General features: G+C 39.5%; 37 protein-coding genes, 5 long non-coding RNA genes and 4 other non-coding genes across 70 annotated transcripts; 28 read left to right on the top strand and 18 right to left on the bottom strand.

Annotated features, from left to right (window-relative positions):
- Positions 1-9,027: 9,027 nt before the first annotated feature.
- LOC6573709 (segmentation protein fushi tarazu) lies at positions 9,028-11,117 on the top strand. The gene is made up of 2 exons (XM_001999739.4): positions 9,028-9,975; positions 10,082-11,117. Exons 1-2 carry the CDS (start codon positions 9,120-9,122, stop codon positions 10,660-10,662), a joined length of 1,437 nt encoding a protein of 478 aa, XP_001999775.2. The 5' UTR covers positions 9,028-9,119; the 3' UTR covers positions 10,663-11,117.
- Positions 11,118-25,156: 14,039 nt separating this feature from the next.
- Positions 25,157-59,343, top strand: LOC6573710 (homeotic protein Sex combs reduced). Of its 2 annotated transcripts, none has more exons than XM_015167081.3 (3): positions 25,157-25,688; positions 35,544-36,523; positions 57,174-59,343. In XM_015167081.3, exons 2-3 carry the CDS (start codon positions 35,575-35,577, stop codon positions 57,479-57,481), a joined length of 1,257 nt encoding a protein of 418 aa, XP_015022567.1. In that variant the 5' UTR covers positions 25,157-25,688; positions 35,544-35,574; the 3' UTR covers positions 57,482-59,343. The 2 variants fall into 2 exon arrangements, with proteins under 2 accessions (XP_015022567.1, XP_001999776.1); XM_001999740.4 differs by lacking the exon at positions 25,157-25,688 and adding an exon at positions 26,570-27,388.
- On the top strand, positions 46,811-46,882 carry Trnam-cau. The gene has a single exon. It is a non-coding gene; the product is annotated as a tRNA-Met (tRNA).
- Positions 59,344-60,269: 926 nt separating the features above from the next.
- Positions 60,270-62,075, top strand: LOC116804454. Its single transcript, XR_004364420.2, has 6 exons — positions 60,270-60,877; positions 60,951-61,160; positions 61,221-61,465; positions 61,521-61,680; positions 61,730-61,919; positions 61,984-62,075. It is a non-coding gene; the product is annotated as an uncharacterized LOC116804454 (long non-coding RNA).
- Positions 62,076-62,189: 114 nt separating this feature from the next.
- Positions 62,190-62,262, top strand: Trnak-uuu. The gene has a single exon. It is a non-coding gene; the product is annotated as a tRNA-Lys (tRNA).
- An 8,191-nt stretch (positions 62,263-70,453) lies between these two features.
- Positions 70,454-70,771, bottom strand: LOC122756780. Its single transcript, XR_006356633.1, has 2 exons — positions 70,691-70,771; positions 70,454-70,635 (listed from the first exon to the last, which is right to left on the bottom strand). It is a non-coding gene; the product is annotated as an uncharacterized LOC122756780 (long non-coding RNA).
- A 1,284-nt stretch (positions 70,772-72,055) lies between these two features.
- Positions 72,056-72,128, top strand: Trnak-uuu. Its single transcript has one exon. It is a non-coding gene; the product is annotated as a tRNA-Lys (tRNA).
- A 959-nt stretch (positions 72,129-73,087) lies between these two features.
- Positions 73,088-73,160, top strand: Trnak-uuu. The gene has a single exon. It is a non-coding gene; the product is annotated as a tRNA-Lys (tRNA).
- Positions 73,161-99,980: 26,820 nt separating this feature from the next.
- Positions 99,981-114,127, top strand: LOC6573719 (homeotic protein deformed). The gene is made up of 5 exons (XM_001999742.4): positions 99,981-101,165; positions 102,423-102,514; positions 102,576-102,750; positions 111,744-112,135; positions 113,133-114,127. The coding sequence occupies exons 1-5, from the start codon at positions 100,394-100,396 to the stop codon at positions 113,478-113,480; spliced, it is 1,779 nt and encodes a 592-aa protein (XP_001999778.1). The 5' UTR covers positions 99,981-100,393; the 3' UTR covers positions 113,481-114,127.
- A 9,872-nt stretch (positions 114,128-123,999) lies between these two features.
- LOC116804116 lies at positions 124,000-125,386 on the bottom strand. Of its 2 annotated transcripts, none has more exons than XR_004364148.2 (2): positions 125,123-125,386; positions 124,000-125,071 (listed from the first exon to the last, which is right to left on the bottom strand). It is a non-coding gene; the product is annotated as an uncharacterized LOC116804116 (long non-coding RNA). The 2 variants fall into 2 exon arrangements; XR_004364147.2 differs by having other exon boundaries at positions 124,000-125,065.
- A 15,136-nt stretch (positions 125,387-140,522) lies between these two features.
- On the bottom strand, positions 140,523-141,946 carry LOC6573721 (protein amalgam). The gene has a single exon (XM_001999744.4). It carries the CDS (start codon positions 141,802-141,804, stop codon positions 140,821-140,823), a length of 984 nt encoding a protein of 327 aa, XP_001999780.2. The 5' UTR covers positions 141,805-141,946; the 3' UTR covers positions 140,523-140,820.
- A 2,826-nt stretch (positions 141,947-144,772) lies between these two features.
- Positions 144,773-148,109, top strand: LOC6573722 (homeotic protein bicoid). The gene is made up of 4 exons (XM_001999745.4): positions 144,773-145,138; positions 145,225-145,300; positions 145,743-146,830; positions 146,883-148,109. Exons 1-4 carry the CDS (start codon positions 144,974-144,976, stop codon positions 147,201-147,203), a joined length of 1,650 nt encoding a protein of 549 aa, XP_001999781.1. The 5' UTR covers positions 144,773-144,973; the 3' UTR covers positions 147,204-148,109.
- A 2,605-nt stretch (positions 148,110-150,714) lies between these two features.
- On the top strand, positions 150,715-151,890 carry LOC6573723 (protein zerknuellt 1). Its single transcript, XM_001999746.3, has 2 exons — positions 150,715-150,844; positions 150,915-151,890. Exons 1-2 carry the CDS (start codon positions 150,764-150,766, stop codon positions 151,842-151,844), a joined length of 1,011 nt encoding a protein of 336 aa, XP_001999782.1. The 5' UTR covers positions 150,715-150,763; the 3' UTR covers positions 151,845-151,890.
- A 6,793-nt stretch (positions 151,891-158,683) lies between these two features.
- Positions 158,684-159,510, top strand: LOC6586985 (tetratricopeptide repeat protein 12). The gene is made up of 4 exons (XM_002012552.3): positions 158,684-158,787; positions 158,846-159,046; positions 159,111-159,233; positions 159,294-159,510. The coding sequence occupies exons 1-4, from the start codon at positions 158,684-158,686 to the stop codon at positions 159,508-159,510; spliced, it is 645 nt and encodes a 214-aa protein (XP_002012588.3).
- A 2,235-nt stretch (positions 159,511-161,745) lies between these two features.
- LOC6573725 (protein zerknuellt 2) lies at positions 161,746-163,146 on the bottom strand. Its single transcript, XM_001999748.4, has 2 exons — positions 162,729-163,146; positions 161,746-162,663 (listed from the first exon to the last, which is right to left on the bottom strand). Exons 1-2 carry the CDS (start codon positions 162,819-162,821, stop codon positions 161,839-161,841), a joined length of 918 nt encoding a protein of 305 aa, XP_001999784.2. The 5' UTR covers positions 162,822-163,146; the 3' UTR covers positions 161,746-161,838.
- Positions 163,147-165,397: 2,251 nt separating this feature from the next.
- On the top strand, positions 165,398-205,551 carry LOC6573726 (homeotic protein proboscipedia). 2 transcript variants are annotated; one of them, XM_032733747.2, is made up of 9 exons: positions 165,398-166,498; positions 167,448-168,019; positions 182,172-182,186; positions 200,845-200,987; positions 201,330-201,444; positions 202,437-202,568; positions 202,633-202,808; positions 202,876-203,636; positions 204,324-205,551. In XM_032733747.2, the coding sequence occupies exons 2-9, from the start codon at positions 167,536-167,538 to the stop codon at positions 204,802-204,804; spliced, it is 2,307 nt and encodes a 768-aa protein (XP_032589638.2). In that variant the 5' UTR covers positions 165,398-166,498; positions 167,448-167,535; the 3' UTR covers positions 204,805-205,551. The 2 variants fall into 2 exon arrangements, with proteins under 2 accessions (XP_032589638.2, XP_001999785.2); XM_001999749.4 differs by having other exon boundaries at positions 200,830-200,987.
- Positions 172,336-173,376, bottom strand: LOC122756818. Its single transcript, XR_006356663.1, has 2 exons — positions 172,911-173,376; positions 172,336-172,814 (listed from the first exon to the last, which is right to left on the bottom strand). It is a non-coding gene; the product is annotated as an uncharacterized LOC122756818 (long non-coding RNA).
- A 7,155-nt stretch (positions 205,552-212,706) lies between the features above and the next one.
- LOC6573727 lies at positions 212,707-219,279 on the top strand. The gene is made up of 3 exons (XM_001999750.4): positions 212,707-213,508; positions 217,744-218,468; positions 218,535-219,279. The coding sequence occupies exons 1-3, from the start codon at positions 212,809-212,811 to the stop codon at positions 219,111-219,113; spliced, it is 2,004 nt and encodes a 667-aa protein (XP_001999786.3). The 5' UTR covers positions 212,707-212,808; the 3' UTR covers positions 219,114-219,279.
- Positions 219,280-219,829: 550 nt separating this feature from the next.
- LOC6573728 (mitochondrial pyruvate carrier 1) lies at positions 219,830-221,213 on the bottom strand. Of its 2 annotated transcripts, XM_001999751.4 has the most exons (3): positions 220,986-221,213; positions 220,708-220,907; positions 219,830-220,446 (listed from the first exon to the last, which is right to left on the bottom strand). In XM_001999751.4, exons 2-3 carry the CDS (start codon positions 220,874-220,876, stop codon positions 220,289-220,291), a joined length of 327 nt encoding a protein of 108 aa, XP_001999787.1. In that variant the 5' UTR covers positions 220,877-220,907; positions 220,986-221,213; the 3' UTR covers positions 219,830-220,288. The 2 variants fall into 2 exon arrangements, with proteins under 2 accessions (XP_001999787.1, XP_032584057.1); XM_032728166.2 differs by lacking the exon at positions 220,986-221,213 and having other exon boundaries at positions 220,708-220,918.
- Positions 221,214-221,855: 642 nt separating this feature from the next.
- LOC6573729 lies at positions 221,856-222,269 on the top strand. The gene has a single exon (XM_001999752.4). It carries the CDS (start codon positions 221,871-221,873, stop codon positions 222,162-222,164), a length of 294 nt encoding a protein of 97 aa, XP_001999788.1. The 5' UTR covers positions 221,856-221,870; the 3' UTR covers positions 222,165-222,269.
- Positions 222,182-224,629, bottom strand: LOC6573730 (S-phase kinase-associated protein 2). Its single transcript, XM_001999753.4, has 5 exons — positions 224,475-224,629; positions 223,256-224,213; positions 222,790-223,195; positions 222,565-222,724; positions 222,182-222,490 (listed from the first exon to the last, which is right to left on the bottom strand). Exons 1-5 carry the CDS (start codon positions 224,531-224,533, stop codon positions 222,304-222,306), a joined length of 1,770 nt encoding a protein of 589 aa, XP_001999789.2. The 5' UTR covers positions 224,534-224,629; the 3' UTR covers positions 222,182-222,303.
- A 49-nt stretch (positions 224,630-224,678) lies between these two features.
- LOC6573731 lies at positions 224,679-226,340 on the top strand. Its single transcript, XM_001999754.4, has 3 exons — positions 224,679-224,914; positions 225,093-225,319; positions 225,380-226,340. The coding sequence occupies exons 1-3, from the start codon at positions 224,829-224,831 to the stop codon at positions 225,838-225,840; spliced, it is 774 nt and encodes a 257-aa protein (XP_001999790.3). The 5' UTR covers positions 224,679-224,828; the 3' UTR covers positions 225,841-226,340.
- A 4,936-nt stretch (positions 226,341-231,276) lies between these two features.
- On the bottom strand, positions 231,277-232,936 carry LOC6573732 (zinc finger protein 420). Its single transcript, XM_001999755.4, has 2 exons — positions 232,163-232,936; positions 231,277-232,088 (listed from the first exon to the last, which is right to left on the bottom strand). The coding sequence occupies exons 1-2, from the start codon at positions 232,797-232,799 to the stop codon at positions 231,850-231,852; spliced, it is 876 nt and encodes a 291-aa protein (XP_001999791.1). The 5' UTR covers positions 232,800-232,936; the 3' UTR covers positions 231,277-231,849.
- Positions 232,937-237,891: 4,955 nt separating this feature from the next.
- Positions 237,892-240,824, top strand: LOC6573733 (probable cytochrome P450 9f2). Its single transcript, XM_001999756.4, has 4 exons — positions 237,892-238,147; positions 239,272-239,788; positions 239,857-240,514; positions 240,581-240,824. The coding sequence occupies exons 1-4, from the start codon at positions 237,945-237,947 to the stop codon at positions 240,745-240,747; spliced, it is 1,545 nt and encodes a 514-aa protein (XP_001999792.1). The 5' UTR covers positions 237,892-237,944; the 3' UTR covers positions 240,748-240,824.
- A 6,439-nt stretch (positions 240,825-247,263) lies between these two features.
- LOC6573734 (probable sodium/potassium/calcium exchanger CG1090) lies at positions 247,264-254,282 on the top strand. The gene is made up of 7 exons (XM_001999757.4): positions 247,264-247,738; positions 251,174-251,383; positions 251,445-251,691; positions 251,746-252,035; positions 252,559-253,540; positions 253,713-253,901; positions 253,962-254,282. The coding sequence occupies exons 1-7, from the start codon at positions 247,736-247,738 to the stop codon at positions 253,970-253,972; spliced, it is 1,932 nt and encodes a 643-aa protein (XP_001999793.3). The 5' UTR covers positions 247,264-247,735; the 3' UTR covers positions 253,973-254,282.
- Positions 254,283-258,951: 4,669 nt separating this feature from the next.
- On the top strand, positions 258,952-261,279 carry LOC6573735 (sideroflexin-1-3). 2 transcript variants are annotated; one of them, XM_015167083.3, is made up of 6 exons: positions 258,952-259,106; positions 259,725-260,102; positions 260,302-260,419; positions 260,488-260,649; positions 260,721-260,848; positions 260,911-261,279. In XM_015167083.3, the coding sequence occupies exons 2-6, from the start codon at positions 259,790-259,792 to the stop codon at positions 261,153-261,155; spliced, it is 966 nt and encodes a 321-aa protein (XP_015022569.1). In that variant the 5' UTR covers positions 258,952-259,106; positions 259,725-259,789; the 3' UTR covers positions 261,156-261,279. The 2 variants fall into 2 exon arrangements, with proteins under 2 accessions (XP_015022569.1, XP_001999794.1); XM_001999758.4 differs by lacking the exon at positions 258,952-259,106 and adding an exon at positions 259,113-259,261.
- Positions 261,280-261,858: 579 nt separating this feature from the next.
- Positions 261,859-263,345, top strand: LOC6573736. Its single transcript, XM_001999759.4, has 3 exons — positions 261,859-262,027; positions 262,089-263,033; positions 263,103-263,345. Exons 1-3 carry the CDS (start codon positions 261,952-261,954, stop codon positions 263,132-263,134), a joined length of 1,053 nt encoding a protein of 350 aa, XP_001999795.1. The 5' UTR covers positions 261,859-261,951; the 3' UTR covers positions 263,135-263,345.
- Positions 263,346-264,723: 1,378 nt separating this feature from the next.
- LOC6573737 (neuroendocrine convertase 2) lies at positions 264,724-284,871 on the top strand. The gene is made up of 12 exons (XM_001999760.4): positions 264,724-265,430; positions 278,434-278,541; positions 279,120-279,390; positions 279,460-279,497; positions 281,452-281,528; positions 282,080-282,168; positions 282,679-282,854; positions 282,912-283,225; positions 283,298-283,531; positions 283,603-283,767; positions 283,825-283,942; positions 284,009-284,871. The coding sequence occupies exons 1-12, from the start codon at positions 265,185-265,187 to the stop codon at positions 284,168-284,170; spliced, it is 1,998 nt and encodes a 665-aa protein (XP_001999796.2). The 5' UTR covers positions 264,724-265,184; the 3' UTR covers positions 284,171-284,871.
- Positions 284,872-290,898: 6,027 nt separating this feature from the next.
- LOC6573738 (adenylate cyclase, terminal-differentiation specific) lies at positions 290,899-291,951 on the top strand. Its single transcript, XM_001999761.4, has 2 exons — positions 290,899-291,124; positions 291,188-291,951. The coding sequence occupies exons 1-2, from the start codon at positions 291,101-291,103 to the stop codon at positions 291,872-291,874; spliced, it is 711 nt and encodes a 236-aa protein (XP_001999797.2). The 5' UTR covers positions 290,899-291,100; the 3' UTR covers positions 291,875-291,951.
- Positions 291,952-306,829: 14,878 nt separating this feature from the next.
- Positions 306,830-357,933, top strand: LOC6573739. Its single transcript, XM_001999762.4, has 9 exons — positions 306,830-307,529; positions 326,972-327,081; positions 330,595-330,693; positions 331,850-331,985; positions 332,060-332,196; positions 332,884-333,097; positions 333,566-333,770; positions 351,613-352,007; positions 353,498-357,933. The coding sequence occupies exons 1-9, from the start codon at positions 307,472-307,474 to the stop codon at positions 353,686-353,688; spliced, it is 1,545 nt and encodes a 514-aa protein (XP_001999798.2). The 5' UTR covers positions 306,830-307,471; the 3' UTR covers positions 353,689-357,933.
- Positions 318,700-320,220, bottom strand: LOC122756781. Its single transcript, XR_006356634.1, has 2 exons — positions 319,907-320,220; positions 318,700-319,552 (listed from the first exon to the last, which is right to left on the bottom strand). It is a non-coding gene; the product is annotated as an uncharacterized LOC122756781 (long non-coding RNA).
- Positions 344,397-345,661, bottom strand: LOC6573740. The gene is made up of 2 exons (XM_044007251.1): positions 345,422-345,661; positions 344,397-345,352 (listed from the first exon to the last, which is right to left on the bottom strand). Exons 1-2 carry the CDS (start codon positions 345,434-345,436, stop codon positions 344,495-344,497), a joined length of 873 nt encoding a protein of 290 aa, XP_043863186.1. The 5' UTR covers positions 345,437-345,661; the 3' UTR covers positions 344,397-344,494.
- A 4,595-nt stretch (positions 357,934-362,528) lies between the features above and the next one.
- LOC6573742 lies at positions 362,529-363,396 on the bottom strand. Its single transcript, XM_032733730.2, has 2 exons — positions 363,355-363,396; positions 362,529-363,283 (listed from the first exon to the last, which is right to left on the bottom strand). The coding sequence occupies exons 1-2, from the start codon at positions 363,367-363,369 to the stop codon at positions 362,531-362,533; spliced, it is 768 nt and encodes a 255-aa protein (XP_032589621.2). The 5' UTR covers positions 363,370-363,396; the 3' UTR covers positions 362,529-362,530.
- A 2,863-nt stretch (positions 363,397-366,259) lies between these two features.
- Positions 366,260-366,992, bottom strand: LOC6573743. The gene is made up of 2 exons (XM_001999766.1): positions 366,978-366,992; positions 366,260-366,907 (listed from the first exon to the last, which is right to left on the bottom strand). The coding sequence occupies exons 1-2, from the start codon at positions 366,990-366,992 to the stop codon at positions 366,260-366,262; spliced, it is 663 nt and encodes a 220-aa protein (XP_001999802.1).
- An 800-nt stretch (positions 366,993-367,792) lies between these two features.
- LOC6573744 lies at positions 367,793-368,812 on the bottom strand. The gene is made up of 2 exons (XM_001999767.2): positions 368,798-368,812; positions 367,793-368,740 (listed from the first exon to the last, which is right to left on the bottom strand). Exons 1-2 carry the CDS (start codon positions 368,810-368,812, stop codon positions 367,793-367,795), a joined length of 963 nt encoding a protein of 320 aa, XP_001999803.2.
- Positions 368,813-369,100: 288 nt separating this feature from the next.
- LOC6573745 lies at positions 369,101-369,936 on the bottom strand. Its single transcript, XM_001999768.4, has 2 exons — positions 369,922-369,936; positions 369,101-369,857 (listed from the first exon to the last, which is right to left on the bottom strand). The coding sequence occupies exons 1-2, from the start codon at positions 369,934-369,936 to the stop codon at positions 369,150-369,152; spliced, it is 723 nt and encodes a 240-aa protein (XP_001999804.1). The 3' UTR covers positions 369,101-369,149.
- A 2,302-nt stretch (positions 369,937-372,238) lies between these two features.
- LOC6573746 (spidroin-1) lies at positions 372,239-373,231 on the bottom strand. Its single transcript, XM_001999769.3, has one exon. The coding sequence runs from the start codon at positions 373,209-373,211 to the stop codon at positions 372,285-372,287; it is 927 nt and encodes a 308-aa protein (XP_001999805.2). The 5' UTR covers positions 373,212-373,231; the 3' UTR covers positions 372,239-372,284.
- A 1,138-nt stretch (positions 373,232-374,369) lies between these two features.
- On the bottom strand, positions 374,370-375,513 carry LOC6573747. Its single transcript, XM_001999770.3, has one exon. The coding sequence runs from the start codon at positions 375,511-375,513 to the stop codon at positions 374,680-374,682; it is 834 nt and encodes a 277-aa protein (XP_001999806.1). The 3' UTR covers positions 374,370-374,679.
- Positions 375,514-377,840: 2,327 nt separating this feature from the next.
- On the top strand, positions 377,841-378,747 carry LOC6573748. Its single transcript, XM_001999771.4, has one exon. The coding sequence runs from the start codon at positions 377,940-377,942 to the stop codon at positions 378,621-378,623; it is 684 nt and encodes a 227-aa protein (XP_001999807.1). The 5' UTR covers positions 377,841-377,939; the 3' UTR covers positions 378,624-378,747.
- A 336-nt stretch (positions 378,748-379,083) lies between these two features.
- LOC6573749 (harpin HrpN) lies at positions 379,084-380,140 on the top strand. The gene is made up of 2 exons (XM_001999772.3): positions 379,084-379,098; positions 379,171-380,140. The coding sequence occupies exons 1-2, from the start codon at positions 379,084-379,086 to the stop codon at positions 380,101-380,103; spliced, it is 948 nt and encodes a 315-aa protein (XP_001999808.1). The 3' UTR covers positions 380,104-380,140.
- Positions 380,141-381,880: 1,740 nt separating this feature from the next.
- LOC6573750 (pupal cuticle protein 36) lies at positions 381,881-382,939 on the top strand. The gene is made up of 2 exons (XM_001999773.4): positions 381,881-381,947; positions 382,018-382,939. The coding sequence occupies exons 1-2, from the start codon at positions 381,933-381,935 to the stop codon at positions 382,843-382,845; spliced, it is 843 nt and encodes a 280-aa protein (XP_001999809.1). The 5' UTR covers positions 381,881-381,932; the 3' UTR covers positions 382,846-382,939.
- Positions 382,940-383,837: 898 nt separating this feature from the next.
- Positions 383,838-384,808, top strand: LOC6573751. Its single transcript, XM_001999774.4, has one exon. It carries the CDS (start codon positions 384,020-384,022, stop codon positions 384,713-384,715), a length of 696 nt encoding a protein of 231 aa, XP_001999810.1. The 5' UTR covers positions 383,838-384,019; the 3' UTR covers positions 384,716-384,808.
- A 627-nt stretch (positions 384,809-385,435) lies between these two features.
- LOC6573752 (putative mediator of RNA polymerase II transcription subunit 17) lies at positions 385,436-386,862 on the bottom strand. Its single transcript, XM_001999775.4, has 2 exons — positions 386,509-386,862; positions 385,436-386,442 (listed from the first exon to the last, which is right to left on the bottom strand). Exons 1-2 carry the CDS (start codon positions 386,521-386,523, stop codon positions 385,555-385,557), a joined length of 903 nt encoding a protein of 300 aa, XP_001999811.1. The 5' UTR covers positions 386,524-386,862; the 3' UTR covers positions 385,436-385,554.
- A 17,175-nt stretch (positions 386,863-404,037) lies between these two features.
- On the bottom strand, positions 404,038-478,706 carry LOC6573754 (protein lap4). 20 transcript variants are annotated; one of them, XM_044007442.1, is made up of 32 exons: positions 478,454-478,679; positions 476,762-477,280; positions 464,484-464,601; positions 453,313-453,895; positions 452,823-453,241; positions 452,211-452,285; positions 448,564-448,778; positions 447,644-447,958; positions 447,484-447,563; positions 447,148-447,416; positions 437,540-438,108; positions 437,264-437,467; positions 436,990-437,176; positions 436,520-436,875; positions 435,155-435,439; positions 432,108-432,218; positions 431,320-431,499; positions 431,062-431,091; positions 430,097-430,255; positions 429,773-429,986; positions 429,620-429,708; positions 429,278-429,559; positions 428,879-429,190; positions 423,668-425,068; positions 423,104-423,418; positions 419,561-419,693; positions 418,502-418,820; positions 410,564-411,025; positions 409,918-410,053; positions 409,297-409,476; positions 405,141-406,847; positions 404,038-404,551 (listed from the first exon to the last, which is right to left on the bottom strand). In XM_044007442.1, exons 2-31 carry the CDS (start codon positions 476,921-476,923, stop codon positions 405,177-405,179), a joined length of 9,831 nt encoding a protein of 3,276 aa, XP_043863377.1. In that variant the 5' UTR covers positions 476,924-477,280; positions 478,454-478,679; the 3' UTR covers positions 404,038-404,551; positions 405,141-405,176. The 20 variants fall into 20 exon arrangements, with proteins under 20 accessions (XP_043863377.1, XP_043863375.1, XP_043863374.1 ...); XM_044007440.1 differs by having other exon boundaries at positions 404,038-406,847; positions 478,621-478,706; XM_044007439.1 differs by having other exon boundaries at positions 404,038-406,847.
- A 14,191-nt stretch (positions 478,707-492,897) lies between these two features.
- Positions 492,898-493,429, top strand: LOC6573756 (odorant receptor 47a). Its single transcript, XM_044007427.1, has one exon. It carries the CDS (start codon positions 492,941-492,943, stop codon positions 493,361-493,363), a length of 423 nt encoding a protein of 140 aa, XP_043863362.1. The 5' UTR covers positions 492,898-492,940; the 3' UTR covers positions 493,364-493,429.
- A 58,503-nt stretch (positions 493,430-551,932) lies between these two features.
- LOC6573758 (probable cytochrome P450 6d5) lies at positions 551,933-553,884 on the top strand. Its single transcript, XM_044007384.1, has 5 exons — positions 551,933-552,502; positions 552,567-552,719; positions 552,775-553,205; positions 553,262-553,510; positions 553,576-553,884. Exons 1-5 carry the CDS (start codon positions 551,970-551,972, stop codon positions 553,734-553,736), a joined length of 1,527 nt encoding a protein of 508 aa, XP_043863319.1. The 5' UTR covers positions 551,933-551,969; the 3' UTR covers positions 553,737-553,884.
- The last annotated feature ends 22,832 nt before the right edge of the window (positions 553,885-576,716 follow it).

Here is a 576,716-nt window from a genome sequence, read left to right as displayed (position 1 = left end):
CTCCACTTGGACACTAAATATCGTCTCTTCTTAGTACAAATGGGATAAAAAATACATTGTTGTATATTAGTTTTCACTATTTTTAGAGATTTTCCTCATAGCTTCTTCATATTCATTTGCTATCCGGGATTTTAGTCGGCTTTTGTGTTCCCTAATTTTCCAAATGTTGTCAAGTTATCTTCGCCGCTGGACTTCGTAGCCTCCTTCTCTTCGAGGAAACAGCGGAATAGCCTGAAAAAAAAATAATGAAACAAAAAAATATTGTGACAGTTTTCGAATTCTAGGTCTAGACCTTGACTACCATAAAGTCAGTTTCTACCAAAATCGCTGTAAAAATGTGGAACAAACAAAAAATAAAGCACACAAAAAATGTTTCAGTTCTAGTTTAATTTTGAGAAAACCTCTGTGACCGGAAGAACAAAAAAATGGAACAGTAATATGCGCTTGGTACAATAAAAAAGATATGCAATAAAAATGTTTTAGACCGAATTCGCTTTCTGTCGCGCATTTTTGCCATTGTGTAAAAAATTGAGCATTTTTTTCGCCGTCGACCTCATTTTTTGCCCTCGCATTTTCCATTTAAAATGCAGGAGAGACAAAAGTTTTTACGGATTTATGAGTTTATCGCTTTACAGCCGTGTCTCAGACCCAATAAATGTTTATTGAGCTGCCTGACGGTCGCGGCCGTGCTCGAGTTTCCGACCGTAGACCTTATTTGGTAGCCGCGAAAACTGCGAAAACTGTAGCAGGGCCACGGCCCACATACAGCACAGAGCGAACTTGATCCCGATCCTTGTTGCGAATCTGCAGTTCAAGGACGTGCCCGGTTATGCAAGTCTATGCAACGGATGGGCTTGCATAATAGATGCAAATATTGGCTTTAAGCCGCCCGCCGAACCCAAATTGCTCTACTTTGCATTGTTCAATTGTTCGCACTCGATTGTTTACCCGGAGCAACGCCCACGAGTCCAGTCCAGTCCAGTCAATAGACTGCAGTGCAGGCAGGTCCTCACGCACCTCTTACACAATATTCCACAATATGCGCCTAAGTCCGGGGATTAGTTGCCTGTCATCCGCCAACAATTACGCCTGTCGCCTATTGCTCTAATTTAAATTACCAGGTCACACTCCCTCCCTTTCGCTCTCTCTCACTGTCTCCCTGTCTCCGTCTTGCTCACTCTGTACATATATTCTCCTATTCTTTCTGATGGCTGCTTAAACATTTCCTAAAAACTTACCCAGTTTTTGCGGCAGACTTTTGTTTGGCCAGTTCCGTGCTCGAGTTTCGATGCTAAATCTTTATGACTTTGCAGAAAGTTCTGCGAATTTTTATTATCATCAACTTTGCTGTAAACGCTAAGTTCTTTTTGTTATAATTTTTGCTTAACCTACCTTTGCAAAATATACACGATACCGCAGAGTTCTGGAAAGCATCAAAAAGCGTGGCTTACCTTAAACAAAGACCACTCAATTCCGGTGAAATTGAGGTAAAGGGATTCTCAACAATTTATTAATAAGTTTGCATTATAGAAAAATTTTATTTAATTAACAATTTTCTTTTTTTTTCGGTTATATTATTAATTATTATATTATTATTTGTATTATCATTATTTATTATTATTAATATTTAAAGTTTATTATTTTGACAAATAATTTTGCAAATATGAAATTATTCACTAATAATTTGGAATTTTTCTGTCCATGTATATTAACACGTTATTTAATAGAGATTGGAAATTTTTATATGAATATATTACGATCTGGAGGATAGGGGCTCTCTATTAAAAAGTGAAAAAAAAAGTTGTAAAAATTTCACAGTTATGTAAATGTATTTAAAATTTGTAAATGTGAACTTTTCGCTAAATATACTACAATTAACAAGAATATACAAATTAAATAAAATTAAACTTTTGTCTAAGCTCTAAAGCGCTCCGAAGTCAAATAATAAAATTTAATATAAATTTTAGCCACATTTAAGTAAAATTTACTACGCGTCTGCTAAAGAAAAATTTAATGAAACATGTCTCTTCTTAAATTCATAAATATACAGGGCCAACTCAGCTTGTCTTTTCCTGATGATCAAGAATTCTTTAAAAAAATAGTGATTATTTTCCTGCTTTTTTTTTATTAGTTTATATTATATAAAGAGTCTCTACGGCATATAAGTATAGAAATTTATTTAGTTATCTTGGTGTACACAAGTAGAATCATATAAATTGGCAAATGTAAAATATATTAGATATGAAAGTACATAAATAAAAATGCTAATAATAGTGCACTTCATTGCAGTAGTTTGTAGAGTTGTCAATTACAAAAATGTATAAATTAGACAGCTCATTACAGAATTAAATATTTAAAGATACAAAAATGATAGAAGGGTCAGTTAACAATAGTTGGGGTACCGGCATTAGAGTTTGATCGTGGTTAATTATCCATACTACATATGTAATTTTTCTCAACCTATGAAAGAAAAGACATTATAAAAGTTATTATTATATTTTAACTTATATAATAGCCCATATGCTTTATCCCATTTAGTTATGAAATATAATTTCACTATGTATTTTAGTAATAATAACTATAGATAATTAGAACTAGATATGATTTCATATATATAAATTATAAACTAATTGAAATAGACAACTAAACCGTATATATCAATAGAATATTTTTTTTTCCATACAAGTAATTTAAGTTGTGTTTTTAATTTTCTTTAAACACTTCTTAAATATTTGAGTGGCTTAGTGCGTATTTCCTGGTCATTCGACAGGGGCGGGAGCAGGCGTAAACTTTGTTTAGAGTAAACAGAATCCCTTCGACTGCTCGATTGGTCAATCAGGGGCTACCTGAGCAGAGCGACGCGTGTGTCTCGCAGTGAAATGATGTCTTGTTGACGGTGTTCGAAGGACGCGGCTCGCGCGACTCGACTCGACTGTTTATGGAATGTAAATGTACCGTGTCATGGGTCCTTAAACATCTTAATTGCGCACGTATCCTTCGCTAGCAAAGCGCAATTGGTTTCCAAGGCGGAAATATTATTGCCACGTCGTAAAACTATAAAACTGTCCGCAGGGGGCGATATGCAGTCCAAACTCGGATGGCCAGTCCAGTCGAGTTCTCTAGGACACAGCTCTTCTGCGTCCTCAACTGAGAACTTGCGATCGCCATCAACAAATTCGCTGAATTTAGTCGAACGCGCGCGACTTCGATTCCCGGGCGTACGACTCGTCAACGGAATCGCATTGAACATTTACAAAGAACTCGTGGGTGGCCCATAGTATTCCATAGTACGTTGTTAATGAAAGCAATCCTTATTAGCTCTCCCTACCAATTACACATTAGGTAATTCCAATTTTTAGCATATTGTTATAATGCTGGAAAATGCATGCAGACTATCGTCAAATACATTTATACTTTTGCTAGTTTGAATAGCAATATTAAATTGGATAATGATATGACTTAGTAGGATAAGATAATATTTGAATGGTTTTGAAATTTATAAGAATAAGGAAACTGTTGAACCTCAAAGATATTAAGAATGAAATACCATTCCTTTTTTAATTAATTCATTATGTTAATATATTTAAATTTCCAGACGTTCACTTTATCATCGAACAAGCTTTATAAGTAGAACCATGCTTCTAGCTAATAGGTATATAGAAATGTATGCAATTTGACCAGCGAAAGAAAATTAATGTAGCCCAGACCTTCTAAAAAATATCCATTTCAATATCCGACATTAAAAATATTGTTAAGTAATTACAATAAATTCCAAGCTCATCAAAAGCTATTTAATTTTCAATATTAATGTTAGACTATGAGATTAACTTATATTATTTCTAAATATTGATTACAGAATTTACTGTTAAAGTCCTTAAAACTTAAAAGACATAGCATTACTCCGGCTGAATGTGCTTTCAAAAAAATATATTTTATTTTTAAGACTAAAAATTATTATTATTAATTTTATGCAATGTTGAAAGCTAGTATCTGTCTCTAAGTTTAATTGCCCATTAAATAATTTTTTAAACACACTTACACAAAAAAAAAAAAAAAAGCATTTTTTGTCTAAAAGGTTTTAAAGTTTCATGTTAAATGAGTTAAAGTCTTATACAAAAATAAATAAATAAGTTTTAGATTTGCGTCAATAGTCGCCTAAATGTAAAATATGCAAAAGTAAAATATCACTCGCATCTTGGCAAAAATGACATTTATTAAAATCGTTCAAAATTAAATATATAGCTAGACATTCGAGGTATAAACTATTCAAAGACTCATAAATACTATTTTATTAAAATTTTGCCCTGATTTCCCATTTTTAATGGGTTTAGGATATATAATAAGTAAATATAAGGGCAATAGTAGATAATAGTAAATTTTGCTTTAACAACATTTACTAGCAATATTTTATTTTTATATAGTTCCCGTCGTGAACGAATCAAATTTAGACCTGCAGGAATATTTTGGAAGTGATTCACAAATTTGTTGATTTCAACGTACAGAAAATAAATATGCAATTCATTTGCGGATAAATAATGGAAATGTGTTTATTCTCTTCTGGAATCGGGTGTGTATATACATATGTATCAATATATCGTAGCATTGAGTTTATCGCCACACAGAAGGTGTTAACATTGTCGAAAGATTGTCGCACAATTCATGTGTGGCCATAAAAAAGAACAAAGCGATGGCTCACTGTAAATGCATAATTCATTCCAATGCAAGGACTTTACGAGCACCTCATTATGGAGAGTGCGAAACAATGCGAATAAGTGTGACAGAAGCAATTAATGCGCCAGGGAAATGTCAACACGAACGCAAACACTCACTGGAGGATGACATTGCAGGCAGGATGACATTGAGCTGAAATATCCTAACGACAGCCGAATAAAGAGAACAGAAGCCGACAACGACAACGACGACGACGATGGGAACGCCGAAGGCGAAGACGACTAGCCAAGGACGAAGGCGACGCGTGACGCATTGAGCGAATGTTTGTACACACAGAGCGCTAAAAGGAGCACAGCATACAGGACACAGGAGAGGTCCTTAGCAGTTGCCTTGACTTCGATTGGTGCCGAGCTCTGATCGTCCGTGATTATCCAAGGCCAGCTCACCCACGCTGGCTTTTCCTATTCGCTCATTCAGCAACGACTCGAATGGCCTCGACTGGACTTTGGCAGCATCAAGGTCAGTGAAATTGTCCTGCCGCCGACTGAGGCATGCCGAATGCGGCAGGCGAGTAGCCAAAGCTGAAAATTGCTTCATCTGCCAGCACCTGCAGTGCCTGGGCTCGAGTAGGAATGAATTTATTCACAGCCCAAATCGAGACGTGTGCATCTTAATTGGTAAATCAAACAACATTTTGAATAATTTTCTCTCTCGCCCTCGCGCTTTTCACAAATTAGGCAGCGATTGAGGCAATCACATTGATGGCATTTCAACGGCCGAGGATTGGCTGGAGAATTTCGATTGGCATTCGAATCGGGGCGGTATGGTATACGGCGAAAGACTCACGCTGCGTTCCGATTAGACGCTCTGACGCTTATACTATATATAAAACTGACTTTAAAAAAAAAAAAAAAACACCTCAAGTGCTTTGTTTCCTATGTATATGATCATGCGTTAGGCTATTATCACTAAGTCATGGAGTTTGTGGCATTTGAGCGGGTTTATAGCTATACAAAAATCAATTTTTCCAAAAAAAAAAAAAAAAAAAAAAAAAAAGTTATGTTGGTTTTAAATGGAATATTTTACTTGAAAAACTAAAGAATTATTGAATTCATAGATAAATACCAAAATCTACATTATTTTGGGGCTGTCTTTCAGGCTAAAACTTTTAATACAGAACTTTCACTTTGATCTTTCAAATTTCGTTATCTCTTGGTATTTTTTTTTTATTTCAGTTATTTCCTTGGACATTTACTTTCATTTCGACTGTAAAAAAGAGTATCTATATTTCGTCATTCCGTAAAATAGATCATGCCTTGTCTTGTTTGTTTTCTTGTTGCTGTTGATCATTTCTCTCTCAGCTATTTTGATTTTATACGCAGCTTGACGTCCCATGTTTCGGTCTGATAATGAGTGGCGATGTTGTCGATTGCCGCTGTTGTTGTTGCCGCACAATTAGCGTTTGGGGACGGCGTATTGAGCAATGGGCTATCTGCGACTCCCAGAGGAGACTTGAGACTCAGCCAGCCAACTTCAAAGACACAGCGTGTGACCCTCGGCCGGGTAAACGAAGCCAGCGAAGAGCAGAAATAAACAAACAAACAATCGCACGATTTGGAGTATCTTAAGCGATACTTATGTTATGTAATGCCCCAGCACAGAGGGGAAAAACCGAATTTCCAATGGCAATTTGTAATATTAAGTGAAATCCTTTGAAGTTTAAAGAAATCCAAATTGAAATCATACTCATATAGACCGAAGCTGCGCATACTTATGGATGTTTCTTCATTATCATCGGGATTATATGATTATGATAAAAGTTGCCCTGGGAGCAGCTGATGATATTAACAGCTCGTCGCTCGGTATTAACACATTCGCCTACTTCAGGCGCGTGCCTGTTTCACCTTCCAGAGCATTGATGAAAACTCCCAAACTCCAGTGTCCAGCATTTGCCAGATCTCGGATGTTACCCTCATGAAACAGCAAGGGGATGATCCTTGGCTTGGAATGCAGAAGGCAGCAGGCAGGAGGCAGCAGGCAGAGTGAAGGATGGGGTAGACGATGCGGCACGCTCGCACAATGGGATGGACCCGATTCCACTGTCAAGGTAATTTATTAATTCGGTAATAAAAACGCACGAAACGCTCGTCCCCTGGCGAACGGGCAACGGGGTGTGTTGTGGTCGGAGCATTCGCATGTGGGCCTTACAACTCAATTATTGTTACCGAAACTTGACTTCGGCTCAGATTTTGTCCGCATATCGTTTCGTTTTTCCAAGTATTTCATTGGGATTATAAAATCAGTTGAGTGAGTGATAAAACTCAATCGCCCAGAAACGAAGCGTTGAGTGTCTGCGGTGGCTGTCAATTTAAACTCCACCTGATGCAATAAATATGTGAAATATAGCTAAATAATGATTTGATCTGATCAATTGCTGAAGTAAATTGAGTCAAACTTTTAGACCTAAGCGAAAAACAGACGTTTATATATTTGTTTGAGTCCCAAATGCACGAAATATAATAAAGCTGGTTATACAATATATATTTTTCTTTATAGACACGCTGAGTAGTATAAATATTATTTGGGCTCTAAAGTCAGTTAAGTAAATAATTTTATGCTAATGCTCAGCCTTTGATCGGGAGCACTTAGAAGAATAAAAAGACTCCTTTATATATAAGACACACATACTTTACTCTGTAAGCTGCATAAAATAACTTGCTAATGCCTAAACTTCTCTATAATAATTATAAATAATATTTGTATTAGTCGAAAGTATTATCTTAGCCTAAAAGTTGTATTATTCAGATATACATATTTACTTCGTAGAGTCATATTTGATTTAACTTAGCTAACTTAAAAACTAAAGCGCTGGCTGTTAAGGCCTTCGGCTTAGTCATAAATTTTAGTCAGTTTATACAGAATAATCACACTCGTATGCCCTATACATATATTTCTTACAGCTCAGCCCGAATTCGCTTTTACAGCAAATGTTTTGTTTGAGTAACTGTTGCCAACATCGATATCCGATATATCTATAGCTCAGAGAGTGTTTATAGAAAGTGGGTTGTCGTGGGTCGTGGGTCGCGTTCGTCCGTGCGGCGGCCTGTCAAGCTGAAAAACGCCATAAATTTTGGCCCGGCTGTCACCGAACGTGCGCGCCGCAGCAACAATAACAATGGGCGAGGTAGAGCAAATGCCGAGCGCAGTTTGGGGCAGGAGCCGGGGCAGCCGAGGGTAGCCGCACAATTCGCACATGCACACATATGCACAAACTGCACACATATGCCAGCCAATCTATAGATGCCGCTTGCTAAGGGTGCGGAGAGGGTGGGCCATCGATCGAAGTCGGGGGTGGCTGCGCTGCGCTGCTCCTGCTCCTGCTCCTGCTCCTGCCGGCTAAGCGGATAGAAAAGTCGTGTAAACTCGCCTTTTCGGCCAGTCAATTTGGCTGAGCGGCTTACGGGTCGGCTATGCAAATATGCGCAAGAGTCTCTTTCGGGGCACTTGCCCAGGCCGCAGGAAAACCCTCGCGAGCAAACAAAAAGCGCAACACGCGACGCAACAAAGGATCTGCTTCGAATGGGTCTGGGAATGGGAATGGGAATGGAATGGGTAAGAAGCACGCGCAATATTATCCTTTCGCAGCCTTTGCGCCTTCTGCTTGATATACGCAACCAGTTGAAAGTCCAGGGCTAATCAAGCACCGATAGAGCCTTTGCTGCAGCGAATACCTCGCCGATTCCTGGAACAACTGGCAGCAGCTTCGCTTCCCTTCATTGCCGGCCGGAGAAATTTTGACGAATTTGCTGCTGCTGCTGCTAAACGGGCAAAAGGAAAAGCCTTTTGTGCCAACCGTTTTTAGCAACGTTTACAGTTTACAGTTTACAGTTCTGTTTATGTCTTTATGATTATTGCAATTAGAGGAAAGCAGCGAACCAGCCGCTGTCCCGCTCGCCCACCTACCCGAGGCTCGACTTAATTACGCGCCTGTGGGACGTCCAGCGCACGTCTCAAGGCATCTCAAGGACGCGGCTCGGCGCAGGGGAAATGCTCGGATAACTTGCAGCAAACTCGCGATGATAATGGGCGCGATGGGTAGGTAATAAGCAGGCGCAGCAGGTAGGCCAAGGTAGAGACGAATAGCGCTCGCACTGTGCCGGATAAACGTTCGTTTGGCCGGGCCGGATAAACTGCGCGCTACCCCTGCGAGCCATAAATCTGGCAAGGTCCTGGCGGAGGGGTAGGGCGCGCAGCATGTGTCAAAGTGTCATGCGCAGGGATATTTATGCGCTATGACGAGCGCGTGTGCCAAACATCAGCATCGCAGCTCGACTCGACTCGGCTCGGCTATATTAAGGCAGGATCACGGGGCTGAGCAGCTCATTCGCAAACGCAGCAGCGTCGCGCACACATCGTTCATTTCGTTCACAGGACAACAGACAGACGCAATGGCAGCCACCAACACACACTACTATGCCGACAGCATGTACAACATGTACCACCATGCCCTGCCACCCACATACTACGACAACACGAGCAGCAGCAGCAGCTACTACCAGAGCAACCAGAGCTGGCAGCCGGCGAGCTATCAGCCCAGCAGCTACGCCCACTACAGCCAGGAGAGCTACAGTGAGAGCTGCTACTATGCCAACTACCATCATCAGCAGCAACAGCAGACACAGCAGCCACAGCAGCAGCAGCCATTGTGCCTACCCGCTCTCGATGCAGTGCCTCAGTACCAAGTGCCCACAGTTGCCGAGCCAAGCGTTGAAGCCAGCTCGCCTGCTCCGGCTAAGAGCCGTAAGCGCAAGGCAGAGGAATCCGCCGCGGACATCATCGCCGCCGTGGAGGAGCGACCCAGCACACTGCGCGCCCTGCTCACCAATCCCGTCAAGAAGCTGAAGTACACGCCCGACTACTTCTACACGACGATCGAGCACGTGAAGAGGCCCAGCAAGAGCAGCTCCGCCGGCGAGCTGTCGCCCTGCTACGAGCAGGACTACGCCGTGCCCACGCCCTCCACACAGCAGACGCACATGTCGCCACAGCGCAGCACCGGCGAGGATGTCGACTATCTGGACGTCTACTCGCCCCGCAAGCCGGCCAAACATGGCGACTTTGTCACCCCACCACCAGCAGCCACCACGCCCGTCGATGGCCTCGGCCTCGGCCTCGGCATCGGCATCAGCACGCCACCCCAGTCGCCGGCCGAGAAGTCGAATGAAATCAATCATCGCATTGTGACAGCTGCCAATGCCAGCAACGAATTCAATTGGTCGCACATTGAGGAGACCATCGCATCAGGTAGGCATCGCTTTCCCTCTCGCTCTCTCTCACGCACACACACACCCTCGCTATTCTAATGTAACTGTTACTTACTTTCTGTTGTCTTTTCTTTCGTTTCTTGCAGATTGCAAAGACTCCAAACGCACACGACAAACCTACTCCCGCTACCAGACGCTCGAGCTGGAGAAGGAGTTCCACTTCAATCGCTACATCACGCGACGTCGACGAATGGACATTGCCCATGCGCTCAATCTGAGCGAGCGCCAGATCAAGATCTGGTTCCAGAACCGCCGCATGAAGTCCAAGAAAGATCGCACGCTCGAAGCCTCGCCCGAGCACTGTACCGCCGCCGGCTATGCCTCGCTCCTGCCACCGTTAGATGCCACCGCTATGCCGCCACAGTCACAGCCACAGCCGCAGCCTCAGCCTCAGCCACTGACCCAGCCACAGTCGCAGTCGCATCTACAGCCCGCTGCTGTCATGCCCTATGCCGCATACCCTGCCTACTTGCCCGCCGCCCAGCAGAGCTATGATTACCCGCAGCAGTCGCCGCCACCGCCGCCGCTGCACTTCGCCCAGCCGTACGATGCGCAGTACACACCGCAATATCATCAACAGACGCAGCAGCAGTGCAGCTACCAGCAACAACAACAACAGCAACAAGAGCTGAGCACCTCCAACCAGGCGCTGTATCATCTGCCCTAAACGAACCCGCACACACACAAACACACACACACTCTGACCCACACACACACGCACACAACCGTAACGAACGCGCCACGAATTCTCGACCATTTGCCGGTGACACGCAAATGTCTAACGAGATGCTGCGCAGTCGCAGTTGCCGTCGCTGCCGCCGTCGCAGTCGTACTCCCTACGGTGCCCAGTACTTGGGCAAAAGGACGAGTGCGCATGTGCGGCTCCTCGACACCTCAAAACCCAGTGGCTGGCCATGGGTTACCCGTTGCCTGCTGTCTGCCCTCTGTTTTCCGTTGCCGGCTGCCTTTGGCCAGTTGCCTGGAGCGCTCGATTATCATTGAGCCCGTGGACTGTGGCCAGGCATCGATAATGCAACATGAGCTCAACTTGGAGACTGATGAATGTTTTGTTTCTATTGTACAGCTAGTATATAAGTCGATTATTAAATATTTATTGAAATATATCTATCGAATTTAACTTTAAACAAAATGGCGTTTTCTTATTCATGAGAAATCTTTTAATTGATAACTTGATAGCTCAATGAACCAATAATAAAATATAATCATTTATTGAATTAATAAAAGAATTTCATATAAACAAATAATAAGTATTCGAAATCAATTAATTGAATTGAATTAATAAAGTGTTTCATATAAATAAATAATAGATATTGGAGCTCGAATAGAAATTATTTTTCTAATTTTAATTAATATTTTAATATAGTCGACCTATTATTTTCTCTTTAATATTTAAATAGTATGTGTATATAGTCTTTCCCATTCTTCTACGCAACATTCATAATTTTTTATATTTTAATACATTCCATAAATGATTATTTATAAAATTTCGGAAAGAGTTTTAGTGCCTTCGACATTTTAAATATTAATTATAAATAATAATAAAAATTTCGCAAAACTCAATTATCGATTTCTTAAATGTCTTAATTTCACTTTAAAATTGAATATAGAATTATTCCATATTTATTATTATATGCAAAATCCATATTTATATTTATTTACAACACGTAATTATAAAATCTCCAAAAATATCTAGACATTCTTCTACACTTCGCTCATAATTTATTTTAAATTTTCATACACTTCATAATTTCTCCTTCCCCATCGATTTATCACTGAATTTTTGTTTGTCGAACTTTTGGATCATTAGGAATCCTTTGCAACCACCCGAAATTGGCACAGCTTAAGCCCATGGATCGAAATGTTTTTGATATCGACTCTAAATTTGAGCAGCTGCAATTTGCTGCTCCCCTCGTGCCCGATTTCGACTTTTCTATAAAATGCACTATTTTCGCAATGGAAAAGTGTCACATTTTGGTCGCTTTGGCTCTTTTCCACCACCACGCGAGAGCAGAGCGCAGCCTTTCCGCCTGTCCGCCTTTTCGCCTTTCGCTGTTTGCTCATCCATTGAAGTGAGACATTGACTGGTCATTTTTCATTGCTCGCCTTGACAGCTATCGGCAGCACAACCCAAGAACCATGTGCCGATGCCCTTTGCCAGGCGGCATTTATACGACTCATTAGATCAAAGTGGACAGTGGGTAGTTGCCAGAGCTGCGAGCACGGCCAGTTGCTGGCAAAGCCACGTGTTTTGATTTCACTGTAAGGGATACGGTAATACAATCATTGTAGTGTGGAAATAATCTTAACTGCATTTTATTAACAAATTATTTTTACTAAAATATAATACTTTTACTAATACTAAATATGCTAAAAATATTTATTGGATAAGTTTTGTTTGACACCTTACCTAACATCACTATAATAAAGTCATTAAAAAGTATATATCTTACTATAGGTATTCATTTATTTACCTAACATCACTATAATAAAGTCATTAAAAAGTATATATCTTACTATAGGTATTCATTTATAGTTGAAAACAAATAATTTATTTTAATTATTAATATATAGGTTTACAAAAACATTTTCCATTTATCTTCTGCTAACACGATGCTATCATTCATAAGCCTAGATCTCTGTTTTCATTCTCATTGTTCAAGAAAAAATACGAAAAATATAATTTGTGATCTATAATTATAGTATACATTTAATATACAGATAATATATATAAATTATATATGTAAATAGATTTTGTTTATATTTAATGTGTAATTAATAATTATTAATTATTAACAATTTTAAAGTATAATTATAATTGATATATAGGATATTCAAATATTGTAATTTTTTAATTATTAATTATTTTTATTTATTAATTTATAGACATATTGACATAATTAATGATTCGACCTGGACACGATTTGTCTATGTAAATAAATAAGTTAAGAAGTAATAAATATTAAACCGAAGGCCCCAGTTGCCAGAAACTTATTTTTAAGTATTAAATAAAAATAAGAATAATATGTATATGTAAACCGTAATATCTAACTAATATCTAGCTAAAATATAATATTAAATCTTAAGTTAATACCAAAATAAATCAAAAATAAGCACTTTGAAGACTTCTCATCATATTTTTGGAATAGTAAAAGTAACTCGAATTTCCCACGAAAAGTGCTTAGCATAACACATATACCTAGAGTCTTGGCTAACATTAAGTCTAAAGCTATTATGATGTGGATTTTGTAGAAAATTTCTAGGAGTCAGTTTTGTTGATTGTTTGTTTTTTACAACTTCTGGGTGAGTGGTAAAAGGTTTACGTGCAAGTTGCGAAAGAGTTACGTTAACTCTTCGACGTCCTTCGGGGAAACGAAGAGTTTTGCGATGCCATTCGCTTTATTGAAAACCCAAAGGTCGCTTTTAACTCATTCGCGAACCATAAAACCCGCACTCGGACGGATTGGCAAGATCAAGATTCGCGGAAAACTTCATTTTGGGCGTGAGCAATGTCTGACGATACAGACGAGGCGGCAGTCAAGGTTGCAAAGTCAATCCTTTAGCGTAATCCTTTAAATAGTCAAAATAAAGCCCGCCTTTGGCAAAACAATTGTGCAGAACTGGTTGGTCACTCCTTTTGGCCATCGGATTCGCAGTGCGAATAGGCGTTCTATTGTGTCCACTTAGCTGGACATGGTACCTGCCTCCGTCTCAGCCTCTGCCTGCGCGAATAACGATCGTAAAATTATCCTTTCGCAAACACGAGCAGACGCTAACGCAGCCGCCTCAGAAGGATCGTCGCTCGCCGTCTACCGGGCGAAGGAGTTACAAAGTCATAAAAACAAAACACCTTTGTCTCAGCATTGTCGGTTGGCGAATTATCCTTTCTGCGACGCTGCCGTATCCTTAATCCACGTTTACTGCCCATCCGCCTACCACCACTTCGATTCGCAAATGACTGTGCATGCTACGAAATGTGTGCGGCTCGGCCGTTAACTGGAAGGGATTAAATTACATTATCCTTATGTCTAAGATAAACACAAGCAGCAGAGCTCGCTGATCTTGGATGTGGCACGGCTTTAAATTAACTTTTACCATGACGAAAAAATTGAGCTATTATAAAGTCAACTTGAATGGTAAGCAACCTAATCGCAATTTAAAATAAAGATGGCTTATCTAAGCGAATTATTTGAATATGAGCTGGCCAAGGAAGAAGGAAGAGTCTAAAATGCATTGCAGTAAATTTTCAATGTGATTTAAGACAGTGCAATAATTCAGCACACTCGGCTTAGGTTATTCAAAGCTATTCTTAGTTTAGAATCGTATTTTATATATTTCAAGTAGCCTTTGCTGAAAAACGCAAAATAATAAGAAAGTATCATCCTAGAACTTAAGAATGATTTCAAAACAGCTTTTAACATTAAAACATTATCAACCTCAGTCTCGTCCTATTCCAGTAAACAAAAATATATAAATATTAAACAAAACTAACCTGTAAAATAATTAACAAACAAAAGTAATTTACACTTTGACACCTATATAAGAATAATTTGTTTTCAATATTGGCTGCGAGTTATTCTTTTAAAATAATGAATTGTATTTTTATGTATTTAGAATTATGTGCGGCTTACACAATTTTTTTTTTTAGGATTTAGTAAATTTGAATAGATTAGTTAAATTTTTTACTGATTTAATATTTGATAGTTTTAAAATATTTTATAAATATATTTTGTGTAGTATTTAAATATCAATTTATATATATTCAATTATTTAAAATTAATGTACAATATTTTTTATACTTTTTATAATTTTTTATTAATATAAAATATTATTATTATATAAATATTTAATAGTTTAATATCTATAATTTTACATAATACAAATTAAATTTATTTTGAATGCTTATTACATCACAATTTATAAATACAAATTTGAAAGTTTTTATATATATATTATTATTATTATTATTTTTTTTTTCTTTCAATGTTTTATAAATCTATTATGTTGCCTTGTACCTTACAATTTGTATATATTTAATAGTTTAATATTTAATATATTTTGTTTATGTTTTATAAATTAGTTGTGTGTACCTTTTACATCAGAGCCACACTTAAGCTGTTTAAGAAATTGATTCGTAAAGCAAGTTTCATTACTTAAATTGTGTTTTATATTTATTACATTATTTTCTTTCTTAATAATTGAGATCATATTTTGTACATAAAAGATTTAACAGAATCAATTCGGAACTCTGGCAAACATTTTAGAATAAAATTAAGGGTTGACTATTATAATTAAATATTTATTTTAAAATTTAATGTTCTATTCTAACTTAAATATAAGTTTGCAGTAGTAAAAGTAGTCATATCATATCAGTTGCTCTCACTTTTAGTCACCTAATAATCACTTGCAATTTCTACATTCTTAGTTTATTTAGGAGCAACAGGTTGGCATTAAACAAATGCCATGGCGCTATAATAATTAGCATGTGTGCGTGGCTAGGTCAGAGCAACACTCCAGTCCAGTTCCACAGTGGCTCAGCCACTCAGTTGCTCAGCTGCTCCGTTGCGGCTGTGCCCTTTGTTGTGATTACCACGTTCGAGGCTATATTTATGGCGCTCGAGAGCCAATTAATTGTGACCCAAATCAACAGTTTTCGAATGGTTGGCAACACCAGCAGATCACGGCCCGGTCTAATGGCCCGGCAAACGCGCCCGATCGAGAGTCCGAGCAGCCGAGCGTGTGAGTCGGTCAGGCGCAGGCAATGGCGATGGCGATGGCGCTGACTGCTCGAGTCGCACATGAGTTATGAGCGCAGCGGACAAATGTCGCTTTAAATGCTCCATTGGCATGCATAAATTTTAATTTTTACAAGCACCGAAGCGACGTGCTCTTCCACAGAATCCCCGGCTCAATCCGCAGCGCCAGATGAAATCAGCGCCAAAAGTCGGCGATCTACGTAGTCAACGATTTAACTATATCTACATATATGTATACATAAATATATATTTCGACTATAGCTAACCGCGTTGGTGGCTAGATCAGTGCGCCACAGCCGCCAACTACTGCGTCGATCCACCAACTAGCCAAAACATTAATATGTTAATGTGGGGATCAGGGCAAGTCGGTGGCTCGACGGCTCGCTGGCCTGGCGGATCGGCGGGTCGGCGGGTCGACGGCGGCGGGTCCAGTGGCTGACAACGACAACGACAACAGCCACCGCCACCGCCACCGTCTGTGGGGATTTATGGGTTCAACAAATGCTTTATGGTGTGTCGCTTTGACTAATTTATCTGGGGAGTATTCACTGTGGACTCCACACGCCACTGTGGCGAGGGCGACGCTGTTGGCCACGAATTTCATTGTTAATTTATGATTAAGCTGATTGTGCTCGGAAAGGTATCTGGACTTGTTTTTTTTTTAAATCAAATCTTCTATTCTCCCATAGAGCATGCAATTAGATTCGGCGGTCTTTTTGAATATTGCCAAACACACAAAAAATCGAGAAAATTAAATAAAATACAAATAAATAAAAATCTATCTGCTCAACTCCCAACAACTTTTCATAACTAATAAATAATTCGGCTCTGCGAGCTAAATGTTTCAGATTGATGGCGATTACTAAAATGATTACCAACTAAACAAACAAAGTTTTTATTATAAATATACAAAGATTTGCTTAAAAGCCAAACATTCATAAGCAGCAGATAAGATATTTTTAATTAATGTGGGATTTAAAAATAACATATTTAAAATTTATTTATTTTGCGTTTTCTCTATATACATATATCTGAAGGATACAATATTTTCTGAATAGTTTAAATATATTTATGATGGAAAAGAAGATAAAATATATGAAATATATATTATTTATTTATTTCATTAATTTTATATATTTATTATTTATTTATTTGTTTTATATATTTTCGATTTCCTGCATATATCAGAAGGATACAAGTTTTTCTTAATAGTTTTAATGTATTTAATAATAATAATGGAAAGATAGGTAAGATATATTAAATACATATATATTACTTATTTATTTTATATAATAATAATATTAATAATCAGTCAAGTTTGGCAATGGATCAATCCCTTTATATATTTTAAAAGACTTAACAGCTTAAGCAGCTTTTGTTTACACTTTAACATATAAGATCAGAGAACAGTCAAATTAAATAATATCAATGTAAATTGGTACTATAATCAAGGCTTTGGGTAATGTATTGAGAAATTCTAGAGAAATTACATACCTTAGAGTGCTCAGTTTATAAAAGAGAATTTAGCTATCATAAAATGATTGTTTAATTAATTCCTTTATTACTTTAATAAAATGATGAAATAGTTTTAAATACAGTAGAGTCCGATTATGAAGACTCCGCTCCTTGAGAGTCTTTACAATCGGTTTCTACTGTATTTTGGAAAATATTCTTTGGTAATACGATTGAGTTTAGTTGGTTCGATATCGAGCTGACATTCAACATAATTTGATCTGCAATACAAGTGCCATTAGCCCCCAGTGAAATGCTTTCGATGCACCTCATTAGAAATCTCCCCCATCTCTTGATTTTGCCAACCCTTTCACGCTTTCCACGCATTCACTCTCCTTCGTGCTTAGGTAAACAATTTGGCATATCAACAGAAAATAAATAGTATTATCATTATCATCCACGTTATACCAGATCCTGCTTAGACTATTCAGTCGACACGCTTTTCGTACTATCGGATGTCATGGCAACGACTTCGATGAGCGGGCTGCAATTTAGCTGAGGTTTTTTTTTGCTTTTAGAATTTCAACAACTGCATGCAATATGCGTTTTAGCCGCGCTGTCGGTTATTAAAAGGCATAATTGAATTTCTTGCAAAGAGTTGTTTGTTTGTGAAAGATGTGGCCTGAACATGCAAAAACGCCGACCCCGGCCACGCTGTATGAGGGATCCGGCTGGCGCTGAAATTTCGAAAGTATGAAAAAAGCAATTAAAACTGAAATAATGAATTCTTTCTTTGCAGTTTGCCATGTTGCTGTCTGCCGTCTACTGTCTGCCGTCTTAGGGCTGAGCCGGGCCAGCAGCGCTTTGGTTGGAGCGTACTCTACGCTGCTTGGCTGCCATTGGGTGAAGGGATCGGTGATGGAATCGACCTCGGTAGCTGCTTGGGCTGATTAGCATGAGGCGTAACAGTTTTTAATTGCAGCCACATTTGACGGCGGGCCGCAATATGCCAAAAACGAGCACTTATCTTGCCATCAGAAAGTTGAAAAACTTTTACCACGCAAGAGTATGGAGCTACAGGGCAACGGGGGAATCCCAAATAAAATTTTTTAATAACAATCATAAAAGTTGTTGCACAAATGTTTTTCATTTTGTCGCTCGGTGATTAGCGAGAAGAAAAAAAAAATACAAATTGTAGAAAAAATTGAAGGTTTGTTCGTTTGGGTTAGTTGTTGGAAATTTTTATACAAGTTGGGTAAAGAAATGCTAATGCTGATACTTAAAGGCAGGCAAAGTGAAATAAATAATATAGCAGCTTTCTTAAAATTAAAAATGTTTTCTTAATTAAATCTTAACTTAATGGGACCTTTTACAGAGCTAAGACGCTCGGCAGTATTCAATATCGAATAATTTCTGTTTACGTTATTCAATATACTTAAATTTAATTTTTATGTGAAGTTCCAAATTTATTAGCACTCCTTCTACATACAGCTCTCAATACAAACAAATATATATTTTTGTAATATGTGTTTGACCCATTTTCTGGAATATTTCTACGTCAATTATGCACACATTTTTACGCCTTTGGGCTACGCTCTAGGTGTGTGTGAGCGCCGGGTCATTAATTTTGATCAAGCCCAAATATGTGTCAGTCAGACAGTCCCTCAGTCTGTCAGTCAGTCAGTCAGTCAGTTCGTCGGGCAAATTCACCCAGCCAGCAGCCAGTCCGTCGCCGGTCCACGTCAAAATTTCCATTTACAATCAGCCCGGCCTACACACACACAAACACACACGCACTCATACGCCTATGCGAGTGCATACTATATTCAAATTAGGCAAGGCGCCAACCCCAAGCCCAGGCCCAGCCATCTCCAACCCCATTGCCTCCGCCCATGGGCTCACCCGGAAGCAGCTGCTGCTATGCTTTCGGAGGTCTGCATATGTGCCGAGAAGTGTGGCGGAATTTCCTAATTTATTTTTTAGCAAATGGTTCAAGGCTCTTCACGTTCTGGGGGCGACGTTTCAAGTTCGCCAAACAAATTGTTAATGGAAATTCACGCGTTTCGAATTATTGATTTTTGGGCCCGGCGAAAACTTTCTCTCTCTCAATTGACATTTGAATGGTACAAATTTGACATGAATGAGACGATGACGATTAATGGCCAAGGTCGCTGTTAAGTTTGACAGCTCGTTGTGAACGAGCACATTCAACTTGCTTAAATTAAGTTATTTTTGGGAATAGCCTTAAATTTGTTTAAAATGCGAATTCACTTAATTCTGTCCAGGACTTCATCTTAAAGCGGTACTGCAGCGACATCTAGTAGAATTTGTTAAACGAAAATAGGATTCATAATTGCAAAACAGTTTTCCAGTTGGAATTTTCCTAACTGCATTTTGCTGCTTTTCCTATTTGCTGGCAATGCAACTGGAAAGTGCAAATTTCTCAGGACACAAACCAGAGGGCATGCATTTCCGCCCATCTGGCTGGTAATGCAGTACACTGCTTGCTTGAATTGTATGAGCAATGCACTGCTTGCGAAATGTCAATTTCGATGCAGTGAAGGAATATTATAATTTTTTTAAGTAATAAAAATTAAATTAAAGTATTTAAAATATTCAAGTGCATGAGTTGCTAAATATAATTTAAATTTGATAAATATAGTCTGTTTAATTTTATTAAATCTTTAAAATATTATGAATAGCTAACAATTAACATAATCACTGTTTCTATAAAGGACTTTTTTTTTTCGAAAATATAATATTTAGCCTTATACTCATACTTTTGAACTTGTTGTGAAATAACAATAAAAATTACCCAAATAGCACTTTCCCCAAAAATATTATTATTTAAAACAATATTTCAAAATATTTATAAAAAATAACTTACAAAACGAAATTTCTAAATGTGTAGCATTCGATTTTATAGAAAGACTTATTTAATAATTTAATTTAAAAATCCATAGTAACTATGTAGTCAGTCATAAATGAAGGAAAATAAGTATTAAATGCCTTAATGATTTATTCGGTCATATTTGAACTACTAATGAAACCTTTAAAGTTCTGCGGAAATTCAAGTTGACATCATTGACAATTTACCTGTTTCACACGACCGTGTCTAAGGCATTTCGAGCCAAATGTGTGCAGATTCAGATACTGATTTAAATCCTAGTTTCGCATGCGCATGCACATTCGCTTTAATGTGGCCTTGATGAGGTGAACTAATTAAAGCGGCGCTGATTAGCAGCAGCGGGAAGCAGAGCCAGCACAAGCAGCCGCACTAGCTAGCTAGGAACTGCCCACAGAGGCACATGTAGAGTTAACCCATATACAAGTGAATACCTCATTGTTCACACGCATAATGTGGGCTAAAGGATTTGGCGGCGCGCCGCAGGACGATAATGAACACAAATGAGCCGAGCGAAAGGAGTTTTTGCAAGCGCTCACGAAATGGCAAACATTTGCCAAAAACCAACCAAGCACACATTGAGAACAATGGCCAAATGCCGGCGGACCTGTTGGTCCTCTGTGTGCGCGCCTGTATTCGGCTGTGTGTTTGGCTGCAGGAAGGACACGACCTTGGCGCATTGGTTCAAGAGCGAAACGAGTCGCTTCGACAGACCAGACAGCCAGTCAACCATTTATAGAATTCGGCTGTGTATCTTTTGTTGCAATCTGATTGATTGCTGTCATGCGGCTGGGAAAGTGAGCAAGGAACCCCTCTGCATGCTCGAGGGTTACGGCTCCTGGCAGCAGCTGCCAAATGGCTGCCTCAGACTGTTCTTCGCGACGCCATTTTAAATTGGTCTATTCTAATTTCAGTTATTTTGTTGCTTTTGCTGAAGATTTTAAAGACTTTAATCTGTTGTTGTTTCTCATCTTTATTTTTGTTCATTGGAAGGTGGAGCCACTTTCCATTTTCCGCCTCCATTGGCAAATTAATCATTCGCATTAAGTTCGCAGCTTGTGGGCCAGGACATGCGCAACAGTCGTGTGTCCTCTGGCCAGCAGCCAAAGCGAGAGGCATATATCTATAAGAACCCACACACACACACACATACATGGAGCAGAGCTTTTCGCATCGAAAGCTTTGTTATCTGGCTGGCCACACGCTGTCTATATATACACCATATATGTATATATGTATTATATATGTACGATAGTGTGCACATAATGGCATTGGGATATGTGTGCAAACCAAATCAAAATGGCGTCACAGCCGGAACATTTTTGAATGTCGCTCTAATGATGAATTCAGTAGCTCGCGTGTCGCTTTGCCGCAGCTGTTGTCCCTGCAACAGCAACAGCAACAAAAACAACAACAACAAGGATATAGCCTAATGGGCTCCCACTGCACAGCACACTTCAGCACTCCGCTCTCAGCTCCCCACTCTCAGCTCGCACTTTTTTTGGCCGCCATCTTGGCGGCTAAGTAGCTCATCGCCTGACAGCTGAGACGCGTTTATCATAATCAAATGTGGATGGACTCCAACTTCGACGGCGACTCCAACTCCGATTTCGAGGGCAAACAAAAAGGTCGGAAATTAATTTAAATTGCCTTTTGATGTAAATGCATTCCTCAATGCAGCAGCAGCAGCAGCAGCAGCAACAGCAGCTCCAGCAGCTTCTCCTTCGAGTATGTGCTCCAGATTTGTCTTGCTGCAGTTATCGTTGGCTCTCTAAGTAGCTGCAACTTTTGCGCTGTGTGTGTTTGTCCTAAATGGCGCAGATTTATCAACTGCCAGAAGCAGCTCCAACTGCCGTCCCTTCCCTGCGGCCCCGCCCCCTGCCAGTGCTGACCATTCACTAAGCTGGTTTTTAGCCGGGCAGTGCGTGAAGAACTCAAATGGCAGGGTATTAACGAATTGTCGTGAGCTGGCTCAGCCCCGTTCCCGTGCCATTGGTATTGACCATTTTTCTTGGGTCGATGGCATGGCGTTTAATTGAAAACTGCTGCAGTTCCGCAACTGCAAGCATGTTGCACAGTTGCGCAGTTGCGCAGTTGCACAAGTTGCATGTGGCACTACTTCTATGCCCACATTTAATTTGAAAATTCCTCTAGTTTTTTGTTGCCATGCAGCAGACGAAAACAAAACTACAAACGCTGCTGATTGTTTCATATTAAAAGCATGTATGTAACAGCAACAACAACAACAACAGCAATAGCAACAACAACAACATCAATATTAACAACATGCGAACGATGATGAAAAATCGCCTGCAACATGTTGGATGCTGCTGGGCTGAGCAGCCTCTCAGGCAGAGAGGGCTCCATCTCCATCTCCGTCTCTGGCTGAGCATTTTTGCTGCCCGCTGGCATCTCCGACATCAACTCCAATTACAGAAGTACACGAAGGCGTCTCTCTTATGATTCCTAGTTTTTTTCTCGTCCCGTTCAGTTGAGTTTTTCTTTAATCTTGTTTCTTATTTATTTTTATTTTTATAATATGGGTTCCCTCATGTCGTGCGGTCTGGAGCAGCGCACTAGAAAAGCAAACGAAACGGTTGCATGTTGTTATGGAATTGGTAGCCATCTGGAGACCCAGTGAAGGCAGCGGCAACGACAACGCAGTCCAATCAATTGTGCAGCACAGATAGATACCAAACACACAATTCAACTTTTTATCAATAAGATATTTTCTAATCGAATTTGATTTTGGCATATGAATTTAGATTCAATCATATCGTAATTGTGGTGTTATATTAAATCTTATAAACAGGTAAGTCTCTGGAAATTTCCTTACGGAAACGCAATAAGAATAAATAACTATATTAAATAAAACAATATTAAATTTATTTTATGATTTTATATTATTATTATTTATGATTTCGTTGTTACAATGATATTTGCTTGTCGAATTTCTGGTTTTGTTTAATTCCTTTCTGTTTATATTTAATTTGAATACAAGAATTGCTATGCATAATTTAAATTCATTTAAAAAATTCATTTTAATAATCGGGTTTAAATGAATATAAAATTATTTGATATTTTATAGAATAATGATTACAAATTTGTTTAATTTATTAAATCCTCTCAGGAAAAATTTATAAAACTTAGACTCATTTATTGTGGTTCATAGACTCTAAAGTAATTTTCAGATTGCTTCAAACTAAATACATGAAATAGCTATAGAATTTTCTAGGCAATCATACTGGATCGAAATATAATGTGGCAATAATGATTATATTTGTTAGTAAACTTTTAATTGTTCCGAATTCATCTTAGATTTGGCAATCGCTTTCATTTATACATAAATAACACTTTCTGTATAAGAAATAGATTAAATGTAATGATATTCCATCTCGAATTGTGTTTATCTATTTCATCTACAAACAGAAACTCAACTTTACAGCAGACCATCTAATTAAAAGCGTATTTGAAAAACAAATATCAAAGTCTTTCAAAAAATTCGACCTAGTTTTATCATTGTTAAGCTACTGTTCTATAAAACCTTCAAATTATATATAAGTAAATTAGTTGCAAAATATGCATATGTAATCTTTTTATGATTGTTTTATGATTAAAAAACTATAAATATATATATTAGCATATATTTCATATAAACCGGTATTCATTTACGAAATCACCCATTTCAGTAATATGTTAATTAACAACGCATAGAATATGGTCATAATTAGAGTTATGCCAGATGGATTCTTAAACCTTAAACTTTCATATGGCAGTATTAGGTTTTTCACTTGACATCAACAATTTATCTTAACGGATTCAAATGCAAATCTCACACGACAACAAACAAATACTCATATATACATATACACAGAAAGAAATATATACACACGTGTATTTCTTGTTTTGCTTACTTGGAATTTGGTAGCAAGTCCAAAATTGATTTTTAATTAAGGCATTTAACCAAACGCGCTGCCACAGGCAGACCCAGCCCAAACACTCGTGAAGCCATAAGCCGTAACCTGTAGCCCGTAGCCCGTAACCCGAGATCGGGCATGAATCATAAGGGCCCCGAGACGTCTCCAGACAATGTGGTCAATAAATTTAAATTCCAATTCGAAATCACATTCAAAACTCGAGTGCAAACGAGCTCATTTTAAAGAGATGCAAACAAACCAAAACTTGGAACAAAGTAAAAAAAAAAAAAAAAAAAAAAAAACATATATATGTATATAAAAGAGAAAAAAAGTCATTTGTCGCTTGTTTTTCTGTGACTTTTTTGTTCGTTTACAGAGCGCGCTGTAAAATTTCGAACGCAACCAATAAAAATGGAAATGATGGCGCACAGAACGAAACGTTTATAAAATAATAATGCGAAATAATAATGTGACGGTGATTTAGCGGAACAGCGCCACGATTGAATACAAATAAAGTGCCAGCACGGGGTTGGAGTGTCGGGGGTGGCATAGGGATGCCAACGTGGGACGCACTAATCTAGGATGATTTCTGCCTAATCTGGAGCAAAAAAAGAAGAAAAAACAATGCTGCTCCTGCTGCTGCTGCTGGGGGAGTTACAGCAGTGCGAGAGAGAGCGCGGGGTACGCTGACGCTGACGTTGCCGTTGACGTTGACGTTGAGTGGCAGGCAATCATCTGCCTCGTCCAGCGTCCAACTACCTGTTTCTGTGCCGTTTCTGTATGCCAGCTGTGGCTGCTGTGGAGCAACCGCCGCTGCCACCGTTGCCGTCTCCGTCATCGACGCCGTCGCCGTTGCCGTCGTCGCTGCTCCGCCATAGGCCGTTGGTCCAGGCCATGCGGCACCCCCTGAAGCATAAATCAAAGCAAAGGGCGTGGCCTAGCGCAGTGCGAGCGAGCGCGACTGCTTTTCGAACATGCGCACACTGTGTGCGGCTCGCTCGCACTCACTATACGCCCGCCGAATGATGTACAGTTTTCGAATACCCATACACTCGCGCACTCGCCAGCACTCGGACTCCACTCTGGCAGTCGCCGAAAGGCTCTGTCAAACGTGAATCGAACGTGGCGCACTCAAGTACGCCAGCTGCGCGCTCGGTACCCGGTTAAATTGAAACTTAATCAAACTTTCCATTTACTAATCAAAATAGTCGTGTGTCGTGAACTACTGCATGTCAAACTGGGTTGCTGATTGACGGCCAGCTCCAGCTCCAGCTCCAGCGACGGCATAAGTGAATCAATCTCAAGGAATATTTCATTTGAATCACAAATTATCTAACGGATAACTTGTCGAAATTCAGGCCTGCGGATAAATGCAATAACATAAATCCCAATTGTGAATTTCTTCGCATTTCCCAAGCAAGAGAAGAGTTTTCAATGGGCTGCAAAGCTTTAAAAATGCCAATGAAATTGGAGAATTGCGTAAACTAATCGAAACAAGTGTTTAAATGTATTCAATACATGAAAATTGTTGAGTGTACCACAAGAATAGCAAATACAATATATACAATCATAAAAGTGCTAATATATCAATATAGTTCGGAAAAACAACAACGTTTCCGATTGGATTTCAAAAAGTTTAACTTAGGTAAGCAAACGAATAAATATATAATTAAGTTCGTTTCGTAACTCATATTGCTGCATTGATTGAGGTCGAAATATAAAAATAAGAACGGAATCATAATAAATTGTCAAATCAGAAATAATTTGTATAGAGCAAAAAAATTAAATAATAACGAGACCACATTAAATTTTAATTTTATTCACATAGTAATTGAATAAGGAAATATCCTTCAACGCCTTTAAAACAGTTTCATAAAACAAACTTTAACTTTCTCGGTTGTTATCAAACTTTTTCGACAACACGTACACACACACACACTCACACAATTACCGAATTCGAAACTCGAATATTTATAAATTGAAGCGATCCCATCTCTTTGTGTGCATGAGACACACGTACACTGTCTGTGTGATCAATAAGAACAGTCGGAGCAGCAATTCGAAATAGAATGTGTTCGCACTCGAAGAGCGCATGTGAATTCGAACTGGCTCTCTTTCGAACTCACAGCAATACACGACGCACACATACACGCACTCACTCTCGCTTGCGGCTTCACATTGCTGCGTCCGCAAAGGTAACAACAGCACAGCACCGGCAATGCGCGTGAACGAGACAGCAGAAACCACATTTAGTGCTGTCTGACTGCTCTAGCACGCATGAACTGTTCGAATTTATTTTTTTTTTCCCATTTATTCCGCGAGTGTTTAATGAATGCACTCGACTGACTGTGTGTTCGCCACTGCCATGGCAAAGCGGTAACTATGTGTATGTGTGTGTGAGTGTGTGTGTGAGTAGTAGTATGAGTGTGCTTCTACTTGCTCGTACTCGCAGCTACAATTGGCGGCGCTGGCGCTGCGCGTTGCATGAGTTTTTTATTGATGCTCAGATATTTGAATTATGCCCGAGCAGTCAAAGTGAGACATTGGCGCTTCGAGCACGTATTCGCGGATACATTTATCGAAACAAAAACAGAAACAGAAACAAAAACTGAAACAGAAACAGAACCAAAAGCCGATTCCGAAAAACGTTTGACCGTGGCTAAACAATTCGTCAATACGTCCGCGAATCGTGCGCTTCTCGACGGCTCTCAAATAAATACAATAACAAAGCTACAGCTACAGCTATAGATACAGATACATTGAACGACGCGCTGACTTTGAGCGATAATAACGAAAGATGGATGGGCATCCAAGTGCTTGCAGTGCCAGTGTTTTCACCGATGACGTTTAAAATACATTCGCGCTGATGGATACCATAAATTCGGTGTGAAACTCACTTTCCATAGAATGCGAATCGGCGCATCTACGCCGCAGCCCAACTAGAACTGTGACAAATCAAGTGCCTGCCCGCTGCGGCTAATTACGGTTTAAGAATCCGCCGAACGTCAAGTGCAACACAAACTCACAAAAGTGCAGGTATAACTAAGCCGTGTCAAACGTCGGGATGCCATCGGATTAAACTCTAAAGATGCGGGCCAAATCGACTGACGACAATTAGCTAAAGGTCGAAAGTGATTGAACGCGGAACTGTTTCCGCACTTAACTTCAGTTAACAACAATAAACTAAAAAGCTTTTCTCAATTCGTGAAGTGCAGAAAATCTCTATTTAAATGGTTTAAAATTGTTCTACACTGAACGCTGAAAGCCGTCGGCTAATCTTGATTCAAGTGAATGCAATTTGTGAAAATTTAAATTAATTTAAATTTTTAAATATTTAAGGAACAGGTAAACCAATCAGAAAAATATTAAAATAAATTTTTCTAAGCAAATAGATCTAAATTGTTTTTGAGGGTTTGACAAGCAAAGCAATGAGTAAAGTAAAAAATAGGACAAGAACTATTATTGAATAAATTAAAATGTTGAATGCAATACGATTCCTAAGAATCCACACTACATTATCTTCTTAACAATTCACATGTTCATAAAATAAATATTTGTTGCTAACGTTTATCGATAGATAATTTAAGTAATATTCAGTCCTACTTATATTTATTTAAAAAATAGTTTCTTGCTTATATAAAACACAAATTTAATTCAGGCATAGAGCTCAGAGGACGTTTAAATAATTTAAAATGGCAATAAGGGCAAATGAAAAACAGTTTAGTATAAAAAAGAAATTCAATTTCATTTTTATTATTAGCCAAATCGTTGACCGACCAAATTACGATTAATTGAATAATTATTTAATGAGAGCTCGAAGGTTGCTGTTATCGTCTGAGATATTCAAACGGAAAACCTTAATTGTACTTTTTACTGTAAATAACGATAGAATTTGAGAGAATAACCTAATAATTTAATTTTTATGCAATATTTTTGAGGAACTTTGATCAACTAGCAATATATATTTTTCATAATATTCGTATAAATATTTAATCACGCAATTTTTCAAGATATTAATTTTTCTAAATGAACATATTTATTAGCGCAATGAAGTATTTTTGGCAAAAACAAAAGGCGTCTATGAAAAAAAATAAAAATAAAACAATTTAAAATTATGATTTAAATAAATAAGCAAAATATTTTGGATTATTAAAAAAAAAAAAAAATAATATAATTAAAAACTATCAACTAAGGCTTTTACCTAAAGCAAAGTCATATCGAACAATAAGTATTTATTTGTTTGGTTATTTATATTTTAAATTTGTTTTTATTTATTTATTTACTATTTTATTTTTCTTGTGCCTATACACATAATATATTATTAATGAACGTAAACATTTCTTTGTTATATTTTGAATAAAACTTTTATTCCATCAGACTTGAATTAAACAGTTATTGCCAGTTAAAAGTTTATAACATAAAAAATGGTTAGCCCATTGGAACATAAATCATATAATTTATTATAAAGACAAATTTGATAGAAAAACTAAAAAACTCTCTTTTAGCTCTCAGTGTGGACATTTTAAATACTGTACTCCCTCTCCATAGATAATTATCACTTCGAGTTTATAGCTTATTCGGAAATGGAGTTTTAAACGTCTTATTCCTATATTAAGCCACGCTTAACTATTAAATTCTCAAATTGAAATGGGATACAGTAGCAAAACCTTCAATTGAAGAGAACTCCATAGTGCTAGGGCTGTATCGAATTGGGCTTGTTGAGTTTTATATTTGTTGTAGTTTCTGCTGTTGTTGTTTTGGGTTGCGTGCGCGATATCAACGCAAAGAATTTTCACTTCATTAAAACGAATGCAGCCGTTTTTGAAATAATTAAGAGCCACAAAGGCGAAATGTCACAGCGAATGAAAAATGCCTAACAAGCAGCCACAATCTACCTACAAAAATATATATACACATCTGACATATTTGTACATAACATTCTATAGTAGTATATAGTGTGCTATATAGACGAGTGTGTATGTATTCCAAATGTAAATAGTTTTTGGGAAAGCACAGTTTTTGTACATAGGAATTGCGTGCTCTGCCATCACATGGCCGGGGGAACTCATGCTGGCTAGACCGAGACTCGAATTAGATTAAAATGTGAGTCCGAGCTGCGCCCAGCAACGGCTTCTTCATGTTCGCCTTCTTCGCCTTGTTCATTCTCGGCATACGCATTGATATGGAACGAGAGTGTAGAGCCATTGAGCAGGGTCCACTGGGCGCCCATGGTGCGCCTAGACCAATTTCGCTGCATGCGCACTTCTGCCTTAGATCCCTATATGCCGTAGATGCCATGCCACCCCCGAGCACGCTGAGGCACATGGTTAAATCGTATTGCCGCCACTTGATGTAGGTCACTTTCATTTGCAGTTGCATTTGCATTTGCATTTGCGTCCAGCCCGTCTCAGCCAGCGTGCGGTCCACTCAGATCAAAGTGCGCTCAATGGGCTATTGCATAATGTGGACACAACAGTTGCCGCTGCTGCCCGTTGAGTTAATTGGCCGCCTAGTTGAGTCCGAGTCCGAGTCCGAGTCCGAGTCGCAGTCTGGATTTGTTTGCAGCTCTTGTTTGGGTTGTCAGCGCTTGAATTTATGCCATCAACATTCGCATTTCGGCTGCGCCTGGAATCACGATATGTGCGGCTGACCCAGCGGCGGCGGGCCAAAATGTCATGATGATATTCCAGTCTAACTTATTTGTATTTATAAATCAAAATACCGAAAAATAAACGAACAAAAATATATGAAATAAATGTAGGCAACACGCAAACTTTGCCGCGACAACAGCCATAACACAATGAATAGTTGTTGTTGTTGCTGTTGTTGTTGGGGAGTCGTTGATCTATTGGAGCGACGGGCAGCCATTTGCTCAACTTTGTATTTGGATGTGTAGGTACAATAAGTGCCGGGACACATTCATTCTCGACTCGACTCCAAAGGAGACGCCAACTTTTCATCCTGTTTGCCAGCGCCGACTTCTATGCCATGCACGTTGATAACAAACTTGTGATTTATATTTATTATTTTTTTTTTCGCTTTTTCGCAAAGCGAATATGAAATGTGGTTTCTTTTAAAGAATAAAAAACCTAAACTAAACATTTTATTTTCATTTATTTTGTAGCTTTGCATAGAACGAGCTTTCATGTGCTTTTTAAGCTGTTTGTCATTAAAAATATTTAAATTATTTATAAATATTAATTGCAGCAACATATAAACAATAATTATTTCAAGCGAACATGCTGAATTGAGATTTAATTACCAGCTCAGCTCTTAATGAGCGTTTAAATTCAAAGCTTTATATCATTAATAAATTTATATCAGAGTGTTAGAAGCTGTTTACTTCTTCATAAAGCTCATATTTAATATAAACGATATATTTATATTTTAATATAAACCAGGTAAATTATATAAGCCTTTGATTAATCCAAGTTATATATATATTCTTTATAGTCTTTACAATTAGCAAACGTTAAAACAAAACATAAATAAACTTTTCCTATAAATTTAAATTAAATGCAAGCAATATTTTTAATTTAATATTGGTTGTTGAAGCTCTCCTTTAACCAATTTTCTATTCTTATAATTAAATTATTTTCACTTTCCTCACAATTACCTTGAGTACTGAAAAATCATCAAAAAATTGAGGTCAGCCAGAAGCTAACCAAATGATTTAGCACAATGCGCATTGTCCTTGGTCTCATTTAGAGGACATTGCCATAGATATAGTGTGACATAACCGATCGTAAGCGATGTGTAAAACACAGATTGTAGGGATACAAAAGGCGCAACCGCAAAATCTGAGCGAGGCGACAACTGTTTTTGAGTACGTGTCAAAAGGTCAACAATGGCCGCTTGCAGCGAGGATCGAAGACTGGAGAAACAAATCAAAAACTCATAAAAATTATGAGAGCCACAAACAACCGCAAACAAAACACAGACGAGGGTTCAGACGACAAACTGTAGCAACAGCAGCGAGCGAAAGAGAGAGAGAGAGAGAGAGAGAGACAGATGCCGAGATGAGTGTGTGAGAGAGAGAAGAGCAAATAATAATATTTATGACTACTTTTATGAGGTGCTTACAAATTTTTATGAGTTTTTAATGGGCCCACTTGCATGCGTGTGCGTTTGTCGTTCCTTTTTGGCCCATTGTTGCTCTAGAGAATGAAAATGAAAAAAAGCAGAGAGAGAGAGACAGAGAGGGAGAGAGAGAGCGAGAGGCAAACAGAGCCAATGAGTGTGACTGCGCGTGCGCAAATACCTTTTAGAATTGTGCGAGTGCGACCTCGTCTCGTCTGGTCTCGTCTGGTCTCGTCTCGTGGGTCCCTTTCATGTTTACATACACACGAGCTACGCCCATGTTGACAACAAATATTAAAAATTATGATTTATGACCAGAGACCCCAGTACCTCGGCTACAAACAAACAAACAAACCAGCCGCGCTTAAAATCTGTAATGGTGACGACGACGACGACGACGACGACGAAGTCCACGACGACATTTGTAAAAGAAATATGTATATGTAACTGCTTAGGGTTTTGTTTTCATTTCATAATTAAGAGATGGCTGGCATATGACTGCGCCAGTTGAAGATGATGAACAGCCCAGTGCTTAGAAATGGATGACAGACCAATAACTCGTATAGACTTGAGAGTCGGAGAGAAAGAAAACGTGTTTGACAGCCAGAGCTTAAGGTTTTTAGATAAGATTTTTTCAGGTTATTTATAACAAATGCAGATATCTGAGATAACTTGAAGATAACTTGCTTACTAAAAGGCGTATTATTGATTATTAGATCAATTCGAAGTATGTATTTGACAAAAATAAAGAGCTCAACGTAAATATATATATATATCATATATCATATAAAATGAAGATGATCTGAATTATCCTTCAGTCTTATTATCTATGATTATTGAATGCAATTTTTAGATAAGTTGATAAAATATCGACGTACTGTTAATATACTCCTGTATATATTTAATATTATTATAGAATTCAATTTTGAATTAAAATTACAAAAGGGACCTTAAGGCAGCATCTTTTCATGCCTCTCTGCCTTATGTTTCTCCCTATTAAATATCGATTATGCTAAAGTTAATCATCTTAATTATGGGGAGCAACCCTAGTTATAGGATCATTTACCTAAGACTTCTGCCATTGTGTTAGAGTTTTTTATGAAAAGTTGCCAAGTCAAGAAACCCTTTTCAGCTGTCGCATCGACCACAAATTGATTTATGGTGACATCGAGTTCATCCTGGAAGAGAGCGAGGGGGGAAACCCCTCCAAGAGCTGCGCATGTGCAACTCAATTGCTGTTTATTTACCTTATGTACCTTTAGCCGCTTCTTCGTGCATTTACCTGTGCCCAAGACGACGACTCAACGTTTTCGGTAAAAGGAAATTCGTTCTGCGGTTTAAGAGTTTCATGCGAGCATTTAACTCCCGTTTCGTGGGCATATCAAAACTGTTTAGACAAAGGCAGGCAATGCAATGCAGTGGAAAGAAAATGCCTAAAGGCCGCGCAGACGCCGAGTCAAAGGAAACTCGCTCAGTCTTGTTCGCTCCCTCGTCTCAAAAATGTCGCTGGCATAATTTATGGCCTTCATACGAGGCGACAATCAGCCAAGCGACCAGCGCCAATCTAAGTCAACAATAATTGTATCCACTCTCTATATAAAAATAAATATATACATATATGTATATACATATAAATATTGTATATATGTGTAGATGGCCAGCCCGCAAATACGGTTTGCGTTTTCATTATTCATGGATTTAATTAACACCAATTGAACCGCTTGTCGACTCGACGCGTTGGTAAATAATTTCCAAACTCGTATAATTTATAGCTTTTATTATTTCCGAATTTTTAATTTGCCGTTAAGTGATCGAAGAAAAGAAACAACAGGCGCCGGTAGTGCGATCAACACCCGTTCAATTCATTGAGACTCGAAGATGGAAACTCTCCAATTGAACAGCGAATAAAAGACTGGCCTGACTTTAAGTTACTTAAGCTAATAGAGATAATAATTGAATTTAGTTACTGCAGTTAACTGAGATAATGAGTGAATTTATATTTAATAAATGTATTTGAGCAAGATTGAGTTGAACTTTACTTAAAATGTAGCTTCAAGATGGGTGTTTTGTTAAAAATTAAAGACTTTAGATCAAGGATCGAAGATAATAATATAAGTATAATAATATTTATTACTCTTAGTTAACAAATGTAGTCCGAATCATATGAAAAATATGAATTATTCTGTGTCCAACACAATAACAACACATGCACAAATATGCATTATTCTGAAAGTTCCAAATATTGCTTTGCCGATTCCAAATAGTATTTATTTCAAGATTAAATATCTGTTAAAGACTCAATCTTCATTATCTTGTTATTTACATTATAATTCTAATTTTACCTCTACGCTTTCTCTCTGTTTGCCTTCTCCATTTCGATTAGTATTTATCTAAACATTATGTAAGTGAATTTAAATATCTGTTAACAACATTCAATATTGGTAGTCCAGTTCTTGGCCACATCAAGCAGATTTTGATTTGATAATTTAGCCTCATACTTTGGGGTCAAATAATTTGTCGTCAGGTCATTGCAGTTGTTTATCTAAGCATATAATTTGGATAATCAAACTGTTTGTGTGTCGTTGCCTCTGGGCTAATTCAAAATCGAAAACTTAAGCGAAATGCCGTTACAATTGCTTTAAACTCCATAATCACCAAATACCCAGGGCCAAAAGCGAGCTTACAAAGTTTTTGTTTTTTCTTCTTCTTATTTTACTGAAATGCTGCTCATCAAATAAATCTCTGTCGAGCAGTGGCTGCTCGGCTGTGGACGGGTTTTTTGTGCTTCGGTTGAGGAACCCGACTGAGCTGGGCCGGCAGGAGGCCAGGGCCAGAGCTCAAGTTGAGGCCCGTACGGCGATTTAATTTAAAGCTTCAACTCCTTTCATTTGGACAACATGCTAAAGGGTTAAATTGCCCACTGAATCAAAATTATTGGTTTCATACGAAGAAGAAGCAGCACAAACAAGCAGAGAGTATCGACAAGAAGAAGAAACTGCATCGAAAGAGAGAGAGAGAGAGAGAGAGAGAGGGGAGAGAATGAAGAAATACTTGCTGTGCTCGTTGCAGAGGTCGTTGCATTGTTTTTGGGCAATGGTCGTCTCCTTTTTTTTACGGCCATGTTCGTTGGCTTCCTGGTTGCTTGGCCAAGTCTTCTCGGACATTGCGTTTTACACTTTTCGGCTTTGGGGCTTTTTTCTCTCTTTTCTCTTTTCATTTTGTATTTTGTATTTTTTTTTTTTTTTTTTTTTTTTTTTTTTTGGGCCGCATTTGAGCCCAAACAAACGCTGCAATCGTGGCAGCTTTTGTTGCTATCTCCGCAATACAAGTTTTCCACCATTCAAACAAACGCGCTGCCGCTGCCGCTGCCACAGCCGCGTCCGCTGTATCAGCGATGGTGTCCAACGTCCAGGCCCGGCCACAAGTGCAGCAAGTGTCCATTCAACGAGAGTGGGCGGTGCTGGCATTCCAGCCGGTGCCGCACCGTGCTGTGCCACACCAAAATTGCATGCACGTAATGCCAATGCTTAGGCATATCCGCGCCTGCCCATCAGCTCCACTGAAATCCAAACAGCTGCGTCCCGCCGCCGCCCCACAAACAGGCGAACGGGCCGTGCTCTTGGCCACGCGAAATTCGGCTCTTAGCCGCCTCAAAAATAATTGTAATAATGATGCTCAGTGGGGTAGATGTAACTACATTGAAATTACCAGCACAAAAAAGCAAAGCTGAGAACATAACAGTTACATAAATACATATAAATATATATATAAAAAATAAATATATATGTCGAAATGATAGGATTAAAGCATAATAAGATAATTAAAATAAATATAAAAAATATAAATAATATTTTTTATTTAATTTAAAATATTATACCATTGGAAACATAAACTTAGGAGTTTTCCTTTTCTCGCCAATCGATGCTCTAAGCATATCAAATTAATATACTTTACTTTCTTAGCCTACACTCGAATTACCTTACGATTGCAATTCTCAGCAATCTGAGGAAGTTGGAAGTGTCAAGGGTATACAGCGATGTCTGTTGAGGATAGAGCGAGCAGATTCGATCCATGGCTCTGCAGGCAGAGCAGCTTACGCCTTAGACGTTTCAAGTCTGTCCTGGGCTTGCAAGACGTCTATATGTGCGCAGTTTGCTGCTTAATTCAAAGCCAGATTATTTCTCAAGATTATGCATAATTTTAAGCGTACTTTCGTCTGCAAATAATGCTAATATGTGGCTAGGCTGGGCGAGCACAGAAGCTCTGCCAGCTGCATGACTGATCGCGCATGGGGATCTGCAGTGGGCGGGGATTTGGTAGACTAGACCTTAAGCCTTTTCTGTGCAATCTGTGGCGGGCATCTGACCGGCTGTTGGTGCGACGTGGAACTGTTGGATTAACCGCTTGCATTTCATTTCAGATACGAATCGTAGCGTTGTGCCGGCCACAAAATGGATCCCGACTGCTTTGCCATGTCCTCGTACCAGTTTGTCAACTCGCTGGCCTCCTGCTATCCGCAGCAGATGAATCCGCAGCAGAGCCATCCGGGCGCCAATGGCAGCGGCGGCAACAGCGGCGCGGGCGGAGCGAACGGACAGGGCAACTCCGGCGCCGCGACGCCGGGCAGCAACGATTACTTTCCAGCGGCGGCCGCGTACACGCCCAACTTGTATCCAAACACACCGCAGGCGCACTATGCAAACCAGGCGGCCTATGGGCTGGGCGGCGGCGGCGGTGCGCCGGGCGGCGGACAGTCCAATCCCGACATGGTGGACTACACACAGCTGCAGCCGCAGCGCTTGCTGCTGCAGCAGCAGCAACAGCAACAGCAGCAGCAGCACGCTCATGCGACGGCTGCCGCTGTGGCACAGCAACAACAACAGCAGCAGCAGCAACAGTTGCCGCAGCAGCAACAACTCCCGCAACAACAGCAGCAGCAGCAGGCGAGCATCAGCTGTAAGTATGCCAACGATCCGTCGACGCCCGTTGGCAACAACAACAACAACAACAGCAGCGCCAACAGCAACAACAACAACCAATCGCTGGCCAGCCCGCAGGATCTCTCCACGCGCGACATCTCGCCCAAGCTGTCGCCCAGCTCCGTGGTGGAGAGCGTAGCCCGTTCCCTCAACAAAGGCGTCCTCGGCGGCAGTCTGGCCGCCGCCGCCGCCGCCGTCAGTCTCAACAACAACCACAGCGGCGGCAGTGGCGGCGGCGGCGGTGGCGGAGGAGGCGGCGGTGGCCCCGTCAACGTCAACGTGCCCATGCACAGTCCGGGCGGCGACTCCGACTCGGAGAGCGACAGCGGCAACGAGGCGGGCAGCAGCCAGAACAGCGGCAACGGCAAGAAGAATCCACCACAGATCTATCCATGGATGAAGCGAGTACATCTCGGGCAGAGTAAGTGCTAAATATATTATATTGAAGTTATAATTCTATTTGGATTATAATAATGCATAAATTAATGCAATATTATATTCATTGATACATTAATTTATATATTATCAATTGATATATGTATAAATTTATGCTTTTCGTCCTTTCAAAGGATATCTATCTATCATTTTACCTACTTATAATTTCATATAGAAAAAACTTCCGTTTTACATTCCTATCAGGGCCTTATATTTTCATATTTAAATATAAACTTAGCCCATTATATATCTATTTAAGAAAAAATTTATATCTGATCATTTTCTGCTAGCTGTTAGAACTAATTAAATAAGTTAGAGATCTTACAAAAATATAAAACTGATTTTTAAGCTTTTATTAATGTTACTTATCATATATTGTAAAATATGATATACATACATGTATACATATATGTCATATACTGCCATATGTCATCTACGTATTAATATATCTTTCATATCCATTGTGAAACTATTTTTGTAGACTGTAAACTAGGTATCTGAAAATATTTTAATATGTAAACTATAAAACATTCAATCGAAGCTCAGACTCTTAAATAATGCAACCATATATGATTTAGACTATTTAATATTCGATCTAAGTCTGAATGTCAATATATAATTTCCGCTGGTAAATTACCCCTATATCAAATCGCACTTGCCTTGACTTTAACTGCAATTAAATATTTGCTTGCTGAATGCGAACAGATCGGAGAGCAAACTTGGCCCATTACACAGTTACCTAACTCAATTGTTAATTGAAATGAACGAGTGCGAGTACCTGTGTAAGAATTACAGAGATATACGAACAGATAGACAGAGAAAGGGAGAGAGACAGAGAGAGAGTGGAATAGTAAGAGCACTGAGGGCATTCAGAGTATCTCCAGCACCAAATTGTCTGGCAAACTGAGAGCGCGCGGAGCAGCCTGTCAAAATACATAAACAATAACAAAAGATTTTCCCTCACACAGCACACAGCAACACTTTTTCATTTTTCTTGCGGCGCTGCGTGAAAAGTCGACCGCGAAAATCGCAGCGCGTGAAATTGTAAACAAACGTGTGCCGCCCCCGCCCCCGGCCCACGGCCCGGACAGAGGCAGCCGGCACCCGCGGCTAATGCCGACAGACTCCCACAATAACTCATAATACCGAATACCTAATTCTAATACAGATACAAATACAGATGCAGATACAGATACATCTACAGTTGGAAATAGAGGCACTGGCTATAGATACAGAGGATGGAGATCTAGCTGGCCGAGCTACTGCTGCTATGAATCTCGCACCTCTCGCTCCGTTTATATTTAAATTCTCCAAATTTCATGAAAAATTGTTACGTCTCGCACGGCCTGCTGCCAGATACTGTGCACTCTATATTCTATATTCAATAGATACACCACAATACGAAAATTGTGAGACGAAAAATTGTTGAGCGATTTCTCATCATGTCAATGGCGCGCACAGCGCACACCGATTTTTCTTTAGCACCCGAAGCCAACTAACCTCCCCCCCCTTCGAGTTGCATCAGGCATCATCAAAATTTATTGGATGCAGCTCAAAAATCTGGCCAGTAATATTAGGTATATAGTCGAGCTCTATGGCTCGGCTTATTAATCAATTAGCGAATATCTTTAACCTTTATGCTTAACATAAATCATAAATCAAATATTCGACTGCAGTCAAAGGCAGACACGGCCTGAGCGAGAGAGAGAGAGGGAGAGCAAGCCTCGACTTGTAATTCGCTTTGCTTAAAATCAATTGGCATGATTCTATAATTCCTATAAACTTTTATTAATATCCATGAAGGAGCTGTCATCGATCAAACGCTTCACTGCGCTCTTTAGACAGCGCGGTTCATAGCTGATTGCAGCCAGTTGGCAGGCCTGGCTAATTGCAGTTGATCTGCAGCTAGAAACCTGTATTATCTAGATATAGATTTAGTATATAGCGGATTATAGAATTCTAGCCTATTCTAGCCATGCCTCAATGAGTGTGGCCTGAAGTGGGATACTCTAGTTATGTAGTCCTCGCATTGGCCCAGTTATTCAGTCTTATATACGAATTGGCAACAATAATTGCCAGTTGGCAGCTGAAAACTTGACAAGACCAAATCACAACATGTCAGCCAATTAAAGAGTCGTTGAAAGGAGCTGTGGCCCCTGCTTTGCATTTGCATTCATAAATACAACAAACAAACAAACAACAACAACAATTGTGTATACATATTGATTAAGCAGGAAAAACGTTTTTGCGATTTTCCATTTGTATAAAAACTCGTTTCATGCCGATTCCAAGTCCAATCAATGGGGCATATTGTTATTATTATTTATGTATCTGTAACTCATGGCAGCCAACGTCGACAACAACAACAACAACAACAACAATGATTACTGGAGAACAAGTGCAAAAAGTAATTATAGTGCAGCACAGCTAAGCAAATTGGCCAAGATGCGTATTACTCGTATCTGGTAATTGAAGAACATGAATGAAGCCAGCGAAATGCAGACACAGGCTGCCAATTTTAGCATCTACTCAAAGAAATTTGCATACGATCTTGAGCAGACATATACATATACAAACACATATACATACATATGTATATATGCAGCTAATTTATGTATCTGTTTTTATGCATCGATGAGGTTTAATTGCATTCTATCCATCTGCTGTGAAGCTCACTCGTCTATGTTCACGATGCAGGCATGAATAAGTATGAGTGTGTATGAGTGTGTGTGAATATGTGTGCGTGTTCGTGCGAGTATTCATGAATAGACACGTTGCCACTGGTAATTAGTCCAACCCTCTGCCGCAGAATTAAAGCCATGTTTGCTCTTCGAATGGATGGCGTTTATGCGAGTGTGTAGAGCGAGTTATGTTTATTTATGCCCAAGTGAGGAACAAAAACACAAGTGAAATTGTAAATTAACTAAAGCAAATTGTTTATTTTTATACACAAGCAATTATCATAAATAGAAGAATAATTGCAAGTGCTGAAGGAGAATTGTCTAGCTTCATTTTTAATTGTTATTAATTGCATAAACAATTTTGATTTACTTTTATTTGCATCTTCTGGGGCGACGCGCAGGTAGAAAATATAAATACCTCAAACTTCTTTCGTTGATTTAATTTTATTTTAAATACCAATTTAAATAACAAGACACGACTTTAAGCAAAAATTAATTATTTAATTAATTATATAAAATATAAGCCAAGGCAGCAAAGAATTTTGCACTGAATTGATATATTGCACTATGTGGACATAACTTTTTATGTTAAATATAAAATTGTTTTGGAAATATTTTAAGATTATTTCTTGTTTCTTCTAACAGAGACAGAATAAAGTTGTTTTTTTTTTTTTTTTTTTTTTTTTTTTTTGTACTTCAAGTTTTAATAAACAAGCTAATCACTCATAAGCCATATAATCGCTCTCAATGGGTGCTCTATATATTTAGGTATATTATTATATGTTAACGAGCAAAGTCAATAACCTTTGCTCACATCAGCCCCTCCCATGTTCTGGCTAACAATTAAAAATCGGTTGTTTTTAATGTTTCTTATCGCGCTATAGTTGTTTCTGTTGTTTCTCTCTCTCTCGTGTACAACTTAATTTTCGATGGTAAATGTCTTCATTAAATGCCAATGCGCTGGCCTGCACATATTGCAATTTGAGTGGTTACATTAAACCCACCCAATTGAGCCCACTTGGAGAAGAATTAGCAGGGGCAATGGCAGAGGGAGGGGGAGAAATGAAAACAGAACTGGTATTAGAGAAATGCTACTACAATGGACCCAGGTGCCAAGCAGAACAAATACTGTAGAGCAGGGGTGAGGGGCTGTCTGCTCAGCTACTGCATGTTGAGGCGCTGATTAAAATCCAACAGCAGCAGCAGAAGCAACAGCAGAAGCAGTGAACAACAACAGCAACGACAATTACAACAACAGCATGTTAACAATTATGCAAATTTGTGTGCATGTTGAAGGTGCAACAACAACAACAGTAACAACTGAAACAAGAGCTACAACTACAACGTTGATGGCATATAATCACGTCAAGCCTTTTTTATATTCATATTAAAATAAAGTTAAACGCCATCTTCGAGTCGCGCCTCAATTAGGCGCTGCACGCGGAGAGATCGTCAGGCGAGAACGAGGGAATTCTACGAAACACCTTTATTATACAGCAAGAGAGACAGAGACAGAGAGAGAGACAGAGAGAGAGAGAGAGACAGAGGCTGACTACACCAAGTTCCACTTTGCATTTTGCATCTAGTTAAAAATGGCTTGACTGCAATGAGCTCATAATGGCGCCGCGTAATAGCTGAAGATGCGCAGCCAAAGCAATAGATATAGGCAAACAAAGATACAGATTTATATATCATATCATACATATCGCTTGGCATCTTGTGAAGTTGTTGTCTAATTGACAAGACCAAAGCTGGCGACGTTCCAAGCAATTTCGTAGCAGCAGATCATCAAAGGTCTTTGCGCTTCATCGTTCGCCCACGAATCGAGAGCTAAACGCATCTATGAGATACAAATGCAGGCATACCTGCCTGCACACAGAAATGTCAAATGCTTATTAGTTGCAACAGGCTGCACCCCGCTCGCCCCCATCCCCCCTTCGCGATTGCTACCACAAATTGTCAATTTAATAAATTTGTGAAGCGCGTCACCAAATGCTGGCGGTCCGCGGGCTGCACCCTAATTAGTGGGGCTTTATTCAGACGAATTTCGATAGCCAAAAACAAAAATTAAGGCAAGCATCTGGGCTAACCCAGCGCGAGGGTCTGCAGCACAGCAAATAAATGAAAAGAAAATCAAAACTATATCCACTTTGTCAAAGATTGAAAACATTTTTACATTTTTAAACAATACAAATTTTCAAAGTAAAGATAAAATGAAATTGTTTGAAGGTTTTTATATAATCGTATTTACGGGCAATTAATAAAGCATTGTTATTAAATGGAATATATTTTAATATATTCCCTTTTAATTGTTTTTTCATTGTTTACTGCATGGAAAAGGTTATAAAGGGCGACAAGCTAAGTCGATCTACCTTGTCGATTAATTATATAGAGATGTAGATTACATTTAGATTGATACCACGTGAATCAACTTACTAATACTTGAGTGGATTGTATATCCTTACCTAAATCGATCTAAATATCAACTCTAAAACTATTTTCATTTATATAAATATATGTATATGAATGTATATTATATATATAGATACTTATGTGGCTAAAGTTATATATACATATTTTTGGCTGCTTAAAAAATACATTTTATTTATTTATCAATTACTCTTTAATAGTGTGAAACTCAAATCATTTTAACTCCAAGTCTAACCAAGATCTATGGAAGTCAAGATATAAATGCTGCAGCATCTATAGAATCTGTATTTAAAATAGTAAACCCTTTCAGAGTATGTTGTATATAACATAGAGTATGATATTCATTTCTAGCAGACTCGCAGTGGTTCACGTTCATAGAACCATAAATATCGCTTTCAGTTGGATCTATTATTCTATTGTAAACACCTTACGGTATTTCAGTTATTATATTCGAAATGTTAAGCGAAATTGCAATGGCCAAGTCGAAAAGCCATTTGAAGTTTTTCGTTTAACTTGTTTGTGCCGTTCAACCCGAAGGCCACATTGAGATGCAGGATGTTATACAAAATTAATAGTTCGCAAACGAGTTGAATGTCAGATATGTACAAGATATGGCAACGATGGCTGCAAGGCAACGGCAACGGCAACAAAAGCAACTTCAGTGTCTGTTCTGGGTCTGGCTCTCGCTCTGACTCTGGCTCTGGCTCGGGATCTGGGTGTCTGCTGCTGTTTATACTCCTGCTGTTTGTGCGTCGTCGCCCCCTCGTTCCGTTTGCCCGAGCGCTGCTCGTCTATGTGGCGGTTCCTGAGCACGATCATTGCATGCAGCAACACCACAGACCAGAGCCCACAGACCCAAGCCCAGAGTCCAGAGCCCAGAGAGCGAACCCCTAGAGACAGCGAACAGTGCCAAGTGGCGAGCCGAAGAAGCAGACCCAGTTGCATTCGCTGCTCAATTACATTTTCATTAACTTTGGACACGACTTTTCAAATAGCTACGTTTAATCATAATGATTGTTATTATATTTCCCGCCGATCCAACTGCTTTCTAAGCCACAGCAGGGCACAGCAGGGCAATGCATAAATGCAGCGCAAGGTGCTGAAAATGTTGTGGAATATAAATTAATTTTCCGGCACAAGGTGTTGCAGGGCCATTGTGGCGCTTAAGCTGTGCTAAATATACACATATATTTAGTCGAGAAACTTTCCTATATGCAGACTTTTATGACTGTACGAAAAGTCTTATGATGTCTAACAAAGAGCAAGACAACGTCTATTCGTTAAAATGTCATCTCAACTAATTCTAACAAAGCGTGAAAATTTTGGCAGCGGACAATGCAGAGATAAACATATATATAAGATATATATATATAAGTATTTGATATATTTTGAGTCACATCTGATTGTTCTTAATGAATTCTGGGCTCATTCATTCCTGCGGCTCGCAGAGCATGAAGTGAATTGTGTCGGATGTGAAACTCAGCACTTTGCTTGAATTCAAATTCATTTGCTGCGAATGCAGCGCATTAGGGGCATGCATGAAACGATAAATACTCAAATATATGCATTTAAAAATTGTATAAATTCTAAAACATGTTTTGCTGATATGCTCTCTGGATTCAGCAGACTTGAATGTATTTTTAAATACACACTCTTTCCGCTTTATTATTTGTCAGCGGTAATACCCATATCGATTCGGCTGCACTTTGAATACACATCACTCATCAAATTGTCCAAATCAACAGCACACTTTAACAGTTCCATTCCATTCCTAACTCATTCTATAAACTTTCTAGAGCTTTTATACAGAAAAGATGAATGATTACTCGAGCCGAAATTGTTTATATGAAGCAGCAGCAAAAAAATCTCGGATGATGAGGTCTTCAAGTGGCTGCAGCCGCATTTTGGCCAAAGTTAATAAAAGCGCATAAAAACGCGCGAGGCCAACAATGAAAAGGAAGAAAGTGAGGCATAAAGAAACAAAGACAATAACAATAACAGCAACAACAACAACAACAATGGCGCCACTAATGACTGATGATGCGGCAGCGCTGATAGATGCAAATGCAGCGCACGGCACAGATACAGAGATACAGACAGAGATACTGATACAGATTCAGATATAGCTACCGATGCTCAGATCTAGCTGGGCGCTTCTTTATACAAATACGCAAAAATTGTATACACGTCTAGTTCATTAGTTCATTAGTCTATGATATTCTCTAATGAGTGCACCCCCCTTTGAGAACTCAGAGAGAGTTTTTTTTCTGCTTCGCTTTTGTTGTTTATCACGCCATTGTTTAGAGAGCAAACAGCTCAAGCGGTGCAACTATGCCACGATTTGTATCTTACGAATACTGCGATTGCAGTCGAGCAAATTAAATTGCGAATAACGCAAAGTAATTGCGATTTGAATGGTGAAAAAGTGCGAGCCATAAATTCAACTGAATGTCACGCCGGCACCGCATGCGAATTTATCAAATTCAGGCGTAAATTGGCGCACATCTGCAAATTGCCATTGCCCGGCTGCCCAGCTGCCCTGTTGCCCAGCTCCCGATTTCCCCGTGAGTGGAGCGACTACCTGCTCGATAACGCCGCGATACGCATAGAATATTAATCTACGGCCGCATTAACTAAAACGAAATGACGCAACGGAGATAAACGCCAAGCGCACAGTGGGCTGAAAAGTCAGTGCAATGAGCAGAAAAGTAAAATTTGATAATCGTAAAGTAAAAGGTGCACAAAAGCTTTTAATGTTAATATAAATATTTTTTACATATTTGATTTATAAAATTATGTACAATATATAATAGAAATATTTTTATGTATCTTAAACTTATAAATTTAACATATAAATACAAAAATATTAACCATATATAAATACAAATATTTTTTGAATTTTATATTTCTTAAAAGCCTATGAAATGAGCAGAAAAGTAAAATTCTATAAAAAAAAAACGTAAAGCAGAAAGCTGACAAATGATTTCAGTGAAAATAATAATATTTTTATAGATATTTACAATATACAAGTAGAAATATTTTATCAATTTTATATTTCTGAAAAGTCTCTGAAATCAGCAGAAGGAAATTATAAATACTTTTAAAAATTTAATATTTTAGAAATATTTGTTGTACTTTATATTTCTACTTATATATTGTTATGTATATCTTTATAAATATTTTGTATATAATATATAATCACGTATATTTATTGATATATTTATCGCACACTCTCCACTGTAGGATAGTTGACTTCACAAAAAAAAATAAGGTGCAAAAAAGTAAAGATTAAAAAGAAAACCCGAAAATGAAAGGAACAAAAACAGCAACAAGCGGCAGCGAGGCCACGAGGCAGAGCGCGACGCTGTGGAACGGTCTTGGGGCGTCGTCTTGGCTTGGCTTGGTTTGGCTTGGGTTGACTTGGCCAATGCCAAGTGAGGCAACAGCTAAGCGAAAAGCATCACAAATCGCATACAATTCCAGATGAAATTGTGAATTATTAATGCAGGCGGCAAACTATTTGACTGAGTAGACAAACCCACGGCTCGTTCCCATTTCCCCCTCCGCCGTACGTGAGCTGCCTGCCCACCCATTCCATACCTAGCCCTCGCACTTTGTCGAGCTGCTTGTCCACCATTGAAAATTGAGTTACACGCGTGGCCTCCAGTCGTCTAAGTGTGTGTGTGTGTGTGCCTGTGTGTGTGTGCTGCCCCCGCTTAAGTGTGGCAACATGTATCTGGCAGATACTTTTGCCGGCATTTGTATCTGGCTGGTTGTACGTGCAGCAGTGGCTTACATTTTGCAGATTAAAACCACACACACAGACACACAAACACACACAGACACACACACATGTAAGGAGAGCCGCTGCCACCTCAAGCCAATTCGATTTAAATGTCTGGCATTTCCACTTTGCTTTTCCTGGCCATAATTTTCCGCAGTCTTTGCTTGATTGTGCTTGCATATGAAATGAAAGGATTGTTGTTGTTATTGTTGTGGTTGCTCTTTATGGTGTGTTAAACGAGTTAGAGTTCAGGGGGTCAAAAGCTAAAAGCTGCAATGAAGACATGCTGCCACGAGGCCGAACCACAAATAAAAACTAAGCCGCAACAGAAACAACAAGCGAGCTGTGCTTAAAGGTATGTGTGAGTGTGTGTCTATGTGTGTTTGGGCGTGTATGAGTGTTTGGGTCTGGCCACAAATGACAGCGCCAATGCAATGGCAACAATTGCAATTTGTTCGCAGCCTGCCCTTGGGCCAGAACAGGGAACAGCACTGGAGCTAACTGAAACTGGAACTGAAAAACTGGAACTTGTGCTCCTTCTTCTTATTGTTGTTGTTGTTGTTGTCCGTACAGTGGGATGCATTTGGCTTACTTTACTTTCAATTTTGCCCTCTTTCGCATTCGCTGCACTTCGCGCTTCATTAAAAGGCGGGCGGATGCAGTCGCGGCAGCCAGCATCGAGCACCACTTTACCCCTTACCACACACAACCCACCGCACAGCACCCCGTGCCTTTTGGCTGAGTACAGCAAATTTGCAGCTCGGCAACCAAAACGCTGCGTCGAAATTAAAAGATTTTTTAAGACACCTTTGTAGCAAGTTTAAAACTTGTTCCGCGCCTGACTTCACCATCTTCATCTTCATCAGCGCCGCAGCTCCGCAGTCCCTCGATTTGTTTCTGTTGTTGTTTTCTTTCTACACTCGTTGCTGTTTTGTTACTGTTGTTGTTGTTGTTGGTGTTGTTGGTGTTGCTGGCAGCCATGTTGAATACTTTTGTTTTTTAAAAACGTCGCTGCAAACGTTTTTAACTTAAATTTCAAGTTAATTTTGCTGTTGTTGCTGATGGCACCCAAAACAATTCTCCACTTGTACCCAGTTGTATCTATATTTGTATCTGTTTCTATTTAAATGTCTACATTTCAATGCGAATGGCTTAGCGCACAGCACCTTAAGTAACAATAAAACCGGTAAAAACACCAAACACAAGTTGAACAAAATAAATAATTAAAAAAAAAAAATAAAATAAATACAAATAAATATAAAGTTATGCTAAATAAAATAAGGTAACATTTCAATCTTCCATAAGCAGATTACCTGTTTGCACTGCTCGCTGAGCCAAAGTGCTGTGTTATTTAGCTTTTGTCACGCCGCCGAACATGAGCAGAGTGGCGCAGTGGAAGCGTGCTGGGCCCATAACCCAGAGGTCCGAGGATCGAAACCTTGCTCTGCTATCAAAGTTTATCAGAGAAGAAGTTGTCAGTTCTCTTTTTTTATATTTTTAAAAATATAAATAATATGTTTTCTTTAATATTTTAGTAAAACATTTCGCTTTTAGGTAATAATATTTATATTTTTTATTAATATGTATAATGATAGACGAGAGTACAGTATGTATAAAGGAAAGCAGTTTATTAAAAAATATTAAATTGATTAAATTTATGTAAAACTATTTAATTTAGCTTCCGTTACAACACCAAAAGGCTCATTTATTCTCACTTCAATAGGTGTTCATAGAATTCATATAAGCAGGTGCCATCAATATAATTTCTTATCCGCATAATTTGTCAAGAAAATACAATTATTGACGAAGATTGATTGCATTTATTGCACAGCCAGCTGTAGTTAACTCGAAGAACCATCTAATACACTTATTAAGCAATATATTCTGATTCGCCGTAGAGATAATTTCATTTAAATGCATCATCAAAATCATAAATGCTGGTAAATTAAAGAGCATCGCTCAAGCGCCAATTGAGCAGCGTCCGAGCTCAGACAATGCAATGAAGAGAAGAGAAGGGGCGGAGGGAGCCAATCGAAGCTATCTGCAAGAGACATAATTGAAGCTAACGCCATTGCCGTTGACGTTGACTGGACAGTAGCTGGAAAAAGACCAGCAGTTAACTGCAAGTGAATATATATATATGTGTGTGTATGTGCGTGTGTTTGTGTGTATGTGCATTAATAAAGAATTCATCACAATTACAACAATTGCCACAGGATGCAATTTACAAAGGAAATTATTAATGGAAAGTCAATGAATTCTTTTTAAAATTCTGTTTCGTGTCTTTGATTGATTACACGCTGGCTGCTGCTGGCTTCTGGCTGCTCAGCCAGTTGACTTCTTCTTCTTCTACGACTTCTTCTTCTTCTTCATCGTCTTTTGCTGCTCTTCGTTTTTTGTGCTCTTCAGCGCCAGTCAAAGACCTCGCACTTAATCATGGACATGGCGAAAATAAGTCCAGAAGCCCAGACAACGACGAAGACGCAGGCGGCGGCGTTCATTCAACTGCAGACGACAGGACACTCATTAAAAATGGGTGCACAGGTACTCGACGGTGGGCCAGACGGCTCTTTAGACGCTCTTTACATGGCCCATAGGCTAAAGAGAGAGAGAGAGAGAGAGGGAGAGGAACCGGTTTTGTTGGCGCGTCAGCTAATTTATGTGCGCATGCGCAACGCTCGCTCCCTACTCGGGAGCCCCATAATTAACTGAGGTAGTCATTTTGAATGCGAACATGCACACATACACACACGCACACACACACACATTCGCACACTTGTACTGTTTCAGCTAGAGTGAGACAGCATCTGCCGAAACAATCAGCAATGTTGCTTCTGAGAGGTCCTCTCCTTAAATCAAAGATAAACGATAATTATCTGCGCGAAAATGCGCGCATAAATAATTTGCAAGAAGCCACATTAAAATTGTATCTAAAAGATACGCATCGCTTGATAACACAGCAGAGCAGCTCTCTGTCCAACTCTGGCCATGTTGAGCCGAGTTTCTTGTTTTGGGATCCCAAAGAATAACGAATACAAGAGTTAAACAAACTTTCTGTGGCATTCGTCTGTTTGCAGTTGCTGCGACGCGCCATTAAAAATTAAAAGCTCATTAATTAAGCAGATAATTCATTTATTATATTTTCAACACAATGCGCAGGCAGTGCCACAATTTGTTACCCGGCTCATTATGCTGCGCGGCCTTACGATTGGGCCAGGACCAACCCAAAAAGGTGAGGCAACTGTTTCGAATCGTAAAACAATTATTGCTTTCGAGTTGCCAGTCCTTTGAGGGTGGCTTTCTATCGCCCCGGGGGTGTGAGTCAAGCACAGACACGTGTCTCTGGGGCAGCTGAGCTGCGGCTGTAGCTGTGGGGACTTAATCCTACCAAAAAGCACTTAAGTTTCAAGTGCTAAACAACCTGTTGAGTGGGATTCGAGGGCGTTCAATTTAATTACGATTAGAAAAGAGCAATAGAGCTTATAAAAAAAAAAGTGATATAAATGTAGGTATTACAGTAAATTATTATTTATTATTATTATTATTATTTATTATTATTCTTCTTCTTTTTTTTTTTTTTTTTTTTTTTTGAAAAATTTGTTAGTTAACTTAAATATACGTGGTTTAATTTAAAAAAAATTTAAAATAAAATAAATACATTCCTAAAATTTGGATTTAATAAAATTTATCATGACAAAAATTATGTTATTAAATTAAAAATTAAAAATAAATATATATTAATATACATATATGTTTTTTTTTTTTAATGGTAAATAAATCTTTCTAAAAAATATGTTACTTCAACTTTGAATACTTAATTTGTGAATATTGAATATTCAATTAATTCATATTTCATCATATACATTTAAATTAATATATATTATTAGATACATCTATTTTTTATATATTTTAGCCAGTTCGCAGTTCTTAAGTTAATCGGATAAACAATTATAGTTTACCTGTTTAGTTCTGCTAAATCCTTGCTTTTTGTGAACTTTAAAATTTCGAATAAATTAGCTTTTGACGCTCAAAAATCTAATATATCAAAGCTCTTTCTGAAATACATTTTAAACTTCAATAAATACTAATATGTATAAAAATTTCACTGCACATCTGACTGCACTGGCTAAAGATTTCGGCCACATTTCGTTCAGCTGCTTTTTTCACACACTTGAAATATGAAACCTGCTTACTGAATGGCGAATGCTACTCCTGCTGCTCCTGCTCCTGCTGGCAAGTGGACCAAGCGCTTGGCACCGGAAACCATATGCTTCCAATTGTTTGGGGAGCTGTGAGGGTTCAGAGCGCGCTTAATTTGGCGCGGCATCAGCTGTTTGAGCTGGGCGAGAAGTTCGGAGCACATGATGTCATTTCAGTTGAATGGCTTTTGGAAAACCAAAAAAACAAAAAACAAAAAAACAAAATGTACAAAAAATGGAAACAACAGCCATGCAAAAGGCAGGCAACTATTGTTGTTGATGTTGTTGCTGTTGTTGTTGTTGTTGGTGGTGCTGACGAAACTGAATGTGTTCGTGTTGACAACGAACACGGAATATAAATTGAGAAATGCTTTAAAGCGAAATAATCAATTTACTTCTTGACATAATTTCCATTTTTCACGAAACCAAAGGCAGCCACGCGAGCTGAGAGAAAATGCCAAAAGACGCCGATGAACAGCACAGGAACAACAGAGCCAGAGGCACGCACAATTCGCACACAAAAACGTGGCTAGTGAATAATAATACAACAACAACAACAAAATAATAATAATAAAAAAAAAACAAGGCTTTAAGAACATGCGGCTCAAACCATTTTCGTGGGTGCCAATGGCCGATGATGCAGATGAAGCCCAGCTGGAGCAAGGGGGAAGGGCGGGTCGCAAGTGTTGTGGCAATTGCTACCGTTTCTTGCTTTTTAATATATTGAACATTTTTTATGATGCTGACCACCGTCTGACGGCTGCAGCTCTCTTTATTTGGGCCGTGATTAATGATGAGTCCGGCAATAAGATACGCTACAGATACAGTTGTTGCTGTTGGCTCTCGGCACTCGGCTGATGTCTGTTGGCTGTTGGCTGTTGGCTGACAATTGCAGTTGTAACTACGATTTAATAGCGCTTTAATGGTGTGTGAACAAGGAGTCCTTCAACCAAAACACCTGTTAACACACACGCGCACACATGCAAGATATCTCTCCCCTCTCTCTCTCTCTTGCTCTCTCGCTCGCTCTCTTCCTATCCATTCATCATTCAGGCGTATCTATTTGTAGCCCGTGCTGCTGCAACACTTTCATTATCACAAATGTCACATCATTTGTCGCATTGCACAAAACTGCCCGCTCATCATTTATCACTAAAGGAATGTGAGGCAGACACACACACACAAACGCTCTATTATAGCCGCTATATATTTGATTAATTTTCCTTTTCCGAAAGAAATTAACCCGCTGCACATGTCGACCCCAGCGGCCCCTTTGACGCGCCCCTCGATCGCAGCCGCCGTCGCCGCAGCAGCCGCCGCCTCAAGATTTATCTCTTCCAGCATAGCTCGAGCATAGCCAATATGACCCCGCCTGCCACGCACGTTTCTCTCTCCCGAATCCAGTTCCAGTTGAAGTTCCCTTACTGCCTCTCTCTCTCTCTCGCTCTTATTGTGTGCCATCTCGCACTTTGTTGTCTGATTTATTTATAGATTTATTTATATCAACAATTTTTGTAAATGTTTTAAATTGCATAAATAATAAAAAAAAAATTATTGTATCCCTTGCATAAATAAAGTCTTTTTTAAGATATGTAAAAAATGCTAAATGCATTTATATTAATATCATATAAAAATTATTACATTATTTAAAATAACTTTACCCTCCATGGCTTCAAATTTTCATCAACACAAAAAAAAAAAAAAAAAAAAATAGTTTTTAATAAAAAAAAAAAATTATTATATTATAATTGCATAAATAAACTTTTTTTAAGATATGTAAAAAATGCTAAATGCATTTATATTCATATTATTATTATTATTTTCTTTTATCTTGTCTTATTTTAGTATTTATTTATTTTATTATTATTGTATTGTATTTCATTTTAAATTTCATTTTTCATTTTCATTTTGAATTTTGTTATTATTATTATTTTTTATTATTTTTTCATTATTTATTTTTTATCTTCTCTTATTGTATTTCATTTAAGATTTTATATTTATAATTTATAAGATTGTACAGTATAACTTTTTTTGGTTTGCTTTGGAAATACCAATTGCCTATACAATTATTTCAATTTAAATAAAACTAAACACATTTCGGAATTGAATAGATAATCGAAAAAGAATATATGATATTTCGATATGACAGCATTTCTAACACTTGGAACAGCATTTTTGTTGCCCCGCAGCGCGTGCGGCTAATAGCCGACGCGGCACTTGCTTATGACTGATGATCATTTGGCTGCATTTTGACACTGATAATGGTTTTTGGTAAACGACTCATTAGCCGGTCGCTAAGTAGCTGCTGCAGCAGGCCGCAACAAGTTGCAGCGAGCTGTGGCATTGGCCGCTTGCGTAATCGGAAGTGCGTTGATTTATGAAGTTTTAGCCGCGATCTCGAGCGCAAAAATTCTGATGCATCGCTGATGTTATTCTTGTTGTTGTTGTTGTTATTGTTGTCGCATTTCAGAGCAACAAACACGCTTACAACATTGTTGCTGTTGTTGTTGCTGTTGAGCGATAAGATCGCATCCCAGATGCAAGCTGCAAGACGGTGACTGGACTCCGAGCTGGACTCCGAGCTGAGCAACGTGCCGCACACGTTGCGCGGCTGATTACGCTGACGATGTTCGCCTGTTTTTCCCGCAACTTCAACTGCCTTTGGAGCGGGACTGACGCCGGCCGTTGACAAATGAGCGTTACAAGTGTTTGTGACAAGCCGCAAGCGTTGTATTTATTGCTATGAGCCAGAGACAGCAGCCGGCGAGGAGAATCGAGGAACAACAAGAAACAAAAAACGATTAAACTTTGAACTGTTGGCTCGAGCAACAGCCTCCAGTGGAGATTCGCCTGGCATTTGCTGACCTAGGCCAAGGGTTTTGAGCTTAACTTTGAACCTGCATGCGTATGCTAATTCTGTGTCAATCACAACATGATCAACTGTCCCCTAGCCTCTCTCCCCAACCCCCTCGCTCGCTGACTCGCTCAGGTATGCAAAACATGCCACAGACAATGGCAATTTGAATTGCAGAGTTGCTGTCTTCTTCTTCGTCTCATTCGCCTTCTTCGTCTTCTTCATCTTCTTTCGCTGTGGCACTTAATAAATTCTGTTGCACATTTTTGCATGCACCAAATTTCAAAAAATTTCAACTGATATGTTAAGCGGCTGTCAGCGTTTGACTTTGACGTCATCTTACATGAAAATTAAATGCAAAAGATCAAAACAAAAGACCAAACAAAAAGTCAAATATAAATATAAACGTATGCATGTGTGTCTGTGTGTGCAAAATCCAATATATCTATATAGTATTTCACGATCCGCCTAGACGGCCAGCGAAATGGGCACAAAGTTGTAAAACGCTTCGAATGTTCGCTCATTGGCGCTGTCAAGAGTCGACATGCCCATGCCCATGCCCAGGCACAGGCCCTGCTCCCCTGTTCGCCTGCTCCCCTACTTCGACGATAAGTGATATGACATGCCAGGTGCCACAGATGCCGCCAGTGGAAGTGACTAGCGACCGCGGCAGTGCCTCAGCCAAACTGCTGTCAACTGATGGGGCTTTGCGCCTGGCCATGACGACAAGCGACAACGATGCGCTACTTATGTAGCCATGTAGTTAGTCCCAGTGACACACCCGTTCCCGTTCCCGTTCCCATTCCCATGCCCATACCAATACCCATATCCATATGTGTCTCCAATCCCTGCCGAGTCTTGTTGACATTTAGTGGTTCACTAAACGGGTTGCCAAGAATTTGAATCAGTTCGGTTTCAATTGGCTTAGCCGTCTGCTGATCTTTTAGCTGGAAATAAGAGACATCTTAAGCACAACATGGGCCACAGAATGCTCTAAAATAGTAGCACGTCATAAAAAATCTTAAAATATCCAAGACTAAGATTAAAGACATAAATCGGAAATTGTTCATAACTCTATAGCCAGAAATTTCAGTCTGTTCTGTATGGAATCGTCTTTAAGGAAATGAAAGTAAATATATATCTAAGTGTAGAAACAGAAAAAAATAATTGTAAATAAATAAAATAATAAATCTAAAATGACTGCCAAAAATCTGTTTACACTCTAAAAGGTTTTCATTATGTTATCAAATGACAACAAAAGATAAAAAAAAAATTAATAATAGTATTAATAATAATAATAATAACAATACACATAATATGATAATCTAAATTTACAAAAAAAAAAAAAAAAAATATAAGACATTTTCTCTGAATTTTTTCATAATTTCATATAGCTAAAACTTTGTTCTTTATTATTTCTAGTGTGAAATACTTGATCGAAGTCCCTGAAGCAGTGGTAAAATGCTATACGATTCTGCATTCTACACTCTGCATTCTGCAATCCCCCCGATACTTTGGCACGCATTCTCTCAGCTGCGCAGAGGCACCGTCTGCAGCTGTGAGTGTTTGTTGCATGTGTAAACAAATTGCAACACCATATGACAGCAGCATTTGACAATTGTAAATGGCCCTGCCTCGGTCCGACTTTGCAGGAGCAGAGAGAAATGTCCGCCAAGTGCGCTCGGCGAGCGATTCATATTGATTTTCCGCGCACAATGCTCGGCTCGGGGCCGGAGAGCTGGGCAAGGTCAGTAGTGTATGAGAGCTAAGTGCCTAGTGTCTGAAGCTGCGTCTGCACTTCATACATCAAACGCCACTGAATGTTGCATGAAGCCGTCTGCAAAGTTGAAACCGACAGCTCGGACTCGGTTCTAATGGCTTGCGAGAGATATTAGCTTGTGAATCAAATTTGATAGTTGATAATCTGACTGACAGCCCTGCTAACTGAGGCAAACTGGGTCAGGACTTGCGCTAAGAGTTTCTGCAATTCCATTTGCCACCAAAGTGTCGCACTCTCTCTCACTCGCTCTGACTCTCTTTCTCGCTCTCTTTGTTGTTGATCCGAATGAGTGATGAAGTTGATGTCGTTGTCTGGTTACTGTCTGCCCAACTGTTTACGTGGTCATTAGTTTTAACCCGTTACGGCGTGACCAAGAGGCTAAAAGTGCTCTTCAGGTCTGCCATAAGTGTGGGTGTCTCAGCATACGTGTGTGTGTGTGTGTGTTTTGGCAACCGCCGTTTCGGCATTTGCCACACTCAAATTCACTTTAATTAAATGAGCGGTAATTAATTTCAACTTTAATCAGAAATTCCATTTAGATTTCCCTCTGATTGATGTGAACCGACATCGTACGACAACGTCACGTCGAGAGCTAAACCAACACAAACTAAAAACTAAAAAAAAGTTTTGTTGCGCGCATCCTCAGCAGACAGAGACAGCAGTAGTAAGGCAGAGACTGTGTGTGAAAGAGAGAGAGAGAGAGAAGGGCATATTGAGTGGCAAATGCGAGCAAAACTTTTTGTTTACTTAAAATTTAAATTGAACAGAATCATGAGCAGAATTGCTATTGAGCAAAGCTACTTTAATACTTTAACAAAATATATATAAAAAGGGAGACAGAGAAAGAAGACATGAAAAAAAGAAAGAAAAACATAATATTTATTTAAAATAAATATAATTATTTATAATATATAAATTTAAATTATAATTGAGAAATATTTGTTCATAAATCATTTATGCAATCACATTTTCATAGAAAAGCTTCCCAAACTTCCTTCACTCAGTTTAGGTGCTATAGATATTTACGTAGACCTTGAGCAAATCTGTTGAACTAATTTGAAAGTCCGGCATCTCGCTTAGCAGCGGGTCGAGCATTTGCAGTCAAGCAATGCAAATGAACGAAATGCGACAGCAAGTTTGTAGATCCAATTGCCGTTCAGCAATGGGCCATGACCCATATAGGTTCATTGGGGCGTGCGAGGGGTCCAGAAGCGAACATTTGTCGGCTTTCCCAAAGTGCTGCTGACAGAAACGCTCCTCACTTGGCCTGTCTATCACATTGACTGACTGCCACAGATTTCTCTGTGTGTGTGCGTGTGTGTGTTTGTTTCATTCTCAAAGTTTTTTTTTTTTTTTTTTTTTTTTTTTTTTGGCTTGCTGTTTATTGTTGTTGAATACCGGGCGGGCCAATTGAGTTGGCCATAATAACACGCCACGGTAAATGGCTTTTAAAAGTCTACTTTGCCACAGTCCGCCCCCTCATTATGAACGACGCGTTACGAACGCCCCCTCGGGCAGGCCCACAGATGACAATAGTCGCTGGCGAGGTAGGAGGATCGGAATGAAACTCGGAAATTGTCATTATCTATGGCCATCAGCAGTGGGTGGAAGACAGTGAAATCGAGCAGCGTTCCCAACCCTCGATTGGCAAGCAGCGACAGCTGTCTAAGGTCTAGAGCTCTAGGAGTCCATATAGCCTATATAGTCTAGAGTGATACTTGTCGTGCTTCGCGCCTGCCCCTCCGCTCGGCTGCTCTGCTACTCTGCTGCTCTGTTATTGTTGATTTTTCGACTAACAACAATAAAATGAAAAATCTTTTTGGCAGTGAAGCCCAAATTGCCGCTTGACACGTCATATTTATGAAATGCGCAACGTTGCAGAAAATCAAGAAAACAAAACTAGAAAACCAGCAAATTAACTGCCTCAGCGGTGCCTTGTCCACTTCAATGTTTCACGATTCACCACAAACACCCCATCGGAACGAAGTGTAAAGCTGTGAAATAAGACATCGACGAACGATATCGAGTAAACGAGAGCAACTTGTCCTAAATTATATCCATATCGATAAATTGCTCAAAAATTGGGAAGTAATAAAAATGCCATATGCATATCATTTTCGTTTAAGCAAATTATTGTTCTAAATGTTCAATAAATTATTAAGTCAGATTGATTGATTTACATTGATGATTAATACTGATAGTACTGATAATTATACTCCTAATGATAATGCTCATGATAACGATGATAATGATGACAATAAAAACTGCACTTAAATGATATCTATGTCGATAAATTGCTAAGAAATTTAGAAGTAATAAAAATGGCATGCATATCATTTTCGTTAAAGAACATAATTCTTCTAAATGTTCAATAAATTATTAAGTCAGCGGGTCATTATGGGAAATCAATTATTTACAAATTATGACGATAATGATAATAATAAGAGAATTGATGTTACTGATAGTCGATAAAGTTTATGAAAACGATAATGATGATGACGATAAAAATGATTTATATCGATTGTGCGCAAGAAAATGATTTATGCATTATTTGTTATATCTAGCCAGATGATAAATAAATAATATATGATATATGATGATGATAATAATGCAAAAATATTTTACATTATTCTATTTCATTTCTATTACCCTCTCCGAAAAGCCCCAATATCACTTTTTACTTAAGAATGTGATAAATAATATTATATTATTATAAATTATATTAGTATATATTATATTTTTTAAAATTTTATATATAATTAATACGCATTATGCCAACAATATAGATTAATATTAAATGAACTTTTGTTTAATCAGATATCAAAGATTATTTCGATTAGTGTTAAGCTCTAAAGAAAACCCCATTTCACTATTTACTCACGCAGGATCTTTCCTTTCGATATTGCAGGTACTGTGAATGCCAATGGCGAGACGAAACGACAACGGACCTCATACACCCGCTATCAGACACTGGAACTTGAGAAGGAATTCCACTTCAATCGCTACCTGACGCGCCGGCGACGCATTGAGATCGCGCACGCGCTCTGTCTGACGGAGCGACAGATCAAGATCTGGTTCCAGAATCGGCGCATGAAGTGGAAGAAGGAGCACAAAATGGCATCGATGAACATTGTGCCATACCACATGGGCCCCTACGGCCATCCCTATCACCAGTTCGATATCCATCCGTCACAGTTTGCGCATCTGAGCGCATAGGACGCGTGGCACTTTTCGGGTACTGGTTAGAGACTCAATCAGTTGTATCAGGAACCATATCAGGCGGCGGCAGCGGCCAGCGTGGCCGGCGGCTATCAGTCCCAGGGCCCTCTGGATCCGACCGCATCGGCATCGGTGCTGGGCAGCGTCAACGTCGGCGCCAATGCCAACGGCGGACCTGGCAGCACCATTGGCACCGGCAACGGTCCCAACTCGCTGTTCAGCTCCGCCGCGGCGGTGGCCAATGCCAGCAATACCAATGCCGACTGCATTAAATATCCTCAAGAGTTCTGATCTCAGGTTATCATCAGGCAGCAGCAGCAGCAGCAGCAGTCAGAGCAGTCACAGCAGTCACAGCAGACACAGTCGCAATCACTCGATCCGCTGCTGGACTCGGACTGTGAGCCCGATTCAGATTTGGGTCTGGAGCTGGAGTACAAAGCGGACATTGTTGGCTGTAATTTGTTCTGCTGCTGAGCCGGTGCCTGCGCCATTTGCCATTTGCCACTGCCTCGCATTCGCATCCGCATCCGCAATCCGCATCCGCAATCCGCCGCCGCTGTCGATCGACCAACATCAAAGACGATGCTTCTTGTTTGCAACTGATTCGTGTTAAGCTGAGAAATGAGCCGTAGCTGGAGCGCGGCTCATTTGGGTTTATGATACTGGAGGTGGAACTGTGCGCACTCGTCTAGTTCTCTCTAGACCTGCCTGCACACACAGACACACAACACACACACACCGACTCACAAACACACACACACGCTCACACACACACAGCTTGAGCCTTGGGCTTGGAGCTGGGGCAAGGATCTGGAGTTAACTTTCGATAGCTGCTGCCACGAGACGTCCAGTATGATAAACTTCTTTCTCTAAGCAGTATTCGAAAAGCAATTAGTCATAAGTCTAGTTTAAATTATAGCTCTAAGTCCGCACAGACGAACAAACTAACTAAAACAAAAACTAAAACATAAATAGGTTAAACAAAAACCAATTTGAAACAAACGTAATATTTGCAATAATTTCAAAGTGATTTCTACTAAAATTAGTTTTTGTTTAATGCCTAATTCTAATTCTAATTCTAATTCTAATTCATGTACTTAAAAGCTACCAGCACATGGCATCTAGGTACATACATATATATATGTATGTATGTATATCTGTGTCCTCTATAAGGCTTCGTTCAGTTTGTATATAGCAGAGCGTCTCACTCTCAATCGGCGCCTTATTATGTTTGTGTTTCATTTTTAAATATATAAATTGTTTGGCTCGAGAGCTACTTAGAAACAAGATGTAAGTTTTGCTTTGCTCGTTTTGTTTATTTCTTAATTCGAAAATCATTTCACAATTTGGAGAACAAATTCGGAGATGAAACAGGGAATCTGGCTAGCTGGCAAAGTGTGGCTCAATTTCAAATACTTAGCACAATTTCTATAGCAAAGCCTCAAACCAGACGCTCTCTCAATGTTATCTTTTATTCGATTATCGTATCACTCTTATGTCTGTAAATCAAAAGAACTATAACAAGTCCTTAACATATTGTCTCCTAGCTTAAGTGTGCATTACAACTTGAAACCTAAATTAAGCAATGCGCAAATTGTTAAAACCTAAAATAATAATACAAATCAATCTTAAAAAACAATAAAATAACAACGATGAAAAACAGAAGAAAAAGTAAACCTATACGTAAATGTAATGTAATTATTTATGCTGTACTTTTTGCTAAGCTAAGGTTAGTGCATTTTAGAACCTATCGGTAGTCTATGTGAACCTAGACCATAAGCCTAAATTATATTGAATTAGCATGACAAATTTTAGTAAAAATAAAAACTATAACAAGAAAACAAAAATCTAATAATAATAAAGCCCGCGCATTAAAACACGAAAACAAACAAAAGTAAGAAAAAAAAAAGCAAAAATACTTAGCACAAATTATATACTTGTTTTTTGTTTGTTTTTTTTTTTTTTTTTTTAATATATATATCATATATAAATATTTTATGATTTTCCAATCAAAATGCAATACAATGTTTGTAGTACGGGGCTAGGGGGGCGCAAAGAGTTTAACTGCATTCCATGTAAAAAATAAATAACATAAATAGTTTTTAATGAGATCCGTACTTATGTAATGATATGGGTTCTATTGCGAATGCAATGTTTATAAGCTGTAAAACCACAAATGCATACAACTATAAATAAATCAAAACAAGCGACAACATATGTAAACATGTACGAATATGACATAAAAATAAAACTATTTTAAAATGTACAAAACTTACGTCTTTTATTTGAAGATTTAAACACTCTTGATATCTCCGTCTACTTTATTGTAAACCATAGGGAACTGTATTTGTAATGAATTGACTATTGCATTCTATATTCGAACAGGACTAATATATATATATTTTTTTTAAATTACATAATATATGTATATATTTTTTTTATTGAAAATCACCAAAATGACTTTTATTTTTGTTGGGCTATTTGTCTTAAATATTATTGTATAGCAATATGCCAAGCAGTGTGTGTTTGAAAGCAGATTCTAACCAAGCTGTGCATCGATGTGGAGCAATACCATAATTCAAGCAGTGATTTACTCATTTGCAAAGTAAATTGTTATACAACAGAGCACAAGCAAGCAGCTAACATTCAAAACAGCAACACAGAAAGCAGTCTTTAAACAAAAATTTGGTACACTCTTATTTTTGGTACATTCAGATTCAGACATTCAGATTCATACGCAGATAATACCTCTTAATTTACCGAGTTGTGGAGCGTACATCTAATATCCATAAATAAAGAATAAGATTATATTAAAATTTTTAACTTCACATTCAAGAGCTAAGTTATTTTACCTCGCCTCTTGACATATTTTTTATGATATAGCTTCGTATATACCTTCATCTGATGAGGGATTGGAATTATAATTATTGTTTTTTTTTTTTCCAATATTTATGTCGGTAACTATTCTTATCCCGTACCCAAGTATTACTCACTCAAAGCCTTCGTGGTTATACTCAATATAAAATCTTATTTCTATTTTTCATAATTTTATTCGTACAAATCGTACAATTTAAAACTCAGTTAATATTTCGATCTTGAAGAGAACAGTTCCTGCATATAAAAAATCGGTTTCAAAGCTTTTTATATAATACAACTCGGGTAAAAATTTATCTTCTAGAGATTTACAGTTGTAAATTCCAAAAACTCCATTCGTTTTCTCGCAATGTAACATTCTTGCGTGCTTATAGAATGATATGCTATACGTCCATAGAGACAACAATAGCTTCAATAAGAGGCAGTACTGCCTGTTTCCGTTGAAAGATAACGATGCGGCCAACTATAAACTCGCTGTCAAGTTAATTCCTCAACCCGAAACAATATACAGATCAAAGCGTAAGATATCGATTTGAACTGAAAGTCTATAAAAAAGAATATGATCTGGATTTCAAATTTTATTTAATTCTAGTTTCGCCAACCCAAGCGTCGAGGTCTCTTTCTGTGTTTTGCATGGTCCAGACTATTGCGGTATTTCTATACGTCAAGAAATATAAGACGATGTACAACCGATGTTTCATTTGTTACTTCAGCTCCTCAGCCATAAACATTTTCTGGGCGTTTGTTGAATCGATTATAAACGCCTCCTATGACTTCACTCATAAATCTTGCCTTGCATTTGGTAATTTCACAAATTTCGCTTACTTCGGATATAGATTCATCGATGTCCCTTAAATATTAGCTACGTGCACTATTTTTTCGTTATGGCCACCTTCCTTTGGCTCATTATGATCAACTTGACACTATGGAAGAGCTATAAACATCCCGAAGTTACAAAGAGACCCAGTTTCATGAAATATAGTATCATCGTTTGGAGCATTGATGCTATATTACTTACTGTTTTCATCGGGGCTGATCGATACTTATCTGAAGATCTTCCTAGACATGTAAAACCTGAAGTGATCAAATATGTTTGTTTGGTGAAAAGTAAAAATATTAACATTTAAAATATATCAGCTATCTTAACTGTAACTTTTTTTAGCTACTGATATGATCTATTTCAATTCTCTAACATTGGTTGCCATTCTAATAAATATAGGACTTTTCGTTGCAACTGCAAGAGTAATATATTTGGAAAATAAGTATAATCAACGCAATGGGAACATTTCCAATAGTAGGAAAACTGTGGAAAATCATGCTAAGTAAGTAAAAATAAAATTGCCTGCCATATTATGTCTATTTCCATTTAAGATTCGAGCTGCTTATCCGATTATTCGCTGCAACAGCAGGGGTGTGGTTCATAGATAATATAGCTTCTCTATTTACCACGGAGTTTGGTAATGCTTCGACTTATTTAGACCTCGTACCGAGCTCTCAAGGCGTCTTTATATTGGTTATAACAGTCGTAAGGAAAAAGATGATTAAAGCTATCCTATAATCGGTATTTAATATCATTTTCATATATTCCTTATACTAATCCATTCAATTTTGTATAATTAATCTAGAATGGAGTTCACAAGAATGAAACCTACTCAACTTGCCTACATCTCTACAACAAATGCGGGTTCTTAAAACTATTTATTTAACTATTAAGCAGATATGAATCATAAAATATTCGATTTGTAAATAAGACAATTATATAGATTAAATATTCCTGCAAAGATTTCATGGAAAGAAACTATAATTGGATCTTTGCAACAACACCATGAATGCCCGGGTAGCTCAGTCGGTAGAGCATTGGACTTTTAATCCAAGGGTCCAGGGTTCAAGTCCCTGCTCGGGCGAACTTATTTTACTTAGATTTTTTTTAAATTAATATAAAACTATATTTTATTTAATTTTTTAAAAATATTTTTATTATAAATATATATATTATTTTCCATTAATTTAATAAGCAAACCAAAGCAACTACTCACGTTCAGTGTTAAGAGAGCAACTTTGAATTTTTGCGCTTAAAGCAGTTCAGTACTAGTATACACATGTTTTAAAACAGTGTTATTCAAACACTACAGCCACGTGTCACTGGAAATTATATACCCGTTTTTGTACATTTCAGATATATTATTATTTTTATGCTGAATCACAAATCTCATTATTATTCAACCCATGCAAACCATCGAACTCTTAACGAAATAGCCTCAGTTAGAAAGTAGTTTTTGATGAAAGCAGTTGATTGGTAAAGCAGTGCAGTTCAGTTCAGTGAGCAATGTGACATAAAATGCGTTTGTAGAAACGAAACTTTCGACTGGAAGGTTGGCATCTTCTGTAATCACGCTTCTGTGAGGTCTGATTGTGGGATGGCCTGAGGCTGGGGATCACTGTGTAGTGGACCAGCCATGTTGACGGAACGTCCGCACTAAGCTTGCCATCAATATGGGTGCCGAGGAGGAGTCCACGGCATTCAGGTTGGCTAAGGAGGGATGAACCGGGCCAGGGGTGAAAACCAGCAGCCAAGAGTTCCCGTGGTAGGCAGTAGTGGGATAGCGTACCGGAGTGGTCTGCCATTACCAGCCTTGCCAATTGTTGGACCACAATCTTTTTGCTACGGAATAAAAAAAATTCTCAAAACTATTCGATTAACTTTATAACATATATACATATATTTGTACGCGTACACATTTGGGCTCTTTTATTTATTTGTACACAATTTCAGTTATAGTATCAAAGGTTATGATAGAACAACCCATTTAAGCTGTATACTTTCACTAATACTTTTCGTAGATTTGGAACGGCCGCATATAATACTAGCCAATTCAATTGGCATCGCATAGATAAAACACTTGTCCATTACAGGAATTGTAAATGTCCACAGAAATATTATGAGAAGTCCAATAGCTATGGGTCCAATCATCTTAAGAGCCTATGTTGCGATCTTGACACATTGACGGAGCGTAGACAACTAAATAGCTCATCTCGACAAATAACTATTGCTTACGTATAGATGACATGATAATCCTACAGATAAGGAAGACCTCTCTTTCTCTCTCTATCTCAATATTATAAAGCTCATATACAATATATATATATATATATATATATATATATATATATATATATATATATACTCATATATATATATATATATATATAAATAGCTGCCTATTGCTATATATGTATATATGTATATACATATGTTTATACCCTGTACCCATTGAAAATGGGAAATTAGGTTATAATAATTTTGTTTAATGTATGTAACAGGCAGAAGGAGAAGTAGAAGATTCCATAAAGTATATATATTCTTGATCAGGACGCCGAGATGGTCCGATTTTGCCAAATCCGTATGTCCGTTTTTCCGTATAAGGGCCGAGATATTTAGAGATTTGCATTGAATCGAATCCAAAAATCGATAATTACTCCCATTTATTTATTTATATTTTTTTTCGGAACCAAAGGCCTAATCGAAAACAAGTAAGAAAGCTATAGTCGATACTGCTCGACTATGAGATCCCCTGAACCCTTCAAGCAACTGATATTTTAATAATTCTTTGCGTCTTTCTGCTTACACAAGAAACACACAGACACATATAGGCACGCTCGCATAAACACGCATGGGCTGCAGTATGGGCTTACTATGGGAAATTAATTGGTTGCTAACTTTTCTTGTGGATGTCCACATGAATTCACATATAAAATTTTGCGACTCTAGCTAGCTTTAAAGATATTGGATATATAATTAAATAGCTTATTTTCGATAATATCTTAAAGGATAAAAAAATAACGGGAAGAGGTATCGATTTTTGGAGATAAACTCGATGTCCGCACTATATGTATGTATATATGGACATTTGAAAAAAAAAAAAATTCTAAAAAAAGTCTCTAGCTCTTATATCTTCTTAAATCGACACGGACACGGACGGACAGACAGACGAACAGGGCTAAATCGACTCAGCTCGTCGCCTTGAACAAAAATATATATGCTGTGTGGGGTTGTCCACGCCTCCTTCTGCCTGATAGATACATTTCAACAAAACCATTATACCCTGATTTCCCATTTCCAATGGGTTCAGGGTATAATTAGTAAAAAATTATATCCCCTATATCTTTAGAGTTAAAGTGCCAAAGTTTTAAATTTAGAATCATGTTTTTTTTATATAAATTTAGCAAAAGCGTTTTTCAAATACTGGAGACTTGTGTTTTGGCAAAGACATAATATTAATGTTATTATCAAATTTATTGATCTGCAGCCGCAAACTTATGCGAGCGTACGTATGTGAGAATAGTTTCACGAAGGGCTCACGGGATGTCGTAGTCGAGCACTTATAATTGTTTTTTATATACATATATGTATAACGATCTATTTTTAACCCATAGCCAGATATTACTCACTCAAAACTTCGTGGTTTTACATAATATAAATTCTTATTTCTATTTTCCATAATCGTACAATTAAACTCTCAGTTTATATTTTGATCTCTCTCGAACGGATCCTTTCAATATAGAGACATTATAATTCAAAAAAAAAAAAAAAAAAAACTGGAATATTCAAAGATAAAATATTCCTTGATGGAATTAAGGAAGTTGATGACAATATCCGAGGCTGTGTCTGTCATATTAAACCGTGCTTAATTTTTTGTTGTGAGTACCCAAACACCTTTGATTTTCGACTTTTGAATATAACTCTTCTCAACGGTCAGGTGGTGCAGAAGGATATACTCATAGATTATGTTGTGCAAGTAGCCTATAAAAACCCATGTGGAGCATTCAGCGAGAGTGATACGGAAAATTGGTGGATTTTATTTGAGGTTTGCAGGGAGTATTTATAAGTTATACTCATTCACGAAGAAAATATAAAAATTGTTGACTGAAGATATTGTGATACTCTCTTTTTATAGAATGATGTGCTATACGTCCTCGGAAATAACATGAGCTTCACAAAACAGCAATATTGCTGGTTCCCGTTCAAGAAAGATTACAAGAATAGGGAATACAGCATCGGGGCCAAAGTTCTGCCCCTACCCGAACGAGTAAATATAATAACGTGTAAGATATCGAATGGAAGTGATAGCATCTGCAAAGCATCTGAAAAATATATTATATACATATATACAATTTTATTTGACTGTAGTTTCGGCAGACCAAGCATTAAGAGCTCTTTCCGTGTTCTGCCTGGTCCTGACTATTGCGGTATTTCTATATGTCAAGAAATATAAGACGATGTACAATCGATGTTACATGTGTTACTTCACTTCCCTAACTATTAGCTTTTTCTAGGCGTTTATCGAATCGGTTCTCAAAATCCCCGATGACTTCACCTTTAAATCGTGCCTTGCACTTGGTAATGTCACAAATTTCATTAGCTTTGCATATTGACACATTGATATTACCTTAAATATTAGCCTACGTACACTGTTTTTCGTTATGGCCACCTTCCTGTGGCTCATCATGATCAACTTGACACTATGGAAGAACTTTAAGAGTCTTGAAATTGGGGAGGAATCCAGATTCATGAAACATAGTATCATCGTTTGGAGCATAGCTGCTATATTACTTTCTGTTTTCGTGGGGGCTGATCGATACTTACCTAAAGATGTTCCTAACCATTTAAAACCAGAAGTGGGAGTATATAATTGTTTGATTAAAAGTAAACACTATTTATTCATATAATATATTACATGTCTTAATTGAAGTTTTTTTTTAGTGATTGATGTATCAGGAATTATCTATTTTATTTCTCCTATATTGGTTGCCATTCTAATTAACATTGGGCTCTTCGTAGCGACAGCAAAAATAATATATGTGGAAAATAAGCAAAACGAACGCAATTGGCGCACTTCCGAGAGTAAGAGAAATGTGAATAGTCGCGCTAAGTATGTCTAGAGACTAAGCAAACAAAATAAAAAAATAAATAATAATAATAATAATAATAATATTGTAGTAGGCCTTTTGTTTAATTTCTTTATTTCATAATTTCTTGATATACACACGTCTGCTATTGTTCACATTCAAGCTTAAAATGTATCGATCCTCCTCTTTCTATTACTCAAAATGGCATGTTGCATATCGACAGCCTCCTCAGCCACCAATATGGTTAACTATCGATAGATGTGTATCTATCGATGGTTAACCATAATGCTGTTAACTTAAATCTAATATAACATAGGCTAGTAACCAGCTACAGTATACATAGGCTAGTAGCCTGCTACAATTCGGCCATCCTGACTCTGAGATAGCCCTCTATCTCTGTTAATTTTATATAATATTTGATACTTAACTTCCTAAAAATAATATTGTGTTTACATGTTTGATACAAAAAAAAATTCTTACCGATATTCTATTTACATGTTATAAAAATTAAATTATTAATTAAATGTTACACACTAGTTATGAAATTAATATCTAAAATATAAGTTATTATCTCTCTTATGCTTTTATCCAATGTCTTATATTGCTTGCACTCCAAACACCTTGATAAGGATTCCTGGATAATTGGAAACCGTCAACGTCTTTTATCAAATACCTATCGTTCTTCAGTACTTTATCTATGACATATGGTCCTTTGGATTTAGGTATTAATTTCCTTGATATTCCCACCGTGTTGTCAAAATTCTTAACCATTACATAATCTCCTGGCTTGTATACTTTTGCAGCTTTCCTAGCATTATTAAAGTTCTCTTCATTCCGTGTTTGTGCTGCAGATTGATAATGTTGTGCTTGTTCTCTAATATCTTCTAAATTCTGTGAACTGCATATATCTAATCCTATTATTTTCTCTAATTGCTCTCCTAAACTATCACTAATTTCCCCTTTTTGCGCTATTCCGAATAACATTACGCTTGGCAATTGCTTGGTGCTACAATGTTGAGTGTTATTCAAAACATATTCCACCCTCTCACTTATTGAATCCCAATGCTGTCCATTATCACCTTCTATTAGTTTAGCTATCATCGGACCTAAACTTCTGTTTATTCGCTCCACCTGACCATTCGCTTGTGGCGATCCCGTTGCAATCCTAATATGCTTTACCTTTGCTTCTTCTAAAAATTGGTCAAACTCCGTTGACGTAAAACAACTTCCTCTATCTGATATAATACATTCTGGCTTACTGTATGTTCTAAAATATTCTCTCAATGCCTTTACAACTTCCCTAGTGCTTGTTGTTTTAGTAGTGAATAATCTGACAAACTTTGTAAACCCATCTACTACTGCAAAAATGTATTTCTTTGATCTGCCGTTATCCACTGGTCCATAATGGTCAATATGAATTATTTGGAACGGTTTATTCCCCTTTGGAATGCTATGCAGCAACCCTTCTGCTTTGCCCGTTCTAGGCGAGAATGCTATGCATTGCAAACAATTTTCAATATGTTCTAAAATTTTCTTTTTCATATTGGGAAACCAATATGATTTACTTATTGCATTAAGCATCTTGTCCCTTCCAACGTGCCCTAATTCATTGTGATATTTGTACAATACATGTTCTTCCATCTTTTCTGGTACATAAAATAGTAGTCTATCATCATTTGTCTTCCTAAATATAACACCATTTCTCATTTCAAATAATTTATGCTCTTGTTTCTCTAACAATTTTCTAATTTCTTGTAACTTTGCATCTTTCGTCTGGCAAATAATTAAATTAGTCTCAAAACTATTTGCTTCTGTTACCATAATGGTATTATTATATCTACTTAATGCATCTACATGCTGCATTTGACTTCCAGCCCTGTGCACTAATTCATAATCAAATTCTTGCATTTCCAATGCCCATCTTGCAATTCTAGGGTTAAGATCTATTTTATTCAAAGTTAAAGTTAAAGAATTACAATCCGTTACTATTTTAAATTTTCTGCCTTGCAAATATATTCTAAATCTCCTAAGTGCATTAATAATGGCTAAAGTTTCCAGTTCAAAACTATGATATTTTGCTTCCGTTTCTGTCGTTCGCTTTGAAAAATAAAATACAGGATGCAGCTTTCCGTCTTCTTTCTTTTGTAAAAGCACTGCTCCAAATCCCATTGCACTGGCATCACAATGCAATTCTACGTCATCTTTATGATTATACAACGCTAATACTGGTGCCTCTAACAATTTCTCCTTCAAGCATAAAAAACAATTTAGTTCCTTTTCTTCAAATTGAAATTTTCTATCTTTCCGCAATAAGTCATACAACGGTTTTGCCAGAGTTGAAAAGTCTTTTATAAATCTTCTAAAATATGAGCACAACCCGAGAAAACTTTGCACCGCCTGAACTTTATTAGGTATTGGGAAATTCTTTACCGCTTCTAATCCCTTATCATCTGCTCTAATGCCATCTTCTGATATTACAAATCCTAAATATTTAACCTTGTTCTGCAAAAATTCACATTTATCCAGCCTCAACTCTAATTTGTTCTCTACTAATCGTTTTAAAACCTCTTCTAGTATCTTAAGATGCTCGGACACATCTTTGCTGGCAATCATTATATCATCCATATATACAATTACCTTGCTTTCCTTTATTAAATCTGCAAATATATCATTAACGAACCTCTGAAAAATTTGCGGAGCTGTTTTTAATCCCATAGGCATTCTCAAGAACTCAAACTGTCCTAACGGCGTAACAAACGATGTGTATTTTACTGACTCTTTCTCTACAAAAACATGAAAATATCCATTCTTCAGGTCAAGCTTCGTGAAAATAGACTTCCCCACTAGTCTGTCTAACAAATCATCAATCAACGGCAAAGGATAATTGTCTTTGATCATGATCTTGTTGAGTTTTCTAAAATCAACGCACATTCTTAAATCTCCTGTTTTTTTCTTTACTAATACTATTGGTGAAGCATACTCTGAGCAACTAGGTTGTATGATGCCATTTCTAAGGTATTCGTCTAACATTATCTGTAATTTTTCCTTTTCAGTGTATGATAACCTTCTTGGTGAACAGCTAAACGGTTTTGCTTTCTCAATTCGTATATTCATTTCGCATTTCTTTTTAGGTTTCACTGGCCTTTCAGCATCTACATATTCCACTTTCAGCAATCTAATTAGTTTTTTCCGCACATCATAACTAATATTTTCACCGATAATATATATCTCTTTTTCATTGTCTCCGTCTACCACATTAATTTGAAGCATGCTGTTTTCAAAATTATCGTCAAAAACGCTTTTGCTATTTATTTCCATTGACTTTTCTAAACACTCTTTTGACCTATCGATCTCTTCTTTGTCTAATAATTTTTCTTCTAATTCTTTATTATTTGACCATTTGTCTAACAATTTCTCTTCTAAGTCTTTGTTTCCTAACACTTTATTTACTAACTTCCTTCCTAATTCTTTATTTTCTAACAATTTACTTACTAACTTCTCTCCTAATTCTTCATTTTCTAACACTTTACTTACTAACTTCTTTCCTAATTCTTCATTTTCTAACACTTTACTTACTAACTTCTTTCCTAATTCTTCATTTTCTAACACTTTATTTACTAACTTCTTTCCTAATTCTTCATTTTCTAACACTTTATTTACTAATGTATTTTCTAACGATTTATCTAATGATGTGGTTCCTAAGAATGTATTTTCTAACGATTTATCTAATGATGTGTTTCCTAAGAATGTATTTTCTAACGATTTATCTAACGATGTGTTTCCTAACAATGTATTTTCTAACGATTTATCTAACGATGTGTTTCCTAACAATGTATTTTCTAACGATTTATCTAACGATGTGTTTCCTAACAATGTATTTTCTAACGATTTATCTAACGATGTGTTTCCTAACAATGTATTTTCTAACGATTTATCTAACGATGTGTTTCCTAACAATGTATTTTCTAACGATTTATCTAACGATGTGTTTCCTAACAATGTATTTTCTAACGATTTATCTAACGATGTGTTTCCTAACAATGTATTTTCTAACGATTTATCTAACGTGCCAGCTGCTCTTTCCACTGAAATCATTCTCAAGGCGATTGGGTCAACATATAAATTGCAAGCTTCCATGAAATCTCTCCCTAAAATTAGTTCAGACCTCATAGATTCATCAGGGACAACTATTAACCAAAAATTTATTTTCTCAAACTTCTTGAAAATATGAACAAATGTTTTTCCAATCACATTTAACTGGCTTTCATTTAGCCCAAAGTAATTTTCTGCGTGTGCTTTAAGTTTTATTCCAACTGGGACACACGATTTTTTAATAAACGAAATAGGACTTCCTGAATCTATGAGGCATTCTGCAATAATGGAGGCATTATCTTTGGACTTAAAATGTATACTGATTAACCTTACGAAATTGTTTCCAATTGCTATTGCCGTCTCTGTCCAATTGTCGTGTGTGAAAATTTTTTAGCTGCTTCTTTGCTGCGTCGATCTGCTCACTTAGCTCTCGCAAAATATTTTCATTCCTGTCTATTTCCTCCTGTTGCATTTGCACTGTCTGCGATACTCCAGTTTGATCTGACTCCTCCTCTCCCTGTTCCACTTCGGGGGCGCTGCCGCGCAAATTTGCGGGCACGCCATTGAGGCGAGCGACAAGTTCAGTCTTGCACCCTTGAGTCGACAAGCCCAATGCAGCTAGCCACTTCTTTAACTGCACCACAGATACTTCGTCTATGCTTAATTTCATTTATGCTTAAATTCATTTTATTTAATTTGAAAAATTAGTGTACTTTATCCCACTTCTGAGATTGTAGTAGGCCTTTTGTTTAATTTCTTTATTTCATAATTTCTTGATATACACACGTCTGCTATTGTTCACATTCAAGCTTAAAATGTATCGATCCTCCTCTTTCTATTACTCAAAATGGCATGTTGCATATCGACAGCCTCCTCAGCCACCAATATGGTTAACTATCGATAGATGTGTATCTATCGATGGTTAACCATAATGCTGTTAACTTAAATCTAATATAACATAGGCTAGTAACCAGCTACAGTATACATAGGCTAGTAGCCTGCTACAATATTATGTATGTATTATTTCCCATTTTCATTTCAGTTTCGCGCAGTCAATCAGATTATTCGCTATAACAGGCGGTTTGTGGTTCATGGAAATTATAACCGCCCAAATTGTAACTACAACTGATGCAATTATTATTCAAAACGTTGCAATGTTTCTAGACCTCGTACCTAGTGCTCAAGGCGTGCTATTATTTCTTATAGCAGTCCCTACAAAGAGCATGCTTAAGTCCATATATAAACGGTATTAACTCAATTTATGTTCATTATATATTCTTTATACTACCCAATTTGTATACTATCTATTTCAATTTGTATACTCCATGTAGAATGGAATATGGAAGAACTCCTCGTTCTCAACTATCCCAACTCGCTACAACTGAAGATGATTCTTAAAATTATTTGTTTAAATATTAACTATAAAACATTATATTAAACTCATAAGATCAATAATTAAATAAAAAAATAAAACTTTGGTTTTAGGTAAAAATTCATTCTATATTTGATTTATTCTAATCTTCAAAAAAACTATTTAGATTCATCAAACATTTGTTTGTTTTTTTTTTTTTCAATTACTATTTGTTTTGTTTCAGTATTTTTAAATTTATTATATTATTTATGATTTTATTTTAATATTCCTGTAGACATTCCAGGATCCAACAGCTTTGATTGGATTTCGGCAACGGCCGGTAGAATGCCCGGGTAGCTCAGTCGGTAGAGCATTGGACTTTTAATCCAAGGGTCCAGGGTTCAAGTCCCTGCTCGGGCGATCTTATTTTTTCTTTTTTCTAATAATTAGCAAAAGTAATAACAAATATTTTACTATTATTTTTATAGGAAATACAAATGATTAACAATATACTTTTAATCTAAAGAGATAACTATTTGAACCGTACATTGTATTTAAAGCAGTTCAATACTGAATATAAATTTTTTTTGAAAAGCAGTGTTAGCCAAGCAGTATGGTACGTGTCACTGGAGATTATATACCCGTTTTTATGCGTTTGAGATATATTATTATTTTTTAGCTGAATCACAAATCTCATTAATATTCAACCCATGCAAACCATCGAACTCTTAACGAAATAGCCTCAGTTAGAAAGTAGTTTTTGATGAAAGCAGTTGATTGGTAAAGCAGTGCAGTTCAGTTCAGTGAGCAATGTGACATAAAATGCGTTTGTAGAAACGAAACTTTCGACTGGAAGGTTGGCATCTTCTGTAATCACGCTTCTGTGAGGTCTGATTGTGGGATGGCCTGAGGCTGGGGATCACTGTGTAGTGGACCAGCCATGTTGACGGAACGTCCGCACTAAGCTTGCCATCAATATGGGTGCCGAGGAGGAGTCCACGGCATTCAGGTTGGCTAAGGAGGGATGAACCGGGCCAGGGGTGAAAACCAGCAGCCAAGAGTTCCCGTGGTAGGCAGTAGTGGGATAGCGTACCGGAGTGGTCTGCCATTACCAGCCTTGCCAATTGTTGGACCACAATCTTTTTGCAGTCCGATCTCAATATTCTTTTTTAAAATATCAATGAACTATTTTGCCATAATGCCATAGCTAAAAAAAAAGATAGAAATATAAATTGTTGAATATTAAACTTGTTTAGAAAATTACGCTCTGATACAGCAATAAGCTTTTTCCGGTTCTTTAAAGCTTTCAAGCATTAATTCTCTGAATGAGCTTTTTGATAGCAAGAGTGTAAAGGCTTTTTGGCACTCTCAAAGCAATTGCCCGGGTAGCTCAGTCGGTAGAGCATTGGACTTTTAATCCAAGGGTCCAGGGTTCAAGTCCCTGCTCGGGCGAGCTGATTTTTTTGGTTTATTTTTTAATAAAAAATTAAATTAATATATATATATATATATATATATATATATATATATATATATATATATATATATATATATATATATATATATATATATATATATATATATATATATATATATATATATTTATATAATGCTTAAAAATCACCTGCAGGAGTGTACTGTTTAATAAATTATTCGATTATGTTGAAGCTGTGAAGTGTTTTTTTTATTTAAACTAGAGTCTCGACCTACAAAAAGAAATAACAGTTCAAAAAGAAATCGTACAGCAGCCAAACGTCTAATTGAACCCTCATGAAATTAGCACCTTTTATTTGCTTTTCCATTTACGTTTCGAGCCGTGGATATACCCAAATTGTGTGAAACATGCTCGAACATTGCTATCTCTATCTGTGGCCGGCCCTGCATATCTACTATCTGTATCTATGTTTGCTATATACCCAGCTATGTAGCACCGTGTATATGTGTACGTGTGTGTATGTGAGTGGGTATCTCTCTGTTTGCTAAGCTAGAGCACATAACCAGCCACACAGCTCGACTGGCTATGTGAGGAAGGTTTTGTTTCATGGATACGCCTAAGAATTTTGACACACTTTGCTGCCCTGGCCATCCGAGAAACATTCAAGTTGAACGAATACATAGACAGTCACTAGAGTTAGATAGCCGAGAAGGGGCAAGAGATTCAGATGCTGTTTGGCTACCAAATGAACTAGAAAACGAATGCGTTTAATTAGCATTCATTACGACAAATCATCAAATTGCTTCAGCTGAAGTGCTGCAACAATAAATACAAACCGAACTAGTTATTGTGCGAGAAACATTCGTGTTAATCAACTAAATAAATGCAAATATTGATATAATTAGAAACCAGAGTCAAATATATTTTCAAAACTGTTCCATGACGTCGCGTCAAGGAGAAATCGACCAGTTGCATTTCTCCGACTGTACAACTCTATGGCATCTATCAAGGTTGTCCCTGCCTGCGGACCGTTGGCTACTGCAAAATTTTTAAATTCAGGTAGAATTGCCAAATATCAATAAACTGCAGGAAATATGGGTCATAAATTATGAAACTTACTAAACAATAGAACAACAATTTTCTTTGCCTGATGCTAGTTTTTTTTTTTTATTTCTTCTATTTTACTTAGAACTGCAAATGGTTTTTTGTAACTTTGCAGATATCTTTGCTGAAGGCTAACAATTTCTTCGATTTTTTCGATCTTAAGACATAATTTTTTATGAATCAAATATTATTTTCAAATATTTGTGTTTTATGAATTATAAAATAAACTATGTAAACAATAATATACAAGAAAGTTGAAAAATTAAATTAAATTATTTAGAACATAGCTAATATAGCTACCGTACATATCGGTAATATGAACAAGCAAAAAAGGATTCTAATCGTAGTGTGTAGTTATTGCATTTTAGGAGAGCATTAGGCATAGGAAATGATTATACAGAGGATACGAAATTTACTAAAGACACAAAGTTTGGAATTTATATTTCAACTTTGTACCAAATGAGTTGTGCGAAATTGCCATGAACAATGAGAGTTTTAATATATACGACAATGGATCGAATAAAGCAATCCATAGTTTCTTGGCTAGAAAAATAATACGTTGAGGGCCAAGCTCTACTTATATACTTTATAAACACATAGTATTTAGATAGATTTATTAAATAAAAATATTATATTGTTTTTCTTTTTTTTCGAAAATAAAACCTCTGATTCGAGCATCGTGTAATTATCAATGAAACAAATTTGAACTTAATGAGCGCATTAACGCACTCAAGTTGTGGGCCCCGAGCTGTGGGCCACTCGACACCTCGGCTTCGCTGCGAAGCTGGGGGTTTCTTCTGGTGGATAGCTTGCGTCTGATTAATGAGGCTTTAAATATCCCACTTTGATTTCATTTTGAAAGGCGCGGAGCGTGCAACAAAGAAGTTTCATTGACTCCAGTTAGCTCAGCCTCGAAAATTGCGCCGCTCTGCTCCTTGCGCGAGAGTCCTTGCTGAGCACGCACATGAAAATCTATGTAGCTTTGGAAACACAATCCACAAAGTCTACACGCAGCCAATGCTGTGCTGTGTCGCTCTCCCAGGCACACATACGCACACATACAACTACACATGTATATGTGTGCATGCCATGTGTATATATGTGCATGTATCAGAAGGCATGTCCTAGAAAATGAATGAATCTTAATGCACTACAAAGAATAAGGCAACAATTTTAAGGAACTAAATTTAGAATTTTTAACAAGCATTTCTCTTCTTTAAATTTGATCAAAATGTTTAAATAATGACACATGAAATCTAAATAATTTGAGTTTATTTTTAAATAATACATCATCAGTTTTAATAAATTTGCTGGAATAGCACATTTAAAAAAGTACGATTTTTTTGTTCAGTGTATTCCTAGTCGCACTCTCTTACTCGCACTCGCTCTTTTGCACTAGGTGCTAGGTGGTTGTGTTACTCACACACATACATATGCGCGCACTCACACTAATACACAAAAATCAGCTCGCTTGCACACACACAACCAAGGCAACATGGCTGTTATCAACTTTAACAAAAAGCACCGTTTGCCTGCTGCTGCGGCTGTTGTTGTTGTTGCTGCTGCTGCTGTTGCTGAATATCACGAGACCCAGTAGGAAATTCGAGCATGAAATTATATACAGAAAAAGTAACACATTTTCGGCTAAGCTTCGTATGCAGAGCTATTAAATTTTACATTCGTATATCTCTATTATATAAATATATAATGTATATATGCATATTTACAATTTTTATAGTTGAGATTTCAAAAATTGTTGTTGGCAGTTTAATAAATTAAATAATTTAACAACGGTTCAATATATGTTTTCCCCCATTAAAATATGTTTCAGTTCAGATTTATATTAATTTTCAATTATTTAAAAGAAGCCCTACATTCATTTTTATTCCATACATGCATATATACATTACAAATCCACTGAATAGTCATCTACCTAGTTGTAGTTTCTTCTTCTTTCGCCCGTTTCCCTGCTTGAGTGACTCTTCACACCACATTGACCGGCAATTTCCTGCTGGGTAACTCTGGCTTGGAGGGTCGCATTCTCACTGGGTTTTAGCTGCGGCCATGCCGGGACAACTGACTTTAGTTTGAAATTTGACGCCGAGCGCAGCAGTTCGCTTAAAACGAGAGCGCGGCCATTGCCAACGACATAGTCGCTGTCGCTGTCGCTGTCACCGTTACCGCCAACGCCACCGCTACCGTAGCCATTGCCGTCGGCGTCGGCGTCGCCGTCGACGTCGCTGCCAGCATATCCTGCAGCCCAACGGCTGCCCAGGTTGCGTGCAGGCGGGCAAAAGCCCCAAACTTCAACAATGTGCAAAGTGTTAACATTGAAAACGACGAACGTTTGTGGCCTTCAAGACGGGCCTGTCAGCTGGTCCTACAGTTGATCGAACCAGGTAAACTGGCTAATGGCCGCAGGTGAGTTCCTAGTGCGCACTTTATTAAATTGCTCGGCGGCAACTGAAAAACCAAAAGAAAATAGCTGTGGAAAAACGAAGGACAGCCGCCAAAGCGATGCTGGCCATTTGTTTGTACGCATGTGCCAGAATTTGGGGCCTGGCCCCGGCCCTACTCCTGCTTCCGCAGACCACCCAGTGACTGCGTCTGTCCTCATTTTGACTCGTTGCCTCTCTGCCTCAGTGTGCGTATGCGTGTGTGTGTGTGTGTGTGTTGTGCGCGCCCGGAAATGTGCAAAGCAGCCAACGCCAGCGCCTTTCAACCACTTTTCATTTGCGCAGAAATAGCAATGCCCCAGCTCCCACCAAGCTTCGTTGTCGCGCTATCAGCCACAGTCGCAGCAGCAGCAACAACAACAACAACACAAGCAACAACAACAACAACAACAACAACTTGAGCAGCAATCAACCCCCAGCCAAAGTCCAAGTTGTGCGTTCTATGCGCGCTATAAAACACTTGTCCCGCCATTTAATGCATGGGTTAAGTAGTATACCGAAATATCAGTGGCAATTGCCAAAAAAAAAAAAAAAAACGGCGAGAGCTGCCAACACTCAGCCAGAAGCTTGGACGCTGTAAAGCGAAGCTGCAGAGCTGACGCTGACCCAACCCGAAAATTGCAACCCTGCTGCATTTAATGTCTCTCTATGTGTGTGTGTAAGGTGTGCGTGTGTGTGTATGTGCCGCGCAATATGGCGCGTCGCCTGAAACCCAAATTTGGCTAAGGTCACAGGACTCGGGGCAACGCATTCGCTGCAGCTGCCAGGACTTTGACTGCGACTCTGTCTGCGCCCACATTTGGAAGAGAGTGTGCATGTGCATGTGCATGTGTGTGTGTGTGCATCTACACCAATTACGAGACACTTGGCTAAACGGCGACGTTTATGCAGCCAGCTTAATGTGTGGAAAATTATCAAATTACTGGCAACGTCTCATCAAGGACTTTTTACAATGATTTCTCCAGCTGCTTTGCTTTATGCAAATTGAATTGTAAAAAATAGATCTACAGATATATACATTATCTATAAAAGCCCCGCCGACTGAACGATTAACTTGGCCAATGGGCCAATCGCTTTTATGTTTATTTTATGCATTCGCTCATCTAATTATTGAAATCTTGTTGGAGCTTCTTTTTATGACAAACTTGGACTTGACTCCCTCTACTGCCATAAACTGACTCTGTTTGCTGACCTGAATAAGTCGTGTATATAAACTATATATACATATATAAGTTATGAGCATGTTATATTTTTTATCGTTGTGGGCTATTCAAATATTTACATTCCACACAAAATGCATGCGATTCCTATGGATATGACCCAAATTCTTTATACGACAAAAAAAACCATATGTAGTGAGACATGCGCCTTTTTTATGGGCCTAAGCCATGCAAGAATTTGAGACATTACTGAGAGTTGATTTAACATTTAACAGAGAACAAAAGCTGGCTAACAATTGAATGCAAAAATCTGAAATGTATTGCTCAAAAAAATGCTTTGCCTCGTTTGGCCCAAAAAGCAGAAATTATTCGTATATTTTATGGTAATTAACACATTAAAACGATCAGAGAAATCAAAAGATTAAAACAAGTTTTTAGCGTTTTGTCTGGTGTGTTTAAAAAAAAAAAAAAAATATATATATATATATATATATATATATATATATATATAAATAATTTCTCTCAATTTGTGGATTGCTTGGTACTATACCTTCTAACGTTCTATACTGAACAAATGTTTATCAAGAAGTTACTAAGTTAGTTAGTTGGCCGACTGGCAGATACTCTTAAGAGCATAAATATCGTTGATTTTGTATCTAATCTCAGGAGGAATAATATAAACATTTTATTATTTATTATATTTGCTAATAGATATAGAGCTGAACAAATATGTGATCAAGATTAGATCGCTGGCGATTAACAGGAATCGTATATAATTGGCTGGCAGATGGCTCGGTCTGTGTAAAATACAGTTACAGGGTGTGCGAAAGTGCTGCACTGGGCAACCGGGCAACCGGGCGCAGCCCTAGTTAAGGGGGTAAATTTCGTAGCCCCTTTTCGAGCAGTGGGAACTGAATGCACTTTTGGTTCGAATTCCTGGCAGACTGCACTGGCATATTTATTCGAAATTCATGCAAATTTCGTGTGTTTTTCTGTCAGAGCTGCAGCTGCTCGTTAGAGAGGGGGGAAGTGAGAGAGAGCTTGTTTATGGGGATTTTTAGCCCTTGTCGCTAGGGCTTAACCATTGTGAGAACTAATTTTCATTAAGAACTTGTAGATAATACATATATATATAGAAAGGAAGGCGCGTTATATTGTAAACAACAAACAGGAACTTTGGCAAAGGCACCGCCAACAACATCATCAGCAACAGCAGCAACGGCAACCGGTATGAGTAGAATACAGATACAGATACAGATACACTGCACATAGGCAGATACAAATACAGACGCAGATACAAAATGCCGCAACTTGCAGGTTGACTACAAGAACAACAACAAACACAAACACACAGATACAACAAATACACAGATAGAGCAAGTACGGCTAAAGGTGAGGCGAACCGTTTTGAAATTCTTTTATTTCTCCTCTTATCTTCTACCTGCACCCATTTTCGTAAACTTCTCTCAACAATAACAACGGCGAGCAGTGAAATATTTCGCGCTGTGAAACCGAAACCGAAATTCGTATAATATGAAAACAACAACAGCAACAACAACAACTGATAGCAACAACCTTGGCCTCAAGCTCTCTCCTCTCGCTGGTTTTCATATCCAATCGCCGAGATGCAAACAAATAACTCTGGCAGATACGCCGCACAAACGCTCGCTGCTAAGTACAGTGTGACAAAGACCATTGAAAATGTGCATTAGTTAACACTCTGGGAACACTTTGGGAATCATTCTATTGCCGCAGCTCAGCCGACACTGTGGCCCTCTCTCGTCACCCGTTGTCAGTTTTGATTTATGTGCGAAGCTGTCTTCTCTTAATTCGCCAGTCATCGCCCCGTTTCCTTTCCACTCGGCCCGCCGCTGGTTGGGCAGGGGGAGGGGGAGCGCACTTTTTCGCGACTTACCTTTCGTGCACTTCCGTTCGGCTTTACTGTAAATGCAATGAGCCGCACACACACGCACACTCACACACATTCGCACACTCTGCATAATGTTTACCTGTTCCGTAACGGCTACATTAATATATGTATTTGCTATAAAGCTCGTGCATTTGTCGACTCACTGATAAAACGTAACCGAAATTATCTACGCACTCGGCCAGCACACCTTCCGCCTTCGGAACCTTCAATTGAAGGGGTCTTCAAATTTATTTCGCTACTATTCATTATGTTTATCTTAAGATAAGCGTATGCCGCTATATAGAAACTGAAGTTTTTTAAATGATATCTACGTTGTTATTACTCCGCTTGCGTTTATGCGCACTCGCTTAAAGCAAACAGTCCGCTGAGCAGTTGGACAATAATGTATGAGAAATATAGAAACGTCGTTTTATCAGCCATCAATTATTAAGTTGAACTCAATTTATAGATTGATATTATAAAATTTAAATGAAACGAAAGCATTTTTAGAGTTCTAGCAAAATAATTTAAAAAAAAAAAATTAATTTTTAATATTTATTTTTGGAATTTTTATTTTAGAATGTTTTATAAAAAAATATTCAAAGCATTTATATGTAGAATATGAAGAAAAAGCTGCGCAGCAATTCAATTGCAATTTCTTAGATAATTTCGCATGAAATATTTACTCAAATGGAATTCTCCAAGTATCTAATTTTTGCTTTTGTCATCTGTTTCATTAGTGCGCTGGCAGTTTGCACAAAATGTTCGCTGGGCCATCGCAGCTGTCGGTATTAGCCAGATCGGATTGGTGCTAACAGCGCGCTCAGCGTTCCACGTGAAATCAATTAGCATATTAAATGGCAATGCGGTCTGTGGATTTATTCGATTTGTACGATTTGTACGATTTGTACGCCTGGGCTAGGTCGATGATGTAATGCATTTTTCGCGAAACTTCAATTTGGCGGAGATGCGTTAATTTCCCAAGGTTAGTTAATTATTAGTATTTAGAGCAGCGCTCGCCACGCAGCCAAGTAGCCAGCAGCCAGTGGCTAGCGGCACGAATCGTACTCGTTTATCCTCGATAACAACCACCGGAGCAGGGCGAACGGCAATGGCAGCTCATGTAAAAACACCCAGCTGCCGCTGCCGCTACCTCTGCCTCTGCTGCTGCCTCTGCCTCAGCCTCTGCCTCTGTTGCTACTGCTGCTCACCCTGTTGTGCTGTGGCCCTCTCTCGCATTTGTGGATTGTGTGTATACCGTTTGGAGAGCCGGAGAGTGTGCACAGCAAGCCAGCGAGCGAGCGAGGCAGAGGGAGACAGAGACGGAGCGAGAGTGAGAGCAAGAGCGCCCGCAGCCATTGAGGCTGCAAAAAGGACAAACGCAACCACCAAAAAAAAAAAGACAAAGCAGCAGCGCAGTCAATGAATGTGTGCGTGTGTGTGTGCGAGAGCAACAGAGAGAGAGAGAGAGAGAGAAAGAGAGAGAGAGCGAGTGAGAGAGAGCGAGTGAGCACGAGTGTGTGTATGTGTGTGTGAAGGATAGGAGTTGGTTTGACTGCCTGCCTGCCTTTGTTTACGCAAGATTTGTTGCCATTACTGGATTTAATCCGGGATCTCAGTTGCCTACGGCCGAAAGGTTTTTGACTCTAGCCAGCTTGACTTTGCGCCCAGGCACGCGCCCCCTTTTTCTAGCAGCTTAGGGGCGGCTTAGTTAAGTTTAGTCCTAGGCGATTAGTGCTAATGAATAACGCTAAAAAGTCATTAATTAATTGTTTCGAAAACGCTTTGCTTGCAGGACACTGTTACACACACACGCACACATGCACAGAGAGAAGTACACACACACACACACCTACTCATATGTCTGTAGATAGGATCTTTTGAATTACAATGCCCAACGACCTTGCACAATGGCAATGATTTGTTCCATATTTCAGACGCGTTCTGCCCGCCTGCTGCTGCCTCTGCTGCTGCTTCTGACTCTTCCATTATTCAGCAGTATTGCGAATACTTGTGCTGAATCATCACTGATGAGGGGGAAGGGGACAGCAGCCGACTGGCAACTGTCGTTGGGGGCTTAGCAAAAGGCTTTGCCACATGGCGCCAACTCTGTCGTCGCCTGCCTAATCGACGCTGGCGTCTTAACCGTGCAAACAAATTTGGCTGAGTGCAGTCATTGGAATGGGAATCGAAATTGGAATTGGAGCTGGAAATGGCGGAGCTCGTAAACTACCTGATTGATTCCTAGCCTCAATAACAAACAACACATATAAATACATATTTAAAATCTATCTATCATTCATTTAATGTGCTTCCCTCTTATCGCAGGCGACAACAACAACAACAACAACAAGGAGAGCAAAGTCTTCGATGTCCCCGACTCGATATCGATATGAAGAAAGTGCTCTAATCCGTGCGCCATCAATTAGATACACAAAGCGCTAAGAACATGCGCAAGACATATTGGAAGACAGCGCCTATCTTATCAAGCATTAAAACAAATAGATTTTGGGGCCGGGCCACCTAATCGAGCGCCCTCACCTGGCCGCCGCGTTCAACGAGTCGTCTTCAGTTGCTGCTTCGCTGTGCTGCTGAAGACAACGCAGGAGTTTGCTGGGCTGCTTCAAGGACTCGCACGTCGCTTCGTTCGTGCCGGGGAGCTTTCCATGTGCTTCAATATAATTACTCGCACACACACACACACACTGAGTGATTGTGTGTGCGCGCATTGTAATCATTTTTATGGGTCATTTCATAATTTCGCATCACGTGTGGCACGACACAGAAATTATAGCCGTAACTTTATTCAAATTGTTCCTGCAAATTATAATTCACTTTTACAGGTTTCACAACTTTTCAACAACCTGAATATATACACATACATTAATATGCATATAAATATGAATGCATGTCTAAGTTCCACTCTGTTCCACGTCTACCCTGTAGATCCGAATTTGTTGTACCATAGCTTTAAGGACAAATTCGGTTCTAGAGAGGTTTATGTGGCTCATTGTCCAGCGAATCGAATGTGAATCGTGAGTGTTCGGTGCTCTATAAAGTGTTAACAAAAGTGTTTCATACTAAGCTAAAGTCTAATGTCTTTCATTTGGAAAGATTCCATCTGCTACTACCACACACCGTAAATTATTCTTTGTAGAACCCAGAGATAACGACTGTGATTTGCTGACGTTTGCTGTGTTGACTTGACGCACAAATCTACAGATAAGAGGGAAATCTCAGCTAAATACGAGCAGTAAAAGTAACCAAAATCAGTTTAATTCCTAAGCATGTGTACGTTCATACACAATAATAATAAACCTATAAAATAATATTCATTTATTTATAAATATTTGAGCCTGCTATCTTATGCATTTAATCATATGAATCACTCAGGTTTCTTATTCTTAAATGTCGTAGGAATCTTAACAAAAAGATAAAGGCGTGACGCAAAGATAAATAGTTTAGTTCTTGTTATTGAGAATAATATACGAATTTTTGTTATTAGTTATAATATTTATATTTAAAATATTTTAATTTAATATTCTACTAAATGATTTTAATTTTTTTTTTTATCGATAACAATTAAATATTATAAATTTGTTATCAGTACATATAAAAAATTTTGTTATAGCTATAAAAATAAATTATTATTGATAATATAAATGTAAATTTAGAAATTCATAAGTAATATATAAAATTATTGATAAATAAAATAAGATTATTATAAATAGGTTGGAATTATATGCAAGCATTTTTTATAAGTAGCTAAATATAATTTTAAATTATAATATAAATTATTAGTGTCATAAAAAGTTACACATTTTATTTTATTTTTGAATAAAATTATTAATAAATCGTATGTTCTGAAGTTTTATGTTGAAGCTTAAAACTCTGATTAAATAAATGATTGAAATTGAAAAGTCAAATTATCAAATTATATAATGATTAAAAAACAAATGCTTTGTTATACTTATAAATAAAATTAAAAATACCTTACACTTATTTTCAATTTTCAATAGATTTCGGTTATTAAAATTCTCTCTAATTAAGATATATAACATAGTCTATATTTTTCCAATCTGTCAACTTCAATCGACAATATCAAAATACATATATCAGTTTACACACAAGGAAATGAACGCTGGCTTAATTCGTGTTGACTTACTTTCGATAACTTCAACTAATAATTCTAAAATAGTTATAGATGATGACAGGCCATCACAAGTCCATAGCAAAGTCAACTATAGATAAGACTGGTAGCTTTCCGAAGTCGCCATGAAATGTGCTCCTCTTTGAATGTTTAGGCTTTGCTATTATTGATTAGTTATAAACAACCAAAAGTTTGCCTACATATTTTCTCCCATTTTTTATGACTAATTGTGCCACCATGTTTGAGCTTAGCAAAAAGTATTCTATATATTTGCACAGATATTTTATATTTGCTACGCTTAAACAAATGAGTTTATTGTTGCATCGAGAAGACATTTGAAATTTTTCTTTTTTGCCCACTTCAATTTATGCGCCGTGCAGCTAAAATTTACATATGAGAGTTTGCATACAAATTGCCAACACGATTCGCGTTGAGGGAGCTCCGGCTCGGCATTTGGGTCAATCGTCTGCCGATTTTGTGGCCCGTTTGCAATTTTGCTGAGCTTGTGCAAATGGCCGTGCACTGAATGCTATTTGCATATGCCGCCCGAAAGCACATCCGGTGGCCGAGTGGTACCGTCTGCACTGCCTACGACGACAGTCAACCTGCCAGCGAATCGACTTGACTTGCTCAAATGCAGATTTTTACATTCATAATACACTTGGCATTTGCCGAGAGAGGCCGGTACCATCTGCTCTGCCTATGGCGACTCTGCATTGCATGCGTAATTTCTGACTGCTCCACGGAGCCAATTTCAGGGCTTCTTAAGTTATTTAGATAACAAAAGAAATCGTATTATTGTAAATGATGGGCCTCCGTTTGCATGACACACAAATTGCTCGCAATTAGTTGATAATAATGTTTTGATAAAATAATCTACTTGCCACGTCTGCTATAAACCTTTGATAAAGTGTAAAATGATAAAGGGAAATTAAGTAATTTGTTAAAGTGTTAACGAAATTTTCACATGGCAACAACTTGAAAATGTAAACTAGTTTTTTTTTTTTTTTTTTTTTTATATAATATTATATTTATATTAGTATATATTAGTGAACATTAACGTTTACTTTTTAGTTACTTATCATAATCAAATATTTTGAATCCATATTATATAATATTTTAAGCAAATACTTTTCATACTTTTTAGTGTCAATTTATTAATTTCGCAATATTTGTGCATCACTTAACTGTTATAAAATACAATTTAGGTTAATTTAATTATTATGGCATCGCTAATTTCTTATTTCCTCCTTCATGAGCTACCACTTTTTATAGCTTCCATTTAAATAATTTCATTGTATATTGTCATGTGTTTATTAATTATTACTAATCAAGAAATGAACAAGATTTAACACAATTAGCAATTATATAGCACTTCCTCATTGTTTCATCAGAAAACTTCTCTGTTGACTTATTCTTCTATTCTTCGTTTTTGCCTTGCGACCAAATTGATATAATATATATTTTAAAATAGGTAATTTATAAAATCAAATCTTATTTAACTCAATTTGCCGATTCAATGAATTTTAAGTACGATATGGAAGATGCCATAATTTAATAATTTGGAATAAAATTTTTTCGAATTTTTGAGTACGAAAATTGCTTTAACATAGCTCTGTTAACTGCAGACATGCTTAAAGTTATCGATAAGCGCTCTAATTCTGTTATTGACATTAAAGAAAGAAACCAATATAGCGAACAAAGTAGCACAGCAAAAAAGTGCGACTGGTTCGTGTCTGTGCTAAATATTGTGGATAATAAGATATCTAGCTAACTACTGCCCAATAGATGGCGCAATCAGCAGTATTTTGAGTTTACGTCAAGTGTAATATTTTGTACGAATAATTGAAAATAAAACAGAAAAACGTATTTAAGTAAAGGAAATGTAATCAAATTGAATTTTATAAAAAATAAATTATTGCATATATACTAATACACGAACAAACGTAATGTGCAATATATACATACAAGTCTATATATATAATAAATATTCTATATAAATATGTAAGTAAGAAAATTATATCCAATATTAATGTAGTTTAATATTGGACATAATTTTCTTGGCAAATTCACTCTCAAAATATTGGCTAATAATTTGTGCTAAATTATGGTTAGGCATATAATTAGTTTATTTTTCGTTTATTAAATATTTGCTCAACTTTCTACAAAATAACTTTAAAGTAAAACTGTTTCTTAGCCAACAAAGAGACTTGGCAGTGACGTTGGCCATTTTGACTGGCAGCAGCCCAAAAGAAATGGAGTTGGGAGAGAAACAGTTGGTTGGCAGTGCGAACATCTTGAAAACCTGTCAGTCAAATTTGATGAAGGTTTCTTACGCAGTTCGCCTTTTAAATGTTTTCGACTCATTTCGAGCTGTTGCTGCTGCTGCTGTTGTTGTTGTTGTTGTTGTTGTTGTCCGTTTTGGGCCAACCTACGTTTCACGGACTTAAACGCATTTTAAAACCGGGTAGGTAGAGCTGCTAGAGCGGAATCATTTTTCTAGTTTTAAGACGCAAAACTCGACACTTTAAACACCAGGTTCCACCCCTGACTGTCTCCCGGAGTGTGCGTGTGAGTGTGAGTGTGTGACTGTGTGTGTGTGGGAATGAGGCTTCGAGTGTCGCGAGAAGTTGGGAGTTGATGTTGGTTTTACCCCAAGTGGTCAGCGCTGTCTACTGGCATGCGAAAATGTGAATCTGATTTGAGCCAGTCCAGTCCTATTCAGTGTCGACACATGTCACGTCCCATCCCCTGACCCCTCTGTCCCAACTTCAACTCTAACTCAAACTCAAACTCAGACTCTGCTCCGAGTGGTCAGCCCCCTGGGTTTGCGTGCTCTCAACAACTGCTTAAGCGCTAATAACGAATGGACATTGGTCAAAACTCAACTCGAGCTGGAATTAGTCTACTGCTGAGGCCCTGTTTAATTACTTTGATCCATCAACACTTTGTCAAGGTGCGTGGCATAGACTCCCAATGCGTGTCGCACCCACACTTTCTCGTCCTGCTCTTAATTGTCACTGTCATTGTCATTGGGGCAGCTGGGAGCTGGGGCGGAAGTGGCACAGGAGTGTGAATGCCTCGTGTGAAATGGCCAATGATAATTACTTTCCCGCTGTTCCTTTATTCATGAGCTGTACGCGCCAGCTAGCATTTGTTTTCGTTTAATGGATTCCATTTGATAAGTCAAAGTGCATTTGGAGCGGAAGAGGACGAGAGCCGTTGCTGTTTAATGCAATTTCCTATAATTACTCAAGGGTCTGTAAGAGAAAAACTAATTAGTATTTATATTATGGCTCGATATGGAAAGGATGTGTCTAATTGAAAACACGTAAAACTCTTGAAATTCATAGATGTATATCTTATCTATATTCCTTAAGTAAATCTATAAGCCAGAAATCATTTGATATATGTGTCAGAATGATATTATGACAAATAAATTACACTGATACGATTCAAACGATTCAAAGGTCTTTCGATTTCATTAAATATATAAGACTTTGAATATTATACGATCATTTCAAAAAGTTGAAACTGTAAGTTCATGTTCGACATTCTGAATGAAAACATCTAAGAAGCATCATATCCTGATTTCCCATTTTCAATGGGTTCAGGGTATAAATAGTAAAAACATTTTAAATATGCTTTTCATAATCTTTGAATATATATTTATGTACATCTACGAGAAACTTGATTTAATTTAAAATAGAGAGAACTTTAGGTTTTAAATTCATTTATCGTAGATATATTTTAAATTATTTTTTTATTAAAATATAAATACAAAATGAACATATTTAAGTTTATGTAAGAATTAGCCTAAAAAAAATAATTCTTTATAGTAAATATCAAATTATGTTTAAATTATATAATTTTATCAATATTAAATATTTGCTATCACTAAATATAGAAATAATATGTTCCTATTACTTCACAGAGTCTAAATGTGAATACTACATGAAAAATACCTAACAAAAACCAGCCGAGCAAATCTGAATGAAAAATCATCAATGAATCTTGCAAAACCAATTTAAATATGTGCATGTATTATACTTTATTATACTATCTAAGTAGGTTGGGCGATATGAATAGCTGAGTGTAGATATGCAAATCAAATCGCAAACTCAATGTTGCTTTGCCGCGTATTATAATAATATTCAGATTGGCAGATTGATTTATATTGTTAAGATATTCTAAAAAATATATACTTTACATATTACATGTATACATTTCTTCCTTATATCATACTACACCATTTCATAATATATCTCAAGAAATTAGCTAATGGCATGCGGAGGTGCGTATGCAAAATGGCAGCCAATTTGGTCAAACTGGCTGCTGACAATGGATTGGCATGGAAACTCGGCGAGGCATTGTTTTCTCTTGAAAACTTATTTTACGTAAAACTCGACTAGGTCGGCTGTGTGTGTGCGTGTGTGTGTGTGTGTGTGTGTGTGTGTGGTGATGTGCGGTGCCTGCTGGCGCAGAAATGGAATAGAGGTGCTGGAGACGAGGCGGATTATGTGCCCAAGTGTAACTAAAGAGAATAAGGGCGAAAATCAACGAATCATTAATCAATCCTTTCATGATGTGACGCGGTGCGTGTCCTTTTATGTGTCAAAAAAAGAAAGAAAGAAAAACCCCGAGCGAAAATGTGGGGAAAACGAAAACATGCTCGCACTCACACTTTCCAAAGAAAGCGAAAAGCAGCATAAAAATAAAAACAAAAATGCAGATAAAGAAAAAAATAAAATAAAATAAAATAAGAAGAAAAGTATCTTTTTGCAAGAGTTTGACAGACAGAGCGACAGATACGCAGGGAGAGGGAGAGGGAGAGAGAGGAAGTGTGGGCAGAGCATACGAGGGATAAAAGTGGATGAACTGGCATGGGGGTTGAGCCGCGTGGCAGACAGAAAATGGCGACAATATTTGCTCTAGGATGCGCCTGTTTACATTTTGAGGCCGCGTTGATTAGCTGAGTGCGCGTGCAGCCTCCAGAGCCCCACGGCCTCTCCTGGCCCACCCACTCCCACGCCAGCAAGCACTCAAAGCCCCAAACAGCATCTCGGCCACACGCAGGCGACAGCGCGGGCGGTCGATAAGAAATGGAATTATGCTAAGGAGAGAGAGAGCAAGAGAGAGAGTGAGTAGAGAAAGAGATTGAGAGAGAGGGTAATCGAGGGGCAAAACGTGGCCTGTCAACTTGCTGTCTGTCAACTTGGTGGCTTAAGGTGGTTCAGCGGTGGCAGCCCAGGCGAGCATGAGTTATGGTGTTTACGCTGGCTAAGCAGATGCAACTACTCCCCCCACTCCGTTGCGCGCTGCAGCTCACATATCGCTGGCAGCGCGCTTATCGCAGTGCTCAGCGTCTGTCCAGGAAAGTCTTTCTTCAGCGTCTCGCACGCACATCACGTGGCCCAGAGATAGAAAAGTGACAGTTGCCGGAACACAAGAAATTGTAAATCCCAAATCTAAACTCGGGCTCTGCCAGCCCACGGATACGCAGAGATGCAGGCGCATAGGCACTGCAACGGCCGGACAAACGCAGTCAGAGACAGGGACAGGGACTGAGACGTAGACCTACACCAATGCGTGAATATGGAGCAGATCATTAATTATGCGCCAGACGAGAAGACAACGGGCCGGTCCAGTCAACCAGGCCAGGCCAGGCCAGTCAGCCAGCCAGCCAACAAAATAAGAGAAGAAAAACAAAAATACATGGCATGCATTTTTGAGACCGATTTATCTGACAGTTTCGTATTGAAAAGTTTTTGCTCTTCCTGTGGATTTCTTGAAAAGTGAAAGAAATGCTTCTCTCGCTCTCGCTCTCGCTCTCTCACGTTTCTTCGTTTACTTTGATTCCCTCGAACTGATCATTAGTTATCTTCGCTCCCATATGTAAAGGCATGTATGTATATATAATATACATGCAGACAAGCCAACACCTCCCAACGTGAGCTCAATTGACAGAAAGAGTCGCAATTCGATTTGGTATTAGGCCTCTGCTTTATCTATTTTTTTGTTATTTTTGGTAATTGTTACAATTTTCGATAATTGAGCTGTAGCATTGAAGAGTTTCATTTACAGTTGAGTTCACTTTTATGGGATTTGATTGTCTCGCATTCGCCTTACGCTTTGCCTTTTAGTTGAGCTGTTAAAGCGATCCAGATGTTTTAGTGAACCAAAAAGTATCATAGACTATGGATATTGACAGATACTTGCAATCTATTCAAATATATATTGAATTTTACTTACAAATAAAATTTAAAGACGAATTTAATATTAACTTTATTCAGTTGTTCATAAATAAAAAATAACTAGTATAAAAAATATAGTTTTTAAACAACAAAAATATTTGATATTCTAAAAAGCTTTACATATAAGAACTATATAAGTACAATAGCATTTTTAGACATGAAAAAAAGATCAACATGTAGCTTAACATTTGAATATAATATTAAATACTAAAGCATTTGATTATGCTCATTGAACATTTTCTACAACATTTCTTAATAACTATGTTATATTAATAAAAATAATAATAATATAATGCTGACTACCGAATAAACAATGATTTTCAATTGATATGAAAATTAATAATTTTTTTATTTATTTACTTCAGATCAAATATTCAGACGGCTCTCTGAAATATCTCTAAACCTTATATATTTATTATTTTTTTATTTTACTCTTTTATTTATTTATTTTTTAAATTTGCAATCTGTCTTATACTAAACAATAAGCAATCTTTAAAAAAGTAACTATCAATAATCGGATGGTTCGAACTCCACATATACATATTTACATAATTATAACTAAGCCCACTCTCTATTTGGCAAATCTAGTACTTATTATTAACAAAGTTTTCGAAATTAATAATAAAGTTTAAGAAATTTAATATGGAAGTGCGAATGAAAAGAACATAAAATATCATATTCCAGAGAAAAATTAAAATTATAAATGCCAGCTAGTAGGGAGCATATGCACGACATCCGATATCCGGTATCCGATATCCATTATGCTACGATTTCTGTATTTAATGATAAATGGACGAGCTCGACACTTTGTGAATTCTCATTAGTTGATAGCTTTGCTCCGGTTATATAAGGCATTTTTGTTCAAGTCAACAGGTGATAGTTAAGAGGCATACAACTAGCAAGAACAAAAACAACAAGAAGACAAAAAGGAATAACAAAACCCCCGAGTTAATTTGTGTGTCTGTCTAGTCGCGAATCCATTTAGTTGGCTTAGACAATGAATCATCAGGTGCAAAACTCAAATGAAAAACTTACGAATCATGGCAAATGCTCAAGTTCGTGACTTGTCAAAGCGCGCAAGTGCGATTAGATTTTCGATTCATTAGGCGAATTGTGAGCTGAAAAATCTACAACTCGAATCGCATCATTATGACAGCAGCGAGCACCAACTTAATTGATCAATTGCGATGCCTAATGATAATTGCAGGGGCTCAAAGCAAAGCAACGGCTTATGCAACCGATGGTCGAGTCGAGTGGGGGCTGTAACAGAAAGCTGAACTTGGAACCTGGACTCGATGCCAGGAATACAGAGTGCGTGAGGGAGAGAGTGAGAGAGCGGGAGATTGAGAGAGGTGTCACCTTGCACACTTGCAGTCAATTAAAAAGTCATTTATTAGCCAGAGCCACTGCACAAAGCTGTTAACAAAGCCATTTGGCCAAAATGGAAACGGTCTCGTTCTGCTGCGCCCAAAAGGTAGGTGTCTATGTCCCAGATGTGATGCTAGAGCCTCTTCGACTTGTTGTTGGCTACGAAAAGCTATAATTGATGGTAGGTTCAGGACACACACACACACACACACACAGTCGCACACCCATGTGTGTGTGGACAGCATGGAGCCCATATGCAACTCGATTTGGTCTCTGTGCGCTAGCTGCTCTCTGTTGTTGTTCGATTTCACGCATGGAACTCAGTCGGCGGCCAGTCGGTCTGGCTGTCCGTCCAAATCCAGAGGCCCACTCACAGTCGCAGTCGCAGTCGCAGTCGCAGTCACAGTTTTTTAGTTCCCAGTTTCGAGTTCCTCCCGGGCTATACATAGTATATTCGAATTGAATTTTGGCGCTGGCTTCATTAATCATTATTTCAATCATGATCACGAAACAAATGTGCTCTTGGTGCTGATGGTTGTTGTTGTTGTTGTTGCAATTGTTGTCGTTGTTGTTGTTGGCAACGTTCTTGTTGGCTTTGTTTTGCGTCTTGTGAAATGTTGTGTCGAAGCGTATCGATACTCTTGCCCCGCCCCTTGCCCATGCCGGACCCGCTCTGAAACAGACTCAGCCGGCGTTGGCTATGGCGATGCGCTTCAAAGATTGATAATCTCTTGGATATCTTTAAATTTAATTAGTCACATTCATAACAGACCGCCAGCAAGCTATATGCTCGCTGCTCGCTACTCACTGCTCGCTGCTCGATGCTGGATGCTCGATGCTGGGTGCTGTGTGCCGTTGCGGGATTTGGGCCGCGCCGTATCCGATGCCATCCCAAATTACATGATACAACAAACTGTGCGTCGCTCTCGGCCATCTCCGTCTCCATCTCCATCTCCATTTCCATCTGTTCCTTTTCCACATGGCCCGACATGTTCCATCTCACTCTTGCATTGCCTGGGTTGGCTGTGGCTTTAGCTTCGGCTGCGGCTCGTTACAAGCGCTGTGCAATATACTCTTTCAGTGAGTTAGGGTATCATGATACGGGTACTACTTGAATAATACAATAATTCGAAATTTTCTAATATTACAAAATATAAAGTATAATTGAGTTTATACTATAATAATGAAAATCAACACAAACTAAAATAGTCCATTCATTTATGGCTTTTATTTATTTTATTATTATTATTAATTAGTGTTGTCTACATAAAATATTTAAGTAACGCTGAATTTTGTGTATTTTCGGATTATGTATAATTTTCTTAGTTATGTTAAATATACCGTTTTGATATATACATCGTTGAAAATATAATTTTTCCATCCATATTTTAACATTTACATTTTTTTGGTTTCTATGAATATTACATAATTTACTTGCATTTAAAGTTGACAAAAAAAAAAAAAAAAAAAAAAAAAGCCGATTATTAATGTTAAACACTTTATATGTTATCTATAATGACCATTAATTAATACAACAGTCCTCAACACATTTATGCAATTTGTTTCTTCAGAAAATGGATTATAATTTAATATTATTAAATTTATGTTTCGTATTAAGAAATATTTATGATTTGGCTTTTATCCTTTACCATTTATTGTTTTATAATATCTTGTAAACATATATATTATTTCTCTAACTATTATACTTCTTACTATTTATACTAATTTGTATATTTTTAATTCCACTTATTCTTTATATTCTTATATATCTTTCTATCAATATTTATTTTCTCATCCTTTTCAATGTAAGTGTATCTATCATTCGTGTTAATATTAATAATATTTATGATTTTTCGTCGTTTGTTATAAAGCTGGTAAGAAAACTTGTTGTTTTTAGTTTGTTTTGTTTTTGTTTTTTTTTTTTTTGTGGATGGCAAGTGGAGCTCCCGAGCCACGCACATGTGTGAGAAAGTTGATTCTGTGGGCATTCCAATGCTGCTATTGTTGTTGTTGTTGTTGTTGTTGTTCCCGTTTATGTTACGTTTAGGTTCAGTTTTAGAGGCCCTTCAATGAAAAATCGACGTTGTTACTAATTATGATTGACATAGACGTAATTGGAAATTTGAGCAGAGCTTTGGGCCGATTGGCATCAACATTGGCGCAGTCAAACAGCCAGCCAAAGGCAGAGAGAGAAAGAGAGAAACAAAGAGAGAAAGAAAGACAGTGAGACAGACGAGCAGTCGGCATCGGCGGTCTTCAAAAGTTTCACTAAATTAAAGGGTTAGCTTAAATACCTTACCTAACTTTCTTTGATGGATAAGCGCAAGAGGCGTGGGGCACTCAGGTTCTCCCCGAGCGTCAATCTCGACTGAGGTTACATTTGGTGTGAAAATTTGAAAGAAAGTTTCATCAAATCAAATAGGTTTTTAAACTCTGAGAGCCGAGGCAGATTTTATTTTCATAATATGAATAAGAAACTTCTTAGGTATATTAATATATATTAGGGTATTATTATGTTGTTTGTGTATAAGTCAGGGGAAAACATCCGAAATGTTGTACATTAGGAAAAAGTTCTTTAATTTCCATAGCAGACTATAAAGGTTTATGTACAATTGATGCACTTAAAGTATGTGGAATTGTAAGCATTTAAAAATATACATACATAAGATATTCTGTTAATGTATTCGATATTTGAAACATTCATTTCCAAACTCTTGCTCTCCTCAATAAATAAAATAAAAATGTTAATAAATATTTAGTATATTTCGTTTCTTTAATGAGTCACAAAAATATATTCAAAGGTCCATGGTTCGTTGCGTTCGCAGGCAAAAAAAAAAAAAAAAAAGGTAGACTGCGGCCATCATTAAACATAATTTTAACAGTTTTCCTAAATTTCGGCTAATGTGAGGCAATTACGAACCCATCTTTCAAAACGCGCGCGCATTTAACATTTAACCAATTGGCGGCAAAGGCAATCGTATCGTCGTAGTCGATGTCGAAGAGGTCCAAAAACGAAGCATTTTGGCCCCGAGCCAAGTTGTTGGTCCATATGTGCAGCCGCAGCCTTCATTATGGCCTGTGCAGGGGCTAAAATGAAATCAATCAGAGATAATCTGTCATGGATAATGGGTACCTGTGCCATGTCCCCATCCAGTCGCGGCTCCCTCTCGCCTCCCTCCCTCCACTCCGCTCCGCTCCACCGCTGGCCATTTAAGCTGTTCGTGTAATTATTTTAAACAGCCGCAGTGTAAATTTTGGTTAAACACTCTTCTCGCTCCCAATTGGGGTCTCAGTCGAATCTCTATACATGTGACTTGTAAATGTATCTGTAGCTGAGTCTGACTCTAAGTCTGGGTCGCCGATTTGAGCATAATATGACAGCAAACAGTTGAGACAGTTGATAAATGGACAAGCGTTTCTCCCAATGGCATCCAAATGAGATACACACACACACACACACACACACATGGAGACACACTTAATTGGCCCTCAGTCTTGGCCATAATGCACACATGTCGGCCACAAAATGGACGATCCGTTAGTCGAGCACTTGTCCAATTTGCCAACTTTCAAATCATGTTCGAATCCTCAATTTAAAGCCCATAAAAGTCACATTTCGAGCTTTAATTGCGTTGCCAGTGATTGACGCAAGCTGCACAGTCAATCATTAATCACTCAATCAATCATTGCAATGCCTCCTGCTCCGTCTCCTGCCCAGCCATAAGCTCATCGCCTAGCACTGGGTAGCTGACTGCGATAAGGCCTATCCAGCTAATCAGCATTCGGTTCCCACACTTGTCGCCGCTCTCAATCTCACTTGTCAACATGTCGTTAAACCAATTTACATGCTAAGCAGAGCACGGGGCGTGCGGACTTTCAACTGAAGCCAGTCGGGCTTTAACAATCAATAAATACTTTTATAAATTCCTGGGCAGGCACTGCTTGCGACTTCCTTTTCAGCATAACTATGCGAATTAATATGATTTATTGAAACATTATTTTGGAATTCCTTTATCGCGAGTCTATGGAATTCTTTTGACTATTGTTTTGTATTCCCATTTAAGTGAATATTTTATATATTGTTCAAATTATTTTGAAGCATCATTTTAAGTTAGCTCAAATTGGACTCTCTGCTCAAAGCTCCATTTGAAATCATGGAATAAGAGATATCTTTAGTGAATCGCCTTGTTAGTAGAATTTCTAATAAGAATAATAATACTAGAAAAGATTATATTCTAGCTCCTTAAAATAATGTTTCCTTGAGTTCGTAAAAGATATGACACAATATGATTCTAGAACAAATTATAAATAAAACTGAATATGATTTATAAGAGTTCTGATACAATCATGATGATTGAAATGAATTCGATTTTGAGCTTAAACTTCAAACTATAATCTATTCTGTTCATACTCACTTTTATATTTTATTACTAAAATTATATAACATTTATTTTTGGATTTTTCTCATATGTTACTGACGAATGAAAAAATGCTTATATGAACATATACATAAAATTTACTCGGCTCATCTCTAAGCTCACCACTAAAGCCCGATGAATTTTACTTATATCATAATCGAAATTAAAAAGCAAACTATGTATATAAAGAAGTCAGTATATAAGAAGAATGTAAATGGATTTATGTGGATAAAACTCATATACATAACGATATACATAACGATGGCATACAATGTAGCAGGAAAAAGTTCTCAGGTTGCTTAATTTGATATAAAAATCTATTTGATGGGTAGCTTAAAGGAGAAAGGGATAGACTGAAAGAAAGAGAGAAAGAGAGAAAGAGAGCGCGAGGAGATGAAAAAGACAATAAAGAAGAAGAGCAATACGAGTGAGCAAACAAATGCGAATGCGACCCAAGTCGAACTGCGCCACACGACAGGGCACACATAATGTGGCTCGCATAGAACCATTAATCACATTTGCCTTGTGCAGCAAGTGAACTTCCTTTGCCGCCTGACAGTCGCAACTGATTGCTGGCTCTGAATTGGGATTTGGAACTCAAATGCTGTGCAAACAGCCACAGCGGCCACAGCACCCACTGCCGTCGCCTTTCCCCCACCCCAGCCGCGACTATATGCCAGACACAAAGCTCTTTCGGTGAGCCACCCCCGCCCGCCTTTCAGCGCTCTTTCGATTTGGGCAGCCAGCCAGCCCCATAAAGGAAATTCAGTGGAGCAGCCACTAATGCGGTTACTCCTTGAAAACATCAAAAGCAGCTCCACATCACACATTACATGAGAATAGACGCACTTAAGGCTGTATCAACCCAAAGAGTTCTTGAATTCCTTTTAACTTTCGCACAAATTTGCATAAATGTTGACAAGTTTTAAGAGACCTGAGCTAATGCTTTCTCATGATGTGGGGGATATAAGCTTAAGTATTAAGTAAGAAGTGTTAATCCCAGAGGATATTTATTATAATATATAGCCATTTGTTAGAGTCTCAATATATTATAATATTATATTATAATATAGTTTTTATATAACCATAGAGCTGTTAATCAACTAAAGGCTTATATGTATTACTTAATACTCTTGCATTACAAGATTAGCTTAAGAAACAAATTTCACTTCCAATTTCGAAAATGTCGCTCAAAGAGCTGTTGTACTACAAAATAATCTCTAGGAAAATTACTGACTTAAGAAAATTGATAAATGTAGAGCTTTTCTTAATATTAAATATAGGTATATTGACATATTATATTTCATTAAAGAAAAGCTGAATATCTTTAATGAATATGCAAAATGGAATATTGAATATCGAATGTCCGATACTCGCACATTATAATACCTGATATTCGAATATTAATAAAAACCTTATACCCTGATATCCCATTTTCAATGGGTCAAGGGTATAAAAACCTTAAATATAGTTAGTAAATATGCAAAGTGGAATAACGGGTATCGAGAGTTGTATACTCGTATATTTTAATATTTCATATTATTAATATTAATATCGGATATCGAAAATCTTTATATAAAGCGTCTTAATAGTAACTTGCGAAGGGTATTCCAATAGTTATCCATTTTATCTTTTTGGTTTCAGTAATTTTAAAGGAAAAATAAATTTAAATTTCACAGCGAGTTGAGTTGAGTTTGTATTTCTATCCATTGCTCCATATTGATAAACATAGTTATATACTTTTGTCACACAGGCTGCATATCAAAGTAAATTTCCATTACATTCACTATAATTTTTAAATATGTCAATTGACCAACATTAGTTGTTCAAAAATTAACAACAATTGTGGGACATTCATTCAGTAAGCTAATAAATTTAGAGTTGTATGCACTTAATGGTCCTAATTAACTTTTGATGGCCACCATCAAATTCGAATCAGTTGGAAGTCGATTAATTAGTAGTCACCCACCCACGCTCACACACATATATACTAACACACAGACAGGTTGGGCATAGCACGTGTGCTACTCTGGAGTGGGTTCAATTATTCGGCAATTAGACGATCCAAACACTCACCCACATTTATACACGGGCATTTGTACATAAATAGTGGGCACATGGCAGAAGTGTGCACATGCTCGGATTATGGAAGAATAGAGAATCTGAATGGATTAAATATGTTGAAGATGCGTCTGTTGTTGAACGATAGAGTCTAAATATTTAGGTGTAAGAATATTAAAGCGTTTAATGTTCGACCTTCTTTATGTGCATTATACAACAATCATTCTATCGATTTTTCATGTGTGTGACCGCCTCATTTGAATATTTGCCAGTCATGCTCATCATTTCATCAACATTTTCAGCAACAATACAAATCACGGTAGTAATGATAACAACAACTACAACGACAGCAGCAGCACTAATAAACAACAACAGCATCCTCCTGCCTCCCCCCCTCACTCAGAGACTAACCACAATAAAAATGAAACATTGCGCCAAGTGCGGTGATATTCATTCAACATTCAATGGCAATGGGCAAATATTGCAAGTCAGCCCGGGCCTATCGAGCTCTATGTGTGTGTGCATGGACTTGTGTATATGTTTTTAAGTAGAGCCTCTCGAATCGGAATCGGAATCGGTAGCCAAAAGACGAGCAATTCATATCAACACCTCGCAAACAGTCCCGGCCATCGCATCGCCGCGATCGATACGACTGTAGTTCGCAGACAAAACAGTCTCGGGTTGCATCCGTTTTTGGTCTATGGAAAATAAATGGTCTGGTCTGCCATATTCACATGCGGGATCGATGAAAGGCACAGTGAAAAGTGGGCGGTGCTTGCTGGCCACGCACGCTGTGAGATGGCGAGGGCAGTTTTTCTGTTTTTGAGCGTGCGCCATGACCGAAGACTACAAGAGCAACATCCATACTCACGCTCACGCTCGCACTCATACTATTCACACTCACCCAAGAGCAGACTGTGTTTTCTGGTTGTGCCATCAACAGTAAACAGTCGACTCTAATAAAGAGTGCACGTCGTTGATTTACAGTAAACTCCAATATACACAAATGATTACACATATATAAAATCATTAATTTACATTAACTTGTAGGTATTACATTTTATGTTTAATTATTAAATACCAAAACTTAATTTATTAAAAAATAAAATATAATCTTAACGGAAATATAATAATTATAATGGAATTAAAAAAAATATATAGAATTTTAGTTATTATTATTATTATTATTTTTTTTTTTTTTTTTTTATTATTATTTTTTTTTTTTTAACTCAAATATATGTATGTTTATAATTGTAGCTTGAAATAAATGACAAATTGAAAAAAAGATGTAATAATACTTACTAACTGCTTAATATTAAATTTTAACAAAAATAATAAAAATTTGTAATCAATTGATTAATAATTGAGACAAGCAAATAAATTGTAGCTTGCAATAAATGACTTTCTGCCTAAATAATATATCCGTTGTTTCAAATTAAAAGATATTAACCAATTGCCGGCCTGAACTGTATACATTTCCATAATTTATCATGGCATACCCAATATTATAGCCATGCCTGTAGAGCTCGCACGGCAAGCATCAGCATCGTCGAATGGGTGTGACTAAATGTCGTGTCATCTCGCTTGCACATTATTATTCTGCACTCTGCCAACTAGTACGACGCTCGGTGGTTGAAAATGGCGTGCAGCCATGGCTACGTAGTTCTCACTGCGTGTGGGCTGTCCTTTGGCCACTATTGTTGTTGTTCGTGTTGAAACAAAAACAAAAACCAGTAAATCGAGTTTCGAAACTCGTCGACGTCATCGCTGCCTGTCAATGGCAATGGCGATTTGCACGCTGTGTTTCGGTAAGAGAGACAGAGAGAGAGGGAGAGAGAGAGAGTGAGCGAGCGATTAAATGAGGAGAGAGAAAGAGAGAGAGGCGAAAAGCAGTTAAAGCAAATGCGGACAAGGAAAACAGAAAACAGGTTCGCTCGCGCTCAGAGCGTTCGTTCGTATTCATAACAAAAGAACGGCTCGAATTGAACGGTTCGCTTTCGCACTCGTGAATCGGACGATTCGTTTTTTTTCGGTATTTTTGAATGTTTTCTGAACGCCGCTGTAAAATTGTTTGGAATTTTTATTATTTACGACGCCGCTTGGTTTCTACGTTTTTTACGCGCCGGTTGCGCGACTTTCGCGCTGTGTTCAATAAACAGAGCCCTCGCATTAAAGCAATGCTGGCCACACACCAAATATCGTGATCACACACAAATAAAAATAAATACAAAAATTGAAAAAGGGCAAAGAGTGCAACAGAAATTGAGTGCCAATAAGTGAATATTCAAGTGAAATATGAGCTCAACGACTAGCTGAGCTGAGTCTAGCCAGAGTTAAAGTTTTATCCACGATACAAACACAGAAACTACAATGAGCTCATTCCTAATGGGCTATCCACATGCGCCACATCATGTCCAGAGCCCCATGTCCATGGGCAATGGACTGGAACCGAAGTTCCCGCCGGTTGCCGATGACTATCATCACTACAATGGCCACTACTCCATGACCGCCTCGACGGGTCACATGGGTGGCGTTGGCGTCGGTGTTGGGGTCGGCGGTGGTGGTGGTGGTGGCGTCGGTGGTGGGGGCGTTGGGCTTGGTGGCGGCGGCCCTGGTATGTCTGGGCACCCGCACGCTACGCATCCGGCGGAAATGGTCAATGATTATATGGCCGCCGCAGCGCATCACCACAACCATAACCCGCTCCCGCACTCGCACCATCACAGCAACAGCGCGCTCTCTGGCCACCATCACCAGAACACGGGCTACACCACAAACTATGCCACAACGCCGCCCACGCATCATCCGCATTCGCATCCGCACCAGAGTCTGGGCTATTATGGCCACCATGCCGCGGCGGCGGCCGCTGCAGCCGTGCACCACGCACCCGAGTATATATCGGCCGGAGTGGTGCACTCTGAAGCCGGTTACGGGCCGCCGCCGTCGGTAAACGTGCCAAACAGCAACAGTGCTAACGGCTCGAATGGATACTACGGCGGCTACTATGGCACCACAAACGGCAGCGTGGGCAGCACCCACTCCCAAGGTCATTCGCCCCTCTCCTCTCAGATGATGGACCTGCCACTGCAATGCTCCTCAACGGAGCCACCAACGAACACCTCGCTGGGTCTGCAGGAACTAGGTGAGTCTATTTGTATTTAAATTTTTATTTCCCAAAGAATTTCATCTAGAATAAATGAAAAAGCTATTCTTCATATAAAAGACAACCTACTGAAAACTTGAATATGCTTTATTTAATTCATTAGTTCATTTTTAAACAACCACATATATAATATTGCTTATGTTTTATAATTTATATATATTAAAATATACAATATACAAAATTATTGAAGCTTCACAATTATATTATTATTTTGGTGTTACTGACTCAAAAAAATATTTGCATATTTGTCTGAACAATTTAGATCATTAAACTAGTATAAATTGAAGTTTTTTCATAGATGAATAAGCTATCTTTCTTAGATTTAAATCAATTTTTAACAACAGCTAGAACTTCCGGAGAAAAATGATATATAGAGCACTTATTTATATACAAAGATCAAAGGCATATAGATATTTAAATATTAAACAAAATAAATATAAGCAATGGATTGAGGGTGTACAAATAGAAACAGCTCATGACATAATATGTATATATATTTATATATATATATATATAATTTTAAACGAGTTCACATTTATATATATATATATATATATATATATATATATATATATATATATATATATATATATATATATATATATATATATATATATATATATATATATATATATATAAATATATATATATAAATGTATATATATATACAATATACATATATATATATATATTGTATATATATATACATTTATATGTATATATATATTATACTACAATATATATATTATACTGCGGCAATTCTATAAACAAATAATCTAGAGCTTCAAAAATATCATTAAGTTAATTTACTATTTTATCCAATATTTTTGATTTAAATTATCTTTTAACATATTTAGTTTAATGAACCAAATAGAAAATTGTAGCCACACAGCGACAATCAGTGTATGATTCCATATTTAAAATCAAATTTGGCTACAAGTCTGCAAATATCACAGAGATTTCAATTCTATACATTCCACACATTTCTTAAAACATCTTGCCAAGTTATATGTTATATCTATTTATAATAATAATAATTTATAATAGCAAAATTCTCAAATATATTTGTACTATGTGCTAGAAATTATAAACTTTTGAATTGAAATCAGAATCTTTATTTTCAACATCAGTTTTCTTTAAAAATAGATTGTTTAGTTTTTAAGACCAGTTTCCAGTACTCTAATTCTGTTTAAACAATGAGTTCGATGTTCAATAATTTCCAAACTCTGCCAACAGGTTTAAAGCTAGAGAAGCGACTTGAAGAAGCCGCGCCCACTGGTCAGCAACTGCAGGAAGTGCTACACTGTGATGATATGGGATCGGAAAATGTAATTGAAAACGGAAATAGTTTAACCAAGTGAATAGACTAATGTGCTTTGATTTGTGCAGGATATGTCGGAAGAGGATCGCCTGATGCTTGATCGATCCCCAGACGAGTTGGCGTCCAACGACAACGATGATGATCTGGGTGATTCAGACAGCGAAGACGATCTGATGGCGGAGACAACCGACGGGGAGCGCATCATTTACCCCTGGATGAAGAAGATTCACGTAGCGGGCGTTGGTAAGTCGAGCTCCCACCATCACAATCCCAATCCCAATGCCTAAAGATGCACCCATCACAGACAACGTGCCCCATTTTCGTATGCTAATTAAATTACTTAGCTGCCAACACCCACATGATCCACTGACAGACTTTGTAATGCTCGAATGCTCGACTTTGGCAAAATTAAAATGAAAACTAAAAGACCCCAAAAACGAAAAAAAAACCAACTCTGTGCGCTCATTAATCAAAATCAAGAATGGCGCGCCTTCTGCTGAGGGCAAAAATGTATATGGCGAGTGACATATTCATACTATAGCATTCATAATATACTATATACGTACATATGTATCTATGTTTCTGTATGCAACTGCCAGTCGACTAAATAAGGCTTTAGTCTTTGGTGCTCTTTCAACACTTGAAGAGTCTTTAAGTGGATTCGTCAATGTTTTCTTGTATGGGTAACAATTGGGCGGATGAAATGAGTTTTTGCCTAGCTGAAAACTGATTTAAGACTTAATTAGTGCACAGCAAAAGCATCTGTATATGAAATGAAAATTTTCTGATTCAATTTAAAAACTTTTAATAATAATGAAGTGATTCCTCGAATCATCTTTTATTATTTTTAACGAACTTTTAATTTATTATTAAATATTTTTGCAGAAGTGATTCTTTGACCAAAAAATATAATTTGTTGAAAACGTTAGTATTGATAGCTGAATCATGAGCGGCCCGCAAATGATGAAGTTGAAAAGAGTAGAGTTTTTATAGTGAAAATCTTAAAGACAATCTCGAAAATTTACCGTACTCAGAATAATGAAGTTTACATATATCAGAATTGTATATAAGTATTATGCAAAGCAGAAGTCTCGAGAACATTTTAAGCTGCAATAGATTCAGTCAAATCGTTTTTAACCAAATTTCCCTGTAGCCATTTTGGTTTTAGACGGTTTCTTACAGCCAAATTAATTAGCAATTCACTTTCACACAAATCGCAGAAATCTACAATTAAAACGGTCTTTTATTATTACTTATTAATTTAAACATTATGAAATATCTTTGAGTGTAAACAATAAGGTATTAAAAGTAATTCTGAATTTCTTCTTGTTAGAACAATACATATTCACGAAATGAACTTTAAATGGTTTGAATGATAATGATTTGCACCATTACTCCGCTTACTCTTTTTTTTTTTTTTTTTTTTTTTTGTTATAAATACTTAAACTTTCACTCATTTGCTTTTAAAACATAATCATAATTCCGATTGAGGCAAACGTTTTAAGAACTCATAAGTGCTAGCCCGTTTCCAATATATATTGGAGACCTTGTGCATAGGCTTCACTGTACCATGTATGAAGATAAATATCCAATACATACAAATACCTACAATTTTTCTACCACACACATAACATTCATACCGACTTTTATTCTAATTACATATTTCAAAGCCCGTTCGATATCGTTTCTTAAATTTTCACACACCAAACAACGATTCGAATGTGGGCTGCAGAAACAGGTTTCCATTCACTGATCGATGAACGAATGAACTTGGCTACCAACATCCATATGGCAATACGCACACATAGAGAGAAACACATACATATACATACATGTTAATACATGCCTGTGTGTGTGTATATTTCTGTATGTGTGCGGTCGAATTCGAATGTCAGCTTCGATAGATAATTACCATTAATTGTCGCGCCGGTACATTAACGCGCCTAAAACCAAATTCATTGAGCCATGTGTTGAGTTCCATTATCAAAGCGCGTCGCAACGTTTGTCAGCGCTTATTGTTTTAATTCTTCTAGAGGAAATTGGCTACCGCATATCGAACTGTATTGGGCCCTGGGGCAATACCAGTCGAACAGCTGACAATTGGCTGACAGGCTCAGGTGGCGACTGCATAAACACAATCATAATCATCAACGTAATCATCATGCAGGTCGTGTTCGGGCCGGGCTCTCGGCCTCAGCTGATGGATGACTTTTTAATTAGTATTATACTTGCTTAGTTGAAGCGACTATGCAGCTAGGCAGAGAGCTAGGCGCTGCACTCCAATTAAACACAACCTTGACCCTAATGGGCAATTATAACATTAGGTTTCGCCACGCGCTTCAAAACTCACTCCCGAGACAATCTCGACACCGACTCAACTCGACTCGAGGGGATTAGCTATGCTGATGAGCATCAAATCGAAGTAGTTCGGCAGGCAGGCAGACAGACAGTCAAACGAACGGACGGTCGGACGGACGCTTGAGAGATCGCTCAGGGGCAAACGTAAAACTCCGACTGAGTGACGGATGGTCCGTGTCATTTGATGTTAATGTTGTGACATTTATCATGAGCGCACGACTACGACAACAAGACGAAACTTGATTATCGCCAGTGCATCATCTCTCGTTATGCGGAATGTGGCTGTCCCCAGCCCCAGCCCCAGTCGCAGTCGTAGTGGCAGTCGCAGTACCAGGTTCTCAGGCAACAGTACCAATCCGTTTGCCTGTTGAGCTGCTGCTCCGCTGTTGCTGCTGCTGTTGTTGTTGTTGTTGTTCTCAGCTCTTTTACAAATGACTTACACTCGGTTAGCGCTTGCCTAGACCCAAAATACATACATATAGCTACACGGCTTGGCGTGCGTATCAGGTGGCGTGTGGTCCGAGAACTGCGCCCATCCAATTTGTTTAATACGCCTTTCGACTACAACAACAACAACAAATACAGCCATAGGCACAATAATAGTAACAGCTAGAAGCAGCACTATAATTTGCGAAAGTTTAAGTATTTAAGAAAACATTTGACATTCCTACACTTTGCTTAATAGTTGCAAAGTGTTGACAATTTTTCTGAAGGTGTAGAAAACATTCATGTTAAATTATAGCATGAGGCTATAATAAATGATTAAGAAACTGCTTATAATTATTCCTAGTATATACAATATATAATTCGTAGTAGATAATAATCTTTCTTAATTTTCTGCTAATTAATATTGTCAATAAGTTGATGAATTTAAGTATTTATTATTATTTTATTATAGCTATTATTTTTCTCAATATTAGATAAATATTATATTAATACAATTATATTATTTTTAGTATAAATTTTAGTATTTTACTAAACATATTTTACCTTCGCATTATTCGAGAATCGCTTGAACTGCATAATAAATTATGCTAATCAAATGAATGCACTTGTGCACTCATAAAAGCACTCACTTATATCTATGAGCATAAGTAGCATGAATATGCGCTGCACATTGATTTTATGCACGAGAGCTCAGCTAATACGTCGAGTACTAAGATGATCGCCGCCTTCACGTTCCACACAAAAACATTCAATAACAGCAGCAAGCTAGTATTCAAGCACACACACACACACACACATATAGATAGTCGCTCTCGCATTCGCACTAGTATTCATATTTATGCTCATAGTAAAACAAGCACACTGGAAACGTGGCCAGCCTTGTAACTGAATTTCAATGGCAAGTCCACGATTAAGTTTCCAATATGCCGCAGAGGCCAGACCAGGCTCACGGCTCACTGCTGGCAGTCACAGTTACCCGATGACTTGCGAAAAACCTCATCAGCATCTCTCACCTCCGTTGAGGCGGCGAAAAAAAGTGCAAGCCCATACCCAGACCCAGACCCAGACCCAGACTCAGACTCAGATTCAGACTCGAGCCGAGATGCTGTAAACTCAATTCAGCACTGAAACTGAGCAGCCTTTGCGAAATGCTACCCAGAGGCCAGACCAGACCAGGCCAGACCAGTCCCCCAGCGCGGCGGCCCAAGCCCAGGGCATGACAATGATGAAAATGACGCAGTAAAAATTAAGAAGTTCGCCTTTTATGACAGATGAGGCACGAACAGCTGAAGCTGCCTCGCCATCTGGATCTGCACAGCGTATGGGCATACGTATGTATTCCTTCCAATCTGTGACTGTATCAATATCTGTATGTGTATCTACACATGTCCAATTTCTGTTTGTATCTGCTCGAGAACAAAGCGTAATTAGCGTCCCAATGCAAAAGCAACAAAAATCACAAAAATGTGAATGAAGCCGCGCATTGGCAGAGTATTCGCAGTTGGCTCCCAACCCAACTCCCTGCGGCTTGCGCTCAATTTGCGCCAATAAAACTCTAGAGCTCGCAACTTGCGTGGAATTATATTGAAATTGGCATTAATTAGCGATGCTTTTATTGGTCCGACTCGCCAGACCAGAATAATTCCATTCTGCAGCAGTCAAACGTTTGTTTTTTTTTTTTTTCTCTGAGTTTTATGTTTCTCTTCTTTTTTTCTCGAAACGTTTCTTCAAGGTCGCGTCTATTGTTAAAGTCTTTAAAGTCGTGAGCTTCTTAACTTGTTACTGTTTGTCTTTCGGCTTTTGGTCAGAGTATTGTTGTTTTTTCCCCCCTTTTTTTTCATCTTTGGTTTATTTGCAACACCAAAAATATCTTTTAAAATGGATTTAAGACAAGTGCTAGATTCAGTTTCTTTGAAAAGCCCGTTTTTTGCTCATTAGCTTCGCTTCTGGTTGTGCCTCCATGGAAAGTGAAAATCAATTGTGAACGCGTTGCGATTGTTGTTGCTCAGCGCGGCAGATTGAATGGAAATATCACACAAAACAAAACAATAACAATTGCCATAGTGAACTGTAGAGTCGCTTCTAAAGGCCAGCTATTTACTATTTAATAACTTGGTCAACTAAACAGAATATATATTCTAATTTATATTATATTTAATAAATATTTCATTTTTTTATATTCATTAAAGTATTCTATGACTATAAGACAATTTCTATTTATATTAATAAAAAAATTTTTTTAATCTCAAAAATCCTTAATATTTGCTAAAGTTAATTCAGTAAAATTTCCTTTCATTAAAGTCGTTTATATTAATATATTAATATAATATAATATAATATATACCATAATAAAAGTATTTTTTACAATTGCTTCAAAATGTAAAAAATCTATGCAATAAATTGCTTAAAAAATACAACAAAATAGAAATATCTGGACAATAATAAATATATAGACATAATAATATTTCTATAATATTTAAATATTTAACATTTAATATGATGTCTAAAAATATTCAATTTATTACTAAATTCAATTTATTAGAGAAATTTAAGCTGTTTTATATTCTCCTGGTATTCTCTTCACAACTTGTTTAAAAATTTAAAATTTTAGTATCGCATTGCTGGCTTATTAATGAACAACTTTTGTTTCGGTTGACATCAATCATTTTGGTGTCTTCCCTGCAATTTGTTGCTGTTGTCGTTGTTGTTGTTGTTTGGCAGTCGCGATTGATTGAGTGCCTTCTAGCATTCGGATTCATTTCGAAGTCTCGCAATTAACATATTGTCTTTAGTCTATTTTTGGAGTGCAGTAAAAAACATAATGTATTAAATGAACAATTCGAGTTGTGTTGCATTCTCCCAGCCACAAGTTCAATTGCTTTGGGTGCTTCACTTTGTATCTATATGGCATATACATCTGTGTGTGTGTGCAATTGTTTTGTAAGTACATGAGATTTGTGTTACGCATTAGTGTGTATGTGTATGTGTGTGTGCGTGTGTGTGTAAGTAGCATGAGCTCATGTTTATTTTTATTTGCCTGCCACAAATTGCAAGTCACTTGACAAGCTGCTGATGCAGCTCCCGCTGTTGTTGAAATGCTGATGTTGACTTGCCTTTTTCCATGAGCTCATGAAGCACACACACCAATACAATATAAAAACCTTACCCACACACCAGCTGCCGACAACATCAATATTCAACTTTAAGAGAAAAAAATCCAAACCTGAAACAGAACTTAGCTTAGAATTTAACTGAATGCTGGTCAACGTGTCGTATGCGCAATTTGAGATTTGCACCCGCCTGCAGCTGTGCATTTATTAGGGCGGCACTGAGCATAGAAAAATGTAATTTGTTAAAGCCCGTGCTCAATAAGAGTTTTCTTATAGTTTCTAATAAATATATAGCGCCGTCTGAGATGAGATTTTTGGGTCTGAGAAACGGGTTTGGCACTCGCTTTGATGAATGAGCAGCCGAATCAAAGTTGACAGACGTAAAAATTATTTTGTGCTTGGCACGAGTCAAATTTCTCGATCGCAGGTCGTGGCCCGGCCACATTTCCAAAATATTTACACACTCTCGCCGCACTGGGGCAATTAATCAACTACTAGGGAGCAGTTGGCCGCAGCTACGCGAGGACTGCGCATGAATGAAAGTGGAGCTAAAGCCCGGAAGTCGTCGGATGACCGCACCTCAAAGGCAGCGATCAGTTTAGTGGATTAAGCCGATATGGAGCAGATCGCTGGGCGGGGTCGAGCCAGCGCTGGCTCTGTGGCTGAGACACAATTGTAGCCGCCACCGACACAGCAGATTATGATTATTAAGTAACGTCTGACATAGTTTTCAGCCTCGATATGTTCTCTTTATTCATATTTATTTCTTTAATTTTTTTTTTTTTGTGTATGGAACTAACATCCCGTGTCTGTGTATGAATGAAACTGTAGAGTCACAAATGCATGATAAATCATGCGATGGGACAAACATGCCGACAGCCGTGCATGAGCCAGGGCCAATTATAACCTTCACATGAGTGACACGGAGAGAGGAGATAGTAAAAGAGAGAGAGAGAAAGAGTGAGAGAGATAGAGAGAGTTAACCTACCTACGCACTAATATGCTTAGGCAATGCCGCCAATTCCCCAGAGAGCGCCAATTTTCCAAAAAAAAAAAAAAAAAAAAAAACATTTAGAAACATGCAGCTCGCTCTTTAGCAGTTTCACGCTATGTTCCTGCAGTGCCCCGTTTGCTCCGCTCCTCCTGCTTGGCCGCTTGTGCAATCTTGATTTCCTTGGCCTTGTATGATTTGGCGTTTTCATAAATTGGCTGCCAGGCAATTGCAATTGGCACTCTTTTCGCTGCAATGACTCGACGCTTTTGCGGCCGGCGAGACTTTGACTCGAGCTTGGAACTCACCCGGCCGCAACTCGAAGGCCGCTTCCTGGACTCTCCGCGCTCTCTCACACCTCCTCCTCTCTCACCCCCGCCACCCCCACCATACTTGGCCAGTTCGTTGAAATGTTGAAATGAAATGATACGCACTTATTAAAAACGAATTAACGCAGCATGCTGCCAACGCCGACGTCGACGTCTACGCCTACGCCGACGCAGCAGCTGACGTTGCGTTGTTTTGCGGCCATTGCCTTGGCTGGTTTCGTTTTCATTGTTCTTCTTCCTTGTCTCCTTGTCCGTTCGCGCTGCCTCTGTCCTTTGGGCTTTGTAATTGATATTGTTTAATTTTTATGTTTTTGTTGAGGTATTGTGCGCTGTTGTTATTGTTATTGCTTTTTTTATAACTTTATCAAATCAATAGCTCATTTATGAATTTGTGTGAAGTCTGTAAAGAAGCCTTGACGAATCGTAAAGGAATTCTGAAAGAATTTGTGATTATGATTGGTAAGGAGGGAGCCATAGTGAAGCAGTAATATTTTATTTGACAAGAATTGAAATTCAAATGCGATTATAATTGTTTTTGAATATATTAGCATAATATTCGTCTGTTTAATTTAATGGGATTTTGTGATTTAGATTTATTTTTAGAAAAATTGTAAGGATGTTGTTAAGAAATATATTTATTACTTTAAAAGCCGTAAATAATATTTTAATATTGTCTTAGACGAATAAGGATTAGAACCAAATTTCAGTTTAGCTTCTGCTTAAAAGATTTTGGATATCAAATAGATAATGTTTGTTAGAGTGATATTGATTTATTGATTTGAAACAACAAATTTCGGATCATTGCCAAGACTTATTAAGAAATCTATTATAATTATGTTCTAGAAGCTTGAACTAAAAATAGATGTTGTTGAAAAAGAAATGTGATTAACCTTTTTAATACAAGAACAGTAATAGAGAAGTCTATTCTTATAAAAGTACTCACAAAGCTTGTCAACAGCTCTTTAAGGGCAAGCTTTTTAGCACAGTCTCGAGAGATGGTGGGGAGAGAAGGGGAGCGAAACCCTTGCCCGTCCGTCCCATTTCATTTCCCCCTGCAGCTGTCAGCAGCCAACAGTGCACGACATCATTAATCTAGCGACTGAGAAACGGCAGCGCAGCAGCAGTTGGGATTGAAATATTTATATCAAATCGAAAGCTGTCTGTCACAGTGCAATGAAATTTTTATAAATTACAACTTGATGTGCGCCGGATATGATTGGTCAAGGCAGGACTCAGCAGCAGGGCAGCCATAGCGATAGAAACATCAACTCCCAGCCCCAAGCCCCAAACTTCTCGATGGTATTGCAAACTGGCCAAATTGAAATTGATGGAGCGAATATAAATTTGATGGGCTGTCCGTTGGCTCTGTTTGATGGAATCGTAGGCCCGAAACGAATCGAGTGCGGCGGGGCAGCAGGTGTAGCGCATAAAAAACGGAACAGGAAAAGGATAAAGCGAGGGCAGCTGCGGCGAGAAATGTTGTTTTAGCGCTCGAGGAAAAACTAAATGCGAACGTTGCGCGCTGTTGTCCTTTTTCCCGAGTAGCGGCCGCGCCGTTCGATAGGCGGACAGCCGGACAGACGGACTGGCAGTTGTTTTACTTGATTTTGATTAATTATCCTGGACTGGCGCTGTGCGAGTGCAGCTCTTTCATCTACCCGCTGTCACTGCCGCTGCTGCTGCCGCTGCATCTTCTTCTTCGTCAACATCTACAACATCTACCCTTCGCGTCTCAAGGTGTTGTCAAAAGTTTTTGGCGCGCTTTTTGGGGTTGTCAACTTATCTGGCGAGATTTATTGAGCCGCCCGCTTGCTGCTTATTATGAAACTAAATTTGAAGTGTATTAATTGTGGCACGTTGCGACTTAATCGGCATGCCACTGCCCTTCAGTTGCTGCCCCAGCCCCACTCCCCTGTTACTGCGACTGCCCCTCCTCTAATTCTCAATCATTAATTATGCATCTCTTCATGCTCTCGCGCACTCTTTTCTTATGTTTTGCAGCGAATGGCTCATATCAGCCAGGCATGGAGCCGAAACGCCAACGCACCGCCTACACACGCCACCAGATACTCGAGCTGGAGAAGGAGTTCCATTACAATCGCTACCTGACCCGACGGCGGCGCATCGAAATTGCGCACACGCTGGTGCTGTCGGAGCGCCAGATCAAGATCTGGTTCCAGAACCGCCGCATGAAGTGGAAAAAGGACAACAAGCTGCCCAACACCAAGAATGTGCGCAAGAAAACGGTCGATGCCAATGGCAATCCAACACCGGTAGCCAAGAAGCCCACAAAGCGCGGCACTGCCAAGAAGCAGGCCCAGCAGCAACAGCAACAGCAACAACAACAGCAACAGCAACCCCTACAACAACAACAAACGCCGGTGATGAATGAGGTGAGTTGAATGCGCTGCATAACAATCAGCGGCGTAGGCACTTAAGGCACGAATGACACCAGCTGAAACTTGCATTTGCAAAATGAGATTAATCCACAAGGAAAATTGTGAAATTGAAGCTTTTAAAAATTACAGTATGGTTGATTTAAGCCTATCAATATGGAGGTAATTCGAGAAAATGACAGCGAGGGAGTTAAAGAGAGAGAGGAAATATATAGAGGGAAAGAGCGAGAGACAGAGATAGAGAGACAGATAGATTTAGAGAGCAAAAGAAAGGGTGTAAGAGCGAATGCGAGAGGGAGAGAGCGAAAGAGAGAGAGAGAGGTAGAAAGAGAACCCAAAAAAACACAGAGCGATAGACAGAGAGAGAGAGGGAGACAAAGAGGGAGAAAAAAATATGAGATGGATAGAGATGGAGAAAGAAGTCTGGAGATATTATATCAAATATGTAAACAATAGAAAGCTTTATTAGAATTAAATTACTCTCAATCCACCCACTTCATAGAACTACGGACAGCTTCAGCTTCTAAGGATTTTATATTCCAGCTTTCAAATACTATACTATCAGTACATCCGCTTCAAAAGACTTGTGAATTCAGATTTTACTCAACAAATATCCCAAGATTCATAAAATTTAGTAACCTGGACAGACGCCAGTTATCTTAGGGGAAAATAGATGTTTATTGGATATGTTATGTGTTATGTTATATGTTATATGCCATTCTATCAGCGTTTTAGCATATATTAAAGAACCAATATGGCAAAAATACAAGTTTATTCTACTTTTGGATTGGAATATCGTGGAAAGAGAGAGTTAGTTAATGGAGAGGGGTTCCAGCTCAGCGGCTCTGATGCAGCACGTAAAAACGCTTCGCTAAACCGCAGTTGCTTGAGTCTGCGTGAATGTCCTATTTAGGCATTGTAAACTAATAAACAACTATGATTATAAACTATTCTTTTTATTTATCCCCATTACTTCTCTTTCATTTAATTATAGTGCTTACGCTCCGATAGTCTTGAGAGCATTGGAGATGTCAGTTCTTCGCTGGGCAATACGCCGTATATACCCGCTGCCACGGACTCGGCGAATCTGACGTCCTGCGGCAATGGCAACGGCAATGGCAATGGCTATGTTGGATCTCAGCAGCATCAAGTGCATCTCAACAGCAATAACAACAACAATAACAACAACAACAATAACAATAACAGCAGCAACCTCAACAACAACAACAATCAAATGCATGCGGGTCTGCACAGCCACCATCAACAGCAACAACAGCAATCCGATCTCATGAACAATCTGCAGCAGCACATCAAACAGGATTACGATCTGACGGCGCTTTAGGAGATCCTTGGTGCGCCCACAGCTCAGCTAGTACATTGAGTGCTTTAGTTTAAATCCTTTAGTTAGCCCTGCAATACTTTCTGGCACCAAGTTCTTTAACTTTTAAGTCGTAATCATCTTGCAATCCCCCATTTTTGTACACCCGTCGAGTCATCGACCGGGAAAATTCGGAGTATACAGTGAAAGAAAAAGTATATCTAGTTAGTTAGTTAAGCACCAAACCAACGACCACTGGGCCACAGCTTTGGCGCTACCCAATCCTAGCCGACCTTGGCAGGAATACCCCCTGTAAATTAGCGGTACTTAATTAGAGGTACATTTTGTATAAAGCATAGCAAATTAATTCTAAGCGAAAGCCCAATTTGTCATAGTTGTAAGAGGAAAGAAATATATGAGTAAATGTATAATTATCATTATTATTATTATAATTATTATTATTACTATTATTATTATTATTATTGTATCCAACTAGTTGCATCTGTTGTGCGTAGATATTAATATAAGTTCGAACGTATATTTTATGGATACAACCAAGAAACAAACAGACAGACAGACAGAGAAACAAACATGCATACGTATATAAATATACCTAGACAATATGAAAACCAAATAAACCGAACAAATTTTACTTGGAATTTACAAATGTATGTTTGTGTGTGTTCTTTTTTTTCAGTGTAAGACTACAGATTATTTTAAAATATTTTTTTAAATTAGTCATTGAAGTCAGAGTCTCCTAAATCCTTAATGTATACATATGTATTTTTATTTATTTCTTTTTAAATTAGTTATACATAAATTAAGTTTCTAGATAATTTCAATGACTACAGTAGAATCCGGTTATAACGACGGTACCTTGAGCGAAGACGCTATAACCATATAGCCATATTGCTCATATAAGTTTGTCTGGGGCCCAAAATTTTCGTGCAATAACCGTACGGACACCTTAAGCGGAGTCGTTATAACTAGATTCTACTGTATTTATTAAGTTTTGCATAACAAATTGAATATAGATTTTCAAAAACTTTGTGTAGACATCAAACAGGAAGTTCTGTTGAAGCGTGGAGCGAGCTTTAAAGACTTACAGCAGAGGATGCTCGCTGAACATTTGAGCTTAACGCTGATTCATCGTTCATTGTCATCTAATTAGGACAAATTTAAACATCACGGAATCGCGCTGCTGGGCATGGGCGCTGCCACACGGACAGACATCCTGTTGGCGGCCTTTGTTGCGCTGCCCAGGAGAATTCAACAAGCCTTTGTTGCCCATCAGCGTCGCTCATGTGGAATGGCAGAGGGGTTCAAACTGTGCTGTGGGTAGTGGGGAGTGGGGAGTGGCGAGACTTAAGGCTGGGGAATTGGGGCTCAGACTCAATGAGGCACGAGATGCGCTGGCAGCGATAGTTGGCAAATGCTAACAAGAGTTCTTAATTAAACATCGATTCGCAATGATTGATCACAGCCCATTGGCACCTGTTGGCTTCTGGAAATATGTTAAACAAGGCATCATCTTTCAAAGTGGCAGCAGAGCAAACTCAGCCTGGCTGCCTGCCTACCTAAGAGAGCTGGAGCGAGATCGAGAGTGTCAAAAACTGGTCTTGGCCAGCGCTGCGTCTGCGTCATATGCAACTTCCTTGAAAACGGAGCTGGGCTCCTATTGCAAATTGTCGGTGCTCAGTGAGGCAGACATCGCGTTGACAGTGTGCCCACAAAGCCAAAAGGTAAACAGCACACATGTGACAAGCTGGACCCAAGTTCGAGTGCGAGTCCCAGTCTTAGCCTGGCCAGCAGCTCGCCACAATCAATCTCCCTCGCCTGACAGTGGATTGTCTTGCAGGAACATGGAAACACTCTTAGCGCTTAATTTATCATTGCAAAATGATCTACGCGCATTCAGCTCTTAGCCAACAGCTCCAGCCCGAGCTCGAGAGTCCAGTCCTGCCCCGCATTGCCCGGGGCAGGGGCGCAACTGAACTGAACTGAAAACTGTGCGCACTCGCCGAACGCGATAAAAAAAGGATTAAGACCTACTTACGGCGACGGCAACTGCGACTGCCGACCGGAACGGGGAGCGAAAGAGGGTCGAAATTAGCAGCTCGAAATGATTACGAGTGCAGCAGCACGTGTTAAGGAAGCAACGCGACCCTAGAGACGGGCAAACTGTCACGAAGCTCCCCTTACCCTAATTAGCGGCAACGGTAGCCCCGCTTGTCACTACCTTTCGACTGCGCCGGCCACTGCAGTGAGCAGGAGCCACCCTGAACCAGTATCGAGTTGATCTTCAAATCATGTAGATCGTGTGTTATAACATTACTTGTAAGATAGCATGGAACAAATTAATAAAAAGAAAAAAATAATAATAAAATATCCAAATAATGTTACTAATTCCTTTTAACTAATTAATTAAGTAAGTAATTTTATTTCAAAAACAAAAGCTTATAGTACTAATTTGTAAAATTTTATTGAAATGAATTGTTGAAATCGAATAAAAAATTAAAAAAAAAAAAACAAAATCAAACTACAATTGACTATTAATTTCTTGATATTTCTCATTATCATAGATAGAGCATATTGACCTTATATACGTTCTTAGCACAAGTAAGCATCTAAGACATTTCTTCGACAGATAGATAGATAGAGTTTTGATTCATAATTTTAGTAATTTAAATTTAGTATACGATGCACAAAAGGAAAAGATTAATTCTATTAAGTTAAAATCCATTTTAAATAAAACAATAAACAAAAAAATATTAATGAAAGTATAACTCTACATAATGTACTCTATCAAGGTAATCCTTTTATCATTAATTAATTCCGTTGAGTATTCAGAATTGCATTTGTTTTATCACGTGAAATGAATGCGAATAAAAAACCTTAAGTTGTATGCAGCAAACCCTTGTTTAGTGGAATTCCCTAGCAAAATGATTCTTTACAAAACATTCTTCAAAAATTCTATTCTATTCATCATTTTGAAATTGACTTTTGACTCTGTGATTTAGCCGACTGAGACGCAGACCGTAACCGCCCTATTTGAAGTCGGCGTTTTGGGCATGCCTAAAGGCCGTGCTTTAATCCCGTCTCATCCTCTTTCATCCCGGCTAATCCCAACAGAAGTCACCGGACATGGCGCGGCCCACGGAGCTGCAGTCAACCCTTTTGTCCGGCGAGAAACAAAGAAAACAATTAACCCGTCTACTGTTGCTAATTTCAGAGGTGCCTCAGGTTGACTTTACTGGACGGCACTTTGCATATGCGGCAGAGGCACAGCGAAACGCCCCCGACACGCCCACGCGCCCGACTCTGCGGCGATGGCGGCACCAGCAAAGGTTGTGCACCCAAAGGGCTTCAGCTGAAGTCGCAGTCGAGCTGCCAGGATTGCCGCACGCTGAGCGCCGCACGCCGTCCATTTCCCTACTCCTTTCCATCGGCCATGTTTGACTGCTTTGGCTTTGACTTTGCTGATGCACTTCCCTTTGTTCCAGCTCGGCTACCGTTTTGCACGGCCCAGTTTTTCCAGGGAATTGCATTGGGCAGCGTTTACCTGCTAATTAGCTGGCGATATTAATGGCAAGCACACACACACACAAACACACAGACACACACAGCTCTGATGTTTGTCAAAACACTCGCCAGCAATCAATTCTCATTAGGCATGAATTGGAAACAAATTTACTCGGCCCACGGCATAAATCAAAGTGCAGCCAAGGCCAACGCCACGGCTCTCGAGCTGTGCTCTCAGCTCAGAGCCCACTTTCAATTGTGCCAACAATGCAGACTCTCAAGTGTGGCCGCAGGAATCAATCAAGGTTCATCACTCACAGCCACTCGAAAAGCATCGACAAGCCCTTCGAGTCCGAAGTTCTCCCGTGTGCATGTGCATGTGTGAGTGTGTGTGCGTGTGTTGTTTTAATTAATGTGTGGCCATTTATTAAAATGGCAGTTTAGTCTTGACGTCACTTTTGGCCAGTGTTGGTAGAGAGAGAGAGAGAGAGAGAGAGAGAGTGGGTCTCTTGCTTGCGGTTAGCCATTTATATACTTGGCTCCCTCTTGCCCCTGTCTCAGCTCCCTTTATGCATGTGTGTGTGTGTGTGTTTCTGTGTGTGTGTGTGAGTGCGTGCGTGCGGCCGATCAGCCTAATTTGTAACCATTAACCGAGGTATTATGTTTGGTCAGGCGAATGCATGCTGTTACCCATGTTATGAGGCATGGATGCTTGCAAGGATGGCTGCATGGATGGTTGAATGGATGGATAGATGGATGGAGGACAGCACTGATTTCTGTCTATTAAAATCCATTTAAACAAATGGCCGTTCCTTTGTGCTTCTCAAGTGCCCGCACATCGAGCCAAGTGTGAAAAGTTAGAAATCATTTAAGTCTATTTGCAGGTGCATTTCGCTCGTTATAATTAATGATCGCTGAGCATTTTTCAAAAGTATTGTATTGTAGAATTATTTATTTATTATACATCGATTGTCGATATAACTATCTATATATTCTCATATTCATATATATTTACTACTTTGACCAAAACTTCGTTTTTATTACAAAGGCACAGACAAAAATGGAATAAAAGTCTCTATACTCTCTCGTCTCGTGTTGTTCAGAAAATTTCTTCCAACACTTTATTAATATCACTATATCATGAATGACGATTTCTTATGTCTCGTATACATATGAATAAATATGCAAGCATATTTAAATATTTGCAGTCAAAGTATTTCCTAAGTGATATTTTAGAGCTTTTCAAGAGACTAACTGCAGTTTTATTCAAACAATTGCTGATTAATATTCTAATTTCGAGGCCCACAAATCAGAATGAAAGATACGCATTTCAAAATACTAGATTAGAATATCCTAAAAAATAGTTTCCAACGAATTATTGTTTATTTGGCAAAAGTTCCTTATTTAGAGTCTAAAGAAGTTTGAATAGCAATAGAAAATTAAATGTTGTATTTTAAGTTTTATCAGTTATAGATTTCCCGATAATCTGAAATCTGACATTAACAGTTGCATTCACAAGTTTGCAGTCGTATAACTGTGTATTAAAATATTATTATTAATTATTATTATTATTATTATTATTAAAATATGAAATAGATGATTCTATGAAAATATTCATTGGCATTCCAGACAGCCAGAGATGGGGAATTTTGCATTTCTAGTTCAGCTGCTGTTCATTGGGAGCTGACTGCATTGCATTTTCTTTGATTATTGTCGCGAATTCCAGCTTGATGCCAGTACGCGGTCCAACAGCTCCGCCTGCAGCTTCTCCAGCATTTGGTTTGAGTTCGCCACGGGAATTGCGCGTCTCTGTGTGTGCGCGACTCTGTGTGTGTGTGTGTGTGTGCGTGTAGATGGATAGATGTGTACATGTGTGTGTAATGAGAAGTATATGCAGTAATTGACATTCGATCATTAATCAAAGTGCCCAATGCAGACATTTCGTTTCGAATTGTATTTAGTTTTGTATTCGTGTTCGTTGCCTTTTTTCGATTGCGATTTTAGCTCAGCCGCCGAGCTGCCCGCTGCGCCAGCGCAAGCAAAGAGCCTCGGACTGCTCCGACTCTGATACGGGCCGGCGTAAGCCGCCATGTTCCCGATGCAGACAAGGGCTGGACATTAACAAATTTTGTTGCAATTGCGAACAAGTGGAACGGCCTTCAACACCTAAGCGACGGCGGGTCGCTTGCCGGGAAGGTGAACTCAAGGGGCTTCTGGCCGCCACCACTGCTCACAGTAGTGCTCGCAGCACTACTTCTTTTCAGCTGCGCATCATGGCCGCCCGTCCGTCTGTCCGCCAGTCCGCCTGGCGCTACTGAGTGCTTTGTTCTTTGGCTGACAGCTCTTGACATGGTGCGTCAGTTGTCCGGGCTGAAGAGCTCGCAAAACCTCATATATGATATAAATGTGTGCTATGTTTCAGTTACTCACCCACCCTCTCTCTCTCTCTCTCTCCGTCTCTCTCACTCACTCTCTGTGAACCACCCCAGGTCGTGGCACACGAGCAGTGAAAGTTCTCCATGCGTGCAAAGGGCCAAGATGAAAGTAGCAATTTCTTCCATTTGCAATACATTTTCCCCATTTCCACCCACCCCAAGGCATGTATATGTATATATGTGTGTGTCTGTCTCTGACAGTCGCATTTTGATGAAATTTTATTCTGTTCACATACCCGTCAATGTCATTTCTGCCGCTCGCTTAGTCCTAGTGCTCTCCGTTTTTTATGCCATGTCCTTTTGTTGATTATTTCGTTGACGTGCCTCAAAAGAACAAGGAGAAATAACAGAAAAATAAAAATAAACGAAAAACAAACGAATTTTTCTTTCTTCTCATTTTTTTTTTTTTTTTTTTTTTTTTTTTTTTGGACAAAAGCGCGTTTGATGATTTGTGGCGCAAGTCCAAGTAAAGTTCGTCAAGAATAAATACGATTCACAGTTAAGCATTGTTCAACACTCTCTCAAAAGTGGTTTGGGCAAATGCATGTCTGCATAATGAGAAATAAATAAATATAAAGACTTTTCTATAAAGACTTTGTATATGTAGAATTTATTGTAGCTTATGTACATAAAACCCAAAATATATACAAACCAAGTCACATCGATTCTAATTTTAGTTAGAAACATAGTTATGATTTTTACCAAATTTAAGTATACGAAAATAATGAATTCATTACATATACCACTTGCCTAAATTATCACGAAATTAATATTTCTAAAACTGTTTATATTCAATGTCCCAATAAATGGACATAATTCAAATATATTTGAATATCCACTATGTTATTCATCTCGAACAATTTATTTAAAATTAAATCATAATTTTTTTCAGTATCACCATATTTATAATTGTGTTAATATACTGTTCGTTTCTGTTAGTACAAATTAGTATGGATTCCACTATTTTATAGTCGCCCTCTAGCGGCGGGTAGGATGTGCGTCCTGTTTCTCAAACACATATTTGGTTGAAGTCTATGCTTATGGACTGAATATCTTCTCTCTCGCTTCTGTTTGAACAGGATGACAATAATATGCCTAGTCGAGAAACTCACCTATTGGTTGATGTCATTGCTGATGTAACATGCATTTTATCGATAGACGAAAACGCTGTAAAATGTAAAACGAGTTTTAGAACTAAAAGTACAAAATACACGCCGCTTTACCAAAATATAACCTACTCGGGGAACAGATATCTTCTGAACTGAACATTAAGTCTAATTATCAACTAATAAATGCAAATATAGCATGTCAATAATTAGCCTATTTAAGCATATACACATATTCTCGAGCAGTGTAATGAGGTAATCCGATTTAACTACGCATAGTGTGCCTATGTATTTGTTTGTATGTCTGTCTGCATTTCTCTCTATCCGTCGTCTCTCAGTCTAACTGCCTACTAAAAGCAACGGAACTACAGAAGATCATATATGTTGCCTATACATATGCAGTAGTAATCAATTAAGAAAAACGAAGCTAGAATGCTTTGAGCAGAAGAGAGTCCTCTCATTTGAGCGCGACTTAGGCTTTGAGTGAAAGTTTACCTATATAAAGGGCAACAGCTGCAGCATTTCTTCAGTCGTCCAGGCCTAGTGGGGGTCAGTCGTGCAGTGCAGAAGAGTGAAGATAAGTGTGTGTATATATTTAATGATCGTTCAGCTAAGCATTAAAGACTTAGAGGAAATACTGATAGGAAATACTAAGAGGAAATACTTAATGGAAATACTTTAAGGAAATAGAAGAACTACTTCGAGGAAATCTTAGAAGAAATACTTAGATAAAATACTATGAGGAAACACCTAGAGGAAATATTTGTAGGAAATACTAAGAAGATAAACATAAAATGGCATAGAGTATATACTTTATATAACATTAAAATGCCTGATTTAATTTTGATTTATATTTTATTGATTTATTTCTCGATAAGTGATCTACGTAATTTGTATTAAAACTGTATTACGTTTCGAGCTATGACATAAAGCATTTTGTTTTTATTTTTCAATTCAAAAGTTCAAATGTGGATTATTTATAGCTGAGATTACGAAATCCTACATTTTGTTATATCTTATCCAATTTTTTAATTACAATTGAATTTAATTTGGTGAATCTCCTCGGCAAAATTGGGAAATTGATCGTGAATTAACAATTCAATTTGTTGAAAATGATTGATTCTGTTTCGCGTCGATTTATTTGTCTTGGCACTGACCTTAACAATTAGCAAGGGAAGAGTAGAAAGAGGCGAGTGAGCTTGCAGGGGAGGAGAGCGGAGGATGCCATTCAGTTTATGTTAATCCAATAAATATTATTCGTCTGATGTGCTGCACAGTGGGCAATCAATTTTGTTTGGAAAACAATTTGTATTTGTTGTTTGCCGGTTATCGCAATCGTCGTGGCGCGTCCTCGTCCTCGTCCTGGCTCGGGTTGCTCCTGGCCTTGGTCCTGCTGCCGTTTGTCGGGCTTCTGTTGCCAGGACAGCGTGCAACAAATTTAAAAGCTCAATTTGTCCATTTATGTCAACTTGTCACGCGAAGTAAAATAAAACGAATTAATAAAATGTGCCCGGGGGCAAGGACTTGGGCAGGAGACAACAGGAAAGGATATGGAGCAACGGGAAGGCGCAACTAAACGCGTAAAATATATTCAGCAATTGTTGCCGCTGCTGCTGCTGTCGCTGTTGGCTCTGTTGTTGTTGTTGTTGCTGTTGCTGTTACTGTTGCTGTTGCCACAGATACAAAGATACTTTAGTGGCAAGATACGGATACACCATCATTCATCGCTTATGCTTCGCCACATCCGTTCGTCCTGTCCTACAGTTTCTATTGCTCCCACTTGCCCCGCCTCCGTGCTCCGCGCTCTTGTTGGCGGCGTCGTTGCAAACAAATGGCAAAAACTGTCGCTCATTCGCATAAATCCTGACGAATGATTTCAACGCGCGGCCAAAACAGTGCCACGAGCAGCAGAAGGGAGGAGGCAGGAGGCAGGAGGCGGAAGGCACATAGAGGCAATGAGGAATGTAGTATGAATGGGGGCGTGTCAGAGGGAGAGTGTGTGTGTGTGTGTGTGAGGGGCGCACAACAAAAGCAATTATATGTGCGAATCATTTTACGAGCGGAGCGAGCGGAAAAAGAAAAGCAGAAAACAGACAACAGGAACTGCGCTGCGCTGTGCTGCGGCAACTGCTGCTGGCATCCTTTACCGGCAGAGAGGCGCTCCCCTCCTTCTAAGAAATAAAAAATAGCTGTGAGTGGAAGTAAAACAAAGGCCAGGGCCACTGCAGCAGCAGCAGCAGCAGCAGCAACAGCAGCAACAGCAGCAGCAACAACAACAGCAACAGCAGCAGCAGCAGAAGTAGCAGCAGTCAACAAACAAGCGACGACAAGCAACAGCAATTCAAATGGCAAAGAAATTGCCAACTCAATGAAAGGGACAGCAGCCCCACCCACTTGGCCACCACTCCCCACCACTGCCAATATGCCGCACACTGAAGCACAGCACCACATCACCACTCTGGTGCCCCGCCATAAAATCAGCAGTAGAGAAAAACGCGCACGACCAAAATCAAACGATTGTCAATGCGAAAATAAATCGCATTCCTTCGTTTCAGCTACGTGGCATGGGAAATACCAAGAGCCCCGACTTCAGCTTCTCTTTCCGCTTGCCTATAATCCGATGGCCCGCCTTCCCGGTCCCAAGTCCCCAATGACGACAGCTGCCATAAAAAGTTTAGTTCGGCATCGTTTGATAAAACGTGCGCCAATTTTTTATCCCAGCATTCAGACTGAGCCGAACTTCACGTGAGTTGAAGCGAACCGAGCCAAAATCGAACTCAATTTGCACTTTGCTGAGCTATTAAATTGATCAAGAAATATTTGAAGATATTATTAAAAATCGAATCAGGTACAATATATCAACTCACTTGAAGAAGAGCGGCTGGAAGACCAAAACTGTCGAATGAAAGAGAAACTTATATATTTTTAAGGAGTCAAGGATAAGGCAAATAGATGCTACTGAAAAAGGCGGATATATTATATTTGAATTTCAATTATTTTTATTCGAGTATTGAATGTATAAATAAATCTAATATTGTTTACATTTGGTATTTTATTGAATCTTGTAATATATTTCATTTTTTACTATTCATATAATAGAAATACTTTTCGGCTAATCCAATGAGTCTTATAATTTCAATTACGCTGCCTTTCTCAAGGTAACAATATATGGTATACCTAAACAGCTAAGCTCTTTTTAAAAAATAATATTTAATATTGGTAATATTTAAATAGCCAATAGACCCATATTTTTCATATTTTCATTATACACTTAAGCAATATTATTTTGATATATTGAAAAAATTAAATGCAGAAAAAATAATTCTATATAATTTTCAATCAGGTCAAATTAAATTTGGTCACAGCTATTAATAAAAACATATATTATAAACGTCAATAAATATTTTTGCAGCTTATTTTCTAGCTTGCCCACAAATCAGAGTTTAATGCACATTAAATAATGGGAAAAAAAGCCAATAGTTATCTCGAACAGAATCACGCCAGAAGTGCCAAGCTTTATTTTTGTGCATTTAATGATAAATTTACATATAATTTATGAATCAGTTCAACATCATAAATTCCCCAAAGTGAATTCATAATAAAGTGTTTGGCCAGAGACAAATGTGGAATACTAATGATCTGTCTCGTAAAGGCCAACAGAAGATACCGATTTCGCTGGCCTGTTTTATATTTTGTTTTCTTATATTATTTGCTTTTTCTGTTATTCTCTGTTCTTTTCTTTATGCGAACGGGGCAGCAGACATCAAATTTGCCATTTGAGTAACATATTTTTTTATCTGGGCGCAGACAAGTTGAGGCTGCTGCATGCGGCGTATACTTAATGTCAGGCATAAAGAAACACAAACACACAAAGACAGTGAACGAAAGAGACAATGAGAATGAGAGCAAGATATAAACGTCATCATAACAGGCCTCCGGCAGCAACAGCCAACGGCCTTCCAAATCGTTATTTATGTATGGGAACGTGCCAAGCCGCTTTTTGTTTCGTTTCGCATACCTTACAGCCTGAACCTGAGCCTCGACAGCCTCCCAGCAAGGATGTGCCCCAGCTTGCTTTCGTTTACCAGCTACCTCTGGCCGCAGATTCGCGTCTGCAGCCAACGACAGCCATTGCTTCGCTGCCCAGGATTCACATTGAGCTCTGTTTATGTACGTTGCCTCCTGTTGTTGTTGTTGTTGCTGTTGTTTCTGTTGACTGTTGTGATTTTCGCCAGATTTCCTCAAAATTGTTGTTTGTTTTCGTGCACCTTGTTGTTGTTTTCTTGCACTTTACTTTGCCTGGCGCCAAGTAGCCCACACACACTCTCCCTCTCTCTCTCTCTCTCTCTCTCTCTCTCACTTCCTTCCTTTCTCTTTCGCCTGGAGCTGTTCGTTAAGTGACGCCAACTTCTACGTGAGCCTGAATTATTAATACACGTTAAAAGGCACCGCCAATTGTTGACGCCTGGACAAGCCATCGTCTAGTTTCTACTTTGGCTCCTGCTCTTTCCCTTGCTTCCTTGCTGGTTGCTCTGTTCCTTCCCACCTTCATCTGCATCATAGTTGAGTTGATGTTTTATGTGCTAAGTAGTTGGTAAGTCACCTGCGACAAGTTGGATGCAAACATATTTTCCTGTCCTCCCCGGCTCTGTGTCTCATTCCTGAGCTAAGCTCAAGCTGAAGCAGACGCATAAAATACAGCTGAAAGTCTTAAATATTATAGAGAGCTTATAGAATACTTTTGGTATAATTAAATCATAATTTAGAAGCTGTTTTTCAGCAGATTTTCTCTTCAAACGGACTTTATATGCTAAACTGATAGAATAATAATTAGTGGCATACGTTATCTGAACTTTTGCTGTTTTTCTTCAAGTTATTTTCTATTAATAATATATAATACAAAATATATAATAATCAAAAAATAATAATAATATTATTAATAAAATAAAATGTATTAAAATTGTTTTTTATTTAATAATATTTATAAAATATGTTTTTATATAATATTTATATATGATTTTTAAAATATTATTTTTAAAATATTATTTATATATTATTTATTTATTTTTTTATTTCTTTCCTTATATGTACTTCCCTTAAATACGAGGATGTATGTATGTATATAATATATACATATATACTATATATGCTTTTTCAGCTAGCTCATACTTGAAATATATCTAAAAATATATTTTCGCTTATGCATGAACTTAAAATATTTATGCTTGTTTCTTATCAGAGTGAAAAAGTTTAAAAATGAACTTAGGTAACCCTAACAGAGTTAGTTTGTATGTCTTAAGCTGCGCATTAAAACTTTGTCTCTAGACAAAGAAGAATATCTGCCAAATAAGAAATATAAATTTTGTATGTAAATTGTAAACATATTATGAGACCTTGTAATATTTACTTTTTAGTCACTTCAAACAAGTTTAATCACTTTTCACGTTTTATTTGCGATTCGCGTATTCATTAAGCTGAGTTTGAGTTGTTTCTTTCTACCCTGTGAGATACCTGTAGAGACGAGCTTCTGATAATTGACAATGGCATTCGTATGCACTATAAACAAAAGCCCGGAACTACAGGGTAGGTCACGGGAGCGTTTCTGTTTAGCACTGACCACAAAGTACTTGTATTTTTTATTACCTTGCTTTAAGGACGTAAGACAAAGTAATCTGGTAAATGTCGAGGAATGCAATGTCGCAGCCATTCATTGAAACCAAATTTCGGTTTTGGTTTCTTGTTTTTTCGTGCTTCTGGGAAGTTTATAAATGCCACGCACCTTGCGGCTTGGCTGGGCACAGAAAAACAGCAGCAACAGCAAGCAGCAACATCGAATTCAGCCTCAGCAGCAGCAGCAGCAGCAACTGTAGATAGAACAATAACAAGTGCCATAAATACAGGGCAAAGTTTTTGCAGTCCGTATCTGCCTAGAGCGCTGAAAATTTTCCAGAAGTAAAATAACAATTTGAGAAATAAGGCAAACAAAAGCGCATCGAATACTTGACGCCAAACTTTGCCCATTGCCAAACGAAATTGCGACAAGCGAGCAGATGTCCTGCTGGGCAGCATAGAATCCTGCCCCTGCCGAAAGTATCCCTTCACCTGAATACCCAACTTACCTTTGCTTCTGCTCCTGCTTCTGCTCCTGCCATCGCCTGCTCTGTCCATTCGCATCGCATCGCATTTAATATTAAAATTGTGTGCATCCTTAACGCAGCCACAGGAAATGGCTGCTCGACTGCTGCTGGTTCTGCTCCTGGAATACCCGTAATGCTTCTAAGCTGCAAATACGTAATGCCACAACATAATACTTAATATAATACTTATTTGCACTCGGCCCAACAAATTGCATTCACAAATGTGCAATTAAATCAGAATGAACTTGTAATTTATATATGTGTCCAACCCAACTATCGGCATTCGCTCGAAACGTTTTGCTAGTTTGCCAACCATTTGCATCTGTATTCACATCCACATCCTCGTCTATAACCTCATCCGCATCCGCATCCACAGCCGTATCCGTGTCCGAGCTCACATCTGTCCGCATCCGTGTCCTTGCCACATGCTGCGCCCAGCTGCATTTTAGTTTTCATTATAATCTGTAATTTACAGCAGAACTGTGTTTATTTATGACGCTCGCAAATGTGCGTAATGAGATTTTCTTTACACAACGCTCAACTAGATAAATACACAAACTAACAAACAAACAGCCTCATTATCAATTCACAAATTAATAATTTTGCCAACTTCATGGTTTATATATGCAATTTATAGTCTTTGTGCTTAAAAGCTAACCAATTTCATGTTTGAATCAGCTCTGGCATGCATATCCTGGGGCTATGACAGAATAATGCTTTAATTTAAAGTCTTCTCATTCAACTATTTAATTATTACAAATTAAGCTTCTGATAACTTATAACTGGCTCACTAATATAATAAAATGTCCATATATATATATAGAATAATCGTAGTATAGGAGTAATTTTCCGTATGTCTAAAAGTATGCTGCAATATTTTACTACAATGTTATGCTACATTTTTTTTAAAATTATTTTTATTTTAATATTACAGACATTTCCTAAGAGACAATTAATTTGGGCTCTTTAAAATTCCAAGCTCTTTAGAGTTTTTCTAATCTACTCAGTAATTAAAGCGCTACGAAGATTAACTAATGCTAACAAGTTGCTGTGAAACTAAACGCTACCTAGAGATCTTGAGATTTCCACAGTCCAAATACGCGGTTAGACTGCCAGCGCATCCAACCATATCGCATCTAAACTGACGTCATTAGCACCAGGCGAAGGCTAAAATGAAAATGAAATTAACATACTATTTACATACTATATAATAGAATAGAATAAAAAAAGTTGAAATGTGTTGAATACATATACATGGTATACGTATGCATATACACTGACTTACACGCCTACTCAAACACAACTGAATATAAAAACATTATTTAAGCATATACTATATATTACGACTGAATAATTGAATATATTTAATAATTTAATACCAAGCAGCAATATTTTGTACTTAAGCCACTTGTTCAAAAGCTCTTAAATTTATTCACTAATATATAAATATATTTTTTTGTGCATTAAACCTACTGCGCCTGCATTCTCTCTTGGTCTACATAAGTTTCATTTGTAATAGTAGACCTTAAAGTTTTATATATTCCATGTAGCATTACATAGAGAACTTATCATAAGCTAACTTGATTTACACATAATATTTGCTATTAGTCCCATATTAATATAGTTAATCTCTTTCTCCATTTACTTATATGTATTTACCACCTTACTTGCACATTCCTCCACCTCCTTGTCCACTCGTGCCTTCACGACTTTTAGCAGTTTGTCCACAGTCGAACAGCTTTGGGCTGACCATCGATTTAAAAGATTATTTCCACACGAGCATCCAATTTATTCCTTCGTTATGTATAATGACTGGCTTTAAATGAAAACCATTAAGTTCTTCAGTTATACATAGGTATAATTTTAATTTCAGCCTGGCAACTTTGGCTGCCTTTATGCAGCCGGCAAGCTCAGCATTCATAATAATTTGTATAAACTTAATTGGATCCTTTATCTGTGCAGGTATGTGACTGTCATACTGATGCTGCTGCTGCAGTTGCAGCTGCTGTTGCAATTCGCTTCCGGCTCACGAGTCCGGAGACTCTTTTTGGCCGAGTGCTGGGCGAGCACATAAATTGGGCAAGTCATGTGGACAAGGATAAGAAAATGGAACAGTGCAGCAGTTGGGCAGGAATTCGCATTTTGTGCGCTGCCGTAAAGTTTAATTAAATTAGTCCAGCGATTTATCATGGCTTGGCAATCGCTTAAAAAGCTCAGACGCAAAACGAGGCAAATGCTTAAAAGTCAGCCAGTTGCCGTGTCCTGGCCCATGTACTGGCCCGTGTTGCAGCCTTGTCGAGGAATTAAAAGGTCTGCCAGCCATAGTTTTTCTGCCAGTTCTCGCTCGGACTGCGCCGGCCAGAAGGTCATTCGCTGTGAGTTATGGGGGCCAGAGGCATGGCCGGCTGCCACAGGACTTGGCCACGTACCCTAATGGGCTGCATAAAACGCCAGGCGGCGGGAGGGCCAACGGCAGGAGCGCCACGCTGCCAAAATCTAAATGAAAGGCCAGTCGAGTAAAATTGTAAAAATTATTTTAGCCTTTTTTCTTTGGAGCTCTACCTCTCCCTCTCTCTTTCTCTCTCTGTCTGCTTTTAAGCCAAAAAGGCCTGCGCGTCATTTGTTTTCAATTTGTGCTGAGCATTCCATTTGAAATTTTCTGCCACGCCCACAACAGTGCGCAAGGAGCTGAAGTGCGAAGATGGGGGACTGGGGAAATCTAGTTGGCTTCCGCACGCTCATATTTTCACTTAGCCAGCGCTGGCGAAATGGCTTCATCGGGAGCGGAAGACGACTGTAAAAGACGCCATGAAACTCACGCCTGGACCCTTTTGGCTAAGAGGACCACGCGGAGCGATTCACACGGAGCTAGATGTGCCGGATGCACAAATAATTTTCAGCTGCCACAGCCGCTCGCTGTGCCATGTCCTGGCTGAGAGTTTTTGAAGCATTTTTATGTTGCCTGTTAAACTAACTGAATGCGAGAGTGTGTATGTGTGTGTGTGTGCTCGCATAAATTCAGAGTGGCCATGGCCAGCTTTATTTTATCCGCTGCTACTGCTGCTGCTGCTGCTGCTGTCGCAGCGTGTTGCACATAAATTTGCTTTAAATTAAACAAGCATAATTGCATGGCCGTCTGAATGCAGTTTCAGGCAACACACACACACACACAGACACACAGATGCAGATACAGCTATAGATACAGATGCAGCAGCTGCAGCTGCGCTCGTTGCACTCACATACTCAATTATGAATTAGCATTCATTCAAAGTGTAATTAAAGTCCCAAAGCCCCATCTAACTGCCCACCAAGCGACCAGATAATGCCAGCCCCAATACAGAGATTGCCAGCCCCATCGTTTGATTCACCCATTAGCCATATCTATAAGTGTATCTAGGGGGCACTTCTGCTGCATTTCTCACTGAATTTATGTAAATGGCCCCAGCGAATATCCACTGCGAGCTGCGAACATAGCAGGCGAGCTACATTAATGCAAACGACACATTCGAAGTGCATTAAAGAATTAATTAGTTGGAATACTATATGCGAGTGCATAAAATTCAGCATGGCAACTGCATACAAGTTCCAACAGATCGAATAAAGCAGAGCCACTGATTGAGCTTTTGCTAGATGTGCAGCAATAAGAGATGAATCTCTGAATTGTATCCTCAAATCTCTCTCGAATTCAGCTGCAAGCGGCAACTGGACGAAGAACTTAATTCATGATTCTATAAGTCTAACTCTTTACTTATATGAATTGTTATTTACGTCAACTTTAATATTGGCCTATACTAAACATCAATACGAATTTTATTTCCTGTAAGCTTCGAGAGTTTTAGGAATAAATATTGTTTATATTAACAGTATATGAATAAAAAAAATTATTATATATTTCTCATTAATATATTTATATTATACAGCTTGAAGAGTAGACCATAAATGAATAACAATTTATTTCTTGAGTCAAGCCAGTCGCTTTGGACGTCCCTTATAAGACCTAGCATCAAAGCTTGACTCATGCATATACATAGAAATATTTTAAAATGCCGAAATTTGGTTAGGTATATGCAGTGCTATGAATAGTAAAAACTAACAATTGTAAATTGTATAAAGAATTATAATAGAAGAGTAAATGACATAGTGGGAAATTAACCAATAGAAATCTATTAGAAAAATTAATGATATACTGAGCTAGCTAGAAATCTAATCCTAACCAATCATGCAATAAGCTAAGACACCGATAACTTAATATTTAGACTTGCTTCGTAATACCCTAAACTCTTATTCAAACTAAAACATCAATCATTGGACTGTTCAATTTCTTCTGCTAAAACAGCTCAGCTTCTATCGACCCCTATTGCTTAAAGGATCGCCTTCTGAGGCAGTGCTTCCCTTGGAACTGATGTAGCTATAATACATAGTTGTGCCGTGCTCTACGTATAATTGGGGGCGTCAATCTGAGAACGACTTGTTCGGGCTTAAATAACTAGCATGATTCGAGCGTTATATTGAGCTATCAATAAAGTGGCTCAATGAGCGGCGTGTAGGCGCTGCCACGCCCAGCAGACAAGTTAAGTGCAATGCATACAGAGAAACGGAGAGAGAAAGAGAGAGAGAGAGAGTGTGTGTGTGTGTGAGAGTGAGAGAGAGTGAGTCGGATGCGGCAGCTCGCCGGGTGAAATAAAATAAAATGAACGCAAATTATATGCAAATTGTATGCTCCGGCCTGTGGGGTTTAGCGGAACGACTAGGACGACAAGAAGCAAAAGTGGAAAGTCCAGACACACCTCTAGCCCCATGTCCAGGCAGACAGCCAGGCAGCCAGCCACATCGGCATTAGCATCAGACACAAACATAAATACACAAACATAAAAACAGACGCAGACAGCTCTACCTACTCCCACGCAACTCCCACTCCCAACTCCCGTGGCTCGTGCTTCGTACTTTAAGGACTGGCGCAGCAATACGCAATTGCAGATGCGACGACGAGGCCGGCGATTGCGCCAGTATATTTATATGTACGGGTGCACAGGAGCAAGGTTAAGATTGGGATTGAGAGGGGGACTGAAACTGGAATGGAGATGGGGCTGGAGATGGAGATGGAGATTGGCATTGGCCGCCCACGCACACAGCATTGGCAACGTTTTAATGTGGCCCAGCACATGGCCATGAATCTGCTGGCATGATGCGGGCTAACCATGAGCCAAGTGGCATTTCGCTCTACGCAGCACGCAGGACACAAGGACATGGCGCACTTTGATGTTGATAGATACAGCAGTAGCAGTAGCAGCAGCTCCTGCTCCAGCTCCTGCTCCTGCGCCAGCTCTAGCGCAACCTTGCGCAGTGATAAAGAAGAGCGTGCGATGCATGTTATAATGAAACTCTTAAAGCAAATGATGTCCTCGCCATTTCAACCCACTTTGGGTGCTGCGCGGGCTTATGCACGCGCATAAGGATATTACAGGGACATTCATTACACAGCAGATTTCGCTAGATTTTCGGTAGATAAATTGCATATCATTTGGCATCGGATTTTTGCTTCTGGCTTCCGAAAACTAAAAGCTGTAAGCTGTAAGCTAAAAGCTGAATCTATGCTTCGCTCGGCTATGCAGCAAATTTTGATCATAATGGACATTTATTTGATTTATGTTCCCCAGAAAATTGTCGGACACGTTGAAAAACAAGCTCCACATTTAATTTAGCTAAGTGCGAACCCAGTCACTGGCTCCAGATGGAGTTCTCTAGTTACTTTATATAAACACTTTGAGGCTTCTAGATTTGGTACACTTCAGTTGAATATAATGTTGAAATATACATTGATATTTATTTATATTATATTATAATAATAAATTATAAGTATATAGTTAGCCAAAACTTTACATACATACGTACACATGCATAAGAGATGTGCGTATAGATATAGATATAAATATATACATGTATAATAGATGTAGGTGCACAGATATAGATATTCTTTATAAGCATATATACAATACATATATAGATATCTTATCTTATTTATAAGCATATATATCCAATATATTCAACATTTTACATATCCTATAAGATTACCAACACATTTATTATGCCATCATAAGTGTGTGAATGTATTGCAACTGAGTGATATTTCAGAATATTTATTTTCGAAAGTTTTGGAGTGTTCAATCTTCTGTAGTAACATTACAGTAAGCAAAAGCATATTAATATACTATATATATAATACAGAAATACAACATATGTATGTATACATACGCATAAAAATAATATAAGATTGCCAAGACAAATTTCCTGTGAGCAAAGCAAGAACAACCTATGAATCAATTTTATAATTTTGTAATATTATTATTAGTACAATTGTGATATTATCTTATTATATAATAAATTTTAAAATGCATACAATTTGTTATACTAATCATCTGGATAAATCGAATAGTTATCTCAATTTCATATTTTTTAAAATAGATCAGTTAGCATAAATTATACATATTTTAGGAAACTCTTAGAAGTTCTTCCCTTATCAAATTCACCATTTCATATTCTAGCAGCAAGAAACTAGTCGAAACTACAAGCGGGCAACTGCAAACATTTATCAACTTCGCTCATGTGACTTTCAAACAAATTCGTAGCTCATTAAGAGCCCATTTCAAAAGGGAATTTTCCTCCGTTTTCTTGTTCGTGGCTGTGAAAATCTTTCAAATGTCAAGTGAGTGGTAAATTGTACTTAACGCAAATGTTGTAAGTAGCTCATTCATATTTGTGTTTATTTGTTAAATGTTTCGTACGAAATGTTTCTTCGCCTTGTCACTTCCTTTGGCTGCCAAGCCGAAGTCCTTCTGCATCCTACGTCCTGCGTCCTTCGTCCTTCGTCCGTCGCCCGTCGTTCTGGCCAAACGCAATGCGCAGTACACAAAAATGGCGGTTGCACAAAACTTCCGCCACGAATCAACAACAACAACAACAGAAACTACAGCAACAACAACAACAACAACAAAGAGAAGTAAAGAAATGGGCAGCACCGCAGCATGAAGCTGGGAGTCCCGCAACCGAAACCAACTTCCGCTGCACGTCAGTAAGAGGCGTGGCGTGGCGGGGCGTGGCAGCAGGCGTGGGCGGCTGTGGGGCTCTTTGTAGGTTGCGGCTGTTAAAATAAAATGCGCGCAGTGCGAAACTCTTAACATGCAAATGTGTTGGCAACGCGGCATTTGCACTGCCGTACATACCAACCCCCCCCTCCCAAAATTTTATGTCTTTTTTAATTTGACGCAAAAAGAAAAAATCATGTAATGGGGAAAGGGGGAAGGGAAGGGAAAGTTGGAATGGGAAGAGGACGCGGAGCGAGCGAACGTGATATCGAGGCGTGCAATGCAGATAAGTGCGTCCCAGCTGCGCTGACGATTGCCACGCCCACTGGCCGTCAAGGAAAAGTTTTAATTTGAGTTGGTTACAGTTGGAAAATCGCAGCCATCGCAGCCATCCAAACCAGCCCAACCAGCCCCGCCTGCAGCGAACGCATCTGCATTTTAATTGCAAATGGAAACAGTTATCTAAATTGGTTAAAATATTAAAACAATACACGACGCAGCCTTTTTATCCCTGACCAAATTGCGACTGCCGGGTATTGGCCAAAAATGTTGGCGCCACATGTGGCCCAGCAAAAAAGAGCCAAACCAAAGAAAACAAAAAACATTGCAAACATTTATAAAAAAAAAACTCTATATATCTCTCTGACTGTGTGTGTGTGTTTGTGGCTGACTAATAGATACGCTGTAGCTAGCGCCAGTGTCTCATAAATCTATTTGGCCAACACGCATTTGCATAGAAACGAAATAGTTTCCCTTGTATTTATTCATTTTGCTTTTAGCCTGGCATTTAGTTTGATTCTATTTCAGTTTTTGGATAAATCTTGTTCCACAGATCTAGATTTGCATCGTTAGCTTATGACTGCATATTAATCTCAGAAGCAGTTGCTCAAAGAGAGAAGCGTTTATTGGGACTGTAACAGCACTGAAGGACTGAGCGTTTCTGACTATAATTATATATTATACTCTAAACTAAACATTTATATTATTTCTTTCTGCGATTGTGCCAAAAAATCATCATTGACTTACTATCGTTATAATGAAAGCAAGAAATTCGCAAAATAAAATTATGTTATAATTCGAAATTTATTCAGAATCCAAGTAATTATATTAAATTAAATTTGTACCGACTGCAAGCGAAGACTTAAGTTATTCTGCATTTATATTAAGTTAGGTTTAAGCACATATATGTATATCATATACAAGGCATATTATATATGTATATCTCAGCTAAAATTGAAGACCAAGTTGATTTACACAAAACATTTGACTTTTTTGTTCTTAGTACATAGATTCTAAAAACTAATTTTTATACTTGAATCAAGCTGCTAGAATATGTAAGTACTCGTAGGATTGCCTATATATGAGCCAAATACTTTACATTCACTCCTATTATATCATCAGCAATAATAAATAGCTCAACTAATTTGTCTTGTTTTGCAGATCAATCAATTCATAAAAATAAAATTAAAACTCTCTTCAATTTATATTATTAATAAGTTCGTCTGAAACATTTGTTACCCAATCTTATAGAATTCCCATTTCGTATCCTTATACCCTTTGCATGCCTATTAATTTTTTTTAAATTTTCATTCTCATTCTCTAGTTTGTTCTGGCTCTTTTCGCTGTAGCTGAAAAATGCATTGCGAATTCTTGGTGGGTTGCCAAAAATGTTCCATTCGCGTGCACATTCACATTTCTGTTCGAGTGCATTCAGAGTCGCATTTCATGTCCAACTGCTGCATGCTGCAAATGGCAGCGCAACGCCCCTTTAAGATTTCAGAGTCAGCTGCTGAGGCAGCTGCAGATGCCTGGCCAAGCGCCTGAATAAAGTTTTCGTTTTAATGAAAGAGACAAGTTCTGCATGCAAATCACAATTTGCTGCTGCTGCTGCTGCTTGTTGTCTTTGTTAGCCAATCGCCAAGGCAATTAGTTAAATTTATTATTTGAGCAGGCACCGCAACCGCAGCAGAGCAGCAGCAGCAGCAGGCGACCAAGTCCAAAATTCAAAACCAAATTCAAACCCAACCAGAAATCCCAGCCAGAAGCCATGTGTCAGCGGCAAAGCAGCTTCCATTTGTCTCCAAGCGCTGGGATTAATGACAAGCAGCGAGCCGAGCGACCCACGAGACATCCTTAACTTGCTAGGACATGCATGAAAATTGTCATCCGACCATCCAACCCTAAGCCCCATACTCCACCCGTACTCATTCGCCAATCCCAGCGCAGCTTCGTAAATATTTGGCTTTAAGCATAAGCGTGCCGCAGCGGCCCAGGCTAATTCCATTTTATGCTTTTCGCATAAAATAAAATATTTAAATTATTATTTATTGATGCACTTTTTCATGCAACGCAATTTGTTTGGTAATTTCATTTTTTCTCTTATTTTTGCAACGCTTTTTAACGGAACTTTTCATCTGGCGCTCTCTATACAAGTGTGTGTGTATGTGTGTCGGATGCTGGCGAATGCATTCATCTATAAATTGCGCATCATAAATCAAAGGCGAGACTTCAATTAATGCTCCACTAGCCCCATCGATAATTCATTACTAATTTATCTTCTTAAACACAAACAGATATCTACATTAATTACAATGCAATTACTTATACCCACGCACCGTTATGCATGCATACATACATACATACATATATATATAATTAGCTACAATTCGGTGTGTGTGTAAATGGGTGGTGGGCGTGACAATTAACATTTACATATGCTACTTATCAAATGCCAAACAAAAGAGCGCAAAATATGTGAGCCTTAATTCTATGATAAAAGTCAATGAGAAGGGGAAGAGCTTGCAATTAAAATGCGAGACGTTAAGCACTTTTGAGTAATAGTTTAACTGACTAGAATCTAGTTAGCTGAACAGTTAGTTGCTCAAATGTTAAATCCCTCAATTATTCGGACAATTAAACAACGGGAATCGTAGTTTGTAATCTCTTTTGATAATTAATAGCTGTGACATTCAATGCTATAAGAGCATAATAATAGTAATAATTATGCAAAATAGTTAATTAAAGTGAACTACGAAGAATAATAGTTCCGAACAAAATTAATTGTGTGGATTAATATTAAAATTTATAATATATATGCTTTGATAATATTGTATAAATTATATATTTTATGTTTTACTTTAATAACTATAATCTGAATTTTATAAAAATCTACAAATTGATATATATTTATAACTTAATATTAATAATCATAATGATAATTATTATTTTGACATTAATTTTTAAAACTAATAGTAATTAATAATTGAATTAAAATACATTTGAATTGGAATATATCATATTGAATAAAAAAAAACTTGAATATTAAAAAATATTTGAACAAAAATAATAATAATAAAAGCTGTCAAATGTAAAAGTTAAAATAATAAAAAAAAAAATTTAATATTAGTAACAAAATATGATATTTTTTAATTTTAATAATTTTAATTTTAGTACATATAAGATATTTATTAACTTAAATTCGGTGGATATTTTAAATAAACAGTTCCATAAAAATTATTATAATAAAAGTGAAGCCATTTATTTATTTATTAGCTTATTTATCACTTATAAAAGCATCCAACAAAAATTTGTAAGTTAATAAATAAGGCTTATCAATGTAGACTACTTTATTAGATTGTAGCTCTTACCACTAAATAACTAGAAAACAAACAATAGAAGCTTCAAGAGCCTACATCATGCTAAATTTAATCTTAATAAATTATTCACAGCTTGTGATAACTAAATGGAATTTTAAATTTCTACCATCATAAGTCTAGACAAGGTAGTTTGCTTCTTGCAATAAGATATTAATGTAACTACAATTTATTAGATGAAAATTCACTTGAAGCTCTTTATCAGCTTGCCATGATTCACTTGAAGCTTTTAATCAGATTGTCTTGAATAATTTAGTTACTAGATATTCGCTTAATCATTATTTAATATCTCTTGGCACTCTTTCCTTGAATTAGGTAAATAGCTATAGATTCCAATCAAGTGTAAAAAGCGCATTTAAAACTGCGTGCGTTTTTCAAGCTGTTTAACTTGATCACTCGCTCAAGCAATGCGCACTCAAGTATTTTTATTGGCACTCAAGTTTTGGAAATGGCTTTCTTTTCGTTGTCTCCTTCTTGTTGAACGTCTTTAAACGAGCTACTCACCCAATGAAGTTGATCCATTTGGTTGCAGGACGTTGTCGGATTTTATTGTGATGACATCTTGGTGGCAACTGCAGCTGACAACGGGAGTCGGACATCGGACATCGGCCATCGAGCATTGAGCATCGAGCATCGTGCAGTGGGCAGCGGGCATCGTAAAAGTCAAAAACACGCCTTTTGTTTACAACTAGAAATGGGCGCCCATAGAAGCTGGGCAGTCGCTGCGTTGCTGGGTATTATCACAGGCACATCGTAAAAGGCGAGAGCACAATGTAAAAACAAAGCCCGGAGTCGTGGACAGCACAATGGGCAACGATAAGTTTGGCGCGGCACACACGGCAGCTGCAGCTGCCGCGCCAGGTCCAAGTCGAATGAACCTGCATGTGGAGGCGTGCGAGCCGTAACCAAAGCAACGCGTTTCGTTCCGGGCTGGAAGACCGTTTGGATTACGTTCCACGTTCGCCCAAGTGGAAGCCAGAGAGCGCGCTCAGCATCCCAAAAAGGTAAACAACGAGACGAGATGCGCAAGCGCCTGAACACTGAACGCTGGACAGGCTGCACTGCTCCCAGTTGAGCTACAGTTGAACCGAGAGCTGAGAGCAGGCATCGCCTGCGGCTGCAGCGCATACGGGTTTCACTTTTGCCATTTTCTACGGCGGGGTTGAAAGCTAAAACTACCCCCAGAACGAGAGAAATCACGAGGCAGCGGGAGAGTGAGCGAGAGAGAGGGGGCAAGGGAGGGAGGGAGAGAGTGCAAATGATGCTAAACTCTGGTTTCACTTGCGTTCCAATCGACTTTTTGCGGGTGGTTGGACAAAAAATCAATAACGCCGACATCCATGTTGGCCAGCCACCCAATCCTCCCGCTCCCAGAGACTAGGCAGACAATGAAATGATGAAGCCGACGGCGTCAACGCTTGTAACAGCGCACGTGTTGTCTCTGTTCCTGTGTCCTGTGTCCAGGCAGCCAGCCAGTTCCGAATCCCTGCTCCAACTCCAACTGGGGTGCATGTGCGTATGCAATTGTGTGTAGGAGTGTGTGTGTGTGTGTGTGTGTGTGTGTGTGTGTGTGTGTGTGTGTGTGTGTGTGTGTGTGTGTGTGTGTGTGTGTGTGTGTGTGTGTGTGTGTGTTGTTAATGGCAACAACACCAATTACAATATAGACAGACATTTAGTGTAGGATTGCATTTAGGAATTGCTCCCGCTGCTCCCGCTGGTGCTGCTGCGACCCCAAAGGATAATACACATGTGCAAAAAATGACTATGAAAAATGTTGTCTAAATGTATTTAGCAACGAGTTTCTAATGGAAACAATTAAGTCATTAGCAAGTGTTGATTTTCATGACTGGCCACGAGAGACAACCAGAGGCTGCCAGAGGCTGCGAGGCGGGAAGGCGAGTGGCTGGTAAACTAATGCGCCCGCTCATAATGGAGTTGGCATCCACAGAGACATCGCTCATGTGGTTAACTGTCCGCCGCATGGCACCCTCATGGGCCACGTGCTTAGTAGGCAACATATAGTATGTATGTGCGTATATATGCATATACATATATACTACTATGGTATATATTATATTTATTCCTACTCGTCTGTGGCTTTTGGCAAGTTTTTGGGCCAAAAAAGCGGCAACAGAGACGACGACGACGACTCTTTGGGTCTGACTTTACAAATGCCTCGCATTTTTCTCAATTACAATGAACAACTCACTTGTGTGAGTGTGTGTGCTTGGGTGAGTGTGTGTGCGTTTGGGTATCAAGAGGTGAACTAAAGTCCATTTTTAACCATGATTGTAGAGTTAAATGTTTTGGCAGTTTGAACAGCTCCAGTCAGCTCAACATAAATGCCAACTCTCGTGTCTCCCTCTATGTCTGCCCCTCTCTCTCTCTCTCTCTCACTCTCTCTCTCACTCTCTAGTTTGAGCGTAGTTAGAAATTTTAGTTATTATTTAAATTGATTACAACTGATATGCCCTCACAAGTGTCCGAATAATGGTAAGAAGATAAAATATATTTAAATATTAATATATAAATATTATATCTGGGCTAAAGGCTTTTCATTCCCTAAAACTAATCTGGCTTTTTCTTCTCATATTCTCATGATATATCTGTTTATTCTGATTCCTCCAATTGATCAATTATTGTCTAAATAAATTCCTCGTTTTGCTTAAAAAAGATCCATCAGAAATGTAGCTCTCGATTATCTAAATTACATAGTTTAATCAGTCCATTGTAAATCCTTCAATTTAAAACATATAATATATAAATTATAATATATAAATTATATAAAAATGTAGCTCTTAGCTCCACTCTCCTTCTCAATCAATCAACCATATTCAAGAGTTATTCCTTATCTACCATATCAAGTATTACAGACACCTTTCTCAACAAATATGATTTTGAATTTTGAATTTTCAAAGAACCATTATGAAACCACATAGACAAATAAATACGTGATAACAGTCTATGTCAACTCCCTTCAATATCGAAGTGCAAGTTCGCTTATCTTTACGACAACAGAGTAAACAGCCCTCCAAGACAGGCGACACGACGATATAGAAATAAGAAACAACAACAAGGGAGCGCATAATCTCGATTCGAACAGGAAAGAAGTACATATATGTGTTTATATATATTATTTATGAATTTATGTTTATTTGTATGTGGAAGCGCGACCCAGGCCTGAGAGGCAGATAGGCAGCGAGTTCTCAAGGCACAAACATTCAAACGGAATCAGAGTTAATTGAAAGAATCATTAATAATACGACTGGAAGCTCTTGTCAGACAATTACGTATATATACTCTATATGCATGTGTATATCGTATATAAGACATAATACCAAACAATTGCCGAAAAAATTAAAGTAGAAATTCAAGTCTTTTGTGTGCGTGTATGCATGTGTGTGTGTGTGTGGGAATCTCCGGATGGGCCTACGACGCGGGCATGGGCACGACGACCTGGAAGAGATGCAGTCGGGCATCGGCGTGGCCCAGCTTGTTGGTGGCATTGCAGTAGAAGTCGCCGTAGTCCTCCTCCGAGACGCTGTCAATGCGGAGCACCGAGGTGGTTGTCTCCGATGAGGAGGCGGTGTTGGAGATCTCGTAGTTCCGGCTAGACTGCAGCTGTACGCCCTTCCTGAACCACACCACAGTCGGTGCCGGGTAGCCCTGGACGCTGCATTCCAAGTTCGCCGTGTGGTAGAGCATCTGCGCCACCTTGGGCCGGTGCACGGCTATCTGGGGCCGGAACTCCACCTCGACGCGGATCAAGCGCTTGTCCGGCTGACCCTCTCCGTTTTGGGCAATGCAAAAGTAGCCCCCGCGATCCATACGATTCACCTCCTTTATTCTGAGTGTGGGTTCGTTCAGCACATGACCACCGCCAGGCAATAAAGCGTGTTGCTCGCGTGCCCACGAAATGGTGGGCTTGGGGAAGCCATCAGCATGACAGGTCACCTCTAGGCTATGTCCCTCAGTCACCGTAGTGCTCTTCGGCGTCGACTCAGCGATAACGGGCGGCGTTTTGATTAGCAAATTGAGCTTCTTCGTTACCTTTGCAGTGGACGAGACGATCACCTGGCACTCGTACGGACCTTTATCGTTCGCCTCGATCTGGCGTATGCGGAAGCTGTAGACGGCGCTATCCTGGTCGGGATTCTCGTGCACGGTGATATTGTAACGCTGATCCGGCAGGCTGAGCATATTGCGCATGCTGAGCACCACGGCCGAGTTGGGCTCCGACTTGGCCCAGCTGACGGTCATTTGGCCCACATGCTCCACGGTGCAGTTGAACTCAACGGTGTCGCCCACCCGGGCCACCACATCCGGACTGATGTGGCTGATAACTGGCTGAGCGCTTGCGCTGGCCCACGAGATGCACCACAGCCATGCGAATAGATAAAAGCGGTTCAGCATTTCGGCTGCTGATAATGTGCCAAAAGGTTCGATTTGCTCGAGAGTTCAATGCGCTGCTTGCCGATTGCCGATTGCTGACTGCGCCGTTGTTGTGTAACAGTTGTTTGCTTCACGTTCGCCGAGCGACTGACTCGTCTTCGGCTCGGGCTTCGGCTGCGAGCTCTGAGCGCCGCTCAAAACTGCAGGCGCTGCCTGCGTCAACGTCGACGTCAGCGGTTGACGTTGACGTTGACCGATCGCTTGTTATTGTTATCTCCGCTTAAAGAACACACCAAATCGCTGCACGAGCTCACGATCCTATCTCCGCTTTGCTTTTATTTACTTTCACGCTATGTTTTCGTTGTTATGCGTGCATGTATGTATTGGTGTATATTTGTTGTGTTTATTAGCTGAGTTGTTGCTATTGCTGGGCAGTTCACTTATCAATGACTTTAACTTTGCCTCTGCACTCTTCGTCATAAATTGATTTGTTTTGCTCGACTGCTGGCGGCAGCGACGTCGACAGCGACGTCAGCGGCAACGGCGAAAGCGAAAACGTGCCGAAATCGCCTCGAAGAATCGCGGTTCGCGAGCAACTGGATAAAACTGACGGCAAATTTTGAATTTGTGACGCCATTTGCCCCTGAAAAACGTTTAGAAGTTCGTGGAAAGGTGCTGCACGCACGCACACAAACACACACACGCATACACTTATATGATGATTTATGACATGGCGCAGGGAACAAAGGAAGCGACATGCTGGCAGCGGCAACGACAGAGCCAGCAACAACAACGTCGTCTGCTGGAAAGACCTTTCGCCCGTGGAAATGCCAATGCTAGGTCGCGATCCTGCATGGCCACCATATGCATGCCATCTCTTTTGCGCTGACGCTGCTGGCCATGCTCAAGAGCAGAGGCGCGTGCGTGAAAACAAGTTAGAAAAGGGGGTGGAAACGCAGTGACTGTCGAAAATTTTGCATGAATATCCTTAACTTATTTCTGAATTTCTGTGTATTAATACAGACGACTCGAAGGCAATGAATAAATGTAGCTTTTTCATAATCATTTACATATGCATAAATATAAATTATTACAAAAATTTGAATATTGTATACTATTCAAAAAATACAATGATAAAGTATTAATCATTTTGTGTAACTTGTAAAGTCTATAGATTAACCTTTCAAGCATTGAATGCAGCCATTTGCCATATTTGTGTAGGGATTTCTAATATCTTTCAAATATCCTAATGCTTGTTATGGTAATAGTATTTTAAATCCAAAATATATTATAATAGCAACGTCTGTGGGATTTCCTATCAGACATCAAATAAGTAAATTGATTTTTTTTTTCATAAACTGTAAAATATTTTGTAATATTCTTCCGTTAGAGTTTTGCCAATATTTTACAGATTTCGCAGTTCAAATAAAACTGTTGAAGCATTTGCAAGTAGGATAATTCCGAGAGAGATAGTTCGCTCCTCTGGCCACAGCAAATTAAATCAGACCTTAAAACGTGACTGTGACTTCTGTCGAAATGCGGCGGATGTGGCAAAGGCGGCAACGAAGGCGGAATACGACTCAGAATCCGATTCACAGTCAGAGTCGGAGGCGGAGTCAGAGTCAGAGGCAGCGTCAGCGTCAGAGTCTGTGGCAGGGAGCAGATGAAAGTGCATCCTTTGCTCTCGGTGCACATTTGAATCAGATAATTGTAAATTCTGTAAAATAATAAATTTCAAGTTAACTATCTGTGGACCGCATAGGGCGCTTCTATTCATTTCCATTGCTGCGTATGAGTTTCCCGCCAGTTTCCACTGTTTTCCCGCTGTTTCCCTCTAACAGTTGTTGCTGCCGTTGCACTTGCAGTCTGCAGTCCTGCAGTTCGCATCATCATCGATGCTCCTTCTGCTATGCAGCGACTGGACCTGGTTTTTCTATATGAGTACATATATATATATACACATATATTGAATTTATGTGCATGTATGTACATAGATATGTATGTGTGTGCGTATATTTGTGCACTGGAACGGCTGGCTGTGTGCACGTTCACGGATCTGAAACAGAAAATGTCAAATTTTGTAATTTATTACCCGAATCCTGTTTCTGTCAGTGAATCTTTTGGGTGTCTCGATTCGGTAGGGGTCGAGGCTTTGCCATAGTCCTTTGTCCACATATTGCGTGTGAATTTGTGGCCCAGTGTGCGAGTGTGCATGTATGTGTGTGTGCCTGTTTTGTTTGCTTTTGGCTGGCAGCCTGGCTGAACTGTGAATTGACTCTGGCTGCCAGTTGACACAACAGCAACAGCAACAGCAACAACAATAACAACAGCAACAGACAGCTTTTCCCATCCAAAGTCAACATGAACAATGATCGGGTACATATGTATATATATGTATATGTATATTAGGTTAACGGTACTTAGTACATTTCAGAGCTGCCCCATAAACTATTGCCAATTTGACAATTTTATCACTTTCAACTGAACATCGCCTAAAATTGTAAACACAAATGAACATATACATGTCAAAAATAAGGAACCAATTTAAAATTACTGCATATTGGCTAATAAAAACAAATGCCCCAAATCAAACCAAACATATTTTACCTAATGAAATCAATTTGACCAAAAGCTAAAATTTAAATATTTATTTATTGAAATCAATTTGACCAAAAGCTAAAATTTAAATATTTATTTATTATGTATCACTTTATACTTGCAAATTTTGTATACAACAAAATAAAAAACTTTAATTACACTATATATATATAAAATTAAAAGTTCCATGTGAATGTCTTTTAAATACTTGCGCCATTTACATCTTACATATAAGCGCCATCTATGTGCTACAAGATACACTAGCGACAACTCCTATCTGGCAGCACTAAATTTTTCAAAGCGACACCTAGCGTTTGCCTCTTATTTCATTCGCAGCATATCGTTGCCACTAGCTATTTAAAACTATGTGGCAACACTTCGGGTATTCTGTTTTGAATTGTTCTTTCGCTCGAAATAACGGCAGTTAGCGGATGCGATGTAAATGAAAGAAAAATGTGGGAATAATAAATTAGCGATTTTCAAATGTAACCGGTTACAATTCACATGCAAATGAAAAGTTAATTGAATTCATTCCAAGTGAAACGCGCCAAAAGAATACAAAAAACTACTTTGAGTGCTGGGTGGAAGGAAAATGGCGCAACCGCCGCCGGATCAAAATTTTTACCATCACACTTTGCCGCATCCGCACCCACACACACACCCACACCCGCACCCTCATCCACATCCGCACTCTCACTCACATTCGCAGCATCCACAGCTGCAGTTGCCGCCACAGTTTCGCAATCCATTCGACTTAGTAAGTTTACAGTGCAACTACAACTGCAACTGCAACAACAACAGCAAACACCTGCAACAACAACATTTCTTATCTTCTAATCCAAGCTGTTCGATGAACGCACGGGCGCCATCAACTACAACTACATACGTCCCTATTTGCCGAATCAAATGACCAAGCCAGGCAAGTGCACACATACATCCAAACAAATATATTTATTTATATAGAATGCTTATATTATCATCATTATCATAAGCTATAAACTAAACAAAAAATTTTAATACGATTCAATATGTTGGATTTATTGACACAGAAAACTCTCAATATGTATGTATGTATTTAGATAACATATGTATGTATGTTACTGACGTATGTATGTATGTAACTAACATACAAATAACAGATGCATGTATGTAATTAACATATTTATGTATTTAGTTAACATATTTGTGAAGAAACTAAGTGAAATGCTGCAGCATTAAAATAAATAATATAATAAAAATAAGATACCATATTTAAAAGTGCAAAATAAACCTAAGAATTTTATATATTTTATCAAAATATATTTTTTAACTTTTAAAATATTATTCAATTGCTTTTTCCCCGTCTCTATCCCCACACGCAGATGAGTTGTCCGACTCGTTGGTTATGCGACGACCTCGTCGCACTCGCACCACATTCACCAGCTCGCAGATAGCGGAGCTGGAACAGCACTTTCTGCAGGGACGCTATCTAACCGCCCCCCGTCTGGCAGATTTGTCGGCCAAGCTGGCGTTGGGCACAGCCCAAGTGAAGATTTGGTTCAAGAATCGCCGACGTCGTCATAAGATCCAATCGGACCAGCACAAGGATCAGTCCTACGATGGCATGCCGCTGTCTCCATCCATGCCCAATGTACCACAAAAAGGAGCCGATCCAGATCCACCGAGTCTGCAGGCATTAACCCTGAGTGGTGGCGCTGCCACACCCAATGCTCTAACGCCGTCGCCGACGCCGTCGACGCCCACAGCGCAGCTCGTTGAGCATTACAGCGAGTCCTTTGGCGCCTACTACAATTACAACCAGCAACAGCAGCAGCGTCATGTGGCGCAGTTGCACGGCGGACAGCATGGCGGCCAGTATGGAGTCTCGTCAGCGTCAAGTGCAACTGCTCAATTCTTTCAGCACGGCAATCTTCATACACAGCAGCAGCAGCTCCATCAACATCCCCAGCAACTGCATCATCATCACGTGATTGCCCAACAACAGCAGCAACAACAGCAGCAGCAACAACAACAGCAGCAACAGCACCAGCAACAGCAGCATCAGCAACAACAATATCACCATTTCGATTTTCAGCAGAAATTAGGAAATGCCTGTCGAGTGCCCTTGATCAAGTGCGAGAACGAGGAAGAGTACAACTACAATGGATCGTATTATATGCGAACCACGCAAACGTCGGCGCTGGCTATGTCCGGCAGTAGCAGCAGCGGCAGCGGCAGCGGCAGTGGTAGCATGCCGGCCGTCGAGTCGGGCGTGACGTCTGCTATGTCGCCCGGCTCCGAGGTCTACGAACCATTAACACCAAAGAATGATGAAAGTCACAGTTTGTGTGGCGTTGGTCCGGCTGGCGGCGGCGTCAGCGTTGGCGGCCCATCTGCCATACCTGTCGGCGCCGCCGATGTCAATGACGACATGGACAATGGACCAAATAAGAAGACGACGACGCTACAAGTAAGTAAATATAAATCGTTCTCGTTCAGCCTAACAACTCTGACTTAAATAGAACTTGGAGCCACTCAAGACCACCAGCAATGTGGTCGCAGACAAATCCTGTGACAATGGCAGCGATGTCCTGGCCGCCGGACTACTCACTGTGGCACGCAACACTCTGATCGGGTGTGGCAGCAACGGCAGCAGCGCCTTTGGCAAGTTCGGCAAACTAACAGCTCCACTGGCTACGCAGACGCCGCCGCCTCCGAATGCTGCATTGGAGGCCATGCACGAGGCAAATCAATATCAATGCACGATGGATACGATAATGCAAGCGTATAATCCGCATCGTAACGCTGGAGGCAACACGCAGTTCGCCTACTGCTTCAATTAAGAGCAAACTCAATAATAGCATCTAGAATACTTTTATATATTATACAAATTGTAAAAACACAAATTTGAATGTTTGTGGTGTTTCTATAGCTTTAGAGGATACACGTTAATTCCTGATTGTACAAAGACTTACTGATTTGTAGATACCTGTAGTATTTTAAGCTAACTAACATTGTTTTAAATGCATTTAGCTTAGTTAAGTTATAGCTGTTAATGCATCTTCAATTCATCAATACTTTATTGGAAGCTTCCTTTGCAAAATGTTCCTTTATCTCGTGTTCGTCTGGCAGGGCCTTTCCAAAAGCCCAGCAATGCCCATCCAGATCTACTTGAGATAATATGGGCTTAATTGAAGGTTTTGCAGATGAAGCTTCCACAAAAAATTGCCAAGTAGAGTTCGAATTAATTTTTATAACTTTGATCAAGTGGCATGGCTAACAAAAACTGTACTGATCTAAATGAAAAATGTTTCTCTTGCTGATAATCGCAGGACCGTCTGTAATAATTCGGCCTGCCATTATCATCCAAAGATCGAACGTTTAAACAATAATAATTCATCAGAATATTTTCAAATTCCTCTATGCCACAGTTTTCATGTGACAATCAAACATTCTACACGTGAGAATTGTTAACAAATTGTTCAAAATTACATGAAAAACATCGATCACGGTTATTGAAACAAAAACTAGAATTCACTTGGAAGTTTTTTAGATTCATGATGAATTGAAAATGTATTGAAAACTTTAAGCAGCTGCGGTTTGAATGGTGCACTATTGAGCAGATATTTTAAGCCTTAACTTTATGTTTAACTGTTAAAACATAGAACATTTTGGAATATATATTTAATATTCAAATCAATGGCTCTGCTATAGTACATTTTGAATTATACATTTTATATTCAACTGAATGGCTCTCACTATTAATTTCTTAATAAATTTTATTAACCAAGCAAAATTATGTTTCAAAGATGTTACGATAAAAGAACTCTACTAATTCTTTAAATATTTATTTGATAGTAAATATATTTAATGTTTTCAGATACCATCCCAGAGAGAGAGAGCCCAGAAAAAGTATATAAGCGTTATTTAGAAATGGCTAAAAATTAGAAATTTAAATTTATAAAAATATAAAATTTATAATATTATTAGAAATATAGAAAATAGTTTAATAATTAAAGAAAAATCTCACAAAATAGTACTGACAGAATTATTTGGAGTACTACATATATACATATCCGACTTCACAATTCGAGCCAGATAAAAAAAAACATTTAAATAACTTGTGAGAAACAAATTGTTTTGATTTATTTAATACTTAATTTTGGAATCTGATGAAATTTTTTTTATGTATATATATTATAAGTAATATACACAATCTTACTATATATGTATTTACTTAAACATCGTCTTACAAATATGCAAGTAGGCAAATTTGACACGTTCTAAAACGTTGCGATGAAAGAAAACTGTAGCTGGTTTTCCCGAAAATCTTATGAATTTAAAAAGAGAATCTTTTATGAGGCGCAGGCACATGTGTGCAATAAAATCCAATCCGCGAATATTCTACGAATCGCGCATAATAAAATTCGCGCTTAATTTAAGTCCACAACGACCAGGTGCCTCCGTTTACCTCTACCTGCCCTGAACTACTTAGGTAGGCTGGCTCCCGGCCGGGTGTGCTCGACTCGCTGGCTCCGAGGCGCCGTGCTTGAGGACGCGAACGTAGACTCGGCTCTTGCCAAGCAGGCAACTTGTTGCAGCACATTTCTTTGATATAAAATATGGAAAATCCAACATTTGCATGAAAGAATGAAACATGGGTTTCTCCCATATGCAATTTTATTGACTCGTTCCCTAATCATTTGTTGTTAACTGGAGGAACCAGAAAGGGGGCGCGCATAATGACAGATTATTGTATAATTGGTATTGACTCAGATGGAAAATTTATTATAAATAAAAAATAATATGCTATATTTCTTAACTAAAGCGATATTAATAAAATCTTCAAATATACTTATATGTACATATATTCTTTAGAATAAATTGAATTGTATTATTGCACTTATAATATTAATATATTTTTTATTTTTTGATATTAATTGATAAGCGGACCTAAATAAATAATGGAACATTAGCTCTTATATGAATTGTTATTATATAAATACCTATTAAACATTTATTTGTTTTTGTATTATATTGAGTTTAAATTAATTACAATATGAATTATAAAATATTCCTGAGAAATATCCTATATATTTGTGTTCTTCATTTTAATATTTTCTGTTTTATTTTATTAATTTTTTTGTTATAATTCCAAGTTATTTATTATGAAAGTTAAAATAATTATAATATTTTACTGGAAATATACATCTCTACGTCTATATGTAGAGATAATTTAGCATATATTATATTAATATGCATGTTCATTTAAAAGGTTTATTTTGACAGACAATTATATTTAATTTCACAATAACGAGACAGAAGCCACATCTTAGGGAGGAGGATATTCTTAGGAATACAATTACCTATGTAAACGTACGTGCATATGTATGTATGTATATGATCACGTGTCTCGTCTATGCAAAACTGTACAGAAAATATGTGTTATGACTTTGCCTTTGTTCTGGAATATTTTTAGCGTATTCTCGGAAACAGCAAATCCCATAGCGCCAGCCATAAAGTTTTGCGAACGCGTTGAATTCGCATGTGATGGCCGTAGAGACGGCGACAGGGGCAGGGACTGAGACCAGACACAGACAAAGGCAGAGACAGGAATAGAAACAGAACTATATAGAGAGAGACAGAGAAAAAGCGAGAGAGAGGGAGGACAGACAGTGACAGAGATAGCAGAGGGCAGGCTGTATTGTGAGTGTGACACACAAATAAAGTCATAAACTGTTAAATCAAGCATAAAACCCTCGAATATCCTTTCGCGCAGCGCTGCTTTCATTGCATTACGCAGGATAATTGTGGACGAGGCTAGCGACCAAAAGCCGCGTCGCACAGAATGCCGAGCGCCGAATATCGAATGTCGTATGTCGCCGCATGTCCTTGAGATTCACTTTCGTGGACGTCTCGTCCAAACAGGTGCTACAAGTTGAACAACAGATCAGATCATCATCAACTATGGCCAGCCGACAGTCTAGCTATTGGCCAGCCAGATTTATAGGCCTACAGGGCTACCTGGGCAGCCAGATTCGGTTAGATCTGAACGGGAACAAACTCACGTAACGTCAAATCCCAGGCTAGCCGGATTTCGATCAAAACAAGCCTCTAGATTGGCCCTGGACTTGGAATTGGCTAGTCTGGCCGGTGCCAGACGCACATTCCGCAGTCACCAAGACAGAGACAGCGACTGCTATAGGCGGGCAGTCGGACAGTCGAGCAGTCGGGTCGGCCGGCAGCGTCAACCATATACAAAAGGATTTATGGCCCGTGCGCGAGTTTAGGCAAATTTTGGCAAGCCCACCGACTGACTACCTAGCCAACCTATATATTGCGCGAGTGCAATCGGCCAGAACATCACTAGCAATTTGGACAGCCAAGCAGCAGCACACGCAAGATGTCATCCGTCATGCATTACTACCCAGTGCACCAGCCCAAGATGAACGCCTATTCAGCGCCCGCGGTCAAGTACAGCAATGTAAGCAGGAAGCAGCTTCTAAGCCAAACTACAGGTTGACTAATCTCTCTGCTCTCTCCCTCAACATTAGCTCCTGTATGGCCACCATCACAGCACGCAGCCAGTGACAATGCAGCAACTGCAGCCAGCTCCAGTCGTGCATACAATGCCCACCTACCAGCCGCCCACGACGCTGCCTCAGTCTGTGGGAGAGCAGCCCGGTCAGCAGCTCTCGTCCGACGAGAATATGCCGCTGCAGCCGGCGCAGGAGCAGCGCGTCAAGCTGAAGCGATCGCGCACCGCCTTCACCAGTGTCCAGCTGGTGGAGCTGGAGAACGAGTTCAAGAGCAACATGTATCTGTATAGGACGCGCCGCATCGAGATCGCGCAACGGCTGTCGCTGTGCGAGCGGCAGGTGAAGATCTGGTTCCAGAATCGTCGCATGAAGTTCAAGAAGGACATTCAGGGCCATCGGCAGCGCGATGCCAAGCCCAATGCCAAGCTGTCGCAGCCACAAACGGAGCAGAGTGCTCATCGCGGCATTGTGCAGCGTCTCATGTCCTACTCCCAAGATCCAAGTGCTGAGAAACGGTCAGCGAACTTGACTCCGCCCGCTATTCCGGCCACGCTGCCAAATACCGTACAGAACTACTACGCTCCGGCAAAGCCCAAGCCCAAGCCCCAATCAATGGCCAGTGGCACATCTGACCTCAGCGAAATTCTGGAACATCTTGCCCAGACGACAACGACGCCCGCTTCGAATGCGCCAGCTACGAGCTCAGTCTCCAGCGGACACTATTCCTACAATGTGGACCTGGTACTGCAGAGCATCAAGCAGGATCTGGAAGCAGCGGCGCAGGCATGGTCCATATCCAATCCAGCACAGAGCAGACAACATTCCAACGAATCCCATGCCAACTCCTCGATATCCATGAATCTGTCATGGGGCGAGCCCGTGGCCAAGTCCAGAAAATTGAGCGTCTCCCACATGAATCCCTGCACATACGATTATCACAATTGATGCCATATTTGATAATGTATAATTGATAATTGATATTTGATAAGTTTATTTTATTTTTATTTTGTTCTGTTAAGTAATCGTCCCTGGTAAGATAACGCCCTCGCCGACGCAAAAGGCCCAACTCAGTGAAACATTTTAAGAACAGTCAAGAATTAAGAAGCTTCTACTACTAAGTAACTCAAAGAAAGTTCTAAAATTATTATAGAAATAGTATTAGTAAAAACAAATAATGATAATAATATTAATAATAATAATAAAGCAAGCATTGCAACAAAAACTATTTGTTTTGGTTCAATAGATATTTTTGTTACTAAAAATTTATTTATTTAATTATTTATTTTCAGTGTAAATCTTCTAAAAAATTGCCCAAAATTTGAAATATTTCATATTTTGGATTTGTAATATTTTCGTACAATTTTTGACATATCCTTTAGCCTTAGAAATTTTCAACATATTTAAAACAAAATGTTTAGTTTTTCTGAACATTTTTATACGATTTTATAACAATAAAATTGTCATTTATACCAAAAAAAAAAAAAAAGTGTAAAAAGAAATAAATCTTAATTTCTACAAACACGTTATAGATAGATCAGTTTTTGCGATTATTATTATTTTATACAATATAAAACATAAACACATCTTAACACCATTCCAGATAATGATAAACAGAATTATTTATTTTCAATAGGTTTTCTATAGATATTGTGATAAAAGAAAAAGTTATCACTTAAAGCAAGACCTTTATTCTATATTAACCCTTAAGCAGACTTGCTTTTCCCAAGAGAGTCTCATTTTTGAAATGGAGCAGCAGCATATCCATCATTCCTAATGTCAAAGCGTTTAAATGAGCAAAGAGTTCATTTTTGTGGCATACTTAAACAGTGGAAAAAGCCGATCCATTGGCCACGCCCGCCGCACTGGGCAGGCTTTTCACTTTTGCATTTAATGTCCTCTTGCGGCTTGAGGGTCAAGTCGAGGAATTCCAGCGGCAACGGCAGAGCCAAATGCTGGCTTGTCTGACCATCTATTAAGGCAAGAGCAAAGTGTCAACCGCATTTGCCTTAAACGCAAGCCGAGGCTCAGGCCCAGTGGTCATCTTGAACAATTTGCCAGAGTGAGAGAGTGCGGATGGGTCTACGGGGAGGTACGAAGTGCTACGATTTGATTTATGGATATTTAACCGCATGCATTACTAGTACTCGTGTCGAGTTGTTGGGACACTTGTTTTTGGGCGACATCTTTGTGGAAATACGACTCGACTGCTGTTGCTGTTGCTGTTGCTGTTGCTGTTGCTGCTGCTGCGGATGCTGGTCTAAGGAATGTCCTCGAGAAGAGGCACAAACACACACACACACACATGCCACAAAACACGCTTAGTTACTCCGGCTTGAAGTGACTTTTGGGGTTTGGCCTGGGGTTGGGTCTGGGCCGTGGCAAATCGCTTCCCCTGGGAGTAGGAAATTCGTCAGTGCGTAAATAGTGCCAAGGCGCTGGCCCAACAAAAAGGGGTGGGACCTTGGAATTTTCATGCGCATTGTTGACATTTGCGAGCATGTGTCAGACGCGTTTGCGGTAGCCACAGGGAATGGCAAGTCCTTGACATCACATGTCCTTCGCCTTGCTCTCACACACACACACACACACCCACACATTTCACTGCCATAATGAATATAGATGTGATTTCGGCTTGGAGGCGTACTGGGGCGTGGCTAATCGTCTGGCCAGTTGAACGCTGCTAATCAAAGCCGCATAAAACGCCAGCTGCAATTACGCGAAATACCATTGTAATAAACATGTCCAACAGATTGTTTCAATTGTAGTTTCCTTATGCCTTATGCCATCCCTATCCATCCATTCCGCAACTCAATCATTCCCAACTCAGCGACCCACTTGCTCCACTTTAACTGTAAGCAAAATATTGTCATTTTATTGGATTGCGGCCGCTGATGAGCTGCCTCAAGATGAGGCAGCTGAGGCAGATGAGGTCCTGCCTCTGCCTTGGCCTGGTCATAACAATAAATTCCGAACCGCAATAGCTGACTCGAACAGCCCTGCCACGCCCCCATCCCTTCAGAGCCAAATGGTTTCTTGTTAATTAAATTAAATATTCACTCGGCTTCTGCAATTGGAGCTGTAGCTTCAGCTGTAGCTGTAGCTAGTGCAAGGCCCGCCAGAGCAGCCGCGACAATTTCTAATTAGATTGAATCTATAATTTTTATGGCTAATCGCAGCGCGCGTTTTCAGCTCTGAATTTTGAATTTGCGGCTTTCGCGGCTCTTGCCAATTATTTCTTAAACACTTCGGCAAACAGCAACAAAGCTAGAAAATGTATTTTGTGTGCTAATTAAACGGGCTCTTGGCTAACCACGATTCGCCGCTGCCTCATAAATTAATTGAAATTGCAAGCGAAAGAGTGGAAATATTTGTGTAGGAATTTTCTGCCAACAGAATTTTATAGTGAGCTAAAAAGTTTACCAGTAATAATATTTTTCTTGATTTGTTTTTAATGTAAACTTAAAACAAAATTATATATAATATAATCAAAACCTAAATATTATTTATTTTTAATTGCCTATAATCATTAACTTAAAAAAAAACTCTCTGAGCTATTATTATAATTGTCAAATTTTTGTATATGCTTGAATAAGTGTCAATATATGAATCTAGAACATTTTTGATCTCCATCTATACAATCTTGTTGTTGTTGTAAATTGAGTCAATCAATTGCAAGGCTTCAATGGAGCTCTCTTAATCTAAAGATTTCACTAATTATACCCAGTTATGTTTTATTTACTCCTATATTTATGCTTAAGTATATTTATAGATTCGCCATAATTATAATTTTCATATTCCTAATTACATTCTATTTTATTATAAATTAACTGTAGCTCATTGCTTTGCTCAGACACATGTTTCAAGAGAACTTTACTTCATGCAATAAATTGAATTTAAATCAATTGACTTAAATAAATATAAAATTAATATGATTTGATACTCGTATACCAATCGTATGGTTCAGACAAACATCCACAAAGCATTTATCATTTAAGTATATAAAAACTTGATATATACCTCAACAATACCTATTTTAATAGATATACACACTTATAATTTGATGCTTTCATTAACACATTAACACCTTGAATATATTAAGATTTATAAAAAAAAGTCTTAAATTATTAATGATCAAAGCAAACCGAAACTCTAGGCAGATATTTGATTTGTGCTAAATGAATTCGTTTTTTTTGCCACGTGGGCAATACTTTAATATCGTATCTTTATAAAATAATAATTCATTCAGGTAATTTCAGCATGTACCTCAAATTTGAAATGGGATTTAACTTGCTCCTAGTTCACTGAGCCCACTCTCTGCTTTTAGCATTTGTTCCGCTCTTCAGTATTTTTGGCACGTTTAAACGTTATGACATTTCACAGACGTGTTAGTCCCTCAACGCTGCCAATATGGCAACACCTGTCGTATAAACAGGCCAAATGTATGCCCCGCTCCCAGTTAACCAAAAAAACAAAAATATATGAAAGTTTTTTCAGCTCACAAAATTTGCACATGGCAATGGAAGCGAATGGCGAATGGCAGGAGATGCGAATGTGTAGGCAGACCCAAGTTGCATGGTTAGCCTCAGCCTTGGCCTCTGCCCTGCTTGCCATGCCGTGAAAAATAGTGGGCAAGGCCTTTCCATATGTCTCTGTGCGAAGAAGAATCAAGTGGGCTCAACTGCTGTTGCTCTGTATTCCACGGCAGGATTTGCGCGTGAAAAAAATCACTTTAACATTTGAATGCCAATTGCGCACCTTTGGTCCTTCTGCACAGGATTGTCGCTGCCACACACCGCATCCGCACATTCTGTGCGCAATACAACGGTAATATTGTTTGTTGTACCCAACATAGCTTGAATCATGGGCCAAAGTCGTGAGGCTGTTGCCAGCATCTGTGGCTGCTCGCATTTCGGACTTTGCTCGGGGGGGCTAAAACAATGTGCGACAAAATTTGAATATTTGATTATTTCCTCAAAATACGCACGCGTTTCTATATACCAAATACCAACTGATTGCAGCGCACCTATAGATAATATATTTAAATATAATGTAAATTTAAACGATTGTAACATTTGAATATTTATGATTGAAATGTTGAAGCTCTCCGACTACAAAGTTGATTGTTTTGGGCACTCATAACCAAGGCTACAAGTAGAGCTTGAAACGAATCGGTTTTATAGATAGTGTGAATCGAACCTTGAACTGTTTTAGGTAAAACAAGCAGCAGCTGAGTTTTCATTTTTATTTATTTAGTATATATTTCTATTTATTAAAATTAAGTAAAATTTCCTTAAAATTATTTGGTATTAAATTATATCAGATGTTATATTGATATATGAAATATACTATATATTAGTATATAATATATACTAACTATATATATTTTTAACTTATTTTATAATACCTATAGTAAAAATTTATAAAAAATAAAAATAATAAAAAAAATTATAATGAAAATTAATAAATTCTCTATTCGAGTTAGAAAATTTTAAATCAGTATATATTTATTTATTTATTAAAATTAAGTAAAATGCCCTTTCCTTAAAAGTACTTGATATTCGAATATATTACATGTTATATTTATGTATAAAATATACTATATAATACTTTAGTATATAATATATACTAAATATATATAATTCTAACTTATTTTATAATTCCCTTTCGAAGATTAAAACAACTTTTAGCTATAATCCTCCCCTTTTTCAATTTAAACTTAAAATTCTTAAAGGTGTTTAGCATAATAGGCAGTTTTATTCAACTTTTATCAATTCATGCACCACATCTTCAACTTTAATTAACATAAAAATATAATAATAATTGTATAATAATATTCAAGTGTCATCAGAATGAAAGGCGTTTATTCCAATAAATCATTCTTGTCAAGTCACATTCAGCAGCTACTTTTTGTTGCATGCCACAATGGGATGCGCACAGTTGTTGACCTCCCAATAAGGATATCTATAACTTTATACACATATACACATATATGTGTATATATATATTAGGATGAGCCGTCTCGGTTGGCATATTTATGAGCCAATGGCCGGTATATTTTTCATGATGTAAAACCCACAATTAAATTACATGAAATCCATTTGTAACAATTACGCCGAATGGCAATCTATGCTGATGACGCCGGAACGCTCGTCATATGGACACACACACACTCACACACACACGACGACAACAACAGCAGCTGCATGCAGGGAAGAAAAAAGGAAAACAACTTTTGAGCATTTTGCCTAAACGCAATTCGTATAAAAATGCGATGCGTCATGTGAGCCATTTGGTCGGTCTGCAGGTCTGCTGGTTAGCGTGGCCAAAGGGGTTGCACGGAGGGATGTGCCGCAATGGTGCCACAACCAGTTCACCGGCTCGCTTTGAGCTGCAATTATTTATTCCTGCATGTTGCCACTTGCGTGAACGGAACGAGCAAACGGCCACAGTCGAACTTTGCAACGAGCGTCGCTGGCGCTTAAGCATGTCCATGTCCGGCCTGCCAGCCAAGCCAAAGCCAAGGCCCGAGCCAGAGAAAGAGCCATGCTCAACCTCAACTCCATCTCCATTTCCATCTCCATCTCCGTCTCCATCTGCATAGCCATCGCCATCGCCGTTGCTGTTGCTGTTGCGCTCCTAAATGCTATGTGCACACGAGACACATATCCGCCGCCAGCTCTCAAAGTGCCAACACACAGGACGAGGTAATGTCGGCCGACATGCACAACCAGAGCCAGAGCCAGAGCCAGGCCAGAGCCAGTTCCAGTTGCAGTTTCCATTGCCATGAAAGTGCATGACTGCAAGTTTGTTTGGGTCTTTGGCTTGGCGTTCAGATTGCGGCTCTATTATTAGATGCCATTATGTTTTATAGTCTATAATTGATCCTCTGAGCTTGGCATGCGTGCATTTCTTTATCTTACAAATTGTCTGATATTAAATGAAAAGTAATATGGACACATTGTACAATCCACTTAAATGCTACGTAGCGTATGGTAAAAACCTTTCGCAGATAGTCGTCGTCTCGGTTAATATAGGGAAATCGCTTTAGACAATCTAATGAAATATTAATACAAGTACTAGTACTTTCTAGCAAGTCTTTAAGACCATGCCTTACATTTAAGCTGTCAGTTAGACCTCCCAAAAGCTGGCGATCTCTCGAAATTAGTCAAGAAATTACTGAATGTCATCAAATTTAATTATTTATTTACTCTGCGATTTATCACAATAATGAATGCAGTCTAGTGTAAAAATTCAGATATACATATAAAGGTGCTTACGTCAAGATATATAAATATATCTGAAAAGAGAAAAAAAAGCTTTATATAGACTCTCTTGATTTTCACTATTGTTTCAGTATTTGAAAAATATATACTGATGTATTTGTTAAAATATTTACATGTATATTTATAATACTAAATACAAGTAATTTGAAAACTAGATTCAAACTTGATTAATAATAGTTGGGTAGAAAAGAATCTTAAATATTTTACTTGGTAGATTATTTTTAAAATTTGTTAAAACTAGAGTTTTTTAATTTTAATTTTATTTTTATTTGTTGTCAAATTTAAAATAACTTTTAGATATACTCAGGTATACAAATATACCCATATTTATTTATACTTGCGTGTTGCTAAGCACTCAATGGGTATCCATGGCGCACGATTGTCGTGGTTGCCATACCATGGCTCCTTTTCTGATTGTTCTATCAACAAACAATTCAAATGTGAACGCAAATATTTACGAAAATTATCTTCAATATTAAATAAATTATACGTTGTTTAAATATGTATTCACTGGAACATCCACAAATGGACGAGAGTTTTCTGAAGCTCGATTCAACAGTGAACGAGGTTATGAATTTACTGCGAAGTATTGTTAAGCCAACTGAGTAAATTACCCAACTCTAAGAGTGTTAAAAATTAAAATTTAATAAACTACTTTTATAGAGCGGAAACTTCAACCGAGCCAGAAGAGTCCTCAGACTGCGTTACGGATGACAATTTCATGGTCACTGTGAGGCAAAATCCGGAAAATGCCCCAAATAAGGACAAGGATCGCTTTACATTTATGAGACAGGTGGAGGTGGACCAGGCAGAGCGCACCAAAGCACGGCTGGAACGTGAGAGAGTTGCTCAGATATTTAGAAAGTATAAAATATATTAAAAGAAAACACTATGTAAAATATTTTAAACATCTAAATTCTTTTCTTAGGCTTGGTAACGCCGACTATCGCCAGGGTAACTACGAGAATGCTGTGCGCATGTACAGTCAGGCCCTTGAGAATATTAAGGATAGTCCAGTATTGTACATAAATCGTTCTCTGAGCTATATCAAGTAAGTAAATTCATATCTTCAGAGACAATCTCATATAAATCTCTATTGAACTTACCATAGACTGTCGCAATTCAAGCGCGCCATCATCGACTGCGACTTCGTGTTGAATAAGCTGGATGAGAAGAATATGCGAGCTTGGCTCTATCGCGCCATGGCCTACAAAGGCCTCAACGACGAGGCCAGCTACGATAACTGCATTAAATATGTGCGCAAATATCATTCTAAGCAATTGGAGTTCATAGATTCATTTATTGAAAAAATGAACAATATGCAGTAAATATTGATACCAAATTGAATAATTATTGATAGTTTATACTACATTATATTTGTTTAAGGTATATATGTTTATAGAAAATCAAATATCAATATGAAATCCTGGAATTAAAAGATTCAAATTGTGCTCAACATATTTAAATATAATATTATATATAATATGAATTTAAATAATTATTAGAGTAGTTGAAATTACATTTCGGCAAAACCCGACATTATTTATTATTAAAGAGTCTAGACGTTTACGTTTGAGTTTGACAAGTTCGGATTGATATTAATATTAATTTTATTGTTTGCAAAAACCTCTTACATTTACAGCCTTATATGTTAGCTGTGTGCATTAGCCATATTTAAAAGTTTATTTGAAGTTTCGAGCCGCAAATAGAAACCGAAAACCCGCGAGCGAGGTAAATGCTAACTCAAGTGTTGTTTACATATGACAGCAGGAATTTTCATGTTGGTGTCAACGTTGTCAGTGTCTGACTGCAGAGAGGAGCTGCGGAAGCGTGAACCGGCGAATAACTCTTTCGATTCTAATGCCACTCAATGGCAACTCACAGCCCCCGCCCTCGTGGCCCACAGCCCATTCTCACCCCGTTAAGGCAAACAATTCGATGGCGGTAATCAATCTTCCTCCACACTGTGCGAGCTGACAGCTCCGTGGTGTAGAGTCAAATTGCGATCTTTGTTTGTCCCGGTCTCGGTCTCGGTCCCGGTCCCGGTCCCGGCCAGAATCGAGTGCACAAGCCCCCCAATGTACCCATGCGTCACACAGGCTGAGGGAGGGAGAGCGAGAGAGAGAGAGAGAGTGGGTGGTGGAGGCTCGCTTGTTCCTGTTCCATTTATGCGTGTCAAAGGTTGCGCCAGAGGGCGACAGATTGAAGCGAGGCGAAGGCAGCCGACACAAATGTTGTACTTGTCACGGTTGTTGCGGTAGTTGCATCTTTTGCTTCAAGTCCCACAAGAGCGACAGAAAGAGAAAGAGAGTTGGGGTACATACATGTGACAGGCTAGCTAAAATCTCACATGATAAATAGTCAATAAATACTTTTATATCTATATAAGCACTAAATATATATATAATATATATGTATGTGTGTACATATGTATGTCTGTGTGTGTGTGTCGCTGCAAATGAGTCGCAAAATTTTTTCTATTCTTGTTTGATTTAATTGATTTCACTTGTCATTTAACCTTTTGACTAAATACTAAACAAAAGAGTTCATAATTAACGCGATTATTGCGGCCATAGATATCGTATGACAACTAGATAGCTAATAGTTATACGAATAGTTCATTCATCAATAGAAAATGTTATTTATATAGAATCATGTGAGAATCAATCAATTCTTAATTGCGATTCTAATGTCATGAAATATATGAAGCCAATATCGACCAAGAGTTACGAAATTTATTGAATATGGACTTCAGAGTTTGGCTAGAGTTGTATAAAAATACATACACTTATGCATGTACATATATACATGTATATATTTATATACACTATGCCAATGCTAAACTTTTCTAATCAATATTGGCAAAGTTTATCGATAATGAAATGCAATGCATTAATGTTATTGAAATAATAAAACTAATATCTGCCACAACAGCTGCTGATGAAATATTGTCCACAAAACAATCTGCTTCAAAGCGGAAGCAATATTCAAACTGAAGACACACTCACACACACATACACGCATACTTCTTACGTAAATGTGAGTGCGTTTTCTTTGCCGTTCGAGCAAAATTTCAATATGTGGAAATTACATTATGATATGATGACACCGATTTATCTAAGTGAACAGCCGGCAAAAGGGCGGATATGAAACAACATTTGGCTACGATTTGCAATACAATTGCGGCTTGTAGCAAATTTACTTTTGACAAAATATTTTAAAATATATATAAGAAATATGTAAACAGGCCTCAATATATATATATATATATATATATATATATCTAAATAATTATCAATAAGTCTAAAAAGAGTTTTTAGGCAAATATCATAAATTACAAAAAATTACAAATATTCATATATATTTTACTTATATTTATTTATTGAAATATAAATCAAAATATCGTTAAATTTTAATATTTAGTAATTTAAATAGTTTAGATATATAGTCAACAATTTTATTTGATATTATTAAATAATATATATATTTTTAAAGCGTTAAATAGAACATACAATTAAATTATAAATAAGTTTAAAATATCGAAAAATAATTATTTGTTTAGCTTAATATTAATTTTGCTTATTTTTTTTACAATAGATGATAGAATTTAGTTAAGTAAAATTGGAAAATAATTTATCAAAAATTAATTTTAATCATTAATCATTCAATAAATGTTGTAGAAAGTCAAAGTCAACCTCAAAAGATTCATAAGAAGCATCAGATATCGTTGGAGAGCTCGAACTGGAAGCCCACTCAAGTTGTTGGGCGCCAAATGGAGCAGCATTTAACTGATCGAAATTGTGAAAGGATTCAAGTGATTCAAAGGAATCATATGAGGCGGTGGATGAACAGGCAGATGTAGTCATCGAACTAGCCGAATTCCAAGCCGGTTGCTGATCTGTCGTCGTAGCACTTATGAAGTGATCGATGGGTGGAATATATTGTGTTTCTTTCAGATCTACACTTTCTTGCCATAAGTCTGCGCTGGGCCAATCATTTTGCCACATGCTCAGATCAGTCAGACCAGGAGTTGGAAGTCGATCAGGAAACTGATCTACATTAAAATCGAATTGTTGCTCCATGGGGGCGTAGGTATTTGGCTGTTGAAATGTCTCAGAATGAGGACCCCCGCTCACATATTGCAATAGACGTTCGACAATCAGTTCATGTTCACTGAGTGGCGGCTCTAGAGGATCAGGGGATTGAATGGGAGCCGAATTTAGGAACAATTTGGAGCTCAGTTGTCTGTTGGCCTGTTTTTTGCTTTTCATGCGACGATTCTGGAACCAGATTTTCACTTGTCTTTCGGTAAGCTGCAGACGTTGAGAGATCCCGATGCGACGAGGTCTACCCAGATATTTGTTCTCATTGAACTCGCGCTCCAGCTCGAGCAGTTGGTGACTTGTGAAGGCGGTGCGAGAGCGCTTGCACTTGGAGGCGACTGGAGGGCAGTGGAACTCGGAGGATTGAGGTAAGTTTGTCTGGGAGAAAGAGAAGTATATATTATAGCATATATTATTATAATTCCAGAAAAGGTCAAACTTACCAAGTCGTCGAACATCATATACGATTCACTTGTATTGCAGTTGTTGTACATTTCGCTGAGAGAGCTGAGCTGAGCTTCTGTTCGGTGACACATTTGTTTTTTAACTAGTTGTCATTCCGTGTCGTCGCTTTACTTTTATACTGTACAGGTAAATCCAGGCGCAAATCGGAAAACTCTTCCCGGCTGCTACCTGTGAGCACACGGCGTCTCGACTCTGCCCAGCCGGCTGTTGTTATATGTCGCGTCCAGATTCTGTCTCCGCAAGGTCCTCGACACATTTGGTAAGTGGCGTGAGTCCTGATTGCGAAACGACTGCCGACGACGTCGTATGAGTCTAATTATAATGCATAATTCAATTGACTCCTAGGAGACATTAGCAAGCCAATCGAAAGTCAGACTTGTAAAAAAATGTAAGTGTACTGAGATTTTCACCAGAGTACAAAAAAAATAATATAAATTCGTTGGAGAGCTGGTGCAAAAATAGTAGAAATATGGCTTAGATTGGATTTGGAAGTATTATAGTATATATAAGTATTATAAATGGAAGATAGAACAATAGGACTGAAAGTGATAAATATGACTAAATTGATCAAAAATGAATATAAATTAAATGGAGATATATGTATAATATTAGTAATACACTTATAATCTTCTTTATTATTTATCATTATTATATATGGTTATATCATCCATTTTATTTACTAACCATACTTTTATTGATTGATATTATTTTAAATTATATACGTATTATGATATGAAATGTCTTATTCTAACTCTAGCCAAAAATGTGCTTGATCGACAAACTGTTAAAGCTAAGCTAAACATGGAAAGTTTTGGTTGTAGACTTCTGCCATAAAGAGCCAACCAGGTAAATTTTCACCCTTAGCTCAGATATGAAAGAGAAATAAATTGGTTTTCCCGCGGGTTTTCCAAAAGAACAGTGAATACTTCACCCTCAGCTACCTGTCTCACCTGAACAAAATCACGAGCTAAACTTAATCCCCGCCAATAAAAATGAGCTCTCGCCCGGTGCATGTGTTACCACCTCACATATATAAAATTTTATGGCAAGAGGCTAAAAGAAAAGGGAATCGCGCGAAGGATTATGCAAAATAACGAAAGATCAGAACAGCTAACCAATCTTTAAGATTATACTAAATAACCTACAAACAAGATTATTTTTTCTTATATGAGTTCGCAAATCCATTCCAATAATCACTAGAATTTTAAATACGATATTATCGAGTCAATACCCCGATATTTGCTCGAATTACTCTGCCATATATTTACAAGTAAGAATTTTGTAAATCCAAATTTAAGAATAAAATAATTAATAAACATTTCAATAATTAATAATAAAGTTTACGCATGAGTAAGAGTATAGGTGGGATGAGAAAAATATATTATCTTAAATATTTCAATAAAGCTTAGCTATTGTAGAAAAGTATTTGTCATTCTTCTATAAGTTCTCAAATTGTTAACAGTGTATTTAGTCTAGTCGTTCGTAAACTTTTATCGGCTACTGTGCAGCATAAATGAAACAAACAACGAACGCAGCTAGCGATTGCCAATAAAAACAGAATGTGAAAAAGTGAGGCAGCAGAAAAACGAATGCCACCAAGATTGACAACATGATGGTTAGAAAGACAAGAAGAGGCGCTCAAAACAAAAAGAAAGACGCGCAGCGTGCAAAGCGAAATGTCAAAAATACGCAGCGCCGGAGACAACAAAAATAAAAAGCAACAAAAACGAGTGATAGATAGAGAGAGAAAAAAGAAATGGAAGCTCGTCACTGCTGCGACGGAATGTGTAAATAACAAAAAGCAAATAAATTCCGTCACACGCAACACGTTTACCGTAAAAACAGCGCTGCAGCTGCTGAACAGACAGACAGCGCCGGCGACAAAGCCACAAAGCGACAGAGCGACGCAAACATACACATGCGCAGCGACCAATCAGCGATGCGGAGACTTTGCAGCCGCTGACTGTGTGCGCGTGTGTGAGTGAGTGTGGAGAGTGTGAACGAGTGTATGAGTGGCTCTATCATCTACCTGAGTGCGACTGGCCCGGCAACTACTTTTGCCATCTCCATTGCGCATGCACCTCTCCGCTCTCCGCTTATCATTGCACGAGCCGTGGAGATCTAGCGATAACAGCTACAACAACAATGTGCAGTAGAAGTAAACAAGAAATGACATAAAATAAGTTATTAAGATATTATTGTTTTATAAAATACTGATATGTTGATTTCATTAAGAAAACTCTAATGTGAGTTAAAATGAAAAGTGATAAAAGCTTTTATTATTATTTTATAATATTAATTATGTACAAGTTTAAGAATTTTTAATAATATTATTATTTTATTTTAATATAATTTTCATTTATCATAGTCTTCACCATGTTTACTAAAAGACTGAAGTCCAATTCACAGCACTACGTTCGGAGCACGACTTCAGCGCTCACGAGCACATCTCTCCGCTCTATTCAAACCACCCCAACTTTCATTGTGCTCTGCTGCTAGCTCTGCCACAGTAACAGAACCAACACAACTAACACAACCAACACACGCATGCACCACACAAGCCGCTTTGGGCACGCCCCTCTGATTGGTGGTTGTGGCGCTCATCTTTGAATACACAGTCGTCCAATATGCTCATTCTTGGCCACTCCTTGCGACAAGTGCGGACAAGTTTCAGTGCGTTCGGTGCTATTGGATGAAATGGTTGGCTAAGTGTCGTGCCGCACGAAGCAGCGTCGTATTGCCCAAACCGGAGGGAGAGTTGCGATTCTGAGTCTGAATAGTCTTGACGTGAATAACTAATATATTTGCGAAACATTTAGCTAAAACCCAAAAACTGTCTGTGCGAATTGTGCAATAAAATAGTGTATATTATTTAGTTGAAATAAATATCAAATATTAACGGCAAAAGCCAGCCATCGCGGCCGCAACAAAAACAACTGAAACCGGTTCTGCGCACCGATACGCGAGACCAGAGCCTACGCCGCAGGCCAGAGAGAGACAGCTATACAGGCAGCACATAGTTGGCGCGAATGTGTAGAAAAGTGTAACTTGTAACTACAAATTGCAGTGCAACTGTATATGTGTATGTGTGTAAGTGTGCGCGCATGTATGTGTGTATGTACGCTGGCCATTGCAAGATCAGCTTCGGTGTGTTTTTTGTCGCTTTGCCAGGCCCTTAGCTCAGCTCACAAGCAAAACTTCAGATGAAATTGTCGTTACGCATACGCACCGTTGTGCCGCGTAGCTAACTATTGCATTATCGTGCGTCCGTCGTGCTGTGCTCTGTTCCCATTGTTGTTTTGGCACTCGCGTCGCCATGGGTGCCAAGGTGTGTAAAACTGTAGCTGTAGCTGTAGCTGTAGCTGGCAACTCGACATGATGGAACAACTGCCACAGTCTCGCTTGGCTAAGCACCAGCGTTCGCCATCGCCATCGCCATCGCTATAGAAATAGTCGGAGCAACGCGTCGCGCTTGTCGCTGACAACTTTGTGCCTGCTTGGCGGTCTTATCTGACCCTGTTCGTAAATATCTCTCGAAAACACACATAATAATATATACAGTACTCAATGAGATAGTACTCGATTCGCATAGCTTAAATGTGCTGCTCTACACGCAGAAATATGTCAAAAACCCGCATTGTGTCAAAGTGCTAAAAATGTGAGAAAAACACGAAAACATCGCGCACAAAATGGAAACTTATGAAAACTAACGCTGCACACGGAACTGTCACAGCGGTCTCTAGAAATGGTGCGTGGTAGCTCTATGATTAACAATAATAACTTTATTTTCCATTTTTTTTTTTTTAGATTTAATTTGTATTATTAATTACATTTTTACTTGGAATGTAATAATAATAATGTATGTAATAATAATTTTATTTTATTTATTTATTTTTATTTTTTTGCTTCCAAATCTTGCCGAACTCCGCAAATATATTCTCTTCCTTTTATTAATGGAATTAATCAGCTGTTATTTTTTATCACTTAAAATTTTTTTGTCCAAATTTCAATATTTGTTGTGGTGTTTTATGTCTACTGTACATAAAGTTCCACTAAGCCTAAGAAATATATTTTTATAAATAATGATAGCTTAGCATGCAAACCAACTAAATTTTATTTCGTTTCACGCCGCATTGCTTTTGGCAGACTTACTTGTAGCTTTATATTAAATTTATATTTGTTTTCCGTCGGTCATTTTGTTTAGGCAAACTATAAACAAAACTAGCAATGAAAAGTGAACAATAAATTAATAATATAATTTTGCATAAGAATTTTGAGAAAATTATTATTTATTTTATTATTTATTAGTGTCTAATAATCAATTCCACAAAATATTTTTTATAACAATCTTTCTTCTTTGATAACATTTTTTATTTGCTATTATTTAATACCGTTTATTAAAAATAAAATAGCTAATTCGTGGAATTTTCATGATGTTTATTATTAAATTGAGTTTATTATTTGAATAAAAAATTTTTAATAAAAATTAATTTTTTTATACTATAATAATTGATTATCTTTAACAATCTACTACTACTGCCACTACCAATGCTACAATAATTTATTAAAAAACTATCTTTAATAAAAAAAAATAGAAAACTAGAGAAATGTGAATATAAGATAAATTTCATAAGTAATTTGTCACAATAATAATACAATTACTTTACTGAAACTATATTTGAAATTTGTCTTTTCAGCTGCACAAATAAAAGAACTTAAATTGAAACAACAACAAAAATTGAAAAGAAATAGACAACAAAAATCCATAAGAAAATCTAGTTTACAATGCAAGAGGTGTGCAGCACATTGGACACCAACCCGATGGGCGCTCAGATCAAATCCGAGTCGCCCCTGAATCCCCTACAGGTGCAAACGGGCCAGACGACGGTGTCGGTGCCAATTGTGCCCGGAGCGGGCGGCCAAGGACCGCAGGGACCGCCGCCAGCGGTGATGCTTGTCAACAAAATGGCACCGAACTGTGATAAACGAGCCGCCGACACCGCCTACTGGATGGCCACCGAGGGGGGCTTCATCAACTCTCAGCCCTCGATGGCCGAGTTTCTCAATCACCTGAGTCCGGAGAGCCCGAAAATTGGCACACCTGTTGGCGTTGGTGTTGGTGTCGGTGTTGGAGGCGGTGTCGGTGGCGGATATCCGGTTAATGTCGGCAGTGTGCCACAGACACCGGATGGGATGGACTCGGTGCCCGAGTATCCCTGGATGAAGGAGAAGAAGACATCGCGCAAGAGCAGCAACAACAACAATCAGGGTGAGTGCCAAACCATCAATAGCCGCAATCAAGTCTTCACTTAGGGTAGCAGTAGCTGCAATCAACTCTCTATTTGCCACTTGCCACTTGCAACTGGTGTACTTGCAACGGCAAGATGAAAAGCCGCAATCAGCAGCGGGCTTAGCTGGAAAATGCAAAGCTCTCATTAATCAAAAAATCAGTGCAATTTAGCCTAGCATCGAACGGCGCCGCCGCCATAGCCACAGCCTTCTCCCGTCCCCAAGTCCAGTTCCACTGTATAAAGATTCCAGGTCCCAATCACTCCAATCCCAATCCCAGCTGGCCAATCTCATTTGTAGCTCACTCGATCAGCACAGCACACGCAATGCGACTTCGTCTTCGTTTCTGTTTCTGTTTCTGGGTTCGGCTCCTTTGATGGGCAACGCGCCCTGAACCAGGCCCAAAGACCGGCAAAGATCTGTTATTTGCGATCATTTGTAACAATTTTCGAGAGTGGCCCGACGTCGATTCGTCAGTGCGACTGATGAATACAGCTCAACGTCTTCGAGCTGGGCGCGTTTAGTTCTTTTATTTCTCTTTTAGTTTTCTGTTTTTTTTTTCTCTTCTTCTTTTTTTACCCCGATGTGTCGATTTCATTTGTGCAGCAGAAACTGCGGCCAGCCTGCGACTCTGGCCGCAACGTTTTAAAATAAATGAGGTATCAAGGTTGTCTGGCCATACGTTTTCCTGTCCAGGCACAGGCACAGGTACAGGTCCACTCTATCCAGAGAACAGGGTCGGTCCAGGGCCACGCATATGCTCAGTCTCCCTTGCCTCTGCTGCTGCCTCTGCTTCTGCTGCTGCAACTACTCCCTCTCCCCTCTGAGCGATTGCAACCTGTTATTTAGGTTCATTTGTCAAAATATTTTTCCTGTCCCCTGTCTCGATAAAGGGGGCAGGAAAACAGCCGAAAGCTGGCCAATGTGTCTGAGTATGGGTATGAGTATGAGTATGGGAATGGGAATGGGAACGAGCAGACAGCGCACAGCAGTTGCAACAGTTGCAAGTTGCAGTTACAACTGTTGTTGCTGCTGCGCATACGTAAAAGTATATCCCCGGGAAATTTGCGGCGCATTTTGCATTTGTTGCCACATTTCGGGCATTATCAACATTTACTCCATGCCAATGCCATTCACTTGCCCCAACTTTCAATTAATCACAACTGGACACAAGTCGAGCGCTTATGTGCGATACCTAAGGCAATTGCAGCGAATCAAATTTGAAAGAGTTGAATAAGATATGGACTATGCAAAGAAATGAATGGATCATATATGTTTATATTCATATGTATGTCTATGTATATATAATATATATTTCTATACATTCTTCTAACAGCTTGCAAAAATAACATAACATTTCATTTTAATTGCCCATCCTATATAATTAACTGGTTTTAGTTTGAAAACCTTGTTTTAATTAGATTTCAAATTTCAAGTTGAAAACTTTTTTTTTTGCAAATTTTCTAAAATGGCAAATATACATTATACAAACAATTATTAGCCATTAACTAGCTAAAACTGCGATTAAATATTGTAATGAAGCAAAATCAGCTTAAGATGGCAACAACATTGAAACAACTTCATAAAAACAAATGATATGCTCTTAAAGCGCACTTACTACAAGGTTGCTTAGGTGTAATAAATATCTACTGGGTGTGTGTGTGTGTATCGACTAATGCCAATTAATATCAACCACACCATCATCATGTTGACAAATGGCAACCACTAATCGGAGAGACGCTTCAAGTGTAACCTGAAATCCAAACACGTGGCCAGCGACATCTCCGATTCCCCAGCGAGCGTGAGGGCGGGTTCTGTAGCAAATCCTGAGCATTGCCAACTAGAGGAAGCATAAGCCCAACTGAGTTCCTCGACTGCGCCACGTCCGAGTGAAAGTGAGCCAATAAATAGCGTGAAGCATCCCAAGCACCGACACCACTCGCACAGAATCTGTTGAAGGGTCAATACATCTTAGCTCCCACACACACACACACACACACACACACAGGCACACACGCACACAGATTCATGTAGGGCGGCATTCGACTGGGACTGTGGGACTACATGCTGAGCGATATGGATTACAAATGATGTTGTAAATGTCTGTCCGTTTGCCAAGCGGGCGGCAAGTCGGACAAATGGACAGAAGGAGAGAAAACTGAGCACGTTGTTACGGCTTTCAGTTGACTCGACAAATGCTTGTGAATGTGTGTATGTGTGTGTTGGTTTAACAGTTTAATTTGTTAATGTTGTCAAATTAATTCCATGTCAGGTTGTATCCGCTTAGAAGTGTTGGCAGTATCCCACAGAGTCCGAGGATCATTACAAGTGAAACTCAGGCGGAGGGCTAAGCTTCCCTTTTGCTAAGTATGTAGAGCTATGAACTGGGCACTTAAATTAGTTTATTAACTGTTAAATAGCTAGTATTGAACGAAAACACAAACTTGTATTGTATTTTGAAGAATCTCACATATATATTTTTTGCTCTAACAGACTTGTTTTAAATAAATTGCCTGAATGGGACCTCAGGCTTAAAATTAGTCATCAGTAAGAAGTCGATCTAAATTTTGACTAATGCAATGTGTATACCTTATAAGGTATAAAGTATAAAAATACTGTGTTTTCAGAAAATATATAATATTACGCAATATAACATATTAAATTATTATTTGAAAAGGGTTAAATGAAAATGTATATGAAAATTTATATCTTAATACAAGAATATTCCCGACTTAATGGGGTCATCCAGATGTATATTAAGTAAGCATTCCAGACTCCAATTTATATTTAACTCGAACAACTTTTCTCCATTCTTTGCTCTTCTCATTACCTCTCTGCTTTCTCTGGCTACACTCAGTCGAAGTCTCTCGCTGTCAGACCTTGTTCCTTACACGAGTTTTACAACACTAGAGTTTCCGATCTATTTTTTCTTTCTTCTACTTTCATAATGTAATGCTACTTGGGAGTTGTTCAATTTAACATTATACGAACATTTAAAATTAATCAAATAAATTACCAACATATATATATAAGTACAATATATACATAGATATATTTCAATCGTCTCTCTCTCTATTCCTTCATGCTTTAACCCGCTTGTTGCGCTCACCGCAAATCGTTTGCTTCACATCCTGAATTTTAATGTGTTCGCGAGAAGAGTGTATAAGTGTGAGAGTGAGTGTGAGTGCGAGTGTATGTGTGTGGCTGGGTGTGTGCTAAATGGTTGTTTAGGGCTTGAAGTACATACCCCGTTGGGCTGCTCTGTCTATGCCTGTGTGTGTGTGTGTTGCTCATGTGTGCGTACTCGAATACAAATTGTTTTGTCAATTTGCTGCTGCTGCTCGGGCGCTTATTCACTCACATAATTGAAACAATAAAATTTCGACTTGAATAAAGTGTTAATTAGGCGTAAAGCTTCCTCATTTAATGCACTGTAGGCGAAGTTGAGAAACGAAGCGTTTATGACCCCGCAAGATGCTCAGTTCGCAAAGTATCTGTGAGATACGAGCAAGTATCTCAATCTTCAAGCTCCATGGCTCCGTGGCTGTGTATGCAAAAGCGTGCTCTGCTTTTAATCCCAGTGCGACCATCAGTTAGCAAAACCAATAAAAAAAGAACAGCACCACTCGACGCCACTCGGCTTGACTTGTTGTTGTTGTTCGCCCCTGTTGGGCGCGGCTATCGAATCGCAATCCAAATCCATTCGTGCGCCATCTGTATAATCCACCCACCGACCATATGTTGCGCCAGTTCATTCAGCTCCGGCTTCAATATCCTTGCCAGCTCCAGTTCCAGTGCCCTGTCGTGCTGTGACTCTGGCTCGGGTTCGGGGGCGTCGCTGCATAAAAAATGCGTATCGCACGACTCGAAACTTACCCCCTGCGGATTATGATTATAACAAACCATTTATCATAATATTTATGTTGATGCGTTGTACTTTTTCTCAATGAAGGCTTCGCTGTCTCAATGCCCCTGTCCAGGTTCTTTTGACTTTCGGCTTTTGACTGCGTGCCTTTTATTAATTTTATTTATGATGAGTCATTTGCACATTTATAATTTTAACCTTTACAGTTGAATTCATTCAAAATAAACCGCAGTTAAATACGTACAAAAGAGCCAATGGAGTCGCTCTCAAAGAGCAACTCAATTCACCAGATGTAATTACATCTGTAGTTGGTAATATACATATATGTAGATCAATCTGAAATTTAAATAGATTTGTTAACAGGGAATTGTGTCTAAATTTAAAATAATTTATTTTATTAAATGCATAATGAAGAGAGAGAGAGGGTAAAATAAGCTAAAAATTTAATTTTATTTTATATAATTCACTTAATTTATATGTGACATATGCTAGAAATTTGGAATCATTTAGAAACATTGTCTATGCTCGCATCAAGCTCACTCAAAAGCCCAACTTAAAAATGGAACATTACATTAAATTAATTGCCGGCTCGTCAAATAAATTTTAAGCACTAATTATGCGTCAAACCGAAAGGTGCTCAAAATAAAACGGCTGGCCTGCTGTCTGAGGGATATCTTTAAGAAGGAGCCTCAGATTGGGCTAAGTCGCAGCCATTGAAAAGGTCGCGCAATTAATTGTTACGACTTTATTATGGAGATAAGTGCGTCGAGATAGAGATTGCGCGCCGTCTTGTGGAGGAGATCCAGGCAAACAAAGGGTTCTAATTGGCAGGCCGCAGGATATGGCCAGGCAGACGTCTCCGCCCAAGGGTGTCCCTTTTCTTACTCATTTTTTATCGCTCCCATCATGACTGTGAAAAAAATCTGTTACGATTAGTTAAGCTCAGGAAAAGTGAGCTGGCGGCTGCCCAAAAAAAAAAAGCAACCTCAAATATATATATATTTACATTTTTTACTCTTTTTCCCAATTTTTTTTTCTACTGTCGCGGGTTTATCTGCGAACTGATTTGTCATTATTTTAAAGCGTAATTTTTTTTTTTCGAGAATTATGAAAAATTAATGTTTATGCCACGCCCGCAATTACTTCTGACCAACTGACGTAGCTTTTCCAATAAAAATTTAGCTGTGAGAAATTGTGCGGCTAATGCTTGGGCTCAACTTTGACTTCTTATTGGAGTCGAGCAATAGCAATGCGGGACACTGAGGAGTCAGATTAAATAAATTTGAATGGGAAACATTAGAATAAACAGAAATGCCTAAAACTTGTTCCGATATTTCATATAAAATAAGGCAGAGTTTTTGTTCTTATGAATTGAACATTTTTTTTATCGATGGGTTGACAGGTCGATTAAAACAGTTTAACAAATCAATCATTATGAGTTTTTGACAGGCAAACAAACTGCGGCGTGGACATATGCATATTGTGGTTCCGTGAGCGCTCAGAAAAACTCTGATTGTCAAAATTTAACAAGTAGTTAACATATGTTTTTTTTTTTTTTTTTTTAAATAGACAGTTAAAATCAATATGTAAAGTAGTACTAAATGTTAAGGTAGATTTAGAGATATGAGATTTTTATTACACTAAAAAAATCTAACCTAATAATAATAAATAGATAACTTACCATCCAGCTATTTCCTTACACTATAGCAAAACTTTAGTTTGCCTTAAATTCAATTTGAATACAAGATCCCCATACTTGACCCACTGTGCGTCTTGCTCATTTGCCGCCAGTGAATTAGGAAAACAACGAGAGTAAAAAAAAGCGTTGACTATAGAATTAAACCGCGTCCAGTATCGATTTAATTTTATTTCCGCTCATTTAGCTAAAAGCCAAAGGAGAAGGAAAATAAAAAAAAGGAATGAAAATATTTGTCCACGATTAAATTTTAAAAAAGCATTTTATGAAATGACTGCACACTGACACTGGCCTCGCCTTAGAAAATTTGAATACATTACGCGTGTGGGCGGCAAGTGCTGCGGTGCGCTGTGGTTGGGGCTGCCTGACTGTGGCTGTGTGGTTGTGTGGTTGCGGTGGTGGGTTTGGCCCGCTGAGCAAATAAAAGTGAGCAGCAGCAGCAGTAACTGGAACCACATCCCCATTGACAATTCCATTGCCCATCAGCAACAGCCCCTGCTCCTGGTCTTGTTCCTGATTCTGTTCCTGCTCCTGCTCCTACTCCTGCTCCTGCTCCTACTCCTGCTCCTGTTTGGCTTGACAATGACACACAAAAGCCGCACACTTAATCGCCGCGGATCACATTCCGTAAAAAGCGCGACGATAAAAATTTTTTACGCTCTATTCTTGTGTACTTAGTGAAATGGAGGGCAGAGCCCGCGCGCAGTGGGATTGCGTCGCTTTACTCACTTAGTTTGACCCGCGCTTGTCCACAATTTGAATGTCTCTGTCCACTTTCCTCAGCTGGCTTCGTCGTAGTGGCCGTGGCGGTCGTTGCTGAGCTAACCATCATCGTAAAGAACAAAATCAAATCCGAAATTATTTTCAATTTGTACGCGATTTATTTTTATGTCTTTCTCTCCTCTCGCCCAGTTTAAACGATTTGTAAACATTTGAATTGGATTTTCGGCCATAAAAATCGCTTGTTAGCAGCGGCATTGTTGAGCGCTTTATCAAAATACCCGCTCATCCCATTCTGAACCACTTAAGTTGCCGGCATTAGTGGCAGCGGGTACAAGTAGTACAGTCAAGTGCTCAAGTATGCGTACACCACCTATTTATAACCGCATATCAGACCGTTAATCGCATTACCCACACTCGATTGCATGCGAATACAATTGCAGCTCAGTGGCTAGCCGCCTCTACGTCAACATCTTTCAGCAGCTGGAGCTGCACTAACTAGCAATAATAAGTTCATAAATTATCGGATTTACATAAAACGACGCTTAGTTATCAATGAGCCACTGAACTACCGTAATTAGTGCAGGTGAGCGTAGACTGAGGCGCCCGCCTCAAGACAAATGACAGCGAAAAAACTGCCATAAATTAGTTGTATCACAGCTCTCAGTCGCAGACTGCAGACACCGTTTTGGTTTCGTCTGGATTCATGCTGTAACGCTCCGCTGATTTGAATCGACTCAGCCCTCGAAAACTAATTAGTTTAAAGACTCGCATCACACTAAAGCGAGCGAAATCACAAGTGAGAATCCATCATGAGCAGAACATGCGCGATTCACACGTGTCTGATAGCTCGCTGAGCTGAGAGTAGAGCCGGAACAAGATTTGCTATTACGATAATCAAGAGAAACAAATAGGTTAAAGAAATATATATTTATTATAAATGCAACTCTAGGCAGGAGTTCTCATTTCCTCTCTCTCTATTCGTTTTTATCCTCACAAAACTAAACAAGTAAGAGTGCTCTAGTCGAGAATGCTCGATTAGGAGATATTCTAATAATTCTGCACTTCTTTTATACACACATGCAAAAACACATGCATACACACGCACTTATAAGCACATATATATAAGCACATATTCATCAAATGTAAAAACACAGTAAATCTGAAGTCTTTAGATCTAAAAGTGTTCAAATTAAGCTGAAAAAAATCTAAATAGATTTATCGATTATTCTCGATGAAAAAGATTATTCTCGATAAGAAGAGTTATCAAAAAAATTATGATAAACTCGTACTGCGTATGGTATACACGCACATGCATGGAAAATTTCAAGTCCTTAGCTCATATCTTCTGAGATTCTGGCGCTAATACGGATTTCCTGATTTCCCAGTTTCGATGGGTTCAGAGTATAAAGTTCATCATGCTTATTAATTTTTGCCTATTTATCATCATGCAGCATTGATTAGTTCTCGACTTGTTTTTTTTATTGAACTTCAGTTATTTATTGCCCTAAATTTAATTTCCATTTAGTGTTTTAAATGTGATAAATGTGAACAACAGCCAAAGGGCTGTATGCACAGACAAACAAACGGAGTCAGCGTTGAAATATTTAACGGCGTTTAAAAGAGCGTGAAAAGTCAACAAGGATAACAGCCACAAAAGCCGCACAAGTATGGGCTCGAACACATGCTCCTTTAGCCTGGGCACAAAGGTCGCAGTCGTGTGTGCCCTGTGTCTGTGTGCGTGTGTGTGTGTGTGTGTGTGTGTGTGTGAGTCTGTGATTTAAATAAAACTAATGTTTGTGTGAAATGGATTTTCTGTTTGTCATCGACTGCCACTGAGGGGTGTCTATGTGTGAGTGTGCGTGTGTGTGTGTGGATTTCCCACTGCTTGATATTCAAATAGCGAACCACATGCAAAAAAGGCTTCATGGATTCCGTATTCAAATGCACACCAACAAACAGATTTCAGATCGCATACGCTTAGCACGTGAATCCTGGAGCGTAACTCGAATCCTTGAGACCGCCTTCCGCCGAGTCATGCATCATATCTGCGACAGGCAGCATGGGACAGGGAGCAGGAGGCAGGGGGGCAAGGGTAGGTGGTATGCAGCGCGTGGATGACACGTGATTCCGTTGGTCGTAAATTTTGCGAGCACGATTTTTTAGTGCTTTGTAGTTTTAATTTGTGGCTTGTTGAAAATGTTAACAGAATTATTTATGCGATGAATGGTGCGATAAAAATTATGATACTGCAGCTACCAAAGAAAATAACACAGCAAAACTTTGCAGCGGATATTGCCAGAAAGGTAGTCAAACAGAACACGTACTACCTGTGCGAGCGATAAGAATAAGTGTTTAAGCGCGCTGAGCTCGTATTTGCAACCACCCCGATATTTTAATAGACCTTTAACGGTAAAGCAGCAGCCGTAGCAGCAGCAGCAGCAGCAGCAGAAAATGTCACTCAGCCATTTCATTCATCTACATGTCGAAGATTTTTGGGGTGTGTGTGTGTGTGTGTGTGTGTGTGAGTGTCATGGCATCATCCATCATTTTGGACTTGACCTTTTTTTTTGGCTAAGCTTGTGTTTAGCGAGAGCATCTTTAATTTTGTACACATTCATCTGGGCGAGAGATGAGGTGCGTGCCACACATGCTGCAGCTACAGCTACAGCTACAAGATACAAGATACAAATACACACGTTGCGACTTTTGAGTTATTTTGGGGGCCCTGCTGACAGCCAAACGTCACTTGGCAGACAGCAGAGAAAGAGAGAGGGAGGGAAAGAGCCACTGTCAGACAGTCGGCCAGACATGCCACCCCATAAGCGAGGCGAAATCTGCACTGCAATGGCTCATTGTTGATGTGCCGTTGATTATATGGTTGTTGGTCCACCATGTCGAGGTTTCACTCTGGTCGCCGTGTTAAAAATGAATTTGTCATCTCTTAACTGTAAACTGTGTGACATGTTTGCGAAAATCGCCAGGCAGACTGTTAGCCAGCCAGTCCGTCAGTCAGTTCGTCAGCCCAATCGGCAATCAACAGAAATCAGAGAAACACAAAGCCCGACCAATACATCAACGCTGCCCTTTCGTTCAATTCCAAGTCTGATTGATTTGCATCGGCGCTTTTTCTTTTTTGTTGTTGTTTTATTTAAACTGACATTTTTATTTCGGACGTCTTGTTATTGTTATTTCGCATTCGCCTTTCTGCCAAGCTGCAATAATTATGTCAGCCACATTTATCGATGTGATCGATGGGATACAACGGATGCAGTTCATTTGGAATTGAAATTGGGCTGTTGATTACGAGCTGCACACTTGACACAAAGCATTCTAACAAATAAAATATGTTGACTGACAAGATTGTTGTTGTTTGCTTAGCTTTTCGTATTGCTGTATTTGAGATTAAGTTTATATGTCTAAAAATATTGTGCGAAAAAGCTAGGATTTTTTTCTGTGTAAATGGGTTTCCCTATATTTTGAATTTTGTGCAAAGTGAGCAGCCTTATTTTTTGATAAATTTTATTTAAAAATTTAGATATTGAATAAAAATGAAAAAATGAGTGGGTGCTCACTTTCATTACGCATACAAATTAAATCATACAAACAAATCAAGATATTTCTCATTTTTTCATCAATGTCTTCTGAGGAAATAAAAATTGGCTATAAGAACAAAAAAACCAAAAAGTCCATAATTTGTATATTTTTTCCGTAAGCCCTTACCATACGGCTTCTTTGCGGGATGACAGAGAATTTTGATAATACTTCTTAAGGCAGTATTTATTATTAGAATTATGAAATATTAAATTCCATATAAATAAATAAATTCAAATAAGACAACAAATAAATACAAATTAAAATAACATAAAATCCAATCAACAAAAAGGTTTTGCTGCACACAGTATATTACACATAATATTTATTTATTTATTTTATTAACAGGATTAGTTTTAATTGGTATAGTTCTAGTAGTAGTAGAATATCAATTGAAAATTCTTTTATAAAAACGATTTAATTTCTAGTTTATATGCCTATGAATATCTCGTAATTAAAACCAATGCAGACAGCTGCAACAAATTTCGCTTATAAATGCAACGTGTTGCATTTCAATTTTATGGATTATGTTTTATAATTGAGGCGAGCGCAAATAAATTAATAACTGAAAACACAGGTTGAAATTCAATTAAACACACATCGAGTTGAGTCGAGAGTGTAATTACAAGAGTACAGTTATTAATTGATATTCCTACACGAGCAGCCATATAAATATTGTAATAAGTGGGCCATTTATGAACCAGCAAAATAGTTCCAATTGGAGTCACATTAGCCATAAGCCAAACCCCCAGACAAATGCTGGCAATCACCTCCATGGTTACATGCTTCCGTGCTCTGGGTAATTGGAGAACGTTTAGCTCTAATTTTGAATGTCAATTGGCATCAAAATTGTATCCAGGTGGGTGGGTATCTCTATCTGTATATGTATCGGTATCTGTATCTGTCTGGCTGGCTGTCTGACATGTGTGTGTGTTCAGATGATTGGTCAAATTGCCTCGCTTTGGTTTTGTTAAAGAGCGTGAAATTGATATGCAATTAAAATAATATTTTTCCACGTGAGTTTCTGTATTTATTGTATTATAATTTCAGCAGCAATATTTATCGATGGCACGTTTGGCGTATTGAAAATAAAAATTAAAAACAAAATAAAATATATATATAAAACGTCATTAGCAGCTGCCACCGATTTTGCCAAATGTGCGTGAAATATTAATTTTTTAGCGCGAATTTTAAATGCAGCGAAAATCCACGAATTGAGAAGCTTCGATATTAAAGCTGCGAGTCAGGCAAGCAGAGCTCTCGTATCCTGCTTAATTTGTGGCTGCAAGGACAACGTCTGTCAGCAACAACAACAACAGCAACAACAGCAACAACAACAACTGCGACTGCTGCGGTTAATGGCTTTTGAATGCAAATTCAATTTTATCGCACTGTTCACTTTTTAATAAGATTTGCCAGGCAAAAGGTGCACCGTGCTGGAAATGAAAATTAGTTGCAAGCGCAGCCTAAAAGAAAACCCCAAAATGAAAAGCCAAGAAAAACCAGAATTCAAATACGCAGCGAGACACGCGACTGGCAACTGCAAAAACCAAAAAAGAAACGAAAAAAAATTACAAGAAAAAAATGCTGTTTGTGGCGCCACAAGCAACCCACCCAACTACCCCCCGCCCAGTGGAAACCAGAGCGGGCTGTAGGCAAAGCCGCAGCGGTGGTGGTTCACACACACACACTCTTACACAGTGATACACGTAGAGGCATACACACACACACACACACACATATTTCGATATGGCCAGCACTTTTACCTTTCGTGCTTAGAGGGCACAACCTACAATCCAACAAATTGCGTTTTGTGCAAGAGTGGGTGGGAAAACTGTCAGAATGAATGAGTAGACTGGTCACACCTACTGTCAGTCAGCTAAGGGGCAACAGCAACAGCAACAACAACAACATAAACAACAAGAGCAATGCTATCATTTTGAACTGACCAAGGCGTTGCCATTGCTCTGCGTCTGCGTCTGCGTTTGGCTTTGCCTTCGACTGTTGTTGCCTGTGCAGAGCCCACAACAAAACAACTTTAAACTTCACTTACATTTTAATATGTTCCTACACATTAGCTGTCCATTTCGCGTTTTTCAATTACGCAAATGGCCTTTAAACATGCTTCAGAAACTGATTATATATTTTAAATTGAATTTAGACATTAACCCAGCATTTTGAACAAATATGTGAATATTATAACAGCTCAGACTATAATATAATTTCATATATATTTTCATTCGTATGAGAATTTAAAAAAATACAAGTTATGGAATCTATCCCAAGCCAGTAAATTATATTTGATAAATAAATATTTTTAAAATTCAGTTAGACTGTAACATAAATATTATTTATTTTCACATTGTTATTTATTATTATTTATTATTAAATTATTAAATATTTTTAATTATTATTAATTCTCTTTTAACACTTATTAATATTATTTAATTATTACTATTAATTAAATAACCATGAAATGTTAATGAAAAGATTAAAATCAATATCTTTCTATTGAAAACAAAATCCTTTGATTTCTAGATATAATATAATCTTCTTCTTTTTCACTTAACAATCACCTTACTATACAAAATATAATAATAAATACTTTCGTCTCACGCGTGCTACATATACTATAATCTACGCTACTCTAACTTACAAAATTTCTAACTTCAACTGATATTCCAACTCCGCCATAATTTAGTAGTCAAGCTATGGATCGATTGCATCTTTAAAGCTAATGAGCAATTTACTGTTAAAGCATCTCTTAGGCTATTCCTAGGAAAATGCCAGTCACATTTGATGGGCTTCAGGCCAGCTGCAATAAATAAAAATACTCATATTTACTTATTATCTATTCGAATACTTGCTAATCACGCAGCTGCCGCCCTTTGCTGGCAAAAATATCTCAATTCATATATTTGACTGTTGCTCATGATGCTGCCATAGACTTGGCTCCACGCCCAGCCAGAAATTATTGCCAGCCCAGACGCTATTATTTCCAAGCGCATGATTTTATTTTGCGAGGCACTCACACTCCATGCGGATTACTCCTTTGATATTTCGGTTGGGCGCTCGCTTCATTTTTGTGCAAATAATGTACTGGCAGACGGGGCACGATGCCCGCCTTAAGACATCTTCGCTATTTAGTTTGAGTCGGGTTTCTCTCTCAGCTATCGAAGCATGGAAAACTTCTCAATTACTTTGGCTTGCAAGTTGTTTAATATTTTGCTGATGTCGCTGACTCCGGAAGCGGCCAGTCCCGTCCCGGCCCGACCCAGCACAGCCCGGCCTGGTCTCTCTGGCCATTTGCTTGACCACTCGTTACGTGCTGCATGTGTTGCCCTATCAGCTTCAACTATGGCCCGGCTCACATGCAGCATCAGTGGCTACACAACTTGAAACTTCCGCTCTCAAGTTTGGGGTTAATTATTTTCCACTTTTGTGCTCAATTTCAAAATACTTACTTGCCAGCGAGTAAGTAGCCACAAACTTCGCTTCAAGTGTACAAGAAAGTTTCTTATGAGCTACGGATTGTCTTAGTATAAAGTGGCTCAGCAAGACAGTAAATCGATTCAAGTCAATTCAAGTTGGATATTCTCTCTTAACAGCTGGAAAAGTTAGTACTAAGTACAGGTTTTGAATACAGATATAGCTTGAAAGAGATATAGCTGAAATCTTCAATATTCAATCAAAATACTTAGTTATTGAATAATAATATTAATGTATTTCAAAAACTTTAAAATATATTTTTGTTATGAATAAAATAAATTCATAATAAATACTCTTATATAAAAATAAATTATATCAAAAGAGAAAGTATTTCCTAAGTTTTATTTGCTTAAGAAAACCTCTTCCGAAAAGAGGACTTTCGACTTCAAAACTTCATTTATGAGCAATGAATAATAAAATGATAAAGAATACAATTTGGAAGAATGTATAATTTTTCGGATTTACAAACAATTTTCCCTTGAAAGTTGATTGATGATCAAATTTAATTTGGGATCTTAGAGTACACTTTAAATGTCATTTAAATGAAAATAGTCTGGAATATCCCTTAGACAACCTATTCATAACTCATTCAACAAAAAACGGCTGATTCTATGTAAATATAAAGGTTTGCCATTAAAAATACGACAGTTTTCACATTAATAATTTCTCTATGTTATATTTATAGCAATTAATTTAAAATTAATATTTAATAAGCTCATCACAATATTGATAGAAAAATAATAATAATTTTTCTTTTTTATATTTCAGGTGATAACTCCATAAGTAAGTTGAAACTGTTTCTTACCATTGTGCAACATCAAAACCACAACATTTTAAATTGGCTAGATAAGTACAGCAAATTGCATTCGCTGAGGCTCGGAATGTTCCAATAAACCAACCTCAAAACACAGCAGAATACAAACAAAATACATATTTATACATACATATATCAAATGCAATGAAGTCTGGAACCGCAAAACATATTTAAATGCCATTATAATATACGTATTTATTTACGGCCGGGCTGAAAAGTGTGCGAAGGTTGAAGGCTGAAAGCCGCAAATGAAACAGCTAGCTATTTAAGCCGTTTCGTTTTGGCCATTTCAATTTTCCATTGAATTTTTTTTAGCTACTTTGGTTGGCCACATTTTTTCTCAGCCTTGTTTTCGACTCTTTTTGAATGGCCACGAAAACAAGCTGCAAAAGCAGAGATAAAAGCATTACGAGTGAAATTATAAACATAATTACATTTTCTATTATTTTATGTATTTCGTTTTGTTTTTTTTTTTTTTTTTTTTTTTCCTTTTGCTAGTTGCGGTTTTCACATTTCATATTTTGGCCGTACGAACTAATTCACTCGCACTCATATTCATATTTAGTATTCACTATTCAAACTTAGTTTGGCTGCCATTTTGAATCGAGACTCGATTCGTCTAGACATTGGCCTCTACCTGAGACCTCTGACCAAAAACTGAACCAATCAACCGTCAACCATTTTCGAGCAATTCGACGGAAACGACGCTTTTTCATGTTCGTGACCAAAGTTTAAGAGCGCTGCGGGCCTGGACGAAAAAAAAGTATATATATATATAAATGTATATATATGTATATTTTACCTGAATTAAATTGAGTAACACAAAAACACGAAACACAGTTTTTTATGTATCGCAAAGATACACACACATACTACATATATGCAGACTGTTCTGTTTTTTTTTTTTTGCGTCTTTTTTGTTGTACTTTTTATGCTCTTACCAAGATGAGACTTAGGGTAAGACAGCTCTGCCATTGGGAATGTAGCACGTATACTTGGAGAATAGCTTTCAGACAGAATTTAAATGAAAATAAATATAAATATATTAAAATTTTAATACATATATAGCAGATAATATAAATCAAAAGTAGACCATTTTTGAAATATAAAAAATTCTTTAACTGTAATTCTCTAACTTTAATAGTCATAAATTTTTCAAATTCAATCAGCTCTACCACTAATTTCACTAATTTATTAAATATTCCTTTCAATGATCTGTCAGGGTATTAGGAATTCGATGTTCTGGCTTTAGCAGTTCTTTCTTGATTCCCTAGTTGTTCTGTTTCTGTTCTGTTGTTTGCTTAGCGTACAAAATGTACAAAGAGAGAACAAAACTCAAAGCGAAACACGCTACCAGTTTCGACTGTTTTTTTTTCTTTTTTGTATTTTTTTCAATGCCTACCAGGTTGGCCCCACTTGTAATATCATTTGTCGACGTCGATTCCTGTGTGTGTGTGTGCATGGATGTGTTGGTCAGTTTGCTGCCCGGACGCATTGGTATTGGTAAAGTGGTTGCGGAGGAAATAATTACATGATTGAGGCAATCACACACACACAAACACACATACACACGTGTGTATACCCAATGACAACAACAGCGGTCACCTTCTTGGTGTTGGTGGTGGTGCAAGTGGTGTTGGTGGTGCCAGCGTTGTTGTCTGATCGAACAGAACACGTTCGCTTGGTCAGCTCCAGGTCCGAATCCCGCTCGTGCTCTGAAGCCCTGTGACCATTGCATGACAGGGTCGTGTGTGTAAACACATTGCTGTGTATGTGTGTGTGTTTGCAAACGCCGGCTATGAAATGAATGGCGGCTTTGTATGCCCAGTTCTTGTTTTGTTGTACTCGCTTTTTGTTGTTGTTTGCTATTTCTTTTCTTTATTCCTTTATTTTTCGTCGCTCTTGTTGTTGTGTGTCTTTTTTTTTGTAATTCATGCCAAACCCGCAACAATGACGGCGACGACGGCCCAGAGCAATTATTGTATCGCTTGCACAGTGCCACACCGGGCAACAGAAGTAGAGGCATATGACCCTTTTGCCAGAGCACCCCTTGACCCCCTTACCCTTCATAGCACCTACCCTAAAGCCGCATTGGGCAACATAGCTTTTACCTTATTGGCTAGCGGGCCACTTAGAGCAAGGGAAGTGTATAAATGTCATATAACAAATATTTTCGTTCTATATACATATACATAAAATAATAATGAAATAAATAGAAACATGATTTTTAGATTTACGGAAACATAAAACTATTTTTTTTTTTTATTATTACTATTTTTTTTTTTTTGCAATATTGATTTGTTTTCTTATACTTATTCTTTGCAAATAATACTCTTGGATAATTTTTAATTTTAAATATTTTTTAGAATACCTAAATAATTTATATTTACTTTTGCTCTAGTCAAAAAGTATACAAAAATAATTCAATATTTATTCAAAAAATCGCATGGGAAATTAAGAAAACTGAACTGCATTTAAGTATATTTATTGTTTTATAATTGATACTTTAATAAGACTCCATGCTATTCAATAAAAAAAATAATGAGCTTGCTATTTTTATTAAAATAAAAATTAAATAATTTTTATTTATTATTTTATTTACTTATTTTAAACAATGAAAAGTTGTTTATCATATTTTAGTAGTCATGTACTCATTAACAATGTTAAACAGCCCTTAAAACTACTTCACTGACTTTGACTGACTTTGGCAATTGCTTTAAGGTAATTCCTGTCATCAGATTCAATTTTGACTGCTTTCTGAACTACAATTAGCCTGCTCCTAACTGTGGCTAATAGTTCGTTAATAGTTGGCCAATATTTACATGCGGCTTGTGTTGTGGTCGCATTATGAAAATATTTGCCTACAAATTGCTCATCTCGGGACTTTCATTGTCTATTGACGTGTCGTCGTCCTCCTCGCTCCCGCTGTGCGAACGACTCGCCGTCTTGACGAGGGCTACCAAAACGTTTTCATTACAATAGTGCGTAGCCGCCGCCGCTGCCGCGCTGCTGCTGTTGCTGCCGATCGGACAAATGTGTCAGAGCTGAAACGTCATGATTAATGATGGTGGCAAGCATGTGGGCCCGAAGGCCGGGCTGCAGTTAAAGGCCCATACCAAGACAGCCTGGGGGTAGGGCAGTGCGGCCTGCCAACTGGGCCATGGGAAGGGACGCACAGACACTGAGAATGGGTTTGGGTTTGAGAATAGAAATGGAAATGGAAATGGAAATGGGACCACAACTGGCCCTGGCACTGTCTGTAGCTGTGCCATCATTCTATCAAGGTAATTTAGACAAAAACCCAAGAACACGACACCCGAAATGTAAACAACGCACCGAACACTAACCGAAACACTCGGCGAGGCATTAGCCGAAATTAGGAATTAATCCTTGGCTGCACTCGCGGCGACTCGTTGGGCATTGTTGTGTCTTGACCATGGCAACAACTGCCGAAAGGGCAGGCAACACAACGAAAGCGAGAGACAGACAGACATATAGAGAGGGGTGGCATATGTGTGGAAGCATATGCTTAAAGAGCTGCAACACACATTGATGAATATGAGAATAATATTGCCACAAATCGTAAAGAGCTTAAGCTCAGCCATAATCAACAGCAGGCAACATCAAGCTGTTCAGCGCTTAAAGGTCTTTAAGATTGAGAGAGATATTATCTATTGTTTATTATTGTAAGTTGTTCAGCTGAAACCATCTTAGAAATTTAACAATTTATTTATTTTATTAAATTATTATTTATCTGAGCTGTCGATAGTCAACTTTTTTTTTTTTTTTTTTTATTGAAATTTGTTTTAATTTAATATTAGTTTATGGTCATTTCTCAATATTTTCCATGTTTTGCATATTGATATTGGTTATCTAAAGTTATATCTGTGACTGATATGTTATATACTTGCATAACAATGAAATCTAGACTCAACTCTGCTCAGATTTCATAAAGTAACTAAACATCTAATTGTTAATAAAGCCATATATGTATATACATAAATCAATAACTTTTAACTCTACAATGTTAGTCTAAAACTTTTCCTTTTATTTTTTATTTTTTGAATTAAATACAATATAAATTATTATTTTATATATATTTATATATTTATTCAATATATATATTTAAATATTTTATTATATGACTAAATATTTTGTATGCGTTGTTTGTTTAATTGAATGAATGCATATAATCATATTTATAACTATATATTATATACATATTTATTTAATATATGCATAATACATATATTTTAATATTTTATTATTTGACTAAATATTTTTTGTACGTTGCTTGATAATTGAATATACAAATATATATTTTCGTTAGTTAATCTCATAACAAAATTTCACTATTTAACAATTTTTCGATATGCGTCACATATTACATAATCAACTATGCAAAATGAATTTAGAGCGCAGTGCAGGTGATTCACGTTATCAAATTATTTTGAAATGTTTGGAACCGTATTACCTGTTATTAAAGTGCACTTCCCCTCGATTTGAAACGGCGCAAAAATTTCCATAGAAAATTACTCATTAATTTTCCAAAAAAAAAAAAAAAAAAAAAAAAACAAAAAAATTATCCACGCAACGAATATACATATCTGGAGACAGCACCAGCTGCAGCGTTGTCTGTCAATGCCATCAAATCAATTCAATTGATATTACGTTTAGGAGCAAAAACAAAAAGAGAACAAAATTGTTTGCGCTTGTTTTTGGTCTCTGGGCCGCTGTGCAGCAGAAAGATGCGCCATTGCCTTAATTGAAACCGTTTAAATTGCAATTAATCAAACGGCAGAGCCACCGAATGTTGCACAGTTGTTGCCGAGTGGCGCAACGAATTCCCTCCACGGGAGTGGGAAGTTCCTCTGCGCTGTGAAAACTTCCTGCATTAAACTGCAAAGCCACTGGCACACATAGAGAGAGAGAGGAAGAGAGAGAGGGATAGAGAGAAGGAGAGAGACAAAGTGCTGTCTGAATTACTGTCACTGCGGTGACTAATTTTATCCTTTGGATGCTTTTGTTTTAATTCTGAACAAATGAAGAAGCAGCCAACAGCCAACAGCCAGCAGTCAGCGGCTAAGAGCCAACAGTTCCAGTTCCAGCGCATTCAGGACACAGCCACACGGTAACTGTTTAATCGCTTTCGACATGCGGATTTAAGTTTTTTGGGCCGCCAGGAGTGGGATCTGTGATAAGTGAAAATATGGAGGACACCCCTCGCAGGCGTTCAGCAGGCAATGGGCGGCGGATGAGGATATTGCCACTGTGGTGTGCACGGCGACAACCCACACGAACCACCCGATAACGCCGCCATCCACAACCAAGTACCCAAAGCTCGAACTCAGCGCCGACCCGCGCTCCACCGGACGCACGCACAGGATGCGAGCAGCGGATGCTGCCGATGAGAGACACGCAGAGAGCGGAGAGGAGGAGGAGGCAGATGTGTGAGTGGGATTGGAACTCGGAAGCTGAGCCTATGCCCGTGGCCTTCTTTTCTTGCGTTCGCGTCGTGCAATTCGTTTTTTAAGTGGAAATAAATTAAAAATGGGTGGCAAACCTCTAGAGCAGGAGGCGGAGAGCACAGCAGAAGCTGGGGCGCGTCGGCAGCGGCTGAAGGTAAAAGTTTTGGATAAAACAGTTGAACTTCAAAATGTGAATTTGATTAGGATATTTGCATAAAATTCTGTTTCTACGCCCAGCACTCAGCACGGGCCCAAGCAGAAGGCAAAAGCCAGAATAATACCGCCATAAAATACGGAAAACACACAAAACGAGAGCCGGAGTGGAGTTGGAACGTATGTTCTCTTGCCGGAAGCGGAAGTATATAAGTCAACCTAGATTCTGTAGTGGCGTTTACTCTGATACCAAGGACAAATGGGCTTTCAGCTTGTGCTGTGCTCGCATCTCATGTGCCAACTTGTCGAAAAGGACGACTTTAAAGAGATTCACGAGGAACCGACTTTAAAAACTGGGCTAGGTGTTGTTGTGGGACTTTCAGTTTAAAGAGAAATGGAATTTTCTCTGATTAATACTAGCTAAATTAGTGTACGAATCAGCTTATCTATAGAATATCTCAGAATATATAGAAAACTATTTTCAATTAATCCATTATTATATTTTGTAATTATTTATGTTGCACAAAGCAAACAATTAACTCAATTGTTCTCTAAAAATAGTGCTCTTTGTTTGCAATATATGAAGTGTTATTCAATTACAGTTCAATTCAATTATTGCTCTAGATCAATCTATCTGGGTGACTAAAATAGCATACAATTGACGTGTGTATCATAAATTATACATGTGCGCAGGACATGAATATGCTTGCTCCAATCGAGCTTAAACTATGTGACATTTAGCATATGTCGCCACCTGTGCGTAATGTACGATACACATGCACTTGACATGGCTCTGCCCAAGGAGCACTCCAACCAAAGCCTCGCAACAAACTCCACTGAATGCCAAAGGGAGCTCGGTAGAGCTCTGGGTCTAGTTCGAGCTGTAGCTGGCATAAAATGCAAAACTTTTTGCCAAGCTGAGTTGCTTAGGCAAATCGTATGTGAAACATTTGGCAGGCAGCGATTTATTTAATGTCTTTGGCTCGCTGAGGCACAGACTGAGCCAGTGGCAGCTGCATGTTCGAGTGATTTAGATGATTTATGTCTCAAGACGAACACTGCAGGGTGGAGATTGGCCAGCTGAAGCTACAGCAACAGCAACAGCAACAACGAGGAGTACAACAACAACAAAAGCAACACCAACTACCAAACTACCAACTACCGCAGCCAGTTTTTCGGGGACAAAATTTACGCATGGCTCAAACATGTTCATATGAATATACATATACATACATATATGTATGTATGTGTGTATATATCATACATACGCACTTCGACTCGTTGGCTGCCATAACTCAAATTTAAAGGCGGCGCCTGTGGCAAATTGGAGGCAACATTGCAGCCAGCTACAGCTGTGCTTTACGCATGCGGACGCTGGCACCAACAGCCGAGCAAATTCAATTATCGGGCCGTGCTCGTCTCTCTCTCTCTCTCTCTTGTTTGCTGCATGCAACACGCATACGTCGTGTGGACGCCGCAACGTTTGGCAAGTTTACTCCAGGCGCAATTAAAGCAGCCACAGCACAGCTCACTAATTAATTTGCATTTGCGCCGCAAACTTGTTGATTACCAAACACACACACACACACACATATTACATACTCGCATATCTGCTGTCAATTAGCCAATCGAGTTAAGATTTATCACATTTTTAAATAGTTTCTGTCCGCTTATCTGAGCACTGAGCCCATCGTGCTGATAGCTTTATTGATGGCCTATCGCCTGGACAAGTAAACGAGACAATCTAATGCTTAGCCATAAACAAATTGATTTACACTGAGCAACGGCAATTTGTTGAGCTATTAGACTCCCATATCAATATCAAGAGCAGGTCAATTATGCATGCAAAGTATGCGGATGTCATTTATCTAGTCTAATGATTTAATACGTTATTGAACAGAAATACTTCTGACTCTTAATATAATGCTATTAGAGTCAATTCTCAGAGCTGCTTCATATTGGTTAACAACATTTTTATTTATAAATTGCAGCATTTGTATCAGCACATTAGAAATTGTTAACTATTTGAGGGCCAGTCGAAAGTTCAGTAATTATATAGAGACAGGCAGTATTGGATTTTTCTCTCTTTATTTATAAACATATATGAGAATTTTACAAAAGTACTTAGACAGAAACGTTTATCTGGATACGTCGTAGACTTATAGAGAAGACGATTTTAATATAACTATACTAAATATACAGATGATAATGAAGTAAAAGAATAAGATAAGAAAGTATATAAGAAAGTAAAAATTGTGGTAAGAAATGTATGCACAGAGAGGTCTCTCTTTCTCTTTCTGTAGCTTTCTCGATTCTCTCACTCTTTTTATCTCTCTTTCCTTCTCTCTCTCTCTCTCTCTCTCTTCATCTCTTTCTCTCTCTCTCCTTATCTCTCCCTATTTTTCTGTCTATATTTATATTGAGAGAAGAAAATAGAGAGAATTGAGAAATACTAGTTAATCATTAAAGATATGTGAACAGCGGAATATATATAGAAAAAAGTACTTAACATTTTACAATATAATCTATTAAAATACGAATACTAACAGCCCTAAAATCAATTAATCTCATATAAACTACTAATAATAGAATAGTTCGACGTTATTCAAGTTTTTAATTTCCGGAGCAGTTAACAAAAAGTAAGCATGAGGGATAAACTGTAAATCTGAACATTTATGTATCTGTAACAGTTATGTATGTATTAGAGGGCATACTACGTTTGCATTTACATATATCGATACATAGAAATTTGTTTTAATTATTGTAAATTATTGTACATGTGCAATTAATCCAAGAAGTGATGGAAGTTTTGTCTACATTTATTAAGCTTCTTTACTATAAATTTTTCTGATACTAAACAAAAATTTCAGATTTGCTCGAATTTTTAATATGGGCATCAATTACGTTAATTGAAGAACTCTTTGACGAATCACATATAGATTATTATTATAGTCTACATTAAAATTAAATTAAACATTTGCTGCTCTATATGATAAAAACTTATTTAATGCACTTGACAATTGGTGAAGCTCAGCCAGTGCTTAATTTGTCTTAGCCCAAATCCAAGTTTACGGACATTTTTAATAAGCGTAATCTTGTGCGATTTCTCTTCCGCATGTACTTTATAAGCATATAATATACCCATAGTGTGTGCTTAAGCTTTTTAAGCTTACTCCAATATTTCTGCCGTCGATATATACAACTGTTTTTTTTTTTTTCCAACTAATTAGAAGAACTCTACATCTAGTCCTAAGTCGATGGGGCCACTGCCCACAGACGTCGTCTGCAGACTTTTCGCGTTTTCCTTTTGGCGCAACGGAAGTGACTTTTGTTTTTTTATTTACCGTGAATATTGTGCCGCCGGTTGTTGCTGTTGTTATTGTTGTTGTTGTTGTTGTTGTTGATGTGTTTAAATAAGCAAAACTTACGGGCGATAAAAATGCTGCAACAACAGCAACAGCCACAGCAGCAACAGCGACAGCGGACTGATGGCTTACAAGAAATGACGAAACAGAGAACAGGGCAAAATTGCAAGAAACAGCAGTAGAAGAAAAAGAAAGAAAGCAAGAAACTTGAGCTTGGCGTGTAAACGGTTTTTTTTTCTTTAGTCTTACTTCGGTAAAGCTTCTGATGTGGACAGCCGGCGTCGCCGACTGGGTGGCCACCATGTATCCCCCCTTCCACTACCCCTCCAGTCAAGCTGACCCTCTCTCTCTCTCACTCTGTCGCTCTCTCGCTTGCTCTCTCTATCTGCTGTCTCTTCGGGCGAGTGACGTTGCGTCTCTGCTGAGGGCTGAGGGCGATTCAGTTGCGAGACAAATGGAAATGAAGCGTTTATGCTGCTTTATTGCTGCGATAAGAAAAAATGAGGCATTATTTTGTTGTTGTTTCAAGTAAAGTTTCTGCCTCAACATTTGCCAGCCTCGACCCCCCAACCCCCTTTCGCCACTGAGAACCCCGCGTGCCATCCGGCTCACCAGTCGCAATCTTATTTATACGTATTTCTCTATATTTTCATTTATGCCCGCGGCCACGGAAACGCCGTGATGCGAACTGGCCACAGGTTGAGCTTCGCCCTAGCCGTCCGTTGTCCTCGGCTCGTGGAATGCGGCAATTTCCTCGGCGGTCTCCGGCCTCAGAAATATTTGCACTGGCCATGAGTGCGCGCTTTTCTTATCCCAGCTGGATATCTGATTCCTGTGGCTGCAGCCCAAAATGATTGCGGCATTTCATTTCCAGCTACCAGCTCCCACTTCAGCTCAGTTCCAGCGTTGAAGGCGCCAGAATTACTTGCGTTTTAACAGCTTATTTAATGTGAATCAAATCGGGCAGAAAAATAAATTTTATATTCTTCAAACAAAAGCAATGACCAAGGCAAACTGAATATTTTCGCCGAATATTTAATTTCGACTGAAATAAAATAATTTAAAGAGATTTCAACTGTGGTATGGCAATCGAATGTTAATATTAATTTTGAAGAGATGCGCCCTGGAAACCGGAAAATACTAAAGTACTAAATACTAAAATACTAAATAGCCTAAGCCTAATGTATTGCGATTAAGCTGAAATTCAATGCTAGCCCCATTCGAAATTATTTTGCTTTAATTCCTAACTTCTAAAGAAAATTCAGATGCTAATCAGTAAAATCAGAAACTCCAATTGTTAAACTAATTGTTAATAAAGTTAACAATTAAAAATAAAAAATTTATTGGTAGAAGTTTTATAATAAGACAGGCTTATATCAGGGGCTGAGATGTGTTTCTGGAACTGAATAATTTATAATCTATATTATAATTGAATATATCCTCTTTCAAATCATAACTTATATAGTTTCTACATTCCAGTGCTAAGCATCCGCTGTATAACTTTAAAGGTCAATTCCAATAATTATTTAATGCTCGTGTAGATTTAGATAAGAAATATAAAAATAAGGATTGTTTTTCAATTTCCAATCGGTATATTATACGCTTAGTTAACGAATAATCAATATTCCGTCGACGGCACAGTTCTAATTAGAGGCCTTCCACATTGTAATTGCCAGCCCTCAGTTGGCCGAACAGGTTTGTTTATTTGGTTTTTGTTTTTTTCTTTACACCACTCATGGCTATCATCAGCAATAAACCGTGAACATAAACAGTAGCCGATGCGATCAGACAACTGAAATTCGCTTCTATTCGCCCAATGATCGATCACAAAAGCCCCCACAAAATGTGAGCGTAGCGTGAAGCCAAATGCGATCAAGAAACCCCCATCGAAAAAAAAAACACAAAAATATGCTACAATGTATATGAAATACTAATACACATACAAAATACGAAATTCAAAAGCCAAAGCCGCATCATCAATTATGCTCAACATTGCTCAATGGCAACCCGGCAACAGCAACAACAACAAAAACAACAACAGCAACAATGAACACAAAGCTGTCAGCGCGCGTTGATCTGTCAAATGCCGCAACCGAAACTGAAAAACCTGGCCCAAAAGAAATGCGGCAGCCGCAGCCGCATCTGTAGCTGTAGCTTTAGCTGGTGGCAACTGCTGCCCGCCACTTGGCGACGCTTTTGTTGCATTTCCACACAAAAATATTGATTAATCATGGAAAGGCAGCCATTGCTGTTGCTGCTGCTGCTGCTGCTGCTGCTGCTGCTGCTGCTGCTGCTGCCATTCATGCCACACACTCTAACTATGCGTGTATTCAATGAGTCGCGTCCAGGCGGACTTTGAAACGATCTTAAGCTGATTTTTGGCCTTCAGCTGAGTTTGTCTTTGTCTGCCAAGTACACAATACAAGCACAAGCAGCCCTGATAATTCTTCACTCGCTTTTTTATGAGCTGGCGGCACTTTTTGTACACCGATCGCCATTGTTACTCGCTCTCCACCTACAACTGCGAAAAGCTGGACAGTTTCTCTTCACATTTTTGCCACGCTCCCAACACGAAAGGAGAGAGAGGGGGGAGAGAGAGGGAAATTTGAAAACAGGGGCAATTACTGCTTCTGGTTGTTGTTAGTTTTTTCTTTTTGGTAATCGCATTTGCTAGCGTCTCATCAGAGAGTCTCAGGCCAGCGTGCAGAATTGTTGTCATTTTCGACCATTAGGAATTAAAACGCAAAGCCTTTGGCAACGTTTTTAAATTGACATCAATTTTGCATGGATGCCTGCATCGGGGCATGCTTTAAATTTCATTTTTAATTCGCTTTCAATCTGGCAAACATGCTGAGCATAATCCAGAGCTACCCCGCACAGGGCAGGACCGAGAGCAAGAGCAAGAGCAAGCGCAAGAGCGAGAGAGATAGAGAGAAGAGGGAAATGTAAATTTTTGCTGAAAAAGTTTCCCTCGCTGATTTTGATTGACAGCTCTTAGCATCCCTGATGGATTTCATATTTGAGCCATGGCTGAGGCAATACACGCAGCGGGCCAAAATGACAGACCGGAGACACAGCCAAAGGTCTGGGCGGAGATGAAGTTGTAGACGAGGAAGGGGTATGGGGTATGGGGCATGGCTATGAAGCACGGGCTTAGGCGCTGCATAAAGTTTACCAACAGCTTTCATATTTCCCTGACGAGACGAAACGAAATGTTTCTTTCTTTCTTTTTTAGACACATGCGCATCTGTATACAAAATATATGAAAATAAAATACATAAGCTTTACGTTTATACATATATATATATACATGTATATAGCAATACGTAGTTGGGCTGGCCATGTTGAAAGTTTTTCAATTTGAGCCGCTTTAAAGTATTCAACTTGAATCAATGACGATCTGCCATGAGTTATTTATTTTTTTCCCGTATTGTATGTATTAAAAATATGTGAGAAGCTTTTTTTTTTTTTTTGTCATAAAAAGTTGTATAAAATTTGTGACCATATTTAAACGGATAACAGTTTTTTATTGTGGCTTTGCCTGGGTTTCCAAATGCTTCCTAATGGTTTTTTGATTTTAACGTTTGAGAAAAAAATAAATGGGCTAATTTTTCTTTGTGGACATAAAATGAATTTAGTTTATTGCATTAAGACTGATAATGTTTTTATTTTTAGTTTCAATATTTGTAAATTGTTTGACAAAAATAGCAAATTAATTTTTCAAAATATATTTATCGTTTTTATTTTTTAGGTCAATCTTGAACGAAATTCATTTCCAAGCATTTTATTGTTAAATAAATAATATTAAAGATCTTTTATTAAAACTTATGCGATTTGTCTAATACTTATGATTAAGATAAGTATTAAAAAATTATAATCAGACTAATTAGTGACATTCAAAATTCCTTTTGAATGACTTAACGCAAAAAAACTCAAAAATGTACAAAATTAATTTTATGTTTTAAATTCAATTAATTTTTCAATTTCCATAAAATTGGGAAATGAAATATTTATTTCAATGGGCATACAGAGCTTTCTAATATATGGATTTCCATTCACAGCTAAAAATACAATATTTTTATATATCTCAAAAGATGTTTTTAAAAATATTCAACCAAATTTTCTTTACAGTTTTGAATATGCAATTTTAGCAATGACAATTCAAAAAAAAAAAAAAAAAACTAAACATTAATCAACAATTTTCACACCTACTGCGCACTGCAATCAACAGCAACAACAACAACAAGAATAGCTAGGAGGAGGGTCCTACAGTTTAGATAAACAATCCACCATTCACATAGTTTTGTTATCATTGTCGTTGTTGCTGTTGTGTCTGCCTGTAAATGTTCTGTTTGTTGACATTTGCTGGTCATGAAAAGTCATTAAATATATTTCTCTAATTTATCTTTGAGACTGGCAGCTCGGTAAAAGCATTCGAGTTAAGAAACGCCCCGTAAACTGTATATACTTGATAATCGTTATACTTTTCAGCTCCTGTTGTGGTTGTTGTTGTTGTTGTTGCTTTGTTGCTTTGTTACTTTTGCTGTTTGCAACAACCCTTTCATCCAGGCTAATTAAATCTAAGCCAGGCTGAAGTGCTTGGCCAGCAGGAAGCGCTGCACACTTTTCGCATGAATGTCAATCAAGCCCACAATTAAATGATTGAAGACATTCATCTGGGCCCGAGCTTGGCCTTTGTCTCCTCCTGCCAGGCAGCTAATCAGCAGCCACTCAAGAGGCGAACACCCCGTAGTGAGCCACTCAACCACTCATTCAACTGGGGATTGGGCAGCAACAAGCTTCAAGCCACGTTAAACTTGAATAGCCAATAAAATAGAGAAGCGCTACTGTGGCTCCAGTTTAAATTGCCACGTAAATTCGTCTTCTTCTTCTTTCTTGTTTTTTTTTTTTTATCAAATAGATACAGATACAAAATATTTTCATGAGAAATTGACTTTTTCTACTGCCATCGTCGTCGTCGTCGTCTTCGTCGTCATCGCCTTCTTTTCCGTCTCGTCTCTGTCGTTGTATTCCTTGGCTGGAAATGATTAATGATGCAGCTCTGCGCATTCGTACGTTTGTCGTCCCACACCAGACCTCCAATTCCAGCTCCATCTCCAGCTCTGCTTTACTGTAAATGTATCTGTATCTGTATCTCTCTCTCTCTCTCTCTTTTCTGTTGCTGTGTGTCTTTTTGTTGTCAGCCTGAGCATTTTTACTGCATTGCATTGCAGCATTTGGCATTCGAGGTAGCTCAAGCTGAAACTCAAGCCAAGAAGCCGTCCATATAAGCTGCACATCCGTACGCCCCCTCCGTCGCGTCATCAGTTGCTCTTTTGATTGAATTTGTCATGGCCCCGGCCTTACCCACACATTCTCTCGTAAGTACTTTCAGCCTGGCCCTTTAAAGTTTTGCAACCACAAACTTGAACATAACTCAAGCCACAGAATGTTGCTTCGCCTGCGACTATGCTATGCTCCCCTTGCTCTCGCTGCTAGCCAGAATATTTTACAAGATAAATTGAGGTCATTTTTTTGGTGTCCACCTTTGGTCGTCTTGTTTGTTCTTTGCTGGCGACTCGCAAAGGTCCTGCCACAAATTGTGTCCACCTTGTTGACCGCTGTCCCATTCATGTGTCCACAAATGTTCGTAATGTGCATCCTTATGGACTAACACGTGTAAAGTGGTCAAAAGCCCAAACCCGGAGCCCAAGACCCAGCGTACTTGGCCACAAGTTGCCAAGCGCAAAGGCAAAGGCTGTGGAGGTTTACCTCGTAAAAAAGACACATTCTTTGCCATGCCTTGGGCGTGGAACATGATTTAAATGAGATAAATACACTGAGCATAACAGAAAGGCCTCAATTTTCTTATTTTATTTTGTATTATTGATCAAATTTAATTGCATTTATATTATTGGTCTGAAGACGCAATCCATTAACCCAAGCACAAGATATAAACTTATATAACTGTAAATAAATATGTAATATAATTTATTATCAAGTCGACAGATTATAATTAAATAAATAAACGAACAACGTGACAACACAAAATAAAATAATAAAATAATATATTAAAGCTCAAAAATTTAATTAGAAAAATTATCTAGTCTTTTTTTTTTTTTTTTATTTAATTTTTTATTTATATTTAATTTTATTATATTATTTTATCTGTGCTTTATTTATAAATTTAAAAAAAAATAAATAAAATAAAAGAATAACCAATTTTAGACTAGAGAAATTATTTAGTTTAATTTATATTATTATTATTATTATTATTATTTTTTTTTTTTTTTGTATTGTTTTAATTTATTTATATTTAATTTTATTTATATTCGTCGTAGCTCTCAGCTAACGCTTCAAGGTTTAGAGAACGGCAAGGTCACTAACACTCAGATCACTAAGACACATAAAACTACAGGAAGACATAGAGTACATATTTTTTTTAAATACATATATTTTAAATGTACATATATTTTTTAAAATTTTATTTTGTATGCATAATTTTTTAAATATTATGTATATACAATGGTTTTACATATTTACGTATATTAAAAGTGCTTCTTTAACCATTTTAATTACGATAATTAAAATCCTGGGCAGAGCTATCAAATACTTACCTAACTTTTGTGAGCTGTTCTCCTCACAGCATCAACAATACTGAATTTCGCGCAGTGTATAAATTTTAATAAGCAATGAACAAGTTGCAAGTTTCGTCAGCTACCTTTCGCTTCGGTTGCAAACATTTTGCAATTGTTGGCAAAATTTACGCTCATTTTAATTTGGGGCTGCACTTGGGGCAGCAGATGCGTTGAGTGTGGCCATTTCTATTTTTTTTTTACTGTTTGCCTAACCAAAATGCAGACATAAATTTTCACATAGTTGACTGCAGCAGGCGGGTGCGAGCAACGAAAAAAACAGAGAAAAGGTCACAGCAGAGAGAGAGAGAGAGAGAGAGAGAGAGAGAGAGAGAAGTGCGTTTAAGTGTTAACATGTAAATTATGCTCGGGGCGATGTTAATAAGTGTATTTCAAGTGCTGTAAATCACGAGTAGCACTTCCGAATTGCAAATTAATATTTCGCAGCCATATACATATACATATACATACGTATGTATATGTCTATATATTGCCAAAGACAAGCTCTGCTTTAAAACCGAAATCTTTGGCTAGGCCAAGTGCTGCTGCTGCTGCTGCTGCACAAAGTATCCGACGTAGTTGCTGATAAGTTTCGTTACGTTTTGACTTTTCCGGCATTTCATCCATGCTGATGACATTTCCAATGCAACGATCCCCAATTCGCACCACGCCCACGCCCACGCCAAAAATTCATTTTGTAATTTTCAGATACCTTGAATGCCCTAGCCAGCTGTCGTCGAGCTGGTTCGCCTGCTGGGTTTTCATTTTGACCAGGCTGCAGAAATTGCAACCAACTTGCTTTCCATTTGCTACCAACTCCTTCTCCTCTTGGGCTGTGCGTGTGTATGTGTGCCGTATTCTCTCTCTCTCTGTGTGTGTGTGTGTGCACGGTTCGGTTTAGAAAATTATCTTTCTGCTCGTCGTCGCCAAAAAGGAAATCATATTTTCTGCTTTTGTGCACTTTACTTTTCAGTTTCGTCGGTCGCCCGCCTGCCTGCCCGCCTGCCATTCGCCCCATCTCTATCACACCCTCTCGCTTGGCCTCTCTTTCTCGCCGCCTGTTTGCCTTTGGCTCGTAAACAGTTTGGTTGCAACTTTTGTGCGAAATTTATGCTTCTCGCACCGAATACCCTCTCATTTCTGGGCACTTTTCGCAAGTACTCGTAGCATGCGACTTGCTGCCACACCCACAGCCACAGCCACGGCCACCCGCCTGCCCTTCTATGCGAGGAAATGGGTTGTGTGAGTCTGTATGTGTGTGTCTGTGTGTGTGTGCGGCATCCAGGTGGTGTTTATGGCATCCGCTTTCGGCAGTATTGATGAAGGAACTCGCATCTGTAATTCAATCAGTGTCTATGTCTGGCTGCTGCTGCCATTTGGCTGGCTATTGCGACCGAGCTTCGTTCGACTGGAAATTCACGTGCAAACATTTTCCATTTTCCATTTTCATCGCATCAATGCAAATAAGGCGCACAAATATCAAAATGCTCATTTTACCCATCATATCATATGCGAATATTTGATTTTTCTTGCACCTTTTTATCGTAGCTATACGAAATAGAAGAATTTCACAGTTGGCTATGACTTTTGACTTTTGTTTTTAACTTTTGGCATTTCAAGTTGAATTCCCATTTTGCACTATCGTTTGCACTTTTTTCAAATGATGGGATATAAGATATAAAATATATATTCAAATCGTCGCAGCTTTTCTCTATCAACTGACCATGGATCAATCCAATTTAGAAGAAAAACGGATTTGAAAAGTTTATTTTAATAATCTAGCTAAACTCGGTATCTTCCGTTTGTCATTTATTTCCAACTTATTTTATTATTTATATAACTTTATTTTAAGAGATATGTAGGTGAGCTTAAATAAGAAAATAATACCTACATATATTTGATTGATCCAGTCAATCTTCTAGCTATTAAATATTATCGACTATTAAACTAGTTTATGCTTTCCTTCTTTTAGTCCATTTATTTATTAATTAGCTCACAGTTTGTATAAGAATAATAAATACGGTAGAATCCGGTTATAAGGACACTCAAGGGACCGTCGTTATACACGGAAGGCACTATAACCGTATAAGTTCGCTCATAAATGTTTGTCTGGGGACCAGAATTTACAGACGCTATAAGCGGAATCATTATAACCGGATTCTACTGTACTTAAATTAAATGCAATTAAAGCTTTATCTTAATACGAAACCAAGCAGATATTGAGAAGAGTAAACTTCTTACAATTTCCATGCATCTTCACATACAACACCTAGCCAGATATTTTAATGAATCTAACGCAGAGATGAGCAAGCTGGGTGAGATGAAAGAAGATGCTGTAGAAACAGTAGCCAAACTACTTGAAGTGTCGCTACGTGCCGCCTTGTGGCAATGCTTCACGCGCCTCACGAATTGATTGATTAGATTTTTGTTAATTACTTAACGCTTGAGATTGAGCTAGAGAGCTGGGCATTGTGAGAGTGGAAGCTGCTCGCGTCGCGCGACTACAAAACTTTGCTGCCGAGCTGCGTTACTCGCATTTCGTGGCAGCCACATTAACATCAGCTGCAGCCGCACATAGGGCGAGGCGGCAGACAGGAAGCGCTTGCCGCTTAGTTGCCACAGCTTCGAATTAGTTATGGCCGGTGACGAGCTGATGGATTGATCGCACACAATCGCAATTGCAATCGCAATCACAGTCAGTCTAGGAGCAGGAGCAGAAACAGGAGCAGGAGCAGCAGTAGCAGTAGCAGCAGGATAAGTTCCTGCAGTTGCAGTGAATCTTCAATACTTCAAGTTGTCGCACTCGATTCCTGTCAGTCCTTGTTGTTGTCGTTGTAGTTGTTGTTGTTGTTGGTTACGCCCCGAACTTGTACGCCAAGTCGAAGCGTTTGCAATTTGCTAGTAGAAGACGCTCCGCTATCCACGTAGAGCCACGTTCAAATTCACATTTACCCACGGACTCAAACCAGAATATGCAATTTTCAATTGCAGCTGAATTCGTTCCAGAAAACGGCCTGCCCCGACGTCTGCGCACCGCGTACACAAACACGCAGCTGCTGGAGCTGGAGAAGGAATTCCATTTCAATAAATATTTATGCCGCCCAAGAAGAATTGAAATAGCTGCCAGCCTGGATCTGACCGAGCGACAGGTGAGTGCCAACTCTTTGCCTTCCTCCACCGCAGCCCCAAATGCAGCGCGATTGCTCTGCCCTCTTCCGTCTGCCATTTCTTACACAATTTTTTTCAATGCTCAGCTTGACGGTCTGGCACTCAGTCCGTCCGTCTGTCAGCCCTCCACCTGCTCTTTAAAAGGTGCAAAAATTCCATTATTTGTGATGAATTACACTACGCCAAGGTTGACAGTGGCTGAGTTCCGCACATGTTCGTCTCGGCTGACGTCTTTTCTTCGTTTTAATTGCCCTCTTTCACACCTCGCTTCAACTGCTATGATGTAATGCAATGCACTTCGTGTGGCCATTTGTCTATTCCAGGTCAAAGTTTGGTTTCAAAATCGTCGCATGAAGCACAAGAGGCAAACGCTGTCGAAGACCGACGATGAGGACAACAAGGACAGCCTCAAAGGTGACGATGATCAGTCCGATAGCAGTGAGTGCAAAGTTTATTTCAAATTTATATTCAAAAATATTTGCTTTAATTAACAAAAACTGAGTTAATAGAGACTTAAAAAACTTTAATTTTATTAGAAAAAATAAATATTTTTTTATTACGGACTCGAAACTAATTTTAATTAGAAAGAGACTTAAATGACTGAAATATTATTTGAGAGTAGAACATTAACCATTGTGAATAGTAAAAAAACATACTTATTGATGCCATATGTACAAATATTGTAGATCTATCTGAATTCTTAAGTCCTCCGAATTCTGTTCAATAAGTTTTCAGATTTTTAGTCTAAATACTCAGTTCCGATATGGTAGCTCAGGGCAAATCCTGAAACTGGAAAAAATGGAAAATAATTTATTGAAATAGTTACGTTTTTCCAGTTTTCACTGAAGTTTGCCTAAGATATTGATATTCCATCTGAATCCCAAGTAAGGCCCATATACGTACAATCGTATTATTTAAAATTTAAGTAAAAACAAATATATTTGTCATGATAATCTTCTGATGATATCGAAGATTGTTTTATATTTGGATCACCTTAAAGACCTGATCAACTGACATAGAAAAATTATTGTATTCCCAACTTAACCGAATCACTAACAACTCTGCCGTGAAGCACTCGGTTGGGTTTAGCGGGTCACTTTTACTTTTTGAGGCTGATTACGCAAAGAGGAAGAGTAGAATATGCTGTAGCTTATCAATCACTGTCAGCTGGAGGAGGGCTCAACTTTAGCGAGAGCTGAGAGAGTTTCCCCGTCGCCTCACGCGACTTTGAGCTAACCCTTTTGCGGATATCGCCGGCTTTAGTGGCTCGGGTTGGCGCGTTCTTTCGATTCATATTCTTATTCTTATTTTTAGTTTTGTTTATTTCTTTATTTTTTGTATTTTGGTTTGGTTTTCTTTATAAAAACATATCATCAATTTGCGCACTTCAAACCAAAACTGATTTGCTTATTGGTTCACACGAAACGTAGATTCCAATTCGAAGAAGTCGTGTCAAGGCTGCGAGCTGCCCTCCGACGATATACCCGACTCCACGTCCAATTCCCGAGGACACAACAACAATACGCCCAGCGCCACGAACAATAATCCGAGCGCAGGCAGTCGTAAGTAGTTTGCAGCGCGGCTGAGGGAATCCTAGACTAAAACTTAATTGATGCTTAAATACAGTTACTCCCAATTCATCGCTGGAAACAGGCATTTCGTCCAATCTGCTGGGCAGCAGCACCGTCTCCGCTTCGAACGTCATCAGCGCCGACTCCAGCGTAGCGTCCAGCGTTAGCCTAGACGAGGACATCGATGAAAGTCCCATTAAGGTGAAGAAAAAAGACGACGGTCACAGCCAGGTAAGTGTTTAGCCCGATCCGCATCTTAAGTTTATCCATGTGTATGTATGCATATCCTACGTATCAGGTTATCAAGAAAGAGGCCGTTTCCACCTCATCGAAGGCGTCGCCATTTGGCTATGATGCGGGCCCTAGTTTGGCCAGTTTTCGTCGTGATCCAGACGCCGCCACCGCCGTCGCTTCCAACACGCCGGCAGTCAAGGCTGGCGGCAAGAAACGATATCAGAGCGCTAATGCGAATGCCATATCAATTGCCGTTGCCTCTCCGCTGGGCGAGAACAGCGGCGCATCTGTGCCGGCGGCTTATTTCCCAAACGCTGGATACTATTCCAGCCCCAATCCGAATGCAAATACGAAAAATTTGCCGGCGCCGCAGCAGATGCCGCAGGACTATTATGGCAAATACGATATTGAATTCGCCGCCTCGCCGCATCACAACCCGCACAAGCAGCCACAGCAACAGCAGCAGCAGCAACCGCTTCACGGCGAATATCTAAGTCCGAAACCAAACAGCAATGCGGCCAATGTCAATTTCCATCAGAATAATCAACAACACCAACACGAACAGTTCTACTACAACTATAACGACACCAATGGCGGCAGCGCGTACATGAACCACCAACAACACCAACAGCAGCATCATCCCATTGGTGACTTTGAGGCGCCACCTATTAACGGGCCAAGCAACTTTTATGATCCTAAGTCGCAGGCGAGTGGCGCTTACTACGACAACATGAATTTCCAACACCAACATCAGTCGGTGGTCTTTCAACAACAGCCGCAGCAGCAGCAACAACCCCCACAGCAAGGCCCTCTTAATCAGCAGCAGTAAGTCGCCATTAAATGTTACCTCTAAATAGCTCTCTAAGCGACAGGCTATCAGCTTGTGAGGTACACAATCACTTGCGGTTCGATTACCAGTTATCTTACTTCTAAACCGTCCATTTAGTGATGTACAGAACCACTTTACGAATGACTCCACTTCGACAGTACCAGTTAGTGAAGTTGAGAATCACCCAGCTAACTTTATTTAAGCGGCGAGCTAGTGAAGTACGCAACCACTGAACAACGTTCAACGTTGCACATGTAAAGACTTGACGCCACCTAGTGCTCAATAAATTTCCAAAGCTATCGCTAGCCACCACCAATATCGCCATAATATGGCATCGATAGTGCAGGCAATATTGGTACGATAAATTTGGCCGAACTCAATATAAATAAACAATAATAATTAGCAATAGATAAAGGGGGTGGCTGCTTGTGAAATGCAAAGCCATTTAGGGAAGCTTATTTAAAACCCCTCCACACTTGACAAAATTCAAGAGAAATATGAAACAAGTCCCACGTTGAACGATACCGCCAATTAAAAAACGAATTTGAATTACACTATAATTGCTAAATAAAGAAATTCGAACCGTTTGCTGCACATTGGACGTAGCCTTGCTTCGTGCTTCGTTCCGCATTTTATGAAACATGTATGCAATAGTGTTCAAATTAATTAATTGTTTCTTTCAGGCACATGCATCACATTGGAGCTGGGGAAACGTACAGTGCGCTTGGCCTGCAAATGGAGAACTGCGACGGATACAACAACTTTGCCGGTGGCTACTATGACCCAGCTGCGGGTCAACAACAACCACCAGTTCCGCCCACACACAGCCACCCAGTGCCGCATCCGCACGCTAATCCACACCATCCGCATCACCAGATGCAGGCACAGGCTCACCCACATATACATGCGCACCACAATCCAGCAACTGCTGCAGCTGCTGCTGTTCACGTAGTCGGTGCTCCGCCTCTGCCCGCCAATCATCTGCACAATTCAAACACAAATTTCGGCGGACAACTGCAGGCGTTTGCCAACACTGGTGGTGGCTCAGGGGTTGGTGGTGCAGCCGTCATCAGCGGGCTGGAGAACTCGAACAGCTCGTCGGACTTCAATTTCCTGAGCAATCTGGCGAATGATTTTGCTCCAGAGTACTATCAGTTAAGTTAGTTCTGATAATCCGGATTGTAAATACTAAACTGCAATCGATGTAGTCGAATTTTTACTTTGTAATCTCCAAGCTCTCAGCTCTCACTTTGTCGTAGCTCACATACATATCTGTAAATATGTTCGTATGTCTGTGTCAATGCTAGATCTATATATGTATATGTGTATGTAAGTAGCTAGAGTGATATATATATGGATATGCCTATGTGTACATATATATATATTTATATGTATACATATACATAAATATTTTCCAGGCTCGGTAATCTAGTTCACTGCAGCTCTCATTGAAGTAAAAGTGTGGCTTAAAGTCCGCGTTAAAGAAAAATTCTCTCCGTTCAACAAGAAATTAAAAAAAATAAAAATAAAGAAATAAAGAAAATTGTAAATAGCTAGTAAAAATTAAATGTAACTTTCCACCAGCCCTAATCAAAAATAATTCAGATATACTATGTAAGCATATACTATATATAAATCCTATCTACAAAATCTTTCACAAATTGTGTTTTGTAAATAGATATTGAAAGTAGCTCAAATCGAATATTGTGAAATTTTTCAATTGAATTTCAATCTGAATTTGTGATTCAAATACAAATTTCCAATGGTATTCGAATGAATATTAATTTTAATTAAATGTGAGTAATGTTTGTATGTTGTTCCCCGATTCCCAAATACAATTTAACTTGAAAGACATTTTAGACACTAAATGAATAATGAATGAATGAATGAAATAAATAAATAAATATTATCGAAAAAATCGTTGTATTTCCATGTCATTTATGCTAAAAATATTTCAGAAATGGTAAGACAAACGTTGCACCAATAAAAAGTATGCAGATATATTTATAAATTGGTTTCCCCACTTTTAAAATTTTGAAAATAAAAATACGAACAATGTTATGCATTCTTTGAACCTAAAAGACACGCGATTTTGTATATGATATACGATTCAGAGTCACATGAGGCTATATGTATGTATGTACATATGTATGTAAGGGCGACGGATGACTATGTTTCTCTATTTCGATCTGAAATTATTGTAAACATTTCACTTGTATCTAAACTAAAGTTCCTAGTGCCCATAGCAACATGCTGCACTAGTTTAGCAACAAGCTACTCATCAGCTGTTAAACGCGCCTCGCGAGTCGCGACGAACAGCTGCTGTTGTAATGTGTAGCAATTGTTGCATCAGCCAAACTGGTAAAGCGAACTTACTCTCTCTATCTCTCTCTCTCTCTCTCTCTCTCTGCTCTCACGCATGCTGCAAGCCAACATCTCACGATTGTGCACCCTACAAACAATTTACGCATCATAGGTGAATGAACAGAACAATTTTAAGATTAATAAAATAAAATAAACCCAACACAACTCATTTATCAAATGAGTGTTGTACCTTAAATGTCTGCTGATAAGCTCTCATATATGTTTGCGTATTCAGTAAACTTTTATGAATACATGTACTTTTATATATGTATGTATGTAGTGTACTATCACTAACCAGAGAGCTCTCTGGTTAGTGGTACTATTTACGTATTTCTATATTACATATATGTACATATGTACATACAGAAGTATTTGTGCTCTTGTGTGCAGCCTGTTATATGTTCATACATACATATGTATGTGTGTGAATGTGTATACAGACTTAGGCAAATATATTTTGACAACAAGATTACGCCGAAATTTTACAATTCAATGGCAATTTAAAGGTGTTAAGGTCTCTCTAACATTTGCAAAAATTTCTAGCAGTATACTTATAAAATTTAATTCAAATTGTTTCACACGTCGGTTATTCAATTGAAAAGACAATCCACTCAATTAACAACCTCATTAAGTAGGAGCTGCAGTAGTTGCTAGGGCTAAAAATAAAAGTTATGTGCGAAAGCATCTTAGCATAAATAGAAATTAATTTTGGGGGCACGGCAATCAAACAGCCAGCTGAGAGCCAACACATAGATGTCGGGGTGTATGGCATAGGATAGCATGGGATGCGATTCAACGATAGCCGGCAGCGCAAATTTTATCAGCAGCAAAGTTGCTTACGTACATGCATAGGTGGGTTGAATGAGTCCAGCGACTGGTTGACTCGATTGGCATCCGTTAGTAACAAAACTTTAGCCGCCGTGAACAGAGCAAATTTTATATCGTATCGCAAGTCGAGTCGTGAATTCAGTGAGCTTTTAGCAAAAACAACAACGAACGTATTAAAAAGCTTTGCAAATCTGCGAAAATTCGTGAAATTGTTTTAAAAGTGTTTCAAACACGGGTTTATGGAAAACTAGTTTCATTTCAATTGATACTTCGGTTACGGTCTTAATGGCATCAGCAAGTGAACTTTTATATAAAGATATTTTATTCATAGAACAATAATTTATTTCCAATTTGTTAATAAAAGTGACCCAAGAGCAAAAAGTGTTGAAAAACAAAGAATAAACAAACTAAAAACTACTTTAATATTATTTGATTTTAATAGTTGTACACGAGTGGTGTATACAAACATACATATATAGATAAGAGAATATCTCTTTGATAAGTTCTACGTGAGATTCAATTAACTGATTTCATTTTATCGGCGGATCGCCCAAGTATTATGTTGGTCGTTCCTATTATTGCTAACACAAAAACAACGACCAGAACAACAACAACAAGAGGCGTCAACGCGATAATCAACCACAACAAGGGACGCAACAACGTCATGCAACATTCGCCTGTCGTTGTCTTTATGTCTATGCAACATTCGTGGCAGCAAGTTCCCATGCTCAACAATTTGAAGTGTATGCGTATGCGTATGCGTGGCTGGCATCATTGCATTAACTACAATAAGTATCTATTGGCTAAGACCATCACGGGCAATACTACGCCTAATAAGACTCTACTAAAGCGCTCCAAGGGTTTGCGAAGGAAGCGTGACATTATTAATCGTCGCAGCATTTGTTGCCGAGGTTTTCGGTTTTGAGCCACACTTAGAGAAATCAATTCAACACAAAAGTACAGTAAAATTGTTGCATCGGAACTTGCTAGCCACACGCGGCGGCATCGGAATGAGCGGTAAGTAGTTTGACGATCCGTCGTCCCAGAGACGAGCCCACTTATGATAATGTCGCTGACATTCGATGACCTTAAACATCGTTTATTTTATATACCATACCTAAACTAGTTTACTCAATGATAGGGAGGCACCCACAATCATGTACATATCACACAATCAGTCATCAATGTTCACACACGCGTATGCTACACACATACATATGCTACACGTGCTTCTATGTTGAGTTTCTTCAACCGCGCACACCCTACGCGTTTGCAGCATATGTGAACTGCCGCCCAGTTGAACACCCTACATTTTAGTACTTGAATAGGCTTAGTGAACTTTTAGATTTACATATGGCGATCGCAAGCTATTTGTAAATATAAGGATGCAAGTATACATATGTAGACAATGTATTCATGTACGGATAAATTTGTATATCAAAATAAATACATACATAATACTACAAAGATAAGTTCACACAATTTAAAATGACCCTATCTATGATAGATTCTTTCAAATGTATTTACATACATATGTATGTATGTGTGTATGTACACACAGACTAAGTGTTACGTGAAAGTTTTTTATTGGCGTGTCTCTTGGCACAGAAAAGTGTGCAATCATGGTGGCTAGCAAATTTTCCAAACTGATTTCAGCAACAAGTTTGGTCATTGTTAATTATTTGATTGCTTCTTCTTGACATTTACGTTTGTATTCCGATCTCGTGCCACTCAGTGTCACTCTGAGTTCAGTGCCAAAAGCGACGTCAGGTACACACATACATACATGTACAACTATATCTGTATATGTCATGTACATACATTTAAAATATAATATTAGGTGTTTAACCATTGCAAAGCTTTTAATACCATTCCCCGCACTAACCTATCCCTCAAAGTCAATATTACATACATCACATGCACCCAGGAGCTTTTCGGTTTCTGCGTCGGCAGCATGACTCATGTGTTTTTGAATTGTCGCCACAATTCAACACAAACATTCATACGCGCACGCTTTCACATCTGTGAATCATGTGTAGGTGTGTGAGTTAAGAAAGCTCTGAAATTCTGAGAACTGGTGAACGAGCTTTTATCTTGCATGCACACACACCGAAAGAGTTGCTGACTAATGCCAGCTTACAAAAGCTGTGCTGGCATATGCAAGAGTAAAACCCCCAAATTTAAAAACCCTAACGAATTTTTAAACTATGAAATCATAACTTTATGGCTACATAGTATGCCATTAAACCACTTTAAGTTAGCGGGATTCAATTTTGAAGAGTTTTGATACATTGTATGTACTTAGTGGAAAATCTTTGTATGAACCTTGTACATTTTATGAGTTGTAACGCATCAATATTTTATTAATTATTACATTACTTACACACTTAAATAAAAATGTAAATTTTATTTATGCAATCATTTAACATAAAATAATATACATACCCATATATAATTATATATGTACATTATGTTTAAATAAATATCTTCTTATATGTGGGCATTACTATTTACGTATGCATAATCAAAGGAATTGCTAGCCGGCCGGTGCACTTGTTTATATTTACATACATACATACACAGAAATGGGTATATGTACATATCCATACATTAATACACACATGTTGCGACACTGTGGAATAGTCAACAGGTTGATATTCGCAAGTGAGAGTCAAAGTAGCGCTGTGACGTCACTCAAGAGAAACACGTTTTCTTGGTTTTTGTACTCATTTTTCATGGTATTAAACTGGTAAAGTGGAATATGAGTTATTTAATTTGACATTACAATATTCAGAGTATCTACAACTATATATTTAATTTACATTTGTATGTATTAAAATTTGCAACATCTAATTTAAACATTTTTTTAATGACGTAACAATACCTCCACTTGAGGTAGAACCTTATGCGGCCTTTGAAAAAGAAAGAGCACAGTGCATAACAAAGCTTACGCTTGGGCGCTCTCAAAAGTATCTGTGTAAAAAGCTCTTTCGCACACACTCTCAGCAAGTTATCTGCCTATGGCAAACAGGTTTATTGCAGAGCTTTTTGAATTTCACAACGAAACTAAATTCGTCAGATTACAGTTCGTGCATTTTGTAGGTCTTTTCTGCCTCGACTGGCTGTTTTCGTGGCGATCTGTCCGTTCAATTCCAAGTGAATACTACAAGCAAGCAGTTGAGTCACACTCAGCTCTGTTTTCTATTGGATGTGAAGTGCAAAATATAAATAAAGCGCATATACATCTAGCATTTCGGTGTATATTCCTAGCAAAGGATAGAAGTGAATCATTAACAGATTTAGTAAAAGAATTGTTGCTGTTCTACGTAGAACAACAACTGCGTATTTGTTAAAGAACATTTATAAAAGCAACGGCAACGCGAGTTGAGACAATCAGGTGGTGGTTCGAAAAACCACCCAATAAACTGCGTCGTTAAAAAACCAAGTGAATTTTTCGGTCAGGTCTTTAACAGCCGGCCAACAGTCCTTGAAGACACAAATTATAAATTTATGTAAGTATTCGTCGCACATACTGGGTTTTTCAGCTTACGTACATATGTATATGAATACTATATATCGAAAGCTCTTAGTGTTTAATTTTTTTTTTGCCGGCCGCCATATTGAATTGAATGCTAGCAACAATTACAGGCAGCGCATATGCATGTATGTTTGTATGTACACACATACATACATATGTACAAATGTGCATAGCAATTTACATACATACATTCATATGCATATGTTTACATATATATTTACATACAAATATATGTATACAAACACACACATACAAACAAACATACCAGTGAATAATTAATAAAAATACAAATATATCCATACATGTACATACATATGTACATATGTACATATATACTGTTGATAGAAATGTATGTATATGTATGTAGTTATTTTACATACATACCAATGGATATAGTGGCTATAGCGTAGGCAGGAGCTGATGGTGACACACACTTGGATAAGCACACACCCACACATGTCAGGCGGGGGTTTTTTTTACTACTGTAGCTCTTTTTCGTGCCTATAATTGCTCACATATATTTGGTTATACACTGATATTTGGCAAGGGGTTAGAAGAGGAATAATTTAGTAAAGCACACGCTATAAATGTCTATATGTGTAAAAGTACGTGGTGATTTTCCAGCAATTAGTAATTGTTTTTCGTTGTTGCCTGGGCGCACGATTTGATATGGCAACGAGATTGCGATATGGCCCATTATCTGAAGCACGCAAGTCTTACAACGACTTTGCGTATGTGTGTGCGCGCATATATCTATCTAAATGTCGCCCGCTATATAATTGTCTTTACATCGCCAGCAAAACTCGATCGCGGGTAACCAACAACTGATTAGGCGTCAGGCCCCACTGCGAACTGGTTTCTGTTGTTGTTCTTGCTGCCGGTGGCGACCATCATTTTTTTTTTTACTGGTGCAAAGCACTCTTGTGAAATTAAATTTGCAGCTTTTGCTTTAGCTATCTTCTGACGCTACAAAAAAGCTTTGCTGCCTATCATGCCCTTCTAGGGTGTATTGAATAAAAAAGACTTTCATATCTGGTGCCTACTTCATGTTCTACAAGTTAGTTTTTGGCTTACATAGCACATACGCAATAATTGTCAAGTGTTATTATTACATACATACATATATATATTCCACATGCATATGTAGTAAATGTTATACATACATATATGTACATAGATTTATATGCACTTGTTGATATTCATTGAACCTTTAAAGAAATACAAATTTTTCTTAATTTTTCCTTTCAGTCTAAAAGGAAGTTGTGTTGACGACTCTTTTAGAGCTTGTTTAGAGCTTCCCTAACAATTTCATTGTTCCTCTCCAACGGTCAATTAAAAGTAAGTATACAAAGTCTTTTTATCTTCTAGTTGTAAGCATCATTCCTGCTTGATTGAAATAACAATCGCTAAATAGTTTGTAAGATTGTTTTATGAAAAGAGGAGAAATCCCAACAAAAAAGGAGTAAATCCAAAAAAAGGAGTAATTCCAAAAAAAAGGAGTAATTCCAAATAAAAAAAAAAAAAAAAAAAAAAAAAAATAAATAAAAAAATACAAAATAAAAAAAGGAGTAATTCCAAAAAAAAAAAAAAAAAAAAAAAAAAAAAAAAAAAAAAATATATATATATGTATATAAAAAGGAAAATATGGAAAAAAGGCAAAGGAAAAAACGGAAAATATCACTAACGAGCATGAGCCAGAAAAGAAATTAAAAAAAAAAAATAAAAAACATGCACTCACACATCTCATTCATTCACTGTATGAATCCTGCTAAAATAAATTGATCTGTTATAAAACTCAATAGTTGGAGATATCAAGACAAAAATTATTTTTGTTAATATATTGATGTCTCTGACCTATTGATAATATACCCATGATTTGGGGTAACATACAAACCTACACAACATTTCGCATAATCCACAAAAGATGTGGCGCGAACCCTAACAAAGGATCGTGCTTCACAACGTCGTCGTTCTGTGTAATAACAAAATCTTTTTTCTTTTGTCTACTTTCTTTCACATAAAAACAAAAAAAACCAAACCAAAACTCTAAAATGTGCTTGCTCCACTCATCGCCATATCCTGAAATATATATCAAAATTTTTACAAATTCTGAAATTTGTATAAATTTTGAAATCCTGTCGAACCGAAACCTGAAATACGAACCGTTCACCAAAAAAAAAAAAAAAAAAAACTTAAACGAAATCACCAAATTGTATTGAAATTGTGGCAATTGCATCGAGCAGCCCCGTTCAAAATGGCATTCAGCGTCGAAATCCAAGCCAGCCAAAATAGGCCACAGAGCGAATCAAACAACAGCATCGAGCATACCAAGAACATCACCAACAACGACTGTCAAAACAACTTATCCGATTGTACTTACGGCACCAACTCAAGCAGCAACCAAACGGAATACCGAAAATCCCAAAGATATAATATTGATGATCCAGGAGCCAGCACGAGTACAGGCAACAACATACGAGGCACAGGAACAGCATCAAAACTTAGTAGCAACTGGCGAGAGAATCTACTCATCCAATTGCAACTGCTCGCAGAAGAGAACCGATCGTATAGTGCCTACGAGGGATTCGCCTATGTTGACGACAACAAACTCAACAACGATACCAATCGTTATAAACACACAGCCCAATCCAAGAATCATACTGATCAAGGTGCCCACGCACAGAAGCAGCAACAGCAGCAGCAACAGGACAGAGCAGAGCGCGCCTCGAACTCGTCTTATCAGAATACCCTTTTTACCAGGGTCGGTACCAACAACGGATTCTCTGAAAGCTGCATTGCCTACGGCGAGCTCTTCAGTAAACTTTACATCTTCGGCGACAGCATCCCGTATCGTGAAGCCAATATCCCGTATCCCGTTGACTGGGACAATATACCCACAAGAACCGAGCTCGAGTTGCTCAGTTTCGCAAGTAAACCAGGTCGCGAACGACCAAATGGTAAATCCACCGACTGTGGAAACGGTGACGCAAACGGTCCCGGTTTCGAGCACGCCCCAGACTCTGGCGTCAATGGCTGGTATACAGCTGACAGGTGCAGACATGCAGTCCCGCCAGGATATGAGTGGAGCAATGCCTACTGCTACAGTTGAAGAGATAGACGTACCGGTGTTCATAGATGGTGAGTACTGTGTTTGTGTGTGTAATTTGTACCAGCACTCTCTCGTTACTGTTCGAAATCAAAACAAGTAGCCAACAGTCATGCGTGGCCAAACAATCAGTTAGAGAAAGAGTCAGATAGCAGGCATCGAAAGGCACTCGTCTGCCCGCTGGCTCTTCCGAAACAGCTGGCAGACGGACGCTGTTTCGGCCTATGACATCGAGGTACATTACCACCTGATGAATGAGAAGAAGATCACAGTGCAAAGACCCATTGCGACCACAAAGCAGTCAACAGAGTCATGAGTAATTTGTGTAATGCCAAATAGGATGGGGACGGACAAGCGTCTTGTTTTCCATCAAATTGGCTTCAAAGAGGGTTATGTGAATCACATTCACTTTTAGGCTTTTTACTGTTATTTATTATTATATATACAGTATAACTTTTACATTTCAAACAATAGCTATTATGAGTCATACCTTAAGGGGGCTCTGGCCATTTAACATGGCTAAATGCACGTTTTGATCCATATAGAGTAACTTCCTAGAATATTCGAATTTTTATATCTTTCTGACAACCGCATTAGATTAAATCTGTCTCAAGATAGATTGAAATTATATCTTGATTGATCTCTTAGTTTCAAAAATATTCAGGTGTTAACTTACACTATAAACATTTGTTAGTATTAGGTACTGGATTGCAACAGTAATCATTTTCAATGTATATACATGATGATATTTATCTCTATTTGCTGTTGCTATGCACGACAAACAAAGTATGTAAAAGCTAGTTGGACTTGGCCACTGCTAATAAACGATTATACATGCCAACCTGAATTGCTTCAAAAGAGTCAAACCATACCCATAGCCGAAGGCCTTAAATACGATGAATCAGGTTCAAAGCATTTTTTTATACTTGAACCAAAAGGTTTAAATATTGCCTTTTACGGCTACACTTTTCCCAACTTTTTTATAAATAGGTGTCATTGATGTACATATGTGTGTACTTAAATAAAAACACGTAACAAGAAGTTAGTTTCTTATTGTTTAACGTCCAATACGAACAATTAAATATGGTTAAATTTTCTATTATGATTTGTAAGACAAAGAAAAGCTCAATTTATATATTTATTGTATGAATTGGTTGTCATATACTGGGAATTTACATATATGAAAGTTATATGTAGATATTGCCAATTCTCTTAATTGATAGGAGAGTATAAAGTCTGCTTTAGGTGCTAATTTAGAAGATTCTATCCATTTAAGCATCCTTTTTTATTTGACAGAAATGAGCGAATTACGATTTCATCTATTAATTGCCATCGAATTTACACAAAGTTCTTATCAGCAGACAGACCTATTCTGCCACTTTGCTTCCGTACGACGTACGTCCCTTCGCCGTTTTAGTTTTTGTTTTTGCAACTCTGAGTCATGCTGTCACTTTTTTAACACCAACGAATCAATTGCGCATTTTGCTATAAACGCATTCCAGAGTAACAGAAGAATTACATACATAACGTATTATTATAATTGTATTACAAATATTTTTTTATTATCAATTAAATTGATATATGACAGGGCCTGTTAATTTGTTAATTTTTTATTTTATTCCGGCCTGAGAACAACTTACCAATTTTTATATTGAAAGCCCTATAGAACATTATATGCATAATTATTTGCACTCTATTGAAGTTTTGTTAATTAAATAATCAAGATGTTTCTCATTATGAATTAATTTCATTTACTTCAAAATGAAATTCAGAAATCAATCATATGGTTTATCAGAAACTTCACTAAAGGCGTCGAATCTCGCGCCACCCAGCTATCCCATTGGGCCTTACTATCGTCTTTGTTTGAACCATTACCGTGTCCATAAATGGGCATAGAGTAAGTAGAGTTAGGCGCGTTCTGCAGCGCTGGAAAATCAGGCCATTTTTAAGCATTATATATGTACATACATATGTATGTATAGATTTGTTATTGATATTAAAGACAGATATATGTATATATGTACATATGTATGTATATATGTACATTCATACATATGTCAACTCATGACCTAGATTCATTTTTACTGTCAATACAAGTGCCGATCTTTGTATACATCAAGTATACATCAATATTTCCACATTATTTAAATTATTTCCAAATTACATAGATATGCATGTACATTTTTATTTAAAAGTTAATTGCTTAATGCCCGATTTAGAGACATTGACATTGGTGTCTTAAGCTTTAATGCTTCCCCCAATTGTTGTGAAATTCGATTAGCATGATGCGCAAAATTTGAGAGAGGCAAGCGAGAGTATCCAGTTTGCACTATTTGTAGGAGTATGTGTGCCGCTCTCACGGGCGACGCGTCGATCAAACGCAGTCATGCTGTCTCTTTCGCTCTAGCTCACTCTAAATACGAGACAGCTGATTTTTGCCGGCCGGTTGTTGGACTCTCACATACACATACATAAATACCAAGGTGTATATATGTATGAGAGCCTGCACATCGCGTATACGCTAGATAGTACAACAACAACCGGCAGTGCATATTGTGGCTATTAAAATATTATTTATATATTTCTTTCTGCATTTATTAAATGTTTCAAGTAACACAAAATTATTTGTCTTTCAATAGACTCCATAATAAATAAGCACAAGGCTAATAAATAGATATGTACATACATATGTATGCATGTACGATGACACTCTTTGTTCAGAATCCAAGTCGAAGTTATAAGGAATATTTCTCTGCTCTGGTGAAATTCCAGCTGCAATTGTATTGGTGCATCGAAAAACCCAAAACTTCTGTTAATTATACATATGAATACATTGGTAAGATGTCGGCCATAGGCCAATATCTAATACATTTAAATCATATGTAATTGTCCAATAAGAAGCTCCTGTAAAGCACGCATGAGGCAGAGCGAGACAACAGTATACGCATAACACTTGTTGGTGTAAGGCAGGTTGCGCACACATATATATATATGTGTATGTATGCATGTGTAGGCTTGCGCTCTCGATCGCTCTCGATAAAAGGTTTGTTTTTGCAACTCGCAGTCAGTTATTGTCAGACCTTTCGTAAGTGAAGAACGTTAAGCGAAGTAGCGCGCATAGCAGATTCAGAATACGTTAGAAAGGTGAATAATTATGAAAATAATATAAATATATAATTATTTAAATTAATTTCTTGAAAATGTCAACATTTTTAGATTAAAATTAGTTTATTTTTCCGACAGAAATCTTAATGCCCTTTAGCAGGTATATCTGCAAGAAGTGTTTATTTTTGTTTTGTGCATTTGAACTCACATAACTTAAATTGACAAATATATTATGCTCCTGATTAAAAAAGAAGAATATGATTTAAATAAATTGGCAATCAATATTATTATTTTTATTAGCCCTAAATTACCGCTAAATGGTTTACTTTAGTGTAATGTATAATATGTTGCAAACACAATCAAATTTTATCCCCTTAACAGTTCGTCAACATTTTAAAAGCGTGCATGCACGGTCATGTTTGCTTCGAGTTAGGCTAATGAGTGTTCGGTCCCGCTCTCTTGTGCTGTCTCTTTCATTGCGCGCAAAACAGACTAGAAACTTATTGGAAATTAAGAATATTTTTGTTTTTAATTCACTTATTTCATTTACTATATTTTTTATATATTATATCTACCGTCTGCCATAAATTTTGTTGTATTTACACTTTGTATTATTTTCGTTTGTGTTATTTGGTTTCGTTTTGTGAATTTCACAACTGTGTGAGCGAGATAGCGATGAAATACATTTACAGTAGCTAGCTGTCTCTTTCTAAATTGGCTGACAGCTTAAAAGTATGCAATATATTTGAATTCAACGCATTGGAATATAGCAAATATGTTGTATGACATTCAGTTCATTCTGCTCAGCGAAGTTAGTTCTTTTTACTTTTGAATATCTGATTGGGAATTTATTAGAGCCATCAACATTGGGAATTCTATTTCACGTACTTCTTTAACTTAAAATATATAGAAATAATTAGTTTGAAGAATATTTTTGTGTTGTTTCTAGATCGAAGTACTCAATAGGAATGCAATTTTACATTCTTATTAGAGTATTGCGTACTTAAGTGAATATGAAACAATAAGTTTTTAAAAGTGGTCATTGCAAGGGTAACTGAAAAAGTTGTAATATATAACGATTTAATAATTTGGCACACGCACAAATTCTAAAATGCATGCGAATTTTATTTTTGGTATTAATAATCTTTTGTATCTTCCATAGAATTCCTGCAAAATATAGAAGCTACGTCGACGACGAGCAGCAACGGTAAAAGCGAGGAGTTTGAGAAAGAGATTTATAGTGAGACGGATATATTTGACTTTGACTTTGACATAAACCTGATTGCCGAGGATCACATTGAGAGCAAGGAAATGGATCAGTGCAATCTGGAATTGGATAGCAATTACAGCGACAACTTTAACAGCGACTTAACATTAATGGATGAATTTCAAGTTCAACAATTAGATAATGCGGAGGAGGCAGAAGACATGGCCTCCATTTGCAATGGCATAGATTTCGGAAGTGATCCACATTCAGATTTGGATCTAGACAACATACTGAACAGCGATCCTATGCTGTCAACTTTCTCACAAGGTTCCACCCTGTGGTCATCTAGCCAAACTAAGTACTTCAACGAGCTACCCATACCAGCTGACGAGAACAGCATGGAGAACTACAGCTTCAGCCAGCAGTCGTTGGGCTTCGGTCTTGGCCCGCTTGGTGGATTTAACGAAGATGGTTGCACTGCTACGGCTGTGCAGGAAGCCCCATGCACTCAGCGTTTGGGCGTGAAGCGCACAGCCTCTGCAGTGTCTCTCGTCCCAACAGTTGAGACCCTGCCACAGAAGCGTAGTAAGCTCGCTCTTTACATCAACAAATCACAGATCACCCATCCAGATGTCATGAACACCCCTGACATTATTGATCAGGTGATCAAGCTTTGTGAAGTAAGTTACTCTAGCCTTTCATTAAATACGCAGGCAACTAATTCACTACTTTTTTGTCGCTTATAGGTCAATTCACCAAGTAACGTGTCCAACCACCATCAAATTTATGAGGAGCTCCGCAGCGTAGAGGATAGTACAACATCCTCCCAACTACCAGAGATTTCAGCGCCGGGCACGCCCAATAGCACATACTCAATTAGCACCTCTACCTCGCATGCAACAACTTGCCTGACGGGATTCGCTGGCTTGATCACAGCACCCGTATCGCCCGCTGCATCCACCGCCAGTACATCAGCGTTCAGTGCCACAACATCGACCAATGGCAGCACCAAGCGCAAGCGAGGACGTCCTGCCAAAACGCACGCTGATGGACCCGATCCGGAGCTGATGTCCCAAATGACGGAGGAAGAGGCGAAGGTATACCGAGATCGTCTTAAGAACAACGAGGCTAGCCGCGTGTCGCGCCAGAAGACCAGGCTGCGTGAGGAGGAGGAAAAACGCGAAGAAGAAGACCTGCAAGCGACCAACAAGAAACTCAAATTCAAGATGCAGCGAATTCTGCTCCGAGTAAAACGTATTGAGAACTTCCTTAATAAAAACTTCGTGAAAAATAGCACCTACGTCGGGCCCGAACCGGCGCCTTAAGATTCTCATAGCCATGCCATAGTCAAACTTTCGTACCTCTCGATTGTCGCATATTGCGATGCAAAGCTCTAGTTGTAACACGTTAATTTCAATTAATCCATTAAGTTAAGGTTGTCGCTGTACAATATGGAATCCACTTGAGGAACCATAACAAAAAACAAATGATCAGAACAGTTCATGAATTGCAAAAGCAATTGATGAAAAACTTTTATTATGTTATTAGAACCTAAGAACTTGTATATGGCAAACGCACCATATAAAATGCGCATGATTATACAAATTTTTTAATTAGTGCACTATTATGTTTGAAATTATGAAATTTTAACCACATGTTTTATATACTTATGTTTTATGTACTAAATGTAATCAACAACAAAACTCGTTTGCAAGCTCAATGAAGCAAAAAAAAAAAAAAAAAAAAAAATTGAGTAGCGATTAATTACACTTACATTGATTACATTTCCTTTAGTCGTGAAAACGAAATATGTTACAAAAATATGTATACAGAAATGTGTAAAATGTTATTAATGAAAATACACTATTTACCCATATATTGTATATTTTAGATTTATACACAAATATAATATAAAGTGCATGTGCCGAAGGCCGTGCTAAAATCAAATTTTGTTTTATTTATATTTCTTACATAATTACGTCTTTAAAGTGCATTATAAAAACGTGCCCATTCTAAATAGTTGGAAATGGTCAGTTGGGAGTTTTCATTAGATTTCTTGAAATTTTTATTTGCAAACTACAGCTTTACAATTTTCGTTTCATATAGCCTCATAAAATATATTTAGTCAATACAGATTTTAGGCAGATTAACACATAAAATTGTTAGCCAAATCTTTAATTTGTCTATTGCACATTAAATTTTAAATGGTAAAATCATATACATTTTATCTACAACCAGAACCGTGTGGAAACCACTAACTAAAGAGCATTTAGCGCACGATGCACTCTCAGAGGCTGTGGAGCACACGTGAACAATAAATCGGCAGCATTCCTCAATGAGATTCAACCAATTTGACGGGGGCTGGGATGGGGTCGAGCGATTACGTCGGTCGGTCAGTTGCGTGTTTGCGATAAATTGCAATCGTTGGTGTCATCATTGTTGTTCAAATATTTAGAGAGTGACATCGGGCGCTCGCTGGGACAGGTGGTTACTGAACAACCTACGTGGATGATTCCTCGGAGTACGTGTATTTGAGATAGCGTAAGCCCTGGAAAGCCTGCGCCGAAGCATTCGTGGCATGGCAAGCGAAGAGCAGCCAATTACGAGGTTGCACTTTGTAGGCGAAACGCATGAAAATACACGAGTACAGGGTCAGGGCTGTTAAGAAGAAAAAAAAAAAAACAAAATTCAATTTGAATACGACCGAGTTGCTGTCAGACATATCAGCCGCAGCCCGGTGGCTGGCGCATGGCCAAGTATCTGTATCTGGCTTATCAGTGTCGAGCAATTTGATTAGCGGAATCAGAAACGAGTATCATAAACAAATGTGTCTACCGAAGAGCTCCGATTGCGATTATATGGAATCTTTTGCAGCTGACAGATGATAAGGTTTAATAACACAATCTAATTAACTCTTACCGAAGGTCATTCTGCCAGAGATGAATTTTGGATGTTTGGACGTGTCCGCAATGGCAGCTATCGGGATGCCCCAATTGGCAACCGGTCCCCAAAAGTGGGTGCTCAGAAAGTAATTGCGCCATTCGGCGGCGCTTGAGCTTGAGCTTGACATTGTCCGTCTAATCGACATCTTGCTGCTGTTGAATATTCCACTTGAGCTCCTAGAAAGGCAATTTAGATTAGCGCTCTCCTTGAACACATATGCGTCGCTCTAGATTTGTAATTTTTGAAGGTCTTACAGGTTGTTGTTTGTTTACTGCGTAGGTGCTTGTTGGCAGTCGCCAATTTTATTTATTACCTATGAATAATTTTGGAATGCAACCAAAAAAAAATTTTTACTGGGAATAGTTATGTAAAATTTAAATTTTGTGAGAGTAGAATACAAAGCCTACGCGAAACCAACAGTTTCACAGCACTAATATAAACTAATGGCAAATAGCACTGTTAAAAGACTCACACAATCGTGGGTAAATAGTGCATTGAATATTGCTGACATTTTTAGGCAGTTTTTTTTTGTACAAGCATAGATTTTAATTAGTCTGGCAGCTCAATAGTGGCAACGCTGAGTTTATTTCATAACATATTTAAATCGGAGCAGGCAAAAAATAATTGTATATTAAATGCAGTTCTATTGAATTGCAATTTGGAAGAATGACTACGCGCTTCATAGGCTTATTCCATAACTTAGTAGGTATTTATTGACTATGTATGCATCAGCTGTTAAACATAGCATTAGGGTGACCAGCACATTTAATATTCACCATAAAAACAAAACGGCGCCATGTTTTGAATTAAATTTAATAATTAATATAGCAATATACTACAATTATATATTGATATTAGTTATAAAATGTGTAATTAATCAGAAAATTTTCTTTCAATAGTTATAATAGATGGATAACCTGCTATTAATTTGTAATTCATATATTTCACTAAAAACTTCCGACTCTAAAGGAAATTGTACAATTGTTGAGTCATACAGACGTTGTTGTCAAATGTTTGCATACCAGCCAATATCTAAAAGCATTTTCTGGTAAAGATTGCACTTCGTTTGGCTTATCAATGCGCCAAGGTAACTATAAAAGCTGTTAGTCGAGCACTGGTCGAGCATCATTTGCAGTAAAATGAAACTTCAGCTTACTATCTGTTTGGTTCTATTGGCTGCATGCAGTTTGGCTAACGCCTACAACAGCGATGGGCAGCCGGGCTGCAAGACGCAGGAGGAGTTGGACATTGCGATCTTCCGTGATAACTGGGATCCTACATCCTACTGGAAGTGCGAGGCACTCAATGAGCCCGCAAGTAAAATGCGTTGTCCGGATGAGATGGGCTATCTCGATAGCCTGAAGGACTGCGTTAACTGGGATGACTGGAAATGGGAGAAACCAGCTGCTCCGCTCAGCGAGGTCGACGAGTGATTGAAAGATGATTGAAATTGATTGCTAAACGTGACATTTAATTATTGTCATTGAATTGAATATAAATACTGCGCTAAGCGGCATATAAACGCAACAAAAGTAGAATTCATGAAAATTTCAAGTCTGATTTGGTGAGGCCTCAGTCGCGCGTTCGCAGGCCCCAAATGGAGGTGCGACGCGTGCCCACAGTTGGGCGTCCCACCGAGCTGTGTATAAACTTGTTGATTCCAATTTTGGGCATTTGCTTCTCCAGCACCTCCATGGCGGCATCCGAAAGCATGCCGAAAATGTCCAGATAAGTAAGTGACGTCATTTTCTTTAGTTCTCTAAATTTGAGGGATACAGAGAAAATGTTTAGAGTGAATCCTATGACCTTCGTGGTGAACTTGGATTAGCTTACATAAAACTAGCAGCGGGTATGAGATAGCAGCGCGAAACAGACAAGTATTCAAGACTGTTGAATTTCATGATTGAAGTGAGGGCCGCAGGCGTCAGACTATTGCAGTCTGAAAGATCGAGTTCAAGCAGTTGGGGGCAGCGCTTCTGCAGTGTGGCCACATCTGAAAGCCGAAAAAGATAAATGTCAAATCGGTACGAGTCTATTCAATATTTGTGGGATACTTACGTATATCGAAGAGCACACGCCTGCAGCCGGCCACGTTCAATCTGATCACATTGGACGGTATGTGAGTAACCAGTGCGGTTACAGCATCAGCGCTCAAATCAGTCCAAGATATGTTTAGGCTGTTCAGTTTGGTTAGCGACTCCATCATTTGGCCAACGCTGTTGGCGTTCAGGCCACTGGCCATCGACAGATTGAGTGTCTCCAGCGAGCTGTTCTGCGCAATCTCACTACAGATTTCATCATTCAACTCGGCGTGCTCCAGGCTAAGTTTCTTCAGTTGCCGACAATGCGCCAGTAATGTGCGCAACGAGCTGAGTGAAATGGAAGCAAGACTTAAGTCCAGATATTGTAGACGCGACTGAAAGTCTATGGACGATGCCTCGTATGTAAACGCCGGATCTTGTATCTGGTGTAAAGATGGTTGAGAATAAATAAAATATATAGAGCAGATTGTTCAATTTTTTACTTCTGCTTGAGCTAGACGAAGTATTGGCATTCCGCGCTTCACCACCTGCTCCAGGGCAGTGGGACGGAGCGTCCGTAGTCCCAAATCCAGACGCGTCCACAGAGTCTCGTCACGTGCACAACGATTGAATCGACGGCAAACGGTGGCTATGCGCAGCAGCGTCTTCTTTGGCAACCATTTGAAAATATCCAGCAAAATCTCGTCGGACAATTTGTCAAAGTAGTTGATGCCGCTGCTAATGTGGGCGCTCATCGCGGGCGTTCGGTAGACAAAGAAGTTTTCTGTGGCCGCCAGTCGGCTTGTCAGCGTTTGCGGTGGCGGTGGTGCTCCTTGTGCTGCTGTTGGTGCTTGCGTGGGTTTCTTTTGCCTCAGCGCCTGCTTGCTGGTCGAGGGCAGTAGGCTAAGGGGCGACTGTTGCTGTTGCGGCGGCGGCTGCTGCTGCGGTGCAGGTGGCAGCAAGGGCTCAATTTGATTATTGCATGTGACTGTGGCAAGGGGATTTCTGGTCCGTTTGCTGGGTGAGTTGGAGTTGCTGCTGCATTCGCTATTGGCCAGCGCCGTTCGCTTCGCCTGGGCCAGAGCGTGCAGCTTCTCAGCCGACTGTTGCAGCGTACGTTCCTGAGTATCTTCGCTGAACACCTCAATAATAGTGTTGTCGAGCGTAGATGCAGTCGAGTTCAGACTCAAGCGCGCCTGCTGGTGTGCCATGCGCGCCACATTGGTGCAGGGCGTAGTCTCATTGGAGTTCTCATCGCTGGTTGTGCTCACTGCGAGTGCAATTGCTGACAGAGCAGATGAGCTGCTCTCCTCAGAGTCCAACATCCCGATGCCCATTTCTTCCAGTGCCTCAAAGGTCAGCACTGACGGGGAGGAGGTATGCTCGTAAGCCGACGTCGTTTTGGTTGGGGGCACAGCGGCTGCAGCGCCGATTGAGCCGTTCTTACTTGTCGAGCGTTTTCTGCAACATGTTGGAAATAGGGTTTGAGGGGTATTTAATGAAAAGTGCTCGGCGCGCAACTACGGGACAGTTGCTTGGTCAGCACGGGTCAAGCACCTTTCAATTATATGCTGGCCCCGTTTCGCTGCTGCTCTTGCTTTTTATTTAGCAATACATTCATGTGACGTCACTGGAATAGTTCGCGCCATTTGATGACCCGCCTTTGCATGCACACTTGATTTGTGGGCTATCGTGCATGTACATTATTATGGATATATTTACCTGGCTACGGGACACAGATTTTCAATGTTTTCGGCTCCTTTGTGCTTGCGGCCACTCATATTTATTAAAGATTTTCTCTTTTTGTCACGCACAAATTACGCGCAATTTTTGTATGCAGCGTTGCCATATGTTCCATTCAATACATTTTGCTGTAGTGCTGCCAGACAGTGAGTAAATGAAATGTTCGGTACACATTATCCAACACTAAGAAATCATAGGGAAAACACAACAGAGTTCACAAAACGGCTGGAAAAATCATACATTAACTTAACAAAGAATCAAACACTAATTTAATAACCAATCACAGATATACGCATAAATTGCACAAAATATGAGAGGAGAATTTCGAGGCCAATGATACAAAGGTATATTGAGGAATACGAAGGTGATAATTACAACGACGACACTCGCGTTCCTTCCCGCAAAGCCACTTTCGCAAGGTGAGTGAATTTCACAGCAGGCTCTGCTTTTGTTGCTGTTTTGTGCTGCGTTTTCTTTGTTGTAGCCAGTGAAATTGTGGCTAGAATGAAAACGCTTACGCATAAGCAGCAAAATATTTTCAATTACCTAAGCAAAAACAAGAAATATGATAACTTTCCATTTTATGCACATTCGTAGATCTGTAAAGATGAGTCTACGCACGCGCGCCCTTGTGTTCTCTACATTCTTTGGCAGTTGCCTGGCCATCGGATTACTGTTGACCAGTATGACAACCAATCACTGGGTGCGCGCCTATCCGCGGCGCACCAATACTACAGAAGCTAAGGGCGACGTCAATTTTGGTTTGTTTTATGGTAACCAGAACTTGAATCCTGGTTTTGGAGTACGAAACAATCAGGTTGATGGTGAGGCTTTTGTTCATTTCAATAGAAGCGTAAATATGAACCAATCTTAATTTTCCACAGTTTACTCCTTCATTCGCACCGAGCATGGCGACACTAGCTTTTGGCTGTGGTTGCTTACGACACTTGGCACAGGCTTTGGACTGTTGGCGTGCACTATAGCTGCCATAGCCGCTGTGCTGAAGTCAGCGTCAGCAGCTAAGAAAGGCGGCACCATGCTGCTCCTGTTGGCTTCAAACATTTCTGCGGCAGGTGCGCAGATGGTTGCATTCTTGGCATGGCTGGTGCAGTTCTATCAGTATCTCATTCACAATGTTCTCTTAACGGAGCACCAGCAACAGCATTGGTACAGCACCGGACTGGCCCATCTGGGCTACAGCTTCTATCTGGTTGTTATTTCGACCATTGTGGTCTTCATAAATATAACGATTCTGCTCTATGCTAGACGGCGCGAACGTCGTGATCGTCATCGTTCGGAGCCGCTGAGCAAAGACAAGAATCAGGCGGCCATAATGCTCTACTAGGCAGAAAGCTGTAGCAAGTATAATCCAAATATAACCTCAAATGAAAATGTTCGATCAAGCGATGCAGAAACGCGCACCACGTAATCTCAGCGGCTCAATTGTTTGTGCCTTACTTAAAGATGCCCCTTGCATGCCACAATATATATTTCATTTACACATATCCAGATATATGTATAATATATAAATACATATATGTATTTATCGTAGTCTATAAGCCAACCTACATATGTACATATGTTAAGTCTGATTAGCACTTTGATTGCACAACAAATGTTGAAGAAACAAACAAGCTATACAACTTAAACATATATTTTTACACATATTTATATCTACATATACATACAGATACTTAAAATTTGATACTCGATGCATTTTATACTCGAATGTACTTTATATACTCGTACTCGTTTTATATAAACTTTTTGGTTTACGAATAATCGGTCGATGCCGTTCTATCAGTATACAAATAAAACAACAGTCATTGATAAGATATAAATATATCTCATTTAAGTGTTTTGTTTTACACATTGTCTATTTGTACGTAGACCCCACGGGACGAAGGCAGCAACTGCAGTAGCACACGCTACGCCGCGGGACAACTTCCGTGGTGGCAAAACAGCAGATAATGATAAAAAGATCTTGGAGAATATGGAACTTCAAAAGAAAATCAGTCCGTGTGGCATTTGGTTGATGAATTGCTCAACACTTTTGACTTTTACCAACTGTCACAACAATTTCCTCAATGTAATTAAACTGTTCCAGCTAATTGCTGAACAGGACCACACCACAGGCATCAAAATCCAAGTGTCATCGCATTGCATTTCGCAAACAAATCAATTATCTTTTTTTTTCTATTTTCTATTTTCAATTTTTTTTTTTTTTAACTTGTGCAAACTGTTTTGTCGTATTTCTGAGGACCCCTGACTGATGGCTGATGGCTGTTTCCTTGCAAGGACAATTTGTGTGTGGCTTTGTCTTGTGCTGCGAGAAACACTTCCTATTTCTATTCGATTTCATGCCCATGACAAAACGGCACAGGATCGGGCTGCTTCCTTTGGCCCAATCGAGCCAATTATGTCATCATTAGTTTTGATTAGTTTGTTGGCTCATTGCGATGGGAAAACAGCGCAGACAAAGCCGTTTGTTTTGAACTTTGTGGCACTTCCGGCACCACCTACTGTTTACCTTCTTGGCCTGTTGTCCAGCTGGGCGCTGTATGTTGTTGTTTTGGTCGATTTTCGGTTTGAATTGACTGCAATTGCATAATAATGATGAACGTGTTTCTAATTAAGGGTGCATCAGGGCTAGGCATTGGGCCCACAATACCCCTGCAAGCCGGCATGCTGATATCAACTGCTGACTTGCATATCTGTCTCTGATGTTTGCTCGGGCCGACTATCTCTTAGTGAGTGACTGTGGTTTATCTGGGCAAACAGATTAGGGCTCACCTTGTGCCATGTGCGTGGAATAACCATATGAGTATTTCGGTCCTATGTACCACATACATACATGTACATATATGTACATACATATAACATGTGTGAATGCATATGCATATGCATATGCATGCGTATGCAGCTATCTCTATTCATGCATTGCGCAGAGTTGTGCAAGTCCCGGCGTTAGGATTACGTTCCAAATTGCATACATTTGCAGTGTAAGATAATGAGGAGATATGGTCATTAGCTGCGGTGAGTCCTCAGCAAGAGATTAGACAGCAGACAATCGACTTATTATGAGTGTTTATGCAGATAAACGCATCGTTTAGCGCTTGTCGGGACATACCCACTTTTCCGCCTAGGATTAGCCTAAACACTTGGAAAATACGATTGGAAATCGGCAATGCCAGCCGTTGATAAGTAGCTGGAAATGTTGGGCAATGTGTGGCTGGCTCTGGAAGCGTGGCCTGTACAAATATAATTAGCGGGAAAGTCTTATAATCGGAACGAACACAAAATAAAATAAAACTGAATAGAATAGAATTACCAACATGCCAGCCACAGCTACAGTCGCAGCTACAGCCACAGCCACACACGTTGAGCTCCGTGGCATATTCTAGGCAACTGCGTCGATTGTGGCACTTTACTCGTGTATTCGATACAAATCCATTTCTTTACACGAATTTGTCTTTGCTTTATTTTTATTCTACTTTTTATGGGTTAGTCTGTCTTCCCCTATTTGGATTTGTGAAAGTATTTCCAGCAACCGCAAACAAGCGAGCCAAAGAAAGCCAACAAGAGGGCCAGACAGGCTGTCTCCTATTCCAATGCGCCTTGCTGCTGCTGCTGCCCAATAAATTTTCCAATTAAATGGATCCTCTGACACTTTGTACAAAACGTCAGCGCACAGGCACCACGGCTACTACTACTGTCTGTACCCCCTGCCAGCCCCTGGTTGTGTGTGAGTGTGTGTGTCCCTGTGGTTGTGTGTGTGTGTGCGTGTGCTTATGCATATAGGGGATGAGGGTTGTTCCTTGAGGGGTTGAAACCCATCAACGCACTCTGCTTGGCCAAGAACTGGCGCTGTGAAAGGTAGCAATCGCATTTCTACGCTGTTATACCCATCGGGCCGACGACTCCATTTTTTTTTTTTATGCACTGCTCTCTCTTTTTTTTTGCACTGCCCATTCAATTGCTGTGCTATTGTTGCATTGCGAAATTATGGCCCGTATATTTCTCTATTAGGGCACAAAATACATTTCAATTTCTCAGTCTGACGCGCTGTGTGGCCTGGCTAGAAAGTATGCTAGAAGACACAACGTCTTCTGGTCCACATAGCTGGCAATTATACGAGCATAGTTGCGGAATTTGTGGACCACCCGATGACTTTTGTTTGGCCTTTTTGTGGTCATGAATGGCATATAGGCTAGTGCCTCCTACATGGCAATTGTCCTCAAGACGTCAGTGGGTTATTGATAGCCAAACTACTTTCTTGTTAGGAAGTGACTCTGTCTGATATTGTTGTGGAACAATACTATCTTGTTTACGTTTATAGTTGAGCAATTATATTTCTTTCCTCGATTTAAATTCCTGGGAAATGCTGGAGGGATTGCAAAGTTCCTTAACGTCTCTATATATGTGACACAAAAAATATTACGAAATGAAGTACGACAGTTCATTTAATTTGTGAGACCTGCTTGAAAGTTACTCTAACTTGAGGAGAAATTGTTAAAAGTTATTAAATAATATTATATATAATTAAATTTTTAAATAAAATATAAGGTTATTTAAATAATTAATTGCAATAGAAATTACCGCATTTATTAAAAGTGAATTAAAAATATAAATGAGATGTCTATTATAATTTAAAAGAATTAAATGAACTTGGACTCTTACTCAGTATCAAGATATACATAGTTATTTACATGGGTATACATATTTAAAAATATTAAAAATTAGTGTATCAGTATGTTAAATGCAATGAATAAATAAATAAAATATTCTTCGAATGTAAAATTTATATAAATCAGTTTTATGATGATATTTATGCAAATGTAATTTTTCCAAACAAAAAGTAGTGTTTAATTTTTTGCATGAAAAGAAGAATATTTTTGCAAATTTTTTAAGTCATTAGTAGGTAAATTCAAGCCTTTTATCCTGTTCTTCTTGGCCTTAGAACACTTTTTTCCTAAATAGTGATCTATTATTAATGATATCTATCATTGATTATATTAACAGCAACGTAATAAATTCTTTGCATTTTTGGACTAAGAGCTCATCTAAGATTAGTTAGTCAATATAATCATATATATAAATTTTTTTTTTTTTCCTTTTTTATTTCGATTATACCACTAGTTGAAGGACTTACTTTGTGTTTCGCTGTCAAAGAAATTAATTAACCGCATATAGGTAGGTATCATTTAGCTATATGTATATGTATCTAACTTTAAAGTATTTTTAATACAAATAAATAATGCTTATATTGTCTATGTTTAGATAAAACTAGTTAAATGCCTTATATACATATACAAATGAACTAAATTTGCTTTTGTTATGCCTATATATATGTATGTATGTCTCCTATATACATACATCATCATTTAAAAGTTGCCTATTATTCAACGTTTGAGAATGTGATTGACATCGATAAATGATATGTATTTATGGACTTTATACAAATTTAAAGCATCTTCCCACACTTCAGAGTAAAGAATTCTACCCATGCTCTAATTAATTGGCAGCAATTAAAGGACAATACTTAGCAAACATCGCTGTCAATATCGAAAGAGATCCATTCGAAATGCTGACGAAAAGCGTATCATCTTGAGAAATGGGTATTTGAACTAGTTGCCGTCCGCTGGGTTTGGCCAAGTGCTCAAAGTGTGGCCGCTGTGTCTGCTGCAAACAGAATTACAGAAATCAATGGGACATATTATTAGTTAGATCATTGTGCCACTTGTGTTGCAGCAGCAGCAGCAGCAACAACAACAACAACGACGAAGACGTCGCACTGTCTGGCAGAAAATCTTCTCAGGACTGACCAGGGTGGACAGGTAGATGTAGATGCGATGCGGGACCTGCACGCCTCTATCAAGCGACCGTATTGCCATTGTCTGGCTGTCTGTGGAAAAGGTTGAGAGGCAGTGCCCACCGGTCTGCTACGGTTAACAAAATTGCATCTATTGTGCACACGTAGAAGTCACATTGATATTGTGGACCCGGGGTACATATAAATTCCAAATTGTTGTCAGAGCAGACTTTGTGTCTATCGCACTTACTTGCTCAGGTGGGCCACTCGCCATTGTCCTTATGAATGACGCAAGCTGTCGTGTGAGTAATGGCAAGGATACGTGAACAATTGCAACAGACTCCTCCACAGACTGTGAGAAAACTGTGTGAATCGCTTGTCGTTCGATCTGAAATCAAGTCAGCTCTAATATTTCTACACAGATAGATGGAACATTATTACAAAAGATGGATTGGTTATGGCTGAAAAGTTAGAATTGCTTGTCTAAAGACTTTCTGGGCCTGGGCGTTTGACTTGACCTAAATTAATGGTTATTTTTCTCTAGTTTTCTTTTTGTGATTTTTGTGAATGAATTTTCGCAGATTTTGTCCAAATGACTTGGGAGTTTCAACCCTTTGATGAGGATGCATCAAATGTGCCGACGAATGCAAACTGCAAATTTGGCTTTGATTTTACCGGCATGATTCGCATAATTTGCAAAATGATCTGGTTAGTGGGAAGTGACAGTCATTAGGCCATTGCCAAAATGGCCGTGAAATTGTAAATAATAATATAGATTATATATGTATATGAATGTATGTATATTCATATTTATATGGGTATTGATGAATGAAAAAAAATTCTATTTACTATTTTCACTCAAGAGAATTTCTCTTCTGTTTTGAATTCCAAGATTCCAGATGAAAAGATAAAGAAGTAATTGTTTTTTTTTTCAAATGTTTTATATATTCTTTTTTTTTTTTTTTTTTTTTGTAAACATAAATCGTATATTATAGCTCTGAATATTTAACTAGGCATTTAAATGTAAATCGTATATTGCTATTAACCGCATTCAGCATGTAAAAATGTGAAAAATATTCTTATATATGTATATATAAATGTAGATGTCTCTTAAAACTCTTAATCGCTTAGCATAGGAGAAAGGATCACTTAAGGATTTATTTACACAAGTGTGGGTTTTTTACGACGCTTCTACCTCACGTCACGTAGTGGAAATGTAAATATTCATTATAAAATAAATAGCTCAATATTTGCATATATCGTCATGGATATCTATCTGTATCGTCTTTATGATTGTTTGCATAGATTGGTGCTGAGGTAGTTGGTTTAAGTGCGCCTTGATGCGCCAGGTACGCCTGAGGTAGATGCACAGAGCTAGAGTATTGGCCGGCATTGAGTTATTTGTTGTTGTTGTTGCTTAGTTGGTTTGTTGGTAGTTGTTTGTTGCGTTTTTAATGCGTGCAAGCGCTTCACAGATCGCTGAAGCTGTAGCTGTAGTTGTAGCTGAGGTTGTGGCTGGGGCTGGGGTCGGGGGTCAGCTGCTTAGTAGCCATAGAGATATGGATACATGGGCATAAAGATGGCCGGTCCCAGCTGACGCTCTTGCGGCATATGCGTCTTCATGTGCTTCTTGAGGTGGTCACGCCGTCCGAACTTCTTGCCACAGGCGCTGCACGGATACGGACGCAGACCGGAATGAATGCGCTTGTGCCGGGTCAGCTCCTCGTTGCGTGTGAAGGTCTTGCCGCAGGTTTCTACGTCGCATTTGAATGGTCGTTCGCCTGTAAGCAGAGGAAATAGGGAAAATAGAAGTTAGTAAAGCAGGCGGAGGATCCTTCAGTTCAGTGAAACTTACCGGTATGAATGCGGATGTGTCCCTTCAGCTGGCCATTGTTTGAGAAGGCTACGTCGCAGTGGGGGCACTTGAATTTCTTTGGGCGCTGCTTGCGGGCATTCAGTGCCTTCAGCTGGGCATCCTCGGCCATGACACGAGCGTACTCCTGCTCCATCAGGCCCAGCGTGAACGGGTCCATGCCAAAGGCAGCAGCGGCTGGGGTATTGGCGGCGGCAGCGGCCGCAGCTGCTGCGGCGGCATAGTACAAGTCGTTGGCGGGCATGAATGGCGCTGGCTGCGGCGACAGCTGCTGTGGCGCCACAGCTGAGGAGGCTGGAAATGTTGGCTGGGGCGTGGCATCTAGCAGAGGAGTCGATGTCCGTGTGTAGCTGTTGTTTAGGCCATCCTCATAGCTGGATTTACTGCTGCTGCTGCTCCTGCAGCTGCTGCTCGATGAGGATGAGGAGGACTCGCGGTCGCTATCCTGTCCATAGCAGCAGCTACTGCTGCTGGGCAGCTCCGTTTTGATGGTCACTGTTTCGGGCTCACGTTCACGTTTCACGGCCCTGGCGGGCGCTGCTGGAATCTGGCGTTGCGTATCCCAGGGACGGAACAGGCGCGAGTACGTTTGCGGTGGATGCATGTTAATTGTCGACATAATCGTTGTTTCTTATTCTTATATGAGAAAAATCACTGTTTCACTTGGGCGGAGGAACACTTGGCGTGCAATTGCGTAGGCGGAGCGGTGTGTGTGCGTTGCAAGATCTCAACTCGAACTGAGCTCTCTCCGCCGAGCGGCACACAATTTAAAGAGATTTTTTTCATTGAACGTTAAGGTCCTGGCAGTATAGGCCTACCTAGCGGCCTACCTACGCACGCACACGCACACACACACACACACATGCACACATTGAGAGCATCCGTTGCCTGCTTCATTCATTGATTTGCTGCCTATCTGTCTGTGTGAGCGAGAGGCACGCTTCAGGGTTGTTTTTTCGCACCGCACAACAATGGCCGCTCACGCAGACTCAAATACATAGCTACATACACACACACACGCACAGAGAGAGAGACACACGCTGAATTGTATATAATGTACTCACGTATTCTCGCGTTCGCTTTGCTTAGTTTTCATGCCAGCAAATCTAATCGGCTCTCGCAATGGCAGCTTCCTTGACTTTCGCTTTTAATGTGTATATTCCCAGTGATGCGCTACTATTTATTAAGGACATACGTACGCACATATATATAAAATATATATATCTGTATGAATGTGTATGAAAAGAAGTATCTGTTTGCCTCTCTCCTTATTTTTTGTTGTTTTGTAACTCCCAACGGGGTGGAAGTTTAAGCGAAGCATTCATGATTATGAATTTTACGCTTACCTCCCGACAAACCCCCTTATACGCAATTTGATAAAAGTTGTTGTCTTTGAGGCACAAACTGGGCTGGGCTCTGGCCCCCCGGCCCGCCGTGAGCTGAACAAAGCTGCGTTGTAACTTGGTTATCTGTGGGCTGTGGCTGGGTTGATTCGGGCTTGCCCGAAAAATCAAGGGGCTTGCTTTCGCTGCTGCTGCTGCCCTTTTGTGGTGGCAATTTATTATTGAATTAAGTGCTTCTTTCTGGGGGTTGGTCCCGTCTTATGCTTTGCGCTTTGTGGCAACTGTCGTGCTTTAAATATGCAAAATGTGTATCGGGCGCGGTGCGCGTCTATATGTTATATGCTCAGATTTGTAAACGGAGCAAATTGTGGCTTCAATATTCACAGCACATTCTTGGGGGTTTGACTTAAGGTTTGAGCATGTAAAATGGTACAGTTGCTTTAAGTTTATCTCTATGGCTTGTGGGCTTGTGGCTCCAAGGGATGACATGGATATATTGTGGGGCACTTTATGGCCACTGATGGGCGTTTGCTCCCAGCCCCAAGGAGATAAGGACGAAAGTAGATATATTAAGAGATATCGGGTGTTGGTAAGAATAATGTTTCGCAATAGTTTTCAAGAATGGACGGGATAATTGTATGGGTTTATGTAAATGTATATGTATCTTATATGAGAAAATGTACAGCTGGGAGCTTGAAGTCCTTAGAAAAATTAAAAATAAGAGAGAAAAATATTTATTTTCTGAGTAAAATTTAAATGGCAACCACCCTTGGAGAATGTATAGGAAATTTTGTGTATATATTGTAATTATAATTGGGGTTTAAAGGTATTTCATAAAATTTGTAAATAAAATTGCTTAACTGAAAAAACTGGAATTATTTGTTTGTTCTTTATCATTAAGATTCTTCAGCAGAAAAGTTTTGTCCTTGCATTTTCTTAGCGAATCGGTAAAAATTGATGCTGTCATTAATCGATAGTCCAGTTTCTCTATCCGCGATTCTTATGAACGTTGGCTTCATAGTTGAAGCCGCGTCTTCACTTGTCCCACATAAGCCTACCGCTGCGTCATTAGAAACAAAAGGGAAATCATTAGGATTAAGTGCAACTGCTTTGTTCCTCTCAACGCTAATGAATGCAACGGGTGCATTTTGGCTGGGCTGCGCTGCGCTGCATTGCGTCGGGTTAGGTAGGGTTTTAGGGCTGGCTGCATAGGTGATTTTTAGTACCTGCAATAAACTTACAATGCGCCATGGAGATTCATTCACGAGTCGCGTTAGCAGTGCCATGTCGGAGATCGGACTCATTCATAAATGCGCTGTGGCAGGAAACTGAACCGGGCGATCCTGGGTCAGGTAGCTGTAGGTGGGCTGCCGGGCGCGGTGTGGCAGGACCATAAAAAATCCATGAGCTTATTTGTGTAGGCTGGCACTTAGGCAAGCAGCCGCCTTGGATTGGCAACGGGCTTTGGACTTTCCCAGCATGTTTGTCAAATAACGAGCGCGGGATTTTCCACGCATTCGTCGTTCGCATCGGCGTCGGCGTCGGCGTCGCCATTGGCGTCATAAAGTAGCACCTACCTAGAACAATGCAATGCTCATAAATGTGCATTGAAGAGTTTTATAGTGTAATTAAATATGGCACATTTCCAGCCAGGAGCTGTTTCATTCATGGAATATATCGGCGACGCTCTCTTATCGCTACCTGGCCGTAATTAGAGCAAACAATAAGGATATGGCGTCATATTCAAATTTTGATTAATGAGGAAATTTCAGTAGCTCAGCATATGGATATGTGCTAGGCGCCTCATTAGACGGCGACGCTGTGTTGTGGTCAGGGGAAAACACATCCTAACCAAACTGCAAATGCAACTTATGCTAACGTGCTTATCGTCGCATTCCGCTAAACACAGATAAGCCAAGCATAGATCTAGCTCTGGCCCCGATGGATCGTGCATTTCGCTTAAAATTTAGTTTCTTAATCACAATCCGCTTATAGATCAGACTACATCCGGCTCTTTTGGATTAGGGATGAGTGCCATAGGTATTTGAGCGCCTAGAACAGCTTGAATTGATCGCCTCAAGTAATGGACTAGGTGTGATCTTGATACATAGATCAATCTTAATCGGGCTCAACAAGTGATTAGCGTGTGATTCATGTGAGTGTATTAGAGTATATTAGGGGGTTTGGGTTTCTACAAGCCAGAGACTATGCTAAATAGCTAACAACTAAAGTAGTTTTTCATATGGAAACTAGATTTACACAGTTTGTCGTTAGCGGTTATATTTAAATTCGATCCAGTACGTCTTGAATTTATCAATTGAGTACAGCAAAGCATTGGTATAGATATATATGTATATAGCTTATAGCTGCTATTCAATTCTTTTAATTTTGGCTTCAACTTTTCATATTTTTATATGGGTAATATAAATATATGAAAATCTGTAGTTCAAGAGCTTATCAAAATCATATGTATAAAATTCTGTTTCAAAAACATTGGCATTTAACTCGCCTTACATACGTTATAGGGTATCTACCTCTCGAGCATTTTGATTAATAACATCATTGTTTACTCTCATGCACTCAGTAAGAGTCAAGTTCACAGTCAGTGTAACTGGTTTACTAATAGATAAAATTTATTTATGCACATATATATACATGCACACACATACATACATACGTATTTGTTGATAGCCGACTCGCACTTTAACCATATGTAAACAAGTGCATATGTGTATGTATATGAGCTTTCGAAATGTTTGAGAAATTTTTAAATGTTGACCGGCGATATGCCAAAGCTTAATCAAAAGCTTTCAGGCAATAATACGCAATGCTTGATTGAGCAGCTATTTTCTGTAAAAAACGATCCACAGAGTGGAGTAGTTTCGGTTTGCATCGTTGATGAACACTGATGTATTAGTTATCAGATATCAATATTTACTGGTATTGGAAAATTATGATTTTGTATAAGAAACTGAAATCTTCATCCATTCAGCCCAGTGTTAAATCTCTTAAACTGGTTGCTGAAGTATTTGAGTTGATGCCAGAGTTACTTGGGCAATAATACAATATCACACCTTAACACCTCAATGAATTTCGTATTGCATCAACTTCTGCCAGTTTGAGCTCTGACTGTTAGCTAGTCTTTTCCCGCTTATGTTTGAGATATTTTCACTTCAGAGACGAAAGTTTTTTATTTGAGCCTTAATAGAAGTCTTCTGATGATTTGAACAATGCATTTATATTATTTATAAATTTATGTATTTTTTAATTTACATACTATCCTATCATCATTCATAATATACATAATATATATTATATATTACATATATGCTAAATTGACTTCAAATTGAGGAGCTTGTAGTCCTGGTTGGAGTAATCCTGTATAACAATATAAATATATAATATAATCTTAAATTATATTGGATTTAATTGTTCTATCATCATCTAATGAAATCCACAAAAACTAAAGATATCTTCTAGTCAAGTTATCCCGAATACTCTTGTGTGGTTTAGTAGCACGATTATCGGGCAATGAGTTCTCATGTAATAATGCAAAAAATTATATTCATATCAAAGGTGTTCCATGGCACCTAGTAGCCGTGTGTGGGGCCACTGTAACGTAAGCATGTTGGAGAGCTGAGCAAAGATGGGCATAAAATACTGCTATATATGAGTAATAGAAAATATTCACTGTATTTGGGTTTCGCTAAACTGACTAAGAACAAATTCTATAATATTTGAATCATATACATTAATTATATAAAGCTGTTCCACCAAATTTGTAGCTGATTGCATCAATAATGGCAACAGTTTCGCATATATTCTTTCGTCAGGCATTTTGAAGTACATACACTTCATATTTGCTATAATTAGGTGAGCAACGGGCTGATCGTAAACAAGTAATTTTTGATAATGGTAAGTGGTATAAAAATGAATCATATTTAAATCAAAATAAAAAAAAAAAAAAGCAAAGATATATTTAAAATAGGGTATCTAACAGATAAGCATCCTCATCTGAAGCGACATCATCTATTTGATTACTCTCGTTAACCGCACCTACGCTCAGTGTTGTTTGAATGACGGTCAAGTTCACAGTGAAAATAACAGCAACAAAGCTTCGTTTCCGTTAATTGTGAATATTACACACAAATATGAGTTTTCCTCATATGTATGCTCAGCAAGCGTATGCATGTATGTACTCGCACATACATACATTTGCACATATATTTAATTAATTCAAGTGCCAAAGCAATTTCATCATTCGTACGGCTGTAAGCCAAAGCTTGGAGCAAAAGCTCCCACTTGACTCGCCCATTCGAGTGAAACTAAATAAGGTAATTTCAGTGCGCTTCGCGTTGCGTTGTTTAGTTTTAAATTTGATGTTCGCTCGATCAGATGGTGTAGATCAGTAGCTTGTCAAGATGCTAGTAGAACTGTTGGCGCTCGTTGTTGTCATCCTGCTGGTGGCCTACCACTGGGCCACGCTGCACTATAATTTCTTTAAGGATCGTGGCATTCAATATGATAAGCCATATCCATTTTTTGGCAGCATGATCAAAATGTTTTTGCGCCAGCAATCAATGTTTGATATAGTTGTCGATCTGTACAACAAGGGGGATGGCAAGTAAGTACATGGAACATTTTTAAATGATATCTTAACTGCGTATTACATTTAAAAGTTTAGTGCGCAAAAACCGATCGATAGATATATATTTTGATATTGATATAAGTGAGCATCATTTTCATATCATGCATATGTATATTATTATTAGATTACCTGATACGCGAGTGTATCAAAAATATGAGCATATATGCTTTGAGTTCAGTTATGGAAAAAAGATCAATACGCAAAACTTGAAAAAACATGTATAATTTTATATATATTTATTGGATACGAATGCCCTGCAGGGTCTCAATAATGTATATGTATATATTATGTACATATGTATATGCGGCTATGCTTAGATAAATGAAAAAAGCTGTTGATATCCAAAATGCGTCAGTGCGAATATCTATTGTAATTGCAAAAGCTGCATTCCGGCTGGAATGATATAAGGCATTTCTATCCACAATCTCTATAGTGTTTACCATATGTAAGCAGATGGATATAGATTGAATGCGCTGGATTATGACTACAAATTATTTGATTAAATGCAATTAGAATTTACAAACATCATTTTGCTTTTGATATTTAGTCAGTTGCGAAGCGAAGGGGTAACGGGAGTGGCACACACATGAGGGGGAAAAATAAAGTACTATCAGTGTATTCGCAGTGCAATTATATAAATTAATTTATTTATACAGTTTACATTCCCCCCTCGTCAAACGCCTCGGCGCGCTTCTGTGTTTACTAAAATATTTGTAGACTAATAAAATATATAGAAGCCATTTGTTGGGTACTTAAGATAGCTCCCAAAATCTTATCTATAGAGCTGTAAATATACTCACTACATACACAGACAACAATAACTCTTGACTATATCATGAATTACTTTTATCGCAATTATGATAGCTGATATACAAATACAAGTATAGGTAAAAGACATGTTTGATAGCTTTTATCAGTTAATCAAGAACGATTAAAAATTCATATAGAAGGTAAAATGGTTTTATGCGTGCTCTGACTCATTTAGAATAATATATTTGCGCCACTTGACTATATAGATAAGAGTTTTTGCCTTGCAAATTGTCAGCTCACTCATCGGTCAAGGACCCCTCGAATGATTAGTAATTTATTTCTATTTATAGGGTTTTTGGAATATTTGAGCAGCGCAAGCCGCTGTTGATGATACGCGACCCGGAGCTAGTTAAGCAGATCACAATCAAGGATTTCGATCACTTTATCAATCATCGGAATATCTTTGGAGTAGACAGTGAAGATCCGCATGACATGGACAATCTTTTTGGCAGCTCCTTGTTCTCTATGCGCGATGCGCGCTGGAAGGACATGCGCAGCACTCTGAGTCCTGCCTTTACAGGCAGCAAAATGCGTCAAATGTTCCAGCTGATGGATATTGTGGCCAAAGAGGCAGTTGACTGCCTGAAGCGTGATGATATTCCAGAGGATGGAATTGAGCTGGACATGAAGGACTACTGTACCCGATTCACAAACGATGTCATTGCCTCAACAGCATTTGGTTTGCAGGTGAACTCATTTAAAGATCGGGAGAACCAGTTCTATTTGATGGGAAAGAAGCTGACAACCTTCACGGCGCTGATGAACCTCAAGTTTTTGCTATTCCAAACTGCACAGAAACTGTTTAAGGTAGAGGATCTCTAATTTCATTTATTGCTGATTTGGCTTACAAATTATGTTTATACTTTCCCTTGCAGGCTTTGAAAATCTCACTCTTTGATAAGAAAAGCACAAACTATTTTGTGCGTCTGGTGCTGGACGCCATGAAGTACCGTCAGGAGAATAACATTATACGGCCGGATATGATCAACATGCTGATGGAGGCGCGAGGCTTACTCAACTCAGATAAGCCTAAATCGAGCGCAGTTCGGGACTGGAGCGATCGTGATATCGTTGCTCAATGTTTTGTTTTCTTCTTTGCGGGCTTTGAGACGTCGGCGGTACTCATGTGCTTCACTGCCCATGAGCTGTTGGAGAACGAGGATGTGCAGGAGAAGCTCTACGAGGAGGTGGCCCAGGTCGACAGTGATCTGGAGGGCGGACAGCTGACATACGAGGCTATAATGGGCATGAAGTATATGGATCAGGTGGTCTCGGAGGTTCTGCGAAAGTGGCCAGCGGCCATCGCCATTGATCGCGAGTGCAACAAGGACATTACATACGAGGTCGATGGCAAAAGTATTGAGATCAAAAAAGGAGAAGCTATTTGGTTGCCCACCTGCGGCTTTCATCGTGATCCCAAGTATTTTGAGAATCCGAATAAATTTGACCCAGATCGTTTCAGCGAGGCGAACAAGGACAAAATTCTGCCATTTACGTATTATCCTTTCGGCGTAGGGCCACGCAATTGCATAGGTGAGTGGCAGGCTCTGATATCTAAGGTATTTGTTAATATTTATTTATTAATTATGATTTCTCTAGGCTCCCGATTCGCATTACTTGAGGCCAAAGCTGTGATCTACTATCTGCTGCGTGAGTTCCGTATTGTGCCAGCCAAGAATACCTGCATTCCGCTTGTCCTTAACACCTCCGGCTTTCAATTGACGCCCAAAACTGGATTTTGGGTGAAACTTATTCCACGTAAATAAGTCGATCAAATTGTAAATTTAAATAATTGTAAAAATTACAAATTTTTATAAAGCGGTATTCATGTTGGAATTGTTAACTGAAATTAGTTTTATTATTTACTCTAAAAGGAACGAAAATAAGGTATTATGATATATCGCCAAATTAAATAGAAAATAATATTTTTATACAGAAAGAAAGATGCAGCTTAGCTCTACGATGGGCTGTTCTAAAGTCAAGTTAATAAGTTTAGGCTTAAGCTTTGATTAATGGTTAATAAAATACTTGTATTCATGACTTCATTCGTTAGTTAGTTTTTTTTTTTTTTTTTTTTTTTTTTTTTTAATAAAAGTCGAATATTTGAAGCTGTGCTAAAGATAGCTAATTAATTGTTTTCACATTTACTGTAACTCGAGATTTAATCTAACAACTGGTATAAAGTACCGTTTGGCCCGAAAATTCGCAACGCACCAACATTAATTATACAAAGCCCTCGACTGAAATTGGCCATTGAGGCATCGAGAGGCGCTTGGCGGGGCGTTGCGAAAGCAGCTGGATACTTGGACGAGCTGGCCAAGTTATGGGTGTGAATGGCGGCTGGAAGAGGCAGCGCTCACGGAACGGACGGAAAACCGCACTTTAACGCGAGGACATAAATCAAATTAGTTTTTCAAGCGAATGCACTCGACTAATTCGAGCGGTGAGCGCGCCAAGGTACAGCGCGCGGATGCTGTTCATTTTAGTACACAATGGTCGTGCGGTTCTGTGCCAGCCAACAAAAGGATACGACACCCCAAGTCACACACACACACAGACACACACACTATAGAAACGCACACGCGCGCGCGCACACACACACACACATGCACACTATACACAGATATCGATTAATATTTATCCCGTGACACAACGCCACAAAAACCGCGGCGGCCGTTGGTCCATTAAAGGACGCATAGAAAGAGCAACCAACCCCAGGCCGAGGGCCACGCAGCGAGCATTCCTCCTGCGCCCTTGGACAATGGCAGGCGACAGCCAACACGCGCGTTTAACTCGCATCCACTTCAAATATGATCAATGCTGGTTAGTTTTCCTACTAAAAACGAGCGTCTGCCTCGATATCCTTGGCGCACGACCCTTCTCTCTGTTTGGGGCATGCCACAGGCAGCAGTCAGCTGTGAGCGCACTCTCTCTCTCTCTCGCTCGCGCGCACACACAACTCTGCTTGTATGCCGAATGTGTATATGTGTGTGTGTGTATATGAGCAGCTGCCTTGTGCGAGCAATGGCGTTTGTGCTCGCCCCGCCTACCGCGCGCGTTTTCTGCGCGATTTTTTCATCTTTTTTGTCGTAGTCGGCTTTGCGGGCCCAGCTTAGGGCAAAAACATTTCCAAAGTCAAAACAGTTGTGAAAATCGTCGAGCAAAATTTCATTTTCGTTACAGTTGCAATCGTTGAAAATGCACTTAACCTCAAATCCAATAATCCGCTTGTAATTCAGTTCATTCAAATGCTCTTCGACTGCCGATGCCCAATGTCCAGTGATCGCATCGCATTGTGTCCGCATGTCCTGTAGCGTTTTTCAATTTGAATACCTATGCGGGCTAGAATACATCTACATTGTATATGTATGTATATGCATAAATGTATGTCTGTCGGGGTGTGTAAAGTGTTGACCCCGGCGGGTAATCGTTCTATTACTAATGAACATTTGCCTTCAAACAATGTCACAGTGGCATATCAACTACTGACTAGATTTACCTGCCCAAAATAAGTTCAATGTCAGTGCGAGGCATATGCAAATCAAGCGGGTTAATGGAATATATATATATTGAATTGAATATATAAATGAATATACTTACAGTAAGAATATATAAATATTTATACATGAATTATTATTTATTTATTTCTTATTTAATGGAACGAAAATGAACTCCATTTTAGGCATAGATAAGATATTAGCACGAGTTCGAAATAATATTTAAAATATAAATTTATTTGTTTTAAGGTATATGCGCTTTTCATTTTTAAGGAAATAAATTAATTTATATATGCTCGTAAATGTCATATAAATTAATATTTAATTTACATATATATTTGATGCAACCTTTTTAAATATTCATTTCTATTTTCTTGATTAGTGGCGTTTCTCTTGATTTTAAAATTTTTTTGTGCAGATTAGTTATTACCATGAGCAGACAAAAATATATTTTAAATATAATTTTATTTATTTCAAAGTCTATTTGCTTTTAATTTTGAAGGATATAAATTAAATTACATATATAAATTATTTTTATATTTATTTACTTGATTATCTCTTGATTTTATTTATTTTATTTTATTTTATTTATTTATTTATAGCATGAGAAATACTATATTTTAAATATAATTTTATTTTAATATTGAGTGAATTAATTAAATGGCCTATACACATGTAAATGTATATTTTCATTAAAAATTTGGCTCATAATATCATGTAAATTAAAATAATTTTTATTCAAAATTGGACATCAAATATTAATCCATATGTAAATAAATGGGATAGTTGCAGTAGCGTTTCTCTTATATCTATATATTTAGATCTAACATCTCTCTCTCTGTCTCTTACAATATATTCCATTTCGGGCCAACTTTCTTCAATTTGCCGTGTGACACGCTTTAAGGCTTATAACAGATTTGGAAGAGGAAATCGTCTTAGGATTCGTAAGATTTGTGCAAGCGAGCGCAAATAATGCGTGAAAATCTGTAACAATCGTCAGCAGCGAGCGGCACGCTCTCTTGGCCCAAAAGCCTACCAATTGACCGGGACGTTCCTTGATCCGCCTAGCACAAGCGGCGGCAGTGTCTCGCCGCATTCCTGTTGTGAGACGGGCCAAAGACATAAGTGGCTCGGCTCGCCCATGGCTAGTACCAAAGTCAAATGCAAATTGAAATGTTGAAAAATGGAACAATGCTCTGGCAGAATTCTGCAGAATGCTCACAATGCGTGCTACCGAGGATTGGCAAATGTTGCTGGCAAAAGCCTTTTCACACATATCAATGCAATGCGGCCGGACATTGTTGGCCAAGGCATTGAATGCTGCTGTTTGAGGCAACCGGTAGGAGATTGCAATTGGCCCGAGCTCAATTGAGTCTGGGTTCCTGACTCCTATGGTGCAATTATGATGGAAAGGTGCTAATAATAACCGATAAATTCATGTTTACCTAACAGCCCAGGGTTCTGGTCAGCTGTCAAGTGTCTCCTTCTATGTGTGCGTGTGCATGTGCGTGTGATGAATGAATGAATGCATGAATCGTCAACTGGCATGAATGATGATGAGCTGCATCTGAGAGCTGCTGCTGCCGTTGTAGTAGGTGTCTGAGTTAGGTACATGCAACCTCAATGCCGCAACCTTGCCAATCTCTCTGCCCACGGGCAGCAAGGGCACTGCAATTGTTGAGTTCACTAAATATTGCGGGGGGAAATTGCAATAGACTTGATTGATCGCCGATATGTTCCACTCGTGCTATTTTCTATAACAATAATACGCATTGAATTTTCACAAAAAATCTCTGATTTTTTTAATAAAAAAAAGCAATAATACGCAGCAATCGTAATGGGTGCATGCCAATTTTTTGATTGATGACTATCATACAATTGTACTACGATAAAAACTTGATTCATATGTGCTTATAGAATTCTATATAAATATATATAGTTATCTACTGTATATGCTCATGTCTGTTTCGCTGAAATGACACACGATCGCATCCCACTTGGCTGTATCTCTGGTCTTATGTAAAATGTTGTGAAACCGCAAAAACTACTATAAATTGACATCATAAATTAAAATTACTTCCACCCTTCTTCACATAGGCGCTCCACCAGGCCAAACCCAGTCACAGCCCTCGTTGCGGTATTGGACCGTCGGAGGGTTGGCCCTCTGGGGTTGGTGTGTGAATAAACCCAAATGCCAGAGGCCCAAAACGTAAACGTCAAGCGGCTGAAAAAAAAGGGGCGAGCACGCAGCCATCAACACGATTATTTCGCATAAAATAAATTGATTCCTGTTAAAAGTCAAGCATGTCCTTTGAAGCTGGAAATGGAACTGCACACACAAACACTCACTTACACACACACACACTGAGACGCTACTACATAGAGACAAGCCGAAAACATCGCTTGAAAAATGTCGAAATTTGTCCACAATAAGTTCTTTATTGAGTCGCCTGAGACAAAGGATTACCTCGCCGCCGCAGCCATCGCCACCGCGGCTATAAACCACGGCCAAGCCACTCAAGCCGGTCGGCACTCGACCCAGCGAAACAGCAAACAATGAAACAATAGCCAAAAGACAGGGAAAACTGTGCCACGTCTTCGCCTTGAATTGCGCCAGGCAGCCGTATCTGTCGCTGGGCTGTCCCGACACCTTGGAATCGACACCTTCCCTTCGAGCGCTTTGTCCTGCCATCTATTCAATTCGATAGAAAGTGGCATATAAATAATGATGAGCGAGCCAATTTGGGCAGTTGCGTCAAGAGGGAAGTCGAGCTGCTCTATTGTTAGCCCGGTCCGCTTTGTATGCCCCAGACAAACGGGCAACGTGGCTCTGACAATCCTGAACGTCATGTCCTTAAATGCGGTCGCCAAGGTGGCTGGCTGGTGCTCGTCCTGCCGCAGACGCTCGGTCGCCGCTTAAATTGAGCGTATGAAATTGATTAGCTAACGCATTTTAGTTACAATATTTGTATTTAGTTTATAAACTAATTTGAAATTCAGTTGCTCATTAACAAAGTGGCGTGCGTGAAGCATGTGCGATGCCACCAACAGAGCCCAAGGATTCATTGAGAAATACCATTCGGCAGGGGTGTACCCATAATTTAGACATGCTGCCTGATCATGTGTTAGGATAGGAGCCTATACAGTTATGCTAAGAGAAACTTTTATACATTTTAATTTATAAATTATGGAGTGAAAAAATATGTAAATTTTAGAAAGATTTTTATCGGAAGTTTCAGTCCATTAGACTTATATTCAAATAAAATCTTCTCATATATATTGATCAGTATCTAAATTAGTTAGTTAAATTTGCGGATTAGCTTTTAAGCGTCAATAACATTAGAATTTCTTTAAAAAATAAGAGAAGAAATTTATAGGATAATATAATCTGATTTACACATCGGATACTCTCACAGGATAATCAGCTTTGATTTAGGACCCATATATAAAACCAATCAACTTTTCCCATGGCCCACTATATGGAATTCACAATAGACGGCTAAGCCGCTCATTTACTTTGCTGATTGGTGAATCAAAGTCATAATTCCACTTTACTGGACTGTCAATTCAAAGCAATGCAGCCGCTGCAATTCCTTGGAATTTTCTTCAAATTTTGCACCTTCCACTCTTCCAGCTACCAGTTTTGTTTTGTTTTTTGTGTAATTGAGCCATATAACACTGTAACCTGTTACAATTGAATGGCAGGCCAGCGTCAGATCTGTGAGTGCGTTGAGGACCACGGCTCCCATTATTAATTAGCCGAATTGTCTATTTGGGAAGGTGTCAACAGGTAAATTCGTCATTGTGTGAGCAATTTTTTATACTCGCCAAGTGTCCTGCATTGTTTTTGCATGGCCTCGAGGCGGCAAGATCTGACACGGATACATGTAGCAATGTCACGTTGCACTTCAGAGGTGCCGGCTCGTTTGGTCGGCCGCAATGTAAAGGATAATGTGGCAAAATCCTGACAATTGATGTCCTTTGCCGGCACTTCAAATGCTGCGACTCCGCCAACTGAGACATCGAACGCAAACGTTTGTTTGTTGTTTGCACAGGCAACACAGGCGACGACACTTGACGTTGCGACCGGGGGAGGGCGCATATAAATAATAATCAAACAAATAGATTTATCTATGTATGTATGTATGTATTTATATGTGCCTCATGGCTCATTGATTGTCCCCAATGTAATTATAGAGTCAGGGCTTCAAGTAAGCAGCAGAATCACAATCGTATGTAGCACTGCCGATGCTGTTAAATCAATTACAATCAGCTTTCGTGTGTGGCTTCATAAGCTGCCCATAGATGGCGCTGCCTCGGCCAGAAGCGCGCACGCACACTCATCAGCTTCCTGAGCGCAAGACTTTCACATTTCCTGGCACTCGTGAGTCGTGTTTGTGGGACGCTCGGCTGTGGTGAATTTTCCGCCGACACTTTTTCCTACACTGAAAAAAAGTTGAGTTGAAAATAGCGTTGTTTTTAGTTTATTTTAATTTGTTAAATAAAATATAAATTAAATAAAATTAATTTTTATTATTTTTTATTCTAATCATTTTTTACAAATACCAATATATATTTAAAATTTTCTATTTTGATATTTTTTTATCAATAATAATAATTTATTTAATAAGTAGAGAAATTAGTTTTACTTAGCGTGCAGAATTGATTATAATTTATCGCTTTGATATTGTAAGAATTTTTGTTATTTTTTCAAATGTTGCACTAGTTTCTTACAGTGCAGTTGATGTACCAAACTTTGGTGCAGACTTTGCGACGTTGCTGCTGCCGTTAGTCTGCGTTTAACCGTCTCGCCAGGCGAAAGCAAAGCTTTGCTTGTTCGTGCGCGTTTCGAATCACATACACCACCCACTCATACACATACACACACAGTACACTCCGTGACATCCAAGCCACACACACACACGCACGCCAAAGTTTTCTGTAGTGCGCGAGCGAAATAAATTCATATGAGTGAATGGTTCTTAAATAAACGTGTTAATCCAAATGCCAGCAAGCCAATAATGAAATATAACTAATGTGATTGGATGGTGTTTGGCAGTGCGTGTGGGCCAAAAAGTCGTCTTTGCCAATATCGTCGGATGTTTTCCAATGCAACGGTTTTCTTCTGTATCTGTTTTCCGCAACACCCACATTGCAAGCTATTAATAACTAACTAAGAGTGAATTTCCACATAATCTGACTATATATTCAACTTACTGCTGAACGTTTTACACTGAGCGATAAAACTACTTTCAAAATGGTAATTACAAATTGAATTGAAGTGATTATGAAATTTGTGTTACGCATGTGTATGTGTGCGCTTTTCCATGGATATTTGAGTGTGTGTGTGTGTGCAAACGCCAAACTGCCTTGTGTAAATTGTTTACAATATCAAGTCCAAGTCAATTGCATTTTTGCCACATCTTTCAATTGTTTGTCGCTTTTCACGTTTCTGGTTCAACCGCAGGCCAGTAGCCTTCATCACTTTTGCTTTCGAGCCAGAGTGGCGGCGGGTTGGGCGGGGTGGGCTGCCATCTCTATTGTTTTGAGACGTTAAGAAAAATATGATGTAAGCCCGAACACCCGACGGCAACCACAATGCCAGTCAGCCGCTGGATGCTGGATTCCTGCCACCATCTACAGACATCCACATACACACACACATTCCCACACATCCACATCTGCATAAGTATTTAGTTAGCAGTGTCATTTATTTTTATAAGATGTTGCAGCAGCATCCACGCCAGCTATAACTGTAACTGTAGCTGTAACTAACAAGCTCGCATACCCACACACACACACACACCCACACACCGACAGCATTTGCAACCTTAGCCAACGGCGCGTATGAGTTAACGCTTGTTGGGGCCGCAGGGGCGACGGCGACATCAGCGGGTCGGCCAGCAAATCGATATTGTGCGGCATGACCGAGTGGCCCACAAGGCGCTGTATGTTTTGCCTGTGGAGCTGGGCCGCCCAGCCACCGTAACTCGTAGTGTGGTGGCTTTGTAAGCCAGCAGTCAGCCAGACGCCGCAGCTGACGGAGCCGCCAACAACGCTACGCTGTTCCTTTAGCTACTCTCACCCCGGCGCTTGAATTCGAGCTCGTCTTTTCGTTTGTGGTGAAAACTTTCATTTGCTCTCTCGCACTCTGTGCCGTGCCTTTGCCATTTGCGTCAAATTTGCGCTGTTATCAGGCCAGCAGCAGCAGCAACAATAACAATAACAACAGCAGCAACAACAACAACATCGGTTGTCAATAGCTAACAAATGACTGTAATACTACAAAAATTTATTCAATGACATTTATTGTTGTTGTCTCTATGTAGTTTGTGTCACGATTTGCGCATTTTGTCAAGGGAGTCTGAAGGAAAGCACATGATGTCATATATACGAGTATGGCTATATATATAATATATATATATGTATGTGTGTGTGTGTGTGTTGAGTGATGTCTTGAAAGTATGCAGCATTTGTTGGCAGTGCAAAGTGTCTTCCCCATGCTCCATGCTCCATTTCTAAGCAGCGTCTGCTTTTGGCTTTGTTTACTCGACGCTTATCGGCGCGCAGATTGTGAAAGTGCGCACATACATATATATATATATAGAAATACATATAGATTTATGTGCATATAGTATGTGTATGTGGTCGCCTAATTGCCTTGGTAAACAAATCGAAGTCTAAAGTAGCTGGCGTGACAATCAGGCCGCATACTAGCTTAGCACAGCTGAAGTTGTGTCTTTGCCTTAATTAAAATTTATATTTATTGTAACATTTTCCATTTTGTGATCGATAAGTTGTGTATTTGCCAGACAGCCGTCATTATTCACATGCCTAACTACTGAAACTTATTCAGAACTTGCTGTTGCGCTCGCTAGCAAACGCAACAGCTGCTGGGGTTAGATATTAGATTTCATGTCAGTTAAAAACTAGCTGCGATATAAGCCATGGCTATGAGCTCTCGCATTGTATTGTATTGGACTCCGTGACAGCGAACGGAACTAGCCAATATGTTAGCCACAAAAGCCGGCTGCAGTCGTTGCACTTATTATTATTGTTTTCCATTCGCCTTTACCCCACCATGGCCCAGGCCCAGCTCTAGCTCTGGCGTAGTATGTATTAAATTTCAAGTTAGTTGACGCCCTTAACAAAACTATCTTGAGGCAGACGTTGTGGCAATAAACCTCATAAGCTGGCCACGAGCGCAAACCAACGGTAAACATACAGACATACACACATGTAGACATATAGGTATTCAGGCACGGAAGTTCTTTCCTAACAAGATTTAAGATTGGGTAGCTCTGTTCAGTTGGTATCATTAAAAAATTATTAAATTTTCAGCATGTGTTCCTCATAATGCTATGATAAGCATTGTAATTCCCATTTCAAGTTCTAGTAATATATTATTATTTTAATTATTATTAACATTATATATTATTATAGTGTTATTATTATAATATTTTAAAATTATATCATATTATATTATTTCAAAAATTCAAAAACCATAAATTGAATTTTAAACCTTTTCTTTTTCAATAGTAAGATATAAATTAATAGGAATATTATGAGTGTGGAGGTATTTAAGATAATATAAACACTTTTAAATTAAGTTTAACTAGGTGGTGAAATAATTTTTTTTTTAATCTTTTGTAATATACCCAAATAATTTTTTTATTTTTTTATTTTGTGTCGAAAAAATCTTACAAATATTAATATTTCAAATGCTTCTGAATCTCAGGTTTTAAATAAACATTTGTTAGCTTTTATTGAGTATATATTAACACTAATATTATGCTTTTATTGAGTATATATTAACACTAATATTATTCGTTTACTTACATACTTCTTGTTGCCTAGATGAGGTTTTAGTAGTTTTAAGTGACTGAAACTTGTTTACTTCTACATATATTTCTTTCTAGCCAGTTGAGTTTTTGTTTTTTTTTTAAATGGCAGAAGTTGATTAATTGTGTATTTTGATATTTTTCTTTTTATATTAAGTTAGTTATAATTACTTTTATATAAAAATACAAATAATGTTTTTTTATTTATATATATATATATATATATATATATATATATATATATATATATATATATATTTTTGTTTTTTTTAATTTTTTATTTTTTTTATTTGCAATCTGTTTTTATAACAATAAGCAAATTGTTTAAAATACTGTACTAACTAACCGGATGGTTTAAGCTCCAGTGAGCTTAATCCATATATTTACATATATGTATTTGATATAAATCCAAATTCATACTTAATAATCAATTATTATCTACTCAATTAATTTATTAATTAAGACAATGCCAGGGATAAGGTATTTTATAGTTGAGCAGTTGGCAGCGCAGTGTGTTTACTTCTTGTTAACCTAGCATTAAGTACATGCATTAGTCTTCCTACAGCATTATGCCTCTCTCTTTCTCTCTCGCTCCCCATTTCTCTCTCTGTGTGTGTGTGTGCCTACGTTAAACCATTTCAGAGAACACCTGCAGGCGTTGAGACATCTATGTGGAGCACATAAGCTTCATTGTCTCTGCAGTTTTGTCTTTGTCACGATTTGTGTGCTTAGTGGGGCGCCAGGAGCTGCCTCCAGTACTAAGCAACAATAATAACAACAACAACAACAACAACAACAATTTGGATGACAACTGAATGTACATCTAATGCATTTGTTTAACACTTTCCATTCAGATCGTACGTCATCGCTCCCGCCGCGCGCGCATGTGGAACATGGGATTATTATTCCTAATCTACTACTGCGTGAGCGTCTACTCGGCGAAAGGCGAGGACAAGGATACTCCGGATATTCCACTTGACGTGGGCAGCCTGCCCGAGGCGGCGGATGCTGACTTTGAGACTGACAATGAGATTACCTCGCCCAATCCTCTCCAGACAAGCGAAGTGAGCAAAGCGGATGATTCCATTAAGTGGAAATACTTAATCGCATTTTGCTTTCTAACAGACGAATGCTCCATTGCCGGGAACAACCATGGCCACGCCCATACACAGCGCTGTGCCCACTTGGCGAGCAAAGCGGGAGAATTGCACGCCGCCGGCTATTGAGCAGTTTCCCCAACCGCTGATGAACAAATGGGCGCGCCAGCATGGTGGACTCATCCTACACATTATCGTGGCCATCTATACCTTCTTTGGCCTGGCCATTGTGTGCGACGAGTACTTTGTGGCCAGTTTGGACCGGCTGTGCGAGGGTGAGCTCTACACAAATATCGCTTTAAGTCCTTCATCAGTCTGAGTCGTTGCAGAGCTTAAGCTGTCACCGGATGTGGCGGGCGCCACATTTATGGCCGCCGGCAGCTCAGCTCCAGAGCTGGCCACCGTTGTCATTGGCGTGTTCTTCGCCAAGGACGACATCGGCATCAGCGGTGTCATTGGCTCGGCGGTGTTCAACATCATGTTTGTCATTTCGGTATGTGCCCTCTGCTCTGGCACCGTTTGCCAGCTGAACTGGTGGCCGCTCGTCCGCGATTGCTTCTTCTACTGCGTGTCCATATTGGTCATGCTGATAATAATCTTTAATGATGTCATCTCTTGCGTAAGTATACATATAATGTAATAAAAGTGTGAAGCATGAAGAAAAAGGGCATACTAGCAGTTCATAAAGTATGAAATGCTGATTATATATAATACATATAAATTCGTCTGTCTGCCTATATAAATAGGTCATTCTGGAGAAAAACAAATATGCATTATAGTATAGTTTACCTTCCTTTTAATTTAAGTTAATTAATTAAATCAAATACATGTTCTATTTTAAAGGTATTTTATCAGAATAGAATAGAATTTAAATTTTGGGTAATGAGGCCACAGATAGATCTTCAAAATATATAGGTTGCCCATTGGGCATGGCAAGGCGATAAACATTGAACGCATTATTTATCTTAATATATGAAATTTTAATATTATATAATATTTTAAATATATAATTTGAGTATATATATAAAATATTATTATATATATAATATTATAAAATATTATTTATTATCATATACTACATATTAATATTATAATAAATTATCATATCTATATATGTGTGCTCAAATCTTGCTATTTTCCAGTTTGAATCTATTTTTATGCTACTGTGTTATGTGGGCTACTGCATTGCCTTGCATTTCAATACGGAACTGGAACGCTGGGCCTTGGGCCTCAATCTGCCCTTTAAGCTGCCTAGCAAGGAGGAGCAATCGGCATTGGTCACTTATAAGAATGTGCCGGAAAGTTCCTATACACAGGGCACCCAGCCAAAGGAGGCCGAGACAAGTGCTCAGCAGCAGCCGCAGCCATCGACCCAGGGCGACTATCAGAGCTACAATGATCCCAATGCCAGTTGGGACCCGAATGCGGCTTGGGGTGACGAGAGTCAGAGTCAGCCGCAGGCCATGACCATCAGTGCTAAGCCAAGTCAGCCGCCGGTGGACGATTGGGGCATGAGTCAGTTTACGCAGGGCCAAGGTCAAGAGAATATGGCCTACAATGCCGATCAGCCGGAGTCTGTGGTCACAGGCGAGGCAGCAGCCATATCGGCCAAGCCTCAAGTGGCGGCCAATCCGGCCGGAGTTGAGTACTACAAGTCGACAGACAAGCAACGCGAACCACGCCCCGATCCATTGGCGCGACCCACAGAGGGCGGCCAGCCTGCCCTGATTGCCTGGTATGTGGTCTATCCCATACATTATTTGTGCAAGAAGACCATGCCGGATTGTCGACAGCCGCAGTATCGCAACTGGTACCCGTTCACGTTTCTGCTGTCGATGATTTGGATCTCGTTTTACTCGTACTTTATGGTCTGGATGATAACAGTGATTGGATCCACGCTGGCCATACCAGACACAGTGATGGGTCTGACGTTCGTAGCTGCTGGCGTTTCTGTGCCTGATGCCCTAAGCTCAATAGCCGTTATCAAAGAGGGCTACGGCGACATGGCCGTTTCGAATGCGATTGGCTCAAATGTCTTTGATATACTAGTGTGCTTAGGTCTTCCATGGTTCATACAAACGGCCATTATCAAACCCGGCTCGCACGTCAATGTTATATCCAAGGGTAAGCGCCTCTCTCTCTCTCCCTCTCTCTCCCACTCTCTCTCTCTCTGTGTTAGTGCTTGAAATCGTCGTGTGTTTTGTGGTATGCCTGGCATGTGTCTTTAGCTGTGTTGTAGCCAACGTTAGATGGCGTGGCTCATTGATGTTAATGCACTGAGAACTCTTACTTCTAGGTCTGGCCTATTCCACCCTCTCGCTCTTCTCCACCGTTGTCTTCTTGATACTCTCAACGCATTTGAATGGCTGGAAGTTGGACAAGCGTCTGGGCATAATACTCATGCTCTGGTATCTATTTTTCATAACGCTGGCGTCGCTCTATGAGCTGAACGTCTTTGGTTACATGAACCCACCAGAGTGTCCCAGTAAGTCTCACATCGAATAAAACGATTAATTTGAATGCTTACACTCCTCTCCCTTTGCAGGCACGTACTAAATAACTGATTGCCATTCGATCATATTACCATAAATAGCAGACGCACTTAGACTCGCATCACCAGCACCAATTACGAGTACCATATACAAAGACATACCTATATATAAATATATACAATTAGTATATACAAAGCCATCAATCCAATAATCATAACTATATATAAACAGCAAGGTGTCCCAGTAAGAACATGAATACATATATATAATTATACATACATATGTATTTCAAGTAAATATTACTCAAACGTGCGTTTTACATGGATTTTTACATGCACCAAAATGAAAAAAAAAATAAATAATAATAATAATAATAATTGTATCTACGATATATATTAAAAAGATGCATATTTATTTAGGCAAAAGATAAAAAAGAAAAAGAAAAAAAAAAACTCCATATACAACAATTATATGCATATAGCACTGTAGATAGGGAGAATTGTATAATATTTAGTACAAGTAAAATGCAAAAAACAGCAAATGATATTTGTTGCCACGGTTTAATGGAACAACAACTAAGTAATAGAAAAGGAACAACGCAAAATTTCAAATGGAATAGCCACTCAAACAAGGATTAGAAGAAAAACAAAAACAAAAAAATTTTAAGAACTAGGCATCGATTCTTAAGTTATTATTACAAAATGAAAATGTTGTTTGGTTCGTAAGTTTTTTAGAATTTGTTAATTTTTGAATTGCTTTTTCAACTATTTGTTTGGCTGCTGCTGCTGCTTAGCTCAAAAAACGAGTCCTAAATCTACGTTATAGTAAGCCACAAAATGTCAACGAATTTTAATGGGTTTGTTGTAGAGGCAACTTAGGGGTCTTTATATCCTCGTTGCACTTTAGAAAAACGTCTAACAAACTACTTGATGATATTCCGTCATTTTAACTTTATATGGGTCATTTCCTAGTCGAGCATTCTCTACCAGCGCTTTTGCCAATGTTTTATCTGTTTCTACTCGGTTTGTTATACTTTTACGCATATATCTGAAATGAAGATAGATGAATAAGACGATCTTGTATTTATGTAGATATTTTTTTAAAGCATTAACGCAAACGAAAATAAGAACATATTTTTTACGAGTAAATTTACAATATTGATGAATAAACGTCCTGAGTTTCGACACATACGACCACAATGTTAAAAATAAAAAAAAATAAAAAATGATGCCAATAGTAAACACATAAAAATATTAACAAATATATGTATTTGACATTTCAAAAGTATTCAACTTCATAGCAATTAATGGCGTCAATTTTTTACTGTAAATATATGAATTCTATATGTATACAAAATTTATAATTCTAATAATGTAAATTTATAGTCAATTTTTGGTGCAAATTACGTACACGCGCATATTTATATACATTTGTGGGATTTTTACCGATATAGGAAACATTCGTATTATTATTATTTGTAACTTTAAATTGTTGATTTAATGAAAATATATCAGCAGGAGAATAATAAAATAAATTACATATAAACAAGCAAAAACTAAAATATATACAAAAATCAAAAATTGTATAATAGTTAACCAAACAACGCACTCAATAAAGAGATAATAATATATTTTAGCCTTCTGTGTACAAATTGTTAAATTTCGTACTCAGCTCGAATATAAATGTATAATTTAAAACTAAAAACTAAAAACCACCGCTCAACAGCGAAAAAGCTTGACAAAAAAAAAAAAAAAAAAAAAGCGTTAGCAAAAGAACGGTATTCCTATCTCTTATATGATTTTAAGGACTTGAATGAATTTATTTATATTAAAGGATTAGAATTTCTTATGTTTATTTATATATTAGTAAACTTTACTTTAGTTTTATTTTAAAGTAAAAGAATATGAAAAATATTTATACACAATAAAACAATTTTATTTCTTGTTTTCTTTCAGTTACTGAAATAAATCAAAACGAACATAATTTAAAAGCTTATTTTTGTTAACATTTCTACAAAAAATGTCGCTCCTGAACGCTGTTTAGCGGTGGTGCATTTAATGGTATTCAACCATATACGAAATACATTAATAATATTGTTAAATATTTTTATATTTGATTATAAAATATTGTTTTCATTTGAAAAGTATTTTATGAAAAACTATTTAAAACGATTTGCTAGTTACCAGACCATGTTTAGGTGCTGGTTAAACATTTAGGTTTATGCTTTGGTAGAATTATTAGCACACGTAAGCAGTGGCAGTCGTATTAATCCCTGGTAATGGTAGACATAATATGACACTGAATCAGTATGATAATTTAGCTGCAAGCAAAGCAAAACATACACAATACACATACATATATACACACACTCACATATTTATATATATAGCATTAAGATACAAAACGAACTTACATAGTGAGCAACGCACTGGTATATTAAATGGACGCGCTCAAAACATACATACATATATGTAGTTACATAAACATAAAGAGACGAACAGTATATACATATATGGATATAGTATATACTACATAGAGTATATGTACTAATTAATATACATACATATGTATGTATACAAACATTAACGACACGGAGAGCGCTAAGTTGTCTAGATTTGTTGAGGGCGCCGATATGAAATACGAGTAACTAAAATCCTCAAAACAAATATTTAAAACGAAAATAACTTCCTTGAAACTATTTGCAAAGATAAAACGAACTAAAGTTTTAACAACAACAATAAATGTACGAACAATCGCCCATTGTAAACTCCCACAAACATATGCATACATAACTGTTATACATACATACATACCTTCTCCTATTTAAACCAAAAACAATATACATATAAATCTACATATACATAGTTATATAAAATGCTTCTATGGGCATTTCGCAAGTACAATGTTCTTCCCCACTCAATGAATTATGCCAGATACAAAAATATACATATGTATACCATACATAAAGACATGCATACATGCAAACATACCTATACTATACCTACATATACTAAACGCATATTGGCAAACGTAAAAAATTGTTAATTGTTTAATGTGTTACCAGTAAATAGAACAATCCGAGTTTCGAATCGACATTTGATTGATATGCTAGAAAACCTATGCATACATAGCTAATATGTCATACATCAAAATAACATAACATATACAAAGAACTAACCCTTAATTGTTGACAAGATCGTTAAGTATTTCAATTAGAAGCTCAATTTAAATTTAACAAAAAAATATCGAAATGGAAAAATACAGTTGAAATATAGTTATTAAACGTATTTACCCAGATATGAAATATTTTATTAATTTTACTTTTAAATGTCTTCAAACTAAATCAAATGAAATCAAATCAATTATATATTTCGTGTTACTTTGTGCAAATATTGTATATGAATGATGTATGCATATAAATAGTTATATATATGTAACTAAATAATATTGAAGTGGAAAAGTTAAAGGACTTAAATGAAAGACAAATACACAAACACACACACGCTTTAAACACACACACACACACACACACATATATATATATATATATATATATATATATATATATATATATATATATATATATATATATATATACATACCTACAATAATGTACAATAAATGTCATCTATGCTATTATATACAACTATCATTTGTGTTAACTATGACTATAATTGTTTGCAAACACTTAAGAGATTCTTCAAACATATGCATAAATATTTATTTATTGATATGACAAATATTTAATGATGACAAACAAATAATTACATTTATTTGTGAAAGAAGTAACATAATAACTATTGCTAATATACACAACTGTTGATGTTATGTTTAGTCTATTAATGGATTTCAAAAATAAATGAATATACACACGCAAGTGCATAAATGAGTTTCGAATTGTCAGGTCAGTAAGTCATAATCATCAAATTACCCATAAATAAAATAATTAATTATAAACAAGTAGAAAAGTTACGGTCGTGTGGAGCCGAGGGATTAATATACGACTAACAGAAAAGGTAAATGTAAATATAACAAATTGTTCATATTTATTATTTCCTAAATCAATTCCGATTTTCCAAGTGGTACATCAGATATCAATTTACCTGATTTAAAAACCTGTTGATACATTTTTCTCCGATTTTTTACGATTCAAACTTGTTTTTCTTATTAAAAACTATATATAATTATTTACGATTTGATATGCCCCTAAGATATCCTTAAAATATAAATGATTTTTATCAAACAATTATGTATTATATACGAGTATATATTTCAAATTGAAACGGTGTTATAGTACAAAACCCAATATACTCGTTTTAATTTGTAAAAAAGTATACGGATTTATTTGAAATATAACAATAAATATTTATATAGCCACATCTATATGTATACATATGTCGCAAAGAAGTTAGGATACACGTGCCGTCAGTAATAGATATTGTATTAAGTTACATTTGTATATCTACTCCCACATACATATATTAATGAAGGTGATGTGTAAGTCAACTTGCATTCAACATTTCAGTAACGGCCCAACAGGCTATATTAAAAGCTTTCGCAGCGTACAAGCCCAACTGTTAATAAGCTGCGCAGACCAAGAAAGCTCTCTCTCGCTCTCACTCTGACGGCAGCGTCGTTCACGCAATGGAAAGGTAAACAAAAAGCAGAAGAAAGAATTCATGTCTAGAATGTTATGCCAGCAATGCTGATTGTTGAATACGCTATATTTTATTTCCATTAATATACATAGTGTATTGCTTGAATGTATTGGGCACGATTCAGATTAATTTGATTTAATATCGGCATATAGATTAGAGTAATAAATATATCTCTAAAATTATATTATTCAATATGCATTTCAATTTCCCATTGAATTTCTCGCCAATGTATCCTAATTAAATGTAGGAATATTATATTATTTGGCATAAGATTGTTCTAAAATACAAATAATTGAATTATCATATAAATACACATCCATAATGCCTACGCTCTATCAAGTAGGCTTACATTTTTTTTTTTTTTTTTTACAGTTATTAAATTTATTGATTTTATTGTCGGTCAGTACTTTGGCGAATAGCTTGGCACAGCTATTAGGCTCAACCGGAGGGTATAGAAAGCTTTCTGGAGCTGCAGCTTATTGAAGGCAGCTTTCTGCGGCAGCCACCACGGTGCTGAAGTTTGCGCTCTGCGTTTCAGTCGTAAGTTCACTGCCAAAGTGCTAGGAAGTGGCCTTTCTGGATACGTGTGACTGTGTGTGTGTGTGTGGTAGGCGTTTGAGTGTAAAGTTGAAGAACCGCAATCTCCAAGCACTCACGTACTCTCTCTCCCTCGTTAACATTCAATCGGCGTATGTGTAAGTGTTGCTGTCGCAACCTGTTCTCCAGCTGGTTGGGTGGAGAAAAGAATTTGTTAATACTGAACTCAGCTGTGTCCCCGACACACAGCGATAAGAATTTATGGATTTTTCAATATTGCACCTATTTATGATGGCCTAGAGTAATTATGTAACGCAGTTAATATTTTGATTTGTATTTACTGCATAATCGCTGACGAGTAATTCTAGTAGTATAATATGCATACAACATATAAATACCTACATACATATTGATATACATACATACATTAAGTTGACGCTTGTTTGCGGGAGATTAGCAATGGGTCAGCCGAACTGTTGATAAGCGTATAGCCGTTGTGTTTATTTAATTTCTTAGCGTGCTTGGGGGATGGAGATAAGTGTATTAATTATGTTATCAGTTCTTTTCAATTGTGGCGAGTGTATTTAATGTGATTTGGATATCAATTGCCTATCTCCGCAGCATTGTGCATACATATCTTAACAACAATTCAATAAGCATAAGGCAGTACCAGTTAGCCGAACACAATGTCGAATTTACCGCGTGTGGACATTGACCAGCCGAAATTCGATCAGAGCACCTATTTCGGGCGTGCCAAGCATTTCTTTTTGGTCACCAATCCTCTGAACTTATTCGCCTCCAATGAGGAACTGGAGAGGGCCCGTGATATCGTCACCAAGTACCGTGCCAATCAGCCATTGCCTGATGTCAAGTCTATCGACGAGGTGTGGAGGGCGAAGTATCTATACGATTCGGCTCACCACCCGGAGACCGGCGAGAAACAGATAATCGTAGGCCGAATGTCCGCTCAGATGCCAATGAACACATTCATCACTGCCGGTAAGTAAACGCCACCCTCTCAGCTCTTGACTCTCGGCCCACTGCCCACTGCCCCCTGCCCCCTGCCCCCTGCCTACGGCCCTCGTCCCGCTCTGTCAATCATATTGGCTATATTGCGCGTTTGTTTGAGACCTTCAACTATTCGTTTCCGCGCTTTGATTAATAAATAACTGTTAATGTTGTTGTTGCTTCCATTTAGGGATGATGACCTTCTACAAAACCACGCGGGCGGTTGTCTTCTGGCAGTGGTTCAATCAAACGTTCAACGCCATTGTCAACTATACAAACCGTTCAGGCACCTCACCAATTAGTCAATCGTAGGTTTCTCTAGGGAAGATTGCTTATTTATTTCGGTGCCCAATTTGTATTATTGTTATGCATACAGACAACTGATTACCTCCTACTGTCTGGCAACGGGCGGCGCCCTAGCAACAGCGCTCTCCCTCAACCGTGCCGTAAAGAACATGAGTCCAATCTTTGGGCGATTGGTGCCTCTCGTGGCAGTAGCAGCCGCTAATTGCATCAATATTCCTTGCATGCGCATGCAGTAAGTAAACTATAGAAATATAATGGATATATCATTTGCATATCATCATAAAAACCGTTTACTTTCCCCAGGGAGCTACGCAATGGAGTTGCACTTTTGGATGCAAAGAATAAGGAGGTGGGTGTTTCAAAGAAGGCCGCCTTTGTGGGCATTTCAGCCGTTGTGATTAGTCGAATCTCCATGGCTATTCCTGGAATGAGTAAGTTTCTGATTTGCCCAAGTTTTATATAAATATCTGTCTAATCAATAATTGTTTGCTAGCTTTGACTCCTCTGCTGATGAATAAACTGGAGAAGAATGGCTTTCTGAAGAAATACCCCAGATCCAATGCTCCCATTCAAACGCTCTTCTGCGGCTTTATTCTGATCTTCTCCACGCCCATGGGCTGCGCGTTCTTCAGCCAGCGTGCTGCTATCAAAGTGAACGACCTGGAGCCAGAAGTGCGCGATCATCTAAAGAAGGAGCGTCCCGACTTGGATACGGTTTGGTATAACAAGGGCTTGTAAGTCAGAACAAATTAAGGCAAAGAAGAAGAGAAAATTAATGTAAAAGTTGAGCAAACATTTATATTGGATATATTTAGGCAATGTTATCTCTGGACAATAAATATGTGTAAGTTTAAAATAGTTATCCACTCCAACTGCATTTAAATTTTTGTTAAGGTCTTTAAAGGCAATTATTATTAAGTTGCGAACCTCAAAAATTGTGTTGTTTATTTGAAATTTATAAATGAGTGCGAATTTATGCAAAGTTACATTCTACTGATTTGTATCAATTTTACGAATATTAATGTGTCTCGATAATTATAAATCGCAGATTTACCACATATAAAATATTGTTAATTAAATGTGTGAATATAAAAAGAAAGGTATTTTTATTATGACTTCATATTTTTAAAACAATTTAAAAAATTTTTTGGCGGTAGTAGTGGTGATATAGCAATCAGCTTTCTGGCAGCTCATAAGCGTTAGGTTTAAAAATACTAAGCGGTATTGCAATACTACAAATACCATTAAAATAGATTTGGTTACACTGCAGTGTGAAACAAGCAAACGAGTAGGCTTTCCTCTTGCTAGTATATTTTATTAAATGTGAATAGATAGTTGGTCTAGAATTTTGTAACATATCTGCAAATGGTATTTTCAGTTTTAAAAACCGCTATATATCGATAAGTATTTCAAACCAACCGTGCCTATCGATATATCATTACTGCTAAGCGCTAAAAAATACTAAACATTGAATGGAGCGCATTTTTTAATGCAGTCAGCCGATGTTTTAAATTAATGAACTAATTACATTAAAATGGATAACGCAACGACTGTAAATAAAAGGCGCTCCCTGACGCTCAGCAGCAGATTACTGCAAAAGCGACACAGTGGTAAGTGTAAAATAATTATTTGTGTAAAAACTGTGTGAATCGCTCAACAACGCATTATCAGCTTCTCCACAGAGTCGCGTTTGCGCCAGCGCAACTCAGGAAGGTGCAAATGATGGAGGTTCTCCTTGTTCACCGAATGTGAGCATTTCCGAAAATGTGGAGAGCACTCCGCCCCACAAAAGAATGCAGATGCTAGACGACAGTCTAGACTTCTCGCAGTACAGCAGCCTATCGCCTAGCTGCTTGTTCTCACAGACTCTGGTCACCGGCAGTCCGGAAGTCAGCTGGCGGTGGCAGTGCGATAACAATGGGCGTCGAGATAAAGCGAACACTACTTCGGACAGCGGCTTCGATTCGGAAGAGTTTGGAGCAGATGCGTACAAGCGGAGGGAAAGGCGGAAACAGGTTCGTGCAGATGCCGCCAATGAGCACAGACGCAAGCAGCTGGACAACCGAGAGTGGCGGGCACAGCAAATACGTGATCACGAGCTGCTCAGGGAGCGTTGCGACAAACTGCACAGACAGCTGGATCAACAAATAGCGGCGCCAGAAGCAACAGAAACAAATAGTACAAAATCAGCTGCAATTGAAGCTGTTGCGGATCCTGCATTGGCCGATTTCCTCAATGACTCCGACACTGATTGTTTTTTGTTAGAGGCCTCACAGCAACTGGAGTCAAAGGTGCAGAAGGCAGAACAAACGCCTGCTGCGACCACGCCCACCAGCCACACCAAGAAAAAGAATGAGAAACAGTGTTCCTTCTACATGAAGTTCTTGGAGGATGAGAGCGAAACTGAAGATTGGTTTGTCGCCCTCGACGAGGCCATGCTGGAGGCAACGCAGCCCAAGAAGCCGCGCACTTCATTGCAGCGATATAAATCAATGCCCAGCAAGGCAGCCGATAATGTGGTTTCCACAAACACAATGTGCTCCACATCCTCGAGCGACACACCCCGTATTAAGCGCCACGCCAGCAGCCATGTCCTCTCCCCGGCGACATCGAATGGTAAATGCTGCAGCTTATTCGTAAAAAATCTAGACAATTTCTAATGTGTCTATATGTTTGTATTTTTAGCAAGGAGCAATCTTTTTGGCAGACGGCAGTAAAGCCTTAGACAATGTGCTTACGCCCACAAAAAACTGTTCCAACGGCTTCCCATTTTCGAATACCAAATGTGATGCGCAAAACTTTCGCCCGCCTTCCTATTTCTCAGATATTGTTGTCATTGAACATGTATACGTTAACTTAATCCATATAGTCTTAAGATAAATATGTAATTAGAATTGCAGCTCAATTAAAAGATAATTTTAATTCAAAGTGCCTCTCAATGGCTATCCCACTAATTGCATCGTTTACAGCGCGCTGACAGGATGCAGACCATATGCTTGCGAATAGGGATTTGTGCAGCTGGTTCAATTGCACCTGATAGAGCAATCGCTGATACCCTTTACCGGATTAGTTTCCAGTGGCTCAATGGAGTGTGAAAGCAGCTTAGAAGCAGAATGCAGTTTAAAATTATACAATTTTATTCGAATTAAGTTTTGTACGAAATATAAAAGGCAACACAATTAGAGCTTAATTTAAATAAATTTAAATTAGATTTAGGTTTTTACTAAAGCTTTAGATATACAAAATATTAAAATTCAAATACAATATCATTCAAATTTAATGGTTGTTTACACCCTATATTAAAGATTTTGTAAATGTTTAACATACATTTAATTTCGTTGAAAATAGTTATAAAGTAATTTTTAAAAACAGTCTGCAGTCTGCCTGTAGATGAGCTCTATATTGTATTTATGTTGTATTTACATGTAAAAACCATATAAATGCTTCAAATGTTGCAAGGCGAATCTTTCATTTTGTTGTGATACCACAGAAACATGTTCATTTCATCATTGACGTTGATGGATACTTAAAAGTTTTAAATGCTTTGTACATTTGCTGTTATTAAATGTGACTTACCTGGAAATGCATGTTAATTACTGGCCTTTGAGGGACACTGTAAGCTGCAGTTTAAGTTGACTGAAGCTGGAGCGCTTCTCATTTGAGCGTCTTAATGCATGCTTTCGGCCATACGCCACTAGATTGGGGCGAAGGTCAAAGTTGAAGCTCTTTTCAGCTATTATTCGCATAAGAAGCAATTCACAAACACAACCACAAACATATACACGCACATGTACGCATACACATACATATATATGAGTGCGTATGTACTGAGTTTTGTAAAATGCAATGAATCTAGAACATAAAGTATGCTGCCATATGTTGGCAATGCGCAGCATAAGCCAATCGCAGCCGAGCAACAAGCCGAGCAATCGAAAAAAAAAACAAGACAGAATAGGCAACAATAGTCATCTTGGAGCGAGGGGAATATGGTATTCAGGGGGATGCAAAATATGGTAGGAGGCATTAGCAGCGGGTCAACCAAATTGGTGACGTCTACAAAGCGCAAACCGAGCTGCAAAAGTAACAACAAAGTCGAAGTGAACGCGGAGAGCTTGAGCCCAAACTGAAGGAGCAGCTGGGCGTGCGAGCAGCATAGCACTAGTGACAAATGAAATGCACTGTGTGGGCGCTAACTGTCAAGGGGTGTGAGCGAGAGCTTGTCGCAGAGCTTTCGGTGAGCTTTTCGCGAAATGCTTTTGTATGGTGCGTAGCCTTACATATATTCATAATGGCGTCCACAGCCGAGACTGGCAAACAGTTTTCTGCGCGCAACGCCAAAGCAAAGTTCGTGGCAGCGCATAACAAGGCACAACTAACAGCAGCAACGCAGCGCAGACAACAACAAATTGTATAGAGAACCAGTATAATAAGGGACAAAATATTAACTCAACGACGTGGAGCTAATTGCCCAAGCAGTTACGCAGCGCATAAGTTTCAAGTGCTGCCGGCTCTTGAACGATTTGTCAATAACAAAGAATTTACGATTTCTAATTGTGTGTTTAGTGAAGCGCGGTCTTTATTTTTGCTATTCACCTTCCATAAACTCCCGCTACTGCTTAAGTCAGTCAAAATCGTGTGCACGAATTTGTGGCGCCAGCGTTGCCCCATCGTCGCAATTATTAACTGAGCCGCAAATAGAGTCCAAAGGAAAAGAGCCGAAAAAAAAACTAGGAGCACGAGCAACGACTGCGAGGCGAAACGCGTGAAATGTTTATTGTGGCAGCTGCATGGAGCTTTGCTGCTTCATGGCGACTGCTATGCATCGGGATGCTGGCGCTGGCGACGCTCCTGCCGTTGGCTATCGCCGAATCGGAGTCAGCTGCCCGTGGCCACGGCGGTCAACCTAATCATGCCGTCTTCACCAGCTCATTTCTGGTGCGCTTCCGTCGGGGCGTTGACAATGATTTTGCCCACAAGTTGGCCGACAAGTATGGCTTCGAGAATCTGGGACCGGTGAGTAATCAGTGGCCACAACACAGTACAGTGAATACCATTTAGAGACACCCACACATATGTCAAATAAGTGTCGAAAACGTAAATATATCTAATTGAAATAATTGCATGTTAATGGAATATACCAAATATTGATAACGAAAGTTGTTCTGTTCACACTCTATGTTTTGTCCTTAGACAAACTGATCAGAGTTCATCATAGGCAGAGTTTTTACGGAAATTAAGCGAAACTGTATAACATTCAGCATTCGTCTATTTCCGTCAACCAAGTCGAAGGGATCTATGCCCAAGGGAGCTGTGCGCTCGTCGAGCTTTCACTGTACTCTTTACTTATTAGAAAAGCCAGTCAAGTCAGTTGGTCGTTTGCTGTGAAAAATCAATTATTTTATGTTCCGACGGCGTCGGCATGTTTTGCAGCCCAAAAGAGACAACCAGCAGCTAAAACAAGCTGCAATCGTCAAGGGCTGTTAATTATTGTGACTGCTTAACTGGGTGTTCATGTGAGTATGTCTGCGTATGTGTGAACGTGTATGTGTGTGTGTGTGTGTATGTGGGTGAGTGTGGGACGCGTGCTTGCTATACAAAGCATTATAAAGTCAGCTACAACTGTGGCGGCCATCATCCGGCTGGCGCGCAAAAAAATTCCATTGCATACTGTCCGGGCGTTATATTTCAAGCATTTTGTGTTGCATGTGGCAAACGGGCACAAGGCCAACAACTACGGGCAACAACTTTTCTTTAGAAGTATAACAAACCTAACATGCTGATATGTCGAACATAGCATTCACTAACAACAACAGCAGCAACAACAACAAAAGCCATCAGCTTGAGCTGGCCAAGAATTGTGACGCGAATTGGGGAATATTTCGCCAGTTGTCTGGGATTGACAGCTATTATGTCTCTGTATATAGTAGTTCTACTTGTTGCTTAACCTCCTGCGCTGTTATCACTGGCATCCATTGTTCGTTGCTCAAGCAGCAGCTATTTTATGTCCGAAACGCTTGCATTTATGTGGCAGGACTAGGTGCTGTAATTAGGTAGCTAACGCTTAATAACACGATGTCAGGGTCAACAATTGCGTCAATAAAGAAATGCGAAGCAGGCGCCAAATCCAATTAGTTTATACACTCAACATGATTTATGTAATGCTGATTTATGGGTAAATTGATATGCCGGCCTTAGCCACTTCGCGTTGCCTTTACTGTGCCCAGTTAGTTACCTGAGACACGCCCTCGTCCTGAACCTTGGCTGCGCGAGTGCTAGTTACGGCGAAATGCGAGGGCTGCCGCCATGACAACGTTAATATATTGCACAATGCAATCAGGGGGAGCACAGTATGGCACTGCATCCACGCACAGATTCCTCTCTTGATATGCGTCAATTTTCAGCTATTTTTAGTTAACAACTATATTGCACAGCACTAGCATACATCATGATAACGTTTTAGGTAAAATCTCATTTTTCTCACATTCCCTTAGTTTCTCATATTTGCAATGATGTTCCTCATAATAACATTTGCCAGTTCGCAAAACTTTTCTTATAGACAGTTGTACAAAAATCTTTTATTGCATTTGTATTCTAGGAAAACCTAATAGACCCAGGTGAATTTTAGCAAAGCAACATTGACATTTTAAGTTAAGATTTATTTATTTACGCTCAATGAGCTCAATTCATCTTAAGGCACGTTGCAAATACGTCGACTTTAAATGATTTTAAACAATTCCATAGGGAATGGCAATTCTTGAAAAAAAATCAACAGCTAGAATTTCTGTATGTAGGCATGAACACAATTCGTGTTCCTTATCGTTTTTCCCTTATCATTAATAAGATGTTCGATTTTCATGGAATTTTTTATATTTTATAATTTAATTTTTGTTTTTATTTTATTTTTTTTTTAAATAAGATTTTTTTATTTTTTATATTTAGCTATTCAGCTAAGTTTAACAAAATGTTTAATATAGTGCGGCAAATAGGAAAAAACGGATAGGAACGGTTAGAAAACGAAAATCGATTTCAATTTAAGCGTATGTATACTAACATACAATAAAAAATAAAAATATGAAATAAATAAATAAATAAATAAAAAAGCTTCTGTAAAATTACATTTTTCGACATACGATCATTTCGCGGGAATGCGACGATATATAGATTCATTTTAGATTACAGTAGAACCATCGATTGAAATTCAGTAAATAATTTGCTTATTTCTGAATAACATTTTATTATAACTATTATATTTTATTTGATATTTGTAAATTCTTCGAGATGGAGTTTCGGACTAAGGTTAGGCACGCTTCTTATTTCCAGCTTAATATATTTTTATACAATTAATTAATTCCGCTAGAAGCTTACATTTTCCTGATATTTTTAGCAACAGGCAATTTCGTTGCCCATTGGATAAGGCGCTTATAATTTTCTTAGCTTCTTAGTATTAATAATTAAGAATGCATAAATGCTAGATTCGATATTTCTGAAAATGTATTTTTAGTGTTAAATGAAAAGATATAAATATTGCAAAATACGTAACAGCACGTTGCTATTATCGTTATCCCTGTGCAGGACAATATTAAATTTATAGCCAAAGTACTCAGAATACAAAAGGTTTTCTTATTGAGCTCTTTATATATATGGACGACCTTTTCGATGGGCTTAAATGTACACGGAAATTTAATTGGAAATTTGTGTCGACTGGACTTCCGCTTCGTATGCTCATACAATTCGTTCCCAATGCTTTCAGTAGATAAACAGAAAAATTCTTTCACTGTTTTTTTTTTTTTTTTGGGTGTGGCGAAGGTAATAAAATTGCGGCACATGTTGCCGAAAAAATCTGTTGCTCTTACGTCAAACGCTATCTGCCAACCGAAATCACACAATCTGTTCGACAAAGCAGCATTATATAAAAGTATATATATATGTACATTTATATATATACAGAAATATATATACGTATAAAAAGGCAACCTTTCAGCTTGGGTTAGCGAGTAGGCACCGGCACACGCCTATACTCAGTCGGTTTGCTCAAATCGATATTGCGTATACGCAGCATGTGAAGTGGCGCTGGATTTTTATCAGCTATATAAGCGCAGACTGCGTTTAGGCTTTATTGCTTTCGATGTAAGAGTTCCTATCAGCAATTGGCTATTAGTTTTGACTATCAGCTATCAGCTATTAGCTACACGCTTACATATGTAAATTTCGATCTATAATATAACTGAAAATTGAGCTTGCTTTGCGCTTACAATTTAAATATTTTGATTTTAATTAGTCAATTTCGTGCTTTGGTAAACACATATGTCCCGGAATGAGAAAGGAATCTTGGCAGGGGGCAGCCGTCGCCCACGCAGCCTGGCTCAACGCAATCATCGTAGTCAACCTTTAATTTTATGCTAGGCTGGATATTTTTGTGCCGTCTTTCGTCTGTGCTCTTTAATGACCAGAAAATTCACAAAGTGCTGCATGGCTAATGCCTTAAAGGGATTTTTTCTTTTTCATTTTTTTTATTAATATTATTATTTTTTTTAGCCTTTGTGGTGTTTAAAAGTTTTACTTAATACCTACTTTGTAGCTGCGCTGAGCCTTTGGGCATACACATTCTGCTTGTATGTGTAATAACTTATAAAGCCAACAAACCCACCTGTCGCCAGTCTCACGTTCGCTGTGAAGTGCGCGGCAGCAGGCGGTGTGTCGCAAATCCTTGCACAAAGCGTTAAGCTAAGATTTCTGTTTGCCAAGGCAAAGCCTTGACAACAGAAGCAACAGGAGGCCAGAGGAGGAACGGGGAGTAACAAAAACAACTCGCAGAATATATTTTGATATATATAGTTATTATTTGTGGGTCAAAACATTCAATGGCTATATATGCTATGGGAATATGTACATTTCCTTAATTATAGCCCGAAACTATTTTTTCTCAGTAAAAAGCTGCATAAATTATATGATATTGTAAGCAAATAATGAAATATATGCATGCAGCATAACAAATAAATTGAAATGGAAGATATTATTTATTTTTTATCTCACTACTGTTAAAGGAGAATAGAAAGCAAAATAAATATTTCCAAGCAGTATCATGTTATGCTTCTCTCCTCCTGTGAATATCAATGCATTCAGCTCCTTCTGCAGCTCGAATTCCATAAACTACATTTTCAATTTAGCTGCTGTAGCTTATGCAAATGATTTGTCGTAGAATTTAATGCTCTAAATTCCACCTTAATTTATGCTTAAAGTGAGCCCTAATTACACAGTTCATTTCAATTTAGTAAAGTTTCAGCCCTAATGAGAGCAACCGCGGAGTTTGCTCGTGCAACTTTTTCCAACATAAAAAGTTGGCGGAATGTCAGAGCTAATTAAATATGCATAGCTGCACAATGCACTCCATTTTTTGTGCTTATAAAATATGCAGTACTCATTAGTTGTTTGCTCTGCATAATCTAGCTGACAAAACGCACATATTTTATGGTTATTGAAGTAGAAAGGCAACCATGGTTAACAAGGGAAATGACGCTAAGTGACGCTGCCGTACGACAGAGGCAATTTTATATAATTTATTTGGACATTTAAAAGGCATTCATCAGCTTCAGCTTGAGGTTCAATTTGTCTACTGTTTTTGTTTCATTTAGTATGCAAAATGAGAAATGAGTTAACAAAATTTTGCGGTCTCGCTGTCTGTTCGCTAGGATCCGCAAATTAACGGCAGAGGCATTTGCTGGCAATTTGTAACCAAAGGCAAACATATGTTGGCAAATACAAGACAAACAAAGGACTTGCACGTCGGGCAAACAGAGACGAAAGTCGTACATGCCAGAAAAAGGTTATGCTTCCACTATTAAAATGTAAGGGCCGCAGGGACAAAAAAAAAAAAAAAAAAAAACTCCACATGCATAACCCAAGCACACACACACACACACGCATCCAATGACATGCACATGTATGTGGTTTGAGAAGAATATCACGTATACGCCACGCTCATCGCCAAGTCAATATATACATATACATATGTTTATTTTTAGAAACGCAGACCAGCCTCAGTTTTGTCTGAGCACGCGCTATGTTCGATGCTTCGTATAAATTGGACTCGAACCAATCGAATATATCGTAGCTGTGGAAATGATATAAATATTTAAATTTGTCTAATAAAATGATAGTTTGTGGCTATATTACAATAGCTCGGTATATACCGAGTATGCAACTAAGCTTCAATCATTAGAGTGGCACTTACCTGAGCACTCCACACATGCACACACACACACACACACACACGCACATTAGAGCGCGATGCTTGTGTGTGTGCTTTGGCCCATTCAGCAGCAGTTGGTAAACTTTGATGGAAAAGCCAACTTTCGGTAAATGTTTGCCATTTTCCCTTTAGTATCTCAAGTATGACACTATTCCTGCTTTTAGTCCGCTCGCTTTACCCGTTTCATTTCGAATTATATATGCATGGACCTAAATGAAAACTTAATGCATTCTACTCTGCCCGAAATTAGCACTAATGCCTATTAAAAAGTTTTCGGAACACTATCCGCCAATGGCCAACAAAAGAGCAAACATTTTAAATATATATGTATATTATATTTCAGCAAAATGAAAGCTTTCATTATGTGCAGAACTTTGTGAAAGAACCAAGCTCTCATAAATTGTGTTATTTGATATGGCGTTGGCGGCGTTATTAATAATAAATTAATTATAAAACTAAAAGCGGCAAGGTCGGGTCTGTGCGACCATAAGTTACCCTGAACCCTTCAAGGCGCTAATACACTAATAATTATTATTCTTAATTTTTAACTATATTTATATTAAATCTTTTACAAGTGTCTGCAGATTAATTGTTGACCAGCTTTTATGTTTTGCAAATTCAAGGAGAGCTCGAAATCCGATATTTGCAAATTTTACGTTCATTGCAGAGTCTTGAACAATAAATTTAAAATCGCCAGCTCGTGCGGTAAATAAGCTATGATTAATAGATGAATTAAAATCTATATTGATAATTAATAAATAAAGAATTTTAATTTTATTTATAATTTTAATTCATTTTAAAAAAGGAAAGTTATGTATTTTGGTGAATAACAGACGGATGGAATCGTCCGAATCTCGAATGAGCACGTAGTTGTATATATATTTTAAGAGACTTTCCACGCCTCAATTTACCTCATACATATATTTCTATGAAACTTTAGACTAAGCGTGTAAAAAAAAAAAAAAAAAAACAATACAAAAATAAATAAAAAAAAAAAGAATAATATTGATTATGTTACGGTTAGAGATATTCGAAAATTAATCAATAAAAAGTATTAACAGAATATTACGAAAATTGACAGCAGCCGTCAATTTCGATGCACCCACACAAAGCGGGCAGGTACTAGATTCTTAGTGCTTACACCTGTTGAAGGATACTTTTAAAATTAATTATGTGAGCACTTTGCAAATGTCAAAGAGCAGACGAAAAAGTTTTGATTGCCGTGTGGTAAGTGAAATGTTCATAAATGAGCTTGGAGTGCTGCTTGGGAGGCCACAGAGGGAGAGAATGAGCAAGCGAGAGAGAGAGAGAGAGCGAGAGCGAGAGTAAAAGAGAGAGAGTGAGAAAATCATTTGAAAATTAGATGAAAATAATTAAACTTAATTACCCAGCTAGAGGATGAGAACTAGAGTGCTGCAGAGAGAGAGAGAGAGAGGAGGAGTAAGTGAGAGTGAGACGGAGTTCTAGTAATGCGTGGAGTGGTGCGACCACCGCTCCTGCTGCTATTGGAGGAAATCACGCATACGCAGCATGAGCCAAACAGCATGTCAATGTCAACAGTGAGCTAGATAATTATTTCACTTCATAGCGAACATGTTGTTGCTGTTGTTGCTCTGAATAGCACACGGACTTATACGATTATTATGGCGAGTCTCGACCAACTTATTTTCAAACGCGCTTCGTCACAGTGTTTCTTCGAATGTGTCAATCGATATCAGCTTGGCTCGGCCCAGCCTAGCCTGGCCTGGCCTTTAGGTTGGCTTTTGACTCACCAAGTGACCCAGTTGGCAAATGAGTTCCTGCTGCCTTATTAAGCAGCTGTCCATTTATTAACACTTTCGACTCGGCAATTTTAATTAAAATTCACTCCATTCGGTGCATCGTTGCTGCTCGGCAATGCCATGACAACCACTTGTTGTGACATTTAGGGCTAATTAAATGTCATGCTCAGTCGCTGTTGCAGAACAACGTTAACGGCTCATACTAGCCTGAGTGCATTCATTTGGAACTTTTCAATTATTTATAGCCAACAAAGTTTTAATGCAGCTCACGCAAGTCACCCAGTTAGCCAGTTAACTACCTTAAGCTGGGACCAACAAATCATGGCTCTGTTTACCTGGCCTGGCCAGGCAAGGCAAGGCCGTGGCACCTGACACAATGACTGCCACATGCCAAAATCCTCAATCAAATCCTATTAGGCCTGACGTCTGTTTGTCTTCGCTTCGTGCGGCGTATCCTGCTGAATAATTCAACAGTTGGTGGAAATCATTTGCTTTTCACTCATTTGCCGCCTGTCTATCTGTTTTATATATACACCTGTACAGCCTCAACTTTTTCTGCGTAATTTGCATGCCATTTATTGCCGCCTGAATAGGGCTTACGCAGACGCCAATCAAATATTTTCTTCTTTTGTTTTTCATTATTTGCCACAGTTTCAGCCGAACAATGGAGCTGCTCGAGTCGCATATGCTGAATCATTTGAAATTCAATTTCAGACATTTCTTAGCTCAAAAATAGATGCCTCACATCCGATTCATATACACTTTGTATATAAGGCGGGTAAATGAAAAGAAAATGTGCACATTAGCTATGATTAACAGAATTCAGTGTGATTTAACAAATTTTTGAATTGTATAATTATTATATATGAATAATTTTAAAGCCCATATCTCAAATAAAATTTTGGTATAAAATTTGACAATAACTGTAAAATATATATTTTCATCTTACAATTTTTACGAATGATATATTTATATCATATATTTGTATTTCTTTTTATCGAGATCCAAGTCATCAATTTGATTTTCAAATTATTTATAACACAAGATTCTCAAAAACTTTATAACCTAGTTTCTCTTAGCAGAGAAAGAGCAGTCTGTTCGTCGAAATGCAGCATAAACTAGTAAACTAATTTCATATAGTTTTGATTGATTTAAACTTTTGTGTGACATATAAACAAAAAAGTCAAATGAAACTTTTGCATTGAGCACAAGTTCTTCAAAACTTGTTAACTTTTTCATAGAACAGCACAAAAAGTCAGTTAGATTACGTTCGATACGCAACTTTATTTAGTTTAATAGTTTGAAAGTCATGTCCGATCTGAAATTCCAATACATAGATACATAGATGCATAGATATATAGATGAATAGATGCATAGATACATAGATACATAGATACATAGATACATAGATACATAGATACATAGATACATAGATACATAGATACATAGATACATAGATACATAGATACATAGATACATATATACATAGGTAAATAGATACATAGATACATAGATACATATATACATAGGTAAATAGATACATATATACATAGGTAAATAGATACATAGATACATAGATACATAGATACATAGATACATAGATACATAGATACATAGATACATAGATACATAGATACATAGATACATAGATACATAGATACATAGATACATAGATACATAGATACATAGATACATAGATACATAGATAAATATATACATAGATACATAGATACATAGATACATAGATACATAGATACATAGATACATAGATACATAGATACATAGATACATAGATACATAGATACATAGATACATAGATACATAGATACATAGATACATAGATACATAGATACATAGATACATAGATACATAAATACATAGATACATAACATATGAAATTAAATTCGTTCAGCCGCTCGATAGTTGCTATACGAAGCAGTATTATCAGCTTACATGGAACTCGTGCGTATCTATCGATAGTGTATGTATGTGTATATATGTGTAATGTGTGTGCATCAATACAGCAAACACTTGTTATGTGCATGGCAGTAGTCATTTGCTCAAGTGCTACCAGAAATATAGTTGGCTACTGATAAAGCGACGCGAACCGATAAGGCATGGCTAACGATGGCAGTGGAAGAGCCTGTCACACAGTTGAGCCAGCGGCATAAATTTGACAAATGGATTTCACTTTAGTTGTCACACATAGATGCCTTGAGATAGGGCTTAAGCCTAATGTGCACTGAAAATGAACGAATGATTGCACTGGAGACGAGCTATCAAGAAAATATGTTGCCTACTTTTCAGCTGAAGTTGTTGAATGCGGAAATTTAAATGGAAATCGAAATCGAAAAATCTATTTATGGCAAATATTAGTTTCTTTGTTCCACTCACAATAGAATGAAATTTAGAATTAGTTGGAAAACACATTTCATTGCTCACATCGGAACGATGCGCACTGTGAAAACTAATGAACTGTTCTATCAGCTCAGATATACATACAAAAGCCCCTGCATAATGTTGTCGACTTTAAGCCTTTGTTGCTGCGTGGTTTAAGCCCGCAGCTTGCCAAAGGACAACAACCACCTGCCAGGCCTGGCTGCCGCAGGGCAATCAAAAACATACATGAAACGGGATGTATGCATACAAAGATGCGTGCGGGTGTGTGCGGCACTGTGTGCATTCAACAAGAATGCAGCTGTTGCTTATTGCTGCTGTTGTTGTGGTTGTCGTTGTTGTTTGTTGTTTGTGAACATTCTGTTGTTTTCAGCTCTCTCGTCAGTGCATTCACTTTCCGCGCTGAGCTAAAATCCATAAATTTGTGACGCTGTCATAGTTTGAAGGATGATGTGCCACATGCCACATGCCACACGCCACTCGCCACGGCCACATAGATATCACAGCGCTGCTGTCACCGCCCACACTGCGGCTGTCTTCCGCTTCTCTTGCTCGCCTCAGCCTTTGTCCTTTCCGTGCTAGTGGCATATTCAAATAACCACAGTGCAACAAGTGGCGCGAATAATCATATGTATTCCACTCGCATTTTTGATATGAACTACGATTAACATAAGCTATTACCGCCGCCATTTTGGCAATCGACGCGTTTACAAAAAACAGAAAATAATCACCCACTCGTGGTGCTGCCAGTTTGTCAAATGTTGCTAAATGCGCGTGGGTGTTGTTTCGGCTTAAGTATCTCACACGGCGCTTTGCCTTGGGGTCGATAGCGGGCAAGGAGGTGCCACATGCCACATGCCACAAGTCACATGAAGTGTCTGCCCGCCTGACTTTGCTTTGGCCTGTGCTGCTGTCTGCTCGGCTGCTCAGCTGCTCAGCTGCTTGGCTGCTTGGCTGCTGTCCGCGTTATCACCCGCTGTGACACATTATTTTTATAATACGTTGTGTACTACATGTACACACACACACGCACGCACACACACGCACACACTGCTCCATAGAGACAATGACAACACTGAGAGCTAGCTTTGTGTGCTGTGCGCTGTGTGTGGCTATTTTTGTTTTGCTCAATCCACTCAAAGCTCAGGCATCAAGTTTATTTATTTGGTTTATTATATTTTGTTATTTTGCTTTTCCATTTTGTCGCTGCCATATGCTTCATATATTAGGAGTAATGCAAAAATTATACAGACTTTCTAAAAATATGCGCTCAATTTAGCCGCGAATGGCTGCTGGGATTACTGAGCTGGCCTTATTAATTTATATGGGTCCGCACATCGGGCGCACCACGCACACTGTATTCATTATTATCTATCGATGGCTCTGGCCAACAGCTCGCCGCCAGTTAATTTCAATGGCAAGCAGGCAACAGTTAACAGCTGGCCAGCTGTTACAGTCTCCTGCGTACTTCGCGCACAAATTGTCAGGGCATAAAAATAGACAAGCCCTCATAATCATCAGCCTTCAACCCTCCATCCGGCCAGTGGCTCCCACTGATGATGAACCTCAACGAATTAATGGCGCACAGTTGGCTCAATTTTCTTCTTCGCAAAAATAAAACTAAATGCCTGTTCCTGCTTCTTTTCATCTCGAACATCCCCAGATAGCAGATCTGTTGATAACGCGACTTTTCTATCGAAAAATTAATGAATAATAATTTAATGCAAAAGCCGTTCAGTTTCTGATAAATATAAACTTGAATTCACGTCAAAAATGTGCTTTGGCTTTAAATTAAAAATTTAAATAAAAACAAATCGATTTTAATGACGTTCATCGGAATATTTTTGGAATATATTGTAAATTAAAACAGGGTAAGCCTTCGAGCGACTTTCTCTGCTTTGATTACATATACTATATTGAGGCTTAGTTCGATGAGGATGTATTTTTATCACAATATCATATTTCTTCCTTGCGCTCACAGCGGGACATGGCCTGGGCATTTTTATTGTTGACAGCGGGCGATTTGCATTATGCTTATTGTCTTTAATTCAATTTTATTTTAGTTGAATTCAATAGAAATCTGGGTGGAGTGTATTTATAAACTTTTGTGGGGCTTCTGATGAGTGGACTGAGCGACGTCAACAGAATGATAGCCTTCGTCAACCACAAGCCTTTTGTAATTTGTATGTAAGGCCGCAGGGTGTTTTGAGGCATAGCCCAGCCTAGGCCCACGATGCATACAGGCTGACAGCTGCTCAGGCTGCAAGGCGAATGTTTCAAACTTTTCTGTTTACAAAGGGACAAGGCTAAAGATGGCCCAGCTACATCTTTTAGATAAAGCTGTGCATTCTAAGCGTATTATGTGTAAAAATAAACCAAAATCAAAAAATACGCGTGGGCAGTCGCAACAGCTGTTGACTATCAAAGTAATTATTCGTCCGCGCATTAGTTAAGCTGTTTATCAGCCCCAAGGAAGCGAGGATGCGCCCCTCATGCGGCAGTTAATTATTGGCAATCTGTGGGAGTAAAGGAAACGGCCGGACACGAGCTTCCCAACAGCTGGCCAAGTTGTGTGAAACTTATAAAACAGTCGAAAAGTCTAAACAGGAAAACTTTTACTCTCGAGCTGCGTGACTCAGGGCTGCATCACGAGCAACTGCGTGCCGTGGCATCGCCCAGGAACGTGACTTATGTGAGGTTGTCTATCATATCACTGCAATAAACCTACTATATACTATTATATCGTATTACATATACTATTTATATATATTCTTAAATTTAAAATTTCTGTGAGACTATGAATATTTAAAATTAAAGTGTTTTCAAAACTTTTTTCTACTTGCTCGTTATAATATTTCTGAAGAAAATTAATTCTCAGAATATTCCAGTCTTTTGCAAGCTCATAATAAACTTTTTGGGAGATATTTTGGGAGATATTTTTGTATGAAATTTTATACAAGTGAATTGTAGGCTTTTATTACATTGATGCGTGTAAAATGTCGGTTCATCTGGGCGTTGTTATTCAGCAAAAAAAAAAACAATTTTGGGGGAGCTGCTCGGCTCGCATTGGGGACTTGGGAATAGTTGCTGCGAGGGCCTGGCACATGTAAGTAATGTGCGTAACTCGATATGCTGTTTATTGGAATTACATTGAGGGAAAATGGAAAATAACTGCTGGAACTAGAGCAGGCTGCCAGCCAAGGCAAGCCAAGGCAAAGGAAGCCTAGCAGGCGGGCAGGAAGGGAACGCTGTAAACTCTCAATTTACTAAAGCTCGGCCAAGGCCGAGGGCTAATATACGTAATAAAGCTAATGATGTTGTTGTTAATGCTGCTGATGGGGCAGATGAAGATGATGCCCATGACTAGCAATTTCAAACGCAATTATGGGCTCTCGTGCTTGCCAACTCTATGTATGTGTTTGCACCTACATATTGGGATGTCAGCGGCTGGGGAATGGCCAACTGAAGTCAATTATGGCTCAATTATGGCTGACGTAGAACAAGAAAGGAATTAATGTGTTAAGCTCAATTAGAGTTGGAGTCTGGCACGCATCCACTAATGAAATAATATTCCACTCTGATATTGCAGCTGGTCGGCGCTGATGGACATGAGTATCACTTCAAGCACAAGACATTACCGCACGCTCGTTCGCGGCGCAGCCTGATGCACACGCGTGTCCTCAAGAGTCATCCCTCGGTGAGTATAACTGTAAACTTAAAGACAGCTGTAGATGTGGCTGTAGCTGTAGCTGTAGCTGAAGCCAAGTCCCTGGCACCCACTTCCTTGCATAAATGTCAGAGTTCAGTTTGCCGCTTCAGTGCTTCCGCTGGCAAGTTGGCAATCAGTTGGCAATTGCGTTCTCGACAGTCCAAGTTGAAGTTGCACCACCTCAACCACAATCACGTTGATTGCATTGCAGTCGGGTGAGCGGTGTATCTAGTTGGCCGCTACGTGACAGTGGGCCACTCTCGATGATTACTATTCAAATTGCAACAGGCAGGCAGCCAGCTGCTAAACAATACGCGTAATGCCACATAAGAGAATTATGCAGATTCGTTATATTTGTTCAGTTTGCTCGTTGCTCGCCTGCCTGCCCAAGCAGCAGTCCACGGCCGGAACCCGAATGCCCAATATGTACGAAATTAGCATTACCGACGGACACGTACACGTACACAGGGTCGACCCGTGAATGTGTCCATGTGCGAGGGGCTTTTGCAAGCCGTTGACAGCAGGCATCTCGATATTGATACATTCCCCTTGAAATCTTTCGTCAGGTGCTCACGGCCGTTCAACAGGCGGGCTTTAGACGCGAAAAGCGCGGTCTGCGACCGGCAATTCCTGCAATTCATGGACTGCACTACGCAGCTACGCTGGGCGAACCGAACACCGTTGATGTGGAGCCGACGGATCCGTACTTTCCCCTGCAATGGTATCTGAAAAACACCGGACAGAACGGCGGCAAAGTGCGATTGGATCTGAATGTACAGGCTGCCTGGGCTCAGGGCATTACGGGCAAGAACGTGACCACGGCCATCATGGATGACGGTAGGTGGCATGCATGAATAAGCTGTGTCGATATGATTCCAAATTGTTTTATTTTTATCCTTTATACAGGCGTGGACTACATGCATCCGGATCTGAAATTCAATTATGTAAGTAATTGCGAACCGTCGTAAATAACAAACTCAAAAGCCAGCAGCGTCAAACCCATTGCTGTGCGTGTGTATGTGTGAGTGTGTGTGTGTGTATGTGTGTATGAGTTGATGGCTTTCAAAATTATATTTGCACAGTGCTATGGTCAAATGAACGCAACGATTGACGTTTATTCAACTGCACACAGCTTCACAGAATCGAGTTAATCCACAGATGCAATTCAAATCAAGATGCGAACTTTATTGAAATTCCGCTTTGATTGCTTTTTATTTATAGTAAAAGTTTGATTATAAATGAAAATGATTTACCATTTATACGCACCGAAGCAATTTAAATAACATAATCAGTTCCCGCATTTCGTGATTTCCCATTTGCATACTGATGACCTTTTTATATATCAGGTTTTGGTTTTTGATTTTTTTGTTTAAGCTGTAATATTACAAGCGTGTTAATCTGGCAGTTATTTTTTTAATTTAATGTTAATGTGCTAGTTTAGCATTTATGAATTTAATTATAGTACTCTAATTTGGATTTGAAAAACCATTTCGCAATTTCCAATTTGCATATTGATGACTTATTTAAATTGTAATTTTTGTTGTTTTATTATTTTTATTTTTTTTAACGTAATATTCAAAAATTGCTGGACTGACAACCTTAAAATATTACGATTAAAAAAAAATTATCATGAAAACAAGCAAAAACTACAATTTAAATAAGCCATTAAAATTCAGTTATTATTATAATTGAATGTTAATATTTTATGCCGAATTTAATTAAATACTGTAATTTGTTTTAGAAATGATAAACTAACATATGCATACGAAAATTGTTGCTAAAATTATAAATATATCACGGAATAATTGAAAGTTTAATGCAGTTAAGATTTCCTCTTTGAATATACAAATATATATCTTATTCAAAAGAGCCTGTCATATCAAATAATTTAATTTAAATTTTCTATGACTATGCTATCAGACTTTAGACTTGACTTTATGTAATATATCAACAGCTATACTAAATAGCTTCATTTGGGTAATTAACTCTCTTTTGCTGTCGTTGCTTTTCAATAAAGGCTTAACTCGATATAATAGCCTCTAAATACAACACCTGTCCCAACACCTGCCTCCCACAGCACTCAGCAAAGCAGCCAATAATTAATTGTACAAGCCTTTATCCCTTGCTTACGTCACTGCACGGAAAGAGCCATGCCCTAACCAATCCCTTTCCGTCTGTTGCTCTCGTTGCTCGGCATTATGCTATCAGATTAAAACCCGATAGTGTTGTCTCAACTATCTGGCGCATACAGCAGTTGTTGGTGTCATACTAGCCGCACTGGGTATAATTAAAGCAGAACGGCTCCCAGAATCAATGTAACAGGACAAGGATAAAAAAAAAAAAAAAAATATATATATATATATATATTCTGTTTACATTATTTACATCTGAGAGTTGGGATTTGAAAAAAAAAAAAAATAAAATAAATTAGTGTGTACTTTATTAGATAATATCTAAGTGCAAAATAAGTGGGCAGTCAAAAAGATAAAGCAATATCTGTACATGTTCTGAAAATATATGAAATGGAATCATGAAAATTTAGTATATTTTCTTTTTCAGACTATTTTTTACCTATTTGTCATTTTTCATATATAAGAACATTTTTATATGTCCCTATGTATATTACGTATACTTTTGAGACTGCCCTCGCTTGACATGTGCATGATTGAAGTGCTCTGCAAATATTACTGCAAATTGTTATTAGCATTAGTGGGCAGCTTTAGTCGGCAGATTATGCGTGATAAGACACCAAAATGCACTTAAAACTAACGCCATGCCGACTATTTGACGCAGTTACTGCGTATATCTCTTTATTAATGGCTCTACGTGTGGAGCACCACCCAGCCACTTGTTCACCCACTTGCTCACCCACTTTATTCGCTGTACTTTCACTTGCAGAACGCCGAGGCGAGCTACGACTTTAGCAGCAATGATGCATTCCCCTATCCGCGGTACACAGACGACTGGTTTAACAGGTAAGTCGCCGCACAGTCTAAGCGCCTTTGGGGGCTTATGCTCATAAGCATCTCTGGCAGTGGCGAAGTGGAGCGGGCTTAATAGCCCGGCAGTAAGAGCCGATGGGAAAGTACTTTGAGTTACTGCCTTGGCATTTGGAATTTCAATTGTGTAAAGTGCCGAAGAACGAAATACGAACCAATTCGCAAAGTTTTGCTCTTTCAGTTTTGTAATTTTTTTTAAAGTTTGTTTTCACTTTTACTTTGGAGCCAAAAATAAAAAGGCAATTTGTAGGGTTTCCGTTAATTGCCTGCTTTGTTATGATTTCCTACTGCGCATTTCGTTATTCCTTTGGCTTTCCGGTATGCGACAGCGGTTCTTCACGGAAGGTCTTATTTGTTTTAGCTGCTTCGTGCTTATCGCATTCATTGTAAGCATCCGAAAGAGGTGCGCAGGCAAATGCCACGTATTTCACAAATATAGTTATAAAATGGTTATCCTGAAGGTCCTCACCTTCTTTCTCTCTCTCTCTCTTTCACTCTCTCTTTTATTCTATCCTTCATTTCTGCAGCCATGGCACTCGGTGTGCTGGCGAAGTGGCTGCTGCCAGAGATAATGGAATTTGCGGCGTGGGTGTTGCTTATGACAGCAAAATCGCAGGTAAGTGGATTTGCCACGTAGTAAATAAGGAGAATGGGAGGGCGACGAGGAGCAGTCATGAATTTGCCAAGTCAAGCCAAGCCAATCCAAACATTCGAGTCAAGTGTTAAAGTATTGCATCACGTACACGCGCTGTGTGACGAATATTCCTGCTGCATTCTGCATTAATTACAATTGTATGTATATATGCTATATCTAACTGAAGCCAAGTATGAGACTCTGGAGACAGGGCACCACAAGTGGGCACATAAATCGGCTAGAATCTTATCTGTCGTTTTTATAGCACAAGTGGGAAAAATCATGTGAAAAATCGGGAATATTTGATAATCGCACACATTGCGTGCTGTTATTTTTATTTATTTCTTTTTTTTTTACGATTGCCATAAAGCGTCAAGTGAAAGTAAAAACGAATAAATAGTGAGGGCTAGCAACAGTTGGGTGGCATTTATATAGATGACCATAAATGTTGATTTATAATTGCGAGCATTAAGATTAATGGATACTCTGCAGGCATACGCATGCTGGACCAGCCCTATATGACGGACCTAATCGAAGCCAACTCAATGGGACACGAGCCGCACAAAATCCACATATACAGTGCCTCCTGGGGTCCCACAGATGATGGCAAGACGGTGGATGGGCCGCGCAATGCCACCATGCGCGCCATTGTCCAGGGTGTGAATGAGGTAATGCTATACGCTGCTCGAAATCTTAAGCATCGTTAATTTCTGGCCACCCTGCAGGGCCGAAATGGCTTGGGCAACATCTATGTCTGGGCGTCTGGCGATGGCGGCGAGGAGGATGACTGCAACTGCGATGGCTATGCCGCCTCCATGTGGACTATTTCCATTAACAGCGCCATCAACGATGGCCAGAATGCGCACTACGATGAAAGCTGCAGCTCGACGCTGGCATCGACGTTCAGCAATGGTGCCAAGGATCCAAACACTGGGGTCGCCACCACCGACCTATACGGCAAGTGCACCACGACCCATTCGGGCACCAGCGCCGCGGCACCTGAGGCAGCTGGCGTCTTTGCATTGGCATTGGAAGCGAAGTGAGTATTGGGAGGTGCGGTTGAGTTTCTTACATCAATTTATGCAAATCTCAATTCCCATTTGGCCAACAGCCCTCAGCTCACTTGGCGCGACATACAGCATCTGACTGTGCTGACATCGAAACGCAATTCCCTTTTCGATGCCAAGAACCGATTCTACTGGACAATGAACGGCGTCGGGCTGGAGTTCAATCACCTCTTTGGGTTCGGTGTGCTCGATGCGGGCGCCATGGTGACCCTGGCGAAGCAGTGGCACTCGGTGCCAGCACGCTATCATTGCGAGGCGGGCGAGATTAACAAGCCACAGTAAGTGCACACACATTGTTGTTGTTCTCTGAGTTTTGGGTGTGTGCTAAGCCAAGGCTACTCATATGTAGGCCAATCATAATGGGTCGCTCGCTGTTTTGGGAAATCAAAACTGATGCGTGCAAGGGCACCGATACGGAAGTGAACTACTTGGAGCACGTGCAGGCAGTCATCACGGCAAATGCATCGCGACGCGGCGACCTGGAGCTCTTCCTCACCTCCCCCATGGGCACCAAGTAAGTGTTAGTCTAGATCTCAAGTCGAACCAGTTTATACTTCATTCCGCATGCTAGATCCATGATTCTGTCGCGACGCGCTAACGACGATGATCATCGCGATGGCTTCACCAAATGGCCCTTCATGACCACCCACTCCTGGGGCGAGTATCCACAAGGCGTATGGAAATTGGAAGTATGTTAACTGTAATTACAGATAGCTGAAGGTCATTGCCTGTAATTGCTCTCGCTTGTTTTCCAGGCACGCTTCAATTCGGCTCAGGCGCGACTTGGCCATCTGGTGGAGTGGTCGCTGGTGCTGCATGGCACGAAGGAGGCCCCTTATCGCACCCTGAAGCCATCCTCGCCGCACTCGAAGCTGGCCATCGTTAAGAAGGCGCACGAAGATAAGAAGATGAAGTAAGCGATGTACGTGACATCTGCGACGTCGTCCATTAGTCAACCTGGCTTTTATCATTCAGTTTAGTATGAAGTGCAAGAATGTGTAGGCTGTGTTTCTTTTTATTTGAAATGGGATTGATTGAACACAATCTTTGATTTAATAGAGCTGTAAATGCGAGTCTCTACAACTTTTAATTGAAACATCAACTGAGCTAAAAGTTCAGTTTGGTTGCAATTTTACGAAATTCTGTTTTGATGCCCTGAGAATTTCTCCTCTGAGTTTCCAGTAATATGAATTGTAATGGAGTTGTTCAAGCGCACATATTTTTTTTAGTCAACTACAAAGTTTACTTAAATAATAAAAAACACAAATTTTGAAGGAAACCAAGAAACCAAATTAGTTGAATCGTAGCAAAAGATAAAACCGTAGTATCTATCAAACTTAAGCAGAATGAATCATTTGAAACAGGTATAGCATACGTGTATTTCATTAGTTATTTCATTAGTGAGCAACAGAGCGAGGGAATCATTGAACAATACACACAACTATCTTCTTAAATAATGGAAATGTCTTGTAAATGTACTATATCTAACGATGTGTATACATATATACCTTATCTGTAACTGTGTCCTATGCTCTTAGACTCGTAATAACGATATATACAAAATATGAAACGAAAACTATTCTCATTTCTCTATACAATATGAACATCAAATGTTAATGTTGGTCTTGAAAGAAAAGGAAGTCAGTCCAAGCTGCACACCGCTTCCAGCAAAATCTCTCTATAAGAATAATCTATCTATTATTTATGAGTATATATAAATATATCTGTAATTGTAATTTCCAATGTATTTATTGTATGCATATAACTTGCAGACGAAGTTTTTTTTTTCTCAGTTTCTTTCGGGGGCCAAAAAATAATAAAAACGAGCATGCAAATGATTTGAGTTATAATTTTGATAAAAATAAAATAAATATATAAAAGGAGTGTGTTATTTATAAACGAGGAATATAAATATTAATGGTAAATAGAAAGTACAAGTGCAGAACATTGAATGTGTAACAGCAGAGATTGACGTGTTTAGTGTAAAGCAACTAAATTTATAAATGACATTGTTAAAGTTCATGGGCTAAAGTGCAAAGGAATGATATATATATATATTATATATACCAGCATATATACATATATATATATATACGTATTTAAATATATGCAGAACATGTGTAATTATTATCCAAGAGCGATGTTAACGCTTGACAAAACATAAACAGTGACATAAATATTATACATCAATAACAAATATATATACATATATACATATACATGCAACAAGACAGTGTCTATATAGAGAACTAATATATATATACATATAAATGTATAAAATAAAATATACACACACCTATATATATATAAACTTATATATATATCATCGGATAAATAACTTATATTGATGTGAAGTTATATTGAATGTTGTAGATACTATGAATACACACAGAATAACCACATAAATGAAAATGCAAATCAAAAAAACAAAAAACCGATCTAGTATATATACGACATATGTTTAACTGAACCTAACACAGAACAGATAGATGTTCGAGCAGTATTATTATTTGCCATTGAAAGTTTGTTTGTTACTCATTAAATATCATTATTATTGGCTTTTTCGATTCTCCAGCAACGGTTAATCAAACCAAATCTATTTAATTTTGTAAATAAAAGTTGGAAAACGGCCAAACCGGATTTTTAATGCTACACATGTCAATAGCCAGAAATTTCAGTTGTGAATGATGTGCATATGCATATATGGCCAATGTTCAATGCGAGAGAGAAAACTTAAAGCTTTCGACGAGCTTTTTCCAACAGCTGAGACCCAAACCCGCCTGCGAAAATCTACACAAATATTCAAACTGGAAGCTATCAGCTTTGCTTTTGATGAGTTGCCCAACACTGTCCAGAAAATTCTACAAAAGCTTTTTCATTTGTTGGGCTCGCCACTATTAGGTATACAGTTTTCCTACCATAAATCCATATGTATGAGGTGTTCACAGTTTTAGCGGGATACGTTAGCGAGATGCAGCTGCAATTCAATTAATTGTAGTTCAATTATTATCAATATACACTTGCCAGAAAAACTATGCGTACAGGCCTAACGTGCGACTTTGATAGAGAATAAATATGATAAATACTAGTATTATTATCAATATTATATTTTTTAGTGAAAAACTATTTAATAACACACATTTATCAACAAACAAAAAATAATATTAAACAGTTTTTTTTTATATTTTAAATAAGAAAAAAACAACGAAAATTCACTTAGAAAAAGTATGCGTACAAACTAAAAAACAAAACCAAAAATTAATTTTTTTCAATGAAAATTGTATGTATATGAGATGGAATGAGTATTGGTATTAAATATGGAATTAAAATTCCGTTAATTTTTTTAATTAAACATTATTGAGGTGATACCTATTAATATATGCTTCTTATATTCGGGCAATAATTATCGAGCTAGAATTCGATTTGTAATCGTTAGTTATGATCTTTAATTCCAACGAATATGCCTGATAAAAATAGTCATTAAAAATTTGCATGCCCTTTATTTCCTTTATTATATCCTTCAATGGGTACAATAGAATCCATTTCTATTAAATATATTTTAACATATTTTTGGATGCATGGAGTCTTGATAATAACATTCCCGCTAATAATTAATATTACATATAAGGAAAAACACTTTATTTCGACATTTCACTATAAAAGGAAAATGCCAGGGGAAGTTAAAAAGGAATTTGAAAGCAACAAGGGAAACACATTCCTTTTTACTCATATCAAAATTCTTGCCTAATTCGCGTTAGTTTTGTAGATTAAAACTTAGAGGCACTTTAATGGCTTACAGCACAATTTATATAATATATGTGTAAATTCGCGTATCGCAAGGGACTAGCAAAAGTTTTCGTTTCAGGAAATGTTTATTAACTATAAATTGCGCAGCGCTAAAGGCGCCGAGCCGCGCATCGGAAGGAAGGAAATGAGCAAACATCGGACGCACCCACAAAAGCAAATAAAAATGCGCCATACGCAAAACGCTCAAAATGGCGAGGTAGGCGTTACTGTTGTTGTTGTTGTTGTTGTTTTTGGTGCTGTTCCTGATGTATTGAGTATAAGGCAGGCTGCGCGTTCATAAATCATTTGCCTGCGGGCCTATGATAAATTGTCATACTAATTGTTTTTAGCGTTCAAGACAGACAGGCAGCGGCGTCTTGAAGTGAGGGGGCTGGGTTTCGGTGTAGCCCACGTCAATGTCATTGGCCATGGCAATGGCTAAGCTGATGATGATGACGACGACGATGACGTTCGGCAGCTAAATGCAGCCTGGGGCTGGCTCTCGCCTTTAAATGCCAAATTAGAAAACAAAACGAATTTGCCACTCATTTACTTTGGACCTGTCAAATTTCGCATATCATCTGAGGCCTCCCATTTTCGGCACTTCGACAATTTGAGTTTTCGGCCAAGGAATTTTCGCTTAGCTCCAAAATAGTGCGCAATATTCGGTCAGCTGCAGTTGCCATCAATCATCAATCACTCCGGGACGAGTTGCTTGCCCATTGCTTATGCAAAATGATTTGCGAGCACTTGAAATGGAGTTACTCGAGCAGTTAGTTTGCTAGTGCAGGCAAACATGTTAATATTTTGGCAAGAAGTAACAAGTTTATGATTTATGACATTTTAATAATGACAGCCAACTCGGGCCGGGTCAGATGGGGCGACAGCAAATGGGAGCAGCAACAGGTTTGTTGTCAAGTTTCTTGTGGCCGGCTCTTCGTTGTTTGTTGTTGCTTTTAAATAAATTTGTGTGTTTTACGCTCATTTGGTGATGAGAAGGGAGACAGAGAGAAAGAGAGAGAGAGAGTGAGAGCGAATGAGAGAGAGTGAGAGGGGGGAGCTTGACTTTGGACATTTCTGTAAGCGGCGAGTATTTGACACTTTAATGAACTGCCTGGGGTCGCGTGTGTCGCAGTCGCCCCTGCCGCGACCCCCGCGCGCGGTTCATTAATATTAATGCTTCATTTTGGCCAGTTTTCGCCATGACAAAATTGGGCTAGCGCACTTTAACCTGCGCCATCGACACGGGCACACACACACACACACATGTCAATCGTCGCTGCTCCGTTTGTTTAATTTGTTGATAATTGCAGTTTAATTGAGCAGCGATAGGAGCGAAGCTTGTTGTGTTGCTCACCAGATCGCAAACAATTAGTGGGCCATGCTCAAATATGTCGGCCGATTTGGCCATTTGCCAGCGATTCGGTCGGCTACTAATGCGTACGAGTAATGATGGCACAATTGCATTTGTCTGCTGACCTTTGACCGGTCCAGCTTAGGCCTAATGCCCTTAATGGTTTTGTGTGTTTGGCACCGTAATTGCTATTATTAGCTGCTTGTATTTGGACACACTGACCCCATGTGTCTCTCTGTGTGTGTGCACAATGTCTTTTGTATCTGTTGGCGGCTGCTGATGTCATGATTTATGGGCCAATAGAAATTAAGGCACGCGCAGACTTTGAAATATTTTAATTAAGAACACTCGCGCACACGCCGATATCAATTACCCAGTCCACTTGCCAGTGCACCACCGTATCGATGGCCACGAAAATTTGCACGGCAAATGAAATCTGAGCGTAGCTCGGGCAAAATCTTATAATTTACTTTATCGTTTCGGCCAGTTCTGTGGCAACTTTTGACTGCCATTGCGATTTGTTATCGTTTGGGCTTAGTTGTGTTTGCCTTCGGTCTAAAGATAAACAAGCGCCCGGCAGAAAACAAGAAAAACAAGCACCTGACAACCTGACCCTAGGCCATGTTATTTAACTTTGGACACGCAGCTATTGGCGGCTGTCCATATCAGTTATATGACAGCTGCCCAGCAACTGTAGCAACCAAAGTTTTTGGCCCCCATTGCGGGGGTCTTTAAGTTATTTAGTATCTAAGTCGACACCGCCTGAACAAATTTCTATTTTCTTGTGGTTCTCTATGGTTCTATTTCCATTCGCCAGTGGCAAAAGTAATTAAATTAAACGTTGATGGGAAGAAAGAGAGAGAGGGTGGGAGGGAGAGAGGGATGAAGAGTGGGAGGGCGAGTGAGATTCAGAGAGAGGTAGAGAGAGAGAGAGGTAAAGACAGTGATATTTAAAGAGAGAGAACAAAACAGACAGAAAGATAGAAGGAGAGAGGGAGATAGAGACAGTGAGAGAGAGGGTGGGAGAAGAGGGAGCGAGGGGGTGTGTGAGAGAGAGATAGCCAGATTGAGAAAGAGAGAGAGGGAGAGAGTGAGAGAGACACGAAATGCGAGGGAGTGATATATAGAGATAGGGAGAGAGTGAGAGAAATAGGGATTGAGAGGGAGAGATATATATAAAGAGAGAGAGAGGAAGGATCTTAATATATTTTAACAAATTGTACGCTTTGAGCTAAATATAAATGCTGCCCCAGTGGGTCCAATGGGACATTTAGCTCATCGAGTCGACCAGCTAAACCGACATCAACACAAATCTTGGCTGCCCTTTGCTGATGTATGGCGCCTCGTTATGTGCATAAATGAGCATTGCTTAGCAGACCTGTTCAAATAGGCAGAGTCAACGTTAAGGAGGGGGGCACAGCCTGTTGCTGCGGGCATTGTTGGCCTGTGCTTATGCTTATGTTGGCCTATAAATCTGGTCAGCAGCATCCTTCGGTCAGGCTCATTTATGATGAGTTTCCATTGACAGCTAAGTGGTCATGCGTAGCTGGGCCTGAACTATTATCAATTAGAGCGTATTCTCTATACACACACACACACACGCACGTACTCACTCAAACACACACACAGATGCGTAGAGCACATCCTAGCCAGATTTGCACACTTGAAGATGTAATCAGATTTATGTGCAGCAATCAAGACAATTACCTAGCAAATTCTAGAAACCATATGAATCAGTTGATACAGAAACGTGTGTGCGTGTGTGTGTGTGCTGTCTACTCTTGGTTTGTTGTTAAATATTATTATTGCAGGAGTAGTGTTGATGTACTGTATGTCTCCAAGGAGCCATTTATGACTAATTTAAACGTATTTGTTGCCAAGACAATGTGCCAATTTGTTATTCTTGGCCAGTTGCACAGACATTGGCCATGGCTGGAGCGTGGCCCAATTATGTGCGCTGGGAATTTTGTTTAAATATATGTATGGCTTGCTTAAGTAGTTACAAGTGTTACTTGCACACACACACATAACACACACGCATGCACACATGCACACATGCATATAGAGAGTCGCAAGAGATGCAAAATTATAATCAAAATTCATATAAAAAATCATCATTTGGCATCAGCGGTGGCTGCCAGTTGACTAATTAATTAATTATGCATATTTCCGCATAGTTTTTGGTGGCATTCGGCCGCTTTGTAGTTTGACCGCTCCGAAACACGAGTAGTTTTTGCCGCGCTTCGAATTTATGTAACGGACTGCCCAAACCAACGCCCCATTGGGGCACCCCAAGGCGCAGTGTTAACGCTTAAATGGTCATTTATCTTTGATTAACTGTTGTTGGCTGTCGGCTGTCGGTTGTCGGTTGTCGGTTTTTGGTTTTCGGTTGTTTGGCTGTTGCTGTTGTTGCCTGTCTGCTCGTGGCGCGTGTTGCAACCGCCGAAATCGAGCACAAAATCAAAATCAAAACTCCAGCTGAAGCTGAAACTGAAACTTTAGCCGATTCAGCTAGTATATTGTAAGCGTTCGCATCATTTATCATTTTTAGTTACAATTTCGAATTTTCACTCTTGTGGCATTTTTGGACGCAGCGAAATTAAATGCGCGTATAAAAATCAGAGGGCCCTCAACTCTGGACGCCAGTTTGCAACTTTTGGTAGCCGCCAACAGATCCCCGCACAGCATCATCACAGCGCCCCAATATATGTCCATGATGCGTGGAATTCTAGTAAGTATTTGTGGAAATTGAAGACCTTGAACTGCTGCTTACGCTCAGTGAAAACACTTTCAGTTTCTCTGCTTCGTTGCTGTGGCGAGCGCCTCGAAATTGGGCTACAATTACCGGCCAGCTGTCGACGACAGGCGCTTTGCCGACCTCATCGATCGGGAGGCAACCGGATTCAGTGCATCGGATACACGGCAGCAACAGCAACAGCAACAGCAACAACAACAGCAACAACAACAGCAACAACTGTTGGGGCCACAGGCCGTGCCTGATGAGTTTAATAAGGAATTCTATACATATGCCGCGCCCGAGGAGGACTTTGCCGATCGCGAGGCCACACAGCAAATCGCCAATATGCTGAAGCGCAGTCTACGCGTGCTCTTCATCAAGTCGCCCGAGCATCAGGGCCTCACAAATGCCGCACTGCAGCTGGCGAAACAGTCCAGCGAGCAGCGCACGGCCATCTATGTGCTGACCAAGCAGGCGGACGTTGGGGAGCTGGCGCAGCGGCTACAATCCGAGAAGCAGAACTTCGAGCACAAGCCAGAGGTTCACTTTGTGAAATATCGCACGCCCGAGGATGCGGTGCGTGCACAGCAGCTCATCCAGCAGCAATTCAATGCCCTGGGCGGCAGCTCACGCAGTTCCGATGAGGGCGTGGCACCGGTGCTGGACTTCAGCTCAGCTCCGATTGTGGATGAGCGCTCGCCGGCCCAAGCCAGTGTCGGCTCCAAGTATTTGCCTGCAGCGTAGCAGCCACGAGTATTGCAACTAGAATTCCTTTAGTCAGTTTACGTTGTTGTAGTTGTTTCTGTTATATTTTATTAAAATAAGATTCCTATTACAAATTGCGTGTGCCGAGCTGCTGGGCAAGGCTATAATTTTACTTTGATGTAGAAACTGTTCTCGGAGCTAAGCTCTTGACAGAAAATGGAAAATTAAAATTTCGCTCGGTATTATGTTTATGATAGCAAACCACTTTAATACGGGATACTCTTCGATGATGTCCATGGACTATGATTGCAGCATTACATATAGATGCAACAGTGCTCTACATAAAAAAATGTATTGACTGATTAAACATTTGATGTCTGAATAATCTAATCGAGCCTTGCACGAGCAAAGCTTGAAACAGAATCGACTTGGAGTTTATTATACCCTGAACCCATTGAAAATGTGAAATCAGGGTATAATGGTTTTGTTAAAAGTATGTAACAGACAGAAGGAGGCGTGGCAGACCCCACAAAGTATATATATTCTTGATCAGGGCGACGAGCTGAGTTGATTTGGCCCTGTCCGTCTGTCTGTCCGTCCGTCCGTTTGTATGAACGCGTCGATCTCAGAAGATATAAGAGCTAGAGACTTGAAATTTTTTTTCCTAGGTCCGTGTATATCACGCGCATATGAAGTTTTTCTTTATATATCGATAACTACTCCCGATATTTTATTATCGATTAAAAACCTTATCGATAGCTAGGTATTTAATTATATATCCAACACCTTTCGAGCTAGAGCTTCCAAATTTTAAATGTAGACTTATATGTATTTTACATAATTTCGATTTTTGTTGTAATTTACCGCCCATCCTTATATCCACCCCCTCACCCACCTTTGTAAAAAGCGTATTTCAAGCGACTAGAGACTTGTGCTTTGGAATGTACATACATTTTCACCATATGATTACGCCCTGAAAGTTCCATTAAGATTGTACGTCTAGAAATTAAATTATTCAACAAATAAATTCTTATAATGTTGTCCACACTGCAGCGCAGCCCAAGCGCAGTCGCTGCTTACTGCGCAGTTAGCAGATCGCGTTCTAATACGTTCGTTTGTATGTGCCGAAATGAAGTGCAGAGTGATTAGAATATCAGATTAGAGGGTTCAGGGTATCTCCTAGTCGAGCAGTCTCGACTAGAGTCTTCTTACTTGTTTTTAATATTGTAAAAATGCAATATAAATTCTTCTACTCAGTGTGGGAGGTTACGGAAATTATTCAGTATATTTATTGTCAAAGTACGGTTGAGTCCAGATAATTCCAAATGGCAAGGGGAAAGTTTTTTTTTTTTCGATTTACACAGAAATTCAAACTATCGAGAATTATCGATAACGATTTTTTGCAAGAGGATAGAGCTTATTTCGATTTATCGCGTTATTAGATTTAGCGGGGTACAAATCATCGAGACGACCATATTTTAATTCCTTGCTTCTTCGTGGCAGAAGTATATCTCTTATAAGAATTAATTTTATGAAACTTGAGAGTATTCAAAAAGCGACTATCATTTATCTGTTATGCGTGTATTGTGTACGTGTGCTCAATTAAGTATCCTTTGACTAAGTATTGTATGCCCCAGGATTGGTGGGTTTTAGCCAAGTGCTACTGCCACTGCCACGGCCATGGCCATGGCCATGGCCATTGCCTTAGCCACTGCCGTTGCTGTTGCCCAGAAGACAGACTTTGAAAAACGCAGGATACAACTTTTATAATTTGATTAGCTTTGTGCAGTGATTTTGCCTTTGGTGCTGTACTAAGAACAGTTTTGTATTATTTATGCACTATAGTTCTTAGAATTATCGAATGTTTAACAAACGCCTGGTCTGAACTGATATTAATCCATGTTTTAAATTATGCAGAATAATACATCAAGAATTTATTGTAAACGAGAATTTATATCTAATTGAAATTAGTTTTCTATCAGCTAGATGGGAAAGATGGGCAGTCAACTAATTAAATTTAAAGCTGAGAGATTTAGTCCACAATTAGACAATTATTTTTTGCGGCTGGCAGTATAGATATTTTGGTTACAGTCCCTTGGTTACTGATAAATAGAATTCCTTAAATTCTGTTTTAATCTAGATTTGTGCAATGGCAAAGGTGTTTAATTCGCCGCCTTCAGATCAGCAGCACAAAATAAGAAGATAGCTTTGGGGATTCGTCTTATAAGCTCAGCTTCACAGCCCAATAAATTGTCGCTTATTAAAGTTGCAGAAAGGGAGCTTAGAGCATATCCTTGCTGCTGGCAATTTAAAACGGATTCAATTTCAATTGTTGCCGTGCGTGGCAATTGCTGTCTAGGGGGTCCACAGGAGTCGGCGGGTCTTGCAATTATGTTGGCGCTGTAAAGCAGCCAGCACGTATGTGCTGGGGCATGTATGTGTGTGTGTGCTTTTTCTTTTCTTTTTTAAGCGAAGCGAAATAAAAGTAAATAATGAAAATAAAACGCCGGCGAAAGGCGCACAGATAAAAATAAAACGCATCGCATATAAAACGAAGTACCGACAAAATGGCAGACAGTTTGCGAAGCGGGAAATGCCCTACCCCCTTTCCTGATTGTCTATAACGTCTCTATCCGATTAAAGCGCAATTCGGAGTCAATTAATACAAATGAGCGGCGCTTAATACGGATGGCGAGGGATGGGGTGTGAGTGAAGGGGCTTCAGCGATTTGCACAATAACTCGCAAGCAGGAAGAGGCAGTATTTCGTTCTGTTTGCCCCTTGCAATTTAATTAAACAAACAGTTTGCCCTGCGGTTTTCGGCCAGCACTAGCTGCGGCAGCCGCAGTTGGCCCGGGGGACTAGTAATTTGCAGCGGCAACAGCAAAAATGTTTGCCAAGTGCCGACGTGTTGGCAACAACTCTAATCCGTTGTGAATAATTGTTATTGTTTTAGGCACTCGGACCGGGCACTTGTGCTCTAAATTTAATTGTCTAGGATTGAAGTTTGCACGGCCGTCCATTGCGGTCCGTCTGTCAGTCAGCCATATCGATTATTTTTAATTGCTATTTAAGAGCAGTCAAACAAAATAGGCGCAGTTATAGCCCAAAAACTCGCATATACAAGCAAGCATGGCTTTAAGCCATACTCATGTTGAACAAGGTCGTAAGACAAAGATATTTTGGTACATTTGAAAAACAAGATTAATGCATTGATATCTCTTGTCCTGTCACAGCTTGCCGTAATGTCCCAGAAATAGAATTGCAAAGGCAATCAAACTGAAATTTGAACTCAAAAAAGAGAATGGATACAATTATTATTGATAAAAATGTATTCAAATGTCAAGCTATAAATTAATATCTAAAAAAAAAAAAAAAAAAAATAAGATTAACTTTAAGTTAGTTTTAATTCTATATCAACTCCAACTAGTAAATAAATAAATAAAATAATTATTGATAAATACATATAATACATATTTGACGAATTTTTTAAATTTATTTTATTATTAACTTGATTAATTAAATATAAATAAAATTAATTTAATAATTAAATTAATGAATTTTTTAATTTTTTATAAAAATCTAAATAAAAATTAAATCTCAATATCCCAATCTTCAAATATAATATTACATATATATATATTAAATTATTTAAATCATTTAAATAATTTAATAATTTAATTTAATTTAAATAATTATTTACAAAAATTTTTTATTATATTATTATTTGTCGTCTATTTTATATTTATCATTATATTTATATTTATACAAATATGGTAAGTATATTATATATTTATATAATACATCTGGTATCTTTAAAGTCAAGTGTGTGTGTTTGATTCCCAATTGAAAAAGAATGCAATTACAACGAACTCGATAGCGTTCAATATGATTTCAAGGAACTGAACACCCTTCAGAAAGCAATCTATATACACATACATATATGTGAAAGCGTGTTAGTTAACGAGTATTTGTGTGTGCTTGTGTAAAGATTGTATTGTTGTAGGGCCAGGATTTTGTCATGTCACAGCCAATTAAGCTACCTGAAATGAAAGATGAAACGTAAGGCGACAAAGCATTGAAAGCGCTGCTTGGAATCGATGTATGTTCGAGATACACCCACAACCACACACTTACAGCCAGACAAACAATAATTTATTTTGTATTTGTCTACTTGTATTGTAATGGCCCCTCAGCGTGGGCGTACAAAGCTCAGTTCCACGCATCATTATCCCTTTTTGGAGTCTCAAATTGATTTGGAGATATGAATTTCTGTCCTTGGCCGTCGAGCTAATTGTGAAGCGTCTAGCCAGTCGAGAGCAGAACAGATATACATATGCATATCTGGAGGTGTTTATTATCGCTTTGTTTGCCCGATCACATGTCTGTGCTCGCGGGTAATTAAATTTCCCATACATAAACATACATATGTATATACTGTTTCAGCTCACCACACACATGTGGCTTTAACTATGCAACGAACTTAACTAATATGAATAGCTTCTAAGGTGTGATGAACGGGATCGAAAAGGGACTCACACATTGTGGGCTGCTTGATTATGTGTTGGTGTCTTGGCGACCAAACACCACCGACAAAATTATTATTGCATTTGTATTGCGGCAGTCGAAGAAGTACACACAGTGAATGTAAATCGATTCCATATTTGTGCTTGACAGACAATCACAGCTCTGAACAGCTGAATGCGTAATTGATGTGTGTACGTGTGTGTATTAGGCATGTGAGAATGTTGACCTAATTTGGCGTGCAATCACTTGACGCTCGCGGGTCCTTTGCCTCTACGGGCACAATTCAAACACAATTTCCAGAGCGCCAGCTAATACAGCTAATAAAGTGAACCCAGCTTAAAGCCACAAAGCAAATAGGTGTGGTTGCTGCATGTGGCGGGGGACAAGCAAAGGGTCGGCTTCTTGCCCAATTCAAGCATAGACAGCGCATGAACGAAAGCCAGCACAAAACGGAAATGAAACTTATTAAAAGATTTGAATCTAATCGATTTTTGTCCTTTACGCCGAAATGAACTTTGCCGTCACCAGCTCGCAGTTACCAGTTACCAGTTGCCAGTTGCCAGTTGCCGTTGCCAGCTGTGGTGCGGTGCGGTGGGGTGACCATGGCATTTGCCAGCCATAAATTTAATTGAAAACCCAAATAGTATTCTGTCTATGGCAGCCTGGTGGCAAGGCGAGCCGAGTGCATGTCCGTATGTCAAGTAAATACACATACATACATACATGCATACAAGCATATATAGATGGATTTTATTAAATTTACTTAAGCGTCGATAACTCAACCAAATCATTGGCTTTTAGTGCAGAGAGCGAACGTGCTGACTGCCACCTGCGCACGCAGACAAATGCGATTTCAAATAATTTGAATATCCAATTGAATGTGTGCACTTATCGTCACGCACACATATCTCTCAATGCACTCAGCGAGCTGCCCCAGCCCGGCCAAGTGGAGAGTCACGTTTGCCAACTTGCTGGCGTTTAACACAAATGCCAACCCATGCACAGCATCAATTGTCTATCTGACCGTAGTCGTAGCCATAGCCGTAGCTGCAGAGCACCGAATCGATGGCACATTGAAAGACCAACTAGACAGCGGCCATTTGCTGTTGCCCGAGGGCTGGGCCAGCTCAACTTAAGCTGCGATATTGAAATTCGCCTGAGCGGCAAAAGTGTTTGAGTGCATTCAGGCATTCCTACGCTCACACTTGCAGGTGTGAGAGCCGCCACAGACATTTTAAATGGCAAACAGATTTCTGTGAAATGCTTTTCAGCAAGCATTACCAATAAGCGTAGCATATCTTTCAGCGTACAACGACAATAATCGAGCAGCTAAATTCTTTCAAATGATGATTAAAATTGCCGCGCAACAGTGTTAAAAAGTCACACGAGAATGCTTTTATGGCTAACAAGCGATTTGCATACGGTAAATTAAGTGTCAATTAGACTGAAAAAAAAAAAAAAAACTGAACAATTTTCTGTGTATTTTGGTTTTTGTTTTGAAGAAACACTTTAAGCTTTTATCGGCTTATAGCAGTCGAACGCACTCATGAACAATTTATTTGCAGTGTCATAAATATGCGATGTACCTCTGTGGATATTCAACGCTTAAAAATAAAACTGCAGTAATTCTGTAATCTTTTTAGGCCCGTGCACAAATTAAGAACTGTCAATGAAAGTCAATTGAATTAAAATACATTTTTGTACACATGCTGAATATAAGCTCAATTTTGCAGCATAATTGGTAAAGTGGTTCGATTTAGCCATTTTAATATCCACTTTGAAATTTTAAATGTTATTCAAAATAGTTGTCTAATGGCTCGCACTGGGGCGCCTTAGATGTAATGTGACAATTAGAGCAACTTGCTGACCAAATGCAATTAAATTAAAATATATTTCAGAGGCAGTCCTGCAGTGCTTGCAGTGTTTATTGATATTGAAATGCAAATAACACTAATATAAGAAAAATATTTATTTCATAGTAAAAGGCCACTTGATGCTTATAAAGCTTATAGAGCATATCCTAGTCAACTGCTAAATTGATTCCTTATTTTGTTGCTTGTGCAATAAGCAGATATTTTTGAATTCTTTCAAACTCAATTCCATTTATTTAATTAACTTTAAATAGTGGCAACAAGTAACAGCTGCACTGCGCTTGCACAGACACGCATGGCCACAGAAAAATAAATATGTGTGTGTAAACAGATGCGTGCATGTTCGTGTGGGTGTGTGCGTGTGTGTTCGTTCTGTTGTGTGCAATCAGTGGCTCAATCCTTTGTTGCTGTTTTGCCATCCAACTGAAAGAGACACAGAGCAACCGAAATCGAAGCGCGTGAAACCAAAGCCATAGCCAAAAGGAAATGCTGGTCGATAGCCAAAGGCAACTGATGTGTATGCAATTTTTTTTTTTTTTTTTTTTAAATTTCTGAAACTGCAGCGAGCAGAGCCACAACTGTTGACAATTTAATGCTGAACATGTTTTGAGTCCACTGCGTGCACTTCAATTGCAGCGTTTCAACTAATTAAATTCGACATAACCAATATTGAGATTAGCTAAGAATGACATAATAATATTGAGTGTTAAGTTATAAATTCGATGAACTATATCGATACAATATTGTGAACAATAAATATATTTTGCTACTAAATATTTTTCTTATAATTTCATACAGTAAAAAGTCTTATCAAAATGTAAACAAGTAAGAAAGCTCTAGTCGAGACTGCCCGACTACAAGATCTCCTGAACCCTTCGAGCAACTGATATTTTAATAAATATTCACACATGCACACACACACAGGCACCCACGCAAAAACACGCATTGGCTGCAGTGGTGGGAACTATGGGAACTTTATTGCTTAACAACTTTTCTTGTGGATGGACTATCTTCATGGAACTTTCAGATTATGATTATAACAATGATATGTAGGTATTTGCAAAAGCACAAAATAACGGGAGAAGTTGTCGATTTTTGAAACAAAACTCGATATTCACGTGGTACACATGGACCTAGGAAAAAGATTTCAAGTCGCTAGCTCCTATATCTTCTGAGATCGACGCGTTCAAATATACGGACAGACGGACGGACGGACAGACGGAGCTTAATCGACTCAGCTCGTCATCCTGATCAAGAATATATATACTTCATGGGGTCTGCCACGCCTCCTTCTGCCTACTACATACATTTCAACAAAATGGGTTCAGAGTATAAAAATAGAAAAACTCAAGTAATGGAAAAATTTATACCACGGAGTATACGTTCGATTTAGTACATTTATTTTTAGAATATCAAGTTATACGTTCGATTTAGTATATTTATTTATTCCTTACATAAATTAGTTTCTGGGGTATTCAATTAAAATTATTCACCTTACGTTGAATGCCATCCGAGCAGCACTTTTGGTTGCATGCCACTTGATCACGTGACTGTGGAAATCGTGCATTTATCTTTTTAACCGCCGGCAGCTGTCATAAATGCAGCCGCACATGCAATGGCAATCGCATAAATACAGCAATTAGCTAAAGTTGCGTATACGAGGTGTTGGCTCACGCTATGCGTTTCCGTGTGTGTTTACTGCTGTTTCAGGCACTAAAGCCATACGCCTGCATGGAAATTTATGAGTGTGTGTGCATGTGTGTGTGTGTGTGAAATGCAATAAAAACTGTGGATGCAATACATTTGATTCACTTGCGCTCTCTATTATCATCGGTTGCTGTGGCGCTAGGGGTAAACAGACAGACAGTTAGTCGGAAAGAGTGGGAGAGGGGGAGAAGGCGAAGGGCGAAGCAGTGGAATGGCACGGTGTTTCGTGTATCAGCGCACATGTGAATGGGTGCGCGTGTGTCTGCGCGATGCGTGCAGATCTCAGCTAAGCCGTATTAACGTCATTCAAAACGCGCATCTAAGCAGCGGGCCCTTTGGCCCCGGCTCAAGCTCCAGCTTTAGCCCCAGCGCCAGGCCTTGCACGGCTGCACACGTCGCCGCTCACAGTTGAGCGCGCCCGCCACTTGCGAATAGAGGTTGCCGATTTTGGCTGGCGGCGGTGCACAAACGGCGCACATTACATACATATTTAAGTACAAGTGATGGCGCCATTGCCATCGCCGTCGCCGTCGTCGTCGTCGTCGTAGTCGTAGTCGCTTGGCCGTGTTAAACACGTATTCAACACATGCTCGACATGTCGTCGGCGAGTGTCGTTGTTGTTGTTGTTGTTGTTACTATTGTTAATGCTGTAGCTGTAGCTGTAGCATTGCTGCGTTCGCCTTGCAGCCACAGCGGTATTCAGTTTGTACAGCCAGAAATCATTCTGGCGCACCCAGAACACTTCTTGCCCTCCAGCTAGAGGAGCCTAGCGCCATATTCTCGTATTTACTCTGGTGTGTGTACAACATGGGAGTTTTTATTGTTGCTTCAATAGTTCTTTCTCACTCTCTCTCTCTATCTCTGTTCGTCTCTCCCTCTCTCGTTCCGTTTCCATCTGTCGTGCTCCCTGCGATTTCAGCTTTGTTCGACAGCATTTCAATTACTACAAATGATATTTGTGTGTGCTGCAGGATGTGATGTGTGCTCTACGCCATGTCGCGTTGCTCTGTTGCTCCCAGGCGTCGAACTCCTTCATAGTGAAGCTTCATTATCATCTATCTGATTTTCTCTCTCTCTCTCTCTCTCTGTCTCTGGCGCTCTCCACGTAACTTTCATTGATTTTTGCACCTTTTCAGAATTTTTTTGTTATTTTCAAATGCTTTTTTTTGCGAGGGATAAGAGTCGAAAGACTTTAGAATGGCCCTAGAAACTGTTGCAAATTGAGCTTTGTTCTGGGCAATTGGGGCGACTGAAGGGGGGCTGATTAATGAATTACCTCAAAGCGACTTGTTTGCTTTTATGCCTCAAATCGCAATCTTTTGTCCCTGCTGTCATTAAGTTAAATTGTGCGTGTGTGCCATTAAAAGTTTGCCTAGCCTTCATTCGACGTTGTCCTTACTTTTAATTATATATATCACTGTCTCGCACACACACGCCCACCTACACCCACACGCACACACCCACACACGTGCACATTCTGTCAAAGTGGCCTGTCAACAGCCGTTGGCCAGTCGCTCAAGCAATCGAGCGGTCATTGGACCAAGTTTTGATGAGGGTTGTCATCGTCATCGTCAGCGTCAAACAAATGAAAACATATGTAGCGGTAAAGGCAGCACCCAACACCAACAACAGCAACCCAAACGAGTGTCCATATTAATATCAAATGAACTGTGAGCACAATCATGATGTGCCTGCGGCCCTGCGGCAGCAAAATGTGCTGGACAAAACTTTCTAATGGCATCTGACACCGCCGCCAGCCACAGTCCCACAATAGATGACACAATTTTACGTTTTGCATTTTAACTTTGTGCTTCTGATTTCATAATCAAATGCTATTAACTAACTAACTAAATATTTCATATACCCTGAGTATAATAAGATTTATGATGGGGACTAAAGCTACCAATGCAATGTGAAATATACACGAACGGAAAAAGAAAAGTACTGAATGCGAGTAACAAAGTTAACTTATAAATGAAAAGTACTTCAATTTTCAATTTCAGATCATATTGTTTGCAAGATTTGGAACCAACTAAAAATTTGTGTTGTTGTTCTTTTTATTGCCCACAGAAACAATACTAATATTCTAGTATGTACATACAGAAAATTGAATGCGTTTCAATGCAAATGATCTATAAAGCGAAATATTGAAACAACACAATGGTTTTCCACTCTGTTTTTGTGTGTAGAAATAATTGGGAATTTCTGTGCCCTTTGCACGGCAATGGAGTTTCAGCCATCGGACCTGACTGAGTCGATTCTAGTGCATGCGTTGTTTGTTTACTGGGCATAAATAAAGTAAACATTCTCTATCACACACACACGCACACACACATTCGGAGTGGTGCAATGTAATCAAGGGCTATCGCATTGCGTATTTGAAAACTCGAATGCAATCTTGGCCAATGGGCGAGTGTGTGTGTGTGTGTGTTGGTACAACGCCTGCGCTTGCCTGTTGTTGAAGCTATGCGAAGTGCTTTGCCTGGTCAGTGACCGTAGCTCTGTGGGGCTTATTCAACTGGTGAGTGCAATTGTCGGTTATTGGCGCCCGGGTGCACACACGAATGCGCCTCAGGCGACTGCAGCACGGCCAGTGACTGCCAGAGCGAGTGACATATTGCCTGACGGCGCTGGTTGAATGATAATGGCAGGTGAGCCAACACCTGCCGTCATTTGCAACTTTAGTTCACAGTGCCGACATTAATGCCAACTGCACGAGCCACTGGCTGGCAGTAGGCAATATTCATATTTTAATGGTTAAGTCTTTGACTCAATTAGCAACTGGTCAGCAGCTATACGTGTGTGTCGGCTGGAGCTGACATAGATGTCCCCACAGGATAATCACTGTAAACTGTGGCCATTTATTCATATGAATTTATTCAAATCAGGGCATGGCCAGCAGCAGAAGACGGCCAACCTCCCAACGAGCAGGCATTTTGTTGTGGCTCTGTTGAAGCTAAACTATTTTGCATTTAGACCAGCTAGCGCTTAAACCAAAGCCATAGCCATAGCCGTAGCCGTAGCCGTAGCTGAAGCCAAACCCAAACCCAAACCCAAACCCAAAGCCACAGGCACTGGCACAGTCGATGCCAAACGCTTCGTCCTGCGCCAAATACGTGCCAGTTACTTGCATTCGCTACATGCGCGAGAACCTCTGTGTGTAGGTGTGTGTGTGCGTGTGTGTGTGGGTGTTAGTTTTCGGGTATGGGCAGCTTTGTTCACATGTTTTCACTTGCTGCTTAATTTGCATTTAAATGGTTTTTGCACTTAGGCTATTTCCCGTGTAAATGAGCTTTGTTGGCTGTTGTTGTTTCTGAGCTTGTTTTGCCATTGTTGTTGTTGCTGTTAGTGTTGGTGTTGTTGTTTCCTCGGCCCACTAAGCAAGCCAGTGCTAGAGGCCGAGCTTTTGTTTTATATAGGCTTAACTTGCATTTTACCAAGGACACATGCCACTTCCTGGGCCCAGTAAGCTAACATTGTGCGGCTGCACGTATTATACAATATATGTACACACTGTATTACAATGCTCAGGGCCTCGCGACGCCTCGCCCTGCCCGAGTCGATGCTGCTGGGATGTAGTCAATGACCTTTGTTATTTCCAGTCACTTAAGGCATTCCCAGCACTTGGCAGTTCCAACAATTTTGCGCTTTGAAACTTGGCCAGGTAATATCATAATAAGATTAGAGTGTTTAAGCCGTGTATTTGATGTAATCTTAGACTTCCCTCTAAGCTATCAAAACACTTAGTATCATACTGCGTGTAATCCGAAACCACTCACCGGTAATTTGCAGAGGACCTTTATGAAAACCAACGATATGGGGGTATGAAGCTTACAAATTCATATATGTATATTGTTGTAAATGATGTAAATTTTGAAAATGAATCAAATCATTTGCGTAAACAAATTATAATTGCCAACACATGGTAAAATTTCGAGTAATTAATAACAAAACACTTGAAAAATGTAACACAAATATTTATAGTTTTAATTGATTGCAGCATTAATATCTGGCATATCTTTGATTATGTTTGCACAATGAAATAACGTCGCAAAAATAATGAAATCTGTGAGTCGGCGATGGCAAACAGACGCGGAATGTATACTATGTAAAATATTAAACGCTTAGCGCACACTGTGTACATTTGCATTTGCATACACAAATACGGAATATAATAAATATTTATCTATGCATAACGGGACATATATGTGTGTACGTTTCCTATTTTTGGTTGTCCGCCCAAATTGAATAACAGGAAAATGTTATTTGTAGAACTGTGACATTGCCCAGTGTCGACCGAGCCCTCTGCCCTTCATCTTTCGGCTGGCTGGGATTTATGTAAGTGACATTTATCATACGCCAAGTTGGCACTGAGCTTATCGATTGACTGCATGGCTGCATGACGGCTGGATAAGGAGGAGCAGCAGGAGACCAGCAGGAGGCGCAGGAGGAGGCACATAGACGGCAAATTGTCGTGGGCAGCACAGTCAGCAAATTAACACTGGGTATCAGCCACGCCTTTTATGACTTAATAGCTGAGCTGACTTGTATAAAATAAGTATGTCAGTTAGCAAACATTGACCGAGCGGAGAGACCATGTTCCCATTTAGCACACTGTCAACTTTTGTTGTGGTCACTAATGATGACAGCCGCCCAGCCAAAACATCAACACACACTCCAGCTGACACACACAAACACTCACACACACACATATCGGTGTAAATATCGTGTGTGTGTGTGGGTGTTGGGGTATCTGTCTGCTTTTGTGGATAACGCCAACTGCCGACTGCAAAATGCACAAATAGTCCTTGGCTCTCGCATGCCACAATGGTGTAGCCGTGACTGCTCCCCCCGCCTGTTACCGTCTCCCCTGTATATCGGGGCCCGACTTTTGTAGGTAACGAGCGGAGCGTCAAAACAAGCTGATTTGATTGTTTGTAATTAAAAGTGGACGCAGCGAAAATTAAATGACTGTCTACAGGACACAACGTATCTGCATGTGTTTGTGTAAGCCATGATGCACATAAAAGTTGATGTCCACGTGCTTGGTTCCTGCTTTCAATTTAAACTCTGAAACCTAATAAAAAATAAGTGAGTAATGCAAGCTCTGTGTGCTCTACGTGCCACGACCTCGACGACAGTATAAAGCTGTAGAAAAGCGCACGGGAAAATTAAATCCCGATTGCTTGAGAAAACTTTCCCGGGTAGTTTATTTGCGTTGTGCCTAACGACTAATTGATACGTCGCAGCACTGTCAAAGGGTCTTAAGGGACTTTACTCACTTAAAGCTGAGCCCACATCGAACCAAGAGATAGATGTCTGTCAACATATGTATTAACAGCTATGAGTAATTGGCTGGTTGGTGACAACTAGAGGGAGTGACTGTCCAAGAAAAATAACTGTATATAAAAGCAATGTATTAGTATAGAGAAGGTCAAAATCTTTGCCGTATGGGATATGGTATATGATTTCTATATATTCATAAATAAATTCCAAATATAGTACAATAGTAAATAGTCATTCTCTAAGAACTCCAGCTCAAGTCTCTGGAAATACAATGTTTATTTTATTTATTTATTGACATCAACTGAGAGAGCGAGTTAAAGTATTTATATTAATATCTATATTTACATTCAGCAGTGGAAACGCCAGTTGAACCAAACCCATAGACAAAATATGTTGCATGCTTAGATTCCGCCCATTCTCAAATAATAAATTATCGGGGCAGCGCTTCCCTGAACACTTAGTTCTATTTGTACTAATTATAGCCATTAGTTGTTTGTACCTTTAGCCAATTAAAATATATATAAATTATATACCCATCAAAACATGAGTCCTATAAATAATTCAAGCAAACAATGCACGGTGGTCCAAATGCTAAGAATAAAATATTTATTTATTTATTTATGGGTCACTTTATTATACATAAAATTTCGGTATAAAAAATTGTAGTGTTTAACATATTTAGGTTAAGAGTATTATAATACAGTCTGAGAGAAACTGTATAGGGACAGAACTAGACTTCTATATCGTTTCTATTGCCTATTGAACGTAAAGGAAATGAAATGAAATGTTTGTTTCAAGTTGAATAGGAGACATAGTTCCACTGATATTCGACGTAGAAGTTACACCAAAGTCTGCGGGAGGCTTTGAATAAACTGGGGTAAACCGCAATCGACACCGCAATAAAAACCGAAATTAAGGCAATAATTTACATGAAACATAATTGTTTAATAGAATTTTAAAGCTTACGGTAATTAGTGGCTTGATAGCCCGAGATACTATTTAAGACCAATTTACATTCCTTAACTTTGATAATCGTTAAAATGTCTGCTAGGCCAATTATAGAGCTAAGTGCTTGTTAGCTCTTTGTTTCAAGCGAAATAATATCTGGACAAATTATTGTATACTGGCCAAACCTTTGGCAACTCGGAAAGCAATCAAAACAATGGGGCATTGGGGTTGCTGTCTACCGCATTTAATGCATTTGAAAAGGCCACTTTGGCTGCACAGGCATTGAGGTCAGGGGTCAGAGAAGGGGAAGCGGAGGAGAGAGGGGGTAGCGACCATTGGCAGGCAATTGGCCAAAGGAGCTTCAACAGCCTGTTGCTTCTACGTTGGCTAAGAGCCGGTTCCAGTGAGGACTAAGTCAAAGCCTGTTGCGGTAGAGCAACAACTGTCTGGATAAAAGAGAGCCAAAGCTCGTTCGCTCGCTCGCTCTCTCGCTCTCTCGCGCTGGGCTGCTGGAAAGCTTTTGCTCTCTTTGCGGCGTTCGTGGTATGGCCAACGCTGGTCGAATGGAAGCGCTACTCCCACAATGTGCTCGTGCGTGGTGTAGGTGTATGTATCGTGTCCGTCGATTTTCCAGCCTCGTCGGGACTCGGCTGTGACAGTTCAGTCTAGGATAAACGGTTACGGCGGCCACAACACGAGCGCGCGTGCGATTAGCCCGAGTTGGAGCCTTTCAAAGAGTCAAACAACGGAAGAGAGCACTACCACCGCAAACGTGTTGCGTAGTGTAAAGTGCTGCGAAAGCGAAAGTGCAAACCGAAACACACCGTCAAATATTTGTGTGGGTGAAAGAGTGTTAAAGTGTGTTCTGGGGAGTTCTCCCGCACGCAAATGTGAACGCAGCAGAGCCCCAGCCATATTTCTCACGAAGCACAAGAAAAATGCAACTCCACTTATATTTGGATCAAGGCAATCAAATCGAATAAGTTTTGTGTGCTAATAAAGGCAAATCGTGACGCGTTTTCAATTGGTGCCAAAGCAAATCCATACAAATAAATGTTAAGCAAACACCACCGACTTGGTCAATTCAATCCAATTCAATTACCTATCCCAACATCAATTGTGTGAAGATAATCAATTAGAAATATTCATTTTGAAATCGTATCACTTGCGACAGCGACAGCAACGCGAGCTGATCAAATATATTTTCCGAATAGTTATTTGCAATTTGAAAAACCTCTAAATCGCTATCAAGAATTTGCAGCAGCTGCAGCGCCCACCACAACAGCAACATCGGAAAAATGTTTAACTTTTGGATAATCGTTTTATGTCTAGGATTACTAGCAATTAAGCCAACAAGTAAGTTCAATAGGATTGCGAACAAGCTCTTTGTGATCTTTGTCAGTGGATTATAATTAAACTTTAATTGAAACAGTTGCTCCATGCTGGTGCAAAAAGTGCTAAATTTGTGTCGAAATATGTGTCACATAGTGAAATAAATCCACCAACATTGTTGACTTCATGCGACTTTTTCATTTGCCAGTTTTTATGGTTATTAGTCTGCAAACTTTTTATACGCCACGCCAAAAATTCCATTATTACTGTTGTCAATTACCAACTTCTATTTCATAAACTGTGTCAACAATATATATATTAAATTTATAGAAGTTGGTTATTTACAAAAGATATGAAAGAATCTTTAGCGTGATAGATATATGATATATGTTTAATATACTAATATAATCTAATTCTTGCCAATAAATTTTGGAAATTTTTCATTTGAAGTGCGACTATTCTTAGTGTGTAATACTTATGTAATCCTTATGCAGATTATATAGGTCAAGTTGAGTCTAAATCAAAAGATCTGTTTATATATTGATTTAAAATCATTTCAAGCATCATAATTAATAATATTTATATATAAATTTGATTTTCACCATATTTTTGAAAGATTATGCAATTATTCAATATTAAGAATGTTAGTTTTAAATGATTAACTTTTACCTTATTCTATAAATTAAAACTAAAAAATGTTCTACACAGTAGGCTGCATCTGAACTCAATTCAGTAAACTCTGCTCGAAACGTGCAAATTTAAAAATTACAGCTGGCAACTTGTTAGAATTCAGTCTGAGAATTCACATTCAAGATAGTGGAATATGACTACTGCACTAAATATCGAATTAAAATATAATTTTTAAAAATTATTCAATTTAAATACACATATTTATCGTATAAAAATTTGTTTAGCTAGGAAGATTTTCTGCCACCGACAATTATATTCTGCTTATAATTGTAAAATAAGACCTTTTTATTTTATTCGAGTGATTCTGAATTGCAATGTCAAAGTTTCAATCGAAAGGTCGAGTTTGTGTGAAGGGTCGACATTTCGTTGCCAGAGAAGGCTAGTCAACTTGACAACCATTTGTCAGAGAATGCTATAATAGTCAGGTCAACATACCAGCTAATAGTCATAGAAGGCTATTCTATTTTTATGCGAATAATTCTCTGACATTACCCAATCCTTAACTTGCCAGCTAAATGACATAAAAGGTTTACTCTGACATTATCTCAGTCCTTAAATTATCCGCATGATTTATCTAAGAGCATGTACAAATAGTTTGCATTTCACCGCAATTTCTTTGGTTATATAAAACCGCAAATACCGTAAGATTTTTAAATAAGCAACAGTGGAGAATGTAAGTATGCTACTTTTTGCCGTAATAATGTAAGCAAGCGGATGGCTTATTTAAGTTGCATATTTATGCAATTGCTTATTGTGTAATCCGCCTTAAGCTACTGCAGCCAAGCACAATTTGAATATCAAATGCCAATAGCAGACTCCCTGCCCTCAGCCGGGCTTTGTTCGGGCTTTGTAGCAGCTCCTCGCCTCCTAAACCACCGAGGTATTTATAAAATTCTCCATTTTAGTTGAAATATGCATAAGCAATGGAGGCAACAGCAAAGCCTTCTAGCTAATTGCAAATGGCGAGCAGGCATGCAAGCAGCAGAAACACCTGCTTGTTACCTGCTTGATTTCCATCCCCCTTGCCATCCACGGCAATGCAGACGTGGGAGACGTGTTGCTTTTCTTCAAAGCCGACTGACCTTGCCCAATGGAATGTCACGCAGTTGGTCAGTGCTGCTCCTTTGCTTGCTGCTCTTGGCTGCTGCTCCTGCGGCTACTCTGTATTTTTTCATAAGCCTCATGAATAATTCAGATAGCACGCTTCGATTATTTACTTCATAAACATTCTGCTAGAGTCATGCTTGCCTGTGTGAGAGTACACCTACATATTCTATGAATAGAACATACAGGTATGCTTCTTGACACTGCGGGGGCAATACAGGTTTTTAATTTTTTAAATTGTTTTGTTCAGGCCGGCAACATGCAATGTAAATTTTTTATTATACAAAATGCCTTTTAGTTATTTACTAAGCTGTTAGGCGGTCGGTCTCGGATTGCTTGCTATCTGCTCGGGAAATTGATGGAAAATGCCGATTGGCGTAGGTGCATATCTGTCGTATGCTTGATTTGATTACTTAACCAATAAGTGACTTTGGGCTGACTGGGCACATTAATTACATCAGCTAAAAAGTATGTCACGAAATTAAATTTAATTACAGCTTCATTTGAGGGCAAAAGTTAATCAAAAACTCAATGAGCAGCTGATAAAAACAACAGCCCCGTATCTAGTACATGTTGTCGAGGCAACGTAATCGGTGAAAAATTAATACGCCGAAGAGCAGCAGCAGCAGGAGTAGCAGAAGCAGCAGCAGGAGTAGCAGAAGCAGCAGCAGGAGTAGCAGCAGCAGGAGTAGCAGCAGGAGCCTGCCAGCCGCGTCGATGAAGCAACAAGGAACGGTGAAAGTCGTAAAGCACGTTTGGGTCGTATTACACCGCCAATGGCTGAGATAGGAGCTAGCAGCGTATAAATTGTTGCGTTGCGACAGTAAAATCAATTTCAAGTCGTTAAGCGAAATGAACCTTATGAAGAGTTTTCTTTCTATGGCTGGTTTTTTACGGAAGTGAAAGTTTATCAAATCCACCACACACCACACACCACACACGCGCACACAAGCACAGAGGTGCCATTAGCAGGCCTGATCGTTGCCTCAACTCTCGATGTGTAATCGAGATATAGTATCGGCAGCTGATGCGATTATTATTGATTTTACTTGAACTAAAATTGGTTGGATTGAATTATTTATAGGTAGGAGCGATTAGAGTCAAGTGTTCTTATGGCCAGCAGAGAGGTTAGCAGAGAGGCTCCCAGAGGCTAATTGCATTGAAACTGTTATCGGGCAAAGGTCAGACGTGACGCTCATAACAATTCCATTTGATAATAAGCATCTTTGCTGCCAACTATTTGCTTAGCTCTTGAATTCAGATTCAATTTACAAATTTTAAGAAAATATAAATCAATTTGCCTGCACAAACAGAGAGCTGTCCCATGAAATTTACATCCATGCAAATATTATGCCAAACGCTGGCTGCCACAAAAGCAACAGTGCGTGGGGGGAGGATGGATGGCCTTCACTGCATATGCTTAATGTGCGCACATGTCCATATAAATGTAATAGTTATAAGAGCCACCAGCAGCCAGCAGAGGCAGCAACAACAACAGCAACAACAACAACAACAACAAAAGCGAAAAGCGACAAGTGTGTGTGCTCAGTGCAACCTCAATGGCAGGTCTAGCCACAGGCAAACTTAAGTTGTGAACACGAACACATACTCACAGACACACACCCACACACACATAGAGTCACTCAAGGCAGAGAAGCGGGGCAGAGAGATGATTTTGCCTGAAGCTGAGTGACTAACTGGCTGTCAGACTTGGTGACTGTCTCTGGCCAGAGCCGTCTTTCTGTCTGTCCATGTGTTTGTGTGTCTCTTTGCCTTCCGGCCCGGTTGCCTGACTGGCTGGCTGCCTGGCTGCCTGACATGTGACGACTTTGACAATCCAGAGGAGGCCGTCGCCTGCAAACGACCCTTGCCGTGATTTTAACTTGCACAAAGACGCTTTTCGCATATTTAATGAAACTTTTTGGCCGACAAACTCTTGAATAGACCAACTCGCGACTTTAAAACTTAACGCCGCCAATACATAAGTGCTCAGAAGTTGTCAATAAATTGTTGCCAAAATATGAGCGCCACGGGCAAAGTTTGCCCAGCTTAGAGTATCGAAGTTAACTTGAGTGGCTAAAATCAGATTATAGAAAACATTGGCACACATGCACCCGGTTAGCCGTGTCTCTAATGTTCGGCAATACAATTCAGTTATGCTGCAGGTATTAGACATTTGCCAAACGACTGGAACAATTTGGCACAAATTTGGCGCAAAGACAATCAAAAAGTTATAAAACAAGCCTCGGTAAAAACGAAAACAATGGAGAGCTGCGGCCCGAATTCCGCAAAGCTCCAATGCCAAATCCCCCAACTAGCGCACGGCCAGAGCGCAAATGATGCTGAGCTACGTCTGCTGTAGCTGCGGTGGTAGCTGGGATACGATCTTATTGGGAGCTCTGCCGTGTGTGTATCGAGCTGTAAAAACTTTGGGAAACTTTTCTTTTTTTTTGTTACTTGTCGGCTTTTGCTTGTTGTACCTGGAGCCAGCATTGCGTATACGCCACGTGGTGTTATTATCAGCCGCATCAGCGGCACCGTAAAGTAAATGCAAAGTGTGCAAAGTCTATAAACGAGCGGCAAACTTAAAAGCCCCAAGGTGGCAGCAAGGACGTTAGGGGCTTTAGCAGGATGAGGAGAGCAAGTGCGAGCGAGAGGCCAATACCATACTGAGGCTTATCCACAAAAGCAAAGGCACAGAAACAACTGGGCCTATCAAAAAGTTGCTCATACGACAAATTGTCAACTGCGTTGCTAGCAACAACAACAACGGCAACGAAACATGGAAAACGAATTTTATTTTTTTTAGCTTTTGCGATTATTTATATTATTTATGATGTTTTCGGCAATGTCGTTAAATTGAGGCCTTTAAAAAGGTTTCCGCATGTGTGGGACGGATGGCAGCTGCCCAAAGGCGCCACCGAACTGAAGAGAAAGATATTCTACAAAACAATTACATCTAAGTGCGGCACCTTAAATATTCATGAAGCGGAAAGTAATTGCTTAGATATCCCCACTCCAAAAATAAATAAATAAATAAAGCAGCCCACCACAAATTTTAATAAACAGTGTAGCTAAATCGACGTGCCCCAAATGCTATGCAAACGACAAAAACACTTTGCCCACAGCCAAGAGCTCGGCTATTTAGCGAAGCGTGCCTCCTGTCAAATGCACTAAATTGAAAACTATTAAAGTGTCAACAAATAATTACGCATGGCTGCAGCAGCAGCATAAATCTGATGGCGTCTTATTGCCAAATCCGCCACTAAAATGAAACGAGCTCAGCCAGAGAAAAGTCGGAAACTGCGAGCCCAACGAGGCGTTGCTACTGAAAATGGCCATAATGCGACACTTGGGCCAAATCGCGCACAAGTTGCCAGTCAACCAATGCTGCTCGCTCTCGCTCTCTGAGTGTCGAGAGAATGAAAGCACTTTATCAAAACGGATTTACGTAGCTATGGCCAAAGGAGTCGGCTGCCAATGCAGGCAAATTCCAAGGTTCTGCCAGGCGATTCTTCTTCTGCTTCTGCTTTTTTCTTTTTGTCATAATTTTATATATACATATTTTTTTTTAGTTGCTGCCTTTGGTCTGACAGTTTTGTAATAACAATAAACGCAAGAAAAGCAATCGATTTACCATTTTTCACTCAATTTATGGGTTTATCAAGAGTCGCACTTATTGTTGTTATTTTTGGCTTTTGTTGACAGGGCAACGCGGCCTTTTCTTTTTTTTTAATAACGAATAACGTAAGGGTGGAGATGGTTGAGAAAAAAATTGAGATTTTTATTTGATTGCTGCGGCCTGAGGTTTGGGCCTCATAAAAGTTAAATCTGTAGCCGCGTGCTTTGAAGTTATTCTTGCGGCCGTTTTAATGAGCCTTAATAAGGCAGCATGTGGCAGTCGGCAAATGCAGCATAAATCCCAACTAATTTAACCCAAATCAAAAAAATGCGCTAGCATTGCCGGCAGACATTTGTTACTGGCAGACCCGACATAAATTTCAAAAAACCATAAATTGGCAAATGGCACGCAATGGGTCAGTTAACGCTGACAAACACTCAACAACAACAGCAACAGCAACAACACCGACAACAACAACAACAACCACATTGTGGAAATGTTGTGTAAAATCGAATTCTGCTGGCCAAAAAATGTAAATTGACTCTCGGCAAATGACAAACAGCAATGGAATGTGCCCAAATCGGGATTCAATGCTGCGCACCGAACCGTTAATTATTCAGGCATATAGAGCACAGGCGAGTGGGGTAGGGGAAGCAGAGCTGGCAGCAGAAAAGAGCCGAGAAGGACGACAAGCTGAAAGCTCGAGTCTGGCCATAAGCTGACAAATTTTGCGACGCATTCATTACTGCCCACAGTTTGATTTTTGGTACAAAGTTTTTCGGCTCTGGCAGAAAACTTTTAACAAAGGTCGAAAGCATTTTAAAGTCAAACCCTGCTGGCAATTCATGCAAAATGAATGAGGCCTGCTGGTTAGCAATGACAGCAAGTTGGGGGATTTAAGGGATTTAGTCGGACGCCCCAAACTGGCCGCTCCCACCCAAGCCAAAACAGAGCAAGCCAAAATGGTTCAAAGGCTAAACTGATAGCGCATAAATTTGAGTGCAAAATTTTGGTATATTCCCCGCTCTCTAGCCAAGCAACGAATCGCCTGAAAGACCATTCTACAAAATCTTCTCAAAGCGTGCCAGCTATTAAGAGATTGAACATTGATCGGAAAAGCAAATTTTGATTCAGTACGTGCTTTGTTTCTTTAATTTTATTCAATTTTGAGAACTTTGAAGCCCGGCCTAGACTTGTAGCCTAAGTATATCATGATCAAAGCATAAACATGAACAAAAATATGAAAAGTTTAAAGTGCTGCCCAGATAACTTTAATATAAATATTTTTCGAAAAATTACTTATAATTTTAAATCTCTTATATTATCAAGCCGTCAACAGTTTGACAGTTGTATATACTAAGCCCATTGCAATGTGAAATATCCATAAGTACATGCATATGTATATATATAATGGAAGGCTTGCCTGACCTGTCTATCTGTCTGTCGGCTCATCGAGTTCTGAGATTAAAATTTCAAAACTATTTGTATACCATATATACATATCTCATCTGATTTTTAAAGCATCAATAAAAATCATTTTATATCTTCTTTAATATGCTAAAATTGTAGATTATAAGTTGATTAGCCCGCCACATAACATAATCTTAAGTAGACTTTTGAGGCTTAGTATTTATGATAATCTGAGGAATTCATTTATTCTCGTATTAATTTGCCAAAGCAACCGTTAAATAAGCATAGAAATTACTCTAGAATATATTCATATGTAATCATAACTATTTTATTAGTTTTTATGTTTCATAAGTGCTAAGCCAATAATAAAATATGCATTTACATAAATATTTCAGCATATTCACAGATATTGGTTAATTATATTTTGGGTACGGCCACATAATTAGTTTCTACGGCGGCTGCGGTGTGCAGTTGATTGAAAGTATAATCAAAAGCGATAATCAAAAGTGTTTTATGAATTGTAAACACCAAATAATCAGAACTCTACTTCTCACATATGTTAAACGATGCGAGGCGTGTCAGTTGAAAATTTTAGCATACGAATGTGGTCGAATGAATATATACATAATCTTGTAGTCAACATATGAGCTCGGCTTTTTTACGGAAGTGTTTTGGCAATTTTTAAAGCGTCTCCCCATTGAGCAGAGCTGGGAGCAGATATATCAATTTAATCACTGCAAAAGCTGGAGACGATTCCCAGCCCAGTACACATATATATTTTATTTTATTGCTATTACGCACAGCCACACAGACGTTCACACATATACACACACACGAGGCTATTTGGCAGCAGTAGGCAAAATTAATTAAAAACACTGCGAGTGTGCATGTGTGTGCATGTCTGTGTGCGTCTCTACTGTGTTTGTGTGTGGTTGAAATTAAAACAAAAACATGTCTAGGCACTAAAAACTTTATTAAGTCTCAGCAGTGAAGCAAAAAATTACACATAAAACGGCCGAAAAAAAAAAAAGAAATGGCAGAAGCCCTCTCTTTCTCGCTCTCTCTCTCTCTCTGTTTTAGTAAAGGAGTATGGAGCACTGAGTGAAAAGTTAAACATAGGCGGAAATGTCACACATATATGCCGCGCCCACTCATCCACCATCGGACACACATACACGCACCACACACACACCCACACACACACACACGCATCAGGATATAACAAGTTGGCAAACAAACAAACAATAACGACAGCAAATGTGGAAACAAAGGGCTACCAAAGTTGCCTGACGATGACGTCGATGCCAACGACGACGCCAACAGAGGCAGCGACTGCGACAGCGACTGTCGCAGAAGAGGCGCGAGCTGGTGGGAAAAAAATAAACTACACATTTTTATTATGCAAAGGGGACGCAAATGAAAGGCAAATGTTTTTGCTTTTTCCACTCGGCTGCTACTCCTGTGCAAGTCTATAAGAGTGTCCGCATGTGTATGTGTGTGTGTGCATTCAGCTTTCTATTGCTGTGCTTGTGTGTGTGCGCTCACTTGAAAGTATGTATTGTTAACGGGTAGCATAAAGGGCTGCCAAGCGCGCACTCTGTGAACGTATGTGTGTGTGTGTGTGTGTATCTCTCTGTGAATGTGTGTGTGTCTGTCTGTTCTCAGCAAAGTAGGCAATAAAACACTAGCTTTAGCTGCAGAAATCTAGGCACGCCCACAAACACATGACACACAATAGCGTAAGCAGCTGTGTTATTAGGCCATTTCCGAGCGGGCGCTACCATGTTTGATGAACAACAAATATAGGCCAAATAAAGTGTTATTACTCAAAATTGACTCAGCCTCCTGAAATGTGTGAGAGACAAACAGTGAACTGAACCAACATTCCGTTAAGTGGAAAAAAATAATACAGAAAATAAATAGCCTTGCGTTAAGCGTAGTTGAACATTTCAAAGAAATTGCTAAGGCTTAAAATTAAATTTTGCAGTATAGAATTTTCTATATTTCTATATGCAAATATATAAAAATAAATGAATAATTCATTAATTGAACAAATAGTTGACCATAAAAACTCTTTGTTCTCATATTAGTTTTATAAATAAGTTATTTTCCTATTAGGCTTTTCATTCAAATTGAAATAAATAACAAATTAATTTTGGAAGATAGTCAACTATGAAGCTGAAGATTCAGTTGCAATATGCCAAGCAGATTAGCAGCAAGCGAGAAGGCATAAATTGATTTCTCTCATCAGATACATATGTATGCACATATATTTACTAATATGGGCCATACTCTTGGGAATATTTAGCTGCTAGAGTAGCATCTGTCACGTGTCTTAGCTTTGCCAGAGAGGTTGGGCATTTGACAAACGACAGCTTTAATTATATTGATGCTATTATGCATGTTCAGCCATAAAGCTACAAATTGTTTTCCATAATCAGATTGAAATTAAATTTGGCGTACTAAACGCCTGAGTGTACTTTAAATTATTAGAGATTTCGTCGATGGAGTTGAGACGAAGACGAAGACGGAGGCGGAGACGTAGACCAGTCTGACAGTTGCTTAATTAATTGGACAGAGTCTTCCTGCACAAGGCTCGACTGCTGTTGCTTCGTAGTTAGTTGCTAATGATGCGGCTTAGAAATGTTAGTGTGGGTGTATATTTGCGTGCTTGCGTTTGGGCCTGTGCTTGTGCTTGTGTTTGGCGGAAAGCAAGTCATTTATCTAACCAGTGGCGTGTGCAATGAGCATGAGCAACGTCACAGCCAAGGAGGCAGGATGTAGCGTTTTTAGCGGGTGCCGATTGTAGCTGGAGGCGCTACGATGATTTTGCGGTGCCTAACCATGTTAAATACCTGCAGTTAATATGCGGTAGGTGACTCAACACAATGGCAGAAACAGCCTCGGCCTTCTGGTTGCTACAGCTGTTAATGAGCCCATAAGTTGATGATTTAGCAGCTGCTGTTACCCATAGACACGCCTTCACCGAGCCAGCCCCACGAATGGCAAAGGACATAGAGAGTGTGTGTGTGAGAGAGAGACAGAGAGAGGGAGGGAGGGAAGATCCCAAGGGTTGCGTATGAATAAAATATCTCATGCGTTAAATTCAATTAATAATATTAATGTGCGCCGCTTATGAATATGCGTCTTGTCTTGCTGGCTGTCTAAGATACTTGACTTGCTGCCAGCGGCGCACGCCGCGTATGCGTAATTTCTACGCGTGTGAAATGTGAGCGGGCTTGAGTTGAGCGCGCTTCGGCGCTTTATTAATTGCCATATTTATGCACTTTAAGCATTAGCCTGGCTTTAATTAACGCCAGCCAAGTCATATACTAAGCACGCATCTTATTTGCTTGGCGCGGCCAAGATTTTCTGTAGTTGGGCGAGCGTTTAAAATTCAGAGTCGTACCCAATGCCAAATGCTAGCTAAGCTGCTTAGTATTCGTGGAGCCACGGCTGTATTGCTCTTGTTATTTCTTTTGTGCTTCACGCAACAATTGACAGAGCTCAAGAGATGGCAATCAAGAATGGCAGACCACAGCCAAATCTCGGCGCTGCTCAATAATTGTATAGTATTATGCTGGGAGTCCAGGGAAAAAAGAAACAGAACAAAATAAAATAACAGCTCGCTTAAGCACAAAGTCAAATATGCGTCAATTGGCAGCCACATGCGCACTCAAGTAAACACAATCCTTAAGGAATTACCAGCAGAGTAATAGCACAAAAACCAGAAACAGAAGCAACAAACAAAAACAAATGCAACAACGACGAGAGGGCAAATGAAAGAGTCTAAGTCGTAGCTGCTTAGCTATAATTGGATTCGAGTAAGTAATTCCAAGAGCAAATGCAAAAAATAAGCTCAAATTAATCATAAATAATAAAATGTTACAAAAAAGGAAAAAATTAAAGAAATATATTGTGCAAATGAATATAGCTGCCTCCTCATAGACTCACAGAAACTGAACTTGTAGAGCTCCAAAAGCAGAAAACGAGAACTTTTTCATTGTAAACTAAAAACAAAGCCAACAATTTATGCAGCGACGACTTGAGAAAATGGGCTTCTGGGAATAGGGCAGACAAAATGGTACCCCAAGAAAAAGAGCCGAAATAAGGCTACTCACATACAAGCAGACAGACAGAGAGAGAGAGGGAGAGACACACGCTGAGAGACTCTCAAGTAGGGACACACTTGAATGGCTGGCACTTCTGCGCTGGTAATTGTGGGCCCAATGCTAATGCTACCTTCGGGCCGTACGAAATGAAAATGCGTAAATTATTGATTAGAATCACCAGAAAACAGAAGGCTAAGGCTGGCAGCGTGTCTGGCCAGCCTAACCAGTTCTATATACATACATATACAGCTCTATATATACATACATATATATTTAGATAAAAATATATATCTATATTCTTTTTTTATACGCCGGCCTGATTGTTACGCCTTTTGTGGGAGCTTTCACGGTTGAACGCACATATAAATATGCTAGCCCTTGGCATTGCAACGGTCCAGAATCGCATAATGAAGGCACTTTGCGTTGATTTTTAAATGGCACCAGAGTCGGGCAACAGAAGAAGTGGCACCAGCTGAAATTGAAATGCAAACAAAAGCCAGTTGGCATTGATTGGACACGGACTCTGGTGTGTTCTCGCTCTACGATTCCTTCATGTTACGACGTAGATTTCAACAAGTTGTCCGATGACCGCGGGGGCGGCTTGCTGTGTCCAGCTCTTTATGGGCACTAAACAAATATGGCCTTATTATTGTGGTCATGTGTTGTTGTGCTCGACGCTGCAAACTGCGTCATTTCACGTTCAACTCGATTCTAATGCGCAGTGCTACATAGAATCATTCATAGCCTCAAAATGTGCCCTGTATTCACACTAAAGCAGGCCTGGAGAGGGCCACCCACAGAGTGGTAGGCTGGCAGGCTGGCAGGCAGGCGGCAGGTGCTGTCAAGTGTCAACAAAAACAGTGCCCAGCATTTTGGTTAAAAAAGATGAAGCTACCAAAAAACAAAAGCCCAGCTGAGGACTGGGAGCAGGGTGACTGTGTCGGCTGTCGGCTGTTGGTTGTCGGCTAAAGGCCGTGCGGGCTGGGGACTATCTGCCGAGCATAAATGTCAATATCATCAGAAGGCTCGGAAATTGCCGCAGGTCTTGTTGTGGCTTCCTCGCTTTGTCAGCTCTCGTTTGGCCCATGTTTGTGTCGCAGACCTAATGCCTGTGTAGATTAAAGATAAGGGCCACATAAAATACTGGCGTTTGGGCAATGCGCAAAGAATTTGCTTAGGCAAATTGCGTATACGTAATACAATAATGCAGCTGTGGTTGTGGTATGGCTGAATTTGATATCGGTCGGTCGGTCGGTAGGTCGGCCACTCTCTGCGTTGTTGGTCGTTCGTGCGTCCGTCCAACGTGTCCAAAGTCCGGACAGGAGCTGGTCTTAATTAATTGTTCAGGTGGCCCTCTGAGCGTGGGACGTCAGCGAGTTAAAAGTTTTAATTTAGAATATCCAAAACAGCAGCTGTTTGTGTCATAGAAAATAATAAATAACTCTGAAATGTTTCTGACTCACATTTTTGTTGTTTGTGACTCTCCCAGATTTCCCAACAAACACATCCATGTCCAGCCCACTCTAGATTGTTAGAAAACGTACAACGGTTATTTAAATCCGCAATTGCATATCCGTGTACGGGCAAACGTTTCGGTATCTGTCATCAATGATTTAAACGAGTTTTCTAAATTGATTGTGAAATGCGTTGGGGAAAAATAAGTTTTACTGTTGAAGTCGTGGGAGATCGACTTGATGATATCCTGCATTGAATCGATTTATACCCTAGAAGGAAATATATATAAAGATAAAGAAAGAGAAAGGCAGAGAGAGAAAGAGAGAAGCAGCGAGAAAGGAAAAGAAAGAGCGACAGAGAGATAATACAGAAAGAGAGAGATTCAGATAAACAGATAGATAGAGAGAAACATATCGAAACATATATAGATAGATGGAATGAAAAAACGAGAAAAGGAGAGGAAGAGAGTGAGGGAGAGAGAGAGAAGATACACAGAGTAAAGAAAGAAGGGAGAGGGAGACAGGGAAAGAAAGCGACACAGACACAGACAGAAAATAAAGAAAGCTGAGGAGAAAAATATTTAAAGTTATTTAACATTTAGGTGAGAATATAAGTTTCAACTTATGGAATGAAGGAATACCAAAGGGATGGCTATAATATTTTGTTATGGGACAGAAAAAGATTTTAGTTTTATAGAAAAATGGAGGCAGCTTAGGAAAAAAATATTAAAAGTTTGTTAATAATTAGGTGAGAATACGAATTTAACTTTAAGAATGAATGAAAAAGGAAAGGCTATAATATTTTGTACAGATTACGAAACAGTCTTTAATTGAATATTTATATATATTCTTATTTTAATCAACATTATATAACATTTAATTACTCACTTGTGCAGTTTGAGTCATACACAGTCAAAAACGGAGCTTTAATTATTATTTTGGGACTTTTTTAATCTTCATAGCAATAAAATATATATTTACAATATAAATACAGAAGTGTACTGCCACACACACATACACAGGTATAATTCTTAAAATAAAGTAAGTACTGAAACAGCTTTTGGCTGTACAAATTAAGTTTGTTGTATTTGCAAAAAGTGAGCTCAATACAAGCATATTTAAGGTGGAGCCTGAGTTCTGATGATTCCCTCTTTGGCCATTTGGAATGGGTGTAGGGTATAATGAATAAATGTGTTTGCGCAGATGTTGCGACTAATGTTCAGTTGTCCAACTCTTGAGCACTTTCAGCAACCGCTTCAACCAAGTACAAATTTAGCATTAAAATTACATTTTTGTGGGAGCGCCGACACACACACATGAATACATTTATTTCTATTCACAATGCAATTTGCAATAAAATTACGCATTTGCAACTCTGGCCAATGGCCAACGGCCCGAACTAAAAACGGAAAAGCAACAAATGAAAAAAGAAAAAAGAAAAAAATGAAAAACAATTCGCGTTACCAATTTGTAGTGTTGTCCAGCCTGTCATTTTGGTGTGGATGTTATAGCTGCTGTGTTGATGGTGTTGTTGTTGCAGTTGTTACTACTGGTGCCGGGCAACGCATTAATAAAACATAATTACGCTTAAAAGTAATTTAAGCACTTTTATGTGTTTGCCAACGTCGTCGTCGCTGGCGTTGGCTGCTTTAGCGTTTGTTTTTCATTTCTATAATGGTCTGCATCTTTACGAGGGCCAGGTACGGGCTATGGTACAGGTCCGGGTCGCGCTCACTGGTCCGGCAACTGGCTCACAAACACACTCACACACACACACACACATACATTTACACACCCACTCATACCAACACACATACATAGATTGCAAGTGCGGGGCCCTCGTGGCGCATGACTAACACTCGTTATGAGATTCATGGCCTACATGTGTTTGCTCCACGGCCTTGTAAATGGGCACTGGGCGTGCTGTATGTGCCCTACGTGCTGGGCGCTTTGATGGGCGTGCCAGTGTAGTTGTAGTTGTAGTTGTATTTGTAGTTGTAGCTGATGCCTGTGTGCAGCCGCCAAAGCGTGCCCTTGAAGCCATTTTCTTATGTACTTACTTATAAACGGATCTTTTTCTTCCTTCTCTTTCATACTCTCTTTTCCACTGCTTGCTGCTGCTGTTGCTGCCGGGTCTGCTGTGGTCCCGGCCAGGCCTGCCGGATGCCCAGATAAAATTTTCAAAACGGGAAGCTCGCTTCCCGCAGCGCCGAGGCACTTGCTTGTTTTGACCATTACATTGGCTACTTTTGTCGACCATGTACATAGCTCTGGCTCTTGGCTGTTACTTGTTCGCTGCTCGCTGTTCGCTGTTCGTTGTGTGTGCGTGACAGACATGCACACTGGCCATTTGCTTTGATATTTTTATTTATAAAATCTGATTTAATTTCACAAATGTGATAAAAATATTAAATTGAAAATTTACGAAAGCATGTACAGAAAATATATATAGCTACAATTTATCCGAACCCCGCTTGAAAGTGACAAGATTAAGAAGATACAAATACACACAGACTAAAATAATTATGAAGTCCTTGAAGTAAATTTGGCTTCTCGCCATCGCCTTACTCTTAAGATAACTCTTTACAGGCCATTTCTTTCATAACACACAATGTTGGGAACAATCCAATAAGCTCTTATTTAAAATAACAATGGATAATTTTCTCAGATATATGGCCAAACTAAAGGCCACTTATCTTTGCAACGGCAACCTTGGAGCAGCAGCTTAAGATTATTCAGGCTAGCTGAATAACTTACATACTAGTATATCCGCCGCGATTTGGCTCGCATAAAAACAATAGCTTAAATACTTATATACATCTTATATATATATACATATACATATATATATTTATTCTGTTTTTTCCTAAGAATTTCGCACCCGACAGTTTTATTCAAGGACCGTGCGGGCCACTTCGTTGCCAAAGACGACCATTTTTCTTGTGTCCTTTATTGTTGCAGTCCTTGCGCCCACCCCCCAGCACATCTGCCTACCCACTGTGTCCGCTACATATTTAAATTTCACGCGCGCATACACAGGCAAGGATAAACGGGATTTATACCCACTAATGCCTGTGATTTGTTCTATAAAATTACTTTATGCCACCGAGGCGTTGCCAGCAGTCCCTGCTTTGTGAAGGCCGTACGCAGCTCCTGCCCACTGCCGTGCTCCAGTCCCATTTCAGCTCCACGGAGAAATACGAAAAAAGCAAAGGGAGCCTAAGTTTGCTAAACGAACACTTTGGCAGCCTGACGACTTATGCCTTCATCCCTTTCCTTGCTCAAGCAAAGCTGCATAACGTTTATTTTTTCCATGTTCTCTTTGTGTCTCATCTGTGTGTATGTGTGTTTGTGTGTGTGTGTGTGTGTGTGTGTGTGTGTGTGTGGGGCTATATTTGAGTTATATTGAAAACATTTGCTTTGCTGCTGCCGTGTTTTCCTTTTGTGGCCCGCAGTAACCACATCGTGTAGTTTTCATCAAAATTCTCAAATGCCGCAATCAGGCATGAGGAAAATTCACGAGTGGCTTAGTTCATAACTCAATTAGCAATTATGCATGTTTTCATTTGATTGGCATCGGTGAGGCACTAAGCTGTGCTGCCAGCCACAATGGAATTAAAAAGCCACTGCGTCAATCAGATGGCAATAATCAACATGAAATGCTGTGGTTAAAGAAGTTTACAGTGGCATTAGCTTCCATACGGTCAGTCAGTCAATCAGTCAATCGCTCGGGTGTCTAATGAACTTCTGTAGAGTGTGCGCATATTGCCGGTAAGAATTGTGGTTGTGTCGTCTGCCCATCAAGCGTAATGATTGAACATTATATTGATAAGCAACAGTCCGTGTGGCCTGGTCAGATATGGCCAACTAACTGGCAGCTGGACAGGCCAACAGACAGCACAGCTTACTGCTCACCACTCAGAGCCGAGGGCAATAATTGCGTTCTGAGTTGTCGCTGCAACAGGCATGACAGGGCCCCACCACCACCACGACAGAGCCACCCAAGACAACAGGCGAACCGATCGACCACAATTCGGGCGGGCTCCCTGCCAAATGGGCGTAGTCATGGCATCGCTGCGGCTTTTGGGCAGGAGTCGTGCGAGCTGTGACCACAGCTGCCACAGTTCGAATATTGATTTAGTAATCAATTGAAGACATGCTCGATATCGAACAATCGAAGACCAAATGTTTTTTCGGCCGGCCGTTCACACTCTCCGCCCACATTGCACTATTGTTTTGCTGGTTATTTATTTATTTGTTTTGGCACTAATTTATTTATGTTATAGGAATTAGTGCTTAGCCCGCCAACAGGTAAACAGGTGAGTGACGACACAATACTATTAGGCTGCACTGCTGAGCTCATTAGAACTCAGCAGTCTTAAATCACCGTTAAATGAATCCCCAAGCTCAACCGAATTAAAGTACTAAAGCCGCGCCAACATTTATCTAGCAATCCGCATATGAATGATGGGCTTAAGTTCTTATGTTCGGAATCACGGATCTCCCGTTCTTGTAGCTGCAAGGCTACATTAGCTGGTGGCTGTGAAAGCAGAACCCTTATGACTCTCTCCAGGGCGCCTCAACTTTAAACAATTTAAGCCCATCTTAACTCAACTCAACAATGCAAGAGCTCCTAATATGAGATTTCGTTGGCTGCAATATTCAAGTCTTCATTCGGGCTATTAAATATGTTTCGGAGGCTCTCTATCATGAGCATATTATGTTGCGCTTTAAATTAATTTTCCGTTTGAGGATTTCAATTTCCACGGCATATCAAACATGGTAATGTAGCTGTTCATGTCGAAGCGTGGCCGAGCTCCCTTGGGGGCAACAGTTGCAGCCGCAGAAGCAACAGCAGCAGCAGCAGCAGCTTGTTGTTGTTGTTGTTGTAGGCACAGCACGCCCACTCCCGCCTTGATTAATGCTGATTGATTGATTATTTGCGTTTTGCTGACATGCTGCACGCTTTATTGTCGCTCGACTCCTGGAAAATCATCAATTTCCGCTTGTAGAACACGTACACCACGTACAACAAAATGTTGGCGCTGTCGTTGTCAAAGTGAGCTCATTTTTTTTCGTCTTCGTTTTCGTTTTTTGTTGTTGTTTTTTATTCCCTCTTCTTCTTTTTTTTTTGCCACCCAGTCAGCAACAAGCGGACAGCCTGTCGAAGCAGGGCAAGCGTTTCGGTGTAATGAATATTTTCTGCTGCTGGCAGGCTGCAAAACAATTATTGCGGTCGGTCAACATCTTGGCAGCGGACGTGTTGCAAAGTTTCCGTTTCCATTCTGTGCTTTTCAGTATTTTTATTATAAATTTCATAAGAACAAGAACGTTGGACAGCTGCCAGGAGCTAAGGGCCATAAAAAATGGATGTTGAGTGCGGCGACATCAATGCCCAAGTATTCGACATGATTATAAAGGCAGACGTTAGCGAAAAGTCAGTCAATTCGGATTTGAGTTCGTGTCAGGACTGTGTGCTCTTTGGCCCAGAGCCCTGAATGGACGGGTGTGAGCATGGTGGACCGATTGGCAAGAGGCTGCTGCTGCTTGGCTGTCGAGTCTTGGCCAGCTGCGTATGATTAAATTTTCGTGAATTACGGCTCGTTAGCATGTGGCACGAACACGTACACATACGTACATATACAACCACCCACACACACGCACAGATGTCCCGCTGATGGCAATGCCACAAAACCAATGAAAACGTGGCATGTTTACTGCGTATTGCAACAAGTTGCCAACCAGAAAGGCAACAGCGCTGCCACACTCGACGTCCTGCCTGCCACGTCTGTCGCCTCGCCTCGCCTCGCCTCGCCACATGCACTTGACGTGCTTCATTTCATTTGGTTTTCTTGTTTTCCGCTATGCCATATTTTTCGCACGGCCTGACACGTTTTTTACTTACTCAGTCGTTGACATTTTGCGTGACTGACGACAGCCGCGTGGTGTGAATAAATGAAAATGAAATTGGCGCCACTTTGTAGGCCGCCCCTTGCAAATGAGGCAATGTGTTTGCCTTTTACTATTTTGTGTCTTAATTATGATTGGAATTGAGTTCGCTGTTCGCTGTTCGCTATTTGCTGCAACATTGGCAAGTAATTTATCGATTTCCATCAGCCAATTTCCAAATTGTTGCCACTGTCCGCTGCCACATGCCCCAGCGCACAGCTATCACAAATATCGTGGCTAATTTACCGAACCGAACTGCACACGCCCATTTATTTGCTTATTGCGATTGTCACATTTTCCATTATCATATCCAAATATTTATAAATACTTTTCGCAGTTTTTGTTGTGGCGTAAACACAATATCTATTTAATAAAGTTAATTAAAGAATATTAATATATATAATATATTGTGTATAAATTTGCATTAAGTATACGCACAATTATCAGTCCATCGATAGCTATTCTATTTCTATAGTTGTCACCATTTACCAATCAATTTTGTTCAGTGTATTATAAGAAAAACTGAAATGTAATTATCTGACACGTTAAAGTGCATCTGTAGTTGTGCAATTATGAATGAAAAAGAATGAAGTATTTATCTTAAAAGTGTTTGCTCTCCTCACAAGGGTGCTTCAACCTTTGCAGCGCAGCTGAGCTCCAGCAAAAAATGTCGATAAAATGCCGCCACGGATTTCACGTGTCATTGTGAGGGGACAGGAGGTGGTGGTGCTTGAAGGACCCCCGTAACTGAAGCATTTTTGATATGCACGTGGAAAGCATCTCATGTGCTCTTTGGCAAACCAATTGAGATTTATTGAGCCGGTCGGAGGTCGTGTGCGGGCCCACATACCATTAACTGACAATTAAGGTGTTGGCTTCCCGCTGTTGTTTGACACCCTCTCTCTGTCTGTCTCTCTGTCTCTCTCCCTCTCTCTCTGGCCACACTTGAAATGCGCTGCATATTTTGGAAAATGTTTTCTTCCTTGCGCTTGTGCTTTTTAATGGCTTTTCAATTAAGCCGCAATCGAGCGTTACTCGATGTGGTCAGATCCTTTGGTGCGGCAATGCTCAGGCAGTTCATTTGCATCTATTTTAATTCGGAATTTCCCCTCTTGCTTTCCCCAGATGGACAATCGGACGTGGATGTGCAATTAGTGGTGCCGAGGTATGTGGAGCGAGGCTCGAGCGTCACATTCAAATGCAAGCACAACGTAATACCGGAAATATTATTCAAGGTAAGCTCTGTGCCTATATATGTAGTATATACCATTTTATTGAATCAGCATTTCCCTGATGCATGTGACTCGCAAATGGAAAACTTTAAAGTGAAATCGGAATGGAAACCGCGACAAAGCGCAATTGCGTTTGCCTTGTGCTACTTTTCGTAAAAAGTTTATGGGTCTGAGTAAAGCTCACCCTATCAGTGAGAGGTGATGCACAAGGTGCATGTTGCTAGTGCTGCCACAGACACAAATGTCAGCCAGCAGCGCCAGCAGTTGGAAAAACTAACAGTCAAAGAGCGGCTCATCAGGTCCTGCCCGGCTGCCAGCGTCGCGTCGTTCTCACTTCCGACTTAGTTTCAGTTACAGTTGCGACAATTAATTTCACTTCAACTCTCCTATTACTGTCACGAAACATCAGGGGACACGCACAGTTATACTCCATACGTCCCCGAGGGCAACGCCTTTGAATTTATGGCAAATGAGTTGTTTAGTTTTCTTGTTCCGAACTTTCAGCCACTAGTTCTGCAAGTCGTGGAATACAAATTCAAGGCCATGCTCAAGCACCAGCTCTGGCAGCGCCCGCGGCAGAGACTCTGCTCAGGACGTTAAGGTGGAGCTGGAGGTTGTGCTTGAGTTTGTCGTTTTGTTCATTCTAAGTACCATAAAAGCGTACAAATTTTATGGCGCAAAAATGCCACGAAGTTGAGTGCTTTAGAAGCACACAACATATTGATTTTCTCTCCTTTGCTTTTCCTTCACTTTCCTTTTTTTTCGGCAGAGCTGCTCGCTCGCAGTTGCTGTGAGTAGTTTTCAGCTATTAATTCAAAGTTGCTTTCATTTTTTTTTTTTTTTTTAATAAAAGAGAGAATTTTATGCGATAGCACAGTGAACGCAAGATCTTGTATTTATTTTACTCTATTTTTATTGAGGAAGTTAGATATGGAGATCAGCACATCGTTAATGATCATAGATGAGCTGTTGCCTATTTAACTAAATATTTATCAAGCAATTTGTTAAACTAGACCAATAAATATCAAGTAGCTAATAATTAAGCCAATCGTTCAGTTAAATAGTAATCTCCCTTTCCAATGTAATCTCTAACTACTCTAGTTTTGAACAAATGTATATCTAATTACCAATCTATTACCAATTAAGTGGTTTCGTTATTTTTTTGTTTTTTTGTTTTTATAACAAAGTTAAATTATTAATCAACATTTGCCATAAATTAATTTAAATAAATAAAAAATAAATAAATAAATAAATAAATAAATTGATAAATGAAGTTAAACCAAAGAAAAGCCTTTGCAAATAATTATAAAGAAATGATCGAGTAGTTTTCCAATATAAATTTGATTAAAGTTGAAATAGTCTGAGTTCTCTCAATTAATTTCCATGCTTTATTATTATTATTATTATTATTATTATTATTATTATTATATGAAAATGTTATTAAATATACTATCCCAGCGGGATACAAACATCAGCGGGACAATTGACATCCTGTTCCTCGATACAAATGGGATGGAACACATGTACAATTAGGAGAAGTTGCCGTGTTCACATGTAGACATCATTTTATTTGGTCAGTTGGCCGCTTTGTGAATACTACTGCTCGGCGATGGCTAATTAGTATAATTGACTATATAAGCGAGTGCGCCGGCTACAGGGCTCCATGCCGCCAACTGGTTTTGATTCGAATTGTTGCACGAAGCGTGGCAAATTGTGTGGAAGTGGCACTAAAAAGGCAATTAAAACGCAAATGCGAACACGGTTACCCATGGAATTGAAGTTGGCGCAGTGGCACGGCTTACACATGCTGGAGCATACTTTCGGGCACACAAAAGCAGCGCGAAAAAATATAAATTAAATAAACTAATTACGTTGTGAATGGCAGGCTGGCTGACGGGCTGCCTGACGGACTGGCTGACGGGCAGGCCATCAGTATGGGCCAAGGGAGCCAGCTCAGACCAGACCACATAAATGAGCTTTTGATTTGCCGACTGAGTACAAAAATAAGCGGGCTAATGAACACAAACAAAATATGTACAAAGTCAGACCAGAGCACGGCGGACACGCCAAAAGCCGACACATGCCAAACTCATGCCTGGCTAATCAACAACAGCAACAGCAACAGCCACAGCGACAGCAATTCCAACAATACCAGGCACGTTGTCCCAGCGGAGTTGGCTAAGGACCCATCAGAAGCATGAGCCATTGACTGACACTGTGGCATTCAGGAGCGCAGCTTTGATTACTTTGCGATACGCACTATGGTTATTATTATTATTATGGCTGTCGCCGTAGCTCCGAAAAGTTCATGTCATATCAAGAGAATTTTTTTGCAAAAATTTCCACAAGTGGCTGATAAAATTTGATGGGCATTTGGAGAGGTCGCTGGGACGTGGTCGCCGAGCGTGGTTCAGTGGCCGCATGATAATGTTTGCTTTGTTTCGACAATGTCACGTATGTGTGCGAGTGTCCGAGTGTGTGTGTGTGCGCGCTGTATCGATTGCCATGACAAAGGACATATGCGTGAGTAATGAGGACATTTGCTGTCCAAATTATGCATACGACACATTAGCCGCAGGTCAAGTTGAGTGCAATCAATGCAATTAGTTGGGCAGCCAGCCAGTCAAGCAATCTGTCCCACTCCGCATCAGAGCCTCGGGCGCTGCATTTGATATAAGCGTAACTGTTGAATAAGTTACGAGTATATTTTCATCAAGTTGTCCGTTATTACATGAAATCACAAAGTACGATAAATAAATACGGCTCGTAGCTAAAAAACTCTTTTCCTTCAATTTCGTACGCTCAAGGGCTGTCTCGCGCTCTGTCGCTTACCCCACACTGAAAACTTTGGCTCAGCCGTAAGTTATGAATGGAAATTTATTTTCATTTACATTAAGCTCCTTTATTTGCCAGTGCTGCTTTAAGCCCGTAGTGCCGGTAGTCCCTCGTGCATTGGCACAACTTTGTGCAGTTATATTCGAGCATTTATGTTGCTTTCGCAGATCTCGTTTTTAATTACGCTTCCGCCACGTCCCACAAGGACCAGCGTAAACACGAGCATCACTACGCAGCATGCACATGGCAGCTCGTCCCCTTCGAGCTGGCTGCTCGTGACATTCGCTTGTGGCATTTCAATAAACCATTCTATTATTTGCAGTTTTACAGCTTAACGCGCGTTTTAATTGTCGCTGCAAAAAGTTCGTGCAACTTGTTGCAAAGTTAAATTGCATTCCATTTGTGTTTTTATATTTTCATTTTCATTTTCATTTCCATTTAATTTTTTATTCATCATTTGTCCGCACCTGCGGCATATATGTACGCCGCATGCCATTTAATGAAATACTCCAAACACAATGAACTGAACGAGAGCCACGAACTGACACAGTGTCTCGCATTCGAATTGAGGCAGTTGCTCAATCAATGCCACAGACAGCCTAGCAACAACACAAGTGTTACGAAACACTGTTTTAATAATACGCCGTATATATATATATATATATTTCTGTTTGATTGCAGGTGACATGGCTCAAGGTTGAGAAGGGCAAGTTCTTCGAGTTCATAAACGGACGCAATCCGCCGTTTCGTAACTCAACCATCGAAGGAGCCGAAATTGATGTAAGTAATCAGAAATTGACGTGAGATGGCGAGAGGACATGTGGTTAATATCGACTTGAATAAATAAGTATAAATTGACTCTATTTACACTCCCCATTTATATTATACGAATTATTGATTGGTTGAAGGCTAAAATGTCAGTAATAATCATATTATATAATATTATCACTGTCAATGTTTTTTCAACATAATTATTAGCTTTATATAAGCTGTAGTATCAACTATGACTTTGAGGAAAATCAAACATGTCTTTCTGCTTAATTAAATCATTTTTCAGTTCCACTTAGTTATTATAAATTTTAATTCAGTGGTGAAGCGTAAAACAAAAACATGTTAGTTATATAATATATTGGATTAAAAAGTTATTATTAAAAGCATACCAATTTAAAATAATAATAAAATTTAGGCATGCAAAACCATTATACCCTGATTTCCCATTTTCAATAGGTTCAGGGTATAAGAACGAGATATATTTTTATATTCATATGTAAAACAAATAAAAATGTTTTCATTTCATTAGACTATTTATGTCTCATTAATTTTAATTAATTTTTATTCAACCATCAAAGCCAATCTGTCCATAGCTATTAATAATGGAATCAATAACGCAGTAAATAAAGTTCGACTCAGGCCCATTACAGGTCATAATATAATTCGATGCTCATACCAAATACGTTATAAAATTATTAGCTGAACGTAACGGCAGTTGGTGAAATTAAATTAATTATCATGCACTTATGCACATTGCATCGAGCATTAAGAGTGATTGACTAATGAATCATTTAATAAATTTATAAGAGTATATAGGTTATGGAATTAATTATTGTTTGAGCGCAGTCACAAATTAAATTTGATGTTTTGTTGATTTAACAGACTGAAAACCAACAGATTTTTCGACATTATTACTACAATATATACAATATGTACAATATAATGCCCAATCAATTTAGATGTTATAGATGAGTTGATATGGTTTTTCAAAACCGATAGAATAAAATTGGAAAATTCAATATTAATATGTATAAATAATGTATATATATATATATATATATGCTGTTAATTAACATCGGCGAACAGAGTTTCTGGCAGTCGTACATACCCGTTTTAACATGTTTCTTAATTATAATAAATGCATTTTGCATCCCTTATTGAACAGTGGGAGAACTCGAACGAAACGCAAGTGACATTGAAGGATGTGCAGTTCGATTTGTCGGGCCAATTCTACTGTGAGGTATCAACGGACACGCCCATCTTTACCAAGGCCAGCGCCGACGAGCTAATGAGCGTTTTCTGTGCGTAGCAAATGCCAAACTAATTCGAGTTAACTGACACTAATTGCTACCCCTATCTCGTAATGCCCTTACAGTGCCTCAGACAGGACCGCCCACCATCAAGTTTCGAAAGCGCACTCCCTTCGCCATAGGCGAGAAGCTGTTCGCACTGTGCAACACCACTCGAGGGCGGCCCGCCCCGCATGTGACGTGGCTAATCAATGGCAAAAAGGTGCGTATGCGTAATTTCAACTATTTATTCAGCCAACTGCACAATAGTCGGCTAATCGTTCACAGTTAAATTGCTCTGGCGATAGGAGGAATCGCTACAATTGCGGGTGGGGGTGGGGCCAGAGCTGCAGCATGCGCCTGAATGTAGATGTGGAATGGCTGTCAGGGGACGCCGGAATGTCAGTGGGGCTGCATTAAGATTAACATCAGTTTAAGCCATTTTATAATTATGGCCTACATGCGCGCGGCTCATGGAGCTTTCATTTTAATTACCCAGACCAAGGCCCCGAAACCCAGCTCCTGTGTGGGTCAGCCGCAGCATGCGCAGCAGCACCACCAGCATCAGCAGCTGCTGCTACTCGCCAACAACAACAACAACAACAACTGTAGTTAAGGGAAAAGGAAATGAAATATAAATAAATTTATTATATCTGCCGTTGGCGCACAGAATATGGTAAACTCTAAAATGAAATTTATTCATAAACGCTCGGCCCGGCCACCATCTGACCAGGCGTCGTGGGCCCAGGGGCGTCCAGATGTCGTGATGAGGGTATGAGGCTTTGCCCGTATGATTCATTTTTAATTTACAGTTGTATCCAAAAGTTTGACATTGAAATGACTTTCATTCGCACTCGATTACATACTGCGACCCAAAAATTTCATGGCATCTCTAACTCTATTCGGACAGGTCGAGGAGAAATACATCCGCACACATCACGTTCACTCGTTCAACGGCAAGCATCAGCGTCGCACACAGCAGCAGCCGACGTCTCTGACTCAGCAACAGCTGCAGCACTACTACCAGCAGCAGTACTACAACCAATATCAGCCTCAGTACCACGTGCCCCACTACATAGATCGCTACGACAAGAGCCTACGCTGGGGCGGCTCCCGTCCGATTGGTAAGTAGATCATGGATGCCAAGTTGAGATTTATAAAGCATTGGATTAATATAGGAGCTAGGAATGTTACGATCTCAAAGAATCTATAAGACTCTGAAGTAGAAAGACGAGCTCCTAATGTGATCTCTCAGTATATCTCAGTAGGAATGAATATCTTTTATCTAGAAGATCAGTTAGTTATATTATAATCTTTAATTTACGTAAACCTCACACGATTTTACTCCGTAGACTAAATGGGGAATGAAATGATTTCTAGAAATACTAGCATCAGCTTTACAAGTTCACAAAAATGTAAAATATCGCATAATTATACAGGGTATTCTTGAGTGAGTCCTCATTTAGTTAACGGCACACAGAAAGTGCAATTAAGCAATTATTTTCAGTTTGTCATTGAGTGCGGCGCCAGCTGCTGCAACGTTTACTTTAATTAGGACAATTTTGAATCTCGCTTTGCTGTTGCCATTGCAGATGAGTTCTCGCAGTATGCGCCACATCACGGCCACGACGGACACGGACATCATGGCAGCCTTGGCAACATACACAACAATCCGTTCGGCATGCTGGCCAATTATCATGACATCGGTGAGATACACGAGATACATCAGCGCAACTACGATATCAGCAAGAAGCAGATGGAGCTCAAGAAGCAGCAGATGGAGTTGAAGAAGCACAGGTTAGTCTACACCGGGCCCATTAATCAACCCGATCCTTCCCCCGAGGATGCTTGGCATAAGCTGAATTTTATTTATGAGCCTGGCAAATTAAAACGCAGCAACTTTAGCCGTCAGCGGAGCAGACGTCGAGCTGTTGCTAAAAGTATGCAATGTGCAAAGTTGTTCACCCATGCTCCACCACAACCGCCTCAGCCCATCGTGACAGCTGTTCAGTGCCAGTGCCCAGCACAAAGTTTTCATATTCTTATCAATTTCCCAGGTTGCGTGTGTGGCGTGTTTATTAAAGTTTTCTTATCTATGGTCTAAAAGGATTTGGCTTATGCATGTGCCGCGATGTTGGCACATTGTTAAAGCCGCCAGCCAGGCAACCAGCCAGCCAGACGGACAGCCTGTTCTTATCCTCAGCTCCTTTAGCCTTTTATTGTTGTGCGTATACCAAAAATACCGCCCCCTGCGCCCCCTGCTGCCTGCTGGAAATGTTTATGTGATGCGATTGGAAGTGAAACGTAAATGAATGCAATAAATTATTTACGCTCACCTGTGATATTAAAAATCAAGAAGGAAAAGTTTTCCAATATACCAACTTTTTTAGCTCAACTTTCAAAGCCAGGGGCATGCGTGTGTGTGTGTGTGTGTGGGTGTGTGTGCGTGGTGCTAGTTTAATGACAGGCAGCGCCACAATTCCTACCTGCTGCTGCCGTTCTTTGAAGTTGTGAGGTCGTGCGTCGCACTCACACACACACACATTTACTACACATAAGCCACGTGGCAGGCATTTACATGGGTCGCCAGCAAAGTGGCCCTGACATAAAGTGCAATGGCAAAGCCGTAAGCCAGGCCAAGACAGGCGTAAGACAATAACGCAAATGCGGCATGTTTTGGGATTGTACTGTCATCTTAGCTGGCGCAGTTACATACTTCAGGCAGACTGTCTGGCGTTTTGCAGTTGGTTTTAATTAGGCTACCTGGAAACCCAAATTGTAACATATTTAACTCACAGGTTGTTTCCGAGTAGCTTCTAGCCAGCCCTGAAAAGCTTTTAGCCCAATTGCCAGCCAATGTTGCCTTCACCTACGAATTCGCCATTTCCCAATTGTGTGTGCTCTGCGATTATGTATGCGCATGTATCTGTTAATACTTGGAAACGCTAGTGGGTTAATTTATCCCTAAGTGGAAACCATGATTAGCTATTGCGCCATTTCCTTGCCAGCTAATTGCATTGGCAACGCGCAAAGGCAAAAACATTTTATAAATAATTTGCCGCATTTCAAAATGCGGCGCGTGCGACTGTGTATATGTGTGTGTGGGCGTATGTGTGTGTGTGTGTGCCTGTGAAAAACTAATTTTGCTGAAAACTTAACGTTAATAAGCAATAATTTATATCCAAAGTGCACGAGACCGCTCCCGGAAGAGCATAAGCCAGGTGGCACGGGTGCAAGTGAACTGCGCTCTGCCTGACCTGCAACATTTAAGGCCTTGAAGCTATAGGGTGGGCACAGGGTGCTCGAGTACAGGGTGCCGACTAAAAAGAAAATAACTATAAACTAACTGTTGAGCTATCGAGATTTTTCGAATAGCTTTAAATTATTAAACGATTGAATTTACTTAGTGATTAGTTTATTAGCGATTATTTGAGTTTACAGAGTTTATGTGATAGACGCGAGCAAGCGACTAGGCTGTCGTGCTGTCCGCTACTATGTTTGTAATAGTCAATCTAACACAGCATCTGCTCTAAACAAGAGTTAATTGCATACTAACTACAATGTACGCGAGCCGGCGGATTAAGCTGAGCCGGTGCGTGGGTGAAAGAGACAACGCAAAAGGGAGAGCGTGATCTCCGTTACAAATTCTCTTACATGATAACATACTCTATGAACTGCCGCTCTTAATTACAATGAAGCGATGATTGCTGAGCCCAACATCCTCCCCCCGTTGAAGACTTAGTCTTCAACAGAATCCTTAAGGGGCAGCAAGCACAGCTTATTTGTAGCTCTTCTTATCTCGCCAGCTTCAGTTTTTAGTAGGGCTACCCGTGCAACGCCATCACTTCCAGGGATAAGTTCGATTATTCTGGCTAGTGGCCACTTAAGTGAAGGTAGATTCTCATCCTTCACAAGAACTATGTTGCCAACAGCCAAGCCAGGTTTGGAAGTTCTCCATTTCGCTCGCTGTTGTAACAAGTTGAGATATTCGTCCCGCCAACGAGTCCAGAACACCTGCTGGAGATAGCTTACGCGCTGCCAAGCATCCAAACGATTAAAATTGAGCCCTGTCAGGTTTGGCTCACTGAAGGACGAAGGAGGGCCACCGTTGATGAAATGCGCAGGAGTCAACACGTCTATGTCTGATGGGTGCTCTGAAATCGAAACTAAAGGGCGTGAATTAACGACAGCAGCGATGTTGCAAACCAGTGTGCGAAGCTCATCGTAAGTTAGGACGGAGGACCCAACACATCGGTAAAAATGATGCTTCGCTGTCTTCACTGCAGCCTCCCACAAGCCACCAAAGTGAGGTGATCGTGGAGGGATGAAATGCCATTCGATTGAGTCTGCCAAACAGAAATCCTTCACAGCCTTCTGGTGGGTGTCTGACAGAAATAGACGCTTCAACTCCTGAAGCTGATTGCGGGCACCAAGAAAGTTTGTGGCGTTATCCGACCAGATTTGACTTGGCTTTCCTCTGGTGCATATGAAACGTTGAAGTGCATGCAAAAATGCCGCGGTAGTTAAATCCTTGACTAACTCCAACCAAATAGCCTTCGTAGCAAAACAAATAAACACACAAACGTAGCATTTCACAGGCGCCTTGTTTCGTGACTCAGGCTTGTAAAAGAAGGGTCCGCAAAAGTCGACTCCAGTCACTCCAAAGACCCGATAGCCGTCGACTCGATCCTTGGGTAGATCTGCCATTATGTGTTCAACGAGTCGGGGCCTTGCACGAAAGCAAATTACGCATCTCTGAATTACACTGGCTACAGTTTTTCTACCTCCAATTGGCCAATATTGGGAACGAACCAACGCTAGCACTGCTCGGGGACCAGCGTGCAAGTTTCGCTGATGGAAATGCATTATGATGGCTCTAGTTACTGGATGAACTTTGGGCAAAATAATTGGATGGCGACTATCGAAATTTAAAGTTGAGTTTTTGAGACGACCATCGACACGTAGCAGCCCAATCTCATCAAGGAACGGTGACAGCGAGGCTAGACTGCTGGATGACGGAACCCTTCCTTTATTTCGAAGAGCATTTATGTCGTCTGAGAGATGTGTTCGTTGAATCATTCTTAACAGTATATGAGTGCCGTTCCGGATGTCTGCTAGGGTTATTCCTGGACCATGACTTTTTTTAATAAACTTTGATACGTATGCAAACGTACGCTGCAAGCGGCCGAAAGAATTCACAAACTTGCAGTCCATAGAGACATCATGGACTGCGTCCTTTACAAGAAGCACAGTTCTTCGACGCTCAATTGAAGTTCTTTCTGGAAGTGCTGAGACTGGCCACTGAGATCTGGGCTTACAGAGGAAACCTGGACCGTTGAACCAATGTAATGAGGCATTTAAATCCGAGGGCAATGCACCCCGAGATAATATATCCGCGGGATTCAGTGTTGTAGGTATATAGTGCCATTCCATTGCTGATGTGAGATCTTGTATCGTGGCGATGCGATTTGAAACAAAAACGTTAAATCGTCCGGGCTCGTCATTGATCCAAGAAAGCGCAACAGTAGAGTCAGACCAACAATGAAACTCGCCTGCGAAAATGCCTAAGCGAGCCACTTCATTCATTAGACGCGCAAGCAACTCTGCCCCGCATAGTTCCAGCTTGGGAACCGTGAGCGTTTTTAGAGGCGCAACTCGAGACTTAGAGCAAAGCAACCTGCTGATGGTATGCTGACCTCTGGATACAATATAAATGCAAGCTCCGTATGCCTCGATGCTGGCATCGCAGAATCCATGGACCTCAACCTTCGATCCTGGTATTAATGATAGCCTGGGAAATGCACTACTAAGACCATTGCCAAAGTTGCTGCAAATGTCTAGCCATGCAGTGTGACATGCAGACGGGAGACTCTCATCCCAATCAAGTTTATGCCTCCAGAGTTGTTGCAAGAAGATTTTAGCTTTCGTTATTACTGGGCCGACCAGGCCGAGGGGGATCATAAAACCTAGCAATCGACGAGAGAACAGAGCGCCTGGAGGGCTTAGAGGCTGAATTCAGAGCTAGATATGAGAAAAGAAGTTGATCAGATGCCGGATCCCATGCAAGGCCAAGTGTCTTTGTAATGTCGCTGCCATCATTGAACCTAATGAGCGATTCCTTGTCGCAGTCTGTTACGCCGTCCAGTACCATGGGATGGCTTGAACACCACTTCCTCAATTTAAACTTCCCACATGCCAAGATTCCAGCTGTCTCTTGCATAACAAGTCTTGCTTCTTCGACTGAATTTCCTCCACTAATCAAATCATCAACATAGAAATCGCGAAGCAGTACGTCGGACCCGACTGGGAATGCGTTCCTTTCATCTACGGCAAGCTGATGCATGGCGCGCACAGACAAAAATGACGCTGGTTTTGTTCCATATGTTACCGTATCAAGCCTGAAAACTTCCAACTCATCATCTGGCGAATTCCTCCATAAAATGCATTGTAGATAGCTGTCCGGCTCAGGTACTTTCACGCAACGATACATTTTGCAAATATCGCCGGTGAGTGCAACTGGATAAGATCGGAAGCGCAATAATATGTCGACTAATTTTGGCTGAATGACGGGACCTGACATTAGAATGTCATTCAACGAATGCCCAGTTGTTGTAGATGCAGATCCATCAAAGACGACGCGAAGCTTGGTAGTTGTGCTATCATCCTTCAGAACGCAGTGATGAGGAAGAAAATATCTGCATAGATGGAATGAATTTAGAGGAACGCGTGACATGTGACCAAGTTCAAGATACTCTTTCAGAAATGCTGAGTATTGAGACTTTATATGCGGCAAACGACTCAATTTCTTCTCCAAATTGAGAAACCGATGTCGCGCTTGCTCATAAGAATCTCCAAGAAGCTCGCAACTAAGCTTAACAGGCAGGCGTACTGTATATTGGCCACTAGCCAATCGATTGTAATGCCTCGCAAAATGCGCTTCGCAGTCTGAGTCTTCCTTGCTGAACCTTACAATGGAATCGCTGCAGCGCTCAACTTCCCAAAAGCGACGAACGAGACTGTCCAACTTGATATCAGCACAGGAGTCTGTAATCGGATCCAAAGGCGTCTTTGAAGCTATTAGCACGGAGTTGTGGTTGCGAGCCTCGCCACCTGATACAACCCAACCAAGACGAGTCTTCTGTAACAATGGAAGTCCAGGCATCAACTTGATTTGTCCCACACAGAGCAAATCATAAAACAGGCTAGCTCCGATAAGCAGATCTACTCGTTGCGGCCTATGGAAAGCTGGATCTGCCAGCACTATATTTTGCGGTATGCTCCAATTGCTCGTATTCACATTAGAACTGGGCTGCCTGCCAGTTATATTTGTAGCTACCATAGCCGTTATGCTAGTTGTATATTCAGATGCATGAGCTTGAAGAGTGAGGCAAATGCTGCTGCCATCCATGGCAACATTGGAGTCGCCTACGCCGCATACAGATGCCACCGATTTTGTTCTCTTAAGTTGCAGGAGATTCGCAAATCTGGCTGTAATGAGATGTAGTTGAGAGCCTGAATCTAAAAGCGCACGACAAGGAACAAGCTCGCCAAACCGATTCCTTGCCAGAACCACTGCGGTAGCCAGGAGCACAACATCGCTGTGCCGATCCTTGGATAAGAGAGTAGTGGCTGGTGCTGAGGGCTGAGGGATGGTCTGTACTCTTGATGTTGAAGATTGTTGATGGGGCGGAATTGCTGCCTGCGATGTGCTGGAGTGGCCGAGATGAAGAAGCGTATGATGCTTGACTCCACAGACCCGACAACTGCGCGAGCCACATTGTCGCGACTGATGACCTCCCTTGAGACAATTCAAACATAAGCCAGCCTTTCGGACCTCATTCAGGCGAAGACTAGGAGACAAGTTTGCGAATCTTGGGCATTTGTAGATTGTGTGCTCAAGATCATTACAAAAATTGCAACTGTGAGTACTGTGGCCGGTTACGAGAAATGCTGATCTACTGGTAGCAACCTTACTGCAAGAATTCATCGGCTTACTTGACGAATAGTTTGTAAGAGCAAATTTCATCGATTCCAAAGTACGGCAACGAAGCTCAAGAAATGAGGAGACTTCTTCATATCTGGGTATCTGAAGAGCCGTCTCTGAGTTGTCCAATTTCTCTTCCCATTTAGCTTGTGAGGCGTCATCAAGCTTTTGCAGCAGTATCTGAGCAATCATGGCACTGGCTATCTGCTCTGTTGTGCCCAGACTACTGAGCGCACGCATATGGACATTGAAGCTGTCAGATAGCTCACGCAGCTTGATTATGGATCCGTTTTCTACTCTTTTGAGACCTAAGATCTTTACGATGTGGGCCTGGAAGATTAAACGTCGGTTATCATATCTCTGCTTTAATAAATTTATGGCAATTGTATAATTATCATTAGAAATTTCCAAAGAGCGAACCGTATCCAACGCTGCGCCATCGAGGCAGGACCGGAGGTGCTGAAGTCTTTCCATATTGCTGATTTCTGGCCGACTTTCAATGATTGTAGAAAACATTGAGTAGAAATCAGCCCAATTAGCATATCCACCGCTGAACGTAGGTAACTTTAATGGCGGCAACGCAGGTGCAGCCTGCAATCTGGGAGCGGATGCGCGAGGAGGGTCACTTGGACGACTAAACGTGGAACTATGATGCACTTGAGCAGTACGACTTTGCACTTCGGACATTATTGTTGACTGCATGACCATTATTAAATCATCAAAGTCAGTGCGCAAATTGCTGGACATCTCAGTAAAGTCGAGCTCCTCTAGACTTTCATGGGCCTTGCTAAAGGAGTGGCTTAGCTTGTCGATATGCTCCAGTAGAACATTTAGAGTGCTGTCACTGTGATCGGCAAGAGCATCTGAATCGACCTTGGATTGTAGCTTTTTTACGCGTTCAAACACCGACTGTACCTTGAGCTTATAAAACCGCACGCGATCTTCGGGAGCAACTGCACTAGCATCTAAATTCGCCATGACGAGTACAGCAAGAGCAACACGATAGAGTTCAAAGTCGTTGGTGCGAGCGCGATTGCAAGAGTAAGTAAATGTATATATAGCGCAGACACAAACTTGGAATAAGTCGTATTTGTCGAGCAGAGTACTTGCAACTTTAATAAACTGGCAAAGAATTATATTATGGTACTCAAATAATATACACGTATGAATTGTTGCACACCGGTACGATTATTATGGACGCGCTCGTATCGCAGCCGTGGCGAAAAAGTGCAATGTCAACGAAGAATAACGGCAAGCATGTAATTACACTGTGCTTATGTAAACTTAATCACTTATAGATTGAAGCTATAGAACACGCAGTCACTAACCATAGACATAGTTCAGAAATTAGTTGATTCTTTATTAGATTGTCATTTGCAGAAGTTTTCGCATGTGTACTACTTTTACGGGCGCCAGTGTATTGCAGACCGAACGAAAGAGTGTCTGGCGAATTGGCAAAGTAACGGCACGCAACTAATCGCTATATACACTGCTTATGTTCACGGGTGTATGTATGTATGTGATGCTGTCAATATATATATGCAAATATGTAAAGAAACGAAAAGAGAATCACGTCGGGGTCACCAAATGTTGAGCTATCGAGATTTTTCGAATAGCTTTAAATTATTAAACGATTGAATTTACTTAGTGATTAGTTTATTAGCGATTATTTGAGTTTACAGAGTTTATGTGATAGACGCGAGCAAGCGACTAGGCTGTCGTGCTGTCCGCTACTATGTTTGTAATAGTCAATCTAACACAGCATCTGCTCTAAACAAGAGTTAATTGCATACTAACTACAATGTACGCGAGCCGGCGGATTAAGCTGAGCCGGTGCGTGGGTGAAAGAGACAACGCAAAAGGGAGAGCGTGATCTCCGTTACAAATTCTCTTACATGATAACATACTCTATGAACTGCCGCTCTTAATTACAATGAAGCGATGATTGCTGAGCCCAACACTAACTATGCAAAGAAAACAAAAAAGACTTGTCTACATTTTGTCATGTTTCACATATCCATTTCATTAGTCTTGTTTAGGTGAGGCACCCTGTATTGGCACCATGTATGGGGTTTATTCATGGCTTCTGTTACAGGCTGCGCACTATTTACGTATGTGTGTACGATTGTGGGCGTAATTGCAGACGCGCCCACTATTAAAACTTGGCGCATATTTATGCAACACTCCAGCACGAAGTAAAAAACTATAAAAAACGCGCAAGCAGCAGCAGCAGCAGCAGCAACAAAAACAACAACAACAGCAACAAGCAACAACCAGCAACAGAAGGTAGCGAGTAACGGTCACGTTTATGTTTGCAGTAGCGTGCATAAATTTCTCTTTGCGTATAGGTGTATGTGTGTGTGCGTGGGTGTGTGGTTGTGTGGGTGTGACGCTGTGTGTAGGTGTGTGGGGCGTGACGTACACTGGAATGTTTATTAAGTTCATGCTTAATACACTGCGCCTCTTACATGCCTTACTCTCTCTCTCTCTCTCTCTCTCTCTCTCACTCTCTCACTCTCTCTCTCACTCTCTCACTCTCTCTCTCACTCTCTCACTCTCTCATTCTCTTCCCCACTCCCTCTCTCTGTATTACTATGCATGTGATTTTATGCAAATAGAATGTCAATGTTTGCTATAAAGTGCCGAACTCCCGAACTGCATTAGGTATGCGCCATGTGCGCCGCCGGGCATGCAACGTAATTAACCACTAAATTTGATTAAATTATTGCCAAATACAATCAAGGCTAAGAGCAACACAAATTAACTGCTCATTGTTGTGTCTCGCTCTATTAAACAGCCTTGTGAATGGGCGCCATTTGGTTAAGAGTTCTGCTCAGCTGCTTGAGCTGCAACGGAATGCCCTTAAAGCGTACCGAAGAATCTAAAGAATTGTTGCAATAAAAACACAGCACAACAACAAGAAAAACAACAAGAGCGGCAGCAGAAACAGTGGCATAGCCATAAAAGGCATAACACGTAGTGCTGAATGTGCACTTGAGCGACAGGGCAGAGGACAGGCGTGGGAGAGGGGACAGGGAGGGGTATGGGCGTAGCATCGGCAGCTAGAAAAGGGTGTCCGTGCACAGGAAACTCAGCCAGGCAAAGGCATATGAATGGGGCATTTTATGCAGTCAAAAAGTAGTTTACACGTTGTTGCACAATTTATGTTTGTGCAACACGTAAGACCATTGTGCACAGAGGCACAAGCCTCTGGAGATAAATGTAGACATACATATGTATGTATGTAGGTTTAGGGTTTCGTGCGTGCTGCTGCTGAATACCTTGAACCTTTTGTGCCGTCTCTGTCCATAATCTGGCTTGCGTAACTTTAAAAACGAAGAAAGAAAACCGGAGAAACAGCATTCGTTTATTTGTTTGACAAAAATTTCGTTTCAATTTTGCTCGATGGGCGTAAAAACGATTTAAGTCAATTGAAGAAAAAATCAATTTCAAAAGTTTTTAAACGAAGAACTGGCACTTAATCTTATTTCGGTATGTACGTATATATAAAAGTGAATATTTACATTTGACAAAATATTTGCCAATCAAAAGAGAGATGACACAAATATCAAATTGTTTGAATTGCTGAATTGAATGAATATTATTTATTTATTGAAGAAAAATTATATTTTTGCCAAAAACGATTTCGAATTTAAATGAGAACATAATCATTTATTGCAATGCCTCCATAGAATTAAATAATTACTAAAAACTAAACAAAACGCATAATAATAACAATGAAAATAAAATAAAATATTCTTGAGAATGCCCAAATTCTACTTTGTAGCTATTTCTATGGCAAATTCCGCATACTTGGTCTCTTTATTGTTATTGTGTGTTGGATTTTTTGCTCCGTTTTTGCTCTTGCCTCGCTGCGAGCGAACTACAAAGGCGCGCCCTTAAATGCAGCTTGTAATTTTCATTTAATTTTCAGTGTGGTTTCGTTTCTTTGTTTTTCGTCTTTCGTTTTTCGCTTTTCGTTTTTCGTTTTTCGTGCGCTGAAAATGTTGCCGTGTTGACCCTCCAAAAGGGCGGCCATTAAATGTCGCGACTCGCGCCAACTTGAGGCCCAAGAAATTGGCTATAGCTATGTCTGAGCAGCCAGCAGTATGGATGTAATTAGCCGGTCTCCGGCTCTGATCGCGTGTGTGGCAGTAATCCTTCTGGGTGGGTCCACAGAAGCCGTGGCGAACGTGTCATAAACCGGGGCACTAATTCTGAACAGGGGAGTGCGGGGAGCAAGGACTAGGACTAGACCTCCCCCCAGAAGAAAGGCCAGTTTTAAGCGAGGCCAATGCCAGTGCGCTTTCAGTTCTAATTGCTGGTCGTGTGGCGGCGTGTGGGGCAGGGATAAGTGCTTACTGATACCAGCTACAAGACGCTGAAATGGTGTACTCCATTAATCACAATGAGCGGCAACAAAAGCAACACAACGAGCGTACATTAAAATTAAATTTGTATTTTATAACGAACGTTAGGGCGAAAAACTTAGCAGTACAATTTGGCTAATTTGCTGCAGCACGAGCGACTGCCACGCCTACTTAACCTTGTTAATAGGCAGATAGGTGGAGCTAGGCGAACCGCCTGCTGGCTGCAAGTAGGCAGCATTCGGCTCAATCTCCGAGACGATTGAGGCTGCATTCCCATTGCCTTGTGACTCAAGGCTGACAGCTCCCGCTTGGCGTTCGTTGAGCAGCTGCAGCGGCTGCTGAGCCACCTGCCTGGAGGAAAAGTCAAGCACTGGCGCAATGCCCGCATTGTGAGACGTTGAGCTGCCGCCCAGGCGATCGTACTCCTGCTGAATGGTGCGCTGCGCATTAATGGCATCCTCTGGAGTACGGTATTTGACGAAGTGCACTTCCGGCTTCCTGGCGTTGATGCTATTGAGGTTCTGCAGCTTATTAGCCAGGCTAGTGAGATCGCCCTGCTTGGTGAGCACGTAAATGGCCGTCTGCTGCTCGGCCGCCTGTTTGGCCAGCGCCACGGCTGCGTTCTCCAAGCCCTTGTTCTCCGGCGCACGAATGAAGAGCACGCGCAGATTTCTCTTCAGCGAGGCGGCCAGGTCGCCGACACTGCGGTTGTCCTCAAAGTCCGACTCGGGTGCAGAATATGTGAAAAACTCCTTGTTGAACTCTGTATTCCCGTCGGTGTAGTCCGGCTGTTGGCTGTTGGTTCCATAGTCACCAACTGAGCCACTAGATAATGAGCCACCGTTAAGTGAGCCAGCGGTTAGAGAGCCACCGTTTAGTGAGCCCCCGGTTAGAGAGCCACCGGTTAGCGAACCATCCGTCAGCGAGCCGCCAGATAATGAGCCTCCGTTCGACAAATTGTCAATGCCTAATCCATAATTATATCCGCCTACGTCTGCACTGGCTGTCGCCAGCAAAGCCAACATCTGTGATTGCAAGATATACGAATTGAAAATCAATGAAACTTAAGTGAAAAGCTCTCACGGTGAACTTACAATAAATGCGCGCATTTTCCACGGATGCTTCAAAGTCCAATTTTCGCTGTCACTGTGCACGATTGCGCCTCGAGGTGTGAAAGGCGTGTGATGCTGCCCGTGCGGGCGATGGGCGTTTTTATAACCGGCAGCAATGGGCCAGGCGCCAGACGCCGTTGAAGATGCAGATTGCGCAGTCGATAGCCGCTGAGACTGCGTTTTTGTTGTGTTATTTTATTTTTTGGCCGTTCATCCAGTATAGCGCTGTGGATGAGTTGTAAGCGAGGTAAAATGCAAAAGCGGCTAGCCGTATCCGCCAGCGAATTAGTTTGCATAAATCAAAACCCTATTGCAAATATCGCTGAATCAATCGAGCCGAATCGCGGACATGGAAATGGCGGAAAAAGTGGAAGCACCGGTTCGAGATGTCATTGGGGCGAATAAACGTTACCCATATGGGGCCAATCCCAAGCGGCGGGGGGTGGGCGGCAGGTGATAGCCGGCAGGTGGTGTATTTTGTGTGTTGCAGCGGCTGGCGAGAAATTTGCATTCTTGGCCATTTTGTGGCCATGTTATTAATTAATTATAAACGTTCACACAAATTCCAAAAATATTACAGCACTGTGACAACAACAGAAATGTCAACACTAAAGCCAAATAGTTGCATAGCCAGTGATTCGGAAATTGAATTGAAATTAAATATATGCACGATAAATATTTTATAATGATGGCAATCGATTAGCATGACAACAACAGTGGGAACCGCCTGCTGCGGACATTGAATTAATGTAATGCAAAGTCATTTCGTTAGCCCGCGACCACTGTAACTGTATTCGTCTTTATTGTTTGGCCAAAGCAGATAACAAAACCGTTTCGTAAAAAAAAAAAAAAAAAAAAAAAAAATTATTAAAAAAAAAAATAGAAAATAATAGTAATAGTAATAATAAAAACAAATACAGCAAAACAAACAACAGCAACACAACACCAAATAAAAATACAAAGCATAGGCAGTAGTTATGCAAATTAACAAGCGCTTCAAGTATTTTATACATTTTATAGTAACGCATCATTTCAGATTTATTTTGTTCGGAATTAATTTCATTCTGCATATACGTATGTATGCTGTGACATCGCAAAATTTGTATTTACTTTTGCTGTGAGTGCTAAAAACTGATTGAACACAATTCGTTGATTCGATTCGCGCTGCTGATTCACGCGAATTTTACGAATGAAATCGCGTTTCACTGCAAAATATATTAAATTCTGTTTTAACAAACTTGCAAAGAGAGTTTCGCATTTTACAAGTTTTTATTTTGTTCACTTGAATTATTGGCTATTACCTTTTAATAAAATATTTTTAACATATAACATATGACCATTTTTACTTTATCATCAATGAAAGAAAAATACATTTTGGTATTTTTTTCTGTGTTGAATTTTGTGGCATACTTTTACACATTTTGTCTACTCCGAAAATACGGTTGCATTTCTTTAGGCTAACTATGTAAATAGGGCTTCAGTCGTCATGTTGCCATTATTGCCTTTTTATCAAACATTCTAAAATATGTGTAATGCGATTATGAGACTAACGGCTGTTTAATTTAACTCATCAAACTGTGACAAGGCCCGATCGAAATCAGTAGAAATGCAATTTAGTTAATTGGAGGCATGTGAGTTCGCCAAGTGGCATATGTACACACAATATTGAAATAAGTGCGCAATCAGCCAAAAAGCCATAAATGTGCAATTAAGTAAATTATCCCAGTGCTGACCGCAACTTGTCAATTTGACGAACGGAAACAAGCAGCCATAAGTGCAGATAAAACAATTACACAAACTACATTTGAAGAGCGAATGCTCGCTTTCAGCAGTTAATGGAGCTGAATATTCATAGACTTTTATTTTAATAAAGTCATTTCAATATAGTTTATTACTATAATTAAATTATTCGACAATAAATGCTTGAATACAAATAAATTAATTCATACATTACAATTTACATTAGGAAGTCGGGGTATACTAATTTCGTTATTCTCTATGTAACAGACGGAAGAAATCATGATTGAAACATATCAGGGCGGCTAGCTGACTCTATATAGTTATATCTGTTTATCCATGCTTTAATTTCAGAAACTGAAGTTAGAGATTTGCAATTCTATTTTAGTTTTTCTTACAGCTCTCGCAGTCCTGATTTATTTAAAAAAATTTAAAGCAAATCTTACCGAATATAAAAATAATCTGAAACTATAATTAATTTGAGTTTAGAGTTGTTTTACTTGTTTCACAAAGAAATTGAAAACTTTATTCAAATTTAAATATTTGTTCATTGTCATTAGAAGCAATATAAATGTATCTCCTTTTTGGGCATAATTTCCTTCCGGAAAGTAAATCATACGAGGGTCAAGAATATTTACATTTAAAAGACCTTTTCGATATTTAAGAAAATCTCTTTGATTATGTTTTAAATTAGAATTCGGCTAGAGGAATAAATATTTGTAATAAATGTATATATTTATATACAAAATGAGCCGTTCAAATATTAAACGGAAGTTCATCAAAATCGCCCTTATTTGTTAAGGCTAATGCCTGTCTGCGTTGATGGATCCTTTGCACTTTAGTCGGAGTAACTTCTAGAAAATGTATGCATATTGTATGTATGTTTTAAGGTCTTCTTTAAAAATTGCTTAATTTCCTTTCCCGTTTATGTTGATATCTTATGTACATACTTATATACAGATTCACTAAACGCAATTTACTCTTCCAGAGTATCACTGATTCAGAGTATAAATCTATATATGTATGTATGTATGAGACTGTAAAATTACTCAGTTACCGTACTCGGTATCCGTTGCTCCTCGGCACGCGAAGGCACTTTACGTTGCATAAATAATTCAATAGACCGAAATGCCGCGACGCGACATAAAACATAAGAAAAAACCTTCGCTGTCAGTGTCAGTTATTATATGATGCCCATGACAGCCAGTGTTTTTGTCGTTGTTGTTGCTGTTGCTGTTGTTGTTCTCGCCGACCTCAGTTGACCCAATTTAAAATGTGATGAACCTTTGTGTGCGTGTGGTTAAGTGTACTCTGTACCCACCGAACCACGGGGTATGCTCACTTTCTGCAGCAGTGTTGTGTAACAAGTTTGTGCATGTACCCACATAACTTTTCCGAATTCATGAGCTGAATCCAAATCAATGTGTTAACATTGTTATCTGCAGCTGAGTTCTGTCTGCACGTTAGATCTTGTCTAGCAATAATTAACTTGATTTGACATGGAAATTTGAATAATTTGTGCTTTAATGGAAAGGTCTGTCGAACTAAGAGCAAAGTTTCCCAAAGTGGAAGTGCTAATCATGGTGGTGTCTGCCTTGACCACTTTTACTACTGTTACCAACTTGCGGCTAGCTCTACTTCCGGTTTTCGATTACAAAGGTCTTTGAATATAAGAAATTCATGGGATTTGGCACGTAACCGTTGCGTTGCGATGTTGGGCGTTGTTATCGTTGTTGTTTTTGTTGTTGTTGTTGTAGCTTTTGCTGTTGCTGCTTGTTGCTGTTGCCCTGCTGTGGGTTAAGTTGCTTTTCTTGTTTCTCGGGAGAGTCCTTGCGTTCAAAATGAACTGGCTGTGGGCCCGGTTGCAAGAATATCGGGCATGTCTTTTTTTTTTCATAGTTCAGGGTGTGTGCCGGCAGGGAACGTAGCCTCTGGCCATAAATTCTTAAAAGGATTTGTTGCTTTATGCTGTGTGCCCTCAGCTCATTTGCTTGCGTTAGAAAACAAAATAAAGCTGAAACTTTTGCGGCCGATAGACATATAAGCCAATAACAGGCGCAACAACAGCAACAACAGCAACAGAAGCAACACACTGCATGACATGGCAATTAATTAGGCGTATTTCTCAAATTATCGCCTTGGGCAGGGCAGCGATAAGGCCGAACCGCGTAAACGACCTTGCATGTCAGCGTCAACTTTAGATATCTTATAGAATAGTTTAAGGTAGAGTTTAAAGCATTATCTAACTTTCATAACTCGACTGCTACCAATATTGCTCGACGGTTAACCGGGAGCCGCATTTCCGCTTTATTTGCATTGCTTGCCAAGTTTGTTGTGTTTTGAACTTGAGCTTCCTGCCACGGCTGATGCTGCTCGTGCTGCTGTTACTTCTGATGTTCTCTCGCTGCCGGTTGTTGCTTTTCCTGTGAATAGAGCGCTGCATAAGGAATTTGATTAAGACAACAAGTACGGCAACTGTAATACCAAAAGCAGCAGCATCAGCATCACCAGCACCAACAATAATAACAACAACAACAACAACAGCAACAACAACAAGAATAGCCCCGTTGATGATGTTACTGCAGCAGCTGTTGCTGCCGCCATCGCTGCCATTTCTATTGCTGCTGCCAAGCTCGTCAACGCAATGCTGTCGAAGGCTTATGCGGATATTGTGCATTTGCTTTGAGTTTAGCCCGGCATTTGTTTTCGCTCTTAGTTAAACTAGCTTATTGTTGATGTTGATGCTGTCTGCCAGCAACTGGCTTTTCATGTTATTGTAGATATGGCGGCTGCTGCTGCTGCTGAGCTTCATCCCTGCGCTGTCCAGAGGCGCTGGGGATTGTTTTCTCCTTGTACGTGATGAAGTCTTAAGCATATACCGCACAATGTGCCCTGCATGCATGCCAGCTCTAAGTTTTCAGATGCTGTACATTCTAATCCCGATTAAGCATTCGCACATCGGAGTAGAGAATATCTTGGAAATAACCAAAATTGCAAAATCATCGAAACCGAAAGAACCATTTGTTTCTTGTCACCCACAATTGCAGTGTATTCCCAGAACATTCTACGCTTTCTTATATATATTTAAATTTGTAAATATTTTAAGCAGACCTGCTCTTACCACGTCGAGCAACAGCGGAAGCAGCTCGAAACTAAGGCATAAACACATTTCCATACCGTGATGTCCTTGCTATATCGCGCAGGCTCTCGATAGCGGAGGCTCTGTCGCTGACACCGTCGAGCAGCTGTTTCCAGGCACTTTTGCTGCGGTTGCCACGCCAGGAATATAATATTTAAATATTATTTTCAGCGCACTTGCTTTGCAATTGGAACTCGCTTTTGTCGTCGTCGCCTGTTAAATGATATAATTGTTCAAATGAGGCGAGCACAAGCTCATTGTTTCCACTTCAACTACAGTTGTCGAAAGTTTTAATAAGCCCCTCGAAGCTGTGAGTGCCAGCGTGCCATCAAAGTCCAATGACACCGAGGCTTTAAACTAACACAGCTGTCAATTGGTTTGCCGGCACATTGGGTGCATAAAACTTTACGGTCTCCACATAATTTTCTCAAACGTAGCTGCACGCACTGTGCGTGTGCTTAAAGTGTGTGTGTGTGGGGGGGGGTATGTATGTGTGTGTGCAGGTAATTTCGCAGTCATTTTGCATTTGTAATAAAGCAACACGTCGTCACAGACATCGGCGCCCGCACGCACGGCTGAGGTAATTACGAGGCCGCAGCCGTCGAAATCTCACCGAGCACACTTGAACTCATTTATATGCCGCGCAGGCTTCTTATCAAATATGAAACAAAGTCGTAAAGGATAATTGGACTTACAATGTGTGAGTGGGACTCGCGGCGCTCGTATACGCATAATGCAAACTTATCCACCAAATCCGCTCAACTCCATTAAAACACGTCGCCAACTTGAGCCGTAACAGATTAAAGCTTTACCATTTATTCAGTTGATTTCGCATATTTCCACGGAACTGAATGGGCCTGAGGCGAATGATTTTAATTAAAAAACAACTTTGGGCTGTCAGCATCACATACCAGCATCATATTTCATAAACCATTATTCAATTATCGATATTTGCCTTAGCTGTTCCATATTACAGGGGGCCTCATAGATACATTCGTCTCATCGTCTCCTCTAGTCAGCAGACTGCTTGACCGATTGCAAATAGGTTTGCTGAAATATATATTGTACTTAAATTCGTTTTAATGCGTGACTGGCATGTGGAAAGCCCTCCCTTGCTTGGCTTTTCATGTTTTCACACATCAATCATAAAATGCAAATATTTATGTTACGAGTTTATCTGTGGGCAAATGGCTTTTGCCTTGTGGCGCATTTAACTCAGCCCGACGCGTGATACCCACTTCTGCAATCTTTTAACCATTCCAACTTCTGCTTAATTCCCATTTTTTTTTTTTTTCAGAAACTCAAACCGAAAGTTCCGGCGCCATATTAACGAGAATGCGCTCGGCATAATTCGCAGTACTCTGAACAGCGGCGGCTTCGGTCCTCAGGCACCCAACTTGAACAAGGAACTGGGCATCCCTTCAAACGCCGGACCTATGAACCAGCTGGCAGCCGGCTATCAGCGTCCGCTGTCTCATCCTGGCGGGGGCAGCGCTGTGGCCGCCGCAGCGGCAGCTGTGACTGCCGCTCAGATGGAGAAGGGCATGTTCAGCATTAGTCAGCTCAACCTGGAGATAACGGAGCAGCACGTGAGCACCAATGGCCGCATGGAGATCACATGTCTGTCCACAATACCGGCGACGGTTGGCCAGGGCGAGCAGTACGCCGACTACAAAACGTATTCGGTGAAAGGTGAGTGTGGCCTTCGCTGGAAGGCGTGATGTGCATATAAGCACGGCTATTGAGATGTGTACCCACCCAAATTAGCGTATTACACCTAAGCATGTTTGCCTGTATTTATTGTGCGCTACGTGTAATGCTGTGCAAGAATAATATTTGCTTTGGGGCTCGCATTATGAAATTGCGAGCAATGAGCTCATCAAAAATATGGCTCGTTTGCATACGGGCGCCCGGCATGAATGTGAGTTATGCAATGTTGGTCGGAAGGAATCTCGGCCGCATTTACACAAAATAATTTAGCTCCATATGGCTGCTGGGTTAGACAGCAGCCCAGTTAAATGTGTGCCCATTGTTATTGCTGTGCCTGACTGCCTGACTGCCTGCGTCATGATGACTCTCACTGAGAGACACAACAATAAGATCGCTGGGCCAAGACAGCAAAAGTCAATGTGGCAGCGTTTTTGGCATTTTAAAATGCGTCCCTAATTTATATTTCTGCCGTTGACTTTACAGTCGGGCACCCCTAGAGCCACCGCCCACCCATCGCGCAATGTGTGGGCTTGTGTCATCTATTCTGTTTGCCTACGTTTATTTTTCGCTTAATGCCGCCCAGCCCATATTACCGCAAGGCGGGCAAACAAAAGTTAATTTATATATTTGCTCGGCTTTGTTTGCCTACACGCTGCCTGTTAGCACTTGCACCCACTAAAGCCGTTGACTCAGCCAGTGCTGTAAATTGTCTCAAATTGCATGAAATAATTTACACATTACTAGACCCATGACTCAAGGCGGTCGTTGGCCACTGTCGCTGTCTCTGTCTCTGTCTCTGACTCTGTCTCTGACTCTGTCTCTGGCTCTATCGCCGTCGTCGGCGGTTGCTAACGGCCTGTACGGCTCTTGAGTGTCCCCTAAACCAAGGGGCGTATGCGTGTTATTTATGGTGCGTGAAGTGCGTCGTTTATTTTGGCCACTTCACTGAGAAGAGCGCTTCAATCCCTAATTGTTTTTTATGCCACCAAAGCCACAGCTACTATCATTTTGGCTGCATTGATTTTATTAAATCGTTTTCACAGAAACTATATTAAAAATTTTATATCCACTCTCTGCGAAAGCTTAAAATTTGATTTGCTGTAGATCCATGATATTTGTTTTTAGCTCTCTCAGCACTATGACCTAATTGAATTCCCAGTCCCAGGAAAAAATCATTTTGCGTCACTCAAGTCTTGATGTAAAATTGTTTCGAGCACAGGCCAAGTCTCTGCTTAAATTTGATTTTCCCTTATCTTCGTTCTATTTCGTAAAAGCTCTTTCCACATTCATTATCGTTGCCTGTTTTTAGCTACGTTGTCTCACAGACGATAACTCTGAGGGGTCTAATTAATTTTGTTAGGCAGCCCTGACTGCTGCCTGCATCTAAAGTATATTTTCCACCTGATCCGACCATTGTTTTTGACTTTCTAAAGCTTTATTTATAATGTTCGTCTCTCTTTTGACCTTTGCAGTGGAGGTTGAGCGACACCAGGCGTCCTCCACGTCAACAGCGCCACCTAGCATTGGGATGGCAGCGCTTGGTAACGGTAATGGACACGGAAACGAGACCTCTGCAGGTTGGAGGGCGCGTGGGGCTGTCCTGACGCATCTGTGGTCGTTGGCGCCCCTGCTGATATTCGCATTGCTGCCACTGAGCTATTAGGCAGACCCAACGGCAAAAGTTGCAACACAAACTGCTGTAGGAGAGCAGACCACCGAAGTAGTAAAGGTTAGTAAAGGTACAGTACACCCAAACCGAGGGCACCGATTGCAGCAGAAAAAAAAATATATAAAAAAAAAAAAAATAAAAATAAAATGAAATAAATAAATAAAAATAAATAAAATAGAAAGAGAGAAAAGCACAACAAAAAGTCATACACAAGCGTTTGGCTTGCACACACATATTGTAGACCAAATTTAATTTATTTCAGTGTAATTAAGCTGAAAGCATGCGGAGTGTGTGAAGAACAGTAAGCCAGGCAAACATTTTAGAGCGAGTGCATAAACAATAACATTTTTTGTCTCGTTCTGGCAAGCTAATTAAATGAGTTTTTTTTGTAAATAATTGCCGGACTGCAATTTTGGTATTCAAAACGAAACAGAAAACAAAAATAACTGAAAGAAATATTTGTAATTAAGTTGCAGTCAAATGACAGCAATGAGAATCTGTTTCACTTTCAGCAGAAGGCGATTTTATAGTGTAGCGTAATTTGTGTAAAGCTTACAATTGAACATTCCTTTGCCCCAGGTCCTGAGGATGTCCTGAGAAAAACAGATTAACAAAACGACAAACGGTTACTTTGCTATTTGAAGGTCAGTCAGTTGCAGTTTTGAGCCTGGTCTAATATTTGTGGTAATTCGCCAGCAAAAGAGAGAAAAAATAAATGTATATGAAACAAACAATTGAATTAGTTAAACAGAGTTGACGGAAAACTTGAGCAGTCGACAGACTCCTTGGGTTCAAGTACCTAAAAAATGCTAAACAAAAGGAAAAATGCTAAACAAATGAAATTTAAAAAAAAAAAAAAAAAAAAAAAATTAACAAACAAAAACAAAAGTTATGCAAAGAAAAGGATATTTTTTATCGTGTTGTAATGCTTTGGCTAATAGCGAGATGGCAAATCTAAGGCTAAGATTCGGTCGAAATTGAATTTGGGCCCTAGCTACCGAACATTAATTAACCCCCACAAAGAAAATTAAATGTTTAAATGTAAAATAATTAGACAGTTAAACCAAGAAGCTTACAAATACAATCAGTGTTGAAAACATTTTGAGAAAAACAAAAACCTTAACAACAACAAAAATTAACAAAAACAATACGAAAAAAAAAACAAAAGAAACGTGAAGAAAAGGCGTTGAAATGGTCGCAATCTGCCGCACGTGGCAAATCAAATAAAGGGTCACCCTAAAGGGGTGAACTCAGGCTGACGCGCAATTCGCCTGTGCTGGTGTCGGTACGCCCGGTTCCCTACACTTACACAGCTTATTTATTTCCGTTCATTTAGTCCTTAATTGCGTTTTGTAAATTGTTATTATCGCAATGGATCTGTCTAAATTGTGCGAGTAGTTAGGAAAATATATTCATTTGTCTTTTGCAGTTGGTTATTTTTTTTTTTTTTTTTAGACGTGGCGAGATATTTCCATGTCTATGTCGGTGTTTATATGTACGTTGAATAGGGTATTTTTAAAAGCGCTTTAAATGTCTATTGCTAACTGAAAAACTGTAAACGCGTAGCACTCATTGTAACTAAATATATGTATCTATACCAATTAAGGCAGAAGGGAGAACTAAGAAAACCAATAGGTAAAAGCACAGCGCAAAGTAAATATGTGTAAAGCAAGTAGCAACCTAGTATATACACTTCAACAATATACACCAACCTATAAATATGCGTCTACATAAGTGTGTAACTATTTAGAAGTTAGGTAAATATTTTTAACTCCACAAAAACTAAAGAGAAATGAAAAGTGTATAAAATTTATTACACCTGCAAACATTTTACTACAGTTCGAAGAAGTAGCAAAATAAAAAACATATAAATATACATACATATATTAAATGAGAGGCCCCCCAACAAATTTCCGCAATAAATAGAAACATTTTTTAAAACGGTTGTTCAAATCATTAGTTAATAAAATATGCGGTATACCCTTAGTTTCAGATAAAATTGAAAAAAAAAAAAAAAAAAAAAACAAAAACAGAAAAATGCATTAATGTAGTTTATACTTAATGCTTTAAGGACTACATACAATTTTTATAAAAAAGAAAAATAAATGGTATAACAAAGTACATATTATATATTAAAAATATGGCTAAAATGTCTTATGCAGGTATTGACGTCTTCCTATGCTACGCTGTCTATTATTAACTGAACAAGTAAAACAATTGAAAAATTTATAAAATATACATTAATTAACTAGATAATAGGTATATTCTAATATATGCATGCATACATATATTCGTATGTTCAACTTGTAACATACAAGGGATGCATTATGAGAATGTGTTAACTTGTTAATGCGACCTAAAGTAACACTTCATCCGAGGGATGGAACAACAATAACAAATATCTTTATCTATAAATGATTTATTTTAAGTGAGAATCTATGGACTTTTACTTATTCAATATGTTGAGCATTGTCTTCATTTCGTATTTCTTTCCCAACTTACTCTTTCATCTAATTTTTTTTAAATATAGATACAGAGGATCCTTAACATAATTTATAATTTCTTGTCTCATAATTAAGGGTAAATACATACTTCCCACCAATCTATAAGACACTCTAGCATAATCCGAATCATATCACGCATTCATGTCAACCATATCAAGTAAAAATTCCTTTAATGTCTCAATGTGCATGCATGCCATACGAGCACACATACATACATATATTCATACGAACATACATACGAATACATTCAAACAAACCTTTCTGTCTCAGACTTTCGTGTATTAGCGCTTTAACTGTTCAAAAATAAGTCCATGCACAGATCGAAAAGCATCTTAACACCTACATAAATATTGCTTATGTGGGCAGATCAAATTCTATATTTATGGGGTATATACATAAGCAAGAAAACTCTTTAAAATGAATAAATGTAATGATTTCTTTTAAAAAGAAAATAAATAAATGTCACAGCAATTCGCAAAACATATCATAAATGTTGTACAATTTTCTGTGTTAAATGAATGTAAGCAAAAAGAACGTGTTATATTTATATATATAATACTGATGTATATACATATATAAATATATATATATAAATATACTGCGACCCAACGAACTTTCGGGAACTTATTTAAATGCATTTTGCACATTTTTCCAGTTTAAAAAATCTTCGATTTACTCAGCGCCCAGCGATGGCTTGAATGAAAAGAGCAAAAATTAATACAAAATGAATATAATTGAATTAATGGCGAGACAGGTAATACGAGTAACTAACAGAGAATAAACTTTGACAGCCACAAGCCACAACACGAAAAGAGACACAATTAAGACAATTAACAATATTAACAATTCAACATCGATATGACTGGCAGCGGCCATTGCATTAACATAATTTAATTCAATTGAAATAGTTCAATGATGCTCAATTGTGAAGCAGCAGTAATTACGTATACTGTACGTTTATTGAAATGGGAAATCAGTTTTCATATGCCGATAGAACTGGTGTATATCGAAATACACACAGACAAACATACTCTTTCCTTTGCTTGACATTATTTAAGTTAACTCATCAGCCAACATGAACACAAACAAATCTTCATACTTTACATGACTTGTTAAGAGCATATCATCGGGCCAGATAAAACATAACATTAACACGCTATAAGTATTTTTGTAATCGTAACCGTGGGTACCTACATAATTACATTGACATACATACATAAACTACACGATTCTTCCAATTACACATATCATTGCGTATATATCAAATATTTACACAAACTATTTATATAAAGAGAAAATATGAAATTAGCAAAAAACAATTAATGCCGAGTTTGTATTACACAATGCTGCAACAAAAAAAAAAAAAAAAAAAAAAAAAAAAAAAAAAAAAAAAAAAAAAAAAAAAAAAAAAACAAACATACATATATCATTTAAATCATTTATTGAATATGAAGATAAATTAAATATATCAATGCATGCTTATACACATGTGAAAAATGTCATGATTTAATATTGATTTATTGTTTCGCAATGAGTTGCCCTTTGTTAAGAATATATTTTAATAAATATTGTACTATAAATCCTAAGATATATGTAAATAGCATAAAGAGAGCTATTAAAAATAAAAACCACAGCGGCTAAGAAATTCAATTCAATGATGAAGTTGTTGTACCACAGAGTAAACATAAACAATTACGTAAATAAATATGTATTTATAGATACAGGCATACCAAACGACGCATCAGATATACACTAGTAAAAATTGCAACCTATGCAAATCAATTTACAAACATATATAAGTATATACATATACAAAAAGGTAACTGTGGAATATGTGTGTATGTACTTAATATTAAAGAGTTAGTACGTAGTAAATACGAGTAAATATGTACAATTTGGTGTCGAGCTGTCAACGTTACTATGACAAATAAACCTTTAAAAAGAAATTCCAATAACAAAAGAACACACAAATGGAAAACTCAAATGAAAGTCAGCTCTCAAAATGACGCCTGCTGCTTGGCTTGTCAATTTACTAAATCGAAATTGATATATAACTTATAAAATATGATTAAAATTATTTGTGGTAAAAAAAAAATGAACTAAACATTACAAAATAAATGTTGAAAACTGAGCCGCGCCCAGCTTGTATTTAAATTGTCTCCCAGAAGCATGGCTCCACATCATTCCGGTTGTATTTCAATTTGAAATAAAGTTGTGACAACCGCAAAAGCACAATACACAAACAGTTGCGAAGGGTAGAAAGGCAGGAAGGTTGAAAGGTAGGAAGGTAGGTAAGGTACACACATAAATCGGTCAAGGGTCGGGGTGCCAGAATGTGGTGAACAAAACTTGTGTAGCTTTGCGTTTGACGAATATCCTTTTAATCCCTTAAAATGTGCATGGAAATTGAAGGAGCTGCTCAACAATAAAATGCGTAAACAAAAACAAACAACGTGGGGGCGCACCCGGTCAGAGGTCTGGCGAAATTACTATAGGGATACCAGCAGCAGAGTGCGAGCAAATGTTGTGCAATAATCAACGAAAGGATCAACTACGAAATAAATGGCGAATCAGGGGTATCTTGGCCATAAAACACATCCGACCAGAGCCAGAGCTACGGACAAAGCTAGAGCATTTTCTTTTTACACAGTCTGTCCCTCTCTTTATGTCCTGCTGCCTCTCTCTCTCTCTTCTTTCGCTCCATCTCTGTCATTGTGTTTGTCTTTGTCTGCCTACTATCCTTCTTCGTATGCTCCGAGCGCTTCAAAGGTGCACCGAGCAGGTTTGCTTCATTACGGAATCAAAGCCGTGGGTTGCACAAATACACACACACACCAGCAGCACGTGGGTGGGTGCGAATGTGTGCTCTGCGAGTGTGTGTGTGTGTGTGTGGTCACAGATGTGCTCTATCGATTGAAAATTTGTGTGACAGACAACTGTGGCAGGCAGATGGCAAGTTTGAATGGGATTGGTCAATTAACGTCTCGCCATCAGCAGATTTCCTGAGGAAGCCATCAAAAGGGATGCCTCGGTGTCTTGATTAAGGTATAAATATTAAATTAGCCAAGGCCGACGTAGTGAGTCCTGCTACTGTTGGTGCTGCTGCTGTTGCTAATGAGCCATGTCTGTAAGTGAAAAAGGCAAACAGGATGTGGTTTATTCAGCGCTGATTTCGACCCCACTATCAGTCGCCCGGATCCAACTCTCAAAGTTGTTTAATTATACATGGCAGCGCCTAAAACTCAACTAATTGATATGCAGCAGCGACAGCAGCACAAGAAGCACCAGCAGCACCACAGTCTGGGAGTGTGGCAAAGTTAATGAGCCAAAACTGGCAGCATGTGTGCCAAGTTTCGACAGGCAGTCGAGCGGTCGCTTTGCATACAAACTCTCAATGTGCCCGAGGTCTGATCGAGAGCCAAGCGAATAACTCAATTTTCATAGAGTGGCTGTTGCACATAGCCAACCAATAAACACTTTTTGCAACAAATTCAAAACTATGCCCGCAGCAGCCGCAGCTGCAGCCACAGCCGCAGCAGGAGCAGGAGCAGGAGCCGGAGTAAAAGCAACGGGGACACAGTGAAACTTTTTGACAGCGACAAAATTGCGTACAACTGCCAGTTGCATTCGGGGCGCTCTACTGGCTACTAGCTACATTCTTTGAGAGCTGCATTTGACAGTGTGGGTTTGCATGGGAGGTTGGGGGCTGCACTGCCGGAAGCATTTGCCGAATTAACAGCAGCTGCAACTTTGCTGCAGCTGAAACGCAAAGAAACTCACTGACACACGGGCAAAACAATAACAGGTACGAAATGTCTCAAGCACATTTCAATTTGTGAGCTCCGCTCGTATACACATACACACACACACACACATACATACACATAAGCAACCAAAAACACTCGTGCACTCAAAAAGTTTTTGCCCTTTTATGGACAAATGCCAAAATATTTAGTTTTACAGCGAAAGTTTCGCACGGAACGCGCACCATTTGAAAATTGAAAAGAAATATTGGGTAGAGAGCGGAAGAAAAAAAAAAGAAAAACGAAAACAAAAACACTAAAACACAAACTGAAAATGAAAATAAAATTTCGCTTTTTTTGTTGTATTTATTTGTTTTGCAATTGGATTGCGTTGTTTTCGGCGCTGGGTTCTGGTCGGCTCACCGCAGCTGTCAGCCTGTGTGACTGATAGCGCGTGACGCTCGCAACGCTTTGCCGTGGATTTTTTGTTTGAATTCCAGCGATTTGTACGCGGTCACAGGACCCAGCTTATGTTTAGCGGATGCGTACGCTTTTTGGGGAATTGCATTTGCGCCGACTTTATATGTGCTTGAGCCAATCAAGATGCCTTAAATGATCCCAGCATTCGAGAGCAGCCTAAAAGCATGCTACACATCTCAAAGCAGTGAAAGTATGGGGCACAGTAGTGAAACGAAGAGTTTACGGATATTGATTTAGCATTTACATTTTAATTGCATTTAAGCGGTACATATATGTAAGTAGTACCTATTATTGTGTGGGCTATATATAGAAACAGTGTTTATACAAATCTTTGATCTTTTGATTTATAAGCCTTTGAAAAATCTGAATTGATGGCAGTGCTTGATGATCATACGGTATACAAAACTATCAGAGATATGCTCTCGTCAGGCTGATAGCAGAGCGAAGGCTTAATGCTGATTTAATAATTTAGTTGGTGTGCACAGCAGGTTGCTCATTAGCACGCACACTTACAGTCAGTCAGGCAGACACACACACACACACACACACACACACATATTCGAGTACTGGGTTACTTAGGCGTCTCTCACACATACTAGAACTTGGCAGGCAGCTCGAAACTATGTGGCATAAGGCACGCACACAGCACGAATTTAGATGGGAGCAGCAGAGGCATCGACTCGGTCGGTTGCCTGCCGCATATCACCTTAATTACAGGCAACAGTCTGAGTGCAGTCAGACGGCAAATGGAAGGCAGGCAAACGGCTTTTATGCTTGGTCTGTCATTGCCACACCGCTGCTGCTGTTGATGCTGCTTCTGCTGCTGCTTGTGCTGCTGCTGCTCGGCAGGCCCCGGGTGCGTACCATATTGTCGTTGTCGTTACGCTTTAGCGATTTAGCACTGTAGTAGCAGAGCAAGAAAACGGATTCAGCTTGCACTTGACTGCTGATAAGCGTGTGATTTCTGCACACACACTCACACACGCACACATATACACATACACAGAGCAGAGACACACACACCATGGCACACCAGATAGATAGACAGCTAAGCCGCACATATACGTTGAAACAGCTGCCGTCATGGCCATGAATACATGCCCCGTTGCGTTGCGTTTATGCCAGTTTTATGTTACAACTAAGTGAAATTTAAGGACTCCACTCAACAACGTTCTAAATCCACTGCATAGTTCGGGAACGGTGGATGGTGGATGGTGTCTGGTGGATGGAGGTTGGCTGGCTTGCCAAAAGGGCATTTGGGTGCGGCTTCTCACATGATGAGTTTGCCTGCTGCGGAAGCAGGAAGCCATCATTGCTAGCACACTGCACACACATATAAATACACACACACACACATACACTCAGCTGCCGGGTGTTGGCGAAACGGTGCAAACACCGACCAAATCAGCCGGTGGAACTCATACCTGTAGACAGATGCATCAGGACATTGCCACTTATTCCGACCACAGCTGGCAACGAGAATGGTTTCCGGCCATTGTACGGCAGCTTCGTTTCGATTCTAATAACTCCAATTACAAATGGCGACTGTCTAAAACCATTGTGCATATATGACCGTTACAACCTGTGTGCTCGTCTCCCTCTCTCGCTCTGTGGGTGTGTGTATGTGTGTGGGTCTGTTCGGAACGGCGGCTGGCTCAACTTGTTGCAGGACTTTATGACATGCCTGCCGCTTTATCCATGCTATTATTTCTGGGATTAACTGTGAAGGGACAACGCACGACTGCCCAGCCAGACACCAACACAAACGCCAACGTCAACGCTGACGCCGACGCTAACGCCAACGCCGATGTCGACGTCATAGCCCTTGGCGAGGATTTGCTTGGAAAACAAATCACACATAAAACGAGCTAACCAGCCAAGTGACAGTCGGACCGAACGCATTAGAAGGAGAATATGAGCATGAATGTCCATCAAAGAAATATATTCTAAAATGAAATTAGGCCGCAGTAAAGTTGAGAAGAATTTATATCACCTAGAACATTTTATTACTGTATTGATGCTTACAAACTAATGGCGGGTGTAGGTACGGTTGTATGGGCGTGTGCTATCGTATAGGAATCGTAACCATCGGTAAGACGGCGTCACAGTTTACTTGACACGGAAGCGACGCAGTGCGGGGGGCAGGTAATCCAGTGAGGAGACCACATTGCTCGGCAGGTACTCAGAGCTGGGCGAGCGAGCTTCATTGACTGGGGCAGCAGAAGCCTGGGAGGCAAAGTTCAAAACTGATGCACTTCCTTCGTTGGAGATGCGAGAGACGCCGGGCAACTGATTATATTGATTTTGAATAGCCAGCTGGGCGTTGGCAGCATCCTGTGGGGTGCGGTATTTGACGAAGTGGACTTCGGGCTTATTGCTGGAAGTCGACTTGAGTGCGTTGAGCTGTTTGGCCAGATTGGCAGCATCCGCCTGCTTGGTCAGCACATAGATGGCCGTCTCCTGCTGGGCTGATTGCTTGGCCAGTTCAAGGGCCGCACGCTCGAAGCCGCGATTCTCAGGCGCGCGAATAAACACAATGCGCAGATTCTTCTTCAGCGAGTCGGCGATCTGCTGATTATTAATGTTCTCGTTGAACTGGTCCTCGGGCGCAGCATATGTGTAGAACTCCTTTTGGAACTCCTCGATAAGCGGTGCCGGCTGTGGAATGATGCCACTTGGCGCCGGTGCAGCGAGTGGCGCCGCAATGGGCAACGATAGCTCAGCCTCGCCCTGCTGCACGCCAGTTGCCCCTGCGCCTCCGCTGCCGGACACAAACGAGAGCCCCTCATCCGAGTGAGCCACTGGCTGGTAGTTGTAGCCCAGCTTGTCAGCGCCGCAAACGGCAGCCCACAGGAAAATCAGCTGCGGAAGTTGTGAAATGGGTTGGGTGTGATTAGCATGTCCGCTGCACTCAGTAGCATTTCAAGACTTACAATAAATCCACGCATTGTTTGTTGATGTTTCGGCTACCGCACAGCTGAAGCTAAGAGATGAAACTAATGTGGGAATCGAGCAGGCATCTGCTTTTATAGGAGCAGTCGACTGCAGTTCGGTATTATGGCTATCCACTCGCCACCTCGCCACTCCCATTCAACACGATGGGTTCGTGGCATCGGTGACCTTGGGAGCGCATGCCATATTAATTGGGTATTTATACCATGGCAAAGTCATTAAAAGCCCGCTCGAATTTAAAGACAACTAAGTCAAGACGTCGAATAGGCCTAGTCAACATATCTGGCCATTTATCTCGGCTTCAACGCCGTCGCATTTTGATTTAAATGCACTTTGCGACATACATATGTATATATAAATATGCATGGGCCGCTTTGTCTCATTCTGTTTCGTTCCCCAATCAAAATGTTTTGGTTGCTTCAAGCCGGAAAAAAACCAAAACCCAAAATACGCATCACTGCAAAGTAGCTGAGCTTATTGTGAAATATAAATAGCTACCGATTTCAGCTACAGCTAAATTCAACATTGTCCAACCCCGGGTCAGCACTAAGCTGCTAATTATAATTTTGCCAAAGTTTGCTATTATCTACCCCTTTTTTGTAGAGAAAAGTCTCAATACGGCTAATAAAGTTTTTTTCAGCTAATTAAAACATTTTAGTATTCATGAATGGCAAAAAGAATGCGAGCATTAAACAGTAAAAATGTTTTCTATAACAATTGCAAGACCGTAAGATACTCCGTCCAAAACAATACGAAATTAGAGCATGAGGAATAAGTACAGCTTCGGCAATTACTTGGTTGGAGTAAATATATTAAATTCAGGGGAAAACATTTTCTTATTGATTTTATGTAAACGGAGGTGTTGATTGATGTGTGGATGAAATAGGTATGACTTTACGGATTTGACGAAGGCTTCTTTTGTCTGTTTTATAAATATGCACAAGAAAGCACACCTTTCATTCTATACTTAGGTTTTTCATAATATACAAAAATATTTTTATAAAATAATTTTATAAAATATGTATTAAGATGCAATTACATTTTTGCTTTTTTTTTTTTGTCTTTCATATAAGACTTGTTCATTATGTTTAAATTTCATTTATTGAGAGTCGGGTAAGTTTTTCTTTAAATTTCGTTCAAAAATGCAATTGTCATGTTGGGGATCATTTCGTAATTTCGTAGTTGAGAGTGGCTAGCTGGAAAAAAGAAACAGTTTGCTAGTAATACTCATAATACTCATGGTAATGGCAGGCCAACATAGACAGAATGAAAATAAAAATAAAAGGAGCTCGCGTCAGAAGATTGGCAACACGCAAACTTGGCATCTGCTGATGAGGGTGAGTTTGGGACGCTGTCGCATCGGTTGGACCTTGGACACACCTGTGTTGATATTGGAGCAGGAATTTCAAGTCATGAGCCGCCAGCCAAGATTAAAGCACCCATGTACTTGCAGCGCTTCCTAGAGTGCGGGAAAGACCTGGCAGCTTTGACGTGACTGGCAAACTTTTTGGCAGGCGCCGCTAACGAGCTACGTTCTGCTACGTACCGGTTCTCATGTTGCTCGAAAATTCTGAAACTAAAACTTGCTCAACAGATTTGTAGTGCCAGGATGCCTTTTTTGCGTCTGCACTTCACTGTGCCACATGGCGAAGTGGAAGTATGACAATGTGCCTGTGTATGTGTGTGTGTGTGTGTGTGTTTGACCTCTGCACTAAAACAATTTGCAAGGCAACATGATGTCAGCCCTAGAGCCGGTGTCAGTGCCGGCACTGCCATAATTTAGTTGAAACATTCTTAAAGCAACGCCTGTCGTTAATCTTAACGGATGGATGGCAACGCAACTTGTGGGACAGAAACGTAGGGCCGACCCAGCCTCGCGCATAGCTCATTAAAAAGTTTTCCAGCGACAACCTCAACAGCAGCAGCAGCAGCGCCGGCGACACATTGCTTAAGAAAATGTTTGCATGGACACAGGTCGTTCATGATTATCTAAGAGATATCTTAAAGATAATCCGTAGCTGTGCGCACCGTGCCGCAAGAGCTCAAAAGTGAAATGTTTCGACTTGTCAACCAAGTCATTAATTATTCATAATACCATAGCTGCGGTGAGAGACCTCAGTCTGAGTTGCCCTCTCGATTTCTAAATATAAATTTTTTTGTACACCCTAACAGACGGTACCACAGATGACAAATTTGGCAAATATATATGTTTATATACAAATATTTATAAATTGTATATTTAAACAAATATTAAACTTAAAGCTGTAAAAATGAATTTTCTTTGTATGCTTTAATGTTATATTATTCAGTTTTTAAGTACAAAGAGTATTAAATCTTCGCCGGTTACAACTTTGATACAATTTCTTGCTTTGATCAAAATCAAAATGTAAATTATTTGTGTGAAAAGAAAAAAAAAATCAAAAAAAGACAAAGTAGTGGCTATGATGAGATTCTTGGCTGGCTGGCTAATCGCGCTTCTCGCAATCGAGTAGAAATATTTACATTGAGACTGAACAGCCATAATTTTAATTTGCATAAAGACAATAATTATTATTAAAACTTGTAATAGAAATGATGAAATAAACTAATTATGATTCGGTAAAAGCAAATATTTGATTAGCCAACTTTTACACAATATTAAAATTTGCCAAAGCAATTTCATTCATAATTAAAACTCGAAATGATGTTAGCTAATAAAGGAATATTATGTGTGCTTTGCATTGCATTTATCTACATTGCCGAGCCGAACCAGATAAATTCAAATACACTGCCACAAATATGTTTGTTTCTTTTAATATATTATTTATTTATTTATTTATTTAGGTATTTCTAATGACGTAGTATTTAAATTTAGCAGTCTTTGGCACTAGTCCAGTTACAGTTAGTCTAACGCCGCCGCGCTGGGGGCAAATATTGCCGAAACAGCGCCTGCAGCTTGGCGGCTTCCACTTCGTTCGCCTGCTCGTGAGTCTCGTACTCTGCGCTGCTCCTGGGCAAGATCTTGAACACCACTGGATCTGGCTGCGCTGGGTGCGGCGGTGGGTTGAGGCGAATGACACTCGCCGTTTCCACGGCATGGCTGTAGCTTCTGCCCGGCAACTGCTCGTATTTACTTCTTAGGCTGTTTATGGCCCGACTGACATCGGTGGGCGTTCGATACTTGACAAAGTGAACGCTGGGCTTGAGGCCCAACTGTTGCTCAATGGCTGCCTTCTCCTGCTCCAAAGCGGTGGCATCCATTTGCCGCTGGAGCACATAAATATCCAAAGCATTGCTTGCCGCCAGCTGCTTGGCTGTCAGCGTAAAGATATTCGACTCTGGATTGCGTATGAAGATCACCTGCTGCGGAGGCGTAAACGCCTTGGCCAGCTGGCGAGCTGCTTGCAGAGATAAGCCCTGGTCGTCCTCCGGTGGCGCACTGTAGCTGAAGTATTCCGTGGCGAGAGGCCGACGCGTTGCATACTCATTGCTGGCTGGTAGGTAGGCGTTGTTCAGTGCGAGCGCCTGGCCGGTGCAGAGGAATATCATAAAGCTCTGTCACATGAAAGAGGGGGAAATTGCGTAAGATGAACGTTCCAATTAGTGCTTCGATCGATTCTCTTACCATCAGGCGACGCATCTTTGCTGGAGCTTAGGACTTTCTACGTTGGCCAGCAGCGGCTGGTTTTTAGCGCTCGAAGCTCAGTGTGATTATAACCAAGTCACACCAACAAAACCATCCTTATATACGACACAAACAACAAACCTCATTTATCGGCTGCGTTGGCTTTGTTTACGATTTTTTTCCTCTGTTTTTCAGTGGCTTTTTTTGTGTTTATTGGTTTTTAAAAGATTTTTGCAAACATTTGTGCTCGGCTCGTTGTGTTAGCCTGATACGATTATCCATGTTAATATCGTTCAATTTGAAAATGCAAATTTCGTGACTAGCCAGAGACAAAGCCAGGCCAAAAATTCATGTGAATTTGACCTGAACTCAGCTTGAACTTGAATTAATTCGCATTAAATTTACAAATGAGCTCCCAATTTAAATTAGTTATCTAATTTTTCCATATACGACTGCTGTCCGCCACCGCAGACTTATACATTTGTCCGTCCCGTACCCCGCAATAGCCCTTTGTGCCATACTTTCACTTGAACTTGATTTTATGATCGAGTTTTATGGCCGCATTTTGGGCTAATTTACACGTGATTTGTGTATGTTTTGTTGTTTGTAAAAGGCGAACGAGCCTCGCTCCAGATATTGGCCGATAAGCCTCTTATAGAAATTAATGGCTTTATCTCCGAGCCCCCTCTTCCCAATTGTGGCAGACACAAAAATATGTTTACGGTGATTTTTTGATATTTATTGTATTGAAAACTTTAAACAAACTCAAGTCTTTTGGCTTTACTATTTTAATGTCTTAATTCGATATGGGATTCTTAGAAGTAGGCGCGTCTTCTGCGCTTCTGAGGGGGCAAATAGCTATTAGAGATGGCTGGCAGATAGGTTTTCGCTGGCTTCTCAGTGGGAAACACCATTCGACCATTTGAGCGGTGTCGTTCGTTGACTCGAAAATCGATACGTCTTGATTTCGCAGTGCGTGCATCCAAGTCGTAAGGACTGGGTGCCAGTTGCTGTTCAGGTAGGGGCAGTGGCGGCAAATCAAGATTGCCTTGATCTGCACCACCAAAGTAGGGCTGTGGAGCAGCGCCATAGTTGTTCGTGTAGGGCGGCAGGTAACTTGATCCTGGTGCTGGAGGCGCACCGTAGAGCTCCTGAGGATAGGCGCCTTGATGCGCTAGTGGTTGACTTTCCGGATAGTAGGTCGGCGAGGGAATCTCCGTGGACTGCGAGTAGCCCAAAGATGGCTGCTGTGAGGATGGTAAGGACGGACTCGTTGCTCCTCCGTACTGCGCCTCAATGACCTGTTGCGCTTGCAAAGCCTCCTCTTCCGTCCTATATTTGACAAAATGTACTTGAGGCTTGTGTTTGTGCTGCGCCTGTGCGGCGCTCAATTTGCTTGCCAATTCATGAGGATCCGTCTGCTTGTTCAGCACATAGATGTCAGTTTTATCTTCGCTGGTTTGTTTGGCCAGAGCGTTGAGGGCACCTACGACGGCCTTGTTCTCGGGCGCCTTAATGAACACAACCTGTAGATTTTTCTTGGAGTGAGCCAAAATCTTCTGCTCCACCAGATCAGCCTCATCGACGGCATCTTGGGGTGCTTCGAAGGCATAAAAATGCTTGTGGAAGTCTGCATGGTCTTGATAATGACTTGACACTTGGTATTTGTCAACCAGTGCACTAGAATCGTATCCAAATCCCGTTGAGTTTGGCTCATAATTGTAGCCCAGCTTGGCTGAACATATTGCTATGAGAGATAAAAACTGGAAAAACTATATATCAAAAAATATTCAAAGATTTTCCTTTTAGCACTGCCTTACCACAACTTTCCGCATGCTGTAATCTCATCAAAGACTAACGCTCAATTGTTAAGCAGATCCCAACCCAAAGAGCTTTTTATAATCTTTTTTGCTGACTGTAATCCCAAATAGGGAATAATGATGTCAGCCGCTTGCCAAACATAGTAAATAGGTTACCCAGACACAGTATTACAAAATCTGCTTTGAGGCATAGTTGACCTAGTATTAAAATTTCAGCATTTCGTTATTAATATTATTTATTAAAATATTTGCAATCTTAACTTAAAAGAAATGGTTAGGAATGGTCTAACATATGCGTGGGAATCAGTTATGGTCAGTCTGGGGGCTTGGATGGTTTTGCTCAAGTCCACTCCTAAGCCCGGCTACGCAGCAGCGATGCGGGGAGGTACGTGTTAGCGGGCTCTTGCACAGCTGGTATGTCTGGAACGGGTGTCTTGGAGGCAAAGTTTAGGACAGGTGCGACGCCTCCATTCTGGTGAGTGGAAACACCGCCCAGCTGGTCGTATTGGCCCTGAATAGCGCGCTGGGCATTGATAGCATCTTCGGGAGTGCGGTACTTGACGAAGTGCACCTGCGGCCTCTGGTAGTTGTTGGTGCGAAGGTTGTTCAACTTGTTGCCGAGATCGTTTATGTCGGCCTGCTTGCTCAGAACGTAGATGGCCGTTTGCTGCTCAGCAGCCTGTCTGGACAGGGATAGGGCAGCATCCTCGATTCCATTGTATTCCGGTCCCTTGATGAACAAGACGCGCAGATTCCTGCGAAGACTTCTCGAAAGCTGATCGTGGTTGATCGGTTCCTGGAAATCACGCTCGTCTGCGGCATACGTGAAAAACTCCTTTAGCAGCTCGGGCGGCGATTGGTATGACTGCTCGGCAGGAGTCGGTCCACCAGAGATTAGCGGTTCTCGGTTGATTGGTCCTGTTTCCGCAGGTGGTATATAGTTTGCTTGGTTTTGGCCAATATTGCTGGACGTGTAAGGCAAACCGGAGATGGCTGGTTCAGCGGGCTGGTAGTTGTATCCAGACCGCTCAGCGTTAGCTACGGCCAGAAGACAAAGGGTCTGCAAAAGTAGGATTCAATTCATTATATTGTTTTGCTACATTGCTGATCCGAGGAAAACTCACAATAAGGACACGCATTTCGTTGGCTTTGGGATAATACTTGTGAACTATTAGCTGATTCGAGCTAAAGTATGCATATAACTTTATCACCCACGCTTTTTATATGTTTTATCGAAGCGTTTTGCAAATGCTGTTGTTTTTCGCACCACAATCAATTTTCGATATCGTTTATATTGGTCATCTTTGATTTGTGCGCCACATTAAGCGCTATTTGTCAATATCAATTCGCTGCTCACTTTTTTATTTCTTTTCGCTGGTTTTGCTTTTATATCACAGCATATATTATTTTATCGCTACTCCCCAATTCGCATCTTTAGTCATTTCTTTTTGTATCGCCTCATCACATATACCAATTTCAGTTGACCTACTTTTTTCTCAAGGTCAGTGTAGCCTTCGGGATACTAGATAAGAGAGTATATTTGTATTATAACCCGTATTATATTTTTTCGCCAAAGCAAAATTGCAAATCCATAATTCCTATGTCTTACAACACATTGGAATTCGCTATCGACTTCGTGAACAATAACATTGTTTACATATATATTTAGAAATAAGCGCAACAAAGAGTATTAATAGTAGCCTATTGATATTAAAAGCATTGAAATTGCATAAGGGTTGGAATAGCCAGTGATTGAGGCAGACTATGTAGAAGTTCTAGTCCTTGAGAGAAATATAGAACTGAAGAAACTGCTGTCTACGCCATTTCATAATTATAAATTTTAATTTACATAAGCTATGTATTTAGCATATCAACATTTAGCTTTATGTGTTCTAGAGGAGCGTAATGAGGTAATCCGATTTAGCTATGCATGTTTGCTTGCCTTTGTATGTATATCTGTCTGTTCGCCTGACTCTCTCCCTGTCTCCCTGTCTATCTGGCTGTCTCTCCGTCTGTCTGCCGAAGAAGTTGTCTATATGTTTGCAGCAGTAGACATTTGGTATTTATATTTAAGTAAAAAGATGCTAGAATGCTTGAAGCAGAAGAGAGTGTTCCCATTCCACTGAAACGACCTCTACCTGATGTCGAGCTCAACATTTGAGCGTGACTTAGGCTTTGAGTGAAAGTCGCCCTATATAAAGAGCAGCAGCTGCAGCATTTCTTCAGTCGCCCAGACCTGGTGGGGGTCAGTCATACAGCGCATCAAACTGAAGGCGAGTGAGTGGGGAATTAATTGGAGGAGATACCTAGAAGAAATACTTAAAAAAAGTAACTATAAAAAAATACTTAGAAGAGACAGTAAGAGGAAATACATAGAAGGCATACTTAAAGGAATTAGAAGAAGTACTAAAGATACTCAGAGGAAATGCGTAGAGGAAATACTTAAGGAAAATATTTAGAAAAGGGGTAGATTTCAGCTGGAGCATCCAGAGAGCGGGCATTGAAGAGGTATTTTCTTATAATGTACAATAATTCCCAACTCAAGGTATTTCACTTAATATCAAAACCTTTAACATTTAGTAAAATGATTATATTTACAATTTATAAATTTAAGTCAATCATTTTATTTGCTTACTAATCAAAAAACTTTTGAAACAAATCTAGCTAAAAATAGCTTTAGAAACAAACTTGCGGAGTTATATTATATGCATAAATAACAGAAGAGACGCCAGAATTTGCTATAATCTGCATTCACGTGCTTAGTTGTTTTCTTTTGTTTTTTTTTTTTTTTTTTTACGGATATATCATGTTCGGAAAATAGCCAACTGGATTTCTATTTCAGCTAACAATTTGCCAGCGATCGTATTTATTGATATTTCGAAGAAGAAAAAAAAAAAAAAAACGAAAAACAAAACTATTGTAGAGTTTTATTTTTTGTTTATGCTAATCAAGAATAGTGGGTGCTCTTGAATACAGCTTCTATTGTGTCGGTTTGTTATTGGGCATTCATTCGGCAGCTCTGTTATTACTCATACATAATGCATTGAATTGGTTTTGGCTGGCCTAGTCACGATAGTTCCGTCTTGCAGTTGCCATAAATTTAAGTGCCAATAGTTTGTCTAGCCTTTTACTTCACGCATATTAACATTTTAATTATTATCGAAAAATGTTGTTTGCGCCTCTTGTACAATAGGCGTACACACAATATGCAAAAATGTAAATTTTATTGTCTTCCACTTTGCATTGATAATACCGTCACAATGATGGAATTTTTATAGCCCTAAGTAAATACCGAATGCTTTAATTTAAACAGTAAACGTGGAAATGCCTCCTTAATATTCTAAGAGACTCAGTTCTATTGTTAAATATGGGATCGCAGATAAAAAAAAAAGGAGGAATAAATTTTAAATAAGAATTTTATTTTCAATATTTGACAAATCAATAGATAACAATGGGTTAACAAAACAAAGGTGGTTAAAGAATCTAATTAATACCGGAGACGGCGGAGCACAGACGAGGGCAGATAGGAGTTCTCTGGAATTCGTGCATTTGGCTGACGATACTGTGGCGCCGAGGCGAAGTTCAGAGCACCAGCTACGCCTCCATTGGTGGTCTGGCTGCTGCCACCCAGAGAGTCGTACTGCGATTGAATGGCACGCTGGGCATTAGCGGCATCCTCAGGGGTGCGGTACTTGACGAAGTGCACCTCGGGCTTGTTGTTGGTGTTGCTGCGGATGGCATTCAGTTTGCTGGCCAGATCTCCGATGTCGGTCTGCTTGTTCAGAACATAGATGGCGGTCTCCTGCTGGGCGGCCTGCTTAGCCAGAGCCAGAGCAGCGTTCTCCAGACCACGGTTCTCGGGTCCCTTGATGAAGACAACACGCAGAGCTTTGTTCAGAGAGCTGGAAACCTTCTCTAGAGCTTGTGGCTCATCGAAGTCCTGTTCGTTGGCGGTGTAAGTGAAGAACTCCTTCTGCAATTCAGCAGCAGGGGCAGGGGCGTTGTAATCGACTGGACCATCTGCTGGCACTTGTAGGCCGCCGAGGCCGCCGAGGCCGCCGAGGCCGCCGAGGCCGCCGAGGCCACCGAGGCCGCCGAGGCCACCGAGGCCGCTGAGGCCGCCAAGGTTGGAGCCCAGACCAATGTTGTCACCGCCAAGACCAGAATCCAATCCGCCAAGTCCAGCCAGGCCGCTGCCCGACAAGCCACCGATCAAACCACCGCCGCGTCCTCCCTGGTTGCCGTCGATCAAGCCACTAAGTGAGCCACTGCCGCTGATGCTTCCAATATTTCCAATTCCGCTGCCAGGCCTGAACGAAAGTCCTGATGTGGAGTGTCCTACCGGCTGGTAGTTGTAGCCAAGTTTATCGGCGCAGGCAACGGCCACAAGGCACAAGACGACAAAGACGCGCATTTTTGAGGTTCTAGTTCTACTCGGAGCACTGAGCACAGAATGATGTGGTCAAGAGGTGAGGTGCCATTTTTATACCAATATGTATGTCATTCTGAGAACAATCGTTGAGCAATCATGCATGAGATCAAGATAAGGTTCATCATATGTCGCGACATGTCGCCCCAACATGTTGTCGAACATGTTTATTTAAGGTGGCTTTGATTATTAGCTGACGCCAACAACAACATCAACATCAACATCAACAACAACCATAGCAAAAGCCACAACAACGGCAACAGCAGCCGCCTCGGCGTTGATTAAAATTTGATGAACTTCGGTTTACAAAGAAAATTTTTATGCAAATGGACAGCGCGTATTGACGCCGGCAGCGCAGTCGACACCGACAGAGGCTGAGCCCGCTGCGACAGAGGCAGCTCCAAATTGTTTGGCTGTGCGGTAGCCAAATTCTTTTGTTAGCGCATTTTGTTATGCAAATCGGGCCCGCACCGATTGAAAGTGAAACTCTGGCTAATGGCCACAAATATTTGTATTTTTGGGGCAGTATGCGAGCTTAATAATATTAAATTGCTCGACGCTACGCTTTTGGGCATTGTTCGATGTAGCTAAATGCAATTTGTCAGACAATTCATACGAAATCAATTTACCAAAATCGTGGGCAGCTCACATGCATATTTTGATCCACATAAGCAGCACGCAAACATTTCTCGATGTTGCTGGAGATGTACAAAAACAACATCGGGAGCATAAAATTATGCTGTCATAGAACTTGTATTTCCCATTTGCCAATTTTAATGCAGAGCTCAGAGTTTGGCAACCTATTTAACCCGTTGAACTCGTTTGTCTGACGAAAAAACCCAAATCCGTTTCTAAATTGAAATTCAAGATATTTTCATCGACTCGAATTCCTCTGCGAAAAAAATGTACAATCTATAATAAGCTATTTCCAAATAGTTCCATTCCAAGTAACGGGCCAAAAGATACCCATTAAACAAATTTATATATTTATTGATGTTACGACAGTCTGTTTTTTGATATTCAAATCAACATTTACGATTCCCCATGAATAAGTGGGTAAGTCAAAGCTAAAGAACAGCACGAAATGAAAAATGAAATGAAAAGGGCTCAAAAGAAATTCAATAAAATTAAAATGGGACCAAGTTTACATAATATTAATAGATTTTAATTAAAACACATAACTCAGACTTTTTTTTAACTACATGCTAAAATACTCATGAATTAATGGGAATCCCAGCATATTGAAAGGGTTTACAATACATTGGCTAGTAGCGTCGACTATAAATGATATACCCCACTTTAGCCAGCTCCGTTGCAGGGTAAAAAAGCAAACATCCGCCACTTAAATCACATTTTCAATAATTTTTAAATCAACATTTTATTTTCAAAACAATAAGTCAACAATAACAAAGGTATTCAGTTACACCAACAGAAACTCGTCAAAGGCTATGAATTAGACTCGCAAGCGGCGCAAAAGGTTTGTAGGCAAATACGTGCTGCCTGGAGTTACAGGTGGAATGTATGAGGAAATGGGCTCAGTGGCTGCCTCATCAACTATTTGTGGTGCTGGTGCTGATGCAGCAGCTGGACGTGGCGCACTGGAGGCGAAATTGAGTACGGGTGCAGCACCGCCGTCCTGATGGGAGGATGATCCACCTAGCTGATCGTATTGGTCCCTTATGGCTTTTTGAGCACTTGACGCATCCTCAGGAGTGCGGTACTTGACGTAGTGCACCTCGGGTTTGTTGTTGGCATTACTGCGAATGGCATTGAGCTTGTTGGCCAAATCATTGATATCGGCCTGATTGCTCAGGACATATATGGCGGTCTCCTGCTGGGCGGCCTGCTTGGCCAGAGCCACAGCGGCTCTCTCCAGGCCATTATTTTCGGGCCCCTTGACAAAGACAATACGCAGAGCCTTGCTCAACGAGTTGGATACCTTTTCAGATGCAGCTGGCTCATCGAAGTCCTCCTCATTCGCCGTATAAGTGATAAACTCTTTCTGCAGCTCAGGCTGCGCCGCAGAATAATCTGGAGCATCCGCAGATGGCTCAGCAATGGGCCCGCTTGGCTCCACAAGTGACGGCTGGGCTGAGCCTGCGTCACCAGAATCAGCAGCTGGGCCAAGTCCTGCTGCATATGAGGGCGACACATTGCTGGCAGCGCTGCCAGGCGCAAATGACAGTCCAGAGCTGGAATGAGCGACGGGCTGGTAATTATAGCCAAGCTTGTCAGCTGCAGTCAACGCCACGAGACAGCAACAGAGAATAACGGAAAGATGTTGCATGTTGAGTCTGTTTGAGTTGGCTATTGAATATAGAGTCTTAGTCAATGGTTTGGTGGCTTTTATGCTGGAGGCTATGTGGAGCATTTACCGTTATGCAAAACGATTGTATAAAATGGTAATATTATGCAAGAGTTCTTTTTGACTGCCGGGTACTAAATATGCAATGGTACTAAATATGCAGTCTCTCTAAGAGCTTATGGTTTCTAGCCGAATCGGAGTTGAATATCTTGATCAGCATGCCATCAGCGATACCAACACCGACACCGGCAGCAACACCGCCGGCGACACTGACTGCGACGCCATAGCATTTATATGAAATTGAATATTCTGCATTTAGCTATAATTCCCATTATTCATCTTTGCCTTTTCAGCTTTGGAAAAAACCTTCACAAAATATTTGAGTTTATCTTCGTAATCAGCATACATCTAGCTTTAATGAGCAGGTTGTTGACGGACTAGCTAATGGCTCGTAAACTAAAATTGGTGCAATACACTTGTCTATTCACTAACCTAGCTGCAATAAATACGGGATTTGAAGTGTTACCCAAAAGCAAACAAAATATGCAAATGAGGCGTGCCCAGTCGCGTTATTCAAAGACATTTTTAAACAATCTGCAAAATTATTATTGCCTTTTTTGTGAGGCTTCGCATCGACTTTGTGGCTTTATCTGTTGCTTTATGCTAATATTTGCGGGTGGAGGTGACCTTCTGAAGCCGGCAATAGACGTGGATATTGAATGGCGCCGGAAGTACCAACGACGTCATCGCTAAAAATAAAATCGCGTTTTTTCTTACCGATTGATTATCAAATTAGCTGATCGAACTGCAGCGCGGTGTCATCGGTATATAAGATAATTCGATAATTGGTTATTTAATAAATTACTTGGCGCCGCTCATTTGGCATTCGAGCCCAACACATTGCTCCTCTTTCCTCATTTGCATATCGACTCTGACCAAGACCCTACAATTTCAACCTGCCGATTTTGCACAAAGATTTCATTTTATTATATGAAATACCAAATATTTACTCTTCAAATGCATTCCAGCTCTAAACCTAGCTACCATATATGGAATTATAAATTATATATATATAATCGCACGAAGTTTTTTCTCTTTGAAAACAGCTGAATTATATTTATTATATATATATATTTTATTATTGCAGTGCTCTATATATATATATATATTCGTGCGATCTGGCCAACAAAAAGCCATTCAAGCATCAGTTGGAAGCGTCATCATCATCATACCCCAACTGTCAACTTTGTTTCTCTAGCTCCAACCTCTATTCGTAAAGCCGCCGGCGCAGTTATCGGTCTCTGACCCACCTGTCTGCCAGCAAACATTCTCCGTCGTCTTTTTTTGCTAAACTTAATTATATTCAAATAGTTAATTCCTAAGTTTTATATCTTTTTTATTTGACAAACAATTTACTAAATGTCAGGGTAAATTTAAAGACATAATATTATTTTATTTATTATTTTTATCTGATACGTTTTCGATTGTCGCAAATTTTTGTTCTGAATTATTTCCTTAGTTTTTCTATTCTTGTTATTATTATTGTTTATAAAAGATTGTATAACTACTAATCGCTTATAGAAAAATTTAAGTACCTCTAGCAGCCTGGTATTCGATCCTGAAACTGGAAAAAATATCTGAACTAACAAATTCATTGCGAATTTAACAAAGGCAAGTCTTCACATAAAAAGGAAATCTATTCTTTAAATAATATATGCGATGCGTCTACAAGGAACACGGCCGATGAACATCGCGAAGAGCAACAAGTTTGAAGCTGACGTCGATACTTAAACAAGTATTGAGCTGGGGCAATAACCGATCCATTACGCAGCCAGCGGCTTTAGATCAACTCACAACTCAAATATTTCCCCCGGTAAAATGCTACAAAATAAATAGGTGTTTCGTCATGCATAACTTATCGTAAGCGGCTAAATCAAAAGCTGTTAGCAATGTTCTGCCATTCTGAAATGTATTAATTATTGCGCGTATTTTAGTGTGAATGCGGATACTAAATAGACAGACAAATATTTGCCCGTTACGATGGCTGTGAGCTAATTGGATTCGTTTATGTTGTCGAGAACGAGTTCGATAGTTCTTAAATAATTTCTCTGCTGAATCCAAATACCTATGTTGAGTGGCGAGAACGAACATCAATAACCGGTCCCACCTTCCCGAGTTCCCTAACTCGGAAAGTTGAAGAGCTTGTCGAGTTGGATAGTTTTGCATAATCACTTCATAAGCGCACTACTTTGCATACAAGACAAGTTGAATTATGTGCCCGTAAAGAATCCATCCATTGTTCTAAGCATGATCCCACCTCGACGGCGGGGTATAAAAGGCCCGTCGCAAAGTATCAGGATTCAGTCTCAACCATTGGCTGTTCAACACACACATCTCTCCAATTCACAATGCGCTTCCTCATCGTGCTCTGCTTGTTCGGCGCCGCATGCGCCCAGTATAATTACGGACAGGGAATCGACACCGGCTCTGCCAGCAACATCAATCCGAATATTGCATATGATGATTACAGCACCGGAGCTGAGAGCAGACCCGGCGCATCCTATGGATCTTCTGGTGGTGGTCTTAACAAGGAGTTCTACACATTCGAGGCCAACGAGGAGGATTTCAACGATCCTGCAGCCAGCGAGAGAGTCCTAAACAGTGCCAATAGAGGTCTGCGTGTGGTCTTCATCAAGGGCCCCGAGAACCGTGGTCTGGAGAACGCTGCTCTGGCTCTGGCCAAACAGGCTGCCGAGCAACAGACTGCCATCTACGTTCTCAACAAGCAGACCGACATCGGTGATCTGGCCAACAAATTCAATGCCATCCGCCAGAACTCCAACGCCAGACCCGAGGTGCACTTCGTCAAGTACCGCACGCCTGAGGATGCCGCCAACGCGCAGCGCGCCATTCAATCACAGTACGATTCCCTGGGAGGAACTAGCCAGAACATCAACGGCGGCATTGCCCCAGCCATCAACTTTGCATCCCGTAGCCCCGTCTCACAATCTATCGGCAATTATGGCTCCCAAAGCGGGCCCTCCGCTTCCTACTTGCCAGCCAACATCCTACGCCGTCTCCGTCTGCGTTAGAAGTAAATAGTCGTATAAAATTGTTTCGCCGATGACGCTGGACTGGTTATTGTTTTTGTTTCCTGCATTTTATAGACGAATACACAAAAAAATCGAACCAAATGAATTAAACCTAAAATTACAATCATTTCGTTTTTGTATTTTCTTTTTTTCTTCGCATACACATTTGCCCCTGTGTGCAAAAATATTGCATTTTTATGCTCACGATTTTGATTTTTATCACTTTCCTTATAATAACATTTATGCAAAGCTGAATTATCGCAACAGGCGCCGAGACAAAAGACCAACGCAGCTTATTTTTATGCGGAAAAACATTTTGTGACATCGTCGCATTGTATTCAACGAGAAGCCACGCTAACAGCCTCGAAGATAAGCTTGTATAAATATTGGACGCTATCGCGGTATTAAACAGAAACCAAACAAACCTCAAAGCAATAGAATCTAATCAGCAGAGTCCAGGATGCGTGCCCTCATCGTAAGTTTTTGCGGTCTGTTCCCCAAGGCCAAGGATATACTAATGGACTAATTCTCCCCATCATGACAAAAGGTTGTGTGCCTGATCGCAGTTGCGTGCGCCGATAAGCTCGGCTATAACTACCAGCCCGTGGGACACTCTGGCTCAGGATTATCTTTCAATCCTGGCAGTGGAAGTGGAACAGGACTCGGCGGTGACTCGCTTAGCGGCTACGAGAGTGGACCCATTGGACTTATAAGTGGAAGACCAAGCGACTTGGACTCCAATCTGGGCGCAGGCAACATTGGAAGCGGAAATATCGGTGATCTGTCTGATCTTGGTGGCCTCTCCAGCAATAACATCGGTAGTATCACTGGAGGCAACCTCGGTGGTATCTCCGGTGGCAACCTCGGTGGTATTTCCGGAGGCAACCTTGGTGGTATCTCCGGTGGCAACCTCGGTGGTATCTCCGGTGGCAACCTCGGTGGCGGAAACTTAGAAGCTCCAGTCTCGTACAATGCCCCTGCCCCAGCTGCGGAATTGCAGAAGGAGTTCTTCACCTACACCGCCAACGAACAGGATTTCGATGAGCCACAAGCTCTGGAGAAGGTTTCCAGCTCTCTGAACAAAGCTCTGCGTGTTGTCTTCATCAAGGGACCCGAGAACCGTGGTCTGGAGAACGCTGCTCTGGCTCTGGCTAAGCAGGCCGCCCAGCAGGAGACCGCCATCTATGTTTTGAACAAGCAGGCTGACATCGGAGATCTGGCCAGCAAACTGAATGCCATCCGCAGCAACAACAACAACAAGCCCGAGGTGCACTTCGTCAAGTACCGCACCCCTGAGGATGCTCTCAACGCACAGCGCGCCATTCAAGGACAATACGATCAGCTGGGTGGTACTTCCAAAGCTCTTGATGGTGGTGTTGCCTCCTCGTTGAACTTCGCTTCTCAGGCACCAGCGCGCAAGGTTACTGCTCAGACCCCTGACAACTCATACTTGCCCTCATCGGTCTTCCGTCGCCTGTAAATAGGTGGTATTGTGCCACGACAACTTTGTTAACTCTATGGACTCTTTGTTAAATATTTCTGTTACTTGTAGATTACATATAAATGAATAAAAAAATTTCAATATTAAATATTTTGTTTTCTAAAATAATTTATACTGAACGCGTTCATCTTCCAATGGAAGCTTAGATATATAAATATGTTTCAATAGAAGAATTCTTGACCATCATACCCTATATATATGTACAATATTTATATGAAAATCTTACAATTCAAATCATCTCTTTTTAAATATGAAAATTTGCAACTTTCTGAGATTGTAAGTATTTAAATACTAACGATATATTTTTCAATATCAGACTGTATGCATTATATGTATTTTCTGTGTATAATTTTCATCTGTCCACTGGTTATACGTGGAGAATTTCATAAGTCTATGTATTTTTGTATGCTATGGCCAGCTAAAAAATATCATCATATCATAATTTTCAAACAATTCACAAACATAACATTCGATAGGATATATTTTTCTGATTAAACTTATATACAACTATAAATTATATTGTAGGAAATTTTAAATCGAATTTTACTTAGGAATAGTCGGTTGCTAATGATCTCTTAGTTCAGTTTTATTACATCAATTTTTAAAAATATATAAATATATAAAAATATATTTAAGAATATGTCGTGCAAAAATAAGATTTAGGCGTGACGTTATGAAATTAACAAATGATTGGTATTTGCCATTATTCTTCGATTGTCTATGCTTAAAGTTTCCTAGTTCTGATAATTTATCGTGGTGTCCTCCTGCTGTTCAAATAGAATTATAAAGAAAGTTCGAATAAAATTAAGTAATAATAATGGAAAACACGTTAACTGAATCAACAGACCGGAAATTCTTTACCGGACACAGTTGTAAGGTTCCATGTTAGAATGAAAGACTATCATTAACTAACGTCTTGAAATATAGTACAATAATATGTTTGATATTTATATGTATAAATATGTTTAAAATTACTTACCAAATAAATTTAATATATGTATATTTTGGTCTTAAAAAAATATTTCATTTTTTATTATTTCAAAAATAAGCAAAGTTACATGAGGAACAATATAACTAAGTCAGCTTACAGAAACAGAAAAAAAGTAGTCATTAATAATTAGAATCTAATATGGTAAGCCCATCGGAGATTATAATATTAGCTATGAGCTCATTTTTGAAAATGGCTAATTTTCGGTTTCATCTTTGGCTGTACTTCTAAAATATGACTTGCTGTCATGGCATAAATCAATATCATCAAATTTGCTTAATCAAAATTCCTATAAATGACGCTAAAATAGATGTCCTACATAAAACAAGCTTGTAGCCTTGCCGAAATATTTAGGAAAAACATTTATTTTATATTTATAATAGATAATTATGACCCATCTTTATAGCATCAATATGCATATAAAGTGTGTTCAATGTGCGCGCCACATATTAATTTTATAATTTTATATTAATTCTTGTAAAAATTATTGAATAAAAAACTCGAAAATTTGAATAACCTAAAACAATCAGCCGCAGTCACAGCCATACTCGCAGTCTCAGTCGCAGTCGCAGCCGTTGCCCACTGAAACGCAACAAAAATTCCAAATCGACCATAAAACTGTAGAGCTAAAAAGCTTTGTAGGCGGCAAAACACAGTGGCATCAAAGCGATTTCTATGCAAGCGACACCAAGGCGGCAGTTTTGTTTTTATCAGCCTCGAAGATGGATTTGTATAAATAATAAAGACTGCTCCAAGCAGAAGTCAGAAGCAAATCGTAACTTGAAGTAGAAGAACCAAGAAACATCTATTTGACATTAAGATGCGCGCTTTTATTGTAAGTACAAAGGATCTGCAACGGGACATTGAAGGATTATCTCTCCCCTTTCTTCTCTAAATACCTATAGGTTATGTGTTTGGTGGCCGTTGCCTGCGCCGATAAACTTGGCTACAACTACCAGCCGGTAGGACACGCCCCCTCAGGACTTTCGTTCAGGCCTGGCAGCGGAAGTGGAAATATTGGAAGCATCGGCGGCAGTGGCTCACTTAGTGGTTTGATCGACGGCAACCAGGGAGGACGCGGCGGACTTGGCGGATTGGATTCTGGTCTTGGCGGTGACAACATTGGTCTGGGCTCCAATCTTGGCGGCCTCAGCGGCCTCGGTGGCCTCGGTGGCCTCGGCGGCCTACAAGTGCCAGCAGATGGTCCAGTCAATTACAACGCCCCTGCCCCAGCTGCGGAATTGCAGAAGGAGTTCTTCACCTACACCGCCAACGAACAAGATTTCGATGAGCCACAAGCTCTGGAGAAGGTATCCAACTCGCTGAACAGAGCTCTGCGCGTTGTCTTCATCAAGGGACCCGAGAACCGTGGTCTGGAGAACGCTGCTCTGGCTCTGGCTAAGCAGGCCGCCCAGCAGGAGACCGCCATCTATGTTCTGAACAAGCAAGCCGACATCGGAGATCTGGCCAACAAACTGAATGCCATCCGCAGCAACACCAACAACAAGCCCGAGGTGCACTTCGTCAAATATCGCACCCCTGAGGATGCTCTCAACGCACAGCGCGCCATTCAAGGCCAATACGATCAGCTGGGTGGTACTTCTAAGGCTCTTGATGGTGGTGTTGCCCCCGCCTTGAACTTCGCATCCCGCGTTCCAGTACGTCAGGTGGTTCCTCAAAGCCCCGACAACTCATACTTGCCCACATCCATCTTCCGTCGTCTGCGTCGTTAAATTAATATTTTTAGATTAATTATATACTGACGAATGTTGTGAACTCTATTATCGCCAATTGTTAACTAATGCATAATTTCAAAAATAAATATGAAATATTTTTAGATCGAAATTGAATATGTTTTATCTAATGGGAAATCGAAACGTATCAAATATGAATATGAATATGACATTTTAAAAAGAATTACATTACATGTAAATAATTCTATTTTTCATGCTATATTGTTTATGGAACATTATTTATGTGGAGTTAAGATTAATAAATATAAATTGAAAAGAACAGAACAAAGGGTAATTTTCTAAGATACAACGAATTTAGAGCAAATACATTGTACTTAACACTTCGAATTTTGGAGTGGCTGTAATATTTTCGATTCACTTATATCAATTTATGTCAAGTGAAGAATTATGTCTGTTATTACTGAAGGTCGTTTGGTGGTCATAAACCGTTAGCTGACCTGATATTTGTTGTCACCTTGCTGGGTGCCGAGCACAATTAGAAAGGAATCTTAAGAGTCTCGCACGTATAAGCGAAACCTAAGCATAAACATGTGGAACTCTCAAGACTTACGTTTGACCAAAAACCTGTATGCTATAAAAGCAAAAGAAAAACAAAACAAATCCAATCCAATCATTAATTTTATTGTGCTGACGATCACTTTTTTGTTAATATCATTATATTAATATGCGATTCTGTATATCCGAAATATAAGGAAAAAGTCCATCATTTGGAGCTAGCTGAATTTTATGCATAAATTATAGCCCAATTATGGGTGAATCACGATCAACCAATCGCCAATCGGAAACAGACGCGACAGCGTCGGCATCGGCGGCACGATTGAAGCTACTCAAAACAATGTGTTAAATGTGTTAAGAGCGAAATTATGTTAACAGATTAACAGCATTCCAAAAACACGCTGGCCAATCACTACTCACGAATCTTTGACGTAGTCGTGGTCGTGGTCGCAGTCGTCGTCCGACTCGGATCGGAGTCGGGGTCTTCCGCTAGCGAATGGCGAGCGGACGCATCAATAATTGGCACAAGAGAGCGAGACGGCTTAATTCAGTTAACCATCAACTGGGCTAAATATAGCTGCTGGCAGCGTTGGCGGTATAAAAGCTATGCTAATATTGACTTAGCCACCATTCTAGCAGAACAGTAGAGAACGGCAAGATGCGTGCTCTGATAGTACTCTGTCTGGCGGCAACAGTTAGTGCCGCTCGCTTGGGCTACAACTACAGGCCCGGCAGCACGGCCATCGTTACAGATGCCATCGACACTAGTGGCGTAGGATCTCGTCTAATATCTGGCCCAGTATCTGGTCTGGGCGGCCCAGTGCGCTCCAATGTTGCGCCACAAGCCGGCATTCATAAGGAATTCTTTTCGTTCCGTGCCAATGAGGCTGACTTTGAGGATCCCGATGCTGCGCGGAAGATTGCGGCTGCGGTGAAGAAGAGCGTGCGTGTCATCTTCATCAAGGCTCCGGAGAATCGTGGCTACGAGAACGCTGTTCTGGCTCTGGCCAAGCAGGCTGCCGAGCAGCAAACAGCTATTTACTTGCTCCACAGGCAGCCCGACCTCAACGAGCTTGCCAACAAGTTCAATGCCGTGCGCCAGAACGCCAATGCCAGGCCCGAAGTTCACTTCGTCAAGTACCGCACCCCCGAGGATGCAGTCAATGCACAGAAGGCTATCCAGAGTCAATACGACTCGCTGGGCGGCTCTAGTCAAAATATCAACGGTGGCATCGCAAATGCCCTCAATTTTGCATCGCGCTCCACTTTGCCTGCACGCGAAGGACAGATCCAGGAGCCCGACAGCAACTACTTGCCATCCTCAATTCTGAATCGTCTGCGCCATAAGAAGTGAACTTAGTCAAATTTTGTAAATAATTAGGAAATGTTGAATATTGATCGATTTGTTAAATAAAACTATTAGAACTTGTTTACTTTTAGCTTTAAACAACGTTTACTTTTCATGAAGAGACTAAAAGAAGAATGTGATACTGAGAAGGTGAAACAAATGGATTTTGATATGATTGATTTAGGTATTACTAATTTTTGTCGTTTATTCGTCACGCTTTCGATGTTATGCTAATTCTACAAAGATTTCATATCTATCGCAGAGCCCACTGCCATTCATTTATCATATTTCTTAATATGTGCTGGATAAATACCTACATACATAGTAAAGGCAACCTTCTTATTATTTTCTGTTTTGGAAATGCTGATACAGTCCCATTAATAGTATCAATTAAAAATGTCTAATGATTCATTATTAAGTTTAATTTATTATTTATTCGAGATATGATATATATGGCAAATTGTAATAAATAAATAATATATATTTAATATATATATATATAACACATACAAATATAAAATATACTAAAACTTTAACACTCATTTAGTTAATACTGGGACATGCCTGGCAACTATACGATTCAGGAATCTAGCTTCAGTAATTTAACTTCAACTAAATGTTCATGGGACTGTATCAACTAAATATTTGCAGGGTATTTTAATGCAATAATTTTGTAAAAAAAATCAGTAAATGTAAATGTGTTCTGTATATGATAAGACTTTTACGTTCGAAATAAAATGTAGGAGAGGGAATTTATTTAAGCATTATTCAACAAAAACTAGGTTTAAAAATCAGTCAAAGATCGCTGTCATTATCATTCATATGATCTAAATCTAACTGTAAATTTAGACACGACGGAAAATCGAGGTAGGCAGGTAGGAATTATCGGGCGACTTGGCGTTAACCTGACGCACTGGACCCTGGGAAGCGAAGTTCAGAACGGGAGCAACACCTCCATTGTGAGCCTGGGAAGAGCCTCCCAGTTGATCGTATTGTCCTTGAATGGCACGCTGTGCGTTGGCGGCATCCTCAGGAGTGCGGTACTTGACGAAGTGCACCTCGGGCTTGTTGTTGTTGTTGCTGCGGATGGCATTCAGTTTGTTGGCCAGATCTCCAATATCGGCCTGCTTGTTCAGAACATAGATGGCGGTCTCCTGCTGGGCGGCCTGCTTAGCCAGAGCCAGAGCAGCGTTCTCCAGACCACGGTTCTCGGGTCCCTTAATGAAGACAACACGCAGAGCTCTGTTCAGAGAGCTGGAAACCTTCTCCAAAGCTTGTGGCTCATCGAAATCCTGTTCGTTGGCGGTGTAGGTGAAGAACTCCTTCTGCAATTCCGCAGCTGGGGCAGGGGCATTGTACGAGACTGGAGCTTCTAAGTTTCCGCCACCGAGGTTGCCGCCGGAGATACCACCGAGGTTACCACTGGAGATACCACCGAGGTTGCCGCCGGAGATACCACCGAGGTTGCCGCCGGAGATACCGCCGAGGTTACCACTGGAGATACCACCAAGGTTGCCTCCAGAGATACCACCAAGGTTGCCTCCGGAGATACCACCAAGGTTGCCTCCGGAGATACCACCTAGGTTATTGCTTGAGAGACCAGTGAGACTTCCACCACCACCTCCATTGCTGCCACCACCAGGGCCGAAGGACAGGCCGGAATCAGAGTGTCCCACTGGCTGATAGTTATAGCCCAGCTTGTCGGCGTAGGCAACTGCCACAAGGCACATAACCTGCACGCAGAAAACATGATTGAGGTAATCCTAAATGCGACTCGTGCTCAGCTCCTGGATACTTACAATGAATACACGCATCTCGAGTTTTACTGAAGTTCTTTGAGTTTAACTGCTGGGCTGCATCTGACGTTTGGAGCACCATTGCGTCTACTATTTATACGAAAACCACCAAACTATGTCACTCGACTGCGCTCAAGTTCATGCAGAGACCGAGCCGCGATGGTCGTGGCTGCTGCCTCAGCTGCTGCGGTTGTGGCTGACGCCGATTAGTTGTTGTTATTGTAGTTGATAAATCAGCATCTGCTGTCCCTCTCGATGCTCGATGCTCGACGCTCAATGCTCGAAGTATTTAGCATGAACTTCTTTTGCTGCTTTTGTCTACTGATTGAACAGCGAGCCCTGAAATACGAGCCAAGCCGATAAAAACAATGCCAGCAATGTCAACGTCGCCGCGCACCTCTACCAGGCCTATTCTTGCCAATAACGCAGTCTGCATTATGCAAACGAGGTACAGCCCTTGCTCAAGAGCAAGTCGCATTGGTAAACCACCTGGGGTCCATGATCGACCAGGCTCAGCGGCAGTATTGGTATTGCTATTAACAAAACGAGTTTAGTTAATATGGTATGTTTCATTATGATTTTAATAAAAGAAATTATTTTCCTTATACATATTTGTATGCAAAAAATGTGGAATGGCGTCGATCGATGGTGATACCCAGCTTGGATCGGATTGGCGGCGCATCAAAACAAGTTCGAGGTGATTTTTAAAAATCCCAGTCGGGTAAGTAAATATTTTGAGATAGTCTGGTGTGAAGATTTCTAGTTTGGAAATTCCCAATCGTTTATGGTGGCTGGTTTTGGCATGAATTTGAATCTTTGCAGTAATATTTGGCGAGGGTCCCCTAAAATCTATCGAGTTACAATCAAAGGAATGTGTGTGGAAAATAAAACAATGGCCCCACCAATGCTCAGACCCACAAACTGAAATAAATATTCGAATGAATCTTTTGAGCTTTTTTGCGCATCCGTTTAGCCCTCAAAGTTGTTTGTCATTTGCCGTTTGCTCTTTGCCGTTTGCCTTATAGGCAATTGGCCAAAATATAAGCCATAAAGCTAACAAGCGTTGCGACCTTGACGTTTTAACTGTTCGCCACCTGAAGGTGTGCGACCGTAATCAGCTGGCGCCAGGCGACGACCATTTAATCTGATCAGCGATTATCACGTTTTCATCATGCTTTATTGATATCATAAAAATTATTGTTTTTGACTCTTTGAGCCCTGCTATAGATAAATAAATGCCAACAACATATTTGAAATTGAATCCATTTGCATAATAAAATGTTTTCAGCATTAAAATTCGAGAGATCCATAACTAAGATAACTGAATAGATTTGCAAATCATCGGCGCCTCAAAGATGCATATCAGCGATAACTTTAGCTATGACTAATCATAGTTTGGACTCTCTAGCATAGCATATATGTATATATAAACGACTTTCGTATATAACGCCTTGGCTAGGCCTGAGATAGCCTAAGCCTCTGTTAATGGAGTGTGTAAATTCTTTTGTGATTCTCATCAATTTCTCTTTCCATTCATGAGTTTGCTAATAGTTTTTTTTTCTTTGACCACATTGGAGAAGTTGTCAATCAGGCCCCCGAGGCGAAGCCTAAACCTAAAAATAATTTGTCTTTCTTTTGTTTATGGCTCCGCCCAGACCTCTGAGCCGTGCAGCCAGCTGCTCTGCTGCTGCGCTGCTCTCGGATGGTATGCTCGGTATTTCGGCTGATGCTGATCCGGCCGCTGCCACCGCCTAGCGCTGGTGGCAATGCCATATGCAAACTAAACAAATGTAAACATATTAAAATAAACCAGCTACAATTTCAAGGTCTCGGGCGCCACACGCTCATAAAAGATGCACGCAGCCCCAACATAAAAACTAAGACACACAACAAAAGCTGAAAAGAAGAGAAAAACATAAACATAATAAAAAGCAGCAGAGGGCGCCTCACACACAATAACAACAACAATTGATAATAGCAGTTGGACAACTTCGCAGCATCAATAAATGAATAAAATGTGGCCTAGTCCGGGACGGAGCTGACAGAATCGTTTTATATTAATGTCCCACAGGCCAGACGGGTTAATAGATCTATTTTATCGAAGCGCTTATCAAGCCTTCAACTGCGAGAGCACAGCCAGGCGCGAATAATAATCAATGAAAAATGCATAAGTATTTTTTAGTAGACATTTATTGAATGCCATTTGAGCAGCGGCATCTGAAGCCTTCGTATGTTTTTTTTTTTTTTTTTTTTTTTTTTTTTTTGCATATTAGTGAAAATCTTAATTACCACCTTGCTATAAATTGGAGCATTAGTGGCTTCTCTAAATTCTCGAGTTTATCTAAAAAAATTGCAAATCTGCTGTCATTAGTTGCCGCCAGTTTAACGAGTTTGTTTAGTTCTTTCTTCGAATTTGCATAAATGTTTGAGCTGCCGCCAGCTAAGGACTTCTTTCGAGAACGTTTCCGCATGCCGAAAAAAAAAAAAAAAAAAAATACAAAGTATTAAACAACATCAAAGTGGACTTAAACAAATGCAAATTTTGCCAAGCTTGGCTCGCAAATAAATTATGGCAATTATTGCAGACCACAAAAAAATAAAATCCCCACAAGAAAAAACAAGAAGTTAAGCTCATAAAAGATCAAATTTTAATAACTCGTCACCTATAAAGAAGAAACATCAAATCAAATTATTGGCAATTTACATATCTTTGGCCAATTTATTCGTCAATTTGCCATAACGGTCGAAGTATTTTGTGTAAACAATCAAGTATCGACGACAACACCAGCTGATTGCTGGGCAAATATTTATCAAATAGATGAGCATAAAATGAATGAGACTGGGGCAAGTGCTAAAAAACATTTTATTGCCATAAATCAGGCATAAAAATTCGCAAACAATTGATGCATGTACAACTAATCACACCCTGCATACGGCGTAATAACCAACTGAAGCACCTCCAGGTAAAAAAGCACCAAATGGCTGCGCATAAATACGCAGCTTGCTGTGAGTGTCCCAGCGCCCACAAGTAGGCAATAACTTATTTTTGTTGCCTGTTTGAGGACAGAGTCTTGGGCATAATCGCGTCTAAGAACATCTTGGCAGTTAGTATGGGCTCCAGGCCATGTTTAGCTGTCGCATATGGGCTGCTTTTTATTTTAATTGCGAACATGCCTACACATATTGCTAACGCATAATGTCCTCATGGTGCTATTCACGAAGCGGCGGCCCTTTCAAACTCATTTGCGCGTAAGGATTGTAGCCAAACAGCACTTTCCAAGTGCTGTCAGAGCCACTGCCAGCACCACCACCACCACCACCAACAACAAATGTGTAATGACAACAACAACATTGACAAGCAGCCAGCGACTTTTGCATGTGCAAATTGTCGTTTAATTTATTAAGCAGCGAATACGACGGCTTTTAATATAAACATACAAAACATTAATTACACACTTACACACCCGCACACAAAGTTGTGCAAATGTTCTGTAATTAGAAAATAAAGCACCCACTCGCACACACACACACACACACACACACACACACTCATACACATACACATGCGCGTAAGCGTGAGCGCACTGTCATAAATTTGGACCACTGGGCCTAGGCTTCATGAGAGATCTCCATAGTGGAGTGAGCGTAGTGACGATAAAAACAAAACAACATGGCACAACTAATCTCCCAGCGGAGAGCATCGGGTAAGGTAGCTGGCTGCATTTGGCCGTTGGCCTCAGGTTGAAAAACGGGTTGGCAAGCTAGACAACTTTTGGTTTCGACTATCACCTGGTTTGTTGGCCTTTTCGAGGCGCGCACACCCGCTATGAATTTTATAGCCAGATTGAACTTGAAGCTGGGGCCACAGCTGATTTGCATTTCTAATGAATTCAATGCATTGGAAAAGCTACAGGCCAATCGACAGCACTTTGGCACTTTAAGAGTACAAGTTTTGAGAGAATAGTTTTATGTTAAATAAAATACATACAAAATACTGAAAGTGCACGGAAGTATATACTAAAATACCAAGTCAACTGGAATTTATAGCAAATACATAAATCACACAATATATTGCCTAACTAATAAACTAAAATATTTAAGTTTATTTTAAATATTTTTATATATTCCTCTTCATTTAGAAATCACATTATAACTAATTTCAATAAGTTAATCTCTAATGAAATTAGTTGTCACACAGGTTGCATTTAATTTATTTACACCTCTTTTATAGCCCGTAAAATGACAATTATAGCATTTTTACATATTCAGCAACCGATGATTTGTTGTCATTTGCAGTAAAGATGCGACAAATTAAATTAAATTTCCATTTAAATGAATTAATTGTGAAAATAAATGGTACTGTTGACACTGTTTAGTGTCAGTGCCGGCGCTTGCCGAAAATATTATTGTTGCATTTTATTTACTTGGCCCAAATTATGCTAGATACATAACGAATTCATGCTGGGTCAGCACAATTACCGAGGACCGCCCACGGTGAATTTTCATTGTTTGTCCGGTGACTGAAATACGGATTTTAATCGTGCTCCATCCAGCTCTCTATCTCTCTCTCCCTCTATTTGTTGCTATCTCTTTAAGTGCTTGACAAGTTCTTTGTTTAATGTTTTTTTTTTTTTTTTTTTTTTTTTGTTGAATATCTTTGTAGCGTGTTTTGATGCAAGCGAAAGTACACGGTGCGTATACTTGATGCGAGCTAGCTTGTGACTCTGAAATGGTCGTATTGAGTATTCTCTTTCGGCACTGTTACTTCTGCTCACTATATGGCTCGCCCACAGTTGCTGTTTATGCGCCGTACATGACAATGAGCTCAGGATTCATTCGGAAGCCCGACAATATCGCGCTCTGCTCACACTCGTCACGTCTAGAGGCTTTAGGTGAGAGGACCTGCCCGCGCAACCTACTGAGGCGCATATTAAGTGCTGCCATCATATAGTTATATCAAAAGTGACTTTGGCACGTGTGCCGCTCATCCGGCTGCCCGTCCACTTGACATCAGCATCCCACGCCAGACGTTTGATGTGCAGCCGATTGAAGGTGTCCAAAATGGAAAAACTAGCAAACGATGTAATAACAATTCCTGAAACGTTGTTGCTGCTGTTGCGATGTTGATCTTTGCGCGGTTTAATCAATCAGCAAAGCGTTGCACGTGTCTCTGTTTGACCAACCGCACGCGCTTCTAAGTCTGCTTAATTTATGATCTGGGTCAGTGGCAAATATATGGAAATCGAGGCCCAACCGGGGCTTACTGATGAACGATTCATAAATTCTTTGCATAGGTTATGATACTCGAATGAGCAGCGCCGAGTAAGTAGCAATGCCAAATACCTCTAGATATTTTTATTCTTTTTTTCATTTTTTTCCAGTGTACGTGCACAGGTGACATAGCTGTCAGTAGCTTCTGCCCGACCACCACCACCGCGATGACAGTTATCTATGCGTACCGAGTATAGTGGAAGCGCAGGCATGGCAGGCAGTCAGGCAGCCAGGAAGGCAGTCAGGCAGGCAGTCAGGCAGATATGTTTGGATATTTTTTGCTCTATCAATATGCTTCGTCCAGGGTCACAGTTGGCTTCAACGTATTTCAGAGTGCGTCACGTTTCAAATTTATTACGCAAAATATTCTTCAATTTAGCGCGCCTTCCTTGTCTACGCTCGTAAACACCTCACCGCGACAGCGCTGACATTAGGCAAGCGCCACATGCTGACAGCAAATTTCAGTTTAAGTGGAGGCCAAGTTCAGAGCAGAGAAAAAAATTAAGAAAAAAATATATATATAACCAAAAAACTGGAAGTGGTATAGATGACTATCTAATTGAGTCAACATTTATCTAGAATGATAAAATATTTGAAATTTCGACTGCTGGTAAAAAAAGTGCGAATAATTTTCAGAATTCCCCGTATTAAATAAACGTTACAAGAAAACAAATTATGTGAAAAGTATACAGAATATAAAAAAAACTCTATAAAACACAGACTTTTTGCTTTTCAGCCGATTTCTGCTAATTCAGCAAATTGTGAATGCCTTGAAAGCGCGTACATGCTCTAATATTGTGAGAACGTAAGGCAAATAAAAAAACCATGGCAGAAGTCGCTTCTGCAACAATTTGGCTGTGTGCGCATGAATGCCTGAGCGGGTGTGTGAAAAGGTGTCGACTGCCGAGCAAACGCTTATCAATATTTGCACAGTTTCGGGGTGCGATTTTTTCTGGGGACTGCCTAAAAGGCAAATAAGAAATTCCAAAGTAATCAAAAACTCATTGTATTTCAGCTCTCGCTCTCTCTCTCTCTCTCTCTCTCTTTCTCTCTCTTCCTTTCTCCGTCTGTTTCTGTCTGAGCGGCTGGCAGGCAACTATATTTTTATGGTCGTGCTTTGGTTATTGCAAATTGCAAAAGCAAAACGCCTTCGCACACATTGCCACTTAACTTGGCATTCAATTGCCGTTAAGCTTTTCCCCAACAAAACTCACCCCACACACACACTCACACACACACCCACGCACCCACACAGAGACACATACACCCACACAGAGACACATACGCTCAAAAAGAACAACAACAATAGCCACATTGACAACAATAAGTACGCCTAACGCGCTCGCCACGCCCCGGAAAAGTTTTTAAAGAAATTTTCCTTTTGTGGCAACAACATTTTTATGTTTATAGTGGGTGCAGCAGCATTGACACTTGTTACAAGTAGCCGCAACGCCATTTTGTATTTTGTTTTTGGTTTTCATTTTCGGTTACTTTTTTTTTTGTATTTTCGTAATTTTGTATTTTGTGTATTTTCTGTGGTCGTTGAAGCGCTTTTCTATTTATTTATATGAAAACTTTGACTGGCAATTTGCGACTACATAAAAGAAATTTATTTTATGCGACGTTATTTTGTAAAGTAGCCACTTAAACCTAAAGCGCACCACCAGCACCCCGCCACAGCCCCACTGCCCCGCCGATCTGACTGTACGTGACGCCGGCAAGTTTAATAAGCAGTTTTCAAAAGCGTTGCCTGCTTCTCGGGCGCCCCAGCACTCAGTCCAGCCAGTAATGAAACATCCGCTTGTCAGAGTCGAAGATAAAGCCTCCGAATTTATTGCGCGCAGTGAATATTGCAGCTGCGATTGCGTTCGAATTTGTATTATTTGAATTTGATGTAGCTTCAAGTATTTGATAAGTGAATGCTCGAGATTGACAGACGGTAATGACTTTATTAATGGCATCTGAGACTTACTGCGACTTACTTTGCGACGAGCACGACGAGCACGACGAGGACGACGAGGACAGCGATGATGGAAATGTATGTCTGTGTACAGAAAACTCGCTGCTCGATTGCTCAACCTGTGAGTCGTTAGGCACTTCGGGTTGTTGCCTTTGAGCGCAAGGTAAATATAAATGTATTGATCCAAGCAATTAGTGTTAATTGAGTAAATAAACAATATTTCAACATGCGTTCTGCCACATAAAAATAAAGCTAATGGCCGCACAATGACACCAAATTGTCGGTCTCTGTGGCCGTTAGTGTTTGTATCTGTGTCTGCAGCCTGGGCCGTTGTGTCAGTAATGCCATTAAAGGAAAGGCCACAAGGGAATACAGAGCAAGTAAAGAGCATCATTAAGTTTTCCAACTGTCTCAATTATCCCTTCAACTTTCAAGCAAATACGAGCGAAATTTAAGCTGAGCCACAAGAAGAACTTAAGTATCAACTAGTGTATGTCCAAGGTTAGTTGTCATAAATGCTACTAAATCAAAACTGCAAGCTGCTCACTTCAGATGGCTTGTTTAGCCTCTTGAGTTGCCGCAAACTCCACTTGTCTGGACTTGAGTTACAGCCACATTGATGTATTTTATGTGCGTGCTAGCTAGCCAGAGCTGCAACTTGAGCCGGGCATGACAAACAGGGACGTGCAGAGAAATGACAAGTACAATGGGGCGTACTTTATATGCAGACATGGACAGCAGATTGACAGACAAACTGGCCACTGAATCGAATCAGAGCTCTCCTCAGAACACTCCCTCTCTCTCTCTCTCCCTCTCTCTCTGGGTCTGCTAGACAAAAGCCAACGGCTCTGCTTTCTGTTTAGAATGCAATGCAAAACTTTGCGGTTGCTCAATTTAAAAACAACACCAAAATTGTAACAAAATGAATTTTTATGACATGCAAATGAATGTAATATTCTGTATGTTTGTGTCAGTGTGTGTGTCAGTGTCCGGCATACGCGGTCAAATGCAAATTTTCATTAAAATTGTAAGCACTACTGTTTTTCCAACATGTTTTGGGTTGTCCATTTGTGCATACATTAAAACTCTGCGCTAGAACAAAACCCAATTAAATTCTGTTAAAAATCGCTGAAAAGAACTAAGCAGCCACGCACTAAGGTGACACGTCTTCAATTCATAATTTAATAACGGTTTTATATATCTGCGCCACACTCTCAGCCAGTGCTTGAGTGGGGCTTCAGTCACCCCCCAGGGCACACGCAGCTCTTAAAGATGCGTGGGTGTTGCGCCTATTCATTCGGTGCGCACACGTGTATGAGTGACTGAAGGAAAATATTTCGCACATAAAACGTGTGTGGTGCGTGTGTGTCTGTGTGTGCTGCGCACTTTCATTGTGCTAAGGCGCTTTAAAATGATTCTTCGCAACCACTAAGAAAACCCAAACGATAAGACCCGCAAATAGACCTACAATGTGACTGCCAAGTGCGCAATGGCAATGAGGTTGAGTAAGGGCTCTCGATGTGAATGGTACTTGATAAATGGAATTAAAAACTGAGAATTTATTACACTAATTTATATATATGGCGGTACTTAGCAGATGAGCTCGCTGATTGGACGAGTCACTCGGGAGTGGAAATAGGCAAATATTCTCTACTCAGCATATTCCTGCCTATGCAGTGAATTTAATGGCACTAACTTTGGTTCATATTGTAAATCACTTTGCATATTACCGATACAATTCTATTCTTTCTTTAACAGCATTTTGCAACCCATATATCATATAAATAACAGCAATTAGGACAGTTTTGACAGCAGGAAAAAATGAATCATTTAATTTATGAATGACATAAAAAGCTAAGCTTAAATGGGCTATTTTTAGCAAATTTCGACCGGAAGCAGGTGGAATTGGTTGATGTGTTTTGTAGCACGTCAAGAGCAGCTGCATGCAATTAAAAATAATTAAAAGCCAGGTGCAGGCCAAAGCAATGAAATATCTGGCAAGTCCTACACAAGGCCAAAGGCTGAAATGCATGCCTTTGCGTTGACGGCACATGCAGAATGTAACCGAGCTATGCCCAAGCCCACGCCCATGCCCATGCCTATAGCCATGGCCACGCCCAATGCAGCAGCGTTGCAACCACAGCTCCAACAATTTTGGCCCAAGAAAAACAAATGAATTTCATTTCCGGCAAATTTGTACTAGAGCAAAAAGATTGCTAGCCGCAAATGCCAGCGACGAAAACTATGAAAATTGCTAAACTTAAGTTCTCTGACAACTTATTTGTTAGCGTCGTGTAGCGCTGCGCCGCGTCGCAGCGTTGTAAAAGCCGCAACTAATTACAACAAAATTGTCATTAGTTTCAACTTGTCGGCCGCACAACGAGCAAAGTTTTTGTTCATGTTTTGCCACTTAGTTGCTGGCCGGGTGGGAGGGGGTGGGGGGTTTGGCTGGGATTTTTACTGTGGCAGCGTCGTCTTCGCCATTGCCATTTTTTGCGCGTTTCCGTTTCCTCTGCCGATGCGCAGCCGTTTGGAACAGTGCCAGCCCAACATGCACTTGACTTTTATGGAAGCAACGGGAGCCAAGCGACAAGAGCGGAACGGATACATTTATAGAGTCGTGCAGCCGGTATCCTGCAATTGAATGGCCACCCCTGTCTGACTGGCAACAGTTGGCATTGACCATATTAGCGTGCCCATGCCCATGCCCAAGCCCATGCCCGTGGCTCTGCCATTCCGCAATCGGAGTCGCGGAGGCTATGGGGACGGCGACGGACACGGCTAGTTGACAAATGAATTATGTTCAAAGGGAGGTGCAACAAGTTATGAATTTCTTGTTGCTTTGCCGTGTTTCCCTTTGGCCAGCAGCGCTTAATAAATTGCAATTTAATTTTTTGAAATGCAATTACTTTATCAACTGCAAGCTTGTATACATATATGGCTTATTAGTGTAGTTAATTGATAAAAGTTTATAAATACTATATGAGCATCATTTAGTCTCTGAAATGTATATAGTAATATACTTTAGTAAAATGAGTATTTAATATTTATTAGCCATTTTCCAGCACATATATACATACATATATATTTTTAAATTATTTTTTTATTAAATTTGTATCAACTTTATATTGAATTCTACCTATATAAATTCACTTCGCTTCAGCTCTGTTCTTTTAATGAAGTATATAATATATACACTATATATTGCTTTGGCCCTCATTTAATTGGCATTTGACCTCAGAAACTTTCTATTTGTGTTTAATTTTTGTTTACACTTTCATGCGGTGAGCTTGCTGTAATTAAATAAATAAATAAACTTGGTTATGGTTTTCTGTTCATGTAGAGCTGAAAATTTTCGCACTCTTTAAGGCACTTGCATGCTTTAAGAGTTGGGCAATTTAAGACTTCGTTTCACTTATTTCATTTAATTTCGCCTTTGTTTCGCTCGCCTTAATATTGGAGATGACGGCGCTCACTCGATCAACATGATTTATATAGCATACAAAAAAGTTGCCAAGCAAATGCAGTCGAGGACGGGCGAAGCGCTGCGTTTATCTGCACACAGCCGGCACAATATACTGTGACCCATATAAGACATCTTAAAGTTGAAAGCGGGCTAAGAGTTTGCAACTGGAGGCATCTGAAATCAAACAAAAAGTTTAGATGCTGAAAAATGGGAATGGCGGCTGCTGCTGCTGCTGCTTACAAGGCAAAGAATTGTCCTGCCCTGTGTAGGCACCAGTTGCAAAACTTCTTTCATCTCTGCCATGGCTCGCGTGTGAGGATAAGACGCACCGGGTACAATCCATCATTGCGAGCAGAGAAGCGGAGGCGAGGAATCATCAACATGGAGCAGCAGCAGCTGAGCTCGATCCACTTTGTGGAGGCACTGAGGGCTGCGACAATATTTTTCAATTTTCCTCAGCAATCGAGCGTTGATAACAAACTAATGCTGGTTGCATTTAACTTCTCGCTGATGCTGTAACAGTTTCCGTATAGAGAAGGGAGAGAGGCAACTTTTCCCGGCCACAACGACAAAGATGCCATTTGAGTTCATTTGTGTTAACAGAATAGCCAATTACGTATACGTCATGTACGCCGAGCTGCACTGATTCCTGTTTGATGAGCCAGGGGAAGAAGCAATTGAGATAACTCAAACTTTGCCAAAATACACACACACACACACATAAGAGTTGCACTTTTTCTGTTTTCATAAATATACCGAAATGCTTTTGTAGCTATCTGTTTGCCGAGTGTCGAGTGCTGGATGAATACTACTATACTATACTATACTATTTTTCAATTCTGTGAACTTCAGGTTTCTTAATACATCGCTCTGTTTACTGAGTGTTCTCTTGTTATTTAAAAATTTTATCCACGAGTTAAATTGTCAATGCTCCGATCCAGTTGCACTTAAAATTGAACAAATGAAACTTTGTTTCTGAAAAATGTGCATTAAAATGTGTTTATTGGCCTGTCGGTCCTTTCAGCTTTATACCAATTTCATTTTATTGGCTGTATTTTTACACGATTATAGCGGCTCACAAAAGGGGAAATAATTATAAAAATAATGAAAATATCGCTTTACAGCTGCAACGCTTTAACTGCAGCGCTCATAGGCACGTCCTCAGTAGACCACATGCAGCGGAAAAGGGACGAGCTGCCAAGAACATCCACTGCCGCTGGCTAAATAACCACATGTCCGTCATCAGCTCATGCGTTTGGCCGCTCAATGCAACTGCTCTTGTTTTTGTTGTCCGACCATTGCGTTTATTAATGAGCGCACATCAGTCGATCTACCACAACGATGCAGCCAGCGACTGGCCCTTATCCAAGCAGAACATCATAGTACATTGTATGCTATGCTATGCAGTGTACACACACTTCGGCGGAGCACTCTGCGCGATTGTGTGCAGCTCACGTGCTCATTTGAATCTGTGGTGGTCTCCGATAATCACAAACCAAATGTATGCAAATTGCGCCCGCAATGCTCTTGTTCTTACTGCAGTTGCCAACCAATTTAATCAGATTTTTTCCCAGTTGGTCCGTCGAATTGCCAGACACGGTCTGAAACACACATACACGCACGCTCACAGACACATATGAGTGTGTGTGTAAATGCAAATTAATTAACTGAAGTTCTGCTTGGCAGGAATGCAATTAAAGGAATTTAATATAGCGCAATCGAAGGATATTTCACAGTCAATGTCGTGAATGCCCTGCTGCGATTCGCGCAAGATATTTCGGTTAATTATTGGGTTTCCTGCCGATAAGATTCAGCCATTGATTAATGATCACACATATGTGTCTGTATTTCTTTAATTTAACGTGCTCAAAAAGTTTTCATAATTTCAGTTTCATTGATACTTAAAGCTTACATAAATCAGTCTGAATATGTGTTTACTTTTCATTTCAATTTGAATTTCTTTTAACTATATTTCACACCCTTTTGTCTATTGAGAGCATAACTAATGAGATCTTAAATTGCATTGTAAATTATGTGTATTGCTTGTGCCGCTGAAACTTTGTTCTTTGCGTGTGTCCATGTCCGATAGCCAGAATCAAGTCAAACTTAGTGCAGCTGGCTCTGGCCTCGGTTGAATTCGTTAACTATGCCAGCCAACTGCGCAAATACAGATAAAGTTTAGCCCTGCGGCTTGCCCTAATGACAGCCAGCACTATTTCTAACAATTTTGGTCTTTGCATTTCGACTTCACTTAAAGCACCCAAGTTTGTTAATGCGAGTACGTGAGTGTTGTTCAGATTCGCAGACACTTACTATGGCACCACCTGCTACACGCATCATCTCAGTTCATCGATGCGGCATCATCGCATCGTGCCCCAATGCTAAGACAACAACTGAGGCATGGCATTGTCTATTCGCCTTTCAGGTCGCCTAATTCAAATGCTCGCCGGCAGCGCGAGCTCCCAGCTCATTGTTGATGTGCGAACTTCAATATGACGGACAGCCCTCCTTATGTAACCCGAGTCGGGCGTCATTGTTAAGAGCTCGCTCACTCCGGCGGAGGTCAGTAATTGTAGGGAGCATCAATACGTACTGATAGTTGAAACAGTATTAATAAATTCTGCACGTACTGGGCCGCCCATATAAATCTGTTTCGAGCTTACCCTTATCCTTGAAAATTGCAATTGCAAACCAGTAGAAACAGCAGTAGCAGCAGTAGCAGCAGCATCAGCAGCCGCCGCAGCGACGCCAACTCAGGACGGTGGAGCTTGGCAACAAAGTATAGCTGCCGAAGTCTGATGCTTGCAGAAACAAAAAGAGGCCCCAACACCAGCAAAAGATACGCATTCCAGGCTTTGAAAAAGTTATAAAAAAAAGGTAAAGAGCAAAGACAAAACTTTGCGTGGGCTTCCAGGTTAGGAGGGGGGAATGAGACAGCGACAGCGACGACGGCAACGACGATGACGAGCACTGCCCTGGGGATGTGGCCCACTCACACAGTCAGCTAATAAAGGCAGCAGCTGCCTTTTGGATAAGCCACACGGATAAAGCTGGCCTCTTTAGGGGCAATGTTTTTGTTCTGCCAACTGCAACAGTTTCTGCGGCATTCCAGCGCATGCGCATTTCAGCGTCAGCGAACACCAACAAATAGCAACAGGCTACATGACAAAGAAATAAGGAAAACAACAACAACAGCAACATCAACTTTTAGCTCAGCCGCAAGTTGCAATATAAATTAAAGGACCCACATGGCATTTTTATGTGCAAGCAGCAACGTCAAACGACTCCTTCATTATCCCATATTTATAGAGACATCAGACATTTTGGCATGATCTCGTATTTTAGATAGAATCTATAATATGTGATAAAGTTATAGAAAACCCATTAAATTTGTAGTAGACTAGGAATATATAGCTCAGCATGGTTCACATTAATGTAAAAAACAAACAGTCTTTTATGAAATAAAAGAGTATATTGGTTTTGGTTCAATGTGCGTGCTAAGAAAGTAGTTTCGGTGCTATTGAAGCTAGAAAATATAATCGGTAAAATTTTCTCGACATAGTGTTTATCTTATATTATTGCCATGGATCTACAAATTTGAAATAATCGAAAACATAAATCTAGCATTGTTAAGAATTATTTATAACAACAAAATTCTTTAGATAAATTACTACACATTGATGTACCAAAAACTAGTTACGCAACTTTGGGGATATGCCAAATCGCTCTCAATTCGTATATAGCATTAAAAACTCGCGAAAGATAGTAAACTCGAGTCCCGATAATTCTAAGTGCTAAGGGGTCAGTTTTTTTCCGACTTACAAATAAATTTAAAAAAGATCGAGAACGAATTTATTTTCCATTTAGCGGGGCACAATTTATGGAGACTTTACTGTATATACATATGTACATATAATACACATTCCACGCTGCCAACAGCTGTGTCTTTTACAGTTTAAGGAATTTTTATACTCTATTGATTCACTATATATCATCTTATAACGTTGCACATCGAACACCGCTATATTTTTCAACTGTAAATGTAATAGCCAATTTATTGCAGACATTTTATATAATTTAGTAGAAATACCAGGAGGTCGGTGGCGCTGAACTGCGCAATACTTACTTGCTTTTGATGAGGTATTGTGCATTCATTTCATACAACTTTTAATGGTCAACATTTTTCTGAATAAATATTTATAAAAGCAAAAATTTTATTACTAAGAACACACCATTTGCAATAAAAATATTTGACTTTCCAATAATTGTCCGCATATTTTCGCATTTGTTTATATATAATTTGCTATTTACTTTTCGTTACTTTTTGTGAGCACCTCGAAATTTGAATTTTTGCAAAGCATCGAGTTGTCTGCAGTTGCGTTTGCTGATAAAAGATTTGATTAATTGTGAAATCAAATCGCTGCTGACCACTTAACAAGTTTCTTCCATGCTAAGCTCCGCGCTAATAGTGCAAATTATGCAGGCGCACAGACATCTGGTCTGGGCAGAGGTATTTGTGATGCTGCTGTAGAGATTCTGGTCGCGCACCCTTGGAGCATTGTGGCAGCTGCTGCGCTTATTTAAAATTTATGAAAACGCATCAGCTGCACAGCACGCTCCAATATTTTCCAGATAACTCAGTAACTGGCGGAGGCAAACAGCACGATGAGCTCGCCCAAGGACTAGAACAGCACAGGACACCTGCGTGCGTGCGTGTGTGTGTGTGTGTGTGTGTGTGAGTCTGCAGTGCACCCTGGACATATTTCACCAGCTTCGTTGGCTAGCAGGAGTTACACCACGAAGCATCTTTTCTGAATTTATGTGCGTAATGTGAAAAATTTCAAACAACAAATGTTGTAAATTTTTGACACCCGTACCTGCACACACACACACAGACACACACTTACACACCAGACAACGTGTACGATTGTTTGTATATGTGGGTGAGTAAGTACATTTTGTGTTTAGCCAAGCATTATCCCATTATATGTGACAGGCAACGACAATTGGTTAGAGCCGTGACGCAGACAGACCATGTAATGAGCGCACTCGCTGACCTGCGATGCCGCAGGCTGCTGGCTCCAGTGGAGCATATTAAAATGTGACAAACTGCTTTTACTTGAGCCGCAACAGCATCATGCATAACGATAACGACAGCTTCTGGTCGCACAAAAATGAGATTTTGATTAATGCGCAGCACATTTGGTGGCGCAGGAGCTGGAGCGGCATTAGATGCGACATTGCCGAATTCCCGCAGTGTTTCCTCTGCGTGGCGCCTGCACTTGAAATGTTGAACAAATGCAAATGCAACGAGGCCTCAAGGGCATGCTGCTGCATTCATTTGTCTTGCTCAGCACGCGGCAGGCAGTGGACCTGCCCTAAGCAGAACCATTGCACTTGACACCAGCCCTTGCGCATGCAACAAGGTTTTGCGTCAGCAGCAAAAGCAAGAGGAACAACAGTAATAGCAATGCCAACAGCAACACCAACAACAGCAGCAGCAGCAGCAGCAGCAGCAGCAGCAGCAACGGGACTAGCACCCACTGGAGGCATCAGTTGACTAGTTTTGCACAGTAATTCAATTGGTTGGCATTAAATATTTAAAATGCTGACGCAGGTATCTTCTGCACAACCTACGTACGTATGTACATTTCGTATACGGTCTGAAATCGAATTATGCACGTTGCACATACGCAACGTTAGCCAGCCCCCAAGCGTTCAATGCCTCCCAGTGCCGAGAGCTTCCGCTGAAACCATGCTTGGCTAGATGCTGCTGCTAGATGCTGCTTGATGTTGATGTGATGATGTTGGGCGCCCAACAAACTCTAACGATTTTTACATTAAGAGCGAACGAACGCCCATCTGCCAGCCAACTGTCTATCTAGTTGACAACCTCAACAGACGATGTTTCCGACGAAGTTTTGTTGCGCATTCTCTAAAATGGAAACATCTTCCGTAATGCCATTAAGCTTGATGTCACCAGCCTCGTGCTGTTACCCAAGCATCACATGATTCTTCATGAATAGATTCACTCTGTTTAATGGTTGTCTTTAATTTCCTTAACTACACGAGGAAGATATTTCAAAAATGTAGCATCTTTAATTTAAAAATGAAAAAAAAAAAAAAAAAAAAAACCAAATACAAATAAAAAGCCCAAATGACATTTCGTTTCTAGTTGATTATACTTACTCAAGACAATAATAATTTATATGTTTAAAAGTATACATACCTTATATATACAAGCTTTGAAAATCGCATATATTTTCATGGAATTGTGCTCATAATTTTATAGATTTTTTCGAATAAATTGAATATGAGGCTCAGCTCCAAATCTCTCCGTCAATTTAATTTATAGTTTTTAATGCTTACATCACTTGTTTATTAAAAGCTGGCAAAAGTTATAACTGAAATTTACAACACGTAGATAAGCTGCTTTAACCATGGTATGCCACATTAAGCCTCGTTGCGGGCTTACCCGCCATCATGCAACTCACTAAAAATAAACCCGATGGCACAGGCTAAACTCTCGTTGCCAGGCTATAATCTATGCCGTATAAAAATAGCATGGCTGTGTATTTGTGCTCGGATGTAACAAATGGCAACACACTTTTCGGCCATTTGACATAATTCTCCAACTTTTTGCGTGGGCCTTTATGCAATACCTAAATAGAAATTTGCCTGTATATAAACGAGGTTCGTCTGACATATTGTCGTCCTTGCCATGGAACTGTAGAAGTTGGCTACATTTACATATCAGGGGCTACCCTCGATTATTTCCCAAATGTGTATATATATTTGTGTGTGTGTGTGTGTGGACGTCACATTAAAAGATAGGTTTAAAAATAAAAAATAAATTGAATTATTTATTACATTACAACAATGCGTGTTTTCTTTTGTCAGTTTATAAAATATTGTTTTGCTTACATACTAAACACATTTTATATAGATAGATATCATATAATTTTGCTCGCATTGAATCTTTACAATTACAGCTTAGAGAAACTGACTTATTTGACTCTTGCTGTGCTCCGTGCTCATCAGCATCAACAACAGCAAGATAAGCAGCCACTGAGTAGTGCAAGGCAATTAATATATATATATATATATATATATATATATACTTCAAGAATTATGCTTTAAAGTTGTTTGCTGCTTGCTTTTAGTGTAGTATCGCTTAGAGCTAAAATTTATCATAAATATGCCCAACTTAAAGTGGACAGTCGGAATGCTCGGAGTTCAAAGTTTTGCACACGAAGGGAGCATCAAAGTAATAGTTGACCGGTTCACGTCGGGGATTTTGTTTTGTATTTATTTTATAATTTATGTATTTTAATTTCTCATTTATTGTGCTAAAATAAAAAAAACGCAACATTTAATTCAATTCGATTGCGAAAAAGGCTTTTGACATGATATGAAAAAATGGAATGTAAATGAATATTACAAGCAAAACAAAGTGAAATTATTTAAATCAATTAAATAAAATTTTGTTTACTGCCATCATTCCAATTTAGTTACTCGGGCTTTAATAAATTTTCATTTGCGTTTGTTGTGATTGCTGAATTAAATGTTGTTAAAAGCTGTTGGTGTTTCTGGGTTTCTGTATTTAATAATTATGAAATTGTTTTCATTTATAAAACTATGTGTTTTCTTTAAATAGTATTGCGCGCGTTTTTATGATTAGTTACAAATGTGTTTTTTAAATGCAACGACAAGTTATTTGCACAGTTAATTAAAATTATATACACACATGTATAATATATGGTACACACACATGTACGTCAAACCTACATACATCATATGTCTATATATATAATGGTACATTGTTGAATGCTTCTGGATGCGCTGATATGTGACTATGCCTATGGGGGGGTAGGGAGGGGCTGCTGGTGGAGGGCTCGTGAGAATATTCGTGTGCGTCTAGTTAAATGCAATACAGACCATGTGTCGTATACGCAATTTGCAGTTCACTATTGCCTATTTCTTCTTGCCTTTGCGCTTGTTTTTGCTACGATTGTTGTTGTTATTGTTATTGTTGTTGTTGTTGTTGTTGCTAGTGTTGCGACCAGTTTGCTTGCTCGCCTCAAGCCTCGGTATGCCGCTGGTGACAATGTTGGAGACAGTGCGCGTTGTGGTTACCACACTGGTGCTCGGCTCACCAGCAGCAGCGGCCGCTGCCGTTGCGGGCAGCGCCTCTGTGGTCGTTGTGGTGGTTGTGATGGTTTCGCCCTGCTGTGCATCGAAGATCTGGCGCTGAGACTCGCCGCTGCTGAGCAACCGATTGAATATAGCCTCCCCAGATTCGCCAGCGGCCGACTGGCGTGCGGCTTTCGTTTGTTTCTTCACCACCTCGGTGACGGTGACGACGGCGGTGCTGTCGCTGGAGGCTGGGAGTGTGTAGGTTCGCTGTGTTTCCACCACCGAGCCGCCATCGGCGCTGAGCAAATCCTCAACGGATTTGCGCAGCTGTTTTGAGATCTCGGCCAGAGCCCGCTGCTCGGCCTGCAGTTCGGCCAGGGTGTTGCTGCATTTAGCCTTTCCACTTGCTTCCTCCGGCGCCTCGTCATCCTCATGCTCGGCCTCCCTGATGGTGTTGTAAGTCTGTGACTTTTGCAGCTTGCAGCCCTCAGCTCCAGTGTTGAGATTCTCGATGACCTGCGCGCCCTGCACGTAGGCAATGTTCAGTTGCTGCTCCGCATTGTCCTCCTCATCGGAGTCCTCGCTATCGTCGTCCGAGGAGTCGCTGCTCTCGTCCTCTTCCTCGTCGTCGTCCTCCTCATCATTGTCGTCCTCGTCGTTCGCTGCCAATCGGCCGGCCAATTTATCAATTACGGTGCTACGATTGCTGGCCCTGATCAGTGCATCCAGCACCTGCTGATTGCCATTCTTAGCGTCGCTCTGGCCTTTGGTCATAGCCGCCGGCCTAGCAAAGTCAACATCATCCATAGCATCACCATAAGCGCTCTCATCGTCATCGCGTGCATCTACATAGACATTTTCAGCTTCATCCTCCTCATAGTTGTCATTGTCATTGTCGCGTTCCTCCTCGAGGCTCTTTTGCAAATTCAATTTAACCCGCTCATTCTCGAGCAGCTCCTCGAGCACATTCTTCATCTTTGCATTTAATGACAGCTCCGACTTGCCGCCGCCACTGGGCAGCACAAAAGTTTCGCTGCGCAGCAGCGAGGTCGCGCCGCCCCCAAGCTCATCTATGTCAAAGGGCGCGCCACTCACTTGTATAGTTCGCGCGCTGCCATCGCCTCCAATGACAGGATTCAGCACCTCCACAATGGTCGTCTCCTTGGCCAGTGTCTGATGCATTGTCAGTGGTGCTGCTTTAATGCGTACCTTGCCCGACGAGACGCTCTCAATGGACGATGGGCCATAGCTATCCGCATCGTGGCGCAGGAACAGTTTCTCGTTATTCGCTTGCACCGTAACAATGGAGGCAGTGTCCTCCTCCTCTTCATCATCATCTTCATCATCGTCGTCGTCATCATCATCTTCATCTTCGTCCTCGTGATCATCATCGGCAAAATCATCAGCTGCCTGCAGCTCCAGCGGTGGCTGCGTCTCATCAAGTGTGCCCTCATCCCCCTCAGGAACTTGCAGCTCCAACGAGATGATGCGCTCCTTGCACGTCTCCACCTAAATACATTGGAATCAAAATGCGATATGTTGTGCATTTGGTTTGCTGGCAGACAAATAACTAATAAAGGCAACAAGAAACAGCACCAAGCAACGAAACCAAAACCAAAGGCAAAGCAAGAGCTCGAATACATTTATATTCACAACTCTACAATGGAATAGCGGTTTTTTATGTGACTAATATGAAGGTTAATGTAACAGAAATACAGAAAATACATTAGTAAACGTGATGAGAGTTAAAGAGGAAAGAAAGTATTTCAGTAGTAATTTTAAAATGGCGAGTTAAATATAATCTGTTAGCATTCATTGCTCATGCGGGAACTGAGGAGTGTTTGTTCTGAAAAATTATCATTTGATGTGTCTCCCCTTTATGAAATGCTATAAAAAATATATTTTGAATTAAGTGAAATTCTTTAACAGAAACTAGTTTCAGTATCTCATGAAATGGCATCCACAAGCTCTATATAAATTAATACAAAAAAAAAAAAAATGCAGATTCTGGATTACAATAGAAAATTATTCAAATAAAATATGAAAGAAGTTTTCGAAAACTTTTAAAATATTTTATACGCAACGTTAATTCGAATTTAGAGAAATTATGTAAATAGATTGAATTGATAATAAATTTTTATAATTATAAAATATTATAAAAGCTGAATGATCTCAATTACTATACGCAATTATTATTTCAATTTTAAATTATAATTTTTATAATCAAAATATTTTATAATAATATCTAGATGAACTCAATTGAAGTGTGAATCTGTTCAAAGTATTTTATTATAACAAAAACTATAAAAAATTACATATCCAATGTGCAGTATATTCAGAAATGGAGCATTATATTGTATATGAATGCAGACAATAATAAATTAGCCTGAAGGGCCAAAGGCAAAAATAGATTAATGCAATGTGTACTAAAAGCGTAAATATGAAAGTTGAGAAAATGGAGCCAAAGGACATCTGTAGCGTGGATCCCATGGATGCAGCTGGCAAACTGATGACTATGAGGAAGACCGCTGAGAAAATTGCCAGCGTTTTCTTGCTGACAAAGTGAAAGGGTCCCATTGTCGAAACACGATAAGCTGCAGCTTGCCGCTGACAGGCGTCGCACTGAGCCAACTCAGCGCTCAGCTGCAGGCCGCCCGCAGTGCATTTTGCGCATTTGGGGTCAGTTGTGGAGGCTGCATTGCTTGGGGCCAAAGTTTTTGGTCTCGAATCACTAATGTTGGGTCTGGCAAGCCGGCTGGTGTGCCGTTGACGTTCTTGTTTGTTTCGCTTCCTTCCGTTTAGAAATTGGAACACAAAGCAAAGCAATGGAAGCAATTTTTAAGACTCAGATTTGCGGCCAAAAATAGTAGGGGCCATAAAATGTTTTGCGCTGTGTTTTGGGGTTTTATTTCGATTGGAATCATTAAAACGACGCCACCGCCGCAAAACGACACAAAACTTTTGCTTTAATTTTAATGGACTCGGCCATAAAAGGCAGCGCGTCATTATAATGCGTTTGCATACATAAAACCAAGCAAATATCTGGCTCTGAAAGCGGACGTCGTTGCTTTATGGACACGTGACAACAACAAGCCCCAAAACAACACCAGTCAAACTCTTTGAAGGTCTTTGGTTAGGCCCCAAGTGGAGCGGTGAGACAGACTGGGAGGATTCTAAAAACCGCGACACTTAAAATACAACAATAAGCACGGAAATGATTTTCTGTTGTTGTTGTTGCGCTCGCGCAGCGAATCACAAGACCTTTTCGCTTAGGTAGCTCGCAAAAGTAGCTTATTGTCCTTTTTATGTGCTGCACTTCGGTAAGACCCACGGCTTCAGGTGGGCGGGACACTGACGCAATGTCAACAACGAAAGCCACCGAGGCCAACGGAGAGCTCCGCAGAGCACTAAAACAACAGCCAGAATAACTGATAAACATTGCTGGCATAGCACTTACAAGATGTGCAGATACTTTTTAGAGGACACCAGCCAGCAGCCAGCAGCCAGCAGCCGGCAGTCGGCATTGTGCGAGAGACGAGACGATAAAAATCATGAGCTCTATAAAATAATTAAGTTGCGTTCAGTTCAGGACTCTTTATGAAATGTTTGGTGTGCTATGTACAGTGATACAAGTGGAGAAGGGTGCTCTGTGCGCGGTGCATTTAATATTTTTTAGGATGTGCCAAATACGTGAATCAACTACAAAATCGAGAGTGAGAGTGAGAGCGAAAGCGAGAGCGCGAGCGAGACGAGATGCTTGCGTTAACGTTAACTCTTACGTTTACGCTTACGCTTACGTTTACGCTTACGTTTACGCTTACGAGTATACAACAGAAGCGGCTTTCAACCAAATAAAATGTAAAACGCTTTTGCATTGCTCACGAAACTCAAATTGGTGCCAATTAAATATAAATATACGATGTATACACAACAATCAATTTCAGTTGGATTCGCTAACCTCCGTCTCGATGATTTTCTCAATGTACTCGACGGTTCGCAATTGAGGTTGCCCCGTTATGGGGCAGGGCACCTCCTCAGTGCGTCTCACAATTTTCTCATCGAGTATTTTCTCGCGTTCGCGCACGATTACCGGACCATCGCTCGATTTAATGGCAATTTTCGGAAAGACTATTTTCGGCTGCATTTCAGAGAAAAGATGTTAGAATTTAGAAATGAATTTAATGGAGTCCAATTATAAAGCGATTCGAAATTTTGATATCAGATTTCGTTGCGCGTTTTTCTTTTCATTTTCTTAGGATTTTCCATTCAATGCTCTAGCAATATTTTGATTGAACTGACACTGCATTAGTTACATTTGCTCGTGAAACAGAATCAATCGTAACTTGGGGTTTTGATTAAGTTTAGTATATTGTTGTGGTTAGTAAAGCAATCCATGTAGCTCTATGGGTTGTATTGTATTTAGCTGGTTAGCAGTGGCTCAACCGAAATCCTCAGGCAAAACACGCAAGTTAATGGCTTCATTCGAATTTTGGGGATGGTAATTCTTTTTATTTTGTTTGGGGGGTTTCGCTTGAAAATGGAGCAGTAATGTTATGCAGTCTGAACACCGAGAACTTACCTCATTGAGCCTGGACTCATGCGTAATCAAATCGTCGGTCATCTTGCGCATATTCTTGATCACGTCCTGCGCCTCAACGGCGCCCTGTTCCAGCGAGCGGAGGCGGGCCGCACGCCACGAGGCGCGCTTCTCAGCGCTGCGTTAATTAAAAATAAATACAATATTAGCAAGATTTTGGCCAAAGAGTCTTTCTCTTTTTAGCTAACAGAACTCATAGTTGTCTACATAGATATACCAGTGTGTACTTATTGTATATACAGATGTCGAGTGACTAAAGCAGACACCTTAAGAACTATTACGAAAACAAAGATAGTTGAGTCAAACTAAAAGTAAGATGAGAGTTGATAGTGTTTCCCTAGAATAAAGATTGATTTGCATAGATAAACAGATATAGGCTCGAAAATTACATTGAAACTAATAGTTGCTATTCGCTTGTGCGTGTGCGATATGTTTGTGTGTGTGTGTATATGTGTGGGTGTGTGTGTGCACATTGTCTTTGCCGTCAAACTCTGTGTGGGAAATAGATACTTAAGCTAAATGGCTACGCCTACGAGCTGTTGATTTGCTACAAATTGAACCTGTGACCTTTGCGGCAACTCCTGCCCACACGCTTGTGAACTCATTCGGCACCACACTTCAAACTTACTTCATCATGGCTCGCGTCTTGACCGCAGGCTCTGTCGGAACGGCGCCACGCTCGACCTGCTGCTGCTCTTGCTGCTCCGCCTGCTCCAACTGTTGGACGTAGTCGTCCACGGTGAGGCCGGCCTGGCGTGCAGCTGCTGCCAGGGCGCGGCGTTCTGCCTTCAGTGTGCGTACGGGTATGCGGCTGCTCGAGCTTGCAGGCGTGGCAGACTGCTCCCCTTCGTGTATGGTTGGCTCCTCCTGGGGCGGTGATTGTTGCTGTTGCTGCTGCTGCCAAAGACGCTGCTGCAACGCGGGTGGCATCACAACTTTGACCTTTGGCTTGGGCAGCAGCGAGGGCTTGGGTGTATCTCCGGGCGGCGTCGCTGTGGGCGTTGCCTTCATTTGCTGCTGCTGCTGCTGCTTCAGCTGCTTAGGAATTTTGCTGGGCGCGTGCGTTGCCTGCGCTTGATTTTGTGCGGTTCTGTCATTTTGTTTATTGCGGATTTGAAATTCGTTGGGTGTTTCAATTGTGCAAAGTAAAACACATATGAATATACAGATATACATATATAAAAATTACCAAAGATTTGGCTGGGTAAACCAAGTTGTGAATGTGTAATGCGGTTAGCACATGATATGAGAGGGCGGTTACAAGAACAATGACGTTAATTCATTTTAGTCGGATGGGTGTACGTGCCTGTGGCTCCATGCAACAAACTTTGCCATAACAAGTCAAATTTGTTGTAATTAAAATCCAAGAAACACATTGCGAACTTCTTTCTACCCATGCCCAAGCCAAATTCCCATCACTGACAAAATCACTTTTTGAACAACTTTGCCAACAAGTGCAATAACATGGCATCTGGAGATTAGCGTGTTAAGGCAGACAACCAAGGCACTGAAGCGGATCACAGGCCCAGGCCAGGAACAGGAACAGAGACGCATAGCCACAGCCAAAGCCCGAGACAATCCAGCGCAGTCGTAAAACTTGTGATGCCAGTTCACTTTATACATATACATACATACATATATATGTATATGCATGCAAAATTAATTTTAAAAGTGAGCGTACTAAAACTATTCGCAATAAGGTTTCATCTGGCAGTGCTATTCGGCATTCCTTCGCCCACATCCTATGCATCCTGGCTGTCTGCCTCTCCCACTGACAAACTTTGTGGCCTGGTTCCTTTTCGTTTTCCCTTTTTTTTTTTTTTAGCTAAGAGCTTGCTGCAAGTGGCTTTTGTCTTAAACAAATTGCTACACACTTTCGGTTCAAGTTTAATTCGAAATTATTGCAGCTGAATCGGCGCTGCAAAGGCTGCAACTTCTGCTTGAGTGATTTATGTATTTCAATTTACACGACGCCGTCGGCAGCCAGAAGCGCAGCAGCTGAGAAGTGCATAGAAAGGTGGCTGCAGTTAAAGGCTAAGTGCGGCCAGGCTTGACCCAGTCAAGCTGCACTTGCTGCACTATTCTTTTCGTTTTTCTTTTCTTTTTCTGATTTTCGCTTCTTTTTTTTTTATTGCTCGCATTTGGGGGCTGCCGTGCTGCCGTTTGCTCGGCTCGTTTTATTCATTCATTCATTTGCCCTTTCGACTTTTAAATGAACTTTGCGCTGGTCCTCCAGGGGCGCCACTAGAGATGTCGCCATTTTGACCCAGCGAAGCGACGAGACCGTTATGTACATACTATAAAGTATTTAAGCGAGCTGAACTTTTGCAATTGACAGATTTATGTGCGTGCACAATGCTCGCACAACTTTTACAATGCGCTTTGAATTCACTTGATTTTATTTGTTTTTGTTTTTGTATTGTACTTGTTATTGTAGTTTGACATAAGTTAAATACGTAGTGAATATATTAACAATAACCCAATACCGATTTATGATTGTTGTGCGTTAGACTATTATATGCTTAAATAGTGGATGAGAAACTGCAATTGATTTAAATTAATCATATTTTCCATTTATTTGTAGACATTTTTCCATTATGATGTGGAGGAACAAAGATTACATACATACATACATACATTTATAAGATATATGACACATGTTAATCAGTAAATTCATTGGCAATGTTGTGAGCATAAATAGTAATTGATGTTTGGTTCTTGTTTATGTTGATGACGATGCATTGATACATATTATTTCGTGTGTGTGTGTGTAGTATATTTAATACATGGCTTGAGTGCAGATTGTTTTTTTTTTTTTTTTTTTGTACATATACATTCATATAAATATTTATAAAATATATAAAAAATTTAACGTTGACAACAACAACGTAATCGATTTCATAAACTTAACGTACATGCGTTTTGCTGGAACATGTTTCAAGGAGTTTCGCATGGAAATGTGAGTGCTACATAAACAGAGTATTAACACGGCTTTAGTTTAAGGACTTTATCTCCACAAGGCTTTCATAACTTTCAGCATTCTCTTTAAAGAATTTGTCACTTTTTATTTATTTTGTTATTTAAACAAACGAATGCTTCTTTCACTGAATAATTGAATACGCAAACATAACTAAATCAAGTCGGGCATTACCCGTACCATATCTAACTAGGCACTTGTCTCTCTTCTCCTTTTCTCTGTCTGCACAAAGTCAACTAAACGCGCAAAGAGCATAATAATTAGCCTCCTCCCCTGCTTCTATAAAAATCATTAATTTTCCTTTCGTATTTTCTCCACTTGTTCTATCAAATATAAAATGCGTCTAGTTGTAGTAGTAAAACAAAAAATATGTTAATAACGTGGCCCCAAGCGCAAAGAGCGGTCACTGAGTCAGTAAGTGGGCGTGTACTGTATGTCTGTGTGTGTGTGTGTACTTTAGAAACGCTGCAGGTGAGTGATTGTGAGTGTCGTAGAGCAGTGTAAAAGCATTTCAAGTGCTGGCAGAGTGTGCAACGCTGCGCTGTAGTTTTCGTATGAGAAAGAATTTTGGAGCGATTAAAACTATGTATATAGTATGACTTGTAAACAGTTCGTAAAAACAAAACGAAAGAAAACTCAACATTAACACTATGCTTATTAAGTGATGCTGCGATATAAAGTATATTAGAGTCTGTTGATTTGCGTAGTCATTCACATTGTCTAGGAATAGTGTATAAAAATGTTCTGCATATAACAAAGTGTGTTGATAATTATTTAGGATAGAGTTAGTTGGATTTTCGTTTAGATAGTAACTTATTTTAGTCAAAGTCTCTTGCATAGAAAGTTTTTATAAATATATAAGTGTATAGGCTACGTATCTATATAGTTAGATATCAGAGCTTAGTCAATTAACGTGTCCCATTCTCATAAATGTAAGAGATAGACTGTGTATGTGTGTGTGTGTGTCTGGGTGTACTTAGTTAAGTTTTAGCTTCTAAATACTGCTTCAATTTCGTCAAGTGGATTCCTGAAAAAAGTTGGTGAGAAGCAGAAACAGAAAGTTGTTGTGATGTACAATTAAACAGGTGCATTGTTACCGGGCTTGCAGATAGACAAACAAATATAAAAAGCAATTACAAAATAATAATACATTTTTAACTAAATCAGAAAGTTCATCGTGCGAGCAAAGAAATGCTCAGCTGCCTTTGGATTTGTTGCCTTTGGTGTTGGTGTTGCTGTTGCTGTCTCTGTTGTTGTTGCTGTCTCTGCTGTTGCTGTTGGCGAGTTGTCTCGCGCTTATTCTTTATCGCATCATGTTATCGTGGTTTTTCCAAGTTTAATTAATATTTATGCGCCAAAAGCAGCAAGCAAAATGTACAAAAAAACAAACTACAAAAACAAAAGAAGAGAAGAAAAAACAATCGAAAATCTGCCACAGAGTAAAATAATAAGCAGAAATAAACAACAACAACAACAACAACAATAATTGTATTCGCCGAAGCTGAGCAAATTAAATAGCTAGCCACTAGCGCGCACACACACGCACACAGAGAGATTTAAAGAGCATCATTAACGCCCTCATTTTAGCTTAAGGTCAAATTATGCTTTTATATCAGAAGACACACAGATACAAATGCAGACTCACAGACAACTAAATGTTCATTTGCATATGCGCCACGGTGCGCTGCGGTCCATTTGTGGACCGAACGTAGCGCCAACGCCATAAAATATAAATTAATTTATGCGTAATCAACAAAACATAAATATTTTCATCTGCATAAAAACACAAAACACAAAGCGGCCCAAGAAGCTGCGCTCAGTCACAAACCTACCTATGTACACAAATGTAAATAAATATATATATATATATATATATATATATATATATATATATAAATATAAAATAAAATAAAAAAAACAAAAAAGCTATAAAGAAAACAAAACAAATACTAAAGCTGACCAATTGTCATGACGGCGCGATCGATTCAAGGGCAACCGCTGCGCCAAACCACCAAACCACCAAAAACCAATTGAAAGCGAGAGTGAGGGAGTCAATAGCCAGCCGTGGGCAAGCGGTTAGCTAAAGCATTTAAGTGTCTGGCGTCGGCGTCGGTGGCGGCGGCGGCAACATCAGCAGATCAACTAGAAATAGTTTATAAATTATCAAACTATAAATTAGCCGATTAATGCACAAATAATATTTCGATTGCGTTTTGCCGCCATCAGCGGCGACGCTGACGTACACGCCGACGCCGACGCCGGCGTTGACGTCGAATTTGTCGCCACGGAAGCTAGATAAGAATTTATAAACACGGATCTGGCCGAGCCTTTGTGCTACACAATTTTTATAGATTTAAACGAGTTTAATTTGAATACAATAAATACAAATACAAATCGAATTGAGAACATTGCGTTGCCGGCTAATTTGCATTGCCTTTAGTGGCCATACAATATATACATATATATATTATAAACATTTTTGTCGTTGTCTTCTTTATTTTTATTTTTATGCCAGCGATGAAATGTAAATTTATGCGCAAGAAAAAAAAAATGGAAAAAACAAGACTAATAGAAATTCTTGCTGGGAAATTTTTAAATAGGTTATTAACATGTTTATCTTCTTTTCTTCGTTATGAGTTCCAAGGCCGAGCAGTGCCAGCATAATAACATACATTTAAATTTATGTAAATTTTGGGCTGTAAGCCATTTGGTCAGTCAGCTCGGCCCGGCTCGGGTTCGGGTTTCGGTTTCTGATGCTGCGCAAAATTTGGTCTCAAGGTTGTCATTGATTTGCTAATCATCTACAAAGGCCGTCATGTAATATAAACGAGATTCAAAGAGATAACTTGTTTTTTTTTTTGTTTTTTGATTTTTTTTTGTTTTTTGTTTTTTGTTTTAGAGAATTAATTAAAATGATTATTAGCAGTTCGCGCATTTTCAATAGAATTTAAAATAAGAAATGTTTTACATTTTGTTTGTGTTTTGTCAATGAAAAAAGGAGCCTTTATTTTTCTTTTTTTTTCCGCTGATGTCTTTCCGACGCTCACATAATCAAATGCACATATAGACTCTTTGTTTTCCTATTGTCTATAAGAGATATTTTCATAGCAACCTCAAACCGCTTGCACCCCACTCTGCGTACATCTAATTCGCTAAGTCCCAAGGGACAGCAAGACACAGCGACAGCTGATTGCCCTCTGGGCTGAGGAGCTCCAATGTCTGGCGACTTGATATGGGTGCCACTAAATGATATCTCGCGTTGTCATTTGCTCATATGCATGCTACGACGACCCGGTTGACAATGGCGGGAGTATGCAACGCTCTCAAAGTCTTTGTAACAGCAGTCAAAATAATCAAAAATTTGAATTGAAGATATTAGAAAACAGTTTAATGGTTTGGACTTAAAGGATATGAAATTATATATTTGCTTTACAGTACTAGTCAAATCATCATGATATAATTTTATATTAATACAACTTATATGCATTTAAGACAAACGTAAAATTTTCAGACATTCACTCGCTTTGGCCTAAAAAAGTATATATTATTTGTTTAGTAATAAATAATTTTCTCAAAACTATTTAACGTCTCTCTCCTTTCTGCTGAGGGGAATGCATTGATTTTGATTGCAAATATAATTATATTATCAATATTATCAGCATTTCGATATAAGGTCTTTACCTCTTATCAATTGATAATTTGCGCCCTTATTTATTTTGGTAGGGTATTTGGACATTTATGCGTTTTGCGACAGAATTTTTCAGGCGTTTATTGCTATTTGTTTTGCGCCCTTCTTTCAACAACGTAGTGTGTATAAAATTGTATTAAATTACACTGTTGTTGCTCATTACATAATGCTGCCGGAGTCAACAACTTGAAACGAACCCGCCACAGGCTACGGCAGTCTACATTTAGCGTACGTTGCCTAATAGACATGCAAAGGTATGTCAGCCACGTGGACAGACAGTGGAGGGCAAAGAAATTTAATAACAACTGCTTGAAGGGTGCCAGAACGAGCATGACATCAGTAGTCGCTCCCAGCTATCGTTTGGCATGCATTAGCGGAAACAAATGTACGGAAATGTACTCTACATATACAAATTTACAGCTTGATGCTGTTGGCGAGCAAATCACCAGAGAGAGGGGAGAGAGAGAGAGACAAAACAAGTTTGTATATAATATAATTACCAAATCCGTGAAAAAGACCTTTCTCACATACCGAATATTATACATTTTCATTTTCAGGCTGAGTTGTTCAACTTGAAGAGATCATGACCTTTGACAAGAGAGAACATTGTAAAGACTTGTGGGCGGGATTTAGAATACGTTACGCCTACACGTTTCTAGGATGCTTAAATCAGCGCGTTGGTTACATTATGACTAGCTGGAATTTGGCTTGTGTACGCAGCACCCACGCCCCGACCTTTTGCCAGTTGCCCATTTGACATTTGCGATGCGTCGGATGTCCGCGTGGGAGGCGCAGCGCAATTTGCGGCTTGTTTGAATGATGAAGTTAACCAATTGTAAAAACAGCTGCCATTGGTCCGGCGGGAATCGAATTTGTTTGCTCAGTGCACGCTGCCAGTGGAGCAGCTGAGGAGCGGAGCATGAGAGAACGTGGCGTATACGCAATGCTCTGCAGAGTAAACGTAAATTGAACGCGGTACTGAGAGAGAAATTTAATAGCTGGCAGTTGTCGTAGCACTTTCGAGCTCTTTATAGATAATGCAGAGTTATGCGCCACTCGACGAATTTATTAAAATATAACTTGCTTTTCCTCTCACTGTTGCCCGTTCTCGCTGCGTTGTATGCTTCAAAAATATGCGGCAAGGGGCAAACATGTTTTTAAGTGGAAAAACGCCTCAGAGGCGCTGCTGCGATTTATGAGTCCAGACAACGCTTAAGTGCTACTTAAAACTTAAACTGCTTAGGGTGCATCATGCCCGCCCTGCTTTGCGAAGTTGTGTATACGTACGTACTCTAGACATAAACATGAAAATACATACACATAGGGATTACTTAAATAACTAGAGTAGATGCTTAGAGCACACACTACGTTTCGATGATGATGATCAGCTCCATCAAATGGCTGGATGTGTTTGGCATGTGGAGTGAAATAGATAAGCTACTAATGTATAAATGTAAATAACTGTATGTATATGGGTCTGAGTGTGTGTGTGTGTGTGTGTAGTAGAGTATGCTTATGGATAATTTAATTTAAGAGCAACATAAATAAAAGCATCATTTCACCAGCACCAGCACCAAACCAAAAGGCAGCAGAGGATAGATAACGTTACCAATGAAACCTAAAACTTAAAATGCAGCAAAATTATTAATAAACAAATGCACAAACACCGTAGAATATAACTAGTATGTGTTTAAATGTTTATATTTGAAACTGTGTTGCGGTGTATATATATATATATATATATGTATGTGTGAGTGTGTATTTGTGAATCATTATCATAATTATATATTGTGGTTTGACCAATTGTAGACGTGTCTGTGCATTGAAATGTAACATAAAATAAAATGCAAAAAGAACGCAAGCACCAATAATCCAATAAGACTTTGCCATCAAGCACTCACCTAATGTCCTCCGCATCATCGAACTGCGCCCTGACAACGTTGTCAACGACGTCCTTGCGAATGCTCGCGTTCTCTCTGTCATAATCATCAGCGTGGCCATCGTCATCGTCGTCATCATTGTCATCGCTGTTGCTGTTGCTGCTGCTGTCAGCGTTAGCCGATTGCTTATCAGCATGCCGGGCGGCGTCCTTGTCAATGTTGTCATTGGCGGCATCTAATAATCTGGATTTCTTATCACGACTGAGTGTTGCAATTTTCTTTTCCTCTTCCTGGCGCAACTTTTCGACTTCATCCTTTGACAGGAATGAAAAAACTTTCTCTGCAATTTATAGTAAGGTCAGAAAACCCATTAAATGAAACGCACTTAAATGTCATCCTTCAATTCAAGCATTCCTTTCATTATCTAGACATTTAAGAAAAAATATTCTACAGCGCCTGCTTCATTTGCTTTAATCCGCGCGAGGAATCGCGCACATCAAAAGCATGAGCTGAAGCCTTGCAAACGGCGAATTCTGGGAACGGCTCCCTCTCGCAGCTTTTTCCTTTGTCATGTAAATGCCTGCAAAACTCGCATCTCGCCATATATTCTAATTATTAAAGCCAATGCACGGAAACCTGACAAGGATTGCCAGCACCGAGGTACGAAAAGCAACCGCATGCTCAGCGCACGCTTATACTATTAAATGGCTTCATTTTTTTAAGCTTGTGAATCTCTCTAACGCGATTTCTGGTTTCAGATGAGTGGATTATACTAGGCTTCACCACTTAGCAATTCTCTCATTTTCATCATAGCTAAATTCTGGAATTTGCTTAAAAATCTTAAAAAAAAAAAAAAAAAATAGTACATCAAATGATTTTTTGTTGCTAATGACTGAGAACAGAGTTAGAACAAGCTAATACGATTCTCTCGTTGTTCGTATGAGAGTTGCCAATGACTGCCTCTGGAAATTTATGAAGCTCCTTTTCCTCTCAGTCGACCTCTTTCGAAAATTACTTTTGTTTTTCATCTTAGGTCTATTTTCTTTTTTTCTGTTTTGGGAAATATTCGTTTGAACTAACCTGTTTTTTGTGTGGGCTTGTGTTGATCCTCCATGGCAGACTCAAAGAATCGTTTTTTGTCGGATACCGATTTAGGCACTTTTGTGGGCGTGGGTGAGAGCACGGCTGGCACATTCTCGGCCGCAGGTGATAACTGGAAAAATGCAGTCTTTTGTTAGCAAGTCAACGGAATAAACAAAAAAACAAAAATTGAACTTTAAAAATAACAAAGCAAAAAAATCAATAAAGGTTAAAAAAAAAAAAAAAAAAAAAAAAAAAAGGTGTCCGCCAGTTGAGCTCAGTCGCGTTTCGTGTCTATATAATTTTTACGACTTTGGAAAAACTGCAGTTTCCGAAGTGATGGTCAAAGAAACCCAAACGACCATAAACCAAATTGATGGCTCCGCACAAGTTTATTAAAAAGCACGCGGAGCGATGAAGTAGCATTTGTTTGCCAGATACGTCAGCAGGCAACAAAGAGGGAGAGAGAGCGCGGCAAGAGGACTCGCTATAGTAGCAGCAGCAGCCAGCGTTTCAATCATAAAGTGGCCAACCGTGTTGTTGTCCCGGGGCGGACTGGGTAAAGGATCAAAGCATTGTTTTTCGCCCCAAGCCTTATAATTTACGGGGTCGGGGACACAAATTACAGCTGGGGCAGTTAGCTGGGGGCCGAAGAAGAGAAGAGTGCAGGCAGGGGCACGACAGGGTCAGGCCATTTATCATCCAAAGTCGTGTACTGTCGGTTTTATGCTTTCATGCAATTTCTTCGTTTTAGGCAATCTGAGAAGCCCAATGCCAGTGGGGCAGGAGATGATGTGTGTTTGTATGTGTGTGTGTGTGAGTGTGGGCGACTGCTGTAACGACGACAAAGTCATTAAACGGCAGTGCAGAAAGAGCAAGAGCAAAAGCCAGCGTTTAACTGCACAAATTGCAACCTTATCCTATGGTTCGTATAGCACATACGCACGCACACATGCACACACACACACACACCAGCACAGTTACACACAGTAACGAATGCAACAACAGACCCACAATAGCCAACACACAAGGCCAGGCTCATAAATAAAGGAGGCGACCATGCGACCAACTAACGACAAGTGCATGGAAAAACGATATCAGCCAACAAATCCACCCTCTGCTCAAGCCCATAAAGACAAGTCAAGTACACTACTTTATATATAGAAAAGCCATCAGCCAGCAGGCAGCCAGCCGGCTAGTATCAAGGATCCAGTTGAGCTGTATTTTTAGCAGAGAGAAATTAATTTTGTATCGAATTTTTCGATTTTCAATTAAAACTCAATACTTGTGCCAAGGGATGAAGTAAGAGGAAAATCATCAGCAGAAGCATCAACAGCAGCAGGAGCAGCAGCAGCAGCAGGAGCAGCAGCTCTCTTTTAGCTTGTGCCTTGATGCTCCTCCTTGCCAGCTTGAACGACAGGCGGGCTAATAGAAACTCATTGAGCCATGAAAGTGTTGAGAATATGGCTAGTGGGAGCACAGCCCCAGTGGCTGGTGCAGCCAGAGCGAGCAGTTGTGGGCAGCGCATTAAAAGCCAATAAGCTATAGAATAATTCAGACGCAGCCCTTGTTGCGTCAGCTCTCTTCCGCTTACATGCCTCAATGTTTGATATGCGTTAGTGTGTTATTGTGTTAGTGCTATCATCGATACCCAGATACCGCTTATCTCTCACAGCAATTAACAGTGTCCACTGATAAGATAAGATTGCAAGTTGGCACAGAGAGATGCCACCAAATGCGACGCATTGCTCGAAACGACAAATCAGTGGAGCGCCAAGCGCCAACGAGTGCGGCACGCTTGGGGCGTGGCCTGCCTGTGGACGCAGTTGGTTTTCGTTAGCCAATGTGGCAAGCAGTGGAAGGGAGCTAAGCTACTCATAGGGAATTATCTTCTCGATAAGCTTGGCTGTGATATCATATTAACTGACGACAGGGACAACACAAAATGAAAGATAATTTCCACATATCGAATTACAACAGAATCGTTTATTCAAGATACGTAATTTTAAAAAAATATTCAACTTGTTTCATCGTTTTGTTAGTCAAAATAAATTATCATTAAAGTCAACTTAGGAGCTCTATGGAAGAATTAACTACATAAATGGTAAAATTGTAAAAATTGCATTTGTATTTGTATTTTTTCGTGATTTGTCTGGCTCTGCTGTGTGTATGTGTGTGTGTAGCTGTCTCTGGGCATTAGCTTCAATATTCTCATTGGTTTTCTACTCGCAAAGTTGTGAAAGGAGAAGAGAAATGAATCCACTTGCTGTCGTGTGGGGCGGGAGGTGCAAACTGTAGCGCTTTAAGCAACGAACTGTTTCAATCAACGTCAAATTAAACTGGACGCAAAGCGAGCAGCGAAAGAGAGATAAATAGATAGAATCGAGCAAGGTGGGGGCAAATATGTTGATTGTGGTCCTCAGGGACAGGTGAGGAGCGCACATTCAGCTTCCACTGTTCATTGACCGACTGTGGTGCAATTTGTGTGGGGTGCAGGGGACCTTCTGCCAAAGTCAACAAAAAGTCGCATCTAATTAGCAATACAGATGCGTTGCATGTTGCCGATGATTTGTAGTATGTGTCAGATTGCAGTGGCCGCAGTGGCTCCTCCCGATTGCTTGACGGGCGCCGGCAATCAATCAAATATAAATATTGAAGCTATTGCTATTGCAACGTCTGCACTCTGCTGCTCAATTTGCTGTTGCCTTTTTAATGGATGGCTAGAAAGGTGTTGGGTTTTAATTAAAACGCAAGAGCGACTACTGTGGGGGTGGGCGGCAGGTGATGGGGATTTGAGTTACACAATTTAGGTAGTTAGCTTGGCAGCACTTAAGCAGCGTCGTCAGCTTGACCCAGAAAGCAACAGGCAACAGGCATACGGTAGATGCCAGACGACAGGCGGCAGAGGTAGCTAACTCAAGTGGACATCGCGCCAGGAGGCGGCTACACGGTCGTCTCCTTGCCAGTCGGTGTTGAGGGCGTTTTGGGCGTGGCAGGCGGCGTTGTTAACAGCTGTGGCTGTGACAGTGAGCGTATCTTGAAATTACCCATGCCGCGCAGACCGTGCGGCTTCTGAGCCACCGGAGGAGGCGGTGCTGTGCGCAATTTACTCGGTTTTTGCGGACGTTTCGGGGGCAAGGGCGGCGGCGTGGGCGACTTGGAAGCCCGACAATTTAAGGAGGTATCGCTGCTGCGACGGGAGTCAAAGAACGCAGTATTGCTGTAAATGGCCTCCTCTTCGATTGTCGAATAGATTTCCTCGGCTGTCTCATAGTAGCTACTGTAGGGTGCACCGACCGCAGCGGTGGTTTTCGTCCGCAGCGACGAATTGGACGAGTTAATGGAGAAGGAGCTGTTCGTGCCCAGCGACGAATTCGATATATCAACGCGAGCTGTGGTCATGTTCTGGTAATTGCTATTGGAGTCGGGGCTGACCAGAAATTCCGAGAACGTTGGAAATTTCATTGTGGCATAGGAGGGTGATTTGACCGACGGCTCGGCGGCCGTGGTCGATGATGAGACAGCAACACGTGTTTCACTCACCGGTAACGCAGCTGGCGACGAGGCTGAGCTGGCCGCATGCAGATAAAGCGGCCCAGCTGAGCTGGCTAAAAGCACAGCTGATTGCGAGGAACTGGCGGCAGCTGACACCTGGCGCTGATCGCCGGGCAGCAGCAGCAGGTTAAAAACGGTCTGAGACTGCGGTTGCTGCTGCTGCTGCGGCTGTGGCTGCGAGGCCGCACCGCCCAGTCTAAGCTTATTGGGCTGCTGCGGCTGCGGCAGGCTGGCATATTGCACAGGCAGTATTTGGGCCGTGGGAAAGATTTCTGTGGGTGACGCGGGCCCCAAAAGCAGCGGCTGCGGCGCGGCATCCAGATAGTTGTTGTTAGCATTGGCAATGGGAAAATAAGATGTTGCGTTAGTAGCGACAGCGATTAGTGGCGTCTCATGCAAATGATGTGAGTGCTGGGCGGACATTGTGGGCGGGTCGGCGTTGGTTGGTGTTGGTGGCGATGGCATTGATGTCGGTATTGGTGGTGGTGGTGGTGGAGGTAGTGGCAGGCTGTCAATGTCAGTATCGGAGCTATCTAGGAATGGATAGTTTACCGCATAGTTGTTGTTGTTGCCGCCGTTGTCACCACCGCTGATGCCTGCTATGGGTATGGGCGGAGCCGGCTCGTAGGGAGCACGCAGCTGATTTCTCATCTCGTTTTCGCGCAACAGAAAGTCGCGATGCTGCTCTGGCGTCACCAATATGTTGTCCGGCGAGTTCTCGTGCACGAAATCATGTGGGCGCAGCTGTGCCGGCGGCAGAGCCTCCATATAAGCAGATTCCTCCACCAGGGGCGACGGTAGCCTGGGCAACGGCGATTTGGGCATTGTGGCAAAGTTCACCGGCGGCGGCGGGGGGCTTTCACGAGGCCGGGGCGTCTTGCTGGCTAGGCGCACGGGCAGCTTGGGCACCTGATGTATGGTATTGGTGCTGGCATCGTGCTCGAACACCGCGAAGTCACCCTGACCCACATCGGTGGCCTGGAACGTCTCCAGGGCCACGTTGCGCACCAAATCGGCCTTCTTGAGCTGCGGCTTGGGCAGCGTGGGTGGCGGCACTTTGGGTCGTGTGCCCGTCAAGTTCTCTGTCGACTTGGATATGACCGTGCTAGGAGTGCTACGTCCACTGGATGGCGACTGCTCGAGCAGATCCTCGTTGGAGCGCGCGCCACCAAAGAAGAACTGATTGCGCGGCGAACGGGGCGACATACTGATTGCCCTGGCAATTTGCGTATACTCATCGTCTTCACTGGGGTGCACCTGGCGGAAGGGATTCTCGCGATCCAGCTCACCTTCAGGAGGATCGGGAGATGTGGCACGCGAGACATGCTGCAGCTTCGGAGACTCAACCTCGCGTATTCGCGCAACGGTCGGCACAATGGGCGGCAAAGGATCTGGACGGCGCTCTAGAGTGGAACTGGCCGAGGAACTGGGACTAGTGGCACGGAGGATGCCCTTGCGAGGCATGCGACTGCTGATCTTCGAGCGGGTATCCTGCTCCGAGTCATAGGCACGCGTGAATCGATCGGGTGTGCGAGACCGCGAGCGCTCATAGTCCGACTTGGAGCGCTCGTCGCCACTTAGATCAAAGCTCACAGACTTTCGATGCCCTCCAGCATACTCGGGCGTGCTACGTCCCGAGCGGGACGGCTTATATGGTCGACAATCGCTCTCCGAGTCGCTGGTGTAGCGGCCGCGCGGACGCTCAAAGCAATCAGAGTCGGTGTCCGCGTATGAAGGAGGCGACTGCAAGTCGATGGGCGGCGAGGACTCCTCTTCCTCGGGAATGGCATCTACGTCATCGTCCTCATCGTCATCGTCGATGATGTACACCGGCTCGGCTTTTTTAGGCGTTGTGGGCTCTTGGGGTTGGCTCTCCTCTTGAGACTCCAGCATTTTCTGATATGAGTAACGCGCTCCGGGTGCCAGTCGTTCCGGTGTCTGTGTGCCGCGCTGCTATTGGATTTTGGATTTTTTTGGTTTTTTATTTAGTTTTGAGTTTTGTTTGTTCATTTTGCTGGATGGTTGCAGCTGAAACTGCTTCCTTCACACACAAGCATGGAACACAAATTGCAATGTGCGAAGTTAATTGAGTGCGTTTGGGTGTATGTTTCGTGGCTGTTGGTGTGTGACTGTTGTGGGTGTTGATGGTGGTTGTGCGCATGATGATGCATATTTGGTGCTGCGACGAGAACGATGTTTTCCCAACGCTTACGTACACGTGTACTGGTACAGGTACAGGCACAGGTACTGGCCCCGCCAGCATTTTGTTAGCCAATTAGCAATGTCGCTGTCTGATGATGAGGTGCATTTGCGTAGCTCTGGCCAATTTGCTTGATGGATGGAATGAGCTGCACATTGCTTGATGCAGCGTACTGAAAAAACCGAGTGTACAGCGAGGCGAAACAGAGACAAGGACAGTTAACAGGAATGAAAGAAAACAATGAGAGAACTCACAATGAAAACAAAAATGGACAAAATATGATAGCTGCATCTAGCAATCAGTCTAAGCGCTTTCAGTCCACCTTCAATGGAACTGCATTTCATTTGTAAGCCAACATACTACATAATTGCTTTCCCACTCTTTATGATAGACAGTCCCGTAATAATTTGCTGGCACGATTATAACATTAAGATTTCATTTATTGACATCAAAAATGCACACTCCATTATTCTATTAATCTAGCCATATGTGTCATTTAGACCAACAATAACTAACAAAAGAATGGAAATGAATATACAACCAAAAGATCAAATCAATAGTGAAATGCCTAAAAACATCAAATATCTTAGTTAATTAACTATTAACAAATTGGTTTCCAATAGCTGTAACATAATACATACGTATGATCCTAGACGTACGTGAAAATTGATTAACACTCAAATAGTATAATGTATATTTGGCTTTAGTTTTTTATTTCTTTTTTTTTTCCATCAAAATTGTGGGTCGTATGATATTTATCAATTAGTACTATTTGGTTGAGTATTTGGACCGTTTTTTGTGCCTGTCGCACAGTGATACACATATGTGTATGCACACACATATATATCAATAATATACAATAATAGACAGTATGTCATATACAAATACATACGACTCCTTAAACAGTGAATTTCAATACATTAACAGTATGTGAATAGTGGACCCCGCAAAATGGCGGCACAGGAATTATTAATAATTAGTTTATTTGCATTTTAAATAGGCCTTTTCATTATTCAATTAACAGGAGGGAATTTATGGAGTTTCCTCTTTTATGTAGTATACCTCTGCAGAGCATTTGTTTTATTTTATTTTATTTCATTGGAAACGTTAATGTAAATGCCGTAATAATACTTATTTACACTTTTGATTTTCTGAAGAATTTATTGTTTATAAGATTTGTAGAGAATTATAGATTGACTGCAATTTATTTGTAATTTAAAGTTTGCAATTATTTCATATTGATCTCTGCAAAAATATTTAATTTTCGGCGAACCGAAATTTTCTTTTTCCTAAGGTTTACAATTCACAGTGAGTCCTTTAGACATTCATATAGTTAGAGAGCTAGTCGGTGAGGGACTTTTGAAACCATTTGCTTTGATGAGTGCATTCAGTATTCTTAGGATTCAACATCGAGCGAACTTTCTGTCTCACGTATGGATATAGTTGTGCTGTGGCGCGTTTTGCAGGCCCGTAACTAGTAACTCATTGCCCATTGAACACGACAAGGCTTAGAATTTAAATGGCATTTAAGTCAGAGCGAATTGGCCATGCTGTTGCCTGTATTCTCATTTGTTGGCTTTCTACTTTATAAGTTCCTGTATTTTAAACTAAATACTCAGTCTTATGGTGGGAAACATCCGATTGTTAAGAAATGCGCTGCAATGATATCTACGCAAATCGTCAAGAAAAATGACAATTGCGGAACGAACCGAAAATGCGGAACGCAAGAAAAAACGCGAGGAAAACGTAAAATATAATAAAAAGAAATGGATAAAAACGGAAAAACAATATGTTGAAAAGCAGCGAACGGCGCGCATGTCATTGTGAGCAATAAAATGGAAGAACGAGAAGAAGATAAGAGAAACATTTTAATGGAAATTCCTTTCAGCAGATTTTGAATTACTTATATATAGAAATAGATATATCTATATATAAGTATATATGTATATGTATATATAGATAGGTATAAGTATTTGTATACACATTTATTATACGTGCCATCTATGCATAATATTATTTCTGTTCTCTTTGCCTACTACTGCCAATGCGAATTCAAATATTACTGGATTTAAGGTAAAATGGCATCCAGCAATAATAACAACAATAACAAAGAATACTAAGAACAATAACAACAACAACAACAACATCGTCAACAGGAAGAACAGTCATACAAAATAACAATGCCGCCCATGCCCAAGTAGCAGCCATCCAAAAGGTAACAATAAAGGCGCAAACAGAAATTGATATAAAATGTAAGTAGCATAAATAAAAGAACAACAACAACAACAACAACAATCGCAATAGCAACAACAATAACAGTGAAGCAAGCAAAACGAACGTAAGCTGGTATACTACCAGGTTCTTACGAATATCCTAATAAATAATAAATCGTGTGCTGCCATTTCAATAAATGTGGGCCATGTGGTCCCAGCCCCAATTCCCTGGCCTGACCCCAAACGGGAGAGAGACAGAGATATACCATATGCTACTATATAGGAGCTTGTGGCACAGCGCCCCGTTCGCATGCATTTGATCGCTATGCACTCCTACTCCCCAAGGTATCGATAAGTATGATTAAATAGTACAATATCGTATTAAATGAAAAATATAGCAAACAATATAAATGACATACAACACGATTTATAATGAATACACATGAGAGAGTCTTATGGTTGACTTCGCCAAGTCTTATTTTAGTTTGATTATATGCATTTCAGAATCAGAATTTGATAACGTTTTCTTTTCCAAATTAACTCTAAGCAAAGATTTGTTTTTCTAGTGTTTGGAAGAGAGAATATCTTTAAATTCTCATTGTAAAAATCAAAGTAATTAATGAACAATGAAGAATATGATTCAGATTTGTATATATACATTTTAAAGTTGATCCAAACATTAGATCTGCTGATTCATCCCGTTAGACAATTTTAATAATATTTCCATACACAAATCTGAATTATCAAATTTGACACATTTTTTTCCCACATTCTCTACGAGCTGAATATCTAATGCAAATACGAAACGGAAAAACAAATCACAATGAGGCTCAGAAAGTGTGTTATCAATGCGATGCGTTATGAATTTTGATTAGCTCGAGTGTTATTACGAATGAAATGAGTTAAGTTGAGGTACGAGTTGCATAAATTGTAAACATATTATTAAATGTAAAACACGGAACAGGCACAGTTAATAACAGACTCATCCACACCGACATGTATGTATATCTTAAAGGTCAGACGTTAGGAGAGTTATGGAAGAGAACAAACAAGCAAAGAAACAAAATATCTATATGTACATATAAATAAGTAAGGGTGAATAATTTTTGGGTATTTTGTTGGTGTTTATGCTCGAGTTGGTTGAATGCGCAGCAGTCACTAGCGCTGGTGTGTGTTAAGTGTTGCACAGTTAAATCAAAAGGACAGACGCATGTTGAAAAGATTTTAAACAATTGTAACACACTCACGCACACACATAAGTATATATGGACGTATAAGAAAGTACACACACATTTAGATAGACACACAAGTCAAAGTAAGTTAGCGAAAGACGTGCAGTTAAATACATACCTGTTGTTGTTGCTGGTTTGGCTGCTGGCTTGAATTTGTTTGTGTCTGAGTCTGGGGCTGGGGCTGGGGCTGGGGCTGACTCTGACTCTGTGCAGCAGCAATGGGTGCAGTGGCCGCGGCAGCGGTCGCCGACTCCGCCGGCAGCAGCGTCAGAGGTGCGGGCGTTGTGGGTGTGGTTGGATTTGTATCGAGCGTGTGCTTCGATATAACAACAGTCGTCGTCTTTTGTATTTTATCCTGCTCATGATGCTCTGATGGTGATTTCGGCGGTACAGTGGTGAAGGCGTCCGCAGCGCGCACAATTTCCAGCACCTAATTTAGTTTAAACACGACAAGTTGAAAATGCGTGGCCCAACAGGCCTCTGACCAGCCAGCTAAAGGTCAAGGACATTCACTTACCTTCTCCTGGGTGCTCTTCTCCTGGCCAATTGTTGCCACCTGCGTCTGCGGCTGCGGCTGCTGGGTTTGTTCTGCGTGAATGAGCGCCACAGTTTGCGCGGCAACTGTATCAGGCTGCCCCACATCTGCGCTCATCATCGAGCCAGCGGGTGGCGTTGGTGTTGTACGTATGGGCGATGGCGACCCATGCACCAGGGCAGCGGCTGCTGCTAAGCCTGTTTGGCTGGTGGGCTCTGGCATGGCAGCAATGTCTGGCTGCTGTGACGCGAATACATCGAAATCCTATAAGGGAGAGCAGGGTTTAAAGGATGCTGCCACTGGAAAGGCTAATTTCGGGCTCACCTGTCGCAGACGCTCCTCATCGTCGTGATCTAAGCTGGATATGCTCTGACTTTGACTAAGCTCCGAGCCCGTCTCTGAAGCCCGAGAACCTACAAAAGAGAAATTTGTGTGAATTCTACTATCGATGGACGCTTCGGTTGGCGTTTTACTCACCTTGACGACTGCCACCGCTGCAGGATGTAGACGAGTTAAAGCCGGTGCTCATGCCGCCTGCCTGACCAATGGAATGCATTAAACTCGATTTGTCGTAGCCCTTACAGACGACCAATTTAATTTCATTGCCAGCGTTGCGCAAAACGTTGACTGCATCTTGATGCGAGGCGCCCAGCAGCGAATGACCATTGACCTCCAGCAAACGCATGCCCACCTGGGGAGGGTAAGAATAAGTTAAGAATAAAGTTTTATTCAGTTCCCATCAATTGAATTTAATGAGCTCTCGCTTCTGTGCCCAACTGTCAAAGAAAGCCCAGTCATTACCTTAAGCCTTCCATCGCGTCGTGCTGCTCCCACTGAGTTAATTTTAGACACGAAGACGCCCTCGTCGGACGGATCCAGCGGATTACCGCGCTGTCCATTCAAGCCGCCCTTAATGTGCATGCCCAAGCGCTCACCTTCGGCCTTGGCAAGCAAAATTTCCTGCGATTTTCAACAACGGCAAAATAAACAATGGCATAAAAATTAGCATTGGCTTTGTTTGGGTGCTCAACATTTACAAATAGGAGCAGAGACTAAGGAAAAACAATTCAGTTGATAATGGCGCTTAGCAAAGCAGTGCAAACTTTTCCAGCGGCGGAGCAGAGCATTAAAAGGATGAAATATCCTGCCACTCGAAGTTTACAAATTTTTCACATCAGCGAACAGCAAACTTATATTCTCTACTTTTTCTCAAATTATGCAAATCGGTGTCTCATTAATTTTCCTATCCCATTTTGCTAAACTTAATAAGAATAAATTTACATATCATCTAATGGCGACTTCAAACATACTTTTATCTGTACAAACTTAAGTCTATCAATGCTATATCATCGTCTATTGGAATTGAAATCTATCATTTCTAACAACTAAGTATAATTTTAGCAAATAATAATCTAATCGCATTTATACAAATATTTTAAACTCTAAAAGCAATATCTTATGATAGATGTATTTTTCTTTTTAGAATGTTTCATCATAACTACAAAGATCTAATCAAATCGACTAGGAAATAAAACTTTTTTGATTAAATATATATATTAGCGTCTCTAGTCTAATTACCTTCATATGTCATCAAACTAAAAGCGTTATATACAAAACTATCATATGATCTAACTACAAATGATGAAAAATGAAAAGTTGAGGTGTGCTCGGCCTTATCTACATTAATTTTCAGGTGTGTGCATGTTTAAAAATAATCGTTAGCATTTCCAATTGTTGGCTGAGGGTTGAGCATTGAAATATCTTACCTCTGTGTTTATATAAACTACTTCTATGTGCTTTGCATCGTAAATGTTTTTTTTATAAGCAATCATAGAGCATAGATAAAAGAGAAGTATAAATAGGTTTTTCGTATTGACTTGAAGCTTACAAATTTGGATTTTTACAATAATATTCAGTACTAGTTATATATATTTACAGCATAAACTAATAAATAGCGTGGAAGCAAACTGAATACGAAAATTTTCTATAATAATATGCCTATAGGGTTTTCGTCTTAGGCTTACCTGGAAACCTGCTGGCAGCGGATCATGTTGTATGGTGAGTTTGATCTCATCTCCGGGCTTCAGCAGCTCCATAACAGCATCTTGGTGTGTGGCCTTCGAGACGTCTGCCTCGTTTACCTTCAATATGCGATCGCCCATGCGCAGTTTGCCGCATTTCGAGGCAATGCCACCGGGCACAATCTAGGAGTGGAATGAATAGATATTTATAGCGAGCATCTCAATAGTTTATCCTGTCTGACTAAGTGAGTGACAATCAAGGTTGATGGTTTCAAAAGTCTTAACAGTGAATCAATAATTTACAGCTAGTTTTCTGTCTTCTAATTTCAAGATTTTAAGGCATTTTCGTATTTTTGTATGAGCCCCCACAGCAGGTGGCACACATAGTTCAAAGAGCAAAAGTTACATTTTTAACAAAGTCCCTGCATTATAAATTATTGAATAGCTTTCACATATAATTAGTGACGTTCGGTTGGAGGAACGAGGGGTGAACTGTCACGTTTCAAATTGGAGGCAAAACTTCGTCCGGCCAGAGCCAAAGCTGGGTACCATTCGCTAGTGAGTGTTTTTATATGTGTGCTTTGAGTTCAGCAGAGCCCGCGGTTCATTTAATTGCTTGTAAAGATGCCGGCATGCGCTGTGAACTAATTGCGCAGTTCATTTGCAACCGCAAGTTGTGGCACGTCAATTGCTCTAATTTGAAAAGTTTGTCCCCAGTTTATAGAAACTACGTCCCCACCGCGCTGCAATTCGCTTTTCGGGTTTCGCTTTCCGCTTTTCGTTTGACTTACATGTGAAATAAAAATGCCCGGTTCGCGTGTACCAAATGGCACACAGGAGTGATCCGTGCCGCCGATGATGCTGAAGCCGAGTGAGCCTTGATTTTTGGGCAGCACCACTTCCTACAGAGACAACGAGATGCGATATAAGTGTTTGTTGCGGCTGGTATAGGTGTGCATAAGACTAAACAGATATAATACATAGCTACTAAATATTTAGGTGTTCTTCCTAATCTGAAACTTGTAGAGCACGTGGCGAAGGGTGCTTATGTGGATGGCCTCATTTATGAGTGTGATTGTGTGCAAAATTGTTGGTAATATTTACATGAACGAATTTCAGATCTCATGTTAATATAAAGGACAGAGCTTAGAAATAGAAATAGAAAGTGACAGACACAGGCATAGAGACAGAGACAAAGACACCAGGTTAACACCAAATCAAAACAAAAAGCCATGCAATTAACGCAATTCAACCAAAACAAACCAAACCAAACCAAACACAAACCATAGATATTAAACATAATTCAAAATAATATGTTATGCATTTAAAACAGCTTCAATGCATATCAAATGAGATTCAATAAGTTAAAATAATTATTTGGCATGTCGGCAAAGCCCCTGGTTTGCGGTTAAGTTTCAATCTAAATCCGTAGACGGAACATGTGTATGTATGTGTCTGCATATGCCAAACACAAGCTGCAACTTGTTTAAAAGTACTTTGAGCTGCCTGCGGTGTAGCACACACGATTTAAAATTCAAAACACGACACGACACGCACATGCACACACCCACACACACACACACACAGATTCTCGCACACACTCTTTTACTGTGAGTCTTTTATTAAACTGTCAAAGTATAATTTCAGTTTTACATTCATTAGCCGAGCGCAGACGACATGCATCAACACAAACAACTTTTCTTCTGCAGAAATAAACTGTATCTCAGATTGCTTAACTTGGCCATAACTTTTGGCAATTCACTAAAGCAAATTGGACTCTTTATTTGGGAATGAAGTGCCGCAATCGACGCCGTTGGCCAAATGACGTACAGACGACACTGCCAAACTGGCGAGGGCAAGTGCCAAGAAGTGAAATGAAAAACAATTAAATATTTTATTTATACTTTGAGTGCAAGTTGGCTTTCATGCTAGCCATTTGACAGGCGGATGAATGATAAACCCCACAAGTTTTGTTCAAGGGCTGACAATGACACCGCCCCCTATTGCACTCTGGGATCTCTCGGATACTTATATGTCTGTCCTGTCATTCAGCTCTGCTGCACTAAACGCACTTTTCGTGTATCTCCTTGTTCCGGCAATGCAATATTTAAAGCACTCTGTCTGCGCATAGCTTGCTCAGCTTAGTTATTCATGTAACAAGCGGTTGAGCAGCATCTAACACAATTGCACCAATTTGTATCTGCTCAACTGGGCTTTAAACGATTGCCCCCAAGGGGCTTTTGTTCTACGGTTTAAGTGGATGTAAACCATATGTAAGTGCTATAAATAGAACTCTTTACGTGAATTCCAAACAAGGATACTTGACAATTCGATCTCTTGTAACTTGAAACAATTTAGTTTGAATCAATTTCAACTCGTACAATGTTGCACAGTGTACACTGAATCAGCTAGAGCTATTGTTATCTCTGATATTTGTAAGACTTACTACCCTCTTCGACATATTTTCCATTTGTTGTTATTATTCTCATTGTATATAGTTATCTAATCTCTGACCTGCTGAAATACTAAGCAAATTTATAAATTATTGATTTTCTTGTCAGCTTTCATCTGATATCTCTATCAAGATCTTGAGCACATTATGGAATTTAGAATTATTTTTAATATGATGTGAGAGGTAAATGCTTTAATTCTTTTGCTACTAATGCTTCCAGACTCAAACTCGTTTCTCATCAAAGTTACAGTTGTATTTGTGAATAGAGAGAGGTCTGACTTCGAACGAAAAGTAACGCAAATTATTATAGACAATCGTATGAATGCGAATTATATTTAGCAATTGATTATAAATTACCAAAATTATAATAATTTTTTTTATTATACTCGCATTTAGAATGCGATAAAAATTTCAGTTAATTTAAATAATAGATTCTTAAATACGTTGGTTAGTAAATATCAAATCATTAGGCTTTTAATTAAATGCACCAAAATCTAATTGAATAATTATAAATCATAAATTGCATGCACCATTGACCAATCGATAATCCTAGGCGATTTTATCGATAACAATATTAATGGGTTGTTATGGAAGACCATTGACCAACAACAACGAAACTATAAAAAAATATTACACTTTTATTTAAATTAGTTCGATGTGCGTGTTTTGCATAATGCTTAATGCATTTCAATTACAGTTATTCAATCATGTGCATTGGAAAACGCATAGTTCAAACGCTTCAACATGGGATTTGAAGGATTCTTGGATCTATGATGGAGCGTTCGCCGTGCATCTCAAGCAAAGAGGAGTTTTCTTTCGATCAAATCATTTCGTTTGCAAAAACGCACAAATCATTTTATTTACAATGTATATTCATATAGGTTTTATATAGGTGCTTAACGGCTATACAAATAAGATGAGGGCCAAACAAAAAAAAAAAAAAGAGAATAGAGCCAATTACATTCGTATACAATAAAATTAAATGGTGTTTTGGTGGCTGTATGTGTATGTGGGTGGGCGGGTGTGTATGTGTGTGTGTATGTGTTTATGGTGTGCAAAAGTATGTGAAAAGAAACTCTCATCCTGGTTGTTGATTGCGTGTGCAATGAGCAGCTTAATGATGCCCCATGGGGCGCCTCCACGCATGGCGCTACACGAACATTTCTCAAAATTTCCGCTGCGTTCGGGAGAGTTTCGAGCCATTCAATACACAGAGTTTATCGTGTACAAATATATATATAGATTAAAAGATATATATATATATATATATATGTACATTTGACAACTTTGGTATCTTTTGTTGGCATTTTTCTAATATTTTGATTGTTTTTTTTTTTTTTTTTTTTTTTTTTGCGTTTAGTGTATGCGTGATGTTGTGATAGTCACCTCACTGATCAATGGCTCCGCCAGCTGATTGTCGGTGATGCGCGTCATCACAGTTTCCGTGAATGTGGACTTGGTGATGGTCTCGGTGACGCGACCTATCTCGGTGGGCGCGGCTGGGAACATGGGTAAGTCTGGTTGCGGTTTGTTAACATTCACGGTGACAGCGCTGACGCCCACCTCGTTGGGCCGTGCCACATGCACCTGATGCTGACTGCCGCCGCTGAGAAAATGTGCCGGAATCATCGCCTGAAAATCATCGCTGGTCAACGGCCGGAGTGATGAGGGCTGCTCGTTGTCGTAGATGGTTGATTGTTTTTTTTTTTTTTATTTTCAGTTTCAATTTGATTTGGACAAGTTTTTTGGATTTGGATTTTTTTTTTTTTTTGGTGGAAAGTTCATTTTTAAAGCAACATTTGGTTTTATAGAAAAAGAAACAAAAATATGTTGGTTTTTGTAAATTTCGTTACACAGTTTTTGGATTTTGGGTCTAAAAGCTAAGCTAAACTTTCTAACTGTAGATGGTATGAATGTGTGCCGTTTCATAAATATATAAATATATATATATTTATGTTATATATTGTATGTATGTATATACACAGTTTCTGGCCAGCTAGACCTGCCCTTAACTGGGCTCTTCAATCTCAGTGCATACGTACGCTATAAGCCAAGGACAAAAAGAAGCAACACAAAAATTGCTTGTGCATACTTATCTATGTACTTATAGAAATGCTTGGGGGGTAATATGAGACCAAAAAATGACAAGAAGTAACAAGATAAAACACGAATAGGAGGAGCGCGCACAGGGCACATGCAAAACAAACACAAACAAATTTCGTAAATATATGTAGATATATATATATAGTATGTACTTATATTGTGTTTATGTAGTAGATATGTATGTGTGTTGGCTAAGAGCTAGGGTTATAGGTTGATAAACTGGCAGATACGAGTATGTATTAGCACAATTAGATATACAATATATTTATATAATTGTATTGTATATAAAAATGAGTTCGTTTAAGGAGGAGTGTTTATGTGTTTATCAACAACAATTTGCATGAATCCTTGGGCATCTCACCTGCGCGCCAGTTGGCCAACAACCATGCCTAGACTTACCTGCTGGATCTGAATCGATTCGAGTCGAGTCGACTTGACTTGACTTGACCAACTGTCGCGCAAGTTCTTATGGTTTTTAGTGTTGGCCTGAAAGTTACTTAAGGCTAAGCCTGAGCATGGATTAGGGAACGAACAAACGAGCTTATGATCAACATTAAGATGGCGTGCAAACAACTAGACAGTCGATTAAAACTAGGACACTAACAGAGCTACGATTAACCACTACAAAGTATTCGCTTGTTATCCTACCTGAGCCTCGCCAGAGTCGCCGCTGCTGGTGGACGCGGCGCCATTAACCGGACCATCGCCATCAGCATGAGGCACTGAGTTGGTGCGACGTGGCGCTGGCACCGGCTGGCCCGTGGATTTGTCAATGTGCGCAGCTGAAGCTGGAGCTGGAGCTGCGGCTGTGGCAGCTGTTGCATAAGCTGGAGCAGCATTGACAGCAGCAGCTGTTGCAAATCCGTTGGTTTTATTGCTCGGCAGCGTATTACTATTGCTGTTGTTATTATGAACGACGCCAGTCGTCACAGTTGCCGCCGGCGTGCTGGCCAGTGTGTTGTACTTGTAGGGCTGCTCGTCGCCAACAGAGCGTCCAAAGTTTGCTGCTCGACAGAGAACGAGAGAGACAAAACGAAAAAGAGATGGGTGGGAAGGAGGGGTGGAAAAAGTTAACAAAGTTAAGAGAGCGAAGCATTGAGGCGTGAACAGATTCTAACCTGGTCGATTGGCCAGATAGCCGGACGGGCTCAATGAGTTGAGCACGGCGGGACTGCGCGGACTCAGTGGCGGTTCAAGTGGGCCGCGGTATTCGCGCTGTAGGACGAGCCGCACGAACCGCTGCGGCTCAGTGAGGCAGGCAACAGCCGCGTCGTGATGGGCCTGCGTCATGTCGTTGCCGTTAATCTGCGGTAGAAAAAGGTGTTTTCGTTCATACAATGAAATGCAATTAGCGTCTGCCACTTATCCCAAAGCAAGGCTCGATTCACTCACCGCCATCACACGGTCTCCGACCATGATTTTGCCATCGCGATGCGCCAGACCGCCCTCGGTAATGCGCGATATGAAAATCCCATCGCAGTCATCCTTGAATGGCGGTGAACCCTTGCCGCCGGCTATGCTGAAGCCTAGTCCCTGCCCAATCTGATCGCGTATAAGCGTCGTGTGCAATTGAATGAAGCTCAACGGCGCCAAATCCTGTTGTGAGACAACAAACGTCAGTAAAACTGGATTACAAGTCTAGGGAAAACGTCGGAATGTACTACTTACTACTTTGCCATTTTCTTGCAGCATGCCATTCGTGGCTGACGAGGGCGTGGCAAACACATTGGCCGAATGTGCATGGGCAGGTGGCAGCTGTTGCAACTGATGCACTGGCTGCTGCTGCAGCTGCTCTGGAACTATTTGAATGGGCGGCGGAATGTAGCGCTCCTGTGTGACAGCTGGAGCTTCGGCCACCAGGGGGCGTGTCTCTACAGAGATCTGCGAGACGCTGCCATCTTCGCTGAACACGGGATGGCCAATCAGGCGTGTCACCTCGCGCTGCACCACCAGCACCAGCACCGCGCCACAGGCCTTGAGCACCTGCACAGCCTGGTAATGATCCGCATCCACGACAACAATGCCGTTCACTTTGAGCACCTTGTCGCCGACCTTGAGGCCGGCCAGATCGGCGGGACCCCCCTCGGTTACGCGCGATATGAAAATGCCATCGTCATCGCCCTTGAAGGGCGTCGAGCCCTTGCCACCGGCTATGCTCAGGCCCAAGCCCGCCGTGGTGCGCTCAATGTGTATCTCGTACTGCTCCAGGCGCAGCTCCGTCACGCCATCAATGTTATCTGCAAGAGAGAGAATACATTATTCAGTATGCATTCGAGATGTTCGTATCCTCAACTACTCCACAAGTGTTTACCGAACTGCTGCCTGTTTCGCTCATAGTCCCGCTCTAGGGGATCGTAGCTGGTCACGATGCGCACGTGCTTGCCTTTGCGCCGCAACGAGCCGCCATTCGAGGAGGCCAGGGAGCTGCGTAGGCTGCCCGTGGCGGGACTGTTACGTCCACTGCCGCCGGCGGCCATCAAGGAGCTCCCATTGTTGCGCTGTGCGCTGCGGGGCAGAGTGTTGTTGCCCTCCTTGACTTTTATTTTGACATTGAACATGATGCAGCTTATGAGTTTCTACTTGAATGCACTTTCAATATGCGCTGCTTGGCATCATTCTAGCTCTACGATTGCAATTGAAGAATCACCCTGTTTGTTTGCTAAAGAAACCCTTTCATTTGAATGCGCTTTGCAATAAGAAGCCAACCACACCACACTCGCACGCCCTTTACTTGAACTGATGTGCATTTGATTGGAAAATTGCATAAAATAAATTTCAGCAGATTGTTAAAATTATTAAATAAAATATGTTTTTATTGCCAATACATTCGAATCGGCAGACGCCATAGACGAAGTTGAATTTATATGCATTGCATAAATTACACATTAATGACATCAAAATTTCCCAGCAAATTTAATGGCCAAAAATGTTTTGGCCAAGCGAAAAGTCTGCAGCTGAGGCCCCACTCAGGGGCCAATAAACGAGCAACTGGAGAGCAGACGAAGCCACCTTCGTCGGCCATAAAGCCAACGACCTTGAGCCAGAACAACATCAGTCCAGGTCTGCCCTGAAGCGACTTTTGTATAATAATTAAATAAATTAGGACTCGGAGAGCTCCAGGGAGCAGCTCCAGCTCGTGCTGCTCGTTGTCTACACCTTGGCTATAACTGTGAACAACTGTGAACTTGGCTGATTTGCACTCAATAAATCCGTCCGCAGTTTGCCAAACTTATTTTGGTTTTAATGACTGTGGCGCGTCTAATGGCGTGAGCCGCTTCACATTTATAATTTCTCTCGTTGTGCGCAAATATTAATTGAAGTCTGCATTTTAGATGTATTCGTATTCAAACAGACAACAGTTATTTGCGCTGTAATCGATACCCCGCATATAAATTATTAAATTCCACTTTTTTTTTTTTATTACTATATCTTCAGTTTAAATTCGCCCACAAAATAAGACTGTCCTGATGTTATCGTTATAAATTGGCAATTATTTATTTTGTGCTCCGCTTGAATTATTTGAGAACGCTTTTTATTTAAATCATAAAACAACGAATGCCGACGACTGATAAATAATACGGCAATAAATGCGAAAAGATTTTCATTTCTTCTTCAGCTTGTTGAGCGAATGTGTGAAATGTTCAACAATTTCACTGATGTCTGTGCCATATGAAAACATTTTATGGCTTTACACACGCACACACACACACAAGCACATAAATGCACGCATACACGTGCACACAAATTGTGACTTGAAAGTAAAGCCATGAAGAAATCTTTGCACTTTTGTTTAAAGCCCCCAAAACACACGCATAAACAACTTAGATCTTCAGCACTCCAAAAGTGAAATACTCTTGCTGATAAAACTTTTATCATAAGAGTAAAGAAATTATTTTAAAATCTAATATGAAAATAAATAAATTTAAATAGTTGGATAAGCCTAATATCTTTAAAGAGAGCAGAGAGTGGATCAAATTTAAATAAATATAATATAATATATTATTCTTTGTAATATCTCATCAGTGGACATTTTTTAAGTCGAATTGGAATCAATATGTTCATCGAATTTTTTCTGAGAAATATTTAATTCGCAAGCAGAAACATAAACTAGCAAGCATGATGAGCAATCATAAGAAATAACGAAAATATATTCGACTGGCTTTGGCTAACTCAAGTCCGGTAACACGAATTGACTGTGAGTGTGAGTGTGTGTGTGTGTGTGTGTGTGGTTATCTGTGCTGCAGCAGCTGCCAATAAGTAGGCAACAAGTGTATAGCTGGTTGCCATGATTCGAGCTTATTTGTGCAGATTGAAAATGTCTGTTTCCAGCCTTAGGCTACTCCAAAAGCCATATGCCTCATGATTCCGTATGAAAGACAAGTAAATTATAATAGTTAAGAAATGGAATCATAGAATTTTGGTATGCTTTTGCCTAATGGCAGCTGCATAATCAGCACGTGGATATATAAGTAATAGAATGTTTACTGACATGAAATTCCTCATTCTATTTTGCCACGTTTCGAATCTCTCGCAAAAAATAAACAAACTCTCTTCAAGAGTTGAGGCTTTTGTGAGTAGCCCAAATATTTGGTCCGCACACATGTTAGCGTGTGGAGCAGTTGCCATTTCCATGCACTCAAATAAACATTTGAAAATTTTACGACGCCCTTCATACATTTGAGTGTGCATTTAGGTATAAGTATTTTAAAGATGCTCAGCGACCGTTGCGCTCAATGAAGTGCGTAAAGGAGGGGCGGGCCGAATAAATAAATGAGAGGCAGGCACTGTGGGGAGCATGAATTTAAATGCACAAAAAAATAAGAAAAAGAATAGAGATCCAAATGGAGCAACGCATAAAATGCGCGGGTAAAACTCATTAAAAGCGCTGCTGGGAAAACCTCTAAACAGCAACAGAGCGCGATTCCCCGAACGCATTTTGAATATGAGAAAATGTTCGTCTCTGCCTACGTGAAGTACAGCTGGCAAATGCCAAATCAATGCGATGTGACGACGACTGTGACGCGTTTTGCTTATTTATATGTAAATGACCTGGCTCGAAGTCTGAATGTCAAAACACACGTGTGTGTGAGTGTGTGTGTGGACCACATGTCAGAAACCCAGGGAGTTACTAGGTCTGCGTCTGTGGCTCCTAGTCCCTGGCGCCTGGCCTCCAGCTCAGATGCAAAACTCATATTTCACATGTAGGACAGGCTTTGTGTCCAGCCATGTCGTGCATATCCTCTCTCCGGCCATTGACAGCCGGGCAGCTGGACAGCCGGACAGCCGGACACACGTCTCCGGCTTGAGTCCAAGTTCACTGCTAGGCGACCCGCATGCCTCAGAGTTTGCTTGTTGAAATGCTCGCATTATTTCTGTTGCTTCTGGCGGACCATTGACATATTCTCTTTATGACACAAGTCGAACTTGCTGGGAAAACTTGAAAAAACATTTTCTTTATGCAAATTTAATGGACGCATGTCACAGACTTATGCCAACCGAAGAGCCGGGCACTTGTCTCCCCCACAATTGAATTTTCATTTATATTCTGACTACTGTCAATTGATCCACAGGCCTTTATATACCCAATGCCAATGACCGCAAACGTAAACGGCTTAATTGCATTCTATTTGGCTTTCGATATTCTGCTCTTTTCTTTTTTAAGGCTAATAGCAAAAGATCAAGTGCCTAATTGCACTTAAAGAGCTTTCGATGAGCACGTGAGCTGGCTCCGCCCTGTGCCCGGCCGTGAAAATTCATGTGGCAGGGCTCAGTCTGCAGCCGTTGTGATAAATTGCCGGCCATGTTGCGGGAGCTCTTGACAAATTGTAAGTGTATGGCTATCAAAATCCAGCGGACCCAAACAGTCGAGCGACGCTTTTAAATGCGGTGCCACAAACTAATGAATCACAATTTTTGTGGTGGCATAAAAACGTTGACTTATTGTCATAAAGCCAAGCAAAAAGTTGCACTTTGTTATCTGCAGCAGCGAAACGCGTAGATGCTTTAATAGCAAACGCTGAATGTTGCTTTGGCCAAACAGTGGAAAAGTTTGCAGAATAAAAATTTTTATTTTCCATATTTTCATTTCAAATTTATGGGTTCGACAGATGAACAGAAGACGACCTGCGATACGGGCTAGCTATATATTCTGACATGAGTTACACATTTCATCACCAAATCGAACGACCCATCTAGGTGTATAAGAAAAACAAAACATATCTTTGTGTACAACTTTTCGATAGGTGCTAAAGCGTTCTACGTATTTTGAAACGAATCGGCCCGAGAAGGGGTGCGCTCGTTCATATCTAATCGGGTGGCCGTATACAGGTATGACAACAATAACTTTGGAATGCCTAAAGCCACGCTGATAAGCGCATAAAGGCAGCAGAAACAGAATCACAAAATATAAACAGAAACAAACAGCGTTGACGCGACGCACGGCACAGCTCTGGAAATTAAATTGGGGTCTGCGATAAGGCAGCAAAAATTGGAAAACTGAATCATTACGACATATTTGGGACGGCGTACGGCACCAACATTACACCAGCCCAAAGTCAAGCGTTAGTTAATGACCTTGGTCCACCTGTCGTATGCGTAATTTTGAGTAAGGGCCCCATACGCCATCGGCTTATCAATGATTACGGTGCGATGGACAATTGAAATTGATATTATGGCATGAAGAAATGAAATACAATGCACGCACGCACAGAATGGCTGCAGGTGTGTGAGTGAGTGCATAGGTGTGGGTAAGCGTGTGTAATAGGTTAAGCGATGACATCATAAGTCCATTAATTTTCAGCTCAATTTAACGCATTATTCGCAAACCTGACAACTGTTTTTGAATGAACTAGAAGTGCAATAAAAACTACAAACTGATTTCAGTATGCAGAAGCAAGCATACTAGAAATTATAACTGATCCATTAAAGCCAACTTTTTTTTGGGAAAAATGAAAATTGTTACACGTTAATAGCGTTCAATTTAATTGAACGTGCGATATAAACTGCATGCAGAAATAGAGAAAAAAAATGAACGCTGTGTGCAGAAACAGAGCAAAAAGCAACGAAAAGTGGATTTTAATTAGTTTCACTTTTTCAGTTTTTTTGGCTGACTGACAATTTGAAGGTTTATTTCGAACTTGAAATGGATGGAACAGACAAAAAAAAATCCAAATTAATCGGATGCTTATAGCACATCAAATTGGAACTGATTAAGCGAAGAATTCAAGCTACTATCATGAGTCATAGTAATTTATTTGAGTGCCGAAGAAGGGTATTTGAGAATTGATTTAATATTTTGCAACACCAACGAATCGTAAGGTTAAGCACATTAAAACGGCATTTGACTTGACGATCGCTATTAGCACAGAGTGAACAATATTTGTTCGCTGACATGTTGCCTATTCACACGTCAAGCCAACCTCCCCTCCCCCTCGCTCTGGCACAGCCTGTAGCAATAAGGCTTCTAGTATTTCGCGGATTTGGAATATTTTCTCGCTTTGAATGTAATGCAAAATCGTGTGACATAACCATTTTCGCTTCCGCACTCGCCGCCTGCCGCCTGCCGCCCGCTGTTCCTGTCGGTTACGCAGTTTGTTTTTCTATTTTCTTTCCATTTTTTTCTAAGCCATATTTTTCTTAACTGGCGTTTATTGCATTTTTCGTGTTTAATTTGAGTGCGCGAAATGTCGAATTATCGAAGCCAACAACAAAGAGAGCTGACTGACTGACAAAACTCACAAAACGAAACTGCTTAAGCTGTTCGAAAAAAAAAAGAAATGAAGAAAGAACAAGTAAACGATTCGATAATGGAATATCCATCAAAATGCCGATAGTTTCAATTGTTGCCTGCAGCAGCAGCAACAACAACGTGAGCAACAAATAATAATCCAACAAGAGTGTTTTGACATAGCAAAAGGGCATTTTAGCAAACAAACAATGCAAACACGCACAGTGCAGAAATTCAATAAGGGCCCAGCGTGCAATCAGCAATACAATACATAAAATCAATTGCATTGCTTTGGGCTTATCAACGGTTTCGGTTTATTTATTGGCCAACCCGAGTACTGAGTGGGTGGGGCTGGGGCAGCCAGGGACAGCAGCAGCCACACACTTTAAGAAATCACAATGCGGACTCTGATGGCAAATGCAGCGTATTGTTTGCCAAAGCAATGCAAAAAGGTACTGAGCAAATGTTGATTGTGCTTGTGAGGCAGCTAACCCAAATAAAAGGCAAAAGGAAGGAAGGCAACGAGCAGCGAGTAAACCGGATATGCACACTACACACACACACACGCACACACACAGGCACACCAATATGCAAAAGGAGATAAACTTGGCATATTTGTCATGTGCAAATATATAAAGAAAAAGAGAGAGAGATAAAGACCCAAAAGCGAGAGGGAGATCTGTAAGAGCTAGAGCTAGATAGAAGTCTGTGACTATATAAACAACATACAAAATTTCCTTTCAAGCTCGCTCTTTTTTCTGCGTATTGCATTGCAGCCAAAATGCAAATAGCGGAAGCTGCTGAAGCTCCAAGGCAGCCAGCAAGCAGCTCATGTGCCACGGTCTAACCTTGAGCAGCTAAATCGACCTTGCCACAAGCGCCAGCGCCTTACACTCTGCATATTTACACTTGAAATTCAATTAGGGCTAACGCTGCGTATACGCGATGCAAGTGTCGGCCGACAGAAAGTGTCTAATCAGTGGCTAGGTAGCCGCAGCTCAATCGATAAGCAGCAACAGCAATTCGCACTCGTTTGCAAAGTGTAATATGCATGTGCATATATATATATATAAAAGTATACATATATATTTAACATACAACTGTTTTTTTTACATCTTGCTTTTCGTTTTCGGGCCTCTGACTAAGTCAAGGTATGTGAAGTTTTTGACTTCAATGTTATTATTGCCATTGTTTTGGCTCCCAAGTGGGCGAGTGTGTGTGCGAGTGAGTGGCTTTGCTTGCGTCTGCGTGTGCGTGTGTGTGTGTGTGTGTGTGTCTACTCAGCAGGCGTTAATAATGATAAACAAATAATAGTAAATGCTATTTGTATGGAACTCAAGACAAACGCGATATATATAGCGCGCGCTCTCGCGATGTTGACAAAACGCCAGCGTTACTAAAAAATGACTAAAGTCGGCGGCAAATGGGCAAAGTGTCGAGACCCAGACCCAGAGGCAGACTGCCAATTGCACTCACTCACTCACACTCTCTCTCTCTTTCGCTTGCCCTGCACTGCTCTCTTTCTTTCTGCCTCTCTCTCTCTATCTCTCTAGTAAGCAACCTGTGTACTCACAGTTCACACTCACACACACACAGAGGTAGCTACTCGACATTTGCCATAATGAGGCGGCTGATTTCAGCTTCAGTTTTCAGTTTTCCGTTTTTTATTTATTTCATTTTTTACACTTTCTCAACTTGTTGCGCTCTTCATAGCTGTCGCTCTTTTTCGCTTTGCTCATTTGCCTCTTTAATCTTTCCCCTTTCCCCCCCGTTTCTGCTTCGTGAGTGCTCACACTGAGTTTGCTGCTGTAGTTATCTACCCCGCCCCTTTTCCGCCCCACATGTGTATTTTATCAGCTTTTGCAAGCCAGCAAACAGATAGCGCACGCCGATAGCCCCCAGGCCCTATATATAGGCGCGGTACTGGCCCTAATTATTAGAGTTGCGTGTCTGTGTATTTATAGACCGAATTTCCAGCGCTTGTTTACCTGTTGCGCACATCTTTGCCTCCCAAACTCTACTTTTTATCGTAACGCTCTTTTAATGGGCCTGCGAGATAATGAAATCTTTGTTTCCGCACTTAACTCGAATTGGTACTCGACCAAGTCTTGAACTGATTGCAATTAACGCGCTTGAATACAGCCAGAACTGACCTAAGATGTTGTAAGAGAACCGAATATCCGAATAAATTCGATTTCATGTATATGTGGATGTTTACAGTCTTTAGCAATATAAATTATATCATTGATATTATAAACGAATGTTTACTTTGAAAGTATTTGATACTAAAAAAATTATTATTGCATTTGATAGATAGATAATTGATCTAATTCATTATACATTTCTCTTAAGGATACAATTTTTGAAATACGTTGCGCAGGAAACCTTTTACATAAGTTTTCGAAACTTCATAAAACTAATTTATCATATTAGAAAAGAAATATAGTTTTGCTCTATTAGGCCACTCAAATATTAAATTTATAATTTAATGTGAATAAATATTAAAAAAGACAAAACAAAAAATAAAAATAAATAAATAAATAAAATAAAAAAACATTACTAAAATATTAGTTCAAAAAATATATATACAAAAGTAATAAGATTTAAAAAAAAAAAAATAATAATAATAATAATAATAATTAAAAACAATAAAAAATAAATAAAATAGATATTAATAGATTAAACAAAATTAATAATAATAAAAAAATAAACAAAATACAGTTTTTCAAACTTTAGCATATTTTATACTGTCTAAAAATTTCGTTGATTTAAAAATTTTTATGATCTCTGTAAACTAAAGCGAATCATAGATTTTAATCTCCAGTCAATATAAGGTAATTATAGCCTCTTTCTGCCGAAATGTAAAGATTTTAAATCCATGATCTCAATATAAACCCAAATTGAATAATTATATACAATAAATTAACTCAATCGTTTTATGAGTCAAAAGTAGAAAGAGTAGAAAAGAGACATTCGCTTCAACTGTGAATTGTTGATGGTTAAGCAGAAAGATAAGATCAACTAACTACAAACAGTTGAATTCTTCATGGCAATATATAAAGAGCTCGTTTTGTAGATTGCAGATTGTAGAAAATAAATTTCACTTGATGTTATTGTCTAATACTTTTTCTCTCGCACCTAAACAGACATGAGACTTCTAGAAGAAATCAATTTTATACAATTTTTACTATATGTTGTCTATATCAATTGCAATCAAGCATATATATAATATATTCATAGTTTATAAATAGTAAATATGATAATTATAGTTAAATGAGAAATGAATTTCAATGCACCCATTTTTCTATAAAGTTATGTGGACCCCCCTTTGACCCGTTTAGCTAAGTGAAAGTAGTCATAACTAATAAGTACTCGAAATTGGAACTACGCTGAGATATTGTAAGACTTGGACATGCGTATCGATTGGATATTGATTATTTGTGGGGCGTAGCCTGCACTTGCTTTCTGGGTATTTAAGAGAGCCCCCTTCGAGTAGTTAAAGCTGCAAAGAGCTGTTTCTTTTTTTAAATATTGTTTGAACATAAGTTACCTGCTGCTTCGGCCTTGGGAGCTGGTATTGGGGAGAGCGATATATCGAATGGTTGCTGTTGTTGGTGTTGCTGTTGCTGTTGCTCCTGCTCTTGCTCGAATTGCTCAGCATCGGCATTCTCCTCGATGGGGGACTGCACATTGGTCAGCGAGTGCTGTGGCGTTGGCGAATTGCGGTCCTTCGAGGCCAAGGCATTGGCTAAAATTTCATTTGCCTGCTTATCGGTCAAATGCTGCACACGTTTGTTCTTTAGATGATGTGGCGTATCGCTGGAAAAGGCAAACAAGCAAACGGATTGGCGACGTGTTTCGCTATGCATTTCTTAATCAGTCTTACCGTCTATGCAGCTTGGGTGGCCGCTTGTAGAAATCATCGTCTTCGCCTTCCACCTGAAAGCCCACACGACGGTCGGTTTCCTGGAAGAATAGTGAATATAAGTACAAATTATAATTATCAAAAATAGATTTAATTAATAATAAACTGTAAATTTACTTACATATTCATCTTTATCTTCATCATCAGCGACATCGGCAACTGTTGCTGCTGCCATGTCGCTGCCGGCGTTGGTTCTGGCCTTCGCTGAGCCAGAGTCGCCCTGTGTGGTTGGTGGCGCTGCTGCAATTGTAACCGTTTGTGTTGGTGAAATGACGCCGACCGCAGCGGGTTTCGAATTCACCACCACCGCAGCTGGTTTCTGCACCGGCTGCGCAGCAGTTGTGCTATTGGTTGCTGTCACGGCTACCTGTTGCTGATTATTGACCACAGTGCGCGGCTCAACGGGGGTTTCTGTCACGACTGACTTGGTGCCATTCTGTTATGAATAAATTAAATATTAATTTAAGTAAGCAAAATATAAAGGAAGCAACAAAGGAGAAGCATAAAGTATTTAATTTAATTTAATGCAGCAAAATAAAGCAAAATACGTACAGAGTGAATATAAACATACTTAAGCATAAAAAAACTTTAACTGATAAAATTAAAAATAAATTAAAGGCAACAAATTTGCTTAGATAAATGTACCCAAGTGACTTCAATCAATATTACTAATAATACTGTTAGTATGGGTAAATAAAAATCATAAAAGTAAATAAAAAGCAGAAATAATTTCGATAAAAATATTTATAATAATAATAATAATAATAATATTAATAGATAAAAAGACGCAGTTATAGAAGCATATGCGGGGAAATTAATTTGAATAAAATATCAATAAAATGCAATTTATTAAACTACCATAAAAACGAGGTCAGAAGTTTCGAAATTCATTCAAGAGCGAGGCTGCCTCAGCTGAACCCCAATTGTATAAATTGTTATTATTTTCTTTTCTTTTTTCTTTTATAACAATTAGGGGCATCTGAAGTAGACGCATAAACTCGACCCTTGAACCTGTTCACTTGATCTTCTTGTATCATTTACCTCCTCTGGCAGTGTCACCAAATTGGCGTTCTCCTCGTGCCGACTGCGCTCCACTTTGAGTTTCTGTGCCTTCGCCTTGAGATCCTTGGGATGCGGCGTGTTCTGGCGCACAAACGGCGTATCCTTCTCCTGGGGCACCTCCTCCGAGAACTTGACAATGGTGCGCGAAGGCTCACGCTCCTCGTACGGCTCCGAGTCCGATTCCATGTCGCGTGCTGTGGCAAAGAATTGAGAATGAATATTTATGAATAATTTGACTTTAATTGTTGTTTAACCAATTGATGGAATTAGGAAACGGCATGCGCATGCACACAGCTAGGAGCTCTCGGTATGATTTCTAAATATTTACACTGTTCTCGCTTAACGACCTGTGGCTTCTCCTATCCAAGTTCAATAAAAGCGGCAATTGAAACACCAACTACAACAACGATCTCACTATGTACATACATATACATACATATATATTTATATGTATAAATATTTTTATTTGTTTTAGACAGCGGCATAAACATTGCACCCCGCCCGCATCCTCAGGTGCGCTTCTAATCCATCAAGTGCTTGCGGGAATGTGCGCCATAAATTTCCACTCATCGTAAACAATATTAAAATTGCAACATGTGGGCAGCCCGCTCACCAATTACAATACATTGAGCTGGAAGATGGCAGCTGGCAGCCGGTAGAGGAGAGAGGGGAGTGGGGAGTGGCCGCAGATCAATACGCAAATTTAAATCGTTGTTTATGACGGAAGTAGTTGGCCCTGGCTTAAGTAGCTGCATCCAATGTCAGCTCATAACTTACAGTTTTTACTGAGCACCACAAATTTTTACAATGACCAACACCCAGTGGGGCACATGTGTCTATGTGTCTGTATGTGTGTGTGTGTGTGTGTGTGACGTTGTTTTAGTCATTGATAGCTCGAGTAGATTTGGCGGGCCGTCTTCAGCTATGCTCATATGAAGATTTATGTAAATAAAACAGACCTGTAACAACAATAAAAATACTGAAGAGGGGCGCCTGCTCCATTCCCTATTGTCTCTTGTCGGTTTAACGACTGCGTGGCGTGTCGTGTCTTGACCGTCACAGCTTTAATTGGATAATTTGAACGCTTAAGTGACGCGGGCGCAACCACCAACCACCAACCACCAACCACCAATGGCAGCATGGCGCAACAGACCCCCAAAAAGCTTAACCCACATATGTGCACTCGACTCGGCTCGACTCTATTGAAGAGACGCCGCGCCGCCGTCTGGTCCCTGGTCTTGGGCATTTTTCACGCAAGTGTGTTAATTGGATAGAAATATGCTCGATGCACTCACGAAAATCATTTAATTCAACATTCTCAAGCATTTACATGAGTAACAAGTGTGAGGAGTGCTGCGCAGCAAGAATACCCTGTAGACAGCTTCTAGGTCTTATTGAACAAATGAAATCTAGCTAGAGATAGAGGGATATCCTCTCTCTAACTGTAAAAAAAATCAAAAAAAAACTCCAAGCCATGTTTGAATGAAACGACTTTTGCTTCATTTTCGATTATTAAAATAAGATCAAAAAAATTAATAATAATAATAAGAGTTTACTTCATGGCAACTTCATGAAGCAAAACTATTTTCAACTTATTTTTCCAAGGAGTATAAAGCATGAAGAACGAGCACAAAAATTGATGATCTTATCGATTTATTTTTAGCACTTATTAGCGTTTGCTACAAAACTTGTTTTCGATTATAAACAGTTACAAAATATTACGATTGAGGTGGGCTGGGAGACGAAAAAAAAAACTACGCAATAAAACGAAAAGCACAAAAACAACAAGTTGAATGAGTGCCACAGTGAGGCATTGAGAAACAAGACGAACAACAATGAATTATAGCCGATGACATATGACATAAACAAATATGTTTACCTATAGACTTGAACTTCAGTTTCCTGAATGCAAATTTATTAAAAATGATGTTAAGCTTATGGAAGGTAGAAAACCTTTGTCGTCGATCAGTTGCGCTCCTCAATTGCCATGCTTTACTGTAGCTATTAGACAGTCAATTAATCAACGGCACACAGAATATCCAGAGTCGTGCGCTCTGTTAGAAAACGATTAATATTGCTAAGCATCGGCTGCCTTTTTAATACGATTTACTCGTGAATCGCCTGTCGATCTTGTTCCACATTCGGAGCAAATGGGAGCAGAGCATGACGTCAGAAAAGTTGACATCACTGGGAGCAGCAAGCCATCGCCATCGCCATCGCCATCGACTGAGTGTCGAAACAAAGAAAACGGCTGTGCAGCGGAAGAATCGCTTTGATCTGGCGTGCCGCCACTGACAGCTAACTGTTTAATAACAAAATTTCCATGTGAATCTGAATCTGAGTCAGAATCGAACCACGAATCAGTAGCATAATCCAAACAGTGTTGATTGATTGCCAATGCGATGGGATCTCTGATGGAAAACACGCACAAGGCAAATATTTTCCCGGCCCGGCTGTCAAATGAATGAAATTGAACAGCAAATAATAGCATTATCAAATCAAACAGCAAATCAAATACGCGCATTTTTTTTTAAGTGTATGCTGTGTATAGGTTGGGTGTGTACATTACTAATACTGCTCCACGGCTCCACAGCTCCAAAACTCTTGGCTTGGCCACGCCAGACCCGGCCCCACTTCCACACACATACACACACACACACACACACACACACAACTTCTTTTTATCTGATTTATATGACGTCATTTTATGGTACTAAACTGGTTTGCTTTAAGCAAAGCAACAAATTCTAAGAGCAACCACAATGCCCACAAGACCTGGCCTCTGTGGATTCTTTCTCAAAAACCAAGGCTTAGAGCTTTTCAAGGTAACAGGCATAAGGAAAGGGCATGCATAAGTTATGGCTAAGTCACCGATTATATGCGCTTACTATTTTAGTAGAGTTGTGTACCGAAGATAAATTTTCACGAATTTCAGTTTCTAGGTATTTGAGCCTCTGCATATGCACACAGCATTATAATTAATGATAGCTCTATATTATTTTAAAGCTTTGAACTAGTAACTTTAGCAGCAAACTAAAGCAGATAATCATTTGTTATATAGTAATTATGTGAGCTTTAAGAGTTAAGGAATTATAATTTGATTAGCTTTGATTATCGTTTGATATAAAATAATTATGAGTGCTTCAAGAATTAAGTACTTATAATTTGATTATCTTCGTTTTGCCAACCCATTAATTAATAAAAATATTCGAAATATTAGCAAAACATGAATTAATACAAATCATTCAGGTGGGGCGGCATTCCGAAATCTCTATTATAAGAGCTCTAGTTCTCTGTATTGTTAACATTAGCACTAATTTCTTGTTATATAGCAATTTTTGCTGTTTTCGAACAAAACAAAAAAAAAAAAAATTTTTTTTTAAAGAATTTATAAATTTGTTATCTAGTCTTATGTTTATGATTATGAAATAACATTATCATTATGGAATAATATTAGCAAAGCACGAATTAATAATAAACATTCAGCTAACACGAGTCTTTAAATGATTCACAACTCTGCTATATAGTTATTGTTATAGGGCAACTAAACATATTTATATATATATATATATTGGGGTTTTATATGAATAGCGGTTGTTATTGGAAAAGTTACAGGCAACGCAAACCTTTCTGTTGATAACTGAAGAAATCCATCGAATCGAACTTTTCGCTTGATCTATAAAGCGCTTGAGGTGGATAATCTTTGGTATTTTTAGATGTTTTTAATGTTGTTTTTGGGGTGTTTGTTTAAGAAATGTGAGTGAAGGTGCAGTAAAATTTAGAGAGCGCAAAAAAAATAAAAATAATGAAATAAAAGAATAAATATAATCGATAAAAATAGGTACATAGAGGTATTTGAGTTATTTCGATAATTTGCTTTGGTGCACGATAACATTTTTAAGGCCAAATAACGTTCAAAGTTTTTAGTTACAAGAACAAAATTAATTAGAAAAAATTTCGAATTTTGAAAAAGGCTTTTACAACTGGATATCCAAAGCGTTGCCCATTGCTTTAGTAGGCACAAGCAAACAAGTGTTTCGTTCCCTTATCTTATCGCCAGCATAGATTGCACCACAACGATACGACGACCCGTGCAAAGTATGCCAGCTAAGAGAGATAAGCGCCCTATATTTATTGGCCAATGTTGAAATTGCTGGCGTATGACTAAAACAATGGGCACGCAGCTGAAATCACGATCTCGAGCACCATTTACCGGTTGCCCGTTTAGAGCAGCTTACCTGGTGTGATGGGCTGGTATTCCTGCTGGGGCAGCAGATAGCAGGAGAGCACCTGCTCGCCCGTCTCCGCATCCGTGTCCGGCTGAAAGGTGAGCAGCGGCTGCGATTGATTCTCCGACAGCCAGACCGCCTTCAGCTGCAGATTGACCAGCGAATAGGGCAAGTAGAGCAACTGGTTGCCGCTCACGTCGAGCACATGCAGCACCGTGCAGTTGCCCAGCTCGGGCGGCAGCTTTTTCAGCTTGTTGTCGCGCAGACTGAGCACGCCCAGATTGCTGCACTGCCCAATCTCCAGGGGCAGATACTCCAGCGCGTTGCGATCCACGTTCAGATTGCTCAGCTTGGTCATGTTGCCAATCGAGGCGGGCAGCTCCGATAGAAAGTTCTCTGTCAATATCAGCTCCTGCATGTTTACGCAGCTACAAAGAAAGAAAAATATGGAATTGAATTTTTAATTGGAGGCCACAACAGATGCCTCTGCTACACTTACTTGCCGAGTGTGTCGTTTAGGCGCTGCAAGCGATTCTGGTCCAATTTCAGTATGGTCAGACGGCTCAGTTTGGCAATGCCATCGGGCAGAGTCTCGAGCAGATTCTGTGCCAAGTCCAGGTCGGTCAGGCTAACCATGCCGCCGATTTCATTGGGCAGCTCCTCCAGCCGATTTTCAGAGACATCTAGATATGTTAGCTTGGTCAAGAGCCCCAGCTCTGGCGGCAGTCGCTGCAGCTGATTGTGATCTAGCCAGAGCTCCTGCAGGCCCGGCAAATAGCCTAGATATGGTGGCAAATCTTCGATTTCGTTGTCGCCCAGATCCAGGCGCTTCAGCTTCGTCAGCTGGCTAATAGTTTCGGGTAAATGCTTGAGCAGGTTCTCGCGCAGCTCCAGTGACTCGAGCTGCGTTAAGCTGCCAAAGTCGGCTGGCAGTGTTGTCAGCGACATATCGTTCAGGCCCAGCACGGTCAAGTTCTTCAGCTGCGAGAAACCCGATGGCAGTTTCGGTATCGGATTCGAGCTGAAGTCGGCCACCTGCAGGCTCTGCAGATGCTTAATGTCATCGGGAATGTCGGGTATATCTGCAAAATGAGAAGAACATTTATGTATATCAGTATTGCATATTGTATATTGTTTATCGATTTGTGAGCATCCATTGTGGAGCCCGAGCGATTGCTTACGCATGAATTGCGCTAAGCAACGTCCCTAAAGTCCATATTGAACTATTTATAAAATCTCTATAAATATTTAACAAAAACACTCCACAGCAACAGGTTGCGAATTGGCTAGTAGAGTTGGCCCAACTAGAAGATACTCTATATATATATATATATCTAGTGAAAATGATGCAAACGTAACTGCACTCAACTTGCTCTACATATAGGTATGTGTGTGTGTGTGTGTATATATATGCCTGCAATGTTTGCATGGTGTATATTCAGATTGTATTCGATTCACTTAACATCGGCTTATTCGCTCAGCCCTTTTGTTATTGTTGCGGCCGCAGCAGTTCGATAAAGCGAGACGAGGCATGAAACGACAAGCGAGACTTGTTGATTGAGTAAAATTTCAACTGTCATAGCGGAAATGCGCACGCAAAAGCCAAAGTTTTTATACACAAATATATATACACCACATACATATATATATATATATATATATATATAGATATATATATATATATGGGCCTATAAGGTCTACGTATATGTATCAGTGTTTTTATATAGGTACGCGCGTGTCGGTGTGTGTGTGTGTGTGGGTGTGTGTGTTTTTGCGGCTGTTTGTCTACGCGAAACACACCCACGAAAGGCCACAAGAGCCTCGCACAAAAGGTCACCGCAGTGGCAGGTGTGGCAGGTGGGCGCACACAATCCTTTGCTACGCGGCGCTCAAGCTGACCTAGTTAAACAGAGAACAACAGGAGCGCGCACACACACACATACTCACACACACTGACAGCCACTCTCAGATATATTCACATCAATATATTTATATGCGCTCCAGACTGGGGATAATAACATGATGTAACTAATACCACACGTGGGACCTGTGCAAGGCGACAACTTCAACGCCACAGAGTAAACAATAGCAGCAATAGCAGCAATAGCAGCAATAGCTGGACTGTCGACTCTCGAGCAGGACATGTTCGAGTTGCAGCGAGTGGCATCGGGCGTGTCTACCCGGCGCCCATGAAGGAGGTGTCAGCCCGAGTTCCAATGATGGGATTTCTGCAACTGTGCATTCCATTCAGCGTGGATGGAAAGCACTTGCTACACATTCACTACAACTGCAACCTGGCCTCACTCTCCACTTTAGCTCGCCAGCTGCAGTGGCATGTTTTAGATAAAATGTTTGCCAACTGCAATTTAATTAAAAATATCAGTCTACATACATTTATTTGCAAATATTTGTACATTTGTTGAATGTGTAATCCACATAAAACATGTAGACAAAATATGGCTGGTTTAACATAAATTGTCCATAGTAAAGTTTTCAACAGTTGAGTTTAATAAATCAATTGAGTTTAATTAATCAGTTTATATGTGTAATATAGTCGCAATTATTCTGAATGACATCAAGAGCAAAGCTTGAGCTATAAACTATTTTGTAAATATTGTTTATAGTTAAGGAATGAGCAGTAATTATTGAAATATGCTTTTGCTAAACTCGATTAAGAAAAGTCAGAAAATTATAGTAAGTATTTTAAGAAAATAATTCATTTGGAATGTACATACATAAATCTCCTATACGATCGATATCATTTAATTGAGAATAAAAATATTTGAAAAAAAATGTTCTTGAAATTGGAATAATAAATTTCAATTTTTATTTGAACAAAATAAATAAATAATAAAACTTAAAAATAAATAGATAAAAATCTATATATCAAATCAGGAAATTTGTGTTTTCTTCATAACTATGATATTTTCAGTTATATTCATACAATGTTGAGATCCACTTAGGAAGTGAAAGAAATATATCACTACAATTAAATCTTGAATCAATCAACTCAAATTAAATGTTTTATAAGCCTAACTTTAAAATATAGCTTTGTTTATTTTTAATAAAAATGTATACAAAGATATACAAAACCATATAAATTGTAAATGTTTGGGACAAGCCATCATTTTCATCAAATCATTCAACTCACGCTGCTATGGTTAATTTATAATTTTTCGAAAATTACAGAGCGATTCAGGAACAGTATTTATAGAATTCACTGACAATTCTAATGTTTGTGTATAATGATTTGAAGGGGGCTGATGCATAGCAACAGAGCAACAGAGCAATAGCGCAACAGCGCAACAGCGCAACAGCGAGCAACTGTGTATTATGCAGCAGCAAACATTCGAAACCCATCGAAACCAAACAACATCAAACAGCAATCGATCCATCATCAAGAGGGCAGCCACAGAGATCTCAACAGCCGTAGACAAGTGGACGCAGCTAGAGGCTGCTGTATAAGCACACAAACACACACACACACGCAGACACACAGAGACACAAACAGAACAAACAATTTCGGCTCTTGACAGCATATGGGTACGCCTCTTATGTGGCGCGGATGCTCTATTTTTTGGCGCATATTATCTCGTTTCAATTTGGCCACAGGGCTGTAACCAAATTGTGCTCAACTGTGCGGCACAGTCGGCGGTCATTAGATGGGCGACAGTCGTATAGCAGCAGCAGGCGTTTCATTGACCTTTCCGCTGCTGAGTGAGAGTGGAGTGTCGTGAAACAGTTGGGCATTTGGAAACTCATTTGGTTGCACGGAAATAAAAGGAAATGCTAAGTCGGCACCCGTGCAGAGCGAATAGCCCGCCAAAATGTAATCAATTTGTGCAATTATGCAATGGCCAAGAGGCAACCAGAGGAACGAAAACACACACACACACACACACACACACACACACACATACATGCGACACGAGTTCTGGTCCGTGCTGAAAATATTTTATACTTTATCATTTTTATAGAGCACAAGGAAAAGACAATGCATGTAGCTTAAAATAGCAGACAGAGAGAGAAAGAGTGAGACCGAGACCAGGAACAAGGCCGACAAGCCCATGAATTTATAAAGCATATAAATTTCGATGAAATGGGGGGAGGCGCTCGAGAGACAAGAAATCGAAGAGGCTACAGTTGGGCGTTGCCAAAATTCGGCCAGGCGAAACGTCAGTGACGACGTCAACTTTGTTGATGAAAAGAAACGACACACACACACAGACACACTCGCACACACACACACTCTCACACATGCATATAAAAATTCTTTTCAATGTCATTGAACGAGAAAATATTTTAAAAGCGTGTTGTCGTCGTTGTTTTTGCTATGAAAAATGAAATGATTTGTCAGTTATCAAGGCAAGGAGACTATATAGGCCATAGGCACCCAGGCAGAAGCGAAAAGAACGGAACAGAGGCTGGCAAGCCTACTACATATCGAGGCCATACTTTTCAATATGACTTGCACATTGCACTCAATTAAGATGATGGGCTGCAGATGGGAAAACTTTCGACAGGCTTTTCAATTTCCCAGCCAGGTTTAGCTGCACTAATCTGTATTTGACTAGCCTAATGGTACACGCCGTCATTACTTCATTGAGTGTATGAAGTCGACCTCTTTCTAGGCCGTATCATCGCCATCAGGATCAACGGCAACAGCCCAGTTACCGTTTGCATGCATTTCTTGCTGTCTGGTTTTGTTGGCACCATTATCCCCATCCTCATCGCCATCCACCATCCACCATCCCCCTCCCCATCAGCATCCGCATGCACATCCAGCAAATCCCTAAGCGTCAGCAAACAAACAGAAAAAAGTACGAGATGCTTTATGGCCCGGCTCATAATAGTTGGCAGCAGCTGCGGTTGCAGCTGGCTGACTGCGCCCCTCTCGCCCTCAAGTCGGGCTAAACCATTCGAGGGGTGCGTTAAGTAAATGGCTTTTAATTGCAGACTATGGTTGCTACGTTGCGACAACATAGAGAGCACTAAGTGCAACAGGTGCTATTAACGTAATTACGATGCTTAACTAGCATGAATAGCTGAAGTTCAAATACTCTGAAGATGATCCACAAAAGCCGTGTACTTAACTACATATTAAGGAAATTCACCAGTTTACCGGCAAGCTCATTCCTTGTCTCTAGTTTGCAATTATGAATTGTTTGCCTTTTGTTTAAGGAATTAAAGTCGATTTAGGATTAAATGTATTACTATCAATATTGATTGTTTCCTAGGCAAATTGAATTTAGCAGATTTAATTCCTAAATTCGATTCTTGCGAATGCATAAATTCAAGAGTGAAAATAATTCTTTTGAGAAAACATGAATTTCCTGCCTTTTGTTTAGAGCATTAAATATGATTTACACAAAGCAAATCAATTACTAAAATTGTTTACTTAATTGGGTTCATTTAGCATAGCCATTACATATATTAAATTATTTGACTTTTGTTTAAAGCATTGAAGAGGATTTACGCAGCATAAAGGATTAAGAACCTTACTATCAATTATTATTTATGTACATTAAATTTAGCAGCGCTAATTCATTAATTGATTTACTGCAAATGCATAATTTCAAGAATGACAATAATCCCTTCGCAATGTAGTTGCTAATCTTGTTTAAAATTCAACATTTCTAGCGCAGTGTGTAGCGCACATTCTAACTTCATTTATTCAAGAAATTAAGTGACATGCTTTACCCAGCAAATAAAAAATCTGTTCGTCGATTAAAATCAGTCATAACTGTGCCAACTAACGTTATTAGCCACAACTGAGTGAGTGGGAATCTAGTTTGAATGCATTGCACCATCGATTGCAGATAAAAGTGAAACGGACGAGAGTATATATGGATTTTCAAATGTAGAGAAAAGTCACACGAATTTTTAGTTTACTAATAGGAGTCGAGATTTTCATTTTAATCACTAAATAAATTTATACTTTCATTTTATTTTTAGTTTGATTATTAGTATTTAATTTTAGTGATTATTATTATTATTAATTTTTAATATTATTTATTAATTATTATTTTTAATATTCTTTCTTCATTTGATTTATTTTTATTTATATTATGACATATAAGAATATATAATAGAATAAGAAAAACACTCCAATAGCATATATAAATTCAATAGCTTTACATCAGCTCTAAATCTGGATTCAACTGACTTAATGACTTATTGTTTTTACCCAACAAAGTACTGCGTTGTTTGAAGGGCAGCGTTGTTCAAGCCTTAAGTGATAGACGCATTCGTAATTTATATTACATATCTGTCAATCAATTAAAATATTTTTCAATTAATACAAATCCGCAAAATACGCGACGCACACCTGCGCCAAACAAACTCAAGACAGGCCGCGACTCACTCAATTTCTATATTCTGCCTCTGCCTCTGGTTCTCTCTCTCCCGCTCTCCTTCTATCTCATTCTCCTGCAAAAGCAATCATCCAGCCAACCGCAACAGTTTTCCAATCATTTCTCTATCCCGCGCGTTCGCCTCTTTATTGCTCCACAGCCCGAAGGGCAAATGTATTTACCGAGAAGCTTTCTATTCATTTCACACAAGAGGAATCTCTGGAGACTTATGCTGGTAAGTAAGCATAAGAAGTTCATTTTCAAATCGCACAGTAAAAGTTAAAGTTAGTTGGCAGAGAGTTGAATTTTTCTGGGAAGACTAATTACTGCCTAGTCAGTTGTGATTAACTACGTTTTAATGCCTCTACTAGATAGATAATTTATAAAGAGAGATACATATATTACACTATATATTGTATATATTATTATATATTATATTTGCGACGTTTTTCAGTAATTATCATGCTTCGCTATTAAATTGAAGAGTATTTGGCAAGTCGAGTTTACTAATATTCCAAAAATTTGTTTGGTTTACGTTTTTTCCGACACATTTTTGCAATATTCGCTACATGCTTCGATGTTTGCAGGCAGTTCATGTCGTACTTTTAACTTTTGATTTGTTTCCCGCACACAAAAATATTGCTCGTCTACCGATTAGTTTTTAATTGCGTTCGCCCAGTGACGTCAATAGCTGCCAGGCATTTCAAATATGCCCGTCTGTACATATTTATTATGGCCAAGTACAATGTGTGAAGAAATGATTTTTCAATTTTCTGATTTCTTCTTGATATAGTTTTTGTTTAATGCCATTAATTAAGCAATTTTTGATTTTCTCACACAGCTTAGCTGGGCCATATGCGAACACTTTATCTTCTTCAGCTATTTCCTACTTTTTTCTTTGTGAACTATGACCAACAGTGAATTGACTATGGAAAGATTTTACCCAGTCATTGCCAATAACAAAGTGTGGCCTAGGCTCAGTCAACCAACTGCTTGGCTCTATTTCTTCAATTGTGGCTTATTAAAGATCTCTCAGTTATATTGCTGCCAGGCCCTTTTGATCTGTCGTGAAGGGTCTTCAGCAGCTTAGTGCTTGCCTCTGACTTGCCCTCAGCGCCAGGCAGCAGCAACTTTAACAAGGTCTGTCTGCTGTCAGCGAAAAAGAACAACAAGAATCTGGCAAATCCCACTTGAATGAGACGACGCGAAGACTTTGAATGCACCACTAGGCGCACAGCTTAACTTTGACCCAGTTGACGCCTTCACTGCAGCGGCAAAGAGTAAAAGATGACACAGATTTTGTTGACTTCTCGTGCGGCATCGTCGAGAACTTCGAGGCTGCCTTAGTACATGAATGGCATTTAATTGGACTTTTTGTTAGTTGAATTTTCTAAAGTTGTTCAATTGAAATCGTCTGTAAAGTTGTTCCCACGGCGCGGATATAGTTAACACAAATTTAAATTCAAACTATCTCTGTCTCTGTCTCCATCTCTCTCACTCACATATTTAAGTGTATATGTATGCAAATTTCTTGATTTTTGTTTTTCTCACTTGTATTTATTTACTCTTAGTTAAACAAGAAAAATAAACTAACTGGCCTTATCAGCGGACGACCGCTTTGACAGGAGCTCTGTGGGGCGAGCTGTGAGTTTTCTTGAGAAAAATTCAAAAATTATTACGCATTAATAAACAAGGCACGAAGTGGCTACAAACAGCGCAAACTGCACCGAAAACAAATTGTGAAATTTTAGAAGTAGAAAACACAGCAAGCAATACAAACAAACAAACAATTAGCGCGACTGCGAAAAACAGAAAACAAAAAAATTACAAAAACATGAAATGCACTGAGTAGCAACAGCTAACAGCTAGCAGCGCCCTCTAGTGCACGTTTCGCAAGCAGGTCAACTTGTCATAATGATTTACGTTTCGTACCAAGTCGCCACTGCTAACGACGACGTCCGCAGCACCTGCACAATTGCAAACACACCCGCACACACTCACACACACACACACACGCAAAGGCAGACCAATGCACACTCTGATGCACCGTAACAGCTATACAAATTAATGTTTTTATTAGCATTGCCAGTGTAGCAACTGCTGTGCACAGTGGAACAATACGAAATAAATATCGATTTTGTCGTCTCACATTTTTGCTGAAGTATTCTAATTTTTGCCAAGTAATACTCTGATTGGCATCAACAAGCGAGTCGACAACAAACACTGCTAGGTCTTCCTCTCTGCCTTCAAAGCAAACTAATCTCTAATCAAAGTCTGCATTAGTCTGCACTTCTCTTGCAGAGGGAATGAGTCGAGGGGCAACAGTGCGTAGCCCTGGAAAAGTAATTAAGTTCTTTTCTGGATAATGATTTATTTATTTATATGCAGAAACAATACATATGGGTGGTAAGCTAAAACTGAGATCATTATCTATAAAAGAGTAATAGAGTAGAGTAATTAAGTAATCGTAATGCAATTACTTTACTACTCCATCTATTAGTATAACTACTGCTCCTTCTACTACTACTACTAGCAATATTAATACTGCTATTATTATTGAAACTATTACTCCTACTATTAGAAATATTAATATTGCTAAGACCACTCCTACTACTACTATTAATATTATCACTGCTACTACTATTAATAATATAACTACTACTACTCCTACTACTATTATAAATAATACTAATAAATAAATTACTAATATTACTACTATAGCTCTTACTACTGCTGGGAATAATACTACTACTATTCCTTTTACTACTATTTAACGTTATTACTACTACCACTATTGCTAATACTTCTCCTTCTACTATTACTGATGATATTACTACAACGCTACTACTTCTCCTTTACTACTAGTAATATTACTACTACTACTACTACTACTTATACTATTACTACAACAAACTACATAAATTTCATTTCTATAGAAGCTGAATAGAAAAAGCATTCAGAGTTTCATAGTTCAAAGTTCAAAATAAATAGTTAACTTTATGTAGGTCAATGCAATTTTTGTATGCATTTAGCAGCCAATCACCCACTGTAAGTATCAGCAACAAATTCAATGCACGTCGCCGCTGTCGCTGCCGTCCGATTCTTTTGTCAAGTGCAAACGGGCGTATACGTAATATACTATATTTTTGCGTACTGCGCTTGGCAGCTTGTTTCGTCGTAGTTGTTGTTGTAGTTGTTGGTGTATGCCAACACTTGCACAACCGTGACTGCCATTGCCATTGCTGTGGCCAGCCAACCAGCCAACAAATCAAGCGCGCTTATTTTAACAATATGCCCCACAGTTGAGAACTGAAATATTTCTGTTGGCGCTGACCAATTTGGATGTTATAAAAAATACCTTTTGCCATATAATCAAATAAGCGTATGTGTGTGTGTGTGTGTGCATGTGAGTATATGGCAAGGTGTGTCAGCACCTGCCCATTGCGGCTTTTCCTATGACGGGCGAGTTCAAAGCCATCAAGCGACATTGCCTTGAAATAATAATAATTGTAATAACTGAATTTGAGCACAGGTAATTGAATGTGAAAGGCTTTTTCCACAGCCGCCCACACACACACACACACACACACACAACTATCCGAATCATGCGAAAAATAAAGCCAGCTGAATGCTAAGATCACAAACGGCTGTTTGAGAGTCTATGGCTCTCCTTGGGCCACAAATCACTGGAAAACTAACATCTGTGTCGCTGAGGGCCTTTCACTTGGAGCCGTTGCAGCTCGAGTTTCCCGCACAAGGCGACGATTGGCGGTCTCTAAATGCCCGCCCGTTCACTCGGATTGCTTTGGGTGTGTTTGCAGATCATTTGTGGGTCATATGCATAAGCAGCAAGCACAACAGAAACAAGCTGCACGGTCAGCATTACTGCTGCAAAATGCAGGCCAAACACGGCTAATGGGTGCAATCAACTTGGCAAAAACTGGTAATGCAATACTTCTCGCCGGTTCATGTTCGGCTTAAGCCCCTTGGGGCCAAAGCGGAAATAGGAAGCCGCATTAGGTTGGCAGAACAACAACAATGCAATGCAACGTCATCAGAAAACAAATTTCAGTTCTTATCAACGCTGCTCAGGTGCGAACTACAACACTTTGAGGCAACCAAATTTAGGAGAATTATATTCCATACTAGTTGAGATATATTTATAAAGCTGTTGCTGCTGTGCAGTTTGAGAAACATTTTAATTTTATTTTTGTTGCCTCATAAATCATTTTTTTACAGCACAAAGAAATTGAAGTCCGACCCTGACTGAATGAATGACATGAATGAATGAATAACTTTTCAATGGAATAAATTGATCGTTTTATACTCTTTTAATAACCAATCATTAAAAGTTTTATAGCTATAGTTTAATGTCAAATGATTAACCATATTATAAACTAGTTAAGGCTAGTAAATATAGACTACTCTATTATTTGGCAGACTAACTCTCTTTACTATACTGTTGATAAGAGACTCCAGGTTCAGTTATTTACCGACAAATACTCGTAAATTTCTAACAATAATATCCATAGGGTATTCGATAGCCAAACTCAAAACGACTCTTCTATCAATACACATGTATATGATTGCATTTGTGCATGTATTCGTTTTATTTTTAATACGCGCTGCTCCGCGCACTGCACTTGACTCCAATTACTGATTAGTGTTTACGGATTTATGCTCGCTTAAGCAGAAAACAAATACTACGTACATACATATGTGGGTATACCGTGTACGATACCCCGACTCCGAAACTCAGCTGTCTGGCCGACTGCTTGTGCGTGCAATATTTCATTAAAGTATTGCGAGAATATAAAATACAACTTTTTCGTCCACGAAAATTATTCTGCCATTAATGCACATTGTGCAAAAGTTAAAAATAATGGAAGCTGAATGGCCAAGTGTAAGTGACAGACTGCAGGACCATTGCCGTAATTCGTCTGTATAATGGGTCAAAGTTTATGTGGGTTACTGAGTGCCATTGTGGCTGCTGCCGGATAACAATGGGTGAAAGCCAAACCACACGAGATGCGAGCGGAGAGATGCAAGATGCTCGCTCACTGCCAGGCCAGAGAGCAGCGTGTCACCTGTCAGGTGCAATTGGAACTGATATACAAATGTTTTCCACAAGGCATTGAGCGACTTCATTTGTATCGCCAAATGGCCATGTGGTCTGTCAGTCAGTTCGATTGATGAGCGCGTGCTAACGCGATCGTTTGAGTAGCGCATCTGGAGCTTTCACAACACAGCGAGCGAGCACAGCAACTCATCAATGTCAATAATAATTATGCGGCACTTGTTGCATGCTGAGACTTACCGTTACGTGAAACATCGAGCTCCACCAGATTTTCAAAGTTTTGTATGTCCGGCGGCAGGCGTCCGATTTCATTGTCACTCAGGCCCAGTTTTCTCAGGCGATTCAATCGGAAGAAATTCTGCAAGAGTGAGAGAGAGAGAGAGAGATGGAGAATGAGAAACAAAATGAATAGCTGGTTAAGACAACGGCACGACACAATGCAGCTAAAGCCTTTCTCTAGTCTCTTGGCAAACAAAGGCCGCAATCGTTAGGACGTGTTTCTGTTCATCTTCGAGTTCGTTTTCGTGGTCATAAATTTCAAAGAGTTTGTCATTTGTAAACGCCGTGACCCATCCGGCGGGTCCAGCAGCCCGAGCTGCTAGAAGTTGCCTATGCTGTTGCTATCTTTTCGTTCGACATGTCGCCAACAATTCATTTATGAAAATCACGATTTTCCGGGCTCCCCATCAATTTTGACGTTCGATTTACAATAAATTATTTTGGCGCTCCTCGTACTTTCCCAAAGTGAAGGGTCGCGACCGATCACAGCCATAAACATTCGGCTGACCTTCTAGCGATGTGGAGCACACACACACCCATCCACACACAGCACAGTCATCTCTCAGCACTTGGAAAAGAAAGCAGCGCCCCCAAGTGGCTGGCTGAGTCAGTGAGTCATAGACCTCAAGGTTAACAGCCGCACCGGGCGGCGTTGCTGCTTTCATTGTGCCAGCGATTTTAATCGGCCATTGTTGGGTCACTCCTCTTACTTCTGCCCCCAAAAAGAACCTACCACACCACAGACAGCAGCACTCGCACTCGCAGTCGCATTCGCATTCGCGAGTCGCGACAATAACAATAATGAAAATAATTCATAGTTGTACTCGTAAAATTTATTAACTTTTTCGCTCGTCTCAAAATACTTCTGGCACTGACAAGTACTGTATGAGTGTGTCGCTGTTGGGGCCGTGACTCGATAAAGTTGATGACCCAGTTCAACGTGCCAGAAAGGTGTAAAAAAAAAGCCCTCACTAACTGTCAACTTGCGCGAAAGCTGAACAGTTTTACTCACGCCTCAGAATAAGAATAATAAATGTGAAGCGAGTGGAGTGTCACTCTGTTCTATGTGCGGTTTTAGCAACAAAGCAAATGATTTATATGCAAACATCAATGGATATATTTTTCTATAAAATTTGTGCGAATATTTACACTAAAAAAATTGAAAATAATGAATAAATTTATTCAGTATTTAGTATTTCCTATGCTATTAGATCAATTCTATTTTCTATTTCGTTAAATCAAAATTTAAATAAAATAAACTGCTTGAATTGAATTGTATTCATACCCAAACCATAAGCCAACATGCGCAAATATATTTACATCAAAACATATTGAACAAAGCATAAATATTTATCACTTGAAACTAAATTTTAATTTTTAATATCACATTTAATAAATATGTATGAATGAATAAATGCTTAGGCTTCATTATCAAAAATACAGATAAAATATATGTATCTAATATAATGAAAGAAGAGAAAGAGAAAATAGAGCTATTAAAAATATGCAATTGCAGTTAAAAATATACATATAATAAATAATAAATTAGTATTCTAATGAATAGGCAAAGCCGTTGCTATCTAAAATAATAATAATGATTTTTTTGTAATAAATATTTAATAAAATGTATAAGGACCGATTCAAAATATGAAATTAAATTTAAAAATAAATAAATCATAAGCAAATAGACCGAATCCAGGCATAAAACGGACATTTGTGAAACGTTGTGCTATTTATGAAGTTTCATCATTATGAATTTACCCAAACGACCCGCACAAAGAAAAAACACACAAGTAAATGCATTTTTTATTTTTTTTTGCTGGTCAGTTTCGCTAAAGGCAAAGTACTTTGACTCTCCCCAATGGCATACGTTTTCCTGTTTCATTTTTTTTTTTTTTTTTTTTGTCTTTTTGCAAGCGGGCACCTACACTGTCCCAGTTTCTGTTTCCTATTTATAAAAAACGAAAGGCCTTTCAACAAATCATGCGTCAGAAAGTTGTATCTGTCAGGGACAAAAGCTAACGACGAGCGAAAAATACAGGAAGACAAAACAAAACGAGAGACACAAAAAAACAAAAAAAAAAAAAAAAAAAAAAGAAAAAAAGAACAAAAATACAGTCATGCAAATTGCATATGAAATAGGTATGAGCTCGTAGACAACAGAGCGGTGCAATAGCCGACAATGCAAAAAATAAAAGCAAAATGCACCCAAAGGAGGACAAGACGTGATGACAATAAAAACGAATGCGAATTGCAAACTTTTAGCCAAGTGCTGCCAGCCCACAAAGACCCACGCCTCCGCCGGCCACCCTCCGCCCACCGCCCGCATAACCAAAGCCCACAGAGTCCACAGCCCACGGCCCACGGCCCAGCAGCAGCAGCAGCAGCAGCTTGTTGTATCTATGCGAGTCGCTCTTTTGCATGACCATAAATTACAAGCCGGCCGGCCGGCATTGCTACGTGCCACACGTACGTTGCACGAGCATTACCAGTTATGCCAAGGTACTCGCACTACTCATACACACAGACAAAAACAACACACACACACACATAGATCCACTCACTCACTCACTCACTCGCGACTCACGACAAGCATTCACTCAGTCAGCCAACACACTTTTACTATTGTATCTAGTTGGAGCAGGCGCCCAGCAATCGCCAGCCAGCAGCTGGCTGAATAGGTTGTGTGTTGGCCAGGCCAACAAGTTGCCCCAGCTCGCATAGGTTGCAACTCGGCAAAACGTGGCACGCATATGACGTAGGCCCATGACGTCGCCCAGCCAGCTACTGAGGCTGCACTCGATGCCTACAAAGTAGTTACGAGCATGGCATTAAATTACATGCATTTAATCCACAAAGCATTCATACGCAAAGTTGACAAAACAATTAGTTTGGTTTAGTTTGAAATCACATTTTGAAGCCATTTCGCAACAGCCCGACAGCAATTTGAATAGCTTTACATGCGGATGAAAGGCTGGCTAATACATTATTTAGTTTAATTATATGCCGTATGACGTGTGTGAAGTGCGAGATGTGCTTGATGAGCTGGACTTCAATTTATACTACGACAACGTTTACAAAATGTATGTCAAATCTATTTTTGTTTAATTTCTGTTAGCAGCAACAAATTTTAGTAAAAAAATAATAATTGATTATCTGTCTACAAAGGGTATATTTAAGTTTGCTATTCTGAACCAGAGCATTCAAACATATTTTCGAACCAGCGCTCAGTGCGCTGAACCATGACATGAATGTAAATACCCACAACACAATACAATAAATACAATGCAAAACAGAACAATACAAGAAACGCAGATACTAAATACCCGTACATACATACATTCACACACACTGCACATCCATGCAGTGCGCTTGGTTGATTTCGAGTAATTTTATAATGTATCTGCAAGTGTAATCAGCAGAATGTATCTCGCTGCTTGTACACATATGGACAAACACACACACATACATACACACACAGAGATGCGTACACACACATCCGTTGCGTTGGTTGGTGGTGTGCATGTTGCAAATGACTGGGCGAGCAGCAAATGCCAAAACAGCGCAGCTCACAGCACACCACAATCACACACATCAGCAACGGAAAACGAGTTCTAGATACGATTCGCTCATATCTTGCGGGACGCATCTACTAAATGCGAAAACCAGCTGAGCTAGAACAGAGCAGAGCTGCGAGACGAGTCACACTTGAAATGGAAATGCCGCTGGCTGATGCCACTAAACTCTGTGTATGCATATGTGTATATTCGCGAGACACGTATGTGTGCTTGCAACTTGGCCAAGCGGCAGCAGTTGCAACATTGCAGACACAGGCACAGATACATGAATACACCAGTTTACGAATCCGTTGTCTGTGAATCCGACTCTGTGTGCCATCCCCAGGCTAGGCCAACTCTGCCTGCTGGCCGAAGCTGTGCGCCTGCTCCATTCTGTACATCTTCATTTTCCTAGGCGAACCGCGCAGACAACGCACCCAAAAGAGCAGCAAATGGCTTCGCCTATTGTTCTTGTTAAAGCTGCTGCAGCCACAAGTTGCAAGTTGCAAATTGCAAGCTGCACGCAGCACGCAGCACGCAGCATTTGTCATTGCGACAGCTCGGTTTGGTTTGCAAGCAACAACTGACAGCCCAAAGTAATTTGTCTATTATATCGTGTATCTGCTTGTTAGTTGTGCAATTTAGATGAAACAAATCGATAAATTTCCCCACTACTAATTTCTCGCTGAGTGTGTTTCGAGTGCAAGCGGTTTGTTGACGTCAGTTAGTGGATTATTGTTTAAATGCACTCAGCAAATAGAAACGGCTACAAATATTTCCAAGGTATGCGCTCGACTAGCAGATATCTTCAAATTAACAAGGGCAATATAAATATAAACATTGCTTTGTTCGATACAAAAACAAACAACTTGTATTATCGATCAATCAAATTTGCGACAAAGCTACAAGATAAGAAAATCATTGAGACATAAAACCATTTGCTATGGGAGGGTAAGGCCGCATTTATATATACATATATATATATATCGAATATGTATACATAAATTTAAGAAAAGATACGATTAAGAACTAAACTATTTATGTATAGCATATACCGTTATAAATATAATACGAGCACACCTCAAACTAGAGAAGAAAAAATTTTAAATATAAAGAACTATTTCTAAATGGAAAAGATTTTATTGCTATCAATAAAAAATAAAGCTTGAGATCGCCGAATCGTAAATAAATGTTTACAAAAAGCTTTAAAAACAAGTAAGAAAGCTCTATTCGAGACTACTCGACTACGAGATCCCCTGAACCCGTGGAGTAATAGCTATTTCAATAATTTTTCGCGTCTTTCAGCTTACACAAGAAACACGCACACACACACACACACACACACGAACGCACGCACGCACACACAGGCATACATACACACACATACATACACACAAACACACACACACACACACACACAAACACACACATACACAAACAATTACATACATATACACACACAAGCATAAACACGCATGGGCTGCAGTGTGTGCTTACTATGAGAACTTAACTTGTTTAATAACTTTTTTTATGGACGTACGATCTTCATGAAACTTTTAGATTATGATTATAACATGAATATGCATGTAATTGCCAAAGCACAAGTCTCTAGTATTTGAAATACGCTTTTTACAAAAGTGAGGGTGAGGGGGTGAATTTAAGGGTGGGGGTAAATTTTAACAAAAACCGAAATTGTATAAATTGCATATAAGCATACATTAAAAATTTGGAGACTCTAGCAATAAAGGTGTAGAAGATATAATTTTATAGCTGGTTTTCGATAAGGGTTTTTATCGATAAAAAAAGATCGGGATAAGTTATCAATTTTTAATGATAAACTTGATATGCGCGCTGTAATTACGAACATTTTAAAAAAAATTTGAAGTCTCTAGCTCTTATATCTTCTGAAATCGACGCGTTCATACATACGGACAGACGGACAGACGGACGGACGGACAGACGGACAGACGGACAGACAGACGGACAGGGCCAAATCAACTCAGCTCGTCGCCCTGATCAAGAATATATATACTTTGTGGGGTCTGCCACGCCTCCTTCTGCCTGTTACATACATTTCAACAAAACCATTATACCCTGATTTCCCATTGAAAATGGGTTCAGGGTATAAAAATAATACGAATAAAATAAATAAATACTTCATATACTTAATATTTAAAAGTAATTGAAGCTCAATTTTAAATATAAAAAATTAATAATTATCAAGATAAATAAAAAAAATAAATCGGAAATTAATATAAATTATTTTGAACAAATTATTGAAAATTATATAAATTATTGTAAATTATATATACTATAAACTATAAACATTTTAGTAATTTAATTCATTAATATTTTACATATTGGGAACGATCAAATAAGCCCTATATGGTGCATTTATATTTATAGGGTATAACATTTAATTGAAATAGCTTGAGAACATTTATTGTATGTCTGTTTATGGAACCGGTTTTGAGCGACTCGACAGCTCTAAAGAATTTATATAAGCAGCCGTTGAGTGCGCTGCTAGTAAAAATAAATAAAAAGCAAGCTAACTGTGACCCATTGCAAAAGCCAAATAGATAAAATCCACTTCGAATTTCGGCCACAACATAAAGCAGAACTATCGGCCACTATGAGACACTATCAATCGGGCCAGCTTATAGCTAAGTTTCAGTTGCTTGTGGGCTTAGCTAGACTTGTAGAGATAGAGACAGAGACAGAGGCCAGAGTACGACGCCATTTTAAATGATATTTAGTTGTTGTTTTCATGGCTGCGCTGCTGCTAAATGATGTCATTGCCGACGCTTTGGTATTGTGTTCCAATAGCCAGACAAACAGACAAACAGCCGGTTAAGTTCTCTCAGAAACAAAAACAAAAACACAAAAAAAAAAAAAAAATAACGCACCTGCAATAACAACGGCGCGACGTTTCGAATTGCAAAAGACAAGCAGCCAAAACGGGAAGGCGCTCAGGTTTTTGTAGGTTTTTGTACCTGGAGACCAGACCCCAAGGCAGCGGCAGGCGATAAGACCCGATTACTTGATATCTTATCGGCGGGCGTGACTAATTGGCAGTCAACGAAAAGAGCACTGAATGGGGGCGACGTAATGGGGGTACGCCCCAGCGAGGTGGACAACCCAATTCTATACTCAAGTGAAAATGTTAAAAATTTCAATGAAAGTCACTTGAGGTAGGTTCCGCCCGCAAGCCACAAATGAAATTCCGCCAATTGCAAAACCCACAGAACATTTCGCATTCAAATGCCACTTAAAGCGACACTTGACACATACGAAATAATTGCCTATAATAACTCGTGAGAGCAATTAATTATGTACATTTTACTCGCTCTCAGACTTTTGTTACTAAAATAATTACATTTTAATTGTAATTAGATATAATTATTATAATAATTAATAAAATTTGTTATAGCTACCATGAGGGCAAAGTTAGCAAGTACAAGTTTATATGGCATGTAATTCCAGCCAGTCTTAAAGATAGCAGCTAACGATCATTAAATGGATTTGCTAACTTTAACTCCAAAGCCAAAACCACAAATACTTTTATATATGTAGGTAGTAGTATGTAAGTAGTATAAAATAAAATTTTAAAAATATTTAAATATTGCTCAACTGCTCATCAGACAAGTTTATTTGAACTGTAATTCCAACAGTTTTTCACAAGTCTTCAAATTGACTGGAATTTTCTACTATCGAAAGATAACAATGGCAAAAGCGATAGCTGCTATCTATGATGCTTTCGTATATTCAATGAATTTGCTAAATTTAGCGCTGATGTGAAAGGCCAAAAACCCAACAATTGAAAATATTTTTATTTTTAGACTCATTCACGAAAGTGAAATGAGTATATTGGTTTTGTGCAATGTCCGTCTTGCTGTCCGTCCGTCTGTCCGTCTGTCCGTCTGTCCGTATGAACGCAATCTATTTCGGCGCTATTGAAGCTAGAGACTTGAAATTTGGAACACATACTCGTGTATATCTCCGATTTATAAAGTGTTAAAATTTTCCCGATCCGCCTACTAGGGGCGTGGCAAATCGGAAAATGCATTTTCCGATATACCAGAAATCATGTTTGTTGAAGAGCTAGAAAGCTGAAATTTGGTATGTAGTTCCGCGCCGACCACCCAAGATCACAAGCTATGGCGGATATATCTCCGCCCATTAGGGGCGTGGCAAATCGGACAAAACTGTATCTCCTAAAGTTATAAACTTAGAATGCTGAAATTTTGCACGTAAGCTAATGTTTTAATTCTATGAAGATGGGTGAAAAAATTATATATCTACGCCCACTAGGGGCGTGGCAAATCGGACCTGAAGATATAGTGATTTTTCGAATTCTGCTATATTTTAGGCACTATTGATGCTAGAGATCTGAAATTTGGTATATATACGCGGGTTGATCAGCCAAGTCCAACGAGCTATGGTAGATATATGTCCGCCTATAGGGGGCGTGGCAAACCGCAAAAGTTTATATCTCCTACAGTTTAAGAGCTAGAAGCTTCAAATTTGGATAGTTAAGTTACTGGTGGCCTCCTCTATCGATGCCCCAAAAATAATTTTTAAGCCTCTTTAGGGGCGTGGCATATCGAAAAATACCCTGTAATTTTCACATTTTTTGAGCGTAAGAATTCAAATTTTGCATTTAGGTAACCGGTTGCTCGTTCTAAGAACTGGCTAAAATTGAGGAGTCGACGGCCACTAGGGGCGTGGCAATCGGCATTTACAGTGCCCGAATTGCGACATTTATATGCGTCAGTCATCTATTTATGTATATGTACACATAAGTAGGCTTATAGGCATTGATAGCACGGAAGGAAACATTTTTATAAAATTAATAAAATATAAAAAAGCTAAAATAACAAAAATTTGCAATTTACAAAAAATTGTTTTCAGCGGGATTTGAACTCGCACCCAACCCAAACAGCATGTTTGTCAAAATAGCTAAAATAAAGATCGCCGGCGCTTCAGCCTACAGCACCACCGCGTCGTCTCGATCAATAGTAGTTAAAATGAAATCACATTATTGTTATGACGCCACATAGCAAAGAAAAGCCAGAGTGGTGGCTGGAAATTCAAAAACAATGCAAAGACAAATCAATCGCAACGGGATTCTTAGAATATGCTAGAGCACGCATTTATGTGTACATACATACACACATACAAATGAGCGCGTGTATAAGGCTGGAATGCTTGATGCTATGCGCGCAGGCAAACATATATAATTATATATACATATGTATGTATTTGCGTATATGTATTTGAGGGCTATTTAAGAAGAACAAATTTAAACTTATAAAATTATTCGACTAAGAAAATGAAAAGTATTAAGTGCCATTCAGTCAAGCTCGCAATTTCCCAATAAAATATCTATTTTATAAAAAACGAAATATGTATGAAAAAAAAAAAATAATAATAACATAGTAGAGGTTCGAACCTCCCCTACTCTAACATTACTTGCGTCGCCCTTAGCACCCGCGCCACTGCTCTGCTCAAGCAGTCAGTTGCTAAAATAGAATAGCTTAATAAGAGAGCGTCATCAGACAAAACTACAGTAACGGCTAGAAAGTCCAGAAATCAATCGAAATTCTAAGAATGTGAGAAAAGGCGCGCTTCTGTCTGTACGCATAGAATAGACGATGAGTGTGTGCACAAGCATAGGAAAATCGCGCTGATCTGCTGTTAGCTTGAAGCCGGTATCCAATGTATGGATATAAATACATATATAATAAAAATCAAAATTGTATAAATTATATATGTATGTAATTTGAATGCAATAGCTATCGATGATTTTCCAATTTTAATGGCAAAATGCCGTGTTTTTTGCTGCGCACTAGACTTGAAAATTGCACTATATACTCTGGTTGACAGCGTTTGGGCTGTGAATGAGTCTTCTGCAATCGGTATCGCCCGACTGCAACGTTCTTACTTGTTTTATTTGTGTTTTCTTTTCAATCTGTCTAAGCAATTACCAAATTTACTATAGTTGAAGATACAAAAAAGAATTTAAACAAATATTTAAATGCATAGTTGGTCGATTCGAAGAGCTACAGTGCTGAACTGCTCATCTCCAGCTGGCAAAAGCAACAAGCGACGTGAATAGACCTCAAGATTGCGGCAGATTGTCGTCGAGTTAGTGGCAATACAATTGAAGCACAGATTGCTGTCGTTGATGTTGTTTATTGTCGCTATGACAACGCGGAAATTGTCTGCCGCACTCAAAGACCTAAAGGGTTGATGGCCGATCAAAGCTTCTAGTATCATCAGCAGCAGCAGCAGCAACAACAACCAGCAATAGTAGCAACAGCAGCAGAAGCAGCAGCAAACAGCAACAACACCAATAGCACATCCGACGCTGTCAGTTGGTTTGGAATCCAAACGTACTTCCACAGCGCAACGAGAATGAACATAATCATTATGGCTGTCCATTGTTGTCGTTATTGTTGCTGCTCTTGTTGTTGTTGTCGTTGTCATCGGTCAGCAACATGTTGTTGCTACTGCTACCTCTGCTGCGGCTGTTGGAGGTGCTGCCTGCCTGCAACGAGTGGGTCCATTGGTCTAGTAAATGCTGTTGCTCCTCTTGTGCACTTTATTGATGTAAACGAGGAACACAAATTTGCATTAGAAGTTCATTAGTGAGTGCGGCTAACCGCGAAGGAAGCTCTAGAAGATGGAAACTAGAAAACTTTACAATTTCATGACATGCGGCAAACAACTGAATGGAAATTACAGCAAAGTAAGGCGAAGAGCAGAGTAGATGCCGTAGATGAGATACCCTCACAAGAGATTGCGAGAACAAAATTTAACTTTATAATTAGATAGTTCAAATCAATAATAATTAAGTTCAAACTTGCTACGATGAACTGTTTAGTTCAGTCAGTCTAGTGCATATTTATACGAATATTTATTTTTAGGTGTAAGGCAAACATAGTGATGATATATAATATATATGTATATGTATGTGACTGAACTGACCGACAAACAAATGGCGGAAACCTTTTGCATTGCATTGATGTATAAAATTTGAAATAAAGCCGTTATTGCTTAACTATACATAAAACTTCAAATATCATATACAACTTTTAATTCTTTTTTTTTTTTTTCGAGATACCATACCGTGTGTCGAATATTCTTTTCATTTTCTGGTTCAAGCATTTTAACAAATCAATAAAATACGCAACATGATGCAAGATTTTAAAGGTAAACTTTCGATAAGCTTCTGCGTAATTATATAAATATACAATACACATATATAAATTTTAAAGTATGTTTAAATGATTTTTCTTGTTTGTGTTTCCTGTTATATTCAAATGGCTATCGAAATTCAAAAAATGATAAAAACAATTTTTGAGTGGAACGTTTTGCAATTTATTGTAAAACTGTTTAATTTTTTTATTTTTAATTTTTAAATTTGCAACTAGTCAACATCAGCAGGACAATAATATAGATATATATACATACATATGTAGTATATATACACATATAGTACAAGGGAAGCAAGCAAGCAACCCCCAGCCAGCACCCACCACTTGTTGCTATGTCAACGCTTTGTTTTCTGTTTATAGATTGCGCTACTTGTTGTTGTCTATGTTGTTATTTGTTTGATTTGTTTGTTTTTAGTCAGCTGCATATAAAGCGGAAGCGAGGGGAAAGAATAAATAATTTCTGAGCATTCGCATTCGAAATGATTCAACCGCTGATAAGGGACAGAGCAATTATTTGCGCCGATTAATTTCCCTTTGGATTCCGAACTATAATTAAAATTTTCCAATCAAGAACTTAAATGATTAAATTTAACTTAGTTCAACTAAGTAATTTATTTTAATTTAAAACGCTAGAAATCAGAAATGTACGAGTGTTTATTTTACTTGCTCATAATTTGATCTGCTGCATAATCAGCATATGCATGTAACCAATTTAAGCTAAATGTTCTATATATACACATATGGGCATATACATACATACATATATATGTATGTAGTCATCTTCTTGCATGTTGCGTAATTGGCGACTCAATTATGTATGCATGCCGCAGACATTCTTGGCCCAAGTGGAATGAACAGAAATTGTAAAAGAGCCGCGCCCCACTGTGCATCCATATTAATTAAAGACTTCCGTTCGAGCTGAGGCCCACGGACGTCTTTTGTTGTAATCATTGTCTTGGCAGACCTATCTGGAAAGAATGGAGGCGATGCAATGGCCAGCGCACACGATGACGGACAATAAACCTAAAGGGGGTTGGCAAGGGGTTGATGGGCTCTAGGTAGCTAGCAGGACTTCAGCGGTTCGCATTTATATGTGAAAAGATCAACTTCTAAGGGATGCTGCACATTTGCATGCTCATAGGAAAAAAATGAATCCTAGCATTTTAACAGAGTCCATTGACCCAATTTATAATTAGCATAAATCAGTGTTGGGAAAATACAAATTATACTACAAAATTGTAGGATACCGTTTCAATTTGCATTGTAATAATATAAAGAATAATAATAAAATAAATAATTTATGTATAAACTTAATAAGAATAATTGAATAAAATTTCGATTTCCTGAAGGATTAATTTCCAAAGTGCGAACTGTCATACCAAAAAGCAACAGCTGTTACCAAAAACATATAAAGCATACATAGACTCAACTCAGATACACATGCAACAATATTTATACTGACCTTTGGCAAATCCCGTATGTGATTCGCATCTAAAAAGAGTTCCTCGAGGGTTCGCGAGTACCGTAAAATTTCCTCCGGCACTTGGGGCAGTGAACAGTGGCGTTTGTCCACGAATTCCACCTGCCTGTTGCAGCCTTTGAAAATTGGAATGCACTTGAACATGGTTGTTGTTGCTGATGATGACGTCTTTCGTGATGGTTGTTGTTGTCGTTTTATTCGTCGTTGTTGCTCTTGTTGCTGTTGCTGTTGTCTTTGCACAACAACAACATACACTTAAATCGTAGCGTTTGCAGCATCTGTTGCGAACGCACACAAATATACAAACGCGCACACACACACGCACGCACACGGAAACAGATAGAGACAGAGACAGGCACGCGCAGTCTTTGTTGCTGGCCTGGCCCTGCACTATGTTTCTTTATTTTCTTCGTTTGTTGTTGTTGGTGTTGTACTTTTGTTGGCTTTATTTTCCGTTTCACTTTTATCGCACACGTTTCGGCAACATTTTGCGCTTATTTACTGCAAATGAATTAAGCATTTAATACATTTAACTTTGCACTATTTGTGTTCGTCTCTGTATTTGTATTCATATTGTATTTGTATTGGTTACGCGCAACGTAAGAGACAACGCAAAAGAAGAAGAAGCAGCTGAAGCACACGCGTCAAAAATGCCTTGCTTTGCCTTGCTATCGACTGTCCTTGCCTAACAGTTATTGTTGTTGTGACTCCAAAGAGAGACAGAGACAGAACGAGAGAGCGGCAGCGTGTGCGAGCGCGCACAGCGACTTCAGGCCTACCATGAGCTGACTGTGCATATGGATATGTGTGTGAGTGAGAATGAGTGAAAGAGAGTAATAAGCAAAATAATGAATAATAATAAATTCTAATTGGCACTTTTGTCTGCTTCTTGAGGCAGCTACTGCTTTTTTGTTTTTTTTATTGTTGTTTCTTTTTTTTGTTGTTTTCGTCCGGCTTTTTTCTTCTCGCACTTTGGTCACATTTTATCACGTTCGCAAGTTTTCATAGTTGGCAACGCAAAACGAAGCAATCGCAACATTTGTTGCTTCTTCCACTACAAACACTCACTCACACACACATTGACAACGCACACACTCAATAACGAGAAAAAGCGAAGCAACAACAAGTCACAATGACACTTGACTAGTGCGCGGCAGCCGCTTGCGAATAGGCTTAGAATGAGAGAATTGTAAAAGAGGGCCCAAAGCGTAGATGATGAAAAGCAACAACAAAAGAAATAGCGACGCACCAAGCACGCACACACACACACACACATAAACAAACGCACACTCATGCATACAGAAACTCCACTTGGGTCAAAAATTTTATCGAAATAAAGAGAATTATAAACACGGCCAACATCGACACACCCAAACACACACACACTCACATACACATTTGAATTTCCAAAGCCGGGCATACGCACTGAAATGATTGTTAGCTCGTGTTTGGTGCCACTGTGCAGCGTGTTTTGGAATTTACACATACAAACGCGCGTACTCAATTCACACACACATGCCCAAACAGACACTGCGCGCCGCTCAACAACAAAATGCTGGGCTTAGGCAGCAGCTACACAACGCCGACTACAATACAAAACGAGGCAAAGGCGACGCCGCTGCGTTCGGCGCCAGTTTGCACAATTTTTTTCGCACGCTTCATTTTGCCACTTACATTTGCTTCAAGTGCAGTGCGGTTAACAGCAAAATATGAATATTAACTGTACAGAGGCGCAAAAAACAACTCGTTAGCATGCAAGCCCACACATCCACAGGCGCGCACACTATCGTACGCGCGTACACACTCACACAAATGGCGTTTACTTAAAGAAACAAACGTACACAAAAATATTCAATGCGCAACGCCCGCTCACATCAACCGCTCGCGACAAAAACAATTCGGCAACTGTTTGGTGAGACCAGCGTGGTGCAACACAAAAAATAATTTATTTCAATCGAGCAGTGTGGCCGTGACGCGGTCAGAATATATTCGATAACTTCTGTTAAAAAATTTCAAAATTTTTGTTGAGCAGGCTCTCTGTTAATGGGCTGTAATACTGTTAAAGTCGTTCATTTTTATAATGAAGGCTAACAGGTTTGCTGGTAAATTTTTCAATAATAGCAATGTTAATATAATTGAATTTTGGCACGAGCACGAACATTTTTTCTGTATTGACAGGTTAACGCAGATAAGATACTAAGACAGTGAAAACAATGAAGATATGCTCAAAATATAAATTTTGTGGGAATAAATAATGTACATGGTAATATGTATGTAATATATTTGATTAGTCAACATTTAGATTGATTCATACACAAATCAAGCTGGCAAAATTTCACAAATATGTGATGTCACGCAAGCAACCTAGCAAACCAATTCGAGCAAGAACCTATTGTGTCAACTAGCAGTGAATTCTTTTCCCAGTTGCAGTGGTGAACTCAAAAAGGCACTGTTATCTGATGCGCTAATGTAAATTTCTTATTTGAAGTTGGCTGCGCTACATCGTCAGTGCTGGGAAACGTAGACCAGACAGAGTATTTGGCGCGTTTTTTCAAATATTTAGCAAAAACGTTATGTCTAAAATAAAATAATAGTAGTAAATATGTTTAGGTTATAAAATAATTCAATGAGACTATCTTCAAAATTTTTATTAAATAACATGTCAAAATAATTAAATTAATTAAGAGAAATTAACTACTGATTGAGCATGTTTATTTTTAATTGAATTGAATTCATTATGCAAAATGATACAAAGTTAAATATAAATCGATTAGTTTTATAATTTCTTACAATACTTATGTGTACACATTTCCCACAGCACAGAGCCTTTGCGCTCGGCTTAGTAACGCTGTGGCGCCTTCTTTTTGGCAAGGGGCGTGACAAGTGCAGAGGCAGGTGCTTATTTGGGCTGCTGCTTTTGGGCACGGCCAAGCGATCTTGAGAGACAACAAATAAGGAAAACAAACGGCGAGTGCAAACAATCCAAATGCAACCTCAGCGCTGACATTGTTGTTTGTCTCGTTGTTTGTTTAGTGCTGTTGTTGTTATTCTTGGCATTGTTATTGTTGCTGTTGTTGTTGTTGCTGGCACTGACAAACACAGCTGTCGAGTGCGGCGCTTAAATGGCAAGTAAACTGCAACTCTTTGCTTTGCTAATTTTACGAAAGGCGCCTCCACAATTGTGTGGGCGGGTATTGAGTGAGCCAGAGTGAGCCAGAGTGAGAGAGAGAAAGAGAGCGCTGCCAGCTGAAAGTGTTTTGTGGGGCTGTGGTGGGCGTGGCTGTGCACTTGCTGCTTATTATTTGCACTCGACAAGGCCAGAAGCATAATAAATTGAGTGAGGTGGGCGTTGGTCGTGGCGTGCGGGGGCGGTGGCGGTGGCGAGGGCGTGGCATTCAGCACACTTGGAAATCTTTTATTCATGAATGCCGTGCCGCACCCCGCACCGCCAGCCCATAAAATTGCACAATTTGAAGAGCCGCCACCGCCAACACCACCGACGGAGACATTTGGCCAAAAATGAAAAAAAAAAAAAATGTGCAAAGAAAAAAAAAACACACACTTTTTTTCGTATGCGCCTCAAGGATTTCGGCAATGAGGCTTGGTCCTGGGTCTGGCTGTTGCTGTTGCTGCTGCAGGCGATAGTTGCATAAATCATAAAAGCCATAGTCAAAGATGTTGCTGTTGCTGTTGCTGTTGTTGTCGTTGTTGTTGTTGTTGTTGTTTTTGTTGCTGTTGCACGCAAAAGGACTTTACGACACTTAAGCAGCGGCGCATTGAGAGTCACCAAGCATCTGAATTTGATTGCGCGGCCGCAACGTCTGCTGGGTTAACTCCTTCGCCTCGCCCGCCCGCCCCTTATTTATGAGGGTCTGAGGCGTGCCCCTCTGGCTGCCTCAGGATTTAATATGCAGGCTCGAGCCGAGGCTGTTTCAGCTTTATTGTGCCCAAATTGCTTCGCCTCCCAGCGACCTCGGCCAGAGAAGTGCGGCCCTCTCTGTGCAACAAGTTCAGGCCCAGCGCCTCAAATAGCCACCAATCACATGTTTATTTGCGCACAGCTCGGGGCGGTCTCGATAATAATGGAAATTGCTTCAAAGAAAAAACAGAGCCAAGAGATTTAAGCTGGAGTCCTACACTTATAGTTGAAAGGCTTTTAAATTAAATAAACACGAGCTGTTTGCACTAATGGTTTTTACTAATTAAAACAAAAAAATAAAAAATATATATATAAATAAAAATAAAAAATAAAATAAAATAGTACAAAATATATATATTTAAATTATGCATCATGATTTTTTTAATTATTATTAAAAAAAATAGGATTTAAATGATTTCCATTTTCAATGGGCTCGGGTTATAAAAAAAAGCAGCTGTTTGGTTTTTTATTATGTATATTATATTTGATTTATATAATCATATAATTAATACAAAATTAAAACTGACTTAAAATGTTTTAGTAGTATTATATTTTTAAATATAATCCATTAATAATTAATGATATTTTACCTTTTGTACAGATATTTCCTTTTTTACATTTAATAAAAAAAATAGTTAGTCATATTATTTTCATTTTAACTTAACTTTAGTTGATATCTATTGATACATTTAAACACACATTCAACAATAAATTTATATGCATGAAAATAATACAAACTTTTTAGTAATTTATTCTTTTAATTTATATATTCAATCATATGCTGATGAATTTCTCTGGTTTCTCTATTAAAATTCGCTCACTCTATATCTCAAATAAATGCATCATAATAATATTAATGCTGTTATTGACGTAATGATGCATTAATTTAAGTTATGCAAAGAAACATGGTTAATGTTAAATTTCAATAAAAAAAAATAAATAAATAAACAAAAAAAAAAAAAAGAGTTAAAATTGGCCACATTTTTTATTGACGTTCGACCGATTCCACATTTATTTAACAGTTGTTATTTTAATGAGATGAAAATAATCAAAACAATGATGACGTATACATATACATATATATGTATGTGTATATGCAGTTACTTTTGCATTAATTTTTTCGCATATCAAACGAAACATTACAATTTTCATGAAAGGATAGTAATTTTATCATTTGAAAAAAGCAATCTCATTACTTCACATAAATATACAGATGTCGAAATATATATAAAATATACACAAATATACTTACATCCATTTATGGCTATATATATGTAGCTCCATAAGCCGTGAGCATATTTTGCATATATGCAAATTCTTAATTTGATTGAATGGGGATATTCGTGGGTTACGATCGCCTCTTACGTCCATTTCAGATTATTAGCTGGCGCTAAACGGTACTCAAGGAGGCGGAGCTGCCACGCCTGCCAACGCCGCTAGTCGCCGGCGGCACGCCCTCGCCCCCCTCCACCCCATGCCCAAGTATCTCACGCGCAACCCACTTGTGAGCCGCGTACTTAATTTATGACTTGGCCTGCAATAATTCAAAGTCATAGGCCTCCGGAGACCATTCAGAACACTCGACCGCTGGCTATGGCCAACACTTCGCAAAACACCAACAACAACAGCAGCAGCAGCATAAACATAAACAACAATAAGAGGAAGCAGAGCAACAGGGCATACCACACCTTGAGCTGTGAGAGCCTGCCCGCCAGCATATTGAGGCTAAAGAATTTTTAATTAAAATATTAAAGCCTCAGCCGTGAGGTGTTTCTAATCTTGAAAATTGTTTTAATTGTTATTTAGGATTTGTTGCTTTTATTGCTGTTCTTGCGGCGCAATTTATGTGCGCCTAATTAGAGCAGACAGACGCGATGTCAGAGGTGGCGTCCTCTCACTTGTTGTGCCCGGTCATCTAGTTTGTAGAGAGTATATTGGCTTCGAATGACTGCGAGATTGGCAATATACTATGTTCTCTTGCCTGCGTATACTCGCTTGATGATTTGCCTAGAGTTTTGCGCGAAGGCCCATTGAATTTGGGAAGCTTGGCTAATCGGCTATTAATTGATTATTATGTATATATAACTAGGGTATATTAGTTCTATGCAATAATTGTTTTTTTTTTCTTTTGTCTGTTTTTGAGTCGAAAGGATTTTCTCAATATTAAAGTCAGTTAACTTGAAAAATTAGTTTAATGAACTTTTGAGACTTTTCAGATGTACAGTAACATTAAATTTTTTTTTTTTTTTTTTTTTTTTTTTAAGCACCCATACAAAATGTAATGTAATTGCAATTTAAAAAGTGTAAATGCTAAATTGTAGATTGAAAATATATCTTTCGACGAGGTGTGTATATATCAGAGAGGTATATTTAATATAGTTAACCAAAATTATACGTAATCCAAAAAAGATCAAACTTGGCGTTACTTTAATATTAATTTAATTATTATTATCATTATTATTATTTTTTTTTTTTTTTAGCTATGTAAGTCGTCAATTAAAAGACTGCAGCAGTTCCTATAAAGTTCACTAATCAACCTACATCTATAGTTAGTTTTTAATTTATTATTTACAATGCATTGTAATATTTATTATAAAGAGTGAAATAAAAAAAAATTCAAAAATAAAATGAATATAAATTTTGTTGAAATAAATACCCTAATTCTTTATGCAAATCTCAAATTGTATTAATGAATTTTAAAAAATCAAAAGAGCTGTGGGCCCATTTTTAAATTTTTTAAAAGTAGCCACAATGCAGGACTGTAAATTTTGACCTTTTAACATTAAAAAAAAAAAAAAAAAACTAAATATATAAATATTTTTATATCCTTCTTCTAGCCAAATGATTTCAAACTTACTTTCTCCCTCTCTCTCGCTCTCTCTCTATCTCTCTCTCCGTGTCTATCATTTGGGTCCACAATTTTGAAAATAGCATCATATTTCTCTTACCCCTCGATTGCTCAGCTACATGCTTACCTATGAGCGCGTATTATGCAGTTGATGTGGCCCTACTGCAGCACTCCAACATGATTATATACTGGCTTACACAAAATATACAAAACATAAATAACAAATTATATATTTTTTTTATTTACTTTTTTTTTTTTGCAAAAAAGAACGCCTCATAATTACCATATTTTCAAATTACCATACGCCAAGTGAGACCGCGGCGGTATTTTCTTTATTTTACATGACGGTCATAAAAGCTAATTGTATGCGTGCATGGCGGCCCCCGAGGGCAGGCGGCGGGCGGAAGAGGGGCACCAGCTGAAAGAAGACCAGATAAAGAAGAAGCTGGACTGGAATGGACTGGGCCGGACCGGGCTGGGCCGCGTTAAGGTAACCTTGGCTTGTTGCTGCTCGGTGATTTATATTTAATTGTTGTCATTATGGTCATCAAAATTGTGCGGCGGACCCCAACACCTGCCCACTGGGGCATTTTTTACACCAGCCCCGCCCCACCCACACCCATACTCACACCAGCAGCAGCAGCAGGAGCAGCAACAGCGAAAGCGACAGCAAGAAGAACAAGAGAGCGTAGCAATTAATTCAATTTGGCGGGCAATGTGTGAAGCAGTCGCCGCTTGTTTATTGTCATCTGTGGATGCTTGAAGCGTGCAAATACGCTTAAGATGGGCCAATTGTTGACAGAAGTGCGAGAAGCCTTGGCGTGCCGAGCTGAGGCCAAGCGTCGCCTCGCTGCAGCAGAGCGCATTTTCTCTTAAGAACTCTGCAAAGAGTGAGTACAGCATAGAACGTTTTGGCATTGGAACAGCGTTCCATTTATTCCCACTCTCACTCTTTCTCTCTCTCTCTCTCTCCTGTTCTCGCTCTGTGTATATGTATTCCATTTCCGTTTCCATATGCGTTTCGGCTTTCATTTCGTTCAGTTCAGTTGCTCTCCAGCCTCGCCGCCATTCGGCTGGATTTATGCCTGGGGTCGGCACTCGCTTTGCTGTTCCTTTAATGAAGTCATCATAGAGCTTGACGAGAGTAAAAGCGAACCGAATGCTGGCCATTTCTAGTTTGCCTTTCATTGTAAGCAATTAAGTTTGTGATTTACATATACCCAAATAGAGTAAAGCATTTAAGTTTTTAATGTATGTTGCCTACCATTTTCGGATTATTCAATTTTACTTAATGCACACTATAAGCAAAAAAAAAAAAAAAAAAAGACTGCATTTTTTCTGTTAGAATATTTTATGATGAATTTTTTTGTCAAGTTATTTTTAAACATAATAAATAACATTATTATGTATTCATTGTAATTTCTGTTATTTATATTATCAAGTAAGAGATTTGCACTCGAGCGTTACTGACTTTATAATACTCATTCACGGCCCAAGCGCTGTCAAATCAATTTTGTCGACTTACCACACCCCCAATAGAGTAAATTTATTCCCTATAAATTTTAAGTTTAAGTTATAGCTCTAAAACTATAGAAATTGCAGCTTTAGCGATTTATCTAGCTTCGATTTTGGCATACAATATACTCATTTCAGTATCGTGAATGAGTATTAAAATGAGAAAATATATAAATTATATGCCTTCTACACGCATTTTTTATTTCGTAGCAGAGAGATAGAATGAACGGAGGAAGACTTTTGTATGATCCAGTTATCAAAGAGCTTATAAAATTGATTCAATCTAATTTGCAGGCTCAGCGATAATATAAAAATATAATTGTTAGCTATTAACGATTAACAAATACAAATACACATATTATATATGTAGACATATATACATACAAGCATGATTTTATTTTCTTTTTGGCTTTGCTCATTTTTTGGCTTTCACACAGACATACTAATTAGTATAAAATTAATTTAAAAAAAGTCAACATTTTTTTAGTTGTGTTTACTCGAAAAAATTCCGCCATTGTTCTATTGATTAAAGTGTATATAATAATTAATAAATACATCAATTGTAAACGCGTTTTGGTTTACACCCACTTACTGTAGACATATATGTTGGAATTGGATGCATCGAACTTTAGATATCATCCTAAAATATCATCCAAAAAACTTCAAACAATGCTAGAGTTCTCTAATCGAGACAACTCGACTAGGAGATTCTCTGTGCTTTTCGGAAAGCTGACATTTCAATTACGTGCTGAGCTACGTTTTTATTTTTATAATTTCATTAATATTTATTATTTTTTTTTTTTATTTATTTTTTTTTTATTTTCAAAAATTAAAATTGTATAAAATTCATATAAATCTAAATTTAAAATTTGGAAGCTCGAGCTCTAAAGCTTTTCGACATAAAACGTGAAAGCTTATTTTCGATTTGGTTTTTAATAGATAAAACGGTTTATAGAAGGGTTATAGAATTTTTTAAACAAATTTGATTTGTGTATGTAAGTTCTGAGGTCGACGTGGCCACACATAAGGAGAGAAGGACATAAATCGACGGACAAAGCGAAAACCACTTAGGTCGTCGCCCTGATCAACAATATTTATACCTCATATACTGAAACTTTATATTCTGAAACTTTATATACTTTATATGCTGAACCCCTGATTTCCCATTTTCAATGGGTTCTGAGTTCTAAATTGGATTTCCACATTTGTTAATGATTCCAACTGGTCGAATAATCTGAAAGGGTATTTATTGTGCATCAACTATATTTATTCCGTTTTGTATATGTATATTTTTTTTACAACTTGTGGGTAATGCAATTTATAAAATATAAATTGCTGTGAATAACTTTTTTTTTTGCAATTTCCAATTGACACAAATTAAATTAATTTTATTTACTTTTTATTTTTATTTTTTTGGTATTGCCAGACATTTTTTATTTGTTGAATCAATTCAATATAAAATTGCAGTTCTTTTATCCTTATTTTTTCCGTAATACATTCAAATTTAAATAGGTTATTTAATTAAATGCGTTTGTTGCCCACGTGAAGCCAACAATTGCGTGAAACATCAGTTGGCTTTTCCATTTTTCTGTTATTTTTTTCCGCCGTCCCTCTCTCTGTTGTATCTCTTTTCATATCTCCACCTTTTCCAGCCGATTGTATAATTTCGTACGGCTTTAATGTCGTTTATATATTTTCATTTTAAAGCGTTTGCCCCAACTGTCGCTGGAGCAACTGAAACTCAACCAACAAATGCATTGATAAGGAATCTGCGAATAGCAAATTGCAAACTGCAGCTGTGAAAAATTGTAAAATTACAATGAATAATGCAAAAAATCATTGGAATCGCTGCAAATGGCTTATTATACCGTCCCAGAGAATACTTTAATCAGGCTATTAAGCAATTCACATATTTTTATTGTAAACATATATCTTTTCCGATTCTCTGTGATTATACGATACGCTGTGCGTTTCATATATTTAAGTCTTGTGGCGATATTATATTTTGATTACATTATTTAAACAAGAAATTGACTGCCTTCATTGGGAGTGGCCGATTTATAGATACCCATTATGTGGTCGATGCTATTAATAAACAAAAATCGACTAAAGATGCAATAATTAATTTTCTGATAACATTTTTCATTATATTCAATGAAGTTAAATTTTATTTTATATATATTATTATTATTTGTTTTTTTTTTTTTTTCAAATTATCATTATCACTATATTTATTTGTTATTTTCTTTTGTTGTAAAATAAAAACTTAACTTGCTTATGCTATAAGTGAACCTACAATATTTGATTATCATAATTTCTGAGATTGATTCGATAAATAGCTGCAAATAAATATTAATGTGATAACGTAAATCAACCTTAAAGTCCAAAAGATCCGTTAAACTCATTTTAAATCAGGGAAACATTAATAATGACAGAAATAATTTCAATGCGAATTTTTTTACTATATAAAGATTTGTAAAAAATTCACAGAATCTGGCAAGAAAATGGAGAACTTCTGTTGTTGAACTGCAAGTTTATGACTTCCAATGTTCAGTGCTATAAATAAAAAAACATGAATAAACACTTTGAGTATTTGAAGTCGCACAGGATTAAACGAGGCAACAAAATGTTGCATTTTCCTCGAATTCATTTTAAGCTTTGTCCCTTTGGTTCATTTGGGCTTATTAATTATTAACGCAACACTTGGTACTCAATCATACAAACAGATTAAAAGCTGTGAAATTTACTGGTTTTATCGACCTGCTGACATTTGCTGTCCAATAAAATGAGAAGGTTATGCACACTTGGTCTTTAAGACTCGTGGCTCAATATTTAGCATGAGCTGTATAAATAAAAGAAAATAAATAAAAAATTGTTCGAGATTTGTAAACGGTTTTATAAGCAATATTATTACAGTATTAAAGTAATTTAATGCCATCGAAACCACTCAGCAGTGGAAAGAGGAAAAATAAAATGTTCATGTTTATTTGTTTATACGAAAAAATATTTTCCTATTTTGTTTTCGTGGGTTGTGGTTTTTGTTTTCGTTTGATTTTGCGCTGTTCAAGAAATTAAATACGACTTTGTCATTTGCAAATTCAACAGTTTTCCACGAAGCGAGCTCTCAGCCATTACAATCTCAGCGCAACCCCCATTGAATATCTATAATTGTCCTTAGCCCCCATGGCCGCGAGCAGAGCTCCTCATAAATAAGAGTTGGGTAACGAAAACAGCTTATTGAATGACTGGCGAAAATAGCTGAAGGTGCTCGAGATGGAGCCACATTATACTCTGAACAGACAGACATATTTAGATAAACGTGCATATACATTTCGTGGAATTCAATATCTTTAATTTTGCTTTTGTGCGCCTGCACAAAGAGGCAAACATCGCCGTTCAGGTATTAATTACAGGTGATCAATACGTCTGCACCGCCTCCCATCACGAATGAAATATATGCCTGATATATATGTGTGTGTATGTGTGTGTTTGTGTAGTTTGTGGGCGTTTAAGAGCTCAGCTGCTTGAGCTAAACAAATATTTAAGTTGATTGGGCGGGCGCAAATGTAAAAAGTTTGCACTCTAGAGTTCACCAAATTCGCATAAATTCTATGCGTGCCATAGCAGCCGTGAACTTTTTAATGTATTTTAAACACTAAACATTTTAAGTAAACTGCTGCACAGTCAACGTCTTCCTCTGCCCCGTGTTCGTGTTCGTGTTCGTTTTCATCTTCAGCTCCATCTCCAGCTCCAGCTCCAGCTCCATCTTGAGGCAGACGCTGGCGCTGGGCGGCAGAGACGCCAACTTGACTTCCTGTGCAAGCGGCAAAGTTTTGTTGCACTCCTGCCGCTGCTCCAACTTTTGGCTGCAGTTGCACTTGCTCGGCAAATTCCATGGAGGCTGAAATCAACTATTTCATTTTGGATTCAACTGCTGTCCGAGCATTGCAACACCACCACCAACATCTACAGCAACAGCAGCAACAACAACAGCGCCAACAACAACAACAGCACCAACTACAAAATGGCAAATTAAACTAAATACAATGGAGTGAACGAAGCTTGAAATACTCTATCAAAGCCAAGGCGTTTGAAGTGAAGCAAGTGTCTGCTAAAAATTCCTGGAAAGAAATATATGTAAAAAATCAAATTAGATTAATACATAATATAAAAAATTAAATTTAACATTCATTTAGTTAAAAGTACATAGTGATTTTTTGTTTAAATAAAATGAATGGAACAATTATATATAAAGTATTACAATAGTTTAAGAATATATATATAATTATAATTAGGCTCAGAGTTTAATAAGAAATAGATATATAAGATCTAAAGATCTATAATTAATTATTTGATTTTATTTTAATTTTATTTTTTTCATAATTTGATTTTAATGGCTTTAGAATATGATCATAATTAAGCTCAGATTTTCTAATAAAAACCCACATGTTTTCTTTTAAATAAAAAATACTATATGGAGTTTAATATTAATTTACTAAGATTATATAATTTTATAAGTAGTTCAAAGCGTATTCGAATATCCTTAATTTCTCACGGCATTTCATCAAGGCTCTCAACTGAATGATTTAGTCCGTGGAACTCCGCGCAAAGTAAAGTATTGTGAATGCAACAACAATGGCAATATCAGCATAGTGATAACAATACCACGTAGCGCATAAAGTTCTTGGGAGTTTTCGGTGCTGCATACCCTGCACTCATTCCCCCTTTGTGCTCCTGTCAGTTGTCGCACTTCACACTGGCCGGCGCCCATTTGGATGGGCGAAGGGCTACTGCCTCAGCTGCCAGCTGAGTTTCGAGCAAGTTTTGTGCTACAAAATACTGTATAAACTGCAACTCCTTTAGTTGCCCGTGGGCGTGGCAGTGTGTCAATGTTTACTTTATGTGCCTAGGCGCAGACTAGTAGCTGCAAAAGTTTCTGTGTCCATTTTACCCCTGGGCTCTATTCTCTTCTATTTTTATGTTTTGTTGAAGTCTTTTCTTCTTTTTTTTTTTCAATGAAAATGAAGCTATGCGGGCTGCTTGTCAAAAAATGTTAATTAATTACAGTCGTAAAACGCAAAAGTTGCATAATTAAAATGTTATTGTTAATAATTAAATAAGCCAGAGCAAAGGCAAATACGACAATGTCGCTTCGCTCACAAATTGATTATGCTGTCAATATTTGTCAAATCTTCTCAGTCAGCTCTTGCGTTTCATTTTAATTCCAATTTATGCCACCTTTAAATGCATGCATTTGTGTGCATGCCACGCCCATGCCCACACCCACACCCACACCCACGCCACGCTCACGCCCTACATGGTCAACCAGTGGCCCATTTACGTAAGTGGTTGCATGCTGTCGAGTAATTGCATGAATTTGTTGGCCAATGATTGCATGTTTGCCAAATTGTTTGACCAACTGTTGAGCATGATTTTTGTGCAGCTGAGCTTTGTGCAGCTGACCCGACCTACCGCCGGACAGTTGGCCAAACTTCTCTGGGACATTGAATAATTAAAATATTTCCAAAATCAACTCTAATGCCCGACACAAAACTGAGATTATCAATGCCAGCGCTCAAAGTAAATGCACAAAAAGTTGCCCAAATGGCTGCAAACTGACTGTGATGGGACTGTGGTGTGGGCAGGCTGGCTCCGAACATGTTTGCACATTTGAAATGTAACAAAGATTTGCTCTGTTGTTGCTAGAAAACATTGCCAAATATTTGCCATGGCATTCACATGCTGCCAACAGACTTGTATGGAAAAGCTCCATAGTCTGCCGGAAGATGATTGGGGTCAAGCCTTTATGTTTTGCTTGTATGCAAAATAGTATTAGATTTGCTTCTAATTGTTTTTAATTAAGTATGATTTATTGCACAAACAACAATAAGCAGCTCACAATGCGCAATTTTCAACACTCGGCTGTTGTTTAACATTTTGGGCACTTTTTAAGAATTTGCTCACTCGAAACAAGCTGTATTTGCATTTTGATGAGACCCAGCATGTTATCGCAGGATTTGTGATACGCTTTTAAGGCGAGCTCTGTCAGAGTCTATCATTGCGTTGTGGGATTAAATGTGGGGTATAGAGCCAACGGTGTGCTGTTAATGCAATTTTATTCTAATGTAGAGATCGGATTGTCGCTCTCAAGTGTAAATGGTTTTTCGGAAAAACTACACGTATCAAAGCAAAGGCTTTCATTTCCCTCCTACAATATGCTTACTGTAACAATCTTAGCTTAAAGAGGCCTTCATGACTCAGGGTTCCTCAAGCTAATATAAGGTAAGGTATTATCGAGCTGTCCATATTAAATTTTAAATTTAACAAGAAGGCTCCAGTTGAGACTGCTCGACTAGAAGATACCCTGAACCCTCCAAGCAGATATTCTACTCATTCTGCACTTCTTTTATACACACATACATACACATGCATCCACACGCACGCACGCTCTGCTGACTACGCAGTTAGCAGCGACTGCGCTTGGGCTGCGCTGCAGTGTGGGCAATAATCTGAGAATTTATTTGTTGAATAATTTATTTGGTTATAAGACTATCTTGTGGTTCAAATGTGTGTACATTCCAAAGCACATGCACAAGTACTTGAACTACGTTTTTAACAAATTTGGGGCGAAGGGGGCGTGGTATCAAAAATCTGTAAATTACAAATTCTTCGTATTCCCAGTGAATCTGAAGTCTCCAAGTCTAATAGTATTCAAAATAGGCTGAAAAATAATGGAATTTATCGATTATTCTCGATACAATATATGTAATGAGTTATCGAAAAAATATGATAAACTTGTACTGCGTACTGGTATATACGAGTCTACATGCTCTCTAGCTCTTATAACTTCCTAGATCTAGGCGTTCATATGGGAGGACGGACAGACGGACAGGGCTATATGGTCTCAGCTCGTCGCCCTGGTAAAGAATATATACACTTTATGGGTTCTGCGATGATTCCTTCTGCCAGTTACATACTTTTCACAAAACCATTATATCCTGATTTACCATTTTCAATGGGTTCTGGGTATAATGAGCGCGCAATTTAGGCCCATGGGAGCTGGATAAGTGTCTGTGTGTGTTCAGGTAAACGCAATTAAATTGCAATTAGATACCTTTGTCGCTGCGCTTGGTTCCATCAAGTGTGCCATGCGTTAAGCGACAGACATTGACAAGTGACATCCACAATCGAACAGTTGCATCATGCTGACGAACCGCCTTCTCAAGTTGCAAGATGTCTGTTTGCGCCTGCTGAGCATCAATTTATTTGCTGGCAGGCATTGCGGATCGGTTTCATATCGGACTGCCTGCCTCATTATGTCTTTGGTCACGTTAATGCCGCTCACTGTGGCATTCTGTGTGCTCAATGTTGCAAATATGGACACGTTGACCGACGGCCGCTGCTCGCTAATGATTGGTTTGTTGGCTCTTTACAAGGTTGCACTGATCTTATGTGAGCAAAAGTAGGACCTATCAGCAATTGATTTTATCTATCTATTTCTTTCCTAGCAGAGAGTCAAGTATCCGCAGATTGCCAAATCATAGATAGGATAAATCGGCGTGAGCAGTTTTTAGTGGACTATATGCGAGCTGCTTCTCATTAGCTGCTGCATCGGTCTGTCTGCTGCCCTTGATGCGAGCATTGATGTCCGCTCCAAGCTCCGGGCAGCCGGAGCTGCGAGTAAGTTTGATGGTTTTAAAGAAAGGTTCAAATGCAGTCGCACACGGCCCATTTCAGGTATCCGTGGGATTGCATTGCACGCAACTATTTGGTATCGTATGTGTGGAATGCATCAGGCGTAGTGTGCGTCCTGCTCTCTACAGTTTTCTGCACGCTGACCTGAAACTTGTGTGCGCTGTGCGAAATAGCGCAGAGCCAAATGAAACGATTTCGGGGCGAAACTTTGTCGGAGACTCAGACGAATTTACGAAACATTTTAACAATTTACCAGAACTCTCTACACATGTCGCTGACATTGAATCGCCTGTTCCGGCCTTTGATCAACATTCAGTTCCTTGTGGCGTCGCTGCTTCTGTGCGTGCTAAGCTATCAGCTGTCTGAAAATCTAGCCCAGCTGGAGGTCCTACATTATGCTGCATTCACTAGCTCCATTCTGGCCCAGATTTTCCTCTACTGTCACTGCGGTGAGCATCTCAAAGAGCAGAGTCAACAATGCACTTGGCAACCCTTGAAGCTGACGATGATGCGAGCTCAGCGTGGCTATCGCATCGATGGCCATTTTGGAGACATTCATGTCGGTATGTTTTCTTTACAAATAAATAGTTGTGTGCCCTCTGTGTGAGTTTTTATGCATTGTGGATTATAAAAACAGCCATATCTTACTTCAGTTACTACGCTCAATTTCTGATTGAACAACTCTTGAATGTGTTATTAAAATATTAAATATAAAAGATTATATTGATAATTTATTTAAATAAAGTATTTTATTAAAAATTATTTGAGTACATAAAGTAATGTACAATGAAAAAACTCAATTGGCTTCTATCAATTAAATAGGAGCATACTCGTATTTATTATCTTTCACAACGCCAGGAATAGCATATTAATATAGTGCATACCGAGCTGTGCTATATAAGGATCTGTTATGAAAATTGGCAAATTAAATAAACTTATATGAACTGCCACTACTAATTAACACGTGTGTAAACAATCTTAATCAATTGGTTGCTGCAGCTGCTGATGCTACTACTCCAGTTTCGCGTGCTCAGCATTCAAGTATCAATTAAGCCTTGCAGTGAAGTTTTCTTTGCCATGTTAAACTTCTACTATTCGGGCTAGGCTAGATATATTCCTGGGAGGACAGACGCTATCTCTCTTCACATTAACAATGTCCAAACAGTTTGCTAGAAAGAGAATTCCCAAACCCCGTTTGCTTTCTCAGTCATATTGGGAGGCATATAAGTCTTTTAATACTATCAGTGCTAAGGTAAACTTCTATTTGCCAACTTCAATTTTCTACAATTCCATAATCCTTACAAATTGTGGAAGAAATTGTACAATGTTAAAATAAAGTTTAATTTTATTGATGCGATATATATACATGTATATATATATATATTTCTAAAATTCTCATTTGATTCGTGTTTCATAGTTGCTTATGTTTTGATCAAGTGAATACTAAATAAAGAACTTAATTTTGTTTTTAATTTAACATTCACCTATTGAAAAAGACTATCTTCGACTAGGAGATTACTAAGTTTACTAAAGTAGGTATTTGTAGTGTAAAACATTGATATTGGAGATCCTATATATGTATGTAGAGTTACGTTATATGTGCTCTATATTGTTTTTATCTAATATAAGGCACAACAAGCTATTCCCTAGTTCTGCTCGACTCTTCCTCTTGGTGAAAATCTCCTGCCTACAGCACGCTTACATTTTGACATTCACTTTAATGCTGTTCGATCAGCTGTTTTAAGTGAAGCTGTGTAAGCCACTGGCTAATTAAGCCATGTTAATAACCAACAAATCAGTGCTACGCCTGTTAATACCTCATGCATTATTTTCAATTGTTGCCATGTAAACGTGCTATATATAAATCCCATCAGCTTCATGCAAATAACCCACGAGTCATTATACCTGTTTATATTGCTCGCAAAATATTGCGGCTCATTGGAAGTGCAGGTAACGTATTTGTGTAACAGTCAACGGATATTTTCATCAATTCAGTTGGTGTTGCATTTGTCATAATAATTTGTATGCTCGTTAACGAAGTGAGAGATGAGAGCTGTTCGATTTCAACAAAAGAACGTTTACCCTGTTGTAACCCCAATTATTTCCTCTACACGTCGATTAGAAAGCAATAATATTTACTCGTTAAATGAAAAAACTATATAAATTTAAAATACGTGTAGAGTTTTAAGTTTCAATTATGAAAATGGTAAATTTTAATATAATGGTTTTCTTAAATGTTTATTATTAAAATTGTTAATTTTCAATAAATGCCAGATAGCAATAAATACATATTCAATAATAGTTATGCACTTCGAAAGCCTGTCACAAACTGCCTGCAAAATATGTCAACAGTCTGAAATCATCACAAAGTCGCGATAGATACCGCAGTCCACGACAACATCGCAAAACGTTGAGAATCATGTACAACACACTAAGAAAAACATTGACACACATAGAGCAGAGCTTAGGCGTGTGTGATGTGCGATGGCTGTTATTGTTGTGGAAAACTTTGGCCGCAAAAGATGCAGAGAAACCAAGTCAAAGGCAGACAAAATACAACACTTTAGCGAATGGTGAAAGTGGCGAAAAATACACCCCGAGGGCATTGGACCAACTAACTGGCTTTGTGGTCGTTTTCGTGCTTTGCCCTGTGTGCTTGTCTACAAATGTGTCGTGTTGTGGCCCATTGAGGGCCAATAGCTTCGGTTTAGTTCAATAATGAGGCTATTGCAACTGAGCCGCCCTCGAAATATTGAGTCTCAGTCTCCCTCTCTCTTTCTCGCTTACTCTTTGGCACACATAGCCATGTATGTATGGGCGAGTGGGCGGGCGTTGATAAAATTATATTCAATTGATGCTTGTCGAGTTGAAATGCCATAATAAATTCAATTGTGTCTAAGAGGGACTCCCCCGGGCGCTTGCTCTCACTATTGTGTGCCGGCCAGGCCCAGATCCAGCCGAGCGCGCATTTGGCCCGATTCGGGGCCAGTGGCACACAAATCGTTTATTGTTTGCTTTTCTAACTTTGTCATAATATCGCCCTTTGTCATTTTGGCCCTCTTTCTTGTGGCCTTTTGCGGAAAAATTCCCTTTTTAATTTGGCAATTAATTGAATCAATCGCTTGCACATCCTGACATCCTGCTTCGCCATTTTAATGTCGCTAATTTATGTGGTCAATTGTTTTGCTTTTAACGAGCGTTCCATTCAATTTTATTGAAAAATTGCCTCGTCAAGCTTGGCCAAAGCGCTTCCGGTCAATGGACGGCCTTTCTAACTTTTTTCATTTTCATTTTCATTTGCTGTATTCTCTTTGTGCATTATTTACAATATGCTTGGGCTAAGAGCCAAAGGCATGGGGTGGTCATTAATTTAGCTTTGTCTCTTAAAGGAACATGTGAAATTACGATTGTCCTGCGGATATCATTGATATTCTCTATTGAATGCATTTTTATGTATTCTTGTTGAACTAAAAATATTTTTGAAATTTCAAGCAAATGGAGCTCTTGTTCCATGTGGGCTTTCATTTCTGTGCTTAATCGCTCTACTCCAAATTCTCTGAAAATAATTGAATTTATGCATTTGGCTGGGCGTTTAAAACGGAAAATAAATTTAAGTAAGCGAGTCTGGTCTGTACTGAGGGTTACAGCTTAGGAAATAGAATACCGTTCGGTTTAAAAGTCAAAGTACATTAAAAACAATGCTGAAGGATTCTTTTTGGCCTAGATGTGAAGTTCACAGAGCATGAGAAATTGTTATAAAGAGCTAGCCGGATATTTTCGGAATTTTTAATTAATTCCCCTGCACATTCGCATGCACATGCACATGCACAGGCACAGGCACAGGCACATGCACATGCAGCTTTTGCTATATAGTTCACACACACACACATACACACACACATGCAAGTCGAAACGCTTCCGTACGCTTCCTGAGAAGTCTGGCGACTGAGCCTTGTCCCTTTGTTGCCCGCTTGCCGGCCCCAGTCGGAGTGTCCGTTTGCTGTTGTTGCTGCTGTCAAAGAGCAGAGGGACGTCAACGGCAACCATTTTCAGCAATTGCCATGGAACGAGGTCGATGCGGCGGCGCCCAGCCTTCCCATTCTGGCCATGGCATGGCTATGGAACGGTGCGCACTCTTTGTTGTTGCTCATTCATTGTGCAAAGTTTGTATAAATTTTTGATTTCTTTATACAAAATGCTGTGCATGTCTTTCACTTCGTCCGACTGTCTGAAGTTCTGCTGCATCTTCAGTTCCTCTCGCTCGTCTACTTGTTAACATTGTTGTTGTTGCTGCTTCTGCTGTCGTTGCTATCGTTGTTGTTGTTGCTGTTGTTGTTGTTGTTGTTGCACACAACACAAATGCCATTGATTGAGTCACATCGCCTGGGCATATAAATCTCACTGCTGGGGCTTGTCAGTCGGGCTGTCTGACTTGCTGCTGCCTACCTTAAAGTTTTCGCCGTGCTGGGTCTGCGGCGTTTGACGTAACTTGCCCGATGATTTCGTTATTGTTCGATTGACAATAAAGAATCAACTGAAAGTTCCAAAAAGCACAAAATACCATTGAATTTACTCAGAGCAGCAACAGCATGCCGAGCTGCACGGGTGGCACACTCACTCTGAGAACCACAATAGTTGCAAGCATATAACAATAAGTCGCCGGGGATTCGAGCTACATACAAAAAGCTACCAAAAATTGTATGCAAAAAAATGCAATAGCCAAGTGCAGCTTAAATAAAATACATTTCAATGATTGCATTTTGGTTTAAAATAACACAAAAACTCACCAGCAACAACCAGACAACTTTATTAATAATAATAATTCAGAAGAGCTGTGCAAAAGACTGCTGTGAAATATTTAAATAAAAATTTATGCAGTTTTTCTTCAATGCGAGCATCTCTCACACGTTTATTGCTTTGCTGTGTGCCATTTCAGTTTAATGAAGTGCAAACAAAAATATTTTCAATTAGAGCGTAACAATCGCTGAGTAAAACCGAGCAGCAACAGCACGGCAGGGCAACGAGTCGAACAGGCGAGTAGACAATGCGTAAACACAAAAGTCGAAATGGCTGCAAAATGCAGAACATGTGAGTTGTGAGTGGCATGCAAATGCAACTTGCAACACGGCAACGACAATGCCAACAACAACAACAACAACGACAAAGACAACAGCAACGACAACGACAACATGCATATACATGCAGCATAAAGTGCACTTCAAGCTCGGAACAGTAGTTGCTGTCGGCTTTGCATTCGCTTCTCAGCAAAAAACCAAAAAACTCCTTTCTCTATTTGTCTTATATGCCAAATATTGCTTTGCTCGGCTCTACTTTTAGCTGCACTCTGCTCTGTCTAGCTGTGATAGTTATTTGGTAAAATTGAAGCTTCCAAATATAAAAGCTGATTCGACTCTTCTTCATTCAAACAACTTTGAGAAGAAATATGCAAAAAACACTTACCCAATATATACGCAAATATTTACTTAACATTATTGCTAAACTAAATAGTTTGCAAATGGTGCATTAGTAATGGCATGAACATAAATCCAATACTATCGGCTTATAGATAGATGGCAAACGTTTACATTTTATGATGATGATTATTTTTGGGTAATTCGAAATCTAAAGTCTAGTAAAAATATTTATATTATAGTTTTTGGACTACATATTTAACGATGTTATTGCTTAAGTACTTAGAGGATTATATTTATTACTTATCCGATGCGTATAAATTTGCAGATAGAATTCTTGGTATTAACTTCTTCAAGCCAAATTACAATTTGTCACAAGAGCTTTGCCTTTGAATTGTGATTTATGCACACATATGTCATGGCCTTGGTATGAGTTGCTTATGCTCGCAACAACAATAACAGCAGCAACAACAACAACAATAGCTAGAGTCTTCATAAAAGTACAACAATATTCGCTGATTGCCATTTGCTGGGCCGCTGTAGCCACTGCAGCGTTTTAGCTTCTCGCTAAACAATCAATAAATAAAAAGCTAAATTACATAAATTTGTTGGTATATGTAAAATGTGTTGACTTTTTTACTGCAGCTACGTGCGCATTTAAAAATGCTTTTGATTTGTTGTTGTTGTTGCTGTTGCTGTTGCTGTTGCTGTTGCCGACGGCATATTAAATTTATATGCCAACGCTTCACGCACATCTAAATTGTGTGGCAAAAGTTTATGTCGCAAGTAATTTTTACAGCCAAACAACTTTATTTTTTCTGCATTACGCTCTTATTGGACATTTGACTTATGACGTGTGCTTTTTATGCGGGCTATCAAAAAGCAAATTGCATTTTGCACTTGTCTCAAAGTCATCTTGCATTCGGATGCCCGCCCGCACTTTAAGGCTTCAATTTTATTGATAATATTCAAGATAATATTGCCAACTTCCTGCCATAGATAAACTGCTGGCCTTTCGATCTAAAGCTCTCTTTTTATTTAAAGCCAGGTATTCATTTGATTAGTATTGCTATTCATTTGATTAAAACTAAATTGTAAATATTCTGATTAGCAATACATACATATATAGCTAATAATAATATAAAAAAAAAAATAATAATAATAATTAAAAATCATTAACTAGATTTAAAATATTTATTTTATAATTTCTTTAAATATTTAAAATTTGTAAAATTATAAATAATAAATAAAAATATTTAAGAGGTATTTCTTATGTTTGATTTATTAAAAAATATTTATTTCATGTCGTTTATTCTAGTTGCATAAATCGTCGATAATTCAGGTCCAACTGCAACTAAATTTGATTGAAATAAGAAGTTTCAATAACTTGAGCTAATTAAATTGTTGAAATATATTTTGCTCTGCTTTAATTTGTGCAACATTAATTTCTAATGAAATTAAACAACTCAAATTGCAGTTAAGACAAAAAAGAAACCTGCACAAATCCCCTCAAGACCAAAACTTTTCCTTGTTTTGCATTTCCTCCACTATGGGGTTTTTCCTTTTTTTGTTTTGACTGCAACCAGTCATTTTCCACTGCCCCATAGCGTTGCTTTGTAGTTTCTGCCAAAGTGATGTTGCCATAATGCTCACCTGAGCACAAATAAAAATAAAAAAAAAAGTAAAAAAAAAAAAATAAATAAAAAAAATCTACATGCAATCGCTTAAGTGCTTCTGCCATAACTTCCACATAGGAACTGGCCCTCTCGCTGCTCAAAACTTTCCACACAACACTCAAGCTCAAGCAGTGTGAATTATTTGTTTATTTAATGCGTGCATAATGCAAAAAAGGTTTAATTTCAAGAGTGAAAAGCATGTGAGCTCTGATAAGTGCGGCAAGTGTGGGAAATTAAATTTTGTAAGTAGACACAGTGTTTTCTTTTGCAATGGAAACACATATTACACATATGAGAGCGATTCTGTCAAAACTTGCAACTTCAACTTCCGCACGGCACGTGGCCATCAAGGAATTGACCCACAGGCTGTTTGCAGCCACCTCGACGGCTGGCCAACACTAGCACCAACTAGGAATAAGCATCAATGTGCGCTCCTATTGACAAACTGCTTCCGCGTTTTATGGCTTTGGCAGCTATCTTCGTATCTCTTTTCGCCACATGCTTTATGCCCGTATCCTTGACAGCTAATCGCTGCTGCGGCAGCAGTCAACTGCTGTTGATACTGTTGATGCTTTTGCAACATCTTCATCTGCTTTTCATGCGGCTGTTACCTTTACCTTAGCATTGTTTGCCTGTCGCATGTAACTAGCTGCGGGCGCCATATGTTTTCCCATTTTCTTTTCCTTTTCTTTGCCTGCCATCTAATGCAGTGTTTCCCACTGCAGTGGCTAGCCCGCATGACGTCCGAGTGCATTGACCGACGACCCACTAACTCAAGCTGGACACATATTTAGAAAGAATGAGAGACGATCTGGTTACCCAAGCTGGTTGTGTATTAAATGAGAATTTTTAACTTATGTGTGTCTACATTGTATATACTTGACATCTTCACTTTATTCATTTTAAAAATGATTTTAAATAACATATTTTCTCATTTTAAGTATTAATTACTTTAAGCTAAGCCAGGCAGACGTTGTTGTGATGATGATGGGGGTAAAAAACAAATGAAACTCAATATCTTTTGCCAAATCGTTGCTCGTGCATATTTTAGAGGATCACATTTTGGAATATACATATTTTCTATTTTATTATGTTTGTTTATATGAATGCGCCATGGCTTTCATATTATATTCATATTTCAATCATGCTTCACTGTTCTCGAAAAACATAAAAATGGGAATTCTTCAAATTTTGTACGTTATTTTTCTATATAGAAATGTATCATGTGTGTATAAATGAATTTATACTACGTAATATGTCTGTATATCTTTAAAAAAAATTCAACTTTTATTAAAAAAGTAAAGTAAAATAAAAGAAGGTAAAAACGTTGAAGTCGGGCGTTACCAACTGCATTCACATCCCATCAGCAATGTGAAAATTACAGGATATTTTTCGATATAGCACGCTTCTAAAGAGGTGCTTGGGTCATCAAAAGAGGAGGTTACCAGTAACTCAACTATCCATTACCCGAGTACATATATCATATTTCAGAGACCTGAAGAGCATAAATACGGCCCAAAATAGAGCAGAATTTAAAAAATCACTATATCTTCAGGTCTGACTCGCCAAGCCCCTAGTGGGCGAATCGGAGATATATACGAGTATGTGTTCCAAATTTCAAGTACCTAGCTTCAATAGTGCCGAAATAAACTGCGTTCATACGAACAGACGGACGGACGGCAAGACGGACATTGCACAAAACCAATATACTCATTTCACTTTCGTGAATGAGTCTAAAAATAACAATTTAAAATATTTACACATTTCGTTTACAGAAATTTACCATATTTGCTAACAATATTATATTTATATTTACATATTTCTTAAATTCACGTTTAGCTTTTATTAAATATTTTGTACGCCACCTATGCAACAATAAATTAATTTCGCAATTACCGTAATATTTCAGCACAAACGTTGCAAAGGTAGAAACTCAAATGAAATTTAATTAGTGCCAAAAGTTGGAACTCTATTTTTCTCCATGACATTGTGGAACTACAACCAGAACGCATTTAATTTATTTTCTTATTTTTATTTATTTTATTTATTTATTTATTTCTTAAAGCTATTGACAAAAACGAGAGTCAATTTTAATTTAAAAAAGCCTATACAAAGTACAGGATATAATTTCAATAGTAATACTAACCCGATGGGGGTAATTTATTTGCCAGTCCGGCCGGCTATACCCACACTGAATGAATTCCTGCATTGTGTGTTGATTTTTGTTTTATTTTGTCCTATCGGCCATATCAATTTTGTGCAACGCAAATGCCAAACGCCTTTGCCTATCAGCATTATTCTCAATCACAAAGTTTGCTGGCATTCAATGAGTTTTCACCGAACTCAAATTAAAGCTGATAGTCAGATAAAAATTTGCTTGTTGCTTGGACTTGGGCTTGGGCCGCTTATCATCGATTTTATTGGCATAATCAGCGTAGCAATTTGTGTTTGCCAACTTCTGGCAGCCTGCCACGCCTTATAACTAACGCACGCCCCCTCAGCCCGTTGCGAAGCGATAAACATTTATCTTCATTATATAATTTGCGGCAGTTCGCTTCACTTGCCTCTTTGTGCTCCTGACCCTGGGCCGTTGGCAGGTCTAGGATCTCCCTCACTATCCCAGCAGAGCTGAGCTGCAATTGTTGTTATTTTGAGCCGCGTCGCTGTCGTCAGCCTCGGCTGCGGCGTCGCTGTTGCTGTGCAGCTTAATGAAAAAGTTTGTGCAGCGAAGAGAACCCTTTTTTAATTTTTATTAAGCAGAAAATTGGCTGGCCACCCCTTCGTATACCGCGCTGGCAAAATATTCAGAAAATGTTAATGCAAAGTAGCATGAAAAATAAAAAATATATAACAGAACCTAGGGGCGAATTTATGCTTTGCCAACTTGACTTGGCTGGCTCTCAAAGAGCTGCATTAAAATCATTAGCTGTGGCCATGGCCATAGATTAGCAGAAGTAGAAAATACATATAAAATATATTAAACTACAAATTAAACACTGTCTATCTTAATCGTTGGCAATGCTCATGAATGTTTGAAATCTGCTTAGTTGATAAAGCTATATAAATACATTCAAAATTCAATTTCAGTTACAGTGGAACGCAATTAATTGTGTACCGGAATAGCCAAATACACTTGGAGAAATATGTATACAATTTAATTTGATAGATGTTATATATATGGCCTTGCAGCTTCTACGTAGCTATATCAATATTTTCGATTACCCACGAAAAGTCGGACTAATAAACAAACCAAGATTTTTCAAAAAGAGATTGGTTTGAAATATATATAATTATATTTGATTAGAACAAAATTGTGGGCTTTTCTCTGTGTGTATTTCTGTTGTTTGTTTGTTTCTTGTTTGCTTTGTCAGCTTCTCCTTTGGCTGCCCACGCATTGTTTTTATTGATGCTAAAACAATCTCTTTTATTTTTAAGCTGATTTCAAAGCTACCCATAAAAGGGATTTAAAAAAAAAAAGAAAAAAAAAAAAATTAGCAAACAATTTCCCTATTATTAGCCGACGTTCGGCTCAAATATTTTCAATCAATGACTAATTTGGTAAATGCCTGAGGGCGATCTGAAACTGGGTCTCGCTACGGCATGTATTTTTACTGTTATTGAATGTTAATATATTTTGCTCATCCATCTAGCCAGGTCGAGCATTACTTATTGTTCAATTCGCATACTTTTTACTCGTTTAAATCATTTTGATGCCACTTCATTATACTTTGAAAAATGTGAAAATTTCCTCTGCTTCGTCGTTCTTTATCTATCTATCTCTCTCTCTCTCTCTCTCTCTCTCTCTCTGTGTCTCTTTGTCTGCCTCTTTCGCTGCAAGCATTTAATTATAGTATAGTGTACAAAATTGAAATTTAATTAACTAATTTTCCCACACAGATACAATGCTACTTTTTCTGGAACAGGGCAGTTAATTAATTAAATTTTAATTTTTGTCCGCCATTAAAATATTTTACACAATAAGTGTTGCACTTGCTAATTAACTTAGCTTCAACAATTGAAAGTTATTAAGTCTGAGATACGATCCCACGTAATTAGAGAATTTTACTATATATTTATTTTGTTTTATTCAAAGACAAAATAATTTATTCTTTATTATTATCTTTCTAGAGTTTAACATTTTTGTACTTGACTTTTGTATGTTAAGCACTCACAATTCAAGTAGAGCTCACATTAAGCTATAAGTGTGGGATTGGAAAACAATGAAAATACCCCCACATTTTTAATCAGAATATGTGTAAAAGAGAAGAAAAATTAAATTGCTTTTCGTTATTAATTCCATACTAAAATGCATAGGGCATATGCAGCTTGCCCCAAAAAGTATGCTACGAAAAGCGCGGCATGACGCATGCTTCCACCCATGTCCCTCAACGCATTCTAAGCCATCACATGCCGCTTTTATGCTTTGTCGCAGCAAATTTGGCGACGCTTGCTTATTTAGTTAATTATCTCAGATTACTTGCTCTTGATTATTTTCCATCGTTGTTGTTGTTGTTGCTGTTGTTGTTCTGACTGTTGATTGTTAGCTGATGCTTGTTGGTTGTTGGCTGTTGGTTGTTGGTTGTTGGCCCTGTCTGACGATGGCTGGTTTTGTGCTGTAAAGTCAGCAAGTTTGGTCGACCGGTCGTTGGTTGGTTGGGGCCTTGATGTTTACTTATTTGAACCCAGCATGCGGCAATGCCGCACAGCAGGCGAAAGTCAACTTGGATTTTCTTAGCCGATTCCCTTGGCAAATAGCGAAAAGCTGACTCGATGACGCTCAGTCTGTCCATCTGTCCGTCTGCCCCTCTCGTGCAGACGCTCTCTCTGTCTCTCTGCGGCTGATTCATTTGTAGCGTCGCCATATCAACAATTAAATTAAACGTGTTTGCCTTACACAAGCGAGTTTAAGCGCTCAATCAATGTAATATAGCTTTTTAGCTCTGCACCGCGCCATTCCATACACGTGCGGCATTTTAAATTAGTAATTAATGGAATTTCAGGTTGAGTTTTCTCCTGTCTCAACTTTTGAAGCTCCTATATGTTTGCGGCCACAATAATTAGCTAGCGGCCAACCTGAACTGTTCATAGGTTTATTAGACTGAATGTCCGGCTAAATGGACCGGGTGGGCGTATAGTTTATTTTCATGAAACACGGAAGTTGATTAATTGAAATTAATCGTCTGGTTAAAATGATATTCTAGCAAGAGACTTCTTATGCACCTGACTATCTATTTATACAGGTTAGCTATAATGATTTTTAACTGGGGCAATCGGGCAGTCTTCATACATATTTATAGTTGCTTATTTATTTTATTCTATTTTTTTTCTAACCTTAATATCCTGTTCAAAAATAATAATCCGAACAAGGAATTAGTTCAGGGTTTATGCATAAGTTAACTATGAGCAGGATACAGGCTACATAAAATGCCAATACATTAGATCGGAATATTACTGATGCAACATGAGAGCTGAAACTGAAATTCAGAATCCAGTTTGCATTAAACTACACCTCGATGCATGTGTAAAGAAACATAAACATTGCTTTCGGCATTGAAGTCAAGGTACTTTAATAGATTTTGACATGCTATACGCAACGCAATAACGAGCGAGCCAAGCTTTTCTTTTTTGTGCATCAATTTCTGTACTTAGCCGAGCAATATACGTTTTAGTTTCAATTGATGGTTGAAGTGGTAAGGTATATGTATTACTGTCCTTAATAGATGCACTTTATATCTTAATAGCTTGGAAAAGTACTCAGCACAACTCAGTCATAGCCAACACAAAGTTAAACCTGGACGCTATATTGAGACTATCTGCCTATCTAACATAGTTGTTGCTTTGAGATAGCTCTTAATTGATGCAGTGGAAGCAGTCAATCAGAAATATCCTTTGTTGCTGTCCAAACAGTGGCGCTGCAGTGAGCAAAGTACTGATATATTCCGCCTTTTGCGAGGAAATAAAAGCATCGCACAAAAAAAAGCAACAGCATATGCATTAATGAAGGCAGACATGCAGCGCCAACGCTCGATTGGCTAACGCACGACGCGTTTGACCGTGGTTTAGTTTTTTAGCTTTTATTCTCAGCCTACATCAAACAGAAATGCAACCTGCAAAAGGATGCAATAAGTACAGAGGAGTCTCTGCTAAAGCCGAGATTGATAGTTTTAGTTTCAATTGATAGTTGGCTTAGGGGCTTTTAGTTAAGAGAAAACAGCCCAAGTTTTAAAGCAGTGTTGACAATATATATTTTATATCAAGGTTATGCATATCTTAGTATTTGACAATCGCTTCTTGGGACTGCAGTCCGTCAGTGGCAGACGCAGGAATTGAGTTCAAAGTTAGCAAACATTCATCTGCCAAGCCCATCAGCCTTCAATCCATTGCCATTACCATTCCCATCCCACATCCACATTGCAATCCTATTGTATGACCATATTCGCCGTGTAACGCAAATAAATACAGAGCTGCACTGGCGCTACGTGGGCCTAGTAACGGCTAACCAAAACCGTTGCAAATGAGCGCCAATGAACGCCGAAAGCAGAAAATGCAAGTTAATTACGTTTTTCAATTAAGCGCCAGTCGATTTGACCGCGGCTCGGTCGGGTCAGAGGCAGTCGCTGCAACAAAAGCCAATGGTAGTTGATAGGGTCCGCACTCTCAAATTTAGCCTGCAATTTGCCATTGAATTCCATTTTAGGCGAGGCTGGCCCGCAGTATGCTCTGTTACCTAGCTAACTGAGTGCATGGAAGCAAAATATGTTTACTAACCAAAATAATTTAACATCCAACTAAATAGCAGACCGATAATATCCAATTTCAATTTTCATACTTTTGAATAAGGAAATCAAAATGCTGCTAAAAAAGTCTGGCATGCCCGAGTAGGTGATACCCTGCTCAGAGCTGCAATTTCATTCATTACACTCATCTTTTACATATTCATGATAAACAATACATATATGTATATATATGATAAATAATACACACATGCACATCCATGCATATGAAGCGGCTGCACTTGGGCTTCACTTGGGTTGCACTTGGACTTTACTTGGACTTCGCTCATGCGATTGAGCTGACAGCTGACATAGCTATCCTGTTACTTATCTGTTGAAGTTTACAAAGCACATATTAAATGTTTTTTACTATCATAAAACCTTTAATTATGTTATTGATATTATTGATATGTATAAAAGAAAATAAATAGTATTTAGTTAAATAGTTACAGCAAATAGTAGCTATATAACAAATTTAATTGTAATGCTTCATTATAATAAAATTTGTAAGCTATCGTTTGGCAGTAGCCGTTGGGCATTCACTCTATATACAACTATATATATAACTATATTAATTTAAACATCTCCCTGAAACCTTTATCTATTATACATCTCTCTACATATACATATGTGTTTGGTCTAGCGCGAGGCGCAAGGTATACCTTGAACACATGGAAAATGTGCAATCAGGAAATATTGGTTTTGTTAAATATATGCTACAGGCAGAAGGAAGCGTGGCAGACCTCATAAAGTATATATGTTCTTGATCAGGGTGAAGAGCCGGGTCGACTTAGCCCTGCCCCTCTGTCTGTTTCTCCCCCTGTCCTGTTTCTTTCCAGTAGTACATATTTCTTTAAGTATTTTTTTCCAAATATTTCTTCTCCGTATTTACTCTTTGTCTTTAATGCTTAGCTGAACGATCATTCTTTTCAGTTCACTTCACTTTACTACACTGCACGAGTGACCCCCACCAGGTCTGGGCGACTGAAGAAATGCTGCACTGCAGCCCTTTATATACTAAAAACCTAAGTCACACTCAAACCTAAGTCACACTCAAACATTGAGCCCGGCGCCAGGTAGAGATTGTCACAATCGAGCTTTAACTGACCAATCAGAAGACTCTGCTGCCTCAAGCATTCTAGCTTTAATAGCTTCGTAGCTGTCGTTGTAGCCGAGCATCAAGAGACTAATGAAAATACCGAGAGCAGTTGAGGGACCAATGGGAACACTCTCTGCTGCTTCAAGCACTCAAGCTTCGTTTTACTTAAATATGAATACGTAATGAGTACTACTGCACACATATAGACACGGTAAATGATCTTCTTCGACTCTGGCTTCTCTAAGGCAGACAGAGACCGACTGTGAGATAGACAAGGAGATAGACAGAGAGATAGGATATGCAGACAGATATACGAACATATATAGAGGCAAACAAACACTAAATCGGACTACCTCCTTACGCTGCCCAAGGATATATGTATAAATTTGATTAGCTAATTAGCTTATATAATATTAATATTTATTTAAGGAAGTGATTACCTAGAAATTGCCTTCAGCATGTAATTGTATTGATTGAAAGGAATTACAAAAATTATTAGCATATATGTACTTCTAGACTTTTTTAGACATATCGATAGAGTATTTTCTGCTCCATCTAGTTAAATTGCTGTGCAAATTCACCAATTCACAATTTATTGGAGGCTTTTGTGGCTTTTGATATTGCTAATTTATATAGAAATATATATGTATGTATATACTATATATGTATGTCTATATGCTGACAACTGAATGTAATCCATCATTCATGTGTCCGAACTGACACGTTTGTGGCCACAAACAGAAATAAAATTCACTTTGTGCGGTTGGCACTTGCTGGTTTTTATTTTATAACAGTTTCCTTTTGGATTTTGGTCGTATTATGGCTCCACTTTGGGGTTTCCATGGCTCGTTGGAATATCAAATATTAACGACTTTATTCACACAATGCATATTTTCGGTGGGATCATGGCCCAGCGAAATTAATCACGAAAATATGCGCTCAAGTGGAAATTTTGTAATCATCGCGGCGGTCGATTGGCGGCTGCAAACTGTCGTCGTATGGCGTGGGTCGGGCGCTCAGGTGGTACGTGGTTGGATGGCTAATAACTTGCGAGTTTTATGGATGCCTGGGCGGCATTAAAATTTAATATATTCTTAATTTTTAAATAGGCAGCGCTGCCAGCGCTGCCAGCGCCAACTAGAGGCAGTCGACGAGTCGACAACGATGCCACTCAAAGCCGTATAAATCCAAGATTGTGGCCTCTAACTTGTCGCATATGTTTGCAACTGGCTCTCGATGTATGTGTATGTATGTGTATATGTGTGTATGTGTGTGTGTGTGCGTGTGTGTGCACGCGTGCCTGGGTATGTACGTATGTGTGTGTGTGGTATCTTGGCATCATCCTTGACTGGCTGGCTGGCACTGCCACTAGCCTTTCGCACTGTACTGTGTGCTTCGGAGTGTGTGTGTGTGTGCGTGTGTGTGTTTGACTGTAATTGAAGCAAAATGAAAATCTTTTATTCATGAGGCTATAAAATTGCCCAATTTTCAGGCCATTAGCAAAATTTACGCCTTTTTCTCTGCACGCAGCGCATAGTGGCCATTAAATACAGTCGCCTGCATAAGTATGCATGCCATGCGGCGGGTGTTTAGATTTCCCAATCGGGTCTGCATTTTATTTTTAAATACACCATCCAGCATTTCACACATAATACCCACGAAATTGATGCAATAAATCTCGCCGCAGTCGTAGTCGCAGCGTCTACTTAATTTTTGCTCTTCAAACGTGCTAAGCCCTGCCACAATTAGCCCTTCTGCACCTTCGCCTCATCCTCGTCTGTCTGACAGCTGCACAGCCAGTGCATAATCCTATTAGCCGCGCTCTGTTTGTATCGAAGCAGCTTAGATATGTCAACGTTGTAATTAAAAGCAGTAGAAAACATCAGTTCCATGCCGGGACCTGACACTTGACGGCGCAGCCTCCAAAATGTTGCCAAGTCACGCATCGCCTGTCGGCTTTGGAGGCACTCAGCACTTGAGCCGCTCAATTACAATGTTAATTATGTGGTCAAGCGCATATTGTTGCATGTCATTAACCAAGGGTGAGCTAGGGCGGTCAAGCACTTGCCATTCCTGTCAGAATGTTGCTAGTTTTCACGAATATAATTTCACGAATCACTAGAAAATCGATTCAGGTATTTAAATATATTTTACCGAACCTGTTAAGCGTTGAAATTTGGAGGAAAATGTTTTAGCTGCTAGACATTTGAAGTAGGTTTGTGGTACTTTAAGAAGTAGATATTCATTCAGTCGTGACCGTCTTTCTATTCATCAAAATGCAAGAGAGAGAGATAGAGAGAGAGAGAGAGAGAGAGAGAGAGAGAGAGAGAGAGAGAGGGGAAGAGAGAGATACAGAGAGAAAGACAGAGAGAGCAAGATAGATATGTACTTTAAAGTTTATTTTCAAAGCATTGACTGCGTCTATATAATGTCGCAATAATGCGATTTGCAATATCTTTGATGAATATAAATAAAACTCATAATTACACTATTAATTTGTATCCATCGAAGGTATTTCCCATTATATAGTTCAGCTAGTATTTTCAGCAAGGGGTATGCAGCATAAATCAAGCTTAAATATCTAAAATACCAACTCATTATTAGGCTAAATTGAATAGTCGAATTCCCTAGACTAGTTCAGGCCTAATTATTTTATACTCGGCTGCTTAGCAGTAATACGATTTCCAATTATTTCCGTTTTCCTATATGCAAAGCTAAAACTGTTAATGGTATTTTTCAGATTTTCAGATTGTAGCACATAATTCACATTAATTAAGCTGCCCGGCTGCCATTGTAGTAGGCTTACTAGACTCACCTAATTCTAAATGTGTGCGTGTGTGTGTATGTCTGTGGGCTGAATTTTCCAGCAATTGAATACTGGTGGAAATATTGTTGACGTTCCAGTGCTTTTTGCCTCAGCTCCGAATTGCCAAGCTGCAGTACGCAGCGCACACGCTTCGAGTTTATGAGCACTCTTCAGAGATATTCATGCACACAATACGCAGTCATAGAGTCTTGTGATTGCTGAGCGGCTTGCAGCTGGCACTTTGCCTTGGTATTCAGTGGGAATCAAAATCGAATGGTCTGTATGGTTCAGTGGTTGGCACTAAAAGGCAAAGTCATCGTATTGCCAATGCGTACTTGGTTATGCTTGCCTGTCCTGTTATGGGCTTTGAATGTGTGTATATGCACATGGACACATACGTACATACATATGTATGCCTACATCTATGCATTTGTAGCATATCCATGTTGAGTGAACAACAAGTTCATTTAAAATTCTGCAATTTCAGTTGCAAACTTTAAATTTGATCAGTAAATTTTTTGCCTTTGCCTCCTCTGTGCTGAATGTGTTGGGGGGATTTTCCAAATATCTTTAAGCATTCAAAACAGACACCTCGGTCAACCTCAGAATAATAAATACCCATTTATATGTATGGATATTATATACATATTTATGAAACTGCTGGCCGAGCTGGGGGCAGGCAGCCAATTGGCTGGCAGCCGATTGGATCTGAATTCCAGGACTGCAGGAGTCCAGGACTCCAGATTCGGGCATTCAGCACAGTGGCTGCAAAAATTAAGCTTAAATTATTGTCAGTTGCTTTAGCAAATACAAACCAGCATTAGAAATCAAACAACAATGGCAGCCAGCGGGCAGCCAACCTCCTATTACAAATCCCTCCGCAGGCCGGGCCCACATATTTGTACAGCTACAGTTGGTGTGGCCGTGTTCAACATGCAAACAAATGGTCAAAAAAATGTTTATGCACACAGTGGCACACACACGCACACACACACACATATACATATGTATATATATTCAATGCACACACGTCACACATGTCCACACACTAGCTGACCAGCTACCATACTCAAAGCGGAAGTATATAGGGGCATTTAAATATGCAAAGGAAGTGTGCACTTAATTTGTGCCATCCTCGTTGTTTGCCATTGTTGTTGTTGTTGTTGTTGTTGCTAGGGCTGATGCTATTGCTGCTGCTTTTGTTGCTGTTGTTGTTCTCGCAGCTTCCAGTTTTAGTTGGTGTGTTGTTGTTGCTGTTGCTATTTTTCTTTTTGGCCACACAAACAAAAACAATCTGACTCTAACCAGAGTGCGCAATATTCCAGCTCAAACACAAATCCCAACTAATGTGGGCCGAAAACTTTTGCCCGCCCATAGACCTAACCAGCTGACTCTGTTGACTGTTGAGTAGCGAGAGACTAACGGACTAACGGACTGACACACAATGCGACGGCATTCGTGGTCAAAATGTTGGCCATGGCCCGCTGATGTCGCCGCTTCAGCAGCAGCAGCAGCTGCTGCTTCTGTTACTCCTGCTGCTCCTGCTGCTGCTGTTCCTCCAGCTGTATGGCCGGATGGCTGGCCATGTGCCATGGCAAAAGTTATCAGTGGGCCACACTCCACTCGCAGCTTTTGCCCATTTCCATCTGACAGTTTTAATTGCCTTGAATGTTTGCAAATTTCTTATGGGAAATTGTTGTAGCGTGCGGTTGGCTAGAACGGCCAGTCAACCAGCCATCCAGCCAAGCCAGCCAAGCCAGCCAGCCAAGCAGACTGGCAGACGCCGCCCGTTCGCCCGTCCCCATTGCAAATCTTAAGCTTTTAAGAAAACTTCTGTGCGCTGTATTTTTCGGAATGCTATTGCAAAACTTTTCAGATACATGCAGCAGATAAGCTGATGAGCACGGGCCAAGGACCGTAGTCGGGGGAATGAAAGTGCTGCACTGGCTAAATGAATTCCATGGCCCCAGCAAATATGCTAATGGACTGACTGTCTGCTTGGGATACTTCTGAAGCAATGAAAACAGTCTTGCCAAATGAATTGGTTGTCAACTTGTTACATCTTGTCAGAATGTTATATTTTGTTAAATTTTGCCATCAATATTTTCCGTTGCATGAAAGGGCTGAAAAACGATTACAACAACAACAACAAAAAATTGCTAAAGAAAAAGTAAAAGTACTTGTTCGCTTGTTTTGTTTGTTGTTTGTTGTGTCCTGTGGCATCCTCAAGTGCACTGAAGCAACAAGCACTGCAGGGGAAACTGATGAAAGCATTGTGGTAAACAGCGGTGGCTGAGCACAGACAAGTGTCAGCAGCGTGGCCGCTGTCAATGGCGAAGGCATCTACGGCACTTCGGGCTATGAAAATACAACCAACTACAGCGCAGTATGATACCAAATACAGTAGGTGTGAGCAATAATTAAGAACAGCCGAACTTTAAGGTATTACTCATGCGCCGCCTAACGCCCCTCTGCTAAAAATAACTGAAGACAACAACAACGAGCAACAACAAGATAAATGCCTGATCATTATTACAGAGCCATAAATAATGCAGACAAACGGACAGAGCAGACGCAGGGCGCACCTTTTACGAGCTCCAACCCGTAGACACAAAACACCTTAAACAGTGAAAGCGACTGCAAAATCCCCTACACTGACTATGGCCTATTCAGTTGGCTAAAACTGATGGCTAAATATAAATAAAATATGGTAAAAAGTGATTTATATATCAATAATTTTTTAAGCTTTATTAACTTTAATTTCAATATGAAAATACTACAAATAGCTGCAGGGTGTTTAGATTGGTGTCGAGATGGCCCACTCTATGGTCGGGCACTTTGAATAACTGCTGTTAAAGCGGGCAACAAAACAATTATTGAGCATTTAATTGCTCGACAAAATGTAATTAAGCAAAGGTAGCACGTTCTACAGCGCTGCCATTGCCAGATCCGGCACGATAAACCGCAGGCTGAAACTTTTGCATCTGTCACAGTGTAGTTTAATATGAATGTGTGTGAGAGTGTGTGCGTGTGCGTGTGCGTGTAGGTGTGGCGTGTGGCTGTGTGGCGATTTAAAGCAATGGCAAAGAGTGTCCATTAAATGCAGTTAAGAGTACTTGAGGGCCTCTCGTAGCGTCGACAAGTGGTCCATAAAAGGCAGCCGAATTGAAAATTTTCGTTGACATGGCAAAATGTACTATGTGAACATAGCAGCATTTCAAATCATTTTTGTAACAGCTTTTGGCAGCCGCTGGACACAAGGCGAGCTCATGGTAAACTCCTGCGGCATACAACCAAAACTTTGCAGCAAGTTTCAATTTATTAACCAAATAAAATGCAGATAACGGCTGCGGGATACGTAAGACAGCGCTATAAGCGGCAGGCGACGCCGAAAGTTTTGATAGATGCGTAAAGTTTCAGCTCGCGGCGGGCTGAAACCTCATTGAGCTGCGACCTGGAAGTGAAGGTGTGCGATCAGCGGAATTTCCTATGCAACTCTTGATTGACATGCACTCAAGGGCAACACATTTTGCAAACAAGTACACACACACACACATGTGTCTGCCTGTCTGTCTGTAAGCAATTCTATTTCTCTATTTGACCAACAGTTTGACCAACACCAAGCCGTTTCAGTAGGTTAACCAGCAATATCAAATGGGGTAAAAAAAAAGAAAACCACGAAAAAAAATTGGGGAATTTTATTTGTTACGCGCCCGTGACTCTCAATGCAATTTCGACCAGACAAGTCCCAGCATTTGTATCCAGTTGCCTATGTGCATGCGGCCTGGCGCCCAGTGTGCTGGTATTTGTTATTCGGATTGCATTTTTTCAAATACCCATTTTATGTATTTGTTTTGCAGCATCGCCCAGGGCCTACACCAGCCAAAGGCGCCAACATATTGGACCAGCCGACCGACCACTCGACAACTGCAGGCGGCAATACTATTTAGGCCTCTCAGGACGAATTGGTTTTTTTTTTCACCAAATGGTATAACATTTGAAATAATATAGAAATTTTATGTTGACTGTTGAAAGATATTAAACATAATATATATATAAACAAGATTAATTTTACTCAAAAGCAATTTTCATTTAAATAAATAAAATAAAATAAAATAATGACTACCCAAATATAAATATCATTTTATATTTAAATATTTTTAGATATTTTTTATATACATTAACCAGGCAGTATCAAACAATTTTTTTTATTAATATGTAAACTATTATGTAAAAATAAATAGTAAATAATATTGTTTATTATTCCGCATCGATTTCAAGAGCTGTAAATTATTTACTTTAGCTGCAGCTCTTTAAGGCGGTTAGATGTGCTCTGGCGTTAAGCGATTTTCGACATTAGCCTTGATAGACAGCTGTCTAAGTGTGCGGTGTATATGTGCAAGTGTATGCGTGTGTGTATGGCAAAGGAATGTGCAATGAGTTGTAAAAACTTTTTCGATTTAAGTTCATAATTACAGTTGCAATGTTGCAGCGACTGACTCAAAGGAAGCTGAAGAGTGAAATGGATGAGTTGGCAGTCGGATTTCCATCTCTCTCTCTCTCGGTTCCTCTCCCTCTCCTTCTCAGTCTCTCCCTCTCTCTCGCTCTCTATTACTATGTCTCTGTCTGTGTAGCTAACTGCTTTCACATGCTGATTGGCAAAGTAGTTTTAATTGAAAATCTTTAGCTTTCAAACCCATCGTTGACAGACATTCGCCGGGGGCGGCCGTGTGGGCGGGGCACAATTTTGGCACATTTTGACCCGCAAAATGGAGACTAAATTAAACGATATACACTGACGCCCAAAAGTTCAGTTGGAAATAGACTCGCAGACGCGACGCCAACCTTAAATACACAAATCACGACGCACACATCCAAATATATATTTTGCATATATAAATAGAATTGTATATGCATATGTCAGCAATGACATTGATCGTTGCTTCATGGAAAATAAAAAGGGGAAGGAAAGATGGGACTGAATGAAGGAATGTGCTACTCACAAATAAATTCAGTGTAGTTCCCCTTGAACTTATTTTCATTTTATTAAATTCAATAGAAATGCAGCGAAAACGTCATTTACATATTCACATGAATAAAATATATATACATATATGTATGTATAAAAATCAAGTACCGTATTTGCTTAATTTTCCTGAAAACTTTAACGTTTTGGAGAGTCGTTGACTGACTCGACAAGTGACTTTGCTTGAATGTCAGTCTCACTAGATTGTCAATCATGTGCCTCACTTATTTTGCTGCTGCCACAGATTTTATGCATATAGCGAAAGGAATCTAGAAAAATGCCAAAATGTGCTCTTAAAAATACAAATATATGTATTCATGGATGTATTTTGAAGAATCTCTATGTTAAGGATAAAATGGATAATAGTTAAATCAGTGAATAAATATATGATATTTACTAAAGTAAAAGTAAACTGTTTATCCAGCACCTCTGCATTTATTGCTTTCGTTTTTAAATATATATATTTTCTTTTCTATTTGATGAAATGAAATTTTCGCTTGCAGCTATTTTGAATAAATGAAATTTTTTCGCATTTTGTTTTTCATATAAAAGTCAATTAGGAAGGATAACGTTGACTCTATCTGAGCTCTGCCTTGAGCTCTATAATATTTCAAGACAAGTAAACATTATTTCTGTTTGGCATATTTCTTTGGCTTGGCTCAAAAAATGTTCGTGGGATGCTCGCCTTTAAATTTGTTTGGAATTGGAGTTTAAAGATTTAGGGCCGACGGCCCACCGAAAAGAGAAAGAAAAAGACTTATTTCATTGAAAACTTTCAATGCACAAATCTTGTCAAAGCGATGTCAAATGACAATCAATTTCTATTTCTGTTTCTGTTTCTATTATTATTTTTTTTTTCTTAATTTCTTGCACAATACTTGTGAGTTTTTGTTGATTTCGGGTGTGTATTTTTAGTCAGGCAAACATAAAGGGATCACACAAGCCATTTTAATCAGAATCTTGTCAACATATTAAGATAATCCGTATTTAATCCTTTTGCCGACCCAGGGTCGTGTTTATGATATTGTCGACGGCGTCAGAGCGACAATAAAAACCCAAACGCCCAAAATCCCTAGCGACAACTCACCTGCCTTTTGTACCATTTGCTGCTATTGTACGAAGACTGTAAAAACCCTTTTTATAATTATGATGACAGTAAACAAGTCGGCCAGCCAGCACTCTCTGTGTGTCATGGACCGCGCCCCGTTGCCCCGTGCTCTGGGCCGTGGCATGCCTTGCGGTCCAGCCGTCCAACCTCTGGGACGGAGCTCTTGTCTTTGGCACTCAGTTGATGGTTCGGGGACTCGAGCTTTTATTAGCTACTTAGCCATGGCATTGTTACACCTTTCATAATGAATTTCCAGAGGCAAAGCCTGTCGCCACAATGCCAAGACCAAGGATATTTCAATTTAGCTGCTCAAACAGTTGCCACTTTGACGTTCTGTCTGTCGTTCGCCGCCTGCTCTCAGCTGTCGGCTGTCTGATGGCGCCTGTTGCCCCAGGAACTGGAATGCGTACCGTAAATATTTCTGCGGCACAATATATACGGCACAAAGGTGACGTTGTTAGCTTTTTAACAGCTGCGGAATTTGTAGCCTGTCTTATTGGGCCATGGGGTTCAGGAGTTGATATTTGGGCAACGTAACGGAGGCAATCTCAACTAATCTGCGGTCGTCATAAAATGCGAGCATACTAAGGGGATTGCGACTGCCGCTGAATATCAAAATATTTGAGCAATGAATGAATGAATGACAGACAGTCAGCTATGCGGCTATACGTTGGCAGTTCATCAATCACACAAATGCTTATCGCTCTGAGTGTGGCTGGCCTATAAATAAACAAAGACACTTGTATCGGAATCTTTGTTGAATCTTTGTTTGCCTGTGGCCTTTTAATTGTTCCATAGCATTCATTTTTCACACGGCGCACAACTTTAAAGGCGCCTGCCGTCCGTCCGTCTGTCTGTCCGTTCTTCCATTGGCGTCAATGGGTCTGCTACTGTAGACGATTCTGGGTCGGATCTACTGTGCTGCTCTGTGCACGCTTTAAAGAGATCATCAATCTTGTTTAATGGTTGTCCGCACGATTGAATTATTACATGTGTCAGCTGCGCGTGAGTTATTGATATTACGTAACAAATGAAGAAAGCGCCGAAATAAAAATCAAGTAACACAACATCAAATAAACTACATACAAGCGCGCACACACGCGCATACAGACATAACACACACACACGCACACACACACATCTACAGCTACAGCTAAGATAACCCCACTGCGCTTGACGCCAAAAACTCTAGCATACTTTTGAGCGCGCTCTGTACTTGCAACCAGTTGCATACCCCCACGTGTGCCGTCAGGTGGCCTGTCTGTACATTTCTGGGCGTCGAATCTATTGGCATTTCGGGCGAAGCTCATAAAAAAGAGCGCTTCAATTGCTTTATGTAGGACAGACACAATAAAATCGATAGGCTGAAAAAACGTTTTCGTATGGAAAAATGAGAAAACTTAAGCTTGTGCTTTTCATATATATATATATATATATATTTTTTTTTTTTTTTGCTATTTTTATTTACTTTTTTTTTCGATGAACGAATTCATGGGAAAAGCACAAACGTGATTTGCATATTTTTATGGAGGGCAAGGAAAGTGCAAAGAAAATAATCAAAGAGCGAATGCAAAAAACGTCTCAAAAAATTATATTTGCTAACAATAAAAGGCAAATGCTCTGCTGTTTGCTGTACAGATTACTGAAAGCCATATGTAACCCGAAGGTAAATAAACATTTTAACCGAATACAATTGAACAAGATTTTTTTAAGTTCAATTATAAAATGAATATTGTCCATTCATATGCGCAGAAATTGTATTCAATGCTGCTGGCAATCAATAAATAGAACCGTCGTAATATAGGTCAGCGTAACGCACTAAGTAAGTACACTAAGTAGATTCAATAAACTCATTTCTTTAATATACAGTGCTTATCATAATTATAGCCCACTTTTAATCCCCTTAAACGAATCGGCTGAAAATTTTTCCCAAATGGAATATTTCCTCAAAATCTTCAAAAATGAGTAGTTCAATATTTCAATTATGAATGGCAAAAAACTTTTTCACTTAAAATTCACGATTTAATAACGATTTCTTAAAAAGAAGTAAAAAACAAGGAAAAACAGCACCATTTTCTGTATCAAAATTATAGCCCATATTCATATTTTTGTAAAAAAAATCCGAATTCGTTGCGGATTAATGGAAAAACTAATGTTAATACTTAGTCCGGCCTCCATTTGTCTTAGTTAACTCAAAAATTCTCTTCCTCATTGAAACCACTAAATTTAATAAAAGGTCCTTTTCGAAACTTTGTTATTTAGTCATTGTCGTTTAGAATTTGCGTTTTAAGATATCCAACTGTCTCCAACTGGCGATTTTTGGCATACACACGTCTTGCAAGATTACCCCAGACATTTTTATCGGGTTGAGATCCCCAAAACATGCTGGCCAGTCAAGGACATCAACATGACATTCCTCCAAACACTCTTTTGTACGTCTGCTCACATGGATTCTGGCATTATCCTGTTGGATAACCATTGGTTTCTCACGTAATTCCCTTGAATATGGAATGAGAATACTATCCAGAGCCTAAATATACTCTTCACTGTTCATTCGGTTCGTTACAAACTTCAATTCCCAGGTACCAAATGAAAAAAATGGACCCCAAATCATGACGGAGCCACTTCCAAAGTTGGTCCTTGAAAAAAACATAGGATCCTTCCTCAAATCATGCTAATAAGTATCAAACCCATCAGGACCATCCAGGTTAAACTTCTTCCCATCAGAAAATACGACCTGTTAGGGTAAAAATTTATAAATATACTGTAAGCCAAAAGACGATGATTCAAACGCGCGTATGTCAGATCGGTCGCAGTATGTCCATCGGCAAAATCAAGTCGAGCAACCTTGTGGCGACTTAGCAACATGGATGCTTTGGTCAGTTTAGACCTATTTATGATTCCTGAGCTCTTAAGTACTCGCCAAACAGTCATCGCTGACATAGATTCGGTCACATGTGCGGCCAAAGCTATGCAAGCGGTTGGGTTGTTGCTGGCTTTCTTAATAATTTTGCGTTTATCGTGCGCAATTAGTAACGGTTTTCACCCAGTACGTCTTTTTGATCCTTATTCTTCGGGGTTATCCAAAAAAATTTTAATCACACTTTGACTTTTTTCAAAATTCGTAAAATACTCGAAATAGACTCTCCTGACTCGAAAAGTGAGAAAATACGGCCCTTTTCATAATAAGATAATTGTTTTCCAAGCGGCATCTCTTAAAAACTATCGAAATTTACTTAATTACAATGTCTGTAAAGCCAAAAGTCTGTTCCGCACTTAATAAATTCAAATTTGCGACAGTGGGCTATAATTATGATACACAAAAATGCAAGCAAAAATGCTAGCACAGAGCAAAAGTTAACGGTTCTTTCTTAGTTTTCCATAAATTGAACTAAAATTTTGATCAAATCTACTGAACATGCTCCAGTCTATAATGTGCTGTAAAATTTATTTTTAAAAAACCTTAAAAATTTTGTTACAACGGGCTCAAAGTTTAAGTTGCAGGGTGGGCTATAATTATGATAAGCACTGTATATATAATCTTATATAATTCTTCATACGAGCTTACTGTCCCATTAATAATATTATGATCATAGATTATTAATTATCAGCATCGATATGACAAATTGCATCAATAAATTCATATGAATTTAAAGTCTCAGATTCCAATATCTTAGAGTATATTCAGAGCATCTGGAAAGAAGCCAAATGGCCAGAGATCATAGCTATGCAAGTCACGTGCGCTGTTTTGGTCAGCTTAAAATGGATTTGGACAGAAATCTTAAGCTGTCATTTTATCTTGTATATCATTTAATTTTCTTCTGGTAATTGTGACTATCATCCAACGATAAAGCCATAAACGTTGTTTGCATTTTGGCCAATTACGCATACGCCCCGTAGTACACAGTGTGAAATGGCCTGCTGAAGCTTCGTATTGCGGTCAGCACGTAATGTCGCCTAAAAATGATGTCTTGTATGTATGCGGCTGGCAGCATTTGCATAATGCATAATGCATAGTGCATAATGTGTGCAATGCAGGCGAAAATGATTTTTTATGCCCATTTTTCATTTCATCCCATGAACTTTAATTAAGTTAAGTTCTCTAGCTGCCTTCGCTGGCCAGCCAAAATCACGGCTCTCACTTATTTAATTATAGCGATGGAGTTGCTTGAGCCGGCTGTGTTTGCTGTCTAAATCAAGCTTTATCGAGATACAACAAATGTTCAGAGCTTCAATAGGTGGGTATACATGAAAGAGTCGCACCTTCACACTAAATTGAATTTGACTTACAATAACTGTCCGGTCTCTCTGGCTCGCTCTCTCCCTCTCGCTCTCTGTCTCTATCTTGCTTCCGTCCCCCTCTGTTGGGTGTCAGACTTTATTTTGGCTTGTAGAGTTAAAATAACATTGAATGAAATAGCTCAATTTGTATACCCTCATCTAACGGGTTTTATACACTTCCAGATATATATTTTGCTCATGGAATTATGCACCACGATTCAGATATTATATTCCACTTCCTCAAATTCATAAAAGTAAACATAATCTGTTGAAGTTACGAATGATAACAACATTTGAACGGTTTATATCTGGAGCATCTCTCATGAGATTATTATACACTGATTAGAAACTAAAGTTTGCTGAGAGACTAAGAGAGTATATAGCATTCGAAATAATGAAAATTGATGTTTTTTTTTTTTCTTTGAACTTTTTATTTTTTGTTTTACTTTTTTTTTATTTTTCGTTTTTTCTGTAGTCAACGTCTCTGCACATTTTATCGCCCATTCGTTCATTCGCCTTCTTTCTAGTGCCTGATGCGCGCTAAACGCTTTGGGGCGTGGCGCCGGTGTAAAACAGCATGAAAACTCAGTCACAGTCAGCGCAAAAACATTTTGACACTAATTTCATTTTGTACATAGAAGAAAAGCTGAAGCTTTTTTGTGCTTTGCCGGCGTCAAAGGATTTTTCCCGACAGAACAAAAAGGTTGAAATAGAATTGTAGACAATACGGCAGGGGGTAGAATAGAAAGCACATTGCCATAGATTTTCTATCCCTCGAGCGCAATTCGCCTTTGAAGTTGAAGCTTATGCTGGCAACGGACGGCTGGCTGGCTGGCGATTGGGCCACGATTTGCCAAATAAAAATGGGTGCTGCTTGCTAATTAAAATGCCACACATAAAATAACTTTAAATTTAGCTAAAAAGTTAAGGACGCACACATTTAATAATTAACATAATTTTCGGAGCACTCAACACTTTTGCACCTTCTGGGAACACCAGAGGCATTTAACGCTTCGTTCCCAAAGATTAACGGCCGTGAAAGCATTTGGCATTTTTCAACGAACCAAACCAAACGAGGGGAGTTGCCACTAACGAAATTTGAAATTGATTCGCAAACAGCGAATATTGTATGCTCTTTAATAAATGAAATGCATATCTGATATCAAAATGAAAAAATTTTGATAATTCAATTCAAGTTTATTTGAATAACAGGTCTGCGTAACAGATTTAGATTTTTGTTTGCAAATTCCAGCTTAAGTTTGCCGCAAAGCAAAAAGAATTACTAAGCGCAAATGCCCAACAAATTAGGAGTGACATAAAAAGTCCTTGGGGAGCAGGCGCCAGCAAAAAATGGGCCACAAACCGAATGTACGCCATGGAGCAAAACACATTTTGGGAGGACCGCAGCCCGTGTAAATCGAAAGTCGCTGCTGGGATGCTCTCGGTTCTGCCTTTGAGAACTTGGTTAACTTTCAATTTGCCGGACAGCCAAAAACAAAAAGGCAAAACCTATTTGTCGCATAAAAAACTGGCCCAACAGATCCAGCCCAGGCAAGGACTAGAAATTATCTTGTACCTAGGGTAAATTGAAAAGCGGCCGCTTGCCTCTCTGCATAAAATCATAACGAATGTTGCTTCTTAATTATCTCTAAGGAATTCATAAACTCAAATAATTTGGAATTCATTTGTGGGCCCTCAGCGCCTGAGCTTGGCTCAACATGTGTAAATATGGGAAGAGAGTATATACACGAATATCTATATTATTTACATACATATACAACAATTAAATTGAAATTTCATACATAGACCTATTTCACGATTTAAGGAAACGATCGGGATTCTTTCGGTTTATGCTGTTGTAATCGGAAAACACTCTTTGGCGCGTGGGGCCCAAAAAAGGCTGTAAATGAACTTGACAAACTGGAAAAACAATTTCAGCAAGCTGATTTTCAATTTTCGATGTCGATTGTGTGGGTGTGCAAATGCATAGCACGCACAATTTGCTAAAGAAAACATAAATAGTAGCAACAGCAAGCATATGCCAAACGCCTGGCAGATTGAGAGGGCGGCGGGGCAACGATGGCTATCCACACAATAAACAACACAGGGAAATGTTACCGAGAAAATGAAGTCATGTGCGCACCTGTTCAATGCAATTCATGTTCATTTGTATTGTTGATGGCATTGTTGTTACTATTACTGTTTCATCTGTTGGTGCTGCTGCTGTTGTTGTTGTTGTTGTCGTTGCTGTTGTTGTCGCTTTTATCACAGCCAGCAACACAAACGGACAACACCGACGTTTGCTGGCCAACGAATCGACGACGTTGGCGGCGTGTCTATCGTCACAACATGGATTCCGTCTGCTCCGTCTATCCATGACGAGATAAACCCACAAGTATGTGCGAGTGTCTGCTTCCCTATAAAGTGTCTGTCTCTCTCGCTCTCTGTGTGAGTGTGTGTGTGTGTGCGTGTACTCGTAAACATGATTGGAAATTCGATCACAGCTGCACACGTAGAGCACATAAATCAGTCCTCGCTCATGCCCCATGCTGAGTTCAGTCACTTTCAAGCCTTCACAGCGCGTCGCCGATAGACAATTGTCCACATATGGGCATTCCGTTTAGATGCTGGCTTTGTTGCTTTTCCTGCTCCATGCTATTGTAAGAGCACAGTCTGCATATGACTGTGCCTACGATGATGTGCATACACGTGCTTTAATATGCAGATAAGGTATTCTAGAAGTTGTGCCCGTAAATTAATCCAATGTGAAGCAAGCATTGTTGGCCAGCTGAGGGTTTGCAAATAATAATATTAAATTACTCACAATCAATGTTTAAGTCTTACAATTGCCAAGACAATACAATAGGTTACAAAAACAAATTGCACTAATTAAGTTTTAAATGCAACAGTGTAATTAACACTTTTACGATTATTGATTTTGTTCAGGGTAAAGTTATCAATTCGTCTGTAAGTCTATCGATTGCTATTTGTTTGTGAAAATAATTGGTTGAACATTTTTTCATATATGTTTATGATGTTTATATGCTATGGAGTAAAGAATCCTAGCGGTCCTAGAACTATGATCACAACGATTTTCCAGTGAATCACTAATTCAGTTTAAAATCAAAATCAAAATATTCAGTTTAGATAAATGTTGCTGACGAATAGGGTATTAAACTTACGGGTTTTCTTTGATTAAATTAAATTTTTAGCAAAATCAAAATAAATTGATAATTAAAAATAAAAAAAATAAAAAAATAGTGTTTAAGTCGCATTTAGCTATGAGAATATAGCTAAATTATCTGTAGCCACAAATCGTCGAAAATTTTTTAGAGCTTCGTAGTGATGGGAAGCATTTAGGCGAATAATTAATATATATACTATAAGTGATGTTCACATTTTAAAAAAAAAAGTTGTTTTTTTTTTCCAGATTAAAAGGAAAATCTCAATTAATATTCAGAGATGATATAACTGCTTAAATTACTTCTAGTTAATTGGATAGATCAGCGCGTCAGTGAATATACCCCATCTCTTGCAAAGTCACATGTATTAATATATAAAACGATGTTGTTTCTTTTTATTTTTTTTATTTATTTATTTTTTTTTTGCCTAGCACTTCATTTTTGTGTGACATAAATTGTGCAGCTACGAATTGCTTTTAAAATAAAAATAAAATAAATAAAATGGCAACTTTGGCTGATTATTTTGATGAGCATAGCGCAGAACAGTGAACACACATGCAAAAAAAAAAAAAAAAAAAAAAAAACAAATTCACACACACACAAACATGCATAACCACTCACACATCATAGCAATAAAAGGACCTTCTCACAATAGACAGCGCATGTCAATGAATGAGACAGAGATTTTTATGGAGCGCGAGTCTGGGGTATTAAGAGAGCGAGGGCGAGGGCGCGGGCTTATGCTTGAGAGGGGGCCAGAGGGTACACAAAATTGGCATATTTGCCATAGAGAAGCGACGCGCAATTCATTCATTCATTTGCCGCAGACAAACAATCGCAGTTGAAATAGGCAAGCACACAAATACACATATGAATGCGCGTATTAACAAATGGATGTAAAGCCGTGGTCGTGGCAAGCCGTGGTTGCTAGGCGTATGGATGAGGAGACTGGCAGTGCCATCGGCGTCGCCAATGCCACAAACAGCGACATATTTTCAAATCAGTGCAAAATGGTAACTTCCGCTCGTTAAACAAGTGAAAAATTAACTCTCGACTGTAATTTGCTTATGCATGGCACGGGCAGAAGGGATCGGCAATCGAAACGGAAGCGCGCGGGGCTGGCTCCCGCTTTGATGAGGCGGAGCAACTGACAATGATGCGGCTTATGTGGCGGCATCGTTGCTGGCGACAACAACAATAATAATGCTGGCGCCATAGTGTGCGTCTGGGCAGTAAATAAAAATAATTGCCTTCTGCTTCAGTTCGTTGTCATTTTCGGCTGCTTGGTAGTGCGTGCTGGGTGGTGCCTGGTGGGTGGTGCGTGTGTGTGTGGTGCGTGTGTGTGTGGTGCGTGTGTGCCATAAAAGCATCTACATTATGGCCAGGCGGCTTAAAACTCACATACTCAAATAGCTGTAGTTGTAGTTGTAGTTGTGGCTGGTGCTATGGGCGTGGGCGTGGGCGTAACTGTGGGCTTGATATCCTTTAGCTAAGTTTGTAATAAATGATTACACTTGTGCCCTTTTTGGTTCGCTTTTTGTGTATCAAATGGCTCAACAATGCGTCACAAACAGCTTCTCGATTTTTACTGTTAAATGAAACACGTGCCACGGAAGCAATTTCTGTGCAATCTATGGGGCAAACTGCGCCCGCGGCCCCAGCTTCCCTCCCTTCCCATTCAACCCGCAAATATCGCACTAAGCTATGAACGTGTATGAGCCAGAGTGTGCGTGTGTGTGTGTGTGTGTGTGTGTGTGTGTGTGTGTGTGCCCCTCTGTGTTTCAATTTGGCGCTGCAGCTTCCGGCTTTGACTGCGCTTTTTTCACTGCCCAACCAATTCTGGCCATTGCTGGCCTACAATTGCGATTTGAGTCCAGTGCACAGAGTCGGAACTTGATGCCGGTAAATACAAAACCTTCTGATGTTTTGACTTCTGGCGCTACCCGTTGCCCACTGCCCAATGCCGGCAGGCAAGGAAATGAAAAGCGTTTAAACAAAAGTTTAATACTCTCTTTGAAAGGCTCTGGCATATCGGATTGTCTTCACCTGCAGACCATTACACTATTCTCCCTATTGGCAATTTTCTTTTGTCTTTTATTCAATGAGATTCTAAATTGCCTTGGACTTCCTGGAAAATACTCCAAGTATTAATCACATTTTCATCATTTGTTCTGTAGAGACACCCAAAAATATATTTATGTTAATCCCAATTTTGTTTTGTGTCCCTTACAAGACTTCTCGCAAAATTGATTAAAATATCAAAGCATTTTTCGCAAGTCTCGAGCTACACAGAATGCAGAGAATTCTTCTTCTTCATGGAAAGCGCCTCATTTAGGAAATATTTGTATGTATTTTCAGCATTTTAATTTTGAGCAAAGAAGCTAAATTTCATAGTTTTTTCTCGGCAGGAATTTAAATTTGATTAAAATCATGTGCACCAACAACAAGGACTCAGAATGACCCTAGCATCCGCTTAGTACATAGCAGATAGTGTGCTCACATAGGAGTTGCTGCATTTAGCGCAAAGTTTTTCTATAAAATGCAAATATTAATTTCCGAGTAAGAAATTTGTTATTTCCGCAACGCCTGCTCCAATACGATGACGATGTCGGCGTCTGGTGGAGTGTGGGGATTTTAATACGATAATAAATGAGTGGTAGCTGCTGCACGGCCTTGCATACAGTATTTTTATTTTATTTTTATTTTTTCATCATTTTTATTATTAATTTTTGCAATAAATTTTGTGCAGTAACTTTGCCTGGCAGGCTGACCTTTGAGCTTGCGCTTGAAAGTAGGCAGCCAAAAGTTTCCAAACAAAATTAAATTCCATGCAACGGCGTATAATTTCAGCAGCTAACAGAATTTTTCCAGCGAGTCCGGCAACCGCCTGCTGCATTTCAGTTGATTTTTCTACTTAAAACTCAAATTGAGGAAATTCCTTTTGTACATAAACCCGAAACCAAATATTCAAGTATTTTCAATGTTATCTAAATGTAGCTTTAAAGCCAGCTAAAGCATACAAGTAGAATTCATCCGACGGATTTCAAGCGCCAAGCAGTCCTCCACTTGGCAAATACAAATTCATTTGGTTAATTATAGCAGGATTTGGGATTACAATGTGCCACACCGGCTGGCTCTTATGCGTGTCAATGTGCATGTTTGTAGGTGCCCTGGTTTGTGTCAGTGTGCGATAGGTGTAAATGTGTGAAGCGTGTGTGTGTGGAGGAGTCTGTGTAGACTGTGTAACACTTGGCCACAAAACGCATGAGCAGGTCTGCGGCTTTGCTGACGATTTTGGTTTAGAGCGCTTAGCCGACTCGTTGCTCTGGTCGAGGGTGCGTGCGAGATTTCTCTGTAGACTTGAGTGTCTATTAATAAGGTGTGATGCGGTTTTGTTGCCATTGGATACCATGGCAAGACCGTTAAACGTGGAAAGTGTCCAACAAAAGTTTGCTGATGTTGGAATAAAACTGTGACTAAAACATAAACTGTAAATATATTTAGCATTCTATACATATACATGTGACTACACATACATGTATGGAATGAGCAAAATAAATAAAAGAGGGGCAACATAAAAAAAAAAAAAAACATGTAATGTTTTTGTTCTGCGGGCGGGCATAACGCAAACTTTATGGCCACAAATACAAATTACAACTACAACAGCAACGGCAGCCAACATAGTAGCAGTGACAAGAGCAATAACAACAACAGCAACAGCAACCAGGAGCGCCAACAAAGTTTGTCCTGCAAACAAGCGAGAATGGCGGGAACGATGCAGTAGGTGCTAAAAGGGAGCGCTGATTTACATGTTGGCCCGGAACTGGACTCTCACGGCCACTAAATTAGAAGTTACTCTGATGCTGATTTTGAGCCGGTGAGCTGACTAGCTGGTAGTGTGGCGGCCTGGCCAGCAGCCAGCGGAGGTGCGGAGCGTGTTCCTCCATTTTATCTCAATTAAAAGTTGTCCTTCAGCGTGTCAGCAGCGAGGACTTGTGAGTGGCCCACTGCGCTGCTGGCCACTTGAAAGTTTATGCCTTATGAGCCGCAAATGCCCACAGTACATGAACACGAGAACGGACTAGCGGACTAGCGGACTGCCTGGCAGCCGAGCAGCCACGATGCCCATAATAAAGACACACAGGCAAGGAAGCTAACTAAGCCTGTTCACTCAGCGAGGTAGAGCACAAAAAAAAAAATAAATAAATTGCTGAGTCAACATGGAGCAGCCATTGCAGTCACGCTTGGCCCTCGGGATGCTGTCTCGCCAACGGTGTTGCCTCATCATTAGCATCAGGATTGCTAGAGACCGGGCACCCAGCTGGGAGATTTGGCCACACTAACGCGTTTGTCTGCGGCCAAGGTGCGGCTCCAGCTCCGGCTGGGTCCGCGCTCAACCGCAGCAACAGCGCCAACTACCTGGCCATGGCTAGCACTAACAATAAAACCGAATGTGTGGCTGGCCAGCAAGGTTGACTGTGCTACAGACTTGCTATAGCGAATTGTGGGTAGCTACCTTTGCGTATAATTCGCCACAAAAAATACACAAAAAAAAAAAAAAAAAAAAAAATAGCTATGCTGCAAAAATTGCAAGGACTGCATTCATTTTGTTTGGCGTTTTTACTTTACTGTTTGGCTTTTTGTTCTAACTCATTTTGCATGCAAATAAAAGTGTTATGAATTATTTATACATGCATTTGCGTGTAGGGGGGATATTGCGGTTTTTGGCTGCATTTACAAAATACTTTTTTATTTTTTTTTAATTGGCTTGTGTACAACATAAAATTTGTTCATTTGTCTGATTTGCAAACAATCTCGACTTTCAGTTTGTATTTTTTATTTCATTTATTCTATTTTTTACTACACATATATATTAGCTAATATGCTGGTTCAAAAATGTTGATGTTGAATAAACCGCATTATACAATTTTAATTTTAACTAAATGCACTTTATTTTTGTCCAGCTAATGCTCGCATTGAATTTTTTAGACACTGTGAATCTGTATTGATTAATATAATCTTTAATGTTTAATGTTGTTTGGTAATGCTTTGGTTAAAAAAAGTGCTATAATTAGCTGTATGCAATGTGTCTTCAATTTCAATTTATTTATAGAGTCTGGGATTATTTTGCATTGATACTTTATTGGATTTCAAGCGCCAGTAGAAACTTCAAGGCTCGCCAAATTTGTGAACATGGAATGAATGTTATGTGATGGCTAACTGAAGTTAAAATAAAGAGAAAATTAATACAAAAAGAGTGATAGAAAATTTATTGATCAAGATAAGAAAGTTAAGCCTTAGATATAAAAACTATATAAGTTAAGCAGAATTTTATGTGGAATACAATCCCTTTATACCCTGCATATGCATTTTAAATTATTAATTCATATTATACACAAATTATATTTTCGGTTTAATAAGTTCTAATTAAGGTGGTGCACTTTGGTTTATTAAGAAGAACAAAGAGAGAAAAATAAAAAATTCATTTTTTTTTTCATTTATTCAGGATTTTTTGATCGTTTGATTCATGGACATGTTTACTCAATGCTCGTTTCGAAATCAATAAATAAGGATAGCTCCATTATAATGTCATTTGAGTAGAAACCGCAGTTGCAATCATGTGATTCATTTTCACCAAAGTCACTTTACATTATTTATGACTGCCGGGGAGCCACCAAATTGCGCAGCACCACAGAAATGCCGCACTCACACGCCCCACATGCCACCCACATGCTGATGCGCGCTCTGTGATATGTTTCATATTAATAGCCTGCTTAAAAATGTTGCACGCTTCTCATGTGTTTGTCTGTCTGTCCGCGTGTCAGGCTGTCTGCCATCCGCCCGATGTGCACCAATGCCAGCCAAAGAATATCAGTAACTCACATCCAAACGTTACGCACTCAGTCACTCCAACACCCGCTTGCTTCCATCAGACAGTCGCACTGACTGTCTGTCTCTCTCTCTCTCTCTCTCTCTCTCTCTCTGTCTCTGTCTCTCTGTCTGTCAGTCAGTCAGAAAGGCAGTTACGTGTACCAAGCGAATACCTGAGTGCAGGCGAGGCGCAGAAATGAGGCCCGTGTCATTGTAATCATTCTGGTGCGTTGCGTGATGTATTACACTGGCATATGATTGTTCATTTCAGGAATTTACACATGTTTACCGCCCAACTTTGTTGCCGGCTCTAAATTTTAAGCATATTGTATAATACATATGCAAAGTTGCTTGTGCTGTTGGCTTGGCCATGCCACAAACCGCGACCGTTCTGCCTGTTTATGATGACGAAACATTACAAATTTTTGGCCGCATTAAGTTCGTAGCCAACGCACGCACCGTAAATCCATGTAATTTTATTAAAATATTGTTGGGCTTTGTAGCAGCAACACGAATGCTTGTTGATTTGCGCCTAATCCGCTTAAGCCATTGCAGCCAAAATGCTTTCAGATTTATTATAATTTGACTAAGCCAGCTGAATTATTATGCTATTTTTCAATCTCAGTTAGACCACGTATTAGCCGTGTATTCACAGCGAGCACATTTGAACTTTTAATCACCCGGGTTGCTTAATTATGATTATATATATATAATATTTAATTAAAAATATAAATATATAATCATGATAGATTTGCATAACTGTGGAGTATTCTAAAAAAAAAAATATATATATATATATATATATATATTTACATTCGATGACAAAATAAAACTTTTATCACTTAAACTAACAATATTCAAATTAGATAAATTAAAAAATAATAATAAAATGAAATAAAATAAATAAATAAAAAATATTAATACAAATAATAATATAAATAATATTTGTACTTAATAGCTGAATCTGAGTCTATTCATAGTTTAACTATAATTTGGCAATTTATTTTATTTGATTGGGAATCATTTTAATAAACACTTATTTTTTTTTATTTTTAAAATAGAAAAACAACTTTTTTTGGCAATTTTATTTTATATTAAATATAGATATATATTATAATAAAAATGAAAATAACAGAAAATAATACAACATGAACGGTTATATTGTAGATTGGATATGCTCATTAAAGACATAGAAGGAGGGAGAGAGATATTTCTTTCTGTGACATCTGCAATTCGAGCTTTAAATATATATATACATATATATATATATATATATTTTTTTTTTTAGACAGAATATTCTAAAAGAGTTAAGCCATCACGTTTTGTTGCTTGCAGGCAAGTGCTCATTAAAATAGTCTAAGTCCACGATTTTAAATCATATATCAGCACGCAATAGTCACTCCTCCTGGTGTTTGTGATAAATTGGATTTACGTGAATCTGTTGTAGCAGCGAATTTTATTTATGTGCACATTATTTCAAGTTTTGTCGGAGAGCAGCGAAAATATAAAAGACAACGTGTTTCATCAAGTGGGCCCACAACAAAAGGCAGCCAACAAATTTTCACATCACGCTTAAATCGCTTAATCCTTTTAGTGTTAAGGCGCGAGCCAAGTGGCAACTGGAAACTGGCAAGGCATCGTTTGCCCATGGCAACGCTCCTTGAGAACTAGTTCTATGAGTACGTATGTGGGCGCTGTCTGCCATTACTTAAGAGGACTACAGAGCACGCAAAGCTAAGGCAGAGGCACAGGCGCAGGCTCTGGCTCTGGTTCTGGCACTGGCACAGGAGCAGACTCGAGCAACCCCGGGCTCACCCATGCCGCGACGTTGGCGTCGCCTTTGGCGAACTCTGGATTTGCGCTTTACACGCGTGTAATGTGCAAAAACTGCGTTTAATGCCGCACTAATCCCTCAACTACAATGCTGCCAATTTACGCAAGTGGCGCATTTGCTACGATGGCAACGACGTCGCCTGAGGCGGCGGCTTTGCAGCTTTTCCTTTCCCTTTTCCTTTGGCTTTGCTTCGTTTTCCAGCCATGTGGCCTTCCACTTGTATAAGTGTAATGAATGGGACGATGGGCCAAAACTTTTCAAGTTGTGCTAGTATAGCATCAATTTATTTAAGTGGGTTTAAGCGCTACTTACATTTGTTTCAGCACACCTCCCCACTTTTCCCATTCATATTGCAAGTCATATTGCGTCCGAGCTGTATGCAACACCTTTGAGTTTCGTGTCTCACTAATCGGTTCAGCTCGAAAATCTTCATGCATTATTTATATTATAGTTTTATGCCGGTCAGCAGGCATATAATTCTATTTATAGATTGGGCGCATTGTTTCAATGAAATGCTCTTTGTCCAAATAACTCTAATGGCATGGGCCGATTATGAGTACATTCACACAAATATGCAATAGAACAATGAAATCAAAACAAAGCCCGAGACAGAAGGCCTAATTACCAAGTAATTGAAGTCAAACAAAATTAAAGAGAAATTCAACTTTAAAATGGAATTTTTACTTGATTCGTATTAATGCCTTAAATATCTGTGTACTTTAAATAAATCATGACTTGTGTGTGCTTGGCAATAGATTTCATTTCTTTCTTTCTTTCTTTTTTTCTGTAATATTTACGTAACAAATATGTTGCGAAGCTGGAGCTTGTTTTGACATCTATTTCCTAGCTTTTCTCTCCTTTTTTTTTTTTTTTGACAGTTTTTATCTTATATTTGTTCAGCCAGATTGTTAATATATCAAGTTCAAGCGTCCTGTCAGCGCCAGACTGGGTGCAATTGCGGTATTCTCATATTTTGTGATAACCGATCCCCAGCACTGGCCAGGGGTCATAGTTGCAATGGTCGGAGATTTACATATTCCGTTTCCATGACACTCGGCCGTATAGGTGGTGTATTTGCATGGCATTTGGTCGGAGCGTTGATTGCTGTGAAGCAGTGCGTGAAAAAGTCCCACATATTGTTTTTGTTTGTTTGACTGGCCATTCTACAACAAAAAGCACATGTTTCAACACTAGATGGGTATGTGCTAATAATTATCCGATGCTGTCCATGTTGTGGTTGCATATAAATTGAATTTTTCACGAACTTTATTCGCGCGTTTGCTGTTTTGTACTGCTTCTATTTTCGCTTTGTTTTTCCACGATATTCAGATGCAGTGCGCCGGACGTATTTTAATTGATATTGGATGACCGAATTTTGTGTTTTAAATGGCCTCCACAATGCGTATACGCAATGTGGGGGAGTGTGAGTACAGTTTGGTTATTCTAGTTTTTTATGCTGTGAAACGTGTTTTCTCTTTTTTATTTGCCTAACGCTTGAAAGTCCATCAAAACAAAATTAATTTGCAAAATTTAGCTTGTATTTGTATTGGGATGGCCACAAAACTCGTGCGAAAATTGAAACGAAACACTTGAGTGCTCGAGCACTTCACACAGACAGCAATACTGACACCGAGGCAGCCACTGAAGCTGGGCTGGGCGCATTTCGGGTGAAACTTTGGGGCCAAAAACTTTGCGAAACCACTTGAAAAGTTATTTACATTTTAAGTTGTTGAGGTGTTCACACAACGTCGAGTTGTGTTGTGTCCCTGTGATGTGCAAAATAACTGTAGGCATGCATACACACGCACACACACACACACACAGATGGAGATACACACTTGCACATAGCAATAACAACAGTGATTCGTCTGAGGGTATGTATTTGTATCTGAGCGTGGGCGTATGTGTGTGCGTGTGTGTGTGCGTGTGGTCGCCGATGTCAAATCTGAGAAGCACAGACTTGAGAGGCTTACATAGAAAATCTATTAAATTGCGGTACCCGGCGATAGAGTTCAAGCTGCTGTTGTCGCCGCGCCCCAGTCCTTGGCTGGTGTTGCTGCTGCTGTAGTCGATGTTGTTGTTGCTGTTGTTGTTGCGGCATCTTCTGGTCGCTGGCAAAGTTTGCAACATAAAACAAACATTGCCAAGATACCTACACAGTAGCAGCAACAGCAGCAGCAGCAGCAGCCGCAGTAGCAGCAGCAGTAGCAGCAGCAGTAGCAGCAGCAGTAGTAGCAGCAGTAGCAGCAGCAGCAGTATCAGCAGGAGCAGCAGCAGCAGTAGCAGCAGCAGTAGCAGCAGCAGCAGGAGCAGAAGCAGCAGCAGTAGCGACGGCAGCAGCAGCAGGAGCAGAAGCAGCAGCAGTAGCGACAGCAGCAGCAGTAGCGACAGCAGCAGCAGCAGGAGCAGCAGCAGGAGCAGCAGCAGTAATACAGCGCATCTTGACTGACGACGTCGACTGGGGCGCGCTCAATGGCTCACTAAACTTTTGAATAAAAGCAGGCATGCAGTCGCTTGTCGGGCGGGCTGGCTGGCTGGCTGGCTGGCTGGCTGGCTGGCTGGCTGGCTGGCTGGCTGGCTGTCCGTGAGGCAGTCGAGCAGGCTGGCAGTGCTGCCAGAGCCGTCAGTGTGCAACTGCTGCAATGAGTTGCCGCTGGCTGTTGGCATTGCAGTTCAGCCGGAAAACATAAAAAACTACTTGATTCTTCCTGCTGGAGTGCCAAAAGTAAGCATAGCAGTACCACATAATAAATAAAGCAGGCAATGCAGCAGCAGCAGGAGCAGGAAATATGGCACTTAAAGTGCTTTAAATAACATTAGAAACTTTAGCATTGTATGTGTGCTGCGAGTGTCCCTGGAGCTCGTTTTGTGCATGTACATACATACATACGAAGGCATATTCATCTGTCCCATTGTTGTTGTCGACTTTGTCAGTGTGTGTTTGACTTGAACGCAAATCTTTCATGTCAGGACAATCTACGCTAAAGGCAGCGCCTTGCATTTGTTAAAGTTGTTCATTTGCCTGGCAGTTGACAGACAGTATAAAGACAACAACAACAACAACAACAACAGCAACAACGACAACGACAACGATGATGGCAACGGTGACGAAGGCAAGTGACTGCCTTATTGTTTGTCTTGCCTCTACAACGCATATGACACACTCAACGCCACGCCCATGTAACGCCCATAAATAAAACATTTCACTCCGTTTTACTGTCTGCTGCCGCCTTTGTCTCAAAAGCAAACAGCTGGCGAGTAATGCGGCTAATATTTGCTTGCTGCAGCTCACTTTGATTTGACTTTAATGCACAATAGCATTTTATGCAGCCACTAAAGCAAGCTTTGCCCTTGCCTTCGCCTTTGCTTTCGCCTCTGCAAAGCTATGCAAATTGATGCTGGAATGCATTTGGCAAATGCCACAGAAAAACCTCAAGAATGCTGTAAGCGCGTATGTTCACATTTTTATCCGGCCGCATATCTACCATTACGTAAATCACGACGCAAGCACGCGTGTGTAAGCCAATTAATGAAGAAATGGCATCTGTGTGGGGCAAGAAATTAAATTTCAAAGCCGCAGCAAATTGGTTGCTTTGTGGCAATTGCAATAATCACTTATGCATAAGATCTGTTTACGGTCTGTCGAAATGCCATTGAAAGTAGCCAAAAATGCTTTGATTGACCACAGAATATTTTCAGTAGATATATTATTTTATCTAGCTAGATTTAAATCCACTTGGCTCTGGCCAGCATAATAAACTACATAATTACTTGAAAATAAACTTTTTAAGGCTGCTGGAAACTATGTATGTGCCGCACTTTGCAAAACTAATGCAAATTTTTGGCGCTTATTCTGCTTCCATTTTCATTTTCAGCTGCGTAAAACTTTTCCTAATTGGCAAAAAAGAAGAAGGATAAGTGCAGCTGCTCGACTCTCAATTATCCTTGATTTAGGATATTCGACAATGGACAAATGTTATTTTAAAATATATGATTATTTTAATCGGAGATTATAGTTATTTAAATAAAACTAAAAAATGCTAATGTATTTTATAAAAATAAGTAAATCAAATTATTAACAGGCTCAAGTAGATTTCTTGGCTTTAAAACAATGCACAGGGTATATTGGATAGGGCAACGCAAGTCGTCTACCCCTTTTGCATTCATAAAATGCAAGCCTCGAGAATTTTTTACTTCCGCAAAATGTCAGCGTCGCTGTCGACAACGTCATCAACGTTGCCATCTTCGGTCCGGCGCAAGTACAATTTAAGCCAGTCGCAAACAATCCGACAACTCGAAAAACTGTGCAGAAACTTTTCGCGAAAGTGCTCGCTGGTATTTGTTGAGAGCCGCCGCCGTTGCCATTGCCGTCGCCGAAATTCGCTGACAGTTGGGTGCCTAACTTTAGGCGCATTAGTGCGGCTTAAATATTGAAAATGCCGTCAAGTTATTTAATAAATGTCATCCACGAGTCGACGGCTCGACTTGCCAGGTTAGTTACGGTTCGTTGCTGTGCCAAAAATTGCCCAAATTATTGCCTTAAACACGCGCCAAGCCAAGCTGCAGATGGCACGCGACATGCGTGGCTGCATGTGTGTGCATGTGTGTGTGCATTTGTGTGTGCATGTGTGTGTGCTTGTGTGCGTGTGTATGGCATTTGGCCTTCAGTGTTTGGGCTGAAGGCGCCTTTAGCCTGTGACCTTCGCCGCCTGGCTAAGCAAATTAATGCGAGTGCATGCAAAATTTAAACCCAATTTAACTTTGCACCCGCGCCGCCTGGCTGCTGCCTGACTGCAAGACTTTAATTATGAACTTAAATCGAAAAACTTTACATTTACAGACACGGCGTGTACTCAACTGTCTATGAGCGCTTTGACTATGACTTTGACTGCGCCAACCTAAACTAGGAGAGCGCTGCGGTCGCGGTCGATTCAGCTGGCGCATTCATTGCATTCACTCAGTCGTTGGACGCCGCTGTTATGCATGCGAATTTTCGGGTTGTTGCACTTGCTGCGCCTCGCACAGAGCTAATTAAATACGGAGCAGCCATAGAAAGCTCGGCTATATCCCGCACAAATTATTATACTGCTTCTTTTTTCGAACATTTTTAAAGCTAATTTAAAGTGTGGCACAGCCAACAACGTGGAGCCAACCTCGACTATCCACGTTCGGCGTCGGCATGTGGCACACATCACGTGCCGGGCGCGGCACGGCCACGGCAAAGACATTGCAGATGAGGTCCGTGCATACCAATGCAGTTGCAAGGCAGCCTTTATGACGTCAGTGTGCAAGACTCTTGATGTCGCTGCACCCGGGCATCGCGTTACAGCGATAGATCGCCCCAAAAAGTATGCTACGGGATTTTAGTGCCTTTTGGCCTCTTGGCCTGTCGCTGTCGTCGCCTAATGCTGCTACAATGTCGCGTAGACGCTGTCGTTTTGTTTTCTTTTTTTCCGCTTTTCTTCTGCTTCTTTTTTTGTACAAATTTCCAAAATCAATATTTGCCGAAAGTGTTTTGCATACCAAATAATTTCGGAAAACAACTTGCAAGGCGACGGCGGCGGCAGCAGTTGGCGGGGTCAGCGGAAGGAACATTGTAGTGGCAACAGCAGCTAAACAAATTGTCAACAAATGATTTTATTTTTTGGATCTTGTGGGGGGCTATGCACACATATACGTACACACTTACACATAGAGACACATGTCACGAGCTGCTGCCCTGCCCCAAGGCGTTTGCAAACCCTGAAAATTTCAATCGCCATTGAAGTTCAATGGGAAATGAAAAGCTTGCCCAGTAAAAGTCGAAATATCATGGCCCTCACATGCAACAAAAGTAATATTTTGTAAATATTAAAATATTAATATAAATATATTAAAAATTTAAAAAAATAAAATAAAGAAAACAACAATTTTGTAAAAATTAATTTAAAAATAATTTTTTAATTTAAATTAAATTAAATTAAAAAATTAACTTAAACTTTATTACCTTTATTATGACTGTCTAATATATATTTCAATAGAATTTATTACATTTATGAAGTTTAAGGCTTAAAAATAATTTATATTTAAACTGTTTAGATTACACTTATTAACTTACTTAATAAGTTCCTACGTAGTTACAAACTGAAATGAAATGCGGCGTTGACCCCGTGGATTAGGGCAAATCTATTGACCCATCTTGTATGCACACTGTTAATACCTTGGCATGTGTATGGGACAGTGCTTTTGACCGGCATTTGACCTAAGTAAATAAATATTATGGCTTAATGCTTGCGTCTCCTGCCCCGACTACTATTTACATAATCATGCGCTCAAAGCAGCCGGCCGCCTTTCGAAATTAACTCATATTTCAGCTGGCGAGCCAGCGGTCCGTCGCTGATCCAGCGAAGCGCATTGATATATTACGTGTCAGTGCGCCGCGCGTTTGCCATGCTGCGTCCCGAAGCCGTGTTGGTTGGCCAAGTGGAGCGCACATTGTTCGCAGCACTTCCGGCAGGCAGTGCAAGTTTGACGCGCGCGTCAACACGCGCTTTGTCAACCCAACAAGGCAGCTGCAACAGGAAACACGCGCACACTTACACACACACTCACTCACATAGATTTACAAGTGATGTCCTGGCCTGCTTACAATGTATGGGAAATTGGTTTCGCTTGGCTGCACTTTGCTGAAAAATCCAATACCAAGACACACACACACACAGAGACACTCATACATGCCTACAAGCCAGCCAGCCTAGCTGTTTAGCTGGCCAAAAGACTGTTTAGGGTCCAGGGGGTGCAGGGCTGGCGGGCTGCCAGCAGACTGTTAGGCATTCAAGCCAAGCAGGAAGTCTTCAGTGACCGCGTCGGACTCGATAATCAGCAATGGCCGACAGCCCAGCCCGGCACAGCCCGGCCAGGCTTAGCACGGGACAAGGCTGCGCTGCTTGGCGTTTTTTGAACCTACAATTAATTTACTTTGTTTTTCCAGTTGACCAGATATTAACATTACTTGACTTCCGTGCGTGCCAGCAGTGGCAGACGCCGTCGCACATATGAGCGAGCGCGCAGATGGTGCTCCTCCTGGCGGTTGGTGGTGCGATGCGATGCGATGCGGTACGGTGCGGTGCGGTGCGCGTTCTGCTCGATTGCTGACCTGCCATATGCCGGCATTTAGCCATTTACTTACTTTAAGCATAATAAATTATTTTAAGCTGCTAAGCTTGTTGTGCTTATTGCCGGCTCCTCGTGCTTCCTTGTTATGCCTCTCTCATATGTCTGTGTATGTGTGTGTTTTGTGTGTGTATGCGTGCGCTCGTTTTTCTGCTTTGGCAATTTTCTTAGGTTAACGGGCAAAATGTTGGGCAATTATGCCGCACCTGCTCTCTATCAGACCCACTCCGCTTTTTGTTCCCCTAATGACAGCTATTTGTGCAGTTTTTGGCAGTTGAGTTTATTTATTACACTTTCTTGTGCCGCGCAATTTGTTTATTTGTTGCTTGCCCAAACTTCCTCCCAGCATTCGCAGCGCTCGTAGCATGCAACATTCGAATCGAAGGTATTTCAATTTTTATCATAAAATGCCTAAGTGACTTTAGGCCATCGATATAATTTTTAAAATTAAAATTTAAGTTTAATTTGATTTAAAATTTAATAATCATGATAAATAAGCAAAATAATAAATTTATACTTATTTAATATTAAATTTATAGATTAATTTATTTTATATTTAATTAATTTTGTTATCTATTTCTATCTCGAAGAAAATAAATAAATAATAATAAATAAAAAAAATTAATATTAAATATTATAATTTCATTTGATTTAAATTTCAATAATTTGTTTTTCTATTAGTGCCTCTAAGCAAACAAGTAAATCATAATAAATAAGAAAATAATAAGCTAATATTTATATTTTAATTTATATAAATAATTTTTATAATATTATAGTCTATTTACACCTCTAAGCAAATTAATCGTTAGATCAAAAATTTAAGCTAAATGCTAAAATAATATTTTAAAGAATCCATAAAATAGAATAATAACAAGTAAGAAGACTCTAGTCGAGACTGCTCGACTAGGAGATACCCTGAACCCTCTAAGCTGATATTCTAATCATTCTGCACTTCTTTTATGCACACATACATACACATGCATCCACACGCACGCTTAAGCCTGCGCTCTGCTAACTGCGCAGTAAGCAGCGACTGCGCTTGGGCTGCAGTGTGGGCAACATTACAAGAATTTATTTGTTGAATAATTTAATTTCTAGACGTACAATCTTAATGAAACTTTTAAAACATAATCATATGGAGAATATGTATGTACATTCCAAAGCACAAGTCTCTAGTACTTGACATACGCCTTTTACAAAGGTGATGGTGAGGGGGTGGATATAGGGGTGGGGGGTAAATTACAACAAAAATCGAAATTATATAAAATACATATAAGTGTATATTTAAAATTTGGAAGCTCTAGTTTTAAAGGTGTAGGAAATATAATTAAATAACTAGCTTTCGATAAGGGTTTTAATCGATAATAAAATATCGGGAGTAGTAATCGATATAAAAAGAAAAACTTGATATGCGCGTGATATACACGGACCTAGGAAAAAAAATTTCAAGTCCCTAGCTCTTATATCTTCTGAGATCGACGGACGGACGGACAGACAGACGGACAGGGCCAAATCGTCTCAGCTCGTCGCCCTGATCAAGAATATATATACTTTGTGGGGTCTGCCACGCCTCCTTCTGCCTGTTACATACTTTTAACAAAACCATTATACCCTGATTTCCCATTTTCAATGGGTTCAGGGTATAAAAAGGGATTTATAAATTAATATACAATATAAGATAATTGTAGAAGGAAAATATATTTGCAAGGGTAGACTAGCCATAGAAAACTCCGTGTTTTTTTTTTTTTTTTTTTTTTTAAGCACCACAAAGTATTCTTCGACAATATAGTCTGCATTTGGTTAAAGTAGAGCGTGCAAAGCATTTGCATACATTGGACTTAAATATTCATTTGCTGGAAGCTGGCGCACCCCACAATCAGAAAGCTGGGTTCGAGTAAATCCCGATTCAGAGTCCGAGTCAGAGCTGCAGCTGGACAGTCAACACAGGCGGCTGATTGGGGAGGGGAAGAAGCGCTGGCGATACATTGCACTATGGGGAATTTTGCCGTTTTTCGGGTATTTAGTCATTTTTGCGAAGTATGAAAATTTATAATTTTTTTATGTTAACATCTTAATAAAACTCCAAACTTTAAGGTACTGTACCCAAAATGTTGAATAACAGTCCACTGTTAAGCCTAACAGCTGTTAAAGTCAGCTGTTATCTTCGAAAAGCATTTGCCTTCAGCTTACAATTTGTGTTAGCCGATTTTCAAATCATCGTTATTCAATGACCAGACATTATTTTTGAGAAATTTAAAAAGGATATGAATTTTTAGGGCTTCTACTATGCGTTGGCTTAAAAACCAATTGATGTTTGAACTTATTTTAATCATTTATTGTATAATTAGCAAATGTTGTCAAATTTCATTTCTTGTAAATAAAATTAAACTTTGCAAAGACATATAAAACAGCCACCAGGGCGCACCAGTGTAATTCCAATTGCATGTTATAGAGTAATCAATTGGGATCTTAGTGCCTTTGTCTCAATGTGCACTTTTGCGCACAACCGGCGCAAATCAATTTTTAGCAGGTGACTATGAGCTGACCTGTGTGATATTTGGCTCAATGAAAAAGGCAACTCTAACCAAGAAATAGTAATTGTGATTTTGAAACTAAATAAGACTAATATTGATTCAACTTATAAATGATATTAAAAAAGCAAAAGCCGCTTTTTTTGCCAAAATATAAATTACAAATGGAAGAAATGCAGCAGGAACAAAAACTAGCTGACAACTATGAATGACTGCCTATGACAGCAAATGTTTATAAAAATAATTGTTCATTTGAGGCAGATTATGGAAAGTACTGTTCATCCTGTAGGCTTTTTTGGTAAGGAAGCGTCTGATTTGCCCAACCAGGTCTATAAATCAGACTAATTTCATCATGCATGAGAGCATGAGAGCAGAATCCATAATTTCGCTGATGGTTTTTAACAATGGATACATCTGATCAGATTATTTCTTCGGCAAATCTTTAGAAAAGAGTTTGAAAGCATAAAGGTCGCTGTCTAATGAAGTTGTACGTATTGTATTATGTAAAGTTGAAGGCACAATTAAATCAGTTGAAGAACCCGAATTTTTTTAGCGGATCAATATTTCTGGCTGATTTGGAACTCGAAACTGAAGAAAACTAATTTCGATTTTATGAAAGTTCGATTGTTTTCAATTAAAATTATTATTTTAAAGTATGAACAAGCAAAATTCTTAAAAAAAAAAAAAAATTTTTAATACAAAATTTTAATAAATTTTTTTTGGGTGGGCGGTGACACGCCCATTTTTCTAAAATATATTTCTGATGGTATACATATTAATAATACAAAAACCGGATCAAAAAATCTGGCTTAGTTTTTAAGTTATTAATTAATACCCGATAATTTGGATTTTTCCCCATAGTGCATTGTGGGTCAGACTGCTCAATTTTCAGTTCAGTTTAACTTCAAAGGAGACGCAACGACAGCAAATTGAATTTGTGGCATGGCAAATTGATCCGTGCGACTTTGTGGCGTTAATTGAAAAGATCAGCGACTGATGTGAATGCGTCCACACAATGTATGCATGCAGCCAACTAGCTTTAAATTGCAAATTATCGGAATATAATTAAATGCACTGCATTGTTAAGCGAAGATATGGAAACGCGCTTTGTATTCACTCACAATCTACGATCAAAGTATAATGGCTCTTTGTTTTTGCAAATAGGACAACAGCACAATTATTGTGAATGGAATAACCACACGAATTGATGCACTTATCATATATGCTTAAGCAGCTTACTCTTCAGCTGCAATTTAAACAAAGGAACTGGGGCTTGGGGTGCATTGTGGATCCAACTCAATTAGTAGGTGCAGTGACAGTTAAATTGAATTCTTGGCTTGGCAGGATATTACAATAGATAGATGTTGCCTACGTCCAATATTAACAATAGTTCAAAGCCAGCTAATACAATTGACTGCATTGTTGAGATATAGAGCGATATAATGCTGGCATTGTTTCAGAGCCGCAAGAGTATATACCGATAGCTATTATATTGTATAGCGAACTTAATTCTAAATGCATTTAAGGAGATATATAAATCCTGGATTAATAAATTTTCAATAAGTTCCTTAGAAATTATCCTATTTTGTGGGTTAAGGCTGAAGCCAATTTTTATCATGACAGATAAACGTTCATTTATAAAATCGATAGTTTGATGGGAAATTAGCAATTGGCAATTATAAATGTTGTATATTAATAAATCATTTCTAGTTGCATTGAAAAAAACTTTACAGTTTTGGTTTAGCATAATTTATTCGGCTGGTTAGTTATTGTTATTTGGCAATTGAGTTTTGTAATTGCAGTAAACGGCTTAACTGGACACGTGAAAATAAATTTGAAATTAGTTAATTAGAAACTACATTTATTTATATTGCTCTCGCTTTGATTGGCCATGCCCATTGAACTTTGGTCAAAGCGAGCGAGCGAGGCGTGTCCCGAGTGCATAAACAAATGCCTGGCGAAACAGGAGATCTATATGAAATGCACTACTGGCACATACTCTGTAATATTTATCTAATATTAAAAAAAAAAATAAAAAATAATAATAATAAAATAAAATAAAGAAATTTAAAATAATGTATTTAGATAAATATATGGATATAAGTAGATCTATAAAGACAAAGAGACAAACGTTAAGTATCAAAGGGTATTGAAAGTACATTTCTTTGTATTTGGTTTTTCCACAATTTAAAAATATAAGCTGTGTATTTTTAATCGTTTAAGAATTTGATATTATTAATTTTAATTGCCACTATTGATTTGTTATAATATTATATGATTTTAGTTATATTAAGAATTGGTTTTGCATATTTTTACTCATTCAATCGCAATTATAATTTTGCATGTTAATTTTTACATATTTGCCAGACATAAATTATTATTAATCATGGACGAGTAGAAGTGAAATGCCACAGCATTGCCTCGCAGCCGCATTGGAGTGTCATTGTTTAGTTACACACAGGCATTTATATTGCTGCCCACAGAAATGCGAATTATTAATGACATCGCAATCAAGTGACCATTGAGTGGCCAAAGTCCTGTTGCAGCATCACTCAAATTAGAAAATGATGTGGCGCAATTACCCAACCCCATGCAGAAGCGCAAATTGAAATACAAAATAATTTGGCTAAAATAATTTTAATTATGCACAGATTTTATGGTGTGCTCTCAAAATGCAATTTGACTCTCGCTGGGTAGATTCCACTCGCTCTCTCTCTCTCTCTCTATGTAAAGATATTACTAGGCAGACAGCATTGACGTTTCAGCTGCTGCAGTTCAACTCGAGAATGATTTAATTAAACCACAGCCAATTTGGCTTCATAGCGTTAGTTAAGCATATGTGCAGTTCTACCTTTATTTGTGTGAGCCACACAAATTCAATTGCTCGTATCCAATTATTTTACAAGTGCAACTTGTTTTTTTGCTAACCTGAAGCCCCTGGGGTGTTATATTTTGATAAAAATTATGTAACTGGCCATTTGCAATGCAGTCGAGTCGATCCAGTCCTGCTCCCGCCTCCGCCTGTACATGCAGCAGCTCCAATTCTGGGCATTAATTAAAAAATGCAACTGTGGCTAATTCAGAAACCAACATAAATTTCTTTTAAATAATTTTATCTCGCTTCAACTCCCACTTAAACAAGGAATCGTACAAGTGTTAAGTTAAGTTGTTTATTTTGTTTTTGATAATAAATATATTTAATATGCTGCGATTCCCTAGAGAAACATGGATGTCCAATCACGTAGAGTGCGCGTCCACCCTAAATTTCGGATCGCTGTGAGCCATGTCTGTGGCATCGCCTGTCCCAGCGTTGGCATTCACAACTAACCAAGCAACTAACCTTTGGCTATTGGCCCGAGGACTAATAATTAAAGTCAGATGCCATTGTCACGCCCAGCTAAGCGCGTTTGACATTGCAGCCGAGTTGGACACCTTGATGGCAAAACCAACAATCTCTTTTCACATTCCGGCCAAGGCAGACATAGACAAGCACACACACACACATACACAGAGATTTTGCCACTCTGTGGCCGTCTAATTGATGTAACAAGTGTTTGGGCCATGTACTGCTGGAATTTATAAGTGGCAAAATAGTCAGCAGAGACAGCACAGTCAACAGTCCAAGTCCAAGATGCTTGTCGATAGTTGGCCTAGGGTCAGCTCCGGCGCTGACGCTGATGCTGGCGCTGGCGCATCCCCCACATGCCCACACTGGCACGTAACAGATTCGCACTCAATACAAGGCGACACGTAGCAGGCCAAGGGTACGAAGCCAAGCCGAGCCACTCGGAGCCAAGTGCTGATGGCCCAGACAACTGCGACTGCGGGCTGTTGCTTGTAATAAATTTGCTTCAAACATGCAATGCCCGTGGGACAAATGCCGACAACTCCCCCGAAACTCCCAGTCGCACTCTCCTTCAGTTTCCATCTCACTGACTGGCTGTCTGGATGTCTTTGCCTGGCTGTCTGACTGGCTGCCCGTCTGCCCGGCTGGCTGGCTGGCTTACTGTCCGTGTAGCCTTTGTTTTATCCAACGCTGATGATGTCGGTTTGCCGTGCAAAGCCACAAATTGCCACTTGGCTGCCCGCTCGTGCCAATCTGTCGTTATGTTGGTTGTTGTTGCTGTTGCTGTTGCTGCTCGCCACATTGTTGCAGTTGTTCTTGCTGTAGTTGTTGTTTGAATAAATCTAAAGAAATAGCATTTAATGTCCATTTGCAGCAGATTAAGATAAAAAGCATCGCATGGCGCCGCCTGACTTTGGTCAACTCGCCCGGGACTGTGATTGGAATTGGTAGTGCAACGGAGTGAAGTGGATTGCTAGTTGCTCTGTAGCTAGAGCAGCCAGCAGCAGCGTCAACTTGACCATTCGTGGCTTATCGATTTTGGGCCAGGCATTGTCTTAATGCTCGAGTAAAGCCTTTGAAATGGCACGCTCGTAACTGCCACAAACAAGTGAGACAATCAACACTTGATAAAACAAACACTTCTAAATTAATTAAATTGCAAATATTCTTGAAGCAGCTGCAGCAGCAACGAGAAAGCTTAAGCTGCACTTCTCCTACTCCCACGCACACACACACACACGCACACAACATACTCGCATACACACACACACATATATACCTTGCACATATAGTTGTCACTCAAAGATAATCCAGGCCATCAATAATGCAAACAGATCTTGGTGCTTCACTGCCTCAGCCCTATCCTTGTTTGTTTTTCTCCGGCTGCTGTTGCTGTCTCGTTTCTTTTATTATTTCTGTCTGCTCTGTCAAAGCCGAGCTCCGGCCATACTTGTGTATGTGTGTGTGCATGTCCGTGTGTTTGCAGTCTTGCTTTTGTTTTTATTCTATTTTTTTTTTTTTTTTGCTTTTTTGTTCACTGAATTTTCGTTTACTTTGCTGGCGGCCATTGGCTGAACAATTTGGACAAAGATTTTTCAAATTGAGTTGAGTTTTGCTCAAACTTCAAATTGAATGAAAAATACTTGAAAGCAAGCTTTATGGTACGGGGATATGCAAATCTTAAGCAAATATAATCATATGACTATCCACAATTCTGTCACCTAAAACAATGCAGAGGTCACAACTTGATTTTCGCCCTGTTATGTCGTAAATGACAATAAACTGCATAAAAGCTTTTGCTGCAAGATAGACTGACTGATTGATTAGTAATCAATGCACATACCAAAAGACTGAAGCTCAAATTGATTATTGAAAATTTCACAACCAGACAAAAGTCGAAATAATGCAGTATATCTCTGTATATGTAAGACTTTTGTGTGTTTTCTTCATATTAGTTTTATAAGCTCTGGTTTCATTCAACAAAGAGCAACGTGTACAAAGAAATAGAATGGAAATGCAAAGTATAATGTTTAGTTAATTAGTTAGAGATTTCATATTTAAGCAAATGTCTAAGATCTGAGATTTTCTGTGGTCCAAGAAATAAAATTTGAGTTATTAAATGGCACTAGCACATTTTAAATTTTCTTAGTTTTATTACAAATTTCTGAAAAGAAAACAAACTATATAAACATTTTAAATATATTAAAGTATAAGTAAATAATATACATATAATAAAATATAATTATTTTTTTTGCATAAGTGTATTTAAAATCTGTCCATTTGGACAATGATTAAATATAGCGACAAGTATAATATATGTGGCATTAAAAAAGACAATCAAAGTTAAAAGCTGAAAGGAGGGCTAACTGGGTGTGGTCTTCAATCGCCACTTGCTAAAACCGAGAAGATCGATGCAACCTGATCAGTTGGGAACAGGCTTGAAGGACAAATTCAGAGGGTGCAGTCCTTTTAGCCAGCTAGGAAAGTTTTCATTTGGTAGGTCAAATTGTTTGATCCCAATAATTTACACTGCCTGTTTACTTTTGAAGTTGACTCTGGATGTATCATATCATGAACATGGCTTGGACTAATTACAGTTAGCATTGAGATCTGCAACCCAGCTCCAGGACTTTCTGCTAAGACCTCAAAGTGTGAATTAACTTGCATAATGACGATATTATATATAATAACTAAAATATAAATGGCTACCACGTTTGCTCTGTGTACATATTTCATCTTCTGTGACGTCTTCATGTCGTTACATGCAACTTTGTATATACTAAAAAAATGTGAGTGTATATGTTAATCCAATTTAGCGTTGAGCTAGGGTTATCTCCTCTTTGCCCGTCAGTTACGCCTCCTATTATTATATTGTTATTTATATAACGGCTCATGCATAAATTATGACCGCATGTTAATTTTTCAACTGGTTAATGAGCGGAAGTGGTCATCATCGTTAAATGTTGCAAGTTGAATATGTTGCGTTAATTAATTGCAGCGCATGGGTATGCGTTTGATGAGGGAGATTTGAGCGTGTGTGTGTGTGTGAGTGTGCGCTGGCTGGGGGGCGTGGCATCGTCAGGTGCACTGCCTGCCACACTGTATTATTAATTACAATTAGCCGGGCAAGCGGGTGTGTTAATTTGTAAAAGTGATGCCGTTATATTCCGTTGAAATGTTCAACGGCAACGGGTAATTTATGTGCCAGCTGTTAAGTGCTGCACTTTGTGTGACAAATGACTACAAAGTTACATATGCCCTTTTGATTTTTATATGTGCTCACATATAAAGGCAATTAAAACTATGAACTCGCTGTGCAATTCATAAAATGTTGCAATAAAGCTGTGCGTCACACAAAAAAGGTAATTCATTCAGCTGACAATTTAAGTGAAATCCAGTTTGACTTCAAGGATTAAGAATGAGTTCCAGAACATGAAACTGACTGCTGTGAAAAAGGTGGCAGAGAAAGTGAGTAAGACGTTGTTATAGAATGAATAAGGGAGACATGATATGGAGAAATAGATGCGGCGGAATGAGGTCCAGGCAGGGGACGAGTGCGCAAAGGTTGAATGGATATGCAAAGGAATGCCGTCCAGCCAGAGCGAGAGTGGACAAAGAATGAGTAAACAAACTTAAAGGAAGAGCAAGTACAGCAGTTGCATTTAAATGGAATTAAAAGCATAAGACCTAAAAAATACCATAAGATTATAATTTAATATCAGACATTTAAGATTAAATAGCTTTGATCGAAGATTGATTTGTGGAGGTCGACATTAACCTCTCTGCCCCACTTTCTGATTGCAGCTTTCAAACTGTAAGAGATTCCGTTTTTTCTGCAGTCTTTTGGTATAATTAGATATCGTATTTTGTTTATTGCTTTTGGGTGCGGGAGAATTCAGTTCGCTTAGTACTGTGGCAAGGCAAATACAATTTGAAAACATTTAAAGCGACCTACTTTACTTTATCGGCCGGGCCGGGCAGGCGGGGGTTGGCGTGGCCTGGTCTCGTCTGGGCTGGTCCAACAGAGATGAAGTGACGTAAATTAAATTAGTGTCAAAAGAGCATTTTGAGCGAGCGTGAGTGAGTGTCTGTGCGTGCCTGACACGGCCGGCAAACATAATGACCACCGGCAAAGGCAACAGAACAGAAACAGCAGAAACCAACAACAACAGCAGCCGAGCGGGGAAGCACAGTGCACGGGACAGAGCAAAAATTGTATGCAAATTATGCTTGACATTGTTTCAGCATACTTTTTGGCGTGCGAGCCAAGACAAAAGCTGACATTTAGCCCAAGGAGAAACAGAGACGCTAACCGAGACAAGCCCAGGCCCAGGCCCAGTGCCATGCCCAGTCCCGTGATCCGGTTAGGGCGCACCTAACATTACCGCGCAACGGCTAGGCGGGCCATGTGTATGCATGTATGTGTGTATCTGCATGAGCTTGCGATTGTGATTGTATGTGTGCAGCCAGTTGAAACTTTGTGACATTTTTTGGCGCGCGCAGCGGAAACGTGCAAACTGGCAAATTTATAATGAGACGCGGACTCAGCGCAGCTCGTCTGCCAACGGCATTTTCTCTTGGTCTGCTAAGCACTAAGCGCATTTGTCGCTCGGTGCCGGGTGCTGGGTGCTGGGTGCTGAATTCTGGCCACTGATGGGTGGGCAGGAGCTGGGCGCGATACAAAGACGGTTTCAAAAGGTTTTCAAAGCGTCAAAATGTGTTTAGCTTGCGCAGCTTGTGGCTAATACCTGAAAAAGCTTTTAGAGTCTCATATTTTGATTTATTGGCTACCTCATACACATGTGCATACACACACACATACACACAGGCATTGATGGTTTATTGCAAACGCATTTGCATTTTCAACATCTCGCTCTGAGCACACAAATTGATGTATGGGACTTGAACCTCCAGCAATAGCGCCAACTCCATCTTCGCATCTGCGTGCTCCTCCGCTACGTCAATTTATTACGTTATTGATATTAACTACCGACGCGGCGTGCTCCATTTAAATTTAATTTTAATTCGAAAGTAAAACAGGATATGACGCATGCTCTACGCGCACGTAGAAATCGATTTGGATGCTTAATAATCGTATTATTTAAAGCGAATAATACTTTTACCGGATTTTGTTTTGTTTCATTTTATTTTTATTTTTTTTCTCTGTCAATGTCTATGCAGCTACGATTATTTAATACTTTTGGACGCAGGTATGTTAAAATAACACTGCCCAAGGTCTTAAGCGAGTTTTATTTTGATAATGAAGGTTATATTGTGCAATTTCATTACTATCATATAATTATTTAAATATCGAAATAAAGGCCCGTTTGAACATTATTATATATACAATATATAGCAGGCCACTAAGATTTAAATAAATTTTATTATGTTATTCTTTTCATGCATTACAAATTAACAAAATTTATTTATTTGATTTATTTTTATAAATTTTTTAACTATAAACAAGTAAGAAGGCTCCAGTCGAGACTGCTCGACTAGGAGAACCCACCAAGCTGATATTCTAATCATTGTGCACTTCTTCTATGTACACATACATACACATGCACTTATAAGCGCTCTGCTAACTGCGCAGTAAGCAGCGGCTGTATTGTGGGCAATATTATGAAAATTTATTTGTTAAATAATTTCTTTTGTAGACATAATGAATGACATTAATGAAACTTTCAGAGCGTAATCATATGGTTAAAATGTGTGCACATTCCAAAGCACAAGTCTCTAGTACTTGAAATGCGTTTTTTACAAATTGGGGGAGAAGGGGGCGTGGTATCCAAAATCTGTAAATTACAAAATCTTTGTGTCCATTAACTTTATACACAACGCAAATTTGAAGTCTCCAGGTTTAAAAGTGTTCAAACTAGGCTGAAAAAACCAAATCGATTTTCGATTATTCTCGATAAAAAAGTTATCGGATGAGTTATCGAAAAAATAAAGCAAACTCGTACTGCCTATGGTATACACGAGTATGCATGCCAAATTTCAGCTCTCTAGCTCTTATATCTTCTGAGATCCTTTTGCTCATACGGACGGACGGACGGACAGACGGACAGACGGACAGGGCTATATCGACTCAGCTCGTCGTCCTGATCAAGAATATATATACTTTATGGGGTCTGCGATGATTCCTTCTGCCTGTTACATACTTTTCACAAAACCATTATACCCTCATTTCCCATTTTCAATGGGTTCAGGGTATAAAAAATTGTCGAATAAAATTATGCAATATGTATATTTTTGCTATTCCGCATTAAACAAATATCTCCACATATGTTGTTTTATTTATTTAAGTATTACTTATTTCCTCTATATATTTATATATTTGTCTGTTTAAACATTTATTGTGTTTGTAAATTTTATATTTAGACTGACGAAATAACCAATAAATGATTTATAAAGGGATCAATGAATAGCAGCTTAGAATATAAATATTTTTGGATTTGCATTAAAACGAAATCAATATACCCAATATTACTTCACGTAATTAGCAAATTTCAATGTTTATTTATTGTTTAGTTATAGAAACAGATTTTTGTTTATTTGACGCGACCTACACCAAATCATCTACTGTTAAAGAGAAGATACTTGACTGATCGAACATGTTCGAAGCTGTATTATTGATTAGGTCGTGCGAATAATCAACGAACATGCTCTATAACGTGGCCGTAATCAGCGAATAATACATTTATGCTTCCTAATGCTGATTTTGGCATTCTGTATATTTTGTCCCATCATGCTTACAATCAAACTGTAGAACAAAGTTGTTTGCTTTATAGAGAAAGAGCAAGCTTCTATCACATGAATTGCTGGCTTCTGAGTATTAGGCATACTAATGATAACCTATATATGTCCATATATATGTGGATATATGCGTACTTATTTTAAATGAACTTTTTCGCCAAGTCACAATGAGCATTTTCAAGTTCATTGTTTTTATTTTTGTTATCTAAGCATCGGCAAATACTGATAAGAGTTTGCTAAGGGCGATACAAGCTACGAGCATCGACGATAAGACGCTACTCGTATGAGACTATATAAAAGTCTCAGTTCGTTTCAGAGCCAGTTTTAGTTGAAACTGCTTGGCGTACGTTTCACTATCACAATGAGTGCTGCAATATATTTGTTAGGTGTTATTGGTGTACTGCTGTACACATATCTCAAGTGGACCTTCAGTTTCTGGGAGCGCAAGGGCTTTCCCTGCAACCGGGGCAGCATACCTTTTGGAGCTCTGGACTCGGTGCGCAGGAAAAAGCGGTCCTTCGGCATGGCCATCTACGATATGTACTTATCGACTAAAAAGCCTTTCATAGGCATCTATCTGACCCTTAGACCCGCCCTGCTGGTGCGTGATGCCCAGTTGGCCTACGATATGCTCGTCAAGGACTTTGCCAGCTTCCATGATCGCGGCATTTACGTTGACGAGAAACATGATGCCTTATCGGCCAATCTCTTCTCAATGGAGGGCAAGAGTTGGAAAACAATGCGCACAAAGATGTCTCCTTCCTTCACATCTGGCAAACTGAAGGCCATGTTCAGCACATCCGAGGATGTTGCCGACAAAATGGTGGCCCATTTAAATAAAAATCTACAGCAGTCAGGCGCAACTGAAATCGATATGAAGAATTTAATGGCATGGTAAGCAACTGTTTGTGCATTACCTTAGCTTCATGAAGATCCTTCATTTCCCCATTGCTTTCAGCTATGGTATTGATATCATTGCCTCCACTATACTTGGTTTGGATGTGGACAGCTTCACGCAACCCGAAAACGAGCTGCGCAGAATTAGTAAAATGGTTACCGACAACAAGGCGGAAAACATTTTGCGTGGAACCACACTTTTCTTATACCCAGGGTAAGGCAAATGTTTGCATTATAGAATGCTTGACAAATATCCCATTGAATTACAGTCTGGAAAAACTATTCGTCCGTCTGGGCTGGAGACCACCGGGAATGAAAGAGATGCAAAGTCTGGTGCACCACACGATGACGCTGAGAGAGAAAACCAATGTGGAACGTCGCGACTTGATGCAGCTGCTCTTACAGCTGCGCAACACTGGCCAGATTAACAATGATGACGGAATCTGGTCGGCACAGGCGACCGTGAATAGTGTGAAGACTCTGTCCAAGGACAACGTAGTGGCACAGATGTTTTTGTTCTTTATAGCCGGCTATGAAACGACTGCCTCGGCTACTGCGTTCACATTATATGAGCTAGCACAGAATCCGGATGTTTTGGCCAAGCTGCTGGACGACATAAACCAAACACTGGCTAAGCACAACGGAGAACTTAACTATGATAGCATACAGGATATGAAGTACTTGGAGCTCTGCGTGATGGGTAAGTAGCTGGAACAAATCTAATGTGATATCATCATCGTTTTGCCCGCCTTACAGAGACCACTCGGAAGTATCCCGGTCTGCCGATACTCAATCGCATGTGCAACCAGGACTATCCTCTGCCGAACAGCAACCTGGTGCTGAAGAAGGGCACCGAAATAATCATCTCGCTGCTGGGCATGCAGCGTGACGAGGAATACTTCCCGGATCCGCTCAGATACCAGCCGGAACGCTTCACCGAGGAGCACAGAAACTACACACCTGCCGCTTACATGCCCTTCGGTGTTGGACCGCGTCAGTGCATAGGTAAGCTGCGCATTAAGATAACATTCGAATAGATAAGATTCTAATTTTGCATTTATTTATTTCAGCGGCTAGAATGGGCAAGCTGAATGTGAAGATTGCTCTAACGAAAATACTTACCAACTTTAAAGTAGAGAGCCAGGAGAAACGTGAAATTGAATTCACAGTTCACGGTGTTCCTCTGCTCCCTAAAGGGGGTGTGCCTGTGAGACTATCCAAGAAACAATAGGCAACAAAGAGCTGTGAATGACTTACGAAACTATTGAAATATATATGAGTGCCATAATTATGAAAAAAAAAATAAAAATAAATAAAATAAAATAAACTCAATGTACTTATCGAACTTGAGCAAATGCATTGATAACATATAAATGCAATTCTAAGCTAATCTTATCTCCTACTTATGCGCTGAACTTATTGAGGACATTGATGGCAAACCAGAAAATCTTAGCAAACTGAATAAATGCGTCGATCTCAGAAAATAGAAAATTTGTTTCCGATGATGTATCGGATCAAGATTCGTTCTAGCTTTAAATCTAAATTGCTCAACATTTTGCATTATATTCAATATATATTTATATAGAAAATTAACAAAAAGTGTTAAAAATATAGCCAATATGTGAAAGAGTTTACCATTATAGCTAAATTGCCACACATTCAATAAATATGCAGTTCATGAAAAATTTGATTTGGATTTAATTAAAATCTGTTGAGTAATACAGAAGCTATAACCTATAATGTGTGGCCATAAAACGTGGCTATCAGCGCCAAGCGTACACAGTTTCCCTATACAGGTGCACGAATGAATTGAAATGCGATTAAATTGTGGTTGAAATGTGAGCCAATTAGCATGCAACAGAGAAGTGATTGAACTGGCGATGCATCGCGATGATTGACTGTACAGAGTGGAATACGAATCAATATTATTATTAGCTTACACCTTTTAATGACTAAGCTCACACATGTCTGTGTTTATATTTACCAGCTAGGGGCACTCCCAATTGCAGCTTGCTTACCTGCTATTTATTATTTTAATGCTTAAGCTTAAATATTAATCAACTCTCTTCATTATATTAAGCTTCAACGTCAGGAAGTCAGTTTTTACCTCAGCGAATCTTTCATGATCAAAAGTGAGTTTCGGACTGGTTCTGCTGCCCAAGTCGTTGACAAGTTGACAAACTTTTAATCCCATTGCCTTCAAAGTTTTTGACGTCTGCCTCGTCTGTCTGCTCTGCCAGCGTGTGTCAGTCACAGAGCAGGGTGCATTGTTTCTGACCTCGCGTTCATCTTATTAAAAACTTGCTGCATTCAGGGAATAGGTTGTTAAACAAAAGGCGTACCTAACATATATGTAGTGTAATGCACTACTAATTTTTGAACTAATTGACAGAGGGAACATAATAGCCTTGAGCGAATCTACAGAACAAAGGCTAAAAGGTTACTTTATGTAGTATATAAATTTCTCTTGGACTGATTAATAAATATATTTAGATGCAATGCAAATATGAATATGATATTGTTGCATATTTTAAATAGATACTTCGATTTATATTCCACTAAATAAAACTATAAACAATAGTTATTCTTAAAGCAGTCAATACAAAATATGAGACTATTATGTAATGACACTCTCACATAGAGCAAATATTTGCAGTTTGAAAATCATAAGAAAATATTAAATGACTGTGGCGACAGCTTACTGCTAACTGAACCTCATAATATCCAGAAATTGTTTTCGTTCCGTTTCCATTCCAAACAACATTAATGTCCGACACATGCAAACAGTGAGTCCGACAGCTGCAGGAGGCGATGCGGGGCACGTCCTGTGGCAGTTGCCAACGCATATGAGCTATGTCAAGTGCGAGCAGCTCGAGCGGCTCCAGCAGCCAAAGGTACCAGAGGGAATGCGAGAGGCAGCAACCAGTCAGTTGCCAGCCACTTGGACACATGTAATAATTCAATTGTGTGAACATCTATTAAGGAAGATTGATGACAGCGGCAAGCAGTGGGGCCAGGGGACTGCGTTAGGAGTTGCCTCCGCTTGGACCGGTCACTAGCTGTGTATGTGTGGCTATGTAAGTGTGTGCATGCCAACTGACATAAGGAGGAAAAACTGCTAGATTCTGCAAGACGAATTAAATCTACACTTATCGATGTGTGCTCTCAACTGGAGCAGCATATTGTAGGGAAGCTAACAAATAATTATAGATCAATTTTGTGAAGAACGCAAATTTTAGTTCTATATAGAGTGAACAGCAAATATTTAATTTCAATAAGTCAAATACTGATGATTTTATTCATCGTATTTTTGTATTTTATTTATTCATCGCATTTATTTATTAATCGTATTTCTGATTTTATTTTAATATCTATATAAATATTGCATATTCCGATCACTTTTCTTTTTCTTAAAAATTGTTAATATTCTTTTCGAATGAAGACGCCATAAAAAACAAGTCGATTGGGAGTTTGCATCAAGTGACTGCATCAGTGCAATGCGAGCAGCAATAGTTAATAGTTAATAGTTATTCAATGATGAAATGACAACAATTGAAATATATTTAAGCCTGCTCAGTGCCAATATTGATATGCTTCAAATACCTTAATGTAGCTCAAACTCTGTCTGCTTCGTTTGATATTGAAATAAGCTTAAAGACTCTGTGATTTAAAGTAGCGAACGATTCGATAGCGTCCTCTTTGTCAAATACGCTTGGCTGCCTTTTCGCTAGCTCGAAAAAAAGCGTGCGATAACTGGAAACAAGCTGACATTTATGCAGTTCGCCCAAGCAGCCTGCAGGCAACTGCTCAAGCACATCAGTACATTCACTGCGCACATATTTTGCTGTTCCAGCTAGCTGGGGTAACAGTCGTAGTCGCAGTCGCAGTTGAAGTCGAAGTCAATGTGGAATGGGAGGCAGATGGGGCGCATCACACCAAGACGCAGCCAAAGCCAATACAAGCAACTAACGAGCTTATTTCCAGACAGTAGACAACGCAGTCGCTCACTGTAGCTGTAGCTGTGGCTCTGGCTGCGGCTGGCAGAAGAGCTGGGACTGTAGCTGGGGCTGGAACCAGAGTTGTTGCCTGGCGGCGACATCACATGCATGATTGACTGCGCAGTTATGTGTTGCCCCACTGAGTGAGACAAGGAAAAGGAGTGAAATGGAGTCCACTAGCTGGCCTCTGTCGGGGCGAAGCGCAGCACAGGTGTCGCAATCGATTGTCATAATCTTGCGCCACATGTCTTTATCTGCAATGAGGTCATTGGTGAGCTTAATGGCAGCCTTGTTGCAGCCAATCCAAAGTTAAAACTTACGGACATTCGAACTCAAGCCAATTAGACGAATTTCTGTTAATTATGTTCAGTGTGCCATACATGTCGTATACGCAATATAAGCAGCTCCCCACTAGCTAATGAAAAACTTTGCACTAACTTCTGCAGCAACAGTTAATCCAATTGCATTAAAACTCAAGTGAGCATGCGGGGCGGGTCAGAGCTGCGAAGGGGCCAATAAAATATCATAGTTGTGTGTTAATTAAAAGTTGATTGTTGCACTGTTATCCAGCCGACCTCTACGACAATTAATTAATGGATAAGCAGAATTTAAGCATAAGAACAGGTTTGTATTTGTACAGTGTCTTAACACAATTATGGTTGAATTGTCTATTCTGTCAGGTATTTGCTGACTGATTGCTCAGCTGCAAATAGTTTATAATTCATTTAAGTCTAAAGATATTCTCAATTAAAATTAATTGCTCTAACCAGTATCGAAAACATCGTGCTGCATGATAAACTATGCAGGATGTGGACTCAATTGTGAACTTGATTATGCTTAAAGTTATTGTTATTGTCACGCACACAAGAACACAAGCACACACACACATACACATACGCACTTCCATGGCCTGAGAATAAAGGCAACAATTAAAACAAGCAATTAACAGACCATCAAATTGAGTATTTCGCTTTGTTGTTTCAGTCTTGTCTGATGACTGTCGTCTGTTTTCTGTTGTCTGCTGTTTGTCGTTTAATGTTTGGCTTGTAAAAACCAATGCGAGAACACAACGATAGCAAACAAGAAAAACCAATAAAATGAACTTGTCATAAAATTAACGCATTTATAAGGCAAACAATACAGGATTAACAAACGCCAACAGCATCGCCATTTACTATGATGACGAAAACTCCCTGCCAATGCCAACTCCAATGTTGTTCTGGTTCTGGTGAACAGCGGCAAACAGTGAACATTGAACATCGAACTAAAGCCATTTATAGGCAATGCTTGTTTACTCCGGCATACGCTGCTGTGGACGAGTTGCGTGAGAAATAACGGCCACTTAATTTGCTGAGGCAGTCCCTCCGCTCCAGTCCTACCATTCGGTCGAGCCACTGGCATAACGAGAAGATAAATATGCTGGCAACACTGAACTGCTGAATAAACTGCTGTTTATGACAGACGTCGCAACAAAGTCGAACTTGAGTACGTGCCGCGAGCACTCGTAAAATTAAAATTTGCACACGATTTGCCCTGAATGATTCCTCTAGTAATCCCACCAACGGCGTGTATTTTTACAATGCCATGACATATGCGAAATGATATTGAATAGAATATTTTATTTGAATTTCGTATTGGCAAGCGCAAATATTTATAACAGTTGGGGAGAAAAAATCAATGTTAAAATTATGAAATTTCAAAATGAAAGCACAGTTGAGGTTCTGCTATAATATTTAATTTCAGATTAAATCAAATATTTGTAAATGTAACTACATGAAAAATAATATTTTTTGTCTATGTATTTTTAAATGAAAGTTTTTATACTTTAAGGAACATGTTTTCTATTGCGTTTAATGACAACTTTAAGTTAATTTAAGTTAAATTTTAAGAAAAAAAAAAAAAAAACGAAATCATTTGGTAATATATTTATAGCAATAATTTATCATATTTTGAACAGGTATATTTTTATAATATTCACAAAAATTAATCAAGTAATAATTAAGCAATTTTTAGGATTATTTTCTAGCATATCCTGTTAAAAGGTTTAGCAGAAAACTGTTAAAAAGGTTTAGCAGAAAACTTATAGAACTCTAAAAGCATTTAAACTTTGCGCTTCTACTGGCTTTGAAGTAATTTCAATCTTCAATTTACAACAAACATCGATGCATATAACTATTATAACAATTAAGAGTTTTCGCATTCTGCCTGCAGTAATTTGTTTTTTATTGTGCCGGTAAGAGCACACACACATCGGTCGTTACGTTTCCATCGTCTTCTCTCCCTGACTTGTTAGGCCCCACATATGTATGTGTAAGGATTACTGGCTGTGGCTGTGCAGGTCCATGTTTTGTGTTTGTTATTTGGTGCTGCTGCCGGCATATGCACGACAGATGACGAGCACTTTGCGCCTGTGCCCACAAATTACTGCAGCCCAATTGATCGATTGTCTGAAAGGAGTGAAATGAATAGCACTGACAGTAGGAGAGACTGGGGGCGGGAGGCAGCCAGCGGGCGAGAGAGAAAGTCATAATGAGGCAGAGATGTGGGTCGGGCGAGTTGCTTAAGTGTTGGCAGAGATGGGTAAAGTTACTGAGAACGAGACGTTTTATGATGTAAGTCAGTGAACTGTGGTAAACGATTTGTTGTTGTTGGCATTGCATGTAGCCAGCATACGTGTACATCTGTATGTGTGTACTACATACATTTAGACACCATCATACACAGACACACAAGCAAATACACACAAACACACACACACGTATGCACACAAGAATTGAATTAAATTGGATTCGTTGAGTTTGTGTAAACAAAATTTAATGTCTTTTTGCTTTTGAAGTCATTCACTCAAACTGGGCTCAAGCCCATGCGGATGCCACACACAGAGACCGAGTGAGCCAGACAAAGGCGCAGGCCGGTGATTGGCGCTAGTGGGAGGCGGTGGCGGTACGCCATGATGTTGATATGTCTGACATAAATTTCATCAACTGTCTAAGTTAATGACAGTAAATTTGTTTGAAAATTGCTTTAAAATGGCGCAAGCAACCAAGCAGCCAAGCAGTGCAAAAACAGCCTTGGTCTCTAGGATGGAAAGGGCACACGTTGAACTGTTAAGGTGGGCACGCCCATCCACGCATGCAAGCGCACAAAGATAGCACACACACACACACACCCAGAGACGTAGACGAACACACAGAGATTCGTGCTTATGTGGCATAACACAGACGCAGTTATTTGGCGCCATGTCGCAGTGACAGCCGTAAGGCGAAAGAAGCTGGCCCAGAAGAAATGACTGAATTCAGCGAAATGTGTCATGATAACTCAAATAAAGGATAGAAAAGGCTGCCTAGCTGCCTAGCCTCCCAGCTGCCTAGTTGCCTGGGACGCAGCAGTCGCAGGGCTGCAGCCCACGCTCGAGTCAGTCAGCCAGCCGCGAATTGCAAAGTGAGCGACTCTGCGGAAGTGACACACACACACACACACACACAGACGCACACACATGCACATGGAAAACGGAAAGGAAAGCAAAGAAAAATGGCGGAGCTTAGAGCGGGGCCGAACCGACTTATTACGTAAAAGTGAATTTATGAAGTGAAACGAGTTAAATGCCAGGCCACGAGCTGGCTCAAACAAACACAACAACAACAACAACAACAACAACAACAGCAACAGTAGCAACTAAGAAATCATTTTTTGCTTGTTTTTGCGCCCAATTTTTAATCTGATGATGTCAACACAAATTGTGGTACAAAGTCGCGAGCACGATCTCCCATCCTCTTCTTATGCGCTGCGCCTTTTCGCGTCCTCCTGCCATATTTAAGAGCCGACAACCGAAAAAAGCCACTCAAGGACTCTGCAAAACGCTTTGCCTGCAAAAGGTTAGCCGCGGAGTGTCAAGCGAAGAGTGGAAAACGCGCCCAAAACTCCAACTGCGAATGCGAAGGCGACTGTAGGTGGCTGGGCCTGAGCGAGGTGCCAGGGTGCTGCTCGGCGGCCTTGTAGTGCCATTTGCAGTACATAAATTCGTGGAGGACTATTCTGTTTTTACGAAATACCCTGGCCGCAATAAATTAACGTGCAAGTGTCGAAAGGATAATCGAAAAATAATATTAAAAATTGATAATATTATTTAAAATCAATTATTATTTTTAGACACCATCAATTATAATCTCCGCTTTTCATTGTTTTGATTATGTTAGTTGATATTATAATTGCAGGCTAACTTGTGCTGCAATTAAAAAAAAAAAACAAACAAATTTCCTAAAATAATTAATTGATTGAATAGAGCACTAAGATTTAATATATGAATTTCCATTAGCGCAGCTGAGTATATTTAGTCGGCCACACCCGACTGGAGAGAGCTCTTATTTATATTTGTTCCCCCTATGCTCTTTACTTTGTATATTCTGTGCTTTATAACAGCTGCAATTTGCAGCTGTCGCTCGGGGCAAGTGCGCAGCATGTGGAGGGTGGCGTCGCATTAATAGAAACCACTGCGGCATGAAGGATTTTTCTGGCTTGCACAGACACGTTGCTCGGCGAGTCTTGTGAGTGAGTTTGCCACTCAGACCCCACCAGTTTCTTCGCCCAAATGATACAGCCCTCACCTGTCGGACAGAAATGTTAAATGACAACGCTGCGATTTCAAGCGCAATGGAGGTCACTAAGCAGGTAATAAAACGCGCGTTGTGCGAAATACAGCTTACTTCCCTCGTACTGAACAGAACCCTTTTAGGTCTATCTTAAATCATTTACGCAAAGACAGCTGATACAATTATCATATTCTGTTTCATTTGCATCACTTATTAGCTGAGATCAAAGAATATTTTTTAATTCAATTTCGTTCACTTATAATTAACACAAATTATAGCTCAACTTAAGCTTAAACGTATTAATATTTATAAGAAATATAATACAAATATAGCTAACAATAATTTGTATCTAACGGCGAATCGTTGCTCATACTCTGCTCTTAGATTTTTAATTTGTTTGCAACAAATGCAATTTTCATTGGCTTGGCTTGGCTTTATACAGCGTTTTCTGCCTGCATTGTTTTTTCGATATTTTTAAATATGCAGCCAGCCAGTGGCATTGGCATTCCAATTAAGACGCTTTCCGTGTTTCACACACCGTTTGAGCGCATTTAATTAAACAAGAAATCGAAATGCAATTATAGCGAATAAATAAGCCCAGCGTAGCTGGGCAAACGAAGAGCAAAGGCTAGCTGGCGGGGGCGCGGCACGGTTGCCCGCCCCTGGTGTTTTGGTTAATAGATAACGTTATGGTATCAGTTGCCACAAACAAAGCCAACAGCGTATATTTGTCCTTGTATCCTGCAACTGTTTCTCTGCATATGCCAAAAGTCACGGGGCCTTGCGTTTGTATTCGCGATTCGGGAGTTTATGTTACTGTCTCTCTCTCTCTCTCTCTCTCTCTCTCTCTCTCTCTCTCTTTCTGTTTGTGTGTGATGGCATGCTTGTGGTCATATCTTGTTTAAATTATCAGCTGCCAGAAGTGTATCAAATTTACGGGCACCCACAGTGCATATGCTTGCCGTATAATGAACGTGACCCGGGGTGACCCAATAGAAGGACGGCGTGCGGCGATTGGAGCCCGCCAGGGCCAGTGACAAAGGCAAAAATTGACCAATTAAATTGCATTCCGCAGGCGTGCGAATTATGAAAGCTCCGTTAAATGCATTGCAAATACATTTCCGTATATTACATTTTAAATCAATAAACGGAAGACAGACAAGAAGATGGCAAGCCAAAGAGCCAGCAGCTGGAACAATTTAATGAAAGTATCACAATGATTGGTTTCTGTTGGCAACTAAGCAGCAAAAGCAGTGGAAGAAACCGGAGAAGCGAAGCCGATGGCCAGCAAAAATGTCCAGCATAATGAATGGCATTGGCATAGGGACTGGGCTCCTTCGCCATTTCCATTGCCATCGCCATCGCCATCGCCATCGCCGTCGCCATCTCCCGAGCTGCATTAGTCGCCAGCATGGAAATGCTATATATAAGAGAGCCGGACAGGAGCCGGAGCCTTGGCTGACAGGCAGCTTAAATCCAGCCGAAAACGGAACAGCCGAGCAGGAGAGCAGGAGAACTGTAGAGCAGCCGAGCAGCGGAACAGCAGCAACAGACGGCCCCAGCAAGATGCATTGTTTGGCGTAGAATTTAATTTTAGTTTAACTTTGTAATTTATCGATGCCGTATGTCGTCGTCTTCGCTGACTCCTAGCTCCCGCTAGCCCCCGCTAGCCCTCGCCTCTCTCTCTGCCTAGCCAACCTACTTCAATTCCTCAAAAATGAAAAAATGGACACTAAAAGCAAGACAAAGCTCAAGACGTTCTTACTGCTTCAAGAACTGAATGGCTACGCGTTGACCATCCTCGACTACCTTCATTAGTGTTTTGTTTGGCTTTGGCTAACCAGAGGGGCTGGTTGGCAAAACTGTCAGTTTTACTGCTTCTTTTGCTGTTGAAGGTGTATATGTTGTGTTGAGTTAACAAAGTGCAGAAGTTGCCATCAGTTGTTACCAGCTTGCCCTGTTACAATACAATACTCTGCCCAAGGGTTCTCATACATTTTATACTCAAATATAGAACAGCTCATGCGATTTAGAATAATCAACTATCATCAATTATTATATGTATATAGAAAACTTAAAAAAGAAACTCGAAAAAAATATGGTATATAATCTTTTATTGTTTGCAGAGTAATTCAACTGCAGCAATTTTAAATATTATTATTAATTGAGCTATGTAGCTCTATAGTACATCGTTCTGGTTAAGTTTATATAGTCCAAGTGATATATACATTATTCAAATGATGTTTCATTTAGATTAGGAAGACAAAACAATAGCGACCAAGAACTTACGAATTCGGATCTTTCGTGGCAGCTATTTCTCTGGCTTAAAGTTCTTTTGGCCATTGCATTTGTCTTCATCGACAGCCAAGTTGTGTGGCTCCTTCATTTTTCTTTTGGACGAAAAACTTTTGACTCATTTTCTGGTTGCATTCGCATTCGCATTCGCATTCGCATTCTCATTCCCCTTGCCCATGCTTGTGCGCATTCGTTTTCTAGTTTGCTGTCTGTCATTGGGTATCAGTAGCTAACTCGTTTGTCTTTCTGTGCACTTTACGTATACGTAATGACAATTAGAATTGACATACTGTGCTCCGCAAAGTTTACCCAGCTGTTCTGGCTTTGCCTTGGCTGCTGTTTCTGTTCCTGATGTTGTTATTGTTGATTGCATCTAATCCTAAAGATTTTATAGTTGCCGTTGCCGTTGCCGTTGCCGTTGCAGTTTGTGTGGAGGCTGCCCCAGCGAGCCCCACTGACCACTCCATTAGCTCTTAATGAACACGAATGAAGGTTGAACTTAATACATAGTTGGCCATTAAATACGCTTAAGCCAATTATTGCTGGTATTTGAGCATACTACTTTAGGTATCTTAACTACACAGAGGCAGATTATTGATAAAACCCTAATTGTATTTTGCTTCTATTTTTATTTTTCAAGTACTTGGAAACGATTATGTTTTAGTTGAAATTGGTGCAGCTCTGTGGGTCATAGTTGTGCGTCCTTCGGGGATATTTCTTTGTCTTCCAGGAGTACTTGAGATGGCTCTTGATTTATTTATACGCACTAGAAGACAATTAATATGCTCGCATTACGAATATGCGCTCAATTAGGCATGATTAGTCAAGCACGTGCTGCCACGCCCCGTCCATCAGTTGGGGGCGACTGTCAGACTGGCTGGCTGAAGTGGGCGAATGTCTAGATGTCTGTCTGTCATGTACATGAAAATCCAATTTCGCTTGGGTTTCATTAGCAGCTTGGCCAATCCGCACATTGGTGGCACAGGCAATTTCGGTCAGCACTCATGCCCAGATTCGGGCACAAAACCGCAAAAAATAATTAAGCACTCGACGACATTGGCGCTTGAGAATGACAGCAACAAGCAACGGCAACATAAACTAAAGAAGCCAAAGGGAACGCTATTGAAATATTTGTTGGATTTCGCTTTTGGGCACTAGAGCCATTGCCTAAGTCAGTACGCAAAATTGAAAATCTCTTGTCACAGCATCAGAAGCATCGACAACAAACATTTGCCTCATCCAGCGGCATGTGCGATGTTCGACTTGTTATTGAGTTGACTATCTATCAGTCTACCAGTTTACCAGCCAGCCATCCAGCCAGCCATCCTGCTAGCCGGCTAGTCACTCAGCCAACCAGTCAGTCAGGCAGCCAGGCAGCCAGGCAGCCAGGCAGCCAGGGAGTGTTCGCTGTTCCATGCTTCGTTGACTGGTCTAAATCAAATGAAGTGAAATCGATGCGCCGCTGACTCTATTCATATGAGCAGCCGGCGGCCAGCAATCCACTGTGGGCGCTGACGCGACGTTTAGGGTGGTGCTTGTGGTGGTGCACGGTGGCATGCGGGCAGCTGTCAATGTGTCTATGGAAATGTGCGCCGTATATTTGAGTGGATTTACTAACTGATTTTGTTATACACTCAACTCGAACTGACTGGGGGTATTGCTGACTGTGATTTTGCTCAGTGCCCCGCACACTCTAGCCACGGCTCTTGGCTGTTGACGTCTAAGTGCTGGTTGACGCCAGTGTTTCATGCTGACAATCAAATTTGTTGACGTGGCTGGATTATTACTTCATAAGCAGAAAATCAGCAGAGCTCTCGCATTGTCAATTATCAGCATTTCTTTGTCAACTACTTTGGCTTTGGGTGAAACAGTCGCTGTGCAAATGGCTTCTGGCTCCGCCCACCCAATAGCAGTGCCTATCAGCCATTACATTCGATTTTCACATGCGAATCTCATTTGGCCATGCTCGATCCCATTAGCACTCGCTAAGCGCATATTCGATGCCAAATACATTGGAAAATTGGCACTAAGAAAGACCGCAATGCCGATTGTTCGCATTGCCACTGTGGCCTGACTCCTTGCTGAACCACTCAATAGGATGTGCAGATGAAATTGAGCTCCGCAGAATCAATCAGATTCATGTGCGTGCTAAAGCGAATAACCTGTGAGCTATGCAGAGTGCATCAATGTCAAAGCATATCCAATTTTTAGTAATGCACGTATGAAGGAATTGGATTTTTATCATTGTTGCTTTAAGTAGATATATACCTTCGGTTCTGCAAACCTGTTACCAAAGAATCCTATAAAATCCAATAAGAAATTATTATCACTGAAATTATAACTCCCATTACTAAAGAAGGACTTTTATATAATTATATATTGATATAAATTTATATTTGGAGAAGAAGGCTTTTGAGAGAATGATTTAATTAAATAGTTCCTGCAACAGCCATAATACTCAATGTCTATTTCTCTTATTATTAAAGGTCATGATTCCATTTCACATATTTCATCAAGCTGCCATGTTTCAATCGTTGGCGCACAGCTAAATTTTCAGACTGCAAAATTATAATATATTATCTTTAATATATTAGACATATAATTCCAACAACAGGCACATGCTCTTAGTGAGGCATATATGCAAAATATCTTCAATGTTTTTATTAGGCTCTGAGCACATTGAGTGTAGGAATTTAGGGCATAATGGTTTTGTGAAAATGTGTTTAGCAAGCAGAAAGAGCACTGGCAGACCCGATAGAGTATGCATATTCATGATAAAGACCACAAGCTGAGTCGATGCAGCCATCTTGGGGAGTTGCTCTTTGAAACTTAATATTATTATATTCAATTATAAATTTATATTACTGCAAAAATTTATAAATTTTCGTTTGTTATATAGTAAGTAAACTGTAAAATACAGATATATAGAGATTTCTGATTTTGGTTGCGCTTGCATCATGCATATTTTTCATTACTAATTGTATATTTTCATTTGAGGTGCGGCTATTCAATTATAGCTACATTAAAAAATAATTCAAATATAAAAAAAAATAAAACAAATTCAGCGACAAAGCTGAAAAAATACCGAAATTAAGTTGTCTATCTCACATTTTTGATTTCAATATGAACAACGGATCAAGCACAGATAGAATCGCGACGGGGTGCCTCGTCAGCCACATCCGGCGCCACTGAAAAAAAGCTGTTTAGCCATAAATGCGCAGAAAATATTCGGAAATAAGCATTCATTCATATTGAGTTTCACATGAGTACTGTGCCAAGCGTTACTAGTCATTGATGGTTGATCAACCAACGGGCTGTGCAGCTCTCGGCCGGAACTTCAAATGGATTTTGCGGCAATTCTCATTTGAATACGCAACGGGGAAACTATTTCGGGCGTAGCCGAAAATTAGATGCGCTCTTGAAAGGAGTGGCAAAACGTTTTAGTGCGTGAATATAATTTTGAATTCATAGTCTAATGAAATAATTTCATTACGCAGGCAGAGAAGTAAGGATATAAATTAAATACTTTAAAGGTGCAAATATGCTGGATGTTAAAAATATTTGAATTGAAGTGATGATACACATTTGTGGGGCATTAACTGGCAAACCGGAGCCAGACCGTAATCGCATATGCCCGACCGCAAAGCAGCCTGGGGGCTGTTCCTCTTGGAGTGTATGTGCGTGTGTGTGTGTGGGTGTGTGTGTGTGCATGGGTATTGGATGGACATTGCTAACGGGCACTGTATGGCATAAAAAGCTTGTTCTATGCAGTCGTTTAGCTCAACCACAACATTATGTCGAATACCGGAATCTTCAATGTGCTCTGCTCTTGTTGTTGTTGTAGTTGTTGCTGTTGCTGTTGCTGTTGCTGTTGGTCTATAATGGGTAGCAGGCGAGCGCATAGTTTGTTGATGTGCTCTGGTCGGTGGGCGGCTGGGGCAAGGCCATGCTCCACAGTGGGTGCTGTGGGTGTGGTCAACAGAAGTTTATGTTTGGGTCATGCTTGAAGGTTTACATTTTCATTTTCCCTACCTAAAATGCGATTGAAATATTCAGGTATTCATGTGCACAGCTCTCGTTGTAGCCGGCCTTGTTGTTGTGCAACTATTTGGTAAAAAGAATCTCTCTGCCGGGTCAAAACAAGCCATAAACAAATTTAATAAACGTATTCAAATGCCTCGTTAATGAAATGCTACCGCAGTCCAGCTGGAAGAGTGTGGGGCTTAACTGTAACTATTTGGCCCAGGACCTTCTGATATTTGTATAATTAATTTGTGTGTCTCAAGTATTTATAAATAAGAGAGATTTCTCTTTGAGCGAGAACTTAATTCAATTGCCTCTGCGCTTAAAAGCAAGTTTTTGTTACCAACTCGGAGAGGGAGAGTGAGAGAGAGAGAGAGAGAGAGAGAGACAGAGAGAGAAACAGACGCAGACACGAAGGAAATACAAACGCAGAGATGGAGACGGAATCGAATAGAGTCAGAGATGGAGATGGCGACAGAGACAGAGACAGAAACAGAGATGGAGATGAAGACAGAGAACGAGTTGGCGCTCGTTTGGGACAAGTCCATTAAGACGCTTCAATTATTAATTAGTCTTAAAAGCAATGGCAAAGGCTTTGCTGTTCCATTTTTTCTGTGTTTTTAATCGCAAACGAGCGTTTGCATTTAATTATAAGTCACACGGACCAAACTCGAAAGAACTTTCAAGTGTCGCATTGCTGACCCGCATAAGAAAAGGCCGCTGAGTCAATGTATACACAATCCCAGCAATATATACAGAACATATATAAATAAATATATCTAGCCAAGCCAAATAGAGCTTATAACAGAAATAAATAATCAGTAGGCGGGACAGGCAGCAGACGGGGCGGCAGGCGGCAGGCGGCCATTGATTGTGAAAAATTCCAATGCTGGCCAATTGGCTTTTGCCACCTGACAGTTCAAAACTTTTGCCCAAACACACATGTACAAAATCATATTCACGCACAACAAACACAAATCTTCCACACACACTCACATACACCCATACATACATATATCTATATATATGTATTTATGTGCACCCATGATTTCTCAGACGAAGTGAGCCTTCAACGGCACAATTTCGTAATTTTTATGGCAAAAGTTCTCTAATCAAATTTAATGAATTGTGAAAAAGGCAACAAATAAGTAGAGGACAACTTTGTTGCAAAGTTTGTCCGGGCTGATTTTTCTTATGAGTAGACGTCACCAGAACTGGCGAGTACGGCGGCCTTCTGCGTTTGCTCTCACCGACATCCGTAAAACGTCGAGGACATTGCTTCGATTTGCCAGTGCTGCTCCGCCTTGTAAATTGGCGGATGTGATTTTTGTGGGTTGGCATTATTAAATGCGGCATAAAATCCGTGGCCCACGTTGAAGTCTAACAAATGCGCACATTTAGCAGGCTGCCAAAGAATTGTTGTGCTCCTTCTACACAGACCCACATACACTCAAACACACATACATACATATATACATTTCTATATATTTATATACATGTATATAGATTTATATTCATATATACGTATATATTAAATGCTCAGCGCAGTGACTCTCCGGTTGCTCTTTTCTAGTCAGATTGTGTGGGCTGCTTTTGGCTTCATTGTTGTGCGACATTTGATGGGAAAGCGAGCCATCATTGTTGCTCCTTCGAGCTTCGACTTTGCCGGGCAAACTTTCTCAATGTAACGGAAAACTGCGTTTAAGTAAATTTTTCATATGACATTCGCTAGCATCGAAGTATGTAAACTGAATGTGTGCAGGGTGTAGAGCAGTTGACAGCACTCTGGCATAAAGCCGCGAAAATACCGACAGTGTATTATACAAAATGTTGACTGATTCGCTTGCTATCCGTCCAACTGCATAAGCTATTAATAGAAATGCTCAGAGTTCAGGATTTTCGGAACTAAATGCAGCATCAGCAGGCACCCTGTATTTGTTTGGGTTCGTTGTCGCCTGCACTCATAATAAGCAAACCATAAATTCTTATATTTTATTAATGTGATTTGAACGCGTCGAGTTTCTTGCCAGTTGCCATATGGGAGTATTAATCATACGGAGAAAAAAAAAAAGTATGGCACACATTACAGCGTTCGTTGCAGCTACAAAATTTAGGCGATTTTTCATTATGTTTTCAGCGCTCTGCTCCTCTATGCTTTTCCCTTTGGCTGCCTCAGCGAGGGAAAATAATTTACGCATCGCCCAAAAATATTCGACAACATTCTTGCCCATTGTGCTGGAACTTGTGTAAGTATGTGTGTGCGTGTGTGCGTGCGGGTGTGTGTGTGCGTTAGCTTAGGGCATCATTATGATTACTCATACGCAGCGTTTGCAACAATCATGTGCCGCGTTATTAGCTGTGTCAGCACCACAAAAGTAATGACAACGAGAATATGCCACGAGTATTTTTATTATTTGTGTGTGTTTGTGTTTTGTCTCTACATGAGACTGTCTGTTTGTGCGTCTGTGTGTGTGAGTATTTGCTCAAAAACAACCGAACGAGGGCTCGGAGCGAATGCTAGTTTTCAGCTCAGTCGCCTTCATGGTGATTGCTTTAAGCCGCCTCGTAGTTTCCAGTCATCTGTTTGTTCGCTTTGCCTAACTGAAATGTCGAGATTTATGTCTTGACATTATCTTTTGTGCTAGCAGCTAAGAAAATATTTTATGAAATAATACACTGCCACACACGCACTCAGCTCAGCAGCATTTCGGTGGTGTTCAGTGGCTTCTGCTGACTCATCTCCTCGGCATTTGCAGCATAATTAGCTTGCTGAGTGCGTGAGCCAAGTCGAGTGTCGAGTGGGCTTTAGTTGCCTCTCAGAGCCAAACTACTCAGCCACCCTCCGCACTCTCGTCTTCATTTCATTTTGTCTGTGTGCATGTGGGTCTCGCTGGCTCCCTCGCTCTAAAAGCCCAACCTCGTCATCGTCCGTCGGTGAGTGCTTGACGTACGTTCGGTTAAATTGGAGGCTATGGCGGTGCGCGTATGAGAACGTTGCAGATTTTCGAGCACGTTTGATGACGGCGTGCTTTTGGCTCATTGCGAGCTTAAAGCCTGCTTAATTATAGCTGAAAATGCTCAAAATGGCCATGTACCGCTCAACCATTCAGCATAGGTCCCATTCAAAGCCACATCAAACATGTTGCCTGCGCAACAACCCCTTTTGATTTTTATATTTTTTCTTCTTTTTTTTGCTGGATTTACTCTTTTAGGAATGTATTTGCCTTTTTTCCCCCATTTCTTGCTAATTAAACGTCAGCTGACTGGCCAATTTTGGACAGGCAGCGCAGCTCAATTTTTATCGCAGTATAAATGTTGCGCTCATAACTTTTTTTCGGTCTGTAAATTGAGTTCATTGCACTTGTCAGCCAGCCAGCCGGCGGCATGCAGCTGCGGCCAAGCGGCGTATGCGCAATATTTGCTGGTTGTGCAGCATTTCTTTGGCACTTGACTGGATTCGCTGTTGGCCGGATGGCCAACGCAGCTAGCTGAACTTTGACAGTGCTGTGCTGTAATTTATGACTTGTTTAACAGCACCCTCACACCCACACACTCGCACACACACACACTTAAACACACCCACAGACACACACATAGGGCAATCCAGCATCGATAGATGGCGCCACTCGCGAGCTAGCGAGTTGAAATATTTATGGAGTTTCTTTTGGTAACATTTTTGTGGATTCTCCTGTGATGTGGTTTTATCTAAGCACCACGCCCACGATCACGTCCCCCGCAGCAACGGTCGCGGACTCGCTTAGTCAACAGTTGACTCTGCTTTTGTTTATGACATGTCCCCTCATTCATTTTAATTAATTCCTGCTAGCATTTTGCGCCCATGGCAATGACGTCGCACTGCAAACAATGAAGAAGAAAAAAAAAACACAGAAAATAAAAAAATGTGCGAAGGGAAGGTCCAATGGAACGTCAAGTGGCTGGACTTGAGCTCCAGCTTCGCTATGAAGTCGAACATGGATACGAACACGGCCAGGACTATGGCCATTGGTGAGTGTTGGTCTTATGTAAAAATCACGGAGGCGTTTATGCTGGCCAACTATTTTTATTTTCATTTTTATGCTCACTCCCAACGCCTCCTTATAAGTTGCCTGCAGTTGGTTTGAGTTGTCGTCGTCGTGGCCAAGCAATGGTCTGCCATGGGCTTGGGCTTGGGCATGGGTGCAGGAGACGCGGGCATTATTGACGTAGTTTATGGAGCCATTTATGACGATTCAACAATTTTATTTCAACCGCACAGTGCACAGTGGAGCCGAAGCAGCCGCAACTTAAATTTACTGCTTGCAAAATCCGCTGCGCCGGTGTGGGCAAATAAAAACAAAGGACCGCCAGCCAATCTATGGGGAGAAACAATGCCAAAACAGCGGAAAATGTAGATAGGGAGGGCAGACATAGATAAAGCTTAGATGCGCACAGCGTATCGAGTTTCTATTATCTCTGGAAAACGTCGCGACGTCTAGGAGTCGAAAAGTTTTCACGCAATGGAATGGTGGAGGAACTTAAAAAAAGAAAAAAAAAAAAAAAAAAACAACAACATACTAGATATTCAACAACAAAAAAATAAATATAAGCACACAAATACATAAAGCAAAAGCGCCCAGAGCAGCAGAAAGAGAATACGCAGCAGGAGTTGGAGGAGTTGAGGCAACCGTGCCATAGTCGGCGAGAGCAGCATCGCATAATGAAGAACGCGTCATTATCCTCGGGATACATAAGCAATACAAAAGGAGCAACAAAAAAGGATAGACTACCCACCTTTCGAGTTGGCGCTGCGAACGCCCAACTATTCTCAACTATAAGCCAAACAAACAGCTACAATAATGCCAACAATAAGAAGAGAAGGGAAAGATAGCGGCAGAGGGAGGAAGAGGGAAAGGAGCTGCACAGGCAGGCAGGCAAGCAAGTGGAAAATATGTTTGCATTGTTTTTGCTTTCTATTATTTCACATTGCGTTTCAGTTGGCGTTTAATTACCAGGCAAAGGCAGTGCCACCAGCTGGCCCAGAGCCAACTATCAGTGAAAGTTCAGGTAAGCGATAACGTGAGCAAAGCCCAAATAAGATTCGATCTGATCAGCCTTAAAATGAAAAGCTTCATTCTTGAAATTGCATATCGACAGTTTAATATATTTCCGAGCCGTATTCAAATTTCTATTTATATCTCAAAATATGCTCATGATAAGTTTTAAGTTTAAATATACAAATTTTGAATTTCGCTAGGAAGGTTTATTTAATATGTAAATTATTATTATTATATTTTATTTTGTATTACAAATAAATAATTATAAAATTTTATCTGATGAAATTATATCTACTTTGATACGGCTCAAAGGAGTGTCATCAAATAGCAATTATACCCACTAATGAACAGAAATATACTGTATAAGTATATACCATATTATCGACTCAATTTGAAGTAAAATTCTTTATTCTTGACGATTTTTATTCTAAAATTTATATCTTACTGGCAATAACATATAATAATAAGTGTCTTCAAGTGAATATAGAAGGAAGAGTTCAAAAGGAATCAGTTAAAGACAAATCCAAACTGTTTGATCTGCATCAGCATCAAAAGCTCGGTCGTTGACATTTCCCAGGTCATAGCTCCGGATTGAAGCAGTTAAGACTATGAAATATTTCATATTGAAAACTCATTTACAAAATGCTTCCTAAATTGCGAATTGTGAGAATATTTGTGTATGCACTACATACGCACACATAGAGGGTTTCCATTGTTGCGGAATTATGGAAAGTGGGCGAGGCGTTTCATGCAATATTTGCCCATGCAGAGTATTTATTCTGCTTTAAATTTTAATTAAATTTCGATGGCTCGTGGCACAATGCATCATGCGACGCATGGGCCGCTTTTTTGTGTATAGGGTATGCTCGTGGGTCGGCATCATGCGAGCACACATATCACATATTTATGATTGCAGTTTTTAGTTTCGTGAAACTGAAGTTTATTGAGCAGAAAAAAAATATTTTCAGAAGGTAGTTCTGAAGTGCGTTGAATCAGCGGCTAGAGGCGGGGCTGTGGGGGCTGCGGGGGCAACAGCCACAAGTGTTCATTTGTGTTAAGCTTGCAAAATTGTTTTACTTATTATTTGGCTCCGTGCGCTGCACGTGGCGTATGAGTGATGTTTATATGAAAATTATGCAAAATGTATATTAAAAAAAGTATAAAAATAACAGCTTAAAACCGCGAATGCTCGCTCGTTTTGCTACCTCTTTCTGCTGTGTGCTGCAAAAAATGTGAGCCAAGAGCTTCTTATGGATTAAGCATGCCAGCAATTTTGGCCGCACTGCAACAAAGCGAAACCCTAAAAAAAATGAAAATAATAATAAAAGGAGGTGTATAAAAAACTGCAACAACAACAGCAGCAACAACAACTTTGAGCATAGCAGTGAAAAAAATAATATTTAATAAATTTTAGTAGTCAACAAGAGCCGCGCAGACCTTGCACCATAGAAAATAATGCTGCCTTTATATACTGCTTAGGCAGCGACCTACAGGGTATATAAGCAGCATTCAATAGTTAAATTACTCAACTGACATTGAAGGCAAAATATTAAATAATACGAAATATTATGTTATATATAATTATGTTATATATGCATGCTTGCTTTATGGAATATAAAAACATGGTACAGGATATCTGGCAGTCGAGCGCATCCGATGGCAATTCTATACTATTTTCTACACTTCTGGCTGGATTCAATGAAGCTGTTTGCGGCTCTAGCTCAGCCAGCAACACTCGAAATTTTAATGCTAGCTGCTGTTGCCAATGCAGCTGTAAAAAATCTGTTGCAAGCGCTGCGGCCCACGGCCAAATTCGGGGCGTGGCGAGGCGTTTACGCTGGGCATGTCAATAAAATTGAAGTGCGTCGACTGTGAAATGTTGACGGCAATGGTGATGGTGATGGGAATGAGAATGGTGAATGCTGACGGTGATGGTGATGGTGATGGGGATGGGGATGTGATGGTGACTGGTGACTTGTGACTGGTGACTGGTGACAGTGACTGTGACGGCGACTGGTAACGGATGTTTGCACTTTACGCATGGCACATTTGGCTTTAATGCGGCATAATCACCAAACAATTTCATTCCTCACACTCGCAGCCGCAAACGTCATTGCCATTGTCTTTGGCCCGTTTTGCCAGTTGCTGCTGGCTTTTGCCTGTTGGCTGTTGGCTTTTCTGCAAATGTCAACAGTTTTGCAGGCTGCACGCACAAACATGCCAAAACGCATTCGAAGAGCAATTCCCCCAACCACATTCACACTTGCTCACAAGTGTGTATGCGTATGTGTGTGTGTTGGTGTGTGTGTTTGTTTCGGGTCACTTAAGTTTTATGTGGCGAAACGCGTTACCAAATTGCGTTCAAATTGCGCACACAGATAACAGTTTTTCATTACGGCACATAAAAGTGTTTGCCAGCCTTTGTTATTGTTGTTGTTGTTGTTCTTGTTGTTGTCCTGGCAAATTGCTATGCCAACACGTGCTTCACTTTGCAGCTCATGTCAGCAGCGAGGCGAACCGACATCAGCGCAACAGGCGCTACGTTGTCCAGCTTCTGGCACTAAAACTTGCTCCAACACGCCCTGCTCCCTCCCCCCACTCGCCGACAGCCCAGAATCTGTCCTGCCTGAACATTACTGTATATTTCCCTCCGCTCGATTCTCATTCGTCAGCATTGTCACATAAGTAGCTGCCGCTGCTGCTGCTGTGGCCCAGCACTTAACCAAGAAATCGCCCCCTGGTATCCGCCTATAGCCAGCCTATTTAAGCGCTGGCGCCAGTTGTCATTATAGCCAGTTCGTCAGCGTCAGACAAGTTAATTTTTCAACTGCCTAAGCGGTCGGAAGTGACTGCCCCGCCCTGCACTGATTTAAATATGTCGCATATGATATAAGAATGGAGGCCACAATGACAATATTTTCGTATGCTAAGGCGAAGGGAGATTGATTGTCGCCCGATTCGTCGCCTGTGCGTGTGTGTGTGTGTGTCCATGTGTGTTCTTTGCAATTCGCGTGCGCAAACTTCTGGCTGGTCGGCTGGATTTCGATGGGTGTAGTGTGCTTTTAGGCGCTGACAATGAGCAACTTTTGTGCTTATCATGCGTGCAAGTTTCGCCGACGTTTTAATTGAAAAATACTTGGGAAACTATTGTCCTTGTTTTCCCAGTTGTCGTAGTCATAGTTGCCGTCGCCATTGCCGTCGCAGTCGAAGTCTGCTTCAAGTTCAAGTGGGTGTCGAATGGCAAACACTTCAGCTGGAGCTGGAGCAGGAGCTGTTGCCGTTGGCGTTGCCGCTTAAGTGCACTAAGGTGTGAAATGCACCCGCTTGCCACGGCAACATCTGTATGATAGCGTTGCCCATAGTAAATAAACCCAACTTGATTTTAATTGCTGGCTGAAGCAGCTTCAACGACTGCCACGAAGACCTCATAGACACGAGGCCACGACTCCACTAAAATTGTCCCACTAACCCAAAACAGAGAACCGGCTAACTTTAAATGTCTCTCTTTTGCTCTCTCTCAATTTCTCACATCTCCCTCTCTCTCTCTCTCTCTCTCTCTTTGTCTCTGTCTCCACTTATCTTTATTTTTCTTGCTACGCTTCTTAGATTTGCTCTTGTGCAGCGGCTTTTGCTGCCTTTGGTATTTTTAATTTTACAAGGATTATGGCAAGCTTTTAATTTACAAGACTTAAACACTGCACTGCCGTAAGTGAGTGCACTGTATGTATGTGTACCTGTGTGTGTCTGCCTGTGTGTGTGTGTGACCGAGTGTTTAGTTAACGTGCGCTCAGGTTTGACTCCGCTCTGGCCGTGGCCACGCATCACGTCCAGCTCATGGCTGGTTGCACGTTTCACTCTTTCTTATTACGCGCTCGTAAAAGGAAACTGCCGTTTGGAGCGCTGGCTGCAAGAAATATTTCCATTAGTTAAGCATTGCATTATATATATGTATATACATATATTTATCTGTGTGTGTGTGTGTGTGAGCGTGTATATAAATGCTCTGTTTGTCACTGTAATAAAGTTGGCAGCATGGGCGTTCCTCGATGTTAATCTTTTGGCCAAGCGCTAACATTTTGACACGCACGTGTCGACAAAAAGTGCCGCATAAATTTTTAAGTGATTAAAAAAGTGCCCACACACACACACACGCACACATAAAGTATGGGTGGGAGAGAGAGAGGAAGAGAGACAATAAGCGAAAGCATTTAAATGCGCGCAACGTGCAAAATATAAATTGTTGTCGAGCTGAGAGGGCCGAAACCAATTGAAA

This window comes from Drosophila mojavensis, unplaced genomic scaffold (assembly GCF_018153725.1).
Source record: "Drosophila mojavensis isolate 15081-1352.22 unplaced genomic scaffold, ASM1815372v1 contig_16, whole genome shotgun sequence".
Classification (NCBI taxonomy): domain Eukaryota; kingdom Metazoa; phylum Arthropoda; class Insecta; order Diptera; family Drosophilidae; genus Drosophila; species Drosophila mojavensis.
The sequence above is the reverse complement of the archived record's forward strand: the minus strand, read 5'-3'. Positions and strand labels throughout refer to the sequence as shown.

What these genes read in the sequence shown, in the direction of transcription:
- LOC6573709 (XM_001999739.4), top strand. Translation starts at nt 9,120, where the DNA reads ATGGCAGCCACCAACACACACTACTATGCCGACAGCATGTACAACATG. An exon ending in TGAGGAGACCATCGCATCAG is followed by an intron (nt 9,976 to 10,081) that starts GTAGGCATCGCT and finishes CGTTTCTTGCAG; the next exon opens with ATTGCAAAGACTCCAAACGC.
- LOC6573710 (XM_015167081.3), top strand. Translation starts at nt 35,575, where the DNA reads ATGGATCCCGACTGCTTTGCCATGTCCTCGTACCAGTTTGTCAACTCG. An exon ending in GCGAGTACATCTCGGGCAGA is followed by an intron (nt 36,524 to 57,173) that starts GTAAGTGCTAAA and finishes TCGATATTGCAG; the next exon opens with GTACTGTGAATGCCAATGGC.
- LOC6573719 (XM_001999742.4), top strand. Translation starts at nt 100,394, where the DNA reads ATGAGCTCATTCCTAATGGGCTATCCACATGCGCCACATCATGTCCAG. An exon ending in GATTCACGTAGCGGGCGTTG is followed by an intron (nt 102,751 to 111,743) that starts GTAAGTCGAGCT and finishes TATGTTTTGCAG; the next exon opens with CGAATGGCTCATATCAGCCA. An exon ending in AAACGCCGGTGATGAATGAG is followed by an intron (nt 112,136 to 113,132) that starts GTGAGTTGAATG and finishes ATTTAATTATAG; the next exon opens with TGCTTACGCTCCGATAGTCT.
- LOC6573721 (XM_001999744.4), bottom strand. Translation starts at nt 141,804, where the DNA reads ATGCTGAACCGCTTTTATCTATTCGCATGGCTGTGGTGCATCTCGTGG.
- LOC6573722 (XM_001999745.4), top strand. Translation starts at nt 144,974, where the DNA reads ATGGCGCAACCGCCGCCGGATCAAAATTTTTACCATCACACTTTGCCG. An exon ending in TTCGCAATCCATTCGACTTA is followed by an intron (nt 145,139 to 145,224) that starts GTAAGTTTACAG and finishes TTCTAATCCAAG; the next exon opens with CTGTTCGATGAACGCACGGG. An exon ending in AGAAGACGACGACGCTACAA is followed by an intron (nt 146,831 to 146,882) that starts GTAAGTAAATAT and finishes TGACTTAAATAG; the next exon opens with AACTTGGAGCCACTCAAGAC.
- LOC6573723 (XM_001999746.3), top strand. Translation starts at nt 150,764, where the DNA reads ATGTCATCCGTCATGCATTACTACCCAGTGCACCAGCCCAAGATGAAC. An exon ending in CCGCGGTCAAGTACAGCAAT is followed by an intron (nt 150,845 to 150,914) that starts GTAAGCAGGAAG and finishes CCTCAACATTAG; the next exon opens with CTCCTGTATGGCCACCATCA.
- LOC6586985 (XM_002012552.3), top strand. Translation starts at nt 158,684, where the DNA reads ATGTATTCACTGGAACATCCACAAATGGACGAGAGTTTTCTGAAGCTC. An exon ending in AGTATTGTTAAGCCAACTGA is followed by an intron (nt 158,788 to 158,845) that starts GTAAATTACCCA and finishes CTACTTTTATAG; the next exon opens with AGCGGAAACTTCAACCGAGC. An exon ending in GTTGCTCAGATATTTAGAAA is followed by an intron (nt 159,047 to 159,110) that starts GTATAAAATATA and finishes TTCTTTTCTTAG; the next exon opens with GCTTGGTAACGCCGACTATC.
- LOC6573725 (XM_001999748.4), bottom strand. Translation starts at nt 162,821, where the DNA reads ATGTGTCACCGAACAGAAGCTCAGCTCAGCTCTCTCAGCGAAATGTAC. An exon ending in ATATGATGTTCGACGACTTG is followed by an intron (nt 162,664 to 162,728) that starts GTAAGTTTGACC and finishes TCTTTCTCCCAG; the next exon opens with ACAAACTTACCTCAATCCTC.
- LOC6573726 (XM_001999749.4), top strand. Translation starts at nt 167,536, where the DNA reads ATGCAAGAGGTGTGCAGCACATTGGACACCAACCCGATGGGCGCTCAG. An exon ending in CGATGATCAGTCCGATAGCA is followed by an intron (nt 201,445 to 202,436) that starts GTGAGTGCAAAG and finishes CACGAAACGTAG; the next exon opens with ATTCCAATTCGAAGAAGTCG. An exon ending in TAATCCGAGCGCAGGCAGTC is followed by an intron (nt 202,569 to 202,632) that starts GTAAGTAGTTTG and finishes GCTTAAATACAG; the next exon opens with TTACTCCCAATTCATCGCTG.
- LOC6573727 (XM_001999750.4), top strand. Translation starts at nt 212,809, where the DNA reads ATGATCCAGGAGCCAGCACGAGTACAGGCAACAACATACGAGGCACAG. An exon ending in CGTACCGGTGTTCATAGATG is followed by an intron (nt 213,509 to 217,743) that starts GTGAGTACTGTG and finishes TATCTTCCATAG; the next exon opens with AATTCCTGCAAAATATAGAA. An exon ending in AGGTGATCAAGCTTTGTGAA is followed by an intron (nt 218,469 to 218,534) that starts GTAAGTTACTCT and finishes TGTCGCTTATAG; the next exon opens with GTCAATTCACCAAGTAACGT.
- LOC6573728 (XM_001999751.4), bottom strand. Translation starts at nt 220,876, where the DNA reads ATGTCGATTAGACGGACAATGTCAAGCTCAAGCTCAAGCGCCGCCGAA. An exon ending in CTCTGGCAGAATGACCTTCG is followed by an intron (nt 220,447 to 220,707) that starts GTAAGAGTTAAT and finishes TCTTCTTAACAG; the next exon opens with CCCTGACCCTGTACTCGTGT.
- LOC6573729 (XM_001999752.4), top strand. Translation starts at nt 221,871, where the DNA reads ATGAAACTTCAGCTTACTATCTGTTTGGTTCTATTGGCTGCATGCAGT.
- LOC6573730 (XM_001999753.4), bottom strand. Translation starts at nt 224,533, where the DNA reads ATGAGTGGCCGCAAGCACAAAGGAGCCGAAAACATTGAAAATCTGTGT. An exon ending in AATCTGTGTCCCGTAGCCAG is followed by an intron (nt 224,214 to 224,474) that starts GTAAATATATCC and finishes AACATGTTGCAG; the next exon opens with AAAACGCTCGACAAGTAAGA. An exon ending in ATACCCGCTGCTAGTTTTAT is followed by an intron (nt 222,491 to 222,564) that starts GTAAGCTAATCC and finishes CCTCAAATTTAG; the next exon opens with AGAACTAAAGAAAATGACGT.
- LOC6573731 (XM_001999754.4), top strand. Translation starts at nt 224,829, where the DNA reads ATGATACAAAGGTATATTGAGGAATACGAAGGTGATAATTACAACGAC. An exon ending in CGCAAAGCCACTTTCGCAAG is followed by an intron (nt 224,915 to 225,092) that starts GTGAGTGAATTT and finishes GCACATTCGTAG; the next exon opens with ATCTGTAAAGATGAGTCTAC. An exon ending in ACGAAACAATCAGGTTGATG is followed by an intron (nt 225,320 to 225,379) that starts GTGAGGCTTTTG and finishes AATTTTCCACAG; the next exon opens with TTTACTCCTTCATTCGCACC.
- LOC6573732 (XM_001999755.4), bottom strand. Translation starts at nt 232,799, where the DNA reads ATGTCGACAATTAACATGCATCCACCGCAAACGTACTCGCGCCTGTTC. An exon ending in ACACATCCGCATTCATACCG is followed by an intron (nt 232,089 to 232,162) that starts GTAAGTTTCACT and finishes CTCTGCTTACAG; the next exon opens with GCGAACGACCATTCAAATGC.
- LOC6573733 (XM_001999756.4), top strand. Translation starts at nt 237,945, where the DNA reads ATGCTAGTAGAACTGTTGGCGCTCGTTGTTGTCATCCTGCTGGTGGCC. An exon ending in CTGCACAGAAACTGTTTAAG is followed by an intron (nt 239,789 to 239,856) that starts GTAGAGGATCTC and finishes TTTCCCTTGCAG; the next exon opens with GCTTTGAAAATCTCACTCTT. An exon ending in AGGGCCACGCAATTGCATAG is followed by an intron (nt 240,515 to 240,580) that starts GTGAGTGGCAGG and finishes TGATTTCTCTAG; the next exon opens with GCTCCCGATTCGCATTACTT.
- LOC6573734 (XM_001999757.4), top strand. An exon ending in ATCCTCTCCAGACAAGCGAA is followed by an intron (nt 251,384 to 251,444) that starts GTGAGCAAAGCG and finishes GCTTTCTAACAG; the next exon opens with ACGAATGCTCCATTGCCGGG. An exon ending in TTAATGATGTCATCTCTTGC is followed by an intron (nt 252,036 to 252,558) that starts GTAAGTATACAT and finishes GCTATTTTCCAG; the next exon opens with TTTGAATCTATTTTTATGCT.
- LOC6573735 (XM_015167083.3), top strand. Translation starts at nt 259,790, where the DNA reads ATGTCGAATTTACCGCGTGTGGACATTGACCAGCCGAAATTCGATCAG. An exon ending in ACCTCACCAATTAGTCAATC is followed by an intron (nt 260,420 to 260,487) that starts GTAGGTTTCTCT and finishes TTATGCATACAG; the next exon opens with ACAACTGATTACCTCCTACT. An exon ending in CATGGCTATTCCTGGAATGA is followed by an intron (nt 260,849 to 260,910) that starts GTAAGTTTCTGA and finishes ATTGTTTGCTAG; the next exon opens with CTTTGACTCCTCTGCTGATG.
- LOC6573736 (XM_001999759.4), top strand. Translation starts at nt 261,952, where the DNA reads ATGGATAACGCAACGACTGTAAATAAAAGGCGCTCCCTGACGCTCAGC. An exon ending in ACTGCAAAAGCGACACAGTG is followed by an intron (nt 262,028 to 262,088) that starts GTAAGTGTAAAA and finishes ACGCATTATCAG; the next exon opens with CTTCTCCACAGAGTCGCGTT. An exon ending in CTCCCCGGCGACATCGAATG is followed by an intron (nt 263,034 to 263,102) that starts GTAAATGCTGCA and finishes TTGTATTTTTAG; the next exon opens with CAAGGAGCAATCTTTTTGGC.
- LOC6573737 (XM_001999760.4), top strand. Translation starts at nt 265,185, where the DNA reads ATGTTTATTGTGGCAGCTGCATGGAGCTTTGCTGCTTCATGGCGACTG. An exon ending in TCCTCAAGAGTCATCCCTCG is followed by an intron (nt 278,542 to 279,119) that starts GTGAGTATAACT and finishes ATCTTTCGTCAG; the next exon opens with GTGCTCACGGCCGTTCAACA. An exon ending in AAGGCGTATGGAAATTGGAA is followed by an intron (nt 283,943 to 284,008) that starts GTATGTTAACTG and finishes CTTGTTTTCCAG; the next exon opens with GCACGCTTCAATTCGGCTCA.
- LOC6573738 (XM_001999761.4), top strand. Translation starts at nt 291,101, where the DNA reads ATGTCCATGATGCGTGGAATTCTA. An exon ending in CCATGATGCGTGGAATTCTA is followed by an intron (nt 291,125 to 291,187) that starts GTAAGTATTTGT and finishes AAACACTTTCAG; the next exon opens with TTTCTCTGCTTCGTTGCTGT.
- LOC6573739 (XM_001999762.4), top strand. Translation starts at nt 307,472, where the DNA reads ATGTTTAACTTTTGGATAATCGTTTTATGTCTAGGATTACTAGCAATT. An exon ending in TACCGGAAATATTATTCAAG is followed by an intron (nt 327,082 to 330,594) that starts GTAAGCTCTGTG and finishes GTTTGATTGCAG; the next exon opens with GTGACATGGCTCAAGGTTGA. An exon ending in ATGGAGTTGAAGAAGCACAG is followed by an intron (nt 333,771 to 351,612) that starts GTTAGTCTACAC and finishes TTTTTTTTTCAG; the next exon opens with AAACTCAAACCGAAAGTTCC.
- LOC6573746 (XM_001999769.3), bottom strand. Translation starts at nt 373,211, where the DNA reads ATGCGCGTCTTTGTCGTCTTGTGCCTTGTGGCCGTTGCCTGCGCCGAT.
- LOC6573747 (XM_001999770.3), bottom strand. Translation starts at nt 375,513, where the DNA reads ATGCAACATCTTTCCGTTATTCTCTGTTGCTGTCTCGTGGCGTTGACT.
- LOC6573748 (XM_001999771.4), top strand. Translation starts at nt 377,940, where the DNA reads ATGCGCTTCCTCATCGTGCTCTGCTTGTTCGGCGCCGCATGCGCCCAG.
- LOC6573751 (XM_001999774.4), top strand. Translation starts at nt 384,020, where the DNA reads ATGCGTGCTCTGATAGTACTCTGTCTGGCGGCAACAGTTAGTGCCGCT.
- LOC6573754 (XM_044007440.1), bottom strand. Translation starts at nt 476,923, where the DNA reads ATGTTCAAGTGCATTCCAATTTTCAAAGGCTGCAACAGGCAGGTGGAA. An exon ending in TCCCAAGGCCGAAGCAGCAG is followed by an intron (nt 438,109 to 447,147) that starts GTAACTTATGTT and finishes TCTCTCTTGCAG; the next exon opens with ATAACATTGATGGCGTGACG. An exon ending in ATGAGTCCAGGCTCAATGAG is followed by an intron (nt 409,477 to 409,917) that starts GTAAGTTCTCGG and finishes TCTGAAATGCAG; the next exon opens with CCGAAAATAGTCTTTCCGAA.
- LOC6573756 (XM_044007427.1), top strand. Translation starts at nt 492,941, where the DNA reads ATGAAACGATTTCGGGGCGAAACTTTGTCGGAGACTCAGACGAATTTA.
- LOC6573758 (XM_044007384.1), top strand. Translation starts at nt 551,970, where the DNA reads ATGAGTGCTGCAATATATTTGTTAGGTGTTATTGGTGTACTGCTGTAC. An exon ending in ACACTTTTCTTATACCCAGG is followed by an intron (nt 552,720 to 552,774) that starts GTAAGGCAAATG and finishes ATTGAATTACAG; the next exon opens with TCTGGAAAAACTATTCGTCC. An exon ending in TGGACCGCGTCAGTGCATAG is followed by an intron (nt 553,511 to 553,575) that starts GTAAGCTGCGCA and finishes TATTTATTTCAG; the next exon opens with CGGCTAGAATGGGCAAGCTG.